General features: G+C 42.8%; 4 protein-coding genes, 1 long non-coding RNA gene and 2 pseudogenes across 9 annotated transcripts; 3 read left to right on the top strand and 4 right to left on the bottom strand.

The window, feature by feature from the left end:
* Nucleotides 1-5,200: 5,200 nt before the first annotated feature.
* On the bottom strand, nucleotides 5,201-34,415 carry THUMPD3 (THUMP domain containing 3). Its single transcript, XM_059161601.1, has 10 exons — nucleotides 34,298-34,415; nucleotides 32,529-32,814; nucleotides 31,386-31,463; nucleotides 22,714-23,184; nucleotides 15,394-15,524; nucleotides 12,666-12,735; nucleotides 9,529-9,644; nucleotides 6,292-6,402; nucleotides 5,662-5,785; nucleotides 5,201-5,466 (listed from the first exon to the last, which is right to left on the bottom strand). Exons 2-10 carry the CDS (start codon nucleotides 32,781-32,783, stop codon nucleotides 5,317-5,319), a joined length of 1,506 nt encoding a protein of 501 aa, XP_059017584.1. The 5' UTR covers nucleotides 32,784-32,814; nucleotides 34,298-34,415; the 3' UTR covers nucleotides 5,201-5,316.
* A 103-nt stretch (nucleotides 34,416-34,518) lies between these two features.
* LOC131824190 (uncharacterized) lies at nucleotides 34,519-72,620 on the top strand. Its single transcript, XR_009350777.1, has 5 exons — nucleotides 34,519-34,717; nucleotides 34,956-35,116; nucleotides 44,810-44,915; nucleotides 62,997-63,048; nucleotides 69,253-72,620. It is a non-coding gene; the product is annotated as an uncharacterized LOC131824190 (long non-coding RNA).
* Nucleotides 72,621-77,076: 4,456 nt separating this feature from the next.
* LOC131825528 (large ribosomal subunit protein eL43-like) lies at nucleotides 77,077-81,966 on the bottom strand (annotated as a pseudogene).
* Nucleotides 81,967-122,480: 40,514 nt separating this feature from the next.
* SRGAP3 (SLIT-ROBO Rho GTPase activating protein 3) lies at nucleotides 122,481-373,486 on the top strand. Of its 5 annotated transcripts, XM_059161597.1 has the most exons (23): nucleotides 122,483-123,282; nucleotides 243,029-243,221; nucleotides 263,033-263,195; nucleotides 286,281-286,343; nucleotides 300,072-300,257; nucleotides 305,660-305,788; nucleotides 307,148-307,369; nucleotides 308,684-308,785; nucleotides 311,245-311,442; nucleotides 318,585-318,669; nucleotides 325,674-325,701; nucleotides 328,143-328,229; nucleotides 334,686-334,716; nucleotides 335,835-335,895; nucleotides 337,598-337,675; nucleotides 345,919-346,053; nucleotides 348,638-348,743; nucleotides 348,962-349,189; nucleotides 351,891-351,970; nucleotides 363,388-363,568; nucleotides 364,799-364,948; nucleotides 367,004-367,331; nucleotides 369,990-373,486. In XM_059161597.1, the coding sequence occupies exons 1-23, from the start codon at nucleotides 123,216-123,218 to the stop codon at nucleotides 370,401-370,403; spliced, it is 3,315 nt and encodes a 1,104-aa protein (XP_059017580.1). In that variant the 5' UTR covers nucleotides 122,483-123,215; the 3' UTR covers nucleotides 370,404-373,486. The 5 variants fall into 5 exon arrangements, 4 of the variants coding, with proteins under 4 accessions (XP_059017583.1, XP_059017580.1, XP_059017582.1 ...); XM_059161600.1 differs by lacking the exon at nucleotides 367,004-367,331 and having other exon boundaries at nucleotides 122,482-123,282; nucleotides 369,990-370,153; XM_059161599.1 differs by lacking the exon at nucleotides 328,143-328,229 and having other exon boundaries at nucleotides 122,484-123,282.
* LOC131824189 (small nuclear ribonucleoprotein G-like) lies at nucleotides 231,351-231,716 on the bottom strand. Its single transcript, XM_059161605.1, has one exon. It carries the CDS (start codon nucleotides 231,688-231,690, stop codon nucleotides 231,460-231,462), a length of 231 nt encoding a protein of 76 aa, XP_059017588.1. The 5' UTR covers nucleotides 231,691-231,716; the 3' UTR covers nucleotides 231,351-231,459.
* A 17,558-nt stretch (nucleotides 373,487-391,044) lies between the features above and the next one.
* On the top strand, nucleotides 391,045-503,576 carry RAD18 (RAD18 E3 ubiquitin protein ligase). The gene is made up of 13 exons (XM_059161578.1): nucleotides 391,045-391,178; nucleotides 397,495-397,576; nucleotides 412,337-412,398; nucleotides 413,881-413,951; nucleotides 428,755-429,092; nucleotides 431,631-431,730; nucleotides 435,002-435,186; nucleotides 450,554-450,630; nucleotides 451,925-451,985; nucleotides 462,174-462,311; nucleotides 467,624-467,798; nucleotides 493,808-493,870; nucleotides 502,750-503,576. The coding sequence occupies exons 1-13, from the start codon at nucleotides 391,128-391,130 to the stop codon at nucleotides 502,850-502,852; spliced, it is 1,506 nt and encodes a 501-aa protein (XP_059017561.1). The 5' UTR covers nucleotides 391,045-391,127; the 3' UTR covers nucleotides 502,853-503,576.
* On the bottom strand, nucleotides 456,812-461,193 carry LOC131826025 (large ribosomal subunit protein eL33-like; annotated as a pseudogene).
* Nucleotides 503,577-514,743: the final 11,167 nt, after the last annotated feature.

Here is a 514,743-nt window from a genome sequence, read left to right as displayed (position 1 = left end):
ATCAAATACTTCTACTTCCCTGAGAAAGTTGAAGGTTTTGTAAAGGCTTTTAGAGTGCGCATGCAAGGAGCAGGGAGCCAAAGGGAGATGTGGAGAGAGAATCTCTGGTAGATTCCCCCATTGAGCTCCGAGCCTGACATGGGGCTTGATCTCAGGACCCTGAGATCATGACTGAGCTGAAACCAAAGGCTAAGCATCTAACAGACTGAACCACTCTCTGCCATTGATTTTTTTATGCAAAGAGGAAGTTTGGTACATTATGATTTGCAGCAGTTAGTCCGGAATATGATAGGAATCAGCATCATAACGGTAAGAGTACTTTGACTATTTTAGGCCAATCTTAATTCTAGAGCACTTTATTAGGTCATATGTCTGAGAATCTAGCACCTTTATTTCAAAGGTTGAGAATTCTTGATTTTGTTAGTTTATCTAGTGACATGCTACTTTATAATGGAGAACTTACTTCTCCAGAAGACTCCCTCCCCCCCCCCCCCCCCCCCCGCATCCATCACTCCCTATTCTTAATGGAGTGGGTAAGAAACTGGATTATTAGAGAACTGTTAGTAGCTTGGAATTAAACATTTATTTTTCCAAGTCAGGGTTGAACCTGATGGATTATTCCTGTATCATGGTATATACCTTCTTGGTGATTAGAGAGACTATTTCTGCCTCTCTGATTATATCTCAGAATCATGGTCACATTTAATAATCCTGTTTTCCAGCTTTACGACTAGAGTTCATAGTCATCACTGACTTTTATCAGCTTGTCCTGGTATTTAGTCACCCTGTTTTTTAGTTTTGAGTTTTGTTTTTGTTCTTTACACATTTTCAGATCACATTTATACAGCTGGCTATTTTATCAGCTAACCAGCCCCACCTCTAGTGTATGGATTCTGGTCAGCTCACTCGACACTCAACACTCTTCATAACCTTTTTTCTTTTTACTGATCTTTTGTTAAAAATCTCTCCACAACGTCTTTTTTATAATAAATAATGACAACATAAATCTATTGTGTACTATAGGCTAAGGCTAATGCAAACAGTTGGGTTAGAAGAAATGAACTAATAGTAATCATTGAATGCCAACAGTGTATCCCATAATATGTTAAACTCATTGCTAGTGTATTTATTGTGGTCCTAATACATAAAACCCCATCTTTCAGAGCAGGAAACTAAAGAAGTTGAACAACTTTTCTGTAGACACTACAACAAATTAAGAACCACAAATTTGAACTCTGGTCAGACTTGCTTAGTCAATATTCCTTACCAGTATATGGTACTGCCTTTCTCTAATGGAAACGCCTTTCAGGAAATTAATCTGACTGCAAGATACCAGATGAGTTCCAGGGATGGAGACATTTGAAGGTTCTTTTACAGCAGTCCAGACATGAGTTAATGTGGTTTGGTATAGAGTGATGGGGCAATCACATTGGAAAGGAAGTTAAAGGACTCAGTAACTGAATGTCAGTCACTGAGAACTGTCTCAGCACAAACTTCTGAAGGAAACCTTTCTTGATGTCCTCAGCTCTACTACATTGGATCACTCGCTTAATGTTGTCATAGCACTTCTGACAGTCATAATTTTATTAGTAATTGTGTAACTGGAGATTTTCCGTACTTTTTCAGGTTGCTTCTTGAGAGCAGGATGGTGTTTATATATAGCTGTGTGTCTGTTACTAAGTATAAGAAGGAATCAAATGGTGCAGTATATTCTTAAATTATCTAGAATTTACTTAAGCAGTACATTTAGGGTGTGAATATTTGTTTTTAGAAATTAACTTAGTTTTTAGGTTATACCTTCTATAATCCCAGCAACCCCCAATATTGTGTAATTTTTTGAAATCCTGTAGTTCTTTTTGTGCCTAAACATAAGTATATTCTGTTGTCTTCCTGCAGTGTTTCAGATATTTCCTTAAAATACTAAAAAAGAAATTCTTAAATATAAATACACCTTTTTTTTTTTTTTAAGAATTTAGTAACTTTATTCTAAAATAAACCAATTTATATTTTTCTAAGGAATGGATCATTTGTGGGGCACCTGGCTGGCTAAGTTGATAAAACACATGACTCTTGATGTCAGGCTATAGGTTTGATCCCCATTAAAGAGATTGCTTCAGGGGTGCCTGGGTGGCTCAGTGGGTTAAGCCTCTGCCTTCAGCTTGGGTCATGATCTCAGGGTCCTGGGATTGAGCCCCGCATCGGGCTCTCTGCTCAGCAGGGAGCCTGTTTCCCTTCATCTCTCTCTCTGCCTACTTGTGATTTCTGTCAAACAAATAAATAAAATTAAAAAAAGATTGCTTCTAAAATAAGAGAGATAAAAAAAAAAGAATGGGTCATTGGCCTTAAAAAATTATGACTACTTGGTCAACTTAGAGCCACCATCTGTGTCTAAAAATGCTAAAAAGATTAAGCCAATATACAGCAGACTTCTCTCACAGAATCCACTCCAAAGAAAAGAAAAAGCTATTCTAGTATCTTAAAGGGCAAGTTATTATATGACATTGCTGGAGAGATAATACACAGTTGGGGCACCTGGGTGGCTCAGTTGTGCATCTGACTCTTGATTTTTGGCTCGTCATGATCTCAGGATACTGAGATCCAGCCTTGCCATCACACTCCCTGCTCAATGGGGAGTCTGCTTGCAATTCTCTCATCTCTCCCCCTCTGGCCCTCCCCACTCATGCCGACCCTTTCTCTCAAATAAATAAATGTCTTACCAAAAATTACACAATAACAAAAATTTTACAAAAAGCTATATACAGAGTGGACATTGCTGATTGTCTACTGGATGAAAAGTAAAAGGCAGTGTCATTTTTTAAAATAATACATTGTCATATTAAACATTTGTGTATAGACATGAAGTCTGCATTAATATCTGGTTTGTTAGAAGTATGTTTAAACCTTACAAATGGATGAATCTACAAAAATGGCTGGGCTCATTTTCCATGTATTTGTCCCGCATCAGCTAGTCAAAGACAGTTCTGTCAAAGCTTGGCAAACACATGCCTGGAAACAGTTAAAGCATTGAGTAGGTTTTTACTATATTATTTATTTTTAATTTATTTTTTAAAAGTAATCCCTACACCTACTGTGGGGCTCAAACTCACAAACATAAGATTAAGAGTCACATGCTCTACCAACTGATCCAGCCAGCCACCCACCCCCTTGAGAAACTTCTTAAAATCCTCTGTTCTACACTGATGTTTTCACTAATTTTGAAAAAGCAAAAGTTGGTAAAACTGCTGGCATCTTGGCATTACTCAAGACAGTGGCACCAAAGTGTAGTAGTCATTCTTGACTGCCATGCATTTGCAGGGTAAGGGGAGGAGTGGTGTCAGTTCCACTTAAGAATGTCCTTGTGATGGGGCGCCTGGGTGGCTCAGTGGGTTAAAGCCTCTTCCTTCAGCTCAGGTCATGATCCCAGGGTCCTGGGATCGAGCCCCGCATTGGGCTCTCTGCTCTGCAGGGAGCCTGCTTCCTCCCCGCCCCCTCTCTCTCTGTCAAATAAATAAAAATCTTTAAAAAAAAAAAAACTAAGCCAACATACAAAAATACTATTTCATTCAGCAAATATTAAATGCCCACTTAAGCAAGTACTCTGCCAGGCACTTGGTAGGTAAACAGTGGTGAAAACAGACATAGTCCTTTTACTTTCCATTTCTGCCGATTACTGATTAAAGGTTGAAATGATTTATAAAGAGGTGAAAGATGGGGTGCCTGGGTGGCTCAGTTGGTTTAACATCTGCCTTCAGCTCAGGCCATGATCCCAGGGTCTTGGGATTGAGCCCCATGTCAGGCTCCCCACTTTGCCTCTTCCTTCTGCCATTCTCTCAAATAAAAAATCTTAAAAAAAAAAATTAAAAGAGGTGAAAGATTGTTTCATGATGAACCCAAAAGAGGGCAGCTATGCTTTCTGATGGTAAAAACTCCCGTCTAGGATATGAAACCCTTAATAAGTATCTTCTAATTCATGCTAAAGTGTGGGGTAATAGTAGATGCAGAGAGAAACCAGACTAGGGCTGTTGGCTATGCTGTTTATGTGAATTCTTCTTTCAAAGGAAAGGTGTCCTTGTATTCTAAATGTAAGATACCTAAAACTTCCAAATAAACTGAATACTGTAAAGAATTCCACATGTACCTCAAGTACTCTTTGTCCCAGGGATGCATCATTTTCGTAAGGACTTAATGTTCATTTCATTTTCCAGTCAGAATTTTATCCATCTGGAGAAACAGCTAAGTATGAATACAGATCCAAGAGAAAACAGAAGAATTCTGGGGCGCCTGGGTGACTCAGTGGGTTAAAGCCTCTGCCTTCGGCTCAGGTCATGATCCCAGGGTCCTGGGATAGAGCCCCCCACTGGGCTCTCTGCTCAGCAGGAGCCTGCTTCTTCCTCTCTCTGCCTGCTTCTCTGCTTACTTGTGATCTCTGTCAAATGAATAAATAAAATCTTTAAAAAAAAAAAAATAGAAGAATTCTCATGAAGTTTTTTTTCTTAAAGACTTTGAGAGGATCTGCAATTCCTTTGATCAATCCTAGTCCTCTATTTTAGTTTTATACATTAATTTTAATAACATGCATATTTTAATTTTTAAGGCAGATGGTAAACTTTCCAGTTGGTCTTGTGAGACTTCATCTTGTTATGGGGCAAACACTATCACAAAATGCAGTGCTTCATTTTATTAAGGGTGAGGTAAAGCCAACTTGAGAAACTGAAGAGCAAAGCTGAATGCAATATGGCCCAAAAAGTTTTTTTTTTTTTTTTTAATATTTTATTTATTTATTTGACAGAGAGAGATCACAAGTAGGCAGAGAGAGAGAGGCGGGGAAAGCAGGCTCCCTGCCGAGCAGAGAGTCTGATGCAGGGCTTGATCCCAGGACTCTGGGATCATGACCTAAGCCGAAGGCAGAGGCTTTAACCCACTGAGCCACCCAGGTGCCCCTGGCCCAAAAAGTTTTGATAATGTTTTCCTTTCCTTCACTGTAGCTTTCTACCTGCTACAGTGGAAATAGGAACTGCTATGAAGCCTGAAAACATACTCAAAACCTAAATCCCAAAGCATTTTAGTAGGCTTAGGATCTTGAAAACATTTTAAGTAGTAATTGCCCAGCCAGTCCTTCCATGAGAGCTCCAAAGTTCTGCTTAAGAACTTCAGTTCCATTCAGACCCTTTGCTAACATAGGTAAAGAGCCTTAGACCAGTTTAAATTGCAAACTGCAATTTTATTAACACTATTTTTCTTTCAAACCAAGTTCTTCATGCTGACATTCCCAGTGTTGGGAGGCACAAATACCATTAACCATCTTCATTCTTTGCATCACCAAGGAGTTCTTTCCCCATCTTGTTCTGAAGGATGAACAAAAGCTTGAGGTGTACGTTTCAGAAGATAAACTGCTGCATGAAGACCCCCTATGTTCACCCAGACAGTATGTACCTTCCGCCAAACATGTCCCATTCCAGATAATGCCTGCGTACACACAAAAAGGAAAAGTGATTAGCAGAAAATCTGTAGGCCAACCAGCAGCCTAGTTGGTAGTAAGAAACCATGGGGGAAAGGGAAACAAATCCTACTCAAACTAATACACCTTTTAAAAAAAAGTTTTAATAAATTAAAAGATCCTAAAGTTGCCACAGGGTGAATTTTTGGGCTAATTTACAGCACCTTGGTAAAGCATTTCTTGTCCTGAGTAAGTAGTGCAGCTCGGCCTGTCCCTGGTTTACAGACACGGCTCATCTCCCGTAGGCAAGCTGGATAAAGGTTCCAGTTTCTCTTTTTGGAGCCCATCCTATAGAAGATCAGTGAATCAAACACTTAGTAGATAAACATCTAGAACTAGAAACAAAAAGTTAAAAACTCATTATAATAAAATGCTAATGCCTAAACAGATTAACTGGCTACAGAAAAATTTGTTTTGACAACTACAATAATTGTATAAGTTGTCCTCTTAAAAACTATAATAAACACATTACATAAACCAAACCAATGATGAGAAAACATTTATCCTGAGGATTAGAACCAAATTTTTCTCAACCTTTGGGAAGTATCTTGTAATTCACCAGTGGGTCAGGAAGTGAGTTAGCCTGTGATGGTCAGGATCAAAATGTGGTTAATTACTGAGTTCTCAGAAGAAACAAAACACGTGAATCCATCATATTATAGTTCTTAAGTGACAAAGTGCTCTTAAGTCTACTAAAAGAAATTGAAGATTTCTGATAGAATCTTAGAAGACAAGATGGGTACTAGTTTAACAAGTGAAGGTAAAACTCATTTTTTTTAAAAGCCAAGTCCCACCTTTTTCCAAATGGCATGTCTGTCACAATAATGTCCACAGAGCCAGTTCTCAATGGCAGATTGCAGATATCCCACTGAACAGCATCTATGGGCAAGCTCCAGGACACTTTGCTATAGGGACAAAGTCAATGTGCTTATTATTTTGAAGTATGAAGTCTATAAACATTTATGAAGAAACTTATAAAATACAAAATGCTACTAAAATGATAATATCTGTGACAACATTAACAATAAGCAAAATTTTTAAGCCAAAATGTAGGAAGTAAGCATAAGGTCATATGATAAAACTTATAATGACAAAATCTGTAATGACTATTTAAAAAATGGTTAATATTGGTTTCAAAAGATAACTGGTTTCATCTACAATTTAAGAAAACAGATCAAGGGATGAACAAGACTAACACAAAGAACTGCAAAAGATGACTGACAATAGTAATGAAGCAGTAAAATTATATAATTGAACGTTAAACATCAGTGAACACAGGAAAAAAGATTATGAGGTGACAAATCTGAAGTTTGGCAGACCTCAATAACAAGAAACATCTGCAAAATTAATAAAATAGAGATATTTGTTTTAAAATTAAACCTGTAGCACACAGACAAAAAGAAGACTGAAAAATATGATAAAAGACAATGAATACAAACGATACAAATCCTCTTCATTAAGGCAAAGCTGCTCTATAAGAAGCAAGATACAAAAGGCAAGAACACACAGGCTAAGAAAGACAAATCAGGGGCCCCTGGGTGGCTCAGTGAGTTAAAGCCTTTGCCTTCGGCTCAGGTCATGATCCCAGGGTCCAGGGATTGAGTCCTGCATTGGGCACTCTGCTCGGCATGGAGCCTGCTTCCCCTGCCTGCCTCTCTGCTTACTTGTGATCTCTGTCTGTCAAATAAATAAAATCTTTTTTTAAAAAAAGGCAAATCAAAGACTGAGAAGAAATAAATGGTTATTGAGAGAGACTGAGGAATTTAAGAGAAAATGTACAATAAAGGCTGTTGCTCCATAAAGGGGGGGAAAAGCACAGATTATCAAAAATAAGCATATTAATCACATTTATAGGCACCAATAATTGCAACAAAATAAGTGAACATAAAATTTTAAGAGACCGATAAATAGTACAGGTAGAATAGACAAAAAAGGTACAGTGTCTGAAAAGCAAGATAAAATATACAGAAAATAGAAATAAATTGTTTAAAAATGTTTTATCAGGTTTAAAAAAACCATAATGTACTAAGCCCCAAGAAAATTTCAATAAATATGCAACAAAATGTACCATAAAAATTCACTGTCAATAAAGCAAATTAAAACCTTTGAACTACTTGTGTACAAAAAATTATCTAAACCCTTGCTATTCAGAGTTGGGCCACAGCCCAGCAGCATGAATATCACCCATCAACTTGCTAGGAAACAAACTCCCAGGTCCCATCTGAAACCTACTGAATCTGGATCTAGTTAACAGGATCCTCAGGTGACTCACACACACATTTGAAAAGCACTGAACAACTAGATCAGTGAGACAAGTACACAACCAATGATTTAAAAAGAAACCAAAACAGGAATTTTATCATTAAAGAAAAACACAGCATTTAACTTAAAATTTTAAATAACAAATTTAAAAAACCTCAACAGGAAATAGGAATAAAGAAACAAGCATAAAAAACAGAGCATAAAAAACAAAGAACAAACAGTATATGAAACAACTAAACAAAGCACCGGTGATTCTAATAAAAAAAAATTAGTAAAGAGAATAACCAACATATAGACATAAAATAATATGAAGGATTCCATGTGTAAGTAATAAATAGGAGTATCTGCATCAATTAGATATATATTTTTTAAAACCACTGATTTCTATTTAGATATAAACCTCACATTAAGGGTTATGGAGGCAGCTGCTTCTATGTTTGCTAAGGCCAGTCATGGGATATGTCTACTTCCCTGGGCTATGTATTCAGGATATCGAGCATCTGTACAGTTCAACAAATATAATGACCACTACCCACTCCTGCCATTTTCCAAGAAAATACAGGGTATCTTTATCTAAGGGCAATATATAAAATAAGGGCACCTAATTGTTTCACAGAAACAATTTTATGAGGCCTCTGGTAAGAAGACCAAGTGACATTTAAACCAATTCTTCCAAAGACAGATGAAACTGCAACAGTGAGAGGCTGGCATAACTTGCATCACTGAATGTAACTTGGAGTAGTAGGCCAGGGCTTAAGATACTTTAACAAAAAATTTCCCAGACCCCAGTGGACTTCCAGTGTACAGAAAGGATACAGGTGAAGGGGCTTAAAATATTTGGCTTGCAGGAGAGAGGATTTTGGAGGAGGAGGAGTTTTGGTAGCCCTTCAAAGATCTGATGTCAAGCATTGTGTGACACGGAGCTAAGATTTTTCTTTATAGATCCAAATGGGTCTAAAACAAATCTACAGAAGGTACAGAGAGGAATTCAGTTTTATGACTAGCACTCCAAGTTGTGCAAAGCTAGAACTGACAGCCTTCAGAGACAGAGCCATTAGAGATAGTGATACAGACTGGAAGACCATTGGTCAGGATGTCCTATAGGACATTTAGGTACTGTGGATGTGGCTTTCAGGTTTCCTCAACTCTTAAGACTGCTTTAGAGTGCCAAATAATAGAGGAAATTTCGACACAAATATGCAGTCATTTAAAAGACAGGAATATAAAAATCTAAAAATACTCAAAGTGGGATTTTATAAAATTAAAATGAATCAACACAGTATTTTTCCACTAAGTAAGAAAAAAGATACACAAATAAGAAAAAGGAAGACAAATAAACACAGTTGCACTAGGTGGAGAAATTATAGTTAAAAACATGTTTTTGGGGCGCCTGGGTGGCTCAGTGGGTTAAGCCGCTGCCTTCGGCTCAGGTCATGATCTCAGGGTCCTGGGATCGAGTCCCGCGTCGGGCTCTCTGCTCAGCAGGGAGCCTGTTTCCCTCTCTCTCTCTCTCTGCCTGCCTCTCCATCTACTTGTGATTTCTCTCTGTCAAATAAATAAATAAAATCTTAAAAAAAAAAACAAAAAAAAAAAAAAAACATGTTTTTGTAAGTTATTTTCAATAAATGGCTTTAAAATTTAATGGAGTCTCACAGTATGTTCATTTTAGTTACAATGTCACAGCGCACTGGAGGTATTAATTCATAATGTCAGTATAAAAAGTTACCATCTAAGTCTAAGAAATGCTACAAAATCTTTTAAATTTTTACCTTTCTTTAATTTGGCTCTTGGTCAATAAAGATGAGATGTTATTTGCTGCTCTATTCACAGCCAACGGATTATTATCACCAGCAATATGATAACAGTTAGACCATTCAGTAGCCCCCTAAAAGACAATAGTATATATTAAAACCAAAGTAGCAAACTGCAAACAAAACAAAACAGAACAAAAATTTTAAAACCCCCCAAAACCCAGAAATGATTAAAGGGATAATCATTTCAATTGATTGCCAATAAGAGAGACAATCCAATCTAATAATCCAATGCTTTTCTAAAGTGGTAGAATGCTGCATGTTGTGAACTTTGCTATTCCCCTTGCTTGAAAAGCCCTCCTGTTCTTCACTTGCTGAATTCCTATGCATCTTTCAAGACCAAGCTCAAATGTCACACTCTCACATCAACCCCAACTCTCCAAGCTGTCTCTCATTTGCCTCCCCAACCCAAAGCACTTTGTACATACTGTCACTGCACTTGTTTTTTTAATTATTTCTATACCTGTCTGCCTTTCAAGGAATCTCTCTAAGGACAAGTCTGATATTTTATTCAATCCCTCAGGCAGCAGTGTCTGGCACATAGTAAGCATTACAAACCTGAAATACAACCATGGTTTAAAAACCTAACAAAATTAAAGTCACCAACCTATATCCTTTTGTCATTACAAGATTTTATATATAAATTGTATAATTTATATATATATATAGGGGTATTTGAAAATTTCTAAATAAAATATAATATACACTGCATTAAGCTTCTGAATGATCACCGCTACATCCCTGAAAAGATTCTGTAATGTTAAGTCAAAAACATGTCGACAGAAAATAAATACCAACGTTACATGTCATTTGTGGAATGGGAGGTAACACCCTACCCTAGGATGAACAATGTTCTAGATTCACAGAAGGTTTCTGATACCAAAGCAGAGGCAAGTTTTGCCCTCTGTTTAGGGATGAGGAACAAGTACCTCTTCCTTTGTAAACAGTAATACACACTCAAATCCATGAACACAAGGCTTCATTGTCTTTTCTTTTGCCCACATACTTGAGGGTGATCTAGAGGGGATGTAGAAGAGACCTAGAGATTTTGATGAAAGCCTCTCAATTGATTCTGATTCCCCAACACTCACTTTTTTCATCTAAATCTGTTTAGATTTTCAGCCTCTGCAAGAGATGAGTTTTGTAGTACTTCCAATTTTTAAAAGAATTCAGATCACTATTTTATACTTGCGTGAACAATTCTGGATACATACCTTGTCAATTCCTTTCATAACTTCATTCACTCTGATCATGTATCTATGTTTTTTTAAATATTTTTCTATATTAACATTCTCATGTCTACTTTTTTTTTAAAGATATTTTTTATTTATTTGACAGAGAAAGAGAGATCACAAGTAGGCAGAGAGAGAGAAGAGGATACAGGCTCCCTGCTGAGCAGAGAGCCCGATGCGGGGCTCGATCCCAGGACCCTGGGATCATGAACTGAGCCAAAGGCAGAGGCTTCAACCCACTGAGCCACCCAGGTGCCTCTCTCATGTCTACTCTTAAATGGAAATGCCTCAACCTTTATCCGTATCTTTTGGTGTGGCGGGGGGGTGGGGGCTCTTCTAGACTCTCTTTAGCTCTGTTGTATATTTCTTGACATGTGGCGACTTTCCCTTCTATTTAAGACACAGGTACACCATGATTTAATGCTTTGTTCCTTGAATTCTTAACAACTTGCGTTTTCTCTGTGGGCAGTCAGAGTAAATTTCTCTAGCTCACACTACCAGAGAACAGTAGTCATCTAGACTACCAAGATTTCCTTCTAGGATTTTTAACTTCCAGATGACACATGTCATTTTCTAATTGCAGTTTGGATTATTTTTCCAATATAATTGGGTTGCTTTGGACTTGTTCTTCTGTCCGGTTTCTGCCCACTCACAGAATCTGATCTCCTTGTAGCTTATTCTCACTGGCTTTAAATATACTCTATATAAGAATTACTATGTCTCATAAATTTAAGCAATTTTTTTTAAAATTTAAACAATTTTAAAAAATAAATTTAAGCAATTTCAAAGAGGAGCACCTTCTTCCAAATTTTTCTTAAAGTTTGGATAATACTGATTCAAGGAGACTCTCCTTCACTTAATGTTCTTAAATGTTCTTCACTTAAAAAATGCCTTTCCATTTCTTGCTTTACTTTAAGCAGTTTTTGAGTCCTCTGAGTATCACAGTAATTTTGAAAACTATTTAAGAGCATTTGTGTGTAACCATGTTAGACTTCCTGAAAAATCTAAACAAGATTCATAGGTTTCTCCATTTTAAAACTATATTTACTCCCCCAAATGCCTATGTGGATTAAGCAGCATAATCTCACTTTATAGAGATGGAACACCTTCTTCCAGTTTATGCTTATCCCTTCAAGTCTACCAGCTTGTCTTTTATAGAAAAGGGACTAACTGGGGTGCCTGGGTGCTCAGTGGATTAAGCCTCTGCCTTCAGTTCAAGTCATGATCTCAAATTCCTGGGACTGAGCCCTGCATTGGGCTCTGCTCAGCAAGGAGCCTGCTTCCCCTCCCTCCTGCCTGCCTCTCTGCCTGCTTGTGATTCTATCAAATAAATATATAAATAAAACCTTAAAAAAAAAAAAAAAAAGAAAGAAAGAAAAGAAAAGGGACTTAACAGTTTCTCTTAGCCTTCTCTGTGATCCAATGAGTAATCACCACTTATAATCTACCACTTCTTAGCTAGTTGTAATAAGTGGTTATACCCTTCACACAAAATCCCAGCTTTACTAGTGCAATTTTTCTTATTTTTTGGGCCACCTGCATGGCTCAGTTGGTTAAGTGGCTGCCTTCACCTCAGGTCTCCATCCAGGGAACATCATCAGGCTCCTTGCTCAGCGGGGAGCCAACTTCTCCCCTGCCTGCCATTCCTCCTGCTTGTGCTTGCTCTCTCTTTCACTCTCCCTTGCTCTGTGTCAAATAAATAAATAAAGTTTAAAAAAAAAATTTTTTTTTAACTAGTACAATTCTTTCAAATGGGGTCCACTGACCCAACCGTGATGATTTCATCATGTGTAATTTCCCATTAGTTCTAGAATATTCTAGTTGTACCACCTGCTTATCTAAAAGGTAAAGAAACATTATTACCTCTATTGGTATTGCTCCCGTTCCACACATCGGATCCACAATTATATCAGTAGGTTGAGGAGCACAGAGCCTACAGAAGAGAAAACAGCCTATATGAAAAGACTTCAATCAATAGCTGAGGCTTTCACACAGACTATTCCTGAAGCTATAAAGATCAAGGACATTAATGCTGGCATTAAAGAACACCAATCAATATTCATTTTAAAAATCAATTTGTAATTAAGAGATTGAGTCTATATACTAGAACTTACAAAAAAATTACATACAGCTAATAAGTACCCTCTGACTCATCCAAAATCACATTTCAGTGACAGATGGAATATAGCTTCCAGATCTTTCAATATATACATGTACATCTATTAATCCATGTCTTTAGAAAACACATAGTGTTACTTTGTATATAAACGTGTATTCTGTAAGAAAAAAAAACTCAACTGTGTTTCAAGTAAAACATGTATTGGTAAGTATCAATAATAAGTTTACTGGCAATTATACATTTAATATTCCTTTCCTTATGAATTCAATTTTAAAAAACCTTGCCAAAATAACTGCTTTACTTTGAGCACTCAGTATTCGCCAAGTCATGGATTTAAGCTCTTTGCATGCATTATCTCATTTAATCTTTTTAACAGCCCTTCAGTTTTTCTGCGGATGACCCAAGATTTCTCAGTATCTTTCCTATAAATACCCCTTCCTATCCGATCATCAGGTTTTTTTTTTTTTTTTTTTTAAAGATTTTATTTATGTATTTGACAGACAGAGATCACAAGCAGGCAGAGAGGCAGGCAGAGAGAGAGGGGGAAGCAGGCTCCCTGCTGAGCAGAGAGCCCGATATGGGGCTCGATCCCAGGACACTGGGATCATGACCTGAGCCGAAGGCAGAGGCTTTAACCCACTGAGCCACCCAGGCGCCCCGATCATCAGGTTTTTTAAAAAAATCTTAAACTAGCTTACTTAGGTTTCTAATAGTTGCCCCCAAAAGAACTCTCCATGTTCCTGGCTCCTACCATAATGCCTGGCAATACACAATAAATGTTTGTTAAATCAATGAAGGAAGACTGGGAGCTGTTCCTTTATCAAATGGGCCTAGTATTCTATTACTGTCATTGTATGGATAGGTTCCAATTGTGCTGAACTGTAACTCCATGGATGAGTAGAGTGAAAGAGGAAGCAAGGACTGGAAGAGAAGGAAATATAATAAACAATTAATACAAGCATATACCAGACACTATGTAACCGGTATTAAGCATACAGTTGTACATTTACTCCTCACTAAAAACAATCCTTTAAGTCTCACATCAAACCCATTTTGCAGTCTGGAGAACAGAAACCTAGAGAAGACAACTTGTCCTAGAGGTGGGAAGAAGCGCCCAATAAAAGGGTAAAGGACAAATGAGAAAGAAAGCTAGGTCTTGCGCTTGAAAAAGTGGAAAATCCTGGATGGTTCCTGAGATGCTGTGAGTACAAATTTTAAAAATATTAGTAAAAGCTCGCTGTGTTGGGAAGCCTGGGTGGCTCAGTTGGTTAAGCAGCTGCCTTCGGCTCGGGTCATGATCCCGGCGTCCTGGGATCGAGTCCCACATCGGGCTCCTTGCTCAGCGGGGAGCCTGCTTCTCCCTCTGCCTGCCATTCTGTCTGCCTGTGCTCGCTCTCTCCCCCTCTCTCTCTCTCTGATAAATAAATAAAATCTTTAAAAAAAAAAAAAAAGCTCCCTGTGTTTACTTACATATTATACACATTTTTTGCCCCCCACCCCATATTATACACATTTTTAAAAATCTCTTCTTTCAGGGCACCTGGCTGGCTCAGCCAGTAAAGCATGTGACTCCTGATTTCCGGGTTGTGAGTTTGAGCCCCAAAATGGGCTTAGAGATTACTTAAAATAAATAAATAAAAATTAAAAATATAAAAATCTCTGCTTTCATCTGTGTCATGGCACAGAAATGAAAAACAGCAAAATTTGCTTTATTTCCTAACATACACTATATATTTTGTAAACAGAAATATTCAGAGGCAGATGAAAACTACTGTTTTCATTTTAAAATCAAGAAAATGGAGATGGTAGTCATGTGATATTTTCAGGATTACAAAGAATCAGCACTAAATACAAAAGAAACAGATCATTAGCTTTTTATTCTGTTGTTTATTCACTAAATTCCAACACAGTACTTCACAAAAAATTCAAGCGTTATAAAAGGAAAATTCAAATCAAGGTGTCAGATTTATTTTTTTAAAAGATTTTATTTATTTACTTATTTGAGAGAGGGGGGAAAAGAGAATAAGCAGGGAGAAGGGGAGAGAGGAAGAGGGAGAAGCAGGCTCCCTACTGAGTGGAGAGCCTGGCAAGGGGCTTGATCCTTTTGACCTGAGATCATGACCTGAGCTGCAGTCAAACACTTAACAGACTGCGCCACCCAGGTGCCCTGATTTATTTATTTATTTGAGAGAGAGAGAGAGAGAGAGAGAGAATGCACGAGTAGGAGGGGCAGAGAGAGAAAGAGAGTGCAAGTGCAGAGGTGGGTGAGTGGGGGGTGGGAAGAAAGGGAAGGAGAGAGAATCCTCAAGTAGATTTTCCGCTGAGCACAGAGCCCATCATGGGGCTCGATCCCCGGACCCTGAGTTCATGACCTGAGCTGAATCAAGAGTCAGACACTTAACCAACCAACTGAGCCACCCAGGCGCCCCCAAAAGTGTCACTTTAATCCAGATGGCAAACTCATTCTCTTACCTAAGCATCCCATAGGCAAGAGTAGATCTAAGAGTTGTAGGTCCAAAATGTGTGATATTTCTTCGGTGGAGACTCTCTTCTGTCAATGCAATGCCCACAACAATTTCATTATCATGGATGTTCAAAAGAACCTATAAAATTAAAACAGAGAATAAAATAAAGGCACCTGGCTGGCTCAGTCGGTAGAACACGTGACTCCCAATCTCAAGGTTATGACTTTAAGCCCCACACTGGGTGTAGAGATTACTTAAAAATAAAACCTTAAAAAAAGAATAAAAGTTTTAGGATTGTTTACACCTCACTGTTACTAAACTTTATAAATTAAAATTTTTTTATCTTGGGGCGCCTGGGTGGCCCAGTGGGTTAAAGCCTCTGCCTTCACCTCAGATCATGATCCCAGGGTCCTGAGATCAAGCCCTGCATCAGGCTCTCTGCTTGGCAGGGAGCCTGCTTTGCTTCCTCTCTCTTTCTCTCTCCACCTGCCTCTCTGCCTCCTTGTAACCTCTATCAAATAAATAAATAAAATCTTAAAAAAAAAAAAAAAAAGCAAACGTATCTTTTAATTTTTTTTATAAACATGTATTTTTATCCCCAGGGGTACAGGACTGTGAATCGCCAGGTTTACACACTTCACAGCACTCACCAAAGCACATACCCTCCCCAATGTCCATAACCCCATCCCCCCTTCTCCCAACCCCCCTCCCCCCAGCAACCCTCAGTTTGTTTTGTAAGATTAAGAGTCACGTACGGTTTGTCTCCCTCCCAATCCCATCTTGTTTCATTTATTCTTCTCCTACCCACTTAAGCCCCCATGTTGCATCACCACTTCCTCATATCAGGGAGATCATATGATAGTTGTCTTTCTCTGCTTGACTTATTTCACTAAGCATGATACGCTCTAGTTCCATCCATGTTGTCGCAAATGGCAAGATTTCATTTCTTTTGATGGCTGCATAGTATTCCATTGTGTATATATAACACATCTTCTTTATCCATTCATCTGTTGATGGACATCTAGGTTCTTTCCATAGTTTGGCTATTGTGGACACTGCTGCTAATAAACATTCGGGTGCACGTGCCCCTTTGAATCACTACGTTTGTATCTTTAGGGTAAATACCCAGTAGTGCAATTGCTGGGTCGTAGGGCAGTTCTATTTTCAACATTTTGAGGAACCTCCAGGCTGTTTTCCATAGTGGCTGCACCAGCTTGCATTCCCACCAACAGTGGAGGAGGGTTCCCCTTTCTCCACATCCTCGCCAGCATCTGTCATTTCCTGACTTGTTGATTTTAGCCATTCTGACTGGTGTGAGGTGATATCTCATTGTGGTTTTGATTTTTATTTCCCTGATGCCGAGTGATATGGAGCACTTTTTCATGTGTCTGTTGGCCATCTGGATGTCTTCTTTGCAGAAATGTCTGTTCATGTCCTCTGCCCATTTCTTGATTGAATTATTTGTTCTTTGGGTGTTGAGTTTGCGAAGTTCTTTATAGATTTTGGACACTAGTCCTTTATCTGATATGTTGTTTGCAAATATCTTCTCCCATTCTGTCAGTTGTCTTTTGATTTTGTTAACTGTTTCCTTTGCTGTGCAAAAGCTTTTGATCTTGATAAAATCCCAATAGTTCATTTTTGCACTTGCTTCCCTTGCCTTTGGCGATGTTCCTAGGAAGATGTTGCTGCGGCAGAGGTCGAAGAGGTTGCTGCCTGTGTTCTCCTCAAGGATTTTGATGGATTCCTTTCGCACATTGAGGTCCTTCATCCATTTTGAATCTATTTTTGTGTGTGGTGTAAGGAAATGGTCCAATTTCATTTTTCTGCATGTAGCTGTCCAATTTTCCCAACACCATTTATTGAAGAGGCTGTCTTTTTTCCATTGGACATTCTTTCCTGCTTTGTCGAAGATTAGTTGACCATAGAGTTGAGGGTCTATTTCTGGGCTCTCTATTCTGTTCCATTGATCTATGTGTCTGTTTTTCTGCCAGTACCATGCTGTCTTGATGATGACAGCTTTGTATACCATGCTGTCTTGATGATGACAGCTTTGTAATAGAGCTTGAAGTTCACAATATTTATTCTTCCAATCCAGGAGCATGGAACATTTTTCCATTTCTTTATGTCTTCCTTAATTTCTTTCATGAGTACTTTATAGTTTTCCGAGTATAGATTCTGTGCCTCTTTGGTTAGGTTTATTCCTAGGTATCTTATGGTTTGGGGTGCAATTGTAAATGGGAGGGACTCCTTAATTTCTCTTTCTTCTGTCTTGTTGTTGGTGTAGAGAAATGCAACTGATTTCTGTGCATTGATTTTATATCCTGACACTTTACTGAATTCCTGTATAAGTTCTAGCAGTTTTGGAGTGGAGTCTTTGGGGTTTTCCACATATAGTATCATATCATCTGCAAAGAGTGATAATTTGACTTCTTCCTTGCCGATTTGGATGCCTTTAATTTCCTTTTGTTGTCTGATTGCTGAGGCTAGGACCTCTAGTACTATGTTGAATAGCAGTGGTGATAATGGACATCCCTGCTGTGTTCCTGACCTTAGAGGAAAAGCTTTCAGTATTTCTCCATTGAGAATGATATTTGTGGTGGGTTTTTCATAGATGGCTTTGATGATATTGAGGTATGTGCCCTCTATCCCTACACTTTGAAGAGTTTTGGTCAGGAAGGGATGCTGTACTTTGTCAAACGCTTTTTCAGCATCGATTGAGAGTATCATATGGTTCTTGTTCTTTCTTTTATTGATGTGTTGTATCACATTGACTGATTTGCGGATGTTGAACCAACCTTGCAGCCCTGGAATAAATCCCACTTGGTCATGGTGAATAATCCTTTTAATGTACTGTTGAATCCTATTGGCTAGTATTTTGGTGAGAATTTTCGCATCTGTGTTCATCAAGGATATTGGTCTATAGCTCTCTTTTTTGATGGGATCCTTGTCTGGTTTTGGGATCAAGGTGATGCTGGCCTCATAAAATGAGTTTGGAAGTTTTCCTTCCATTTCTATTTTTTGGAACAGTTTCAGGAGAATAGGAATTAGTTCTTCTTTAAATGTTTGGTAGAATTCCCCCGGGAAGCCGTCTGGCCCTGGGCTTTTGTTTGTTTGGAGATTTTTAATGACTGTTTCAATATCCTTACTGGTTATGGGTCTGTTCAGGCTTTCTACTTCTTCCTGGTTCAGTTTTGGTAGTTTATATGTTTCTAGGAATGCATCCATTTCTTCCAGATTGTCAAATTTGTTGGCGTAGAGTTGCTCATAGTATGTTCTTATAATAGTTTGTATTTCTTTGGTGTTAGTTGTGATCTCTCCTCTTTCATTCATGATTTTATTTATTTGGGTCCTTTCTCTTTTCTTTTTGATAAGTCTGGCCAGGGGTTTATCAATTTTATTAATTCTTTCAAAGAACCAGCTCCTAGTTTCGTTGATTTGCTCTATTGTCTTTTTGGTTTCTATTTCATTGATTTCTGCTCTGATCGTTATGATTTCTCTTCTCCTGCTGGGCTTAGGGTTTCTTTCTTGTTCTTTATCCAGCTCCTTTAGGTGTAGGGTTAGGTTGTGTACCTGAGACCTTTCTTGTTTCTTGAGGAAGGCTTGTACCGCTATATATTTTCCTCTCAGGACTGCCTTTGTTGTGTCCCACAGATTTTGAACTATTGTATTTTCATCATCATTTGTTTTCATGATTTTTTTCAATTCTTCTTTAATTTCCCGGTTGACCCATTCATTCTTTAGAAGGATGCTGTTTAGTCTCCATGTATTTGGGTTCTTTCCAAACTTCCTTTTGTGGTTGAGTTCTAGCTTCAGAGCGTTGTGGTCTGAAAATATGCAGGGAATGATGCCAATCTTTTGATACCCGTGGAGTCCTGATTTAGGACCGAGGATGTGATCTATTCTGGAGAATGTTCCATGTGCACTAGAGAAGAATGTGTATTCTGTTGCTTTGGGATGAAATGTTCTGAATATATCTGTGATGTCCATCTGGTCCAGTGTGTCGTTTAAGGCCTTTATTTCCTTGCTGATCTTTTGCTTGGATGATCTGTCCATTTCAGTGAGGGGAGTGTTAAAGTCCCCTACTATTATTGTATTATTATTGATGTGTTTCTTTGATTTTGTTATTAATTGGTTTATATAGTTGGCTGCTCCCACGTTGGGGGCATAGATATTTAAAATTGTTAGATCTTCTTGTTGGACAGACCCTTTGAGTATGATATAGTGTCCTTCCTCATCTCTTATTATAGTCTTTGGCTTAAAATCTAATTGATCGGATATAAGGATTGCCACTCCTGCTTTCTTCTGATGTCCATTGGCATGGTAAATTCTTTTCCACCCCCTCACTTTAAATCTGGAGGTGTCTTCGGGCTTAAAATGAGTTTCTTGGAGGCAACATATAGATGGGTTTTGTTTTTTTATCCATTCTGATACCCTGTGTCTTTTGATTGGGGCATTTAGCCCATTAACATTCAGGGTAACTATTGAGAGAGATGAATTTAGTGCCATTGTATTGCCTGTAAGGTGACTGTTACTGTATATTGTCTCTGTTCCTTACTGATCTACCACTTGTAGGCTCTCTCTTTGCTTAGAGGACCCCTTTCAATATTTCCTGTAGAGCTGGTTTGGTGGCAAACGTATCTTCTAAAAAAAAAATTTTTTTTTTATCTTATCATTGAGCTATACTTTACATAAAGTGGACAAATCCCAAACATACAACAACAGGGAATTTTTACTTATACATACTGTGTAACTGCCACTGAGATAAAGATATACAGTATTTCTAAAAAGGAAAAAAAAAAAAGATATACAGTATTTCTAGCACAGGACAGAAGGCTCCCCGCCTTGTCCTCCGACAGTCAGTACCCACCCAAAGTAATCATTAATCTGACTACCACCAGCACAAATTAGTTTTCTTTTTTTGAACTTCATATAAATAAATCATCTAGTATGCACTCTTAAATTTTAAAACGTTTTATTCTTTTTATTTACTATAAGTTACTGTAAGCAGATATCCCCTGAATTTTTATAATATCAACATATTTTGTAGGTTTATGGCTTACACACATTTTTTTAAAATTTTAACTTATAGAGGACACGGATTGCATGGAGCACTGGGTGTGGTGAAAAAATAATAAATACTGTTTTTCTGAAAATAAATAAATTGAAAAAATTTAAAAAAAATTTAACTTTTTTGGAAAAAGTTTCAAACATATAGAAATGCTACTAGAACACTTGCATAGTAACTCCTAAATATACCCTGCACTTAGATTAACCAACTGTTGACCACATGTCATATTTGCTTTATCACCTATTATTTTCTTACTGTGTTTTTAAATTTGACTCACTTAATAATGCCTATGAAATGCTTTTCTGTCCTGTTTTTCTAACACATGGTGAAATATAAACTATTCACATAACACACATCCTCCAGTCTTCCACATAACATGATCTTAACAAGAGCACCAGCTGACACTTACCTAGCACTTCTTATATGCAAGCCATTGTTCTCTACTTTAAATTCACTACTTCATTTCATATTCACATCCTCCGAGCTAGTTATCTTTTCAATTTATTTTTTTGTTGTTGCATTGTAGTTTACACACAATGTTACACTGCTTTCAGGTGAGTTTAGGTTTTTTTTTTTTTTTAAAGATTATTTATTTATTTATTTGACAGACATCACAAGTAGGCAGAGAGGCAGGCTGCTCTCTCTCTGCAGGCTCCCCGCTGAGCAAAGAGCCCGAAATGGGTCTTGATCCCAGCACCCTGGGATCATGACCTGAGCCGAAGGCAGAGGCATAACCCACTGAGCCACCCAGGTGCCCCAGGTGAGTTAGGTATTATTATCTTCCTTTTAAAGTAAGGAAATTGAGGCAGAGATGTCCTCTTACTACCCAAAGTCCCACTGAAGTTGGGATTTGAATCCAGGCAGTGTGGCTTCAAAAATCTGTGTTCTGAGCCCCCCTGCTAACTTCGGGACATTACTATTCTAGTTAGCCTAATCATTCTTGTAACAGCTATTACATCAAAAAAAAGGAATGGGGAATTGTTCTTCTGATTTGATATGCAAGAAAAATGTACAGAGAGAGTAAATGACTTGCCCCAGATTCAGGTGTCCCAAAAGCAACAGAAAATGACTTCTTGGTGAAAATGTCAGGTTCTATGGACCTGACATGGATCAAGAGATTCAAAGACTACTCAGCATGGCCCACATGTGAATCACCTGATTAGCAGAAGACTGAGACCAAGGAGAGTAAGAACGCAAAAAGAGGCATCTACATTTATGGATCTAGCAGAATTTAAGAAAGGGAAGAGCTGCCTATAGGATGAATATTAGCAATGATGTACTGATTTTGGGAGGTTGGGGTTTATTTTAAAAATGTACTCCAGGGATGCCTGGGTGGCTCAGTTGGTTAAGCAGCTGCCTTCGGCTCAGGTCATGATCCCAGCGTCCTGGGATCCAGTCCCACATCGGGCTCCTTGCTCCACAGGGAGCCTGCTTCTCCCTCTGACTCTGCCTTCCACTCTGTCTGCCTGTGCTCACTCTCGCTTGCTCTCTCTCTGACAAATAAATAAATAAAATATTTAAAAAAATAAAATAAAATAAAAAATAAATGTACTCCACTTTTTTTTTGTAGTAAAACTCTACAACCAAGACACAAAATACAAAATAACTGCTTTAATTCTGGTTGGATTTTATAATCTGAAAGTCCACATAATGTAAAAAGTACTAGATTAGGGTGCCTGGGTGGCTCAGTGGGTTAAGCCACTGCCTTCGGCTCAGGTCATGATCTCAGGGTCCTGGGATCGAGTCCCGCATCGGGCTCTCTGCTCAGCAGGGAGCCTGCTTCCCTTCCTCTCTCTGCCTGCCTCTCTGCCTGCTTGTGATCTCTCTCTGTCAAGTAAATAAATAAAACCTTTAAAAAAAAAAAAAAACCAAAAAACCAAAAACAAAAATTAAAAAAAAAGTACTAGATTAAAAAACTCCAAGTCTTAATCTTTCCCATCTACTGAGCACTTAGTTTTCAGCAGGTATCACACCAAATACCCAAAATGTATTATGTCAATTAACTTTCAGGACATACTTAGAAGTATATGCCACTGCTGGCTCCATTTGAAACAAAGGCTCAGACAGTATGTTGTCCAAAGTTAAGCAGCTGCAGAGTCAAAATCTGCATCTAGATTTGTCTCATAGCCCATGCGCTTGTTAGCCACAACCTATTAGCTCTGTGGCCACAATTTAGCTGACCATAAAACTGGTTAGGCTAAAAATGCTACCTATCTGTGATGGCCTTCTTGAATCATCATAATCAGAGCCAGTACGTACCTCCACATCAAAGTTGGTCATGTCAGCCTTCCATTTAAAATAATCTTGAACAGCACCCCCAAAATCTCTTGCAGCCTCATTTGAGGAAAAGCAGTGTTTCTCTCCTGCCCGGTTGCACGTGACTCTAAACTTCAGCACTTTAGGATGAGTTTCTTCTTTTTCATCCTTCTCGTCTTTGGAAGATGCCAAATCATCACCTACTAATGTTGATATCTCTTCCTTGATGGCTGGATTTTCATAATAGTCTAAGATATGGGAATCTAAGGTATTTTTAGTGAATCCTTTTTTATCCTCTTTCTCAACTGTTTTGTCTCCTTGTCCATTATCAATCTTTTCTCTACCTGAATTCTGATTTATCTTTTTGCGCTTTGCTTTTTTTTTCTTGAAACTGGTGTTAATTTTCCATACTTTTAAAGGGTCTGACCACGGAAGCTTCCCAGCCAGTTCTTCAAAATCCTTGAGAACTTCTTCCTATAAAGGACAGAGAATAAAATCCATACATCTCTCTCATCACCTTCACTGAATTAATCCCTACATTTTGTCTACAGACTACATTAATCATTACACTGGGGGTGGTAGAAGTACAGAACAAAAGAGGAAATAAGACAATGTCTACAATTAAGGAAATTAAAATTTCATTGAAATTTAAGATAAACACAAATTAAGCAACTGAAGAATAATTCTAGACCTGTAGATCAGAAGTTGGGTTTTAAGATTAAAATGTAAGCAATCAGAAACTATTAAAAATGGTTACCCCTAGGGAGGGGAAGTGGGTGGATGAAAAATGGGAGGGAAATTTACCTTTCACTGATTGACTTCCTTCTGAATTTTGTGCTATGTATACATACTACTTTTAAAAGTAACTTTTTTTTTTTAAGACTTTATTTATTTGACAGAGAGATAGAAAAGTAAGCACAGCAGCAGGCAGAGGAAGAGAGAGAAGCAGGCTCTCTGCTGAGCAGGAAGCCTGATGCGGGGCTCGATCCCAGGACCCTGGAATCATGACCTGAACCAAAGGCAGCCGCTTAACCAACTGAGCCACCCAGGCGCCCCAAAAAGTAATTTAAAAAAAATTTTTTTTGTTTACTTATTTTTAAAGTAATCTCTATACCCAACGTGGGGTTCAAACTCAAGAGCCACTGAATGAGCCAACCAGGTGCCCCTAAAAAACAGTATTTTTTAAAAAGAAAAAGAAACCAGAAACAGTGAAAAATGTATCTATCGAGTTTTTTTTTAATGATTTTATTTATTTATCTGACAGAGAGACACAGCAAGAGAGGGAACACAAGCAGGAGTGGGAGGAGAAGCAGGCTTCCCTTGGAGCCAGCAGCCCCATGTGGGTCTCGATTCCGGAACCCTGGGATTATGACCTGAGCTGAAGGCAGATGCTTAACAACTGAGCCACCCAGGTGCCCCTCTATCCAGTTTCTAAATAGTACCCAGAGTCTTTTTAAAAAGTAAATATGAGGACACCTGGGTGGCTCAGTGGGTTAAGCCTCTGCCTTAGGCTCAGGTCATGATATCTGGGTCCTGGGATTAAGCCCAGGTCAGGCTTTCTGTTCAGTGGGGAGCCTACTTTGCCTTCTCTCTCTGCATACTTGTGATTCCTTTGTAAAATAAATAAATAAATAAAATCCTAAAAAAAAAAAAAAAAAAAAAAAAGAAGAAGTAAATCTGATCTGGTGCCTGTGTGGCTCAGTCAATTGAACGGCTGCCTTTGGCTCCAATCATGATCCTGGAGTCCCAGGATCAAGTCCCACATCAGTCTCCCTGCTCAGCCAAGAGTCTGCTTCTCCTTCTGACCCATCCTCCTCTCCTGTTCTCTCTCAAATAAATAAATAAAATCTTAAAAGAAAAAGATCATGCCCTCCCTTGCTTAAGGCCTCTCCACAGCTTTCCACCGCACATAAAAAATCTAAATTCCTTAAATAAGCCCAACATAATCTGACCTCTGCCTATTTTGCTTGTATCACTTCAGAACTGTTCTCTCTCCCTGCCTTTTTACCTCTACTTCAAAGATACTTGCTTCATATGGTCTCTGTACTGCTCCCTTCTCATTAGTAATTTAAAAGGTATATCCTCAGAGAGACCTGCTCTTCATAAGGCAGTCCTCTCTAGTCATTCACTTTCCATTTTATTTTATAGAGCTTAGCATTATCTGAAGTTACTAGGTTTATGTTTTGTTCACCATCAAAGCTTCTTTCAGAAGTAGGGTGGAAAGACCTGACATATCCTGACCACTGCTACACGTCTAAACAGTGCATGGCGTACAAACAGTGCTCAATAAATGGCTACTGGATAATGTGATTAAATGTTAAAATGGGTGGTGTTGGGGCGCCTAGGTGACTCAGTGGGTTAAAGCCTCTGCCTTTGGCTCAGGTCATGATCTCAGGGTCCCGAGATCGAGCCCTGCATCAGGCTCCCTGCTCAGCAGGAAGCCTGCTTCCTCCTCTCTCTGCCTGCTTCTCTGCCTACTTGTGACCTCTGTCTGTCAAATAAATAAATAAATAATCTTCAAGGGGGAAAAAAAGGGTGGTGCAGAGCCATGCCATCCAATTCAGGAGCCACTGGCTACACGTAGCTATTGAAAGTTAAAATAAGGGGACCTGGGTGGCTTAGTCGTGAAGTGTTTGCCTTCAGCTCAGGTCGTGAACCCAGGGCCCTAGGTTTGAGCCGTGGGTGGGGCTCCTGGCTCAATGGGAAGCCTGTTTTTCCCTCTCCCTCTGTTCCTCTCCCCTTTGTACACATGCACTCTGTCTCCAATACAAACAAATCTTTAAAAATAAAAAAATAAAAATAATTTTTAAAAAATAATGTAAAATGACTTATAATGAAAAGCTCAGGGGCACCTGGCTGGTTCAGGTGGTAGGACATGTGACTCTTGATCTCAGGGTCAAAAATAAGTTCAAGCTGCACACTAAGCATAGAGCTTATTTAAAACAAAAACACAAACACAAACAAACAAACAAAAACAAAAGCAAAAAAAGCCCCACCTCAGTTTCTCGATCACTTTAGCCACATTCACATGCTGACAGTTAGTGGTTACTGAACAAGACGGTGCAGACCTAAAACATTCCAGTAAGAAAGTTCTATTGCAGAGTGCTGGTACAGACAGTATATGCCACTGATGATCAAAGTAGAAAGATAATCAGTGTTCACTGATGGAACTGAGACTTGAAATGGAGAACAGTGAAGGTTCTGATACTAACTGAAACCTGATGAATGATGGTAAATTTCAGGTTTGGCAATTCTATCTATAATTATTTCCCTTTTATAAAAGACATCTACAGGACTTGGAGGTTTGTTGTCATGGAGAACACTCACACAGTCCCTTTCTCTCTCCAGACACCATTCTAAACACTACCACCAAACAGAAATACCTCCTTTATCCTAACAGAATCTACACGATACCTAAAACCTTGAACCATAACTTAACAATGTAACCTAAGAATTCCCAGGTGCAGTGAGGGTCAAAGAGAGGTGCAGGAAGACACCAGAGGGAGAATGCCCACAGATTTCAGATAAAGGTTATAGCAGTCTGCAAAGCTGTAGCAAATAAACTGTTCTTTGGAATAGCAGAGAAGTATGTATACCAACAGAAGGAGCTTTTCTAGACTTTGGTTTGTACCAAGAACAAGCAAGGGAGAAAATGGAGGCTAAACAAGGAATCTTACAGACAGGCTCTATTTGTTGTGTTGATAAGGTAGAGGGGCTGAGACAGGTTTTACACTGTAAATAACCCCAAAGCTGCTGATCTCTTCAGGCTAGAGAAAAGTACTGGTTAAAAGAATTTATGCAATAATATGGAAATTGTACCTCAATAAAGCTATTTAAAAAAAGAAGGAAGAGAGACCTCATTCACCTACAACCCTTTGTCAGAAGGAACTTAACAGCGAAGCAGGGGAATTTCTTGCTGGCCTGAACAGTTCCTGGTTTCTCCCACAGGAGCCTCCTATCAATAGCAGGTCCAGGAGGAACTTCCTCATTCACAGCTAAGCAACCATCAAAAGTTATCAGCATGAGATTTAGAAAGGACAAAGGAGGAAAGGAACAGAAAAACAAAGAGCAGACAAAAAACAGTGACCAGAAAGACACCGCCACAGAGCAGTTGAAAACTGATCAAACATATTGACATGATAGAAGAAAAATGGAATGAGGAAATACCTTGGTAAAATAAGAGCTGCAAGCAGAGATATAAAAGCAGAAAGAAGATGAAGTAAGCCACCATAAAAAGATGAAACAGGAGCTTGTAGAGTTCAAAAAATCAAGAGGAATAAAAAAATAAAACTACTGCAAAAATAAAGACCATACTGAAAGCACCATATACAAAAGACACTGCTGAAAACACAAGGATATGGAGAAAGGTTAAGAAAATACAATGGAAGTGGGCAAAAAGTAAAAAAAAAGATTAAAGAAAATCTTAAAAAATGAAAGAAAGTCAAGAGATTCTACAAATGTATAGCTGATTTATCTGTGAAAAAAAAATTTGAGATAATGAAAGAAAAAAATTTAGGGGTGCCTGGCTGGCTTAGCTGATAGAGCATGCAACTCTTGATCTCAAGGTTGTGAGTTTGAGCCCCACACTGGGTGTAAAGCTTACATAATAAAAAAAATAATAACAATTCAAGAAAAATTTCAATAAATGGATGTGGATATGAACTTTTCTATAAACTGACAAGTCTTGACAAGGAATTATTGACAATGAGAAACAACCTAATCAACTTGTAAAACTTCAGAGATTAAAAATAAAATCTGGGCATGATGCAAAAATATAAAGAAAGCAACAAATAAGGGGGGAAAAAAACGATGGCTTCAGAATTTTCCATGGCAACATTTGTTTTTTTTAAAGATTTTATTTATTTATTTGACAGAGATCACAAGCAGGCAGAGAGGCGGGGGGCGGGGGAGGGGGAGCAGGCTCCCCGCTGAGCAGAGAGCCCGATGCGGGGCTCGATTCCAGGACCCTGGGATCATGACCTGAGCAAGGGCTTGATGCGGGGCTCGATTCCAGGACCCTGGGATCATGACCTGAGCAAAGGCAGAGGCTTTAACCCACGGAGCCACCCAGGCACGCCTATGGCAACATTTAATGCTAGAAGAAAAAAGAATACTGCCTACGGTATTTTTCAGGAAGAAAAGCATGACTCCAAATTTTATACTTAAAGCTATTCATCAAGCATAAAGCTGAAAAAGAATCATTTCTGAACTAATGCCATTTAAGAGATTTAAAGAAAACAAAAAACAAAAAACAGGGGTGGGTGCCTGGTGGCTCAGAGGGTTGTGCCTCTGCCTTCGGCTTGGGTCATGGTTTCCGGGTCCTGAGATACAGCCTTGTATCCGGCTCTCTGCTCAGCGGGGAGCCTGCTTCCCCCTCTCTCTCTGCCTGACTCTCTGCCTACTTGTGATCTCTCTCTGTCAAGTAAATAAATAAAATCTTTAAATTAAAAAAAAAAAAAAAGAAAATGGATTACGACTACAGGCAGAATCTGTCATTTGTAAATATCACAAATTGGAATTTAGTTGGAGGAGGAAGGAAAGAAAAGATGCTGACATCTTCCTCTGTGAAGAGATTAAAGAACAGAAGTTAAAGCTGCTAAGCAAATGTATTTAAAAGAACTGGGGTTGGGGCACCTCAGTGGCTCATTTGGTTAAGCTTCCGACTCTTGATTTCATCTCAGGGTCATGAGTTGAAGCCCCATGTTGGGCTCCATGCTGGGTGTGGCACCTACTTAAAAATATATATATAAATAAATAAATTTTAAAAAGCACAGGGGTCAACACTAAGAAAAAAATAAAACTGGTGGGTGAAAAGGAAGGAGGGGAGATGTGGAAAATATGCCAACTTCATCACTGCTCTTAGTAGGGATTTAAAAAAATACTAAATTGTAGTTTAAGTTGTAGTTACAGTAACAGCTAGAAACCTTATAGCCAGATTTCGGCACAAAATAAAACCTTCCAAACTAGTATAAAACAATCTGTAAAAATGCAAAGAAAACACACAGAGAAACTTAAACTAAGAAAAAGCAGAATGTGTGTGACATAAATGTGACAGAACCAAGACCAAACACTTCTGACTTAGCAGTAAGTACTGGTAAGATTAACTACCTTTTTAAACAGAAAAATGACCCACAGATTGAATAGGTATATGGATATATAAAAGATATCTGCTGAACCACTGTAAAAGCAAGGTATGAAAAACCCTAAAGTCCTAAATGAGAATGTTAAATTATGATGTAGTGAAATCCAACATGACATTGGCATGATCTTCAAGATATAGGAGAAAAGGCAAAGCACAAAACTATGTATGGCATGCTTTAATTTGTCTAAGTACATAAAATGCACATATTTATAATATATCTCTAGAGGGATAGCCAAGAAATTGGTGGTAGAAGTTGTTGCCTCCAGGGAGGGAACTGGATGGTTTGGAGATAGAGGAACAAACACTTTTCACTGCATATCCTTTGGATCTTTACAATTTTGCTCGAAGTACATGTATTACCCAGTTTTAAAAACAACCCATATAAAGCATAGATATTACCTTTTTTTAAAATAGGTTAATCAATTCATGATATCTGAATCTCTCTCTATAAACCTATAAGAATACTAGATAACATGCTACTTATAAGATATGGGAAAGTATAATGCCACAAACAATGAAATTGATGGGCAACAGAAAGCAAGAAGCTAATATTTAAAAACAAGGGTATGGGGGAAAAAAAGAAAACCAAAAACCACACACACACACACACACACACACACACGAAAAAATAAAATAAAAACAAAAGTACGGGGATACGTTGCAATTTAAGTCCATAAAGGGAAAGGCTTAACAATATTTCACGGTATCATACATGCCCTTGCACAGATGTGAAAATCTACCTTAATCCTTGCTGTTCTTCTTTTGGGACTTCCACCAGCAAACTCTTTTGCAGTTACTTACAAAGCAATTTTGAAAAGCTGGCTCATGTAGAACCATTACATAGTATCAAATTCACCTCCAAATGGAGCTCAAAACCATCCAAAATAATTCAAACTCTAAGATGCCAAAACACAGGAATTTAAGAAAATATTAACAAAGGCCAGAATTTAAGATGGAACTTTACAGGGTTTTTAATTTTTTAATAGTTTTTATAAATGCCTATTAGCATTTACTCATGTATAGAATTGGCTATTAAAATTTCCAAATACTAAAGAGCAAAAATTTTCAGTAGCCTTCCTGTTATGTTCCAGTTTTACTGATATGATTCAGTTGACAATGACTATCAGAAGTCTGAAGGGTTATAATGCTAGTATTGAAAGTTACATTTTTAATTAACACAATTTTAATCTATTCTTAGCTTGAATTCTTTTAGGTCTGGTTTTATTTTTTCTAGACTGGTGAGTTCACATCACTTCGATTGGTTTGCTTTGGAAATCAACCTGTTGCCAATAAATAAAAAACTACAGAACTAGGCAATATATCATAGATTTTAAAAATACATTGTTTCTAATATAGGCAATAAACCACAGAAAATTTTCAAGCATTCGATTCTGGAAACCTGGCCAAAAAACAATGTGGAGAAATACTAAGGCTTCACTGCAATCTATTTTTCAATCTTCAACTTAGTTAGCATATCAATATTTTGGAATCAGATGCTAAATACAAATTGGAAACAGAGCCATTGTCTTAAGAAGTGAAGGAGTATTTAGATATTATTTTAGTTTTATTTTTCAAAAAAGTGAAGTTAGAGAAGAAAGCAGGACAAAAGCAGAACTGTGAGAGAAGTGTTATACGTAGATGATTCACTCACTTAATCTTTGATTCAGTCTGGAAGCAATTCTATTTGAAATCGTATATATAAGCAAAACTAATCTAAAGTATATACCTTTTTGTAATAAAATAAAACTATTTTATTTCTTATACAATTCGATATTTTACTATATTGACTTTTGTTAATTTATTTTTTGTTATTCTTTCATCTTTTACAAAAGAGATGCAACTGACATACAACATTATTTTAGTTGCAGGTGTACAACATGATGATTTAGTATTTGTATATATTGTGAAATGACCACAATGTCTAGTAAACATCTATCACCCTACATAGTTCTAAAAATTTATCATGCGATGAGATTTTTTAACATCTACTCTATTAGCAACGTGCAAATATGCAGTACAGTATCATCAGTTATAGTCATCATGCTATAAATTACACCCCCAGGACTTATTTATTTTAGAGTTTTAAGTTTGTACCTTTTGACCCTCTCCCATCTATTTTGCCCACTACTCACAATATTGATTTTTTTAAAAAACAACTCTTGGCTGGGGTGCCTGGGCAGCTGTCAGTAAAGCATCCAACTTGATTTCAGCTGGGGTCATGATCTGAAGATTATGGGATCAGGCCCCACATTGGACTCTGCCCAGTGGGGAGTTGGCTTGAGGTTCTCTCTCTCTCCCTCTCCCTCTGTCCCTTCTCCCCTACTCTCTACCCCCTCTCAAATAAATCTTTAAAAAAATAAAATATAAAAACTTTTAGGATGAGCGGTCACAAATTTCTCATTTTTATGTAAAATCCTCCCAGTATTCTATAATATTTATGCAGTAGTAATGCTAAATGATAGAATGCAAAATGTGGGAATAATCTCTTTGGGGAAGATGGCTAAAGTCAGCTACCATGTTTGGGAAAACTCACCTTTGTTTCTTTGAACTGGTAATCTTTAAACTCCTTAACAACCACAAATAAGTTATCAACTGATCTCAGACAATGAACCTGGAGAAGGGGAAAAAATGTTAGAAACAAAGTCCTAAAAAAGCTTTTGAATCACATGAACTATCAACACTTAAATATAAAAAATTACGTACATACATTTTAAAGAAGCTAATACCTATAATTTGTACTTTAAATTTTTCCCGCCTCCCCAGTATCCCATGCTTTTGGTTACCCATTAGCTTCTATTCCCCTAAAGAAATGTAAGAAGGAAGATGGAAGGATAGCTTGAAGGGCTACCAGGGAAACACAGGTTTAGGGGAGAAAGGAAGATAAAGAAAGACAATGGTGCTTTATCGTATTTCCCTCATGGCTTCCTAGGGTACACTGTAGAGTGCAGTGGTTAAGAGCACAGGGTTTGAGGTCCAGCGGAGCGACCCTGCAGAAGTTACTTATTCCTAAGCCTAATAATTAATGAGAATAAAGGCCCTATCTTCACAAAGCAGCTGAGGTTATTAACTAAGATACTGGGTGGAAAATATCTGCTTGACAATTCATCCCCCAAATATTTATTGGGTGTCTACTATATGCCAGACACTAAGAAGTTGGGAGGTATCAGCCCAAGAAAACCTAAAAAATTCCTGCTCTCATGATGCTTACATGGTAATGAGATATTAGTTAGCTTTTATTCAAGTGGGATGGCAGTTTGCTGAGCACTTTTCCCTTTCAGTGGTTCCTAATTACTTCTGAGCAAGAATCTCCTTGACATATTATTAAAAGAAAAATCTCTCCTTTATGCTTCACCACCAAAGTCTAAACTTCAGTTAAATGTTAAAGTAAATAAATTCATGGACATCTGATATTCAGAATTTCTTCAAAAGTCACATAGGATTCTTTCTGGTGAAATTCATTCTCAGGAAATATTAGGATTACTTCTAAAACTATAGAAAACCTACTAGTCAAACTTACAGGTCAGTACTGAAAGGAAAATGCAGTAAGACTTTAAAATCACCAGATGTGAGGCAGAGCAAAGAAAAGCAAAAAGAATTCAAGAAGGATGGGTAAGGCAGAAAATAATCGTAAAATGACCTTTCTAGAAAACTATTTTAAATATTGCTTCATTCAAACCTGAGCCAGACTTTCCACTGAAATGTCAAAATATATCTTGCCCCGGTCTTTGCTGATTTTGCATGATGACCCCAATTTCTCTCTCACTTCATCTGCAGCTGTTTGCTCAAAACCAGTAGGTACAGTGGCTCCAATAGTGACTTGGAGGTGCTCAGACTCACTTCTGGGACCACTTTCTGTCACTTGATTAGCCCTCCAGTTCTCATGAAGGTTCACATCCAAGAGCTGCTTAGTGGCTTCTTGAACATCACACATGTTGGCAGTGCTTCAGAGATGCCGACAGTCCCTTTAAAAGCAGTACAGAAAAGAAAAAGAGATAATGCCTAAACATTATCACCTCATATTTCAACCATAATTTAAAAACACCTACTTTCTGGGCACCTGGGTGGCTCAGTGGGTTGGGCGCCCGCCTTCAGCTTGAGTCATGATCCCAGGGTCCTGGGATCCAGCCCCTCATTGAGCTCCCTGCTCAGCAGGGAGTCTGCTTCTCCCTCTGCCCCTCCTCGCGGCTCATTCATACTTTCTCTCCCTCAAATAAATAAATAAAATCTTTAAAAAGCAAAACAAAAAACAAAACACCTGCTTTTGAGGGCTAGAAGAATAACAAGGCAACACAACCACACGGCCATATGCAGTCAACACACCTGAATCAATATTCAGCGACGATAAAAGGATTGAATAACATGGGCACAGAGGACCAGATGTAAAAACTGTGATATTATTTAAAAAGCAACATAGATGCTAAGGAAGAAAAGGAGACAGAGAAGTAGTATTTCCACAGCATGCTATGTTTGGTTTGGGACCATCTGTGTTGATAACAGCCACCTCATAGAGTTAACAATTCCCCAACAGAGGCTGCAAGAACACATTCAAATATGTTTCTACATCTAGTCCTTTTTCAGTTAGTAGTTAAGAACATGGGGCTCTGGAACCACAGATATGCGTCTGAATTCTTGCCCTCACCATTCACAGGGTGAATGGCCTAAAACAAGTTTATTCTCCTATGCATCAATGTCCTCATCTGTAAGAACGAGAATTAATACCTCTCTTCTAGAGTTGTTGGGAGACTTGAGAAGAACATACTGCCAGGCCCATGATTAAAACTTTCTAAGAGAGTATCCATCTTCCTCCTTTGAAATGGACAGTGAATCATGCGTTTAAAAAAGATTTACATCCACGATCTAATCTGGGAACCAAGGGGTGGCAACGGTATTTGTGAAATATCTGTAACAGTGAGCCAAACTTCCTGTCTCTAAGCGCGGGGTGGGGACGGCAGCGGAATTTACAGGGGTGGGTAGTGGGGATCAACAGCGCTTACTAGATTTCAAAGGCTGTGTGACCCAGAACAACACAAGCAGGCAGAGCACCTAGCATTGTTCTTGCTCTGTGCCCGGGCAGGCGACAGTGTATGTAACACTAATAAAAGTCAGTTCCAGCTCCGAAGGAGCTCATAATCCCCGTGAATACTACTTCCATCTCCTAAATAAAGAAGCTTGAGCCCACGAAAGGTCATATCCCGCCCAGGGTCAGAGAGAGCCGATTAGTGGCGCAGGCTGGAATGCGTCTCTCGACTCACACCCTCCGCCCCAGAGACAGGAATCCCAGGGTTGTGGGTGAAGGCCTAGAAGAAGCAACCGAAAAAGCTCCGCAACAGGATGGGCTAAAGTCCAGTTCGGTGTTGGCCAGGGTCGTAAGACAAAGGTCGTCCCTCCCTCCCGAGGGGCAGCGGTGCCACACCCGGCCACTCCCACCCGCCGCCGCCCGGTTACCGTCCGCCAGCGTAGACCCTTCTCGCTCCGGCTCCCCGCCAGACCCAGCGCGCTGATGTCACGCCGCCGGAAGCCGCCTCGACTTCCCCGGAAACGGAAGTTAGGCCGCGCGGTCCCAGATGCTCAGAGCTGGGGAAGGGCGCTCGCGAAAGGGAGCGAAGAACATGCGCATTACGGTTTGTGCGCGGTGGCGCCGCTTGTGGGGTAGTCGGCTGTAGCAGCTGGGGCTAGCCTCATCTGCAAGCCGAACCTGGAGAGCCCCAGAGCTCGTGGCCTGTTATCATAGTAGCTAACTTTTACAGCGTGCTTAGCCGTGCCAGGCACTGCGTAAGCGCTTCACACGCGTCATTTCATTTGCTCCAACAACTCTTTGAAGTAGCACGGAGTACTATACACGGACCAGTTTTAAAGTCGAAAAAAGTGAGACTCAAAGAGGTTACATATCTTGCTCAAACTGTCAGGCGCAGCGTTTTGGAAGCAGAACTGGGTCTTGAATCTGGATAGTGTGACTCCAGAATGCTTCCTCATCACGTCTGACCCAGTGTTGTGGAAACTAGTCTCTTAGTTATAATTGTCTTCACTACTTCTGTCCAATTGCGCTCTTGATTACTTAATACTATTCTCTAAATACATATATTTTAAAATATTTATTTATTAGAGACGGAGTAAGTTGGGGAGAGGCCGACAGAGAGGGAGGGAGAATCTCAAGACTCCACCCTCTGTCTGTAACCCCTTGGAGGAGCTGGATTTCACACCCTGAAATCATGACCTGAGTGGAAATCAAGTGTGCTGTCTAGGGAGTAAGCCACCCAGTCTCCCGTAAGTACATGTTTTTAACTTATTTTAGAAGGAAACATGTGGGGTCGCTTGGGTAGGGCTCAGTCGTTAAGCATCTGCCTTCGGCTCAGGTCTTGATCCCAGGGTTCTGGGATCGAGTCCCACATCGGCTCTCTGCTCGGCGGGGAGCCTGCTTCTCCCTCTCCCAGTCCCCCCTGCTTGTAGTCCTTCTCTCGCTCTCTCGCGCTCTCTGTGAAATACATAAATAAAATCTTTAAAAAAAAGAAAGAAAGAAAGAAAGAAAGAAATGCGTGCAACTCAACAACAACAAAACACCCCAATTTTACAAAGGGCTATGGCCTGAATATATTTACAAATAAGATACATTTATGGACAGTTGTCACTGAAAAGATGCTCTATGTCATTAGAGAAATGAAAATTAAAACCAAAATGAGGGGCATCTGGATGGCTCACTCAGTTAAGCATCTGCCTTAGGCTTGGGTCATGATCCTGGGGGCATGAGATCCAACCCCACTGGGCTCCCTGCTCAGCTGTGAGACTGCTCCTCTCTTCCACTTGTGCTCTCTCTCACTCTCTTTCAAATAAATAAAATCTTTTAAAAAAATGAAATACATACTTTGGTGGCTATTTTTTTTTTTTAATGGACAGTTAAAAGTTACCTATAGAGCAATGGAACACTTACATGTTGCTGGTGGGAATGAAAAATGATACAGCCACTTTGGAAAACAGTTTTGCCTTTCCTCAGAAAGATAAACATAATTACCACATGACCCAGCAATTCTGCTTCTAGGTGTATACCCAAGAGAACTGAAAAATAGATGTTCAAACAAAAACATGGACATGATATGCCTGCAGCATTATTTGTAATAGCCCCAAAGTGGAAACTCAAATATTCACCAGCTGATGAACATAAAAAGCACAATTAATATATCCATACCATGGAATATTATTCAGTCATTAAAAAGAATGAAGTACTATACTGATTCATGCTACAAAATGGGTAAACCGGGACGCCTGGGTGGCTCAGTTGGTTGGACGACTGCCTTCGGCTCGGGTCATGATCCCGGAGTCCTGGGATCGAGTCCCGCATCGGGCTCCCGGCTCTGCGGGGAGTCTGCTTCTCCCTCTGACCTTCTCCTCGCTCATGTTCTCTCTCACTGTCTCTCTCTCAAATAAATAAATAAAATCTTTAAAAAAAAAATGGGTAAACCTTGAAAACATTATGCTAAGTGTGAAAAAAACAGTGCCAAAAGACCACATATATAACTCCCTTAATATGAAATTCCAGCAAAACCAATATAAAGAGACAGAAGGATTAGTGGTTGTTTAGGGCTAGAAAGAGCGAAGACGTCGGTGGTGATAGCTAAAGGGTATGGGTTTTTTTGAAGGGGGAATGAGAATGTTGTGGAATTATATAGTAATGATGATTGTACAACATGGTGAATACACTAAAAAACTTGAGTTGTACAGTTTAAAACTTTTTAAATGGAGAATTTTGTGTGAATTTTATCTCAAAGGAAACTTTGGTCTCATGGGAAATTCATCTGCAGTTTCCTCTGATGGAAAATGATAACGAGTTGTTGCAACAGGCACCTGGGTGGCTCAGTCAGTTAAGCATCTGCCTTCAGCTGGGGTCTTGATTTTGTGGGGTTGTGAGATCGAGCCCCATGTCAGGCTGTCTGCTCAGCAGGGAGTCTGCTTCTCCCTCTCCCCTCTGCCTGCCATTCGACCTGCTTGTGTGCTCTCTCTCTGTCAAATAAATAAATACAATCTTTTAAAAAAAAGAATTGTGGACGACTAGGCAGCTCAGTTGATTAAGCCGCTGCCTTCGGCTCAGGTCATAATCCCAGGGTCCTGGGATAGAGTCCCACATTGGGCTTCTTGCTCAGCGGGAGCCTGCTTCTCTCTGCCTCTGCCTGCCACTCTGCCTGCTTGTGCTCTCTCTCTCCCTCTCTCTCTCTCTCTGAAAAATAAATAAATAAGTAAAATATTAAAAAAAAAAAGTTGTTGCAAGATTTAAATAAGATTAACGTTACCAGTTGCATAATTGAAGTAGACAGTGCCCCTAAGATTAATACAATGAAAATAAAACAAGGTTATTGAAATTCTGGCCAGATACTGCTCCCTACAAAAAGCTCTTAGTAACCTTTAAATGTAAAGCCCATTCTCTATTCTTTAAAAGGATAAATTATCAAGTATTAGAGATAAACTAGCACTATATGAGGCTTTCTTTTTTAATATTTTTTATTAATGTATAATGTATTATTAGCTCCAAGGGTACAGGTCTGTGAATTGCCAGGTTTACACTTCACAGCACTCACCATAGCACATACACATAACCCAACCACCCTCTCCCTATCCCCTACCCCTGGCAGCCCTCAGTTTGTTTTGTGAGATTAAGAGTCGCTTATGGTTTTTCTTCCTCCTGATCCCATCTTGTTTAATTTTTTCTTTCCTAGCCTCCAAACCCCGCACTTTGCCTCTAAACTTCCTCATATCAGGGAGATCATATGATAATTGTCTTTCTCTGATTGACTTATTTCGTTCAGCATAATACCCTCTAGTTACATCCACATTGTTGCAAATGGTAAGATTTCATTTCTTTTGATGGCTGCATAGTATCCCATCGTGTGTGTGTGTGTGTGTGTGTGTGTGTGTGTGTATCACATTGTATATATATATACCACATAGTATTCCATTGTATATATATACCACATCTTTTTTATCCATTATCTGTTGATGGACATCTAGGTTCTTTCCATGGTTTGACTATTGTGGACATTGCTGCTATAAACATTTGGATGCATGTGCCCCCTTCGGATCACTACATTTGTATCTTTAGGGTAAATACCCAGTAGTGCAATTGCTGGGTCGTAGGGTAGCTCTATTTTCAACTTTTTGAGGAACCTCCATGCTATTTTCCAGAGTGGCTGAACTAGCTTGCATTCCCACCAACAGTATTGGAGGGTTCCCCTTTTACATAAGGCTTTCTTGACCTAATGAGAGGGATTAAAACATTGAAAAGATTCTCTCCACCTGATTTAGTGTTATTTAATGCATTTATACTTTATACTGTCTAAAATCATTTCTGGAGAACCTGGGTGCCTTAGTCAGTTAAGCATCCAACTCTTTTTTTCTTTTAAGATTTTTAAATTTATTTATTTCAGACAGAGAGAGAGAGGAAGAGAGCATGAGCTGGGGGATAGGCAGAAGCCAAGGGAGAAGCAGACTCTCTGCAGAGCTGGGAGCCTGACACGGGGCTCAATCCCAGGACCTGGAGATCATGACCTGAGCTGATGGCAGACATTCAACCATCTGAGCCACCCAGGCACCCCAAATGTCCAACTCTTGATTTCAGCTCAGGTCATGGTCTCAGGGTCTTGAGATCAAACCCTGTGGTGGGCTCCTCACACAGTGGGGAGTCTGCTCGGGATTCTCTCTCCCTTTCCCCCTCCGCTCCTCCCCCTGCTCTCTCTCTCTCTCTAAAAAGTAAGTAAGTCTCAAAATAAAATCATTTCTCATAAACAGATCTCATACTTGGGGAACATTGCTCTAAAACATTATCTGCCTGTGGTATCATGGTAGGTGTCATTTAAAAATGACAGAATTTATTGAGCATCTGTTATTATGTGTCAGACATTCTTGTAGGCACTAGTGATAACAGCAGAGAAAAATTATCTAGATCCTAATGAAAAATAGAGACAATACAAGGAACATGTAACATCCTGGTATGATAAGTATAATGGAGAAAAACTAAGCAAGCTGGGGGGATGGAGAGTGCTGGAGAGAAGGAGGGGAATGCTTATTTTATATCAGTTGGTTGGGAAAGGTCTCATTGATGTGGTGACAAAGCAGAGCCAGAAAAAAATGAGGGAACAAGACATTTGGATATCTGGGGGAAAAGCATTCCAGGCAGAGGGCAGGCATATGTTCTAAATGGTCTAGGAAGATCCAGGAGGCTAGTGTGGCTTGGGAGGAGTGAAAGAGGGTTAGGGAGGATTAGATGGGGTGGGTATATCATATAGACCAATGTTTTAGAAATTATCACACATTTGAAAAGGATCACTCTGGCTTCTGAATGTGCAAGGATGGAAGCAGTTATCAGGCTATTTCAGTGGTGCAAATGAGAAATACTGACAGTTCACACTAGGATATTAGGGACGGGTATGGTGAGAATTGTCAGATTCTAGTGTATTTTGAAGGATGTCACTGCTGATGGATTGGATGTGGTTTTGAAAAGAAGAACAGGAAGTTTGGGGGAATGCATGCTGAAGAACTCCCACTAAAATGCTGTGAAGAAAGTAAAAATGGACACATTTGCTCTTTAAAGTTCTGGTTCTGATTTATTGCAAAGAGTAATGGTATTTGGCTTATGTCAGAAAAACCCTGGTATCTGCTGTAAAAAGTATTGACTAAAGTGGATCCTTGCTCCAAGATGCCAGTTTTGGGTAAGTGACACATACATGTAGAAATAGAAGCTTCTAATTTCTTTCTAACAGTAGTGTTACATTAAGCTAAAGTGACCTCTATGTAAATAAGCAAATGATTAAATTAGATAATTTCCATCAGATATAGTGACACAAATTAGGAATTCAGTGTTAGTTGTTCCCATGAGCCCAGATATCTATTTTACCCTAACCGCTGTCTATTCTTGCCTATTCTTTTTTTTTTTTAAGATTATTTATTTATTTGAAAGAAAGAGAGCACAAGCAGGGGGAAGGGCAGAGGGAGAAGCAAATACCCCACTGAGCAGGGAGCCTTATGTGAGGCTCATTGTGGGGCTCCATCCAGGGACTCTGGGATCATGCCCTGAGCAGAAGGCAAATGCTTAACTGACTGAGCCACCCAGGAAACCCATATTCGTGCCTATTCTTAAGGCTAAAACAGAGTCATGGTTAGAAAGTCAAATAGTACAGCCACTTCCCAGCCCAGCCCCTTCCTTTGCTCTTTTACAGAAGCAAAACCTATTAACTACTTCTTCCTTTAGTTCACATAGTGACTTCCTTCATGTCTCTAAATAGCCTGCTTATAGTGCTGTTGCTTGCATTTTCAATTTTGGTCATTATCTACAGACTCTGTTAGGGTACTTGAGGCTTAGCATATTAATATCCCCACCATCCCACTTCCCTTTCTTTTATCTTCCCATTAAAGTTACAACCAAATATAGGGGGTGTCTGGCTGGCTTAGTCAGAAGAACATGCAACTGTTGATCTTGGGGTTGTGAATTCAAGCCCTATGAGGGGGTGTAGAGATTACTTTAAATAAATAAATAAATAAATGTTGCAACCTGATATAGTTTGTTCCTCTATGTTAAATTTACTGGGTAAATTTAAGTAATATATTAAACATCTTTTTGTTTTATCAACTATAGACAGCATCTCTTGATCCCCCACACTGTAAGATGAGGGTTTTGTCAGCACTCCTGGCCTTTTCTCTACCTGTTTTTCTGTCTTTGTGCTTCCCAATCTAGTTTTTTAAAAGAGGATTCCAGGGGCACCCGGGTGGCTCAGTTGGTTGGGTGACTGCCTTCGGCTCAGGTCATGATCCTGGAGTCCCGGGATCGAGTCCCACATTGGCTCCCTGCTTAGCGGGGAATCATCTTCTCCCACTGACCTTTCTCCACTCATTCTCTCTCTCTCTCTCAAATAAATAAATTAAAAAAAGAAAAAAAAGAGGATTCCATTTAACAGGTTGGAATCCTGTGGAGATGTAATTGAAAGAAGGGGGGGGGGGGAGAAGGGAGGTCCCTACACCTGTTTCTAATTCAGTAAACTACTGAAATTCCATCTTCCCCAAGAAAACCTTTTGGACATTACTGGGAAATGAGTGATGTGTCTACAGTCCTATTCACAAAATGATAGCCTGGGAGTCCATGAACTCTTAACCCAACAGACCTTTGGCCTGTTGGCTGTTAACAACCAGAGGGGAAAACAATCAGCCTTGGCCATGCCCTAAACAAGCTGAGGTTTATTTACTTTTCCCATGCCCTTTCAAACCGAAGGCTATAAACTGCTTTAGTAATATAACTCCTGTGAGAACTCTCTGACAGAATTAGTGACATCACCGTGAATTTTCAAGAGAATGTATGTGAAATTTATTGTTGACCTTGAACTTCATATAGATAGGTAAATTGATTCAAAAGCAAGTCATTCACTTTGAAAGGAACTGTATCTTGGCTGTAATTGAGATTATAAGGGTTGGGGGGCAGAAAGATGGTAATGAGCTAGGAAGCAAAACATTGCTGCCACCTAGTGGTTTTTCATTCTGAAACACTGCTGTTCTTTAAAAGCACAGACAACAGAATAGGAACTAACTTAGTACAGGAGATGCCCAACAAAGGTCCCGAACCAGGGAAGCTTCCATTTTCTCCTCCCTTGTTAGAAAAAGATGTTAGTGAACCTTGTGCAAATGGTCAGAGGCAAAACAAGGTATTAATGGGATTAGTCTGTGAGAGGCTGCTCCTTTTGTGGAGACAGAGGAATTAACAGAGCACTGACAAAGGCAAACTGTTGTAGGTCAACAACTGGCAACCACCAGATCTCTAGCACGAAGCGGCAGCTCCAAAAGGAAGCAGGAGGTGCAAGAAATGAACAGAGAGGGACCACAGTAGGGCAGGCCCTCTCAGAACTAGTCACTGCTGCAGCAGCATGGGTCCAGAGGCACAGCAAAATTAGAACCAAGACCAGCAGGGATAAAGATGATCAAGTCACATAGACTCAGGATCACTGATCAGCAACAGCTCTGGATACTGTGGTTGAGACTGTACTACTGCCTGATTTAGAGTAAACTACTCAGGGCATTCAGGGATCAACAAAAGTAAATCAGGCTACTTCATAGTAGTCCTGTGGATATAGATATTGTTATCAAACCTGTTCTACAGATGATGAACCTGAGGTTAAGTCACTAGCCCAAAGTCACAGAAATAATGAGACTTAGAACCAAGATTTGAACCAAAGAAGTTTAACCCCAGGGTCTGAGCTCTTAACTACAATGATTTCCTGCTTCCCTCAGGGAGAGGAACAAGGGTTTTAACTCCTCTAACTCTACTGAATGCTGTATTGAGGGAGGGTTGTGAATTAGAACTATAAAAGTGGCTTAGATCTGGTCCTAGATCTGTCACCTACTTGCAGGAGGGTACTTAACTTTTCAGGAACTAAGTTTCCTTACTTATAAAATAGGGACATAAAGGAGACTATTTCATAAGTTGCTCTGCAGATTCACTGAGATAATACACAGTTTCTGGCTTGTGGCAAATAAGATAACTTGCCTACAAAGATGATTGCCAACAGTTTTCATAATTGTCAGTACTACTACTCTTGTCCACAAGAGGTAGAATCTATTTCCCTTCTCCTAGAGTCTGGGCTGAGCTTATGACTTGGTTTGACCAGTGGAATGTGCCAGTATGTTATTAGCTAGTTCTAAGCATATGTCTTAAGAGGACTGTCTTACTCTCTTGGGTCATTTGTGCCACTAGGTAAGGAAGCCCAGCCTAAGCCCTGGCTCAAGCCCAGCCATGAGTGTACCAAGTGAGATCAGAACACTGACCTGCTAATGTACAGAATTATGAGAAATAGATCATTGTTCGGGCACCTGGGTGGCTTAGTCTGTTAAACATCTGACTTCAGCTCAGGTCTATCTTAGGATAGAGGCCCTAAGGCTCCCTGCTCAGCAAAGAGCCTGCTTCTCTCTCTCTCCCTCTGCTCCTCCCCCTGCTCGTGCCCTCTCTCTCAAATAAATAAATAAGTAAAATCTTTTTAAAAATTAAAAGAAATAAATTACTGTTGTTAAACTACTAAGTTTTGGAATAGTTTGTTATGTATGAAATGGAAAGTCCTCAGTAAATAGTATCTGTTAGTATTATAATTGGTGCTGGTGAGGGATTCAGCCAAATACCTGACCCACCTTTCCTTAGGCCACTGATCTCCCTTCTCTTTTACTGGAATAGTCTGGGAGAGACAAGAGATATGTGTGCAGATGAACACTGTTTATTACAAATATGTCTTTTCTTTTAAAACCAGAAAATTACTGGGTATCAGCTCAGAGAGACTTTGTCAGCATTTCAAATTGCTATATACATTTGAGATAATATAGAAACATATTTCTTCACACATTTACAATTCATACTTTTCACTAGATTGGTTACGGTGGGACCTTCCAAAGCCTTTACGTTGGAGGATCTGAGGCACAAACAGAGACTTATTCTTTGAATCCAGCATCTCAAAGCCCTGAGGATGATTCCTTAACTTTCATCTCCTTTTTTCTTTCCTTCCTTAAATCCTGTTTCTGTCTATACATGTCTTTGCCTTCTTTCTGTGCCTTTCCTATCTCTTTTCTTTACTATGACAATTAAGTAAGCTCTTTCTTACCAAAATGTAAGCTCTGAGAACGGGGAAATTTTTTTATCCATTTTGTTCTTTACGGAGCACTTTTTATTTAGAACAATGCCTGGCACACTGAAGGCCTGCAGTGAATGTGTACTGAATGACTTAAATAATGCATGTGAAAGCCCTGAGAACAGTGTCCGGCCTGGAGTAGATGACACTCCATACCCATAACCTGTGGCGGTTCAGTGCTGCTATAAACGCGACCATTCACATTCATTTTTATTTTTATTTATTTTTAAAAATTTTTTATTTTTTATAAACATATATTTTTATCCCCAAGGGTACAGATCTGTGAATCTCCAGGTTTACACACTTCACAGCACTCACCATAGCACATACCCTCCCCAATGTCCATTACCCCACCCCCCCTCCCAACCCCCCCTCCCGCCGGCAACCCTCAGTTTGTTTTGTGAGATTAAGAGTCACTTATGGTTTGTGTCCCTCCCAATCCCATCTTGTTTCATTTATTCTTCTCTTACCCCCTGAACCCCCCATGTTGCATCTCCACTTCCTCATATCAGGGAGATCATATGATAGTTGTCTTTCTCCGATTGACTCTAGTTCCATCCACGTCGTCGCAAATGGCAAGATTTCATTTCTTTTGATGGCTGCATAGTATTCCATTGTGTATATATACCACATCTTCTTTATCCATTCATCTGTTGATGGACATCTAGGTTCTTTCCATAGTTTGGCTATTGTGGACATTGCTGCTATAAACATTCGGGTGCACGTGCCCCTTCGGATCACTACGTTTGTATCCTTAGGGTAAATACCCAGTAGTGCAATTGCTGGGTCGTAGGGTAGTTCACATTCATTTTTAAAAATGTTTTATATTTCTAGTCTTTCTCCTTTCTCTTTTCACATTATTCGTTTCTTCTTTCTTATCTTTTTTTTTCCCCCCTGTCATTGCATCTTCTGTTCTGCCCTTACTTGTGGCCTGCCTGGGACCCTCATAAATGTTTTGCCTTCACTCAGAGGATGCGCAGAGAAGAGATTTTAGAACTTTGTCTTGGGTGAAATAGAATTACTTGTGATTCACAGCTGACCTAGGATTACACAGAAAGTTCTGCTGTTGAGGTGAGCCCAGTTTTGGTGTTACTAAATATTTTAACCAGGGGCCTTGGTTATGGAAAAGAGCAGACCTATTAAGTAACAGCTGAACAAATGTCTGAGCATGTCTCTGAGCGTGGATGTTCCTAGCACCTGTTGGTGAGTAACTACACTGCTCTTGGCAATGGAAATGTGACAAGAATCAAATAGAACTGATGTAGCTAATTTTTTCTTCTTCTTTTTCTCCACATGGCAATGGAAATGAACTACCACATAGTGATCGGTCCTGTCTTGGGCTGGTAACATTATGGAATCCCTGTTGAAATGCAAGCTGGACTGGTGGAAATCAGATTCCCATATTCTCTCATAAGCTGCTTGTGAAGGTAAACCCCATGCATTTTAAAATCACGACTTCCCAGGGCTAGATGAGAAAATAAAAAGCTTTGGACCTATAACCAGAACCGATTATAGAGATGTCTGCATTGCCAAGGGTAGTCTCTCTTGTAGGAGAATCTTTCTCTCCTCTTTCCTGCTGGTCTTTTACATTCCAATCAGGAGTTTCCCAAATCTGCAGGCCAGTGGCTGGGTGGCATGGGCCGAGTACAAAACAGTATTGATGCAGTTCTCAACACAGCCTCGTTTAGGTGTCCACTATGCTAGTAGTAGCTCAGACTTCTTGGCCCTCTTAATGTTTTGTTGTTTTTTTTTTTTTTAAGATTTTATTTATTTATTTGACAGAGAGAAATCACAAGTAGATGGAGAGGCAGGCAGAGAGAGAGAGAGAGAGGGAAGCAGGCTCCCTGCTGAGCAGAAAGCCCGATGCGGGACTCGATCTCAGGACCCTGAGATCATGACCTGAGCCGAAGGCAGCAGCTTAACCCACTGAGCCACCCAGGCGCCCTGGTTTTTTTTTTTTTTTTTTAAATATTTTATTTATTTATTTGACAGAGAAATCACAAGTAGGCAGAGAGGCAGGCAGAGAGAGAGGAGGAAGCAGGCTCCCTGCTGAGCAGAGAGCCCGATTCGAGACTTGATCCCAGGACCCTGAGATCATGACCTGAGCCAAAGGCAGCGGCTTAACCCACTGAGCCACCCAGGCACCCACGCCCTCTTAATGTTTAATAGAATCCTGTTGTGTTTGTTCATATATTCTTCCATCACGTAAGACCAGTGTTTTAAAAACGGAGTTGAGAAGAGAATGGGTAAGTCTGTGAGCCTCCTATCACCCCCTCTCAAAACTGTCTTCAGCCACTCTGTTTCTTTCTTCCTTTCATACATTTGATTGTCACATAGACATTAAGTTACCAGGCCTCTTTCCTAGTTAACAAACTGAGTCAACCAGCCTAGAGTCAGGGTAGAGAGATGTTGAGGCATTCAGACTGTCAACTGTCAAACATGCTAACTTAATTGGTACCTAAGACCCCACAATACACCAAACCCATCCATTCTACTTCTGGAGGGAAAAGAATTTGATGATAAAGAAATTCTAGAGGAGTAAAATGGCAACCCAGAACAGCAGTGTCATGTTTATGCCTGAACAAAATGATCAAAAATAGAAAGACAATGATATTTGAGATGAGAAGTAACACATAAAGAAGTGCTTGCTGTATTTGAAACTCAAGGCACTATGGAGTCCCTCGTGCCCCAAACAAAAAAGCGTCTTTCTTGAAAACTGTGGAAATTCCAGCAATCTGTAGTTGTCACATATGCAGCAGGAAATTTATATCATTGCTAACTTTTCTGTGGCAGCCCAAGTTTTCAGTAATTAGCGGTACTGCACGTCTTTTTTCCTTTTGGTGAATATCAAAATTTAATCCCTCTTAATAATTAAAGAAGGAGGCTATTAAGTACTTAGTCATGTAAAAATGAAAGTCCCTGCCTTTGCATGGCATTTACTCTAAGAGTTGCAGAAAGAACTTGCATACTTTGATCTCTTTTCATGGTTGTTTATTCATGGTTCACGATTTATTAGGAAGACTCCATGAGGCCACAACCATGCCCGGAAACATGCTGGCCTAAATGACTATGACAGCCTTACTTCTGGGCCTTCTCTGGTCTTATGGGTCTTATGTACTTGGACCTGTAAATTCTTCCATGTCTTTGAGTAACAATCTGGTTGTTAAATCACTTTACTGGCAGAAGTATAATAAATGGATGAAACCTTACCAGAGAGTATTTGGCAACACTTAAAGTATGCACTACCCCTTCACCCAGCAATTCCACTCCTAAAGAAATAATTATGAATGTGAACAAAGATGCATGTATAAGATGATTTTTATAGCATATTTTAAAATATTTTTTATATTAGGGAATTGTTCACAACATTAATTTTTATTTATTTACTTGTACAATACTATTTTTTTAGGATCTTATTTATTTATTTGAGAGAGAGAGTGCACACAAGCATGAGCCGATGGCAGGGGCGGGTAGTGGAGTGTAGAGGGAGAGGGAGAAGTAGACTGTCTGCTGAGCAGAGATCCTGACGTGGGACTTAGTCCCAGGATCCTGGGATTATGATCTGAGCCAAAAGTAGATACTTAACCGACTGAGCCACCTAAGCACTCCTGCAACACTGATTTTTTAAAAAGTAGGGCATATAAATTATGTATGACCTAATCCTTTTCATCTAAAGATGTGTGTCTATTCGTAGAATATGGCTCAAAGTATATATAATACAGTGTTAATAGACATGATCTTTTTGTACTATTACAGACTTTTCTCAAATGTCTATGATAAACATGCATTACTTCTATAATAATAAGAAAAGATGTTTAAAAAGATTGTTTTGGCCACAGTGGTTAGAAGAATATGAACGGGGACAATTGGATGAGAGGTTACAGCAGAGGTTCAGGCAAAAGACAATGCAAGGAAGAACTAGGGATATGGCAGTGGGATAGAGGAAGAAAGAGAAGGAAAAGCGGATTGGAGACCGATTCAGGAGTCCTATGAGAACTATAAACACATACCGTACCTTCAAGTCAGTAATAAAATTGATCTTTTGGGGCGCCTGGGTGGCTCAGTTGTTAAGCATCTGCCTTCGGCTCAGGTCATGATACCAGGGTCCTGGGATCGAGCCCCGTATCAGGTTCCTTGCTCAGAGGGGAGCCTGCTTCTCCCTCTCCCACTCCTTCTGCTTGTGTTCCCTCTCTCGCTGTGTCTCTCTCTGTCAAACAAATAAATAAAATCTTTAAAAAACAATAAAATTGGGGCACCTGGGTAGCTCAGTGGGTTAAAGCCTCTGCCTTGGGCTCAGGTCATGATCCCAGGGTCCTGGGATTGAGCCCCGATTCGGGATCTCTGCTCAGCAGGGAACCTGCTGCTTCCTACTCTCTCTCTGCCTGCCTCTCTGCCTACCTGTGATCTCTGTCAAATAAATAAATAAAATCTTAAAAAAAAAACAATAAAATTGATCCTTTAAAAGAGTCAACATGATTCATCCATATCCTCATAGTACCTTCAAATATGCATTTAAAGAAATTCAGAGCCAACTCTGATTTAGTTTCCTAGGTTTTAGTTTCCTGGCTTATTCAGCTGAGTTAATGAGGGTCTAGGTGACAAAGAGAGTGTAAGAAGAGGACTACACTGTGGAGGGAGAGAATAAATTGTGGGGTGTGTTCAGTGTCTCTTACATAAGCCTTTTGTGTCCCACGCACAGCAAGGGATGTGGCAGGGTGCCAATTTCACTGGCCCCAGACCTTCCCAATAGGTGAGAAGGCTATCAGATGTTTGTCTTCTCAGAGCATGTGATGGACTTCTACATGACTCAGGTCTGTCAGGGTCATGGCTGACTCATGGAATGCTCATTTACCGTTAAGTGGCAGAATAAAAGAAACACATTTACGTTGGGTGGTAAGTGTAGATCTTAGCACAGATTTATAATTATTGGGTTTTCTTTTTTTTTTAAATGTATTTATTAGAGAGAACAAGTGTGGGGAGGGGCAGAGAGAGAAAGAGAGAGAGAGAATCCTGAAGCAGACTCCGCACTGAGCCCAGAAATGAAGGTGGGGCTTTCATCCCAGGACCCTGAGATTGTGATCTGAGCTGAAACCAAGAGCTTAACCAACTGAGCCACCCAGGTGCCCATAATTATTGGGTTTTCTAAAGCATGATGTAGCTTGGAGTCAGCAATGCTTAAACTCTTCTGAAAGGGATGAAGCAGCTTCAGTCTTGTGTCTGTTGGGCCAGCTTCTTTTGGGGCCCCAAACCAAAGCAATAGACATATCCATATCTTTTTATGTCTGTCATTGCTTATTTAGTTTTCCATCTGTCTTGCTCTGAAGCAGGAGGGGGAAGAGAAGACAGAGGGAGATCGTGAGCTCTTTAGAGGAATAGTGCCAGATATTAAATCTATAAACAAAGTAGATTGAAGCAGAAAGAATGAGTCAGAGACAAGTAAGCATGAAAGCAGTATCACACTGGGAAAATGTCACCTGAAAGTGCTGATGGAATATTCCTGAAATATCTGTGATTGGTCCTTTAAGTCCCATTAGCACAATTTGGTTCCTGAACTGCTTGTGCCTCACTGCCCTGTTGAGTGCATTTTCACTGTTTCATCATATTGAGCCTTTAGATTCATTTATACAATGCAAGCTGATGACCCATGGTGAGATCGTCCTTTCCTCTTGTGATAATGATTCTGTCACACCAGGTTCCTGCTTCATTGGAGTGTAAATGGAGTTGTTCTGATTGATGGGGACCAAGCTGGAGTGAAATAAGGATTTTACTGGGGGGTGCCTTAGTCTTCCTGTACAGTGCTCAGAGTACTTAAAACTAGGAGTCATCTGAGTGGCCTGCCTTGTCAGGATGAGTCTGCTATGGAAGTTACAAGTGGGCAGCCCCTGGGTCAGATGGATTTTATTTGGTCCACCCAGGGTTTGGAGTTAGTTGCCAACATTTCAAAATAGGGGTATTTCACACCCAGTTTTCCTACTCCTCTTTAATATGGGAAGATCTAGAAAGTTGAATCTGTACCCCTTCCTGGAAACCATTGGCTAATGCTGAGTACACTGCCTTTTAGTGGGGAAAGGAGCCCACTGCTGCACACATTTATGTTGGCCACCATAGTCACGTGTTCTGTGGTCTATGGGAAGGGTGTGTAGGGGAGGAAAAACCTTTTTTCTTTACCTTCCTAGTGTTACATATAATGTATTTTTATCCCCAGGGGGGATACACACATCACTGGACTCACCATAGCACATACCCTCCCCAATGTCCATAACCCCACCGCCTTCTCCCGACCTCCCTCCCCCAGCAACCCTCAGTTTGCTTTGTGAGATTAAGAGTCACTTATGGTTTGTCTCCCTCCCAATCCTATCTTGTTTCATTTAATCTTCTCTGACCGCTTTAATCCCCTATGTTGCATCACCACTTCCTCATATCAGGGAGATCATGTGATAGTTGTCTTTCTCGGCTTGACTTATTTCGCTAAGCATGATACCCTCTAGTTCCATCCACGTCGTCGCAAATGGCAAGATTTCATTTCTTTTGATGGCTGCATAGTATTCCATTGTGTATATATACCACATCTTCTTGATCCATTCATCTGTTGATGGACATCTAGGTTCTTTCCATAGTTTGGCTATTGTAGACATTGCTGCTATAAACATTCAGGTGCACGTGTCCCTCTGGATCACTGTGTTTGTATCTTTAGGGTAAATACCCAGTAGTGCAATTGCTGGGTCATAGGGTAGTTCTATTTTCAACTTTTTGAGGAACCTCCATGCTGACAAAACCAGTTTTAATTATGCAGGTACACGACAGAGCTTCACAAAGAATCGAGACTCAACGAGGTATCCAGGTAATTGAGGTTTTTATACCATCTTAGGGTAGACAAAGGAATAAGGTTTTGGGGTTTGTGGATGGGGAGGCAAGTTATGGGAAGGCAGGAGGAGAAAACATAAAGATGGGATGTCTGGTTATGCAGATAAGAGTCTCACAGGTGATAAAATTGTCTTTCTTCCTGGTACAGAGATAACTTCACAAATGGAAATCTCCTCTCTAAATGTAAATTTCTTATATGAAAGGGGAACTTTATACTCCATTTTTAAGTGTTAAAGGGAAGCAATATAAGAGCTTTTCCTTCCTCTGTTGGTTCTCAGGTGACTTTAGCTCAAAATAATCCACATGCCAAAGAAATATATCTTGGGATCACATATCCTGGTACCCTTGAGAAGAAAACTAGCATTTACTGAGTTACCTTTATGTATGACATACATTGTATCTTGTAGTTTATATATATGATCTCATTTGACTATCCTCATAGTCAAGTAAGGTTTCAGCTTCAGTGCTATAGGGACCATGCCTGTGACAGGCTACCACAAATATGGCATTTTAGCATATTAAGTATTTTATCTTTTTTTTATTATTTTAAAAGTTTATTTATTTTTTACTAATCTCTGCACATAGCACGGGGCTCAAACCCAAGACCCTGAGATCAAGAATCACACACTTCACTGAGCCAGCCAGGTGTCCCTGTCATATTGAATATTTTATTGATTTATTTATAAAATACATTTCTGGTTTTGTTTTTTGTTTTTTTGTTTTTCTGTCAGGGGGAGGGGTGGAGGGAGGGAAAGGGAGAGAAAGACTGTTTTTTGTTGAGAGAAAGACTCTTAAGCAGGCAATCTGGTTTCACCCCCGGCATGGAGCCTAATGTGGGGCTTGATGCCATGACCCTGAGATCATGACCTGAGCCAAGATCAAGAGTTAGACACTTAACTCACTGAGCCATTCAGGAGCCCCATATTGAATATTTTAAATTGAAGGAGTTTGAGAACACAGCAGAAGCATGAAGGTCATTCTGACCTCTGCTTACCCTTCTTCTCTAAAATAAGTCATAAAATCTTTGTCTGAGGGTTGCCTTTCCTATTCTTGGAGGAAAGGAGCCTTTTTTTTTTTTTTTTAAGTTTTTGGGGAGGGAGCATCCTTATCTCTAAAGACTAAAGACAAAGGGATGCTGAGAAGAATGCTAACAAACAGGCCTTGCTAAGTTTCCTTCACACTCCCTAATCTGTCATATTCTTCCATCTCTGTCTATTCTTCATCAAACCTAGCATAAATACACTCAGTTTTGGAGGATTTTTTTTCATCTTCATTTCTTTAGGAGGGTTCCTTTGTCATGTGAAACTTATATAAATTTGTATGCTTTTTTCCCCCGTTAGTAAGTTTTTGTCAGTTTAATTTTCAAACCCAGCCAGGTACCCTAAGAGGGGTGAGAAAAAATTTTTCCTCTCCTATACCTGCTTCTTTCACCACTAGGAGAGTCCCAGAACATTATATAGTCAAAGCTATGGTAGGAGCTCCAAAGTATTCATTGGATGAATGAATGTGCACATGAATGCATAAATAAATGAATGAGTTTTTTTTTAATTAATTAATTATTTATTTATTTGACAGACAGAGATCACAAGTAGGCAGAGAGGCAGGCAGAGAGAGAGAGAGGAGGAAGCGGGCTCTCCGCGGAGCGGACAGCCTGATGCGGGGCTCGATCTCAGAACCCTGGGATCATGACCTGAGCTAAAGGCAGAGGCTTTAACCCACTGAGACACCCAGGCGCCCCAATGAATGAGTTTTTTAATCCCATTTTTGTAGATGAGAAAATCAAGGCCCTTACTTTTAAGTAACTTGCTTAGAATCATGTGATCAGTAGAGGTTACAGGTGGGATTCAAATATGAGACTGTGTGACTTCAGAGGTCCAGTGTGAAGGAAAAGGGAAAAGACACGGGTCATTTCAGAGCCAAGTGCACAGTAGGCATGTTATAAGTACTTCCTGAATTGGTTGGCACTGCTTAAATGTATGTTCATGAGTACAAGCAGCCAGAAGATTACAAGTGTGGTTTTTGGTTTATGAAATTCGTTTAAAACCTACTGGTGTCTGGGTGCCTTGGGCCTGGGGATTTCTTAATAGGCTCTGTAGTAAAAGGTACTATTAGCATATAGGAAGAAGGGCATAGTATTTCTGTTCCCAGTTGACTTGTGCCTCACAAATGTGAAATTCCAAAGCTCATCCTCCTTGCATATCTAAAGAGCTTTCTCCGGGGCTTATTTCCTTAAACTAACTGCTGATGGTGCTTGGCTACCACCAGAGTCCAGAGCTGTGCTCAGGAATGAATATAATTCAGTGGTCCTTTGTGAGGCTGTTATTAGGAGGACCTAAAACTGGCTTAGAAAGCATATTATTCAAAATGAAGCCTTTTACAAAGAGAATGGCGTAGAGGGAAATGGGTAAGAGGGTACCCTTGTGGCTTAGTTTCCAGCTCTGTGCTGATGATTCCCATATTGATTTATAATTTTTTTCCAAATTGATTGATAATCTCTCAAACAAGTTTCATAATTTCAGAAACTGCTAGATATTTCTTACAGACTTTTGTCTACCATGACTGCAAACATAACATATTGAAAACTTTCCTTGCAACTTTCTCCATCAGTGGCTCTTTATTCTTTTGCTTACCAACTCCAGACTTTGGAGCTCTCTACTACTCTTTTCTATTTATAATTCATATATGCAGATACTTTTCCATAAAAGGTCTTATTTCCTTTCTCCCCTGTCCCCCATTCCCACCCAAGAGCAAGCCTCTGTCTATCCTCAGATCTTGATTGCTAAAGTAGCTTTCTTGCTAAAGTAGCTTCTCTCTGCCTCCAGGATCTCTTTCCTTTTATATCACTGCATATTACAGCCAAATTTATCTCACTAAAATTCTGTTTTCATGTCCCCTTTTAGGTTCCAAATCTATATTATCTTCTCATGGCTTGGACTAGCCTTTCCCAAAGTTTTTTATATGAAGCTTTTGTTCCACAGGAAATTAATAGGCTTTAAGTAAAAAACAGATTGTGTGATCAAATGTCAGAGATATGCTAGGTTGACAGCGTTATAAACCATTTCTTTCCTACAGGATGATTCATAGCTTTCATATGTTTATATGCCTTAGAATGCAGTGTTTTCTGAGACACATTTTCACAGAACCTTTTTTTGTAGAGTGTTTCATTGGTCTAGGTCTACATGTACCACATTTTGGAAACACTGTTCCACAGATTCAAGTTCATACTCTATATGATGGTTAATTTTATGTGTTAATTTGAGTGGGCCATGGAATTGTTAATCTTCAAAATCACATAGACAGTTATTTTACAAAAAAATAAATAGCAAAAAATTGTAATCAGGGACAAGCAAATTATATCAGAATCATAGGCAAGACTGCTGAATAAAGGTGAGAAGTCTTTTCTATAGGGGAAAGTGGGAAGTTGGGAGTGCTATTATAAACAAAGTGTCCATTAGGGTAAACTGGGCACTAGAAGTATAGTGGCTTTTTATTGGTTGAGTTGTGACTGCTTCTCATTGGCTTGGCTGTTGCCAGGGGAGGAGGAGAGTCTTTCTTCCTCCTGCTGGGATGATAAAGTAGTGTCCACTTAAAATGTCCCTCTCTTCCCGTTAAGTCTGCAACTGACACAGAGTGGTAAGGTGTGAGAGCTCCCCCTGGTGGCCTTCCCACTCCATTCTAGAGAGGTTTCCCCTTATTACTTCACAAGGCGCCCAGGTATTTGGTCAACTATTATTCTGAATCTTTCTGTAGGGGTGTTTTTGTATGAGAGTAACATTTAAATCCACAGATTGAGTAAAGCAGGTTGCCCTCCTTAATGGGGGGGGGGGGGCATCATCCAATCAGTTGAAGGTATGAATAGAACAAAAAGTCTCATCCTCCTGTGAGTACAAGAGAATTTCTCCTGCCTTCAAACGGGGATATCAACTTTTTCCTATCTTCAGACTCAGACTGAAACTAGCAGACTGCAATTACACTATCAGTTCTTTTGGCTCTCTAGCTTCTGACTTACCCTGTTGATCTTGTGATTTCTCAGCTTCCAAATCACATGAGCCACTTCCTTATATTTCTTCATATAGGCTCCACATTCTATTGGTTTTAATTCTCTGGAGAAACCTGACTTAAGATCAGTCTTCTGTTACACCTGTTTATCTCTTTCCATTTCCCAGCACATACCTCTGCTCAAGGTAAACTGCTTTTCTCATTATTTCTACATGGCCCTTGCAGAATTCACCTCCAACCTTTGTCCAAAGTGTTTCTTTTGCTTAGATATTTTTGCAAATATCTCCTTTTTCCTATTTGTTCATGTTCTAGTTCTACCCATTTCCCTCTCTCTTTCTCTCTCTCTTCCTCCCTTCTTCCCTTTCTTTTCTTTACTTTTTTTTTTTTTTTTTTAAGATTTTATGTATTCGACAGAGAAAGACACAATGAGAGGGGGAACACAAGCAGGAGGAGTGGGAGAGGGAGAAGCAGGCTTCCCACTGAGCAGAGAGCCCGACGCAGGGCTCAATCCCATGACCCTGGGATTGTGACCTGAGCTGAAGGCAGATGCTTAACAACCAAGCCACCCAGGTGCCCCAGCTAACATTTTCTTTTTTTTTAAGAAAATAAATTTCCCAAAGACAAGTCCTGCAAAGCATTGAATTGCATTCATTACTAAGCATTGTGCTCTGTGGGAAGTGACTGGAATGCTAATCTGCTAGAAATTCAAGGAAGGAAGACCTGGAGGAAGTTCCCATTATGAGAGTAGATTTTAAAAAGTGAGACTCTTTCCCAGTCTTCTAATTCCCCAGTGCTTTCCGGTAGAGACATCTATAGTTACCAGTTTCTTTTCTCTCTTGTTTCAAGACCCAATTCCCATGATTGCAAATTAGAGCCACTTGCAGAGCATTTAAGACTCTTGAGGGTCCAGCTCAGACTGCTTGCATCAGAATCTCTAGGTTGGGGGGCGCCTGGGGGGCTCAGTGGGTTAAGCCTCTGCCTTCGGCTCAGGTCATGATCTCAGGGTCATGGGATGGAGCCCCACATCGGGCTCTCTGCTCAGCGGGGAGCCTGCTTCCCCCTCTCTCTCTGCCTGCCTCTCTGCCTACTTGTGATCTCTCTCTGTCTATCAAATAAATAAATAAATAAAAATCTTTAAAAAAAAAAAAAAAGAATCTCTAGGTTGGGACCCAGGCATCAGTATTTTGTAAAGTTCTCCTGACTCTGGCACACAGGAAGGACTGAGAACTAGTGTCAAGTCTTCTTCTTCTTCAAGTTAAAAAAATTTTTTTATTTAAGTAATCTCTACACCCAGCGTGGGGCTCAAGCTCACAACCCCAAGACCAAAAGTAACGTGCTCTTCCAGCTGAGCCAGCCAGGTACCCCCTCCAGGGTGAAATCTTCTTGATCAGAAGGCACTGCGCCCATGGCCCTTTTGGTATGTGCCACGCAGTCTGGCTTGTTGTTATCTCGTCTTCTTAAAAATGGGAGTCTGGCTTGCCTGGTGGTGCTCAAGGAGGAGAATTTCTCTAGTTCTTAAAGTTAGTCTTTATATCCCTCCCACCCTTTCCCTTCTCAGGTCTGTGTGGAAAGCAGTAGTTCTCTCTAGTAAGCATGAGACTCACCTGGAGCTCCCACTCCTAGAGTGTCTGAATCAGTAGGTCTGGTAGGGTAAAGAATCTGCATTTCTAACAAATTCTCAGGTGATGGGCGCCTAGGGTGGCTCAGTTGGTTAAGTGACTGCCTTCGGCTCGGGTCATGATCCTGGAGTCCCAGGATCGAGTCCCGCATAGGGCTATCTGCTTCTCCCTCTGACCCTCCCCCTTCTCATGCTATCGCTCTCTCTCTCTCAAATAAATAAATAAAATCTTAAAAAAAAAATTCTCAGGTGATGCTGACCCTATTAATCTGTGAACCACATCTTGAGAACCATTGACCAAGAGATCAGACTAAGAAAGAGAGCACAGGTATGCCTGCTATAGCCCTTTGGGCCTAAGGAAAACCCAATAGACTGGACACAGGAGTAAAGGCTGGCTAAAAAGACTACTTCACAGGGAAAGTCCCAATTGTAGGCCCCAAATCCAATCCATAAATACATTTTGTAGGCTCATACAATATTTTCTGTTAATAAAAATAGTTAATATTTAAAAATCAGGGATTTACACATACACACACACACACAAATATATCAATTTTTCGGGAATAGTAGGTTGGTGCCAAGGGATCCAATTTTCTATGTGACAACATTCAACTTTAACCAACGAGGAGTAGCTGTTTTGCTCTTCCAAATGAACCCAGCCCCCAGCTAACCTTACAACTGAATATTAGCCATATTAGTGAGCCCAGTCAAAACAGCAGCAGAGGGGGTGCCTGGGTGGCTCAGTGGGTTGAGCCACTGCCTTCAGCTCAGGTCATGATCCCAGAGTCCTGGGATCGAGTCCCGCATCGGGCTCTCTGCTCAGTAGGGAGCCTGCTTCCTCCTCTTTCTCTCTGCCTGCCTTTCTGCCTACATGTAATCTCTCTCTGTCAAATAAATAAATAAAATCTTTAACAAAAAAAAAAAAAAACAGCAGCAGAAAAAATACCCATCAAACCCATAAAACAGTGAAAAGTAATACACTGTTGGTTTAAGTCACTAAGTTGTAGGGTGATTTGTTATACAGCAAGAGCTAACTGATACAACAATTGGCAGAATTTCCAAAGGCCTGCTTCACTCAGTTATGTTACCTCCCAGGCTCTATAGGCAAGTGAATTTCCAGCCTGGGCCTTACCCTGCGGAGGACTAAGACAGACTGGTAAGCCTTTTATACATCTGTTATGCCAACAACCTCATAAGGTCAGCTTGTATTAAAGTCCATTTTGCAGATTAGGAAATTGAGGACTAGCAAGCTAAGAGACATCCCTAAAGACACATAGTAACAGCAGGGTGAGAACCCATCACTTTGTACTTTTGTTTCAGTGCTTTCCCCCTTTTCCATCTGGGCAATCGGCTGTTAGTCTCTCTAGGCCAATAGACCTGACAGTCACCAAAACCAAACTCTGTAAGTTAACAGGGCATGATGTTTTCAAGAAGGAAAGCCCTCTAGGTAATCTTTATTTATTGAGAAAGTTGTCTGTGAAGGGCTTACTATAGTGACCACTACACAGAAGGGCCTTAATGAGAGATACTTGTTATTATATACCCTGTTTCTGTAGCATCCTCTAATGCACTTTTCCTTTCTTCCCTACTCACCAGACTCCTGGCTGGAAAATTTCATCTCTCCTCTAAGATCTGGTACACTTTCTGTGTATCTCTGTTACCACACATAATCACACTATATTATATTTTTGATGTGTCTCTCTATTCCCTCTGGTGTTGGGTGCTTTCATTTTGGGGATTATGGACTTCCTTTTTTTTATTTTCACAGGACCTGGCCCAAGATAGGCACTAAATAAATACTGATCAAATGGAAATGCAATTAAATTGCAGAGTTGGAAGATACATTTGGTCATAGTCCAGTTTGACTCCCATAGTAATCATTTTGCAAAAACAAGTATTATTAATATTGTTGTTATACTCATATTAAAAATAAAGAAACAGAATCTCAGTATACTAAGAATTTCTTTCCAGTTGGTGATACTCAGGTGATACTTGTTAGGTTTTCTTAACAAATTATTGTTATTAGGTTATTTTTTGTTTTTCTTTATAATTTTTCTTTTTCTTTTTTTTTTAAAGATTTTATTTATTTATTTGACAGTGAGAGATACAGTGAGAGAGGAAACACCAGCAGGGGGATTAGGAGATGGAGAAGCAGGCTCTCCACTGAGCAGGGAGCCTGATACGGGGCTCAATCCCAGGACTCTGGAATCATGACTTGAGCTGAAGGCAGACACTTCATGATTGAGCCATCCATGGGCGCCTGTAATTTTTCTTTCTAAAGGTTTCTCCTTTGGGGGCCTGGGTAGCTCAGTTAAGAGTCCGATTCTTGATTTCAGCTCAGGTCATGATCTTGGGGTCTTGAGATAGAGCTCTGTATTGGGCTGCATGCTGAGGACAGAGTATGTTTGAGATTCTCTCTCTCTCTCTCTCTCTCCTTTGCCCCTCCCCTTGCTTGTGCATGCACACTCTCTCTAATTAAATAAATAATTAACATCCCTTGATGGCGGAACCTAAGCTTTAGCTTAGGTCTCTATCCCCAGTATGAGGTGTGGCAGGTCGTAGACATTTAGCAATTGCTGACTTGAATTTAATTTCTACTTCTGTGTTAGAAGCTATGTCTGGTACCTCTCTAAGGAAATGCTTGAAAGAGCCATTTAAAATTTGCTTATGATTAAGTCCTACTTTCACTCAGTCTGAATATTAACCAAACAGTCTCACTCTTTTATCACAGATTGGATGCCTGGAGAGAGAGACAGAGACAGACAGACAGACAGACAGACACACACACACTCCCCACACCCCTTGCACACACTCAGACCGATCGACCTGTATCTTTGAGAAGAGAAGGACATGGAAAATTGCAGGGTAACCAGACCCTCTTTGAGAGAGAATTCTTTCTTTGTGCCAACACCAGAGAAATGTGGGACTGTCATGTGAGGAGCAGTTACACTCTTTGTGTATCAGGTAAGGCAGAAAAGAGAAGAAAAGGTTCAAGGAAAGGGGGAATTAGAAGGGGCCAAGTGATTGAAATCAACAAAGGGACTGCCAAGAAATTTGAGAAACGAAGAGGAAGGAAAGACTGAGAGGGCGTTTTGTCAGTAACATTTAAAAGAGGGCAAGGAATGCAAAGTGACCCACTGTGAAGGAGCCACAAGATACCATCTGTATTCTTTTCCCTCTGAGGCGCTTTCTTCTGAAAAGGATTGTCATCATCAAACCCCAGACAGCAGTGCACTCTTTAGTGGGTGATGTTGCTTTTAAAACGTGGACTATAATTTTATTTTAGGAGTTGAATTAATCTGCAGCAGCATCCTGGTATTTCGTAAAACGAAAATATGCTGAGTTGTCCTGTCAAGAGAGGCAATAATCAGGAGGCTAGGGTTTTTCCTATTATCATGGTTGCTGATTTTGACAGGGAGTTACCTACGTGCCAGGAACATTTCTTGGTGTTAGCCGTGGGTTCCATGTCATGTTTTGATCTAATATGATTTTCTGGTCTAGAGCCATTTGTGTTTGAATGAAAATGATGGCTGTGGTAACAATTTTTCATATTCTCCTTGGAGCAAGTTCCTTTTGCTCTCAAGTCTGTTATTACTGAAGAAGCATTTAGTCGTAGGTAAATGACCCTTGTCTTCTATCTTTAATCGAAACTCCACTGTTAATATGTTTCATGACTCACTAAATCTTGGAAGGAAAACCTAATGTGCTATAAAAGCAAAGGAAAACAATTAATTGATTTCAGCATACATTTTTTTCTATGCAACTGAGCCAGCTGTCCCTTAAAGTGGAGTGCATATGAATAGCTAGATGTGTGCATGTGCATGTCTATGATTGTATTTCATTGCTTTTCACATAGAAGGAGCTCTCTCTCTCTCTCTCTCTTTTTTTTTTAAAGATTTTATTTATTTATTTGACAGACAGAGATCACAAGTAGGCAGAGAGGCAGGCAGAGAGAGAGGAGGAAGCAGGCTCCCTGCTGAGCAGAGAGCCCGATGCGGGGCTCAATCCCAGGACCCTGGGATCATGACCTGAGCCGAAGGCAGAGGCTTAACCCACTGAGCCACCCAGGCACCCAAGATCAGCTCAGTTTTGAGGAATGCAGACTCTACCTCTTACAAGAAGGAGCCTCAAAATATTGTGATCAAATTTTTCACTTTATCACATTCCTAGTTATCTAGAAGAGAATTATCAGGATATTTGGGGCTGGGTCATATTTGGGTTTTGAGACTTAGATTGTTGTCAACTGAGCCAGCTGTTTCCAAAGTGTAGTACATACAGAAACAGCTGGGGTGTGCATGTATGCTTCTAAAATTGTATTCCAGAGTCAATCCACATCATTTTAGTTGGGCAAATTGCTTCAAGTTTCATTTCTTCATCTTTAAAATGGGAATAGTAACAGTGCCTCTTTGTGGCACTGGGAGGAGTCAGCGAGAGAGATAATATATAAGAAGTGCTTTGTACAGTTCCAGGCACATGGTAGGTGTTCAAATGAATTATAGCTTATTTTACTTTTAAATTTTCTTAATTTAAATCCTTAGCTATTTTTGTTTGTTTTACAAGTAATTCACACAGCATGAAAATCAGAAAACAGAGAGAAGCAGAAAGAGAAAAAATAGTTCATATTACCCAGGATTTACCACAGAGTTAGGCACTATCAGTCTTTTGGTGAAATCCATTTGGATCCTAGGCTTTCTTCCAATGCATATGTACATAAGAATAAGTGTGTGATAGAAAGATAGACAGACACACCCACACACCCATACACACAGAAATATTTGTTTGTATTTTTTAAAATTTTCTTTTTAAGATTTTATTTATTTAAGAGAGGGAAAGAGAGCTCAAGCAGGGGGAGAGGTGGGAGGGAGAAGGAGGTTCCCCACTGAGCAGAGAGCCCAATGAGGGACTCCATCCCTGGACACTGGGATCATGGCCTGAGCAGAAGGCAGACGCTTAACCAGCTGAGCCACCCAGGCGCCCTTGTGTGTATTTTGAGATATATACACAAAAGTTTAACAGCCAGAGAAGTGGGCGCCTGGGTGGCTCAGTGGGTTAAGCCTCTGCTTCTGGCTCAGGTCATGGTCTCAGGGTCCTGGGATCGAGCCCCACATTGTGCGCTCTGCTCAGTGGGGATCCTGCTTCCCCCTCTCTCTCTCTGCCTACTTGTGATCTCTGTCTGTCAAATAAATAAATAAATCTTTAAAAAAAAAAAGCCAGAGAAGTACTTATTACTTTTTATTATTTATAACCTCCTTATTCTAGCATTTGTGTAGGACAGTGTCAGTTACTCAGTGTTAAGTAGTACCCGACTCACAACCTCCCATTTTAGTTTTCTCTGGATCCTAGGTATTAAGGCAAGAGGTCATACCTATACCTATTACCAAATCTGAATTTCTCAGAGTGAATCTAGGAAATAGCAGGCTCCTGAGATGGTCTGAGAAAAAAAAGGTCTGCGGTCAAATAAGTTGGGGAAATGTTGTATAGTTTCTCTTTCAGTCTTTTTAAGAATCACACTCACTTTTAAAAAAGATTTAAAATTTTTTTCATTCTTAATTAATTTTTTAAAAAATTTATTTATTTGACACAGAGAGAGAGATCACAAGTAGACAGAGAGGCAGGCAGAGAGAGAGGAGGGAAGCAGGCTCCCTGCTGAGCAGAGCGCCCAATGTGGGGCTCCATCCCAGGACCCTGGGATCATGACCTGAGCTGAAGGCAGAGGCTTTAACCTGCTGAGCCACCCAGGTGCCCCATCTTTAAGTAATCTTTCCACCCCACACAGGGCCTACACTCACAACCCCTAGTCGCATGCTCCACTGACTGAACCAGCCAGGCGCCCTTAATTTTTTTTTTAATTTTTTTTATTTAAGCAAACTCTGTGCCCAACATGGGGCTTGAACTGATGACCCCAAGATCAAGAGCCACACACTCCAATGACTGAGCCAGCCAGGTGCCCCCACAGATACTAATTTGTGATTAAATAAGTATTCAATTAATTAGTACCTATTAAATTAAACATGATTAAAACATGTTAAAGGCTCTGAGAAGTCGTGTTGTGAAGCATCCTATTTTGCTTTAGCTTCAAATTTCCCACATTTATGTGAACTCTTCTTTTAACTTTATTTTTAAAAATAATATACAGTAAAAATTAACATTTTTTAAAATGTACACTTCAATGAAATTTTGTGCATGGATTTGTGTAACCACGACGACATTCAGAGTTCAGAATAGTTTTATTATACCCCAGGACTCACTTGTGTCCCCCTTTATAGTTACATCCCCTACTTCTGTAACCCCTGGCAACCACTGACCTGTTCTCCACCCATAAATTGTCTTTTTGCCATTTCTCTTTTATAGAAATATCATATAGATGACATTACATACCATGTAGCCCTTGAGAGTGGATTCTTTTTTTTTAGGTAATACCTTTAAGACTCATCCATGTTATTGCATGTATCAGTTATTAGGGTGTGTGTGTGTGTGTGTGTGTGTTTAGGTCTTAATGCTGAGTAGTATTCCGTGATATGGAATATCAGGGAATATACCACAATTTATTTATATCGTTGAAACATATTCAGGTTTCTTCCAGTCTTTGGTGATTTTGAATAGATCTGCTGTAAACATTTATGTACAGGTTTTTGTGTAAATATAAATTTTCACTTCTCTAAAGTAAATACCCAGGAATGGGATTGCTAGGTCACTTGGTAAATGTATGTAAGCAAACTCTTTTTATTTGTGTAATACCTATTAAGATCTTACATAACTAGTATGTCCTGGAACATATAACATCCTGTAGACCTAGTATTTCATTGGATGCACTTTGGAGAAAAAAGCTTTAGGAAGGTCTTGAATGCTGTGACTTTTTGCTGTTTTTGAAAGTCAAATGGACCTGAAATACATTCCACACACCCAAAGTTTGCTTAGACTTAGCCAGGACTCCCAATATACTCCCATTTGTTAAGGATCTACTGCCAGACATTTGTATCACAGGCTCATTTAATCTAATCCTGACAATAATCGCATGATTTTGCAGGTGAGGAAACAGGCGCAGGAAGGCTAACAATTTACCCAAGTTCCCATGGCTGGTAAGTAGCCAGGATTGGAATCCTTGAATCTTATTGTCAAGTCCAGGCTTTTTCTGCTTTCCTCTCTACCTGTCTTTTTCTTCCTTTCTCTCTTTGAACATTGTTTTCTGTGTCTCTTTTCTGTAGTTAATTGTCTTTGACCACAGTTGGCAAATAAAAAACACAGTTGCTATCACTTCCCACTTAATGGCAGATACCAATGATTTAATTTCAACTCCCCTTTCTTGCTCAGCTCTTTCTCCAGACAACTATCCATGGATTGGAGTTAGCACTTGAGCTAATAACCATCTGCTATTTTGTTCTTGTACTTTGTATTAGTTAGCTATTGCTGTGTAACAATCTCGAAACAGTGTGGCTTAAAAACAGTAACTATCACTTGTGATCTTTCACAATTTCTATAGGCTAAGAATTCAGATAGGGTGCTGCAGAAGGACAGGCCCTCTTCTGCCATGCCTGGGGCTTATTTGGTTGGAAGACATGAACATGTTGGGGGAATTTGTTCCTCAAAAGGATGAGTTGGGCTTGGTTTTCAGAAGAGGACATGCCTTACAAAGATAACAGATGTTTCCTGTGCACAGTGAGATGCCTTTGACCCTGAGGATATTCTCTCATCTCTGCTCCTCCATTCTTGTCGTGGCTTTTTGCTCAGCTACATCCTGTTACACTCATGTTCCTACTCAAATTGTAGGCTCTTTGTTTCCCAGGAGGACAACTTAAAGGTAGATGTACCCTTTCATAGTTGAACGTCTAGCTCTTGACTCCTGATGCTTTGATTTACTTCCATGACTCCCTGTATATTGCTGATTCCTAGTCTGCTCAGGATTTGAGGGGCACAGAACACTTTGGTTTGGGTTTGATTTTCTGGACTCCTAACCTGTCTCTCATAGTCAGGAAATGGTTACTCCCAGATCTGTGGCCTTGATTCTGGACTTCTTGACTCCTTAGTGTCCTGCTCTGCTGTTTACAAACCTCTTAACCCTTGCTTGTCATACATCCTGTCTCTTGGTTTGTTTCTTACTCTTTCTTGTTACCACCTACATTTTGACTTACTAGTATCTCTTAGGCCAAATTATTTCCCGAGACTCATCTGCTGATTGGTATACTGGGCTTTGCCTTCCAATGACAGACTTCTCTCTCACCCTTTTCTTCATTTGGAGGTTAAGCTGAGGTATAGTGTATTTAGCCTTGGATTCAGAACCAGAAGCCCCAAGTTCAAAACCTGATCTATGTGACTTTAGGCAAGGCTTTTTAATCTTTCTGGGCCCCAATTTTCTCATCTATAAAATGGAAGAATATTCTCTACTTCATAGCATTGCCTTAAAGATTAAATGGGAGGGGGTGTCTGGGTGGCTTAGTGGGTTAAAGCCTCTGCCTTTGGCTCAGGTTATGATCTCAGGGTCCTGGAATCGAGCATCCGCATTGGGCTCTCTGCTCAGCAGGGAGCCTGCTTCTTCCTATCTCTCTGCCTGCCTCTCTGCCTACTTGTGATCTCTGTCTGTCAAATAAATAAATAAAATCTTCAAAAAAGAAAAAGATTAAATGGGAGAATGTAGATAATGCAAGATAATAATGGGTAATAATTCCTTTTTTTATGGGTAATAATTCTAAAATGCTAATATGTGTGTGTGTGCGTGCACACACATGTGTATATTTAAAGTAAGTTTATTCTTTCTTCCTTCTAAGCACCTTTCCTTTAAGCAGCTAGGCCATTCTGTGCTCATTAACTCAGGAAAGGAAATGTCAGAGCAGAAAAAACAAATAGGAATCTTTCTGGCTTTGATTTTCAAAAGCCTAGAGCCCTTAGTGGAACATTGAGACCCCAGGACTGGTCAAAACGAGTGAGAGCAAGGGGTTTGAAGAGAGAGGGAGATTCTCCTTCAGACTGGCAATGGATTCCACTATTCTGGGCAGAGGAGGGAGGTGAGTAGAAGGAGGAGAGACAGAGGGGGTGTAATGAAGCACAGATACATGGGACCCAGAGTGAGAGGGGTCTGTGCCCTCCCTTCTAGATAAAGCCCTGGGGAGCAGAAAGGACATAGTTGGCAGATTCTGGGTCCCCAGGGTGGCCCACCAATGGTGCTAGACTGGAAGGGGTCATGCAGCCTGGGGGTGAAGGAAATGTCAGTGTAGGTCGCTGAGCATTGAAGCCTACAGGCCTGACAGGGATGATGGCAATTTCACTTGACAACTGCATGGATAGTCCATAGCAAGGACGGGAGTGCACTTCTCTCCCACCCCGCCCCCTCCTTCAACTGCGATTCTCCAGGAGCTCCTAGAACCTAGAGGCACTCCCTGAAAATGGGAGGAAGGCTTCAGAGGAACTGAGGTTATATTTTGCCACTCTGGTTGAATAGGATCTAAAAATGAATTTGAGGGCACCTGGGTGGCTCTGTTGGTTAAGTGACTGCCTTCATCTCAGGTCACGATCCCGGAGTCCCAAGATCGAGTCCGCTTCAGGCTCCCAGCTCCATGGGGAGTCTGCTTCTCGCTCTGACCTTCTCCCCTCTCATGCTTTCTCTCACTCTCTCTCTCTCAAATAAAGAAAGAAAACCTTTACTAAATAAATAAATAAAAATGAAAGTTGAGTTATAAAAATAGTTTGTGTCTATATGGTGGATTAAGACCCGTAACCACTATCGCAGAAAGCGTTTGGCCTTCATCTGTAGGTAGGCACCAGGATGTTTACTGAGTCTGAATTCAGATGTTATGGAGCCTCTGAATATATATAATGTCCTACTTGATGTTTGAGAGTAGCATCAGCTCTGCTGGGCTTTTGTGAGAAATGCACATTCTCAGGCCCTCCCCCCAGAACTCCTGAATCTGAAACTCTTTCAAGTGATTCTAACGCATGCTAGAGTTTTGTTTTTGTTTTGTTTTTTAAAGATTTTATTTATTTATTTGACAGACAGAGATCACAAGTAGGCAGAGAGGCAGGCAGAGAAAGAGGAAGGGAAGCAGGCTCCCTGCTGAGCAGAGAGCCCGACACAGGGCTCCGTCCCAGGACTCTGGGATCACGACCTGAGCCAAAGGCAGAGGCTTAACCCACTGAGCCACCCAGGTGCCCCCACATGCTAGAGTTTAAGAACCACTGCTCTGCATCCTATCTATTTTTTGTACATACACCCTCAGTTTCTCAGACTTACTCCAGTAGTCAAGTTACCATGTGATACTTGCCTAGCATCAGCTTTGGGCTAGCCAGATACATATAAATATATTTAATAATTGGATTTACAGAAAACTTCTTTTACTAAAAAATGTAGGCAGACTATAGTAAATAATATTTTGGGGGTGCCTGGATGGCTCAGTCACTTAAGCTTCCATCTTCGGCTCAGGTTGTGATCCCAGAGTCCTGGGATTGAGCCCCATGTCAGTCTCCCTGCTCAGTGGAGAACATGCTTCTTCCTCTCCCTCTGCTGCTCCCCCTGCTTGTGCTCTCTCACCTTCTTTCTCTCTCTCTCTCAAGTAAATAAAATCTTAAAAATAAATAAATAATAATATTGTGAAGTATCGAGGGCAAAGGATGGTGAATCTAAAATTTAATTCCAACTTAATTGTCATCCTGAAAAGTGAGGTTTCCAAAACTATTTTCAGTCATATTGAGATGATTTAACACACATCACTCCTAAACTGATAGTCTCACATTACTAGTAATTATATATGAACTGATGATAAAAATTAATAATGATACACAAATTTTCCAGGGCTAACCAAGGACTTTGATCTGCATATTTATTTATTTATTTATTTATTTAAAAGATTTTATTTATTTATTTGACAGAGAGAGACTACAAGTAGGCAGAGAGGCAGGCAGAGAGAGAGAGCAGGAAGCAGGCTCCCTGCTGAGCAGAGAGCCCGATGTGGGACTCGATCCCAGGACCCTGAGATCATGACCCGAGCCGAAGGCAGCGGCTTAACCCACTGAGCCACCCAGGCGTCCCGTGCATATTTATTTTAAGTGTCTGGAGAGGAGAGCTTCGTATTTCCCCTGGAGTTTTCCTCATGACCATCTCACTTTGATCTCATTTCACTGAGGACCCAGCTCCTGAGAGGAAAACAGGGGAGATTGGAAAGAGAACTTTCAGTCAATGGGGAGAGGGGATCATAGGCAAACAGGATCTTAAACCTTTACTACCTCCCCAAGGACCCAGTGTACTTCACAGGGATGGTTTTGTGGCCAGGCAAGGTCCTAGGGAAATTTATGGCAGAAACATTTTCCCGTATCTGGGTCAGGAAATGATAGCACACAGATGGAATTTACAATGGGAGTATGAATGGAGTGGCCCCACCCAGGCAGCCAAGCAAAGGCCCCTTTCACAGGCTCTATTCACATATAATGAGTGCTCCCCAGGCTCTCCTGGCTGGCTGCTTTTTCTTTTTTCCTCGATTGCTTTCACTTTTTCACAGAGGACTGCCCCGCTTGCGGTCCACTTGGGACCGGGGTGAGCCTTGATTTGGCAGGAGAAAGGAAGAAGTACACGGTGGCCTACAAAACTGAATTACTCTGCCTCCCTGGCCCCTTTCCTTGAATAATAGGCCTTTGTGCTTTGAAATGTAGGGAAGTCCCAGTTTCTCAGGCTTTTTTTAAAAAAAGGAAACCTTCCTAAAACCTCCTTTCCCACTTTAAGATGCTTAGCAGGGAGTAGTTAAGGGACAAAACAGTTATTAAATCAAATGTTTCTTTAATAATTTTAGAAATTGTTAGGAGAGCTGATTTCCAAACAAATATATTTCATGCAATCCTGCAGATGGACAAAAATATTGGCTCAATTTGAAAGTCCAACTTTAAGAAAAATCACGAGACAAATCTCTACACTAAAAAAAAAAAAAACCCAAAACCCACAACACCCCAAAAACCTGTTTTTGGTTCTAGCCAGTTACCCACTTTTATGAAATATTTGACAAAGCAAAATTTTATTACCAGAGAGGAATTCAGACAGCCTTTGGAGTCTGTTGAAATGGGGTTTGAATATATAGGATGTTTTAATTTTTTATTTTACTTGCCCCTCCTGCCCCTGCAACCTAGGCATGACTTAAATCATCCTATCTTGTAACCAAACCAACGTGAGTTCACTTCTTGGTAAGTCACAGATGTACCAGGTAGAATTGTCACACAGGGTAAACTTTATTTGCAGCAAATAAGGAGACCATGGGCCATAACTTCAAAAGCCATGGCTTTTGGGTGAATGGGTTCCTTTTGTTTAGTTTAGGATGAATATTTAGATAGAGAAGCCTTGTCATCTTGGGTAGTGGCAGGCATAAGGTGACACATGAGCCTTAAGGGAATATGCCTGTACAGACATTATATGTATATAAATGAGGCTTGTGGTCCTTCTTGCGTGTAAAGTTTATTATTATAATGAGGTAAAGGTAGTTGTTGGTCATTCTAGAAGTCATTCAGTGGTCATCTGTGCAGACATGAGCAGAGAGGGATTTATTCTGGGTGGTCTGGGCCAGTTTGAGCTCTTGTCAGGGCTGTCGCTGTCACTTGAAGGAGGATTTGGTTTCCATTTGCCTGAGTTAAGAGATAAGCTGGAAAGAAGAACTAAAGGAAAAATGTGGGATAAAGGTCAATGAATGCTAGTAGGTGGGTAGTAAGGGTCAGGTGTTGGGGTCTAGCTGATAACAATCTGTTTTCCTTTCACTAATCTTATCCCACATTTTCCTTTCAAAGGTGTGTGTTAATAGCATTACATTTTTTTTTAAATCCTGAAAACAAATTATATTGAAAAATCATTACCGTCATTTAGGGCCCCATATGTTTCAATGGTTTAAGTAGATTTGAACATCTTTTTTTTTTTTTTAAATATTTTATTTATTTATTTGACAGACAGATCACAAGTAGGCAGAGAAGTAGGCAGAGAGAGAGAGGAGGAAGCAGGCTCCCGGCCAGGCAGAGAGCCCGATGTGGGGCTCGATCCCAGAACCCTGGGACCACGACCCGAGCGGAAGGCAGAGGCCTTAACCCACTGAGCCACCCAGGCACCCCTATCTGAACATCTTTGATTTTCATTTTACTGTAAAATATATGATTTCACCATTTATTTTTTGAATTTTCAGAATGTGGCAGAAGATATAAAACATTCTTCAATCAAGGGCTATTATTTGTCCCTTTGTCTGGGTTTCTGGAGGCCAGGTTCTAGAGCTAAACTTGGAGCAAAATGTTATTGTCTGCCCCTCTGATAGCCATTTCCCTTCTCTTCCCAGCCCAGGATTGCGTTTTCTCCTCTCAACCGTGCGTTCTGCGTGAGGCACCAGTCCCAGCTCTAGTCCTGGGACTCAGGATCTCCACTTGGTCCATCAAATCATCAAATCCTTTGTCCCATCCGCAGCATAGGGAAAGGGAAAACCGCAGAGATTTCTTTAAGGATGGGCCACATGACCCAGCTGTAGCCAATGAACTACATCTGAGGCTTTCCTGGGATTGGCTGGAGAGAGGCAGGAGCCCTCCTTCCATTGGTTATTATTATTATTTTTTAAAGATTTTATTTATTAGTCAGAGAGAAAGAGGGAGTGAGAGCACAAGCAGGGGGAGAGGGAGAGAGGCAGAGGGAGAAACAGGCCCCCTGCTGAGAAGCAGCCTAATGCAGATCTTGATGCCAGGATGGTGGGATCATGACCAGAGGTGGAAGCAGATGTTTAACCACCCAGGCTCTCCTTCCATTGATTCTTAAATCTGGGAAAAGGTGAAGCTGGAGGTGCGGCAGCCAGTTTGATACCCTGAGATGAAAGCTTGAAGCTATGGCAGAGGCTGGAGACCTTTGAGGAGCCCAGGGATGAATGAAACCCCCACTGAAGAAAGAGCTGGGAAAATTCAGCGGAAAAATTCAGTCCCCATGACATCATTTGAGTCTTACGCCTGAGGCCAGCCCTATCATTAGAGTGTTTAGTTGTTCAAACCAACAAACCTCCTTAGTTGCTTAAGCTGGTTGAGATTGTATTTTCTGTTGATAAAAAGTCATGCCAGTGCAGGTCTGGAGTCCAAAGGTATTGGGAATTTGCCAAGATACAGCTCTAGGTGCTGAGAATGAGGCTGGAGTACGGTCATCAGAGCTGGGCTCCAATGCCTGACTCCCTCCCCTCCCTAGCGCCTGCGTGGAGGAGGCGTGACTCAGTGCTGGTTTCTGTTGGAGAGATGCTAGAGTGGTTTATGCCCTTGTTATCTCAGCTCAGGTCTGGTCTGGAAACTAGCAGCAGGACTGGACTTGGAGATGGGGGACCATAACCCTTCAGCTGTGGAGAGTGAAGGGGCAGGTTGGACACATATTGTCAAGGACTATGGTAAGACAGAAACTTCATGCTGTGTTACATATCTTCATTGCATGGACCCTTTATTCTCTCCAGGGAATGTGTCTTTAATTTGGGTCTCTGCCCTAAACATCATCCCCACCCTCCTGTGGTCTGCTGAACTTCCACAACTGGGTTAGACATCTCTCCTCAGTGTTCTCCTAGGCTCTTTAACGCAAGGAGCATCACATTTTCATCCTGTATTTTTACTCACTCATCCAGCAACTATTTATTGAGTGCCTGCTGTGTGCCAAGAGCTATTCCAGGCACTGGAGGTATACCAGTGACCAAGACAGACAGAAATCCCTGCCTGCAAGGAGTTACATTCTAAGGGGTGGAGAGAGGCAATAAATAAGTAAATTATAAGCTATATTCAAAGTAGATGTGTGCCAAGGGGAAAAAAGCAGGAAAAAGAGGATGAGGCCTGACAGGGAAAGTGGTGACAATTTTTCATGGACTAGTGAGGGAAGACTTCATGGGAAGGTGGCATTTAAGCAGACTTGAAGTAGATGAGTGAACAAGCCTTGTAGATATCTGCGGGAAAAGCTCTCCAGGTGAATGGAAAGGCAAGTGCAGAGGCCCCGAGGTGTGCGGGCTTGGTGTGGCCGAGGAACAGCAGGGAAGCCATCGTGGGCAGAGTGGAGTGAGCACAAGGGAGTGGAGTAAGCAATTGAGGTCAGCATGGGGTTGACAGGGAAATAAGGATCAGAGGTATTTCAGTTATTTACTGCTGTATAAGGAACCACTTTAAAACTTAGTGGTTTAGTGTAACACTTTATTATTTCTCATGATCCTGTGGTTTGACTAGGAAGTTATCCTCATGACTTGAGAAGTTGTGAAAATATGAGAAGAGGGTCTCGTCAGGGGTCCCTCTTGTGGCTGCTCAGGCAGGACACTAGGCTGGCTGGCCCTCTCTCCTGATGTGGTTTCTCATTATTCATGTGTCTTGCCCAACTTTCTTATGTGGCAGAGGGGTCCCAAAAGGGAGCATTCCAGGGGGACAAGCTCCAGTGTGGAAGTGCTTTTCTAGCCTTCTATCACATTTGCTCATGTACCAGTGGCCAGAGTGCCCATATGGCCAAGCCCAGAGTCAATTTAGAAAAGGACCACATGAATACCAGGACATGAGATTCACTGGGGCCACCCATGAAGGTTTAGGGATCCTTTTTTCTAAATCTATTGAAAGAGTGGGGCAAGGGTGTACATGATTGATGGGCTTTGGGGTTGGGCTGGAATAGCGGAGAGAGGCCAGGTCAAGAATGTTGACCACATTCCTGTGATCTAGTTGACTAGCTTTGTCCTTTGGTAGAGCCAAGGGGTCACTTGAGAAAACTGCATAGTTCCCCACTGTTTCTATCAGCCTCCACTTCCTTTGATATGAACACTTGGCATCTTCTCAGTTGCATTTAAGGTACTTTGCAAATACGTTTTCATGACAAGCCCCCAAACTCAGTCTCTAACCAGACTGCTGCCCTTAAGCTGCGCCTAGGTATGAATTTTGGTTTTACCACTGACCCTGTACATGAAAAGAAATGGGATCTGGCGAATCCATCAGGTGAACCAGTGCCATTGACCTTAATTTGAAAGAAATAGAGATGAAACTACAAGGCACTGGTAGCCTGCCAACGTGATCGTTCATTGATTCATACAACAAATATTTGCTGAGCACCTGTTATGAGGTAGGGATAATGCCATCACCATCATTTAAAAGGACTACAGAGGGGACTCATAGAGGGGACCCTGAAATCTGTGCATTGAGTCTCATTTAATAATAACTCTCATTGATAATTGCTTCCTCTGTGAGATATTCATAAAGAAAGCTTTTAGAGAGTCTTCCCTGAACTGTAGATTCCCTTCATGTCCTTGTCATCCATAGCCTTTGGAATCGTTTCAGTGCTATTTTGATTATTTTGTTTTTCAAAGTAAAAATTCATCTATATACATTTTGTTGATTTTATTAATGATACATAATTGTTGAAAAATACCCAAACACGCTGACAGTGAAAAACAGAGTGTACAGTTGTTTTTTTTAATTCTACCATCCAGACGGCCGTAGTTACTATTAACATTTTAGTGTGCAGCCTCCAGACACTCCTCAGTGAATATCCACATGTGATGCAATAAATGGGATCATGTTCTAACCTGAGTTTAAAAAAATCTCATTTTGTGGACGTGCAACTTTATCCAGTCCCAGACTGAGGGATATTTAAGTTGTTTCCAATTTTGCAACTAGGATTAAGTAATTTTTTGATTCTCTGACTTCAACTCAGACCCTGAGGTTTTCCTCTTTTCTGGAACATCCTTTTACTTTGCTGAAGATACTATCTTTGTAGGCTTTTTTTTTTTTTTTTTAATCTTGGCAGTTTTGATTATTGATAAATATTTTGTTTCCTCAAATAGGAACTTCTAAATGGTTTTCAGGTAATATATAATAACTTTTAAAAGCCTCTTTCTCCAGCACCTGTCTGGTTCAGTCACTAGAGCATGCAACTTTAGGTCTCAGGGTTGTGAGCTCAAGCCCCATGCAAGCCTAATAAATAAATAAATAAAGGGTTCTCTCCATCTTTCCCTTAAATACAGCCTATATTGGCTGAAGAAAACACCTCCTGAATAACTGTGGTGGGTTCCTCGGCTGGCCATCTCCCTCCACAGTGTTAAATTAAATTGTGTGTAACCATGGTTACCAGGGTGGCTACCCTTACCAACTTAAAGTGATGTCATACACCCAGCCTTTCTAGCCCCTGTGACCCCTGGCTTGCCTGTGTGTGCAGAGGTTAAACTCCCTCCAGAAGTTTGGTGTCCTGGCTGTGGGGTGTGAGAACGTGTGTGGGGGGAAGTGAGGTGGGCAGTGATGGAACATTTTTTGGCCCTCTTCACCCCTGAGAATTAATTCTGAGCAGTGCGCTGCCATTGTAACACTTGTCACATTGCATACTAATCCTTTGTTATGTGACTGTCTCCCCATCTGTGGCTGTGAGCTCCTCAAAGAGAGGGAACTTTCTTATCGGTCTGTGTCACCCAAGTACCCGGTGCAGTACCTGGATATTTGCTGAATGGATGAGTAAGTTCACGAGTGACTGTCTGAGTTAGTGAGTGAAAAAATGCAAGACAAATCCTGATATTACAGCCAGATGTTGCTTGGGTGCTCAGTGTGGGGACAGAAGAGGATCGTGGCGAAGGCCAAGGCACAGAGGAGCGCAGCCTTAAGTCTGGGGTCTTTGGAGCGAGAAAACCAGGGCTCAAGTCAGGCCCAGGCTACCTACCTGTTGTGTGACCTAGAGCAAATCACTCAACTTGCATGCACTTAACTCTCCTTATACATAAAAAGGGGATTAATTTAGGTAACTGACAGATACAATAAATTTCTTTTAAGTGCAATGTGCTAGACACTCTTCTAGGTGTTGGGGAATCAGCAGGGAGCACAGTCTTTTGTGGCAGCCATGGGTCACCCTCTGCAGAGCAACTTTAAGAGAGAGCCCCCCGAAAGGGTGTATTTAGCTTCAGTCCCCCTACCCTGCTCCACTGTGTTCTTGCTGCAGCTGTGGTGAGGGTCCTAGGGCACTGCAGCCTGGGCTTTTCTCAGCCAATCCTACCTTCCCCCTGTCCCTGTGACAAGGTTGGAGGCTTTTCTGCATACTCCTGCTCCTTCCCCTTTTATCCTTCTCAGACATTTCTCCCAAGAATTCTCCTGCATGTCTAATTCTGTCTTGGCGTCTGCTACCTGGAAGGCCCAAACCAGCAGCTTTGTTCTAAAGAACCTTCCCGAATAGAGGTCAAATAAAATACACCACTGAAGGTGATTGTCAGGATTATAAGAGATGATGTTTGAGAAGGGCTTAGCAATGGGCCAGCCCCCAGCAAGAGCTCAGAGATGTGCACTGTTGCTGCTGTTATTGTTATCCTCACTGATTTTGTTCCGCAGGTGAGCAGGGAGAAAATGGTATCTTTCAGGTGTCAGTTTCATGAGTTGGTTTAACCCAGTGGGCTGTACCTGACTCCAGGTATCCTTCAGAGTTTCTTCAGGAACAAGGGGCTACAAATAGGAAACGGCAAATCCCAGGAAGATACTTTGTGGCCTTCAGGGACCGATCATGGAGCTTCCAGAAGAATCTTCTGGTTCTAGGTAGGTCCGAGTGTAGATGGGGGGGAAGCGCCTGAGCTCTGTCCCTCGCTGACAATAACACTAGTCACTCACTGAAGCTTGGAGGTACAAGAGTATGGAGCCAGATGGCCCAAGTTCAAATACCAGCCCTGCCATGTACTTCCTACCTCCCAGGCTTGTTTTGTAATTTAGGTAATAAAGATCGAATGCTCAACATAAAGTATATGAAAATGGTTAGTCTCCTTACTTGCCCCAACAACATTTCATTCTACTTTGTTTGGAATAGTTAACATGTGTGTAACTTCTCTGGGTTGGCAAATTATGGCGTGCCTGAGCTAGGGATTCACTGACCTGATCTCTGGATTACTAGGAAGAAGAAGAAGGTCTCATGACAGAAAGGAGGGAGGGTGTTTGAGCACAGAAGAGTAAGGGTTTTACTGGACCGATATTTACTGAGGAGCCACCATGTACCAACCCCTGGGTACTGTGTTCATGAAGGTGATTAGGACACAGGCACCATTTCTGAGGAGTTCAGATACTAATTTGGAAGCTGGGGGTGGACAAACAAACAGGTATGTAAATATTGCACTGGGTCCCATGACAAGGCAGACACACAGGGTTTGGGAGCATGTGATTATGGGTATAATTGTTTTTGACATTTCTTCCCTCCCAGAGTGGGTGAAACTTCCATGGCTCCTAGATTTTTTTCCCATAGCATACATGTATACTATGGGTACTCACTCTTAATTAATATGCATAATATTAATAATATTATTATAATGTAAAAAACACTCAAAAAGTACTAGTTAAATCAATGGGCATAAAATTTCAGTTATACAAGGTGGGCAAGCTCTAGAGGTCTGCCCTACAACATAATGCTAATAGTTAACAATACTGTACTGTATTACACACTTAAACATTTGTTAAGAGAGTAGATCTTATTTTAAGTGTTGTTCCGTTAAAAACAAAATAAACCCAAACCAAAATCAAGAAAAAAAAAAGTGAAAGAAAAAAAATAGGAAAAAATAGAGGCAATGTTACAACTTATCAGAGTGCCTAGGACAAATATTATATGATTTCTTGAAGTTTATCATTCATTTACTGTTCACTTCATTTCAAAATAAAGTGGTGAGGAAATGTACGAGGGAGAAAGTGACAGCTATTATAAATATTGCCATCTTTGCTAATGTTTTGCCGGTCAGAATTCTCAGGTTCAGAAAATTTTGTGTGTGTGTGTTTTTAATATTTTATTTATTTATTTGACAGAGAAAGAGAGAGATCACAAGTAGGCAGAGAGGCAGGCAGAGAGAGAGGGGGGAAGCAGGCTCCCTGCTGAGCCACATGCAGGGCTCGATCCCAGGACCCTGAGATCATGACCTGAGCCGAAGGCAGAGGCTTAACCCACTGAGCCACCCAGGCGCCCCTCAGGCTCAGGAAGTTAAAGCACCTTGCCAGGGACCGACCTGTACACAGCTGAGTATGGACCGCTCAGTCACAAGGTACCCAGTGTCTGAGTTCAGGCGTCCTGCTCTGGGACATTATCAGAATTTATCACTAGGTGGCGCTCTTCCCATGGGATAGGAACCGACCAAGGCCTGGCGGTCAACTAGTCTTTTCTCACTGGAGCCTAGCCTTCTAGAGCCAGCAGTGATTTTGAACATGTCTAAGCTAAGAGATAGAGGAATAAAGCTCGAAAGTATGTCCTGAGACATACTCAGAGTCACCTATGGTCACCAGGTGGTTTTGGGGTGGTGTCTTAATTCGCCATTTCCAAATCTCATTTGTTTCTGGCGTGGTATCCCTTGCCCACAACTCCATAGCTGCTTCTGGACCCTTCCTTGAAGAGCTAGGTGCTTCCCTTTGGGCAGTTGCTACAGTCTGCTATTTGGGTGTGGAGGAGGTATTTAGGAGCAGGGCAGAGGTTTGAGGCAGCCTGGGGGCATTCCTCCCTCCCCGCACCCCACTCATTTCTTATCCTTTCCCAGAGTCATTCAGGGGTAGTGTGTGTATTGCTCAGGGTAGGGACCCTAGGGCCAAATCACCCTTGTTCAAATCCTCATCCTCCTCTTACCAGCAGTATGCTTTGGGCAGTTGGTGAACCTCTGTGTCTCGTTTTCCCGTCTATAAAATGGGAATTAATAGAATACCTATCACATAGGATCTTTGTGAGGGTTGAGTTAGTGTATGGAAAGCACTTAGAATACCTGTAAGCATGTGGTAAGAGCTATAGAAGTGTTTGCTCTAGTATTATAATTCAACAGCATCCTATATGCTTATGAGTTTACATGAAATGCCAATATAATTCATCATACTCCCCACCTATTGTCGTCCCATAGTGTCCTTTTCATAATGATACCTACCATCTACTTGTAGTCCTGCTCTGCAGTATGCCAAACCTATGATTTCCATATCTCAGTATCCACAGAACAAACCAATGTTCCCGTTCCCTGCTCCAGGTTGAGGCTTCGACAGGACTGTCATTCCTAGGATCATGCAGAAAGTGACAGAACTCGGACTCACACTCAAGACTGTCTGATGAAGGTTTTCACCACTACACCATTCTACCTCCTCTTTGAGTCAATTACAGACACCAAAACCAGCCCCAGGAGTCCTAGGCATCAGCTATGCTCACAGAGTAGAAGTCATTCTTCTCTGGGGTGAGGTTTCTTATCACTCTTATCCTGGGAGACAAAGGCGCAGATTTCACAGATGTCTCCCTGCTCCCCTGCAAAGACACAACATGCTTTGACTGAAAAACAAAGAGGCCTCTTTAGATTAGATCTGAGTTAGCCATGCAGCCAAGGGCCACCTGCCCCCCCTCCCCCTGTCCTGTTTACTCTGAAGCTCAAAGGCTCTTCCTTGGGCAGGTGGGGAGGTGGAGTCTCAGGCACGTGAGTTTACTTGAGTTCTAGGCAATCCAGGATGTAACACAAGCTCTCAGTGACTCAGGCCAGCTTATCTGGGATTTTTCCTCTCTTGGCATGTGAGAGAGTCTGTGCAGTATTGACATCTTTTAGCCAAGAAATAAACAGCAGGCACCAACCTACAATTGCAGAATCATAGAATGTTAGGGCTGGAAGGGACCATTGGATGTGGAAATTAGGACTCTGATGAGGGACTCTGACAGTCCTCGAAAACAGAACTTGAAGGTCTCAGCACTATTGGCATTTGGGGCTGGCTGATTCCTTGTCGTGGGGGCTGTCCGATGTTGAGGAGCATCTTTGACCTCTACCCACTAGTTGCCAATAGCAGACCCCCAGGTGTGCAACAACCAAAAATGCCTCCAGACATTGCCAAATGTCCCCTGGGACCACAGCTCCTCTCCTTTCTGTTTTCCACTCATCTTAAAAACCAGTGCTCTAAAATCGGGCTCCTTCCCTTCCAGAAACACGTATTAAGAGCTTGCTATGGGGCGCCTGGGTGGCTCAGTGGGTTAGGCCTCTGTCTTCGGCTCAGGTTATGATCCCAGGGTCCTGGGATTGAGCCCCACATCGGGCTCTCTGCCAAGCAGAGAGCCTGCTTCCTCCTCTCTCTCTCTCTGCCTGCCTCTCTGCCTACTCTCTGTCAAATAAATAAATAGATAAGTCTTAAAAAAAAAATAAAAAAGAGCTTGCTATGTATGTACTGGTACATGATTCAAGTATGGGCTCTGTCCTTAAAGAACTCAGGGACTGGGGTGCCTCGGTGGCTCGGTGGGTTGAGGCCTCTGCCTTCAGCTCGGGTCATGATCCCAGGATCCTGGGATCAAGCCCTGCATCAGGCTCTCTGCTCAGCATGGAGCCTGCTTCCTCCTCTCTCTGCCTGCCTCTCTGCCTACTTGTGATCTCTGCCTGTCAAATAAATAAAATCTTTTAAAAAGCAAGCAAATAAAACAAACAACAAAAACAACAACAACAAAAGAACTCGGGGACTAAGTGGAGAGACAGAAAGGGCTGCACAGGTGGCCAAGTATGGGAAACCCCTCCCAGGGACAAGAAGTAGGTACTCTGAGGAGCACAGGGGAAGACCACACCGACTGGGCAGATCTGAAAAGGTTAGATCCTTCAGGTAAGGACATGGCAGTTTCCCAGGCAGACAGAGCCGGTGAAGGACATTCCAGGCAGAGGAACGGAATGTACGAAGGTAAAGAGTTGTAAAGTATGATGTGCTGGTAAAACAAAGTATTTTATTGTGATTGTCCCCCACAGTGCCGCTGGGAGGAGGCTAGGGAGAGGCAAGGCAAGATGACGGATGATGATGGCAGTTAACACATACTGAGCACTTCTTCTTCCTCTTCTTTTTAAAGATTTCATTTCTTTATTTAAGAGAAAGAGATAGAGAGAGAGAGTACGAGCAGGGGTAGGGGAGAGGGAGAAGCAGGCTCCTTGCTGAGCAGGGAGCCTGACATGGGACTCAATCCCAAGACCCCAAGATCATGACCTGAGCCAAAGGCAGACACTTCACTGACTGAGCCACCCTGGAGCCCTGAGCGCTTTTATGCCAGACGCTGCTCCGAGTGTCTTACATGTATTGTTTCTTAATCTTCACAGTGATCCTTTGAGGAAAGTACTATTATTCCCTCTGCTTTACGGATGGGAAAAACGATGCACAGAGAGATTAGGTAACCTGTCCAAGTCACACAGCTGTGGAAATTTGGTTATAGTTATATGAAGGGTTTTAAGTAGAGCAATATAGCAATGTCATCGTCAGTGTCTTAGTTAACCTTTGCTTCATAACAAACTTCACTACAAATTTTCTAGTTTAATCAAAACCATTTTATTGTATTTCATGATTCATGAGTTGGCTAGGGCTCAGCTGGGTGCCTCCTCACTGGACTGGCTTGGGGTCTTTCCTCAGTAGCAGTGAGGTAAGTGGCTGGGGCTGCAGTTTGGGGCTGAATATCTGGCACTTTGGTATTTCTCTCTCTCTCTCTGTCCCTGTGGACTTCTCCCAGTGACCTCTCTCCAATAGCATAGCCTGTTCTTGGTGGCTCAGAAGCTGCCAGGCCTTCTTAATGTCTGTATTCAGTGTGTCACTTCGTCTGTGTCTTTCTAGTCAAAGTGATCACAGGCACAGCCCAGATTCATGAAGAAGGGGCAAGAGGTCCATCTCTGGCAGGAGGATTGGCCTGTGTGTATAGGGAGGGGTGGAATTGTTCAAAGCCATTCTTGGATCCTAGTTATAGGATCCTAGAATCCTAGGATCCTTGGATCCTAGCCATATTTTTATTCCAGAAGGAATGTTCTGGCAGCATTGTGGAAGTGTATTGAAGAAGGCAAGACTAGAGACTTGAAGATGAATTATGAAGTCATTATAATAGCTTTGATAATTTTGGTTGTGTTGGTCCCTTAGCTTCTCTTTTCCTTCTATAGAAAGAGCAGAGTAATTGTGTTTTGTTTTGTTTTGTTTTGTTTTGTTTTTAAAAGATTTTATTTACTTATTTGAGAGAGATCACAAGCAGGCAGAGAGGCAGGCAGAGAGAGAGAGGAGGAAGCAGGCTCCCCGCTGAGCAGAGAGCCCGATGTGGGGCTTGATCCCAGTACTCCGAGTTCATGACCTGAGCCGAAGGCTGCGGCTTAACCCGCTGAGCCACACAGGTGCCCCGAGTAATTGTGTTTTAATAATAGTAACAACATAATAATGATACTAGCATATATTTATTGAGTAACTACTATGTGCCAAGTACTGTGATAAATACTTTTCTAGATGATTTAATCCTCACAATGATCTCACGAGGTATATGCATTCTTACATTACCTTCCAGAAAACTGAGACCAAGTGTATTAGTTTCCCAGTGCTGCTGGCACAGAGTACCCCAGACTGAGCAGTTTAAACAATTTATTTCCTCACAGTTCTGGGAGCTAGAAGTCTGAGATAAGGGGTTGTTGGAAGGGTTGATTTCTTTGGAGGTCTCCCTCCTTGGCTTGCAGATGACCACCTTCTCCCTTTGTCCTCACAAGGTCTTTCTTCTGTGTATGTCTGTGTCCTAATCTCACAAGGTCTTTCTTCTGTGTATGTCTGTGTCCTAATCTTTTGTTCTTATAAGAACCATAAGACCCATAAGACCTCATTTTCACCTTAATTACCTCTTTAAAGACACTGTCTCCAAATACAGTCACATTGTGCGCTAGTGAGGATTAAGACTACAACATACGAATTTTGAGAGGACACAGTTCCGCCCATAGAATCAACAAATTAGCATATATTTATGTAGTCAATAGATAGGAAGTGAGAATTTGACCTGAGTGTGATTTTAGTCTCCTTTATTAACTACTCTTTATACTGTTACCTACAGTTCTGTTCAGTTCTTGTCCCAAGCAGAAAAATAGCAAGGTGGAGGAAGGCACCAAACCTGCTTAGCTTTGCATGTAGGATCTAGCTATTTATAACCCGAGATGCAGAGACTGAATTCTAGTTACTTGTTCTGTGTCCTTCACTTATAGCTCTATCATAGTGATCTTTTTAGAGGGACACTGAAAGGTGGCAGGAGTGGCATATCCTGGTAGAACCATAAGTGAGAATGATAAAATAATGATCACTAATACTTTATGATTGTGTACAGTGTGCCAGGCAGAATGCTAAGGGCTTTACGCACATTTTTTATTTCTCACAATAATCCTATTAGAGAGGTACTATTATGTTTCCTATTTTACATATGGGGAAATTGAGGAGAGTGGTGAGTTCACCTGTCTGAATTTAGCCCAGTGGTAAGAAGTGGCAGGTCAAGCTGAGCACTCAGGAAGTCTGAATCCAGAACCTGTATTCTTAGCTATTATCTTTCCCTGATGCCCCTGGGAACCTGGTCAAGCATGAGTCTGTACCGGTTCCATTAAAAAAGGCTGAGTTAGAGAAGGCTCATTAGGCCATCATCTATCTACCACCATCAAGATACTTACTGCTACAAATCAAAATAAAATACTGATACTAGTGCTTCCTGATTTAATAAAATACTGATACCAGTGCGTCCTGATTTATTAATTTTAGAAATCACCTTTTTGACTTGCTGTTATGTAGAATAAAAACCTGTTACTTGCTTCTGACCCTTTCCTGCAAACTCCTATCATCAAAGAATAATTTTTGTTAAAGCAATATTTATTGATTATTATATTATGTTTATATACTTGTTATCCCCCGCAAAGCCAAAAAGTGTACTGTGATTATATTTCCTTCTTTGTATAAATTCTTATTTTTACTGGAGTTGATAATTTTAAAAAAAATTGTTACATAAGTTAACCCATTTATTATAGGCTGGCAATGTTTCAAATGGTGGCGCTTCTACTGGTCTTTTCAACTCCTTCAGTCATCTGATGGCAGACTTTACTGTGATGGCAGAAGTGGTGGTGTAGGTCCAGGCGCCACCAGCGATGGTTTTTGTGCAGGAGCCACAATGCCAGATCCCCACAGCTCATCTTTTCATCTTGGTTTTGCCACAGAAGCAGCAAGTGTACTTGGCGCTGGCTTATCTCAATCTTCATCAGCATCTTCCTGAGGGAGGCGCCATCACGGGTCCCATATTTGCTCACGATTCCGACCTTCTTGGTGCGTTTAGCCATGTCGCCGCAAACTAGGTCTGAGCCCAGAGAGGAAGAAACTCAGTGTGCTGATAATTTTTGTTGTTATTGTTTATTTCTTTTATTTGCATTATTTTTTATGTACCTGTTCTTTTCTTTGCTGTGAGAGCATTCAGGTCTATAAGACATTTTTCATACTTACATGGATATACTTTCTAGAGCTTTCCGGAGTCTTCCTGCTCTAGATAGGTAAGTTTTTCATTAGGCCTTTCACCTAGTTTTTATTCTGCAAATTCTCTTTGCTTCTCTTCTATGTTGGAACCTCTGTTTCCTGGGTTCCACGTCTTATTTCCTTGTTCTGGTTTCTGTTGCCTTCTAAGAGAGGTACATAGATATAGATTTTGTGAGTCCTTGCTAATCTGAAAATGTCTTTTTTTTCTACCCCTGCTCTGGATTTAGAGCTTGGCTATATAGAACTTAGGTTACAAATCATTTTCCCTTGAAGGCATGTTCCACTCTCAGCTTTCACGGTCATTTTTGAGAAGTCTAATACCTTTGTCTTTGCCTTTGTATGTGACTTAATTATCTGGACACTTCTAGTTCTTCTGTGTATCCCTGGTATGCTAAAACTTGGCATTGGTCTTTTTTCATTCATTGTGCTTTTTTAAAAAAGTATATTTATTGGAGAGAGAGAAAGAGCAGGTGGAGGGGCAGAGGGAGAAGCAGACTTCCCACTAAGCAGGGAGCCCAGCTTGGTCGCAGGACCCTGAGATCATGACTTGAGCTGAAGGCAGATGTTTAACTAACTGAGCCCCCCAGGTGCCCCTACTATGCTTTCAGTTGGATACTCTTGTCCTTCAGTTCCAGGAATTTTTCTTAAATTATTTCTTTTATAATCTTCTCCTCTGTTTTCTTATTTGGGCATTAAATTCAGTTGAGTCCTCAAGTCTTTAACATTTATATTATCCCTATTACTTTTCATCATTTTGACTTTTTATTACTTCCAACCTATTAACTCTTTAATATTGATCATCATTTTTATTTCCAAGGGCTCTTTTTGTTTTTCATAGTGTCCTGTTCTTTAAAAAATTGATGGAAGCAATATCTTCACTTAATTTTCTGGCTATATTATAGTTTTTATATAAAGCTTTCTTCTGTTCCTGGCATCATCAATTTCTTCCTGGGTTAATTTTTTTTTTTCTTTTCTCGGACTGTCTTGATCTCTGTCTTTCATGATGGAAACCTTCCTCAAACGTTAGTGATCCTTAGTTATCGTCTCATATTTTAGGGTAAGGCACAATACTAGCCTTATGTACATAGGCAGAGCTTATCAAGTGGAGGCTTTCACTATTGGGTTTTTGGTGGGGATCTGTTTTGTTAGGGGAAACCCAGATGTCACTACCCATTATTTTCTCCCCCTGAGACAGTTCAATTTTTTAATGAGAAGAAGTCTTCATCTTCTGCCTCGGAGTAACGTGCATTCCCTGCATTTCAAGAGCAGAGTCAGGAACAGGATTGGGGGCAAGGAACAGGATTGGGGGGTCCCATTGCACAGGATGCAGTCTCACCAAGTCTCTCCATTGTGCAACCTTACCCTCTCCTGCTGGCTCTCTGACAGTCGCACAAGAGCCTGGGGCCTCCCCTGTTCAGATTTCCCAGGGATTAAGCTTCCTTTTTCCTGCCTGGGTGAGGGGTAGCTGCTTGGCTGTTGGGGCAGAGGATGTTTTCAGCCTTGACCCTCACCCTGGCTCATCCCTCCCTCTCAGCCCGAGTTGTTCAGAACCTTTTTGGGGCAAATCAGTTTGCTTCTCATCCGTAAGCCCCCTTGCTCTGCTAAGATGGTTACCATACCTCCATCTGCTTTCCATCTTTTAAAAAAAATGAAGAGAACAAATGCCAGAGCACATGCAAAGCTGCTCCACATCACTAATCATTAGGGAAATACAAATAAAAACCACAGTGAGATACCACTTCACACCAAGTAGGATGGCTGTTTATCAAAACAACAAAAACAATGAAATTTTGGGTGGATGTGGAGAGATTGGAACACTTCCACACTGCTGGATATAAAATGGTGCATCTGCTATAGAAAACAGTCCAACAGTTCCTTGAAAAGTTAAACATGGAATCACCATTTGTTCAGTGATTCCACTTCTGGGTACATATACAAAAGTTTGGAAGCAGGGACTCAAATAAATATTTGTGGATTGATATTCACGGCCACATTATTCACAACAGCCAAAAGGTGGAAACAACCAAAGTGTCTGTCAATGAATGGATAAACCAAATGCAGTATATCCATATAATAGAGTTATTATTCCTCCTCAAAAAGAAATCAAATTCTGTCAATTACACCTCAGTAAAGCTGAAAACAAAATATAATCTGATTTCGTATGGGCGGAAAAGGAATGAAATTCTGATACATGCTACAATTCTGATACATTTAAACCTTAAAGACATTGTGTAAAGGGTAATAAGTCAGACACAATAACAGGACAAATACTGTCTGATTCCACTTAGGTTATGTATCTAGAGTAGTCAAATTCATTCAGACAGAAAATAGGATAGCAGTTACCATGGCTGAGGGGAGGAGGGAATAGGGAGTTGTTTAATTGGTACCAACTTTCAGTCTGAGAAGATGAAAATGTTCTGGAGATGGATGGTGGGGATGGTTGCATAACAGTGTGAATGCACTTAATGTCATCAAATGATACACTTAAATATGGTTAAAGTGGTAAGTTTTATGTATATTTTATAACACAATAAAAAAAGCTAAAAAATCACTTGCCTACTTTGGTTTCATTTCACTTTCTTTGTCCGCATGAACTGTTAAAAAGAAAACAACAGGTCCAAAATGGAGTCACTTATGGTAAGATCCTATGTCAGCAAACCAAGACTTAATACCTAAACCTAACTGCAGTTTCAGTCCTTCCAGGAATGTGACCTTTAACCAGTCAACATGGAATTTCCTGATCAGCACTAGAAAGCTTACTGATAGGTCCCTTCCATTCCCCTTAGGAGGGTGACCTTGCCTTAAACAATGCATTCTTTGCTAATAATTTCCTTTTTTCCTCTCCCTCTATGTCTCTATGCCTTTAAAAAAAAACAAAAAACAAACAAAAAAAACCTTTCCTTTTCTGTAGCTCAATAGAACGTCTTTCTATTTGCTAGGTGAGATGCTGCCTGATTCATGAAGCATTCAAGAAAGCCAATTTGATCTTTTAAATGACTCAGTTGAATTTTTGTTGTTTAATAAGACATACTCTTTTTTAATTTCTTTATTGCCATTTTAGTGGGGTCTCAAGAAAAAGAGGCTTAATAAGTGTGTGTGGTCAATCCACCATATAGAACTAACTTCCCTCAAGTATTTTTTTCAGTGCTTGCTACACGGATAACGCTGTGCTAGAGAATATAAGTATGATTGGTTTCCATGTCAAAAAAGAAAAAAGTAGCAGGCACAATACTCCATCTCAACTTGTATGCTATCAAATACAGTTTTGGCTCTGAGGTCACTAAAGCAGGAAGAAAATGGATTTGCTGCAATATTTAATATATTTGCTGTCATTTTGGACCATAGCCCTTAGTTGCCATAGCAACAGACCAGAGCAGGAACTTCATTAGAGGAGGAGCTCCTTGGATTTTAACCATGTTATTCAATCAGGCATGAATGATGAGGTAGACCATCACATGGCACCCATAAGATCTTTTATTTTGATAAGCTATATAATTAGCTAAATCTAATAAGTCTTTGGAATGAGTAAAACAAAAACCTAAAACCTCACTTTTTGCATCTATTCCAAAGTCATTAGTAGTTAAAAGATTCCTTTGGAATTTCCTTAGTGGAACTATCCAAAGCATTGCTGGCAATAGTATCTGAGCATCCCCTTCATCAGCAAAGGGCAGGAAGGGACACCAAAAGATTAATGATGGGTAAGAGCTTACTGTTATTGGCATTTTGAAAGAAGATGCCTGACATAAGCAAGGCCATAAAAACAAAGAAATTATAATAGTCAAGTTTTAGGTCTTTGTTACAGGTGGGTGGGGAGCTATTTCTTGGAGGGAAGAAGGGCACCTTCCCAAACACACATACACACACACACACACACACACACACGAAAAACGCTTTGACCTTAAAAACAAAGAAATTATATTAGTCAAGTTTTAGGTCTTTGATACAGGTGGGTGGGGAGCTATTTCTTGGAGGGAAGAAGGGCACCTTCCCAAACACACACACACACACACACACACACACAAAACGCTTTCAATAGCAATTTCAATGCAATGTTCAATATTGCAAGGGACTTGGCAATAAAGTGTAATCAGAATCAGACAGAGGAGGGGTGGTGGTAGTCACCACCAGGGATGGCTTTTGGGAAGACATGAGTTTTAAGAAGAGTTTTGGAAAAAAGAAAGTCACTCTTTTTTTTTGAAGAAAGTCACTCTTGAGGAAGGCAGAGGTATTTCTGATTCATTAAGATCTTATCATCACTCCAAATACTCAGTTCATCTGCTTGTGTTTCAGTCAGACTGATTTCAAACATTTCCCCCTTACCAGCCTTCCAGGAGGCACTGGGCAGAGCAATCCGTTGGAATCATATTTTGGTGCACCCACTCATGCAGGTAGTTATTTCCAAGGCTCTTTACCAAGGCTGGAAATCAATTGTTTTGTTGACTTGTTTTCTATCCCCCAAAGGGTAACTTTTGAGCTCAATTCTCCTATTTACAATACTGGTCTATTTTACTGCAAATATTCTTTCATTGTGTTGCTCTCTCCTGGATACAACTGTGGTATAGTCAAATATCTAAATGAAATAAATAGTTTTCTTTTTCTGGTTTTTGTTTTGGATCTTTGGTTTTTTGGCTTTTGTGGGGGACGGCAGTTGCTAACCCTAAAGCCCTGAGCAAGGTATGGTATGGTTTACAAGAAGGGCCAGATGCAGCCCCTTCATGCTCTTAAGGCACAACAATAGGAGAAATGACAGAAGACAATCAGTGATTAATTAACAAATGAGTGATAGATACCAGGTGGTCCTAACCTGAGCTTCTCAGCCCCACAGGGTAATGAGGGAGAGTAGGGAGGGCTGTCTGTGAGCTATTTTCGGTACTTCAAAAAGACTAACCAAAAAAGCTCGTATTTACCAGAGATTAGACGCACAGGCTAATTAAGCTAAAACATCAGGTTTCCTCGCTCTGGGCTAGAATTACATCAACTCAGTATAGAAACACCAGTTACCCCATGCTGACTGGAAGCTCTGACTGGCAGTTCCCTTGTCTTTGATTAATAAAACATGAGAAAAGAAATTATTACGTGATAAGTGTGCTCTGTTTGATAGGCAAAAAGTACTTCAAAGCATGGGACTTGTGAAGGGAGGATGATGTTTGTTTTGGGTGAAAAGACTCAGAATTGGTGAGATGGACAAGAAATGACTAGGAGAAGTTTAATATGGACAGAGAGCAGCAAAGGAGGGTCACTTGAACCAGGGGGTAAGAGATGTGGAGGACTCATCTGTGCAGTGGTTCCCAAAGTGTGATCTGCACCTACAGCATGAACACCACCTGGAAACTTCTTGGGCTTCACCCGCTGACTCAGAAATGGGGGATGAGGCCCAGCCATCTGGTCTGACAGGCCCTTCAGGTGATTTTGATGTATGCTGCAGTTTGAGAACCTCAGATCTATAACGTCCTTGCCCAGATTTGAAGGATCAGTGGAATAGGAGATGATCCTAAGAGATACTTGTTCAGCCTGAAAAGGAATCGCAAGAAACAAAACAAAAGCAAACCAAAATGAATCACTAATGAGAAGGTTATTTCCTTTTCTAATCTCCCATGCCTTTTTTTCTTTTAAAGATTTTATTTATTTGACACACAGAGATCACAAGTAGGCAGAGAGGCAGGCGGGTGGGGGGGGGCGGGAAGCAGACTCTCCGCGGAGCAGAGAGCCCGATGCAGGGCTGGATCCCAGGACCCTTGATCATGACCCGAGCTGAAGGCAGAGGTTTTAACCCACTGAGCCACCCAGGCACCCCTCTCATGCCTTTTGATAACATCACAGAAAAAGACTCAGTTTGATCCTGGTAGGTTTTTAATTTTTTTTTTTTTTTTTTAAAGTAGGCTCTGCATCCAACATGGATCTTGGGCTCATAACCCTGAGATCAAGAGTGCCATGCTCTGTGGACTGAGCCAGCCAGGCATCCCTCCTCCGCTGGAGGTCTTTAGAAAGAAACATTCAAGTCTCTTTTTAAAATAAAGAGAACAGGTTTCATTCAGGTTCAGAGCCTTGACAGGTTTTGGAATATGAGGGTGATGACTTGGTTCTCCTTCTTATGCATTTGTTTTTTACAGTTACCTCTTCTTTGGGCAAGTGATTCGATTTTCCTTTTGAAAAAAGGATATAAGACGTTCTTTTAAAAATTTGTTTATTAAAAATAAAATGAAATAGGGGTGCCTGGGTGGTTCAGTTGGTTGAGTGACCGACTCAGATCATGATCTCGGGGTCATGGGTGGAGCCCCGCTTCAGGCTCCATGCTCAGCATGGAGTCTGCTTGAGGATTCTCTCCCTCTCCTTCTGCCCCTCCCCCTGCTTGTGCACGTGTGCTCTTTCTCTAAGTAAATAAAATCTTAAAAATGAAATAATTTTTTTAATTGAAGTATAGTTGTCAGGCAATAGTATATTAGTTTCAGGTGCACAACATAGTGACTTGACATTTAAGACATTATGAAAAGTTCACTATGATACGTGTAGTCATCTGTCAACATACAAAGTTATTACAATATTATTGACTATATTCCCTATGCTATACTCTGTATCCCCATGACTTATTTTATTTTTTATTTTATTATTTTTAAAAAGATTTTATTTATTTAACACAGAGAGAGAGAGAGAGATCACAAGTAGGCAGAAAGGCAGGTAGAGGGGGAGGGGGAAGCAGGCTCCCTGCTGAGCAGAGATTCCTGATGCAGGGCTCGATCCCAGGCCCCTGAGACTATGACCTGAACCGAAGGCAGAGGCTTAACCCACTGAGCCACCCAGGCGCCCCCCAACCCAAGACATATTTTATAACTGGAAGTTTGACCTCTGAATTTCCTTCAGCTATTTTGCCCATACCCCCATCAGTTTCCCCTCTGGCAACACCAGTTTGTTCTCTGTATTTATGAGTGTGTTCATGTTTTGTCTTGTCCCATTTATCTGTCTGTTTGCTTTAGATTCCACATCTAAGTGAAATCATATGGTATTTATCTTTGTCTGACTCATTTCACTTAGCATAATATCCTCTAGGTCTACCCATGTTGTTGCAAATGGCAAGATTTTAATTTTTTTTATGACTGAGCAACCTTCTATTGTCTATACATACTACCTCTTTATCCATTCTTTTATTGATGGATGCTTAGTTTGCTTCTATATCGTGGTTGTTGTAAATAATGTTGGAATGAACATAGATAGGAGGGCATGTATCTTTTCAAACTAGTGTTTTTGTTTTCTCTGGGTACATACCCAGAAGTGGAATTACTGGATTATATGTTATTTCTATTTTTAATTTTTTGAGAAACTTCCATACTGCACCAGTTTACATTCCCACCCACAGTGCAGAAGGGTTCCCTTTTTTTCACATCCTTGCCAACACTTGTTATGTTTCGTCTTTTTGATACTAGCCATTCTAAAGGTGTGAGGTGATATCTCTAAAATATTCTTCACGAAAGCTTTTTTGTATAAAACTGCGATTTGGTTTAATGAAAAAAGATAAATACCAATACTAGAGGTATGTGGAAGTGGAATTATAATAGGCAGTAAATATATCACTGAAACCTGTGAAATATATTCAGGACAACAATATGTGTTTGTGTGTGTGTGTGTGTGTGTGTGTATTTTCTCTTGATGCTTGGATGGATGGGTTTGTATTTGTCCTTGCTCATCAGTGTTTTTGGAGAATAGGCCACAAATAAACACACACACAAACACACACACACGTGCATGCGCACACACTTATACCACTGAAGCAAGTACAAGAAAAAACCCATCACCATTTGTGGAAGTCATACAGAATCCTGCACAGTGAAGGGATCACCTCAGTACTTTGGAATTAGTTTTGCCAGGATTTTGTGATACTTTATCTTCTAAAGTACAAGGTTACTGAGATGTACTGAGAGCCAGAACATAGGCTTTGTAATCTCTTGAGGAAAATGAGAAAACAGTTCTTGAATAGGTGACAATTAACAGCATGTTTCCACCCATACCAGGTTCATGGAGATGCTTTTTCATCACTTCATTTTGAGTCAGGAAATGCCAAAATTAATTGATTTATGTACAAATATAGATGTGTTCCAGCCTGCTATGGGCAGGTTTATTCAGGGGGAAATTATACTGCATTCCTTTTCCACACAAGATTTTAATTACAGGTAAAATCTGATAAAAAACAATATAAAGGGCATCCTCTAAGACATTGCTTCTCTAAGTTTTTTGACTTCAACACATAAAAACACATTTTATAGCTTGGCCCAGCATGTGTATAAGCACACACTCACACATACCAACATGCACACTTTATATCACTTAAACAAAGGTTTATTTTCTTTATTTTTTTCCTAAAGATTTTATTTATATATTTGACAGAGACAGCGAGAGCAGAAACACAAGCAGGAGGAGTGGGAGAGGAAAAGCAGGCTTTCTGCCTAGCAGAGAGCCTGATGCAGGGCTCAGTCCCAGGACCCTGGGGTCATGACCCAAGCCAAAGGCAGATACCTAATGACTGAGCCACCCAGCCCCTAAACAAAGATTAAATGAATTAATACTCACAGCAAAGGACACATGTAAGTGACTTTTTTCTATTTTTCTTAAGATTTTATTTTTAAATAATCTTTATACCTTGTGTGGGGCTTGAACTTACAACCCCAATATCAAGAGTCACCCTACCAACAGAGCCAGCCAGGTGCTCCTGTGAATATTTATGCCATTCTATGTCATTAAAAAGTGATTTCCCAGTCTGCCGATCTTCCCTCCCTGAGGATACTGATTCAGTAGATTTGTGATGGGACCTGGAAGTCCGCAAGTTTTGATATATGAATCAGATGGTTCCGATGCAGGTGGAACTTGGCCACACTGTGAGAAACTAAACTACTTTAAAGGTAAACAACAGTCAAATCCTAAAATGTTAGTATATGAAGAACCTTATTACTCTTGTGGTCAAGTTCAGAAGCACCTCCATTACCTGCTGGATAAAGCTCAAATGTAGGTTGACATTCAAGGCTAGTCCCTGCTGAGTTTTTCAGCTATATCCCCAGCTGCAACCTGTTGCCTTTCCTCACTCCTTTTCCACATAAACAAGCAACATTAAACCATACATCATGCTTTTATGTGAACTTCCATTTCTTACAGTCTGGAGGAGTAACTACTTTGACTGATCCTCCTGTTGGAAACAACTAAATGTGCTGGATAACATATAAAAGCCATTTTGAAAAAATGTGTTCGTGAGCCAGCGGTTATTAAGGAATCCTCAAAGGCCAAAAACTAAGAAGGGTAAGCAGAGCCCCAAAGTTGGCTTTTGCCTCATAGATACTTGCTGAATGAGATGATTTTCAAGCTCTCATTTTCCATGGAAGAAAGGAGATGAATCCTAGAATGTGCCCAAAGTGACAGTCTAATAGGACCCCTCCCATTAAGTCAGGACCTCAGGTAGCCATGGCTCAGTGTAAAGGTGATTTAGTGCAAGGGTAGTTTAGAACTAAACCTGTCACAGAGGGAAAAACAATTGCTTGTCTTAAACAATGTGGCTGGGTGGAAGGTTAAAAAAAAAATCTTTCCTGAGAATTTGTAACCATAAGTCAACCCTTTTGAGGATCTATGAGATGAATTCATGTTGCCAAAGTGATGCTAGCTACATTGAAGGGCTAGTTCCCTTGAAGTGCCTAGCAGAACAAAATGCATACCCCCTCAGAGTAGCTCGCATCCTATGCCTCAAAGAATTCTTCATGATAAATTTCTAAGAAATTTTAGCTCCTACTCAAAAATGATAAAATACATTGAGGAAGCCCAAGAAAATGTGAGTACTAAGCCAGCAGAAACAACAGACAACAGAATCAGACCCATGAAGAATGCAGAGTGGAATTATCAGACAGAATATAAAAGAAGTATTTTAATATGTTTATGGAAATAAAATTATGAATAAAGAATCAGACTATAAACTGACAGAGTATATTTGAAAAACATTTTTAGAAATGAAAAATTATGGATTCGACACTTATGAATTTGATACACCAAGGAAAGAATCAGTAACCAAGTAGAGAGCTCTGAAAAATATATTCAAAACACAACACAAAGAAGAGACAAAGGGATGGAAAATAGGAAAGAGACATTAAGGGATCTGGAAGATAGAATGAAGCAATTTCGGGCGCCCAGGTGGCTGGTGGGTTAAAGCCTCTGCCTTCGGCTCAGGTCATGATCCCACAGTCCTGGGATCGAGCCCCCCACCGGGCTCTCTGCTCAGCGGGGAGCTGACTTCTCTCTTCCCCTTCCCCCCCACCCCTGCCTCTCCGCCTACTTGTGATCTTCGTCTGTCAAATAAATAAATAAACACTTTAAAAAAAAGAATGAAGCAATTTAACACACAAAGAATGTTCCATAAGAAAAGAGAAAGAATGAAACAGAGATAGTATTTAAACAGATAGTAGCTGAGGTCTTCAGTATTAGCGAAAGATACCTGTCCACATATTCAGGTAGCACAGTGAATCTCAAGTGAGATAAAAAGAAATCCAGAGTACACTTGTCTTGAGCACTGAATAATTTACAGAATTGCTGAATCATTATATCGACACCTGAAACTTGTATAACACCATATGTTAATTATACTCCAATAAAAAACATTAAGTGAAAAAAAAAAGGTAAGAAATCCATACCTGCACACATCGTAAAACAAAACTGTAGAACACCAAAGAAGAGAAGATCTTGTAGCAATCTCAAAGGCAAGATAGATTAAAGAATGGCAATTATCGGGGCGCCTGGGTGGCTCAGTGGGTTAAGCCGCTGCCTTCGGCTCAGGTCATGATCCCAGGGTCCTGGGATCGAGTCCCACATCAGGCTCTCTGCTCAGCAGGGAGCCTGCTTCCCTCTCTCTCTCTCTGCCTGCCTCTCTGTCTACTTGTGATCTCTCTCTGTCAAATAAATAAATTAAAAAAAAAAAAAAAAGAATGGCAATTATCCTGACAGTTGTCCTCGCAGCAGCGATAATAGAAACCACCGAAATAAGTGTGCTGAGAAAGTAACTGTGAAACTAGGATTGTAGCAAAAATATTTTTTAAAGGAGGAGGAAATAAAGATATTTGCAGATAAAATCTGAGAGAATCCATCACCACAGACTCTCACTAAAGGAAACTGTAAAGAATATACTTTAGGCAGAGGGAAGGTCTGAGATGCAGTAACAAATGAAGAGCAAAGGAAGTGCTAAATACATGTACAAATTAAAAAAAAAAAAACGATTTTATAAGATAACAACTATGTCTTGTTAAAAAAAAACAAAATGTGTGATAACAGTGGTTCTAAATTGGAGAGCGGAGATGACCAACGTTGGATTACAATCCCTGTTTTGGGGAGGCGCGGAGGATTAAGATACTGATCTGTTTTGGATTTTGACAAGCATCCATGCTGACATTTCTAAGGTAGTCACTAAAAGAAGAGGAGTGGAATGGTCCCTACCTCCTCCCTGTACAGTCTCTGCTTTTCACGCCAGCGGATTCCTGTGACTTGGCTCTGTACTTCCAGGCTGTGATATACAGGTGGAGCAGTGGGAATGGACTGCCATGTGGGTAGGAGTATTTTTATCACTGGCATTATTTGGAAATGCCAGTATCTAGTAATAACAAAGCATAGTAACTTTCAGTAGATTTTATTATTGTGTTTATATTCTTTTCATCTCCAACACCATGGCACTGTTCTTAGATTTTCATTGATAACTTTTCCCTCTCTCCGCAAACTGATTATTCAGTTTGCAGATGTTTGGCTCTTTTCATCTTCTTCTTCCCTTTTTTTTTTTTTCTTGCCTCTCTAGTAAGCTCTGTGCCCAGTGGGGAGCCTGAACTCATGACCTCAAGATCAAGAGGCCCGTGCTCTGCGAACTGAGCCAGTCAGGTGCTCCTGTTCATTCTTTTTTTAGATCATTTCCTCCCTCAACTATATACCCTAGTGTGGTGGTTCTAAAAGTATCCCCCTAGGATTCCCAAGACCTGGTCAGGGGGTCCTCAAGGTCAAAATTATTTATTAATCTAGAAGTATCAGATGAATACTAAGACCATTATCTGTCATTTCATTGTGTTGGCATTTGCACTAATGGTGTAAAAGCAATGGCAGCTCAACTGGCAACTTAGCAGAAATAAGGCAGTGGCACCAGACTTCAAGGGTTAGTTACGTTGCATACCAGTGTAGGGTGATTGTCTCAGGAAGTGCAATTGTGCTGAGCTGTGAGCTGAACTAGCTGCTTTTTTCCAAAAAACCTTCATTTTTACTTGAAAGAATGGGCGACAGAAGACTGTGGGGGAAGATCTGTGCTTCAGAGGAAAACTGCGCGGCCTGTATGTAGCACGTGCTTAACCAGGGGTGTGATTCTATGGAGTTATTTTACAACTCTCTAAGTTGTAGATAACTGATAGCAATGCAAAAGAATTCTTGTCTGTGGAGATGCAAATGAATCCCACCTGGCGAGGGACACCCTTTCCCCTCTTTGAAAAAGCCAGTTTTGTGCTGTTTGCACATGGAACATTCTTTTATTCATTATAAATTTGTGCTTCTTGGACTTCTTTGAACTCTTTAAACATCTGCTTGGTTCTCTCATTGTGAGTTAAATAAAACCTTTAATGTGTATGCATTTACATCGTATGAGAGTTATGGTTTTTACCTTTTTTTTTTTTTTAATCATCTTAATGAAAACTATCGTTACTCCAGCTAGGGTATGTGGTAGAAAATTTCTCAAAAATAATTGAAATGAGCCTGTAAAGGAAAACACTGATAGTATTTGTTACCAAAGATCAAATTTAAGCTTTCAAGTAAGAATTAGAATATCTGTTACTTTGAACTTGACAGCTTCCCAATAAAGACTCATCTCATGAGATTAGTAGTGATGTTAATGAATGTGATCTTCTATAGTGAAACGTGACATTTGGAAGATCTGTGCAAGTCAGCCTATGTTTTCCAAATGACCAATGCATGATGTTAAAAAATCACGCGTAAGTTAAAAAAAAATCCATTCAAAGTACTTGATAAGCCAATAGATTATGTTATAGAGTATGAAAATTTCATTGATGTGGTTTCAGATTCTACCTGCAGCTAATCTTTAAGAAACTACCGCTTGCTGAGTTATGAGGTAGTATCAAAGAAGAAAATACACAATTATCCTTTCCTTTTCCAACTATATATCCATATGAGACTGTATTTTCCTCATATGCTTCAGTTCAAATAGTATATCACAATAGATTGAATGCAGAAGCAGATATGAGCAGATATAGCTGTTCTCTGTCATACTTTTCATTAAGTGTTTTTTTGTTTTGGAAAAAAGTTGTATTTCATAAAAATATATAATTAATGTTAACATTTAATGAGTTTATTGTTATTTTAAAATAAACTAATAAATAGTTTAAAAAACACATATAGGGGTCCTAGGTGGCTCAGTCAGGTAAACATCTGCCTTTGACTCAGGTCCTGATCCCAGGGTCCTGGGATTGAGCCCCACATCAGCCTCTACCTCCTTACTCAGTGGAGAACCTGCTTCTACCTCTCCCTCTGCCTGCCGCTCCCCCTGCTTGCTTTCTCTCTCTGTTAAATAAATATAATCTTTTAAAAAATTAAAAAAAAAATCCATATAAATGCAAGCTCTTTGGGAATCCTCCATAAGTTTTGTGTGGAAATAAGTGTGGAAAAGGATCCTGAGACCAAAATGTTTGAGAAACACTGCCTTAAGAGAAGATTGTTAAATCTGGGGCACCCGGGTGGCTCATTTGGTTAAAAGGCCGACTCTTGATTTTGGCTGTTCTCTGTCATACTTTTCATTAAGGTCATGATCTCAGGGTCCTGGAATTGAGCCCCCCATCAGGTTCCATGCTCAGCATGGTATCTGCTTGTCCCTCTCCCTCTGCTCCTTGCCCTACTCTCTCTCTCTCAAATAGATAAATCAATAAAATCTTAAAAAAAAAAAAGAAGATTGTGATGGGGGGCCTGGGTGGCTCAGTTGGTTAAGCGACTGCCTTCGGCTCAAGTCATGATCCTGGAGTCCCAGGATCGAGTCCCACATCGGGCTCCCTGGTTAAATGGTCAGTTTGTGGCACAAAAGGTGGGGTATGGAAAAAATGGGATATGGATTGATGTGAAGTGGATTTCTTCTTGCATTGTGCACAAGTCTTCTGGAGAATAATTGGTTTAGTTCTGGTTTATGCATTAATAACAGTATCAATTATTTTGGGGGTACCTTTTTTATCTTAAGTATATGGATAACTTCATTTATTCTTTTTTTTTTTTTTTTTTAAACTTATTTGACAGACAGAGATCACAAGTAGGCAGAGAGGCAGGCAGAGAGAGAGAAAGGGAAGCAGGCTCCCTGCTGAGCAGAGAGCCCGAGGAGTTCCATCTCAGAACCCTGGGATCATGACCTGAGCCGAAGGCAGAGGCTTTAACCCACTGAACCACCCAGGCACCCCTCCTACATTTATTCTTATAACAACCTTAAAAGGTAGGCTCTTTTATTATTATTATCATAATTATTATTCTTAAGTAAGTAAACTCAGGTTCATTGAGGTTAACTGACTCACCCAGAGTCTAATAGCTAGTATGCAAACCCCATTCAGTCTGGCCCTACATGCCAGTGGCCTTAACCAGGAGTCCACGTGACCTCCTGATTCTGACTGAATATGACCAATTCTCCCAAGTTTCCTGGGTCTCAGTTTTCCCATCTATAAAATAAATGAGGTTGGACAGAGCTTTACCAACCATGGGTCACATTCTCTTGTTTTTAAGAGTGTCCCATTCTGGATTCTGGGTGATGCGTAACATCCGGTCAAACTGTTTGTCTGAGTCTATTATTTTCACAGCCCATTTTCTTAGTGCTATCTCTGTCAGTCATGGGGTTTGAGTGGCTTTGTGGTTGGAAGTGAAGAAGCCCAAGCAGAGGACGAAGAGGCCGCCAGCTCATTAGTGTGAAGAGGCAAGATATTAATCCAGTAGTTAATTCATCTTGCCACTGAATCCTAGAGGCTTGAAACCAGAAACCTGAGCATGAAGCTTCTATTGCCAGAGGGTTTTATCCCCTCCTCATTCCCCAGGCCACCCCCCACCCCACCCCAATCAGGAATTGCTTTCAGCCAACATTACCTCTGCTTTCTGAGCACAAGCCAGGCTATTGTGCTGGAAATAATCTGTGTTAGTCTTACTGGAGTGGCTTGTGTTGCCATAGTTACTGTTTGGGTTCTGTGCACCTAAAATTTCAAGTATTTATCAGGCAAAAAGAGTTGGCCGATTTTTTTTTCTCTTTTTCTTTTTGGAAAATCGGACTGGAGAGAAAGATTTTATATCCTATTAAATGTCTGTTCTGGGTCGGTACTGTCATACCCAGCACTGCAGAGTAATGGTTAACTCTTCAGTGGTGAAAAGTGGGTCCGGCCACGGCCTTGAAAAATGGAGTTATCAGCATCCAGCTGAGGACCTACAGTCATTACCCGCTGATGGATGGAAAGGCAGATTGTCATTGCTGATTGTACAGCTCAGGAAATTGTATGAGACAGCTAGTTATTTATGACAGAGCAACACAGAGCTCCTTAGTGGGTTTCACAGTTGCCGCCATCTAAACGGTCACTTGCCACCCAGTTCTGCGGCTGGGTAGGAAGTTTGCATGGGGATGGAAGGAGGGGTGGGCACGAACGGCGGGCAGAGAGCAAGCTTGGCCCCTGCGCGCTTGTGAGCAAATAGCAGTGCAACACAAGAAGACTCTGCTTTCACAGCCATGATTTCTGTTTGCACTGCCTGTTTGCCTGTCTGGTTTGCAGGCTCTGTGTCGGCCCACAGTAGAGCCCAGAAATAGTCCCCTTTGCCTGGTCGCCATGAGCCAGGCTGGTCTTTATGTGGCTGTCTCCTAGGAGCCCAAAGCTATGCCACATGGCTGGAAGCTGTGTTTACAAGCTTTTCATCCGTCTTCCTTAACTTGTGGTTGCTATGGTTTTCTTTGCCTGCTGGGCCTGGCCCTTTTTAGGGGGACAAGCTGTCCACTCAACCAAAAGCCAGAGCCACAGCTTCACTAGCATTGGCCTCTTGGCTGCAGTCCCAGCCATATCTTGTTACCTGCCCATTCTGAGCCCTAAACCTGCCTCTTGTGGGCTGACCTTGACTTTTGCCCAAGCACCAGTCCAGCGTGTGGGATCCAATGCCTTACTGCCCATCCTAGGACCTTCTGTATTTGCCTCAGTCATGGTGCTCCTTTTGCTTCTCCTCCAACTGATAGGAGCTCAGAATTTACTTTGCAGAGCCCTGCCCTCCTCTATAATCACCACAATCACCTATTTATTTGCAGGGCTCATTTAAACGTGGAGACAGTTCTACCACGAGGCCATCGCATCCTCTGTCATGGACATCTGTTGCTGCAGGCCTAGTATCTGCTGCCTGCTTTTCAGGTAATAGCATTTTGTTTTTTGGAGAATCAGCCTCCCCACCCCATTCTCAGCTCATAGGTTTCTGATGGGACTTTCCCATCCATCTTATTCCAGGGCCTGACCAACCGGAATATTACTATTTCCCAGCTTCAACGACTGGTTTAGGAATGAACACATGATCCGAGCCAGGTCAGTGAAAATTAATTTTGGAACTTTGGCAATAAAGAAGTTTTCTGCTTTGTGATTGTTTAGGGGGCTGCATCTAATCCTTATGTGTTGGTGGGGGATGGCTACTATTGAAGGAGAACATTACAATGCTTTTGAAGACAGAGTGAAAAGTTCAAGAGAGCCTGTGACTTGGCAACATTGTTTGCATGCCTAAACTCTAGCTCAAATACTTGAAGCGGAATCAATTCCTTTTTCATGCAGATGTCTGTGGAGTTGAGTTTTCTGTCACTCACAACTGAGAATCTGATACATTCCCATTCGTGAGGACACTGAGGCTCAGAGAAGTGAAATAACCCACCCAAGCTACTGTGATTTCACCCCATTTCATTTGGAGTCAAAGACTCTATCTCTTGCACTATTTGGTAATTTTACATTTAGTAAAATTAATAATCTTACTGATTTAGTAAGCTTTCATTTGTGACACATTTCATAATACGTAGAGTACTTGCACATGGCGTCCGGTGCATCTAATTTACTGCTCTCTCACTGTGTGCTCCCCACACAGGGCTGTTACTATTATTGTTATAAAAACATTGTATTATCATTCCCATTTTTCGGAGTAGGGATTTGAGGATTGGTTGCCTGTGTACTTAGCCAGTGAGTGGCAAGGTGAGGCTGCTTATTTTAAGTGTGGTTTAATACTCATTCCATTTCCCTTCATTACTTTCTGAATATGCTCCCAAAAGTAATTACCCCAGCTGGTGGCCTCTTGCTGCTTTCTTTTCCCCAAGGAAACTTAACCATTCCGTGTCTTGTGAGTAGTTGCCTTTGGAGGAGACCTGGGATGATGAAAGGACAAGGGGTCTGGGGGTCAAACAGACCAAGTTGAGGTCTAGTTGCCACTACTTAGTAGCACTGTAACCATGGGTGAATTCCTTTATCTGAACTCTAGTTTTCTTTTCTGAAAAACTTGTCGAGGCAAGGAGAATAATACTTACCTTGCAAGATTTTTTGTGAGGATTAAACGAAGTCAGTGCATGTGAGAAGTAATCGTAAGAGTATCAACAGTGAACATGAGTATTTTCTGTATTATTTACTATGATTATCTCTACGTTCGATATGAGAAAACCTAGGCACAGAGAGGTCAAGTGACTTGCCCAAGGTCACATATCTTGTGAGTGGCAGAGTAGTATTCAACGCAGTCATGTTGGTTAAGAACCCTTAGTCATAGCGCTTGAGACAGTAAGTGTTTAAGTAACAGGAGACTCTTTTCTTCCCACTCCTATTTTTCTGGGAAGCTCCACATCCAGTGTTCAGGGTGGAAGTGAAGCAGTGAAACTAGAGTAGAAGAGGGCCACGTCCAGACAGCACAGATGAGGGTGGGGCTGGAAGCAGTACCTGGGAGGTAATGATGGTCAAAGCACTTCTACGGACCAGAGGGTATAAGATAGATAGAGCCTGAATGCCAATGAAGGAGGGCCCAGCAAGACACATGGGCTCAGGCATTAGAGACCCACGGGACCAGAGAAAACAAGACCAGTGATATCTTAGTGACCCAGAGGGCTCTGTATCTCAGACCCAGAGGTTTGCTGTGGTCTCTGTTAGGCTAGGAGTCCACTAAGGAGGGATTGACCAGGGCCTAGAAAGAGAAGGAGTTAGGATTAGAAGAAACTGTGGCTTCTGGCAGATGTCTTGACATTGACTAACGCTTGATGGTGATAATCTTTTTTTTTTTTTTTAAGATTTTATTTATTTATTTGACAGAGAGAGATCACAGGTAGGTAGAGAGACTGGCAGAGAGAGAGAGAGAGAAAGGGAAGCAGGCTCCCTGCTGAGCAGAGAGCCCAATGTGGGACTCGATCCCGGGACCCTGAGATCATGACCTGAGCCGAAGGCAGCGGCTTAACCCACTGAGCCACCCAGGCACCCCTGATGGTGATAATCTTGATTCATTTATTCAATGTATCTTTGTAACTCAGTGGAGAAAAGTCTTTATTTTCTTAGCAGTAGATTCCTACCTCTCTTGGTACCTCCCCAACCCCCACCCTTTCCAGGAAACCCATGTAGATGGGGTGAACATTTTGATCAGCTGTTTGATGGGGGGGTGAAGATGAGCTCCTAAGCATTAAGCTTGAAGAAGGTAGATGGTTCTGTTTCATTAACCAACTGCCAGGCTCTTATTTGTCTGAGTAGGCTGGCACTGTAAGGCTGAGAATTGAACAGCTTTGGAACAGTAGAGAGGCAGGCAGAGAGAGAGAGAGAGGGAACCAGGCTCCCCAATGAGCAGAGAGCCTGATGAGGGGACCGATCACAGGACCCTGAGACCATGACCTGAGCCGAAGGCAGAGGCTTAACCCACTGAGCAACCTAGGCACCCCTAAAGTAGACATTTCGTATTGGTACATTGTGGTGTTTAATCTCTTTTAAGAATGCATTGACAAGGTGGCCATGTGGTGAGCAAAAATTGCTTACCAGCATCTTGCCACATGTGGTTCACATATTTTTGGAACACCTACTATGTGTCAGAAACAATGTCAGACACTGAGGTTACAAGGATAACTAGATGTGGTCTTGGCTCTTAAGGAAGTACAGCTTTTTGGTAGAACATGTATGGAACCCAATTATAGTGAAAGACCTTTAATCCGCAATGCCAAACATCATAATTGTTCAGAGTTGTTAAAAAGGATACTAAAAGTAACCACTATGCTTAAAGTAGACATATAGACCAATGGAATAAAGAGCCCAGAAATAAATCTTCACATATATGGTCAAATTAGTCTCAGTCAGGTTATCAATACCATGCACTGGGGGAAAGGACAGTCCTTTTAACAGTTTGGAAAAATTGGACATAGACATGCAAAAAAATGAAGTTGAAATCTTACCTTACACCATACACAAAAAGTACTTCAAAATGGATCAAAGATCTAAATATAAGAGCTAAAACCATAAAACTCTTAGAAGAATACACAGGGAAGAAACTTAATGACATTGGATTTGGCAATAATTTCTTGGCTATAACATCAAAAGTATAGGCAACAAAAGAAAAAAAAAACAGATAAACTAAACTACATCAAAATTAAAAACTTCTGTGCTCAAAGAATACAGTTAACAGTGATGAGGCAATGAACAGAAAGGGAAAACATTTTTGCAAATCATATTTCTGATAAAGAGTAATATCTAGGACATAAAGAACTCCTGCAACTCAACAACAACAAAAAACCACAATCCAAGTAGAAAATGGGCAAAGGACTTGAGCAGATATTTCTAAGGAAGAGAAACAAAGAGCCAGTGAGCACCTGAGAAGATGCTCACCATCACAGCTCACTAGAGACATGCAAATCAAAACCATGGTGAGGTACTACATCACACCCACTGGGATGGCTGCAGTCCGAAAAGGAAATAACAAATGTTGGTGAGAATGTGGAAAAATTGGAACCCTCACACACTGTTAGTAGGAATGTAAAATGGTACAACCACTGTAGAAAACAGTATGGCAGTTCCTTAAAAAAGACAGGAATGCCTGGCTGGCTCAGTTGGTAAGGCATGAGACTCTTGATCTTGGGGTCGTTGAGTTTAAGCCCCATGTTGGGTATAGAGCTTACTTCTTTAAAAGAAAGTAAAAACAGAATCACCATTTAATCTGGCAATTTTACTTATTATTATGTACACACAAGAATTGAAAGCAGGGACTTGAACAAATATTTAGGCACCAATATTCATAGCAGCATTATTCACAGTTGCCACCAAAGGTGGAAGCAGCCCGCGGTCCGTTAGTGGATGAATGAATAAACAGAATGTGCTATATACATACAATAGAATATTATTTAAGCTTAAAAAAGAGTGAAATTCTGACACATGCTACTACATGGATGAACCTTGAGTACACGCTAAGTGAAATGTCACTAGTCACAAAAGATCAAATTCCACTTATGTGTATGATTCCACTTATATGAGAGACCTAGAGTAGTCAAAATCAGAAAAAAATTAAAATAAAGGTTACCAGGGGCTGGGAAGTTTAATGGGTACAGGGTTTCAGTTTGGGATGCCGAAAATATAGATGTAGTGATGGTTATACAACAATGTGAATATACTGTCAGTGAATTGTACATGTAAAACTTGTTAAGATGGTAAATCTTACATGTATCTTACCACAGTTTAAAATTTTTTTTTGAAGATTTTATTTATTTATTTGACAGAGAGAGATTTATTTGTCAGAGAGGCAGGCAGAGAGAGAGGGAGGGAAGCAGGCTCCCTGCTGAGCAGAGAGCCCGATGCGGGGTTCAATCCCGGGACCCTGAGATCATGACCTGTGCCAAAGGCAGAGGCTTAACCAACTGAGGCACCCAGGTGCCTAAAGAATTTTTTTTAATGAAAAAAATGATCACTCAAAAAAAAAAAAATATCACTCCAAAATCATACAACTGTAAAGACTGACAACACGATGTTGTCAGAGATGGTGTGATCCAGCGGACTGTGAGTGACTGTGGTTGGGTAAGGTGATGGCTGTCCAAATAAGGTGTATTTTGGTAGACAGTGGCTATGACATTGCAGTGGACTCATGGCAACAGAAATGGTGACAGTTTTCAGACATTCATCTGTTTTGGCAGGTAGCAATGACTTAAGCTTGACAATGATCAACAAATTTTGGCATGAAGATATTCAAACTCCAGAGCTAGTGTAATTTCAGAATGGAGCCGTTCTCAGACCTTTAGTGTAAATGATCTTCTGTTGTGAGAACAGTATGAGAAATGCCATAAAAGATAGAGATGTAGAGTACCTATTTGTTCACTGATTCTTGAGGCATTCCTATGTCATATGTTCCAGGAGACAGGACAAAGTAGTGAGTATATTCCTACTTCTTTTTTCCATCCTCTGCCATTCTGTGCTTTCTTCTTAAGTTGTCATACTTGGGCTATGTGGTTCATTTTGCCTTGTTAGTAAGGCTGATGTAGTGCAAATCCAAACCTACAAAATGGTACCGTTGGGGGAACCAGCTGTCCTCTAAGTTTTTCAGAGATTATGTGCAAGTTTATGTGCAAGATACTGTCAGCAACAGCATCTATGGGAGGAGTGAGGGAAGCAGGACTGTTTCCATGGGAAGTTCTGAAACCAGGAGCATCCTTTAGAGTTGAGTGAGACAAGGGATTGGGGGCACCTACCTCACAGTCGTTGGTGCATGTTCTTGGGGAAGGGACATAATGGGAGGTGAGTAGCTCTCTTTGGCTGAGGTCAAGATTCCAGGGGAGTTGGAGCTGGCAGTCTTCAACAGCCAACACCTCTGGGCAGGTAGGGATTGAGTACTTCAATTCTGCAGGGAAGCTGCGACTCTTGGTGGCACAGCATACTTATAGATACTGCACCAATCCATTGCTTTTGTCCTCAGGAATTATTGGTACAAGAAGTTTGCCATTTCCTGGAAAGTTAGCACAAAGTACCAGCATCATGAACAAAACAGGAGTTGAATTTTTGTTCATTAAAAAAAAATCTCTTGCTCAGACAATATTATAATAGCAAAAATGGAAATAAAATTTTATTAGACTTGTACCTTCCTTCTGAATTGCTTGTTTTTACTTGTTATGCTGTTATCTGGTCAATATTCTTCTAATATATATATACCAACTTTATATAGTAATGATTATAAGCATTGTATATGTGTATTTGTAATATTCGTATTATATGTATATAAATAATACAATTTTTCCTGATTACTGTTGTTAGTTTTAAATGAGTTAAATTTCATACCGAGAAATGTAAAGATCTTAAGTATGTAATTAGATTAGTTTTGATAAATGTATACATTTGGGTAACTAACAACCCAGTCAAGGTAAACATTTCTGTCATTCTAAAAAGTTCCCTAGTCACCCTTTCCAGTCAAACTTCACTCCCAGAAGCAACTCCTGATTTCTTTTTTGTCTTTTTTCTTTGTTCCAGTTTTACTGAGATATAACTACCACAGAACACTGTATAAGTTTTTTTTTTTTAAGATTTTATTTATTTATTTGACAGAGAGAGATCACAAGTAGGCAGAGAGGCAGGCAGAGAGAGAGGAAGAAGCAGGTTCCCTGCTGAGCAGAGAGCCCGATGTGGGGCTCGAGCCCAGGACCCTGGGATCATGACCTGAGCCGAAAGCAGAGGCTTTAACCCACTGAGCCACCCAGGTGCCCCGAACACTGTATAAGTTTAAGGTGTACAGCATAATTACTTATATATAGTGAAATTTATACTATACATATGAAATATGTACTATATACTGAAATATATATATGTACACTATATATAATCTCTTATATATAGTGAAATAATTACCATAATGTACTATTACATAGTACATAATACATTTAGTTAGCATTTATCATGTCATATAGACACAAAAATAAAAAAAGAAAAATTTTTTTCCTTGCAATGAGATGTGTTAAAATTTACTCTCTTAACAACTTCCAATATACCATACAGCCATGTTAGCAATGGCCATCATGTTGTACATTACATCCCGGTACTTGTTTATCTTAACAAGGACATTTGTACCTTTTGGCCACCTTCATCTATTCCCACCCCTCCCATGCTTGCCCCTCCCATGTCTCTGGTCCACAAATCTGGTCTCTCTTTCTATGAGTTTGCTGTTGTTTTGAATTCCACATATAAGTGAGAACATACGGTATTTGTCTTTTCTGTCAGACCTTTCTCACTTGGAAAATAATGACCTGAAGGGCCATTCCATGTCATCACAAATAGCAGGGTTTCCTTCCTTTTTATGGCTGAATAGTATTTTATTGTATATAAATACCACAACTTTTTAATCCATTCATCTGTTGATGGACACTGAGGTTGGTTCCATGTCTTGGATATTGTGGATAATACTGCTATGAATGGTCTCTCTTCAACATAGTGTTTTTGTTTCCTTTGGATATATTCCCAGAAGTGGGATTGTTGGATCATATGGTTGTTCTATTTTTAATTTTTTGAGGAACTTCCCCACTTTTTTTCACAGTGGCTGTACCAATTTATATTCCCATCAGAAGTACACAGAGCTTCCCTTTTCTCCATATCCTGGCCTACATTTGTTATCCCTTGTCTTTTGTTGATAGCCATTCTAACAGGCATGAATGATGTCTCGTTATGACTTTGATTTGCACTTCCCTGATGATTAATGATGTTGAGCACCTTTTCATATTTCTGTTGGCCATTTGTCTCTTTAGCAAAAATGACTCTTCATGCCCTTTGTCCACTTCTAATTGGATTATTATTACTTTTTGCTGTTGATTTATACGAGTCCTCTATATATTTTGGATATTAGCCCCTCATCAATGTATGATTTGCAAATTTTTGTTTTCATTCCATAGGTTGCCTTCAATTTTGTTGATGGCTTGCTTTGCTGTACAGAAGTATTTTAGTTTGATGTAGTCCCATGTGTTTATTTTTTATTTAGTTGCTTGTGCTTTAGGTATCATATCCAAAAAATTATTGCCAAGATTCTGATTCCTATCACCATGAATTAGTTTTGTCTGTTTTTGCATTCTGCCTGGAAGGAAGCATAAAAGATCAACTCTTCTGATCCATATTTATTTATTTATTATTTTATTTTTTATATACTCTTTTTTTTTTCACCTCACAAGGCTATTAAAATACCATTGACTATATTCTCTATGCTGTACTTTTCATTTCCATGACTTACTCATTCCTTAACTAGAAGCCTGTACCTCCTACTCCCCTTCACCCCTTTAATCCTTCCCTTTACTCACTTACCCTCTGGCAGCAATCAGTTTGTTTTCTGTATTTATGGGTCTGTTGTTTTTTGTTTGTTTATTCATTTTTTTTAGGTTCCACGTATAAGTTAAATCATAATGATATTTGTTTTTCTCTGACTTTTCTCTTAGCATGATACCCTCTAGGTCCATTCATGTTGTTGCAAATGGCAAAATCTCATTCTTTTTTATGGCTGAGTAATATTCCATTATATATATATTCCACATCTTCTTTATCTGTTCACTTATGGATGGACACTTGAGTTGCTCCTGTATCTTGACTATTATAAAAATGATGCAGTAAACACAGGGGGTGTGTATCTTTTCAAATTAGTGTTTTCATTTTCTTTGGGTAAATATTCCCTGGTGGAATCACTGAATCATATGGTATTTCTATTTTTTAAAAAGATTTATTTATTTATTTTAGAGGGGGAGAGAGAGAGCGGGGGAAGGGGCAGAGGGAGAGGGAAATAAGCAGACTCCCTGGTGAGTGGGGGGCCCACCTTGGGGCTCAACCCCAGGACCCTGAGATCATGACCTGGGCTGAAATTGAGTTGGTTGCTTAACTGATTGAGCCACTCAGGCCCTCCTGGTATTTCTGTTTTTAATTTTTGGAGGCACCTCCATAGTGTTTTCTCCACAGTGATTGCACCAATTTACCTTCCCACCAACAGTGCCCAGGGTTCCTTTTTCTCCATGTCCTCTACAACATTTACTTCTTTATTTCTTGTCTCCTTGATTTTAGCCATTTTGACAGGTATAAGGTAATATCTCATTGTAGTTTTGATTTGTATTTCCCTGATGATAAGTGATGTTGAGCATCTTTTTGTGCATCTGTGGGCCTTCTGTATGTCTTCTTTGGAAAAAAAAATCTATTCAGGTCCTCTGCCTATTTTTTTTTTAAAGATTTTTATTTATTTATTTGACAGAGAGAGATCACAAGTAGGTGGAGAGGCAGGCAGAGAGAGAGAGAGAGAGAGAGAGAGAGAGAAGCAGGCTCCCTGCTGGGCAGAGAACCCGACGTGGGACTCGATCCCAGGACCCTGAGATTATGACCTGAGCCGAAGACAGCAGCTTAACCCACTGAGCCACCCAGGTGCCCCCCCTCTGCCTATTTTAATTGGATTATTTGTTGTTTTTATGTTGAATTGTGCAAGTTTCTTATATATTTTGAATATTAACCCCTTATCAGATATATCATTTCCAAATGCCTTCTCCCACTCAGTAGGTTAGCTTTTTGTTTTGTTGACGATTTCCTTCACTGTGCAAAAAATTTTTATTTTGGTGTAGTCCTAATTGTTTATATTTTGCTTTTTTTTTTACTCTTGCCTTAGGAGACATATCTAGAAAAATGTTGCTATGGCTATTGTCAAAGAAATTACTGCCTATGTTCTCTTCTATGACTTCTATGTTTTCAGATATCACATTTAGGTCTTTAATCCATCTATTTTTTTGTATGGTGTTAGAAAGTGGTCCTGTTTCATTCTTTCGCATGTAGCCATCCAGTTTCCCCAGCACTGGTTATTGAGGAGACTGTCTTTTCCCTATTGTATATTCTTGCCTCCTTTGTCATAGAGTAATTGACCATGTAATCATGTGTTTATTTCTAGGCTCTCTGTTATGCTTCATTTTATCTATATGTTTTTGTACCAGTACCATTCTCTTTTGATTTCTACAGCTTTGTAGTAGATCTTGAAATCTGGAATTGTGATACCTGCATCTTTGTTGTTCTTTCTCCAGATTGCTTTGGCTATTCAGAATCTTTTGTGGTTTCATACAAAATTTAGTATTTTCTGTCCTAGTAAAGTGAAAAATTCTGTTGGCATTTTTAATAGGGAGAGTGTCAAATCTGTAGATTGCTTTGGGTAGTATGGACATTTTAAAATACTAATTCTTCTTGTCCATGAGGATGGACTATCTTTCCATTTGTTTGCTTTGTCTTCAATTTCTTTCATCATTGTTTTATCATTTTTAGAGTACATAAAGTACGTAAGTCAGAGTACCCTGGCTTGCAGACAGCTACTTCTTGTTTGGTCTTCGTGTGATGGAAAAAGAGAGCAAGATTTCTTTTCAAAGTACATGGTAGTATAGTTTTCAGAGTACTTACCTCCTTAGTTAAGCATATTCCTAGGTATTTTTCTTTTTGGTATAATTGTAAATGGGATTGTTTTCTTGATTTTACTTTTTCCTACTTAGTATATAGAAAGGCAACTGATTTCTGTGTATTGATTTTTGTATCCTGCAACTATACCAGATTCATTTATTACTTTTAATAGTTTTTTGATGGAGTCTTTAGGGTTTCTATGTATAGTATTATGTCTTCTGCAAATAGCGAGTTTAACTTCTTCCTTACTAATTTGGATGCCTTTTATTATTATTATTTTTTTTTGTCTAATTGCTGTGGCTAGGATTTCTAGTACAATGTTGAATAAAAATGGAAAGCATAGACATCTTTGTCTTCTTCCTGATCTTAGAAGAAAAGTTCTCATTTTTTTCCCATTGAACAGGTTGTTAGCTGTGAATTTTTCATATATGCCCTTTATTATATTGAGGTGTGTTCCCTCTAAACCCACTTTGCTAAGAGTTTTAATCATGAGCGGATGTTGTACTTTGTCAAATGCTTTTTCTGTATCTATTGAGATGATCATGATTTTTATCCTTCATATTGTTAACATGATACACAAACATTTTAAACAGCAACTTTTCCCCTTTACTTTATACTACTTATGTATTTTTTCTTTTCCTTTCTAAAAAGATTTTATTTATTTATTTGAGAAGGGAAGAGAGAGAGAGAGAAGGAGAAAGAGCACAAGAACAAGGGGAGGGAGAAGCAGATTCCCCACTGAGCAGGGGAGCCCAACATAGGGCTCAATCCCAGGACACTGGGATCATGACCTGAACTGAAGGCAGATGCTTAACTGACTGAGCCACCTAGGCACCCCTGTAGTTTTTGATTATAAACAATACATCCTTTTATTATCAACACTCAAAAATATGGAATTATATTATGCACCATTAAAAATAATTGTCCTTAGGGGTGCCTGGGTGGCTCAGTGGGTTAAAGCCTCTGCCTTCTGCTCAGGTCATGATCCCAGGGTCCTGGGATCAAGCACCGCATCCGGACCTCTGCTCAGCAGGGAGCCTGCTTCCCTCCCTCTCTTTGCCTGCCTCTCTGCCTACTTGTGATCTATCTGTCAAATAAATAAATAAAATCTTTTTAAAAAAATTGTCCTTAGATCCACTTCCTATAGATAACCACTAAATCTTGACATATTATTTACAGCAGTGGTACAACATCAGAAAACTTGTTAGATATACAGAATTTTAGAGTGCTGGATGGTTCAGTTGGTTGTGTCCAACTCTTGATTTCAGCTCAGGTCATGATCTCAGGGTTGTGAGATTGAGCCCTATGTTGGGCTCCATGTTCAGTGCAGAATCTGCTTGGGATTCTCTCTTTCCTCTTCCTCTGCCCCTTATCCCACTCTCTCTCTCCCCCTCTCTAAAATAAACAAATTTTTAAAATCTTTTAAAAAAAGAAATGCAAAATTTCCAATCTCATACCAGAACTACTAAATCAGAAACTCTGGGAGTAAGGCCACCAGTGTGTTTAAAGACATTTTCCGGGGTGTCTTTGATACGTGCATATTTGAGGACCATTTTCTTAGAATGCTTTCTCCCTCCTTTCTTTCCTTTTCTCTTTCTTTCTTAGATGAGATTATACTATACTCACATTTTTACATTCTACCTCTTTGGGTAACTTTTTATTAGGAGAATTACCATGTCATGATGGATTAGGAGTTAACTTATCCAGATTAATTAAAATTGGTGTGGAGTGTAAGGCGGCTAAATATAGCCTGTTCTTACTCTTGCCTTCTCTTGTGGTAACGATTTCTCAACAAGAGCACATTTGTGGATGACTTCCTTTACTTGCTCTCACCATCGTAGAGTGTGATGATGCTGGAAGAAATGTGTTTGAATGGATTGACTCCAGTTATATTTGGGAAGATTTACAAACAGACCTTATCTCATGCAGGACTGGTGAGCAACAGTTTTATCTGGGCAAGTGACATAGAGGGCTGATACTTGCGGTTCCCAAATAAGAACCAGTCTTACAAAATCTAGGGGGGCAAACCCAGACATGCCAATGGCAGGGGAAACCTCTTGAAGGAAAGGTAAGTATATAGCTCTTTGGGAAACACCAGGTCCTTGATTCTGATTGAATAGTAACCCTCCCTCTTGCCTCGTGACACAGCACTACTAAGGTACACTGCTTCCTTTGAAGACTCCATTGGCAGGCCTGACTTTGGTCTGCCTTGGAAAATCCTTATCGACTCTTATTGTCATGAGATGATATTTGTTAGGTTGAAAAAGGAAGGCAAGGGACCTTATCCAAAATTGTCCCCAGAATATAGCCCAGCTTTCTAATCCTCTTACAAGAAATAACCTTTGGTGGGGGGTGGGGGGAAGAAGGAAAAGAAGAAAGAAAAAGAAAGAAAGAATGAATGAACCTTTCAGGAAATGGTCTATGAAGACTCAGATTGGGGAAGTGACAATCCCCAGATTGGGGAAGTGACAATTGGGGAAGTGCAATCACTTGCACAGGGACAGTGTCAGACAGTTTCAGAGCAATAGCACTATATTGGCACTTCTGGGAAAAGGTAAGGAAAAAAACATAAAAAGCGGTGTGATGGAATACAAAGATCCGTGGGTTCTGGGATCAGGTTGACTTGGTTTAGAATCAGAGCAGAGGCACTTATGGGTTGTGTGACTATATCAGTTATGTATTGCTAAGTAACACATTATCCCCCAAAATGTGTCATAAGAGCACACACTTTATTATCTTAAAGTTTTTGTGTAACAAGAATTCAGGCTGCAGTGCCTGGGTGGCTCAGTTGGTTAAGTGTCTGCCTTCGGCTCAGGTCATGATCCCAGGGTCCTGGGATCAAGTCCTGTGTCGGCTTCCCCACTCAATGGGAAACCTGCTTCTCCCCCTCCCTCTGCCTCCCCCTCCCTCTGCCTGCCCCTGCTTATGCTCTCTCTCTCTTTCTATCAAATAAATAAATAAAATCTTAAAAACAGAGAATTCAGATTTGGAATTGCGGGTCCTCTGCTTCAGGCTGCCATTCAGGTTCACAAGGCTGCAGCTGAGGTGTTAGCTGGTGCTGAGGTCTTATCTGAAGACTCAACTGGGGAAGGTCTTATATTCGTCAGCTCAGGCTGCCATGACAAGGTACCACTGACATTTATGTCTTCCCAGTTCTGGAGACTAGAGGTCTAAGATCAGCGTGGTGGGTTCTGGTGAGATCTCTCTCCCTGGCTTGCAGACAGCCACCTTCTTGTTTTGTCCTCACATGATGGAGAAAGAAAGAGAACGAGCTTTCTGGTCTCCTACAAGTCCCCACCCTCACAAGCTCATCTAAACTGTATTACCTCCCGGAGGCCACATCTTCATGTACTAGCACTTTGGCAGGTAGGGCTTCACCATACACATTTAGGGGGAACACAATTCAGTCCATAATGGATCTGCTTCCAAGCTGACTCAGGTGATTGTTGGCAGGATTCAGTTCCTCACAGGTTGTTGGACTGAGTGCCTCAGTTCCTTGTTGTCTGTTGGTCAGGTCACCCTCAGTTCCTTCCATGTGGGCCTCTCCAATAAGGCAGATAACTTAGCCTCTCTGAATTCTCCCCCTTTAGACCCTGTAAAATGTGGATAATTATAGCTGTCCTAGAGTTGTTGTGGGATTCATTGAGGTAATGTGGAAAATGGCTGGTGTTGTTGGGGCTTCCTGAATGGTAACTATTATTACTATTATTATAATTTTTGGAGCAACCGATACTCTGGAGTCTAGCTGTTGTCCAGACAGCATCCATATGCTGTCTTGTGCCATGCCACTTGTCCTCTGCTGTAACACAGAGGCTTCTCCAGGCAAACGACAACTTCTAAACTGCTGAGAAAATACAGCTCTTTTCCCGAAGCATCTCAGACCACATGCCTAGCAGTTCTAAGACATGTACCATGGAGTCTACAGTAGTCATACATTCTGTTTTCCCCCTGTTTAAGCCTCTGAGGGCAGGCCCAAGAATTTCTTTTCATGCCCCTGGAAACCAGACCCCTTACAGCATCCTCTGGCCTTGCATGACAGATTCTCAGGGAAGTTCAACTTGAGCCACCTTGGCACAGTGGATCTCAGTTTGTCCTGTCTCATAAACCAATGTCTGTTCTCTGTCACAGCATCTGCGTCTGCTTCTTTCCCATCTAATCCTGGGCACAGTTAACAAGGTGAAGCATGCTTTTCAGAGGGCTTGAAAGCCATATCTTCCTCAGTCATCATTTGGGGTGACTACAGGGGGAAGTATAACTTTGTCTTATTGCCATGGGATAATGTAGATGTGCTAATCCTCACTGTGTAGAAATAAGACCAGACTGAATGTCTGTTCTGAATTATCTTTCTGCCTAAATGGAGCCCAGGAGGGACCCTAACTTGCAAAAAAATATATTATTCAGCCCAATGCTGATTTCATTTCCTAAAAGAGATTGGGTCCAAATAAGACTTTAATTGAATTCAGCCTCTTGACCTGATACTGACTTGGTTCTCCCTCCTAGTGCCTTCCAACATTAGACGAGGGAGGAGGAGGAGGAGAAATAGACAAATAAAGCGATTCACATGGATTTATGGGCCGAGCCACTTCCACATTCCGTAAAGCCCCAATGACTGTATAGGAAACAGCTGCAGTATTTACTGGGGACTGGTAAGGCCTCATTACCATCCCACCTCCTCACAGGGGGTGTTTGGCTCCAAATGGAGTGCAGCGGAGGGAGTAATTGATTCTGCTGCCCTGGCACCTGGTGTTTCTGCCAAATGCCTGAGGTCACGGCAGCAAACAAATCCTGTTCCACCCAGTGGAGGGAGGCCTCAGGGCCTCTAGTGAGAGGTGGAGAGCAGAGCCAAGAGCAGGTCAGAAAAGATTCTGTTGTTTTTCTGTTCATATTTTTATTCATTCACTCAAGAATTATTTATTGAGCACTTACTAAATGTCAGGCACTGTTGAAGGCACAGGAACATAGTGACAGATGTGGTCCCTGCCTTCTTAGAGTTTACACTCTAGAGATGCTCAGTCCAATACAATAGCCACTACATTTAAATTTGAACTCATTAAAATGAACTCAAATTAAAACTTAAGTTCTTTAGCTACATTTCAAGTGCTCCATAGGCTAGTGGCTCTTACACTGGACATTACAGGTCCAGAACATTCTACCATTGGCAGAAAGTTCTATCAGACACCCTAGTCTCGTGTGGATAGGGTGGGGAGGGCTTGGAGACTGTCATTCAGTGAACAAACATATATATAAATAAGATAACTTCAGATGTGGCGGTCATATGAAGAAAATGAAACAGAGGAATGGGCTAGAGTTGTCTTTTAATAGGTCTGGGTGGGCTTCTCTGAGAAGGTGACCCATGGCCAAGACCCTGGAAGGAGGTGAGTGCACAGCATCCAGAAGTACAAGAAAGCCACTGTGGCTTGGAGTGGGGAACCAGAGAGTGAGTGGTATGACATTGGGCCAGGAGCAAGTAGAGGCCCAATCACATGGGATGATGGGGAAGAGTAGGCATTTAATTCTAAGCGGTGGGAAGCCGCCGCAGGATTTTTACCAACGAGCTGTCATGATCTGATTTACATGTTAAAAGCTTGTTCTGGCTCCTACATTGATCATGGATTGTCAGGAGGTGAGAATGGAGGCAGAGGGCCAAGGAAGAGGCTATTAAAGCTGTCTAAGCAAGAGAAGCTGGCCCCTTGGAATCAGGGACAAAAGGGCAGCAGCTAACCCCAGAGGGGTAGCTCTGTGGGAGACAATCTCTTATCGGAAGATATGGGGACAGTCACAGTACCCCGTGTGTGCAGTCACTGATACAAGGATGCAGTGAGGCAAGGTTTATAAAGTACTCCGTCCTCCTGGGACAGCAGCACTTGGCGTTACCTTGTCTTGCTCACCTTTGGTCTCTCCTAAATGATGGTAACAGCCTCTCCTCTGGCCCTCTAGTCCTCTGTCGTGCTTCTTCTAGTCTGGTTTCCACACTGCCCCTGGAATCACCTTTTCTGAAGTTGCAAATCTGATGAGGTCAGTCCCCTTCAGGGGCTCCCAACTGAACCCCCACCAAACGCGAGACTTGTTACTGTTGGTCAGGAGGTTCTTCACACTCTGGCCCACGTCTCTCTCCAGCATCTTCTCCCTCATGCCCCACCCTCAGCTCAGGCTCCACCAGCACTGATTATCGCCTCTCAGCTCATGCTGCTCCCTCTGCCCGGAGCACTTTCCCTTCCTGTCTTGGACTTACTATCTCCAGCTCTCTTTCTAGGCTCAGCTTAGAAATTTCTGCCTCTGAGAAGCTGTCTCTTGGCTCTCTAAGCTCTCAAGTGCCCTTAGTATCAGGTCCCATGGAACCATGTACTTCTCCATCATGTTGAATTATAATTGCTTGTTTACCTGTCTGTTCTGCTAAACTAAGATCTCCATGACAGTTGGGACTGTGTCTGTCTGGTTCATGATTGTATCTTGTTCTTCGTATGCTTAGCTCATGAGAAGTGCTTAAGATGTATTTGTTGAATGAGTGGGTAAATGAGGTAAAAATCTTCTTTCCTATCCTTTGGTATAGCTACTTTCTTTCCCTATATCCTCTTTTCCCCCATTATTATAATTATAATTTTTTTTTTTTTGAGTTAACCATTATCCGAGCTTCCTAACCCAAGTATCTTAGCTTGGGCTGCCATAACAAGTACAATAGACTGTAGGCATCTATGTTTTCACAGTTTTGGAAGCTGGAAGTCCCGAGATCAGGGTATCAGCATGGTTGGGTTCTGGTGAGGACCCTCTTCCTGGCTTGCAGACAGCCCCCTTCTCGCTGTATCCTCACATGGCAGAGGGAAGGAAGAACGGATGAAGTGATGGAAGGAGAGAGAGAGAGTCAGAGAGGTAGAGGGAGGGTAAGTGCAAGCTGTCTGGCATCTCTACGTGTAAGGCAGTCACCCCATCATGAGACCCCACTCTCGTGACCTCATCTTACCCTAATCACCTCCCAAAGGCTCCGCCTTCAGACACCATCACATTGTGAATTAGACTTCAATGTGGGAATTTGGAGCAGGGGGACACAACCTTCAATCCCTAACACTGAGACAGAGCGAGAATTTGATGTTCTCCATTTCCTACACTGATCTCTAGATTTCTTAGAAATTTATTGGCAGCCTGTGGCCTGCATGATGTAGTAGACTCGGATAACTGAGGTTTAGAGCCCCAGCTCCAAAAGTGATGACCTATAAGACCTTGATCAAGTCACATCATCTCTTATTTCTCCCAGTGCTTGATGGAGGGCTTTTAAGGTGGTCAGGACATACTCATTAACTGCTTACACAGCCTCAGTGGGCATTTCGATACTTCCTCGTAGCCATATGATAAGCCTTCCCATTCATTATCTCACTTAATGCTTCCAGGAACCCTAAGAAGCTTTATTATTCTCCCATTGCAGAGATGAGGTGGCTGAGATTCTGAGAGTCTCAAGTTGGCCCTTTGTCCTGATCCTGGAACTTTTTCCTCATGCTCTTGTTTCCTTGTCTCCTATTTTACATCCCTGCCCTCTCTCCAGTCTTTAGGACTTGTGACCTGGGCAGCCATCTGGTGGTCTTTAAGAGGTGACCCGAGTCATTGTAGCTTGGTGCTATGGTCTGAATGTTTGTGTTCCCCCAAGATATACTTATTGGAATTCTAACACATAATGTGATGGTCTTAGGAGGTGGGGCCTTTAGGAGGTGATTAGGTCATGAGGATTGTGGTCATGATACATGAGGTCATTATGTATGGATTTGTGACCTTATAAAGAAGACATGAATCTTGATTTTGACTTAGGTCATGATCGCAGGATTATGAGATTGAGTCCCACATCAGGCTCCCTGCTTGGTGGGGAGTCTGCTTAAGCTTCTTTCCCCCCCACCTCCCGCAATCTGTCTCTCTCTCTCTCTCTAAAATAAATAAATCTTTTAAACAGAGAGAGACCTTATGGAGTTCCCTAGTTTCTTCTGCCTTGTGAGGATACAATGAGAAGTCTGTGACCCAGAAGAGGACCCTTACCTAGCTACACTGGCACCCTTATCTTGAACTTCCAGCCTCCAAAACTGTGAGAAATAAATGTTTGTTGTTTATAAGCCACCCAGGCTGTGGCATTTTCTTATGGCAACTTGAACAGACGAAGACTCTTGACCACCTAACAAAGTGCCCATACTGTGATTGACCCTCATACCTTGGAATTTAAAAACTTAAAAAGGTGCAAGTTCTTTCATATTGGACATTCATGGGATCAATATATCACATCCTCCCCTTTTTTCTTTCAAAGCTTTTACTTACTTATTGAGACAGTGGGGGAGGGGCAGCAGGAGAGGGAGAGAGAGAGAGTCTCAAGCAGACTCCCTGCTGAGTGCTGAGCCTAATGCAGGGCTTGATCTCATGACCTCGAGATCATGACCTGAGCTGAAATCAAGAGATGGATACTTAACCAACTAGCCACCCAGGTTCCCCTAAAGCTTACATTTTAAGAAGCAAAATAAGAAGTTTTTGGAACTGGGTTGGAAGCCTGGCTTTGCCATCTACTAGCTGTGTGACCTTGGGCAAGTTGCTAGTTGGCCCCTAATAAGTGTGTCATACATATTCGTTAAATAAATATAGACTCTCATCTGTCTCCTTTATTTACTTCTAGTTGATTCAAAACTTGAAAGGGGAAGAAAAGGACACGATATGTGCCAGTATCCCTTTCTGTGAAGTGTTACTTATAGTCTTTACTTATTTCTCCTCTGGACTGTTGGTGTTTTTCTCATAAGTTTGAAGGAACTTCTTTTTTTCAGTACTCATTTTTTACTGGAGTGAAATCCATATAACAAAATTACTATTTTGAAGTATACAGTTCAATGGCATCTAGTACCTTCACAGTGTTGTGCAACCATCACCTCTTTCTAGTTCCAGAACATTTCCATCACCACCAAAGAGACCCTCTAGGTCTTAAGCAGTCTCTCCCCATGCCCCACCTGCCAGCCTCTGGCAGCCACTCATCTGGTTTCTGTCTCTATGGGTTTATCTAGTCTGGATATTTCACATAGATGGACTTCTACAATATGTGGCCTTTTGTGTCTGGCTTCTTGCAGTCGGCATGATGTTTTCGAGGTTCATTCATGCTGCAGCACTTATCAGTGCTTCATTTCTTTTTATGGCTGGATAATATTCCATTGTATAAATAGAACACGTTTTAGTTCTCCATTTGTCTGTTGATGGACATTTAAATCGTTTCCACCTTTTGGCTATTGTGAGCAGTGCTGCTTGGAGTATTTGCATACAAGTATTTGTTGGAATCGTATGTTTTGTATATTAGGGAAATTAGTCCTTGGCCTATAACAGGTGTTGCAAATATTGTTCTTCAGTTTGCAGTTTGTCTTTCACTTTGTTTTATGGTGCTTTTGACCAGGCAGGATCTTGAAAAAATTGTTATGCAATTGGCCGTCAGGCTTTCACAGCTTATAGGTTTCGTGACACAGGAAAGCCATCCTTATACTTGAGGTTATAAAATAATTCTCCCATCAGAGCTGTCACTTACACACTCCTTTCCTCAAACAGGGATTAAAAACAGGCCACTTGCATTCTCCCCCTGGGGTTGTCTTGAGGCCCAAATAAGATAAGCAATACGAAAGGGCTTTATAAAATATGGACCAGCATATACACACATGGCATGTAGTCATTGCCACTATTAATTGTATGCAGTTCTGGCAGTAGCTAGTTGAGCTCTGTGGTCACTTTTATTTTGCAGAGCAGAGACTGAAGGGCAGAATTATTCAGCCAAGGATGCAGTAATTGGTAGCATTGGAGAATGTCACAGAAGATACCAACTCTTAGTAGTCACCTTGGGAGGGTTTCATATTTGGCTAAAAAAAAACCCCACAAACATTGCCTTAAACCCAAAACTTTTCTGGTCATTCTTCCTCCAAGTAGAGGTCCCCCCCCCCACCAGGAAAAGAAACCAGTTTAGTGAGTTTTGAGTTAATCAGCTATAATTGTGATTTGAGCTTCATCAATGGCCATTTTGACATGTTTTCATTATGGTTTTAAGCCTAAATTCTTTTTTTTTTTTTAAATGGCAAACTTTATTTATTTATTTATTTTTTAAAATTTATTTGTCAGAAAGAGAGAGGGAGAGAGAGCGAGCACAGGCAGACAGAATGGCAGGCAGAGGCAGGGGGAGAAGCAGGCTCCCCGCCGAGCAAGGAGTCCGATGTGGGACTCGATCCCAGGACACTGGGATCATGACCTGAGCTGAAGGCAGCCGCTTAACCAACTGAGCCACCCAGGCGTCCCATTAAATGGCAAACTTTAGATTGAATACTGTATTGCTTGAGAAAAAAAACCACAATACTTCATAATGATTGTCACTACGATGATTGTTCTGGTGTAGAATTGTGTACTGGTTAAGTCCTTGGGCTACCATATTGGTCAGACCTGGTTTGAATATGATTCCATTAGTAGCTAGTTTTGTGACCTCGGAAATTGCTTCATTGCTCTGTGCCTCTGTTTCCCTGTCTGTAAAACAAGGATGATTACAGAACTTGACCCAATGGGTCGTAGCAAGAAATCAATGATAACATCTATATAATGTACTTGGCCCAGTGCCTAGTTGGAATGAGGGCTTGATAAATACTAGCTATTAGGATAATTCAGGAAGAGCTAAAAGAATTTAGGAAATGAGCCTGAGGTAAACGGAATATAACCTTCTGGGGAGTATTCCCATCCTTGGGGGTGGCACAGATCAGATAACATAGTAGAGCCCCTTGCCTTGCCACATACCACACTTACTTTTGGAGGAATCTGATTTCTCTTACTACCTTGTGAAGGGTAATCATCAGGAGTGGCAGCTGGTTCTCATATAACAAGGAAGAAGTGCCATGTGGAGGAATGTTGCAGAAGGGCAGTGGGGAGGCCGGTGAGCCTCGGGGAGGAACAGAAGGAAAAAGTCAAGGGCATCATACCAGGGGGCCTGCCTAGGTCATACCACCTCTTCCTGGGGAAGGAAGATTCTGAGTGATGTGGCTTCGCTGTGCGTGGAAATTTATTTGCAGGAGACATAAACCTTTCTTATATTTCTTCTTTCTCTGCTCTTGATCCAGGGATCTGTGGAGCCCCAACTCTGATCCTAGGCCCAACGTGGTTGGGCCCTAAAAAAAAAGCAATATCTGCAGGACCTCTGCTATGTGCCGGGCACTTTAAGCTCATGATCACCTTGGACTCTGTGCTATGAGTAATGTCACCACCATTTTACAGACGAGGAAACTGGAGTGAGGCTCAGAGAAAACACAGAAGCGACTTAGGGGCCCCCACAAGCTGGTAAGTAGCGGAACTGGAATTTTAATCACCATCTGTTTTACACCAAAATCCAGCTCTTTTGCTGCTCGGCATGTAGCTCAATACCATACTTCACTTCATTTTCTAGAGCCTTTTGTGACACTTCTGTGGCTCAGTGCCTACACATGGGTCTCCCAGAAATATCTGAGGATTCAAACTTTTAGTAATGATGAGAATAGCTGACACTTACTAGTTCCTGCCTCTGACGTCAAGCAGGTTAAGTCACTTGTGCCATTTCTTCGAACTATAATGGCAGAGCCAGGCAGGGAATCCAGTCTGTCATATCCCAAGGAAGGCACTACTTAACTTTTTTCCTTTCCTATGCTTGAGGCAGGGATGCTAATCTCTGGGCACATCTTTCTTAGGTAGAATGTATGGCTTCCATTGTTTTAAACTGGTCCATGGGTGCCTGGGTGGCTCAGTCATTAAGCGTCTGCCTTCGGCTCAGGTCATGATCCCAGGGTCCTGGCATTGGGCTCCCTGCTCAGTGGGAAGCCTGCTTCTCCCTCTCCCACTCCCCCTGGTTGTGTTACCTCTCTCACTGTCTCTCTCTCTGTCAAATAAATAAATAAAAGTCTTAAAATAATAAACTGGTCCAGAGGGAGACCTCAGAGGGACTGAGCATGCCCCCTCAAGGTGAGGCAAGAGGGTGATGACACTGGCTGTGGGACAGTACTTATCAACTCTGTGACCTCCTATCTTGGGATGCAAAGCTGTAATAAGCCCTGTAAATTCACTGGGCGGACTTCTCCCTGTGCTTTTTCCAAGCAGATCCTATGCATTCCCGCCTGCAGGCTTAGCTCATACTGTTTGCTGCATAGGAATATTCCCATCTCCTCCCACACCCTACCTCGCCCCTGGCCCCATACGTGTCTGAGGAGACCCATTACAACTGCCACCCTCCCTGGGAAGCTTTAATGGATCGCCATGGATTCATTTCTGAACCTGAATCTGATCATTTATTATATACTCAGATATAGGCATATGTGAGATTATTTTGAAAAATTTGTGAAAATACCAAACTGGGGGGATAAAACATGTCAATGGCAACCTCAGTATGGGTAATTCCCATGCTCAGCAATCCTATAGTGCTTGATTTCATTTTTTTAATTTATTATTTTTTTAAAAGATTTTATTTATTTATTTGACAGACAGAGATCACAAGTAGGCAGAGAAACAGGCAGAGAGAGGAGAGCAGGCAGAGAAGCAGGCAGAGAGAGGAGAGCTCTCTGCTGAGCAGAGAGCCCGATGATGCAGGGCTCAATCCCAGGACCCTGGGATCATGACCTGAGCTGAAGGCAGAGGCTTCAACCCACTGAGCCACCCAGGCGCCCCTGATTTCATTTTTTGTAGAACAAATCTTACCCTACCCAAGTGCATGTGAAATGGTTTTAATCTCTTTAGTAGAAGGCAGGATACTTGAACATTTGCATGGTCAAAATCTGGTGTCGGATAGCCTATGTTTGAATGCTGGTGACCTTGAGTAAGTCCCTTCCCATATCTGTGCCTCTCTTCCTTCATCTGTGAAAGAGGGGTGCTTCTGCTATGTTGTTGGGTTTTTGGGGGGAGGATATCATGGGGTAATAATAATTGCTACCATTTATTGAGTGCTTACTATGTGCCTGGCACCATGCTAAGCTTAGCTTTACATTCTTATTTGATCCTCCCAAGAGCTCCCTCATTCTTGAAATCTCTTACCCAGCAGTATTTTCTTCCCCATAGCACTTACCTTCTTCAACCATATTTTATCATTTACTCATTTTGTTTATTTTTCATCTTCCTCTTCCAGGGCCTCTTGCCTTGCATGACTCCAGGAGGCACCATTCACTGTGCATTCTGAGTTCGACCTTTACCGAGAACATGAATGTGACTGGTGGGGATTTCCCAGAGTTGTGTAACGTGGAGACCCTGGAGCTCCAGGAGGACAGAGACCTTCCTTCCTTCCTCCCTCCCTCCCTTGCTCCTTCTTCCCTCTGTGTGTGTGTTTATTTTGATCATTGCTGCATCCCCGTATCCAGAACCATGCCTGATCTCTAGTAAGCTTTCAATTAATATTTGTTGAAAGAATGAATTAAAAAGCCCTTAAAGATAGCCCATTTTACTGGTGAGGAAACCGAAGCTCAATGAGTTAGTGATTTGCCACAAGTTCCAAGAGACACTGAGGCAGCTGGGTGTTTCCAGCATGCCTGCTCTCAACAGCTTTGCAAAACTGCGTGTCTGAAATGCCTGGCATTGTCCCTGCCAGCCCGCAATTGCTCAACAAATATTAATGAGCTTGCCTACATGGGTCAGCCTCTCTCCTCTGGAGACCATCCCTACAGAGTAACAAACTGTCACATAGCTGTTGCTTTGAGAAATTAAATTAAATTGCAAGGTGCAAAGAAAAGGTGAACCTTTTGGAGTTTTTGGAAGAAAAATTCCTAACCCGACTGCTAATGGAGTTTGCAGGGGCCTCTCAGGCCTTTCCCACCCGATTCTTTTTCCTGCTGCCTTCCCTTTTGTGAGCATTTCTTCCCCTTTTTGCTTGCAGTGAGTTCTGCTCTCCTGTAGGCTACAATGTGTCAGTTGTTATAAAATCCGGGAGGTGGAGCTTGGTGACGAGGTGGGTGGGGGAGCGCTCAGCCAGCCCTGCAGGGCGAACAGTCCAGCCCTGGTTTACCCGAAGCTTAAGCCTTGCAGCAGGAGAACTTCCATCTCGGCTCTCCTGGCTTTGATCCTCACTGTACATCAGACCAGAGGCGCCGAAGGGAGGGAGGATGCGAGATGACCGGCTCTTTGGCAACCTGACCATCTCCTTAGCAGAGCTTTTGAAAGCCAGCCGGGGACTGACTGCACGACCAAGGAGGCGCCGCGCCTCTCGTGGATGTGTGTGTGTGGGGGTGGGTGGGTGAGTCGGTGTGAGTGAGTGAACGTGTGTGTATGTGTGTGTGCATCACGGCTGTGTGTGTGTGTGTCCGGATGAGTGCGAGAGTGCACGCGTGAGTGTGTTTGTGTGCATGTGTGTGTGGTCGCTTTTGGTTTTTATTTCTGTGGAAGAAAAACCTTGAAAATCTGGGGCAGGTTACTGAGCTCCTAGGGTGGTAGTTCTTCTTTTGCAAGAAGAGCTGACCAGACCAAGCTACTAGAGACATTTTTTTTTTTTTTTTCGGCGAGTAAAGAGAATTTTCCTCCTGGATTGAGAGGGATTTTGTCCCCCCCTGGCTCTGCAGCGGAGTAAAAGAGATTAGTCCCTAAACCTGTGAAATCGACCAGAGCCGTGTGATTACCAGGGCTCAAGAGAGGACTGGGGAAGAAAAAGAGAAATAAATCAAACAGCCTGTCAGTGCCTTTGGCCACTTTGGAAGATGTCATCTCAAACTAAGTTCAAGAAAGACAAAGAAATCATTGCCGAATATGAAGCCCAAATAAAAGGTGAGACACGGGCTGGGGAGTCATGCTTCCCGTCCCCTTTCCTTTTTCTCTTGCTTTGGCTTTCTTTTACCCTTTTTCCTCCCTGCCATCACGAAATGTTGTTATGCCTCAATAATCTTATTGTGAGTAGGAACAGTGGCAGCCGCACAAGTCCAGACTGGTTTCAACTGCAGAGAGCGCCGGTGCTGGGAGTATGGATTATAGAATGGGCAGCAATCACTGCATTGCAGGTGTGTGAGGAGGATCCGACGCCCGGCTTTAGGAGTGTCGCGGATACTCCATCATCTTGGCGGTGACATGTCACTCTAAGGCCATTTTGACAGTCACCACCTCCTCCCCCCTCCCACCCTGAAAGCCCCTTCCTATGATCTTTTTACAATCTGCTTTTATTTTTCTTTCTTCTTTTTGGTTTTTGTTGTTGCTTTCCTTTGCCCCTTTCTCTGGGCTGGAATTCACATGCATATGCACAGGGAAGCAGCATCCCCGGGGCTGCAATTCTTTGTCAGTGTCTCTTGGCTGGCCTAGGTTGCCATGGATGAACTGTTACAGGGCATATTGATCTGGACTAATGCAGGCATTTAGGCATAAAGAGGGAGCTCGGTGCAGAAAATGTATTCTCTCACAGTGTGCAGCCCCAGTCACTGTCCGGCCGCTTGCTAGCTTGTAGGGTCATCAGGCTTCATTCAAAGCCAACAGCTCAGTGTGCCGTTTCGGCGGCTGGGAGCTGCCTGGCTGCCGTAGTGCCTGAGGAAGCTAGCCAGCAGGGTGAGATGACCTCTGGCTGCTTGTTCCAGCTTTGCTGCACGGGGGTGGGGGGGTGGGGGGGCACACTCCTCAGAAGCTGCTCCCTAAATCCTCCCTCTCAAGGCGAAATAGGACACAGGACACAATGGCATAGACGAATGCAGGCGGAATCCTCATTCACGCCCTACTGGGGTTCTCCCACCTTCGTGAGTTTTAGGCTCAGCTCTGGTGAGGAAAACCTAAAAGCACCATGCTCGCCCTTTCTCTGAGGAGGTACCCTGAGGGAAGCCTGGGCCTGTGCCTCTTAGCGTCTGGTTTCTTTCTGGTCCTGGAAGGGCTCTCCTTGCTGCGACACGGGCTGTGTTGTGGTCTTCTGCGGAAAGATTGAAGACAAAATACATCTTCAGGGGATACCGATGCCTGCCCTTGAGGCTCTGGGTGGACTGTTAGAGCAAGTTGGTTATTTGGGGCCCAGGTGACGTGAGGCTGCCACACCTGCTTTGGGTGCTGCCGCAGCTCCTGACTGGGTGACCCAGGAAGGCAGGCTGCCTCTCCAGGAGCGGCGGGAGGCCGGCATCCACAGCTGCTGCACACGCTTCAGATGCTTGGGAACCTTTGGGAGGGGAGCAGCCACCAGGGGAGGGCTTTGTGTTTTTTTTGTTTTTTTTTTTTTCCCCCTCCAGTCTCGCCAACCGTCTTGTGCCTTTTAGTTCTGGTCAGACCCGGCATGCTAATCACCTCTGGGTAGACCCCAGGGCAGAAATAAACAGAAAACCCTTTTCCAGCTTTCAGTTCAGTGTGGAAAACAGTGACTTACAATGTTTCAGTCTTGCTAAGAATTTAGAAGCAAGCCCTTTATTGGTCAGAGATTTGAATTCACTCGACTGCTCCAGTACAAAAGCCCAGGTTCGGTCTTCGCCTACACACTTTTTAGGGAGTTTGTATTTTATAAGATGAAGGTAACTGATTATTATTGTTCTTTTTAACTGCGGTTCTCAAGAAAAATGCCACAGTAGAGAAGGGGCTGTTGAGTTTTGGACAGTTTGGGGTTTTTATTAGCATTGCCATGGTAGGGAGCATGCTTGTCTCATTTTTGGATTGCTACCACTGGGCCCGTGAACTTTGCTTGAGGATCAATTAAGCGTTTCTTATTCTGGCTGATTCTTTTACGTTTTACTGTTCACCTTTATTTTAACAGCTACTCAGCAAGTGTAAGGTAATGCATTTCAGTAGGAAATTTGTCCAGATGATCTTGACTCTTCCAGACTCTAAAGGTCTCTACGTTCTGGTTAAAGGAGTTGAATTTCAGTCCTTCAGAATGACACCCACACAACTTAGGTCAGGATGTTGCAGTCTCTGAAACCATCTGGAACCTTTTCTCTCAAAATTCTGTTCATTGTCGTCATAATTACTGATGTACATACAGGGCTCTACAGTTTCTCTGGCTCACTCCCAAACATCACTACTCTTGGCCTACACAGTGTACGGAAAGGGTTCATATGAGCTCAGTTTTAGGGAGGGGGAAACTGAGGCCTTGTCATGTGGAATGACTTGCCCAAGGTCACAAGGCTGGAAATGCGAAGGCAGCCCGTCCTCTTTCCCAGAACATTGTTTGCCTGAAGCTGCCCCCTGAAGGATTGATGTCAGTAGCAGATGGCGGTTTTGTGGTGGGGACTGGCTGCCTTTTGAACGCGTTCCATTGTTTACCCTCTTACTTTTATCCCTTGCCTTTGTTGCTTGCCTCTGAAGAATGTTTGACCAATCACCAAAAATAACGCCTGATGCCAATTTCCTTTCTCCCTGGGTATCATTTGGCCAGTTTGGTGCAGATACTTCACTTACTTAGGTAAATTTTGTCCTGTGAATCGAGTGAGGGGAATTTTTGTTTTTTAAAAATGATACTGAATTCTTTGTTGACTTACTCTCTTTTATCTCTTTTTGAAGAATTTATTGACCTAAGGAGAATGTTTTAAAACTTTTTTTCCCCTACTGTAGAAAATTTCAGACCCATGCCTTCTCTTGCCTTCTCAAATCCTTGAATCCCTTTGATAATATATTTGCAACACAGTAGTATACCAGGTGCTTGTACATTCCCAGTGATGGGGAGCTCATCACCTCCCAAGTCCACATATTCTACCTATGGATAGCTCTGGCTGTTGTGTTGTTTATGTCCCCCTATTGCTTCTGTATTATCTTCCCCTTGGGACTCCACAGAACAGGACAGATGCTTCTTCCCTGTGACTGCCCGTTGGATGTTTAGAGACTCTGATCATAGCTCCTGGACTATGAGCATCTTCATTTGGTCTTGTAAAGTACTTATCTGCTGCTTAATCAACTTCTCTCTCCTTTGGATTTACTGTATATTTGCTTGCAGACTCTAGTGCCTTTGGGTGCTTGGCAGGTAGAATAAATGAGTGCAGCTGACCAAGTAAGATGATTAGTCTTATGATGATTAGTTGGTCCACTGCCTCATTGAGGGCAATAGAAGAAAGGGTGGTGGTGATTATGGTAGGCTTGAGAGAATGTGTCCTGTCCAAATGGAGAGTCACCACTTGGGTTCAGCCTTTTGTTGCAATTTAGGAATGTAGGCCTAACTAGATCTTTCTTTCTTTCTTTCTTTATTTCTTTTTTAAAGATTTTATTTATTTATTTGACAGACAGAGAGCACAAGTAGGAAGGGAAGCAGGCAGAGAGAGAGGAGGAAGCAGGCCCCCTGCTGAGCAGAGAGCCTGATGTGGGGCTTGATCCGAGGACCCTGGGATCATGACCTGAGCTGAAAGCAGAGGCTTTAACCCACTGAGCCACCCAGGCGCCCCTAACTAGATCTTTCAATTTCTCAACAGATGCCAGAAAGCTAGATGAGAGTTTTATGCTATTAAAGATGTTTTGCCAAGGTACACCTGGCTGACTCCATTGGTAGAGCACGTGACTCTCGATCTCGAGGGTCTTAAGTTCAAGCCCCACGTTCAGTGTAGAGATTACTTTAAAAAGTTTAAAAAGTTTTGTGACTCTTGATCTTGGGGTTATGAGTTCAAGCCCCACACGGAGTGTGAAGATTATTTAAAAATAAGATCTTAAAAAAAAGATGTTTTGCCAAATGGACCTTCAAAAGATCATACTATCAAAACCCTTCCTCAAGAGTGGTAGCAAGTTCTAGATGAAGGTCTCTGGATGTGGTCAGAGAAAGGAAACAACTATCACCTCCTTATGCTGCATATAATGCTTCTGTTATATAACCCAAAGGCTGAATTAGCCCTTTCACTGCCCATCTCCTCATTGTAGCTTATCTTTTATATTTGCTATATTTTTCTAATCCACTAGGCTAGGAGTTATGTCAGAGAAAAGAAATTAAAATGAATTTAATAGGATTTGTTCTTGGTGACCCTGTGCTAGCTCCAGATGGACTCAACTTCCTGTCTGCTTGCAAGTATCTCTTTATGAGTCTGTTTAAGAATTTTGCTTGAGAGTAACATCACATTCTCTAGCCTGGAAATGGCAAGCTGTAACTTTTTTCCCCTTTGAAAACTGGAATAACATTTGCCCAACTCTGGAGTTTTGGCATCTATCCTATTTTTCACAATTCCTTCAAAGATCAGTGATAGTGTTTGATAATCTTATTTGCCAGAGTTCTCAGTACCCTGGGCTCTAATTCATCTTGCTGTCAGACATGATGATCTGTTCTGCTTTTATTCAGAGTTCTCATTTCCATTTCAACCTAATAGAAAATTGAAATAGAAACATAGTGATTGACTTTAGTGTTTTGTTTTTTATTATACATCCATAGTCATTTTAGGCCATCTTCTTAAGAGCAAAAGTCTAGAATTTGGGGGAAGAAGAGCAGATTTTGAAGAAGATCACAGAGAAGTATTTATTTACTCATTTATTTATATATTCATTCAGTAGATATTGATTATCTACTTTGTTCTTAGTCTCATGCTGGGTGTTGTGAGAGATACAGAGTTTATGATATATTTTTGGCTTTCTAAGATTTTTCTTGAAATATAGTGATAAAATCAGTGAAGGAAATTAAAAACACAAAACAAAATAAAAACCAAACTCAGAATACAAAAGCTTCCAGCTGAGCACCAGAATGAGTTTAGTCTGAAAGAGATTATGCCATTGACTGAGTGGAGGAGCTCCTTAGGAGCCCTCACTACTGTCAATAGGCTCCAATGAGGAAAGGATGCTGGGTTGGGGAGACACTGGGGAGTATTAGGGACTGCGGCTGATTAGTGAGCTCACCTAGAGGAGTCTCAACTCTAGTCTTCACTGCCAGGCAGAGTGTGAGCCCAGAATGTTGGTTCTTTCCATGTTTTAAGGGCATCTGGATTTTAAAACAAAATGTTCTGATTTTTATTTTTAATTTCTAAATTTTAAAAAATTTTAGGGGCGCCTGGGTGAAAGAAAGTAGGAGGTACAGGCTTCCATGGAATGAGTAAGTCACAGAGATGAAAGGCACAGCATAGGGAATATAGTCAGCCGTATTGTAATAGTGTTGTATGTGTTGCCTTTGGCTCAGGTCATGATCTCAGGGTCTTGGGATCGAGTCCCACGTCGGGCTCTCTGCTCAGCGGGGAGCCTGCTTCCTCCTCTCTCTCTCTCTCTCTCTGCCTGCCTCTCTGCCTACTTGTGATCTCTCTGTCAAATAAATAAATAAAATAAAATAAATTTAAAAAAATTTTAAATTATAAACATTAAAAAATTGGGTAGTCTTTTTTATTTTTGAACTATAAGAGTTCTTTTTAAATTAAAGGGTAAGGGGCACTTGGGTAGCTCAGTCAGTTAAGTGTCTAACACTTGATTTTGGCTTAGGTCATGATCTTAGGGTTGTGAGATCAAGCCCTGCGTGGGGCTTGGTGCTCACTGTGGAGCCTGCTTCAGATTCTTCACCCCTCTCCCTGCTCCTGTGCTTTCTCTCTTTCAATATATAAATAAATAAAATCTTAAAAAAAGGAAGTTGGAGGATAGTTGGCATACAATGTTCCATTAGTTTCCGGTATACAATGTTGTGATCCCACAACACTATATGTTAGGCTATGCTAAGTTCACAAGTGTAGCCACCATCTGTCACCATACAACACTATTACAATACGGCTGACTATATTCCCTATGCTGTGCCTTTCATCTCTGTGACTTACTCATTCCATGGAAGCCTGTACCTCCTACTTTCTTTCACCCATTTTACCCTTCCCCCAACCCCTCCCTCTCACAACCGTCAGTGTGTTCTCTGTAGTTATAGATCTATTTCTGCTTTTTGTTTGTTTATTCATTTGTTTTGTTTTTTAGATTCCACATGTAAGTTGGATCACATGGTATTTGTCTTTCTCGGTCTGACTTACTTCACCTAGCATAACACCCTGTTATCCATGTTGCTACAAATATCCATCATTCTTTTTGATGGATATGCCATATCTTCTTTATCCATTCCTCTATCTATCCATGGACATTTAGGTTGCTTCCATATCTTGGCTATTGTAAATAACGCTGCAGTACACATAAGGGTACATATATCTTTTCAGATTTCTGGTTTTTTTTGGGGGGGGGGGGTAAACACCCAGCTGTGGAATTACTGGATCATAGTGTATTTCTATTTTAATTCTTTGAGGAACCAACATACTGTGTTTCACAGTGGCTGCACCAATTTACATTCCCACCAATAGTGCACAAGGGTTCTTTTTTTGAGCTCTAAGAGTTCTTTATTCTGGATATAAGTCCCTTAGCAGATAGATGATTTACAAATATTTCCCCCCATTCAGTGGATTATCCTTTCCCTTTTTTGATGGGGCCCTTTGAAGCACAGAAGTATTTAATTTTTATGAAGTTTAGATTATCTATTTATTCTCATGCTTTTCTGTAATATCTAGGACTCTTTTGCCAAATCCAAGGCTATGATGAAAAGCTCCTGATTTTTAAATGTAGCTCAGATTTTTGAGAAACACTATGCTGCCTGAACAAACCCATCAGTGGGACATTTTTCAGTCCACTGACCACCAGTTTGCAAATTCTGGCCTACAAGTTGAAGTCCATAAAAAGTCTTGGTGATGGAGCCTCAGCCAGTTTTATCTTCTGTTTTATCTTCAGTTGTCTTCTCTATAATAAACCTGTGCTCTTATAACCACATGAAACCAATCCGTTATCTCTGAACCCTCCATATCCCTTCCTACCTCTGGATCTTTCCCCATTTGTGCCTTCGTTCTGCTTAAGATATCCCCCTCTTCTCATGCTTTCTTTGGCCAATTCCTGATTGTCCTTTAGTGCCTGCCCAAATGATACTCTCTTCCGTGATGTCTTCCTAATAACTCTCGTAGGCAGAATTAGTGGTTTCCTCACATCTGCCCCCCATATTCTGAGCCTTACTCTCCTTTACTACAATCTTGTGATTAATCCTTTGGCCATGAACTTTTGAGGCCAGAAATGCTCGTGGTCATTTTGTTTCCCCACTGTGGTTGCCATAAGATAGGTTGAGAGAATGGCTGGTTAGTTACTAATAAGAAGTTTTACTCTTACAACTTTTGGCTCGCTTAGTTATTTTCTTTTACACGTCTCTTAGGCTGCCATAGCAAAAATACCATGAACGGGTGACTTAAACAATAGATGTTTGTTTCTCACGTTTTTGGAGGCTGAAAGTTCAAGATCAAGGTACCAACAGATTTGGTTCCTGGTGTTGTAGATGGCTGCCCTCTCTCTGTATGCTCATATGGCCTTTGCTCAGTGTGTGGAGTGAGAGCGCTGTCTGACTTCTTCATACAAGGGCACCAATCCCATCATGAGGGCCCTACTGTCATGACCTTCAGCTAAACCTAATTATCTCCCCAAAGCCTCATCTACTTCCAAATACGATCATACTGAGGTTAGGGGTTCAACATATGAATTTGGAGGGGGAGACACAAATACTCAACCTATGAAAGGACCCATATTTTCTGTTCCATTGAAAATAGGGGTATTATTATTTTTTTAAGATTTATTTATTTATGTATTTATTTATTTGACAGATAGATCACAAGTAGGCAGAGAGGGAGGCAGAGAGAGAGGGAGAAGCAGACTCCCCACTGAGCAGAGAGCCCGCTATGGGACTCGATCCCAGAACCCCGGGATCATGACCTGAGCCAAAGGTAGAGGCTCAACACACTGAGCCACCCAAGTGCCCCGAAAATAGGAATATTACTGAGAAAGAAAATACTCTCCATAGTTTGCTGAAGTTCCTTGTTTGTTCCTGGTAGTGGAGATTTGGTGAAGGCTGATGTGTTGAAAGCCAAGGTGATGTATGATGAGGCGTTGTTTGCCACAGTCATGGTGGAGTGTGCATTCCAGGCTCTTTCCAGTTTGGGGAAATCAGTGAATCTGGGGGTGTGTATTGGCTGTTTTTGGAGTTTTTACCACAAGAGTTTGTTAGAAACAACCTTTCCTTTCTCTCTTATTTATTTATTCCTTCACTTACTCACTCATTCATCAGTGACCATTGCAAGCCATGCTTCAGGCTATATAACTTTATTTAGCAATAGGAGGTCCTTAAGTTTTATTTAGCTCCAAGTCTCAGTCATATATAACACTATCTCATTTTGTGATCTCAATAATTTTCTGAGGTTCTCATTATTATTCCTGTTTTATAGATTAAAAGCTCTAAGGTTCAGAGAAATAAGTTAGATCAGATTGCACAGCAAACAGGGGCAGTGCTAGGGTTTAAAGGGAGCCTTCCTGACTTCCATTTGTACAGGGAGGCAAGAAGCATGCCAACACAATGTGACTCTGAAACCCAGGGGTTTCTCTACTGGGGGTCAGTCTGGGATGGGTCTTAATCTTTGACTTCCTATTCTTCCTAAAGTTTCAGCTCCCCGTCTAGTCTAGCTTTTCCTAGTGCTCGCTGGATGCCATCTAGTTGTGTCAGATCCTGTCACACCCCCCATCCCCCTCATGGAGTCACTTTTGGCAAAGTGTCCACTGGAGATACTCCTGTAGATTTGACTGAGGCTGCTCTGTCTGCCTCTGTCAACCTGGAAATACAGAACCGGAAATCCGAGCGGTCTTCTAATCCAGGTCTCCCAATTCTCCCTGCCTCCAGAGCCAAGATGTGGAAACCAACGTTCAGAGAAGGGTTCTGGCTTACAGACACTAGTAGACCATAATTCCAGGAGGCGGAAAGCTCTCTCTGCTAGGCCCATTGCTGTAGGCTTGTGCCGGGCCTCTAGTTGGTGATCCATAAATGTATGGGTTTGAATTGCTCTGGTAGATGGTGCAAACCCAGGTGGTGGTGATTGCCCGGGAGGCAGAGCTGAGTGGTACCTTGGAGAACAGGATGAGGCAAGGATATCATAGGGTAAGGATGGGAGGGTGGAGAGGTTAGGCTGGATCAGAAATTGGTCCTTTCCGGGAAGGGATGGGGGTTGACTTCTTTAAGATGCTGAGTTTCAGAATCTCTGGCCTAATACAGGACCTAGCAAATGGTGTTCTAGGCTTGATTTCACTTGTAAATGATTCATTCCTGATGGTTCGTTGGTGTTTATAAAATATCTTAGCTGGCCAGGAGGAGGATTTTGGCTCTTTTCTCTTAATTTGTCTAATCGTTAGGCCAATTTATGTTTGGAGCAGTGTTCCCTGAGAAGTATTCCATGAAACTGGATGTAAAGAGGCTTTAGGTGGAAAAAAAATTGGGGACAAATGGGTCTTTTTTTTTTTTTTTTTAAAGATTTTATTTATTTATTTGAAAGACAGAGATCACAAGTAGGCAGAGAGGCAGGCAGAGAGAGAGAGAGAGAGAGAAAGAGAGAGAGAAGCAGGCTTCCTGCGGAGCAGGGAGCCCGATGCAGGGCTCGATCCCAGGACCCTGAGATCATGACCCGAGCCGAAGGCACCGGCCCAAACCACTGAGCCACCCAGGCGCCCCCTTGGAAGTTCTAACACAAACTGAGTTAAATAGGTTTATTTCCTACAGGAGTTCTGGGAACCTTAAATGTGTTAAGTGTAAAGCACCAAGAAGGGGCCCTGGACTTTTCTCAAACTTATTCAATCTTGTAGACATTTTTTGTGGAATATCTCACACAACTCTATTCCTGAGGGGTGCCTGGGTGGCTCAGTCAGTTAAGTGTCTGCCTTTGGCTCAGGGACCAAGCCCTGTGTCCAGGCTCCCTACTCAGCATGGAGTCTGCTTCTCCCTCTCCCTCCCCCCACCCCAACCCCACCCTGCCTTGCTCATGCTCTCTCACTCTCTTAAGTACATAAATCTGAAACAACAACAACAACCTATTCCTGACTCTATTCCTGAGATTAAATTCTAGAAAGTATGAGACCACACAATTTGTGGATTATCCTGATTCTTTCTCTTTTCTGCCTTTTGCCACCAGTTCCCTAATTTTTATACTTTTCTCAGAGGGCAGTTTGAAGAGGGGTAGAGGTAAAAGAAATGCGTATCCAGCCCAGCTAAGTGATATTGATGTGGTGTTTTGAGGTCACTTAGAAAATGTGGGTTTTGACATCTCCAATTACAGAGCGCTCAACCATTGATTTAAATGGTAATTTGGCGACAGCTTGCCCCTGATCAATATGCATGGCGTGTGCCGGTCTGTGTGTGACAGTAAGAGGTTGCACTCAGCTGCAGGCTGCATTCACGGGGCCTTGAGTGGACCCCAGCACTGCCCCTGGGATTGTAGTCAATGCCAGGTGACATTGGTGCAGAGGAACGCACGGAAGCCCAAAGCCCGTGCACCTCACAGTGAACAGAGCTCAGCTGCAAATCCAGGTGCAAGAGAAATGTGTTTTTCTTTATGTTTCTATAGCTCGATTTCCATTTGTCATCTGTCTTCTGCTAGGGGTGGCAGAAATAAATATAAGTCAGTTTGGGGTTTTTCCTCTCTCCTTCTGTGCTGTACCCCAAGGTCCAGGAGACAAAGGCAGTGCCAAGGGACATCTGTTGTGGTTTATCATCAATCTATTTTGTAAACTGAAATAGCCTCCTTCCTTTGGGGCCTTCAGTGGTCTGTCCATCCCAGTGACCCATCCTTGATTCCCTGTGTCCCTCTCTTCAGTACTTCCATGCTGTTTGCAAGCACCAGGAGTCATCCTGGTGCCCACGTACCATGCTGTCTTATGAAGAACTCTGGACATTTGCCTCCAGCCTGCCCTTGCTTCTCCTCCTGCCTTCCTCGAGCTCTCTGGCTGGGGAAGCAGCCCAGCTGCTCTCTGTTCTCAGATTCCACAAATCTGTATGGGGGATTCCTTTGTTACTCTCTTTCCCTGGGCTTGTTTGGGGTAAGACAGCGTGCAGGCCGTTTTCCTATAGATCCATAAAATCTATGTACACTTTGCTTTACTGACTCCTGGAAATCTTTATCCATGTGTAGATTAGGGGTGGTATCCTGGCTCTTTGTCATCAGATGTTCACTCAAGGTTATTGTACATAACACACATTTTTTCTATTCTCTCTGAGGGCTAGGGTTTTGAAAGTCAAAAGCCAAGAATTGACTCTTTCTCTGTGTTATCCCAGAGGTAACAAACATAGAAAGCCCTCTTTGCCTGAATCTGGTCCAGAAGCTCTTAAGGAAATATGGATGAAAAACCTTCAATATTTCAAGATATTAATTGAGTGGATTTCCTTTCTTTTCTGCCTGCACCATGCTGGCCCAGACCACCGTGACTTCTTCCTGGGACCATGGCAACATCCTTCTAACTCAGGGTTTCTCAACCTCCTCACTACTGACATTTGGAGTTGGATCAGTTTTTTTTTTTTTTTAAAGATTTTATTTATTTATTTGACAGACAGATCACAGTAGGCAGAGAGGCAGGCAGAGAGGAGGAAGCAGGCTCCCTGCTGAGCAGAGAGCCCGATGCAGCCCTCGATCCCAGGACCCTGATATCATGACCTGAGACCCTGAGATCATGACCTAAGCCAAAGGCAGATACTTTAACCCACTGAGTCACCCAGGTGCCCAGTTTTTTTTTTTTTTTAAGATTTTATTTGTTTATTTGACAGGGAGAGAGAGAACGAGAGAGAGCACAAGAAGGCAGAGCAGCAGGCAGAGGGAGAGGGAGAAGGAAGCTCCCCACAGAGCAGGGAGCCCAGTTCGGGACTCAATCCCAGGACCCTGGTACCATGACCTGATCCAAAGGTAGACGCTTAACTGACTGAGCTACCCAGGCATATGTGGAGTTGGATCAGTTTTTGGTGGTTTGTTAGAGCCCTGGCTTCTACCCACTAGATGCCTCTAGTACCCTCCTCTCTCTCCCAAGCTGTAATAACCACAATTGTCTTCAGACATTGCCAGATATTCCTGGGGGAGGGAGGCAAAAGAGGCCCTAGTTGAAATCCACTGACTTGACTGGTCTCCCTGCTTCTTCTCTTATTCTCATAGCCCATTCTCTACACAGCAGCCAGCGGTAATCCTTACAATTTAAATCTTAACTCTGTTACACCCTGGTTCCAAACCCTCCAGTAGCATTTCATTGCGTCAGAGTCAAATCCAGGGTGGCTTATTTGGTTAAGTGTCTGACTCTTGATTTCCGTTTGGGTCATGATCTCAGGGTCCTGGGATCCAACCCTCTATCTGCCCCTCATGTTGGGCCCCCAGTTTGGGCCCCTGCATTGACCCTACCCTCGGCATGGAGTCTGCTTAAGATTCTCTCTCTCCCTCTCCTCTTGCTCCTCCCCCGTCAATACATATAATCTTTAAAAAAAATACCTTATTTATTTGACAGAGAGGTGTGTGTGAACACAAGCAGTGGGAGTGGGAGAGGGAGAGGGAGAAGCAGGCTCCCCACTGAATAGGGAGCCTAATGCAGGACTCAGTCCCAGGATTCTGGGGTCATGTCCTGAGCCGAAGGCAGACACTTACCTGACTGAGTCACCCAGGTGCCCCGATAAATAAAATCCTAAAAAAAAGAAAAGTGAATCCAGACTCCTGGCTGGGCTTACAAAGCCATGTTCTGCCCACTTTGGCCTCCTTATCTCTCCACAATCCAAGCTTGTAACCAACTTCAGGCCTTTGCACAGAGCTTTTCCTTCTCTCTAGAATCCTTTTCCCCTGGATTGTCACATGGCTGGCTCCTTTTTGGTATTCAGCTTTTAGCTCTCCTGTCACTTCCTGACTACCCAATCTTAAATAGCCATGAGTAACTGTAGGTTAGCTGACTTGAATTCTCAGCAGAACACTTACGGCTATATGATATTTCCCCTTCTTTGTTCATTTCTTCTCTTTACCAGAATTGAAAGTCTCTAAGAATAAGACTTTGTTTCTCTTGCCCATTTGTGTTTTGTTAACACTTGAAACAGCCTTTGGTCTATAATAGATCAAAATATTTGTTCAATGAATGAATGAATGAATGCACATGTATTTCCCTTTGATGGACCTTATGCACAAGCATGTATAGGTGTTCTGCTTCAGGGTATGTGGGATTGTACTGGGATTTACAGTTCAGAGGGACATAATGAAGTAGATCTAGGCTTTCCCCAGACCCTGAAGGAAAGGTAATTCAGAAAGAGGAAGAACCCAAAGAATAGACAATTGTATCTATGCAGGGCTGTCTAACTCATCAGAGGGAACAAAGTAGAGGGACCAGGTGGCCACTTGCTAGGATACTACAGGATATCCAATATTTTCTATTAATTCTGTTCCTAGTGTGTGTCTGATATGGGGACACAAAAATGGGTAAAATATAGTCCCCATCCCTGTCTTGGTGGCTCTCAGTTCTCTAGGAGAGATACTTACAAAAATAGATTAATTTATTCTAATAAGTATAGTAAGTACTGGGATAGTGCTGGAACCACACATTTTGGGAACTGAGAGTGAAAGTGACAGCTTTGCCTGGGAGAGCTGGAGAAGTTGTAATAGAAGAAAGGACTTCTGAGTAGGGTTTTGAAGGATGGGTAGAAGCTCAGCTGGCAGTGAAAGGTATATCATAAAACGAGAATTCCATGTGCAAAGGTGTGAGGGTTATGAGAGGGCCTGGGTACTTGGGAAATGGTGAGAAGTTTGATATGGCTGAAGTCCAGAGTAGATGGAATGGAGTAGGAGTTGGAGATGAGACTGGAAAGGAAAAGAGCTTGAAGTTCCTTTTTAACCACTGGATCCTATGAATCTTTGACCTTGGAGATAGAGGATGAGAGACTTACTTTTTTTTATTACATTTTTTTTTTCTGATTGTGGATATAATTCATACTTGTTACTTTTAGTTTCTAAAATACAGAAAAATATAACAAAGGAAAAAAAAAAAGAATCTAGAAGCCACTACCTGTGCACCACTATAAATATTCTGATATATTATTACCTTTCAAACTTTATATCTCTATCTACCGAATCTGTTTTGTTCATATATGTATATAAGATTAAAAAATGGGATGATAGATCTTTAGTTCAAAGTTATAAAAATGAAGCTGACAGGCAGATCATCATAGGCCTAGAGCTTAAAATGGGTAGAGTATGTCCTAAAAATACACAGACTTTGTCAAGTAAGAACATTAATCAATAATCATGACCTTCCACATGTTTTGATGGCCCTCCAGAGCAGGGGATTGGTTTGTTGGAAACCATTCTGTTGTGGTGGTTGGCTTGTGCTGCCACTTCTGTTCCACTGAATTTGTACAAAACGGAGGGGAACTGAGTTGACTTACCAAGACCCGCCCTCCGCATCTGTCCTAGCCATTTATAGCTAAAATTTCCCCCCTTCGCTGTCCCCTATTGTCTCACTTTACTGTTGGTACCCAGGCAGCCGTTCCTGCCTTTGGCGGGAGGTATTAAAAGGAGAGTGTTGTCTAGGACAAAGAATTTAGCCTCAGAGCGGTTGCCCTTCTCTGCTGGTATCTTTCCTTCGGTCCACCTTTCCCCATTGTTCTCTGCCAGCATCCCTGGTCACCTACAGTACTTTTGGGATTCCTGATTGCTAGTCTGCTTCCAACAGTGGTAACCTGCTTTTCCCTTGCTTCTGATGGTTGGTGGGGGTATTTTGGAATATAGTTTATTTTAGACTAGTATGTTTCCCAACTCTGTCAGACAGAAAGGCCTGGATTCCTGTAGGTAGGTAGAGCTCCTGCTAAGAGATTGGAGCACAGTGGGAATGGACAGCTCTGTAGGGGAACCTTCCACAGCTTAGGGTGCTTTAAAAGGAACAAGAGAAAGAGAGAGGGAGTTAACATGAGAGGACCCTTACCAATGAAACACCTGAGCCACCTTTAGGAACTCGAAAGAGTGGCTGTCGCTTCACTGATCTTTGTTGTATTAAAGAATGTGAGCGGGCTGGGCAACGTGGCTGCTCTCCAGATGTTGTCTTGGTAAGGCATTTACAAACAGGGTTGGCTATTACATTACTTTTTTTTTTTTTTTTAAAGATTTTATTTATTTATTTGACACAGAGAGATCACAAGTAGGCAGAGAGGCAGGCAGAGAGAGAGGAGGAAGCAGGCTCCCTGCTGAGCAGAGAGCCCGATGCGGGACTCGATCCCAGAACCCTGAGATCATGACCTGAGCTGAAGGCAGCGGCTTAACCCACTGAGCCACCCAGGCGCCCCATTACATTACTTTTTTACTTTGCAGTGTCTTTTTTTTTTTTTTTTTTTTAAATCAGTGGCCTCTCCAGACAGTATTTTGGATCTCCCAAAGATATATCTTCTTGAGGAAACTGAGGCAGAACAATAGTTACTTTGTGGCTTCTGACACCTGGTAACTGATAACTCCTTGACCCACAACCCTGGCCATTTGGGCTCCTGACCTTTTGCCTGGTTGTGGTCTTTGGAGTTTATTTGTCCCTTGACCCTCAGCTAATACAAGGCTTAAGTCTTGGGCTGGCCCTGCTTAGCCCCCACCCTGAGTAACTCTACTTTGCCGGATCTCACACCCGGCATAATACTACCATCAAAACTCTGTGCCCAAAATGGCAGAGGTCCCACTGCTCTTTGCCAAAAACATGCAATTGTCCTACTGTTGGGAATAGTGGGAAAGAAATGTTGAGAATGTGGTGGGCCAGTTCACTCTGATTTAGCTTAACAAATATTTACTGAGAGGCACCTGGGTGGCTCAGTGAGTTAAGCCTCTGCCTTTGGCTCAGGTCACGGTCTCAGGGTCCTGGGATCGAGCCCCGAGTCTGGCTCTCTGCTCGGCAGGGAGCCTGCTTCCTCCTGTGTCCCTGCCTACTTGTGATCTTTCTCTTTATTTATTTCAAAGAAATAAATAAAATCTTAAACAAACAAACAAACAAAAAACCCAAATATTTATTGAGTTCTTACTATGTCCCCTGCCATCATAGACTTTATAATTCTGTGAGGAAGATGGATGACAAAAATTTTGAATGTTAGGAGGGCATGGTACAGAGTTGTTGGGGGGAACCTACAGCAAATGGATGTAAGTAGTTGAAAATGTTGGAGGTGATTTCTGATACTGATCTGTGAAGTTGAACCGTATTGGCCAAGTTTATCTCACTACCACCATTTCTTGAGCTATTTAGGATCTAGACAGAACCATCTTTCCATTTAAGGAAGAGTCAGAAGCCATCAAAATATTGGAGGAGTCAGGAAGTGGTACTTCTAAGAGAAAATACAACTCCTGGTATAAAAGACAAAAATGGTTCCAGGAAAGGAACTTCGTAGTAGTTATACTCAAGATGGTAAATACAATTGTGGGATAAGTGCTATTAAGGGGAAATTAAAGCCAGGGATCAACTGAAGAGGGCTGAAATCCATCCTGGTCGTACAAGTTATGCTAAAGTCACAGAAGGGAGTTGAGTGGAGAATATGGACTGTGGAAGGACGCAGGGGACCATGCTCTGGATGGATTCACACACACCTGGTTGTGAATTTTGCCTTATGGCTTATCAGCTGAATGACCTTGGGTAAGTCTTTTCTTGTCCCCCCAAAAAAGAGAAGAAAAATAGGGATAATATCTCACCAATTTCCTTTTTTGGAAAATGGGGATAATAATACCGCACGCGCGCATGTGTGTGTGTGTGTGTGTGTGTGTGAGAGGGAGAGAGAGAGAGAGAATCAGTTGATTCTAGTTCTATCTTTCTGGGAAAGGAAGTCCTGGCCATGATGCTTTCTTTGACTACTGCTGTGTTTTTCCACCCGTGTGGCTCCTGAGCCATCTACATCAGAATCATGGGGGAGGAACTGATAAACTCAGAATCCAGGGGCTTATCCAAGACCTATTGAATCAGAATCTCGGGGGGGGGGGGAGCGGGGTGAGGCCTACATTTAAAAAAAATTTTTTTTATTAACATAAAATGTATTATTAGCCCCAGGGGTACAGGTCTGTAAATTGCCAGGTTTACACACTTCACAGCACTCATCATAGCGCATACCCTCCCCGATGTCCATAACCCCCCCACCCTCTCCCTATCCCCCTCCCCTCGGCCCCTCTCAGTTTGTTTTTTGAGATTTAGAGTCTCTTATGGTTTGTCTTCCTCCCAAACCCATCTTGTTTCATTTATTCTTTTCCTACCCCCCCAAAACCCCCACATTGCATCTTCACTTCCTCATATCAGGGAGATCATATGATAGTTGTCTTTCTCCAATTGACTGATTTCGTTAAGCGTAATACCCTCTAGTTCTATCCACGTCGTCACAAATGACAAGATTTCATTTCTTTTGATGGCTGCATAGTATTCCATTGTGTATATATACCACATCTTCTTTATCCATTTATCTGTTGATGGACATCTAGGTTCTTTCCATAGTTTGGCTATTGTGGACATTGCTGCTATAAACATTTGGGTGCACATGCCCCTTCAGATCACTACATTTGTATCTTTAGGATAAATACCTAGTAGTGCAATTGCTGGGTCGTAGGGTAGCTCTATTTTCAACTTTTTGAGGAACATCTATGCTGTTTTCCAGAGTGGTTGTACCAGCTTACATTCCCACCAACAGTGTAGGAGGGTTCCCCTTTCTCTGCATCCTCGCCAGCATCTGTCATTTCCTGACTTGTTAATTTTAGCCATTCTGTCTGGTGTGAGGTGGTATCTCTTTGTGGTTTTGATTTGTATTTTCCTGATGCTGAGTGATGTGGAGCACTTTTTCATGTGTCTGTTGGCCACCTGGATGTCTTCTTGGCAGAAATGTCTGTTCATGTCCTCTGCCCATTTCTTGATTGGATTATTTGTTCTTTGGGTGTTGAGTTTGACAAGGAACCTACATTTTTTAAGTGCCCCAGGTTTTATGAACTTGAAATATTTGGGCCTGAACTGTAATGAACTCATCATTTTGACTGTCTTTATATCTTTTTTCTTAAAGGCAAAGAACATTTAGTAATTATGTAGTTTACATGAATGAGGAAAAAAACCCCGGAGTCCCTAGTGTGTATGTATAACTTGAGCGTGCATATGTGTGTGTGTGTGTGTGTAATACAGTCCTGGTTTTTTTTTTTTTAAATAAAAAATGTGTGTCTTTATGTTTTGGGTGTGTATATAAAGAGTCTGATAGTTCTTACTGATTTGTAATGCTGTTTACTCTTGGGAAGCAGGAAAAGAATGTAGGTCAGGGATAAGGGCAGGATGTTAGTGACAGGGAATGGGGGAAGGGGACCTTTTACCTTATATTCTTCCATTTTGATTGATTTCTAAAATAACGAGTGTGATTACTTTTCTAATTAAAAATCCCACAAAGTTGACAATAAGTAAGGAATTTATTGGCAAAATTTCTTGCTACAGAGGATGCTCAGACATCAGCTAAACTATACAAGGAAAGAGGGAAAGAAAAGAAGACAGACACCTGGTTAACTTCTTGTGGTGTTCATTGTATATTGTGAGAATGACGGCTGAAATGAAATATACTACTTTACTGAATGATTTCCCAGTGAAAGCAGAAGGTGTTAAGAGATGGAGATGGGGTGGAGTAGTCAAGCCCAACCATTTAATTTATTGGGTTAATGTTGGAAGCCATTGGATCTGGGGTTTAGAGTTATAAGACCCGATTTTCCATCTCTGATCTGTCTTTTGAGCAAGGCACGTCTCTATTCTGCATCCTTGCTTCCTCATCTGTGAAACGAGGGCGTTATCTACCTTAAAGGCTAGTTGCTGTGAGGATGAAATGAAGTGGTGTGTGAGAAAGTAAACTCTAGAGTGCTGCAGAAATGTTAATTATTTCTATTTTTGCCTAGCTCCTCCCTTGAACATGCTGCTATTACTGTGGGGTTGTTTATGTGTCTGTCTCTCTGTGAGCTCATTGAGTGCAAGGACCTTGTTTTATTCATTCCCAAATTCTTGTGCTTTGTGCCTGCCACACAGGAGGCATTCAAAGCAAGTTCTGGAATAGCTATCAAGGATAGAAAAAGCACAGTTAGGTTTAGGCTTATGAAAATATTAAGATGCTCTTCAGGAAGTACTGACGTGCCTTCCACGTCTATTTAAAAGAATAAAAAAAAAAATTCACCCAAGTCCACAACAGAAATGATATTGCTACGAGAAAGAAAAGAACTTCATTAAGGAAAATTTAATTGCCCCGTTTTCTAAAGAGACAGAGCCACATCCCTCCATCCTCATTACTGTCAAATGCAGGATGGCTGGTTCCAAGGAGGGCAAGATGAATGAAAAGAGATTGTGAAAAGGCAAATTCTGATACTCTTGAAGAAAAGTCTCCCAAGAAACAGGAATGCCCCCTGGATCACCAGTTTCCTTTATTGTTGGTCAGAGCCCGGGAACAAGCCTTCTCTGGGCAACTCAGACAAAGGCCCCCTTTGGCCTCTACCCCAGACCTTGGCCAGTAAACCACGAAGTCCCTTATTTCCCCTGGAAGTGGGAAAACTTCCAGTTGCTTGACAAAACTGGAAGGATTATCTGAGGCTCAAGTTTGGGGCTCCCTTACCTCTAAGACCCGGGTAATTATCATCTGAATGGGCAGGGAGGGGACTGGAGCCAAATCTAGAAAAAGAACTCTGGGGTAGACCTGTAGTTAGGAAATAGGGGCCCCATCTCAGGTTTGGTCTTCTGGACCCTTTTCCTATACAGTCATAAATCTGCAATTTCTTCTTTCCTCTCCCATACCAGTTCAGCCTGAGGGTACCATTTGATGGGTTCAATTATTGCATGGACCACTGTCAGCCTGGGTGAAGTTTCCAGTGGTCTGTTAAAGGCTCTACCCGGCTCACTGATTTAACCGAGTATTTGGATGAAGATGTGAGCATGCTCTTCCACTCTGAGAATGGTAGGGAACCAAGGATAACAGGCTTAGTAATCAGGAATGTGGTTATTGCTATCAAACTGTCTGAGGTTTGCAGCCCAGCTCTGCTGCTTTCTAATTGTATGACTTCGGACAAGTCTTTTCATCTCTCTAAACGTCATTTTCCTCATCTGTAAAGTGGAGATAATAATCGTATCTCAAAAAAGTAATCTAGAGGATTAAGTGAGATAAAATAGGTAAAGCCCTCTGCACAGTGCTTGGCCCGTAGTAAGGACTCAGTCAGTGTTAGCTATTGGTATTAATACTCGCAGCTGTAGGAGTCGTACTCCAGGCTCTGGAGTCTGGTAGATTGGGCTCAGACACTAGCTCTGCCGTTGATTAGTTATGGGCAAATTGTTTAATCTTTCTGAAGCTCAGCTGTCTGGACTTCTGCAGATGAGGAGCACTAATAGCCAGGTTGGGCATTTCTACAAAGCATGTAGGCCAGAACACACACATAGTACATGCTCCATAAACAGTGGATTATCATTAAGAGAAATAGCACCTCCTGTGCTGGACAGAACTAGGACGCAGAGAGATCTTAATAGACTAGGGCAAAGGACAGACTCTAAAAATGTGAAGTTTAATAATAATAAAATAAATAAATAAATAAAAATGTAAAGTTTAATGGTATCTTTTTTTTAGAGAGTTTTTTTTCCTCCCAGATTTTATTTATTTATTTATTTGACAGACAGTGATCACAAGTAGGCAGAGATGCAGGCAGAGAGAGGGAGAAAGCAGGCTCCCTGCTGAGCCGAGAGCTTGACTAGGGGCTCGATCCCAGTACCCTGGGATCATGACCAGAGCCGAAGGCAGAGGCTTTAACCCACTGAGCCACCCAGGTGCCCCAAGTTTTATGGTGTCTTTAAGAGAAGACCATTAACTCTTCAAGAGAAGCTCAACTTTTTTTTTTTTTTTTTGGCTTTTTGAACCCTGAGAGAAGTTTCTCTATGAATTGATAGAAATGTGAATAAGGGTAAGAACAAATTGACAGTTGGGAATGCTACACTTTGGACACTGACCTCGTTCTGTCCCTGGCCAGGTAGCTCTTGGCCCCTCCTCAAGAGGCTCCAGAAGGAAATATATGATAGAGGCCACTGGTTGGGCAATGAACACCAATCCTGAAGCTGCCACTCATTACCTCAGTGCCGAGCTCTTCCCCCTGGAGAATTCCTTTAGCCTAGGTGGGTTAGGCACTCTGGCCTCCTTCGAAGCCCATACTGGAATCTTGACTCTTTTGCTCCAGGATAACCAAAATAGGCTGAAGCTCAAACCTCTGACCCCTTCCCTTTAGGGACCAGCCTAGATAATTGCTCTGAGTCCTCTCTGAGATGCTACTTAGGCCTAACCTGCCACAGGGAGGAGAGTCAGAAGTCTGGACCTGCCCAGACTTGACCTTTGAACTCCTCAGAAGTATAATCTCTGGCAATTTTGGTTGTGAAGATATCCTAAAACCTGGCCAGTCTATAATGTTACATTTCCTTTAGGTGGGTGGCTATCCTTGCCCTTAATCTTGAACCTGATTTGGGAGGAGTAAATAAAGTTGGCTTTTAAGCTCCCTGAAGGTCAACATTCACCCCTTGTTGACCTTCCTTCTAATATTCCCAAAAGCTTAACAGCCAAGCCTATGATCAGCTCAGGGTGTGGCTCTCTCCCTCTGCAGAAGAAATCAACAGAGAATCCATGACATCCACACTGTATCCAGTTCTGCTCCATAGTATGCCTGCTATGCAGCCAAGAGCTGGGTGGTTCAGCCTCCAAGGATTTAAGAATGCCTCTTTGATGTCCCTCTCCTTTTCTAGATGTATGAAGGCAACTCAAGACTAAAATGAAAAATTTGATGTAGTTATTTTAGCCAACACTGATCACGAAGCAGGAGGTGGTCTGCAGGTCAGTGATGTATTTTGTTGAGCTGCATAGCACAGTTGGGCAACTTCATATACAAATCTGTAATTTTCACATTTTGAGAGTGGAAAGTGATCTGACTGTACTGGGCCTCCATTCCCACATGGTAACAAATCAGCCAGAGCTGAGGAGCAGCCCCCATTTTTATATGAGGTCTGCATCCGGGAGTCCCTGCAGGAGCTCTTGGGTTCCCAGGCACCTTTATCTCCCTGCTGCTGTTTTTCGTGTACCTAGGCTTCCTGGTTTCTTTCTTTCTTTCTTTTAAAAGCTTTATTTATTTATTTATTTATTTGACAGAGAGAGAGAGAGAGAGCTCAAGTGGGCAGAGAGACAGGCGGGGGGGTGGGGAAGCAGGCTCTCTGCTGAGCAGAGAGCCTGATGTGGGGCTTGATCCCAGGACCCTGGGATCATGACCTGAGCTGAAGGAAGAGACTTTAACCCACTGAGCCACCCAGGCGCCCCCAGCTTCCCGGTTTCTGTAGGCATTTAGGTTTGCCACTCCTGGATATGGCCAAGATATTCTATCTTCTATCTCAAATTATGCTCATCAATGGGGTCGTACAATGAGAAGTGAAGGACAGCATAACAAATAATTCAATACCCTTGATACAAAAATGCCTCCAACTTGCCACCATCGTTTCAGGTTCACGGTAGAGACTCCCTGTCATTATTTCCGAATATCCGTCTTCACTTCTCCTCAAGGCTGAGTTTGACATTGGAGTCAAGGACAAGACATTCTTCCCTGAGAAATGCTGCTGTGTTTGCCTCTGACCCATCCTTGAGAGGAACTGTAGGGAAGGTGGAATCAAGGACTTGAGCTGCCGGAGCCACTAAAATCCTGTGATGTGGTGGATGGTGTCCTTAGTTACCTCAGTAGTAGTCACTATAAGACATTTTTTTTAAAGGTTATTTATTTGAAAGAGAGAGTGCACATGCATGTGCATGCGAGCTGGGGGGAGGGGCGGAGGGACACAGAGAGAGGGAATGTCCAGCAGACTCCTTACTGAGCATGGGCTTGACACGGCTCCATCTCATGACCCTGAGATCATGACCTGAGCTGAAATCAAGAGTCGACACTCAACTGACTGAGCCAGCCGCGTGCCCCTACAATTCGTTTTTAATAGTTAAAAATCTCTCAGTATAAGCTGATAGTTTTAACATCAAAGCACTTAAGTCAATTCTGCTCTAACACCATGGTCTCAGAACTCCCCACTGGACTCCGAGATCAGACAAACCTGGAACCGACTTCCAGCTTCGTTACTAATCATCTCACCTCTCTACCTCTCAGTTTCTGTCTCCTTAAAATGGGCACCTGATTGGATTCTTGTGAAGATTAAATGAGATAATCCACAGTTAGCATCTAGTCCAGTGTCTAGAACATGGAAATCACTCAGTAGTGCTCTCTATTATTCTTACTCAGATTCGGAGGACTTGATTTGCTCCAGGAGTGCAGTTTAGAACATCTATAGCAGAACTGGCAGCTTGTAGGCCAACTTAGACCCATGAGTGTATTTTGTTTGGCTTTTGGAAAATTTATAGAAGCGAATTCGTTTCCAACATTTAAAAATCAAGGGGTGCCTGGCTGGTTCAGTCAGTAGAGCAGGCAACCCTTGATCTCAGGGTTGTGACTTCAAGCCCCACGTGGGGTGTAAGGCTTACTTAAAAAAATAATAATAAAATAAAAATCAAGAAAAAATTTCTTAAAAAGTCAGGAGAGTTCACATAAAAAACCCCTATTTCTGACATTTCTTGTGATATGGGCAGATCTAAGCATATCGGGCCCTCATTCTCAGAGAGAAGCAAAAATTGGTTGTCTCCTCCAAAGGGGGTATGGGCTCCATCTGCTTGAGGGCCTCCATATGGGGGATGGGCTCTACCTGCTTGAGGGCCCACCTGACCCATTTCACTCATTTTTGTTGTGCCTGTTTGACTCCTAGGGGCATTTCAGTTTTTTGATCTGAAGGAATGGACCAACTTCCAATCCTCTTTCCTCATTATGGAGGAGTCACTCAATTCTCCACAAGTATTATTTCCAGCAACCGGGCTTTGGAGAAGGTAGACAGCAGGTTGTATTTACTGGCAAAGGCCCCAGTGCCATCTGTGTTATCGATTAAGTTCAGAGCCATCAGCTTCAACAGTCCATGGAGCAGAGGTAATGTCAAGGTCCTCTTAAAAGCATCTAGAAAACTAACAAAGATTTGTACCCGTGAACAGATGCCCACCTCATCGCAAGATGTAGGTGGGCTGAAATTTAATAAGGAAAAAAGTATAGTCTTGCCCTTCTGTCTAAAAACCCAGCTGGCCAAGTACAGACTAGGGAGAGATGTGCTTAGCAGTAAAGCTTGTGAAAAAAGGCTTACGGTTCTTGCTGACAATAAGTTTGCTGTGAGTCACAGGGAGGCAGCTGCCAAAAACCTAATCTGATTTTGGGCTGGGTTTATAAGAAGTCTAGTGTCTGGACGACCTTTCTAACAATTAGACCTATCTTGAAGGGACAGGCAGGCAGTCTCCAGAAGCCTTGATCTCCCTAGTGTAGGATGTGTTCAAGGTTGGGGTGATATGCCCCAGGAAAAGGTGGTCAGAATGGGGACTTGGGCATCAGAGGGAGGTTTGTTCAAGGTGACACATAAGGTCTCCGCCGACCTTGTGATTCTGCTTTCCGCAGCCCACTGGAAGAAGATAATTTCCATAATAAAAGTAAAATATCTTGCTTCCTGATAGAGGAAGGCAGACGTGCTGAAGAGCTGACTGGATGCAGCCATTTTGATCTGACTGGCAAAATGGAAACATGAACTATGCAGATGCCACAGGGCCTTCTTCATCCCTTAACCTCCTCTTACCTGCAACCCCATCCCTGACCCCCGGCCTCATTTCTCAGAGATGGAGGGGGTGGCTGAGGGAGGGGAGGATCTGTTTTGCACATTACTGGTAATTTGTTTAAGCTGGACTTTTATGCAGAGCTTGCAAACTGACGGTGTACAGGCCAACTCCAGTCCTCAGATGTGTTTGATTTGGCCTGCACCGTGTCTTTGAAAAATGTGATTTAGATGCCAGCATGTAAAAATGAGGAGATTTCACATAAAATCTGGATTTCCAGCACCGTTTTAAAAAAGTCAGAAAGTCTGGCAGCCTGGGTCTGTGTTCCCACGTGGCGGCACCAGCCGGAGCTGAGCACCCGTAGCTCTCCTTTGGTAGGACTAGAGCTTACTTGGCCTCTGTTGTCTTCTTAACCTCCCCTGCTTCTCTGGTTCACCTGGCCCCTCTAGGTACTGGAGTTACCGCCCTGGTGTAGTGGTGGGGGTGGCTATGTTTCTTTTCTTTTCCTTTTTTTTTTTTAAACAAAAATATCATTGCACCTGATGTAAAAGTCACTGACTACTTTTCTGCAACCTTGAAGGGAATATCATATTCGGGATGGGTCTGACTTAAAATATAGCCTTTGTGGCATACCTGGAATGCACTTTCTAGGAGGTGTGTCTAGGGGTACCTCTGAGAGGAACAGACATCTTCTGAGCGGCTGGAACTGAGGTGAAATTTGTCCGTGTCTCAGGAAAGACTAGCTATAGGCGTCAAGACAGTGTGGACGAAGTATGCAAACAGTACCAACATAAGCATCCAATTGAAATTTTTCTCCCAGGGCCAATAGTATACAGTATGTTGTTTCACGGTAAGAAGAGATTTATTTATTTATTTAAGCCTGACTAATATGTTAGATGATGGTTTATTTTCAGGACCACATCAGAATGCCCTGTGCTGTCGGAGACATCTTTAGGATGAGTTGTGTGGACTCCACTAGTTCATCTTCCTGACAGTGGGGCCGGCAGCTGGGGGCCCACAGGGGAGGGTTGGGGGTGCGGTGGAGGGAACAGAGATGCCTTTATAGCTGCTCCTAATACATACCTGTGGCTCATATTATACCACAAGCCCCCAGGGCTTGCATCTCAGCGAACATCCCCGGGTGTTCTTTTGAAGTGCTCTGAGGCTCCTGATGGTTTTTCTTACATTGACCCAAATCTTCATGTAACTTCTCCACCGTGGGCCTGTTCTGGAGCCTCGCAGAACAATGGCTGCTTCTTCCACAGCACGGCTCTGCAGAGATTTGCGGACAGCAGTCCCTTCTGTCTTGTAAGCCAGCTGACGATCCTTGAGGAGAGTGGGTGGGGGCGGGTGGGGTGCAGAGAGACCAGGGGGATTTAAGAGAGACAGTATTGCGTTCAGGTGGGTCTAGAGCTGGGCCGTTTGTACTTGGGTAGCCCTGAGTCTCACACTTTGTGTGTGAGAGCATCAGCCTCTCCACAGGCTCCTCGTGCCAGCATCTGAGACTTTCTGTCAGCTGCGGGGGGTCTGGGGGAGACCAAGAAGAACTAAATCTTTTCATGAAGCTTTGGTATCTGGTGGTAGAAATCATAAGAACTTTATAAGAACCAGAAGCAGGGAACCATCAAGCACAGTTGGCTCGATGTCTGGTGGCTGCTGTAAGTCACAGGTGGTGAGGCCTATCTATAGGCCTTTTGACTGGCTTCCTTGCTCCAGGATGGAATGTGCTCGACCCTCCTGCTGCTTGAGTCTGCTCTTAGATTCTCAGACCGAAATTGTCCAACCCATGACTTCGAAACCATTAGGGATACCCTCCAGTCTCACTTCTTTGCAGAGTGGGCCCGTCTCTACATGGGACCTCAAGCTCATGGCTTAGGAAATGCCCTGTTGGTCTGAGTTACCTTTAGTGTGGACAAAGGATCTCATCTGTCTCCATAGTATAGCATCTTGTGTTTTCCCTGTATTGCTTCAGTGAATCCTTTCTCTGAGTCATCTTTTCAATGTTACTTCTCTTTCATCTTTCCTAAATCTCTCTCTTTTTTAAGACTTGCTCTTGCTTAGGGCTTTTCTTCCACAGATGGAAGTGGTACATGTAGATTGTGGGAATTCCAGGAAGGTATTATCCCTTGGGAGTGGCAAGGACTCCTTACGATGACATGGCGTCTCTGGAAGAAGCTGGAGTCTGTGTGGTGGGGTGGGCGAGAAGATGGGCAGGCACCCTCTGAAATGCCTGGAGAGGCTAAGGGCTGCAGGTGGGTGGACGGCGTCTTCATTGTTCCATCTCCCTCCCCACGTTCTTCCCAGCATCCCCTTCCCCACACTCGCCATTTCCTGTTTTGGGAAAGGAAATGGTGACATCCATTTGTAAATGGCATGACATCTCAGCATCATGTCGTTGCTGCTTCCTTGTCCAAAGTGCTGGCCCTTCCTTACCTGACCTGCTTGGCCTTCCCTGGGTGTTTCCATGGCTCTGAGTCAGCAACAGGGAAGGTTGTATCTCTAGGAGTTGTTCCATTAGCTGGGTTTGGGTGACAGTGGGGAACCCATCTCGGTTGGTGCTGTAGGTGTTATGTGCCAGGGCTAAGGGCACAGAGCATGTAAGTGTAGAGTGTGAGGAGGGGTCTACAGGGGAGGGAGCATGGTCAGGTATTCCTTCTAGAGGAGCATCTGTCCGCTTTGGACCCCCACAGCTTGTGAAATGGCTGTATGTGAGGAAACAGTCTATCTGGAGCCCATGTCACTCCTGTGTGGTATGGAGAGCTAATCAAAACCTCCAGAGGAGAAATGCCTGTCTTCCATCCAGAATCAAGATTAATTGATGTTCTTTAATGGAAACAAATCGAATCTCTCAGCAACCCTTCCCATTAAGCTTACAATCAGGTACTTTTCTACCAAGGCACGGGCGAGTTTTTCAGAATCAGCAGGTTCTTGGAAGCAGCTGACTCTTGGAGGCCATTTTCATCTGTCCTCAGAGTGGCTGGTGGGACATGGAGAGAAAATGCCTTTAAGTTACAGGGCTGGAAGTATAATTATCCTTTGCCTGTGGTTTGCACAGCCTACTCACATCCTTGCTGCATGTGATCTTCTTGACAGCCCTATGATGCGGATGATGTCAGGGTTATTATTATCTCTATTTTATTTATTTTTTAACTTATATGAGTAACTCTCTTTATTTTCAAGTTGATAAAAGCATTTAACATATATTTTATGGTATAAACAAAGTAAGTGCTATGCATTTTGCTTATAAAGTGACTTAAGGTATTTCAAGCATTCTATAATTCCCAATGAATTCCCAAATAAACCTTTGGTTAGTGGAAGTGATTATGTACTGTCAAATCCATTTTCCAAAGTTGTTCAAGGAAAAAGAAGTCTTCATCCACTAACACAGGTATTTCCTGTATGATCAAAGCTTTTTACTATTTAGTAAGAAGGGAATATATTACAATAATTGCTTTTAATTTCCAAGTCTGAATCGGCTTTTTTCCTTCTCATTTATACATGGCCAGAATGCCATGACTTTTAAAAAGCATAAATTAGGTGAAATATTATCTCTATTTTATAGATGAGGAACCCCTCTAGACTTCGAACCACTCCCTCAAGATGTTTGCTATAGAAAGGGCTCTGTTCAAGTAATTGTAGGAAGCATTCTAGTGTGCTCTCTTCTTAAGATTCATAGTGCACTTCCATATAGTAAAGGCTCTGATAAGTCCTGTAGAAAAAAATTATTTAATTCACTTTTTTTTTTTTAAACTCATTAACCCAGGTACTATTTTTTCTTTAGGATACACCTTTTGGCTTCTTCCAGATATACAAGTGTTTTCTATAAGAGGCCAGATAGTAAACATTTCAGCCTTTGTGGGCCATATGGTCTCTGTTGCAACTACTCAACTTCGTTCTTTCAACGTAGGAGCAGCCATTGAGAGGGGCATGGGCATTGCTGGCTCCAGTACAACTTTATTTACAAATCTGGGCCAGATTTGACTCATGTAGTTTGTAATTTGCGGACCCCTGTTCTAGAACAGGCATTCTGCAGTAGTACCTTTTCTGTGAGATGATGTTTGAAGTGTCCATGGAGTCCTATATGGGGACTGAACTACTGAACTCTCATCTTCCAGAATGGTTGGTGTGAGTGGCAATGTGTTGTTGGATGTTGTTCAGAGATTGAATACCTTGCTCAGGGTATATGACTGCTAAGTGCCATCACAGAGATGTCACCCAGGCTTTTGACTATAAATTTTATTTTTCATTGTTCTCTGCCCTTTTGGAGTGAAAGACCCAGGAAGGGGACAAAAATGCCCCGAGTGCATGCTGTGTGCAATTGAAGTAATGTGCATGTAAGTACATGTGGGTGTCTGCGTGCAGGTTGGTCTGCGTGTGACCATGGTATCTGTGTCATTAAGCATGAATGTGGCTGATAGATAAGTTATCCAGCTTTGTTTCAAAGCATCTAGGGGGAGATGCTGAAGAAATTCACCACTGCTATTTGAATTGAGGTCTGTGGTGATAAGTTGGGAATATATTCAATGAATGTGCAAGAATTTACAAAACATGTAACATGCACTTGCCTTAATCACAACCTTTGGTGGCAAGCAACAGAAACAGCTGAAGCTAGTGGTAATGAAAATAGAGTTTATTTAAAAATGCAGGGTGGGGCACCTGGGTGGCTCAGTGAGTTTAATCCTCTGCCTTCAGGTCAGGTCATGATCCCAGTGTCCTGGGATGGAGCCCTGCATCGGGCTCTCTACTCAGTGGGGAGCCTGCTTCCTCCTCTCTCTCTGCCTGCCTCTCTGCCTAGTTGTGATCTCTGTCTGTCAAATAAATAAATAAAAAATCTTTAAAAAAATGCAGGGTGTTTTATGGAGCCCTGGTGAGGAAATGCAGTTGGCCTTGGGACCAGGAACCACTAGGGATCCCAGGTTTGTTCTAGATATCACTTGGTGTTCTTTCTCTCTTTTTGGCTTCTCTTTGCACATCTGCTTCACTCTTCCTTCTTGGCTGTTTCTTCTCTGGCCATTTCTGATATTTGTATATGACAGTATTAAACAATGGTTGCTGACACCTCCCAAACTTCATATTTCATTTGGAGGTGAACACATGGAAAGACTACCTCTCTTGCTCCTTCTTTCTCTGTTTCTCATTTGTTTTCTTATCTTCTTCCCTCACTTCAGTATTGCAGGGGAAGAGATTCTAATTGGCCCAGCTAGGTGGTCCCTGAACCAAGTTGATATGGCTGGGAAGGTGGGGTTAACATCAGAACTGTGTCAGCCAGAATCCTACCCCTGTTGGTGAGCTGGCACTTTCCAAAGAAGAGGGTCTACTCTAGCCCTGCCCTGGCTAGGCACTGAATAGGTGCAGAATGAAGTGGAATATTTCTATCCACTGACATTTATAAACTACTTGGAAAGTAAAACAAATACATAATAGTGATGAGAATGTCAGATGCGCGAAATTGTTTCATTAAACAGTGAAGAAGGTAATAGTATAAATGGGGGACTAATTTTGCTGTACACACCTTGAATGCAAAAAGAGAGACAGGAAAGGCTTGTGTGGGCTCACATCACCAGAAAGGGCTTTAGGCAGCAAAGTTGTTCTCTGAAGGTGGGTGGGAATCAAAAAAATTCTGATTAGGGGGATGGGCATGGGTAAAGACATAGAATTATAGGTAAAATGTGGTCTGGTTCCATAACAAAGCTCACTTAAGAGGAGGGAGGTAACTTTGGACAGCAGTAGGGTGCACAGTGAGGGAAGTGGGGAACATTACCTGAGACAGTCCACTGTTCTAAGGTTAACTACAGCAGCAGGGATGCAAGTGGGCTTTTGTAGGAAGGGCCAGAAGCTAGAGCCACGCCCCCTGGGGGAGGGGCCCTCCTCCCTCCCCAGCTCCACAGGAACTAGAGAGAGTCCAAGCTGGAAGGCGCAGGTCTACGCAATGGGAATGTTGGGTATCTGAGATGGGGGTAATCTCTACTGCTGGCAAAATAGTGCCTGCAAAAAGCAGGACCTGGCCATAGTGTTGGGTAAGTCGGGGACAAGCCCCAGGCTCTGGGCAATAAGAAGGTACTGTTGTGGGGCACCTGGGTGGCTCAGTGGGTTAAAGCCTCTGCTTTCGGCTCAGGTCATGATCTCAGGGTCCTGAGATCAAGCCCCACACTGGGCTCTCTGCTTGGCGGGGAGCCTACTCCTCCCCACCCGCACACCCCCTGCCTGCCTCTCTGCCTGCTTGTGATCTTTGTCTGTCAAATAAATAAATAAAATCTTAAAAAAAAAAAAAAAAAGAAGGTACTGTTGCTGGAGGGTGGGACTTAAGAGAATGGGGTTTGGGGTACAGGACAGAAAACCCAGGAATCTGAAATGGGCCATGAAGCTGCAGCAGGACTAGCAATGAGAATGGAGTTGCTCTGTCTTTCTGCAAACCATCCTGTTTCCCTCTTTGCAACCTTCCTGTGCACCCTCCCACTGCTCAGGACCTTGCAGCCTGCAATTAGCTAATCATCTGGATATCCATGACTGATGTGGTTTTAGCTCTCACCCTGTTTTCGGGACTTTTGCTTTGGAACAGAAGCTATAAATGCCTCAGACCCAAAGAACGACGTGCCTGGGATGTTAGGACAAAGACACTAAATTCAATGTCAGAGATTCCATCTGTGCCCTTTGTGGTGAGAACTCTCACTGGGGATGGAATGAGTAAACAAAATGCCTGCTGTGTAGCCGTGAGGCAGCTTTAGCCCTGGACCTCAGAGCAGCAGATATCGGGCCATCCTGTAACAACCGGGCAGCATCTTAGGGAAGGAAAAGCCCCCAGTGTAGGTACCATCTGAGAGCCAGTCAGCTTCAGAGGAGTTTGTGTTGTTGCTTGTTTGCAGCTCAGAGAGAAAACATGCAGGACTTGGGAGTCACAGGATTTGAATTCTTGATGAGCTACTCCCTCATTGGGTGAAGTTACTCAACTGAGTATCTGGAGGTCACAGTATCCATGGTGATAGCTTGCGTGCCTGTCCCTGCCACATGGTAGGTGCTCAGTACTTAGGTGTTCTGTCTGAATCTCCAGGCCTGGGGAGAGTTTGCCTGGATTGCCCACCTGTGGCTGGGCTCTCTGGTGGCTGTGAAGCTTCGGATGGGAACCTCCAGTAGCAAGGGACTGACCACCTCATAAATCAGACTGTCCCCTTGTTGGAAAGGTTTGTTGAAAAGGTCTTCCTTGAATGGGATTGCAAGGTATCTCTGTTTTTTGGGAACAACTCAGAGTAAATCTAAGCCTGCTGACTCATGGTAACATTTCGATGATTTGAAGACCACTTTTGTGTACTCCTAAGTCAAGGATGGGGAATAGTTTATGTCTAATGTGTCATCTGTGCCTCTTTATGGAGATAACTCTCATTTGGAGATGGTATGATTCCCGACCGAGTGCCAACTATGATGGATTGGTAGTGGCTGCTGGGGGCCTGTGTTGAGAAGGGTTCTGCGACCGTGTTCCAAGGTCGGTAGGAAAACCTATCCTACCTGCCATGGGCTCAGGGGTGGGCAGTAGTGGCTTATATGCAAAATGTTTGTTTTCTCTGCTAAGCATTCTGATGCTTAGACTCTTCTGTTATGCTCTAGATAACTAGTTCCCTGACCCTGGTCTCTTTTTCCTGCCATATTTCAGCTTATCAATATTTTAAAAGCCATCTGGCTCACCATATCTTCCACCTAATTCATTTCTAGGGTGGATTTAACCAATCTGGTTGGCAGGGCTGGGGTCTCTTCTAGAGCAGTGTTTTCTGGGAAATCTTCCCAAATAGAGGAGGACCAGTTTTGAGTCTGCAGTCCACTGATAAACCTTCCAAATTATTAACATCCCTTAAAATATGGAGACCGAGCTAAGCACTGTCTTTCAGAAGTACCCAGAACAATTTGGAGGCCCTCGAGACTAGTAATACATCCCTTGATCCTGTTAATGCAGCTTAAAGGTCGCATTAGCTTTTCTCCCCGTGTTTGTAAAGCAGAAGCTCAGAGACTCTGCTCTTGACTCTGAGGGTGGCAGGGAGAAGAGGGCCCAGGGAGGTGGGGGGAAGGGCAGGGGAGCCAGATCTAGACAGGACAACATCTCCTCCTGCCCTTCCTGTGCCAGACCCCCGTGGCATGTGGGTAATGACCACCAGCATGGGGCTCACTGAGGGAGGAGGAACTTCCACTGGGGCTGGGGACCTGCTCACTACCTCTTTCTTTTCTGCCATCACAGTTCTCTGTCTTACCCCACTCCCCACCCAACTCCTCTTTGCCTCTGTGACTCTCTCTGGATGGTTTGGCTTCTGCAGGGCTGGGGCCTGCAGCCAGCACTGAGGTCCAAAGGCCACAGGACTCCTTCTGTCCCAGTGAGGTTGTCTGCCCCAAAGGTCCCTGGATCACTGTCAGTCTATGAAGTGTCCTCAGTCTGCAACAACATGAAAAAAATCAGGGCAATGCAGGAATTTTCCCATAAAGCTAACTGTGTGTGATTGAAGACCTGCCTTTTATTCTAAATGATGTTCTTCTTTTCTGGGTGTGTGTGTGTGTGTGTGTGTGTGTGTGTGTGTGTGTGTGTGTATGAGAGAGAGAGAAAGAGAGAGAGAGAGAAATTATCCTTTCTTAAACAACTGGGGTTGTATTTCTCCCTAATATCTTTTTTAACTTTGGCCACCCTTTGTAGACACCCCCCTCCCATTTTTGGGGGTGGGGGGACTTTAGTGGCCTGTGAAATCTGGTCTGAAAACTACAGCCTTGTCCAAGGTGAGGCCCATCAAGACTCCTTGGTATGTTTCCTGGGATTGCAGAGCGGTGGAGGTGGGGCAGTGAGGGGTCCTGGAAGATGCAATCTGGTATCCTAGTGAGGCCACTGAGGCATAGAAGTGGACCATGCATAACTTTTATTAGGAGTTTAAATTTTCCACATCTCAGTTTATTGTAAAAGCGATATTGTTTGGGATTTTGAATTTGGGAGACTCGGTTAATAAGTGCCTGCCTTGTCAGTTTTTAGCATGGCTCTGGCAAGTGACCTAACCCCTTAGTGCCTCAGTTTCTTTGTCTGTGAAATCAGAGCAGTGGTGCCCCTTTCCTAGGGCTGTTAGGGGAATGACTATTCGCCACAGTGTTTAGCTGCAAGGGGCCATTGGACGCTGCTTGTTATTGTAGTTATTTCTGACAACATTCAGCTCACGCTTCTCCAGGCTTCTACTACTGTGCAGACACACAGTGTTTGCAGGGCAGTAGAGGACTCAGAGAAGTGAGGCAGAGATGGTTGGTGGGGCTGTCCCATGGGGGCATTCCTGTGGGTGAGTCTCTGCTCTGAGTGGACTGGCCCATGCATTGTACATGTTTAGTATCCCTGGCCCCGCCCAGTAGATGCTGGCATTGCTCCCCAGTTTTGGGGGGCATACTCCCATGAGTTTCGCATCCCCCTTGGAATGGTCCTGCCTCCAGGGGAGAGCCAGCGGCTGCGCCACTCTGGTGTGCTCTGAGTCAGTTAAATATAGTGTGGAAAAGAGGAGTCTTTAGGGAATTGCCCAGTGGGCTGATACCCTGACACTGTGCCTATTAATGCTTCATATTCTGGTTTCCTGGGTGTTGAACAGAGAAGGAGCTTGGTGTCACAGAAGGAGCACAGCACAGGGAGGCAGGGAATCTGCACTCGGGCTCCACCTTTGCAACTGCCTTGTTGGGGGATCCTGAGAAAATCTCTTCCTTTTCTGGGTCTCATCTGTAAAAGGAAGAGTATGGAGAAGATGGTCCTCTGTGGCTCCAGGATCTGAAGGGAAATGGCGTAGATTTGAGTGAGACCAAAGGAAGAACCTGCTATACCGGTCATGCTCTGAAGAGGAAGGAGTAGGCCTGACTGATCACCTTTGTCTGGATCAGGAAGGATGAACTCTGATGGGGAGGCCATCTTCCAGGGCTGGAAGAACTGACCTACGGAAGTGGCTACAGAGACCAATTCTCTTTGTTTTTAGATTGTTTGTTTAAATTTAGTTTGTATTTTGAATATATAATAGAGACACATACAAAGCATTATAAATATAATGGTTTGTACTCCCTTGCATCCATCCAGCTCCCCTGCGCCAAAGGCCGCTTCAATTTAACCTCCCAGGGGTATTTTCATCTCTGTTTCTTTGACTCAGGACTGAGAAGATGGTTTTCAGCATGCTGTGGTTGTTCTGTCTTTAACTCTCTGGTCTGGAGGGTGAGAAATTTGATCCTCCCCTAGCATGTGGTTAGTTTCCTACAATGAATTTCCCCTGTTAGTCATAGTTTCTTTTTGCCACTCTTGGGTAGAGATACAGCCTTTTTCATCTCTCTCCATTTCCCCCCACTTCCAAGTTCCCTGTCCTTCATTTGAATCAGGGAATTCCATAAACATAGATCAAACTTGAGATAGGACATCTGGACGCCGTGCAGCTTCTCTATCGTGGACTTCAGAGGGGGCTCATTTCACATAATTATCTATTTTGATGATTTCCAAAATGGTTTCAGAGCCTCATATTCTTTTTTGGCTTGGAGCTTAACTCAGTCCTGCAAGTAACTGCTTTGTTTCTCATCTGGTGTTATAAAGTTTATGCCCAGTGAGTGGGAAGCACTCTTGGAAGTTAACTGTATGCTAAGGGAAGAACTCTGGATTTGGAGGTAGAAAACCTGGGGTTGAGTGCAGAATAAGCTTCTTTCTTGCTGTGTGATCTGTGGCAAACTGGTTGGCCTCTCTGAAGCTTTGTTTCCTCATCTGTAAAGTGAGGGCTGTGCTATCTGCTCTTTATAGCTGTTTTTAAGGTTACATAGGGCGATGATCTGAGTATACTTTGCAAACTGTTAAGAGCCTTACAATTATCATTATTGATAATTTTTTTTTTTTTTTAAAGATTGATTTATTTATCCAGCAGAGAGAGAGACAATGAGAGAGGGAACATAAGGGGAGAGAAAGAGGGAGAAGCAGGTCTCCTGTTGGCAGGGAGCCTGATATGGGGCTTGATCCTAGGACCCACAGATCATGACCAGAGCTAAAGGCAGATGCTTAACTGACTGAGCCACCCAGGTGCCCCCACTGTTGTAGTTCTTTAAAAATGTATTTATTATTATAGTTCTTTAAAATGTATTTATTAATGTATTTATTGTAGCTCTTTAGAAATGTATTTATTTATTAATTTGTTTTCTAGATATTAGAGATAGTGTGGGAAATGAGCTTATATTCTGGTGTGTGTATGTATGTGTGTGTATGTGGTGGGTAGTGTAGGGGTATGAGGGAAAGCAAGGAGACTGGCAATAAAAAGGTTAATAATAAGCAAATTCAGATAATGGTAAGTATTACAAAGAAAATAAAATGGAATAATGGAATGGAAAATTTGTGGGGGGAGGTGAATTGGAGTTCTTGATAAAAGAACAGGAAAAAACTCTCTAAGTTGATGCCTAAATGTCATGTGAAAAGCTGGGAAACCAAACCCAGGTCTAGGAAGCAGCAAGTGCAAAGGCCCTGGGGCAGGAACAAGCTTTGGAGAATAAAAACAAAAAGAGAAATGGGGAAGGAACTGTAAGAAAATGGATACAGCAGGCACAGAGTGAGCATGGTAGAGTATGTCGTAAGAACTGGTGGAGAGGTTGGCCAGAATAGGACCGTAGAGGGCCTTATGGACCATGTTAGAAACTTGTATTTTATTCTATGTGCAATTAGAGAATTTTTTTTTTTAAGATTTTGTTTATTTATTTGACAGAGAGGTAGAGAACACAAGTAGTCAGAGTGACAGGCAGAGGGAGAGGGAGAAACAGGCTCTTAGCTGACCAGGGAGCTGGATGTGGGGCTCCATCCCAGGACACTGGGATCATGACCAAAACTGGAGGCAGACCCCTAACTGACTGAGCCACCCAGGTGCCCCTGCAACAGATTTTTAAGCAGGGAGACAACATGACCAATATTCTCCTTTAGAAAGAGAAATAGATCTTTCTTCCTGGAATGTGGAGAATAGATTGCTAGTGAGCAAGGAGAGCAGTGAGGCAAGTCAGGGGTTATCAGAGCAGCCTAGCCAAGAGTTGATGCCTGCACACCAGAATGAGCTCAACTAAAATCATCCTTGAGGTGTTTGGGTATGAAGCTCATGTAACTGTTTTCATATGAAAAGGATGGTCTCCTGGCGTAAAGTAGAATGTTCTCTCTTTTCCTTTTGCCCATCTGCTTTGCTCTCTCTTAGTTTGGAAGGAGTTAAAGTGGGCAGGGGGAACTTCTGCATTTCCTTTTCAGATGATGCAGGGGTTGGGACTACATGGTCCTGTAATTAATAAACAAATATTTACTGACATAGGAAGATTTTTCTAAGCCTTTAGTTTTTACTTCAGGTCAGACTTTCCTGGGGACAAATGGGGCCTATGCCCAGAAGCTTGGCAAGGAACAGTCTCCATGATTAGTATTGTTAATGGGCACAAGGAACAGCTGTGATAACCATACAGGGCCACCCAGATGGCAAGGCAGTTTGTCCCCTACACAAGAGCTCCTGGCTGAGAAGTGGGCCTGAAACCCAGTCCAGACTCTCCTCACCAAGCAATTTGCTCTGGTGTGGCACTAAATCAGCAGGGAGAAAGGGCTGGTTTTTTCCTAACTGGCACCAAGCACCATCTGGTTTAGCAGTAGCCCTCCCCAGACTCTTGGGGTTTCTGCTCTGTGGCCTGGTTTTCAGGGTCTGTCTTCACCTTATGAATTCAAGTCGATCAGGATTTCTTTTAACAAATATTTATTGACGAACGACTAGGTAACAGGTAGCAGATTTATCTTGATGAACAGACAGACATGCTTTCTGCCCTTACGAAGCTTATAGTCTAATAGAATTCACTCCATCTTTCTTTCTAATAGCTGGAGAGCTTCCTCTTGGGGAAGCCTGGGCTGATCTCAGCCCCTGTTCTCTGAGACATGAGATGTTGGCACCTGACTTGGAAGCACCTCTTGGAGTTGGGAACAATGACCACCATCGCCAATACACATGCACCTCAGTCTAGATTCTCAGGGATATGGGACCAGCATGGCTATGGGTTATGACTAGCATGGCTCCTTCATTCATCTCTGATTAGGAGAACCACCCCCCCCCCCCCCAAAAAAAGTAGCACTATGGTTTTCTTTGGAAAAGGGAAAGATTTATCATTTAGACTTAAAGAGTTTTCATGAAAACTCTTCATAAAATATGTACACTTTTGGGACATCTGGGTGGCTCAGTTGGTTGAGCATCTGACTCTTGATTTTGGCTCAGATCATGACCTTGGAGTCCAGAGATTGAGCCCTGTGTCAGGCTCCATGTTCAGTGGGGAGTCTTCTTGAGGATTCTCTCTCTCTTTCTCTCTCTCACTCTCTGTCTGCCCCTCCCCCTGCTTGTGTGCTCTCTCTCTGTCTCTCAAATAAACATCTTTGAAAAAACAATAGGTACACTCTTCTGTATGCCTATTACACTTCAGTAAAAGTTAAGAAAATACTTAAGTTTATTGAGCTGCCGGGGTCTGAGTTTAGAGAACTCAAGACAGGAAGAGGGGTCAGGTATATAGGTGGGGCCTTCCTGGGGTCTCTGTATCTTGATGGGGTCCTCAGGCCCTTGACCTCAATCTTCAGCTTAATGAGTAATCAGATTATTCTTATCAGTCTTTGAGGACCCCCTCCCCACTTTTTGCCAGCCAAACTCAGAAGAAGTCGCTTTATAAACCAAGGTATCTATGGATAGGTTAACGGTGGGGGATATACCTCTCCAGGGCATTCATCTCCCCAGCTCTAAGGTGGTTGGCTGGGAAACAGAATTAGTCATTGTTTGGGGAGCTTGGAATGAGAGAAAGACAGAGATGGGTGGTTTTCAGATTTTTTTTTTTCCCGCAGGCTGCGGTGGAGCTGGGAGAATGAGAGATTCCATACATCTTGTGACCAGATGTGGCATTTTTAAGTAGGACTCAGCAGTATCAACAAAATAGAGTCGATTGAAAACAACACTGTTTTCCTTACCTGTTTAGTTTAATTTTTTTATTGTATTCTTTTAGATTATAAAAGTAAGGCCTACTTCCCCCTAATATTTTTTTAAGAAAATCTTCGAACATATCACACAAAAAAATACCCAACTCCAAAAAATCATATATGCGTGAAGTGCACCATAAAGAAAGTAAAAGATTCTTATAAGCATGCCTCCTGGAGAGAATACCACTATTAATCTATTTCCTATATATTCCTCCAGAGTTTTTTCTGTGTGTATACTAACATATATTAAGATTGTCTTAAGGATCGTATAATATTATTCATACTATTTCATTTCTTTTAGGAAAATTTAAGTTTTTCTTGGGTATCTTCGCTTGTGAGAATTTATTGATTTATCTTATTTTATATTTAAAATAGTTTTACCAAGGTATAAATTATATGCCATAAAATTCACCTATTTTAATTCATTGACCTGTATAATTGACTTTTTAGTAAATTTTCAGAATTGTGCAACTAACACCATAGTCCAATTTTAGAACGTTTCTGTCACTCCCTAAAATATCCCTTTTGCCCATTTGCAGTCACTCCCTGTCCTCATCTCTGTCACCAGGCAACCACTAATCTATTTTCTGTCTCTATAGATTTGCCTTTTATGGGCTTGTATATAAGCAGAATGAAAAATATATATTTTTCTGTGTCTAGCTTTTCTTAACAAACAGAATATTTTTGAGGTTCATTCATGTGACAGACCTTTGTTCCTTTTCAACAGTATTACATTTTAGGATATTTTACATTTTGTTTACTTACCAGTTGGTGGATATTTGGGTTGTTTCCAGTTTTTGATTAGTATGAATATGCTGCTATGGACATTTCTGTCCAGATCTCTGTGTGGATGTATGTCTTATTCTTTTTGAGTGCCTATACAGATTTCCATTGTGTTCAGCCGAACCTCACTGCTGGCCATACTTGTTTGTTGTTCTTTGATGAACAAATAATGCTGTATTAAACATCCTTTTTTTAAAAGATTTTTATTTGTTTATTTTGAGAGAGAGACATGGTGTGAGAGAGAGCATGAGAGGGGAGGTCAGAGGGAGAAGCAGACTTCCCATGCAGCTGGGAGCACAATGTGGGACTTGATCCCAGAACTCTGGGACCATGACCTGAACCGAAGCCAGTCATTTAACCCACTGAGCCACTGAGGTGCCCGAGCATCCTTTTTTTTTTTTTTTTTAAAGGTTTTATTATTTTTTAAAGCAATCTGTACACCCAATGTGGAGCTCAAGTGCATGACCTTGAGGTCAAGAGTTGTGTGCTCTTTTCACTGAGCCAACTGGGCAGTGCTGTATTGAACATCCATATGTACATACCTTTATGTATATGTGTGAATAATTTTGGAGGATATACATTTAGAATGAAAAGTTCCTAGTCAACAGATGTGAACATCTGACATTTCAATAGCTAGTATCAAGTTGTCTTCCATAAACTGCACCAACTTCTACCTCCTACCCTTGGCTGCGCAGGAGAATGACCATTTTCCCTTGTACTTGTCATTGCAGGTGAGAATGAATATTTTCATTTTTTAAAAAAATTTTAATTTATTAGAGAGAGAGTGAGAGCGAGAGAGATCACAGAGGGAGAGGGAGAAGCAGACATCCTGCTGAGCAGGGAGCCCCGTGCGGGACTTGATTCCAGGACCCCAAGATCATGACCTGAGCCGAAGGCAGATGCTCAACTGCATGAACCACCTAGGCGCCCCTATTTTTGTTTTTCTAATGTCATAACTGAAAGATGTCTTTTTGTCATTTTAATAGATAGTTCTTTTATTATGAGAGAGGATTTGACCATTTGTTTGTCCATTCCCAATTTTCCAGTGAGTTGCTTTTCATTTCCTATGGCTTTGAAATAACTCTTTGTGTTTTAAGAAATTGGCCTTTTGCTTATAAAATCTACTACAAATTTTTCATTCCTCTGCTTATCCTTTCTTTTTTTTCCCTTCAAAAATTTTGATCATGGTCATTGTGCTATACAGATGTTCTATATTTTTAAGTGATCAATCTGTTAGGGATAAAAAAAAATCTGTGAACATTTTACAAGTATGACTGAGATATTTTTAATATCCTCAGAAGGAGGTGAGGAAGGTAAAATGTTGATGGGGGAGACAGCTGAGGGACGTTACATGAGCTTCATCTACCAAACATCTGGACGGTTACAAGATTTTTCCCAACCCTTTATGTAGTTGTTTTGGTGTCCTATAAGCACAGCCTCCACATATTAGTGCAAAGCCTGAGAACTAAATCTGGACATTTTTTGCTTCGCAGCCCCATGCTAATAATAATTATGACAGCTGACATGAATCAAATGTGTACAATATATCATTGGTTGCTGTTAATCGTTGCAATCACTCTGTGGGAGAGGTGCAGTTATTTCCCCACAGAAAAAGACACGGGGATCTTTTAAGTAACTTGATCAAAGTCCTATAGCTAGCAGATGCTGGGGCCGGGATTCAGACTTAGGTTTACCTGACACCCGAACGTGTGCGTAACCAGGACTCGTTCATTATCTCTTTCTAAAGCAGTCCATGAATTGACAGCTTTGGCCAATAAGAGGATATTTCAAGAGGGCTTTACAAAGGGACTTGGCAACATCTGTGAGTTCTATTCTTAACACCCCAAAACTCTTTTCTTATAATGAGGAGAGAAGGCATGGATTCGCAGGAGTGGAGTTGAGGTAGGAAGAGCAGATGATGGGTTTATAAGACCCTTCTGAATTTTTCTGTTTGCTACATGGTAGAAATGAGCTGGCTGTTGGCAATTAGATCTTGGCCCAATGGAGGGAGGTTGGGGTAATAGGGGAAGAGAGGTGCTTCAAGCCCCAGCTCTGAAGTAAAAATGGTTTCTAGGTGGGCATTGCTCTGCCTGGGATATTTTGAACCTGGGCAACCTGGATAGGTCTGGGGATATTGAAGGCCTAGAAAGAATATGGTCAAAATCCATAAAAATCTTGGGGATTTGGGAAAAGATGGGCATACTCTCACTCATTTATTAGGTACTCAGGAAGCCTAGGGTGTCAAAGACAACTGTGAGAGTGGGGCACAAAGATGAATCGAGCCTGCCCTCAGGGGATTCACTGTCTGGGTAAGGATGAGGAATCTGTTCAAAGAATAGTTGAACTAAAGTAGAGGCGGTGATTCGATAGGTTCAGATAAAGAGCTGGGAGGCAGAGCAGAAGGAGCACAGACTTCTGCAGTGGTAGAGATCTGCCCTTGAATTGCGTCCTAAGATAATGACAACAAGAGCATTTCTTGAGCACTTACCATGAGTGGGCATGGTTTGGTAGACAAGGGGATCTTCTTAAGGTTTGAAAGAGTCATCCTGGGGCGCCTGGGTGGCTCAGTAGGTTAAAGCCTCTGCTTTCTGCTCAGGTCATGATCCCAGGATCATGTTGTGGCATGTGACGGCATTTTCTTCCTTTTTAAGGCTGAATAATATTCCGCTGTATGCATTTACCACATGTTTATCCATTCATCCACTGATGGACAATTTGGCTTACTTCCACCTCTGGCTATAGTGAATCATGTATGTGTGTTCTGTAAGCACTGGACTTAATCTTTGCTGTAATTTTGATCCTGATTTGTATAAGTGGTAGGAAATGGTAGGTACTTGGGACCAGGAGACAGGAGATATAAATTCTAGAGTTGCATGAGGCCAACTCATTTACTCAGACTGAGAGTCAGTTTTCATCTGTAAAATGGTGGTGCTAATGAATTAGGGGATGCCTGAGTGGCTCAATAGGTTGAGTTTCTGACTCTTGATTTCAGTTCAAGTCTTGATCTCAGGGTGGTGAGTTCAAGTCCCATTAAAAAAAAAACACACAACTCAAATAAGATATATTTTGCAAACTTTAGAGCTGTGCTATCCAATATGGTAGCCACCAGCCTACCAAGCATTTGAGATGTGGTTAGTATGAATTATGACATGAAGTACATGTGAAATACAATCATATTTTGAAAACAGTACAGAATAAAGGGAATGTGAAATATTCCATAATCATTTTTATATCAGTTACTTGTTGAAGTTAATAATGTTTCAGATATATTGGGTTAAATAAAGCATTATTAAAATTAATTTCACCTCCTTTTATTTTTATGGTGACTATTAGAAAATTTGAAAAGAAATGTGTGGCTTGGGGTGCCTGGGTAGCTCAGTGGGTTAGGCTCAGGTCATGATCCCGGGGTCCTGGGATCCAGCCCCGCATTGTGCTCCCTGCTCAGTCAGCTGCCAGTCTGCTTCTCCCTCTCCTGTGATCTCTCTCGTTCTCTCCCTCAAAGAAATAAATAAAATATATATTTAAAAAAAAAAAAGAAAAGAAATATGCAACTTGCTTCATATTTGATTGTGGACACCTCTGGTCTAGAGTTCACCCAGCATTATCAGCCTAGGCTCAGCAATTTTCTGGGTGTTCCTCCCAGGCTCAGTTAGGGTCTCAAAGGAGATTCTCTCCCAGAGCTCCAGGCGGACAAATGATTTACATCACTAAGGTGCTGCAGTCTAAATGGTGATCAATGTTTATGGCCCATGGAAGCTTAAACAAGCCGAGAGAATAGGCTCAGCCTTGCTGCAAATACCGTCGGGCCATTAACATGCAGCCTCCCAGTTCCCTCTACAAAGGGAGGTTTCAGCATCCCCACACTACTGGGATTTGTGATTTAGCTCCGTGTTCCCCAGCGACAATAGATTTCTTCATTTCAAAGCCTAACTCCTACGGAGGCCAGGGCTGGGGGGTGGGGGTGGGGTGGGGAGGGCAGGCGATTTCCCAGCTCAGACCTCTGTGTATCACTAATTGTATTATCACAGTTTCTTTAGGGAAAAGCCATGCTTTCATTTAGGACTAAAAAAAAAAAAACCGTAGGGAGAGTTAAGATTCGTTTGGTATGGTGTTTGGGTGAAATTGTTTTCCCCTATGGGGCAGAGGAGAAAAAGAATTTCTGTTTTGCAGCTGGAAGAGAGCTTTTGTGTACATACCCCTCCCTCTTCCCTCATTTTATCTCCCAACTGATAGGATATTCAGGGAGCTGAGGCAGCCAGTGTTCGAGAGAAATAGATATAAAGTTCAGAGCTCAATCCGGTGGAAGCAGAGGGACATACAGCTTCTCTCCAGCCGCTGTGCACAGGGTCGAGGTGGGAGTATGGGGGCGTGGCTTCCCCCAGGCCAGTGTGCGGTGGGGAGCTGAGAGGCTGCGCTGTTAAGCTTCAGGCAGACGTTCTGCCTTCTCCACTTTCCTGAGTGGCACAGAAGGCCCTGCTTCCTAGGATTTTGGTCACATGTGATCTTGGGTCACATGTGGCTTGGGGTCTAGTTTCCAAGATGAGTCCTGGATGCTTCATGCCTTCTTGCTTTCACAGTTAGGGTGGTGGTCTTCCAGCAAGGGAAATCCCCAGATCCCATGGTTGGGCTGGGGTTGGTGGTGGCAAGGCTTTCCTACAAATGTCAAATTCTATGTGAGGTCTGCATTCTGTTTTGGTGGGGGAGGCTCAGACAAGGGAGTTACACTGGCTGAGCAGTCAGAAGACCGGGCTCCATCGGGTGTAAGCTACTTTGGCACACCCTGGTCTTTGGGTCTTCATCTGTAGAAAGAGAAAACAGTTCCAGCCCCTCCTACCCTGCAAAATTGTTATGAGGACCAAATGAGACCCTGGTTATGAAAACAATTTGCACATTTTAAAGGGCTGTGTGAACTCAGGATACTCTTTGCTTTTCCTACAACACCTTGCTTAATGACTTAATGGGTTAGTTTGCAAATATTTTTATGCCCTTACCATGTGCCAGGCTCTGGCATACAAGTGAGTGAACACATTCCCTGCCCTTCTGGAATTACTATTGTTATGCCCCAATAATGGGTCCGTGATTAAAGGAGCGAGACTGATACAAAGCGAAGGTCAAGCAAAGCTTTATTTCGTGCCAAGCATCAAGAATCTAACGGAACATTTGGGGACGCACCTCTTACAAGAGAGGGTGACCCTTCTCTGTTTCACAGACTAGCTTTTAAGGGCAGAGGCCATGCGGTCGGGCCTGGCCACGCACAGGTGGCCATTGAGATTGTAATACACACAAGGAAACTCCACAGTGATGCTAGGTGACCAATTGAGTTACAATTTACCCTAGTAGACATTTGAACCAACCTATTACACCTTGATTGGGATTGGGGCCCAAAAGGCTCCCAAAGGGCGGGGCCCATACTCCTTGGTAACCAGGGAGACAGTATGCATCCCCCACACTGATCAGATGTCTCCACCTGGCCTGTCCCACCTTTGTATCTGGGCTTCGTTACCTGAAGCTGGTTTCCCGGACTTGTCTCCAAGAAAATCCCCTGGGGGAAGGGGAGCAGGGACAGTTTCTAAATAGGTCCTTACACTACGGAGAGGATAAGAGCTAAGGGGAGGGTAAGGTCAGGGACTGCAGGAAAGCAGAAGTAAGTGATGTATCCCAGCTTTGGTGACTGGGGAGGACTTCCCAGAGGAAGTGACTTTTAAACTAGAATTGCAGGGATGAACCCATGTGGTCAGTTTTCAAGAAGTATTTGTTGAATGAGTAAGATGATTAAACATGTCAGTAGCTTCAAGGATAACAGCCCCAGTGTTCATTTAGCAGTTGTAGATAGGAATCTGACTCAGAGAGGTTAAGTCATTCCCTAAGGCATATGCTTTCTTCGCCCTAGAGCATGTCTGGGAAGAGGCTCAGCAGAAGGCTATGGGCCACCAGCGCTGCAGGCAGCTGGGGAATGGTGCCGAGGTTCTAGAGTGGGGAATGTTTATCGGCAAGAGAAACAATAGAGGGGTACACTGTGAGACCCAGCTTAAAAGGCCTGCAGGCTCAGTGGTGAATCAGGCAGAATGTCAGCTCCGAGCTTCCCACGATGTGAATGAAGAGTTTGGAGGGGGTGGACAGAGCTGGCATAGTAATCTAGGAGAGGGCGCAGGGATGAGACAGATGGGCAGTTTCCATCTGGAGGTCTGAATAGGGGCGGTAAACCTCTGCTGCAGGTTAGGGTCATGGAGTGCGCCCAGGTCTTTGCAGGAGCAGGGACGGGTAGTGAAAGTCAGAGTTATGGTTGTCCTGGGGCCTCCTCAGGTGGTTTTCCAGCCCCCTGGAATTGGGGGCTTGGAGGGTGATTAAGGCTTGACATCACATAAAGTCTGGTGTTTGGATTAGCTGGTGTCTTAGGAGGGGACTGAGCCTTCAGGTGGTCCAGCAGTAAGGACTGGAGAGGCCCAGTCCAGAAGATGAAGTGGGAGCTGATACCACCCTCTCTTTTCATCAAGGAACAATCTCCAGAGTCCCCAACCCAACTGCTGCAAGGGTGAGCTAATTTGGCCTCAGCTCCCACCGTACCAGTTTCCATGGATACGTTTCAAGCCTCAGTCTGGTCATCTTCAAAAGCATCAAAGGCAGCAAACCCCATCCGTGCATAATCTTTTGTTATAGCTGCACAAATAGCTTTTGTTACAGCCCTTCCCCCATCGCTCCCACCCATCCTCCCAACCAAAGAAACTGGGTTAACTGTGGCTCAGTCATCTAGTGACAGAAGCATTGGACTTTCTCTGGAAGTTTTGAAGATCTGAGTTTGAATCCCAGCCTTGTCATTTGTAAAATGCAAATAATAGCCCCTAGGGCATAGAGTTGTAGGGATTAAATAAGATAAATGTATTTGAAAATGCCTAGCACGTTGCCTAACTAAATGTCAGTTTCTTTCCTCTCTCCTTGTCACTAGTGTTGCTCGGAAATCTGCGTTCTCCCATAGCACCCACAATCCTTGTACAGCATTTCCTCGTGTGTCACATGCACTTGATACTGAATTAAGCTGCCCTTGATGTCAGTTCACTTCCCCTGGTGGCTAACGTCTAGTGCTTAACTGGAGCCCCATAGGGTATCTCTCAACCATTCTCTTTGCTGGCCGCCAAGTTTGGGAGGAACCAGTTATAGGGCCTTGAAGGTAAATGGACCAGTGTCTTTCTCTCCTTTCTTGAGGCCAAGTCTTTGCTGGGAGTGTGCAAAGCCACATAGAGGTGGGGAAAGTTCCTTGCCTCCTGAGAGTCTGTTCCAGCAGATGGTTCTGCTGCAGTTCTGCTTAGGAGGTTAATGGACACCAGATGTCTGGGCAGGCAAGCTTTCATTTTCTCCTGGAACCACTTAATTTGGCTGAACATCTGCCTTGGCTTCCAGGCTTTTCTGTCACCTGAGCTTCAGTACTGGTTCAGTCACCACCAGTGGACATCAGAGGAGCTCCCTTGCCCCTTTCCTCCCTCACGGTTTTGGGGTATATCAGCCTGATTTGTGAGAGGTAGAGGTGGTGGTTCAGAGGGGACAAGAGTAGTCCATGGTTGCCTTCGGTCGCTGTCCTTCATGTCTGGTCAGTTGTCACTGAGCCTTCCTGTTGGAAAACCAATTTCAAGGCAACAGAATGGTGTCTGCCCGATTAGGGAGTATGTCCATCTGGACCGGCATTGGCTGGCTGTCAAGGGCAGGGAGGTGGGGGCAGAGTCTTTGGAAGTGACTTGAAGGAGATGCCTACCTGCTCACTCCTCTTCCTGCCACATGGCCTTCATTGATGCATTTCTAAACCATTGATGGCTGATGATCTCAGGGGGTAGTTGCGACCCGATTTGTGCTTGGAAAATAACATTTTGTTGTTGGTATCACTGGTTTTTAATTACTGGCATGTGTCAGAGTGACCTGAGGAGTTTAGTAAGGCACAGACTGCTTGAGTGTCAGCAGGTCTGACACTCCACAGGTCTGTGGTGGAGCCCAGGAATCTGCATTTGCAGCAAACATTCCAGGTAATGTTCATGCAGGGAACTTTAGACTATTCCAAGCAATGTGGTCTGGTACTCTGTCTTTTGGGGTTCTGGAATTTCTTCTGCTTTCTATTTCAGGGATGCACATATGTATTCATTTCCTGTACCCCCCCTCTTTGCCTGGGCAGCTGCTCATCCGGTAAGATCCGGATCAAAAATGGCTTCAACTGTGAGACCTTTTCTGAACACCCTTTACTGGCCAGAATGACTTACTTTCTCCTTTTCTTCCATAGCACTTTGCAGGTACTTTTGTAGGACAGCACACCTCACGTTTATCATGGGCTTTTATGTGCTTCTTGAGGGCAAGGAGCTCATCCTCTTCATCTTTCTATTTATCATAGAATGTAACATAATAGCATGTCATAGGCACCAGTAAATATTTATTGATTGAACAAAATAATCCTTGTGGTAAATATGGTCTTCATAAAGTATATTTAAAATAGTCTACTCTTAGAGTAAATAGGATCTCCGTAAAGTATATTCAAATAAGACAATTTTAGTTTTGGTAATATAGCTTATTTATCTTAAAAACAAAATATATTGTGGCATTTCAAGGACAAATACTTTTCTTCCTATGGTTCATGGCTCTAATCCTCAAAGGGCACAGTTAATTACCTTTCTGGCTAACGTTTTTTCATCCAAGCACAGAAAGGATGCTTTGCATATAACTGCCATATTATCAGTTCCTCTTTGATAAGTTCGCTTTTATTTATTTAAAAAATTTTTTAAAAAGTAGGCTCCATGCCCAACGTGGGGCTTGAGCTCATGACCCAAAGATTGAGAGTCGCATGCTTTCCCCACTGAGCCAGCCAGGTGGCCCAGTCAGTTTGCTTTTAAATGCCATTTTTGTGGATACTAGACAACCTGTAACCTCTATGGCATTTTGTAATTCCTAAGGCCTTTTCTTGAAGACTTGATTTTTTTTTCTTAAATATCTATGCTTTAATGTCTAGAGTAATATTAGCCTCCTGCTTCTTTTTTGTCACAGTTCCTCTGTTTAATGCCTTCAGTTGCTTTCTTTCTCAGTGACAGGTTTCCAGGGGACAGGTATCACATGTTTGCAATTGTTTTTGGACAGTGCGTGGCCCATCCAGTCCTAATGAAACATCTAGAGTGTTAAACAGTTTATAAAGTACTTTCTCATCAGCTGTGCTTTGAGTTGGAAATACTATGATATCCCCTTTAGGGTCTCACCAGCTAATAAGAGATATAGCGAAAATTTGAAGGCAATTCTATCCCCTTCTAGATTCTGTAAAGTTTTGCAGGCAAGGTAAAAACAACACCAGGCAAGGTAGGCGCAGTGCAGGATTTATTAAAGGCACTCTCTGGCGAAGTTTCAGGGCTCAGGAGAAGGGGAGCCAGGAGTAGGTGGGAAGATGAGACTCTGGAAAGGGGAGTCTGGGAAGTCGTGCTGGGAGGAAGTTGGCAGGGGTCTTTTATCGGCCTCCGCAGGGCATGGGCTCACATCCATATATGGTAAGGTATTTGGTGATTGGAGGGTAGGGGGAGGGGTCCTGATACTTCTGTTTCCTGCATAGGTATCAGGTTACCTATGGAGCCGTGACTTGGGCATACATCCTTTTGGCGGGAGAGTCAAGGGTTGAGGAAGAGGTGGGAGGGGGCTGGAAGATGGTGGCCCTGGTGGTCATTTCTGTTGTTCCTTCTGCGTTCCCGGAGCCACCAACCCAACAGATTCCATGCTTCCGAAAATAATCATTGCAGCAATACGTACAATAACAAAACAAACAAAGGCACAACCTATATAATGTCCAACAGGAAGAGAATAGCTACGTATTGGATGACATCTTAGTCTGCTCAGGCTACTTTAACAAAACACCACAGATTGGGTGACTTAAAAACAAGATATTTATTTCTCACAGTTCCAAAGGCTTGGAAGTCCAAGACGAGGATGCCAGCATGGTCAGATTCTTGGTGAGGGCTGTCTTCCTGGCTTGCAGATGACTGCCTTCTTGCTCTATCATCACATGGCAGGGAGAGAGAAAGAGAACTCTAGGGTGAGAGAGAGAGAAAAAAGAGGAAAAGAGAGAGTGTGCACACAGTCAGGGGGCATCAGAGCTCTGGTCTCTTCTTCTTTTTACAAGGACACTAATCCTCTTCTGGGGGCCCCACCCTCATCAATACCTTATCTGAATCTGATTACCTCCCAAAGGCCTCACCTCCAAATACCATCAGGTGGAGGGCTAAGGCTTCAGCAAAGGAGTATGGGGCAGACACATGCATTTACTTCCTAACAGATGGTCACAGCCATTTGATGGAATATTACTCAGACCTTAGAGACAAGGCCTCTGAAGGCAATATAGGACATGTAGACACTTTTATTGGCACGACAATGATATAAAGTCCGTAAGAAAGGAAACATGAGAAGGTGAATGCCATTCATTTGCAGGTGGGGGTAAAGTGCTGTGATTTTTTTCTTTTTTAAAATTTCAGTGTTGCTAGAGCATCAGTGTTGGAAAACAAAAACACAACACCGAACACCCTCCCCATCCCCCGCCTTTGCCACTACACATTTGTACTTTATTAATGCTTCTGAGGTGCTGATGAAGTGAGAACAACTTTCAGCTCCCAGAGAGCAAGTGTGTGTGCATGAGTCACGGGAGTGTGGTCTGATGCAGATGATTAAGCCCGTGGCAAATGCAGAATTAAGTAACTCTGATAACAGAGCCCTGGAGCATCCTTCTTGGAGATTAAACCTTTCAGGCTTTTAGCAGCTGAGAGGTGCTGGGGATGGGAGATAGCTGGCTTAGAAAGGAAAAGAAGGGGGGCACATATTAGATGGGGATGGGAAGGAAAATGCATCACATTCACGTTAGTGCTCTCTTCTGAAATTGGCTGTCGCCTGAAGAGCAGTGGAAGCCGTACCATTACCTGGGGGGAGAGGGCGGTGCGTCTGGCTGCTTCCTGTCCTTCTCTTGCTGGTCTTCCCACAGGCTGGGGTTTTGGTTTTGTGTGCTGGCCTATTCTACCAGCTTGTTTGTGTGAGTTTTCCTCCTCACTTGGTGACTGATCCCGTTTTACATCTGAATGACCTTCAAAACTTAAGGGCGTTTTTTTAGGCCTTTCCGAGAGGAGGAGGGACTGTCCTTTCTTCTCTTCTTCCCTTTCCTTGTTCCTCTTCATTCAATACAGACCCAGCGTGCCCCTTTCCCGTGCTGACCGCAATGCTCTGTGCTGGGAATAGGCAGATATGGTCTTTGCCTTCATGGAACTTAAAATTAAACACTGGTTAATCAGGAGTGGCCGCACGCTTTGTGGGGGCCCAGTACGAAATGAAAATGCAGGGCCCCTTATTTGAAAATTATTACGGATTTCCAGACAGCACTGGCAGAGCACCAAACCAAGCACCCTTTTGAGTGCTGGGCACTGGGTAACTTTATGTACGTAGGTGTGTCCAGGAAGCTGGCTCTGAAGATGTTTGCATAAGAAGATGGGTTTATTCCTTCTGAATTGCCCTAGTCTCCTTATCACTGTGGGCAGGAATTGAAGAGCCTCAGAAGAAGTGTTATCTTTGACTCAGTGGGCCTGCTTAGAGAGACAGTAGAACACAGGTAGAAGGCAGTATAAATATTAAATACCTTTTGGTTGCTTGACATATGCATCTAGGCCGCATGGACATACATAGAATGTTCAACTTCTCTGAAAATATCTGGACACAATCAAATATATGATAAAAGAAATCTTTGCCATGCAAAGTTTTGTCCTTTGGAGCAAATACATAGGCAGTGATCAGTCTAATAAACTCCGGGCCTGAAGGGTTTTTTGTTGTCCTTGTTTGTTGTTTGCTTTCTTGGTTTTTGAGAATAGTTTTCTTTTTCTTTTTTTTCCCAAAGATGTTATTACCAAAGCTAATGTATTTGATGCAAATTTACCAGAAAGCAACTGTTCAGTGAATAACAAGATTATACCAGTTTACTGGTAAGTGTACTTAATCCCTGAACAATAGGCTTTGTTAGAATGCCTGTTTTGTATGGTAACGCAGAGTAAGGAGTTCACCCATTTCTGTAAAGCAACAGCCACCTAGCTGAAAGTGGTAATGGAAATCACAGTACTTAAAATTGGATAGGTTCACATGTCTCACAGTGTCCTCTAGAATATAAATTTTAAGGGAGAGAGTCTGCCTAAATAGTTTAATTGGATGAATAAGTTTTTCAGGATGCTTCATACTCTGGTCCCCCTTCAAGATTTACCATTAGCATGACAGTCCCATGGCAGTGAAGAAGCCCTTAACACTTTGAACACAACATTATGTGATCGTGACACTTGTTTTAAAAAGTAATAACTAGCAACTGTATCTCTATCTATGGATCTCCATATAGTTACAGAGATATATATGTATAACTAGCAATCTATGTATAAAACAAGGGTTCTGAAGACTATGCTGTGGGAGACATTGGTGGTAAACTCACTTACGGACTTTTAGGATGCATGGCCTGGGGTCACAGGATCTGGGTTTGAGACCCACTCACAACCATGAACAAGTTACATGGTCTTTCAGAGACTGTTTCCGCACCCATAAGTAATAATACCTGCATCATGTGATCATACAGATTAAATGAGATACTAGGTCTGAACATTTTGTAAACCGTTCAGTTGTCCTGCAAACCATTTCATGGTTACTGAAACGATACTGAAATAAATTAGAACTATTGTCTCTATTTGTGAGTGAGTAAACTGAGGCCTAGAGAGGTTAAGAAGGGAGTCTGGAGTTCAGAGCCACAAAATGGCAAAGGCAGTCTCCTGAACGTATATTTAAACCACCTCTGCTTGTAGATTTTAGTTCAGAAAACAGGCTACCTCTTTGCCTGATGAAACAGCCAGAGGCGGATGCTGGCATCAAAATGCCAACTTTTCCTCCCAGCTTTGCCATCTGATGTTAGCAGAATGATGAATTCAGAAGTGACAGATTTCAAGAGGATTTGTCTCCTTTGCAGGCCAGCACACCCTGTTATCTATATGAATCTCTTCTTCTTTTAAAGGATTGTATTTATTTGACAGAGAGCAAGAGCACAAGTAGGGGGAGGAGCGGGGGAGGGAGAAGCAGGCTTTCTACTGTTCTGGAAGCCTGATGTGGGGCTTATTCCCAGGACCTTGGAGATCATGACCAGAACTTAAGGCAGACAGCTTAACCCACTGAGCCACCTAGGCGCCCCAATGAAACTTTCCTTACTGAAAACCATCAGTAAGGGTGATTTAAGAGTTTGTTTTTTGATTTTTTTTAAAAAGATTTTATTTGTATATTTGACAGACAAATCACAAGTAGGCAGAGAGGCAGGCAGAGAGAGAGAGGAGGAAGCAGGCTCCCTGCTGAGCAGACAGCCCGATGTGGGGCTCGATCCCCATGACCTGAGCCGAAAGCAGAGGCCTAACCCACTGAGCCACCCAGGCGCCGCAGTAAATGTGATTTAAAAGAGGGGGTAGCTTTTCCTGTCAGGAATAACAGGGGCTTGGTGCCTGTGATTTATTGAAGGTGTGCCCTTCAGGAAAAACCTGTAAGGGCAGAGGGCCTCAGGAGAGGATGGGGGAGGAGCTGGAGGGGAAGAGGCAAGTCTAGCCTTGGCTTGATTCACTGGGGGCTCCAGAATTAGTTGTGTCACTGAATTGTTCCCTGGATGAGTAGAGCCATCCAGACTTTTGCACCCTGTCAGTCACTGGTCTCAGGCTGTCAGGGATGGAATGGAAAGTCAATCAGTGATGTGTTGGAACTGACTGCTAAGGGCTCACTGGAGCCAGCTGTCAAATTTTGAGGAGTTTTGTAAGCCACTATTAAAGTTAAATTATATAAACAATGTTAAAAACAATAATAATAGTAATAGATGTTCAAAACTCATCACTTTTTTTTTCCTTTAAAGATTGTATTTATTTATATGACACAGAAAGAGAAAGAGAGACACAGCAAGAGAGGGAATACAAGCAGGGGAAGTGGGAGAAGGAGAAGCCCACCTCCCGCTGAGCAGGGAGTCCGATGTGGGGCTTGATCCCAGAACCCTGGGATCATGACCTGAGCGGAAGGCAGACCTTTAACGACTGAGTCACCCAGGTGTCCCAAACTCATCACTTCCTAATTATTTTACTTTTAATTACTAATTAGTTTTCTTTTGATGTTCTTGTAGTTAATTTTGCCTGCGAATACCTTTTTGGTGGAAATACCATGGGATGAAGGGCTCTTGTCTGTCACCTCGCAGCTCCACAGTCAGTGGTGTCACACTGGTAGCTTGGTGGGAGTATTTGCACCACAGAAAGTGGCACTCGAACCAGGGCTCCCACCTTCCCCACTACCAGAGAGCAGATTATTAAACTAGCACAGCATAGGGTGGGATCCCCTGGGGGAGGCAGCTTCCACCAGCTGGCCCCGGAGGGTGGGAGGTGTCGAAGGGAGGGGGCAGCTGGAAGCCACGGGCAGCCAATACTCACAGCAGCTGAAGGGCCGTGCATGCATGGCCTGGGAAAGGGGAGCCGATGGGGCACCCATAGTGTCCTCTACACGTGGCAAGTCAGTTGATGCTTTCTCCATGTTTCTCCTCTCTTCTGCTTTTGAAAGTTTCCATGGAGAGGAAGGAACAATGGAATGCAATTCTGGAATCCAGTGTTCTGGCCTTGGCCTTGCCACTACCTTGCTGTGTGACTTTGGGAGAGCTATTTGACATCTGCTTCCTCACCCATGGAAAGAGGGATCGCATGACCTCTCAGGAGGCTTCCAGCTCGGCACAGCCTCAGACTCTTTGATCCTCCTAGGCTGTCTGACCTGAGTGGGGAACATCACTAGAACCATGACTCCTGTATTTCCTACAGGATGTAACAAACGGAAGTTTCCTCTCTGATCCCCCAGGCCTAGAGGGCCAACAATAAAAATAGGTGATACTTACTGAGCACTTAAACTATGGAAAAAGCATTAGAGGCCTTAGCTCCTCTCATCTCATATATCAATCCTGTGAGGTAGGTTTGGTTTGTTCTTTCTCTTTTACAGATAAGAAAACTAAGACCCAGAAATGTTAAGTAACTTGCCGCAGCTAGCACGTGGCCAAATTGGGATTCCAGCCCCAATCTGCTTATTACAGAGCCTGTGCCTTCAACCATTTCCCATGTTCCCTTATTGGGAAAGAATCTGTAAAAGGCTCTTGCTGCATCACGGTCCCCACTGGGGTTCCACTCCTCCTCTGTCTACTCTCTACCTTTCTCAGTCTAGGCACTCTTCTGGGTGGAATAGATTGGAAGCCTTTTTGCAGCTCAGGCCTTTGTAACTGTTGAATAAACAAGCGAAGGAGGAAGGCCAGGAGGGCAGAGGCCAGCTGTGTGCTTAGCCACTTGTCGGGGATGCACAGTGGCGGGCGGGAGGGGCAAACGAGGCTGGTAATGAGCGTCTCCCAGTGATGCCTCCCAAGGGGTGCTGCAGGCGCTGTGCGGCTGTGTGGGGCTGTTGGGGCCCTTGGAGCACAGCCAGGAGATGTGGGACTTGTCCTTGGGTTTAGTGATAGTTGGGCTCACCTTTACTTTGAAAGCCCTGCTGCTCTTCCTGGTGTCTGGGTCTGGGGCCAGATGTGGAGGGACCACAGCTCACACTGACTCCTTGCCACCTGGAAACCCATGAAGTGCAGCTTAGCGCCAGGCCAAGGGGAGACTTTCTGTGCCCAACAAAGAGCCTTTATTTCTCATTCTTTCAATCAGTCTTGCACGCCTATTCCAGTGTAATCATCTGGGTCTTACCTCCCCAGTGTCTGGCCCAGAACCCCATCTTGGTGATTAAAATCTCCTCGTGTATCTGTTGGTTCTGTAAGCCTCTGCCGCCCAACCCCGACGTTTCCTCTGCTGGCTCCCCATTTCACAGAAGGCGCTAATGCCTTTCTTGTGATTCTGCCAGCAGAGAAATCGAGGTCAGGGAGATCTGCCAAGTACACGTTTTGGTGGTTTTTAAGGCGGAGCAACGTGTAAGTGGTCACTGAAGACAAGGGGCTGAAGGGGTGGCTTCGAGGAGGGAAAAACAAAACAAAACAAAAAACAGTCGAAACAGCCTGTTTGCCCCTGAAGTTTAGAAATGAATGTACAGAAGGAAGCCAGGCTGTGCTTGGGAGTCAGGACACCCCCAAACATCAGCTACCCCCTGCAGGATTTCCCATTTCAGTGACTGATGGTGTCATCCACCTTGTTGCTCAGACTGGAAACCTGGGCCTTATCCCCGACTTTTGCCTTCACCCCAAAGTCTATTTGGTTACAAAGCCTTGTTGCATCTATTTCCTGAATATGTCTTGAGTTGAGTGCTTCTCCATGGCCACCGCCCAGTACCAAGGGCCCACCAGCTCTTACCTGGACTGGTATAGCGTTCTCCTTTGGTCTTGGTCTTCCTTCCCCCGTCTTCCTGTCCCCTTCTCCCAGCCATTCCCAACTGCAGTCTGCGTGTACCTGACCTTGTTATGCCAGCCCCATATTAGAATCCTTCAGTTCCATAAACTACCTCCAAGGTGAAGTTCAAACTCATTAGCCTGCCAGTTCTTCTTGCTCTGCTCTTACTTGACCCTCTGGGGTGACGCTCCCCAAGATCACATGTAGATTTGATGATTCGCTAGAAGGAGTCACAGAACTCAGAAAAGTTATTACACTCATAGTTACGGTTTATTACAGTGAAGGGATACAGACTAAAGTCAGCAAAGGAAAAAGTGCATACAGAGTCCAGGAGACTCTGAGCACATTTTCCCAGGTATCCTTTTCCCGTGGAGTTGTATGGACAGGGCTAAGTCTCACAGCAGTAACAGGTGACAACACATACAAAGTAAGGCCAACCAGGGGAGCTCACGTGGGCCTTGGTCTCTAGGATTTTATTGGAGTCAGTTACATAGGCATAGGTCATTCATTTGACTGACAATAGCTCCTTAGTCTCTAGACCCCCACAGAGGTCCAGGACCTCAGGCACACAAATATAGACTTTCATCATAAATCACATTGTTAGTGTACACTATCTGGTGTGGCTTAAAGCCCCAGATATACAAAGACACAGTCAGGCAGGAAAAACAAGATCTCAGAGTTTATCTCCCAGGAACTGGTCAAGGACTAGTCCTTTCTTTGGAAAGCACCAGGATTTGAGTACCCTGGACCTTCAGAGTTAACCCTTTTTTGCATACCCTCCAACCTCAAATCCATTATGCTCTCCCAGGCACCCCACACTCCAGCCATCCTATGTAGCCTGCATTCTCATGTTCCATCTGCTTGGAATTCCCTTCCACCTCTCCTGCCCTCGTCACTCTTCCTCAGATCTCTAGGAAGTTAGCCCTCCTGTGAGAAGCCTTCCTCAGTGCCCCCAGCCAGGCCAACTTTTTCCCTCCTTGTGCACCCAAAGCACTATTGTAAATGCCTCCTGTCATTCGTTGGTCACTGCCCACACAATGGGAAACACTGTAAGCTGTTTTATTTTTTTTATTTTTAATTTTTGTTTTCTAAAGTTTTTAATTTATTTTTAACTTTTTCAAGATTCATCGTTTATGCACTACATCCAGTGCTCCATGCAATAGGCGCCCTCTTTAATACCCACCACCAGGCTCACCCATCCCCCACCCCCTTCCCTCCATAACCCTCAGGTTGTTTCTGAGTCCATAGTCTCTCATGCTTGTTTTCCCCTCTGATTTACCCCAATTCACTTTTCCTTTCCTTCTAACGTCCTCCATGTTATTTCTTATGCTCCACAAGTAAGTGAAACCTATTTTTTTAAGTTTTCACTCAAATTCTGGTTAGTTAACATACAGTACAATATTAGTTTTGGGTGTTCAATGTGGTAAATCGGTACTTCCGTACAACACCCCTACTCATGACAAGTTGTAAGCACCTTTAGAGTGGGGAACATGAAGTCCATTTAAAAAAAAATGTTTATTTTATGTTGTTCCAATTATAAAAGTAATACTTGCTCATGGTAAAAAATTTGGGCCGTGAGTTACATTTCAATTTTTTCTCTCCAATGCCTTCCACATAATTGTCCTGGTTACCAAAGGGTCTGGGTGTGGCCCTGCCCCCAGGTTGTTCCTTAAACCTCTCTGTGGTTGTGAATGAGGGTAGCCCACACCGGGTGTTCCTTCACACCCTCTTATTCCCTCCATTCCAGAAACCTGTGGAATGGGCTGGGAGCTGAGAACATAGAATTGAGGCAAATGCAGATCCTGTTCTGAGGAGCCGAGGTTGGGGGTGGGGTCGGGGAAGGGAGGCTGACTTCAGAGGGTGAAGTGTCTTGAAGGAAAGGTGTGTCAGTGTGGAGGAGGAGGAGTGACGTTTTGTTGCAGGAAGTAGAGATCAAGTGGAGATAGAATAGGGATGGTGGAGTCAGTGAAAGTTTCCTGAAGAAGTTGGCATCTGGGCGGGGCCTTGAAGGAACTGAGGATTTTGCTCAGGGAGGGGAGGAAAAAAGTTTTCAAGCCAAGGTCACGGAACAAAGGGGTGAATGGCAGGGTATGGTCTGGGCTGGCTGAGCCCAAGGCTGTGGGCCTGTCTTCCTGCAGATTCCCCAGTCCTCAGATGGGACACACCATTTGACTTTCCTTTGATCCCAGGCAGGGGTGATTCCCAGGGGGCTGACCTTGCCGAGCTGCTGGCCCCAAGTTCTGTTTTAGTCATGGGGCTTCTTCATTCATTCATTCATTTATTTTTTTGTCCTTTGGCCCTAGGTATGTGCGAAATCATCATTCAGGCTCAGAATCGCTGGTTGATTAAAATGTAGTGGAAAAAAAGGGGGGAAATGTGCACTGAGACAGATGCCGAGCATCCCCAGGCACCTTAGCTGCATGCCAGTTTTAAGCCTATAAATACATCGATGGACACCTCCCTCTGTTCTGAAACAGCAAGCCCTGGGGATCAGAGCCAGCCAGTGCTATTCCATTTTACCACATTTTTAGTTTGAAGGAGTCTTTTGACCAAAATGGGACTTTCTGGGGCCAACGTGTCATGTTTGAGATTATGAGGAAACCTGTATATTCATGCCAAGAGCTCAGTGTCCTACCTGAGTCCTGCTGACTCACCTGTTCTCATCTCCTGTCTTCTAAATCACTCACTGCTGCTCCCTTTTCCTTTAGCCAGGACTCTTCACTCTTTACCCTCCCGCAGCCTTTAGGAGCTTTGAAAAGATTGCCGGGGCTTCCTTTCCAGTGTGAGTTGACGTTGTATGCATTGGTGAAATTACCAGAATCTTCCACTGGTTATGTGAGGATGTTTCTAAATCCAGTTCTTGTCTTTTCTGAATTTTTCCTCCTCTCTGTGTTTAAATCCCTTTGCCACTTACTGGTCCTGGATCTTGGGCAGATTACTTAACCTTTCCCGTGTCTCAATTTCCTCTGTAGAGTGAGGATGATCATACCCCCCTTTCTAATTGTTCTGGTAGGAGTAAATGAGATTATATATGAAAACACTAATGTGCTTGGTGCATAATGAGCACTGATAAATGGTAAAGAATATTTTGATTATTCATATCTCCAAATTATACTCTCAGGTCCATCTCCTATCTTAAACTCTGAATGGAATAATGGGAAAATAAGAGAGAAAGGGAGACCTGGGTTTGAGTCTTGGTTCTTCCACCAAGTCTCTCAGTGCTGTTGGGTAAGTCAACTCTTCCTCTTGGCACTTAATTTGGTTACAGTAGCTCGGGAGTGACAGATATATGAAGAGGGGAGACCTTCTCGATTTTCTCCCTCATTTCCTACTGGTTTCAGATATGATCTCAAAATCTTCTGAATACAACCCTCAGGCAGCCATGGTTAAATTGATTTAACCATCGACTTAACCAGCCATTGATTAAATGATGCCTGACTTGACATCTGTTTTCTCTCTGGATTAGATGATATTCCAGCTTTGATACAGTGTAATCTTAAATAAAGGAGTGTGGGGATCCCTATTTTCAGGTTCCACAGGTAGTCCATCTTCTTATTGTCTTCCCACATCACTCTTCCCATTAAGTATGACAGTAGATAAAAACTGACTTCCAGAAGGGACTAGTAAGTATTTAACTCAAGATAGGCTGGAGCTTGCCCTCTTGGATGCAACATTTCCTATATTTCAGTTTTCTTTGGGTAATATTCAAGACAACCCTACTGAAGATCTGAACACACTGTATCTCTACCATTGAATTTGTTTTTTAAATCAACTTAATAAGTATTCACATTTATATGTCCTGTTTTTGGTGGCTTCTGCCCTCAAGGAGTTTATAACTTTATAGGGGTGGTAGGATTGAGGCACACAGAGCAGTGAAAGAATAGTACAAGGATGTATACAACCAGATGCTTAAGTAGGTACTAAAATATACATTATAAGTCAGAGACAGGAAAACAAAACTTCCTTGCCACTTTTGTGAGCGACTTTCCTACCACACCTAGAGGCGGCTCAACAATCTTCTTGACACCTGTGTGGGCAGCCACTACCACAGGTCAGAGTTGGCCTGTGAAATAAAACCTGTATGTCATCCTGTTTTAGGTAAAATATGTAAAGCTAACTACTATAGCAGAGAAATCTCAAAATCTTTATTGTGCTTAGCACAATAAAGGTCTATTTCAAACTCATTTTAAATTGTGAGGGAAGTCTCCACATAGTCACTCAGGGACCCAGGCTTCTTCCATCCTGTGGCTTGGCTCCTCCTCAAGGCCTGTGGAATCCTTTCCACTCAGCCATAGACGGGGGAAAGAGAGAGGACCACAGCTGAGAATTCTTAATGGGCTAGGCCCGGAAGGGTATACACTAGTGTGTTCACCTTTCATTGGCTGGAGCTCAGACACCATGACCACACCTGTCTGCAAGGCAGGCTGGGAAATGTAGTCCAGCTGTGTGTGCAGGAAAGAGGGAAGGAATGCAGATATTGGTAGACACTAGCAATTTCTGCCACACACCCAGGAGTATCAGGAGACTTCTTAAATAGAGTTGTAGGGCGCCTGAGTGGCTCAGTCGTGAAGTGTCTGCCTTCGGCTCGGGTCATGATTCCAGGGACCTGGAATTGAACCCTGTGTTCGGCTCCCCGCTTGGCTGGAGGCCAACTTCTCTCTCTCCCACTCCCCCTGCTTGTGCTCTCTCTCTCGCTGTGTCTCTATCAAATAAATAAAATCTTAAAAAAAAAAAAAAAGAGAGTAGAGTTGTCAGAGAAGGGTTTGAGAAGGGCTCGGAAAATCTAAGACATGGCCATGTCGGGGTGAGGAATGGGAAGGGCATTCCTGGCAGTGGCAAAAGCATGAGTAAAGGTTGGGAGTGGGAATCATTTGAGTTCAGGCAAAGACAGAAAGGAGACAAAATTGGCTAGATCTAAAGGTATGTAGGAGGAAATTCTGCATAGATGGGGTCGGGGGGTGGTGGGTCCTTGACTGTGATATCTCCTCTCTAAATGGCAGAAATTTGGACAAGTGTTTTATCTCCAGCAGAAGGGAGAGACCCTGTAGCCTCAATGATCTGATTCTTTCAGCTTCTGCTTTTTCCCTCTACCATCCTTAAATGAACCCAGCAGCCTATTCAGAAATACCACCCTTTCCCAAGTTTCCTCAAAAACCCTTCCTTTCATGGTGTAAAGAGAATTTCCATTAAGAAGAGAGTGAGTGGGCCAGGGAGCCAGGAGTGCTAGGTCTTCACCCAACTTTGCATCTCTTCTTATTTGCATTTATTATCATGCACTAATTATTCACAGAGAGCCTTGCCCTTTGTGGGTTCACATTAATTTAGATTGCTTTTGAAAAGCAATCAAGGAGGGAATTAAGTGATCATACATCAAAGGGAGAAGAGACGTGACACCCAAGAGCCCAGATGCGCTTTGCTATAATAGGCCGTGAACTTCCCTCTAGCCCAGGAAACACCTGTGCCTCAGCTCTGCTAGCACCTCTGCAACCCTGTCCATAGCACTTTGGACCAGTATGATGGGGGGAGGTAGAGGAGGCATGTGTGGCAGATGATCAATGGGCTGAGACTCGATTCTTTCCCCTTTCCAGCCTTAGTTTCTACATCTGTAAAATGAAAAGGTGGATTAGATGACCTTTTCCACTGTTCCTTCTAGGTCTGCAACTCTGTGCCAGTCTTTTTGAAGACATATAATTGCATAACACTACAAATAGATGCCCTAATTACCTGCGCATAATCCATAAGATTTTCCTTGCTCACTCTTCCCATGGGCGTTATTAGGAACAGGAAAGTGAACTAATATTTCCCTGTTCTGCTCCTGTTTCAGTTATCCAGTGCTGTTCATCTAGGCCGTGGATTTCTCAGCTGTTTCCTCTTTGTTTTATTTGGGGCCTTTAAAAACCTTTTTAAAGTGTAATATACAGAAAAGCGCATGTTTGATAAGTATGGTTTGATCCTTGCTTTTTAATGATTATTTTCTTGTATCTTTCTCTCCCTCATCAGCGATGTCTTCTGATTTGGGATGGACACTGAAACAAATCTCTGTTTCCCATAGGCCTTTCTTTGCAGGGGGTTGTTTGCTAAATGAGTTTGGGAGACTGGCTGTGGACCTGGTTTCTGTTTCCCTAAGCTAAGCACCCTTAGAGTTAACGGAAAGATTTGTGGGTATCCTGAGGGTGTGGCTGATTGGTACAAGCCATATCTTACACAGGCTGGGGTGAGATGCTTAGGGAGCAAACCTCCAGTGGAATGAAACAGACTGAGAGCCGTGACAGAAGAGCTTGACACAGGAAGAGAGTGAGGAGGAAAGGAGCGCATGTTCTCAAAAACACCCGCAATGAGAAAGAAACAGCAGACAAGATTCATATAAGGCAGTGGGGCAGGGCAGGTTCCAGCAAGAAAGAGAGGATGAGGAGGACCAGGGCTGAGGTAGCTCACTGGATTTGTGATTAGGAGATTGGCAGAGGCGGTGCTTTTTTGAAGAGGTGAAAGGGAGGTGATGTGTGGAGAGATAATGGATGTGAAGTGCTCAGCAGTTTCTGTGTGTGCTGGTGTGGTTCCCCCTTAATTACCTCCCATCTACTCTCAATTCCTGGGTGACAGTGATTAAATCCTGCCCAGCCCATTCCTCAGTTAATCCCCTGACTGGGCTGCTGCTTTTTGACTTTTTATCTTAGAGGCACAGTGCCTGTTAGAGAGATTGCCATTAAAGCTCTTTTTTTTTTGCTGGAGAAAAAGTAAGATTTGGGGAGAATTTAGTACCCACTGGCTATAGAAAGGGCTAATTAACCTTGTTCTGGGGCCGACCAGATGACAGGCTATTCCTCTGTAGAATAACAGATGCCCCTGATGTTTATTCAAGAACAGCTTATTGATTGGACTGACTCAAATTGAGTAGACTTCAATAACTGGAAATGTCTACTTCAGGCTACCTAAGGATATGGTGTAATTATTCCTGGGGTCATTTGTACATGCTTGGGTTTGGAGAGAGCTGGAGTTGACCTACTCAAGCTGATTCACATTTTCATTTCACATTTAGCTGAAGTTCTCCAAAGGATAGTTTCCTTATCTGTAAAATGAGGTAAGTAGTACATAGTTTGCAGAGTTATATGAGGATTAAATGAGATTATCTATCTCATGTACTTAGTATAGCCCTTGGTGTGTAGTAGGCATTCAGTAAGAGGTGGTATTTTATTTTACAGATTTTATTTACTTATTTGGCACAGAGAGAGAGAGCACAAACGTGGGGAGCAGCAGGCAGAGGGAGAGGGAGAAGCCAGCTCCCTGCTGAGCAGAGTGCCCAATGGGATGCAGGACCCTATCCCAGGACCCTGGGATCATGACCTGAGCCTAAGGCAGATAGATGCTTAACGGACTGAGCCATGCAGGCACCCCAAAAGGTGGTATTAATGCTATTATAAGCAAGCATTTGTTGAGTGTCCCAGGTGCTATTACAGAATTTATAATACAGGACCCTGTTCTTAGGAAGCTGGCAATGTAGCAGTAACAGAATCAGAACACACAGGAAATAATCACAGGATGGTGTTGTAAATATAGTAATAGAGGGGCACTCAGGATTCTGTGAGAACACAGAGGAGAGAACGAGGGGTTCTTTCTGGGTGAGGAAGACCAGCCTTCCCTAAGGGAGGAGTCTCCTAAGTTAGACCTTGAAAGGGGAAGAGCAAGGATGTTCCTGGCAGAGAAAACTTCGAAGTCCAAAGGCCTTGATGTTTGATACAACTTGGTGCTCTTTAAGAAAGTGTAACTATCTCAGGGTCTGTTGTGGAGGCGGAAGTGAAGTGGGCTTGGTACTCATTTCTGCCAGCCCCAGAGTTTGAGGGGTGGTTGTGCTGGAGGGTGCTGAGCCTTCAGGTTTGGTTTAAAGTGGAGGGCTCCCACCGCTCTGCCTTGCTGAGCTCCGTGCGCCAACCCACTCCCATCTAATCCTTCCCGGGGCCTTTTGGGAGCAATCAGGCTTGGCATCCAGGGCTCGTTGCACTCTGCCTCCAATCCTTTTCCCCCGTCTAATCTCAGACATCAGTATTTCTCAACATTTGCTCAGCAGCCCTCTTACAAACTGGGTGCCATGGGTCCACCTCCCCCACCTGACATCAGCCCAGTTCACAGATGGCTCCTTTTGCCATCTATCCTCCCTCTCCAGCCTCTCCAGCCTTCATTGTCTCTGGCTCAGCCCAGGCATATGGGGTTAGAGAGTCACAGCCTCGTGGGAAAGGCACGGCGGGGTGTACAAAGGTGCCCAGTGTGACCAAATGGGACTGGAGTCCAGGCAGGCAAGAGGATTCATGGTGTTTCTGAAACCACAGACTCTGCCCCACCCCACCCCTGCCCCGCCTCCACCCCCCAGTAGGTGGATAGAATACTACAAAGGGGCACCTGGGATCCTTGGGAATCTAGGGCAAGGCCTTCTAGGGGACGACCCCAGTCTGGTAAGAGCAAGGTACACCACACCAGACAGGTGAATAGAATAATACCCATTCAAGGCTTGGGAACAAGGTAGGATTCTGTTCTGTCTGTCAGGCTGGGGTTCACACTGTCGGAGCCACAGGGTGGGGCCTGAGCTGATTCCTACCTTTTTTTGGGAAGGGATATTCTGGAGCTGGGGAAGAGGCTTGGGAGGAGAGGTGCCAGGGTAAGGAGCCAGGCTGGGCTGGATGACTTCCACCTTCTAATCTCCCGTGCTAACTAACTCTTCACTGATTAAAGTCAGTACTTTTAATCCCTGTGCTGTTCTGTGAAACAAAATCATTTCAACTTATTGAAACAGGTCTTTGTGAAAGGCCATAACTGTGTGGCGTATTATCTCCCTCACCTTGGATTTGGGCATCACCTTGCTCAGTAAACTCTGTGTGTGAATGAGTTGCTTGGTTGAATGGTGGTGTGGATTGAGGGGAGGCATAACCCAGGGGGCCCTGGACTAGAGGGGACCCTTGGGAGTGGAGGGAAATGTCTTCAGAGAGTGTTTTCCAAATGGCCCCCCCAAAGCATTCTGCCTGGCAACAAAGAGCCTTTCAGAATGCAGCTCCTAGAGGAGGAGCTTACAGCGGTGGGGGCACTCCCTGGAGTGCTGGTCTCTGGCTCCACAAAGGAGGCAAGAAGCAGAGGATTGAGTTTCATTTTGGGGAGTATAGCTGAGGGGGGTGTGCTGAGGGCTGAGGGGCTGAAGCTGGGGCTGGGAGTGAAGGCTGAGAAGGTCTTTAAGGACTGTTTTGCTGTGTGTGCCTGATAGCAAATTTGTGTTTCAGTATTAGAACACAGCTATGTGGGTGTAGGAAGATGTGCTCAACAAGGTTCCCAGGGAGATAACGGGGTTTTAATTAAGAGCAGCCTTAAATGATAAAAGTAATACATGCTTACTGTAAAAATGGAAATATTATAGAGGTATATAAACCTTTAAATAAAACACTGGAAGCTCTTGCCACCCACCATACGTCATCACTGTTAACACTGTAGAATGTATTCTCCTGGACTTGTGTGCACATGTATGTACATGTGTGTGCGTATAATCTTTTATATGCACATAATCAAACATCTGTATAACAGATATGTAACTACGACGGCTAACTTTTATTGAATGCTTACTACATGCCAGGCTCTGTAATGAGAACGAGGTGTTCTTTATTTTCATTACCTCATTTAACTCCTGTATCTCTATGGCGTGACGTGTTATTATAATCCCCATTCAAAGGGTGAAGAAAGTGAGACAATAGTTAGTTGCAAAGGTGTGGAAATGTGGCTGCCAGCTGCACGCTTTTCCCTGTCAGGGTGTGTGTTGTTTCTAACAAAGCGGGACCCTCTTTAGCTCTCTATGCAACTTGGCATCTGCTCTGGGCCATTATCTTGGCTCCTTCTCCTCTTCTCAGAGGTTCCCAGTTATGGCCTTTCCCTCTGGGCTTCGTATGCTCAGTGACTCTCAGGGAAGGAAGGATGCTGATTGAGGATTGGTCATCACTGGATGAGTTTGGTAGGCAGAATAATGCCCCCTCCCAAAGGTGTTTACACCCTACTTCTTTGGGAACCTATGAATGTTACTTCATGTGGCAAAAGGCTTTCCAGATGTAATTAAGGTTAAGACCCTTGTATTAGTTTCAGGGCTACTGTTACAAAGCATCAAAAACTAGGTGACTTAAACAACAGAAGTTTGTTGTTTCACAGTTCTGGAGTCAGAGATCTGAAATCAAGATGTCAGCAGGGCCATGCCCTCTCTGAAGGCACGGGGGAAGAATCCTGTCTTGCCTCTTCTGGCTTTGGGTGTTTGCTGGCAGTCCTTGCTGCTCCTTGGCTTGTAGATGTATCACTTCAGTTATGTGGTCATCTTCTCCCTGTGTCTTCACATCTTCCTTCTGTGCATGTGTGTCTCCTTTTTATAGGGAGACCAGACATATTGGATGGGGGCCTACACAAATGACCTATTAGAGCCCATTTCTTTTTTTGTTTTTTAAAGATTTTATTTGATAGAGAGAGAGAGAGAGAGAGAGAGCGCGAGCGCGCGCGCGCACACAAGCAGGCAGAGCAGCAGGCGGGGTGGGGGGGGAAGCGGGCTCCCCGCTGAGCAGAGAGCCTGGTGTGGGGCTCATTCCCAGGACCCTGAGATCATGACCTGAGCCGAAGGCAGAGGCATAACCCACTGAGCCACCCAGGTGCCCTGAGCCTATTTCTTTTCTTTTTTTTTTTTTAAGGCTCTAAAACTTTTATTTAGTACTTAGCATTTGCATTCATCAATCTCTTCTAAACCCTGAGCCTATTTCTAACTAAGGTCACATTCTGAAATATTTGGGGTTTAGGACTTCAACATGTAAATTTTTTTTTTTTTTTTTTTGGAGTGGGGAGACACAATTCAACCCATAACACCCTTAAAATATGGAGATTATTCTGGATTATCCAATAGGTCCGATCTCATCACATGAACCCTTAAAAGCTGAGAACTTTCTCTGGCTGGAGGCAGAAGAGAGATGTACCAGAGGAAAAGTCGGAATGATAGGATACACTGCACCAGCCCTGAGACATAGGGATGCTATGTAAATACAAGGATTGGAGAGAGCCCTCTGAGAGCCAAGGGCATCCCTGGTTGGCAACTGACCTCAATCGTACAGCTGCAAAGAACTAGGTTCTGCTCCAACCAAAATCCACAAAGATGTGGACTCTTCCCAGAATCCCATAAGAGCTCATCCAGAAGATACCTTGATTTCAGCCTTGCAAGACCCTAAGCAGATAACTGGCTAAGTCAGCCTGAACTTCTGACCCACAGAAGTGCGAGATAACAAATTTGTGCTGTATTAAGTTGCTACATTTGTGGACATTTGTCCCAGCAGGAATCCAAAAGGACTACAGTCACCTTCCCATTTCACTGGCCCTTCAGTGCCTAAAGCCAAAGAAATGGCGGATGTTAGGAATTCTTTGGTGACTCATGTCTGCTTTCTTGGGTCTTTGAATACTAATACCATTTGTCTTTGCAGAATGGGATATCTCCCAATATCTTTCACACAAAACTTCTTTGTACCTTCTAGTAGCCTTGTGAAATGTAGGGATATTATTCTTCCTATTTTACAAAGAAAGAAACTCAAATTTAAAGAAGCAAGTGCCTTACTCATGGCTTCAAGGACTGGAATTGCAAGCCAGGTTTCCTGCTTCCAAATCACATGTGCTTTTTGCCACAGCCCACAGCTGCCTCCATTTCCTAAAACATCTGTTGTCTGCGCACAGTGACAACTATCCAAAGGGCTGGGCTCTCTTGTGATAATGTTGAGCGCTTCCTTTTGCTCAAGCTGAAGCCAGTGAACAATTTACTTGGGATGTTAAGGAAGGAATCAGTTCTTGCCGTCCGTGGGAGGATGTTGACAGGTGCCTGCTAATGCCTTTTTCACTTCAGGTTCTACATTGGGAAGGGTGATAAGCTTTTGGAATTATAGTTCTGATGAGAGAAGCTCACTGGGAATTGCGCTGGCCAGGAAATGGATTCACAGAGGCCATGAGAGTTACGCCAGGATTTGGAAAATGAGCAGGGCTGAGAGAGGGTGGCTGTGTTTGGGTTTCTGGTGTGATTGCAGGGTAGGGCTTTTGCCCACGCCTTCCGACTGCAGTTGCTTTGATAAAACTTGCAGGCAGGAACTGGGTCAACCCTGAAGTGACCCGCCCCACCCCCAGGTCCATCGTGGTGGCTGAGGGTACACCATGCGGTTGCCTCCTTCTGCAGCCAAAAGAACAGTGGTGGGAGAGCAGAAGGGCAAGGGGAAATATAGGCCGAGAATAACTTCCTGCCCTGCCTTGCTTTCTGTGGCTTCCCCACTAACCCACTGTAACTCTTATTAACTCTCTTTTGTCTTTCCGTGGGTGGGAACCAAAGAGCCTGTCTTTTGAGGGCAGCTGTGTGCCTATTAAAAGTTCCTTAGCAATTTCCTCTTACTCTTCTTGAGCCTGGGGTGTCCCCTCCTCAGTCTTGTTCCATGCATGCCCAGGTGACTTGCAATGTATCTTCCCCAAGCTGCAACTCTCTTGGGAGATGTGAAAGCCGCCATACTCCTTTCCCCCTGCCTGCCTTGGGGTGCACACTGTGCTAAGTGCTGTGGGGATATCCTGGAAATGCTGGCCTAGTAGGCTTCAGCCTTGGAGGCAGCATGGCATTGTAGAGAGAACTCAAGTATTTATTAAATACCTGCTGTGTGCCTGATCCCGTGCGAGACCTCAGAGACATGACACCCAGTAAACAGCCAGAAGATTATGTGTGAGTCTTGGTTCTGTCCTTTGTTAGCATGTGGCTCTGAGCTGGTCACTTCACGTCTGTGTCACAGTCATGTCTCACAAAGACTGAAATGGCACTTTGAAAGTACATTGTAAACTATAAAGCTCTTTGGAGGTGATATTGTTACTTAATGACTCCTCACTTGATTCTCTCAATTATCTGTGAGGTAGGCATGGCAGCACTTGGCACACGCATTTTATAGATGAGAGAGAAAGCCTCAGAGAGGGTACAGAGCAGGAGCCGGAATAGCCACCAAATGTTTAGCTTCTTAGCTATGGGCTTCTTCTTTTTTCTTCAGATTTTTATTTAAATTCTAGTTAGTTAATATTTAGTGTAACATTAGTTTCAGCAGTAGAATTCAGTGATTCATCACTTAAATAGAACACCCAGTGCTCATCACAATAAGTGTCTTCCTTAATGCCCATCACCCATCTAGCTCACCCCACACCCACCTCCATCTACCCTCAGTTTGTTCTCCATTGTTATGAGTGTTTTTTTTTACTTTAATTTTTTAAAGATTTTATTTATTTATTTGACAGACAGAGATCACAAGTAGGCAGAGAAGCAAGCAGAGAGAGAGGAGGAAGCAGGGTCCCTGCTGAGCAAAGAACCCAATGTGGGGCTTGATCCCAGGACCCTGGGAGGATCAGGACATGAGCCAAAGGCAGAGGCTTCAACCCACTGAGCCACTCAGGTGCCCCTGTTAAGAGTGTCTTATGGGTTGCTTCCCTCTCTGTTTCTTTTTTCCTCCCTTCCCATATGTTCATCCGTTTTGTTTCTTAAATTCCACATGTAAGTGAAATCATACGATATTTGTCTTTCTCTATTTTGCTTACCATAATACACTCTTGTTTCATCCATGTCACTGCAAATGGCAAGATTTCATCTTTTTGATGGCTAAATAATATCCCATTATATACATATATAATCCATTCATCTTCTTTATCCATTCATCTGTCAATGGACACTTGAACCCTCTTCCTAATTTGGCTGTTATTGGCTATGCTGCCGTCTACTTCAGCGTGCATGTGTCCCTTCAAATCTGTATTTTTGTATCCATTGAGTAAATGCCTCGCAGTGCAGTTGCTGGGTTGTAGGGTAGTTCTATTTTTAACTTTTTGAGGAAACTCCATACTGTTCTCCAAAGTGGCTGTACCAGCTTGCATTTGGTTGTATTCCCAGGAGTGACAGTGTTTGATGACATTTTCAACAACAGCATTAATAACTGACATTTATCCTGTGCTCACTTTGTGCCAAGTACTAGCTTAAATCCTTTACATGCCTATTATTTATTTATTTGCAAGAGAAAGGTACAGAGAGAGAGAGAACACGAGTGTGTTGGGGAGGGGGAGCAGAGGGAGAGGAGACTCCCCACTGAGCAGGGAGCCTGATGGGAGCTTGATCCGAGGACCCTGAGATCATGACTTGAGCCGAAGGCAGACACTTAACAGACTGAGCTAGCCAGGCACCTCTACTTGTCTATTATTATCCCCACTTTCCAGATGAGAAAATTGAGGCTTAGCAAGGATAAGTTATTGGCCCAAGGTTCACTTTTCTAGAAAGAGGCAGAGAGGCAGGATTCAAATTCAGGTGTGTCTAACTCCAGAGCTTTGACTCTGGAATCTAAGCTAACTGCTTATCCACTTGTGCATCCCAGCCTGACATGCCTGAAATAACCAGAAAGCATACAAGAGAGTAGGAAAGGGGTAGACAGGTAATATAGTTCGTGCTGCACATGCACCCCCACATGAAGGTGTGACCCAGACAGTAGAAACTTCGAGAAGGGCTGGCTTCCTGCAGCTTGCAGTTATTTTGGAAAGCAGATCTTGAGCAATGGGCAGGATTTGAAGCTTAGAAGGCTGGAGGCTGGTCTGAACAGGGGACCTGGGGGAAGAAGGGAGCGGAGAGGGGATTCTGGCTAGTGGGTGCATGTCAGGGAGCAGTGGGAGATGAGATGGGCTTTAGCTGTAGCAACAGAGGTGAAGTTGGTTTCACCAGCCATTGCAGCTGTGGCCTGAGGGTTAGCCCCACTGCCCATGCTCTGGCCACTTTAGGAAATTAGTATGCAGAGATGTCTCTGGGTCTGGGGTGGAACAGAGATCATGCCCTCATTGTGTTTCTCTTCCTGGGGCCTTAAGGTTAGAAAAGAAGGTGCGCAGAGCTGCTTCACCCTAGAGCTGGGGAGAAAGAGGAAGAATGGAGGGGTCCAGGTCAATGGGAGGCATTGGGAGTGCTTGGTATGTCCTCAGGCTGCTCAAGGGTCTTGTGCTGGATAGTTGTGGGAACCCTGGTCTGGGAGACCAGAGGCCCAGGTGTTGTGCTCCCACCTACCTTTGTGAAGTTGGAATATTAATCTTTTACGGGCCTCAGTTTTCCAACCCTTGACTTGAGAGATGTTATCATTAAAAACCACTGGATGCAAGTGACAGAAGCATAATTCAGACTGGCAGAAAACAGGGATTTATTGACTCATGTGATTGAAAAGTCCAGGGACAGTTCTGATTCTAGGGAAGGTTGGGTCTGGATGTTCATACGGTATCTCTGGGTATCTATTTTTTTTTTTTTTTTTCCATCTTTTGGCTCTACTCTCCTCTGTAATGACTTTTGTCACAGGCAAGCTCACCAGTCGAGATCTCACGGTGACTGACTCCCAGCTGCTCCAGGTGTATTTATTCTTCTATCAGCCTTGAGAATGAGGGAGAGCATCTATTAGTAATTCCTGCAGAAGTCCTAGGATGGATGCTTTCTGGTCCTCCTTGGTCATGTGCCCATCTTTGAGTCTATGCCGCTGGTCAGGAATGCCTGCCTCTCATTGGTCAGACTGGGGTCACATGATCATTCCTACAGTTAGGGGTAGAGTTAGTCTCACAGAAACCACGTGGAGTGAGAATGGGAAGGGATGATTTCTCCAAAGGAACATAGAAATACTGACACCAGAAGAAGGGGGAATGAATGTCAGGCAGGTGAAACTTCAGATGTCCTCTTCAGCATCCAAAGGCTAGTCTGACTGTCTCCAAATGTAGCCATTGACTGTGGGATCCTTCTAAATTGTGTTAGGGTCATAGAGCCCTTTAAGAATACCATGAAGGCCATGGGCCTTCTCCCTAGAAAGACAAAGTTGGAACTTCCTGGCATGACCTCTGAGGTGGCAGTCTCTCCTGCCTGCCCTACTTCCAAGGTCCCCAGCCAGTCACACTGACCTCTTTGATATTCCTTACTCTCACCATGCTGCTCCTTCCTACAGGCCTTGATCTCGTTCCCTCTGACCTCGTAAATACCTCCTCTTTATATACTCTCATCACATCATGAACCTCTCCTCTGTCCCTATGTCAGTGTGGCAGCTGTAACTTTTTTCTTAATATGATTATTGGGTTAATATCCATCTCTCCCACCAGAGCAGAAGCTCCATGGTAGAGGGAGCTTCATATCTGCAGCTCCCAGCAGAGTGTCTGGCATGCAATTGGTGCCCAGTGGTAAAGGGGTGAATGCTTGCTCTTCAGCACATATTTTTCTTTGAATTTTTTAGTGGTGTACACCTCCATAGAATCAGTCTCTGGACTTCAGGTTTGGAACCTCAGAATAAAAAATGGAAAAATCAAGGCACTGGACAGTTAGCTCTCTTAAAGCAGGGCCGTGTGAATGAGGACCTTCCAGGCCAGCTTTTCTGACAATCTAGGAGCTGTTGACTTAAGCAGAGTCCCATGGATGATTAGTTCTGGGTAAAGTCTATAGTCCAATACATTTGGGGAGTACCACCTAATCTAATATATCCTGCCCTTGGAGAGTCACAGCATACATTAATAAAAGGGATGTGTTTTTCAAAATTATCATTAGTATAACTACCACTTGTTGAGGGCTAACCTGACAGGTACCTTAGTAGGTCCTTCTTCTGTATTTTCACATGTAATCTCATAATAGCTTTGTATAATAGATGCCATCCTAACCTCATGTTACTGAAGAGAAATGAATGCTTGGAGGGTTTAAGAATTCCAAGCTATCTTCTAGGAGGTGGTAGATTTGCTGCTCAAACCCTGGCAGTCTGACTATGTCCAAACTCCTAATCACTGAAGATATGAAGAATCCTATGGTAGGATCAGTTTGCCTTTGTTTAACTCATATTTGTTGATAATGGAACCCCTTTTCTCTCTAAGCAGTTGGAAGGATCTCAAGGATCACACCTAGTTTGGGATGTGCTCGGGAGGTACTGATTCATGTTGAGTAGGATTAAGACAGGAAGGAGGTAAGCCTGCCCCTGAGTCAATTCCGCAAATGTTCTGGAGCACCCCTGTGCCAGGCATGGTGCTGAAACCATGAGCACAAAGTCATGTCCTTACTGGCCAGAGCTACCCAGTATCACACTCATCACCATAGTAGACCAGAGCCTTGCTCCTGGGCTGCCCCACCCAGAGCCCATGCGTCTCAGGGTCTTTCTGGGAACACTCAGCTGTGCCTTCCCTTAGTGGAGTATTACCCTGGGTCATGTCCACGAATTAGTTCATAGCAAAACACACCTTCATTCTGTAAATGCTGTTTATTGAGGACCTTCTGTGTCTTGTACCTGTGTAGGGCCGGGGGATATAGAAGCAAATAAATGCAGTCTCATTTCCCAGGATATCTGTTGTCTACTGGGGGCGGGGGAGTGCAGTTTGGTGTACAGGAAACCATAATAAACCTAAGTACCGGATAAACTGAGAAGTGCCCTGTTAGAGAGACAGACCACTGTGCTACAGGAGTTCTGAGATATGAGTGATTGCTTCCTTTGTTGTTGTTGTTTTTTTTTTTTTTAACAAATTAATTTTGATTTGAGATTTAAGCTCATGGTGCTAAATGATGCTGGAACATCTGGACAATGGGCCAACCAGATGTCTGGTTGATAGCAGTGAGCGACCATGTGTACAGAGGCATCCTGGGGAATTCCTGCCCACCTGGGCAGGGAGGGACATGGGACTGAGGTGCTGGTTTGCCAGGCTCCCTTTAGCTGGGCTGCTGATCACAGCTAGGCAGTGCCTGCACCAACAGAGTGCCATCACCCACTGCCCCTGCATGCTGATCTTTTAGGCCATAGAAGGACACCTTTGTATTGTTCAGCGTTGCTGGGACACTCGATTCCCCCAGATTACTCAGAAGAACCCTCAGAGAGAGTAGGCTTTTTATTCACCGACCTCACCTGTCAAATGGGAGTCAAGATTCCTCTCACAAGGTGCTGGGAGCATCAAATGGGAGGAAATACGCAGAGGAGCTTTATAAATGTCGCATATTGTTGGAGACCCGTCAGGGACCTGGAGGAGTCCCATGGAGGAGAAGCAGACGGCTTTGGTCCCCCCTCTGCCCGATCTTCTGTCTAGTGCATTATGGACAAGGTCAGGTGAGGCTGAAATTGCTTCACGGTTCCTGAAGCCTCACGTGATCTCTCACGTCTGGGTCTTTGCTGGTGCAGGAAATGATCATTGTGAAGAATCAGTGTAGTGCCTGCCTTGATGGCCTACCAGCTGGGGCTGCTTCTTGCTCCGGCTGCTCTTGTTCTGTTCCCTCTGCCTGTGGTTCTCTTTCTACCTCTTCCACCTGGCTTCCCCCTCCCATCCTCCCTGCCTCATTACTTATTTGGTAAACACTTCTTTCTATTTTTAATTATTCTTTTAATCATGATACAACATACATAACATACATTTACCATCTTAGCCATTTTTAAGGGTGCAGTTCAGTGGCAATAAGGACAGTCACACTGTGGTGCGACCATCCCCCATCCACCTCCAGAACCCTTTCTTTTTTCCCAGCGGAAACTCTGTCCTCATTAAACACTAACACCCCGTTCCCCTCTTGCCCCAGCCCCCTAATGTCTTTAGGATGTTTTAGGACAACATGGAGGCATGTTGTCATTGGTGTCAGAATTTTCTTCCTTATTTTAAGGTATAATATTCCGTCATGGGTGTCAATCTCATTCTGTTTATCTGTTGACCCACTGATGGACACTTGGGTTGTTTCTGCCTTTTGGCTGTTAGGAGTCACGCTGCTGTGGGCATGAACATGGTCGAGCACCTTTGGAGCACCGTCCCATACTGGGTACTGTGCTGGGTGCGGGGGCTGTGGTGGGAAATGAACTTTGCTCTCTAGCCTGTAGAGCTTATAGCTTCTGGGCGTGATATTAAAAAGCAAATGAGGCAATGCCTACCGTATGAAATTTCTATACATCCTATGAAGGTAATGAGCAGCATCTTGGAGAGAGAATAACAGCAGGTACAGCGGTGGGCAGCCAGCATGATGAAGAGGTCTCAGGAGGTGGCCTGAAGGGTGGGGGTGTGTGGGAAGGATTAAGGGGTGGAGAACAGCATTCAGGCAGAAGGAACAGCATGTGTGAAGCTACTGAAGATCAGGTGGGTTGGCCATTTGGAGGAGTTGGAACAAGCTCAGTCCTTAGATTGTCCCGTGATTGTGCTGTCCTCTCGGGAGCATCCGGCCCACTCCCAGGCCCAGTCGATTACTTCTGGCCCATCCCTCTCTCCACGCTTGTGCTTATTCCAGTCCATTCATACTGCTCCTTTGTTCAGCTGTTTCTCTTCCTGGACAGTGAGCTGGTTGTGTGTAGGAACTATTGTTTGATTTTATTTGGGGAGCATGCTTGCATATCTTGGTAGGTGTCAGTGAGTCTCAGACCCCCCTCTGAAAGGATGTCCGCTGTTTTGTCGACGATTCCCCAAGACCATCAGAACAAGGGGCTTTCTGCCATCTGGGGCTTGCCAGAGCTGGACTTAGAAGCAGCATTAGCACATTGGCTCAACACGGAAGCTCTTCCTCTGTGCCTTTGCCCATGGCGTGCCGAGCACTTGCAGATTTCTGCGTGCAGCGCTGCTGCTTTCAGCTGACCGAAACTCTCCTGCCCTGTTGTCTCGGAAGCAGGGAGGGTGCGAAGCATCCTGCCCACAGCTGGGACAGATGTGGCCAAACCTCCCCTAGTGGCATTTGCCCCGGTCTGCAGATGTCCAGGGCGGCTGTGCTAGCCGAGTGGACTCAGCCAGCCGTGGTGCAGAATGCTCGGGGGTTAGTGGCCATGGGCCACGCTCCGCCACCTCTCCTGTTGGCCTTCGTAGCTTCCCAGCTTCCTCTCACATGACCTCTTTCTCTGTTTACTTCTCTCTGGCCTCCCTGCCTGCGGCGTCCCCATGCCACCTCCAGTCTGATCTGCTGCACTAAACGCAGCCTCTGCAACGGCCCCTTCATGGTGGCCTCATTCCAGAGTGTGTGCTGGCTTTGGCTAGTCCTCCTAGCTCATGCTCCTCACCCCCCACCCCAGCCCTCTCAGCCACTGTGAGTGAGGGATCTGTGCACTTCTCTTTCTCAACCTATGACATTGTATCTGGGGCTCCTCCATGGAATGCCCACCAGGGGACTAGCTCCTGGGGTGTGTGTGTGTGTGTGTGTGTATGCGCGCACATGCGTGCACGCACAGAAATGGGTTAATCTTGAAGTCATGGGATAAACATTCCACAAAGGCCTAGCCCAGAACTTGACTGAAAACAGATGAGTGAGGTAGACATGAGGGGAGGCAGACATGAGCTGGGGGATCCAGACTCTGAGCACCCCAGAGAGCTGGGGAAAAGCATTTGTTATGGGTTGAGTTGTGTCCCTCCAAGAGATGTTGAAGTGCAAGCCTCTCATTTACCTGTGAATCTGACCTTATTTAGAGACAGAGTCTTTGCAGATGCTCCAGTTAAGATGAGGTCATTAGGAGGGGCCCTAACCCAATACGACTAGTCCTTATAGAGAGGAGAAATACCAAAGATTTCTAGCAGGTCCAGAGAAGCTAGGCAAGAGGCAGGGAACAGATTCTCCCTTACCATGTCCAGAAGGAACGATCCCCGCTGACACCTTGGTCCCAGACTGTAGCCCTCAGAAGAGAGGCAATACGCTCTGTTGTTTAAGCCCCCAGTCTGCGGTACTTTGTTACAGCAGCTGCAGGAAACTATTGCAGTGCTCTAGCACCTTCAGAGCCTCTCTCCACTGATCATGGGTCACTGTGCTTGAGCTGTTGGGTTTCTTCACATCTTATTCATTTGGACACACGGGGGCTATTTTTTTTTTTTTTTAAAGATTTTATTTATTTGACAGAGAGAAATCACAAGTAGTCGGAGAGGAAGGCAGAGAGAGAGGGAAGCAGGCTCCCTGCTGAGCAGAGAGCCCGATGTGGGACTCGATCCCAGGACCCTGAGATCATGACCTGAGCCGAAGGCAGCGGCTTAACCCACTGAGCCACCCAGGTGCCCCACACGGGGGCTATTTTAAGGCATCCAGGCAAAGAGTTTAATAATAATAATTAAAACAAACTTTCAATAAGACTAAATAGAACTTTAAAATTTTAGATTTTATTTATTTGAGAGAGAGAGAGGGAGAGAGGGAGAGAACATGAGCTGTATGGGCAAAGGGGCAGAGGGAGAAGCAGACTCCCTGGCAGAGCAGGGAGCTGGATGTAGGGCTGGATCCTAGGACCCTGAGATCATGGCCTGAGCTGAAGAGAGAGACTCAACCAATGGAGCCACCCAGTTGCCCCTCTAATAGGAATTTTAATAAGAAACTTGGATATCTTTCCAGCTGATGTAGAGGTTGGCAAGGGGCAGTTAAACCAGTAATCCCACATCTACTTTCATAGGGCTTTTCAGTTTATGGAAGGCGTTGGTATTTGGACAACGAGGAGCATTCCTATTTTGGGGAGGAGAACCTGAGGCTCATAGATGTTCCCTAATTGTCTTCAGTGGCAGCACCAGGATTTTAAACATTGGCCTTCTGATTCCTTGCGTCCTTTCTATGCCCTCCCAGCTGCCCTTGAACTTGGAGCAGGTGGGACAGCTCAGGGGCAGCTGTGCCCTCACCTGGTAGCCTGAGGACTAACACATTCTGTTGATCCCGTTTTCAGGAGTGAGGAAGAGGGGACATCAGCTTGCCAGGACCTTTCCAGGTTCTCCTAGGGCTCCATGGTGGCTGGGGGCAGGGAGGAGGCTGTGGGGTTCTTGGGGCCCTGCTAGAGCAATGTCCTATTGTGACAGGGGGCCTTGATAGAGTTCTTTATAGCAGGACACAGCAGGTCGGAGCTGGCTGCCCAGGGGCAGACTGGCATTCAATAGACATGAGCTGCCCTGCCATAGACGGACTGAACAGAACCAAATCTCACGGCCCAGACCTTACCAAGCTGGAGCATGATGAGAGTGTGTGGTCCTGGGCCACTTAGTGGCACTCCTCAGGACCTTGACAGTGCTTGTTTCTTACTAGGAATCTGAGGCCTGATTTCAAGCCTCTTCAGAGTATGACCTTGGGCAAGTCCGTTGAACTTACCGAGCCTCAGGGCCCATACCTGTGAAATGGCGGGATGATCTTGCTGGCAGAGATGAGGAGGAAAGCATATGGTGGGAGCACTTCATAGTGATTGAGCTCGGTGTTAGCCGTGATAACACTAAGAGTGAATGTCGTGAGTTTTTGGGGAAAAGGCCGTAAATCCGCTGCCCCTGAGGAGCCGTAAAGCGCCACTGGCAAGTGCTTAAAGGCAAGTCCTGCTCTGCTCTGCTCTGTTTGCCCGTCTTTTGTTGTGTCAGGGTGTGACTCAAATTCTTTTGCAGTTTTGGGCTTGTTTAGAAAACTCTTCTGGTTTCTATCACCAGAAAGTTTTCTTTCCACTCTATCCCGCCCCGCCTCCTCCTTGCCACCACTCTGAGGTTGTCATGTGAGTGTTTTCCATGTAAAAAAATCTGGAAAACCCATTCAAGTCAAACAGAAAGACAATATTCCTGAGTCTGAAGTGGACTGAGTTCATTACACTGCCCTGGCACAGGGTTTCTGCAGGCTTGAACATTCTCCAAGCGTTGAAAGTCTTTCGGTTTGTAGACTTGAGGGGTGTGAGGTTGAGGGGCTCACGGTCATCGACACATCCCACAGAGCGCCACTGGCTCAGTGGGAGCGATCAAAAAACTTCCGTCCCTTTGTCAGGGTGAAGTGCCTGCCAGATATTAGATCCTTATGGTATTCTCCTAAAAAATGTCAAACACAGGCCTTTGCGACTCTCAAGTCTAGATTCCAAGCAGTTGGACTGTCTCTCTGAAGAAGCTTTAGCCCAGTGCTTTCATCTTGCAGGTGAGGAAGCTGAGGCCCGGGAAGGGGGGATGGTGACTTCCTAGAAAGGAGGGACTGGCCCCTCCGTGTTCTGACTCCCAGGATTCTTCTGCTCCCCCATCTTCCCCTTTGGAGAAGCACTGCCGTGCTGCTAGGGGTTGTCCAGGGAGTATCCGTGGGAGCCCTGATTCAGCAGTGCTCTACCAGTTACATTGTGGGGTCCAGTTAAACCTGGTGGATGTGGTATTGGTTGATTCAAGCCATTGTCTGCTTCAAAAGGCTTTGGTCTCGTTGACCCAAAGTACAGCAACTTTGAGTTTCAAAGTCAAGTGTCCAGATTCACAAGTTAGGCACCCAGAGGGAGTTATTTGCTCATTTACCGTGCACCTGAGCTCAGCAAAAATTCATAATTAGTAGTTAATAGTGCAGGAACTTCTCACTGTTCCCAGAACATGCGGAGACACGTAACGCCTCATTTCCTTTGTGCATACTGTTCTCAAAGCCCTGAATGTTCTCTTTCCTGATCCCAACCCCCTCTCATTCTCTGCCTGGTGAATTCCTACTCATCCTTCAAGAGCAGTTTCCTGACTCATGTCCTGCCACTCCTCCTCTCAACCTGTGGCATAAATAGACGTAATGTTTCTACAGTCTACCTCTCCACCGAGACTATAAACTCCATGAGGGCAGGAACTATACACAGCGATAATAATAGCACTTAAAAAGTGCTTCCTTGGGGTGCCTGGGTGGCTCAGTCAGTTAAGCAACTGCCTTCAGCTCAGGTCATGATTCCAGGTCCTGGGATAGAGTCCTACATTGGATTCCTTGCTCTATGGGGAGTCTGCTTATCCTTCTTCTGTGCCTTACCCCCGCCCCCAGCTTGTGCAGCACTCTCTCTTTCAAATAAATAAATAAAACCTTAAAAAAAAAGTGCTTCCTTGCAGCCGGTCTCTGTGCTAAGCACTTTACGTGCATTAGCTCATTTCATCTGCCATGACATTATAAGGTAGATATTACCACCATCCTCATTTCCTAGACAAAGATATAGATTCATAGAGCGTCCCAGAAGCTTGCCCGAGATTACACAATAGGTGGCAAAGTTAGGATTGAAATCACTGCTGCTACGTACAGTTGTGCAGGGTGTACACTGCACAAGGGCATCTGGGGGAGGAGCCAGTAGAGGCTGAAATCTTGTTCTCACCTTGCCACAGAGCTGTGAATGTTGGGTGGAAGGGACTCAGAGGCACCATGTGGTCTGGCTCCAGGCTTCAAACTCTTAACCACTGCGACATACTAGAAATATAAATATATGTATTTGTATTACCGGTGTCTGGCACAGAGTAGGGCCCCAAACATGGATGAAAGGGAAATTATAAACCAGTAGGCTTTTCTTTTTTTTCCCCTTTCTCTTTTTACTCATATCTGCAGAGATAAGCCATTACTTAACAGGTTGCTTGGTTTAAGAAACATCTTTTAGTTGACGTGCCTCCTAGCAGGTACAAAGAAATGGCTGAAAACCCAGGATGAAGTCTCCATTTGGAGTGCTGAGTGTTACTCAGGTGTCTTTTATTCTAAGTAACTTCATTCTCCCAACTCTGGACCTTTGAGAGTTGTTAAGGGGGTGTGAAAAAGCCATAGGCCAGCAGAAATGGGCTTTTTTTGAAACCAGCCATAAGAATTGAACATTTCCTGGTGCACGGTGTTCTGGGTTCTGCCTCTAGTCATGGTGCATGAACCCTAGATCCTCTAGCCGGGCTTCAGCTTGGGTCCTGAATGAGATGGCATTGCTACTGCCCAACCACATAATTTTCTGAGAGTGCTTGCAGCAGTTGGTAACAGCAGAGCTGATGGCTGGACTTCTATCACAGGCAAAAATTGGGCTTTAAGATGAAATGACTTCAGAAATGTCTGCATTTGTCCAAATCAAGACTGGGGTCTGGAGACATCTGGGGAACAAAGTTCTCTCTGGTGGGCTTTTGATCTGAAAAGTCAAGCAGTGCCTTTTGCACCCCGATTGTTAACTTTGCGATATCTCCTGTTGACATAGAGGCCTACCACTTGTTAGTTACATTTTTAGACAGGTCTCCTAGCCTCTCTGGGCCTTTGGGTACTGTGAGGCAGAAGAAGGGGAATGTCACCTGCTGCCAAGGATTGTGATGGGAAGTCAATGAGCTAATGTTTATGGAAAAAGTACTTTGTGAATTGGAAAGGGCTGTGCAGATGCTAAAACTACCATTATTTGTCATTAGCTGGTTTTTCTTGCCATTCCCTGGGAGTAGTTGGCTCCCAGCTGCAAGGGCTAAGTGGGCCTGGAGGAGGCGTTGAGGGAGGAGTAGGGGGTGAGGAAAACAGCAAGGCATGCTGAGGACTGGAAGGCTTTTAGATTGGGCTCTTGTTTGCAAGTGGAGAGAATGGGTTTTGCTTTTTTCAATCTGAAGTGGGAAAGTTGATGGTTTTCAGCAGATGCTGCAGAGTCATTTGGAAATTGATCCCCCCCCCCACTCCTTATGTGACATCCTGGATGCCTGGGGATGTTCCTTAAAATGAGCACATCCCAAGGATAGAGCCAGCCCAAATTTGGGGACTTGGCAGAGGAACACAGGTCCCAGCTTCTTCTCCCTCTGGGCTGGTCTCTTTGCTGTCTGCCGGTTGCCTCATGATCACACCCACCTCCACACTCTGGCTCTGATGTTCCTTTCATCCAGCACGTTCTTCCCACGCTGGTCCAGATCAGATGCACACTGCAGAACCGTTCACACCTCCATTCATTCCACAAGTATGCGTCGAGTGCCATTACTCAAGACATGAAGCACAAGAGAAGGCTCCCATTTAGTAGGGGAACAGCAGAGGATGTAAAGTTTCATTTGGACATGTTGAGGGTGAGGAGCATCTGGCACCTGTCCTGGAGACAGTAGGGAATCAGCCCCGGCAACTTAGGAGCAAAGACAGAGAATGGCCCACGGATGTAGGCGTTGTCACGTGTGTGAAGTAGAGGCACAAGCCTGGGATGACATAAGATGTGAGGAGAGGACACAAGAGAAATGATGCCTTGAGGACAGCAGGTAGCAGATGGTTAGGTTCAGAAGGGAACTAGCAGTGGAGAATGAGAGACCAGCTAGAGGTGTAAGGGCCTTTTGTGGGTTGATCCAAATTGGAATGGTGGGAGAGAATGGCAGGCCGGGCCAGGCCACAGTGATGCCAGGCAGGGTGGATGCTGAAGACAGCCCACCAGGGGACCACACATGGCCCTTTGAGATGATGTCCCTCATGCTTAAGCCATAGGTGAGCTGTTGGTGGTGGGAGCAGTCACGTCTCCCAAGGCTGATGGTTCACATCAAGGATGGAGAACCCCAGGACTAGAGAGCTCCAGGAGGACAGGGATGGTTGGGGGTCAGGTAGTGGCAGAAATGAAGGAATGAGGGGTTGCAACTAGAAAGAGGAATTTTCTAGTTCAGGATTTCAGAGTGCAGTTCCTAGAAGTTGAGTCAGGGTGGGCTCTGAGGAGGCGTGGTCCAGAAGATGGTTGCATTAGTGAGGACTGAGAAATGAAGTCAGGGTGATAACTGGCCATCAGCATGGATGTTCAGAGGGCCCCAGATGAGGGCAGAAGTGCACGTCATGAGGAAGCTGCCTACCAGCAGCTGGGTCCATAGGCTGCCCTTACAGGTGTGGCTTGGAAGTCTGTGAACAACAATTGTTGTTTAGGCCAGAGACATCCAGATATACTGTGCTTTAGAATGTCAGCTGTTGATCTCTCTCTCATGTGACAGTCCCACTGGCTCTAGCTGTCAGGGTGGCCTGCTCCGTGAGGTCATGTGGGATCCTGGGCCCCCTCCACGTTGTGGCTCTGCCGTTGTCTGGGGTGCTGCCCTTACCTACATGCTGATGCTCGGTCCCATGAAGTCTGCTCACATTCTGCCGAAAAACACTTAGTCATGGGGTCACCCCCTCAGTGCAGGGGAAACTGGGGAATTTGGTCACGGTCAGCCATAAGCCCGGTGAACATTCTATCCCCATGGATGAAGAGGGGGAAGAGCGTTTATGGGGCCACCTAGCAGTCTGGCACTGATGGCTCTAAGGATTCATCCAACAAATATTTATTGGGCACCTCTTCTGTGCTAGGTCTTGGGGTTACAGAAGTGAAGGAGACAGACCTGATGCCTGCCCTAACGGAGCTCACAGCTTCATGGGTGGTGTGGTCTTCAGAGGAAGAAAAGAAGGCCGCAGAGTTTTGGCTGTAGGCAAATCACATGAGGATCAGAAGCCCGGCAGTCTTCCCAGGAGAGGGCTGTGAGGGAAAGGGTGCTTCAAGGAAGGCTAGACTTGGGCTTCGACAGTAGGTAGAGGAAGGTCATTCATTCACTTATTCACTCATTCATTCGATGGGTACTTACAATGGGATGCAGTGATAAGTATAAACAGGTACAGTGCCCACTCTAATGGGGTTTTCTCCCTCATTAACTGGGTAATCACATGTATGGAATGAATAATTACAACTTAAGATAGGTAGGGCTTTAAAGGAGTTTAGATCTGTGAGAGCTTTTACCAAAGGGATCTGACCCAGATTGAGGGTTCAGGGAAGGAGGACTGACCATTTGAAAGATGAATGGATATCAACCAGGTGAGGAGTGCGCCGGATCAAGGGAATGGCATGTTCCAAGGCCCTGGGGCCAGAAGGGCTGAAGATGGCAGTGCAGCTGAAGCAGAGCAGGATCGTGGGGAGGGGGGATGTTGGAAAGGTAAGCAGGGGCAAGCACGTGTAGGGCCTCAAGATTCTGGTAAGGATTTTGGCCTTTATCCTGAGAGCCCAGGGAAGCCACAGATGAGTTTGAAGCAGGAGTGAAATAACAAGAACCCCGCGAAGGGCCAAGCTGGTGAGGCAATGTCTTTGCAGCTGAAAGGGGGTTGAGAGGCTGAGAGAACAGGGAGGACAGTGAGACAGCTTGGGTAGGTTTGTGGCTCAGACGGATGATGGAAGTGGGGACTCGAGGAACAGAGAGAGGGACGGGGCAGGGGCTCGTTAACCTTAGACTTTTCTCTGAAACTGGGCAGTGAAGCTGTGTGCCAGGGCCTTTCCCAGGAAGGGCTCCATGGCTGCCTGACTTGCTGGCCATAATGGTAGGAAGGACACCCAGCATATTCCTTCCTAGATGGTGTGACCCTCCTTTCCTGGCAAGAGAAGACTGGGAGGTTGTGTCTGTTGGTGTCCTTTCTCCCTGTCAATGTGGCATTGGTGACTGGCAGGGGACCCAGGCCTGGCAGTGGTGAGGTGGGGGGCGCCTCTGGGTCTACAGAGCTGGCTCCCAAACTGATGGGATCATGGGAATCCATTCCCTGGGAGGCTAGGCCTGTGGGCCCAGAGATGAGGCAGGGAATCAGGCTAAGCTGGGGATTGGACTTGGAGCCATAGGGGAACCGCTATGTGTGTTATTTCCCAAGTGTGGGAACTTTACTTGTTCTCCTCTCTGTAAAAGGAGGGTCAAAGGGAAGGTCAACTAACAGTGAAGGCAGCATATGTATCATGGGCACTAATTATATTAATATAGACTATCTGGAGTACGTACGAGTGGCAGTCACAGTCACCTGAAATGCCTACCTCATGTAGTGAAAAGGATGATAATGTATGACTGGAAAGGAGAGGTTTAGCAATCCCAACACCAGATGTCTTTATTATAGGTGTCTTTCAGAATAACCCGTGTATGTGTGTGTGTGTTTGGAAATTGGCCTGGGAGTCAGGGGACTTGGGGTCCAAGCTCAGAATCAGCAGTAGTTGCTGGGCAAGCTTGAGCAATTTGTATAGTAGATTAGTTTGTTTAAATGCGGAAGGTCCTGAAAAAGATCAGCCCGTTTTCAAATCCCGCTGAGCTGCTTACCCAGCTGTGTGACTTAGAAAAACACAGAAATAATACTCGCTGCTGGAAATTAAAGGAGGTGCTTCACAGTCCTGGGACAGCAGGTGTGCCTTAAATGGAAACAGTGGGCACCAAGTTCCGCGTCTGCAGGGTTGAGCTGAGTCTATCCCAGGGATGACAATGACAAGGGTTCCCACTGGCAGTGTCAGAGTTTCCTATGAGTGTTCCCCACTGGCGGGATCCTGGGGTCTCTGACTCACCCCTGCCCAGCTTACACACAGGCCCTGAGTTGGACAGTTATCTCGGGCCGGAGCTTGCTGGAGGCCTGGAGGGCAGATCCTTGCAGTGGTTCAGGTCAGGGTGGTGGCCAGGATCCCAGCAGTGTCCAGAAGCCCTTTGGTGGGGTCTGCCTCTTTTTTTCCAGTATGCCCCCCACCTCCCACCTCTCCTTCCCTCTTTGTTTTGAAAGCGGCCGCCTTCTAGCTATGGCCGAGCGGGCAGAGTGGCCTAAATTTAGCCCTCTGGCTTCCGTGGTGAGCCACAGGTGAAGAGCAAGGAAAAAGCAAAGAGGCGGCCACATTTTCAAGATACCTTTGGTCAAGACCATAAACAGAGCAAATGTTAGGCCCACAGAGGGGCCCACGCCCTCGGCTTGTTTTTGAGGGAAGACTGGAAGACAATCTTACTTCCTCCCCCTCGGCTTCTCCAGTTGACCCGCCCTTAAAGGAGGCCCTCAGACCCTGCTGCCTCAGCTCGAGCAGCCAGTTGGAAGTGTTCTCTCCCTTGGGAGTGGGGGTGCTGGGCTGTGGGGGCAGGCCCCACAGCCCATGTTTGCTTTGGCCAGATCTCCTCTAGGTTTGGCTCAGACAGACCAGGCCTCATTACGCGGGCTCCATCCCCCTCCCTCTCAGCCAGGGCGGCTGCCTCCCGAAGCCTGATCAGACAGGTCTGGAGCAGAGGATGCTACTAGTAAGTGCTCACGTTTATTGAACACTTGCTACGTACCAGGCATTGTCTGAACAACCTTTTCTTTATCAGCCCATTTTATTTTCCTAATAACATAAAAAGGGGGTACTGTGATCACCTTCTTTTTATAGATGACGGAGTTGAAGCACAGGTGTAGGGTAAGTAGCTTTTTCCAAAATCACACAGCTCATAAGTAACAGAGCTGGGCCTGAAATTCAGCCCATCTCCAAATCGCAATGCTTGACCACTGCAGTTACTGCCTTTGTCATATAGCTTTGTCCTTTTGGAAACATTTATGGGTATTACGTACACTATGCATATTATGTCAATCCTCAGCACATCTATGATGTAGGGACTCCTATTATCATTCCTTTTCTACAGAAGTGGTGATTGAGGCTCTGACTTGTCCAGGGTTTGGCCAGGAAGCTCTGGAGTCCAGCCTATGCCACCAGGTTGTGGAGCTCATGGTTCCTAGCCCTGCCCGCCCTCGGGGACCCACCCAAAGCCGGCTTCCCTCTTGTGTGCTCCCACCCGAGCACCAGATCATCCTGGAGCCCATCGTCTCTGTGTTGGGAGGGTTGTCCTCACTGTGGTTTTTCCTGTGGGCTTCCTCCCAGCAGCCTGCAAATGCCAAAGAGGGAGCTCAGGGACAGATCTGGATTCAGAACTGTAGGCAGCAAGCTCCGTGTGCAGATGTTGCTCCTGGAGCCCCAAATATTAGGACTGAAATAGTCCACGAGTTCCTGAAGGATAAGGCTTCTTTGCAGTTACTCGGTACAGGAGGGGGAGTGTTCAGGGAGCATGTTAGTACCCCGTTCCCTATTTTTGCTTGATCTATTGCAAATTTCATTGAGGCAAAATATACATAACATAAAACTTGCCACTTCCACCATTTCCAAGTAGACATGTCAGTGGTATTAAGTGCATTCACATTGCTGTGCTGTCGTTACCACCATCCGTCTCTAGCGCTTTTTTGTCTTCCTAAACTGAAACTCTGTCTCCTTTAAAAACTCTCCATTCCTCCTCTGCCTCGCCCCTGGCACCCTCCATTCTGCTTACCATCTCTAAATCTGACTGCTCTCTGGACTTCCTATACAAAGAGTCAAGACAACATTTGTCCTTTTGTGTCCTTTTGTGCTTACTTCACTTAGTATGTTTTCAGGGTTCCTCCCCATTGTAGCATGTATCAGAATATTCTTGCTTTTTAAGGCTGAATACTATTCTTCTATGGTATGTATATAGCACATTTTTGTTTATCCATTCATCCGGCTGTAGACACGTAGTTTGTTTCTACCTTTCAGCAGTTGCAAAACAACTCTGCTATTGTGTTAAGTTTTGTGAAAAAGTTAGCTTGAAAAAAAAACTTGTCTGCTAAAAGAAGTTTGAAAACCACTGCCCTGGTCCCAAGTTGGGGGAGGAGGAGACTGAGCAAGTATGAGTAAGGTGCCTGTGCATGAGGGCCAGAGCCTTTATCTTCTGCACGCAGCCCTTCCCCCTTTCTAACTGCTGATTCCACTAATTATCAGAGGAAGGAACTAGAATGCAGATATGGGGGCACCTGCCCTATGTTTCCCAGCAACCTCCTGGAGCTGCAGCATGGACTGGAGTCTGCATTTATTGAGTGCCTGAGGGACCCATTGTGGAGGTGGACAGAGAAGGGTCTATATCTTACTTCTGCCTCTCATGGGTCTTGTGACCTCGGGCAAGGTGTTCACTTCTCAGAGCCTAGGTCACCTTGAAGATCAAATGAGATGATGCACGTCCAGGGCATCCTGGGCAGTGTCTGGCCCACGGTGGCCACAGGAAGAAGGAGCTGCCGCTCTGTGAGGCACTGCTAGGGATAAGGAGACGAGCAGGACAGACTCAAGCCCCTGACAGTTCTTAGTGCTTCGGATCCACGGTCACATGAAGTTGACTTGTCCCCTTCTCAGGGATATTGAAATTTATCAGTTGATTAAGATGGTGTCTGCCAGGTTTCTCCATTGCAAAGTTAATTAACAAGTGTTTTGTACTTGTCAGTTAATTAGTATTTAATAAGCGTTTTGTGGGAACTGCTCTGAGACTATATAAATATTCTATCCCTCATCAAAATTTTACCCTGTAGTTTTCGCATCGTGTTTTGCCAAATGTTGATTTTATAATTCTGCCATTCCTTCTACATTTATTATTTGGAGTTTTACCGCAAGACAGAGCTTTCACTTCTCCTTTATTTATTTGTTCCTTCCTTCCTTCCTTCATTTATGTCAGCATAGACTCGTGAATTTCTATTTTATTCAGTGGGTTATAGTCTGTAATCATGCATCATTTATTTTGATGTTCAAATTGTATTTCTCTAACTTTGAAGATACCTAAATTATGTGGCTGTTGGCAGGGGGCTTCCATTCCTGGCCACAGGGACCCCTCTGTAGGGCCCCTTGACCGTCCTCCCCACACGGGAGCCAGCTTTCAGAGCGAGTGATCCCCCAGAGAAGAGTAAGGAGGAAACCACTATGCTGGTATGACTGAGTCACAGAAGTCATGCACTATCACTTCTGCCGCATTCTATTCATGAGAAACAGGTCACTTAAGGAGAGGTGAAGGATGCTTGTAGGCTCCTATGAAGAGAGGCGGTCAAAGAATTTGTGGTCAGATTGTAATACCACCACGTGATATTGAACTCTTGTTAACTCTTTCATCCCTAGCAGAACCCCATGAGGTAGGCATTACTCCGAATGATTACATACCTGGCCCAGGGTCAGACAGTGCTAAAGCTGGGATTTGGATCTGGACAGCCTGGCTTCTGGGCCCATGTTCTCAGCTACTACCTGATCCAACAGGGCCTTGAATATTTGTGTCAGCTGAGCCAAGGAAATGGAGGATTCTTAGAGGCTTTCCAGGGGAAAAAGAACATGGTCCAGCGTCCTTGTGGAGGGCAACATACAGCAGGGTGCAGGCTGATGGGAGAGGTGAATGCCCAACTGCATGCACTTTCCTTATCTCCCTCCGTGGCTGGGAGGCCTGTCTTTTCACCTGCTGCTTCCCATCTGTTTATTTCACAGGTATTTGGGGAAAAACAACAACAACAACACAAAACAGCATAAATTGGAGTTTTTAAACAATGGGCAGGAGGGTTCTCCTGGCCTCCCTTTCTTGGCCAAGTGTCAGAGAAGGCAGGGTGTGGAACACCATTTGTGGTGGTGGCGGGGGGTGTGGAGAAAAAAATGGAACAATATGAGACATGGTCTTTACTATCAGGAGAGCATGTTGTCTGTTTGGAAGAGAAGAATATAAACACACATTTATTTAAGACGCTGATTACATATAATTAATGGTTAAATGATAGGGCCAATGGTTGTGTCTTGGTTGCCTTTATATACCACCACAATGCATAGCAGTGTGCCTCGTTTTGCCTGTTGATTGCTTGTTAAATGAATGAAAGACAGATAGATTCATGATGATGTCCTACCATGGCCTGGCTGGCAGAGACAAGGGGAAGGTGCGTGGTGAGGACAGGTGAGCTGGTCGAGGAGGTGAAGGTTATGAAACATCCGGCTTCAGAAGGCAGGATTAGGAGACTTAGCAGATGTCAGCAGCAATCTACAAAGACTGACAAGCACCAGGAAAAGGGCCGAGAACTCAAGGACAGGCAGATACCAGAAGTCAGGAGAGGTCTGGGATGGGGCATCTGGGGGCCGGCAGGTGTTAGCATCTGGAATCTAGACAGAGAAGCAAAGAGAGTTACAGTCCCAGGACCAGAGCACAGAATGTGGGCTGGATCCAGGGACAGACATGTTTTGCCCTTCGAGCTTATGTGGGCATGAACTGGTGTCTGAGGGGTTCACGGTTGGGAATGTGAGCAGGAAGAGAGTGGGAGGAGTTGGGAAGGGGGACTCCTGTGGCTGCTGATGGGCTCTGCCAGGGAGCCTGGAGACAGGGAGAGGGTTTCATTTGGGCCAGCCCTCTGCAGTGTGTCCTGCAGATGCCTGAGGCCTTCACACCCCCAAATTCTGGATTATGGTGCAGACTGGAGTGAGGGTGAACCTACTCACAAGGGATTTTAGTAATAGATTCCTTAGGAGAAACCTAGACCTGCAGTGCAAATGAGACCCAAGGAACACAATTGCCTTGGAAGCCTGTCTGAAATTCTGTACTTTTCCTACTATGCAAAGAGAATAGCTGCTCAGATTTCTCTATAGAGAAGGCTTACGTTCATGGTTTGAGCCCCAGCTTTGCTACTTCCTTCTTGAAGGACCTTAGTAGGTGATATGGGATAATTCCTCATCTGGGATATGGGGGATCATTAATACCCGCCTCCTGGGTTTTTGGGAGAATCACTTCAATCACGCGTGTGAATATAATTGTTTGAACAGCCAAATGCTGTGTGAACCTAAGGGAATAATACCATGAAATAAACTTCACCCAGCGAAAGCCAAAAGAACTTAATATTGTCAGTGGATGTCTCTTTATATAGGATCCTGGACTTCCCAGCCACGTTCACAGGGAAGCGGCAGAAATGATTCACCATCCTTCTGTGGCTCACAGAGCAAAAAATTCAAGGAGAACCTGGTTAATAAAACCCTCCAATTTGACTAGAATCTCTCCTTGCCCCCAACTTTTTGTAAAGGACTGGCTGGTGTCTTCCGTGAGAGTATCATATAGAACCCTCCCAGCTTTGAAAAGACAAGATGGCCAGACAAAATCCCTGGGTGGGCCACATGGTTTCAGCCCAGCTAGGAAGGGGCTTTGCTCTTACAGGGCCCTGCCATTCCAGCCAGACTCAGTACTTCTTGGTAATGCCTGCGAGAGTTATTTTATTTTATTTTATTTTTTAAAGATTTTATTTATTTGACAGAGACCACAAGCAGGCAGAGAGAGAGAGAGGGAGAGGAGGAAGCAGGCTCCCCGCCGAGCAGAGAGTCCGATGCGGGGCTCGATCCCAGGACCCTTTTTTAAAAAGATTTTATTGATTTATCTGACAGAGAGCAAGGTCACAAGTAGGCAGAGAGAGGGGGAAGCAGGCTCCCTGCTGAGCAGAGAGCCCCATGCAGGGCTCCATCCCAGGACTCTGAGATCATGACCTGAGTGGAAGGCAGGGGCTTAACCCACTGAGCCACCCAGGTGCCCCATGTGAGAGTTACTTTAGTTGGATTTTCGTCGAGACCACAAAAGGGTTAGGTGAAAATAACAGCAGCTGTTATTCACTGAACGGCATAAGGGCAACCTCTGAGTCCGAGTTTCCCCTTAAAGAACCTTCCCTCAGCCTGAAAATGCTCCCCTAGGATTACTCACTGCGTTACTTCCCGTGTAACCAGAAGTTGTCCCTGCTGCCTCTTGAAGTTTGTATCTGACCTGTTTGGTGTCTACATATATATGGGCTGTAAGTAAATGTATGAGTTGTCTTCAGACCTGTGGCCTGCATTGTATTTTCCTCTTCAGGTCTTCTTACTTTAATTCCTGGTAGAGAGGAGGGATGATAGGCCAAGAATAGGAGCTCTGGGGATAGAACATCTGTCTCATAGGGTTATTTTGGGTTGTAATGTGTGTAAAGTGCTTAAATAGTGCCTCATACCCAGCGAACACTCAATAAATATTTTTTTCCCCAAGTAGCATATATGGTATTCATTATCCCCAAGAAAAATATACCTCCTAGAAATATAAACATCTTGAAAGGTTCACTTAAGTCCATGGATCCTTACTTGGAATGTTAAAGTGAACTAAGGTGCTTGGCAGTACAGAGTATAGTCATGATAAACATTTTGTATTTATTGGTGAATGAAGGGTACAGGGGATGCCCCTTTAAGGTGCAAGACCTGCTGTGCTCGGCTGCATCCTGTCTGTTGAAATACACACCCAGGCTTTTCCCTGCTGCACTTACTCTCCCAGAACTAGTTGATGTCCCTTGGGAGATAGGTCAGTACTCTTGCTTGCCTGGCTGGTGCCGTTCTTTGCCACTCCTAGGCTAGAGCCTCAGTGTTTTAGTGACAAGACCAAATGGCAATTCCCCCCTGGAATACCGTATAGGGAGGGAAACAGGTCTCCAAGTGCCCCATGAGGGGCAGGGTTCCAAAGCCAGGCTTCTGGCTTGAAATGTAGGACTGAACTCCACTCCTGGGAAAGGAGGTTAGAAGAAAGCTTGATTGTCGCCCAAGGCTATGGTGGATACAGAGTGAGACACCAACATGTCCTTGCAGATGATATGTGGAAAGTCACCCAGCAGGTCAATGGCAGGACCTGCAATGTCTCTTATTATTACTTTGGTATTTAAGGCCTGCCACCGAGGTCTCTTTTTCTGCACTGGGGACTCTGCTGGGCCAGAAAAAGCCAACTATAAAGTGCTCGAGAGAGAGGGAGGGAGGGAGAGAGAGAGAGAGAGAGAGAGAATATGCAGCAAACACAAAATAAACCTCCTGTTCACAATGAATCTACCGTTCTAAATTCTAAAACACTCGGGAGGACAACTATGGCTAAGGAAAAAAGAGAAAGAAGGAAAGGCGTATAGCCAGTGCAGTCAACGATAAGGAGGTGAATTCACAAGTAAGAGCAGAAGCTAATAATGACTTCAAAATATGTGTGATGAAGATCCTCCAAGGGCTGAAGAAAGGAATAGCGTCTGTTAAACAACAACAACAACAACTAGTGGGATAAAAAATAAGGAGCAACAAAATAAGAATGCAGAACATAAAAAGAACAAGTTAGAATTTCTTAAGAGAACCTCAGTAGATGGGGAACCTCAGTGCTGGACATAACTGATGCAAGAATCGTGATTTAGGTGTCAGAGCCAGAAATTGAAAATATGAAAGAGCAGTCGAGAGACCCAGAGAATATGTATACCAGTATATGTCAATCAGAGTTCCAGAAGAGAGTTGAGGAGCGGTATTTGCTCTTAAATGCACATTTTCCCGTAACTGAAGAAAGACATGAGTTGAGATTGAAAAAAGCACCGTGACTGACAAAAACAAATCTATATCGTATATCGAAGTGCGGCTTCAGAATCTCAAGAACGCAGACAAACTCTTAAAATCCCCACAGAGGAAAGAGAAATTACCTACAGAGGAACAACAATTAGCCTGACAGCAAACTTCTCATCAGCAACAACAGCTGCCAGGAGACAATGAAGAAGTTTCTTGAAAATGCTGAGGAAGAGGAACTGTCAACCTAGAAAGTCTACACTCAGCTAAACTGGCACTCAGGAGTGAGGATGGTACACAAGCATGTTCAAATATACAAAAAGAAGAAGGTTTAGTGCACACTGACACTTCCTGAAAGAAATACTGTAAATGTGAACTTTATTAGAAGGAAAGCAAATATTGAGATTAAAAATGGCATGCAAAAAAAAAAAAAAAAGGTTAAGCCTAAAAATTGGTGATTATGTTGGTTGCAAATTTACATAATTGTCGATTGTTATAAACAAAAATTTTTGTGCCCACCCCCCCCACCCCTGCCAAAAAAGAAGTGCAGACAGGGCAGTTTCTCCTTCGATTCATCTGATCCTTGCCATATGAGAAGCAAGCCCAGTGTTGCCAGATCACTGGTCTTTCAAGATAAGACACAAAGCCAGGACTTTTATGTAAAGTCTCCTGACTTTTATGGGTTTGCAACAGATTCAGAAATTTTTAGTTTGCCAAACTCTTCAACACTTTGTGGATTCAAAAAAACTTCACAGTTTGATCCCAGGTTTTGGCAGGAAAAAAAAAGAGAGAGAAAACTTCATGCAGCCAGTCAGCCTGCCATTGGTGACCTCAGATACAGGCAATATTTCAATGTCCCTTTGGCTCTTGGGTTTCTATTGTGTGAGCAGGGATCCCTTCTCAGAAGAGATGGTGCTTGGATTGGGAATGGAAGGAGGAGAGGGATTTAAGGAAGTGAAGGCGGGGGGACGTGTACTTGAGACCTGGAGGTGAGCGTGTACCTGGAGTGGTTTGGGAAATAATGAATTTGATGGGGGCGGGGTTTGGGAGGGGGAGGCAAGGTTGGTTAGAGCCAGAGATACTTGGCTATTGTCCTGTATCCTCCTGTCCTCCTTAACATCTGGCACTTGCTCTATTTTGAGTCACAGTTTTTAGTGTCTTACATCATTCCCCGGGGATGGCCACAGTGAATAAATGAACACTGTTTGGTGAGGAGGGTGCGAATGCCAGTGAGAAAGGCAAGAAGAAGAAATCCAGGGACATATGGGAGAAGATTTTGTGGATGGGATGCCTCCCAAGGAGCTACGTAATGTGTCAGCCGGTCCTTTAATTAGAAACAGTGATGGAGAAAGCATGGCTGCAGTGTGGTAATTCACGTGGGTTTCTCAATAGCTTCAGTCTCTGCTTCTACGTTTTTCTACATGGTAGTGTTGCAAAGTTCTGAACCAGCTTGCTCCCTTCGAAATAGAACCACATAAACAAATGGAGTGGGAGCGTAGGTGGGAGTAGTGGAGGATAGCTGGGGTGTGAGTCAGGAGACCCAGGTTCTGGTCTTGTTCTTGCCACTGGCTCCTTCACAGGCAAATCTGCCTGACTGGGGTTTGAATGCCAACGTCCGCATGTCGAGTCATGCCAGTTCCTGAAATTGCCCTTATAATGTATATTTTTTTTAGTGTATGTAACCATATACAGTAACATGTGTATATACATATGTATAAAAATCCATATCCATATCTACATATAGTGATGTGCCATGAGTACATATAACAAGATAATTTATTATGGAGAAAATTACATTTTTAAAAATTTTTAAATTTTTTATGACATATCACAGCAGTCACCATAGCACATACATTCCCCAGTGTCCATAACCCAACCACCGTCTCCTTACCCCCTTCCTCCGGCAACCCTCAGTTTGTTTTGTGAGATTAGAAGTCTCTTATGATTTGTCTCCCTCCCAATCCCATGTTGTTTCATTTTTTCCTTCTCTACCCCTCAAACCCCCACTCTGCCTCTCAAATTCCTCATATCAGGGAGATCATATAATAATTGTCTTTCTCTGATTGACTTATTTTGCTCAGCATGATACCCTCTAGTTCCATCCATGTTTTTGCAAATGGCAAGATTTTGTTTCTTTTGATGGCTGCATAGTATTCCATTGTGTGTATATATATATATATATATATATATATATATATATATATATATACCAAACCATGTGTATATATATATATATATGCCAAACCATGGAAAGAACCTAGATGCCCATCAACAGGTGAATGGATAAAGAAGATGTCCATTCATCTTCTTTATCTTCTTTATCCATTCATCTGTTGATGGACATCTAGGTTCTTTCCATGGTTTGGCTATTGTGGACATTGCTGCTAAACACTCGGGTGCACGTGCCCCTTTGGATAACTACATTTGTATCTTTAGGGTAAATATCTAGTAGTGTGATTGGTGGGTCATAGGGTAGCTCTATTTTCAACTTTTTGAGAAACCTCCATGCTGTTTTCCAGAGTGGCTGCACCAGCTTGCTTTCCCACCAACACTGTAGGAGGGTTCCCCCCCAAATTACATTTTTCAAATTATCTTTTCATCCTTCTCTTTTTTGCTGTATATATATTTTTATTTTGCTTAAGTGAAGTGCTTATATATTGCAGCTGGATTGTATGACCTTGACCCTCAGTAAAATAAAATGACAGGATGCCATGAGGTCAGATGATCCTTGTAAAATGCTTTGAACGACTCTGACACATAGTATTTACTCAATAAAAGATACCTATTATTATTTTTAAAGATTTAATTTATTTATTTGGGAGAGAGACCGTGAGAGAGAGCATTAGAGAGGAGAAGGTCAGAGGGAGAAGCAGACTCCCCATGGAGTTGGGAGCCTGATGTGGAACTCGTTCCTGATACTCTGGGATCATGACCTGAGCTGAAGGCAGGTGCTCAACCAACATAGCCACCCAAGCACCCAAAAGATACCTATTATTATTATTGCTACTATTTGCAAAACACTGGAGTAAGTACTCTTAGCAATACAAAAGGAGTCGTCATCACAATTGAAATGGATTTCTAGAAAACCAGTACTGTCAGTCTAATCAAGACTTACTCTTGCTGCAAATGTCCAAAGAGTTTACTGTAAGGATATAATAGGTGATGGTAGGGCTATTGAAGGTGGGGTTCCCTAGGAAACAGGGAGATGTTGAGATGGAGGATATCTATCAGGGTCAGCACCCGTGAGAGTGAGGCAGAGGTAGCAGGGTTGGACAGAGGGAGCAGCTGAGCTCTGGTGCAGTACCAGTGAAGGTCTCAGCCAACTCTGTCAAACAATGGAACCTGGAGAGGCCCTCAGAGTTGCCTCAAGTTGGAGCAAGGGGCCCAGGCCTCTGCCCCCATGCTGATCAGTCTTGGATGTGGACAGCTGCTGAAAGGCAGCATGACCTGTGGTGAGGCACTCTTCTCAGTCTCCAAAGAAGGCTGACAGCACTCGCAGCAGCTGGGGGAAGGAGGCCTCCCTTCCTGCAGGCGAGTCTGGTGGCTCACCACAATGCCTGGGGACTGAGAACAACACTAAGGCAGTCCTGCCAGGGTTGGAACGGGGAGGTTAGGAATGGAGGCTGCTGGGCTCATGTGCCAGGGCTGTATGAGTTTTGTCCGTGCTTCTGTCTGCTTCAGCCTCCTCCACCTGTTGGCTTTGCACATGGCCCAAGATGGCCACCAGCCCAGAGTCTGCGTGACTGACAAGAAAGACCCCTGTGGCTTAGTTCAGACGTTTGGGAGAGAGAGACCAGCCTGTGAGGAGACACCCTCTCCCCACCACCAGCTTGGATCAGCGTCCCGGTGCAGTCACTGGAGGTGGGGACTGGAACATGTTGTACTCCCCTTTCCTGGGGGTGTGGCCGGACAGGCACTGTAGGACGTCTATGGGATGTCTCACGGGGGCTTACCTGACGTGATGGGCAGTATTCGAGGCCCAGAGGGTGCTGCTGGGAATCCAACAGACAATAGTCCCTGCCCTCACGGCAAGCACATTCTATCGGGGGGACCAGCTGTGAGAAAGTCAGGAAAGCCTGATGGAGGTGGGCTGGGATCTAGAAAAGCATCTTCACAGGCACCTGCAGTGGTGTGGGAGGAGCGGCAGGAGCTCCTCTGGAACCTGGTCCGCCATTGCTTCTCCTTCCCCGGAAGCTTGGAGGTTTCCTTCAGTTGGCTCCTCATTGCTTCCTCCTCCTCCTCCTCTCCAAACCTGTCTTTCAAGAGCAGCAACACTTTCCTTACCATTGCTTTCCCTCTAGCTCTTTGCTGCCCCCTTAGATAGTCCAGCATCCTGGGTCTGACAGCCCCCTCAAACTGGCAGCCTCTCACCTCTTTCCTGTGACCATGGCTTTCACAGCCATCCGCACCGACGTGAAACCTTGGGATGACCTATGGCTCTGCTCTTTCCATCTAGCCAGTCGGCAAGTCGTTTGGCATCTGCTTCTCACATCTGTCTCCTCTTCTCTGACCAGTTCTGGCAGGATCTTCTGAACTACCTCCCTTGGCTTTGGTCTCTCCATTCCAGCCCATCACATTAGTCAGCCAGATTAATATTCCTGAAATGCACCCCTGATGTCACATTCTTTGTCTCGATATTATCTTCTGGATAAAGTTCAACCTCCTTCTCTTGGCCTCTCAGAATTTCCTTGACCTGACTCCAAGTTGCCTTGCCAGCTGACATTCCAGCTCTTTCATACTGTTGATGGCTCTGTTCCACATATCCAGAATGAGTCCCCTGGTAGGCTCTAGGCTTCCCTACCACTGTGCTTTTGGGGGGCTTCTATCCCCCTCTAGGCCTTTCCCCCATTCTCCTCAGTTCTTGACTCATCTTTCTTTCTAGAAGCCTTGCCTGGCTCCCTCAGCCACATACGGCCCATCTTGCCCTCTCCAGAACTCCTCAGCCTCCATCTGAATCTCGCTGCCACCACTTACCACCTGTTAACTGTACTATAGGCCATTCCACACTCGGTGGAGCTCCCTACTCAGTGGCTTGAGGTACCTTTCCCAGGCCACACCAGAAAAAGGCATAGTTTAAGTAAAAATAGGTTGTCACTATTCTCACCCAGCTTCAAGACAATTCCCTAGTGTCTGCTTTCAACAGATTGCCCCCACGGGGTCTGCTTGTGTAGAAAGACTTGAGGCCTCTGAGGACAAGGTCAAAGGCCAGGTATATGGGTTAGCCCTCCATGGCACGTGGCTGGGGACTTGCAGAATGTGGCCAGTGAAGGAGTCCTTGTTGGCTGAATGCAGGAATGCCACAACGTACAGCCTCTCCTGGGATTTCCCTTTTCTCTTTTTTCTCCATAGAGGTGAAACATACTTTCGTTTCCTTCTGACTGGCTGTTCCAGAACAGTGCTGCAGGCCCCAGCAGTCAGCTCTCATTTCCTGACGCAGGTCTGGGGTGAGAAGTAGCAAAGCACCTGCAGCATTAGGCAGGTAGCAAACCTCCCTTACAGTCAAAACACAAGAACTTCTCCTGCAGCCCTTAGAAGACTGTGCCCAGGCCCAGCTCCCTCTGATGGTGTCCTGGAAATGTTCTGTGGCCTTTATCTGTGCATAGAAGAAGCTCCTCTGTTTTTCCTTTTCTGAATTTCACTTACCTTGGAAGTTAATACAGGAAAAGTTTTTGGGGTGACGATTGGGTCTCCCTGGTGCTGGTCCCTCAGAACTCGCTTTTCCCTCCCACTCTCTTACTTCAGGTCTCCAACCAGGCAACTGTATGTCTCACCAGGCCTCTACCAGGCTGTGTCATCTACTGGGAAGAAGCCTCCCTGGCACCCTCCCCTCACCCCATGGGCTCTTCTTCAGCCTGTAGATTTCTGCTTTTATGTTACCTGCTTCCAGGAATCCCTTCTCACTGCCCTGCCCCTCCCGATGTCAGTCAGGTGTGCCCGCCCTGTGTCTGCCCTGTGTGTCTTATCCCTCCCCCAGTGTTCATCTCACTGAAGTCTAATTGCTTGTCAGTCTTCCTTCCTGGTCTGCATGCTCCATGAAGGCAGGCTGGGGTCTGCCTTGCCCACCACCATACCCCCAGCGTCTAGCACACAGTGCTGGACACATAGTAGGCACTCAGCACATACATTGACTGAATGGGTGGAGGCATTCCGTTGGATGGGTGGATGACTAGATGAGTGAAACACGTGCTATGAGCCGGTGGGTACCGCCACAGAATTGTGCATGCCGACTACATTCACCTCCGTGGCATTTAGTAACACGTGTTTATTGCTCATGCTGCTGGAGTTATCTGGAGGTCAGCTAGGCAGCTCTGTTGATCTTGGCTGGGCTCATGCACATGTCCGGGGTGGGTTGTTTTTGGCTGGGCTGACACAGGCAACTAGGGCAACACAAGTGCACTCCTTGTGCCTTTTCCTCCCACAGGCTAGCCTGGGCATGTGCTCCCAGTGATGGCTGGGGTGTAGGAGTGAGTGGAAACACTCAAGGTCTCTGGAGCCCAGGCCAGAATGGGCATACCACATCCTCTTGGCCAGAAGAAGTCATAGGCCTGCCCAGGTTCAAGGGATGGGGGAACTAGATTTCATGAGAGGAACTGTCAAGTCACGAGGCAAAGACTGTGGGTATAGGAGAGACTGAGAAAGTGGGGCTATTCAGGCTATTAATCTGTCACACTGGGCATCCAAAATCATAGTTCACAGCTAATGGGGGCCTCGGGGAAGCCACACATGTCAGACAAACTTAGGTGCTTCACTTTCCTCACCTGGAAAATGGAGTAATGATATCTACCCTGCCCATCTCACGTGATGACAAGGAATTTGTTCATTCTCTCATTGGCCTGCGCACAGAGTTTGGGAAGGATGGTCAACTGTGAAGTGCCGTGCTGTGGGAAGAAGGGTGACTTCTCCATAGGCACCAGCCCTGCAGAACTGGTGTGGAGTGTAGGGCACCGGATAGGGGATGGTGAGACCAGGAACTAGCCTGCTGGCCTCACCCCTAGGCTATGGACATCTCAGGTCCTCCCTTGTACACAGAGGCCATGTGGGGTCTAATGGATAATGGATGTAAACGGGTTTTGGAAAGCTTGAAGTGTTTTGCGGTTGAAAGGTACTTTTAGACAGAGGACCACCTTTGCCAGAGTAGCTAGTAGACAAGTCTGGCTTTAGTCCACAGCCCTGCCTCTCTCTCCCCAGGAGATGAGATGGCTGGGAGCAAATTATTCTATAAAGGTGTTTCTGTAGCTCAAGGCAGGGCGAGCGAGACTCGAAACTTACCAGGTCTTCTTTTTTCTCACAAACACTGGGAAGTGCTGTCTGCAGAGTTGTTGGTGACTGTGCCTCGGGCTCTTCCGCCTGTTACCTGCCCCGGGAGAGAAGGTCTAGGGCTGGTGTTTTTCCAGGGGCAGTTTCTTTCTCCAGTCCTGCTTGGTCATTTCCTTGGGATAAAGTCGAGTATCTGGAGAAGCAGGCATCTCCTCCTCCCCACCCCCTTAAGTTTAGGGTCCTTGGTGATTAGCAGCAGCTCTGAAATGCTAATGGGAGGCTTGCTGGGGCCCTTGAGCTAAACTTGATCCGTGGGCATTTCTCCCACTCACTGGCTTTGGAGGAAAACACCCATCAAAACAACAGCCCCTCTCTGGCTCTGGAGACAGTCGTGGGGGTGGAAGGTGGGGCTTGAGGCCTTTCATTCCTGAACTCAGAAAAAGGGGGGTTTGAAAGCTGGGTCTTGCAGGATGGGAGGGAGAGGCCAGAGAATAATTAATAAGGTAATAAATTCTCAGGGTCTAGGCGCCCATCTGAGCTGTGCAGACTCTGGCTCGCACTGTGTCATCTGTGCCTTTGGCCCAGGCGCGGGCTGCATTCCTTTCTCCCCGAGGCTTCCCATCTCTCCAAAGGCCGTCATCTGGCTGGCCCTGTGGAAACACCTGGCTCAAAGTGCGTCCAATTTCTGCAGCGCAAAAGGAAGCGCATGAATGTTCTTTGCTGACAGCACATTGTTATTTTTCTTTTCTCTCTCTCATGAATCACTGTGCCTGGAATCTTCCCTGGAAGCCTTCATTGAGCCAAAAATTCGGTCCCCAGTCCTGGGGACTCCGATGCAATGGTGAGCAGCCATCCAAGGCAGCTGACGTTGTGGGTGGGGTGGGAAGGATGAGCCTTACTGGGCTCAGGTTCTGGCTGGTGGCACATGCTGGCTGAGGGGATTTGGGGAGCTTATCAAGTGAGCCTCATTCTCCTCCTCAGTCTCCTTGTCCATGAGCTCCTCTGGGTTTGGGGTCAACATTACACAAGATCAGGTGTGTGAAATAGCCTCGCAGAGATGGGTTTGGAATCTGACTGAAGACCGATCCACACTAAAGGGCCCTGATCCCTCATCTCACTTCTCTGGTGGCTGCGGTAATCCTATGTTCATGTCCGCTACGGAAGGGGACATCCAGGCAGGGAGGGACCCAGCAGTTCCAGGTTTCACAGCGTCTCACATGTGCCATGAACAAACCTGTGGGGCTGTAGCTGACGTCTGCTTCCCGACAGGTGCCAAGAGCGGAGCATCACTCCCCATCACAACCTGCTGGGGATGCCCTTGTGGGATTACCATTCTTGTTCCAAGACCTGGTCCTGTGCTCTCCGAACTACATTCCCTCAGGCACCAGAGTTCTCAAGGGCCTGCGTTGCCTGCCTCAGGGCCACCCTCAGTCTAAGACCAAGTATGGGAGAAGTCCTTCCCTCCAACTCTGCCACGCTTTGTCATGAAACCTCACAGTGTTTCCCATGGCACATCTGAGTTGGGGCTTGAAGTATGAGTAGGAGTTCATACTAGTTACCCTTACTAGGGTAAGGGGTAACTGTGACACTTGTATTTTACTTAGAAGCTACCCTTTCTCCCACACTGATGCCCTCTTTATAGGTTAATGAAATCAGTGCCGCAGACCAATGCTGGGTTGCCTGCCCTATACCTGTCTTTGAGGCGTGGGCTGGAACTCCATGCATTGTATCAGCAGCCGCCGCACACCACATCTTTATCCCCACCACCTGCTGGTGCAGCGGGACTCTGAGCTACACACTGTAAGGGAAAGGCTGTGCATGACCTCTACTACTAGAAGCTCTACATTTGAAACTGGCCTTGTGGCACCACATCCACAGAGCTCTTATAAAAGTTTACAAACCAGGATTTGCCAGTCAGCATGTGACATGCCTACTTTATAGAAGGAATTTAATAAATATCTTCCGGTTGATTCTCCCTGTCCCTGACTGTGGTCTCGCAGTGGCCTCCCGACTGGTCTCCTTCTCTCCCGGCTCCTCTACCAATCATTCACTGTCCGCCATGCTACTACTGGGTTTTTCTGTAACCTTGATTGTGGGGTATAAAGTATGAGGCACTGAATGTGGCCTTTTGGGTTCTTCACTATCTGGCTCCAAGAAACCCCTTCTGCCGGAGCTTCTCCTACCTCCTGCTAAACCTCAGCTTCTAGCCTCATCAGACCCTTTGCCAGTGCTTGAACAGTCTGTTCACTTGGAGAGCTTGGGGACTTTGCCTTCTCACTTCTCACTTATCACATATCACATCACTTATCACTCACCTCTCACGTAATCCCTGTTCTAAGCCAAAGTGTGGGAGAAACCCTCATGATGGGGCCTTTTCTATTGTCCCCTAAGCTGGTGAACTCCTATTCACTTTCCAAGGCCAGGCTAAGGGAAGCCTCTCTGACCACTTTGGCTCCTGCCATCTCCTCTGCAGAGATCCCTGCTTCCTTCTCAGTGTGCCCATAAGCAATTTTGTGCATAGTTGTTTTAGCTCACTGTGATGTGATTATTTTGTCTGTGTTGGTCTCTGCTGAATTCCTCAAGGGCAGGTCCTCTGTCATCTCTGTAGATATGTCCTCCTGTCCTTGCACTGAGCCTGGCAGATGCTAATGAATCTTGAGTGAATGTGGAAATGAGCGAATATAGAAACAGAAAGTTAAATAGGAATTGGGTCATCCATATCTGAGGAGGAAGGGGGAATTCTGAGTACTGGAGTAAAACATAAAGTTAATATGATGAGATCGAGAGGAGAGAAAGTGTGAGATTTCCAGGTCTAGGTAGAAATAAGAGAATTTTTGTCTCCCTCCTGGGCATTTGAAAAGAATTGCCAGAGTTAAAGATAAAGCTATTAATTTAGAGGAAAAAGAAAGAAAGAATACAGGGGCATGGATAAAAATGATCTTTCAGATTTAAAAATTTATAATGCATATGTAACATTTATTGAATTCTCTGGCAGTGTGCCAAGCACTTTTGCATGCATAATCTCATCTAATGCTTTTAGCAACACAGTAAGGTAGTTACTCAATGTCTCCAAACCTAAGACCTGAAGATAGATAAGAGCTAGATGGGATAGGATGGAGAAATGGAGAGAAGAGAAGGGCATTTCAGGCAGAAGCAAGGGCAAGTGCAAAGGCCCTGAGGCAAGAAAGAATTTGGTATGTTCAAGCAGCAGAGAGAAGGCTGGAGAACTGGAAGATAGTGAGTAAGGGGCAAATGGAACGAGCTAAGGCAGTGGAGGGGTAGAGGCCAGACACAGAATCTCATAAGCCACATGAAGGTGGAGAATAGGGAGGACAAAAACTTGATGGTGATGGTATGAATTAGGTTTTCACTTTCCAAAGAAGAATTGATTTGAAAATATTGGGAGGGGGGCAATAGTAATATGGGGGCTCGTTTAGGAGGCTCTTGTGCTTGTCCAGCTCAGAGGTGATGGGGACTTTAACTAGGGTGGTGGTAGTGGAGATAGGGATAAATAGATAAATTCAGAAATGTTAAGGGCAGTAGAATGGATAGGATTTGGTGATGGATGGAGGCATGGGGGTAAGCAAGAGGTGAGGAATGACTAGATATTAGCTCGAGCATGTAGGGAAATGGAGGGGGCATTTCCTCACATAGGGAATATTCAGGGAGGGGGTGAGTTTCAGGGTGGAATGAGGGGCAGCTCATGAGCACAGGGGTATATGGAACGTTCTGGGAGGAAATGCTGGCTTTGATGGTCACTTAAGTCCCTAGAATTTCGGAAAGTAGGACCAGTACTAGACTGTCACCATCCATATGAGGTACCTGAAGGTCTGTGATGTCTCTTTCCTGCGGGGCAGTGGTACATGAGAGTTTCTCATGATCATGGTTTGGCCTTGTGCCCCTTGACCATTCAAAGACAGATACTGAAAAGGAATGAGCATCACTGGCATTTGTCTCTGCTTGTTGATATTTTATGTTTCCTACCATAAAGTACTCTCAAGATCCAAAAGCCTCAGTCCTGGAAACTGGAATGCAAAATAAAATGACATTTTACCCGTCCCTCTCCCCGATAAACCAGCCCACAGAATCCTCCCTTCATTCAGTAGGGAGAATGGTGAGTGAGACTTTGGAAGTTAGACTCTTACTGTTGTGTTCTTGCTGGAGCAGACTGCATTGGGCAGCTCAGCTCAGTGCCAAGGAGAAATTACCAGAGGCGAAGTGGGGAGGGAGGGGAGGAGGTGGGGATTGAAACTCATTTCCACGTGGTCAGTGCAGGTGGTGGCCACCTTGGCTGTGAGATGCCTTTTATGGGACTTTTGAGCATATAACCTGATTTAGGCCCAAACAGGACACAGCAGTGTGTTACAGTAAGAAATTGCCCTCTTGTTCGACGTATAATAAAACTCTTCATGCCGAAACTGACCTCAATCTTATGACCCCACTTTCTGTGGAATTTGAGGCCCAGAACTTGGTTCCTAGTAGGACCACAAAAGCAACCCGTTGACCGACTGACCTAGAGTAGTGAAGCTCTTTGCCCGAAGTCTCACAAAGAGTTATCATCCGAACAGGGAGCAGAAAGAACCCACTACACTGCTGCCAAGTGGCAAGCTCATAAACACGAGGTGTTTTTCCCCTTCGGTAATAAGACTCAAGACATGAAATACGAGCTTGGCAAAGAGTTCCATATTGCGTTAAGAGGACAAATAGATTTATATTGGGGTGGTAAGTGCTTGCACTGAGCCCAAGTGCGAATGACTGGTTTCTAGCCTGACCGTGGAAATTTGCTGCTGCGTTGGAAGGTACATCTGCTAAGGGAGCTGCAACCTTTTCCTTTTTCTTTGGCTGATCTTGTGTCTCTGTTACAGTCAGTGGGCACACAAGCAACATTTTTTTTTTTTTTACTAATTGACAGGTAACAGAGTCTTATAAAGGAATAATAATTACACTGTGAAGAAGAATCACACCCGTTTGTATAATTTTTTACTGTTTGCAAAAATCTTTCATGTGTGTGTGTATTTCTTAATTTGATTTTACCACAATTCAGAGGTGAGTATCATTAATCCCAGTTCATGGATGACGTTAATACCTTGAGGCAGAGCTGGAAGTGACCCAGAACTTACTTTCTAAAGTCCATGTTTGGGTCTGAAATAACCTGACGAGACCACAGCATGTATGTACACCAGCATGACCTTCATTCAGGCTTATGGCCCATTATTAAGCCAGTAGGCAGCTATAATGACTTTTATTTTTTTTTCTGAGGCTTTTCCTGCAAGTTTTCTGGACTTAGCATTTGAGAAGGTACTCGATTTCCTTTCTTTACCTTTTGCTGCGCTCATCTATTCTCAGAGGCATGGAGGGTCACCTTCCAAGAGTTTCTCTTGGAAGTTCACTGACTGACCCCAAGAATTGATAGCAGTGATTGTAAGGACTTTGCCTGATGTGCACTGTAAAAATGAAACTCCTTCAAATAGTCAGGCCCCACTCACTGACCTCCTTGCACATTTAATCTCTGCCCCTGTTATGGAATGGACAAAGATTCCCTTAGAAAACTTTTGCAGAGTTTTACAGAGGTTAAAAAGAAAATGCACACACACACACGCATACATGCCTGAAATCAGACCCTTGTGTTCAGACCCTTCTTGTTTCTCCTTCGCTCCTTTACAAAAATCAATTGGCAAGAATTTGCAAAGTTGCCAGGATGAGGTAATGGGCAATAACTCACGTGGCTTTCAGAAACATAAATCACTCAGCCTGATGTAGTGCCTTTCCATTCCCGTGGCAAGGCTTCATGAGCAGTTGCTGTTATGTGCATAAAATATTTGGGCTTCACTGTGGCCTTGGATATTCTTCCATGTGGCATTCTCATCAGAAGGTCAGGGAAATCTATCCTGTATCCCATTACTGTCAGGTGCACGCACACATGGCCCGAGGCACCTTCTCAGTGAAGATTAGCAGCTCTTGCCTGGGCTGGCCATTTCAGCATGAGTTAATGGGGTCAAGGTGGGGACAGTGGTGGCAGAGGGGAGGCTGCCATGCTCTGGGTTTGAATCCAGCAGGGCTGGCATTGGTCAAAGTGACATATTCTGAGAAGGTTTTCCGGAGTCAAAAACTGGAGGTTTATAGATGTTTTTTGTTTAGCAAACACAGCATTAGTACAAAAGGGTAAATTTGAATATATTTGATCAGATCTGTGCTCTCTGTACTGTTTTACACTGGGTCCCTAATCACATTTTTTGTCACCTCCCTGACAACCTCTGAGGATATTTAAGATTGTCCCCGCTAGAGGAGATGTCACCCTGCTAGACCACTCCCCCCCCACAATGGCCTTCCCAGGGCCAACAGATATTATTTTAAAAAACATACTGTTTCTCCCAATATTAGAGGTGTAATGCCTATTTTGTAGAAGATTTGAAGAAAACAGAAGCAGCACTGGGGCTCCTGGGTGGCTCAGTCAGTGAAGCATCTGAATCTTGATTTCAGCTTAAGTCATGATCTCAGGGTTGTGAGATGGAGCCCCATGTTGGGCCCTGTTTAAGAGTCTCTCTCTCTCCATCTCCCTCTGCCCCTCCCCATTCTCTCCCTCCCTCCCTTCCTCTCCTTAAAAAAAAAAAAAAAAAAGCCACCAGAAAGAATATAGAAGAAGCACAGTGATTAGCGTAGGAGTTGGCAACCTATAGCACACTATAGGGCCAGAAAAAACCCATCACCTGCTATTGTACATAAAGTTTTATTGAAACACAACCATGTGCTTTCATTTCCTAGTGTCTGTGATTCCTCTTTTGCCACAAGGGCAGAGCTGAGTAGTTGCAACGGAAATTAAATGACCTGCAAAGCCTAAAGTATTTACCATCCAGCCTCTTACAAAAAAGTTTGCCAAGCCATGGCTTAGTTCCTAGGTGCTCAGTAAATATCTACTGAAGAAATGAAAAGATCTGTGATCCCACCACCCAGAGAGAACCACAGTTAACGTTTTGGTATATAATATTTAGTCTTTGTGTATAAATAGCTATAATTACATTTTGGGAGGACTAAACTATACATCCTATTTTTGTAACCCACTTTTGTTATTTAACATATTTTAGGTGCATTTTTTCAAGGTCGTTATTGTTATGCAACATGGTTTCTAAACTGCATGAGAGTTGCGTGGACGTGCCAGGAAACTTAAACGATACCTTATTGCTGGGTTTTATTGTGTCCAGGTTTTCACTTTTACAAACAATGTGATAAATACCTTTGCACATACATTTTTTTGCACATGCCTCTGATCCCACAAGGGGAATGATTCCATCTCATTTTGCTAATTATTTTTTCACCTAAGTATGGCTTATCCTCCCAGCACACTGGGAATTGAGAGTAAGGATCCTACTGTATACTTCTTTTCATTGTGCCTCCTCCTGCCCTCTAACGTACACGTAGTAGGCAACCAGTAAATGCTTCTGAGTGTGTACGACACAGTGTCTTCCTCTCCCTCCGTGCTTGTACAGATCCTGCGATCCAACTCTCCTCCTTCATAAGGTCCCTCCTTCTGACTTGCTATATCATTCACTGCTTAGACCATATCCTGCCTTTCTTTAGAGCTTTCAAAGTGGTGTGATGTATGTTGTATCAGTTTCCTATGGCTGCTGTAACAAGTGACTTAATCTAACACTCATTAATTCTCTCACCGTTCTAGAAGCCACAATTCTGAAGTCAGAATTCTGTTTCACTGGGCAAAAATTAAGATGTTGGTAGAACCCCAAGTACTCCTTCTAGAGACTCGAGGGGAGAGCCGTGCTTTGCCTCTTCCTGCTTCTGGTGGCTGCTGGCATTCCCTGGCCCATAGCGGCATCATTCCAGTCTCTGTGGTCACGTTGCCTTTCCCTCTTCTGTCTGTGCCAATCTCCTACATTCTCTCCCCAAAAGGACACTTGTGATTGTAGTTAGGGCCCACCTAGATAATCCAGGATCATCTCTTCATCTCGAGATCCTTAATTTAATCACCTCTGCACAGTCTTCTTTGGCCTTCTAAGGTAACATTCAATTTCTAGGGATTAGGAGCCAAATATCTTTTGGGGATCATCGTTCAGCCTACCACATATGTCACTTCATTTGACTGGTTAATTGATTCTTGTAAAAATATTTGTGAGGAACCAACGTGATGGGCAGGCACTCACACTGTGCTAGCTGCCTTGCATCACAACAGGAGAGAAGGGATTTGTGTAGGAAGAACTGTAATCAGGAGAGCTGAGCACTGGCCAGGCAGCTGGGAGACCCAGGTTCTGGTACCACATTGGGTGAGGCTCTCAGTTCTTTGACTCCTCTGTGAATTAAGGGATTGGACTAACCGCCATTTTTCTGAAGTGAGAACAGAACACCACTGTTGTTATATATATGGGATGATTTTGGGTGTCCACTGGGACAATACTAAATAGCAACGACTCACAGAAATAAACCTTTCTTTTTTTTTTTTTTTTCATTCTTTTCTTCATTCTTATCTTTTTTTTTTTTTTTTTTTGGCCATTATAAAAGTTTATTTAACAAAAAAGCTCAATATGAAAATGCACACGATCTGATTTTTATATTGTAGTAAAACAGGTACTATGGAGAGGGGACATGTGGAAGCAGTTGATTCTTCTGATGAACAAACACGTCCATTGTTTATACTCGTTCTAAGGCTTCTAACATGATGATACTATTTCCTCGTATTACCACCATTCCAATATTGTTCTGTTGCCCACTAGTTGCCATTTCCACACATTCATCTATCACAAGATTCATAAATGGATCGAACCCCCACAATATTCCTTGAACATGTCTGCCACCATTTAATTTCAATGATAATTTATTGTCCATAAATTTTTTCAGCTCGAGAGGGTGAGCTTTGCTCATGGTGTCTACTCTGCAAGCTCAAAGATGCCTCCCATTCTTATCTTTTTAATTCTCCTTCAACCCTTCTGATTACTTTAAGGAGAGAAGTCTCCATGAGTTGCTAACATGCCTTCCACACTTCTTTGAATACTTGCCAAACTCCTTTTATCAAAAGAAAGCAGGTCTCAGGTAACAGAAACTAGGTAGAATTTAATAACATTATTTTGTGTCCATTGTATTTATTTTTCAAATACCTCCCATTAATGATGAGTGACTCAGGTTTTTCTATTGATGGCCGTACTGTAAAGTATCCCAGGTAAAAAGTGAAGTGATTTAAAGAGATATGTTGAGTCAATACAGGGTGGATGGTTTCTAGAGAGAACACATTGTAAAGATGGCTCTCAATGTTTGGGAAACACTTGGATGTTTCCAGGCTGGCCCCCAGCTCTTTGACTTCTATTTTAGTTCTATAAGCAGGATAGGATTGAAAACAAAAAGAAGCATCCTCAGTCCGAGGACGCAGCTGGAGATTCAGCATTAATGAATCCTGATTTCTTCTCATTTAAATGCATCTGATCCTTCAGGGACCATTGAGCAGCAAAGCCGCGAATATTAATCTCGTGTTGAAATTGCTCACGGCCCACTTTAACTCCGAGCTTCTGGTAGGAGGAGGCGTGGCCTTGTTCTGACCATTCTTTGCATTTTGCTGAACATCTGGAAGGCGGGGAGGCAACTTCTGTTTGACTTCTTCATGAGAGGGAATGGCTATTAGTTAGACATGGCACAGATGCTGTGGGGAAGCCTCTTTCCCACCTACTCTCCTGTCTGGTTTCTGAGGAAGAAACTGGTTTGGTAATCCAGGTGAAGGCGGTCAGGAGGCTTCAGAGCTGGGTTTCTGCCTTTGGACCACAGTGGGAAGTGGAATCTCCTATTTCCCATTTTTTCAGTCATTGATATCCCTCATGCCAGTTCCCTGGTGTGTTTGGAACCATATTGTTTTCTCTTACTTACAGGAAGATTTTGCTGGTTGACAACATTATCATCACCATTATTAAATAACTATTAGTTTTTCAAAACATTAGCCCATGTACTATGCTTCCTTTTGGGGGGAGGGTGTGGTGGTAAGAGGAAGAGGGGGAAACACCAGTCATTTCACCCAGTTTTTGTGTTCTCTCAACCCTCCAAGAATGCTGGAAGCAGATGTAATTTGCTTCAAGGAAGCCTCAGGAGTTGGATGCATTTTGATTATCTGGGCTAAGCCTGGCTTACGCTTCTCTGAGGAATAGTAGATGGCTGAAGACAGTATAAGAATTTGGCTGACTTGGTATACAGTAGGTATGGCAAGCGCTCAGGAGGCATCCTTAGCAAGTGGTATAGATTTGGAGCCAAAAGACTCCTTAATGTCTAGGTGAAATTGGGCATGTCACTGTACTTCTCTGTGCCTTAGTAACCTTCTCTGCAAAATCAGGGAATAGTAGTAGTTCCTCCCAAGGCTGTAGCACAATATTCGCTGCTTGCTGCTTTGCCTGAATAAGGAGACACTTCATGGGAAGCACTTAGCACAATAATTATCTACTGTTATTTCCTCCATTTTACAGATGGTAAAGTCAAGGCCCAGAGAGGTTACTGACTTGCTGAAGGTCACACAGCTAGCAAGCTTCAAGGCTAGTCTCTGAACTTAGCAAGTCTGATCCCAGATCCAGCTCTGGGCAATGCACTACCCAGCTCCCACCTGATTTAGGGCTGAAGTGGTGAAAAGATATGAGAAACAGTTTTATTATTGGGATGATTTGCTGTGATTGATGGGGAGCAGAGCTAGAATGGGGCAGCACCTGGAGGGCCACGTCTGCCCAGCTTTGAATCCTGTGATTCAGGAAGGTCCTTTCCCTTCTCTTGGGTGTCAGTTTCCTCACTTACGGTGTGATACCCAGCCCCTCCCTGAGCCTTTGGTGGTCAGAAGCCATGATGGATGTGAATGGGCGTGGTCAAGGTTAATACAGGACCGACTGAAGTCTCTGGTGAGTGTCCCTGGCCCAAAGAGGGAAACAGTGCCAGGAACTGGTTTGCGTCTGCAGAGAGGGCAGACTGAGGAGCTTGCTCCCTGTCACCCACCCAGTCAGCTCTACCCACAGCGCAGGCAGGGAAGGGTGACTCGCTTATCTATCTGGGCCTCCATCGTGGTTGCTAGGAAACAGCGCCTGGTGGCTGGGACTGGCGGAGCAGCTGGTGCTCTCCAGCATGGTGTGGTGCCATTGCTTGGGAGGGGGGGTGCTTTTGGAGAGGACTGGAAGGAGGAGGGAACCCAGCGCTGAGTAACCCCAGGGATAGTGGCCAGGGATGACACAGCCTTCTTGGTGGAATTGTGTTTGGTGGGTGTGAGATGGGCTGGGGGAACACCTAGCCTGGTGCCCAGTGTGCCCCATGCTCTGTCTGCACAGCTACAGCAGCAGTGGTGGCCCGTTCCTGCCACGTACTGCTTATCTGCCATGCTCCAGGCCTCCCATCAGGTGCGTTATATGGACACCACCTCTCTTTTGACAAACCCGAGAGGAAGGTATTGTTAGTCCCCATTTTATAGATGAGGAAACAGATTCAGGGAACTGAAGCGGCATCTACAAAGTGGAGAAAACCGGGTTTGTGTCCAGGCTGGCTGTCCCCAGAGGCCGGGAGCCTCTGCCCTTCCCCTGTCCCCAAAGCCTGTGAGCCTCTGTGGAGGCTATTGGCCCAGGGTCTCCTCGGTGCCTGGCACATGGCACACATTTCTAGTCTGATCCTTGCAGCACCCCTGCAGGGTGAGCATAGTTGGGAGAACAGCTCAGAGAAAATGACTTGCCTGCCTAAGACCTCCCAGTGCATGTCTGGCAGAGGCAGTATTCCAACTTGTGACAGCGGCTGGAGTCCAGGCTCTGCCGGTCTCTCTACTCCCTCTGCCACACCACCTCCCTCCCCTAAAGCTGGAGGTGGATGGCAGTAGACTCTTTCAGGATGCTGGCTGTTGGGCTGGCCACAGAAAGCAATACTAATAAATGATGATCATAGCTAATGAGAGCTTTTATTAAGCTTCTCATCCAGTGCTCTAAACCCATTAGAAGTTTCTGCAGTGCTGGGAAATGTTTTGCTCTGTCCAGTACAGTAGCCACTAGCCACATGTTCTTTTGAGCACTTGAAATGTGGCTAGTGCAACTGAGAAGTGAATTTTTTATTTTAATCAAATTTAAATAGCCACATATGGCTAGTGGCCACTGAATTAGGGCAGTGCTAAAATAGAGCACTGGTTGGAGAGCTTTCTTGAATGATCACTTATTCTTACAACAAACATGTGAGATAAATTATCACCATCCCCATTTTACAGAGGAACCTGAGCTGCAGGGAAATAAAACAAACATGCTCATGTTTACTCAGCTTCATGTGTGGCAGGGCCAGGATTTGAATCCCCCCGCAGGTGAACCCAGGGCCTGTTACATTGTCCTACCAAGTCCATGTTTTCCTCCTTGAGGTCAAGGTCAGGATGCACTGGGGTGGATACAGTGACAGCCAGGGCCAGTGAGAATGGCACGAGGCTGACAGATGGAGTGTGGGATGGAGACAGGAGGTGGAGCGGGACATGATCCCCGAAAGGGGAAGCATTGGATCCCCAGGGAGAGCACCTTGACCTGGAGTCTGGGTAATCTTGGCTCCCGTCTGCTCTTTACTCTGGATTTGGGCCCTGACTCTGCCAATGTCTGGGTGAGCCTAGGGCAAATCACTCCCACTCCCTGAGTCTCATTTGCTTCATCTCTGAAATAGGAATGATAGTAGCAGCAGCCTCATAGGACGCGGTGATAATGAGGCAGGATTGTGTGTGCATAGATGCGATGAGGCACTGTCAGCAGTGACACACCATACAGCTCAGCCTCCTCTTTAGCTCCAGAAACGCTACCGGGGTGGGGGGGGGTACACCAGCTGCCTCTGTGGAGCAGAGGGGACACACGCTCACTCGATCTTGATTTTCAGGTTGAATGTGCTGTGAAAGTGGTGTCTCACCATCCCAGGAGGTGTCAGAAGTTACCATGTTCTCAGGACAGGGTCCAAGGTTGGAATTGGGTGGGGCCTGGGAAGCTGCATTTAAAGTTGCTCTTAAGGTCACATTCTGACCCCTCTTTCTAACCCATCTGCAGCCTAGGGGCAGAGGCCTCTGGGGACAACTCATTGGCATTCCTAAGTGGTCAGACTTGTTAACAAGAGCTGCAGCCTTTGTATCAAGTTTCTGGCTTTGTCTACCTTTCTTTTCTCTCTCTTTCTCTCTGTCTTTTCCCCTCTCTTTTATTATGGAAAGTTTCAGACATTACCAGAGTAGAGAGAATAGTATAACAAGCCTCTTTCTCATATCCATCACCACAACTAAACTTCAACAATCAACTCAAGGCCAATCTTGGGTTACCTAGAAGCCTGCTACTCCCCAGTCCCCCTGACCTGAGGTTATTTTGAAGCAAATCCCAACATGCCTGTTTTTAAATAGTCCCTATGGCCCCTCGTAGATTCTGGGAGCTATCAGTTGGTACAGTTGCAGAGGGGGGCAGTTTAGCAATCTCAAAATAGCCATGCAAAAGAGTCATGTGATGTAGTCATGCGAATGCCCTTCGCTCCTGCTCTTCCACGTGACGGGTCCGTCACACAAACGATCTACCTGCACGAGTGCGAAACGAAGCCTGCATAGGGTTCTTCATTCCAGTATCGTTGGTGATAGTGAAGGTTTACAAACAACCGGTCCAGTGAAGGAAACTGGCTAAAAATTTATAAAGTTTACAGTGGACTTATATAGTACTATGGAAAGGAATGAGGAAGTTCTTTACAAAGTGATATGGACTGATCTTAACAATGTATTCTTTTTTTTTTTTTTTTAAGATTTTAAAATTCATTTATGAGAGAGAGAGAGTGAGCTTGAGTAGGAGGAGGGGCAAAGGGAGAGGGAGAAGACTCTGTGGCCCATGGTTGGTGGGGGCGACCCCAGGATCTTGGGATCATGCCTGAGCTGAAGACAGATGCTTAACCAACTGAGCCACCCAGGCGTTCCTTCCTAATGTATTCTTAAAAGACAAAAGTAAGGTGCAGAATGCTGTGAATGATGTGTTGTTATGTTTGTAAAAATGGGGGAAATAATGTATTTGAAATACACCATTATTTCTAGAAGGATGCACATGAACCTAGTAAGTTGGTTACTTTATTAGAGAGGGACTAAGTGGCTGGCGGACAGGGATAAGAGAGAGATTTTTCTCTCTATATCCTATCTATCTTTCGAATTTTGTACTAATATTTTAAATTCCTGTATTTCTTATAGAAAAATAGAACTACTTTTTTTTTCCCCAATAAACCTAAAACTGCTCTTAAACATGTCTATTAGTTAACAAAAAAGTATTTCTCCAAATGAGTTGAAACTTGCACAAAACTTGCATAAATATTCATAATTCCCCCAAACTGGAAACTATCAAGGTGTTTTTTTTTTTTTTTTTTTAAAGATTTTATTTATTTATTTATTTGACAGAGAGAGATTACAGGTAGGTAGAGAGGTTGGCAGAGAGATAGAGAGAGAGAGAGAGAGAAGGAAGCAGGCTCCCCGCTGAGCAGAGAGCCCGATGTGGGACTCGATCCCAGGACCCTGAGATCATGACCTGAGCCGAAGGCAGCGGCTTAACCCACTGAGCCACCCAGGTGCCCCTATCAAGGTGTTTTTCAGGAGGTGAATGGATAAATAAACCAGGACTATTATTCCATATAATGGGGTATTATTCATTTATAAAAAGAAATTAGCTATCAAGCCATGAAAAGACATGGAGGAAATTTAAATGCTTATTGCTAAATAAAAGAAACCAGCTTAAAGAGCATATATAATGTATGGTTCCAACTATATGACTTTCTGGAAAAGGCAAAATTAGAGAGATAGTAAAAATCGAGTAGTTTTCAGGGGTCACAGAGTGGCAGGAAGAAGGGATGAATAGGTGGAACTTGGGGGATTTTTAGGGCAGTAAAGATACGCTGTACGATACCATAATGACAGCCACGTGACGTTCGTGACATTATGCATTTGTCCAAACTCATGTGATGTAACAGGCCAAGAGTGAGCGCTAACCTAAACTCTGGACTCTAGTAAATAGTAACATATTAGTTTTGTTCATCAGTTGTAACAGATGTATCACACCCATCAGTGCAAGATGTTGATAATAGGAGAAACTGTGCTTGGGAGTGAGAGGGAGTATGTGGAAACTCTGTACTTTCTGGTTAATTTTTCTGTAAACCTAAAGCTTCTCTAAAAAATGATCTATTAATTTTTTAAAAATAGAATTTCTAATTACCTGGAACCTGAAGAAGACCGGCTGCCTCTGCTTGTGAGGTTGTAGTTGTGAGTGGGGTGGGGAGCATGGGGATACTTGTTTAGCCCTAAGGCTGGTCGACCTGAGTGTCGCCATGGGCAGTGGCATCGGCATAGCCACTGTGGTTTTTGGTGAGACTATTGCAGAAGAAGCAGAAGCTTTATGGGGAATGGATAGGCAGGCTGTAGATTCTTGGGCTTTGGAAGTCAGAGGAATTTGTCTTTGAGCCTGTAAGCAATAGGGAGCCATGGAGAATTTTATGAGGAGAGTGCCACAGGGAGCTGAGCTTCAGGAGTCCAGGTGTCAGAATTAGTTCTGCCCCTTCTTTGGGCCTCATGCTTTTTATCTGTAAAACCAGAAGGGTACAGTAGGTGATTGGAGAGGTCATCTTCAGCTTCAAGGTTCTGACAGCAAAGAGCTTTTCCTGACTTTCCAAATCCCTTTTCCTCCCTGCCTCACCCGCTTTAATTTTTCTGCTGCTCTGCGCTATGCTGTGGCTGGAACCGCCCCCTGGGGGGAATGTCTGCTGAATGGAGTCTGAGCCTTGGGAGCAATTCTGTTTTATTTTATTTTTGTCGCTCCTTTGAAATCTTCAAGGAGAAAACCCAAATCTGTGCCAGCTCCAAGGAGGAGCAACTTGGAAGGGAGTTAGAAATAACGAGAAGGGTAATCAAATCCTTTCAGGGTTCCAGAGCACGGGTGAGCTGCAGTTGGAGATCTAGCCAGGACCGTTTCCTGCTAGAAGGATTTGATTTGACTCTGAGCTGCCCAAGCTCCTAGAAGGTTCTATGCATGAGACAGCCTGGAGGCTCCAGCTGGTAGTATGAATTGGGGGAGATTCTCTGCTCCTTCCAGATCATCTCTTGTCATCATAGTGTGATTTATGAGCTTTTCCTCTAAAATATGAGAACACTGGCTCCTGATTATGCCCTGTAATGCCGGAAAGCAGTGGCTGCAGCATTTCTGATTAACAATTCTCTTTAGACCACCATCTTGTTACAAGAAGGATACAAGAGGTTGAATACAGATGGATTAAAGTCTTTTAAAAAAATAATATGCTTTCAGTCTAGTTAGGTGTCTGGAGGATCTTTGCTGCCATCTGAGGGATCTGGGCTTGATTCCTAGATTAATTGCAACATACCAGCTGTTATGAACAGAGAGGCTGCTTACCTTTGAGCCTCTACCTCCTTATATATGGGGTGAGAGTAGGGGAACGCTAGTAGCTCCTGCCTTATGGGGTACAGATAATGTGAAATAATTTTGTGAATAAGTCAGCACTGTGCCTGCAACAAATGATGGACTCCATAAATGCTAGTGATGATTACTATTTTGAGGCCCAAATAGTAGATGGTCTGAAAGTTATTTGAAAAATATTTGGAAAGCATTTTTATAACTATGTGTTGATATGGTAGGGCTTGCCTTTTGGGGAGTGATGGCATCTCAAACCAATTCAACACATAAGCCATGTCATAGGCATACCTGTGCAGCTTGTTATAGTTCAGAGAACAAAATGTAAACTTGGGCAGGTTCCTGATTACAGTTTACACAGAGCTGTGTTTTCTTCCTCTATAAAAATGGATAATAATGTCATGGTGTGTGTGTGTGTGTGTGTGTTTACGATGTGGTATGTGGTGTATGGTATGTGTGTGCATGTGTGTAGTATGCTGTGTGTGTGGTGTGGTGTGTATGTGTTGTGTGTGTGTGAGGTGTGTGTGTGTGTGTGTGTGTGTGTGTATGGTTGTGTTGAGTGAGACTCCCATAATCACAACTCTTAATATCCTTGGGTAAAAGCACTTGGTAAAAATAAATAGTAATTTGTTGTACAGATAGCGATTCCTGATGATCTAGTATGTGCAGGGAAAATCTACCTTCAGAGCTTAAATTTCATTTGAGGAGCTAAGGTGGATATGACTCACGTTCGTGAAAGAATTAAAGCAATGGCAGGAGGCAGACAGAGACAAATTAGAAGTACCATGGGAGTTCAGAGTAGGGCTGGGAGGACCAAGCAGTCCAGGACTCCCTGGGAGGAACAGTATTTGACATAGGCTCTAAAGAAGGTTTTAAACTTTTCTTCTTGCCTACTCTTTAAGTGAACTCAGGGGGAAAAAACTCTCTTGCCTCATACATTTTAACTTGACATCTGAAATGTTTCATTATAAGGTTAAATAGTTATGAAGGATAGTATTTCTACTATATTGTAAATATTGACCTTGTAGAATAAAATTACACTCTTAACTGTATCAAATGGAAATGAAATAACAGGGCAATTTTTTATTTTGCCTTTTTATTGCAGGATCACTTATATAGAGTAGAATGCACAGATCTCCAGTATGCAACTCAGTTTTTTTTTTTTTTTTTAAGATTTTATTTGTCAGAGAGAGAGCAAGCAGGGGAAGGGGCAGGCAGAGGGGGAAGCAGTCTCTGCTGCGCAGGGAGCCCAAAGCCAGACTTGATTCCAGGACCCTGGGGTTGTAACTTGAGCTGAAGGCTGATACTTAACCCACTGAGCCACCCAGGCATCCCACAACTCAATTCTTTTTTGTCAGTGTACCTGCCACCCAAACTGAGGTGGGGACTATCTCCAGCATTCCAGAAGGCACCCTTGTACCCCCTCCCAGTCAATTCCTCCCCAACAGTGACCATTTCTCTGACCTCTATCATCATAAACTAGTTTTGCATGATCTCATTCGTTCTGCCTTCTTTTGAGCAGTGCGAGTTCTGTGAGATTCAAGCATGTTGCTGACAGGTGGCAGTAGTTCATCATTTGTCTTTGTTGTATAGTATTCCATTGAGTCCCATTTTGAGATTTTAAAAAATCTTGTCTACTCTTAATGGACATTTTGGGTTGTTTCTAATATTTGGTTGTAAAACTACTCTAAGTGTTCTATATATTTTTTGGTGGACATAAATACTGGATGTGTTTGGGGTAGGTAGCCATGAGTGGGATTGCCAGATCACAGGATAAATACTGTAACACATTGGTATCCACCAGCATCTGTCAAAAATTATCCAAATGAGTCAGAAATTTTATTTCGCGCTTTTCTTTACTTTCTTGAACTCATCATTCCATTCTAGTTCTTTCACAGAATTTTATCCCAATATATTTCTAGACTTGAAACTCTTCTATTCATTATCATACTTCTTTTTTTAAAAAGATTTTATTTACTTATTTGAGATACAGTGAGCAAGAGACAGAGCATGAGTTGAAGAAGGAGCAGAGGAAGAGGGAGAAGCAGACTCCCTGCTGAGCAGGGAGCTGGATGTGGGTGGGACTCGGTCCCAGGACTCCAGAATCATGACCTGAACAGAAGGTAGACACTTAACAAACTGAGCCACCCAGGTGCCCCAATCTATCCTACTTCTTTTGATCTAAAACATGTATATAAACTGAAATAGACATTGGAAATTTTTCCTTTGCCCATAGAACTCTAAGTATCTTTCTTTTGGATTAATTTATCATTACAATGATCAGATACACAGTTCATCAAAATAATATTGGTTATTTCATGCATTGACAAATAATTACTAAACATAAAGTAAGACAGTGTGGGAAATGCTCCTCATAATGAGATGGAAGGGGGTGGTTGATGGCAGTGCTTCTCATATTTTAAGATACATAGGACCATCTGGGGATCTTGCTAAAATGCAAATTCCGATTCAGAAATTCTGGAGATGGGGTCTGAGATTCTGCTTTTCTAATAAGCCCACTGCGGAGGCTGATGCTGCTAGTTCACAGGCCACACTGAGTAGCAAGGGTTCGTGATCCCAAAGGAAGATGATTCCCTTGTACTTTTTGTGTACCCCTGGGAAGCCTTTGTGTACCCCAGAGTAGGGCTATCCCCTGTGAAGACCACTTCTCTGAAGGATGCTAAGACGGAGTTGGCCATTTTCAGACAGGATGCCCATTTATGCAGTTGGGACTGGATATTTCAAGGACTGGTTTGAATGGTTTTAAGAGTCCACTGGGGGTGAATCCCAACAAGTAAAGTTTGTGGCTGGGCGGTGGATGGCCTTGAATTCCATGCCAAGGAGTTGGGCTTAATACTTAGGCAGAAGGGGGCTGTGGGGCATTATGAGCAGGGAGCTGGTATGAGCAGAGAGCTTTGGGGAGACTGATGTGTTGAGCAGCTTGTGGAATGGCTGGGAAGGAGTTAAAGCCGAGGGCTGGCAGCAGTGACAACGCTATGGGTTTGAAGATGAGGTTGGCTGTAGTTATTGGGATTTGCCTGTGATTTTTATCTCCACCTCCCCAGCTTTTGAACTTTTGCCCTGGTTGTACAGACTTGGTTTGCTGTCAGTATTTCCTGAAGTGTGGGTGACATTCCTCTGGGGGGTACTTGAGATGTTTATGCACGGAGCTCAAGGTGATTTAACGCGGAACACAGACGTGGCCTTAAGTAACACCGAAACCCAAGAGCCCCCAGCATCCCCTTCTCAGCCTCTCTCAGCCCTGATGGCATCTGGAGAAAGTCTTTAGCACCTCGCAGGCTCCCATTTTCCTTTTGTTGGTAGAGAGCAGGCAGCTTGGGCTCAGGGCCTCTGGTAAGCAATAGTCTCTAGATAGAATTTTACAAACTTTTTGTTTTTGTTGAATTCCTTTTTTGTGTCGCAGGATGGCACGTGGTCCTAGTTTTCCCCTCACTGTGGTGACACAAAGCCGTTCATTTCAAATGCGTTCATTTCAGTAGGAAAAGTGAGCCAATTGACTCGATCATATGGAAGAAATAATAATGCTGGCGGCATGTGGATACAGCAGAAGCCATGGTGGTGACACGCCATGATTCAACTTGGGGAAACATTGGGTTAGACCGTGTGACGGAAGCCAGCGCGTGCCATAGCTCTGTGCCAATGCCGGAGAGGCTTGGGGGAGGGGGCGGGGAGGGGTCGTGGCGGTGGGGAGGGGGGCTGCAGGAATCGCAGTGCCTCCGTCAGGGGCCCTGGGTCAGCCGGGTGAGTCCCACCGCCGTGCAGACCACAGCCTAACGCCTGCCGCCCCTTGCCTCTGCCCGCAGAGATCCGCACGCAGCTGGTGGAGCAGTTCAAATGCCTGGAGCAGCAATCAGAGTCCCGGCTGCAGCTGCTTCAGGACCTCCAGGAGTTCTTCCGCCGGAAAGCTGAGATTGAGCTCGAGTACTCCCGCAGCCTGGAGAAGCTGGCCGAGCGGTTCTCCTCCAAGATCCGCAGTTCCCGGGAGCACCAGTTCAAGTGAGGAGGGGGCGGGGGCGGGGCCCTGCGTCTAGGGGAGGCAGCAAAGCACAAAGGAGGCAAAGACGCCCTGGAGGCAGATGGTGTGCTTTTAAGGCCTTGGGCCCACGGACCCTTCTGTGGGTGACTTCCTCCGTGGAGAGTGAGGATAGAGGTTGTTCTCATGCATAAGGATGCTGCAGGGAGTGAGTGAGGAACTCGGAAAAGTGCTTGTCACAGACAGTACGTGCTCAGTAAATTGTCCTTGCTGTAGCTATTTTCCTACCGAGCACCAGGCACTGAGCTAGTCTTCATCTGGGCCAGAGTGACCTCCCCCCTCCTTTCAGGACTCTCGGACCCTTTTATCTGGGGACCAGCCAGCCCACTTCCCAACTCCCTCACACAGGGATCTCAGAATCTCTTCTCCATGGACTGATGCTCAAGGCATCCCTTCTGCTTACTCCCCTGGAGGGTCGGTACTCTCGGCTCTTTCTCTGCTTCATTTATTTACAATACACAAACTCCCCGAGTCCTGATTTCTCTTGCTCCATACTCTGGGTTTGTGAGTGCAGATCCCCTCAGGCACTGACAGGGCAGCCTCTGAGTCTGCCAGCAACACAAAACCTCTTTGCCTTGAACCCACTGGGGCCAGCCTCTTCCAGCGCAGGTAGGAGGTAGCAACCTCACCGGGAAGGCGTTCACGGGGCAGGGTGCCTCTGTGGAGCTCTCCCTCTCTCTGCCATGCTCCCTGGACCTTCTCCTCCATCTCTCCAGCCAGTCGCCCTCGACCTCAGCAACTTGCTTCAACCCCCGACCTCTGGGTCTGATCCAGTTTTTCTCTCTACATTTAAAAAAGCTGTGGTGCATAGAACGCACATAATATAAAATCTACCATCTTAACCATATTTAAGCATACAGTTAGGTAGCATGAAGGATACTCACACTGGTGTGCGGCAGTCACTACAATACGCCCCCCACAACGCTTGTCATCTGGCGAAACAGAAACTCCATTCCCGTCAAACACTAACTCTGCATTCCCTCCCCCTCTAATCCCTGTCAACCACCACTGGACTTGTGGTCTCCATGAATCTCACTACTGTAGGGACCTCAGAGAAGTGAAATCATATAGCAGTTGCCCTTTTGTAACTGGCTTATTTCATTTAGTACAATGTCCTCTAGCTCCCTCCCTATTGTAACCTATGCCTTTTTAAGGCTGAGTAATATTCCATTGGGTGTACACAGCACATCATGTGTATCTGTTCACCTGTCAGTGGACCCTACCTTACTTCCACCTTCTTCCCTATGTTTTTTTGCCTTCTGCTCTGGTCAGGGAGCGCTCTTCCTTTTAACTCCCGTAAACATCTCCTCTCAACTGTGCTACAGCATTCAAACACTCACTTTTGTGGAAATTTTTTATCGAAGAGCAAAAATGCGTTGCATCTTTGCAAATACGCCTTGTTTTTCTACCCAATGTCATTTATTCAGACTTAGCCTGCAGGAGGAAGCTGCTTCTTCTTCTTCTTCTTCTTCTTCTTTTTTATTTTTAAGATTTTATTTATTTATTTGACAGAGAGAAATCACAAGTAAACAGGCAGGCAGAGAGAGGTGGGGGAAGCAGACTCCCCACTGATCAGAGAGCCTGATGTGGGGCTCGATCCCAGGACCCTGAGATCATGACCTGAGCCAAAGGCAGAGGCTTTAACCCACTGAGCCACCCAGGCACCCCTGGGGAGAAGCTTCTATTAAAATAGTATCCAGGCACTGTCTAGGCCCTTTCACACACATTATCTCATTTTTTGGTTAGATATTTTTGGGGAGGAGAGTGGGGAGAAAGTTTACTTTTTTTTTTTTCTTTCCAAATGATGAAAGTAAAATGCTCATTGTATGTAATTTAGAAAATACAGAAAAACAAGGGGGAAAAAGTCACTTGCACAGTCCTGCCCTTTGGAAGCAATGCTACTCCCATTTTGGTGCCTTCTCTGGCCTATCTTTTCATCCTAACAACAGCCATGACAGTTTACCGAGTGCAGTACTGAGCGCTTGGGGCCGGGTGGGGGTCATTGCTCAGTCTTAAAGATGAGGACAGTGCAGCTCTGAGAAGCAGCTTATCCAGGCATGTCTGTGGGCCAGTCATTTCAAGAAGATGGATTTGAACCGTCATTCTCATTCTGCCTCATCGGCCTGAGATAAGAAAGGGCTGGCTGCAGCCCGAGAGCAGCGATGGGAACCGAAGTCTCCCCTAAAACCAGAGATAGAGACACACTCATGGAAACACTTATCTCTGGCTGAGCTGTCACTGGAGCCATCCAGGGTGGTGTGGTCAGGCTGTGGCTTCAGCTCCTGCCTATCTCCTTCCTTCCCATTTGCAGTGTGAATGTGGGGGAAAGGGGGAGATGTAAGGGCATGAGGGAGCGTGGGTGGGGGTCCCCTGTTCCCTCGCATTGCCTGTAATGGGCTCGGCCAACCCCTCATGGGTTCATTAAACAGAGGCCACCAGACGGAACAGGAGTCCCAGCTGGCAGTCGGGCCAAGCAGGCTGCTTGAGACACTATGAAATTCTAATTAGGGTGTGGGCTCAGGCCAGTGCAGCTGGCATAGGCCCTCTGCACGATGCTAATGTGGCTTTTGGAAGCAGGAGTCTCTAAGGGATGCCTGGACTAGCCCTTTGACCCCAGGGCCAACCAGTGCTACCTCTTTGGAGCTCAGTGAACAGGATCTGTGCTGGGCTCTGGGTCCTTTGTCCTGCTGTCCAGAGAAGGCTTGTCTTGCTGTCTTACAGTTACTTCATTTAAGAGTGTCCATCTCTCTAGCAGGTAGCCTCTCAGGACATTGAGAGGCTACCTGCAGTGGGCCCCAGCGCCAGAGAGAGATGGGGTATTTGTGCATGAGCAGGAGCAAGGGAAGGAGAAAATGTACTTAGTCTGTAAAACCTACTCTGGCTGAGAGATTTTGTTTAGAGAGGGAGTTGAGTTGCCCAAGATAGCCCAGTAAATGAGTGGCCGGGCTGGGACAGAAACTGTCTTAGTTCCTTCGGCTGCTGTAGCCAAGTACCATAGACCAGGTGGCTTGTAAATGGATTTCTCATCATGCTGGGAGCTGGAAGTCCATTAGTTTGCAATCATTTGATAGTTTCTTTCTTTTATCTTTTTATGTTTGATTGTTTATCTCTTTCTTTCGCTAGAGGGGAAATCCCACCGTGGCAGGAACTGCCTCTCCTGTTTCTTCTGATAAATCAGGGCCTGGTACCTCATAGGTCCTCAGTAAATACTGGCTAAATAAACAAATCAACAAATCCAGAGTTTTACGGGCACACCGAGGAAGCACCGGGTCAGACTCAGAGGAGGTAACACCTGAACACTGAGGCCTGAGGAGCAAACAGGTGGCAGAACTCAAAGAACATGGCCAGAAGGCCTGGGTGCCTGCCCCGACTGTACCAGTTGTGGGCATGTCCCCCCTCAAGAGAAGGGACAGTGTTTGAGAGCAGGAACTGTGTTTTGTTAGTCTTGGTGGTTCAGCATACCACACAGTCCAGGAAAATCAGAGGCCTCAGTGATATGTGATAGTAGAAAAGAAATAGATGATGATGGTATTATCCTCCAGATGTTCGACCTGCCCCAGTTAAACCCTCAGGCCCACCACTTGAACCTTTCTTGGAATCATGTGCTACAGGGTGCTCAGCCCCAGTGAGCTCAGCCCCACTGAGCCCAGCCCTGACAGTGCCAGCATGGCTGCATTCTCAGCGTGCAGACCGCTGATTCTCATTGGGTCTTCACGTGGTGGAGAGCAGAGAGAGAAAGCAAGTTCTCTCCTGACTCTTCTAAGGGCACTAATCCCATTCATGAGGGCTCTGCCCTAATTCTAATTACCTGCTGAAGGCCCGATCACCTGATAACCGCCATACTGGGCAGTATATGGCATATATATATATATATATATATATATATATATATGCCATATATATATATATATATATATATATATATATGCCATATACTGCCCAGTATGGAACACATATAAATATATGTGTTCATACACACACACACACACATATATATATATAATATGATATATGACTTTTAAGAGAACCCAGACATTCAGTCCATAATAAGAGCTCAGGTCTCTTGATCTTGATTCCTCCATTTGCTCTTTATCTTCCCAGGCAATTAAAAAAAAAATACACACACACACACACACACACACACACACACACATATGCAGCTGCCCAGGAGGTACTTTGATGGACATAAATGTAATACATGTAATGCTGGTTATCTATTCTGTGTAACAGCAATACTTGGTATTAAAACACAGTACCTCATGGTTTAGGGGGTCAGGAATTTGGACAGGGCTCAGTCAGGTGATTTTCCCGCTTTATGGGTCTTTGACTGGGATCACTGATGATCAGTGGCTGGCAGCTGGGCTGGGTCCAAGAGGGCTTCACCTATATGCATGGTGTTTTGGTGGGCATGGTTGCAAGGATGGGCCCAGCTGGGCTGCCTCCTTCCCTGTGTGGTGTCAGGGCCTCTATACCTAGCATTTCAGCTGGGTGTCTGACACGGTAGCTCAAGGCCCAGAGAGAGCAGTAGGGGAGCCCCAGTCTTCAAGGCGAGGTCTGGAACTGGCCCAGCACCGCCTCTCAGCCTGAGCTTAGCTTCAAGGAGATAGGAAAGAAAACCCTTCTCCCATCAAAGGATTTGCAGCCCTCTTGGATCCTCCTCACTGAACAGCAGTCAGGGAAGGCATCTGGAGGCAGTGGCTTTTAAGCAGAGACCTGAGGGATGAGAAAGGGCAGTCTTGGGGGCAGCAGGAGGGGAGGAGCGGCCAGTGCAGCTGGAACTACTGAGGCACTGTAAGTATGGGGGGGAGCATGACCCCATTTCTGTTTTTGAAAGATGACCCTTGATTGGGGGCAGCACGCATGGAGCAGACGGATGGTGATGATTGCCAGAGGCATGGCAGAGCAGGCCAGGAGCGGGTGGGCCGTGCTGGGCAGTCTTTCAGAGGTAGGAGTGGAAAAGAAGAATCAAGGATATCTTCCCTTTCTGACTTGACAGAAGGACTTGAAAAGAGTGAGGCAGAAGCTGCCATCCTGTGCCGAAATCATCTGTGTTCTCGTCTGTCCCCTTTTGACAACCCCTGGGTGATGGGCTCGGAGATGGCAGCGAGGGTGGCTCTTGACCCGGGGGCCTGAACACCCAGCACCAGGTTTGGCATATGGTTGGCACTAAACGTTTGTTGAACGAACGAATGAAGCTCAAGTGGTAATTGGAATTGCTCTGCGGTGGGGCTGGTGGGAGGCAGGGAGGGGGACATCTGTCTTCTGGCTACCCTAGGAGCTTGGTGGGGCCATTTGGGCGAAGGGTTACCCACTCCTTGTGCCCGGTGCCTGACATAGTGTTGCTGAGAGGACCGTGTGTGGGCTTCGTAGTGCTGTCCCTGACTAGGGAACTGGGACCGCAGATGTTAGAACACGTGTTTAATAAAGTGTGGTCCCGACACAGCATCACATGGAGACTTGTCAGACATGCAAAATCTGGAGCCTCCCTTCAGACCTGCTGAATGAGAAACTCCAGGGGTAGGGCCCAGCAATCTGTATTTTAAAAAGCCCTCCAGGGGATTCTGAGGGTTATTTATGTGTAAGAGCACCCATTGTGATGATTTTCCAGATGATAAATTATGTACAACTCTCTCTAGGCCCCTCTGGCCTCCGAGCCCCCTCTCCTTCCCCAGAGTCAAATCCATAAACCACTGCTCTTTCCCAGCCAGCCCTCGCCTGAGGTTGGCTTATCCTCTTTAAGACCTGGAACTGGGGGCCCTTCCTGAGTTGGCGGGGGTGCACCACAGCTCCAGATTTCCATCTGGAATATTAGCTCTACCTGCAAATAGCGCCGTGTGTGTGAGGTGATGTTCTTTTCTATTCTGATGCTTTTAGTTTGTGACATCTCTTACCTCCCAGGGGATATACCTGAGAAAAATACTTTCTCTAGCAGGTTAAGTAAGTGTTGGCCGCTGTTATTTGGATAGCTGTGGGGGATAAAAAAGCAAATGTGTTTAAAATTGGGAAAGTCAGATTTTGGAAAGAACTGGGAGGTGCTTGGCTAGCTGGTGAATAATGTTTAATATTCTCTGCAGTGAAGGTCTGGAGCATCCCTCAGCTTCATGGAGTGGTTGGCAGGAGATTCCAGCCAGCAACTAACCTTTCTGCACAGATGTAGTATTTCCCTAAAAAGATGCTATAATTTAGATTTAACCTTTCAGGTGAATCCTAAGCAGAGAAGCGCTTTTGCCGTAGGTAAGTTGAACCTCTGTGTGCAGAGGATTCAGAATGCAAAGGTTTGCATAGAACAAGGCAGGGACAAAGGGAAAAGATCCTCCAGGTGGGGCTCCTGTCTCATTCACAGCTACTTCTATTATTATGACTAGTATCACACTAGTCATAGCTTTCCAGTAATACTTTCCAAGAGCTGGTATTCTCCCAGTATGGCGTGCCAGCCGGATCTTCCCTGATCGCTCGGTGCCTGTGCTGTGCTGGTTGTTCAGTCTTTCAGATACCCATCACAGCCACATTACCATGAGCCAAGGGTTCTACTAGGTGTCCTTTTTTCCCTTAAGATTTTATTTATTTATTTGATAGAGAGAGAGCAGGCATATACATGTGCACAGAGGGAGTGGCAGCGGGAAAGGGAGAAGCAGGCTCCCCGCTGAGCAGGGAGCCCAACCTGGGGCTCGATCCCATGATGCTGGGATCATAACCTGAGCCAAAGGCAGGCACTTAATTGACTGCGCCCCCCAAGAGCCCCAGCTACTAGGTGTCTCGCATGCATTGCCTCATTTAACTTCGTAGTAAACATTTGCGACCTTTGAGGCAAGTACTAGCTCTGTCTTTTTAGTTGAAAACATGGAGATTTTTTTGAGAAATTAAGGAATTTGCCCAGAGGGACACAGCTAGAGCAAGTAAGTGGCAGAGCTAGAATCCTAATCTTGGTTTATCTGGTTCCAAAATGCGAAACTGCTTCAAGCAGCACGACTTTGGGTATCCGCTCACGTCCCCGGGCTGGCTTAGCGTTCCTGCGAGCTGCCCATCTGTCTAGACCAGCGCTGCGTGTGTGGGCATTTAGAGTTCCCTTCTGTCCTGGCCAGCTCCCGCTCTTCTCAGCAGAGCCAGCTCAAGTCTCATTTCCCCTGGCAAGCCCCTGCCCTAGATCCCAGGCGCCTCGTCCTCTGCTTCTCCTCTGGCCTCCCACGGTGATCTGTATGTCCCTCTCATTATTATTATCAGATGACCAAGAAATGATCCAGCTCATACACCAGTCCTCCCACTCCAGTCTGCTGGCCGCTTGAAGGCAAGGGTCGTTTCTAGTCTCTCCCTCTCTGATCAGTAATAGAAGGTTTTTTGAATGAATAGCTGAAAAGACTGAGATATTACCAAATACTTTCTTCAGACACATGAAAGCAGTAGACTTACTTTGTGTGGCTGCCGAAAGGAGAGAGGTGAGGTCCAAGGGTAGCATTTTCAGAGAAACAGACTTCACCTTGACCTTGAGAACATTCCAGTAGCTAGAGCTATCCAGGAAGGAAAGGGCTGCCTTGAAAATGTGAGTTCCCGTCCAGGGAGTGTGTGCACAAAGGCCAGGCATTTTAAGTGGACATTACTGTAATATGAGAGATGGCCAGATCAGAGTGGTGCAGCTCAAAATGAGAGTGGGATCACTGAGAGCACATGAACCATACATATTGAATTATCTTTTTAGTTCTTTCAGTCTCCGTGGCTGGCTCAAGGAGACGGTCTCCGTTTGTCACTAGTGTGTTGCTAATGCCTCACTAATCTAAGAGAATGGACCACAGGCACCAGCATCTGCCTGGGATTGAATGATGCTGTTTTGTTTTCCTTAAACTTACTTTTTCAGTTCACTTTTTATTTATGGCAAGTGATGCTGGTTTTTAAATTTTTATTTTAACTAAGGCTAGGGAAAGTCCTTGGTAAATAAATTCATTTAAGTAAAAATAAACAGTGAACAGGGAGGTATTAAGTATTGTGGTTTTGCAAAAATTGCAAAAATCCTGAGGCCCGTGTAAGACCCCCCCAGGGTCCCTTTTAACTCCTCCTAGAGAGTAAGCACTTGCATCAGTAGCCAGTCCGTCCCCACCTTGCTGTTTTCATTGCTGGGAGTAATTTCAAAGCAGAAGTCTCAGCCAAAGAGTGGCCTTTGCAATAGCTACAACCCCTTTTTCTCCTTCCATGTTTGTCCTTCTGGCCCTCTCCTAGATCTGTACCAGCTTTCTGAGAATCTGCAGAGACTATAATCAGCAACTTCCGAAGTGTTAACCACGGTGTGGTTTAGTAATGTATGATATGCTCTATATAAATCTACACATGCATATCATCTACATTTTATTTTAAAAATGAAAAATAGTTGATGCAATGAAGGAGATTTTTTTAAAGAATACTTAATTTAGAGAGAGAGAGCACACACCTGTGAATGAGTGGTTGGGGGAGAACCAGAGGGAGAGAGAAACCCAAGCAGACTCCTCGCTGACCATGAGCCTAACCTGAAGCTCTATCTCAGGATCCTGAGTTCACTACCTGAGCCCAAACCAAGAGTCAGATGCTTAACCAACTGTGCCACCCAGGTGTCCCAGTAATGAAGGAGATTTTAACAAGCAGTAATGTGCAGGGGATTACTTTTGACTCTATTCTATTAGACAAATAGGTTAATAACAACCTTCAAAGATTATATAGTACCTTACACTTTGCAAATTGCCTCCCCAGCCTTAGCTGCTTAAATGCTCCCAAGAATCCTGGTGGAACTGGGAGTCAGAAAAAGTGTCATCATCCCCACTTGACACACAAGGGGTCTGAAGGCCAGGCAGGGTGTGCCCTGGTTCAGGGTCCCCAAGTGATTGGTGAGAGAACCAACCAGAGGAGCTATGGGTCAGGGCCCTTCCTCGCCTAGCACTGCATGCACAATGGTGTGCTCATTTCACAGATGGATGAACCAAGGCTAAGGGGTTTGCAGGGAAAGAGAAGATGAGGTTGGCCCGGCATTGGTTAATGAGGCAGAGATATTCATTTTGGTACCAAGGATACTTTGAGCAAGTTAAAGGGGGAGCTCAGACATGCTGCCGGACACTAGAGCCAGTGTGCTGTCACTTTGAAGTATGGGGAATGACTGACTGACTGAATCACTCTGTCCCAGGGTGGAGGGGGAGTCCCAGGACCATTTGTATTGGGTCTTATAGTATATGTGAGAGTTTGCAGTGGGAGAAGGTAGTAATGGGAGGAGGAAAACCAACAACAGAAAACCTACCAAGGGTCATGTATCTGTACATCTGTCACTGGGTTTTTCCTAATAACCTAGTGAGGTGCTAGTGGTAATAATTAAGTGATGACATCAATTATTATTATCATATGCTGGGTTTGATGCTAAGAGCAGCCAATGAATTACCTCATTCAGTTCTTGAGGCACCCTTGGGAGGTGGGTGTTATCAACACTATTTCACAGATAAGGAAAGAAACACTTAACTGGCTTCTCAAGTCATCCTGCTTCCAACATGAGTAAGCAGATCCTGTCTCAGGTGACCCATAGATATGGTCTTTCCCCTTCAGAATTATTCTCTTTCAGGGCTGGCATTAGTCAAAGGTAGCTTCTAAGTCAGTGGGTTTCAACTGGCTCTCCCTGTTCTAAGAACTCACATTTACCACCTGCTTTGTGGTGGTTCTAAGGCAAAGCCCCAGGATAAACTCTTCACCTTCGCTTAGTTGGCTGCTCTTATTCCCACCTGGCCTTCCTGCCCCAGTGAGCTCATCACAGGCCACTAAAACCTTCATTCAGCCTTGATCTCTGCCTAACTGCTTCCATTTCCACTGTGCCTTCTCTCGGTCCTGACTTAGCCAGTGAGCCCCAGAACAATCTATGTCCTGTTTTGACTTCACAGCTTTACATTCAGGCTTTCCTCTCCACGCAGGAACCTCCCATCTTTGCCCTTTCCACCTGGCAAACTCTTATGTGTACTTCAAGGCCCAATGCAAATGTTCCTGGGACTCTCCCTCTAACCTGAGGTAGAATTAGCCCCTCCCTCCCTCCTCTAGGTTCCCATTCCTCACCCAGCATAACAGAGCAGATGTCTGTTACTCACTCCTGCTTAGCATCTCTCCCCCTTTCTTCTGATAACATCGTTGAGATTTTTCCTCTGGGGAATCATCTCTGAGCAATGGAGGGTATGAAATTGGCTCTGCATCCTCTTGGTCCCAGATTTTTAATTGAATGCAGCATGATTCCAGGACTCGTAGTGGACTGCAGTGGGGAGGCTGTCTTTCCCCCGGGATTATTATCAGCCAGGATATTTTTGGTCCGTAGAAGGCCTGTCTGAGAGTGAAGCCAACACAGAGAGAGGAAAGCAGAGCCAAGAGATGGGGACACCAAGACCAGATCCTGAGGGCATCCTTTGAGTTCCTGAATCCAGCTGTCCCTGAGGCCAACTTCTTCCTATTCCTTTATATTTTTTTGATTAAAATGTTTGATCCTTTAAATTTTCCCTCCTCCCACTTACTATGATTTTTGCCTAAGCCAGTTTGAAGTATTTCTGTCACTTCAACTAGAGGAATCCTGACCAATAACCATAATAATTCTTAGTTTGCATTAATTGTACCTAGTAGACTGTGAGCCTTATCAAGGCACTTCTAGTCATCTTTTCAGCCTGTGACTAGAGAGTGCTAAGAACATGACAGATGTTCAAAAAACATTAGAAGAGCGAGTGAGTGAATGGGTGAATGAATGAATGAATTTGATTCTGCCAAGGACTATGAAGGAATACAAAAAAATACAAAAGATTATTCCTGCCTTCAAGGGGCTTATGGAATAAGTGAGGGAATATGCCCCATGAATGTGAGTGGTGATTGATGAACTAAGTAACAGTATAAAAGATGTCTGGAGGTAACTGTCTTGAGTAGATCCAAATGAACAGTTTGGACAGATCTCAGGTAACCCCTGAAGGAAGAGCCTTGTGAACAAGACTTCTGAGAGTGGGTTTTTGCTGTGTAGCAAGAATACCGGAAGGCATTCCAAGCGAGTGAAGACGGAATGGACACAGGTGCCAAGGCAGGAATGCCCACAAGCTAGGAAGAAGTAGCTCCTGCTTCCCAGATTTCGGGAGCCTCATTGTCCTGTCATTGAAGCTAAATACATGAAAGGGTCCTACATAATGACCATCCACTGTTTTCATTTTTGTGCTTCTTATGAGGCTTTTCAAATAAATAAGTTGGGAGATCAGGAACAAAAAAAGCCTTTGTCAGCTCATGTATAAGCATTTTTTGTTTTGGAAAACACAGTCGATGTTGTCGATATCTGAAGGCCCTCATTGGCCACTGAATCACTCACCCACTCATATGACAGATGAGACAGTAAAGCCTCAGAGAGGTAGAGTGACAAGCCCCCAAAACACACAGCTGATTAGCAGCAGAGTCAGGATCTGAACGTCTTCAACTCCCAGTACGATGGCTTCAGATTCCTTGGGAGGCAAAAAATAGATAAATGAAGAAACCCATCACTAGCTAAGAGATTTTGTCCACTGCATGGAGAAGGTTTCTGCAAGTGGAGAGGGGGATGAGAGAAAGGGCTGGACTGGCCTTGAATGCCAGCTGATAGGGTCAAACTTTATCCTCTGCATCATGGGCCCATTCCTGTCTCAGATGGACCACAAGAAAGAGCCTGAGTGATCACATGAACTCTCCTTGGGCTCCTGATCCCCTTGGGGCAGCAGTCTGTTAGGAATTGAATTGTGTCCTCCTCAGATTCACAGGTTAAAGTCCTTTCCCCCCAAAGATTAAAAAGTGACCTTATTTGGAAAGAGATCATAAAGTTAATATAAGCGTAAGTGTGGGTGCTAATCCAGTATGACTGGTGTCCTTTTGAAGCGGGGTCATTTGTACACAGACACATGCAGAGGGTAAGCATGTGAACTCGAAGGCAGAGGTTGGGTGATAGGACTACAAGCTAAGCAACACCAAAGATTGTCAGCAAATCACCAGAATCTAGAGGAGAGGCATGGAACAGGGTCTCCTCACTGCCCCTAGAAGGAACCAACCTGGTGACACCTTGATCTCAGACTTGTGGCCTCCAGAACTGTGAGACAACACATGTCTGCTGTCTATGTCCCCAGCGTGGTCCTTCGTTACGGCAGTACCAGCCTAGATGCTCACCCTGTTCGTCAAGGCCCCAGCGCGTGCTCCCTCTCCAGCCTTGTCTCTACCCCTGGTCACTTCCTGTGTGAGTTGTGGCCACACATACCTTCCCTCAGTTTTCCACAGTGTTCATGCACACACAGCCCTCACACTGCTGGGAATGCTCTCCCTTACCTCCGGGTTATGCCGAAACCTCCCCAACCTTCTGGTTCTAGCTTATCCTTCTGGATACTTTTCATCTCTTTAGCGTACTGTGTGTCTGGGCCTGCCTGGCACTAGAGGAACAGTGGTCAACGTAACGGATGGAAGCTTGAGAGGAGGCAAAGACCAGAAAGAGAAAGTAAATGAACAGCACCAATCTCAGGAATGGTGATGCGGTGCTAGAGACCAAGGAGCCACTGAGGGTCAGGGAAGGCCTCATGCAGGTGAAACAACTCGACTGCAGTCTCAGTGACAGGAAGGACCTGTATGGTCGACTGATACCCACTTCCGTCTTCCTGGGTTGAAGTGACCCCCATTTCAGACTCTTGAGGCACCATGCATTTCTCCTTCATAGCCCCCACCACTGATGCAATTTTCTAATTTATTTACGTGATTATTTGATGATCACCTGAGGCCCCCACTGGGCTGTACACTCCATGAAGTAGGGAACGTGACTCATTTTGCTTACCACTGCCTGGCGCAAAAGACCGCGCTCAGTTAATATTTGTGGAATCACTGAATCACGCTCCACGCAAGGGCGATGAATTCCAAATCCTGCTCGGGGCAGCTTAGGTAGCAAGGAGTTACCCATACCTTTTGGGCCCTGGAACTATAGAGGGAGCTCTTTTCAGGGGCAGCTTTGCAGGCAGTCTTCTGAGCAAGACCCAAGGACATGCTGGAGGAGAGCAGGAAGCCAGAGGCAGGGATTTGGCATCTTGGGGATGGTGTCAGCTGCACGAGCCTGCCTCTCTCCCAGAGGAACCACAGTCCCAGGGCAGGGGGTTTGGATCCATCTGCAGTGTAGGGCTCTGCAAAGCCTGGAAATAGGTTCTGTTTGCTAAGCGGAATTTTCCAGCCCCCAGCTGAGAAGCCAGAGAAGCTGGCTCCTTGCTAATTTCATTTCCCTTGCTCCCCAGCTTGGCAAGGCCCGGCTTCTCTAGCTGCAGTCTCTTCGAGCTTCATACCCAGCTCCCCTAGCCAAAGAAAGAAAGCTGTGACTCACCAGAAATTTTCATTGCTGTTTTCTGGCCAAAAGAAAAAAAAAGAAAAAGAAAATAGATATACATATATATGTGAAAGTTCTCACATCATGCCCTAGCTCAGCAGCTTCTGCCGGCTGCATAGACAGTGGGATGCAAGATGGGAAAAGCAGAAAGGCTGTTCAAGATGTGCATGAGAGGAGAGAGCATCTACCGGGTTCACGGCGACATCTTCCAAAAGCGTGGCCACAACAGGCAGAAATGGCTGCTGGCACGGAGAACTGGGTCTTAGGTCAAAGGGGTCCTGTTCTCAAAAGGGACAAATAACCTCCTAAGAAAGGACGGTGGGTGTCCAGTTCTGCCCTGTGTGGTTTGGGTGCTTCTTTGTGCAGTCCCCGTACAATCCAGATGGCCAGTGGGATGGTGACTGATAAGCTTGCCAAGGGCCCTTAACTCCCTACATCTGTCCCCTCCCCCACTTTGCCTTCTGGGCTCCAGCCACATTGGCGTTTATTTAGTTCCTTGAATGCACCAAACTCCCCTGTCCTGCTGTGAGCCTGTGCCTATTCTGTTCCTCTGCCTGGGCCCTTCTCCCCTGAGCCACATCCCCTTTACTTGGCTATCCTCCCCCACACACTTTTCCTTTAGTGCCCAGCCTAAAGAGTCTGTTCAGGGATTACTTAGGGACCCCCAGGCCAGGTCCCCTTGTTATGGGCTCTCGTGGCACCATGCGCTGTCCTCTCTAGCACTTTCATAGGTGTAACTTGACACGCGTTTGCGGCGCTCCTTGAGGGTGTCTTGTCTCCCCCACTAAACTGTAAACTCTGTGGAGGCAGGAACTGTGTCCCTTGTGCTCAAAATTATGTCCCTAAGGTCTAGTCCTTATGAAGTATTCAATAAAAATGTACTGAATGGATGAACGGCTGAAAGAATCACCATGGAGCTGTTTTCAGATGTTTAATCCCAAGGCTCATGGTACAGTTTAAGTAGCCAGACCACAGGGAACAAGTGACCTGCATAAAGTCACACAGGCAGTGTGGTGGACACTGGTGAACACCCACCCTCAAGTCCAGGCTTCTTTCTGTTTTGTCATGCTGGGTCCCATCTGTGTCTCTTGCCTCTTCTTCTTCTTCTTCTTTTTTTTTTTTGATGATTTTATTTATTTATTTGATAGAGAGATAGAGAGAGCACGAGTAGGCAGAGCAGCAGGCTCTCCACTGAGCAGAGAGCTGGATATGGGGCTCCATCCCAGGACCCTGGATCATGGCCTGAGCCGAAGGCAGCTGCTTAACCGACTGGGCCACCAGACGCCCCTTGCCTCTTCTTTCTGATATGGTGAGAGCCTGGTATCATTGTGGCCAAGAGCACAAGTGGCAGCTTTCCACGGAGTGGTCAGCTCTGCCCCTGACCCAGTCCTGTTCACCCCAGCCTTTTAGTCTACAAATGAGCTGCCCCATACCAAGGGAGCCAGGCCTGGACGAAGGTGAGGGGAGTAGAACAAGCAGTCTCCCATGCTGGGATAGACCAAGAGGATGGGCCCGCTGGTTGAATGGCAGGCCCGGGCCGCATCTCTGCTGAGAAGGATGAGCTAGCCCATTGTCCCCATCCTAGATAACAAGGGAGGGGAGGAGCCCAGCCTGGCCCCGTCCCTCCAACTGCAGCCTGGCCAGGCCTCCCAAGGATTTGCCTCTTCTGCCACATGGTCCTGCACATTTGTGAAGACTTCCGTGTCATTCCATGGTTTCAAATACCATCCGAGTGCTTGCTCCTAGTTTCCCCATTTGTTTCTCTAGCCCAGATATCACCATCTGGGTGTTCCCGAAGCCCTGTAGACTTGTCATGTTCAAACAGAGCTCCTCTCCTTCCCTCCCTACCTCACCACTGCCCTGCTTCCCCTCAGCTTCGCAGATGCCACCCCTGTTCTCCCAGGAAACTTGGGATTCATCATGGAATCACCCCCATCCCACACCCCATCCTCTCAATCTCCAGGGCCTGTCTGTTCACTACGTAGATATTTCTCAAATCCCTCAACTTCCCTTTTGGCCCCTTTAAGCCTGTTCTGCGCAGAGCAGTCTGCAAATGTAGTTTTACCCGGTCACTCCCCTGATCTAGACCCTTTGATGGTTCCCCACTGACTTGAGAACAGAGCTCAAACTCTCGAATGGGACTTTTAAAGGCCCTTGGCTATGTGGCTTCTTCCTCATTCTCCAACCTCATTTGTCACTCCCACCTCCAGCCCAGAATACCATGCTCGAGGTGCACCCCCCCCCCCCCCCGACTACGTTCTGTTCACCCACGTACTCTCTCTAGCATCCCTCTGGGCCTTTGTTCGCCGTAGTTCTCCATCTAGAAAGCTCTGCCCTTTCAAACTCCTTTGCAGCCTTTATTTCTCAGTCTAGAAAGTGCTTCCTCTGGGAAGCCATCCACCACCTTGCCACCAAATGCGGACAAGGGAGCCCTGCTCTGCTCCACAGCTGCTTCTCATCACTCCGTTCAGGAGGCTGTATCATCATCTTCTGTGTGTCCCCCTCAGTTCAGTGAGTGGAAGGCATGTGGGAGCAGGGTCTTGCCTGCTGTGGTCCCTGCTGCATGCAGCACACACACGCAGTGAGTGAGTGAAGCCTGAGAGGACTGAGGCCCTCATCTTCCCAGCAGCTGCTCACTCTGGCTTGCTGAGTCCTTGGTTGCTTTCAGGTAGCTTTGTCCCCCATGCCTCCACACCCCCTGCCTCCCTGCCGAATTCCTGTCCGAGACCTCTCAGATTGCCTTTGCCCACAGTTTTGGATAAGGAAAAGTGTCATCCTTTCTGTCTTTCTCTTACTGACTCTCTCTGACCAGGTGACCTAATTTAATGGTCCCCAAGCCATCCCAGCACTTCTGTACCCTTTCAAGATCACTCGTCTTCTTTCTCCTCTGCCTGAAATTCACCTTCTGGCTGTGACTTCCATAAATTTTGTACATTTAATTCCCCAGTGCACATTCCCCGATTTAATTCCCCAATGCTGTTCAATTCTTGCATCCCAGACTGAGCTAAGCCCCTGAAGTAATTTAAGTAACAGCTCAATTATCTCATCTCTCCTTTAATCTTTTCATTTCTATCAGCACCTAAGAAGCAGTGAAAAATGGGATGTGCAAAGTGTTTTCTGCCCAAACCTGCTTCTCCCTTGCAGTTCTTATCTCAGTCTGTGTCATCAGCTTCCACCCCGTTGCCTGAGATCCAAAGCTTGGAATCACTATCCGTTCCTCCCGCCTCCTCCTTCCTTTCTATTTCCAGGAGGCCTCCAAGATTATCTGCTCTTCTCTTGAGGTATCTCTCAAGCCCGGCCTTCTCTGGCCATACTGCTACCCATCCAGAACCTCAACATCTCTCTTCTCCTGGACTAAACAATTCCTTTCTGGTCCTCCCTCCAGCTCCATGCCTATGCCTACACCCATCCATCTTCCCATCCACTCATCCATCTAGCAGTCCACTCATCTACCCACCATCTACTTGTTCACCTAACCACCCACCCATCTATCCATCCATCCAGCCATCCATCCACCCACAAATCCCTCCACTCACCCATCTATCCACCCATCCCTCCACTTACTCATCTATTTATCCATCCATCCATCCATCCTTCCATCCATCCATCCATCCATCCATCCATCCATCCTACAGTCTGCACTCAGCGATCTAAACACACATTGATTAGATCATACCTTTGCTTAAGTAACTTCCATGACTCCTCACTGCCTATAGCAGGTATTCTTAGCCCTGGTTGCACATGAGAATCTTATAGAAAATGTTTTAAAAAATGCTAATACTAAGGCTCTACACCTAGAGATTTTGATTTAATTGTTCTTGGATTGGACCTGGGTCTTGATGTTTTCTTAGCTCCTCAGGTGATTCTAGTATGCAGTCTAGTGCAGAACCATGTGGCTTAGAGACTAAGTTCCAAGCTCATTAGCCTGGCATTCATTGCCCCCTATAATCAAGCCCTTAATCTGTCTCTCCAGCTTCATGTCTTTCCAGTCTTCCCCTAACATATTTGAAGGTCTAGCTCTACTGAGCTATCATCTGTCTTTTATGCCTGCTGCCCTCTGTCTACAATTCTATTTCTCTCCACCCCTCTGTTTGGAAAACTCCTACCCGTTCTTCAAGACCCAGCACAAATGTGTACTTCTCTCATGGGTCTCTCTTCCATAGCATCCACTATGAGTCAGGCACGTTGCTGGGTGCTGGATGTGTGCCCAGACAGAACAGTCTTTCCTGTGAAAGAACTTACAGGAGGGTGAAGGGTGGGGATGGAAACTCTTTAAGGAAAATGTTCTCTGAATGTTTTAGAACACCCAGAGGGCTGGTTAGAGAGAACATGGATGCTGGGCCTAGCCCTAGGATTTCTTAGTAAATGTCCTGCGGTGGCCCTGAGAACTTGCATTTCCAGCAGGTTCTCCACTGATGCCAGTGTTATTGGTCTGAGTACAGAGTTTGAGGACCCATGCCTTAGCGTGTGGCATGCCGAGGAGGTGTCTTTGAAGGTGAGACTAAAAGGAAGAGAAGGAAGCAATCAGGAGAAGGGCTGGGGCTCATGAATTCCAGATGGAGGGAATAGCATGTGTGAGGGCCCCAGGTGGGAGAGAACCTGGCACAAAGGAAAGGGGCCGGTGTGCCTGGGATGTGGAGAGCACAGGAGGAGAGCGGCGCTTCTCCAACTTCTCAAGCAGAACTGACGCTCTGCATGTGTCTATTATAGCACTTTATCACCTCCCACTGTAATCCTTTCTTCTGCCTCAGCCACTTGGGAAGGAGCCCCTCCGAGGCACATCTGTGTCACTGTCACCCACAGCCCCCTGAGACCTTTCAGAGGAAATGCTGGGGGATTTGGGCAGGGTGGTTATATTTTAGTGTTCTAGCTTTTTCTCTAGGCTATAAGCAAGGAGCGGTTCGTTCGTTGTTTCTATGGCACAGCCCATCCCTTCCCTTTTCTTTAGGCATTTTCCACCATAACCATCCTCTAAACCAAATTCCCTTCTCCCCAGTTCCTGCTACCTTCATAGATTTTTAGCTCATTTGGTGACAGCAAGAAAATTCCTGTAAGTTAGGAGGCCCCTCCTCACCTGTCCTACCCAAGCTCTGGAGTTGGGGTGGGATGTGGGGTATGGGGGTGCTACAGGTGCCCAGAGGCTGTCAAGGCTGAACCCCCAGCACATCCCTTCAGCTGTGGGAGGAAGATGTGGACATAGTGAGAGTCAGCAGAATTCCCTCCCTCAAAAATGCTGCTACTGGGTGGCTGAGCATGTCCGTGATCAGCCTTTGGAGGTGGCCCACCTTGAGGGCATGAGGGGAGCAATGCAGGTCTGGGAGGGGGAGAACTTTGGAGACCACCACCCTCAGAAGGTCCTCTACCACATCCTGCCTATCAACCATTCCCCTTCCCACCCCGGGAAGCAGAGTGAGGGAGGAATCAGGTTTAGGGGGCAAGAACCACCACGTATGGGAATGTGAGAGTATGGGTTTGATTTTGGTTTCTAATTACCCTTCCCTCTTTCTTCCTGGAGAATAGGATGTATATACCCTCTACTGTGGATGGCAGAGGGGCTTTGGGAAAACATAGACAAGAGAGGGATAACACCCCAGCTTATTTTTCAAAAACATCCCATTTCTCAAGCCTTGGGAAAACATGGTAGGTAGATCTCTGGTTCTCAGACTTTAGCATGAATCAGAATCCCTGAGGGTGTGTTAGAACCCAGACTGCCACCTCTAGAGTTTGTGATTCAGTAGGTCTGGAGTGGGGCTTGAGAATCTGCGTTTCTAACAAGATTCACGGTGATATAGCAGCTGGTCTGAGGACCACACTCTGAGAACCCCTGCTTTAGCACAACACCCATCTTATTGGATGCTAAGAATCTCTCAATTGTTACAGGGGAAAGGTTATTTGTCTTATATGTACTTTACCCAAACATCCCATTTGGGAAGATGAGTTGACATCCTCCTCAATATAGAACCTGAAACCCTCCAAGCCCCCAGTTCCATGGAGAGACAGAGACATGTGTTTCCAAGAGGCCATGAGACAAAAGCTGGCCCTGGGAGAAGACAGAAGGGTTCAGGGAGGCAGGGAAGGGAAAACTTTTTGTTTTTCCATTGCATAATTTTAGAACTAATGCAAGTATTTCAAACACAATTGATTGAGTATTTCTTAGCCTCAGGGAAGGCAGCTTCTGCCCAGAAGGGAGTGACGCACATAGCAAATGCCACAAGCGGTGGGAGAGGAGAATGGGATAGGCCTTAGAGCCCAAAGTACTGGATTTGGCCCCAGCACTGCTCTGGGACCTTCGAGGGGGATTGCTTTACCAGCGTGAATGTGTTCTAATGAAACTGAGCTTGAAAGGGTCGTGAGGGTCAAAGGAGCTATGGTGGATGACAATGCAGAACACTGTGTGGGTGACAGTTCCAGTGAAGCCAACCTGAGCTGCCTTGGTTTCCACAGGAAGGACCAGTACCTCCTCTCGCCCGTGAACTGTTGGTATCTGGTCCTGCATCAGACCAGGCGGGAGAGTCGAGATCATGCCACCCTCAATGACATCTTCATGAACAATGTCATCGTCCGCCTCTCACAGATCAGCGAGGATGTCATCAGACTCTTCAAAAAGGTGGGCAAGGGGGCCACTCCACCTGCTCAGATATCTCTGCCCCAGGCTGACCATGACAAAATTGCCAGCCAGATATGGCTTGGGGGCATAGGACCAGGAGGGCATGTGTGTTGTAGGGTTCAAGGGCCAAGGGCTAGATGTGGTGTCCCAGACTCTGAGTCTGAATCCTAGATATGGCTGGTGGCCTCAGCCACTTCAGCCACCACCTGCACAAAAATAAAAATTTCTGCATGGTTGGCAGGTACCACATGTTCATCATAGGAAATTTGGAAAGATGGCCATGAGCACACACAAAAATTAAAATCACCAGGAATGTTATCACTGCAATCATCACTTTGGTGCCGTAGGGATTTCTTTATACAAACATAGGCAAATACATTTTCTGTTAAGTTCTCATATGTATATGTTTTCCAGAATACATTTCCTGAGTGAGATGAGACTGCATATATGATTTTACTCTCTGCTTATGTCATAAGATAAGATTTTACTCTCTGCTTATGTCATATGATAAATTATTTAACACTGCATCACAGAATTTTTGCATGTCAGTAAATTTATTTCTATGCCATCTTTTAATGATTCTGTAGTATTTCCTGATACAACTTACTGTAATTTGTTTAATCAATCTTTTATTGTTGAACACTCAGCTTATTTCCATTATTTTACTCTTCTAAATAACACTGGGGTGAGCTGCTTTGTATGTTTGCTTTTTTCACATTCACTGCCATTATCTTATGGTTAGTTTCTGCAGCAGGACTTTTTAGGTCAAAAGTTTGCTCATTTTTAAGGTTTTTAACAAAGTGCATGGTTGCTTTCAGGAGGTTTTACTCATCTAAATGCCCAGAAGGCCAGTGCGCAGGGAGCAGTCACTTGTATGTGCCCCGAGTTGTCTGTGTCCCAAGCTCCTTGCACAGTCCCTGGCAAACACCAGACACTGTGGAAATGTTTGTAGAACCGAACCCACCTCTGTGGACTTCGGTTTCCTTCTCTGCAAAATGGGCTCGTCCTCTAGCCTCTGGGAGCCTTCTCTTCTGTGTTGGTCAGAAGGAGTTAAGATCAACTACTTCCCAGGGACAGAGTGAGGGTTGAAGGAAACCGCCCTGGCGTGAAGGCCGGGAGGTGTTACTGAGGGAGTGGCTCAGGGTGTGGTCTCTCAGTCGAGAGTTCTTGAATTTCTGGATTCACATCCTGGTTCCTTCATTTACTAGCTGGGTGTCCGGGCATTGTTACTTTAACTCTGTGTCTCAGTTTCTTCATTTGTGAGATGGGGATAAAAAGACGCACAGGGCAGTGGGGAGGATTAAGAAGGTGTTAACCCCCAAAAGTTAGGCAAGGAGAACGAGTGTTCAGGCAAGCTGGCTACCATTGTACCAACCAGTCCATAAGACTGTTCCTACTAAAATTATGGAGGCCGTCTGTTCTTGCCAGGCGCCAATTTTAGGGATTAGGTGACCTGGGATTGCTAGAAGCACAGGAAGAGGACAAGTTGATTTGAAATGTAATAATCTGTCTGTGCTCTGTATTTGGATTGTCCACTTGGAGGATGACTTCTACAGTGGAACTGTAATCACAGGCTCGTTCCCTCCCACTGCACAATTTGCGCTGGTCCCTTCCCGGGGCCGTGTTTATGAAATGTCGTCCAAGTTGAATATTTGTGTAAGCAAACATAATCAGAAAGGTAAATACAGGGCAATAAAGAAAAAAAACCATGGTGGTTTGCAAAGCCAGGCTGAGGTGATTCCGGTCACTCACTCTGGTCCTAAGCTCCCGCCCGCGGCTGCTGTCACATCTTTTTTCCTGGGTGGGAGTGACTCGCAGAGAAAGGGTCATCAGGGCCGTTAGGAAACGAAGGGTCTTTTTCCTGACTGAGCCCTGGGACAAGTGAGATAAATCTTTTCAGTTCTCATTTAGGCTGACAGCAGCATCATTGGTGATGGAGGTTAACAGGGTAGAAAATAATGAAAAAAGGTCGACAGCTGAGCTTCTGGCTGCCTCGTTACCAGGCCACAGCTGAGAGGGCAACAAAGGAAGCGACCTGGCCCCTGTGGGCTGGGAGAGAGCTGGGGATGGGCCTGGCTGGCTGACGTAACACAGGGCTGTCCCTTTGTGTCACATCAGTGATAGATAATCTCGGCACCGAGGCTGCCCTCCTTCTGTACTAATAGATCCCACAGACCTTGGTACAACGAGGGGGCCAGCCCCTGGTCAGACTGGGGGGGCGGTCGTCAGTCACCCGACTCTATAGATGAGGAGGTCTAGCCCACAGACCTGCAAGAGAACCCAGACTTGTCCACTTTTGGCCTGTGGTCACCACCAGCAGGAGGCAGTCTGGCTGGGTTTGGGGAGTTTGTTCCAGAACTGCTCCTCACTGACTTATGAACCTGGGCAAGTCTCTGAGCCCTCTGAGCCTCCACGTTGACATCTGGGAGATGGAGGCGGTGACAGTGCCCACTTCAGGGGCCTGCTTGGAAGAGCCGAGGTAGGCCAAGTGTCCAGCACAGGCCTGGTATCCAGCAGGTACTCATTCAATGGCGGTTCAATCTTGATCCTAAAGAATTGGACAACCTCCCCATTCCTGAGCTGGGTCCTAGGACTCTGGTGGGTGTTCCCACCAACTCATGCTCTGTAGGAGGTGAGAGTAGCTTCCAGGCCAGGTGTCCTCTGCCTGCTGGCTTTTCCCAGACTCAGGATGCTCTTTGACTTCATAACTTACCTCCTCACGATGCTCCAGCCCCCCTTTCATAATGCAGTCTCCTCTGATGACTAGAGGCAGCACTTCAAATTCTGTGAGCCATCCCAGCATTCCTGTGGGTGGGTGGACAAATGCTTGCAGGTGGCCCTTGCTTTAAGTGTCAGATAAAGATCTGTCATAGCAAAAGGAACTGGCTGAGACCTTAGACACCATCCTAGTGGTCAGGGCTCTTATGGTGAAACCTGACTCAGCTGGCTTGAAGGAAGAAAGGCATTTAACCTCCAGAGCCAAGGCGTTGGGGCTTCAGGGCACAAAGGAACTTCATTTCTCTGCACTCTGCTCCGATTTTCTCTGTTTTCTAATATTTTTTTGGCATGGGGTGAAGGGCTCTCTTGTAGTCTCTCTCCATGTGGTCATGGAGACAACCGTGTCCTCTCTCCATGTGGTGAGAGACAACCGCATGGCCTCTGCAGCTCTGGGCTCACATTCCCACCTGCTTCAAGTCTTATAGAAATTGAGAGAGCTTGTCTCCCAGAATGGAGCCTTCTGGGCTCTGACTGCCCAGCATGGGTCATGCTTGCTCTCCTGGAGCTGCTCCGGTGGCCAGCAAGATGCTGTGCTCTAACTGATGGGGCCTGGAAACATCCCCACCCTGAAGCTGGGTGTGCATTCAACTCCACCCAACCCATGGAGTCTTCTTACAAGAAGGGAGAGAGGTGCCTGGGTGGCTCAATTAAGCATCTGATTCTTGATTTTGGCTCGGGTCGCGATCTCAGGGTCATGAGCTTGAGCCCTGCATTGGGTTCTGCTTAAGATTCTCTCTTCTCTGCCCCATCCACCCCACCTCTGCTTGCTTTTGCTTTCACTCCGACTCTCTCTCTTAAAAAAAAATAAAAGAAGGTAGAAATAAAGCAATAGATGTCCACTAGGTCTCTGTTCCAGTCCCTTTATCATCCTCTGAAGTTTTCCCTCTGCTAGATGTCCCTCATAAAGGACCTTCATTATCTCTCACGATGGCTCGTTCTATTTGGGATCAATCATGATTAATAGAAAAGGGAATTCTCAGTGTTGGCACTCATGGTCCTGGTTACATCCTGAGGGCCACACAGATCAGTCCACATGGAAACTTGTCTATTGCTTGAGGACAGAAATCATGACCGCCCCTCAGCCAGGTCTTCCCCACCTCTGGTTAGATATTCCAGGTCCCTTCAGTTTTCCCCTGTGATTTGGCTTTGTGTTTTCCCCTCAACCTAGGTCATACCCTAGGCTTTCCTAGCCTGCACAAGTTAACATTCAGAACCATTCAGAATACTCAAGGAAGGTTTGACCAGCTAAGAGTAGAGCAGGGCTCTCTAGACCCATTATTTCTAATAATGAAATCGATGCAGGCATTCGCTTTTTTGACCTTAGTCTCGTCACATGGTTGGCTCCCTCTGAGCTACCTGCGTGAATCCCCAGGTATTTTCATGCCAACTGTTTTTTTAATCTGTCTTACAAATTCTGTACTTGTGTTTCTTTATATTTGGTCTTTTAAAACTTCATTTTATTTGATTCTGGTCAAATGGGATCAGTGTTTTTATTTAAGTGATTTTTCAAGCAGCAATAGGGTAACTCTTCTAAGAGGTCCTAATTCCTCCTCTATGTGGAAAGCCTGTTTTATAGCTTCTCCATGTTTTCCTCTGTGATACCTTCTGCTGTGTGTCAATTCTTTAACCCCATGTTTGAGTCTTCTTAACCTTCTTAGTGGAGAGGTGGAAAGTGGGTCAGAGGGTTGAGGGTGAGTTCATAGTGGGGATGACCTTTGAGTTGGGCTTTGAAGGATGAATAGGAGTCTGCCAAGTGGGGAAAGGAGGTTCAACGTTCAGTGTTCAGAGAAAGTCAAGGGCAAAGGGGTAGAGTATATCATGATGGAGGTCCAAGGCAACTCAGAAGGGGGGCCGCAAAATGTCAGGCGTCCACTGATTTTGGTTCTTAAGGACAATCTGCATGGCCCTCACTATGTTAAGAAAAATTAAACCAATATTTAAAAACTGGGATATTTCACATAAAAATTAGCACTTTGTGTTTCTCTTCAAAAATTAGAAGTTCTGAGGCGCATCTGGGTGGCGAAGCTGGTTAAACATTTGACTCTTGATTTTGACTCAGGTCATGATCTCAGGATCATGAGATTGAGGCCCACGTTGGACTCTGTGCTCAGCGGGGAGTCTGTTGAAGATTCTCTCTCTCTTTCTCATTCTTCCTCTGCACTTTGCCCGTTGTGCACACTCTCTCTAAAATAACAAATAAATTAAAGGAATAAAAATAAAAAAGAAACTTTGCCAATATCAGATCCACATGGGTTGTCCATATTTGGTAGTAGTTGGCTGGAACTGAGTAGCTGGTAGCCCCTTTAGGCAGGGCACACTGTCCCCACCATCCCAGGGTCCCTGCTGTTGTCTGGTGTAGCACACCTGCTTGGCTCCTTTATTTTGCCTCCCTGGCCCTTTCGGCATTTGAATTTGTGGCCTCATTTTTAAGCACGATCCACAAATTTGAGCATCAGAAACACCACCTGGTAGTCTTGTTAAATAGGTTGCTCAGCCCCATTGCCACAGGGTCTGATTTGGGAGAGTGGAGAATGGCCCCAGAATCTGCCTTTCTCAGAAGCTCCCCAGTACTGCTGCTGCTGCTGCTGCTGTTGCTGCTGCAGTCTGGGGACCGCATATGGAGAATGACTTACCTTGTTTTACAGGTGAGGAAACTGAGGCCTACCTCTGGTAAGCACAGAGTCTGGCCCTGAACACAGGTTTTCCACGCCAGCTCCTGTACTGAATCCGCTAACCCCTGCAGAGCCCCGGTGGGGAGGGTCCATCTGCATCCTGCCTGCTTTCCCTTCCTGCCCCTACGGTGTCTGAGATGGGGCATGGAAGCCCATTCATTCCATTTTCAGTCTCAGCCTCCTTAACAATAGCCATCCATTATTCTATGCTCTGATGCCTGCAGAATTTAATTACTTGCCTGGCCGTGAAGTGAATTTGATTGTTGGGAACTGTGGCGTTCTGGAGGCAGCACTAATGAGGAAAGACTCTTAGCAGAGACGACAAGGCATCTGGGGGGCTGGTGTTTGAAAGCAGCCATTCACTGTGTGGCCATAGGTCTTGGTCTTCAGTGAGGTTTTCGTTCCCGCCTCGAAGATGTCCATCGCATTTCATAAATAAATCAGGGCTTTTGTGCCCAATAATTGCCTTGCTTTGTAACCAAGATCAAAAGCACCCATGGCCTTGGATTCAAAGCCAAGTTTATTTTTTATTTCTTGGTTGCAGGAGAGAGTGAGGGTTTGCATGCTGGCGGGTCCAGCTAGGAGGCCTGAATAGAGAGAGAGAGAGAGAGCGCAAAGTGGGCAAACTGCCAAGGGAATGAGAAACCTTCAGCCAATCCCCACTGGCTACCAGGGAGACAAAGTCATGAACACTCACTCTGCTAGTAGAGCCTGCTGCGCTGGTCCCCATCAGGCATTCTCAACTCATTCGATAAACATATATCGGTGCTATCATGATGGTAGGTAAACAATAATTATAGAAAGCAAACAGTGAGTGCTTACTGTGTGCTGGGCTCTGGACTAAGCACTCCATAGATATTCAATTCTGAAGGCCTAAGTGCAAGATGCCATCACCATCCCATTTTACAGATGAGGGAACTGATACTCATAAAGGTGAGCTGGGATTTGAGTTCAGATGTGGTTGACTAGAGCCCATGCTTGGTGGTAGCTAGTTGCTAAAGAAGACAGAGATGAGTCAGACACATTGCCCTCTTGGGGAGATCACTGTAGAACACTGTAGAACAGAAGCAAAAACACAGGTGTGTAACTGTGATTCGAATACAGCAGAGAAGGACATGGGTACAGAGGGAGAACTTCTAATCTGGGCTGGGGGTTGGGGCTCAGAGAAGGTTGAATGTTGGGGATGCAGAATTTGAAGTGAGTCTTGAAGGATTAGGATTTGTTCCAGTGCAGGTTCCCCCAGGAAGCCAGGATTATAATGCAGAAGTATATTAGTGAGTACTCTTGGGGGTCCCCACCTGCAGAAGGAAAGAAGGAAAGCAGGAGGCAGTGAATGGAGAAGTTGTGCTTTGGTGCAGTCTCAACTAAAGCCGCAGTTGAGGGCGCCTGGGTGGCTCAGTGGGTTAAAGCCTCTGCCTTCGGCTCAGGTCATGATCCCAGGGTCCTGGGATTGAGCCCCGCATCGGGCTCTCTGCTCAGCAGCGAGCCTGCTTTTCCCTCTCTCTGCCTGCCTCTCTGCCTACTTGTGATTTGTGTCTGTCAAATAAATAAATAAAATCTTTAAAAAAAAAAAAAGCCTCAGTTGACTCCTGCGGGGGAGCTCCAAAGTTGGGTGGCCCTTCTGAGTAGGGGCGAGGAGACTGGGCCTTTATCCCTTCTTATTGCTCCCAGAAGCGGGCATGGTCTTGAGCGGATACCTCTTTAGTTAAGGCAGTTCCAAAGAGGGCCAACAGCTGGGGTATCTGCCAGTAGTGCTCCTCACAGCTAGGGAGCTAAATACTGTACACCTGAAAGGGATCTGGGTGGCATGTCACTATGTCCACACAGATACGCGGGGATTTGAGAAAAGTCAGACACAGGAATCCAGACCACAGCAAAGGCTAGTGGACAGAACTTTCTGGGTGCTGCAGCATGGACAGGTAGGTTGGTGTTGCTGTTTGGTGCAGTGCTTAGGGCTGTAGACAGATTCTCTAGCTCAGTCCTGGTTCTGCCACTTTCTGGCCTTGTGAGCTCAGCCTAAACTCTCAATCTTCTAAATTTTGTCATTTTCTTTTCTTTTTTTTTTTTTTTAAAGATTTTTATTTATTTATTTGAGAGAGAGATAGTGAGAGAGAGCATGAGCGAGGAGAAGGTCAGAGAGAGAAGCAGATTCCCCATGGAGCTGGGAGCCCAATGTGGGACTCGATCCCAGGACTCCAGGATCATGACCTGAGCCGAAGGCAGTCGTCCAACCAACTGAGCCACCCAGGAGTCCCTAAATTTTGTCATTTTCTTTATTTTTTCTTTTTCTTTTTCTTTTTTTTTTTTAAAGATTTTATTTATTTATTTGACAGACAGAGATCACAAGTAGAGAGGCAGGCAGGGAGAGAGAGGAAGGGAAGCAGGCTCCCTGCCGAGCAGAGAGCCCAATGCGGGGCTCGATCCCAGGACTCTGAGACCATGACCTGAGCCAAAGGCAGAGGCTCAACCCACTGAGCCACCCAGGCATCCCAGTTTTGTCATTTTCAAGATGAAGCTAATAATAACTTCCTTTATGGGGTTGTTGTAAGGATTGAAAAAAGATCATCTAAAACCACTAGCTGGTACACGGTAAGCAATCAGTAAATATTAGCTATTATTAGGAAGGTTCTTGGGATTTTGAGAGAGAACATAGGGAGACTTAAGTTTGGAGATGGAGTGAAGAAGTATTTTATTCAGGGCACACAGGTTAAACAAAGGGTAAGAAATAAGAAAATATGCTCGGGAAGCCACTCACTGATTAGTTTTAAATGATGGTGGCCTTGTCTCTTTTATAACCTCATTTCTTTTTTTTTTTTTTTTTTTTTGCCTTATATTGGCTAGGACCTCCATCTAGGAATGGGAGAGAAATGGTATTTTTAATTTTTACTTTTTAATTTTTTTAAAAGATTTATTTATTTGAGAAAGAGAGACAGAGAGAGAAAGAGAACAAGCCCATGAGCAAGTGCAGGGAGGGGCAAAAGGAGAGAGAGAATCCTGAAGCAGACTCCCCAGTGAGTGCTGAGCCTGATGTGGGGCTCAATCCCAGGACCCTGAGATCATGACCCGGGCCTAGATCAAGAGTGGACCACTTAACCAACTGAGCCACCTGGGTGTCCTGGTATTTTGACTTTGAAAAGTCATGCTTCTAACTCTTCATCATTTAGGACAAAAACTCTTAGCAAATAGAAATAAATAGGAACATCCGTAGCCTGTTAGGATATTTATCAAAAGCCTACAGCAAATATCATACTTCCCACTGAAGAGAATGCAGTAAAATGGTTTGCTACAGAAATTAATAATGTTCCTGTATGTCAGCTATGTCCAATTAGAAAATGTAATTTAAAAAGTGCATACATCAGAAAACAAGAATGATTGAAAATTAATGCCATTACTGCTACAAATTAGCTACATCCTGGAAGTTTTGATGAGTGATGCTTTCATTGTCATGTGGATATAAATATTTCATAATTTCCATGGCAACTTCTTCTTTGACCCATGCATTATTCAGAACTATGTTTATTTTAGTTCCAAAGGTTTTTTTTTTTTTAAAGCTTTGCACTTACTTTTACTTTCTAACTTTATCTCCATATGCTAAGAAAATAAGATCTGTAGGTTGTATTTTTGTATTTTTTATTTTTGTTGAAGCATTTGCCTTATCAGATATCAAGACTTCCTCTACAGTGATAGTCAGGAAAATAGCAGGTACTAGAGGAGCACTAGGTCCGCTGACTAATGGAAGAACAGAATCTTTTGCAAATGGGAGCACAGTAAGTGACAGTGGTGCATTATGGATTGGTCATGGGGGAGTGTAGACTCTTTGGAAATAGGGTGGATTCCATTGGTTGTCATTTTGAGGGTTATGTTTAGGAAATGATTTTTTTTTTTTTTTTTTTTTTTTTTTTTAGGAAATGATTTTACACAGACACACACATATATATTTTTTTGTATAGAAAAATAAAACCTCTACCTTAGTTCACAAAAATATATTCTAGATAGATTAAAGCACTAGAGGTGAAAAGCAGAACTTTGAAACTATAGAAGAAAATATAGGAGGTTATATTTAAAACCTTGGTGGTAGGAAAAGAAACATAAAAAGCAATGTTTCTTCTGCCTAAAGGAAACATAAAAAAGCACAAACTGTAAAGAAAAATACTGATAAATGCTGTTATAGAAAAAACAAAAAAAAAAATCTTCCTACAACAATAAATAAGTAAAGACAAAACAAAAAGAAACACAGTTTGACTCGGATTGGTTGGACAGTCCTAAGTGCCCACAAGAGGGGCGTAAGAGGGGCTCTCATAACCTCCTAATAAACATGCAAATCGGTCCAGTCCCTTTGGAAAACAACTGGGCAGCATCTAGCAACAGTGAGTGAAGAGGTGTACCCCCTATGACCCAGCAATTCCATTTTTAAGATCTATAAAAATATTCTAGCATATCACACAGACACACACACACACCCTTTGTATGAGGGTGTTTGCTACAATAGTGTTTATAGTAAAGAAAAAGAAAAATCACCTAAATGTCCATCACGAAGGGGATGGCTAAATAAGCTATAGTTAGTCCTGCAGTGGGCTAACATACAATCCAGAAGATAAAGGAATAAGATTTGTATGTATCAGGGTGGACAAAACTGGAAAATGAAATGTTGGGTGAAAAAAGCAAGATGAGCTATGATTTTTTTTTTAAATGTTTGCTTTCTTTCTTTCTTTCTTTTTTTTAAAGATTTTATTTATTTATTTGACAGAGAGAGAGCACAAGTAGGCAGAGTGGCAGGCAGAAGGGAAGAGAGAAGCAGGCTCCCTGCTGAGCCAGGAGCCCAATGTGGGACTCGATCCCAGGATCCTGGGGTCATGACCTGAGCCGAAGGCAGCCACTTAACTGATTGAGTCACCCAGGTGTCCCGAGCGATGATGTTTTTAAACAAGTTAAAATGGAAAGTAATAGTTCGTATCGTTTATATTGCGAGATGGTGTGACATAACGCTATGCAAAGGTGGGCTGTGTAAGAAGACACACTAGCTGAAGAGGAGCGGTTGAGGAATAAGGGAGGAAGAGAGGGAACAAAGACCACTCCGGTTGTATCTGAATATTGTAACGTTTTGCTTTCTAAGAGCATTTGAAGCCAAAATGGAAAAATCCAATTTGGATGGCAAGTTCATGACCATTTGTTATTGTTCTCTCTACTCTTCTGTATGTTTGAAATATTGGAGAACTGCGATTAAGGGGGCAAAAAGCAAGAGCAGTTGGAGACAGATAAAGGAAGCCCTTGGATCTTAGAATGAGAAGTGGGGCTTTATTTTCTAGACATTGGAGAACCACTAAAGGCTCTTGCATATGGGATGACATAATCAGAGCCAAGTTTAAGAATGATTAATTTGGTATATCTGATGGCTTTGAAAGAGAGATGCTGGGCTCAGGGAGAGCAGCTACATGCTATTACACATACACACTTACAATGCAGATTGGTGGTGAAGGGTAGTAGGAACCTGGATCAGGGAGGGCGATCCGAGAATAGAAACGAAGGAAGGGATGGATGGGCAGGTAGGGAGGTGGATGGGGAAGCTTATGGGTAGACAGGAGGATGGATAGAGGCGGCACTGGGTGGGTGAGTAGACTGGTGGATGGGTGAATGGGTACAAAGGTGTTGGATAGATGGATACAGATATTTCTTTTTCAAAGATTTTATTTCTTTATTTGAGAGAGAGAGTTGCAAGTGGGGGCGGGAGCAGAGGGAGAGGGACAAGCAGACTCCTTGAGTACCGAGCCTGGCGCGGGGCTTGATCCCATGACCCCGAGATAACGATCTGAGCCGTAATCAAGAGTCGGACACTTAACTGACCAAACCACCCAGGCGCCCTGGGTGCATTCCTTTTTGAAGTGCCGATGCAATTTTCATGACATCTTGTTCACAGACAGTGCCAGTGGAATAGATCAGATGATGAAATGACAAGGAGGTGAAAGTCATGTCTTGGGTCAGTGATGCAGCAGTAATAAGCAATTAATCGTGTTTTGAATCCAACAAATAAGCCTGACCACATTTGTATTCGCCTGGGAGATCGTGTGTGTGTGTGGGGGGGTACAGCTCAAAACTCAGTGCTTTGGGGTTTTCATAGGTATTGGTTTTTCAGGAAGATAGCGTTGTCATGCTCCCCAGGACACAGACTCCCCTTCTCTCTCTCTCAATTTTTCTCTCCTTATCTGTAGGACATTCGTGGAAATAAAGGAAGGGAGGAAGGAAGGAAAGAAGGAAGGAAGGAAGGAAAAGAAAGAAGACAGACTTACATCAGGGACATAGTCCAGAAAGATTACTCCTGAATGTGTTCTGCTTCCACAGAGACTCAAGCCAGCCATTCAACCCATCTCCTTTTGCTTTGACCTGGAGGCCAGGGGAAGGGCAGGGACGTGGTCACAGATAACAGAAGATTCTGTACAATGGCACTTGGCACTGTGTGTTATCTGATATTTACGATGATCCAAAGCAGAGCCCTGTAAATGTCAGCATGCTCTTTATACTAAAGGCAGAGGAGTATCCACGTTTTATAATTATTTTGGAATGTTTGGGGAAAAGAATTCTAAAGACGCAGAGAGTGCTAATCTTTCCAGTGGAGGCAGCAGCGTGGAGTGGTTGAGGGAATCACATCTACCAGCTCTATGGTCTTGGGCAAATGACTCTACCTTCCCTGAGCTCCTGTGTCCTCATCTTTAAAGGGGGGTGGTGAGTGATTTAATGATGGTGTGCCTCCCATAGATGGCTGATATTAGGCTTAAGTGAGGTGTTGTCTGTAAAGCAGGTGTCACTGGGCCTGGCACATCCTGCGAGATCAATGAACAATAGCTATTATTATTGTCATTATCTATACTGACAAGTATTAGTAGTAATTATAGTCCGAAGCAGTATTATTATCAATAATAATAAGTATCATTGGTCATAATACTTAGTATTACCAGGAGAGATCCAGAAACTCCTAGCCTGTGAGGTCACTTGTTCATAATCATTCCAAGGTATGCTTGGACTTCCTCAGACTGGTTATTGTAAGCATTTCTAAAAGTGGAAGCCCTCTGCAAACAGCGTCCCAGAGAGATGCTGGCAGTGATTATAGGGGGAGGACGGTGATACTGCCGGGCTCCTGTGTATGCATCGTTGTGGGAGGGGGGCACTTACCACTGCCCAGCACCTCTGATGAGTGGTCCCTGGGCCTTCCTGCTTCCTGCAGTCTCATCCCAGCCCCGACAACAGGGAGAAGAGTTCAGGGCTCCAGTGTGCATTCCAGACTCTTGTGCAGATGACAGCATTTGGAGCTGCAGCACTCGGAGACATAGACTAGTGTGGGAAAGGGAGGAAAAGCAGGAGGTGTCCAGGGCCAGGGAAGGGAGGACAATGGAGGAGAGGGGAAGAGTAACAAGGGTTCAGATGGAAGGTGGAGCAGAGACTAGGCTACGGGTGATGCTTGGGGACGAGGGGCCAGGACGTGGCAGAATGCCCGCAGCCCAGTTATTGGCAAGCTAGGACACAGCTGGGAGAAACAGCCAGCTAGCTGTCCAAAACTGCTGTTTCCAGGGATAGGCTGACCTTACGGGACAAACTAGAGAAGCCCCATCCCTCTGAGACACGCCTTTTAGCCTTTGCTTGGGAAATAAGATCACAATTGCTCTGGGAGATGGCCAGTGGTACATATATCATATATTTAAATAGAGAACATCTGTGGGTCTCAAGTTTTGTTATTTGCGTAAAAAACAAGCAGGAGGGTGGAAACACAGTGGAATTTAGAACTAAAGGAGAGAAAAGAAATTTTTAATGTAGTTTTGTTTATTTGTTTCCTTTTGTTTGCTTGGAGCCCCAGAACTAGGAAAGCCACGAACTGTCTCAAAGTCCCCCAACATGAGCACATCTAGTTGAACAAAGAGAGATAAACCTTGCTGGAGCAACCCTGCTCAGGTGGAAGAGAGGCCCCGTGGATAACTGAGAGTTGAGGAAGCCTCCATCTCACTCCCGGCTTTAACATTTTCTTGAGTATTGTTTAGAATGGTTTCCTTTAGAGAAGTGGAGAGAGTCTTGTCATTAAAACTCAACTTTTTTGGATGGTATTATTTTTCTAGACTTTAGCACTGGAAATGACCCACCTGTTAGTTTGCTTTTTAAAAATAGAACTTGGGGTGCCGGAGTGGCTTCCTCAGGTAAGCAGCTGCCTTTGGCTCAGGTCATGATCCCAGGGTTCTAGGATGGAGTCCCATGTCAGGCTCCCTGCTCCGTGGGGAGCCTGCTTCTCTCTCTGCCTGCCACTTCCCCTGCTTGTGCTCTCTGTCCCCCTCACTCTCTTTCTGACAAATAAAATAAATAAAATGTTAAAAAAATAAATAAAAATAGAACTTCTCAAATACAGCTCAGAAAGTCCCAGGACCTATAGTAACAGTTTTTGAGGGTTTCCCCCAAAAGTATGATTAGCCCTGCATTGAAAAAATAAATCAAACACCCATGGCAAGGTTTTTATAGGGCAAATAAATTGATTTCGCTCAGGAACTGTTGTGTCAAAAAATTTTTTGAGAGTCAATCCCACATTGACATGAATGTGTGGGGTTTTTTGGGGGGAAAAATGAGAGATTTTAAAAAGCTCCTTTTGCTCTTTTCTGGTTTCCGATTGCTTCTACATATTAGTAGCTTATAAGCAAGCATTTATAGAGCTCCTCTATATGCAAGTCTTAGTGATCAGAACTACAGGAAGCCGCAGTCCCAGCCTTTAATAAGCTTATGCTCTAGTTGGTTGGAATTGGTCCTTTTGCAGGAAAGCTTGTACTTGGAGGGTTTTTTCAGGAGGCTCTCTAGCTCTGTGGACCTTTCGGTATATTCAGACTGACACAAGCTCAGATTATATCAGTATTCTTTCACTTCAGCAGAATTGATCACCTATTGGACCCTCTAAACTGAAAGGCCAGAGGCGAAGTCTTGTTTGGACTTCATGAGATCTAGGACACTCATCCTGTTGTCAGGGCCTCGACTCACCTTCTGGTGGGCAAGAGGGCTGCAGGTAGCCTGAGACTCCTGACATCCTAGCTTAGCAACCCCAGAGGAGGGAGGATCTGAGAGTGTGGCTGTTAGAAAGCTCCTGGGGAGGAGTCTCACTGGCTCAGCCTGGAGTACATTTCTGTGACTGGGCCAGTCACTAGACACAAGGTGCTGGGGGTACTCTGGTCAGGCTGGGTCCCGTGACTGGTGGACCATCCTGTATGGTGATGCAAGGAGGGGTCCATCTCGCCATATCTCATCAGCTGTTATCAGGAGAAGGAGAAAGGGAGAAGTGAGAGGTGGTCATCATGGCTGATGTCTTTCTAACAGGGCAGGTGGGCCAAGAAGGACCAGGCTGAGGAGAACCAGGTCTGCCCGCAAGTGGGAACGAGGGCCGTGATGTAGATTCCTGCACCGGTGGTGGGAAAGTAGGCGCGCCGGGCCGGTGGTATCCTGGCAGAAGCCACACCCTCCTTCGTACCTTCTTTATGGCCAGGACTCATTGCCCTTACAGCCTTGCCATGGCTTCTTTCATCTGTGTGCCTACGTCTCATGCCAAGCCCTACAGAAGCAGACCAAAGACGACATGACAAATGCCATCTTTGGAGTCAGACCAGTCAAAAGCTGAATCCCGGCTCTGCCACTCCCTAGCTGTGCAACCCGGGACACAAAGGAAACCCTCGAAAACTGTTACTATAGGTCCTGGGACTTCCTGAGCTGTATTTGAGAAGTTCTATTTTTATTTTTTTTAACATTTTATTTATTTTATTTGTCAGAAAGAGAGTGACGGGGAGAGAGAGACAGCACAAGCAGGGGAAGTGGCAGGCAGAGAGAGAAGCAGGCTCCCCACGGAGCAGGGACCCTGACATGGGACTCCATCCTAGGACCCTGGGATCATGACCTGAGCCAAAGGCAGCAACCCCCTTCTGATTCTCCAGCCCTTGTCTCTTAAGTAATAGTACCTATTTAAGGTTTCATTAGGGAATGTATGGAAGTGACTTTGGACAGTATTCGGCAGATGGAAAGTACATCACAAGTGCTAGCTGTAGTGGATAAAGCACAGATGGTGTCTCATTCACCTTTGGGTCTTTCGTACCTAGTTGGGGCTGGTATCCAGTAAGTATTCAGTAAGTGCTTGCGTAGATGGAATTGAAGCCAGGTGAGGAACTGGCCACAGAGTTACAAGAGGTGGTAGTACAGGCAGGAGAATGGGAACGGGGAGGGGGCTCTGAGAATTTACAGCAGGCAATGGTGTCGGGGTCCGTGGGGGGGGAGGCAGGGGTTTGGGTCTCGGAAGCCAGACTCTTCAGTGGCTCTCAACTGTCAGGGTAGGAGCAGGGCACTTGTTAAAAGGTCACTGTCCCAGGGTCCATCTTAGCAGGTCTGGGATCACTGTCTTTGACGAGCACCAAGGGATTCGGAGGGCTGCCCCCTAAAGACCCCACTGGTTTCTGGGTCACAAACTCAGATGCCTCCCTGGGCCAGATGGGTGACGTGGATGGGTGAAAGGAGATGCTGGGCGCTGTGGCCAACCAGAGAGCACAAGCCTCATCTAGAGGGAGCCATCCTCCAAGTGGGGACTCGGTATTGCCAGGTCTCCTTGTTTTTTCAAGAGAGTCTGAAAATCAAGACTTGTAAATGGAATTTCCTGACTTTTTTAGATGCTGAGAAACAAGTTAAATTTTTGAAAACACCAAAAGGCCAAATAAAACATGTCTGTTGGCCAGAGAAGAGCTGCCACTTGTACTCCTTGGTCTAGGGCCGTGGTTCTCACCCAGGGCAGTTTTGCACCCCAGGGAACATTTGGCTGCATCTTGTCCCAGCTTGGGTGGGGGTAGGGAATGCTACTGGCATCTAGTGGTTAGAGGCCCGGGATGTTGCTAACCCCCCCTTCAATACACACGCCATTGCTTCCACCTCAGAGAGTTAGGTGGCCAGAAATGATGTTGAACTGGCATGAGTTGTGGGCAGAAGAAAGAGGCAGGGCCAGAGACATCTGCCACCTGATTTTTACAGAGACAGGACTCTGCCCTTCAACCCTGAGGAGCCCCGGCTGCCATGGCTGGGCCCTTGTTAGTCAGGTAGAATTGTTTTTTCCAGTGTGCACACTTCTGGTAGAAAAGCAGCCTGCCACCCCCAACCTCTACAGGCATGAAAATCATGCTAAAAATTCGAACAATGAGTGCTAATACATTGCCACTTGGGTCCCCAAGGGCTGGGTGTGATGGTCTGCTCAACGTTATCAGGGTTTTGGCCTCCTGTTCCTGGTGGAATGTTTAGTTTGGGCTCCTCATTCAGTAGTTTCTGGAAGTATAGTTGAGAATATTTCCCTTCCCAACCATAACAAAATAACTGTGCAGTTCAGTAACGATTTGCTGAGGGCCTGCTCTGTGGTCCGCCCGGCGCTGGGTGCTATGGGGCAGATGAACAGAGACTCGGGGTTGGGGGGGGTTCCATGTGGAGGCTTACTGTGCTGTGGAGAAAACCCAAGAACCAGACCGTGAGCCCTCCCCCTGCAGTCCACCCTCCACACACTGGTTGAAGCATTGTTCTGGGCACCAGTCTCTCCCACTTAGAAACATTCTGTGGCTCCAGTTCCACTCTGAATGAAGCCTGCCCTCCGTTAACCTTGGTGATCTGACCCAGCCTCCATTTCAAGCTTACTTTCTGCTGTTCTGTTGGTGTGCGCCTCTCTTTGCAAACCAAACGTTGCCCTACACCCACTCTCCTGCCCTGCCCTTGCTCAGGCTGTGCCCCCCACCTGGAATGCCATCTCTGGCCATTCATGCACAGTGAGATGGCTCTGGTCGTACTCCCCCGCCACCCGCTTTATCCTCTTTATCTTCCATCCTCTATAGCTCCGTCTGCCTCCTGCCTTATTTATGTTCTTGACCCTTGAACTACCAACTGGGAGATGCTCAAAGGAAAAGCTAATTAAAAATTCAACTATATGTTCCTTTTCTGGGCAACCTGCTAGCCTTTTATCTGGCATCTGGTGGGTCCACTCAGCCTGTGCTGCTAGCTCTTCATCTGTGCCTGGCCCAGTGCCGGGTGCTCCCATAAATGTCATCTCTCTGTGTCCTCACAAGGACTCTGTGACACTGGGCACAGCATCCTACTTTTACAGATAAAAAAACTAAGGCTAGAGGAGCTTTCACTTCATTCATTCACAGACTCATTCAGTATAGTTAATGAGCACCCACCGTGCCACAGGCTCTGTGGTGTTGCAGGGACATGGGAGTGGGAAACCCGGGAAGCAGATCTGAGACAGCTGAAGTTGGCATCTAGCAGAATGGCGAGGGAACATTCTTGGAGTCCGCACTTTGGGAGGGCAGAGGAGAGAGCAGGCGAAGTCAAGCCATGCTGCAGGCAGCCTTGCTAGAAATCTTAGACAGCTCTGTGAGTAGTTCTAAAGATGGAGAAGCCCTTTAGAGCTGTCCCAGTTGAGAGGGGAGAGGCAGACTTTTATGCCCCCACCCATTTGTCATCAGACAGAACCTGTTAGTGCTTGGAAGGGACGTTACCTTGTGTACTGAGGCCATCCCTGAAGGGTGCTCTCGGCTGGGGGCAGTCTGCTGGTAGCCCTCCCAGCAGCTGAGATACCTGAGCACCTGCCCTCAGAGAGAAAAATCTCTGTATAACCAGGCCTGTGCTAATCACCTAGAGCCTGAAAAGTCAAGCTAAAGATTGGTCTTGATCTTGTAGGAACTAAGGAGGCTCTGGAGAAAATACTGGCACAGGCATGCAAAACTGGGGACCAGAGTTAGGGACTTCGTTAAGGCACATCTTTGGAAGTCTGGGTCCTGCAGTGATGATGTGCTTGTTCTGGGACTGGTGGTCCCGGATGCTTAGGATGCTTTTGGCTGCAGGTAAAAGAAAACTGTAGCTTCAAGTGACTTAACCAGCAAAACCACAGAAATGGAAGTTGGCTGAAAGGAAGGCTCTGGGTTCACTCAAAGCAGTTTCTCAGCAGCTCAGGAAGAAGCCAGATTTCTTTTGCTCTGCTACCCAAGGTTACTTCCTGTTCTGGTCCTAAGGTGCCTGCTGGTAGCAACTGGGGCCCTCAGTAGAAAAGCTAAAACCTTCCCTCAACCGTCTAAGTCCTTCTCTTCCATCCAGTTAAGTCACATGCTCAGCCCTGGACTAATAGACCAGAGCATTACAGCTCCTCCCAGAGCTCAGCTGGAGGAATCAATACAGAGCCAAATCCATGGCCGTTTTAGGAAGCAGAAAGGGTGCTGGGGCTGGATGTTGGGGAGGGAGTCAGCCTTACCTGCTACGGAGAGCAAGATTGAGCAGTTTGAGGGCAGGGCACAGTGACAGACCGGATTGAAGGGGAAGGACCAAAAATTTTTTTTCAGAAATAACTCCAAGGTTTCCCGTTGCCATGCTTGGGATGGTATTATCTTGTTGACCAAACTCAAGGCAATGGGGGAATTTCAGGTTTGATTTTGGATAATCTGAGTTTGATGTGACAAGGAAACATTCGAAATGTATGGTTTTGCAACAAAGTTCTAAGTCTTGGAGCTGGGGCTCCAAGTATTGCAGGACAGAGCCGGGGAGAGGACTACCAAAATGGTGACACGGCTGCAGGCTCCTGTGAAGTGGAAGCTGGAATCAGGACTGTGTGGGGAGTTGGCTGGGGCAGGGCCTGGGAAGGCAAGACTGGTGGGAGTTTGAGAAGCAGGGCTCTCCTGGCCACGCTGCTTCTAAGAATCCTTCTGACAAGGGTCTTTGCTCATGTGCACAGTGACAAGGTACAAGGATGTTCACCCCATCATTGCCTGAAATGTTAAGAGACTGGAGACAATCTAAATACCCATTGTTATGAAGCTGTTTAATTAATTATGACTCATCTGGTATATGGAACCTCAAGCAGCTGTTTAAAAAAGGCGGATGAAAAAAATAAATAAAAAAATAAAAATAAAAAAGGCGGATGCAGGACCTCTGTGACTGCAGAGGAAAAATCTCAAACATATGGTTAGGTGGAAAAAAGCAAGATGAAAAGATGGGTATAGAATACTTCCATTTGTGTGAAAAAAAATTATACACTATCCACACGTGTGTCTGTATATTCATAGACTATTTCTGGAAGGTATCAAAAGAAACTTCTAATAGCCCTTGCATCTGGGTGAGGTTGTGAGAGCTTGGGGGACTGACTTTTTCCTTTTTGCCTTGCTGGCTATTAGTGTTTCTTTAACTTTGTGCATTTATTACATATCGAAAAAGTTAGATCATAAAAATAAATACATAAGAACCTGGGTCTTGGGTGTCAGAGAGGTTAGTGAGACTGAGGACTGAGAGGAGGCTACTGGACGGTGTCAGAGAGTTCGGAGTCCAGTAGAGAGGCAAAAGTCAGGGAGAGGGGCCACAGGGGAAACCGAGGCACAGGCTGTCAACTTCCTTGTGAGAATCAGGAATAGAAGGAAGTGGGCATAGCTGGTTGGGTTCGTTGGCCACCACTGCAGATGCACGGGATGCATCTGGAGGATCCAAAGGTTCCCCCAGGAGCTTTGCACAGGAGGTTCTGCTCGGGCTGTGCCGTGGTTTGGGGTTTAGTCCCCTATCATTAGCCACTAGAGCTGCAGGGAGATCTAAGCACATCTTTGGACTGCCCAGAGCTTTGTCAGTCTTTTTTTTTTTTTTTTTTAATAAAGATGTTATTTATTTATTTATTTATTTGACAGAAAGAGATCACAAGTAAGCAGAGAGGCAGGCAGAGAGAGAGAGGAGGAAGCAAGCTCTCCGCGGAGCAGAGAGCCTGATATGGGGCTGGACCCCAGGAGCCTGGGATCATGACCTGAGCCGAAGGCAGAGGTTCCATATACCAGATGAGTCATAACCCACTGAGCCACCCAGGCGCCCTGCTTTGTCAGTCTTTTAAGAGACCTTCAGATGGGTGATTTCTGGCTACTGCAGTACCAGAAGCTGAGAGAAAGGCTGGGAGGTAGGAAAAGGAACCTAGGAAGGCATCATATCTGGTCTTGAGCCTTCCTCTGCTCCTACTGTCCGGGGGCTCCTGACCTCTGTGGGGGAGGGAGGAAGGCTGATCTCTGCCCATCATTCGCTGGTCATACTTGAGCTGAGGGAGCTGAAAGGGGAACACGATGACTCGGCTCTCGGGGAGCAGTGGTCTGGGCTCCCGTTTTCTTCCTCCCTCACTCCCCCACTTCCTTCCTTTCTTCATTCTTCTCTCTCTTTCTTTCTTTTAAATTTAAATTCAAGTATAATTAATGAACAGTGTTGTGGTGGTTTCAGGTGTACAGACTAATGATTCCACAATTCTATACACTAGTGTTCATCACGATAAGGTGCTCTTAGTCCCTTCACCTATTTCACCCAGTCATTTCCCCACCCCCCTCCCCTCTGGCAGCCACCAGCTTGTTCTCTGTATTTAAAAGTCTGTTTTAGGGGGGTTATTTCTTCTTTTGTTTGTTTTGTTTCTTACATTTCACATATGAGTGAAATCATATGGTATTTTTCTTTCTCTGACTGACTTATTTCATTTAGCATTATACCCTCGAGGCCCATCCATACTGTTGCAAAGGGTAAGATTTCATTCTTTTTGATGGCTGAATAATATTCCATTGTACATATATACCACATCTTTATCCATTCATGAGTGGGCACTTGGACTACTTCCATATCTTGGCTATTGTAAATAATGCTGCAATAAACATAGGGGTGTATATAGCCTTTAGAATTAGTGGTTTTTCTTTGGATAAATACCCACTAGTGGAGTTAATGAATCATGTGGTAATTCTATTTTTAATTTTTAAAGGAACTTCCATACTGCTTTCCACAGTGACTGCACCAGTTTGCATTCCCACTAACAGTGCAAAAAGGGTTCTATTTCTTCACATCCTTGCCAAGACACATTATTTTCAGGACTCCCACTTTCAACATGGAAACTTCACATGATACGCCAGGCAAAGAGGGAGAGTATTAACCAAAACAATAATAATAGTAATAATAACAATAAACCTTAAGTAATAGAGAATCCTAGACTCTTCAGGCTGGGTGGGACCTGGAGATAATTTGTTCATTGTTTTCTGAATTGCTTCTCTCAATATACCAAATGTGTAAGAACAAGAATCAAGATCATCTAAACCACATACCACAGCACTCCTTAGAAAGCCCACATACACGAGGGTAGGAAAGCCTCTGAAAAGTCCTTTTGTAAGAAAACCTGTCTCCTCTGGTTCAACTAGCTTTTCCCAAGTGCATTTGCTTACAGAAGCCTCTGCCCCCCTCCCTTTTTTTAGTGTAACGCTCAAGAGTGACTCCCAGACCAAGTTTTGGGAGGTGATGCTTTAGTTTAAGCTTCTTATTTTGCAGATGGTAAGGAAGGCTCCAAGCCCACATGGCCAGTCAGTGATACAGTGGAGGCAACAACCCTGATCCTGCCTTGTGCTCCATAGCCTGTCTGTTAACCTCTATTGTTCATGATGAATTGAGATGTTAGATTATTATTTCCCAAACTGTGTTATATGGAACCCCACTCTTATGAGGTGCTAATGAGTATTGAGCGAGGGACACATAACTCTGGTCACATCAACTTAAGACCAACCCATAGTGGGAATGCAAGCTGGTGCAGCCACTCTGGAAAACAGCATGGAGGTTCCTCAAAAAGTTGAAAATAGATGACCCAGCAATCGCACTACTGGATATTTACCCTAAAGGTACAAATGTAGTGATCTGAAGAGGCACATGCACCCAAATGTTTATAACAGCAATGTCCATAATAGCCAAACTATGGAAAGAACCTAGATGTTCATCAGCAGATGAATGGATAAAGAAGTGGTATACACACACACACACACACACACACACACACACACACACACAGTGGAATACTATGTAGCCATCAAAAGAAATGAAATCTTGCCATTTGCAATGATGTGGATGGAACTAGAGGGTATTGTGTTGAGCAAAATCAATCAGAGAAAGACAATTATCATATGATCTCCCTGATATGAAGAATTTGAGAGGCAGAGTTGGGGGTTTGAGGGGTAGGGAAGAACAAAGTAAAACAAGATGGGATCAGGAGGGAGACAAACCATAAGACTCTTAATCTCACAAAACAAACTGAGGGTTGCTGGGGGGAGGGGGAGTATGGAGAGGGTGGTTGGGTTATGGGCATTGGGGAGCGTATGTGCTATGGTGAGTACTATGAAGTGTGTAAGCCTGATGATTCACAGACCTGTACCCCTGGGGCAAATAATACATTACATGTTAATAAAAATAATTAATTTTTAAAAATCGCTAAAATAAAATAAAATTCTATTAAAAAAAAAAAGACCCACCCATAGAATTAAAGATGAACAGATTGGCTGTGGATTTCTCAGAATCTTTAACATGGTGACATATCTGCAAATCATCAAGGCAGGGAGATATAAGGTTCCCCAACTTATTTGGCCAGGGAATTCCTTTTGCAAGGGACCTCTCCCCATGGATTTGTTTCATGGATACAAATTGAGTAATTCAAGTCTCCATCAATAAGGTCTATACTGGTTTATGTGCCTATCCCCACCCATCCCAAGTATTCCTGACCTTTCTGTGTTGAAAAGGAAATTGGTCAATGCAACCAGTGACCTTCTTCCCCTCTGACATTTGTTCTTCCATATTCCAGAGCAAGGAGATTGGCCTGCAGATGCACGAGGAGCTCCTGAAGGTCACCAATGAGCTCTACACAGTAAGTCCTATTCAGGCTCTGCTGCTGGGCTTGGGATCTGGTCCCCTTTCTTCAGCACCAGGAGCTAAAGGGAGTCTAACCAGAGTCATGGGATGAACCTGGGCATTTTTGCTGTGTCTTGGGCTGAGTGACAGGGGCTCGTCCTGGTGGGATGTAATGGTTTACAATTCTGGCTTCTGATTCTGTATAGATTCTGTGGGGCCCTGAGCATGTTTAGTTTGTATACGTTCACAAGAGACCTGCATGACCTGCCAGGTGTGGGAATGTGTTTCCTTCCAAAGCAGAAGACACAAGGTCAGGGAGGGGACAGCATGGATAAAACCTCCCGAGGCAGCGATGTGGGTCTGGAGTCAAATGCAATGGGCTGAGGCTTAGGTCTGCTCCTTCCTGATGATGGAAACTTAGGCAGATATGTAGCTCATCTGGGTTTCAGCATTCTCATTTGCAAAATGGAGCACTGTTCTGAGGAAACATGTGAGGTGAAAGGGGTGAGCGTACCTCGTTATCTCCAAGGAATGATTTCAGAACATTACAACACCGTGCAGAATTGACCTTGCTGCCTATACGGAGGCAAGATCTAACTGGACTCGAGATGACTATTAGAATTCAAGAGGGTCACGGAATGGGGAATGCAGGCTCACCAAGTTATGATGCAGGAGTTTACTGGTTGTGCCCTGAGGGCTCTTGGGCTTCTTTATGGAGGAATGTGATGAGCCTCAGCAACAGCCTAGGGGATGGGATGAGGTTGCCCCGCAGGGAGAGCTCGAGACCCTTCATCCCCCAAAACAGAGTAGAATAAAGCTATTGTATTTTAAATACGTCAGGGTTCCTTATAAAGTTTCCTATTAAAAGTGGGGATTCTGGGGCGCCTGGGTGGCTCAGTGGTTAAAACCTCTGCCTTCAGCTCAGGTCATGATCCCAGGGTTCTGGGATCGAGCCCTGCATCAGGCTCCCTGCTCAGCGGGGAGCCTCCTTCCCATCCCCTCCTCTGCTTGCCTCTCTGCCTACTTGTGATCTCTGTCTGCCAAATACATAAATAAAAATCTTTAAAAAATGAAATTAAAGAACAAGTGGAGATTCTGCTGCTAAAATTATATTTGAGAAAGGGAAAGAATAGCAGGCTGCAAGAAGACCCCTCTCTTTGGTGTTAGGATCTTTCTGTAGTCATGTTCTGTGTGGCCAGCAAGTGGTGGTCTTCTCAGGGCCCGAGAGCTTTTGCCTAAGAGCCTGAATCTCAGGTTGGAATTCCTATCTCAGATTCTAACCAGTGATGGGGACTTCTCTGGGCCTCAGTCTTCTACTCAGTAAAATAGAGATGCGAGCTCCTGGAGGTTAACCTATGAGAGTTGAGACTCATGTTTCAATTATTTCAAGTTGAGAAGTGCAACCTGTGCCCTGGACAGTTTTTAGCTGCGTGATTGCTTAGGGGAAAGGAAGAACTGCTGCTTCTCAAGCGACTGAGTCAGCTGGGCATTGTGGGGAATAGTCGCCTAGCAGTTTAAAGCAGACCTTAAAGCCAGAGACCTGGGTTCAAATTCAGTTGTTAAACAGAAATCATAACAGCTGTTTCTTGCAGACCCCGTGGGAGTTGAAGGAGACTAGATATGTACAGCATGCATGGAACAAAGAACAAAAGGCACGGTGGATAGAAGTTCTTGTACTACCATCATCTTGAGTTCTACCTCCTCGGCGAGTGTGAAACCAGCTGTTGTGCCTTCCCACAAGGCAGGGTGGTGATCAATGTGCAAAGCTGGTCACCAGATGCGCCTTCCTTACTCAGAATTCTGCAGAGGACTTGGCTAGACCAGTGTTTCCTAGTCTAGGTCCTTTTTATGTTCCTCAGGCACTGCTTTGAATGGATCACTTTCCTCTGTGGCATTTCAACACCTGGGTGCTGGTGCCAGGGACCCCCCCCAAGCCACTCCCACCCAGGTTTTTAACCTTACTTTGGGGCTCCAGCTGGGCTCCTCTCCCCCACATCCTCCGCACACCCCAAATACCACCTGGTCTACTCCTTTATCCGAGCAGCTCCCCCTGCTTACAATCGCCCTTTCCTTCTCTGCTTCTATGTGTCATACTCATTTTTCAAGCCCAAACCAAACTCCACCTTTGGAAAGCTATTACCTCTGGGCTTTGAATTCTACGGCAGTTAAAAAAAAAATCTATCATGTTATCCTCATGTACCCAGTTGGTGTGTAATCTCCCGAGAGCCAGATCTTGGTCAGTAACACCGTGCTTAACACCTAGAGACTTAGTTCGAACCTGGTGTGCAACCTCTGGCAGGTCACTTCACCTCTCAGTCTCACCTGTGATCCACAGATCGGGCGGGTGTAAACTGGGTGAAGCAGGTGGGGATTGGGAAGCTGGTGTTGGTGCCCAGTGCGGTACCCTGAGCCCAGCAGGTGTTCCATGCACACTGGGCTCTGGTGGCCACGGGGCAGGGCAGCTGGACAGAAATGTTGCTGGTGTCAGAGGCTTAGACCAGGCAGACTGCCTGTGTTCATGGCAGCCTGGGGATGGCCTCAGAGCTGGTGCTAGAGGAAGGACCAGCACCTAGCACCTCCCTAGCTCTCTCCTGCAGCCACTTGTGGAGGACTGGAGCCTCAGAGGGCCCACTGCACACCCCCATCCCCAAGTCACGTATTGACTGCACACAGAGTCTTCAGTGATTGCCCAGGAATCATTTACATTCGGGCATTTGGGGCTGCCTGCTGCGGACCCACCGCCGCAGGAGGCACAGTGACTGAGCTGTGAACCTTTCGAGAGTTCATCTTTGAAGTCCCTTGTACATCCCCAGTGTTGCCAAGGCAATTGCTGAAGCAGAGGAGGGGAGGATGTATGAACAAATGAAAGAAAATGGTTTTGCTCATGAGTTTCGAGTCTGGGTAGGGAGACAAGAGTAAAGTATGTGGCCTGGTGATCGAGCAGTCCAGGAGGGAGTGGAGAGTGTGCTGGGTGCATGGATTCCGAGGTGGGCACCAAGCCCGTGAACCCTGTGAGGGCTGCCCTGTGTTCTCTGCTGTGCTGGAACACAGTAGGTGGCCCACACCTTTTTACTGAGTGACGAAACCAGAGGGAGAGCGAGTGCATGCAGGAGAGATCGAGGCTTCCAGAAAATGCTAGCTCCGGGTGGGATGCTGGGATTAAGGGTGAGTTTTGAACTCGGCCCCCTCGGAGGGGTAGAAATGAAAGAAGCAGAGGGGAAGAGAGGTGGAGGAAGGGAATTCTCTCAGCAGGGATGGCAGGGCAGGATGCCCGCAGAACAACCCCATTACAGACCGATCTGGGGTTGAAGTCTCGCTGCCTCACCTCCCGGCTTGGCCAAGCCAGTGAACATCTTTGGGCCTCATTTCCTTTATTGCCGAAACAAGGGTAGCAACAACTATGGCCATTTCATGAGTACTCACACAGTGTGTGTGGTGGGTACTTCATATGTATTATTTAATTGGCATCTTTTACTGATAAAGATACTGAGGCCCAAAGAAGTACCTTGCTTGAAGGCCTTTGTAGCCATTTTCAGCAGCTGCACCACAAACTGTGTCACAACTCAGTGACTTAAAACAAGCACCATTCCATTGGCTCATGACTTTGTAGGTCGGCAGTTCGGGCTGAGTTCAGGTAGGGCCACTGACGTGACTGTGGTTTTCTGGCCAATTAGAAAAAGAGCCCCAAGTGGGACATGCCCAGTGTGCCGGCACCTTGCAAGCCTCTGCTTGTGTCCTACTTGCACATGGGCTATTGGCCAAAGCAAGTCACACGGCCAAGTCCATGTTGAAGGCGCGGAGAATAAACACCACCTCTTGATGGGAGTTCCGTGCCAAGTCACAAAGCAGAGGGGCGTGCTTGCAGTGGGGGGAGCAGCCACCCAGCCGCTGAGGGCACCGTGGGGCCCAAATCCCATGCTTCGTTATTAGGGATTTCTTTGAGCACTTTCTAGTTATGAGGCCTGGTTATACAACTTCCCCACCTCTCCCGGCCCTGGAGTCATGATCACTGGTGACTGAGGACAAATGATGTTGAGAAAAGATTATCCAGTAAGTCTCAGTTTTGTTCTGGTGATGTTTTCTAGAGGAGGGGATGTGGTCAGGGGGTACCACTGATGATGGGGGGGTAGCATGATACAGATACATGCTAAGCGCCATCTGTCACCCACTTTAGGGAAAAGGCTTGTTGCCATCTGAGACCAGGATGCAGAGGAGATTGCAAGGCTGGCCATTTTGCTCTTTCGTTCTTTTGTTTGTCTATTCATTCATTCATTCATTCATTCATTCACTTAAGATACCTTCCCTCTGTATTCATCACCTTGAGGTGCCCTCCTTTTAAAATGTGCTAGCATGTGTGCAAACACAGGTGCATGTGTGAGCATGTGTGTACAGCGCCCCCCGCAAACCCCACCTCACTCATTTTCCCCTGAACTCCCATCCGTCAGCCTGACACAAGATAGCCCTCCATCGTCATATGTCAGCCTGGGAGGGAAAAAGGGCAGAAGTTGACAGTGTGGGCCAATTGCTAATCCTTCCAGGGGATGCAAAAACAAAACAAACAGACAACAAAAAACCCCACTGTGTTTTCATCATTTAGCTAAAAATATGTTCAGATTACCAGTAATCGTCCTAGATCATGAAACGTTATCTGTCGTGTTTTGAAGTGACAAATGCTGCAGCATCCCTCGGGTGGCCCTTTCTTTGTGCTCAGTTGCAGTGCTCCAGGCTTTCCCAGGCAAGGCCACCTGCCTTACAGGCTCCCAGCGGCAGAAGGGGCCTCTGAGACTTGGCTCGGGGTAACATGGAGGGGGCCTGAGGAGTGTCCACACCCAGCCACAGCTGGCGACAGGTAGAAACTGATGGGTGTAACGAATGGACTCTATTTTCTACTTGCTCAGGCTTTGATTTGATTTTGCGCTGCGCTCAGGGGCGTGAAGTCAACCGTGGGCCCCCAGGCAAATTTTTGGGAAGGCGTCTCCTTTCTGATGTCGACCCTCAGAGATGCAGGTGGTGAGGCGAGCCTGAGACTAGGAGCCCAGCCACGGGGGTTCTGTCTCCAGCTCCATCCCGGGCTCACCCCGAGTCTTTCTGGAGTGATGCCTCTTTGTCTGTCACCATTCATGATTCCATCAGGCCATTAGGTCTTCTCTCCTTTCTCTAATATTTTCCTTTACATTGATTCACTTAAAAAAAAAATCTCCCCCTAACAAATCAGGGGGAAAGCCACCTTGTGCATTGGGAAGAGTACAAGTTTTAGAGTCAGCTGGTCCTGGGTTCAAGACCCTGTCCCTTGTCACACCCTCTGACTGTGGGGATATTACCAGCTCATCTCTGGGTCGTTCTGAGAAGAGTAAGTGGCAGAGAGCATAGCACGATGCCTGGCAAACACCAATGCTAAATCATTGTGTATTTTATGAAAGAATGGAGCATAAATATTTTTCCTATGCACTTGGGCATCTTTCCTCTCTCCTCCAACCTCCATCGCCACCACGCAGGTCAGAGCCCAGCGGCTGTTTTGCCTGCAAAAGGGCAATCGCCCGCTGACTGTTCTCCCATTCCCGAGGCATGCTCTCTATTATGCATACCCCACACTCCAGCCAGAGGCACTTTCCTTCTCAAAAAATTTAGAAATGGATAATACTTGGTAAAAAGCAATGATTAAACAGTAGAGAGTTACATAGAAGTAGGTCTCCTGTTGCCCGAGTGCCCCTTGCTCCATACAACCTCGGTTCCTGGTTTCTAGTTCAGCAGTACCTTCCCACAGAGCTGTCTGCTCCATCAACAGGCATACACGGATGGGTGTGTCCTGCCCGCCCCTGTTTTTATGCAGGTGGTAACAATGGGACCTAGAGTTCTGTATCTTGCTTTTGAAGATCTATTTTGGAGATTGATTCATAGCCTAATAATTAGAGGCTCTCCTTTTATATGATGCTTCTCATGGGCTGGGCACTGAACGAAATGCTTTACATATCTTAATTCATTTCATCCTCACCATGACCCACTGAGGTGGCTGTTAGTATTCCCAGCCCATTTTAGAGGTGAGGGATATGAGACACAGAGAGGTCAGGTAGCCAGCTGAAGGTCACCTGGCTGGTGACAGAGTGACAGAGCCAGCTCCTAGTCTACTCCCCTAAGTTACTTATAGAAATACATTAAATTATTTCTATAAATATATGTAAGTCCTACATACATTTGTTTTGGAAGGATATGGTCTTTTACATTAGTGGACGACAGACAGCTTGGTGAAAACAGAAGGGTTCCGGAAGTTAAATGAAGGTGCAAAAGCATTCATTCCCGCTGGTGTCCACTCAGCAGCAGTAGAGGTATTAGACCTGTGAGCACCGGACTGAGTTTTCCCCGCTGACAGAACTGAAGAGAACTGGAAGGGTTATTAATACGTCTGTAACACCTAAAATCATCTTGCTGACACAGGTGGTTCCCATTTCACACTTTGAGAAACACTGGCCCAGTGCAAGTTAGCTGGACTCTGGTCCTTGATTTCACCCATCTGTAGCACAAAGGCACGAGACTAGAGGAACTTTAAGGCTCTGCTCCAGCTTTTGGCTTCCTGTCATGTTACCCCCAGAGGGAGACGAGGGCATGCCTCCAGCTCAGGGTGAGGTAGGCAAGGCGGGCTCTGCCCAACCACCACAGCCTGCTGGCCAGGGTGTGGCCCAGGTTCCCTTAGGGATGGAAGTGGTCCTAGGAGCAGGGAGACGAGGTTTCCCTCCAGACAGTCTCCTCACCTCCCCCAGCTCTCCCTCCAAAACTTTACTCCTTCACTCGCTCAGTTTGCATTTACTGATCCTCCACTGTGTCCAGATGACGGGACATGGCTACACCCCGTGTCAAGTGTCCTTGTGGGGATATGGACACAGTGGGAGGAAGGGTGGGGAGATGAAGTCCACCTGGGTATCGGGGAGGCCACCGAGAAGAGGTGGCATTTGATTTGGATCCGAAGGACCCTGGATTTCCCCAGGGGCCATAGGGAGGCTGGGGAAACAGCCCTGAAGGCAGCAGCGAAGCAGGAAGCTGGGATATGGCGCCAGCAGCCCCCTGCTCAGGCGGTCAGTACTGTCTGTGTGTGAGTTGGGCACTGAGGTGGGCCGGTGGGGCCCAGGACTGAGGTGGGCAATGGGGAGGCTAGCGGGGGCTCCTTCGATAGCGAGGGGCAGGAATCCACGCGAGCTGGCAGGAATGAAGAATCAGGGTGTCGAATCTCAGGTTCACACACCTGCGTGGCTGTCTCCCCAGTACGGCGTGTATTCTGTGAGGCACACACACCCTGTTTCCACAGAGTCGGATTGCCAGCACCTGGTGTCGGATCTGGCCCATCACAAGCTGCTCAGTAGAGAACCTAATGATCGAGGTGGAGCTCTTCTCCCCACACCTTCGCGGCAGCCTCACCAGATCAAAGGCCGAGAGCACACCTCCTCCATTTTATCCTATTCCCTCCGTCACTTTTCCTCCTCCCTTCCTCTGCCTCCCTGCCCTCCTTGGCTCTTTCCTTCCATCAGTCCGTCTGTTTGCTTTCCTCTGTGATGTCTTCATGATCAGGCAGGTTTCTCCCACGGGGTGACAAAGTCACTTTTTATCAGCTCGGGTGCCTCCTGGTGGAAAAATAATATACCCTTTCCAGCGTGTGAACAGGGCAGGGGTGGGGGTAGAATATTCCAGAAAAAGTAGAATATTTCAAAGTCCTGGAGTGGCCTGGTTGGGATCCTGGGCTCCAGTCACTGTGGTCAGGTTAACATCATGTTTAGTCAGGCCTGGGTCTCATGCCCGCTCCTGGGATTGGAAGAAGGGGTCAGTCTCCCATGAGCCACCGGGACTAGAATGCTGGTGGGGAATTTTGGGGATTTCCTCAAAAAAAAAAAAAAAAATGTTGGGAAGCTGTTCCAGAAAGAAGAGGACTGGATGATCCCAGGCAGAGAAAAATAACAGGTATTCACCTAGGGGAAGTGTCTGGGGGATAATATGGAGGTGACTTCTTTGGCGAGTACTCAAGCAAACACCTGATACACGTCTACGTGTAAGCTGTTCCTCAAACCCATTTAACTCCTGTGCTTTCTGGGCTTAGTGCTTACAGCGCTCCCTTTTTCTGGAATATTCTACCCCCACCCCTGCCCTGTTCACACAGGTAACAGCTACTCTTCCTTCAAGGTTCAGTTTATTTATTTTTATTATTTTTTAAAGATTTTATTTATTAGAGAGCAAACATATGCAAGCAGACAGAGGGGCAGAGAGAGCACGAGAAAAAGACTCCCTGCTGAGCAAGGACCCCGGGATCATGACCTGAGCCAAGGCAGATGCTCAATCAACTCAGTTACCCAGGTGCTCCTCTTCAAGTTTCACTCCAGATGACACTTCTTCTAGAAAGCTATCCTTTAGGGACGCCTGGGTGGCTCAGTTGGTTAAGCAGCTGCCTTCGGCTCAGGTCATGATCCTAGCATCCTGGGATCGAGTCCCACATCGGACTCCTTACTCGGCAGGGAGTCTGCTTATCCCTCTGCCTTTGCCTGCCATTCTGTCTGCCTGTGTTCACTCTCTCTCTCTCTCTCTGACAAATTAAAAAAAAAAATCTTAAAAAAAAGTAAATATAAAAAAAGAAAGCTATCCTTTAGTATCCTATATTTCCCTTATCATAACGCTTGTTACACCATGTGATAACTTGTCCATGTCCCCTCTAGAGAGTGTATTCTGTGATGAATACACAGGAGACCCTGTCTGTCTTTAACACTATAGTATTTCCTAGTACAGTACCTGGCGCATAAGGAGCTATTCAGTAATATTGAACAAATATTTGAATAATGTTTGAACAAGTATTTGAAGAAATACTGAACAAATAAATATTGATCAAAGATGTAGCTGCCTCCCTACTTCCAGATGTATTCACCAGAGCCAAAGGCAGTAGAACTGTATCTGTCCCACTTTGTTCTCCCTCCTCTCTTTGCTCTGTTATTTGCATCCATCCATCTATCCATCCATCCATCCATCCATCCATCCACCCACCCATCTGTTTACCCACTCACCCATCTGTCCGTTCAACCATCTCCCTCTCTGTCCATCCTTCCATCGATCAGTCTTTCACCTACACACCCGGCCAGCTGTCATTCATTCATGCGTACAGATATATACTGATACTTGCTGGGTACCACTCTCTGCTTTAGTACAGGGAATATGTTCACGAACTGGGTCCTGGCCCTCTGGACTTTGCACTCTAGTTGCAGTGAAACAGTGTGTGGACATGCAAAAAGAGTAAAGAAGATAGCAATTATAAGTTCCAGAGAGAACATAGGCCACACAGAGTATGGGTGGTCATACTGAAATTTGGGAACTCGCTTTTCCTTCCAGGATGTCTTTGGCATTCACTGGCCCGGAATTTCCCCCATACACAGCTCTTGGGTGGCTCAGAGACAGCCCTGTCTGTGGGGTAGAAGAAGTGCGTGTGAGCTTACTTGTGGAGGACCTATTGTCAAACGGGATTCTTATCTTGCCCCAGCATGTCCCCCCCCCCCCTTTTTTTTGATGCTCTCAACTTCCATATTTCCTTTGGCTTCTTTTGCATTTAAGTGAGGATCTGAAGGACTATACGTATAATACTTGATTTCATGATCTGGGGATTTGGGAAGATGCAGAAAGCAAAGTGTATGCAGCAAGAGGCAGCATGATTACTACAAACAGCAAGTGTCCACAGCTCAGAAGTCCTAGCTCTCTGGCTTGCTCTGTGACTTTGTGCAATTTACTTGCCATTTCTGGGCCCCGGTTTCTTTCAATGATGGGTTAATACACCAAGATATCTGGAGAGCCTTTTGAGAATGTATGAAACTGATCTGTGTCCAAGAACAGTGGTCTCAATTTATATGTCCCTACAGGGTCCTTCTCACCCTATGTTAGACTTGTTCCAGGGGGTCTCCCTGATAGGTTCTGGAGGGTTGGAATGTAGCCCACTAAGCCACGCATTAAGCCAGGTGGGTGTCTGAGGGGTTCTTCAGAAGTGCCAAGTTGAAGGCTGGGTCTCAGTGCCTTGGCCTCAGCTGAACACTTGCATCCACCTCTGCTACCTTCCCAGCCCCAACACTGCTGTCAGCCAGTCACTTTATAGTCACAACTTATGGAGCACCTTCCTATCCACCCCCATTCTGGTCTCCGCCAGGCAGCACAGAGAGGATAAGCTGCTGCCACAGTCACCCAGCAAGTTTGAGGGGAAGGCTGAGTCTCAAAACCAAGTCTCCAGTCCCTGTAGGGTAGAGAATCCCTTTGTTCCTCTTTTGTGGTTTCTGTATCTGTAAAGCTGCGGTCATGTAGTGTCTACCTCCTAGGGTTTTTGTAAGAAATGAGCGTTAATATATGTAGAGTGTTTAGAACAAGGCTGGGCATGTAGTAAGTGCTCAGTAAGTGTTGGCTGTTATCACCATTATTGGTACCATACTGCCTCCCAGGGTTGGGGTAAAGGTTAATTAAATGCTCCTTGGGGATAATAAAAGAGGTTTGCAAACTCTGAAGTAATTGATAAGTTTAAGTATTATTTAACACATCCTGGGCTGGTAATATTGAGAAGACTCTTCTAAACTATTGAGCTAAGGATCTTTCATGCTAAAGCCTGTGTTTCAGGTAATTAAATAAAGGAAGCATCTAGAGGATTCTGGATATAGTTAAACTCGTTTCTGAGAGGTCCCCAGGTAAACTCTTATGTGGCAGCTGTCAGATATAAATCATCCTGAGCAATCAAGTTCACTGTTATTTTTAGGATCAGGAATTACCAGTTGGATCACTGGGAGTTTAGCCCCAGGGTCCTCTGGCTATGGGACTTTTGCACCTCAGTTCAGAGAAATGTACTAGGAAGCTTGGTTTGTTGCAGAGGAGGCAGAGTACTCTGTGCTTCGAGTGGAAAACTAGGCAAAGGGAAATGTGGGAGGCTGAGAACACCCAGCTGGGATGCTGACCTTGAGTGAATAAATGGATGGATGCATGGATGATTGGACAGGAAGATCTAATTGCAAATAGAAATGCTCTCTCTTCCTCTGTTCTGTTCAACACAGATGATAGATTAATGGTGAGATAAGCAGACTTCAGCAGCTGAAACAGAAAAAGTGGCTTTAGCAGGAATCATTGAACCCAGAAAGGGGTGAGTCCAGAAATGGACGCTACCAGCAGTATGGTAGGAAGCAAAGAAACCAATAGTGCCTGTGTATGTGGAGGAAAGGAGAAAAGCGTGAGAATGGAAAGGGGGGGGGGCCCTGAGAGACTTCAGCAGGCATTCCCAGGTCTTACCTGTGTGACATTGCAGGAGCGCTGGTATAAAGATGGTGGGAAAACTGGCAATTGCTTTGGTTACCTGTAAGCCTGCAGTCATTCCTTTTGGCCACTAGATGTCGAGAATACATTGATCTGGCACACTCTGGTCCACTAAGTTTGGAAATAAATTTAGTGGAACTGGCCTAAGGAGTGGATGAAATCACGGAGAATGGAATCTCTAGAGGCTTTATGGAAGCTCAGAAAATCAGCCATGAGGGGAATCAGAGAAGAGGTCTTCCACCAAGACCAATGAAGAAAAGTTGATTGCATTTTTTATTCATTTATTGTTTTGAAATTTGGGAAGGCTTTCAAGATGAAAGAGGAAGGGAGAAACATGGTATAGAATAACATTTTGCATATTAGCTAATTTTCTTTAGCGTTTTCCTGAAGTCAGGTGAGTAAATTCGAGGTTCTCAAACCCTCAGCCCAAATCAGGGGTGCTGATGGTGGTGGTGGTGGTGGTGGTGATGGTAGCAGCTGATGTCTACGTGTTTCTTACTATATGGCAGGTATTATTCTAGCACTTTACCTAAGTGAACTCATTTAGTCTTCATAACAAATCTATGAGGTAGTTGCCTTGGTTATCCCCATTTTACAGATGAGGAAGCAGAGGTCAGAGAGGTTCTGTGACTTGCCGAAGGTCACACAGCTGGTAAGTGGCACCATCAGGATTCAGCCCAGATGTTTGTACCAGAGTTCATACTCTACAATACCTACCGTGTTCTACAGCAGATGCTCCCCCATTAACTCCTGGCCTATTTTCTATGCAACAGATCAATGCTGTGATTTCATGGTAAGAGTTACAGAATAATTCTTCACTGTAATAAACTGACTTCACAGTTCATATGAGAGCAAATAAGGTTATAATGCTGGCCAGGAATTCATTCCAAGTTCCCTGACTTAAAGGGCCCCATTAGACAGGAGTGTATCCCAGCCCCACGTGGAAGCCTCTGCTCTTTTTCTGCTGTAATTATCCAAACAACAGAAGAGAACAAACAAGGTTCAAAAGCCTTGGAATCTAGAAATTTCATGTGTTTCTTAGCACAGAGGGATGCTCATAAACTTGATATTGCATAGGAAAGGTTGGGGACTGGGAGATAGTGTCCTATTAGTATAGGACTGCCTGGCTTGCTGTAAGGCTGCCCAAACTGTTCATACCTGCTGAGAAAATGGTACTGAATTACAGAAACTGTATAATATGGTAGAAAGAGTGGTGGATTAAAAGTCAGAGACCAGATTTTTAATTTGGCTAAATGTACTCTTCCTATATGACCCTCCGTTCCACTCCTAGGTATTTACCTGAGAGAAATGAAAACATACATCCACACAAAGAATTATACATGAACATTTTTAGCAGCTTTATTCATGATAGACCAAAACTGTGAACAACCCAAGTAACTATTAATGTATGAATAAATACACAAATAGTGACATAGATACACAATGCTATATGATAGAGAAATACTATTCAGTAATAAAAACTGATATGACGTGGGAGAAAAATTATGCTGAATGAAAGAGGGCAGACCCCACAGAAATTATATGCTTTGGTTCCATGTATATGAAGTTTTAGAATGCACAAAACTCCACTGCAGTGACAGAAAGCAAATCAGTTGATTGTCTGGGCTTGGGGAAGGGGTAGGGATCTTTGTGGTTTAGTTAAAGTGCTCTGCAGCTTGATTGTGATATTGCCTCCGCTGATGCAAAGTTTGGAGATTAGACTGATGATATTGTCCAATCGTGGATAAACCACTTAGTCCTTCTAGGCCTCAGTTTCCCTATTTGTAAAATTTGGTGGTTGGATTAGATAACGTTTAGAATTTCTTCTGTCTCAAAAACTCCCTTTTTATAATAATATCTGACTTTTACTATAGAAGTAGAAGAGCAAAGTGTGGTTTGCTTCGTGGGAATTCACTGTATAGCCAAGGATAAGTTTATTTCAGAAAGCATAGAATAGCAATTAGTATTTCCAGTAATACTCCTTTTGGGGACAGAGCCATTTGCAGGCCAATAAGGAAACAGCTGAGAAAACGATTTGCATGTTCCCATGGAAGTTCTATGAGTATGGGAGGAGGGGGCTTCCCAGTGACCCTGTGGGGAGGAGGTGAGGGACAAGAGTCATGGCTGGCAGGGCCAAGGAGGGCCAAGTATGTCCTATCACGTCTGAGATACCCAAGTGCATGAAAACTTTTAAATTTATTCATCCATTCCTGGCATTCAGTGAGGACTTCATGCTGTTGCTGAAGACAATAATGGCAGCGAGGCTGCTACTGGTGGTCATCATCATTTCTAGTCCGCAGAGCTTGTGTGCAAGTAAAGCACAGTGGGGAACTCAGAGTATGTGATGGGAAGAGGGCAGGATACAGAGCCTGAAGGAGGCTGGAAGCACCGGGGCCGCATGCCGGGCCGTGCAGGCTGCTGATTTCCTGCCCGTGTGTGTCCCCAGGTCATGAAAACCTACCACATGTACCATGCGGAGAGCATCAGTGCAGAAAGCAAGCTGAAAGAGGCTGAGAAGCAGGAGGAGAAGCAGTTCAACAAGTCGGGAGACCTCAGCATGAACCTGCTTCGTCACGAGGACCGGCCCCAGCGCCGCAGCTCTGTGAAGAAGATCGAGAAAATGAAGGAGAAGGTAAGTGAGGGCCTCAGAGAAACTGAGGGCAGGGCAGGAGGCAGGCGCATACTCCCTGCTGACAGCCTTGGCTTTCCCCCTCTGCACCCTGAGGGATGTGGGATAGAAGCAGGGTGCCAGCATGTGCGCTCTTGGAGGTCAGTGTCATGGAGGAGGCAGGGCTGGCCAGGCCTCTCTGGCACTTGTTAGGCCTGGCCTCGTGCCAGGATCAGCAGGCAGAGAAAGCGCTCAGCTGACAAGAGAGCTGAACAGTGACAAGACTCACGCCCAGCAAGCACGTTCTCAGATGGGCAGGAATCACCAGGCATTTGGAGGGGCAGGACCTTGCTCAGGAGGCCATTTCGGTGGCTGGAGAGCTAGTTGGGGCAGGGCAGGTCCCAATAGGAGGAAAACAGCACTGGGCTACCAACCAGCACCTGGGAGCCCAAGGAAGAACCCATCCAAAATGCCGCTGGCAAGCCCAAGATGGGAGATTTAGAATCACTGTGTCTTGGTGCTGGACACGTGCTTTAGTAGGGCACAGAGAAATGAGTGCTCATTTTGGACTCAGGCAGTTGGAGTTTTGAAAGTGCCACATTTACAGTACTTCTCTGAACCTCGGTTTTAAAATCTGATGGTTGATGGCAAATGACTCTCCTCTCTCAGGTCAACTCTGATCCACGGGTAGTAGCCGCCCAGAGCTCTGTGTTGAAGACTGTGAAGCCCCTCCCCAGGCATTAGTTAAAAACAGTGTTGTGATCATTTAACGATGTCTGCAATCGCCAGGGAATTTAGAGGGGAATTTAACATGCTTTTGTTATCCTAGACTAGAGTACTTCTAAAGTTTCTTTCTGTGTAAAAGCCATGATTTTCTTGTTGAGTTCTCTGCATTTATTCATTCCATGCGATCAGTACGCATATTTTGAGCTCTTTCTAGGTGCCAGACATTGCACCAGATATTTATTTGGGCTTTTCTGCATCTCATTCTATGATTTATATGGTCCTGCAGCTCTTAAAAATGATAGATTGAGTGGAAAAGAAATTCACCGGGGCCTAGGTGAGCTGGAAAACTAACCATAAGCAAATAAAACAAGGTTCCAAGGTAATTTCCAAAGGCAAAGAAAAGTAGGTTCCCCAATAATTAGAGACCCAATTAAAAAATGGGTAAAGGGTGGCTCAGCCCTTGGGTATCTGCCTTCGGCTCGGGTTGTGATCCCAGGATCCTGGGATCGAGCCCCGCATCGGGCTCCTCACTCAGCATGAAACCTGCTTCTCCCTCTCCCATTCCTCCTGCTTGTATTCCCTCTTCTTGCATATCTCTCTCCCTCTGTCAAATAAATAAATAAAATCTTTTTAAACAATAGGTAAAGGATTTGAATAGACCTTTCTCTGAAGAACTTGCATGAGTGGTCAAGGAGCACATGAAAAGATGCTCAGCATTATTAGTCATTAAGGAAATACAAATCCAAACCCCAGTGACACACTATTTTCATACCCACTAGGCTGGCTAAAATAAAAACAGGTGACAATCACAAGTGTTAGTGAGGTGGCAGAGGAATTGGCACCCTTATACATTGCTGGAGGGAACATAAAATGGTTCAGCCACTTTGGAAAATAATTTGTCAGTTCCTCAAAATGTTAAACATGAAGTTATCCTATGACTCAACAATTCTCAGGTATCCACCCAGAGAAATGAAAACATACTTCCACACAGAAGCCTGCACAGGAATGTTCCTAGTAGCATTAATCACAATAGCCAAGAGGGAGAAACAATCCAGATGTTCATCTGGATGAGTGCAATGTGGTTTAGCCACACTGTGGAATATTATTCAGCCAGGAAGAGGAGTGAAGTGCTGATACAGACTACAACACAATGTACCTTGAAAACAATATGCTAAATGAAAGAAACCAGTCATAATATTGTATGAGTCTCTTTATATGAAATATCCAGAATAGACAAATACATAGAGACAGAAAGTAGATTATTTGTTGCCAGGAGCTGGGGCAGAGGAGAATGAAGAGTGACTGCTAATGGGTAGAAGGTTTCTTTTTGAGTTGATGAAAGTATTCTAAATTTAGATAGTGGTGATTGTTATACAAATCTGTGGATATACGATAAACAGATAAATAAATAAATAAATAAAAATAAGATAGGCAGGCAAGGAATTTTATAGAACTATAACTTTGGAGATAAATAGAGAGGTAGAGAGACCACTGATTGGGAGGTTCGGAGACTTAAGTTTAGTTCAGAGTTATGGCTAATGAGCCATTTAGATTTTGGACAAGGCCCCCCCCCCTTTTTTTAAGATTTTAAGAGAGAGAGATCACAAGTAGGCAGAGAGTCAGGCAGAGAGAGAGGAGGAAGCAGGCTCTCTGCTCAGCAGGGATGCTGAGGCAGATGTGGGGCTCGATCCGAGGACCCTGAGATCATGACCTGAGCCCAAGGCAGCGGCTTAATCCACTCAGCCACCCAGCCGCCCCAAGCCCCTTTTTTATTTTTTTAAAGATTTTATTTATTTATTTGAGAGAGAGAGAGAGATCACAACTAGGCAGAGAGAGAGAAGAAGGGAAGCAGGCTTCCTGCTGAGCAGAGAGCCCGATGCAGGGCTTGATCCCAGGACACTGAGATCATGACCTGAGCCAAAGGCAGCAGCTTAATCCACTGAGCCACCCAGGCGCCCCCCAAGCCCCTTTTTTAAAAGAAGTCTCCACACCCAACATGGGGCTCAAACTTATGACCCTGACAGTAAGAGTCACACAATCTACTAACTAAGCAAGCCAGGTGCCCCTCAGCTACTTCTTTTTGGTTTTCATGTTCTCATCTGTGAAATGGGTGAATTAAACTGAGATACCTTTAATATCCTATTTTTTAAATTTTATTTTATTTTTTCAGTGTTCCAAGATTCATTGTTTAAATGCACCACACCCAGTGCTCCATGCAATATGTGCCCTCCATAATAGCCACCACCAGGCTCACCTAACTCCCCACCCCATCTCCCTTTCAGAACCCTGTTTGTTCTAGATACAAAATTTTATGAATCGATGAAGGGCTGGAAGTGGTTTGGGGGCCATTATAGCCCCCTGGGAATGGGTGAGGAGTATCAAAAATCTCTGTGAGGGGGTGGGTGCATGGCTAGTATAGGATTGGTAACTACCAAAAGAAGTCTGTTTCCCAGACTAGGTGGACCGTGGGGAAAGGTCAGAGGAGATCTCTGAAGAGAATTCAAAGGTTGACATAGAAACATCTCTATTGAATAGCTAGGAGAACTAGATCTGGAATAAAAACGCTGTTTTTTTTTTAAATTTTAAATTTTTAAAAATTTTAGTTCCTGGGCGCCTGGGTGGCTCAGTGGGTTAAGCCGCTGCCTTCGGCTCAGGTCATGATCTCAGGTTCCTGGGATCGAGTCCCGCATCGGGCTCTCTGCTCAGCAGGGGGCCTGCTTCCCTTCCTCTCTATCTGACTGCCTCTGTCTACTTGTGTTCTCTGTCTGTCAAATAAATAAATAAAATCTTTTAAAAAAAAAAAAAAAATTTTAGTTCCAGTATAGTTAGTATTTGGTATATTAGTATCAGTTGTGCAATATAATGAATCAATAATTCTGCACATTACTCAGTGCTCATCATGATTCATGTACTCTTAATTCCCGTCATCTATGTCACCCATGCCCAACCCACCTCCCTTCTGGTAATGACCAATTTGTTTGCTGTAGAGTTGTCATTTTTTTATTTGTCCCTTTTTGTTTGTTTTATTTCTTAAATTCCATATATGACTGAAATCATATGGTATTTGTCTTCATCTGACTTTTTCACTTATTATACCCTCTAGATCCATTCATTTTGTTGCAAGTGGTATGATTTCATTTTTTAAATAGCTGAATAATACTCTGGTGTGTGTGTGTGTGTGTGTGTGTGCATGTGTGTGTTGAGTGTGTGTGTGTGTATTATATCTTCTTTATCCACTCATCCATCAGTGGACACTTGGGCCATTGCCATAGTTTTGCTTGGAATAAGGAAGGTTTAAGAGTGCCTATGTGAAGAGGAAAAATCCTGTTCCTTTACGGAGAGCTGTTTTTCTACCCAGAATGGACTCATCACCTGCAAGGGGCAAGTAGACAGCTCTCCAACCCACTTTCTCATGACCTCTACCTGCCCAGTCTGGTCCAGGACAGAAGCAGCTGCCTAGGGAAGCCATCCAGCTCCTGGCTAAGACTGCCCACTCTGCCTTTCCCAACATTTATGTCCAGAGAGCCAGAGAAAAGTGCTTAATGCCGACTGTGCAGAGAGTTCTGGGTGCTACAGGCCCAGTGATGAATAGGGCAGATCAGGTCCCTGACTTTATAGAACTTACTTTCCAGTGGTGGACACCAAATACCAGCAAGTCAACAAAGAGGTAAAAAATATAATTTCAGGTGATGAAAAATGCTTATAAAGAAAAATAGAACAACCAAGAAATTCCTCAGCAGGTGAATGGATAAGTAAACCATGGTACATCCAGACAACGGAATGTTAGTGCTACAAAGAAATGAGCTAGCAATGCTAGCCCCTGAGAAGACGTGGAGGAACCTTAAATGCATATTACTGAGTGGAAGAAGCCAATCTGAAAAGGCCACTTTATGATTCCAACCACGATGATATTCTGGAAAAGACAAAACTGTGGAGACAGGAAAAAGATCAGTGGTTGCCAGGGGTTAGGTGGCAGGGAGGGATGGAGAGATGGAGCACAGAGCATGTATGTAGGGCAGGAAACTACCCTGTTTGAGATTATAATGATGGATAAGTATATTATACATTTGCCAAAACCCACAGAATATAAAACACCACGAGTGATCTTTAATGTAAACTATAGACTCTGGGTGACTATGATGTGTCACTGTAGGTTTATCAGTTGTAACACATGTACCCTCTGGTGGGGGATATTGATAACAGGGGAGGCTATGCATGTGTGGGGATGGGGGGTGGGTAGATGGGAAACCTCTGTATCTTGCTCTCACATTGGCTGCGAACCTAAAACTGTTCTAAAAATTTAGTCTTTAAAAAAGTAAATTAAAATAGGAATAATCACTAAAAATTGAACAAGACTAAATAAATGAAAAAAAAAAAAAAAAAAGAGCAGGGCGAGGTAACGCAGGGGAGGGGCGCTGTGGTTGCTGAAGACTCGCTTCCAGACAAGAGGCCACTCTGACCACATGACCTTGGGCAAGGACCTGAAGGATGTGAAGAAGCAGGCCACACAGGGACTTGGAAGGATGGTTTGCCACGCAGAGGGAATGAGTCTGAAGGCCTGGAGGCATAAGTGAACTTGGCCTCTTAAGGGAAGGGCAGAGGAGGCTGGGCAACGTGGAACCTCAAGGAAGAAGGTTCGAGAGAGGGATGACAGCCAGGTCGGTGCCTCAGCTCTCACCTCTACTCTCTTCTTCTTCCAGAGGCAGGCGAAGTATTCCGAGAACAAGCTGAAATGCACAAAGGCCCGGAATGACTACTTGCTGAATCTGGCAGCCACCAATGCAGCCATTAGCAAATACTACATCCACGATGTCTCCGACCTAATCGACGTGAGCACCTGGGGAGTCTGGGATGAAACAGGGCCCCACACCTGGGCTGGCCCTTGTCTGAAGCTGAAGTGCCTGTCCCTTGAGCCCTGAGGGCGGGCCAGGGTAATGGGCCTTTGGTGCCTGGGAGATGAGTGTCGCCTCATGGATTCTACACTTGTGGGTGGGAGTGGGCCTCTGGCAGCCCCTGCGTGGTTGGGTCAGGCAGACATGTTTTCCACCTGTACTTTCCAAGTACCCTCCTCTGCACTAGGCCCTTTGCTAGGTTTGGGGATACAGGGGTGATCATACACAGTTCATGCCCTGGATGGTTTCCCAGGGTGATATAGATGTTTATATGTTTAGGGGATATTATTATGGGAGAAATCAGGCAGGTTTAGTAAAAGAAGAATGGAACACTGACTTCCCTGAGTAGCAGCTGTATAGCTTACGCTGGCGGGGGGGGGGGGCTGGGCTTGGAGAAATGAGTGACATCATCATGGAGAGCTTCCATATCATCTGTGTTGGGGTAGGGACTCCTTCTTGTGGCCTGCCCATCCCATGTGGACAGGGATCTGGCCCGCAGATGCTCAGGAAATGTTCCAGACTGGTAGATGGATCCTTTGCCTCGGCTCTGCCATGTCCTGTCAGGGAGTCAGAAGGCCACTGATTTTCCGTGACTGCAGAAGGGACACATTGCCCCATCCCCAAGAGAGGTTGCTGTCAGCCCTGTCCGTGCCTTCCCATGCCTGAGGCCAGACCCTTCCTCTTTCTCACAACTTTTCACTCTTTCCAGTCCTCTCCTTTTTCAGTTACCACATTTTTCTTGAGCACCTACTACTAGCCCTAGGTCTTGAGCCACTGCAATGGACAAGAACCTGTGGGTTTGCTCTCATGGAGCTCCTCATGCCTAACCCTGACACATTTATAGGCAACTGCAAAGCCAAGTGGCAGATGTCCCAGTGAGGGAGGTGGAGGGAGACGTGGACCCCCAGAGGAGGGACACCTGACAAACTCTGAGTGGGGAGAACATCAGGGAAGACTTCCTGGAGGGAGTGACCTCTAAATGAAACCCTATCCCAGGCAGAGGGAATACATGTGTGAAGGCCTAGAGAAAAGAAAGAATATGATAAATTTGGGGGAGCTAATAGAAGTTCTGCTCTTGCCCAAATCACAACCCCCAGCTCTCTCTGAAGGCTTTGGGGTGATTTGTGCAGTAGTGATTTGTGCAGTAGGAGTGCACAGGGACCTCCAGGAGGAAAGATTTGGCTATGGAATGGGAGGTCATCTTAAGTCACTATGATGGGAAAGGGAATGCTGGTGGCCCCCACCTCTGTGTGACAGCCCTTACCTGCACTCCTCTGCTGTGTGCCTCTCTCCAAGTGCTGTGATCTGGGCTTTCATGCCAGCCTGGCCCGTACCTTCCGGACCTACCTCTCAGCCGAGTACAACCTGGAGACCTCTCGCCACGAGGGGTTGGATGTCATCGAGAATGCGGTGGACAACCTGGATTCCCGAAGTGACAAGCACACCGTCATGGACATGTGCAATCAGGTCTTCTGTCCTCCACTCAAGTTTGAGTTCCAGCCTCACATGGGGGATGAGGTAGGTTTCTCGCAGGAGCCCATGCTGGAGGCTGCTTCTGCCTCTTCTTCTACGTGCTCCCAGAACATTGGTGGGAGGGGAACGCCAGCCCCCCTTCACACGCAGGACATTTCTCTCAGAGGCCTGAGGTCAAGTTCTTGGTCCAGGGGCTGCCCAGCTGAGGCGTTTACCACAAATATCCTAACTTTGCTGGCTGAAGTATCTCGCCTGCAGCATTGCAGGACCTTCACTCTCCCCTCAGACCCTTCCCAGTTACATGTGGACCCCAAGGGAGTTCTGCATCACCACACGGGCATCTCCCCGTCTTCCCTCCGGTGACCTCGGATCACAGGAGGCTGAGCCTCATCTTAGTCACTCTGGCCACCAGGCTTGCCAGGGCGCTGCTTGTCCTCCAGTCCGGCAGGCAGGCCACCCATTGCGCTCCCTTCCGTGCTTGTGCTGCTCTGTCCTTGCCGGGTTCTGGAATAGATAAATAAGTGCCCGGGAAAGGTACCTGTTACTGGCCACAGAGCAGAGCAGCACGCTGTTTCCTCCAATTGTACAAAGTCCCTTATGCAAAAAGCTCCTTGAACTGTTCCTTTTCATCCCTCCCCACTTTCTTCATTTGCAAAAGAGAGGCCTTCTGTGGGGTCTCCCCACAGCCTCTGGCGCATCCCTCAGCCTTTGTGTCCAGCTCTTTGACTCATCGCCTGGACCTGAACATTTTGGCCTCAGTGTTAAATTTAGTGGTAAATAACTAGTTAGTGGTAAATGACTAGTCAGTCACCGAGCCCTACTCTCCCTTATGCTCTCACCTGAGTCACACCAGGTGGCCCAGCCCACAGGGTAGTAGAGCCCTGAGTGGAGTGGGTGTGGGGACAACAGTATTCCCTTCCACCATCCCCTCCCACGCCCCCGGAGAGTGCTCCTGCCTCACCGAAGCTGGGCGAGAGGAGCAGCTCCACTGATTGTTTCCAGTCATGCTGCTTCTCACTGGTGTCTGTCAGGGCATGGCTTTCTTACCACAAATTCCTGCCTTGAAAGGAACTAGTCTCCCTTAATGAGATTACATGAAAGCTCTTAATAAACCCTCAAGGGCTGCGCACATCTAGAAGACCATGACCGAGAGGCCACAGCTTGCAATGCCAAAGGGTGGCCTTCGGAGGAGGAAGAGCCCCAGTTCCCATCTGGTGTTGCCAGGGGCGGGCTCTGCACTTCACATCTCCCAGCCTGTCTCCTCAGCCTTTGGTAGGGACGTCAGGGTGGCCCAGGCCGTGGCTCCACACAGGTGATCAGAGCCCCGGGTGACCGCAGGCGGTGGCTGTCCTTTCGCAGGTGTGCCAGGTCAGCGCTCAGCAGCCTGTCCAGACGGAATTGCTCATGCGGTACCACCAGCTGCAGTCCAGACTGGCCACTCTCAAGATAGAGAATGAGGAGGTGAGTGGGCCCCTCCACATGCAAGGGATTTCCTGACCAAGGCCCAGCGTGTGCTGGAACTCTGGCCATGGAATGCACAAGAAAAGAGGGTTCATCTGTAAGATGGATTATTTATTACATGACAGAGCGGGGGTTGCCTGGGTGGCTCAGTGGGTTAAGTATTTGATTCTTGATTACAGCTCAGATTGTGATCTCATGGATTATGAAATGGAGCCCCACATCGGGCTCCATGCTGGGTATGGACCTTGCTTAAGATTCTCTCCCCTCTCTCCCTCAGCTCCTCCCCCACTGTCATTCTATCTGCTGCTCTTTCTAAAGTAAATAAATTGTAAAAAAAAAAAAAAAAAAAAAAAAAAGATGAATTATTATATGACCATTATAGCTGGGCATACCAAGAATCTTTAACGGCATGGGGGGATGCCCACCAGATGATAAAGAAAAACAGGAAGTAGAACTCTGTGTTCAGTATTATCCTAAGGATGGTAAACTAGTGTAGGCACCCATATGTCTGTTTATTCACAAGAAAAAAGTCCGGAAGATACTTTGAAATGTTTATTGTGGTTATATCTGGGTAGAAGAATTATAGGTGATTTCTGTTTTCTTTGTATGCTTTTCTCTGGTATCTGCATTGAGTTTGTGTTATATTTATCATCAAAGATAGCTACAGGTATTCTAAATAACCCAGTGAAATAAGCCAGGGCACACTAAATGTGTCATGGACCCTGAGCCCCAAGGAACTTCTGTCTAACCGTGGCCAGCCTGCCTCCCATAGAGCTGGTGACACTGGATCACCACCAGGAGCATACAAATGGAAATACCAGCTGTGGTGGTCCTATTTCGATGTGGACTGAAGAGGCCAGATGGGCAACATCCTATTCCAGCCTGGATGCCTCTATGTGGGGAAGATGTCAACCAGCTAGAAACCCCTTGGAGAAAGGACACCAGGATGCGGGGAATGTCACCTAAAACCTTGGGCAGGTTTATCACTGAGGAGAGCAGTCACAGCTGGTGATGGGCAGTCATGGTCCCTGTCTTCACATCTCAAGGGGGCTGTCTTGGACAGAAAGGGCTGGTTTGCTCAGTGTCTCCACAAAGGACAGAGCTAGGACAGACATGAGACAGATTGTCACTCAGGATGGCAACAAATCAAAGCTGCCCCTGGGGGGAGGTTATACAGAAACGAATTATATATTTATGTTGAGGAGAGAAAAGAGATGAAGAAAGTGTTTTCTTTCTTTCTTTGTGTTCTACATCCTCCCCTGAAGCATTTTCAGTTGTTTACATGGAACAATGCATACATAGCATTGTTGATGGGGTTTCAGTAGAAAATCAGGGCCCCAGAGAGAATGAAGCAAATGTTCCTAGGTATGAGCCATTTATAGCTATGGAAATGCTTAATTTTGTACCTGAACTTCTATTGACTATCTTAGAAAGAACTGATCCACTCATTTATATATTCAACAAGTATTCATTTAGACGAGTGAATATTTATTCAATATTTACTCAAGTATTTATTAAGCACATACTATGCTCTAACCACTGTGCTCAATGCAGAGTAAAGTGAGTGAAACAGGACACCATAGTACCTCCTTTCATGGGGATTATATTCAAGATAGATAGATAAACATGAAAGCAAATCGACAAATGAATGAGTATGCAAACTATCAAACAGTGATGTGCACTAAATCAGGAATAGTAACCAGGGGGTTCTGATGTCACCAGAAGGTGACATTTAGTTGAGATCTGTGTGACAAGAAAGACTTCGGGTGACAACAATTTAACAACGAATATAGATGCAGTTTCCCCTGTGACTGTTTTCAGAGTGACCCTCCATCAAAGTATAGGACACAAGTCAGTGAAGGGGTGTTTCGAGGTCAGGGCTCCTGTGCTCTGCTCCTATAGCCTTCCATGGGTCCCACTTGGCTCCAGGAGAGAAGTTGGAGTCCTGCAGGACTGGCTCAGCATGTGTCTTCCTTGAGTTCTCTTTTCTCAGTCAACCTTTTGGTAAGTCAGGGGTGGATAGCCAGAGAGTCTGTCCACTGAGGATGGCCCTCACCCTATCTGGACTTTGTCCCCTCTTCTCTCTGGATGAGCACTGAGAGTATTTCTAATGTTATCCCTCTTCAAGACCTGCTTCCCATAGGAGATAGTTTGGGGCCATATAATCAGGAAAAGAGAAACATACTTAGAAACCCAGGTTCCTTGTTCGTCACAATATCTTCCAAGGTTCTCCTCAGCAGAAGCAATCAACAAAATGACTTCAGATCGGGCAATGTGGGTCATCACCACCTCACTTTCCACCTCAGTATAATAGGAATGATCATCTTTGTCCTATAGGCTTTACATGATCATCTTTGTCCTATAGGCTTTACATGGAAGAAATAAAGTGTGGAAAGGACTTTGAGGTGTCAAAGGTGTTCCGAGGTAGAAGGGTTTTTTGACGTGCTGTGTTTCTCCAGGTTAGGAAAACCCTGGACGCCACCATGCAGACCTTACAGGACATGCTAACCGTGGAGGACTTTGATGTCTCTGACGCCTTCCAGCATAGTCGATCTACAGAGTCTGTGAAGTCAGCTGCCTCCGAGACCTACATGAGCAAGATCAACATCGCCAAAAGGAGAGCCAACCAGCAGGAAACAGAAATGTTTTATTTTACAGTAAGTGGCGGCTTGGACCCAGAGCCCACTGTCTGCTGACCTTTTTGGCAGTGACATTTGGGGAGCAGCCCAAGCTAGTGGGAGCCAGCAACACCATGTGAGTCAGGTAGAGCTAAGATTTTCCCAACATGCTTCCCAAATTAAGTTGCCTGGCTTGGCTTTTTAAAATATAAAAAAGTAAATTCCCAGTGGGGAGCATCAGCATTGATCTTGGATTAATGTATTTTGCAACTAACCTAGAAAAAAACCAGAGAGTTGTGTTCGGTAAGGTATGAGGGAAATGGCAGATGGAGCCTGGGGCAAGGCCCAGGTAACAACCCTAAGGTTTAGTGTATGGTTGTCATGTTAAGGTGTCTTAAATTTGGGTGTGGCCCTTGGAAACCATGCCCTGGGGGATCTGTGCTGGTGAGTTGTAGGCACTTTGTGTAAAATCCCAGATCACTTACATGCCATTCGGTTGGAACAAGGAAGAACAAGAATAAGGGGCATTGGGGCTTTAGTTCAACATGTGTTTAGTGATCATAGAATTTGGGGATTGTAAGGGACCTGAAATGTTCTGTCTGATGCTTGATCTCATTCGATCATACCCCTTCCCAGAAGTCATCCCATCTCTGCTTGAATAGCCCCTAGATGAAAAGTTCCCTTCTTCCCCAAATAGCCCTTTTGTTTTGGCCTATGGCTGGCTGTAGATAATATAATATCTTCCCTTATCTCTGTTATCTTCAAAAATCTGCTTCACTAGGATTTCTGGCCATTGATCTTGATCCTGTTCTCTGGGGCATCCTGGAGAGACTAATTCCATAAGACAGTTTCCAGCTTGCTTGTCGGGAGCTGGGTTTTCATGTCTCCAGGCTAACCATACCTGGTTTTGTCAATCTTGCCTCATTAGCTTTCATTTTGAGTGGCCTCAGTGCCCCGGACTGTTTCCTGAACACGTTCTTTTTGTCAATGCCTGTTCTAAAGTCAGCAGTGGTCTGACCAGCACAGAACAGAGTTAAACCTCCACCTCCTTCTTTTCCTATGGCCTCAGATCATCATTCTTTTTGTTTTGTTTTTATTTTTATTTTAAAAATTCTATTTCCAGTATAGTTAACATACAGCGTTGTATTAGTTTCAGGTGTGCAATATAGTGCTTCAACAATTCTGTACATTACGCAGAGCCTATCAGTTGAAGTGTGCTCTTCATCTCCTTTATCTGTTTCACCTGTCCCTCCTGCCACCTCCCCTCTAGTGACCATCTCTTTGTTCTCTGTAGTTAAGGGTCTGCTTTTTTGCTTGTCTCTTTTTTTGCCCTTTATTGATTTGTTTTGTTTCTTAAATTCTACATATGAGTACAGTCGTGGCATTTGTCTTTCTCTGGCTGATGATTTATTTTACTTAACCATTATGCTCTTTCAAGCCGGCCATGTTATTGCAAATGGCAAGATTTTGTTCTTTTTTTATGGCTGAGTAATATTCTGTTGCACACATATGCATGTGTGTGTACATATATACATACACATGTATATGTGTGCATGTGTGTGTGTGTGTGTATACCATATCTACTTTATCCATTCATCATCAGTGGACACTTGGGCTGCTTCCATAATTTGGCTATTGTAAATAATGCTGCGATAAACGTAGGAGCGCATATCTCTTTTCAAATTAGTGTTTTTGTATTTTTTGTGTAATACTCAGTAGCGGAACTACTGGGTCACATGGTTGTTCTAGTTTTAATTTTTTGAGGAACCTCCACAAAATTCCACAATAGCTGCACCAGTTTGCATTCCCACCATCAGTGCACGAGAGTTTTGTTTCACATCCTTGCCAACACTGTTTCTTTTGTTTTTTATTTTAGCCATTTTGACAGGTGTGAGATGATACCTCATTGTAGTTTTGATTTGCAATTCCCTTTAGATGAGTAATATTGAGCATCTTTTCATGTGTCTGTCGGCCATCTGGATGCCTTCTTTGGAGAAATGTCTGCTCACGTCTTCTGTTCATTTTTTAATTGGACTATTTGTTGACGTTGAGTTGTAGCTCTTTATATATTTTGGATACTGACCTTTTATCAGATATGTCATTTGCAAATACTCTCTCCCATTCACTACGTTGCTTTTACTTTTGGTTAATTGTTTCCTTTGCTGTGCAGAAGCTTTTCATTTTGATGTAATCCCAATAGTTTATTGTTGCTTTTGTTTTCCTTGTCTTAGGAGACACACGAAGAAAAATGTTACTATAGCTGATGTTAGAGATATTACTGCCTGTGCTCTCTTCTAGGATTTATATAGTTTCAAGTCTTACATTTAGGTCCTTAATCCATTTTGAGTTTATTTTTGTATGTGGTGTGAGAAAGTGATCCACTTTCATTCTTTTGCATGTGGCTGTCCAGTTTTCCCAGCACCATTTTGTTGAAGAGACTGTCTTTTTCGCACTGCATTTTGTCTCCTTTATTGTAGATTAATTGACCATATATTGTGGGTTTATTTCTGGAATCTCTATTCTGTTCCATTCCTCTATATGTCTGTTTTGGTACCAGTACAATACAGTTTTGATTACTATGTCTTTGTGGTATATCTTGAAATCTGGGGTTATGATATCTTCAGTTTTGTTCTTCTTTTTCAAGATTACTTTGGCAAATTATTTGGTGCCTTTCCTGGTTCCAAACAAATCTTAAGATTATTTGTTTTAGTCATGTGAAAAATATTGTTGGTACTTTGTTAAATCTGTGGGTTGCTTTGAATAGTGTGGACATTTTAACAATATTAATTCTTCCAATCTATGAGCATAGAATATCTTTCCCTTTGTTTGTATTGTCTTCAGTTCTTTCATCAGTGTTTTATAGTTTTCAGAGCATAGGTCTTTCACTTCCTTGGTTAAATTTATTCCTAAGTATTTTGTTTTTGGTGCAATTGTAAATGGGACTGTGTTCTTAATTTTTTTTTCTGCTACTTCATTATTAGTGTATAGCAATGCAACAGATTTCTGTATATTGATTTTTGTATCCTGTGACCTAACTGATTGCATTTATCAGTTCTAGTAGTTTTCTGGTGGAGGCTTTAGGGTTTTCTAAATACAATATTATGTCATCTATAGATAGTGAAAGTTTTATTTCTTCCTTACCAGTTGGATGCCTTTTCTTTCTTTTTGTTGTCTAATTGCTGAGGCTAGGACTTCCAGTACTGTATTGAATGAAAGTGTTGAGAGTGGACATCCTGATCTTATTCCTAAACTTATGGGAAAAGCTGTTTTTACTGTTGAGTATAATATTAACTATGGGTTTTTCATATATGGCCTTCAGTATGTTGAGGTATATTCCCTTTAAACCTGCTTTGATGTGGGTTTTGATCATGATTGGATATTATACTTTTGTCAATTGCTTTTTCTGCATCTATGTTTTTATCCTTTCTCCTGTTGATGTGATGTATCATGTTGATTGATTTGTGACTATTGAACCACCCTTGCAGCTTAGAAATAAATCCTACTTGATTGTGGTGATTTTTTTTTTCAATGAATGTTTGGATTTCACATCTCTGTTCATCATTGATATTGGCTTGTAGTTCTCCTTTTTGTAGTGTCTTTATCTGAATTTGGTATCAGGGTAATCGTGGCCTCATAGAATGAATCTTAAACCTTTCCTTCCTCTTCTATTTTTTGGGATAGTTTTAGAAGAATAAGTATTAACTCTTCTTTAAATATTTAGTAGTATTCACCTGTAAAGCCATCTGCTCCTGGACTTCTGTTAGTTGGGAGTTTTTTTGATTGATTCAATTTCATTGCTAGTGATCAGTCTATTCAAATTTTCTCTTTCTGATTCAGTTTTGGGAGGTTGTACACTTCTAGGAATTTACCCATTTCATCTAGCTTGTTCAGTTTGTTGGCACGTAATTTTTCATAATATTCTCTTATAAGTAAGATTATATATGTTATATATATGATTTTTAAATACATATAAATGTATTTTAAAAATATATTCTTTAAAGTTAAATATCAGCTAAACCTTTATTCCCTACATATCGCCAATAAACCAGGCTACCTTCCTCCTAAAGGTGTTGTCTTGGGTAGGTCTTCTGTTTGTTACCAATTAGATACCCTCTTGATGGATTTAGTTGATGGCTCCAGTCTATCAAGATCTTGTTCCAGTTCAACATATGTGCTGTGTCGTAAGAACTTATGTTGTCTGCAGAGTGCGTAAGTGTGGCTTTTGCACCCTAAAGTTTGTCAAATAAAAAAAACTAGTAGGGGGGGTACCTGGGTGACTCAGTGGGTTAAAGCCTCTGCCTTCGCTCTGGTCATGATTCCAGGGTCCTGGGATCGACCCCCATATCGGGCTCTCTGCTCAGCAGGGAGCCTGCTTCCTCCTCTCTCTCTGCCTACCTCTCTGCCTACTTGTGATCTCTGTCTATCAAATAAATAAATAAAATATTAAAAAAAAAACAACAACTAGTAGGTATGCTGGGGCCAATGCTAAAGATGGAGTTATTTAAAACATGCCACGGCTGGGGCACCTGGGTGGCTCAGTGGGTTAAGCCTCTGCCTTAGGCTCGGGTCATGATCTCAGGGTCCTGGGATCGAACCCCACATCGGGCTTTCTGTTTAGCGGCGAGCCTGCTTCTCTCTCTCTCTCTCTCTCTCTGCCTCTCTGCCTACTTGTGATCTTTGTCAAGTAAATAAATAAAATCTTAAAAACAAAAACAAAACAAAACAAAATCAGCCACGACTGATGCTAATCCGCTAATCAGCACTTTTAGATGTGGTCATTTAACTAGTCACAAATGCACCCAGTTCTGACACCCAGTTCCATCTTGTGCTAGGCCTCGTCGAATCCCTTACTGAAAACATGGATAGTATTTCCTCAAGCTTCACTCCTTGACTTTGTTGTTTTTGAGAAGAAAAATGAAGCTGGTCTTCGTGAGTCAGCCCAGGCTGGTTTCTGGGCTTCAGCACGTCCCCTGAGGACCTACTGTGTGTACAAAGAGAATTTTATGGGTTACAAAGATTAAATAAGGGGCGTGTATGAATATTGATTCCCTTTGGCAGCAGAAACAAAGAATCTGGGTAGCAGAAGCAGAGAAGGGGGTCTGACCTGCTTGAAGTTAAAAGAATTCACCAATGTTTATAATTAAGGGTCATGGATGTTCTATTTTAATTTTAATATTTAATCTATCAACCGGTTGGCAAGTACACTTCACGACTTGATGTTGTGACATTATTTTAGGCATTTTTGAGGACCTAATATTCCTTTTAATGCAAACATCAGTTCAATTTGATGGCATTCTTTCAATCATGGATCACATATGAAGCCCAGATGAAACTTGGAAAAAGCTGGCAGAATTCACAGGCTCCAGAACCCTGGGGTATAATTTCCACTAACCAGTGAATAACCCACCAAGGTATGAATTATGTGTTTGGGATTACAGCTTCAACTACCAGGGGCAGAAGGGCATGATGGAGAAAACTTCTGCTCAGAACTCAGCTCTGCTTCTTATGGTGAATTGTTAAACATTGGATAAGAGCAGAGGGTGTCAGTCCTGGAAGCATCCAGAGAGCCTGGGGTACGCAAAGGTACAAGCCTGAAAACTGCTGAGTGCTCAAGGGGGAGTGGTTTTTAATAACCGGAAGACGAGGTCCTACGAACCAAGAAGGACTCTGGCTGAGGAGAGAGGATGCCACCATCTCCTGCCAGCCTCACTGTTCCAGATACCTACTAAGTTGGGGCCAGGGTGGGGTGACCCCAGTCTTATCTGAGCACATGTCAGCCCCCACATCTTGGGTTTTTACCCTATACCTGTCTTCAGGGAGATGATGCAGATCTTGCAGGTGCTCCTTTATCTGTTAGGATGTCCCAAACTGCTGTGGTTCACTTGTTTGCTCCTCTACACCCCCTTTGTGAGCATCCTGGCTGGGGCAATAAAGTGGATTTCTTTGTGAGAAACTAGCTGGAAGCTCTGGGGCAATCATGCCATCCTGTGCCTTCATTTTCAGGCATTTGCAATTGCCGTTCCATCCGCTGAGAACTCTGCATCCCCCATGTGCACATGTGTACCCACACGGCCCCTTCCTCACCTCCTTCGGTCCTGGGTTCATAGGGCAGCTTTGCCATGAGGTCTGCCCTAATTCCTAGTCCCCCATTCCTGCCTTTTTCTTATCCACGGCATTCACCAGTAGCAGGCCAATTGTGTATCTCACTTTCTTTATTAGCTTATTGCCTCTCTACCCTCCCTTCTATGTCACCCCCCACGAAGTTTCTCAGCACTGGCTCTATGCGAGGCGCAGTGGTAGGCACTTGGGAGCCAAAAACCAACTGGGTGTGGACCCCACTGACAACACCTCATAGTCTGGCAAAGACATGCCCCAGCAGAGGGGGCTCCGGGCCTGGGTTTGCGTGATACAGGATGGGCCAATGAACGCCGGTACTTGTGTAGAGGGAGGGATGGCTGAGGCCCAGCTGCATTAGGGTGCAGGCGAATGTGTTTCTGTTCTGTGGCTCTTGTCCCTCTGTTCTGCTCTGAAGTGTGTTGTGCTTGACAAGGCCCCTGAATGAGAGGCCTGGGGGTCCCAGGGACCCTGGGCAGATCAGTTCCCTATGTCAGCCTCCCCTGTCTCCTCTTTAAAAAGAAGAAAATTTTGTCTCCTAATGCAGTCCAGGTTATTTTAACAGGAATGTCTTTAGGGGACTGCTGAGCCCCTCCTCCTTCGGAGTGGGGCCGGATGAGAGAAAGGCTCATTAGGAGGCTCCTCTGTGACAGATCTGATGAAGCGCTCTCCCCTCAGCTGCCTGCCCCCAGACACGGTTCCCATTTTTATTGCTCGTGGCCCAGAAGCACAGTGGAGCCTGAAGACTAAAGAAGCCGTCTGCTAGGGACCCCCCACTGTCCTCACCTGACAAAAGCTCCTTTCACTGCTCACACTGCCCCTGAGCTTTCTTTGTGTTCCCCATACTGGTCTAAAATGCGTAGGCTGGACAGCCATGCTCTGCAGAGCTGGCATCTGACGGAGAAGAGCAGAGGAACAGGTCAGAGGCTCCTCTTTTCCCCATGCTGGCGTCCTAGAGGGTGACCTCATCTCCTTTCGACCTCCCCGGCTCAGAGGTTGGTTGAGGGGTGGATACCATGTGACTTGGCCCTGCAGTCTGTAATGGCCACATGCCTTGTGTCTTACAGAAATTTAAAGAATATGTGAACGGCAGTAACCTCATCACTAAGCTACAGGCCAAGCATGACTTACTCAAGCAGACCCTGGGTGAAGGTGAGTTGGTTGGGTGGTGGAGGCCTGTGAGGAGGGGTGCCTGTGTTGTTGTGGCTCCTTGAGCTGTTGCAGCTTGAGACCTGGGGCACTTGGTAGAGTGAGGCCTCGTAGCAGAGCCAGCAAGCAGACTGGGGCAGGCTAGTACAGATGTCAAAAGGGGTCTAGTCTGGCTGCAGAGAACATGGGACCACCAGAAGTAGTAGTTTAAGTTCCGGGGAAAGGTCCGAGGCAAAGTGATGAAAGGGGTCCCCAGTAGGAAGGGAGTGGGAATCCAGGAGCACAGAGGTCTGCATTGATGCTTATTAGCAGATGCTGTTTTCCAGGGATACTAGTGGAGTGTCTGGCCAGGAGGCTAGGTCTAAAAAAGAAGAATCCATATATGGAAGGCAATGTTTGGTCCTTGAGGGATGTGGAGAGTAGGTTTAAGACTACCCAAAGGCTTTCAGTGCCAGTTGGAGTAAAATCCCAGTGATCTCATGGTACGTGAGGCCTCACATCATTTGACCTCTGCCTGTTGCCCTGAGCTCACTTATTGTTCTCTACTCCCTTACATGCTCCAACCCCACTAAGCTCCTTTCTGCCCTTCAAAACTCATCAAGCTTATTCTCCCTCAGGGCCTTTGCATCTGCTGTTCTCTCTACCTGGAATGCCCTTACCCCAGATCTCAGTATGACTGGTTCTTTATCCTGCAGATGTCACTTCCTTACTGAGACTCTCTTTGACCCAACCTCAAGAAAGCACCACCTCTGTCCCAGCACACTCCGTTTGCTTTTCTTCATCTTACTCATCACCATCCTATTTGTTATTTATTCATTTGCTCATTATCTTTGGTCACACCTCCACCACAACAGTATCGTATCTTCAATCAGAGTAGGGACTTCCTTGTTTATTTTGTCCTCCCCTTTGTTTCTAGTGCCAAGAATAGTACCTGGCTCACAGTAGACACTCAGTTAATAGTCACTAAATGAATGTTGAATCGAAAGGTCGTGAGGACATGAACTAGGCCCCAAGGTCAGAGATGGTTTGCAGCAAATCCTGGAAGCCCTGGAAACTGGTGTGAGACTAAGCTCTGAGAAGGAGGCACTGATCTGGGGTTTCTGGAGTTGCTAGGTGCTGCTTGGAGCCCCGCATCCAGATCTATTCTTGTATTCTTTTGGCAAGGACAATTGGCTGAATGATATACTCTGCCTAAAGAAAAAAAAAGCTTGGGATTCAGGAAATAGGAGACCAACATGAGAGAGATGATGGGAACTTCCAAGGTGATGATGCCAGTAGGTCCCAAGATGACAGCTTAAAGCAGGCATAGAGGTCATCAAAGTTTTTCAGGGAAGGAGGAGTGTGGCAGATGAGAATCAGAATGGGGCATGGGGCTAACATTCACTGGGCACTAGGGGATTGCCACCCACAATGTGTCCTTGCCTCCCACAGGATCACTCTCATCTCCATAGGGGTGCACAGTCTGGTGGCTGTAACCTAGCCACTAAGTCTTCCCTGATGCTGTCCAATTGGTACCAGTCAGGTGGATAGCTGGAATCTGCAGATGCTTGGCATTTGTGAGCCCCATGCTTTCGAAGAAACAGTGAGAAATTAAATCATTTCCCAGCCCCAAGGCTCTTTTAATTTAGTGAGGAGACAATTCACAAATTTATAAAAAAATCAAAAGCGGTAATATTAAGTCATACAGAAACACTGGTTGAATTGCCATGTGAACAGTGCAGACTCTAAGGGTCTGAGCCAGGAGAGGAAAGGATCACCATGAGCCCAGAAGAGCCAGAAAGGCTTCAAGAAAGATGAACAACTACAGTTTGGGGGAATAACCAGGATTTTGAAACAAGTATCAATAGAATTTTTTCAGTCAATTTTATTGACATGTAAATTACATATAATAAAATCTACTCATTTTGCATAGAAGTCAGTTTTGACAAATATATACACCCAGATCAGGATATAGAACATTTCCGTCACCCCAAAAGCTCCTCTGTATCCCTCTGCAGTTAATTTTCCCTCCTCTACCCCAAGCAACCACTCATCTGACTTTTATCAGCAAAGATGAGTTTTGTGACTTCTAGCTTCTGGGGAACTTCGGGGAGTGATGGAAGTCTGTATCCTGATTTGGGTGCTGGTTGGACATGGGTATATATGTTTGTCAAAACTCATGGACTGGGGGGAAGAGTGGGGAGGAGTGCGTTGCAATGAGCTTTTTCTCCATTTCCCTGACATCCCTCTCCATTTTGCCCATTTTGACACTTAGACATTTCCACATTGGGCCAGGTGAGTGGGGCTGCAGAGGAGTAGGGCAGTGAAGAGTGCACTAAAGTAACAAGAATGGAAGGAAAGGGAAGAGCCAGAAAGTCCTAGAGAGGAGCTCAGATGGGTTCGGGGCAGCTCCCACAACTAGCATTGAAGAGGAGGATTGCTTTTATGGCCCCCGGAGCCTGTTTCTCAGAGCCACGCACCAAAAGGCAGGTCCGTATGAGCTACTTGTACTTTGAAAATCAAGTCCCCTGGATTTAGAAAACCAGATGTTCTTTTTTTAAAAAATAAGATCCCAGGATGCCTGGGGTGGCTTAGTTGGTTAAGTGTCAGCCTTAGACTCAGGTCACGATCCCAGGGTCTTGGGATGGAGCCCCATGTTGGGCTCCCTGCTCAGTGGGGAGCCTGCTTTTCCCTCTACCTCTCCATCCTGCGTGTGCTATCCCCCCTTGGATAAAGAAATAAAATCTTAAAAAAAAAAAAAAGATAAGATCCCAGATGAGAAAGTGCTCCTCTCCAGCTTACTCTTGTGTGCTCTCTGATAAAACCTTTTCTTCCTGCCCTTGCCTGAATGGCTTGAATGAAATAATAATAAAAATTAGCTCAGGTTGGCATGACTCCTAACCAACTTGGTCTTCCAAGTTTCTTTAGTCTTCACCTACACCTTGTTCTGAGATGTGATTTACCAGTCCTCCATCTGAGTTTTAGACTGAATAGCTATGAAAAACTGCAGGAAAATACAGCTTCTGAATATAAGGGCTGCTAAGAAAGAGCCATCAAGAACAATCTCCAGAGTCCTGTTCTCTAGTAACCCAGCTGTGGAAAAGCCCATTGTGCTTCTTTTGAAAACTGGCATGGACCTTGTTAGACTGGTCAGTTCCGGAGAGGTTTTGTTTTTTTTTTTAAAAATAGACTTTATTTTAGGGGTGCTTACATGGCTCATTTGGTTGAGCATCTGACTCTTGGTTTCAGTTTAGGACATGATCTCGGCGTCATGAGATCAAGCCCCACATCAGGATCCCACTTGGTGTGGAGTCTGCTTGGGATTCTGTCTCTCCCTGGCCCTCTGCTCCTCCCCCCACACACTCTTTCTATCTCTCATTCTTCTGTAAATAAATAAATAAAACAAATAAATAAAATCTTTAAAAATAAATAAATGAAATAATATAGATTTTGTTTCAGAATAGTGTTAGATTTACGGAAAGGTTGCAAGATGGTACCATTAGTTCCCATAGACTCCACATCCAGTATTTCCTGTTACTGACATCAGTGAATATGGTGTATTTGTCACAAGTAATGAACACTGATATATTGTTTTTTCTGAAGTTAATAAATCACCAAATTACTGAAAAGAACTGCAGCTGAAACCAAATCTCGAGTCACATTTGTATCCCCACTGCCTGATACAGGTAGATGTGGATTCTTAGGGCACTGGGTGAAAGGGGAAAATGCACACTGACTTAGATGGGTCAAGTCCTTGCCCACTGGACAACAAGCATGGAAAAATTGCGCAGGCCAAAGCGACCTCAGAATCTCAGCTCCTTCATTCTTCTGAGGGTCAGTGGATGATTCACCACGACCTGGATATACGGACTCTTCCATCCAGTAGAAAACTCATCCAAGAGTAGGTTGGGGTGGGGTTATACCAGCATCAGTGGCCTTTTTACGTCCTCAGAGGGCTATTTTGTATTGGGAGGGACACTGAAAATTTTGGAAACAGGTGAGAAATATGGGGCAAGCAGAATATTTTGATTGAAAAGATGCAAGTTGGTTTTTTTTTTTTTTTTTGGTGTTTTTTTGTTTGTTTGTTTTTTTAATGAAGTGTCTGGTGTAATCCATTCCTTTCAAGCACTCTTTTGACAGGATAGCTCAAAGAAGCCACAAGTTAGAGGAAACACAAGCACTCACTTGGAAGCAAATTTTGTTAACATGATCGATCCCAGACACACAAGTCAAAGGCTTCTACGTGTCTTGCAAATGGGCATTCCTTGTTGTAAATGTCACTGGCACATCTTGGGAACAAGAACACACCCCTATATGCCCTTGGCTGTGACTGTGCTATTTTATTGGCCAGAGGATTCTTAGTTTATCATCATGTCTGAGTCTTAGCTCTCTGACCTTTTTACTGCTCCAGGTAGTCTGTAAGCTCTAGGGTTTATACCCTAGATACCGGTGGCTTTTCAGTTCACTGTAGTGCCTCAAGAAGAAATAGTGTGTTATCCATAAAAGGGATGGGACATAACTGTTTCGGGCCAAGATTTAGTAGCACATTATGGAACCAGTGTCTGCCAGGTCCAGACAGTCTGACCTTCTGTAAATGACTGAGCCACTAACTATAAAATATACTTTTAAAGTTCCCAACAGGTCTCAGAAGTAAAAGGTAAAAAATTTTTGATTTCTGAGTTAACACACACACACAAAATATATATATATATATACACACACTATTTTACGAATTTTTATGTTGCTAGATATCGAATGATATTTTTCATGTATTAAGTTAAACACAATATGTTATTAAAATTAATCTCAGCTATTTCTCTTCACTTTTTATAACATGGCTGCTAGAAATTGTGGCTTCCATTACATTTCTATTGGGCAGCCCTGGCCTAGATGTTCTCTGCTGCATCATAACTGGAATGAAGTACTGAGTCGTGCTGTGTGGGTGAACCTCAAAAGCATACGCTAAATGAAATAAGCCAAATGCAAAAGACTGTGCATTACATGATTCCATTTTTATAAAGTGTCTAGAATAAGCAAATCCATAGACACAGAGAATAGATGAACAGTTGCCCTAGGCTGGAGATGGGAAGGGGGAGTCACTGTGAGTTGGCACAAGGGCTCTTTTTCGTGTGAAGGAAATATTCTAAAATTGAATGGTTGTGACGGTTTACTAAATAATTGAATCATACATTTCAAGTGGGTGAATTTTATGCTTTGTAAATTATGCTTTAACAAAGCTGTTAAAAATAGAAAAGAAAGGGGCTCCTGGGTGGCTCAGTGGGTTAAGCCTCTGCCTTTGGCTCAGGTCATGATCTCAGGGTCCTGGGATCAAGCCCCGCATTGGGCTTTCTGCTCGGTGGGGAGCCTGCTTCCCCCTCTCTCTCTGCTTGCCTCTGATCTCTGTCTGTCAAATAAATAAATAAAATCTTAAAAAAAAAATAGAAAAGAAAGGCAGTGGCAAGGAGTCTGGAATTCCAAGGAAATGGAAGATCTGGAGATAAGTTTAGGGAGTCTTTGGTAAGCACTTCTGTCATGGTTAGGCAGATCTCAGAAAGAGATCTGGGTACATCTTCTGGGAGCATCCCATCATTTGGAGGTCAGAGGCTGGGCAGATGAGGTGACAGCAAGAGAAACTGAGAAACAGCCTGTATGGCCGGAGGGACCCTTGGGAAGTGTGGAGTCATGAAAATCAAGGAGAAAGCGTTGTAAGAAGAAGGGAGTGATTCACTGAGTTGTTGATGCTGAGAAGTCAGATAAAAGCAGCGAAGACGGTGGATTCGTCCACACAGAGCTGGCAGTCCCTATGGATGGTGAGGTCAGAAGCCAACCTCTGTGGGATTGAGCGTGGGAAGCAAGAGTCCTTCCTAGACAGGTCCTTCTGCAAGCTTTGCTGTAAAGGAAAGAAATGGGAATGGAGTTAGAGGCAGAAAGGGGGCCCAGGGGAGGTTTCAAAGCTAGATTATACATATCCAGAACATGTTTATATGTAAATGGAAATGATCCAGAAGAAAGAACATTGGTCATGTTTGGGGTGGTGGGGGGCACTTGCAGGAAAAGCATCTGAGATGGGCAGAGGGGGCTGGGACCCTGAATATGAGGTCTGGGCTTGACAAAATCAGGATGCTTCTCTAGGATACTGGAGAGGAGAGGAGGTAGAGAGTGAATGGGCAGGCACAGGTGGGTGGGTGAGTCTTACGGAAGCATATCAAGACCTGTCTTACTGATTTTCTTCTCTAGTGAAGGAAGCAAGAAGGTCTTCAGTTGAGAGTGAAGACAGGAGGGGACAGGGTAAGGGTGTGGCTGGGTTAAGGAACAACAAGAGGTATCTTGTATCTGTTGCTCTTTAGGGCCAAATATATGACAGGTGCTCAACCAACATTTTTTTTTTTTAAGATTTTATTTATTCATGTGAGAGAGAGAACAAGCAGAGGGGTAGCAGAAAAGGGAGAAGCAGACTTCCTGCTGAGCAGGGAGCCTGCTGAGAGACTCATTCCCAGGACCCTGGGGTCATGACCTGAGCCAAAGGTAGATGCTTAACCAGCTGAGCCATCCAGCCACCTCATCAACCAACCTTTGTTGATAAAAAGTGCCTGAGTTCTTACGTTTTAGCATGCACAGAAGGGATCACCTGGGGTGCTTGTTAAAATGCAGATTCCTGTCTGAGCCCAGAGATTCTGATCCAGAAGGCCCATGGGAAAGTCCCCAAATCTGCAGTTTTAATAAGGCCCTCCAGAAGATTCTGATGCAAGTGGTCAGCAGGCTGCAGTATGAAAATCACTGAAAAAAAAAAACAAAACAAAAAACAAAAACCACGTGAGCAATACACAATGAAATTTATGTGAACATAACCTTACAGCTAGGAGGCCCTGGGGATTTAATAAGACTCAGTTCTTTCCAGCAGACCATTACTTAGGCAAAATTTTGTTTCCCATTTCCCAAATAATTAAGTTCTTTTTAGAAAGAGATGAATGTTTGTGCGTTAAAAAAAACAAAAACAATTAAACATCAGTGTATACTTTTCTTTCCAGGAGAGAGAGCAGAATGTGGCACAACCAGGTAAGACTGGGGGATCTTGTTTTTTGGCACCTGCTGCCTGAAATGGGGATCGGGAGGGGCTGGGAAGTGCAGGAGCCGTGGGAAGGCGGGAAGGTGGGAAAGCAGATACTGCTGAGAGCTTGGAGAAGCTGGGCTGTTTTTAGAGCAGGATAGCTCTTCACCAGTGTCTTGAAGGGATGGTGTGGCTGTGCTGAGAGAGGCTGGCTGTTCTGCTTGTCCTAGCATCATGCTGGTGAAGCCATGCCCCCTTCAGGCCTGTAATGGGGAAGGTGCCTTCCCCAAGCTGCTGTGGAAAAGTGGGGTGTGTTCTGTTGGCGCTCTCCATCTGGTGGGACAGTAATATATATTGCATAGTGGCTGAGGACAACCAGTAGAGGCCAGAAGCTGTGGGATAACTGTTGACCTGTCTCCCCATCTGTTCTTTGGCTGCTGAGCAAACTGCCTTCCCCAGGCAGAAGGCCCAGCCTGGGGTCCACATTTGCCAGGTCTTTGGGTTTGGCTCGTATGGCACACGTCTGGGCGTATGCATGCGCATAGCCACGCAAGCGCGTACAGATGCCCCTACCGCCCACACTCTGGCTTCACACCTCCTGGGCACTTGGATGGACTGATGGGGGAGTCCCTTGTTGAGACAGTAACAAATGGGCAACTTCTGCTTTCTCTCCAGCTTGCTCAACATTACCTTTTGCGCTTTTCCCTGAGCAGACCAGAGCCAGTGAACACTTTCCACTCATCAGGTGGTAGCTGAAGGGTTGACCTTCAGCGAGTGGACCTTTCATCTACTTTCAGAGTGTTGCGATCTCTAAGCAACACTTTTGCTGACCAGGTTGTTCCTTAGAACCCATCTCTTTCCTTTCAAATTCCCAGCAAATAGTTACCCCACTGCCCAACACTAATCGAGCCAGTGGCCCAAAATCCTGGAAAGCTGTTCTACTTGGCAAAAGGGAAGATAAACCCTCAACTCCCTCCTGTCCATCTGGAAGAGAGTTGGCTGGGAAGAGGCTTGGAAAGCTCTGAGGTTTTCACTTTGCTGGGATCAGGATGAGGAGAGAGAGGGCTTCCCAGAAGTTTAGCTGTGCAGCTGTTCCTCTGGGCCCCAGAAGTCTGGGAATATCAGAGTGATTCATAATGCCAGGCGAGGACCTTCCAGCAAAGGGTCAGCAGATGTGTAGGGTCCCTTTCTAAATACTTTCCAGGAACAAACTCATTTATTTATTTATATTCTCTGGCAAGAAGATGTTGTCATAGTCCCCAAACAACAGAAGCCACATTTTACACCAAAGTCTGCAAATAGGAAAACAGATGGGGGACAAATTGAGCCATCCCTCACTTCTTCCTAATTCCTAGAACTCATGCAGAGGAAGATGGTTCCAGCAGATTGCAGGAGAGATCTGTAATCAAACCCTTGGCCAGGTCCCAGGGTCTAACTCAGAGAAAAGTTGAGGGGTTTTTTTGTTTTGTTTTTTTCACTTTTAAATAAAGCCATCTGAGATGTAGTCTTCCACACCCTCTTTGACCTAGGGCCTGGGAAATGCAAGCTGTGACTGCAGACCTCTCACTTAGACATACTGCACTAAACTGCAAACCCAGCCATCTGTACTCTGGCCTTTGGCCAAGGTCAGAGGCAACTTTGTTAGCAAACTAAAAGCTTCCCCTTTCTTCCAAAACTCATTTAAAATTTGTGTGTAATGCGCTGCCAACTTGAAGTGGCTTTTAATTTAATCCTAAAGGCCCTGGGTGAGATGTTTCTATGCTATGGCTCTCCGTATCTTCCATGGTTTCCTGCCCAAGGTTAGTGTCATTTTGGATGATCCTTTGAGCAGGTCTCCTCAGCCAAGTTGCTGCTGGCCTTGCGTAGATCAATTTTTGCACATGGGCTGCAACACGGTACATTTTTTTCTCACTTTTCAGAACCTGATCTTAGAATAATGCTAGTTTGTAACCCTGTAACATGGTGGTCTGGATGCAATAATGCACTTGAAAAGTGCATGATAGATGGGGCAGCAAATGCAAACATAAGGTTTGATTGTGATTTTTCTAGCTATAGACTGGCTTCCTTAACCTAGGTTGGCTCGTCCCTGTGGTTGGGATTAGCGATGAAAACACATGAGATTTCTTGTCTAAACAGATGGAACCTTATGCATACCCATGCACGGCTTCCAAGGGCCTGGCTGCCTCTGAACTATAATATCGCCACCATTTTGGATATCGACACCCACATCTATGGGGTTATCTAGGGAACATTTTAGTCACCATTCTTTTGGTCACAGTGTAATTTTGAGGCCAATTCTTATGTGGCCAATGTATGTAAATTTTCATCTTGGTTGAAAGGCAGAAAGGGGACATTGGTCTCTGGTTTCTCTCTCTTCCTCTCCGTGGCTTTCTCTATTCCTGTTTTCCCTGCCTTTCTCTTTCTTTCCTTTTGCTCTGCAACTGAGCAGCAGAAGAGATGGAAGGCTTAGGCTGCCCCACTTTCCTTGGCTGAGCTGCCCCCCTGCTCCCCACTTTGTGCCCCACCCAGCACTTCAGTAAGTCAAAATCAATTGGATGTCATGCGAAGTTGGGATAGCTACGTTTCCTTGTCAGAGATTTCTGGTCAGTACCCAGAACATCACACAAAGAAAGAAATCCCAGTGTGATGTGAGCAGTTCTTTGCTTTCTGGATTGGGTGGGAGAAATGGGAAAAGTATCCTTTCCCCCCCTTCATTCCATTTTATAAACAGATGGAACCTGTTGGAGAAAGTCTTATGGAGAAAGTCTTAAAGTCTTATGGAGGAAAAAAACTCCATAAGACTTACTTTAAGAAAACCCTCCGGCTGGGTGTCCAGCCCCTGCGTTAAGAATCTCTACTTTTGCTGGCCATGGGAGTTTAATAGATAATTTAAAGCAACTGCTAGATAAAAATGAACTTCCCAATTTCACACTCACACCAGAATCTTGAAGAGGAAGAGCTGAATTCAATTCTTAGCTTCAATCACATTTTATTTGTGAGACGCTTGGAAAGTTTCTTCATCTCTCACGGGCTAATTTTCTTTAAGTTTCAAGTGGATTTAATCAGTCTTGCCTACCTCACAGGGTTGTTGTGAGGGTGTCCTACAGTGTGAGATGAGGAAACCATCTGAGAATGTTCACAAATAGAAACCCCGAACACTAGGGAAACAAGGTGGCGCAGTTGCTATCCTCGAGTTATTCCTAATCCCAAGATTGAAGCCTGTGGCCTCGAGTCACAGTTTTTTAACTCTCTCTTTCGGCATTTGGAAACTCAAAAGCAGATCCACTGTAAGAAGTACCACCCCACGTACCCACATCCTCAAAAAATTGGTAACTGATGAAAAAGAAATGACATGGACTTAGCTAACCAAATTGACATAGATCCAAAATGGGCTCAAAATAGTCTTGCCTGTTGTTTCTTTTTAAAATTTTGGTCTGTGCTGTTATTTTGGTTCCAATGTTTGGGTGGCATGATACTTGGATTCAGCTGTGTCTTTGCCCATGCATGTCCTGGAGCTAGCAGCATTTGCTCAGTACTCAAACATGTAGGAGAAGCTCAGGAGGTTTCCCTAGATGGCTGGGCCGCTGAAGAGGACAGGCACGATAAGGCCACTGAGCAGAGGGGCAGCATGAATCTCTTTTACCTCGATTGGCTCCACAATCCATAAGATTTCTTGCCCATTCACAGAAATCAACCAAGACTTGGGGGACCAGGTCTTTGCTTGTCATGTGTGGACATTACCTGTGCCAAGCTAGGTCCCAATTGTTGCTCCCCAAATTGTGAACCAAGGCATTTGAAAATGAACTGCCTCTCTCAGTTAGGGGCCCTCCTCCTAACCTCAGAAAGCCCTTTGCCCTGGAAGGCTGGTGGCATTGAGTCAGGCCAACTTGGGTGGCGAAAGATGAGCAAATAAGCCAACACAGGTATATGCATGGTGAGCAACTCTGGAAACTGGTCTGGTGTTTGTGGCTGTTTCACTGTTTCTGGTGAACTGTGGTATGGTTTCCCCTCCCTGGAGCCAAGAGTGGAGCACAGGGAATGGAGATCCAAAAGTAAAGCAAGACACTTTCAACCTGACCCAACAGGTCCTCTGCTGGCAAGGGTTAATGGGATGGAATGAGTCCTTGGCTGGAAATGAACAAGTGCCCTAAGGCTCTGTGACTGGCCTTAGTTTGGGTCTGGCTCTGCCAGTTTCCCTCTTGAGGTCTCGGTTTCTGCCTCTGTAAAATGGAGCTTTCTGAACAGGGTGGAGCTAACGTTAAGTGTGATAATGGATTTGAAAGTGCTTTAATCAAAAGTGTACTTGACTAAAGCACAGGATATAATCATTACCCTGGGTTACCCTGGGACCCCCAAAAAAGCTGTAGCCTCCCTCCAGGCATCAGTTTCTCCATCTCTAAAATGAGAGTAATAATTGCCTGGCTCTTAGATCAATGCAATAAAGATTAGTCAAGTGCATTTGAAATGCCAAGAGGCATTAGAAAGATCAGTGCCCTGGTACATTGGGAGTTGAGACTTGGTGATGAATTTAAGCCAAATTAATGAAAATTAACCCTTCCAATCATCATTGAAAGTCTCTTGCTTTCTCAGGCTACAGATTACATCTCTCTCCCCTGGTTCCTCCTCCATCTGGTCAGCTTTGCGGGATGACAGCCTCTGATTGGAGTTACAATGGTTTCCTGGCTACATACTATTTCTCCCCTGTGATCTAGAATACATTTGTGTTATATGAGCGTTGCTCCTGCCTAACATTGTGGGTAAATTAAGATCCCCTTAAACATCCAAAGGCCTTCAGATGGAGCATTGGACACCAATATGCTGGGGTTCAAGGGTTTCCATTTACATTTTGTGTTCTCCTCCAGTCACGGGTTTTAAGAGCGTCTTTCCCAGTTGTATGTTTGCAATCGTTGCTTTCTTGTTTTCTTTTGTTCCGTTTTCCCTAGGCCCCCCTGTCTTCCCCCTAAACCACAGAAAATGAGGAGACCTAGGCCTCTCTCAGTGTGTAGCCATAAACTATTTAACGGCTGTATGGAAGCGTTTATTAAGGTACTTGCTGGGGAGCTACGGAGTCCGCGAATGCGCCCAATGTAATGGCAGCCTTTCTCCACCTCCTCCCTTTGGCCCACAACCCTGCCCTGACCAACCAGAACTTTCACTCATGCCCTGGGCCTGGCCCTGGGGCAAGCTAGTTCCTAAAGCAGCTTACTCTTATCTTTAATAAGGGCTTCCAAGCAGAGCTGCTTTTGTCTCTGACCAGTTGATTCTAAGTGCTTTCCCTGGTTAAGATCCCGATGAAGCCCATGAAGTCCAAGCAAGGTTGAAATGCCAGCACCACTGTAGCCCCTGCCAGCCATGCTCTCCTGCTTCAGGAACTGCGGTCCTAGCAAGCCCCAGGGACAGTTCGAGAAACCACCTTACCTTGCTTCGCATCCACGCCTCCCAAGAGGTGGTTAGTTGGAAGAAACACAAAGAAAATCCCTGTGGTTAACTGTGTTTTTATACAGGTAATTTTTTTTTTTTTTTTTTTTTTGGTTGAGAATATACAGAGAAAGGAAACACATAAAATTTTTGAGAGAAAACTCTCCAACCTTGTTTTGCTTCTTGAGGTAATCCCTTTAGAATTCCAGATGCATCCCGTACATCCTAAATTAAAAATGAAAATGTCTGAGCCCAGTGAGTTTGTCTTGTTCTTGCCTCGTAGAGGCAAAGGGCACAGGATCAAGGCATCCCAGAGAGAACGAGTGACTCAAGGCAACTGAAGCTGGCAAGAGAGTTGAAAAGGGCAGCAGGTGGGGGAGATGCTTGAGGAACATGAGCTAGGGGGAGCAAGGGAAAGGACCCCTGCCAGTTATTTGAGAACCCTCCATTATCCAGTGAAGAGACTTTCTGCAGAAAAGAAGACTGGTGTCAGTCAGGAGAAATGTTAATGTTCTCGGATTTTGCTGGTAATTTTGGAGCCATGGAGGCTGCCCCTGCTCAGGTACTCCGTCCTCCGTCTTGACATGCTGTTCACAGGACTCCCAGGATGGAGTTCAGCGGGGGGAGGAAGGGGGTGTGTGCAGCAGGCAGACATGGAACTGGGTAGGCAGAGCCAGCAGCCTGGGTCCCACAGCTGTCTCTGCCTGTGGGCTGAGTTCTAGGGAAGGGACAGTAGGGAAAGGGGACAGAGGAACAGTAGGGCACCAATGGGGACTGTCTAGGAAGAGCACGGGCTGCTTCAGGCTATCTCAGAGGAAAGAGACATGGAAGATCCCCAAAAGAAGGTTGCTGCTGGGTCTATTAGGAAAGAGGTACTGTTTGGAGGGAAGCCCGAGTGAGCAGTTTGCCATCTAATAAGTCATGGGAAAATGGGTCAAGAGACCTTTCTTTATCTTCCCTCCTGTCTCCACCAAGACTTCATCTCATTCACCCTTGCCCTTGGAAAAGCTGCTCTCCATAGCCAGGATGGGACTGAAGGACACATAAGCTATTCTCTGTGCCCTCAGGGAGTGTATGGTGTCTCCCAGGAAGTTTTCAGCATGGAAAGCTGAAAGATTAGGTGATTCAGGAAGAGCCATCTGTAAATGACCCATGGAATCCAGTGCTGCGAGAGCTCAGAGCATGAAGAGCCATGACCCCTAGAGTGCACGAGGCTTCCAGCGGGTGGGTAGGGACAAAGTGGAGAGGAGCAGGGTGGGAATCCCTGAAAGAAGGACCACAATGAATGAAAGCTCTGAGATAGGCATGCCTACCCGAGTTTGCTCAGCTCTTTGAAAATGGATGACCAGTCCGGGCACTTGGAAGGAACTGACTCTTATCCAACAGGACACAAGAATTAGGTCTTCTGTTTAATGTAATAGTCTTTTAATAGAGAGCTGCTACATAAAATGTGTGACTGTCAGACCATCTGACTCCATCCCTCGTGATAAATACATCAGAACTTCAGCCACATGTTTGCCTCTTGGAGGAGGTAGTCACCTTGGGAAGCCACATTCTTACTCTAACTACATCATCTTTGGTGCCATTGTTCAGTTTTCTTTGGAGCCTGTAGCAGGGCCTTGGTCGGTGGTGCCAAAATTTCATATTAGAATGGACAGTCTGGCCATTGGAAGGAAAAGTGTTATTCAATTCTGCTTTGCAACGCCGCTGAAGGCACAGAATGGCAAGAGGCATGGGCTAGAGTAGGGCTGGGTGTCTGGTTCTGAAAAGCCACTTAGCGTGGGTCATGTGGTGGAATAAGTCCTCGAGGGACTAGTTCAAAGAATAAACACACTCATGTGACTAAAAAAAATGTATATTTGTTTAACACGATTGCATTTTTTCATAGTCACACTATGCATTTACCACATACGGTCAGGCAGGTAGCAAACGCTTCCATGTGCCGGCTCTGGGGGCGGGGGGCGGTGCAGAGACAGACTCGCAGGCAGCAGGGGCTTACCCTCAAGGACGATTAGCTTTCAGAGAATGAAAAGGCAGTTTTAATATATTCAGCCCTTCAACCTTTGTGAATGGAATTTAATTTTCTCTTATGATTCATGTGCTCTCTGGGAGAAAACTGCACCAACGAAGAATGCCCGGCTTTGAAGTGCCAAACCTGTGAGACGTTTTTCAGTAAAAGGACATTGCTGGAACTTTGTGATGATGAGGGTATCGTGGGACAAGGCAGCATCCCCAAGTTAAGAATGACTAATACATCGATAGATTTTTGGGATCATTGGAATTGGCCCTTTACAAAATCCTTCATTTTTTTTCTCCCTCTCAGACAGAAGGAAACCCAATTTTATAAATTTTGAGGCCCATTTAAAATTTATTATCAATTTTGGGAGGGAGACTCCCCACCTTCTTTCTATTGATTACCTACCTCATAACTGTATGACAAGATCAAATGAGCTAATCTGTGCATGTTTCCAGAGCACTCCTGGCCCAGAGTAAGCACTATGGAAATGCTGGTCATCACTGTGGTCACAAGCTTTTAGGACATTGCTCATAGAGTCCCACCTGACAGACAGGCTGTTTGTTCAGTTCTAGGAATCAGGTAGGTTTAGCCAACATTCAGTTCCACTTATGGAGATGCTGGGGACTGGACAGGTGACACCGGCCAAAAGGTGTGCCACCTCCGCATTCTCAGGTCATCCTCTCAAGGAGCCCAAATGAAATAAAGCTCACACCCCAGAGCCTGGCCTGCTGCACATACGGAAGAAAGAATCCATGGAGCTCGCCTGAAAATGGGTGGCTTTGTGACAGTAAAGGCTCCAGTTCTACCTACAAGACCATAAAAGCATTTTGACCCCCTCCTGCCGTCCCCCCCACCCAGGCTTTTCACTGCTTTGGGGTTCCCTGAGGTATTCTCAGTGCCACTGTGAGGGTCAGGGAGTAAGAAGGAGAGCAAAGCCAATGAGCACCCAGGAAAGCTACCTGGGGCATTTGGTCAGAAACCATGGAAGCTGTTTGAAGTTGGAATCAGGTGGAATCCTGTCAGGTTGTAGCCAGAGGACACCTCATAAACACAATCTTGGTGAAATTCACTTGGTGAAATGAGGTTTCCCGAATTGACTTGCAGGGCCAGTGTTACAGTAGATGCCTGAAGGTGTGTGTCCCTCCTTCTTGTGGGGAGCTGGGCTAACCTTAGGTGTCTTAGGTGAGCCCTTGCCCATTGGTGAGTGAACAGCCCCTGTGTTGAGGAGAAGCTAAAGGTGGGACGAGGAAGAGGCTCCGTACACACCATCCCTGTGCTTGCCAACGACTGATAGAGGCCCCTTTGCCACCCGGTGTCCAAGGCAGGCACCCGGCAGGCTGACTGGGGGCAGGGCGCAGAGCCCCTACGAGGCCCTGAGGTGCAGGGGCAGCCCTCCCCACCGGCAGGCTGGTTGGCCGTCACCCAGGACCGTTGCTGGCTGCCATTGCATTTCCGCGTTCACGGACTCTGAAGGATCTGCTTACTCTAACTGATCTTACTCCTGCGTAATCTTTTCTTTTTCTCCTGCTCTGCTGCCTGTTTATTTTTTGTTATCAGAGGAAGAAGAAATGCTCGAACCAGGAACCAGGTATTTACTAGAAAGGTCCGTTAGCCCCGTTCAACTGGATGGAACCTGTCTTTAGTACTGACTTCTAGAGCAGGGCCCACCTTGCGTATAGCCACAGGGTCCATTTTATCCTCTCCCTGACTGTTGTTAACTAAGGAGAGGCTTCACAGGTGGGGTGTGGAGGAGCCACAAAGGCATCGAAATTCCTGGGGTTTTTCTGTCTCTTACATGAACATATTACAAGTGCCTTGTTTCCTCACCTGAGGAGATTAGTAATTTAATTTGGCCCCTTTTACAGAAAGTTTTAAAAAAATTTTGTGCTCTTCAAGTGATTTGGAATAATAGAGCGATCAACCAATTATGGAATCCGAGTGAAAACTACCCGTTGCCCAGCTCTTTGTGGTTGTGGGCCCGTCTAGGAAGATGCAATTGAAAATATATTCATACCCCCTGCCCTGCGTAAGTTTAGAGCTGTGTCTTATTCAGCCTTTTTGACTAAGGTTGGCCACTCAGTGGTCAGTGGCTGACGTTAGCTGTTTCTAGAACTTCTCCTTATAACACCTTTATTGTTGAAAAAAGTATCCATCTGGATGTTTAGGTTGTAACCTCAGGAGTAGACCTGACCTTCCTTTCTCAGAGCTCAAAAGGACCCTTGGGGGCCATCCTTGCTTCCCTTAGTGCGTTCTTCTTATTTCAAGCATCAGGTACCACAGTGCTAGAAGGAGGTCTCAATCCTGCCTTTTTATCCTTGAGCACTGGGAGCATAGGGTTGAGTGGGACAACGTGGAGGGGAAGGCGAAGCACTCTTCAAGAGCGAACTCCAGCCCTCTCCGAGCAATGGGTTCCCTCCCCTTCCCAGATGTGCCTGCCAAGCCTTCTGAGCCCTGATTTCTTCCCAGCTAAGTAAGAAGACAGAGCATTTCTTTCCAATTATCATAGCTATGCCTTTTTCTGCACCTAACTGAAGACCTTCTGTTTTAACTGTTTGTGGAGACTTGAGGATTAGCAGCTCTTTGCTTATTTTCCAACTAATCCGATGGTACTAATATTCTGGCTTGAGTTCATAATCTGTGTTTGCAGTGTCTTTTTCCCTGTGGTGGCTGCCGAGCCCAGTACAACTCACGACTGTTTCTCTTCAGGACTCAGGACAAGCTATCCCGCTTGTAGTCGAGAGCTGCATTCGGTACATCAATTTATACGGTAAGCGCAGTCCCGCGGTGTATTCTCTGCTCTCTCCAGAGCAGGTGCAGGGCTGTCCTCATAGGAAATGAGGTTTTAACCCATCTCAGAGGATTTCCCATTACTGCCCTGCTTCCTAGAGAGAAAGCGCTTCTTAGCACAGGTGCTGTGCTGAGTGCCTTTTTGAGCCTTGTGTGTCTGGGGACAAAGGTGTCCGTGAGAAGACCGAGGAACTAGGAAAACGAAGGATCAAGGAGGGCATGGGTAGGAGAACCATTTCAGTTCCTTCATGCCTCCCACCCCACCTCAGGGGTCTGTGTTTTGAGCACTGAAGGTAGCTGGGCAGTGAATGGTCAGTTAACTGGCTCTAGTCAGTTCCAGAAAGGAATTAGAATGTCTGGGATGTGCTAACCATGGTGTCACCAGCGCTGCCCTTGGGCTTCCATCTATTCATTCATTTGCTCCTCTAAAAATTGATTTTCAGAGTTCAGAGCAAGCACTGTTATGACAGTGGGTATACAGGCATGAATAAGACAGGTAAGGTGCTGGCCCTAAGTAGCTTACATTACCAATTAGAAGGGCAAGGAAATAAGCAGATAAAGAAATCATATAATTTCAGGTAGTGATAATGCCAAGGAACTAATGAAAAGGGGATAGAGAATGGCTAAAGGGTGGCAGGGCTGTGTTTGGCTAAGATGGTAAGTAGAGACGTCTCTGAGGGGCTGATATTTGAGTAGAAGCAGCCAGCTGTGCCCGACAGGTATAAAGGTCTAATATGGGAAGGAAGACAAGTGTGACTGAATGGGAATATGTTGGGGGTGGTGGGATATAAGACACAGGAGGTAGAGATTCAAGATTGGTTAGGAAAGACAGAAACATGTTTTTATTGAGCACGTACTATGTACAAACCAAACTTGGACTAAAGCCTGCCATTTAGAAGTAAACACTTTCCTAAATTTTAATGTGAAGGGTTGTTTTATATAGAAAAACTAAATGTGAGGGTGAAGGTCACAGTCACCCCACGAATTCCCATTCAAGATGAGAGAGGCCCTTTAATTCCTTCAATTCTATAGGTTACTGTTCAGCCCCATAGATTCCGATCCGCATTGTTACTTTATATCAGCTGTTGGGGTGGCCCCCTTGTTATGGCCTTGCAGAAGCACATAAGAAAAAGATTCCTTTTCTTTGATAATTTAATGTCCCCCAAGCTCCTTGGTCCCAGGCCAGCATGCACTCTAGACTCCAGCTTTTCCTGGAAGGAAGAAGATGTCTGAATAGGCAGAGGGTGGGAATGGTCAAGTGAATGATATTGGTCATTCTTGTTCAGAATCTCTGTGGCTGTTACATTGAAATGGCATTTGTAAACTCAGGCCAAGCTCCTTGGTGCCAGTGTCCCTGGCGTACTTGATAAGCAAAGTGCACCTCGGCTAGACTGGAAGTTGTTATTCACTGGTCCAGTGTTGATATCAACCTCTTATGGCCTTTTCCTTCAAACCCCAACAAGAGATCACAGACACATGAAGCAGGATGGTGCAGAGTATTTTGGCCAGATGAAGTTAATTGCAAAGGCTACTTTTGGGCTTCTCTCAGGAGATCTTTACTGGGAAAGACCCTTGTGAAGAGTGGTAGGAAAAAGAGACAAGCAACGGGGAGAATCATGTGTGCCCAGCAGTCTGATGCGCTCAAGGCATCATGGCATTTTCTGTTTGTTTGTTTCTTTTAGGACTCCAACAACAAGGGATCTTCCGAGTTCCAGGATCTCAGGTTGAAGTCAATGACATAAAAAATTCCTTTGAGAGAGGTAGGTGCAGAGTCACCATCTCAAGCTTGTGTCTAGAGGAAGCCAGGACGGGTGTTGATGTGTGTCTCAGAGCCAGCAATGTGCTGGGGCTGGCTCGTATCGATATCTCTTTCCGGCTGCATTCGGTGCTTTCCCCTTGGTAGCTTGAAACCAGCCAAGGCAGGAGTATTTACACTGCAGAAATTGGCAAATGCCAAAGATCTTTCGTCTTTTTCCGTCTAAAGAGTTGGCTGTGAAACATTTACCAGCACAACTTTCTCTAGCGACTGTACAGTAGTTGCTGGGAAAGAGGGAAAACATGTGAAATTATAATGTGAATCAAAAAGGCTGCTGCTTTTAAAAGAAAAGTTGGAAGAATACAGATAATACTGAGTGACTTTTAGAATATCTTAACTTTTTTTTAATGTAAAATCTTGGCCAAAAAAAAAAAAAAAAAAATTGAGGACCCCAATCTGAACCCATTTTCCTGTAATATATCATGTCCCAATTTACAAAGCATGTTCTTACCCCTCCTTCTACATAATCTTCCTAATAGTTTTGGAAGGTATTTGGTTTGTCCCTGTTGGCTGTGCTCCAAGCAGGCGTCTCCCCTAGTTCTAGCCCTGGAAGTCTCCCTACTTATTATCCAGCTTCCTCTGGAGAGGGTGCCTCCTGAGCAAACTCATCCCTTCACTGTTCCCCACAGTTCTATCTGTGGCCTGGAGTGGAGGAAGCACTCTGTGAGCCGCAGGCAGTCAGTGCCATGGCCCCCAGCACAGACCTCTGTGGCCCTTGGCACTCTGGCTTTGAACCTTTGAGAGAGGTAGGTGCAGAGTTCGGGTTCGGAACGCAGGATTTGACTGGATGTGGTGCTTGATGGCCTCCTAATGTCCTGTGGAGCTTCTGTTTTAGAGTCTGCTCCAGGATCTTGCCTAAGGAGCAAGAGGAGCTGAGGGATCTTGGGCGCTGAGAACCAGGGAGCCCCAGAATTCCCCTGCTACAAGCTCCTCCTTATGAGTTTATTGCCATCCCAACAAGCATGCATTCACTGGGCCCTTACTGTGCCAGAGCCTAGAAATACAACAGGAGCAAAAGATAGTCATGACTAGTAGGGAGCCAGTTTAAGCAGACAATGGAGTAAGTACTAGGTGGTATGGGAACCCCTATCCCGGCTTGGTTGGGGTGGGGAGGAGTAGTAAACCCAGAGGAGTCTTCTTGAATGGAAAAGGAAATGCCCAAGCTGAGGCTTAAGGAGTAAGAACCAGAAAAAGTAGGGAACGGTCATTCCAGGCTAAGGAAATAGCATATGCAAAGGCCTGGAAGCAAGAGGCATCTCCCATCAGCCTCCCTGATGGAAGTATTAGTCATTATCCTCTGAGCTTCTCTTGACAACACTGGACAGCACAAACCAAAGTTTTGTTTCTTCATTTCTCCCAACTCCGTAGCACCCCTGCTGCCCTGTGTTCATTGTAAATGAACAGAACCGGGTCTGGAATCTTTGTTGGTTCCATCTTCTTGGTCTCATTGCATTACAGAATTCCTTAAATCTCATGGGTAAATTCACTGCACAGGGCCTCCAGCCTGGCAATTGCCCCTGCCTCGAATTTCCCTATTTCCCTAGGTTCTGTGAGTAACTTTCTGATACCAGGCAGCCTGGCACTAATCCTGCCCCAAGAGCACCGCTTTCTTTTCTTCTTGAATGTGATTTTCTGAGATCATTGCCTTCTGTCCCTTGCTTGGGTGCCTGCTCCAAATAGGCCTTGGATCACTTTGGGCAGAGCCCCACTGCGCAGAGCCCCACTGGGTAGAGATCACCTGACCCAAGTCTCAGCAGCAAAAATGTTTTCTGCTTTTTCCTTGTCTCAAGTATGCAAATTGGCTCACCCCCTCCCTCTCTCCCTCATTCCAGAATGAATCTCATGTTTGTAGCAGCCATATCTTTCTGCTCTGCCTGAACCTGTGGTGAACTGTGGCTTATTCTAAAAACAAACAAAAACAAACAAACCGCTCCTGGTATGTCTTTTTTAGAAAAATCCATTCCTGGCTTCTGTGGGCTCGCTGCTGCCCAGATTTCCCGGTTACTTTTTCTGCTTCTTGAAGTTCACCAACCAAGTGCCCTGGGTTTGGCTCCTTACTCAACTAACCCTCAGGGTCACCTCCCACCTCACCTGAAACTGGTAGCTTCCCACACCCCTGCTGCATTTCTCCGCCCTGGGCCACCAGGTGACCGAGGCTAGGGATGCTCAGTATTTCTCTCCTCACCCACTCTTCCATCCCACACACTCTAACTTGTGACTGAATTTTCTTTTTAAACCAGTGCATTGTGCATTTTTCCTTTCTTCCTTTTATTTGTTAAAAGGTAAGTCCCTCAGTCCTTGCAGGGTGCCTACCCTGTCCCATTTGTTCAAGGAGATTTGGGTCTTTCTATTCCTTGGCCCCTTCCTTCTCTCTTGGGTGAACTTCTTGCCTACATTTCTTTCTTTCTTTCTTTCTTTTTTAAGATTTTATTTATTTATTTGAAAGACAGAGATCACAAGTAGGCAGAGAGAGAGGAGGAAGCAGGCTGTCTTCCGAACAGAGAGCCCAATGCAGGGCTTGATCCCAGGACCCTGGGATCATGACCTGAGGACCTGAGCGGAAGGCAGAGGCTTTAACCCACTGAGCCACCCAGGCGCCCCTTGCCTACATTTCTTGTATGAGGCTGTTGAAAGGAGCACAGATCCGTTTTCTTTAAGGTTCTGAAAAATTACAACATGTAGGAAATTCATTCTTGACTTATTATCCCTAAACCCACTTTCTTTTTCTTCTGACATGAGCCAGCCAGGGTTTTAGTTGAGGCGGAAATGATAATGATATGATTTTTTTTGCTGTCAGTAAGCCTTAAGCTCATCATGCAAGTTTTGAGCTCTTTCTGCAGTCTGGCAAAACAAAGGCAAAACCCCACAGGAGGATAGGAAATCAGTAGCCCTGCCATGGAGAGAGCCATGCTGTTGTCTCTCAGGCCAGTTTTCCTGGGAAAACTCTTTTTTTTCCTCCCCACAGACCTATCCGCTGTCCCCTTTGTATGCAACAATGAGAGAGCTGCCAGGAGGCTTTCCTTATGTGGAAGGTGACTGGAAGGGGAGTTAATGGCCTCTCACCTGTGCAGATCAAGATAGGGTTTGGATCTGAGGCTGAAGTCATGGCATGTGGGGTCTCACACATTCTCGCCCTGGCCCTTCAGAAATCTAAATCCTGTCCCAGGGAGAGGAGTGTAAAAGGGAGACGCCGGGAGGAGCTGTCCTGTTGAGGAGCCAAAGATGGGGCTTAGGAGAACCTGTGGCCACAGAACTAACTGTCCTTGTATGAGAGGCCACCTGTGAACTTCCTGCCATGTACCCCATCTGGTGGCAGGTTTCCTGAGAGCCTGTGAGCATACACTGTGTTCACACTCTGCACCGACAGCCCTGCTGTCAAGTCTCCCGCAGTGCCCGGTGACCTGGCTAAAAGGGCACTGCAGGCAGGGCTGCTGGGTAACAATCCCTCCTTCCCCAGGAAGGTAGCAGCCCAGTGTGAATACAGCTTTCTCTCAGACTTGCCTAGAGTTTAGCTTTCTCCTGGAGAAAGCCACCATTCCCACAAACTGTCCTCCTCATCCTGAGGTCTGGAATTCTGGTTGTTTCTGGAACCAAAATTGACTTGCCCTGCAGAGAGCCAAAGTCTTGGGCTAGGTGGAGAGAATATTTGGAATATTTGGATGGTTCCTTTCATGGACTAAGTGCCTTCAGGGTGGAAAAGCAAGATCAAATGGTGTGTGTGCGTGTGCGCGCGCATGTGTGTACACACAAGCACGCGCGTGCATACATAGGTAGTATATATGTGTATATATAAAGTCCATATGTGGATCGTGCTTGGTGAGGGGAGCTAATATGCACTGTGGAGAAGAAAAATCCATGTGCTTTTGAATCATGAGAACCCAAAGGTCATATGGGCTAATACATAGAGAAATAGCTAATTGCAGTCCAAAGGTTTTGAACTTTTCTGGTCCTTCAGAGGGGCTTCAAGGGGTACTATAGGAACAGAGAGGGGGCTTGCGGGGAGGTATGGACCTCTCCTCCCAGCTCAACTAAGACAGCTTTGTTTTATGTGTGGAGCATTCAGAGAAACTTTTTTCTTGAGAAACAAAAAGAAAAGGTTGGGATTCTACTCTAAAGGAAGGAAGGTGGAAGAGAGGCATGGAAGCAGACAGACAGACACTGGTAAAAAGAAGAATATCTCCCAGGCATTATGAGCCCTGGGAGCTGCTGGTGTCTGTTTTGACAGTGAATGTGGCCAACTTGTTTTGCTTGTTGGGCCTCAGTTTTCTCACTGGAGAGAACGGTGGTATTGGAACCACACCTTCCTCAGTGCCAGGCAATGCTCTTGGGAAGATTAAGGGAGATCATGTGTGTGAATGTGCTTCTCACTTAAGAAGTGCTATATCAGTATAGGCAGTGCTTTTTTATGTTTTCTCTCGTCTTTCCTCACAAGGAATTCTCCTGTTCTCTGGGGGTATCTGAGAGGTTGGGCTATGGAACGTCGGTGTCTGGCAGCCACATACCGTCATTCAGGCTGGGCATGGAGTGGGGGAGCTCAGCCAAAGAGGGCAGGTGGGAGCATGAGCTCTGGTTCATGCTCTGTAAGCCACAACACCTGGTTCAGGAACAAGTGGGGGGTGGGGGCTCTCTCTCATTTGCAATGAAGCGTGTTGGGGCTAGCAGAGGCCCTGGCAATGACAGGCGTTCTTTTCCTACGGAGGTGGAGTAAAGCGATCCAAGTATGAATTTCCAGCTCTGCTCTTCGCTGCTTACCAGTCTTAGAACATTCTGTGGGCTGTTCTGGGAGAAGGAGGAAAAGCTCGTTGTGCAGACATCTGTCAGCACCTTCAGAGAGGGGGTGGATGGATTGCTCTGTGTCTCCTTTCACCTCCTCCACGGGAAACTTAGGGGGATCGAGCTGAACAGCCCAGGATGAGGTATCATTTTCCCTGTCCAATGGGGGGAAAGATAGAAAGATTGACAGCATTCTATGGTCATGGCTGTGGGAAAAAACCATTCTCCTGTGTTGCCAGTAGGAGTGTAGAATGGCGCCGACCCAGTAGGACAGAATTTGGCTCTGTCGAATGAAATGTACCCTTTGACCCACAGTCTCACTTCTAAGACCTGACCAGAGATGCACCTCCACAAATATAAAACACACACACAGGATTATTTGTTGTGGCAATATTTGTAAGAGCTAAAGATTGGAAAGAAGTCACATGTCAATTCATAGATGAATTCAATCCATAGACTTAACCATGGTTAAGTCATGGTGGACCAGTGAAATAGAGTATTTTGTAACCATTAAAAAAAAAAAAAAAAAAGCATGAGGGAGATCTCTAAGAACTGATATGGAGGGATTTCTAGTATTTATTGTGAAGTAAAGAAGCAATATGTTGCAGTATTATATACTACTTACATTTTCTGTAAAAAAAAAAATAGAGGGAAATAAAAATTCTCATATATATATATATTTGCTTATTGTGGGAGAAGAAAACACAGGGCAAACCAGAAGTTGATGAAAATGGTTAAATGTAAGGTGGGAAAGGGAAAGGAGAAGAGTAGGACTTGTCTGGATGTAATTTTTTATCTAGTTTTGACTTTTGGACAATGTAACTGCTTTATATTTTTAAAACTGCAAAATTTTTAAGAAAGGAGTTCTTTAAAAAAAAGTCAGTCCCGGGAGCACCTGCGTGGCTCAGTGGGTTAAAGCCTCTGCCTTTGGCTCAGGTCATGACTCCGGGGTCCTGGAATCGAGCCCCGCATTGGGCTCTCTGCTCAAGAGCCTGCTTCCTCCTCTCTCTGCCTGCCTCTCTGCCTACTGCCTCTGTGATCTTTGTCTGTCAAATAAATAAATAAGGTATTAAAAAAAATCAGTCCCTAAAATTAAACAGAAATAGAAACAAGCTATGTATTAAATTGATCATCACAAAGAGAGTAACTTTTGAAAATGTGCTCTGGTCATATATTTTTAACAGCTTTATTGAGTTATTTACCATAAAGCTCACCCATTTTTAAATAATACAGTTCAGTGGTTTCTAGTATGTGTACAATATACTAGAATTGTGCACATCACCATAATCCAATTTCAGAAATTTTTCATCATCCCCAAAAGAAACTTTGTACCCACTTTGTACCCACAAGGAGTAGTTACTCATGAGACTCTCTAAACCTCAGCCCCCCACCCTAGGCAACCACTCATGTTCTTTCTGTCTTCTGACCACTCATTTTTAGCAGGATATTTTCTTTCTTCTTAATTTTTTTTAATTTTTTTGAAGATTTTATTTATTTATTTGACAGAGAGAGATCACAAGTAAGCAGAGAGGCAGGCAGAGAGAGGAGGAAGCAGGCTCCTGGCTGAGCAGAGAGCCTGGTGCGGGGCTCAATCCCAGGACCCCGGGATCATGACCTGATCCAAAGGCAGAGGCATCAACCCACTGAGCCACCCAGGCGCCCCTAGCAGGATATTTTCTGAGGACTAACCCCTTGCCCCAAAACAAAAACAAAAGCCCTGCAAAGAAATCTTAAATTTTATGTAGGAGGTTTATTGTTAGTGGTGATATTGCTATTAACATTTCAAAACTATGTTATGTATATTGTAGAATAAGGCAGATATAGAAGTACATTATTAATGTGATTCAGAACCATGATTTTTCACTAAGCAAAGTGAAATACAAATATAAAATAAATGAAGTTAAAGCAAATGTTGAATCTTAAATATGAATTGGAAGTAACTGTGTGGACTCATGAAAAAAAAATATGTATTCTCCCTCTACCCCCTGAAAGGTTTAGGAGCTCTTTATAGCACTCCTGTACCAATGAGCACACCTGGAACTTAGTTCTTGGTCTCTAAATGCCATTCCCTACAAAAAGCAAACAGAACTCCTTGGAGAAATGTTTGATTCCAGAACTGGGTCAGGGGAAGTATAAAGTGATGCATGAGCATCTTTTATGCCAGAAAGCAAGGGTATGCTCAGTGGAGGTCACCTATAAAGGACATTTGTCCCTGGCAAAATTGGGGATAATCTGAACATCCCAAAGAATAGTGATGATAATGGATTATAACACATTAAATTAAAAATTACAAAAACAATCCCAGAAAGATGTTAGATAAAAATAATAATAATGATGATAATAATTTAAAGGGAGCATGGGGAAGCCTCTTCTTTATGGAAGAATGCTAACAAATACAGAAGGAATGACAGGATTAGAAATTCATCATTTTGTAACCCCAGGAAATTAATTGATTTAGGCTAAAATCATCACTGGAGGTTAAAAGCACTGGGTGAAACATGTTGAGCACAATGACTTACGCATAGATCACTTGTTATTTTCAAAAACATTTTATATTTAACACCTACTATTGCAAAGGGGAAAATAGATTTTACAGTGCAGAGATCTGGAGGTCACCCCCTTTATCCATGGATCAAACTTCATATCACCAGCACCAAGACAGGCTGACGTTACGTGCCTCTGGATCCAGTGTAGTGTCCATAACATCACCAATGTACAATTCTTGCCCAAAATGTTTAACTTAAATCTAATCATAAGGAAACTTTGACAAATGCAGAATGGGAGGCATTCCAAAAGGCAAGTGGCCTGGACTCCTCAGAAGAGGCAACATTATAAAAAACCAAACAATAAAAAACGTTGGGGCCTCTTTTATATTCTAAAGACTAAGGAAACATAACAACCAAATGAATTATGTTGATTAGATCTTAGCCTCTGAAAAAATTCTATGAAATACCGGACAATTGGGAATGTTTGAATGTGGGCTGTATATGAGACGGTGTTTTGAACTATTGTTAATTTTCTTAGGTGTAACAATGTTATGTGCTTATGTAGGAGAATATCCTTATTCTTAGGAGAAATGTGTTGAAGTATTTAGCAATGGCATTTCGTGATGCCTACAAAATACTCCCAAATCATTGAGTAATAATATATGTGAGTAAAGAGAGAAAGCAAATATGGAAAGATGAGTGTAGTTTAATGAGCGTGAGTGAAGGGTGATTTGAGTTTTTTATTTTTACAATATTTCCATCGAGTTGAACATTTTCAACATCAGGTTGAACTCTAAACTTGCTCTGTCAAGGGGGCTGCCCATCTATGTCTCCCCGAGTTCAGGCTACACCAGGCCATCCCCCCCCCCCACCTGCACATTTCCTGCCTCCTTACCAAGCTGAATTATCATCTCCTCTCTCCTCTCAGGCGAAGACCCCCTTGTGGATGACCAAAATGAACGAGATATCAATTCAGTCGCTGGTGTTTTAAAACTGTATTTCCGAGGACTGGAAAACCCACTCTTTCCTAAGGAAAGGTTTCAAGATTTGATATCTACTATTAGTAAGTATTTCCTAGGTGGTATGGTAGAGGGATCAATTGTGTGACGTACCTTTATTGAAGTTGTTCTATGGGCTCATTGCTGTGCTAGGCACATGGGAGGGATAGTATGAAAGGAGCAGTATGGCCCTCGTTCTCATAGAACTTAAAAACTAGTTGTAGAGATAATAAGATGGTTTATAATGGAAAATGGCATGGTACCATTGGGTATGGATGTAGCTCAGAAGAGGCAGAGGAAAGCTTGGTTTTGCAGATCACAGCTAAGAGAGTTATGTGAGCAGAGCCTTCCAAGAGGAGTGGACCGAGTATCCTGGGAAGACTTTGGGGACACACAGACTAAAGGGACCAGAGGAAGGTGTTCTAGCCAGTGAATGGTGCAAGAGGCTGGAAGGGTAAAATAGAGAAAGAGGGGAATGACCCTGCAAGGATTTTGGAACTTTTCGGGTAATAGGGAACCATAGAGGGTCTGGGAGTCAAGTCAGCAACATGACAGGCGAGTAAAATGGTGAAAATAAATTGACTGTGAGCTTCTTCTGATGTCAGAAGCCATTGGAGTTCTCTTGGATGAAGGCAGAAGCCCAGTCTAGGGGGCTGAAATCAAGTTACCTTGACTGTACAATGCCCAAATCCAAGACAATATTTTGGGAATTTTAAAAAATAAACTTTCAATATTACAATATGAGAATCTTAGTGTTTTAGAATAAACTGTGATTTACAGAAAATTGTCCCATGCCCAGCAATACCCGCAATGCTTCTCACAATGTCCTGAGAGGGATTTGCAGCCAGGAAACTGCTCCAGCGGGTTGGAGCTTCAAGCCTCTCGCCTGCCTTTATGAAAGACTTCCTCTGCCCCGCTTCCTCTGCCCCGCTCTCCTCCACACTGCTTCCTGCTCATCTTTCCAGATCCACTTCAAGCTCCACATCACCCTCAGAAATTCCAGGCCACAAAGGCCCAACCGTATCTGAGCTCTGTGTCATGTGCTCAGCTAGTGTTTCCAGAAGTCCCATTAGTCTAGTTTCGGCACATAGCCCCGAGGGGACAAGCCTGTTGGCCTTTGGTATAAGCTCATAACATTACATACCTTGGATCACATCTTGAATCACGCTGTGGGGAAAAAGAAAAATCCTTTCTCAGTTCCCTCCCAAACCCTGCGATTACATCCAGGAGAAAATTTCAGAGGTCAGTCTCCCTTCTAAACAGAGAGATGAGGCCTCAGTCTCAGAAACTACCTAGAATTTAGTAACATTGTTTTGCTTTCATTTTATCTATTTTTATGTTACCTCCTAATCAGAGCAAGTGATCCTGGTTTCTCCTTTACAGAATGAGGTAAAATTTCCTCTTTAAATAAATGTATTTAAGAAAGCAATATATTGAAGTGGACTGATGACTAAAGCTGAGGACAGGGAGTGGCCTGTATAAAGGGCAGTGGAGTCAGTAAACATCCAAGGACCTTTAGCTCTGTGGGGAAGTTTGGGCAAGGCCCCTTGGTTTCAGGCTTTGAAGGTAGGCTAGAGTCTACTGGGTAGAGAGATCACCAGTGTGTGCAAAGGCCCAGGGGCAGGAAGGCCTTTTGTGAGAGGGAGATCATGGTGAAGGCAGCCTGGCACAGAGTTTGTCCGTGGGGGTGCTGTTGGCATTTAGGGTAACGCAGTGCCATATTGTGTGTCCCATACATTCAGGACACTTGGCACGCTGACCCCTGGATCCCAGATGCCAATTGTTACCTCTAGGTCATTGTGACTACCCCCAAAGAATGCCCCATGAATTTGTAAGTGCCCAGAGATGCACTGCCACCTCATTTGAGAATCATGACTCCGTATCATCTTCAGATAACTTGGGGAAGGGGCGGCAGCTAGGAGGTGAGGTAGGCTATCTTGGCATAAGCCCTGCTGTGAAAGGCCTGGGATATGGAGAAGAAACAGGAGAAGCTGTGTTTTAGAAGGAACATGCTGACAGAATGTGGAGGCTGGAGAGAGAGGCTATGTGAGAAAAACATGTTTTCTAAGAGAGAAACTGGCATAGGCTTGGGCATCAGCCCTGCAGGCACACATCAGAACTCTGGCAGCTCAGTGTTCGCACCAGCTTTCCCTCTCTACGAGGCAAAGCCCACAAAGCCCATCTCCTTACCAAGCCCAGCTTGCTTCTCCTGCCCATAGCCCAAATGACAAAAATACTAGCGTCTCTCTGTCTAGGATGGGCCTGGAAACCAGGCTCCGAGATAAGCTCCTTGGCCAGTATAGAGCTGTAGAGTTGGCTGTTTACTCAACACTTATTTCCAGCCTACTCTGTGCCAGGCCTGTGGCGTGGCTGGTGTTCATAAAGAGGTTCAGGGAACATGGCCCATGCCTGTGTTAGTCAGGACTCATAGATATCAGGTGACAGAAACCTAGTATATACTGGCTTCATCCATAAAAGGGAATGAATTGACTCATACAGTTGCTGTGAGTGGCCAGACGAGGGTTTTGAATCAATCCCTAGAACCAAGAGAACTGTCTTGGCCAGAACCATGTGGACTGCTCTAGGAGATGTTGGCTGCCTGGCTCCCTGAGGATGAAAGACCCCCTAAAAAGCCCCTTTGTGTTACAGAACTGGAGAACCCAGCTGAGAGGGTGCACCAGATCCAGCAAATCCTCATCACCCTTCCCCGAGTGGTTATCGTGGTCATGAGATACCTCTTTGCTTTCCTCAACCAGTGAGTTGCCTGGCCATTTGGGGGTGGGGGGTGGCCCCTCTTTGCCTCAGCTCTGGCCTCCTTTGGGAGGGGATGTCCTGAGGCTTTTGCAGGTGCAGCTGTTCCTAAAACAGAACATGGAACCCTCCTGGAGTTGAGTAGAGCCCTCGAAAGAAAGAACCCACAGGGGGAAAGATTTCCCTTTCCCAGGTGACTTGTGAGTACCTTCTTTCTTGTAGCCTCTCGCAGTATAGTGACGAGAACATGATGGATCCCTACAACCTGGCCATCTGCTTCGGGCCCACCCTCATGCACATCCCTGATGGGCAGGACCCTGTGTCCTGCCAGGCACACGTCAACGAAGTCATCAAAACCATCATCATCCATCATGAAGCCATCTTCCCCAGCCCCCGGGAGCTAGAGGGACCTGTGTATGAAAAATGCATGGCTGGAGGGGAAGAATATTGGTAAGATTCGATTCTTCTTAATATTGTTATTATCATCACCGCTATCGTTGTTGTTGCTGTTGAACAGGAACAGTAAGAAACCCCTTGATTTTCTTACTGCTTTATAGTCTGTATTTCCATATGCATTTTCTCATTTGAGCTTTGCCACAGCCTTATATGAGAGATAGTTGCATCAGCCCAAACTCTCTTGGTTTATAAGGGACAGAAATACAAATCAAATTGGTTAAGCTAAATGGGAAGTTAATAGTTTACTTGACTTAACTAAAAAGTTGAGGATCGTGGCTTCAGGTATAGCTGGATCCAGGAGTTCAACTATTATCATCAGGACTTGGTCCTGCACTCTCCAACCCTTGGGTCTGTTTTCTTCTGCATTGGCTTCATTCTCAAGTAGTCTCTCCCTTGGTGGCTTCAGGAAGGCATCTAGTAACTCCAGATTTAGAGCACATTTCTCTCAGTAACCCCAGCAGAAAAAGGGCTTCTTCTTCCCCAGTGCCCCAACACAAATCCAAGAATTATATCCCCGAGGCTCGAGTTTGATGAACAAATCACATTGGTTAGGAGATGTCAAGCTGTCATGGACCGGGTGAGTCACAAACCCATCTCAGGCAGCAGGGGAGTGGATAATAATCCCCACTACAACCTCTTAAGAAAGGAGTTCTTTCTTCCAGACACAGTGAGTTCACGTTTTTTGAGAGCTCCACACTAGGTCAGCAGTTGGTAGTTGGGCACCTCTGGGTACCTGTGCTACATGGGGTCTTGGGAGAAAAATGTCAGAACCTAATCAAAATCAGGACTGACTACTTTCCCCAGACTAAGACCTTAAAATGTGGTAAGATAGGAAATGTTTTTAAATGTGGATTCAGAGCACCAGAGACAAGCCAAGGGTTCCTATTCGTTCTTTATTCCTAATCCAGGACAACACACAGCTGTGCATTTAGGTATTCCCCATACTGCTTTCAGCTAGGTTCCTGTAGAGGGGTTGTCTTTTGATTATCACAGTGTTCCTGGACTCTTAAATCGCTTCAAAGAAGGGAGACATTCCAGCCCCTTTGTTCCCCACATTGTCGAGCTCTGCTGTATTATTTGAGGCACCAGGAGCACATCTGTCCTTGTTCTGTCACAGAGCCATTAAACAGCCAGCAAGCATACTTTCTGGACAAAGAGAAGCTTTTCACACAGTGTTTGCAACCATTACCCATTCTCTTTTCTTCCTCCAGTATGATCATTAAATGTTTTGGGAAGGGTCCTCAAGATATGTTGTACTTACCAAAGAACAATATCCAATAACCACACTTTTCTTAATGCCGTTAGTGTCCCAGGAGAAAGGAAAACTATTAATTACATTGGAGGTGTTTTCAAAGCCAAAAAGGGGGATTTGGCTGAGGATCACACTGTAGTGGACAACATTCATTCATTTGACGAATGGACAGATGGTTGCCGAGTGTCTGTCCTAGTCCTGGCTCTGGGCAGGGGGTCAGGGATGTAACCTGAAAGGGGATTAATCCCTGATGCAGGGAGCTCTGGGGGAGGAGGAAACAGTTCCAGAAGACGGTCTCCCTGAACCAATGTAGCGAGGTCGGGAAGGGCTTTCTGGAGGAAATAATGATTTAACAGAGGCCTGCTTGATGAACTGGAGTCAGCCAGTCGAGGAGTGGGCAAAGAATGTTCTAGACTTGAAGCATTCAGTAAAATGGAAAGTGGTTCTGTGTGACCAGAGTGTTGCAGATGCCCAGGAAACGGTGAGGGAGGAGGCTGCACAGGCCAGCGGGTTTTGAAAGGTCTCAAGCCATCGTGTAGCATCTGGACCTTATCCAGGAGGCAGTAGAGAATTTTTCATAATGAAATTCATATTTTCTCAACTGCCATTGCAAATGTTCTTTCCTCCAAGAAGCCTTCCCCGACCACCCTACGTGAGTCCCCTCTGCTGTTGTCTCTGCTCATTTGCTCCTCCATAGCACATTTCAACTTGCAGCAGATTATTTCCTGGCCCCTGAAGGCAGAGTCTGTCGACTTACCCATTGGTGTGTCCCTCCTACCGAGCATATAACGGGACTCCATCCTGGCTCAGTTAGAAAACTGACTATAGGAACAAACCCTGACCTTGAGAAGCTTATCATTTAGAGAGGGGTTCGTGGCTGGTGAAATTATCCCAGTGTATGAATTACAAATCTGATAGGCCTGGACTCACTCTGCCTCCTCCTGTGCCCATTATGGCTGCCAGCCTGCTGGTGCCATGTGGACTAGCCTGGGCTTTTCCACACAGCACCCTGAGGCAGCCCTAAGAGCCCTGCTCTTTGGGAGCTTTGCTCCTCCTTGTTGGGTATGTCGCGCCCTCTGTAAGACATGGAAGCAGGTTAGGTAAATGACCTACCGCACTTCCAGAGTTCCTTCATGTTTTGGCCTGTGGTCCTTCTGAGGATAAATGCCAGGGTTTTACACTGATCTCTGGATCTTATGGAACACCTAGGAATTGGCAGCCTGGCAAATTCCAGGGCTAGGGGAAGCTAGGGAAGGTGATTCAGGATAGCTGCCCATTGCAGGGGCTGGCAGCAGTTTTCTATTAGAAGGGCCTATGGGTGGTCCAATGCGTAAGGCAGGCCTGAGCTGGGTCAAGTGCAGAGGTGGGCGGGGCTGGCACTTAAGCTGAGGACAGCGTGAGGGTGCAGAGCCCAACGTGTCCCCTTCCCACGTTTTCTTGCAGTGACAGTCCACACAGCGAGCCAGGGACTATCGATGAAGTCGACCACGACAATGGCACAGAGCCTCACACCAGTGATGAAGGTGAGTGAGGGAGAACCTGGGGCCAGTGAGCTTACCTGGAGCCTCTCACACTGACTCGTGTCTGCCCAACCTCTGTGTTGGCCACATAACCCCCTCCAGCTTTGCAAGTCAGCACATTGCCCTCCAGAATAGAGGGGGGACCCAGAAAGATCTTGGAGACATGTGTGCTCCCGTTCACCACACTCCTACCCATCTGTCTCCTCCCTTTCTGTGTCCTGCCTGGCCCAAGTGCAAATCCTAAGTGACAAGAGTTTGCTAAGTAGGAAGCATACTTCGGCCCCTGTTCCTTCCCCACCAGGGATCTGTTCTGCACCCAGCCTGTGCTAGGACTTGGAGCACTTTGATGAAAGACACATGAATTGTGGAGGAGCTCCCAGTCTTGTTACCTGACACATTAGGAGTGGCTCCCCATGATCCACAGAAATAATGCCCAACAAAGCTGTGTCCCCAGGGCATGGGTGCCCCAAAGATGAAACCAGGCAGGGATGACCCAGAGATGTGCTGGTGGGAGAGAGGGAAAGCAGGCCTGGGCTTTGAGGGACTCATTGGACCCTTCCATCCCTTCTAGACAAGGAGACTAGAGTTGGGTCATGTCTAAGGAATGTGGACCACATAGACAAGCAATCTGGATAATATGAGCAACGAAACCATTAGAGAGAATAGGCACGGTACCCAGGGTCCAGGGTATTTTAAGGACCTGTAAAAATGTTTTAATTTCTTTTAAAATAATGAGGAGAAAAGGAATATGATCCAGCCTGCATTATATTCATCTTTATATCAACTCAGTTGTGGTATATAATTTTTTAAACTTTTTTTTTTAATGGAGGAAGGGACCTATTAGAGTTATAACACCATCCTGTATAGACCAAGCATAGTCCTCCTTTCTCTCTGTGATAATTTTACTTTGAAAAAAAATCATTATGTAGAGGTTTTCTTATAAGCTCTGTGTTTCCCTCTGGGACAGTCCCAGGCCCTTTTGGCCACAATTTTTGTTAGGAGAGCTGGTATATTGTACCCAGGTGTGGTTTCTGGGTGCCAGTGGAAAGAGCTGGTTCTAAGACTGATAGGTGGATTTGCACTTGCTAATGACAGATACTCCAGCCCAAACTGATTTAAGCATTAAAGGCCTCAGATATCACAGACCTGAAAAATCCTAGGTTAGGCATAGCTTCAGGAATGGATGGATCCAGCTTAGTTGATTTTGTTAGGAATTTGTCTCCACCTTCTGTCTCCATCTTCCCTCTGTGTTGGCTTCATCCTCAGATAGGATATCCCTGTGTGGTGGCCTTTGGCAGTTCTAGGCTTTCATTGTCCTTTTGTCCAAAGTCCCAATGGAGAAGAACTTTCTTCTCATCATGGTTCTAAGAAAGCTCCTGGGGTAGAGTCTCTGGACTGCCTTGACTCACACACCCTACCAAGAACCAAGCACTGTGGCCCAAGAGGGAGCCCATGGGTCAGGCCTGAGTCACAAGTGTGGAAGAGCAAGTCTAGGGATAATGTCCAGTTCTGCCAGAATCCTCAGAGGCTCTAGTCATCCAGGGCTGAGGAAAATGTCCTTGGAGATGTGAAGGCTACTAACTTCTGCGTGTTTGTAGCGATTTGGTTTTCTCTTTCCTTCTTTTTGGTCTCTTGCCCTACCACCTCCAGCTCTTCTGCTTCTTCCTTCTTGACCTGTCTGTTGCTTGCTTTATTTCCGTGTGTGTGCACACAGCTCCCTCTTGCTCTAGATATTGTTCTGTCTTCCCTCTCCCACTGGGGGGAAGTAGCTCTTGTCCCACTAGATAGATGGATTTTTCAGCATGAAGATCTGTTAGGACAGCTGCTGGTGGAGGCGGATGTGTGTGTGTCTGCAGGAGGGTGGGTCCGGTGCCCTCTGAGGATCCTCACAGCCCATCTTGCAGGAGGCTTAGGTCACTGTGCATCTTCCCACACATGCTGAGTTTCCCCACAGCTCCTCTGCCTGGGCGATGGAAAGCTGCTATGGGGGCCAGGCCTGAGGAGGAGGGACGGAGAGAGAAGGTCTTGCTGGGTACATGAGGAAGCATCCGCAGGACACACCCAGCAGGCTTCACCCATCAAGAAAAACCCCTCATAAAATGCTACCTCCCTCTTCCTAGAGTAGAGGCATACTATATCCCTGCAACAGGGCAAGTCAGAGCTTCTTGTCTGCTTCCCCAGAAGGTCCCTTCTCGATTGTTCTTTGTCACGTTGCTGGTTTCTGAGTAGGACAAAGGCAGAAAGATCATCCTGGAAAGGGCAACGGCGAGCTTCAGAAGGGCCAGTTTCATGGTCCCTAAAGTTTCTCTCTATTTCCTGTGTGCTGGTGGTGGCTGCTGAATCAGGAGCATTCTTCGGAGGAAAATTAATTGCATTTCCTAGATGCTTACCTACACACCTGCCCCAATTAAAACAGTCACAGAAATTCTGAGTTGCAGGAACAGTTGAGGGACACTAGACTCTGAGAAAGGAGACCTGGCTTTGAAGGACAGGGAGAGACCTTCATGGCCCTGGGGTCTTTGGGAAGCCATGTAACTTCAGACCTCAGTTTCCTTTTCTATAAAATGAGAATGACAGCACCAAGAAAATTGTGGCCTAGGTTAAAATGATGTGACCTATATGAAGGAACTTAGCACAGTGTCTGGTACAACTAGGTGGGTAGGAAACATTATTCTGTGTCCAGGAGAAACCCCTCTTAATTTTTTTAAAATGTATTTCTTTAAAGGGTTTATTTATTTGACAGACAGATCACAAGTAGGCAGAGAGGCAGGCAGAGAGTGAGAAGGAAACAGGCTCCCCACTGAGCAGGGAGCCCAATGCTTGCCTTGATCCCAGGACCCTGAGATCATGACCTGAGCTGAAGGCAGACCTGTGAACCACCAGGTCTACAAACTTCACAGCACTCACCATAGCACATACCTTCCCCAATGTCCATAACCCAACCATCCTCTCCCTACCCCGCCCCCGGCAACCCTCAGTTTTTGTGAGATTAAGAGTCTCTTATAGTTTGTCTTCCTCCCAATTCTATCTTGTTTCATTTTTTTCTTCCCTGCCCCTAAACCCCCCACATTGCCTCTCAAACTCCTCATATCAGAGAGATCATATGATAATTGTCTTTCTCTGATTGACTTATTTCACTTAGCATGATACCCTCTAGCTCCATCCACATTGTTGCAAATGGTAAGATTTCATTTCTTTTGATGGCTGCATAGTATTCCATTGTGTTTATATACCACATCTTCTTGATCCATTCATCTGTTGATGGACATCTAGGGTCTTTCCACAGTCTGGCTCTTGTAGACATTGCTGCTATAAACATTCAGGTGCACATGCCCCTTCGGATCACTACATTTTTATCTTTAGGATAAATACTGAGTAGTGCAATTGCTGGGTCGTAGGGTAGCTCTATTTTCAACTTTTTGAGGAACCTCCATGCTGTTTCCCAGAGTGGCTGCACCAGCTTGCATTCCCACCAACAGTGTAGGAGGGTTCCCCTTTCTCCACATCCTTGCCAGCATCTGTCGTTTCCTGACTTGTTAATTTTAGCCATTCTGACTGCTGTGAGGTGGTATCTCATTGTGGTTTTGATTTCTATTTCCCTGATGCCGAGTGATGTCGAGCACTTTTTCATGTGTTTCTTGGCCATCTGGATATCTTCTTTGCAGAAACGTCTATTCATGTCCTCTGCCCATTTCTTGATTGGATTATTTGTTCATTGGGTGTGAAGTTTGGTAAGTTCTTCGTAGATTTTGGATACTAGCCCTTTATCTGATATGTCATTTGCGAATATCTCCTCCCATTCTGTCAGTTGTCTTTTGGTTTTCTTGACCGTTTCCTTTGCTTGCATGTCTTTGTTTTTCTTGAAAACAGCCCTATGAATGGAGCCCAGGAGACTTCGAAGGTCAAATCAGCCAGAAAGCCATGACCCCATGTGTTTGTAATAAATGGTCCTCCCAGTGAGTGACCAACCAAACTGGAGGAAAAACTTAGTCCTTTGGCCTTTCCTTTCTCAACATATTCTGTACCTAAGTGATACCTGCTGCCCTGCCTGGAGTCTGTTAGCACATCATGAGTATATGTCTGAAAAATCCGCTTGTGGTTGCTCTTTGGTCTCCAAGATTTATAAAGAAACCATGGTTAGTCTAAGAGCCCTTGATTGTCAGAACTAAGCCAAGTGAAAACATTGAGGCGGCCTGTCAATAACAGCTTTATTAATTGGATGCTAAATGAGGACCTAGGCTGCCGGATAAAGAAACTACTAAAATCAGTTACAAACATGATCATATAGTTACAGTATGTCCGTTTCCAATTACAATTGCACCACCATTCTCTCACTCCCCAAATTCTTCCCACAGCCTTCCACTCCATGTCCATCATCTACATCTGGAAAACCATTATGCCATTAACCTTAGGAGATCATTGTGGGCAACATTTGTTTCTGTTGGAATGTGTGCCTCTGAGAAGAAGTCCATGGTTTTCATCAGATTGTTCTAGGCATCTACTAGAAATCAGGGTCAGATTTCTATTGGCCTGCAGTTCATGATATTTCCTTTAAGAAAAAAATGTCAAGCACACAGAAAAGTGGATGGAAATTGTACCGTCATGCCCATAAACCCATCACCGAGTTTCTACATTTGTTAACATTTTGTTGTATTTATTTTATTGTGTATCTGTCCATTCATCAATCCATATTATTCTAATACATTTTTAAAAGATGTCATTTATTCATTCGACACATACACATAGAGAGCGCACAAGCATGGGCTGTCCCTGTCCTCTCTCCCTGTCCCCTGGTCAGACTCCTTGCTCAGCAGAGAGTCTGTGTCTCCCTCTCCCCCTGTGCTCTCTCTCTATCATTCTTTCTCCAGTCAATAAGTAAAATCGTAATGAATAAATAAAAGTAAAAAAACGAAATAGCCAAATTTTAAAATGGGCAAAGGATCTGAAGAGACATTTCTCCAAGGAAAGATATACAAATGACAAGCACATGAAAAGATGCTCGGCGTCATTAGTCATGAGAGAAATTCAGATTAAAACCTCAGTGAGATACCATTTCACATCCGCTAGGATGGCTAGCATCAAAAAGTCAGATAACAACAACTGTTGAGAAGGATCACACACTGCTGGTGGTAATACGAAATGGAACACTTTGTTTTTGTTCTTTTGTTAAGATTTTAAATATTCTTTATTTGAGAGAGAGACAGAGATAGAGTGAGAGTGAGAGTGAGCAAAAGTGGGGAGCAGAGGGAGAAGCAGACTCCCCACTGAGCAAGGAGCCTGATGCAGGACTTGGTTCCTGGACCCTGGGATCATGACCTGTGCCAAAGGCGGACACTTAACTGACTGAGCCACCCAGGCACCCCTGCTTTTTTATTATTGAGTTGTAAGCACTCTTTAGTTATTCTAGATATAAGTTTCTTATCAGATATATGATTTGCCCAAACATGTTCTGTGTGCTTTTTCACTTTCTTATTGGTGTCCTTTGAAGCACAAAACTTTTCTAATTTTGATGACATCCAATTCATCTATTTTTTTCTTTTTATTGTTTGTTTTTGGTGTTGTCTGAGAATCCTTCACCAAATCCAAAATCATGAAGGTTTACCTATGTTTTCTTCCCCGAGTTTTAAGTTTTAGGTCTTATGTCTGGTAATCCATTTTGAGTTAATTATTGTATATGTTGTAAGTAAGGGTCCAGCTCCATTCCTTCTTTGTGGCTATCCAGTCGTCCCATCATCATTGAAAGGATTATTCTTTCTTGCATTGAATGATCTTGGCTCCCATATAAGAAGTCAGTTGACCATAGATGTAGCGGGTTATTTTTGGACGTTCAGTTTTATTCCACTAAACTATATTTCTGACCCTGTGCCAGCACCACACTGTCTTGATTATTACTGTTTTGTAGTAAGTTTTGAAATCAGAAAGTGTGAGTCCTCTAATTTTAGTTCTTCTTTTTCAAGTTTTTATTATTATTATTATTATTTGCTATAACAGGTTCTTTGCAATTCCATATGAATTTTAGAGTAGCTTATCAATTTCCACAGAGAAGTCAGCTACATTCTAATAGAGACTGAACTGAATATGTAGATCAATTTAGGAGTATTACCATCTTAACAGTGTTAAGTTTTCTGATCCATGTGTGATATGTCATTTCAGTTCAGCCTCAGTTTCTTTATCTGTAAAATGAGGAGAGTGCTGCATGTATTGTTGTGAGAGTTAAATGTGATAGTGTCAGTAGAACATTTAACATATAGGAAAAGCTTAATTAGTTCATGCAAGTAATATGGAGTGCCAGCTCATCCCAGACACTGTTCTAGAAGGGGGGAAATAGCAGATTATAAAACAAAAACCTCTGTCCTAATGGACTGCACATTTTAATAGAAAGATCAACAATAAACAAGTTTTCAAACTACAACTGCACACGCATGCAAACACAAACACACACACACAAGTTCAGGTTGTGCTAAGTGCTATGAAGAAGAATAAAGCGAGAGAAAATGTTAGAGTGATTTGACAGTTAGTACTTTTATAGTTCAGGGTGTCAAGTCCTTTGGTCTTGCTGAGGCAAAGATGTTTGCATATAGACCTGAATGAAATTAGGAAATGGCACACAAGGGTCAATAAATATTTGTTGAATGTGAATGAATGCAAATATCTGGGAGAACAGTATCCCAGAAAGAGGCAATAATAAGTGCAAAGGTCCTGTGGCAGGAAGAGGCTTAGAATGTTTTTAAAACATCAAGAAGGCTCTATGAATATTTATGAATAGAGTGCTAGGGGGTAAAGTGTACTGATGTCTGCAAGTTACTTTAAAATTCATTAAAAAATAAGATGGATAGAAGTTTGGATGGATGGTTGGATGGATGGATGGATGGAATGATAGATATGTGACAAAGCTAATACAGTAAAATGTTAACAGTAGAATTTTGGTGCCAGGTATATGCATGTTCACTTTCAACTTTACTTTGTTTTTGAAAAATAGCAGAATACAGTGTCGGAGAAGAAATATTAAGAAGGCTAATGAGGCCACGAGGGAGGAACTGAGTGAGGGAGAGAGTGGTTGGGAGCGAAACTGCAGAGGGTTCCAGGCCCAGAGCACAGAGGGGCCTCAGCTGGTGTGAGAAGACATTGGGGGTTGGCTCCAAGCACAGTGGGAAGCCTTCAGAGGGATTTCAGCAAGGGAGTTTCATGATCTGATTATGATTTTAAAAGATTCCTTTTGCTGCCCTGGGGAGAACTACTCGAGCACAAATAAGAGGGGGAGGCCTGGTAGAGGGACAGCAGTGGTCTGGAAACAGGGCAGTGGCAGTGGAGGGGGTGAGATGGGTCCGATTCAGGGGACGCTTCACAGGACTTGCTAGTGGCTAAGACATGTGGTGCTTAAGAGCAAGGCTGTGGCCTGAGCAAGCAGGCAGACGGTCTGTTTCCTAAGATGGCGAGGGAGAGAGAAATAAGTATGGGGAGGGGTGTGTGGGAGAGTGATAAGGGGGAGACTCATGTATTCTCTTTCAGGTACGATGAACCCAAGTAAGAGATTTCCTAATAAATGGTGGCTATGGTCTCCCTTTCTACCTCACACACTCACATAACGGCATCTGCAATCACATACGCCCTCTCTCTGCCTGCAGCTCCGTTCTGCTCCTCGCTTTTCTTTTCTTCCCCTTTCATTTCCCATTCCTCCTCTTCCCCCCCACTCCCAACTCCAGACCACCCCCAGTGACTGCGGGAGGCTCTGGAGATGCGGAAGGTGGGACCTAGACACCCAGAGAGCCCCTCCAGGCTCCTCCCGGCAGGAGCAAAGCTCTGCTCCCATCAGCTCCTTCACCAGCGTGGGGAACTGGGCTAAAAGGACAGTGAAACCCAAGAGCACACAGCCCCCTGGGTGCAGCTTCCAGTCCTGCAAACCCTCCGGCCTTTTTGTCTCCATAGCTAGGTGGGCAGGCAGGTGACCAGCTGGCGCTAGCCTACCGCTGCTGTAAGATTCCCGGAGGTAGCAAAAAGGAGGACAGAGATCTCCCCATTTCCCTGAGAAGGTAACTCTGAGTCAAGATATGAGTTCATGGGGCCCATTTAGCTATGCTGTCATCTCACGTCAACTGTGTTAGAATAGCCTTTAAAGACATTTGTAGGGGCGCCTGGGTGGTTCAGTGGGTTAAGCCTCTGCCTTCGGCTCAGGTCATGATCTCAGGGTCCTGGGATTGAGCCCCACATCGGGCTCTCTGCTCGTCAGGGAGCCTGCTTCTCCCTCTCTCTCTGCCTGCTTCTCTGCCTACTCATGATCTCTCTCTCTCTCTGTCAAATAAATAAATAAAATCTTAAAAAAAAAAAAAAAAAAGACATTTTTTAAAGCCAGCTGGGGAAGGCTGGCCTCACTGCCTGAGGCCTGGTCCCTGTAGAAGGCTGCCCCAGGCATGGAGGACTAGCCATAGCTCACAGGAGCCCTGGCATAGTCTTCCTGAGCCAGCTGCTTACAGCGGGGAGCCCTAACGTGCCTGTGGGTGTGGTGGGGATTAATAGGAGAGATGATTTTCTGTGTTGCCCATAGCCCTTAGAAGTGCCTTAGCTCTGGTAACAACTCTCCTATAGAGCTTAACTATGTGCCAGGCACTGTCGCAAGCACTTCCTATACAGTAACTCATTTAATCCTAACGGCCCTCTAAGCTGTGTGCTATTATTAGTATTCCCATTTTACAGAAGAGGAAACTGAGGCTTAGGAAGGAAAAATAAGTTCTTCAGGGTCACATGGCTGAAAAATAGCAAAGCCAGGTGTTCTAGGCTTAGCTCCTTAATGGGTAAGTAGGTGGCTGGATGGGCAGATGCAAGATAATCCGAAAGGAACAGAGCATTCCAGAGTCAATGCACGGAAGGTAGCTGCAGCTAGAGAGATCAGGGGTCACTTGCATTACTCTTTTATTGTATTAGAGGTCAATGCATTTATTATTTTTATATAGGTAAATATATACATAATATATGTATTATTTTTATAGTGTCAAACATCTTTGTGCTTGCTTTGAAGTATAAATACATTAATACTCACAGCTGGTTTTCTATCAAGTATGGGCATCTCTTAGGGTACAGCCTTAACACAGATTAAATAAATCATAGGCATAGCTCCCCTGCTCCCCAAAAAGTCTCTTTTCAAACCTCACTAGCTATATGGCCTTGGGAAAACCACATAAACTCTTTGTGGCTTAGATTTCTTGTCTGGACCTACTCCATAGGGGAAAGCCACTAGTAATTATAATCATGAGAGCAACTACCAGCTGAACACCTCATGTATGTATGTACTATGCCAAGGACTTTCATACATGATGACTTTTAAAAATCTATTTAAGTCTAGTATATTTCTTTTTTAATTGAGATGAAATTGACACATAACATTGTATTAGTTTCAGGAAGACCACGTAACACGTATTGCAAAATGATCACCCCCGTGAGTGTAGTTAACAGCCATCCATACATCAAAGTGTGCATGTAGTCACCAGACATAGTTACAAATTTTCTTTTCTTGTGATGAAAACTGTTTCAGATGGGCTCTCCTAGCAACTTTCAATGCAATGCAGTATTATTAGCTTTAGTCATCACGCTCTACATTCCATCCCCAGGACTTACTTATTTTATAACTGGAAGTTTGTGCCTTTTGACCACCTTCACTTACTTATTTTATAACTGGAAGTTTATGCCTTTTGACTACCTTCACCCGTTTTGCCCACTCCTTACCCCCTGCCTCTAGCAACCACCAGTCTGTTCTCTGTATTTTGAGAGTTCAGTTTGTTTTTGATTTTAGATTCCACATATAAGCAAGATCATATGGTATTTGTCTTTCTTTCTCTGATGTATTTCACTTAGCATAATATCCTCAAGGTCCATCCATGTTGTTTCAAATACCGGACTTTCCTTCTTTGTTATGGCTGAATAATATTCCATTGTATCTATATACCACATTTTCTTCATCCATTTATCCATCTATCTTTTCAAGTTAGTGGTTTTGTTTCCTATGGAGAAATACCCAGCAATGAAATTATTGAACCATAGAGTAGTTCTTTTTTGAATTTTTTGAGGAACCACCACACTATTTTCTACAATGGCTGCACCAACTTGCATTCCCAACAGTGCACCAGGATTCCCTTTTCTGGACACCCTCACCAACTCTTGTTATTTCTTGTTGTTATTTTTTTTTTTTTATAGTAGCCATTCTGACAGATGTGAGTTCTCTCTCCTGGTAATTGTGATTTGCATTTCCCTGATGCTGAGCGCCACCGAGCACCTTTTCGTGTGTATGTTGGCCATCTGTATGCCTTCCCACATGCATTATCTTTTAATCCTCCAAAATCAACTGAAGTGTTACAGAGATTGCGTGACCTGCCCCTGGTGATGGAGCTGGGCGGTAGGGGTGCCCCAGGGGCAAGAGCCACATCCTTATTGCTTAATCCAGTCAGGGCTTGTCACTAACCAGTGAAGAATAAAGGTATGATTGGTAAATGTGCGTGTGTAAAGAGATAGGTTAGAGCTGTGGCCCCAGTAAGAATTGTCTCTCCTCCAAAATTAAATCCATGGATGAATGTGTTACTCAGCTCAGGTTGCCAGAACAGAACTGGGCAGCCTAAACAACAGAAAATTATTTCCTCATAACTCTGGAGGCTAGAAGTCTAAGATCAAGGTGCTGTCGGGGCAGGTTTCTGGTGAAGCGTCTCCTCCTGGCTTGTAGAAGGCTGCCGTCTCACTGTGTCCTCCACGACATTTCCTCTGTGTACGTTCACAGAGAGAAAGAGATCTCTGGTGTGTCTTCCTCTTCCTAGAGGGACACCAGTCCTGTCAGATTAGGCCCTACCCTAATTACTCACTTTAACCTCAGTTACTTCCTAAACACCTGTCTCCAAAAACCATCACACTGGGAGTTGGGACTTCAGCATATGAATTGGCTGGGGGAGGGCTGGAGGTGGGGGCCACAATTCCGTCCCTAACAGGGCGCTTTGAAGAGTTACCGTGAGCCCTTGAAAACTGTGTACAGCAACTTTGCACCGATGGGGAGTTCACCTACACCCAAAAGATAAGAACCACTAAAAGTATTGCAAGTGGATGAAGAGAGAAAGGGTTCATGGACAAAGAGAAATGGAACTTGTATTGAGGGGTAGAAGAAAGAGAGATTTCGTAAGATATATTTTAATTAGTGTTAGAAAGTAGAAAACAAGAGGGGTAGTGGAAAATAAGTATATGGTGGGCCAGAAGTCAGATGGCCTGCCTGAGGCCACAGCATGGGGAGCAGATCTGAGCTAGAACCTGGTATTCTGAGCCTGAGCCCACCCTGTTTCCACCGGCTTGCTGTCTGTGCTGCCTCACAGAAGCCAAAGCCATCTGAGCAAGGCTCCTGGCTGCCATCCTGCTCACTTCATGGATGCTCTTTTCCTTTGCTCTTCTTCTAGAAGTGGAGCAGATCGAGGCCATCGCCAAGTTTGACTACGTGGGGCGGTCCCCGCGTGAACTATCCTTCAAGAAGGGGGCCTCGCTGCTACTGTACCACCGCGCCTCGGAGGACTGGTGGGAGGGTCGTCACAATGGCGTGGATGGACTCATCCCACACCAGTACATAGTCGTGCAGGACATGTGAGTGGGAATGAAGACCTCCTGTGGAGAATGCTGTAATTGATTAGTGATGTCTTGAATGGGCACAAGAATAGGAGTGCTGGGCTGTATGCAAACCATTTGCTCTTGCTGGTATGATACATTTGTCTTTTGTAAGAATGGATTCTTTCTAACTTCGCCTTAAATGGTGATCCACTTAATAAATAAGCAAATTGCTCATCCTTTAGAGCACACAGAGACAGCGCTTGGTACCATTGGCTCACCATCCTGACCCCATGACAGCCTCCAGCGCGTTCATCACCTGCCCTGGTTCTCAGGTGCCACGGGGTCTTACCATATTCTTCTGTCCTCTTGGGCCTTCCTTATACTCAGCGGCCAACCCACTGCCCCCTTCACTGCCCATCATTCTCTGTCCCCCAGGGGACTCACTCAGAGGATGCACAGAAACAATCATCCCCTCATTTCCAGTTAGTGGGGTACTATTATTTTTTTATACTGGTTTTTTGTTGTTGTTTGTTTTTTGTTTTTTAAGAAAGAAAGGCCTGCATCCCAAATACCTAACCTTACCCGAAGACGCAGAAAGTCCACACCTTCTCTTTGGAAGCCATCAAAGTTTCCTACAACCCACACTCCTTCTGAGTCAGGCCCAGGTGGAACTGATTTGTCAGGGCAGCAGCCACTATGCTGGCCCTCAAGGGAAAGCATAAGCTTTGATGGCAGGGGAGATGGTGAAAACCAGAGAAAAACCCAGGGCCAGGCAGGCAACAAGAGAAATGCTAGTGGAGGAACCTTGACCGCCACCTCATGATTATTCAAAACCCTGGGTTGGGAGCTGAGGGATAGAGGTACTGTTCTTCCTCCCTTGCTTAGCCCTAAACTGCTGCCCAGGGCCCTACATGGAGACTCAGCTCTCAGTGCTCAGCTTGTGGCTCCTCCCCCCATTACTCTAGCACTCCCTGTTGTGTTTAGCTCGTCCTAGCCTGGAGCAGCCTGGGAGAGAAAAACCTAGAGGAGGGCCTGAGGTGAAGCGGGGTGGTCTCCTGCTGGAGAAAGTAACTCAGGAGGGAGTGAGACAGTGGGCGTGTGTGTGGTGCTAAGGCGCAGAGTGGGAAGGGCCTCATCCCGAGAATGGGCATAAGTTAATCATAAAGTGTGTGTGGACCCACCCTTCAGACAGGTCTCCAGGAGCCCTGCGCATCTGGAGTTCTCTGGAGCAAAGCACTCCCGATTCACATCTGTCCTTCTCCCCAGGGATGATGCCTTCTCCGACAGCCTGAGCCAGAAGGCTGACAGCGAGGCCAGCAGCGGGCCGCTGCTGGATGACAAGGCCTCCTCCAAAAACGACCTCCAGTCGCCCACAGAGCACATCTCGGATTACGGCTTTGGGGGGGTGATGGGCCGGTAGGAAACGCGGATTCATTTTTTCCTGCTAGTGCCATGCCCACATGTGTCTGGTTTGGGAGAGGCAAGGGGGCAGAGGGAAGAGAGGGAGACTATTGTGGCCCCTTGTTCCCTGCAGGATGGGATATCAGGCACACTGGGAGGTCTGGCTGGAACTGGCCCAGAGTGCCAGGCGTAAAATGGTCCAGCTTGGAATTGGGGTGTGGAGAAGGAGGACAAAAGACATATAATGGCAAATCATTGCCTTTTATGTAAAAATAGTAATAATAGGGAGAAAGAGTTACAAACTGACAAGTATTTTTCCTACCTCTCTCCAGTTCTTGCACCTCCTCCCCCATTTTCTGTTGAAGACCTAAGTTGTGTTATATTTAAAAATTTAAGGCTCACATACTCCCTGAAGTGCACTACACAAACAGAAAACTCACACCCACGCTTGTGGTGGGGGAAACTGACACTGGACTCCACCCACTTATTGGGTGGGAGCACATTTGCCAATTTCTTCCCTTCCCCCCTGTGTGGGCTGGGCTGTGTCCCATGACCTCTCTGCCAGGCAAGGAGCTGTGCTTGTCATTCTGCCTGCTCCTAGGGTCCAAAGAATGTGGCCCTTAAAAACATTTTAAGAAAAAGAAGAAAAGAGAAGCTGACAGTTTCTTGCTGCTTTCTCAGTCAGATTCTCAAAATGTCATAGTCTTCATTTTTTTCGTTGGAGAGGTCATGGGATCAGCTCCCACATATGGGTGCTTGCAGATAGAGCTTGAGATACAGTCGCAACAGGAACATATGTTTATGAACTTACTTCGGCAGAAGTCTCCGTGCCTCCTTTCCATATATTCTGTTCAGTTCAGCAAACAGCAAAGGCACCATGATAGGTAATGGAATTGGGGCCACAATGGAAGTCTGGGGTAGGTAGAAGACAAAGCCATGGTTCCTTGAATTCTAGGAGGGCCATACCTTCTCCTGCCTCACTCTTCCTCTCCCTCTTCCCTCCCTCCCCTACTTTATTCTGGTTCTTTTCTTTCTCCATGTTTCCTCCTCTCCAATACCTATGCTTTGGTCCTGTTGGGGTACGCACGGGCAGTGCTTAGCTTGGCTGGTGGCTCTGGGATCTGAAGTGCTGCTGACCACTTTGAACTTGGCCCTTCAGTCACAGTCCATTCCAACAATCTGCCCCTCCTTCCCACCCCCTTGCCACTTCTAGCCTCCCCTCCCTTCAAATCTTTGTTGACCTCCCTAGAATGTGGCAAAATCGCCTATGGGTGGAGCCTGTTATCTTCAGAGTGCTTTCACACCCACCAAAGCTCCCTGGTAGGTGGGCAAGGAATGTTATGCCCATTTACCAGATCAATAAAGTAGGTCTGAAAGAGGACACAGGAAAGTTCGTGACAAAGCCCGTCCTCCTGACAGATACTCTGGTCCCCTTTTCACTCTCACAGAGCCTCCCTAAAGAGTGAAAGGTAGCCAGATGCGTCAGGCATGTTGAGTTTTCACTCCCAAATACCTAGTTTTCCAAGATCTGGAAAAACCTCATAGAAATCGCCCTTTGCTGGGGAGATTGGGGGTGGGCGACAATAGTGGACTATGTTTAATTCCCAGGGTCCCCCTCCTGTGCTTGCGGGAGCTGGTGACTTTTCGGTACAGTCAAGCCTCAATGCTTCAGACCAATTAAGAAGTCCTTCAGAATCATGGAAATGTCTGAACCACTTAAGAACATATCATGAGCCCAACTAACCATCACCAAAGCATTCTCAGGTTGAAATTCTCCTGGCCTTAATGTGTAGACAAGATTCATTTTGTAATTAGTAGCACCACTGTCTGCAGTTTGGAAAGCAGAATGCTTCTGATTCCTTCGCGTGTGCAGGTTAAACCTGCTCCTTGCCACTGAGTTACCTACTCATGCTGTGCTTTTGTTGCGTAATTGAGTTTGGCTGAATGAGGCTTTACTATACCTGCTCCCTAGACTAGTGTGTAGTGTGTGACCTGGGATTAGCTGATCCATTCTGAGACTTGCCAGGGTTGACCTCTGCCCCATGCTCCTGCCCCCTGGCTCCTTTGCAGAGTGCGGTTACGATCTGACGGAGCGGCCATCCCCAGGCGCCGAAGCGGGGGCGACACCCACAGCCCACCCCGGGGCCTGGGCCCCAGCATAGACACGCCACCCCGGGCCGCCGCCTGCCCCAGCAGCCCCCACAAAATCCCCCTAACCCGGGGGAGGATCGAGAGCCCTGAGAAGCGGAGGATGGCGACATTTGGGAGTGCCGGCAGCATCAACTACCCTGACAAGAAGGCTCTCTCGGAAGGGCACTCGATGAGGTCAACATGCGGCTCCACCAGGCACAGCAGCCTGGGGGACCACAAGTCCCTGGAGGCTGAGGCCCTGGCAGAAGTAAGGGCCAGTGGGAAGGCAGGCTGGGCCAGCTGAGAACCCCAGTGGGTGGCCGGGTGGGAACCTGCAGACTGGGGAGCCACTTTGCCCTTCACGCCAGGCTCAAGGTTAAGCAAACTGGCTTCCTGTCCTCCTGCTGGCCTCCCCAGGGGAGCAGAAGCTGAATGGGTGCAGCATGCCTGCCCTGGGGGCGGGCTGGTGAGAGGGATGCGGTAATGACAGGTGTCTCCACAAGATGGCTCAGTTGAGTTATTCATTCGTTCATTCATTCATTCGTCTGATCATTCATTCATTCATCTGTTCATTCATCCATTCCTTTATTGACAAATATTGATTGAGCCACTGTTGTGTGCCAGTCACTGCACTAGGCACCGACAGTACAGTGATGACCTAAAATAGCCCCAGACCCTGCCCCTGGCTGTCCCATCTTCCCGGAGCGCCTTTCTGCAGCCCCACTCTGCAGATTGCTGCATTATCTCTCAGACTAATGCAAGGCTCATGCCTAAACCATTCAGCTGCTCTTTCTCTGAGCTTTCTGTCTTTCTGGCTCACATTCTGCCAGGGTAGAGTGGTGGTGGGGATGGTGGTAGAGGGGTAACCATTTCATTTATTTTTTACAGTATTACCTTGCAGTTCATGCTGGAGCACTGCAGAGAGAACAGTGAAGTTCATAGGGGACTTCATTTAAGCGAACGGGGCACAGAAAGCGGGAGTTATCACTGCCGGGCTGGGATATAGTAAAGATGGGGAGAGGATTGCCGTCTCTCCCCTCATATAGACAGTCCCCCACAGCTAATCCTTTGGGTAAAAGAACAAAAATCCCATTCTTAAAGTAGCTAGTGTTCTAGGCAAGGGATAAAATGTCATGAAGAAGCATAAAAGTTACTAGCCGTTGACCACAGTCTCTTAGCAAAAGGGATAGGCAGGGACCCTGCCTGTGCCAGATTGGAGCCTGTTTGAGGGGCCCAGGGCAGGCAGGACACCACCTATGGGCTGGGGAGGAGAGAGGGTGAAGGGGCCGGAAGAACATCTCCAGGTCCCAACTCCATCAGTGTGACCAGACTTGCAATTTTTCTGGCTTTGCCTCAGGGTAGAAAAGGCAATGTGTCCTAATAGTGCTCAGGGTCACCAGGGGTTGTGCACTGCCCCATCCTGCAGTGGTTTTAAGTAATATTCCCTGTTGTCCCCTCAGCAGCCAGGCTGATTGGGCTGTGCCCCATTTGTGTGCAGGCATCCGTGTAACAGCTGTGTGAGCCAAGATCTCTGGCTAAAGGGAGTGTGGAACCACTGCCAGGCAGTTCCCAAAGTTCCATCCCATCCATTATCTCATCCCATCTTCACAGTGAAGGCTTCAGCAGAGAAGCAAAGCATGGTGCAGAGAGCCCAAGACTTGTCCAAGGTTACACAGCCAGCAAATGGCAGAGGGGTTTTCCTGCTAAAAAATCCAGGCCCTTTGCCCTAGCTCAGAGCTCGATTCGAAAGCTGACGTCCAGCTGCAGCGCCCCCTCCTGGCTCAAGGAGGAACAGGAGCCCTGGGGAGGTGGAATGATGAGCCCAGTCCACCAGGCAGCCCCACAGCGCCCAGTTCCTGGACTGCCTCAGTGGGTCTCTGTGGCATTCAAAGTGCTCTCCTTCTGGTGAGCCCTTACTCTCCAGGAGTTACATAGGCAGGTGAGAGAGGTTTTGTTGCTTTTTAAAATTTATATTTTTGAAAAAAGCAAACTTTTCTGATTACAATACAGAGAAGAATGTGACAGTTGCATTATTCTGGAGTGATCATTGTGGAATATTCTAATATATAACCACCAAGGAATTTTTCAATGGGTGAGGATATTTTTTTTAAAAAACAATAATTGTAGGGTGCTTTGCGGGCTCAGTTGGAAGTGTGTGCAACTCTTGATCTCAGGGTTGAGTTCAAGCCCCATACTGGGGGCAGAGATTACTCAAATAAATAAATATATTTTTTAAAATAACAATAATGGTTAGGGACCTGGGCTCTAAGTTGAGACTTGGGCTATGTTAGTAACTAGCTGTGTAACCTTGAGCAAGTTGCTCAACCAGGCAGAGCTTCAATTTTCTCATGTGCAAAATGAGCATAATGGTAGTTCCTACCTTATAAGTGTGAGGATTAAATGAGCTGCAAAAAGAAAGGGCTTGGATTGGTGCTCTGTCATTACCACTGTTACTGCCATTATCATTGATAATGTGTGCTTACCATCAGGAGCCATGCCAACCTCTTCACAGGGACTGTATCATGTAACATACTCATCAGCCCCCTGAGGTCGTGTTACCATGATCTGTATTCACAAATGAGGATTCTGAGGCTCAGAAAGGTGAGCTAACTTGCCCAAAGTCACCTAGCGAGGAAGAAGCAGAGCCAGGGTTGGAACCCGTGTCTGTCTGACTCCAGAGCCTACCAGTAGTCTCACCTGCCCTCACTGCAGTCTGCCGCCTGTGCAGGCAAGTACGCAGGTGATGCCCACATGGATTCCCTCCTTGTGGTCGTAGGACACCCTAGAGGTTTCACCTCCATCCCAGCCATGGGGCTCGTGTGTGCCGACACCTCCCTAAGAAGCTCATAGGCCGAGTAGCAGCTGCAGAAGGCCTGGAGCCCAGGCCTCCAGCCTCTGTGCTGACCAGAGCTCTTTCCCTCGGCAGGACATCGAGAAGACCATGAGCACAGCTCTGCACGAGTTGCGGGAGCTCGAGAGACAGAACACAGTCAAGCAGGCGCCAGATGTGGTGCTGGACACCCTGGAGCCCCTGAAGAACCCGCCAGGCCCCATCAGCTCAGAGCCCGCCAGCCCCCTGCACACCATCGTCATCCGCGACCCAGACGCCGCCATGCGCCGCAGCAGCAGCTCATCCACCGAGATGATGACCACCTTCAAGCCGGCCCTGTCTGCCCGTCTGGCCGGCGCGCAGCTGCGCCCGCCTCCCATGCGGCCCGTGCGGCCGGTGGTGCAGCATCGCTCCAGCAGCAGCAGCAGCTCGGGTGTGGGCAGCCCGGCTGTCACGCCCACCGAGAAGATGTTCCCCAACAGCTCAGCGGACAAGTCGGGCACCATGTGACCTACAGGACGGGGCGGCACCACCCTGGCCCGCGGTGCGTGGCCCGCCACGGCTGAGGCTGGCCTCTCAGACTTCCGCGGCCTTCCCGGGGCTCCTGGCCTTGTCCGGCAGGGACCAGAAGGTCGCCTGGAAGCACGTCTGTGCAGAGCTGAGGCCCAGATGCTGGCCACAGCTCACGTTCAGCCATGTGAATCCCACAGACCTCCCGTGTGTAAGCAGGCTCCCCAGTGGGCTGCAGGAGCAGGAGGCCCCCCTAGAGCATCTCCTGAGCTTGGGGCAAAATGGCCGATGGCTTCCCGGCATATGGTCACTGGAAAATTATTCTCTCGACGTTCTCTCTGCATACATAAATATGTGTGTATATATATGTGTGCATATATACACACATATATGTATGTATGTGTCTGTAGGTGTGTGTATATATATATATTTATGCATCTATATACATATACTAGATCTGGACACACGACTAAATGTATATAGGATCTCCTTTTTTCTTTTTATGAAACTTAGATTTACCTCAGACCCATGCCACCAAACACCTCCCGCTGAGTTACTTGGTGGGACTTGCAGGGACCTTTCTGGGAGAATTTAGAGGCCTCAGTGACTGCGAATGAAGCAATACACCACTAACTTGCAGAAAAACACACAAAAATAGTCTCCCACTGTCTCCAGAAGTTGTGGCCTTCCAGAACAGTCTGCCCCTAACGGAAGGGTGGGGCAGGCAGTACCCCAAGCAGGCTGCTCCTAGAGGTGGGGAACCCTTCACAGAACCCCCCCGTCTACCCCAGAGACCCTGCCTTTCCACCCGGAGGCCGAGGGCCAACTGTACCCCCGAAGTCCCGGGAGGGTGTTGGTGAGATAGCCCCGACCACAAACATCCTTGTGTTTGTACGTAGATAAAGGGGATAGTGAGAACCTAAGCCCCGTCGTAGCACAGTGTTCTGTGTGGTTGGGAAAAAGAAAAAACAAAAACAGTGGTGTGAAACACTTCGAAACCTAGACACGCTGTAGGAATAAACCTGTGGTAACTATAGAGGTTTAACTTATACCATTTTCAAAATATTTAATTTTTCTTTTCTTCTTTCTACTAATTATACTGTGTCAGATCTGGAACTAAACAGGCAAGGAGGCTTTCAGTCATATCATTTTAATTTAAAATCAGTATGTGACCCACTTTGACTGTTGCCCTCCTGCGTGAGGTGCAGGAGCCTGTCAGCAGGGGCCAGAGAGGGGCCGTCCTTTCTGACCCAGAAAACACTCTGGTTGAGCTTATGCAGGTGAAATGGCTTCCCTCTCTCCCCTTCCCTTCCCAACCGCTGCTCCCCACCCCCTCCCGCCACCTCCAGAGCATTTAATGTAATTACAAAATATGGTGATAGAACCGAGGTGAGTGACTTCTCGGAATGAGGAGGAGACTTCTGCTTCTCACCTGGGAAAAGGCCTTCTGGATCACTCTTGCTCCATTTTACTTCCTCTTTTGATCTCTTTGTTTTCCAGAGATAGGCTGTTTCTGGCTAACAGAACACAGACAGATCAGATCCTATGGGGACCACTTTTATTCATCCCCTCATGCCAAGCCAAGGGTCTCCTCCTTATTGTTCTCAAGCTTCCTTTCTTTTTCCTGAGGCCTCTGAGTGTGTCTCCGTGGCTGTGGTTTGGAATCAGAAGTCCTGTGTTTTGAGTCTCAGTCCCCACCCCATAGGAGCTGGGGGACTCTGGACACGTCACTCCACCTCATTGAGCCCCAGTTTCCTGCTCCAGAAAATGAAGGCAATAAAGGTAAAATGTAAAGGAGCAAAGCTCTAAGCTGGAAAGCACTGTGCCAACATGATTGCTCTTTTCATTATCATTAGTAAGGTAAGTCTTTTAGATCAAAACCCATCCAGGACCTTCCTTTTGAAGTCTCCTAGTGGCATTTGAGAACTGGGTGGTGGAATTTTCCTAACGGTTTCATAGGAGCCCTCCAGCACAGCCCTACAGAGATACCACTTACTGATGCCTGAAATTCTGTCATGACCATTTCAGCCCACTGGATTAAGTGTTGCCCTCTCCTCTGGTCCTCCATAAAAAGGTACATACACCCCAGGGGGAGGGACCTATGAAGTCACTACTACCTGGGTGTGTGGGAGTGGTAAGCCGTTACATTTTGTCAAAGGCAGTTTGCACATTCAGTGGAAAAGTTGAGAAAGGGCACAAAAAGAGTGTCAGAGAGAGATCAGTGACAAACTCGACCTCCCTGTTTAGCCTAAAACCAACCATTCTGTTTGAGCTCCCGGAAATGAAAGAGCCTCAGAACCAGCTAGGAGCCCCTCCGTCGTTGAGCAGATGATGACATCCCCATTTTATAGCTTAGCAAAGAAAGCAAGGCCTTGGGATGTGCTGTGACGTGCCCAAGATTTAATGGATGACTGGCAGTGAGGGCCGTGTCAGGGACTTCTTTGCAAGGACGCTATGCTGTCCAGCCAGGACACAGGCCTCTCATTTCTACCCCAGAGATACTCCCACACCTTAATGCAGAAGCCTCCTGTGCAAAATGTCACATTCTCTGCCATGACCACAAGATGAAAAGAGAAAATCTGAGTTGACGAATCTGTTGCTTGATATACAGAACACCGGTCAGACCATGTGGCTTTTCCTATGAATTGACTGCATCTTTTCCTTCCTGAAAATGGATCTGCCCTTAACCAAATGACCTAAAGGCAGAGCCTTAGCTGTTTTCTTTGAGCACCTATTTTTCCACTGGGAAACAGCTGATGAGTTCACATTTAGGGAAGCTCACACCCCACTCATCCAGCCCCAGATCCGATTCCTGACACAGAATCAAATGGAAAAATCCTTTCCTGCACCACGCCCGCCCCCCACTTCCTCATTCGGCACTATGCATGTCTCTGCCACCCTCCACGCGCCACCCCGTCCCATCCACGGTCATGGAGCACTGGCATTCTCTTCTTGACTCCTGCCTGTGTTAGTCCACTCTATATTGCTGTATTTGCTTAAATGCTGGAAAGTAACTGTTGAAATGTGAAACTGTAATTTTTTAAAAGGCTACGATTAAATTATAGCCAATGCCACTCACCAAATCTTTGCACCTAGTAGATAGATCAGTGTAAAAAACAAATACCAGAAACCTAACTGTACAGTGAGTGTGGGGGAAATGTAGTAACCTAGTTAGTAGTCCTCAATATAACCAATTGTACAAGGGGGAGTGGTGTTTACCTACTTGTTCATCGCCATTACTGAGAGCTATACTGATCAGTTCGTTGATAACGGGCATTTTATTTTATTTTTTTTCTTCACGGAATGATTTCTTTTCTTAACCTTCAACTTACCCTGAGGTCAAGCTTTCTGTCTTTATGTGTAACTGATGTTTAGTCTATTTTAGGAATGAACCAGCAAGATGTTCATTTAAAACTGACCAAAGACAATTCATTCCTGGTCTAGTTTCTGGGCCTTGGGGCCCAGCCACCGCTAAAGACCTTTCTCCGATAAAATTGAGAACAAGCAGTGCTTCCTACCCCACTCTCTCCCTCTCTCCCTTTATTCCCCTTTCCTCTTAAAGAGCTGCTTTGAGCTGTGGGATTCTATGAAAAATTCTTGCCTTTCCTTGTTTTCAGTGCTAACGATTTCTCACCTTGAAGCGCCTTTTGAACCCCGGACAGAGCGCACAACTGGAGGGAATTGTAAGCTTGGGAATTAGACTTGGGAGTCTTTCTCTGAGGTCACCAGGCCAAGGGGCAGGAGAGAAATGGATTCCCAAGGGATGAAAGGTTTCTATTCAATGAAGAAATCCGAGTGGGAAGAGACGCAGGGAAACGGAGCCAGCATTTGGCTCCCGGCTGGAACCAGCAGCTCAGAGATCTGCCTTATAAACACTTCGGAACTGGGTTGTGGTACACGAAGGGGAGCCAATGTGGGGAAGGGCCTTATGTGGGGCCAGCCTCTCTGTTGGAGTCCCTTGGAGTGCCTTGTTGGGTATATTTCTTTCTCATTCAGGAGGCATGAATGCAGAGGACTTCCTGTGGCCTGGTGGCTCCTTGGCACTCAGCACACGTACTCGGCTGATGGAAAACCACAAGGACTAATGTGATGGTTCTTCCTCTCAGTCTTTCTATTCCTAACTTTTCACACATCCAGATGGTTCCACACTCGAGCAAATGCCTCATTCTCTTGAGAATCCCAGAAAGAAGAGTGGCTGGCTCACAACCATGGCAGCCCCCCCCCCCCCCCCCCCGCTGGCCTGGGGAGGACGGGCGGGGAGGACAGGGCAGGAGGGGGTGAGCGAGGTGTTGCTTAGCTGATTTTCTGCTATGCAGAGCTAATGCTGATGTTTCATGTCAACTTCCCCGGTTCTCTGGGGCCTCCTCTCCTCGGAGCAGCCGTGTAGAGAATTCCCCACATACCCAAAGCTGCCCCGGGGGAGCTGAGCGAAGGGACTTCGCTGTTGTGTCGGACTCCTCCTGGCTTCTCTGAGGTTGATCTTGCCAGCATCCCGCTCTCCCATCCTCTGGGACTGGCCGAATGACCACCGCTGCCCCTTGCCAACACCTCCTTCCTCTGTGAACTGTCCCAGGCAAATAACAAAGCTGTTCCTTGAACCAGAGCAACCAGAGTGCACTTTGCCTTCCTTAGACGGAAGTAGATTCTGGCTAGAGTTTCGGCTCAGACTCGAGTTCTGGGCAGTGTGACTGTTTACACGGTTTGGCAATAGATTTGGTTCTGATTGCTTCAGAGTGGCTGGTCAATTTAGTTTCCTTTGGTTTCCTTCCTCCCCAGACTGTGTCAGGAAAAAAAACAAAAAACAAACAAACAAAAAAAAAAACCGAAGGAAAAAAAAAAAAGAAAACAACCCTAGGAAATTGCTGGTTGCCTGTCCCCACGTGATGATAAGTGTCACCCTCTTCCAGATATCGTTTCTCTACCTTAACAACCAAACGCCCGTCCTATAGAGTGTCTGATTGGATCCTCTGTTGCGTATTCTGATGGTGCCTGCTGGTTTGACGTGGAGCTATCCTGTGAAATAAAACAGCTTAACTTTTCTCAAACATGTTCCTGTGGCTTTTTGGAAGGGCGAGGTGACATCCGGGGGGGTGGGGAGCTCCCAGAAGGTTGTTTCTGTGTGCTTTCTCTGGGAACCGTCCCTGAATCTCCTTTAGCTCAGATCCAACGAGGGGGAAACCAAGGTTCCAAGGAGGACTGCTTCAGTGGTAGAGCTAATTGAGAAATGTCATTGTGGGAGGCCCTCTGGGAAGGCCAGAAGCTGGAAATGTCAAAACAAGGGCAAATGGGAGAAGGAGCTCTCATCTGCAAGAGTGTCTTCAGAAATTTAAGACAGGTCACCAGAGGCCACAGGATACGAGTTCCCTGTGAAGGCATATGCAACATTTTAGCATTTGTGTCTTCACACATGTGATACTGCCACTTGGATTTTTTATTTTTAATGTGTGTGTGTGTGTGTGTGTGCAGTGTTTATTGATCACTTACTTCTGTCCCAGGCACTAGATTAAAGCCCTTTACATGCATTTTCTCAGCAAATTCTCACAATGGTTATTGAAGGTAAGTACCCTTCGTAAATCATATTCTGCACATGGGGAAATGAGGATCTAAGAGGTTAGGCGGCTCGCTCAAGGCTAAGCTAGGAAGTGAAGGAGCCCAGTCTGAGTCCAAAGCCATGCTCCGTACAAGTTCATTGTACTGCCTGTCATTGAGCATGTCCATTACACCAGCGTGGATGGTGGCATCCCATGATTAAGGTAGTGTGCAGCCTGCTACAGTCCAAGAAGCCTCCAGGCCTTTCCTTCCTTCCTTTCTTCCTTCCTTTCTTTCTTCCTTTCTCTTTCTTTCTTTCTTTCTTTCTTTCTTTCTTTCTTTCTTTCTTTCTTTCTTTCTTTCTTTCTTTCTTTCTTTCTGATTTTATTTATTTGACACATAGAGAGTGAGAGCACAAGTAGGCAGAGAGGCAGGCAGAGAGAGAGAGGGAAGCAGGTTCCCTGCCGAGCAGAGAGCCTGATGCGGGGCTTGATCCCAGGACCCTGGGATCATGACCTGAGCTGAAGGCAGGGGCTTTAACCCACTGAGCCACCCAGGCATCCCCTGTTCTCAAGAATTTTGATGGATTCCTGTCTCACATTGAGGTCTTTCATCTATTTTGAGTCTACTTTTGTGTGTGGTGTAAGGAAATCGTCCAGTTTTATTCTTCTGCATAAGGCTGTCCAAATTTCTCAACACCATTTGTTGAAGAGACTGTCTTTTTTCCATTGGACATTCTTTCCTGCTTTGTCAAAGATTAGTTGACCATAGAGTTGAGGGTCCATTTCTGGGCTCTCTATTCTGTTCCATTCATCTATGTGTCTGTTTTTGTGCTGGTACCATACTGTCTTGATGATGACAGCTTTGTAACAGAGCTTGAAGTCTGGAATTGTGATACCACCAACTTTGGTTTTCTTTTTCAACATTCCTCTGGCTATTTGGGGTCTTTTCTGGTTCCATATAAATTTTAGGATTATTTGTTCCATTTCTTTGAAAAAATTTGATGCTATTTTGATAGGGATTGCATTAAATGTGTAGATTGCTTTAGGCAGCATAGACATTTTCACAATATTTGTTCTTCCAATCCATGAGCATGGAACGTTTTTTCCATTTCTTTGTGTCTTCTTCAATTTCTTTCATAAGTACTTTGTAGTTTTCTAAGTACAAATTCTTTGCCTCTTTGGTTAGGTTTATTCCTAGGTATCTTATGGTTTTGGGTGTAATTGTAAATGGAATTGACTCCTTAATTTCTATTTCTTCTGTCTTGTTGTTGGTATATAGAAATGAAACTGACTTCTGTGCATTGGTTTTATATCCTGACACTTTATTGAATTCCTGTATGAGTTATAGCAGTTTTTGAGTGGAGTCTTCTGGGTTTTCCCATGAAGTATCATATCATCTGTAAAGAATGAGAGTTTAACTTCTTTGCTGATTCAGATGCATTTTATTTCTTTTTTTTTTTAAAGATTTTATTTATTTATTTGACAGAGATCACAAGTAGTCAGAGAAGCAGGCAGAGAGAGAGACAGGAGGAAGCAGGCTCACTGCTGAGCCGACAGCCCAGTGCGGGGCTTGATCCCAGGACCCTGGGATCATGACCTGAGCCGAAAGCAGAGGCTTTAACCCACTGAGCCACCCAGGTGCCCCTGCATTGTATTTCTTTTTGTTGTTGGATTGCCAAGGCTAGGACTTCTAGTACTATGTTGAATGACAGTGGTGATAATGGACAGCCCTGCCATGTTCCTGACCTTAGAGGAAAGCTCTCATTTTTTCCCCATTGAGGATGATATTCTCCATTGAGGATGGGTTTTTTATAGATGGCTTATGTGATATTGAGATATGTATCTTCTATCCCAACATTGTGAAGAGTTTTGATCAAGAAAGGATGCTGTACTTTGTCAAATGCTTTTTCAGCATCTTGAGAGTATCAAATGGTTCTTGTTCTTTCTTTTTTTAATGTATTGTATCACATTGATTTATTTGTGGATGTTGAGCCAACCTTAAAGCCCAGGAATAAATCCCTGGTGAAAAATCCTTTTAATCCTTTAATGTATTGTTGGATCCTATTGACCAGTATTTTGTGTCCCTGTTCATCAAGGGTATTGGCCTGTAATTCTTTTTGATGGGGTCTTTGTCTGGTTTTAGGATCAAAGTAATGCTGGCTTCATAAAAACAGTTTGGAAGTTTTTCTTCCATTTCTATTTTTGGAAAGAGTTTCAAAATAGGTATTAATTCTTTAAATGTTTGGTAGAATTCCCCTGGGAAGCCATCTGGCCTTGGGTTCTTGTTTGTTGGAAGATTTCTTTCTTTCTTTCTCTTTTCTTTTCTTTCGTTCTTTCTTTCTTTTTTGGCGGGGGGGGGAGGGGGAAAGATTTTTCAATCTCCTTACTGGTTATGGGTCTGTTGAGGTTTTCTATTTCTTCCTGGTTCAGTTTTGATAGTTTATACATCTCTAGGAATGCATCAAATTTGCTGGCATGTAGTTGCTTGTAATAGTTCTTATAATTGTTTGTATTTCTTTGGTGTTGGTTTTGATCTCTCCTCTTTCATTCATGATTTTATTTATTTGGGTACTTTCTCTTTTCTTTTTGATAAGTCTGACCAGAGGTTTATCAATCTTATTAATTCTTTCAAAGAACCAGCTCCTAGTTTCATTGATTTTTTCTACTATTTTTTTGGTTTCTATTTCATTGATTTCTGCTCTGATCTTTATTATTTCTCTTCTCCTGCTAGGTTTAGGCTTTCTTTGCTGTTCTTTCTCCAGCTCCTTTAGGTGTAGGGTTAGGTTGTGTACTTGAGACCTTTCTTGTTTCTTGAAAAAGGCTTGTATCACTATATATTTTGCTCTCAGGACTGCCTTTGCTCTGTACCACAGATTTTAAACAGTTGTGTTTTATTATCATTTGTTTCCATGAATTTTTTCAATTCTTCTTTAATTTCCTGGCTGACTCATTCATTCTTTAGTAGGATGCTGTTTAGCCTCCATGTATTTGGGTTAAAGTCCCCTACTATTACTGTATTATTGTTGATGTGTTTCTTTAATTTTGTTATTAAGTGGCTTATATAATTGGCTGCTCCCATATTAGGGGCATAGATATTTAAAATTGTTAGATCTTCTTGTTGGACAGACAAGTATGATATAGTGTTAAGTATGATATAGTGTCCTTCTTTATCTCTTATTAGAGTCTTTGGCTTAAAATCTAATTGATCTGATATAAGGATTGCCACCCAGCTTTCTTTTGATGTCCATTAGCATGGTAAATTCTTTTCCACTCCCTCACTTTAGATCTGGATGTGTCTTTGGGTCTAAAAAGAGTTTTTTGCAGACAGCATATCAGTGGGTCTTGTTTTTTGATCCATTCTGATACCCCCTGTCTTTTGATTGGGGCATTTAGCTCATTTACATTCAGGGTAACTACTGAAAGATATGAATTTAGTGCCATTGTATTGCCTGTAATGTGACTGTTACTGTATATTGTTTCTGTTCCTTTCTAGTCTGTTACTTCTAGGTTCTCTATTTGCTTAGAGGACCCCTTTCAATATTTCCTGTAGGGCTGGTTTGGTGTTTGCAAATTCTTTTAGCTTTTGTTTGTCCTGGAAGAGTTTTATCTCTCCTTCTATTTTCAATGACATCCTAGCTGGATATAGTATTCTTGGCTGCCTATTTTCCTCGTTTAGTGCTCTGAACGTATCATGCCAGTCCTTTCTGGCCTGCAAAGTCTCTGTGAATAGGTCTATCTAATATTTCTACCATTGTATGTTATAGACCTCTTGTCCTGGGCTGCTTTCAGGATTTTCTCTTTGTCTCTGAGACTTGTAAGTTTTACTATTACATGATGGGGTGTGGACCTATTTTTATTGATTTTGAGGGGGGATTCTTTGTGCCTCCTGGATTTTGATGTTTGTTCCCTTTGCCAAATTAGGGAAATTTGCTCCAATATTCCTTCTGCCCCTCTCTCTTTTTCTTCTTCTTCTGGGATCCCAATTATTCTAATATTGTTTTGTCTTATGGTATCACTTATCTCTTGAATTCTCCTCTTGTGGTCCATTAGTTATCTATTTCTCTCTTTCTCAGCTTCTTTATTCTCCATCATTTGATCTTCTAGATCACTAATTCTCTTTTCTGCCTCATTTATCCTAACAGTAAGAGCCTCCATTTTTTACTGCACCTCATTAATAGCTTTTTGATTTCAACATGGTTAGATTTTAGTTCTTTTATTTCTTCAGAAATCTTGTTTCTCCAGAAAGGGATTCTCTAGTATCTTCCATGGTTTTTTCAAGCCCAGCTAGCACCTTGATAATTGTCATTCTGAACTCTAGATATGACATCTTACATTAGTAGGGTTGGGTCCCTAGCCATCAGTACTGCCTCTTGTTCTTGTTCTTGTTCTTTTTTCTTTTTTTTTTTTTTTTTTGACTTGAGTTTTTCCACCTTGTCATTTTATCCAGATAAGAATAGATGAATGAGAGAACAAAATACTAAAAGGGTAGCAATGACCCCAGGTTGAATATATATATATATATATATATATATATATATATATATATACACATATATATATGTATACACACACACACATTTATATATTAGACTGGTGAATAGAACAGAGCCACACACTTGATTTTGGGTGTATTTTGGTGTGCTAGAAGAAACTGCCTCCCAAAATTTTAAAGAAAAACATATGTATATATATAAATAAGGGTAAACATGATGAATGGATGGAATATGACTGTAAAAATGAAAATTAAAGAAGATTCTAAAAAAGGAATTGATAAGAAGTTGGTTGAAAAAAGAAAAAAAAAAAAAGAGAAAGAATGTATTCAGGCTGGAGAACAAAGCCATGAGCTAGATTTTGGATATATTTTGATCTGTTAGAAGAAACTGCCCCAAAATTTTAAAGAAAGAAAAATCTATATGTATACAAAAAACAAGGTTAAATACAATGAAGTGATAGAATATATGACTATAACAACAAAAATTTTAAAAGATTTTTAAAAAGGTAATGATAAGATAAAATAGTTTTAAAAACATTAAAATAGGAAAGAGGAAAGATTTTTAAAAATAGAATAAGAAAAAAATAAAATTAAAAATTTAACTTCAAAAGACTAAAGAATCATGGGGAAAAAGCCATGAATTCTATGTGTTGCATTTTCCTAGCTCTGGAGTTCTGCAGTTCTCATTGATGGGTAAACTTGATCTTGGCTAGATGTTCTTGCTGATCTTCTGGGAGAGGGGCTTGTTGCAGTGATTCTCAAACGTCTTTGCCCAAGGCAGAATTGCACGGCCATTGCCAGGGGCCAGGCTAAGTAATCTGCTTGGGTTTGCTGTCAGGAGCTTTTGTTCCCTGAACACTTTCTATACAAATTTGGAGGACAGGAATGAAAATGGTAGCCTCCCAATCTCCAGCCCAGAGGAGCTGAGAGCTCAGGGCCCCGCTTCTCAGTGTGCCCTCAGAGAAAAGCAGTCAATCCCTCCCATCTCCCTGGCTTCCAGCTGTGTTCTGTGCTCATCCAGCCTGTGACCAAGTGTTTGTATCTCTGGCGCACAGCCATGTTTGGAGTCTCCATACCTAGCATATTCTTGCCATGTGCTCCAGCACTGCTCCTCCTGGAGGAGGAGGAAGGAGGGGGTCTCTCCAGATCAGCCACTTGTGGGGTCCCTGCTCAAAGAGCAGTGATCTGACTATACCTTGGATCATGGTTTAAGGTAACCCTGAGCTGAGAGCCCACTCCTTGGCTTTGTCTCTGCAGCTGGCTTCCCCACTCCAATATCTGGGAACTCCGCCACACTCAGACACTCCTGGTCTTCCTGTGACCCCTGTGGGTCCCAAGATCACACTGTCCCTGCGAGGGCTCCACCTCCCTGCTTAGCCTCTGGAGCAATGTTTCTCAGTGGAGCAGACTTCTAAAAGTTCCCATTTTGTGCTCCATTGCTCCACTGCTTGCTGACAGCTGGCCCTTCCCTCCATGGTCTATCTTCCCATATATCTCCTCAGATTAACTTCTCTGCATGTCCTACCTTCCTACACTTTTCTGTTCCTAGAATTGCTGCTCCTCTTCTCTTCTATCTCCTGTTGAGTTTGTAGGTGTTCAGAATGGTTTGATAATAATCAAGCTGAACTCCTTGGCCCTGATGATATTAGGTCTCTTACTCTTCCTCCATCTTGCTCTTCCTACCCCCCAAACAGCTTTTTAAAAAAGAATTTATTGGTTCATGTAACTGGAAACTCTAGGCAAGGACTGTCTTCAAATATAGGAGGACATAAGAAGTGAGAGTTGCCTCCAGGCCAGAGTTCTCTTCTTCCCTCTGGCTGGCTCTCCTCAGCTTCACGTGCTAACTTCGTGCTCACACAGGCTGTCTGGGATCTCTGCAGAAGCTCCCTTTGTCTGCACCTCCCCAGCATCAATACAATACACACTGGCCAAAATGGACTTGCGGGTCTGCTCCTGAAGCAGGTCTGAGGGATAGGATAGATCCATGGGCCTCAGCAGTTCCCAGTTCCAAGGCTGATGTCAACCTCACCCAAACCCTGTGTCAGTAAATAAGAGCTGCCCAAAGAAGATCCCAGGGGCTGTTCTCATCCTCTAGACCCATAATAAATGATAAATAGAGCTTGTTTACAGTGACTACGTTTTAGAGTGATTAGTTATGCAACAAGAGTTAACTGATACTCTAGAAAAATGTTCATGTAAATACGGTAAAACTTTGCACTTATGCATGGACTACGGATGAACTTAATAATAAAGCTAATATTCATGGAGTGCATACTCTATGCTCTTCCTAAGAACAAAGTACAAAATATTTTTCACACTTCAGACTGAACCCTTAAAACCACCCACAAGGGTGAATTATGTTCATATCCATATTTTATATACGAGGACATGAATGTGTAGGAGGTTTTAATCCAGGATTCCATCACTGCCCCAGTGCCACAGCCCAAACCCATCCCCTTAGCCACACTGCCTGCCAGATGAAATATAGGAACCACCTACATGTTCGGCTCTTTCAAGCCAGGCAGGATTATGTGGTCCCTTAAATCCTGGATATGGGGAGGCTTCATTGCCCTGACCACCATCTTAAGATTAAAGTCTATGCTAGCTTCTCCTGGAAACCCATGATAACTAGTATTTATCAATGTCTTTTAAACTCTAATATTGAGGATAGTGATTATTAGGGATTCTTTGCATTAGTGCCATATTTATTTTCTCTCTCTTATTTTTAATCCAATTCCCCAAAGAACATACAGATTTATAGGAAATGATATACTCATTTTCCAGATGGGGAAGTGGAGGAACAGAGAGGAGTCAGGACTTGCTCAAAGTCCCAGGGTCACATTAAGGGAAAGAAGACACCTCTGGCCTTCCTGGCCCTGGGCCCATGTTCCCTGGGACCTCTCTACTCCCCCCAACACCCACCCCTAGCCTACCCTACTCCCACATTCTACACTGACTAGCTGATTTTGGTGAGCTTTTGGGCATGGGTGCAAGTGCAAAGACATGAGTGTGACTAGCAGCCATGGCTGGTAGCAGCTGGTTGACCTTGGCAAGCGATGAACCCCCCAGAGCCTCTCTTTCCTCAAGAATGTGGGGACTGGAGCGCCTGGGTGGCTCAGTGGGTTAAAGCCTCTGCCTTCGGCTCAGGTCATGATCTCAGGGTCCTGGGATCGAGCCCCGAATCAGGCTCTCTGCTCAGCAGGGAGCCTGCTTCCTCCTCTCTCTCTCTCTTCCTGCCTCTCTGCCTACTTGTGACCTTTGTCTGTCAAATGAATAAAATCTTTAAAAAAAAAAAAAAAAAGAATGTGGGGACTAATGAGAGACTACTTTTCAGGGTGGTGTGAAGTCTGGAAAGTAAGAGCTATGTAACATGCCCAAGCCATCTCCCTCCCAGGCCGGGGGACCAGACAAGACCCTGAGCATGACTCAGAACAGGGCCCAGCATGTAACTATAAGCTTCGCAGGTCTGGGTGTGTTTGACCCAAGAAACATCACGGGGGGTGGGGGGGTTCCTTGTACCTGGCCCCAGGGCAGATGTGGTGGGGATGGGTGATGATTGGGACTTCCAGTATGGTGTGGGCCCAGGTCATAATGAATCTGCTTCTCTTCACCTGACATCGATTGGAGGAGAAAGAGAAGGGGCAATTGTTGCTGTTATTTATGAGCTATAAGCACTGCCACTCAGTTTTGTTTCTGGACTTCCAGCTTTGTTCCCTTTCTCCACCCACATATCATCCATCAAACCTTCTAAGAGTTGTATTTGAATTCTTCCCAGTATGGAGATTAATAGGCCAGGCATGGAGCAGACCTGCAGACCTTCTTTATAAGCAACTTACAGAGTCCTGTCATGTATGGAACAAGATTTTCCTTCTTCATGTTCCCACACCAGTGCTCCTAGGTCTTTGATGCCCTCATAAATAGCTCGGCTCTTTCTGTTTTACATCATGTTGTTGAGAAATGTATTAAGTTAGGACTCAAAAACTCAACTCAGCTAGAGTAAATGAAAAGGAATAATTTTTGCCCCTCATTTGAATGAAAGAAAATTAAGATTCAGGCAGGACTGGATCCAGTTGTTCCAACAATGTCAACAACCTTCTGTTTCTCTACCTCTCAGCTCTTCTCTCCTCAGGCTGACTCTTTCCAAATGATAATAAGGATGGCCCAAAGCGATTCAGTGTACATCTTACGAATTCAGCTACACCATAGAAAAGGAGTGTATCTTCTTTCCCAATAGAGGAGTGAAAGTCCCAGAATTTTCTCTAATTGGTCTGGCTTGGGTCACAAGCTTCCCATGAACCAATCCCTGAATGGAGGACAGACCTTACTGTCATTGACCAAACCTTGTCATTTGGTCATTTTTGAACTAGTGGTTGCTGTCATGAGCCTTGCCTGACCACCTGGTTGAGCGGAGGGTAAGAGTGGTTCTCTGAAAGGAAGAGATGAAGTCTGTTATCAGAAAAATGATGCTGGGCAGCCACACCCCAGGAGCCGATTCATGATCCACAAGGACCCGGGCATGTTTTTTTTTTTTTATTGTTGTTTTTTGTTTTTTAGATTTTATTTACTTATTTAACAGAGAGAGAGAGAGAGAGATCACAAGTAGACAGAGAGGCAGGCAGAAAGAGAGGGGGAAGCAGGCTCCCTGCTGAGCAGAGAACCCAATGCGGGGCTCGATCCCAGGACCCTGAGATCATGACCTGAGCTAAAGGCAGAGGCTTAACCCACTGAGCCACCCAGGTGCTACCCAGGGGATGCTTTTGAGAAATGGGTTCAGAGCATGATCTTGGCCCTTCTTGTCACCCTTTCACAGGTCCACAGACCCCTGTCAATGGCAGGAAAACACACACTCTCTCTAGCAAAATGCTTCATTTTTCTGCAGCACCCATTGCCAAAGAAGGGTACAGTGGATGTGAATGAAGCCCGCCTGGGTTTAAATCCTGGCCTCCCCTCCTTACCATCTGAGAAAACTCAGAAAAGTTCTTTACTAGCCCTGTCCCTCAGTTTCCTCAGCCTGAAAGTAGAGAGAGTGACAGTACTTGCCTTGTAGGTTTGCTGAGAGAAGTTAAGTTAGTACACATAGAACGCATGGGATAGTGCTGAGCACAAAGAAAATCCTCAAGAGAAGCAGCTGCTCTAACCCTATGATTACTATCTTGCTCTTTGGACAATCTTAATTCCAGTGCCCCAGTCTCAAGGCCCCAGTCATCATTTTCCCCAGTAGACTTGAGGCCTTCATGTAAATCAGACAAGCTGACTTCCTGCTTCCAACCTAAGGTACCACAGGGGAACAGGGAAAGACTTAAATATGTTCACACTGAGCACCTATTATGTGCCACACACCTTTCAAAACAATTTATATAGACTCATTCTTTTCCAACAGAAAAGCTATAAGGTATGAACTCTGCTTAGCTCCATGAGGTTCAGAAAGGTAAAGGAACTTGCCTAAGATGATCTTATAGTTGCTGAGTGTGGAAGAGGTCAAGAGACATCACAGAAATGGCAACCCTCCCCCGACCCCATGCCCCGGCATCCATATTAATGTCTTTGTTTCTAGCATGCCCAGCCAAAGCCTCCATTCCAGTGACATCAAACATAGAGACACCTATGTGAGCACAGACACCCTCCCCACCAGGACAGATGTTCTTGGTGATGCCTGGTCTCAGCCCCCAGATACACTAGTGTCTGCAGGAGGGAGCAGGTAGGGGTGAGTTTGACTCTTTATCCCCTGTAGGTCCAGCTCAGAGTCCTTTAGTAAGTTGGCACTTACTAAAGATGGATTCGATGCAAGGATGTTGAAGTGAATAAAGAATGAATGGGGAGATTACTCTATTTCTAATGTAAAGCTTGGGCTTACACCCAGCTCAGTACTCTACTGTCCCCATGTGGCCATTTGTAAAATGGCAGGTAGAATCAACGGTCTTCAATTTTTAGTGCGAAAGATTTCAAACATGTAAAAGAATACAGGGAATAATATAATTAACCCATTATGTCTATCCTTGGTTTAACAATTATCTGAATTTTTCTGAATTTGATTTATCTTTTTAAACTGTCGCCGACATCATGACACTTTACTGTGAAATACATCAGCATGTATCTCTAAAAATGACATTGTTCTACGTAATGACAATCCCATTGTCAACCTAATAAAATTAATAATAACTTATCAGTATAATGTAATACATAATTCAAATACAAAATTCATTTATTGTTCACAAAAATTTCTTTGAAAGGTTAGTTTGTTCAAAGCGGGGTATAAACAAGGGTGTAATGGGGTTATGGCTATCAACTCTTTTTTATTCTAGCACAGTGACCTCTGCTCATGACCTGTTGACCTATTCGTTTTCTTGTAGAATGCTCCACGGTCTGGATATGTCTGGGTGCTTTCTCAATTTCCTCAGTTGCCTGGAGGACACGGTGTCCTCCATATATGTGTTATAAACTGGAAGTTGGGTCCAAATGTTTGATTAGATTCAGGCTCACCATTTTTGGGAGGAATGCACCCTAGATGATGTGGACTTCATATTATAACACATCTGGACATGCTTTCATGTGGTACCCACTTCTACAGATGATACAATTGACCAGTAGGTTCAGGTGGATTCACCCTCATTCCTCCACTGAAAAACTGAGTTTTCCCTCTGAACAGCAAGAAAATTGTGGTCTGATCATTTGGAAACTGATAAATATCCAGGTAAGTTAGTTTTTGACACCTTCCTTATTTGAGTAAGATTCTCCAGGCTCATCTCGTACCTCTTCTGCCCCCAGACCTCAAATCAGCCATGTCTCTAAGGAGCCCAGATTCCCTTCCACAGAAACAGCATTTAGAGACCACAGTCCGTGTGCTAGCATGCAGTGGAGCTGAGATTGGAACCCAGGCTGCCTGACTTCAGAACTAGTGCTCTTAACTTCCATGCCCTCTGGTTAATAATGTGTAATAGTGACAATGACAGCAATAATTGTGATTGTTATTCCTATTGCCAGAGCCACTGTCAGATGCCCTGCTAAGTGCTTCCCAACATCTAAAAAACATAATCATTATGGCAACCCTCAGAGGTAGGCATTCTTATTCTTACCTTACAGAAAGGGAAACTGAGGCTCTGAAAGAGACGTGGTTTATGCAAGTTCATGAGGTAAGTGGAAGGGCGTGGATGCAAACTGGGGTCTGTGTGACTCTCAGTCCTGTCCCTGAGACACTAAAGACTGTAATGGTTGGTGAGAATTCTGTCTTTGGTGGGGATGCCTGGGTAGCTCAGTTGGTTAAGTGTCTGTCTTCAGCTCAGGTCATGATTCCAGGGTCCGGGAATAGAGTCCTGCATTGGGCTCCTTGCTCAGCAGAGAGCCTACCTGTCCTTCTCCCTCTGCCTGCCACCCCCACTGCCTGCGTTGGCTCTCTCTCTGTGTCAAATAAATAAATAAAAAATCTTAAGAAAAAAAAAAAAGAATATGTAAGTCAAATCATGTTACTTCCCTGCCTAAAACCCTCCCAGGGTTTCCCTCTGTGCCCACAGCAGCATACTAACAATGGCAGCTGGTACTTACACGGCACTCGTTAGTTGCCAGGTAGTCCAGACACCTTTGTTATTAAAAACTCATGGAATTCTCATGACACAGCTATGAGGCAAATGCTGTTATAATCATCCCTATTTTACAGATGAAAAAACTGAGATGCAGGGAGGTTCAATAACTTGCCTGAGTTAACATGGATTAAAATCGGGGCGCCTGGGTGGCTCAGTGGGTTGGGCCTCTGCCTTCTGCTCAGGTCATGATCCCAGGGTCCTGGGATCGAGCCCCGCATCGGGCTCTCTGCTCAGCAGGGAGCCTGCTTCCTCCTCTCTCTCTGCCTGCCTCTCTGCCTACTTGTGATCTCTCTGTCCAATAAATAAATAAAAATCTTAAAGAAAACCCCATGGATTAAAATCCAAACTTTTTATCAAGGCCCAGAGCCTTCCACCCCCAGGTCCCTTATTAGCTGGGCCCTGGCACCAGTGTCACCCTCTCAGAGAGGACGTCCCACATCAGGCAGTTTATAGTGCTCCCTACTCTTTATTACACCAACCGTTTTTTGTTTGTGTATCACTTAAGCATTTTATTAAGTTTTCTATTCACTTTCTTACATTCTTGCTAGTTTCTGTCTGGGCCCCATCCTCCCCCCAGGGGGTCAGTATTCTTTGAGAGCAGGGACCAGGCCTGGTCCACACCCTTCCACAAGAAGGGCTGCTTTAGCACCGCTTAGTGGCTCCCTAGGGAAGGGCAAGAAGGGAGGAAAAGAGCAGCAAGGGCTAGGTCCTAAGCTCCTTCAATGTCCTTCTGCCCAGGACATTGGATGGGTCCTCAAGGGGAGAGATCGGAGAACAGAGAGGAGTGTGATGAAGTGAGACGCTGCAAAGGAACTCAGGGCCCTGGGAGGCCTCAGGGTGCAGCCTGGCTGCCCCCCAACACTCCCCTGGGAGGATGTTTCCCTGATTAAGGTGGTCAGATTTGGCAAATAAAACGATAAGCTTCTCAGTTAGATTTGCGTTTCAGAGGAACAGTGTAACTTTTTTTGTTTAAAGGTTTTATTTATTTATTTTTAAAAATAATCTCTACACCCAATCTGGGGCTCGAACTCCTAACCCTGAAATCAAGAGTCACATGTGCTTCGAGGAGCCAGCCAGGCACTCCAGTGAACCTTTTTTTTTTTAAAAAACATATAATGTATTATTTGCCCCAGGGATACAGGTCTGTGAATCACCAGGCTTACACATTTCACAGCACTCTCCATAGCACATACCCTCCCCAATGTCCATGACCCAGCCGCCCTATCCCTGACCCCCCACCCCTCAGCAACCCTGTTTGTTTCCTGAGATGAAGAGTCTCTTATGGTTTGTCTCCCTCCTCATCCCATCTTGTTTCATTTTTTCCCTCCCCCACCCCCCATGACCCCACACTTCCTCTCAAATTCCTTATATCAGAGAGATCATATGATAACTATCTTTCTCCGATTGAGAGAGAGAGAGCACAAGATGGGGGGAGGGTCAGAGGGAAAAGCAAACTCCTGACTCCATCCTGGGACTCCAGGATCACAACCTGAGCTGAAGGCAGTCGCCTTACCACCTGAGCCCCCCTGGCATCTGAAAAACTTGTTTGCTGTTTATCTGAAATTGAAATTTACAAGGCCTCCTGTGTTTTCTCTGGTGGCCCTACCCCAGATCGTCACTTTGTGCTCAGTGCGAAGGGAGATTCTTTCGAGCATTAGCCTGCTTTTTTAATACGGAACATTTTGTTTTCACTCCTGAATAAGGAAGTACAGTCTCTTTATTATCTAACAGAAGGAGAACGTCTGTGAAAACAGCAGCTTGTTCAGGCAGATTTGCTCCAAGGGGGCGGATAAATACCATGGGGAGGGCAAGACAAATGCCTTGCCCTGAAGTCAAAGCTGCTTTCAGAATCACTTGTGTTGTTGCTTGGACTTTCCTTGCCTGGCCCAGAGGTGGGCTTGAGTGGGCACTGCAGAAGATGGCAGGAAATGTATATCGTTCTGCCTGCGAGGAAAAGATTCCCGCGAATGTGGGCTGATTTGGGTGATTCACCTATTCAGTCTCACTGAGCAGCTGGTGGCAGGAACTCAAGAGATGAATGGCACTGGGCGCTGCCCTGGAGGCTCTCCAGAGACAGAGATGGATCTGGAGCCCAGGACCAACAAATGACGCCGGTCCCAAATCTGTCTTCTTGGTTGACCAATAGGAAGAATGCATTTCTTTCTCTCTTTCTTTCTTCTTCTTTTCTCTTCTTTTTCTCTCACCTTCTCAGCCTTCCGTCATCTTCAACCTACAAGTACTATAAAGGAAAGAAAGTTCACTACCAGGTCTGGGACCGGGTCTTAGTCTCTCCAAGCTTGTGTCCCCCACCCCATTACCCACTTCCGGAACTAGGGAACGCCAGGAGTTCAACCGCGTGCTCTTTTCTGATTGGTTGATACAAACTCTTTGGAACCCCTCACCCTCCACGGTCTCTGCCACTCCCCACCATCTTGTTGGAGCCCCACAAAGTAAAGCATCTTGAGAGTCTCAGATCTCTGACCTGTGGCCTTATCTGCTCAATTACTCCTCCGTAAGGTGTCCGCGGATGATCCTTTATTATTTGGGGTTAAAAGACTCAGATTGAAGGCTGGATTTTGCCACTGACAAGTTGTGTGATCTTGAAGGAGTCCCTCTCTGAAATTCGGCTGCTGCATCTATAAAAATAGGAATAATTCTCACGATGATTTTTATTATTATTATTTTTTTAATGAAACTATTCTGTGGTGGTTAATATGGACTACTCAGAAGGGACAGATCGCTATAGCAATCACGGAGGGCAACTTGAGGAGGAGGCATGAACCTAGATGTTGAAAGGTTTGGCAAGGTCTGGATTTGGTTTGATTCCGGCCTGTCTTTTCCTAACGGTCAACAGGCATTTATTTAACAAGGGTTTGCGCAAAACCTACTGCGGGCTTTTTAACCACTTACAAGCCTTGAGACGCGAAGGGGCAACTGGCGCGTGCGCAGTGGGAGAGTCTTTGCCCGGCTCCGCCCTTGTACTATAACTCCCAGCAGGCTCCGCACACGCCTCAGGCGCGTCGCTGACTGTTGACGTAACGCCGTAGCGCGGGGAATTTCGAGTAGCAGTGGAGCGCGGGAGGCCAGTGGGTGCGGGACCCCATCACCCTACCTAGGACAGACCATGGACTCCTTAGTCGAGCCTCGGTGGCCTCCAGGTCTGGCAGTAATGAAGGTGAGTGCTCTGGGGAGGTCGGGAGCATTCGGTTGTCTGCAGGAGGCCAGTCCCGGTGTGAGGAGAAAGGCGGAGACGCGAGCTGCGAGCTGGGCCAGGGTAGGCGGTTCTGCTCTGCCACTTACGGACGTGGTAGATGGGCCTCAGTTTCCTCCTGCTGAGAAGTGGCGGGGTCACGCCTCGGTCCCTTGTGGTAAACTTAGGTTGGCCGTCTTATGGAACCGGGTATTAAGCGGTTCAGCCACAACGGTGAAAATGACCTCGAGAAAAATAGTCACTCTAAACGGCGAAAACCTCAGTAACAACTAACCCTTTCCGAGGGCCTGCTACTTGTCAAGCATACGTAAACTCTCGCAGTACATTAGTTGAGAATTTTCCCATTCCTTTTGCTTTCTTTCATTTCTTCTAATTACCTAGTGCTGGTTGGCCCTGACTTCTCCCTGACGTGTCCTAACTCGTAACAGTCGTGCATCCCTTAAACAAGGAGATCAGGGCTCAGGCTTAGCACTAGAGCCTTTCATTGCATTTATATTTCATTCTATTATATCATTGTATTTCATGATATTACTTAACTTAAATAACATGGTGGTTTTTGGCAAGCCATTCCAGTTCCATTTACAGTAGCAGTGAACCCTGTGTGCTTAATCAAGAAGAGCAAACACATTTTGCTGTACTAGCTAAGAATCAGTTACTTGGTTTTTCTTCTTGCTCTGTTATTATGTATTTTTCTGACTGTGTGCAAGATCGCTTTCTAGTTTATTCCTCAGTTCGGTAAATTTGAAGATTTTGGTATCAGTCATAAGACTGACTTTTGGGGAGGGATTAAGGGGAGGGATTTGGGGAAGGTTAAAGTATAAGGCCTTTCTTCTTGCCATCCCAGTGTTATCTACAGTGCCTGGGGACTTGAAATAGCCCCATGGTGAAAAGCTGGCAATGGGGAAGGATCTAGGAAGGATGTGGTTTGGAGTTGTGGTGGCCTTGGCATTAAGGTACTTCAGAGAACATAGATTTGAGTTCCAGTGGTCTTGGGTTAAATCTGGTCTCTGGCTCTTATTTAACTGTGCGATCTTGGGTTTGTTACTTAACCTCTCTGAGCCTGCATTTCCTCAACTGTAAAGAGGAGGCAAAAATAAACAGTTTATAGGGTTGGTTAAATGAGCTGATGTGTGTGGATAGGGATTCTGTCTGGCTTACTCATGGTGCTTAACACAATGTCTGGCACATAGTGCATGCTTCAAGATTATTTGCTAATTGGTTGAAGGTTCTAAGTATCTGGAAGGTAGTAAGCATTCAGTTAACGTCTTTATTATTATAATCAATAGCACTTTAACATGTGTGGTTTCTTCCCCCCTCTTTTTATTTGTTATTGTGAAGATCGAATTGTATAAAGGAAGTAAAAGCTTTGTAGCTTGTAAAGCTTCTTGCTTTGTAGATTTAAGCATAGTTTACCACAACTTTCAGAGTTCTGTAAAGGCAGGTTCCATGTCTTCTACGGATTTGATGTCTCACCACAGCACTGGAAACAGGGTTCAGCAGCTGAGATTGTTCAGTGGTGGAGTTGATTGAAGCCATATTAGAATCATGGTGGAAAGCCAGCCCCCTCCAGTATTTTCTTTTCTATTTTTCTAATAGCTCTTTATTTTATTTTGTTTGTACCTGTTAGTACTGTTTATTTTGCCCATTCCCCCCACCCCCAACCTCCTCAGCAACCACCATTTCTCTGTCTTTAAGAGTGTGTTTTTTGTTTGTTCATTTGTTTTTTAGATACCACCTGGTAGTGAAATCATATGGTATTTGTCTTTCTTTCAGACTTACTTCACTTGGCATACATAATACCTACCAGGTCCATTCGTGTTGTCACAAATGGCAAGATCTTATTCTTTTTTAGGGTTGAGTGATATTACATTGTATATCTATCTTGGTTGTTGTGAATAATGGTGCAATAAACCTAGGGGTACATATGTCTTTTCAAATTAGTGTTTTCATTTTCTTTGGGAAATACCTTGTAGTGGAATCACTGGGTCATATAATATTTGTTTTTAATTTTTTTAAGAAACTCCATAGTGTTTTCCATAGTGGTTGCACCAATTTACATTCCTACTGACTGTGCAGGAGGGCTCCCTTTTCTCCATATCCTCACCAACACCTGTTATTTCTTTCTTTCTTTCTTTCTTTCTTTCTTTCTTTTTTTTGGTACTATCCATTCTGACCGGTGTGAGGTGATATCTCACCTTTTGATTTGCATTTCCCTGATGATTAGTGATTTTGAGCATCTCTTCATGTGTCTATTGGCCATTTTGTATGTCTTTTTTTTTTTTTTTGGGAAAAATGTCTATTCAGGTCCTTTGCCCATTTTTTAATGAGATTATTTGGGGGGTTTTTTGGTGCTGTGTTGTCTAAGTGCTTTCTGTATTTTAGATATTGACCCCTCATTGAATATATCATTTGCATTGAATGCATCTCTCGCATTCACTGGGTTGCCTTTTTGTTTTGTTGGTGGTTTCTTTTGCTGTGTAAAGCCTTTTATTTTGGTGTAGTCCCAATAGTTAATGTTTGCTTTTGTTTCCCTTGTCTGAGGAGATGTAGCTATAAATATGTTGGTCAGGTGATGTCCAAGAGATTACTGCCTATTTTTCCTTTTAGTAGTTTTGTGACTTTAGGACTCAAATTTAAGTCTTTGATCCGTTTTGAATTTATTTTGTGTATGGTATAAGAAAGTGGTCTAGTTTCATTCTTTTGCATGTAGCTGTCCAGTTTTCCCAATACCATTTGTTGAAAAGACTGTCTGTTCCCCTTCCTGTATTCTTGCCTCCTTTGTTGTAAATTGACTGTATAAGTGTGGGTCTATTTGTGGGCTTTCTATCCTGTTCCATTGATCTATGTATTTTAATCCCTTTGTCATGTATTTGTCAATTTCTCATCTAGTTTTTCTTGAACTTTTTCTAGGGACAAGGAATTAGGGGCTCCCAGAAGTAGCTCTGTTCAGAATTCTTTCTTATACTGCATAGAAACTTGGTTCCAAATCCATGGAACCATGGAAAGACTTTGTATCCAGAATTATTTATGATTTTTGTTTGTGTGTGTTTTTCTGAACAGAGAGTTCTCGTTTTTATTCATATGTTTAAGGGGATTTGTGACCCAAAAAACTCAAGAGCCTTTCCTCTAGTTATTAAATCTTTTCAGACATTCCCTACTTTCCCCTCTTCTAAGTTGAACTCCTAGAGGCTCCTCTTGACTGCTCTCTGTTTAGTGGAGTGCATGTTATAGTCTTGAAATGGCATGACTAGAAGTTTGTATAAGAGTGTTATAGCTCTGGGAGCGCCTGGGTGGCTCGGTTGGTTAAGCCTTTGCCTTTGGCTCAGGTCATGGTCCGGGAGTCCTAGGATCAAGTCCCACACTGGGCTCCCTGCTCAGCAGAGAGTCTGCTTTTCCCTCTCTCTCTGCCCACCATCTCCTCATGTTCTCTCTCTCTTTCTCTCAAATAAATAAATAAATCTTTAAAAACAAACAAACAAACAAACAAACAAAAAAAAAAACAACGTTGTAGCTCTGGGGCGCCTGGGTGGCTCAGATGGTTAAACATCTGCCTTTGGCTCAGTTCATGATCCCATGGGCCTGGGATCGAACTCTATATCAGGCTCCCTGCTCAGTGCAGAGCCTGCTTTTCCCTATCCTTCTGCCATTCCCTCTGCTTGTGCTCTCTGGCTCTGTCTCTCTCTCTCTCTGTCAAGTAAATAAATAAAATCTTAAAAAAAAAAAAAGGACACATCATATTTGGCTGCACTGAAAAAAAAAAAAAAAGAGAATGTTACAGCTCATCTGATGCAGTGTCACTTTCCACAAATCTTGCTCAGTATGTGTCAGCACCTCTCCTCCAGAGAGGATGGTTATATAGAAAAAAAGCACAATAGAGATGCCAGGACTCTGACTTCCAGCCCCACCTCTGCTCTTAATTGATACTCCACACAGTTCTCTAGCTTTTTGTATCAGTGGTGGCTTACCATCCAAAATAATGGAAGATTTGGGCATTTTCATGTTTATTTTCCTGGTTTCATAGTAGCAGGAATTTTTGGTTTTGACAGATAATAAATGGATATGTGTATATAGTAGAAAAAATTAAAATTCAGCTTAAGATAAAGGAGAAAATGAAAGTTCTCCATCACGCTGTCATCTGGAGGTAACCATATTTTAATGTTTTCTCTGTTTAATGTGCATGTATGATGTATATATGCATTTAAAATTTGGGATCACTTTGGAATTGACTTCTTGGGTTTAATTCACCCACTTATAGCTTGATAGTCTTCATCTGTAAAACTGGGATATTGATGCTATAGACTTCATAAGATTGTTAGGCAGATTAAACTGTATAGTTCTATGGTAGTGCATTGTTGTAGATTTGTTCTCTGATTTTTTTAAAGTTTCCATTAAAACAACACTTTCCCATGTCACTAATTATTCTTTGAAAGTGTGTGTGTGTGTGTGTGTGTGTGTGTGTGTGTTTTAAGATTTTATTTATTTGTTTGACAGAGAGAGAGAGAGCACTCAAGCAGGGGGAATAGCAGGCAGAGGGGGAGAGAGAAGCAGACTCCCTGCTAGCAGGGAGCCCCATGTGGGACTCGATCCAAGGACCCGGGGAACCTGAGCCGAAGGCAGTTGCTTAACCAACTGAGCCACCCAGTCACTCCAAAGTGTGTGTGTGTGTGTGTTTAAAGGCTACATAATATTTCATCATATAGACTGTTGGTGACATTAATCTTTTTTTGTTTGTATTTTTAAAATTTAGGTAATACACTCATGGTTAAAAAAATATGAAACAAGATGTAAAAGTCTCCCTCACAGTCTGTCCCTTACCCAGTTTTCTGACTCCTATTATTATTATTTATTACTTTACTGTGTATCTTTTCAGAATTTCTTTATATGTATACAAGGTAAAAATATAATATGTTTTTATTCTGTCTTCTTTTTAACAAATGGTAGCATACCTTACCTCTTTTTTTAAAAAATTTCATTTTAAAGATTTTATTCATTTATTAGAGAGCATGCACATGTTTGGGGTAGAGGGACAGAAGGAAAGGGAGAAGCAGGCTGCCTGCTGTGCAGAGAGCCCAACGAGGGGCTTGATCCCAGGACCCTGGGACCATGACCTGTTCCAAAGGCAGACACTTAATGGACTGCGCCACCCAGGCGTCCCTACCTGACTTCTTTTTTGCACTTGTTTTGGCACTCTTTCCATGTTGGTAAGGAGTGAGTTCCTCCTCCTCCTCCTTTTTTTTTTCCTCTTAAAAACTGCTCAGTATTCTTATTGGATAGAATAACATCTTATTTTAAATGATTTAGAAGATTTTGCATTGTGAGAATAGATCCTTTCTTTCCTATTTGGATTGCATTCCAGACTGACACACATCTGTCTGACTTTCCAGATTGACCACATCTTTACCACCTTCTGCCGCTGCTGGCTACAGCTCTTTCCAGGGCCTCCTCAGTTGGCTCTACCTTGTAGTAACTAACATGTGATACTGTGCAGAGAGCACTGGACTGACTGCCCACAGGGAGACAGGAAGTTTTAGTCCTGGCTTGACTCATACCCCATGTTTGTGTGTGCTTCTTCATTTGTGAAGTAGAGGTTTTAACTAGATACTTTCTCATGTTTGGCTTTAGTATTCTTTGATTTTGTTCTTAACCTACCACACAGGTGAATGGTTATTTGTACCATTCCCTCAACAGTGAGTGTGGGCCAGGGAATGGGGTCTGAAGAAGCAGCAGCTTGGAGTAAGAGCTAGAAACATGTGAGAAATGGAACAGGAGGGCAGTGGCCGTTTTGTAAAGGGTTGACAGTATGGAGCAGGAATCTGTACAGTGTCAACTTTATCTGTTGAAAGCTTTTTGGGTAACTTGACATTTGAATGTTTAAGTCATATGGGGAAGGTTTTTCTTGATTTGTCAAGATTCCTTGCAGTTTATGTGGAGTTAATTTTGAGTTTGTGTTTGACAAAAGAATATTCTTTTTTTTTTTAAGATTTTATTTATTCATTTGACAGACAAATCACAAGTAGGCAGAGAGGCAGGCAGAGAGAGAAGGGAAGGGGAAGCAAGAGAGCCTGATGTGGGGCTTGATCCCAGGGCACTGGGATCATGACCTGAGCCGTAGACAGAGGCTTTAACCTACTGAGCCACCCAGACACCCTGACAAAAGAATATTCTTAAATTTTTTTTTTTTTTTTTTTTTTTTTTTTTAGGGTGTGGAGGAAGAGTTCTGTGGCAGGCATTCCAGTCTTTGTATTTTTCTGATAGATATATATGTATCTTTGCATTTCAGACAATAGATGATTTGCTGCGGTGTGGAATTTGCTTTGAATATTTCAACATTGCAATGATGATTCCTCAGTGTTCACATAACTGTAAGTATGCCTTGTCTCTCTAAGTTAGTAAAAATGTGATTTTTACATGAGGTAGTGTTAATTTAACACCCCAGGTGAGTACATGTATTTATTTCTCACCTTTAGTTCTTCTATCTCGAAATTTTCAGATGATATTTTCTGTTGCCTTACTCTTGGGTATATATTTTTTTAAAGCAGGAAATCACTATATTTCATTATGCAGCTTCTGTACAATCAGAAAGTAAAACATCATTGTAAAATGTTGGTTGGAAAACATGGTATTTCATTTGCATTGTATGGCAAATGGTTGACATCCTTAGTCATAAATGATCTCTTAGAAACCAGGAACAAAGACACTAATATTCCAAGGGAGATGAAAAAAAAAAAAACTGCAGAGGAAAGTGAAATAACGAATGAGTAGAAAGGTTTAAGGATATATGAAGATGTTTGAACTGAGCAATAACAAAAGAAAAGCAATCTTTGTAATGTCGTATTGTCAAAGATTAAAACACTGACATTTAATGTTTGTACTGTTTTAGAGAAAGTCTCATAGACAATAAGGGACAAGATTGATGACAATCTATACAATTTTGGGGAACCTCTGCTTTTGACCCAAAATAAAAATTTTGAATATCCTTAATTTCAATGAAGTGGAACTACTGGGACTACCTCAACAAATTAGGTGGAGAAATTAAAAATAATTTATATATAAGCATGTTCACTGCATAGAAAATTTGTAGCTAATGTATGGGCCCATAAGAATACTTGCATATCAGTTTATTTATCCGTACACCCCAAATAGATAGGCACAAAACTCCATTGACAGATAATGTTGGGGAGTAAAATTAGGAAGGGAAAAAAGCATTTAAGAAGTGAATATACTATTCACAAATTCCTGTGTCCTTGGAACTGGAAGAAGATAATTTTTTATGAATCAAATTTACCCTGTGATAAGTGGAAATTATAAATCTCTACACTTGAGACTTATGGCAACATTGAAATGAAGCCTTGCAATGACACCGTCCTGAGCTTGTGTGTAATATAACATGTCCATCATTCAGGCTCCCAAGATTTAGTCCAGTGTCAACAATGAAAGCAGTCAGCATGTCTGGTTACATTTATCTCTAGTGACACCCTTCAGGTAACTTTCAAACATGAGCTTTCCCAGTACAGTTTTTTCATCTGTGAGGAACACTCCAGCGTATGAAAGAGGAGTATCTGTACATTATGAAGATTGTCTTTTGGATTTGAAGATGGTGGTAGAAGTGATAGCATCAATTTCCCATTTAGTCATCACACTCATTTCACCAAGGGCTGTTTCTGGGACCAGAGATGGAAGTGAAGAACCAGAGATGGAAGATGGAGTAATATTGCCAGCAGAGGTCTGGTGGCACTATTTCTTGCTATTATAAGCAAAGATGGCAAAAGTGTGTTTTCCTGGATCTGTCATCTCCTGTGGTTCCTAGTTAAGACTTATGAATTAAGGAAGTCCATAGGACAGGGAGTGTTCCTGATGTCAGATGTTCTCAGGCCGTGTGCAGATCTCTTCCTTTCTTGTTCTTTTCAGATCGCATCTTCTCCCATATTCTTTTCTTGGGTTTCCTCTTGGATATTTTTATGCCTCTTGTAACATTGCGGCAATAAAGATCTTGGTCACTATATGTGGTTATTTATTTGCCTAGTACTTTTAGATGTTAAATTTCAGAATTTTTGTTTTGTAACAGGTTAACACTTAGGTAGTTCAGTCATATAGACCTTAACATGGATATATAGTTCAAAGTTTTAAAACATTCAAAGTTTAAAAATCCCAGTGGGAAATCTACCAGTAAAGAGTTTTACAGGCAATTTATCACTTACCTTGCTGTGTGAGGCTGGAAAGATTCTTAAATTGAATTTTGCTCGTACTTAGCTTTCCGAGGCTATCATGTATTTTATTTTTTTATTCTGTAGCTTAAGGTATTTAACACGTAGTGGTGAGCCTGTCATTGTCATTGTTTAGGAGCTATTTTCATCTGTCTTAGAAGATTAAACAACAACAACAAAAAAACAAGGTAGGCTTAAAAAATTATTTTGGTGTATGGTAGTAGCTTTGGTAAGAAGTTTCTATAGCAAAGACCTATGAGGGTGGTAGTGGTAGCAACATGGGCATTAGGGGTGTACTTAGACTTGACTCCTGAGTCCCCAGCTTACAGCTGGTTTAATTTACAAATGTTAACATTTCTTCAAATGTAAAAATTTGATGAATAATTTCGACTTTAGAAGATGATTATGAAAATTAAATGTGCAGAACCCAGTGTCTGGCATGATGCAGGCCCTTAATAATTGTTAGTTCCTTTCTAGATTAGATTCACATTAGTAAAGATAAGTTTAGGGGATTGTTTTGAAATGTTTATTAAAATAATTTTTATTTAGATGTAATTTACATATAATAAAACACATCCCTTTTAAATGCACAGTAAAGTATATAAGCATCAGTGAATTTTGACAAAGGTATATACCATGTAACCAGTATAGTTAAGATATAGTACATTTCAATCCCATGATAGAGTACTGCTCATCTTAGTCAGTATAGCCTCAGGCAATAATGTGTGTATCTGTTTCTGGACTCTTTTCTGTTCTCTTGTTCTCTGTGTTCTCTTGTTCTCTTGTTCCCTGTGCCAGTACCTTGCTGTCTTAATTATTGTAGCTTTGTGTTACATCTTGATAGACATTTTAAGGCCTTCCATTTTGTTTTTCTTTATTAAAATTATTTGGACCATTTAGGATCTTTGCATTTTATATATAAATGCAATTACATATAAATTTTAGAATCATTGTCGGTTTCTACAAAAAAAGCTGCTGGTATGTACGTTGGGATTGTTCTGAATTTAGAGATCAATCTGGGTAGAAATGATTTCTTAACAATGTTGAGTCTTCAATATATGAACTTGGTATATTCCTCCATTTTGTAGTTTTAATTTCTCTCAACAGTGTGGTTTAGCTTTCATTGCACAGGCTATGAACATAGAACTACAATTTTTTTTTTTTAAAGATTTTATTTATTTATTTGACAGAGATCACAAGCAGGCAGAGAGGCAGGCAGAGAGAGAGGAGGAAGCAGGCCCCCCGCTGAGCAGAGAGCCTGATGCAGGGCTCCATCCCAGGACTCTGAGATCATGACCTGAGCCTAAGGCAGCGGCTTAACCCACTGAGCCACCCAGGCGCCCCATAGAAATACAATTTTTTAATTGATTTTTTATCTTGTGATCTTGGTAAATTCACTTTTTAATTCCAGCATCTCTTTTTGTTGATTCCTTCAGAATTTTTACATATACAGTCATGTTATCTGTGAATAAAAATACCTTTATTTCTTACTTTCTAATCTCCATGCATCATATTTTTTTCTTGTTTTATAGAGGCTAGTACTTCTAGTACAATTTTAAGTAGAAGTGATGTGAACGGATATCCATTTCTTAGTCCTAATTTATGGGGAAATCATTTAGTTTTTTAAATATTGTGTTAGAGTATTATATTCATGATACATTTTCTTTTTTTTTTTAAAGATTTTATTTTATTCATTTGATAGAGAGAGATCACAAGTAAGCAAAGAGGCAGAGAGAGAGAGGAGGAAGCAGGCTCCCCGCTGAGCAGAGAGCCCGATGCGGGACTCGATCCCAGGACCCTGAGATCATGACCTGAGCCGAAGGCAGCGGCTTAACCCACTGAGCCACCCAGGCGCCCCTTCATGATACATTTTCATAAATTTATCAAATTGAGGCATTTCCTTTCTTAATTAGCTGGTTTTTTTTTTTTTTTAAATCATAAATGTGTGTTGAATTTTGTCAAGTATGTTTTCTGCATTTATGGAGATGCTCATGATTTCTTCCTTCATAATGTTACAGAATTGCTTTTTGTTTGCTAAAATAACCTTTTTTTATTCCTTTCATTAAATTTACCTATTTAATCTTAGTGGTTGAGTTTATTGGCACAGGATAGCCACATGTGACTAGTGGCTTCTGTGTTAAACTGTGCAGATACATTTTCATTATTGCAGAAAGTTAAAGTAATTATTGATAAGGCTGGATTTACATATACTCCCATTTTGTGTTTTATTTGTCCATCTATTCTTTGCTCTCTTTCTGCCTTTTTAAGAAATAGTTAAACATTTTTTAAGTTAATTTTCCACAGTTGCCTTACTAGCTTTGCTTCTCTGTTTCATTATTTTAGTGGTAGTTTAAAATATGCCTCTTTAACTTAATACAACTTCCTTTCAAACAGTATTATGCTACCTGAATAGTGTAGAACTGTGTTACAGATGTGTACTTCTGCCCTCTTCCTGTCATCTTATGGTAATTCATTTTATGTGTACATGTATTATAGACACTAAAATACATTGTTTCTATATTTGCTTTAGACACCCATTATCTTTTAAACAAATTAAAAAAATTTTTTTGGTGTAACTCTCATATTTATCATTTCTGATACTCTCCTTTGTACATATCAAAGTTAACTTCTGGTATAATTTTTATACTCTCTGCTACTTTTCTTGTAGTATACATAGGCTGCTAAAGAAGTCTCAGCTTTTGTTTGTCTGAAAAAGTTGCTTCATCGCCCTTTGAAAGATTTTTTTTTTTTGAAAGATGTTTTTAATGGGTATAAATTCAGGGTTAATGTTTTTTCCCTTTCAGAATGTCATTCTGACTTTACTGGTTTCAGATGAAACCAGGTGCGTTCTTTTTATTTATAGCTTTCTGTGTATAATGTACCTTTTTTCCCTGGCTGCTTTTCTTTTCTTTTTTTTTTTTTTTTAAGATTTTATTTATTTATTTGACAGAGAGTGATCACAAGTAGGCAGAGAGACAGGCAGAGAGAGAGGGGGAAGCAGGCTCCCTGCTGAGCAGAGAGTCCCATGCAGGACTTGATCCCAGGACCCCAAGATCATGACCTGAGCCAAAGGCAGAGGCTTAACCCACTGAGCCACCCAGGCACCCCATGGCTGCTTTTCATATTTTCTTTTTTATCACTGGTTTTCAGAAATTTGTAATATGCTTTAGTTTTGTTTACTTTGTATTTGTTTTGTTTGGGGTTCCTTAGCTTTGGGTTTATATTTGGAAAGATTTTAGCCATTGTTTCTTTTGAGTATTTTTCTGTTCATACATCCATCCTATGCTCCAGTATTGACTCCAATTAAATTTTGTTAAATCTTAACTATTTTTACTTTACTGCTTGATATTTATCTACAGACACTGAGACTCTTTTTTCTTTTTCTGTTTTGGTCTCTACCCCTATTCCCCACACTCACCCTGCCTTTCTGTGCTTAGTTTTGGATAATTCTTTTGCTATGCCTTCAGGTCTATCCACTTTTTATTCTGTAGTATCTCAGCTGTTAGTCTCTTCCAATGAAATTTTCATTTCAGATATTATATTGATCATTTCTAGAAATTTCATTTAAAACATATTTTCCATTTCTTTTTTCACTAGGTTTATGTGTGTGTTTTAAGCTTTGAGCATACTGAGCATAGTCTTTTTTTAAAAAATTAATTAATTTATTTGACAGAGAGAGATCACGAGTAGGCAGAGAGGCAGGCACAGGGAGAGGGGGAGGCAGGCTCCCTGCGGAGCAGAGTGTCCGATGCAGGGCTCAATTCCAGGACCCTGAGATCATGACCTGAGTCAAAGGCAGAGGCTTAACCCACTGAGCCACCCAGGTGCCCCACTGAACATATTTTTTTTTTTTAAATATTTTATTTATTTATCAGAGAGAGAGAGGGGGAGAGAGCGAGCATAGGCAGACAGAATGGCAGGCAGAGGCAGAGGGAGAAGCAAGCTTCCTGCTGAGCAAGGAGCCCGATGTGGGACTCGATCCCAGGACGCCGGGATCATGACCTGAGCCGAAGGCAGCTGCTTAACCAACTGAGCCACCCAGGTGTCCCTGAACATATTTCTAATAGTGAGTTTAACCTCCCTATCTGCTAATCCATTATCTGTGTCATTTCCAAGTCTGTTTCTGTTGACTGATTTTTTTTTTTTTTTACCTTTCTTGTGTATAAATGATATTTTCTTATTTCTTTGCATGACTAGTAATTTTTGATTAGATGCTTGCCATTATAGTGTTTACCTTTTTGATTGGGTAGTTTTATTGTATAACTTATTGGCGTGTTGGGCTGTGTTGTGGCAGGCGGGTAAGTCATTTGTGGATTAGACTGATTCTGTCAAGTTTTGTTTTTAAGTTTTGTTGGTGTGGATTTAGAGTAGCCTTTTCTATAGGGCTGGGTTTTTTGGGGGGTGGTGCTGCTGAGGGATTGGTAAAAAACACATAACAAGAAATTTACCATATTAACAAATTGTTGCATGTGTAGTATTGTTAACTATATGTTCATTACTATATAAGAAATCTTTAGAACTTTTTTATTCTGTGTGACTGAAATTTTATATCCAGTGCACAGAAACTCCTCATTTCTCCTTACCTAAGTCCTGGCAACAACCATTCCTTTTTCTTCTTTTATGAATTTGACTAGATATCTCATATGAATGGAATTATATAGTATTTGTCTGTTTGTGATTGGTTTTTTCACTTAGCTTAATGTCCTCAAGATTCATCCATGTGGTAGCATGTGGCAGGATTTCCTTCTTTTTAAAGGCTGAATAATATTCCATTGTATGTATGTATCACATTTTCTTTATCCATTCAGTTGTTGGTGACTCTTGGGTTGCTCCCATCTTTTGGCTATTGTGAATGATGCTGCTTTGAACATGGTAGTGCAGATATCTGTTTGAGATCCTTTTTTCATTTCTTTTGGATAAATACCCAGAGGTGGGATTGTTGGCTCATATGGTAATTCTATTTTTAATCTTGAGAAACCACCATACTGTTTTCCATAGTGACTGTACCATTTTACATTTCCATCAACAGTGTACAAGTTTCTAGTTTCTCTACAGTGTTACCAACTTTATTTTCTACTTTTTAAAAATAATTGGCTATCCTAACAGGTGTGAAGTGATATCTCATTATGGTTTTGATTTGCATTTCCCGGATGATTAGTGATGTTGAGCATCTTTTCATATACTTGTTGGCCAACTGTATGTCTTTGGAGAAATGTCTATTCAGATGCTTTGCCCTTTTCAAATCTTGTTTTGGGGTATTTTTGTTGTTGTTGAGTTATAGGTGTTCCTTGAATGTTTTGGATATTAACTCTTTTTCAGGTATATGGTTTACAGATATTTTCTCCTATTTCATAGGTTGTTTTTTTTTTACTTTGTTCATTGTTTCCTTTGCAGAAGCTTTTTGGTTTTTTTAAATTATTTTTATTATCACAGGATGTATTAATTGCCCCAGGGGTATAAGTCTGTGAATCATAAGGCTTACACATTTCACAGCACTCACCACAGTACATACCCTCCCCAATGTCCATTACCCAACCACCCTATCCCTTCCCCCCCACCCCCCAGCAACCCTCAGTTTGTTTTGTGAGATTAAGAGTCTCTTATGCTTTGTCTCCCTCCCAATCCCATCTTGTTTCAGTTTTTCCTTCCCTACTCTGCACAACTCTCTGCCCTGCCTCTCAAATTGCTCATAACAGAGAGATCATATAATTTTCTTTCTCTGATTGATTTATTTCACTCAGCATAATACCCTCTAGTTCCATCCATGTCGTTGCAAATGGCAAGATTTCATTTCTTTTGATAGCTGCATAGTATTCCTCTGTGTGTGTGTGTGTGTGTGTGTGTGCGCGCGCGTGTTCTTTATCCATTCATCTGTTGATAGGCATCTAGGTTCTTTCCATAGTTTGGCTGTTGCGGACATTGCTGCTATAAACATTTGGGTGCACATGCCCCTTTAGATCACTACATTTGTATCTTTTTTTTTTTTTTTAATTTTATTTATTTATTTGACAGACAGAGATCCACAAGTAGGCAGAGAGGCAGGCAGAGAGAGAGGAAGGGAAACAGGTTCCCCGCTGAGCAGAGAGCCCGATGTGGGGCTCGATCCCAGGACCCTGGGATCATGACCTGAGCCGAAGGCAGAGGCTTTAACCCACTGAGCCACCCAGGCACCCCTATATTTGTGTCTTTAGGGTAAATACCCAGTAGTGTGATTGCTGGGTCATAGGGTAGCTCTATTTTTCAACTTTTTGAGGAACCTCCATGATCTTTTCCAGAGTGGCTGCACCAACTTGCATTCCTACCAACAGTGTAGGAGGGTTCCCCTTTCTCTGCATCCTCACCAACATCTCTCATTTCCTGACTTGTTAATTTTATTTGCAGAAGCTTTTTAATTTGATGAAGTCCCACTATTTTCACTTCTTTTTTTTTTTTTTTTTTTTTTTGCCATGGCCTTTGTTATCATATCTAGGAAATCATTCCCAAGGATGATGTTATGAGGCTTTTCCTCTTTGTTTTCTTCTAAGAGCTTTATAGTTTCAAATCTTCATTCTTTTGCATGTGGAAATATACTTTTTCCACCAGCATTTGTTGATGAGACTGCCCTTTATCCACTGTGTACCCTTGGTGCCCTTGTCAAAGACCATTTGACTGTATATGTGTGGAACAGCCTCTCTCTCTCTGGTACTCTGCCCTAGAAAATCTAGCTACCTGGATTGCCCTGCATTCTGATCTTTGCTGCTTCACCTAGCAAGACTGATGGGCTGCTTGGCTCTTCTCCATATACTGTGGTCATGAAAATGCCTCCAGACAAAGGTTGGGCTGTGATCGAACTTTCTCATTTCTGCCTTTGTCTGAAGTCCGAAAATAGTTGTGTTTCATATATCCCTCCAGTGTTTTAGTTGTTTATGGAAGGATTGTAATTCTGGACCCTGTTACTTTCTCATGGACAGAGATGGGTGTCCCTTCTGTAGATGAAAGACTACTTTTTATGAATTCTGTGAACTCTACTTAGCTGAAAAAATTAGGCTGTACTTCCATTCTTTTTTTTTTTCATTGTTTATTTCTTTGTCATTTACAGTTGTCACTGATGTCATTTTTTATTTAAAAGGAAGTCAGTGGAGGGTACTTTCAGTAATTATTATTATTATTATTTTTTAAAGATTTTATTTATTTATTTATTTATTTGACAGAGAGAGAAATCACAAGCAGGCAGAGAGGCAGGCAGAGAGAGAGAGGGGGGAAGCAGGCTCCCCGCTGAGCAGAGAGCCCGATGCGGGGCTCGATCCCAGGACCCTGAGATCATGACCCGAGCCGAAGGCAGTGGCTTAACCCACTGAGCCACCCAGGCGCCCCACTTTCAGTAATTATTTTATGAGCACTTATTTTTCATATTGTACCTCTCATGATTTGATAGACCTTTGCTACTAAACACATTTGTTACAGTTCCTGCAAGACCAGAGGTTGCTCTGTGGTCTATGGTATTGTTTTAATGACACAAAAGGCCACAGAACTTAATAGGAACTAGGTAGGGCAATCATGTTCTGCTGTTGTTCTGAATCGACTAGAATTGGTGACCCAAATACTGTGTTTTTCTTCTTTTATATTCTTATGAGGCAGCACTGTGAGCAAGATGGGAGAAGAGCGATAGCTGCACATACGGATGGGACATACGGTCCTGCAGAACTGCGAGTATGGGAATGCTGGACTACTGCTGTCAGGAGGGATGGTTCTTTCTTAGCAGCTAGCTGGTCATTTAACCCTAGAACTGGAGGCAGAGACCAGCTTTCTCAGCTTTCCAGGACCTATTCCTTTCAAACTGGGAACTAGATTTTCTTATTTTAACTCGACACAGGAGAAGAATTTTTGAAGTGGTTCATTTTCTCATACAAGCTTTAAGATCACACACAAAAATAATTGGTTTAACTTTTAGAAATTTGCTTTTTATTGTTAGGATGCTAGGCTCTTTTGATATTTGAAAGCTAGCAGCTAGATGTATCCTGTTTGAGATTAGAAATGCTTCCTTCCCCAAGCCTTGGGCGTTTCTGTGAAGCTACCCCCCCCCTTTTTTTTTTTTAAAGATTTATTTATTAGAGAGAGAGAGGATGTGAGCTGGGGAGGGGCAGAGGGAGAGGGAAAGAATCTCATCTGACTCCCTGTGAGCTTGGAGCCTGACGTGGGGCTTGAACTCATGATTCTGCAGTCATGACCTGAGCCAAAATCAAGAGTCTGATGCTTAATCAACTGAGCCACCCAGGTGCCCCTGAAACTACCCATTACATCGCTATTTTATTCTACTCTCCTCCACCGTGTCCACAGAATTAGAGCTCATAGTTGGATTTTGGGAGGAAAAATAGACTTCACAGATGATTTAAATAAAGCCACTGAGGAATACATAGTCCAGAGCTCTTCAACAGCTCTAACTTTGATTGGAATATCATAGTTGCTCACTAGAGAATGCATTATGCTGGTCTGCAGTTCACCAGTACATATTTGGTAGTAAACTAGTAGACTGAAAGTAAGCCGAGAGCTTGATCTACTTTGGGCCTGTGTCTGGTTCTCTTTTTGTGAAACAAAACACATACAAGATTATGCAGAAGAGAAAGCAGTAGTCTCATTATGCATACTCTGGTACATGTGATCCTGTTAGTGAAATAATATTTATTTCTATTATATAGGTATATATAATAAATGTATTTTATAAACAAATTGTATATGTTTTAAATAATTAATAGGTTAAAAGCATGAGCTCTGGTACTTGCCTTTGCCACCTATTTCCTTTGTGATCTTGGTTGAATTGGGTGAACCCTGAATTGCATTTTACTTATTGTAAAATAGGACTGATGTTAGTACTAGCCTCAGGGTTGTTGTAAGGATCAAAAGAGTTAATACATAAAACATGCTTAAAAGAGAGCACATAGTAAGTGTACAGTGTTACATTAAACCACATAAAATTGCCAGTATTTGTTCTTTTTTTGATTTACTGAAAAATGACAACTTTATATAGTTAAATGTAGTAGCAAAAAAACATGCTAATTAAAAAAAAAATTGTTGTTCAATCAGAATCACATATTATGGATGCAGTTTACTGGCCCAAATGCATTGAAACCATATAACTGGGGGTAGGGCCTGGGAAACTAAAAAATTAAAACCAACAATAATCTCTCCCGGGTGATTCATATAAGTCGCCGGGTTTGGGAATTCTTGATTTACAGCATTGCTTAGGAGATTTTTTTATACTGTGAAGGTAATAACACTGATAGTCAAGAGAATGAATCTGGAGAGAAATTTTGCCTCAGAATGAATCATACCTCATGTTTCAGTTATATCTGATTTAGATGATATTTTGGACTTTATAGCCTTTAGAGTCAGTGCTGGAATGAATTAAAGACTTTTGGGACTGGTGGTATGGAATGAATGCATTTTGCACAGGAGAAGGTATGGATTTTCAAGGGGCAAGGAGCAGAATGGTGTGGACTGAGCTGTGTCCCTCCCAGAATTCATAAGCCCTAATCCCTAGTGTATTTGGGAGTATTTGGGAGTTATTTAGGTTTAGTTGTGACCATGAAGGTGGGGTCCTGATGAGGGAGTTAGTGCCCTTGAAAGAAGAGACATATATAGCTTGTTCTCTCCCCCCTGCCAAGAGAGGACACTTTGAGTAGGCAGCCATCTACAAGCCAAAAAGAGAGTCCTTACCACAAACTGATCATATGGCATCTTGATATCGAATTCTAGCCTCCAGAACAGTGAGAAAATAAATTTATTTTCTTTAAGGCACCAGCATATGGTATTTTGTTGTGGCAGCCAGAGCAGATTACATCTAATTCCTCCCTCCAGTACTTTGTATCATTGATGTCATTCATTCCGTTTACACATAAGTGCACATAAGAATGAAAATATGTGTGTATGTTTTTATATATATGTGAATATAATAAATATATGAAAAAACTGAAGACACTGTTACCTGTTAGATCAATTAAGAATAAGAAAAATAAAAGTTTTTATTTTACCTATATTTATTCCTTCTCCAGTGCTTTTTCTTTGTTTATATAGATCTAGGCTTCTGACTTGTTTTCCTTCTCTCTGAAGAACTTTTTTTTTTTTTTTTTTAAAGATTTTATTTATTTGTTTGACAGGCAGAGATCACAAGTAGGCAGAGAGGTGGGCAGAGAGAGAGAGAGGAAGGGAAGCAGGCTCCCTGCTGAGCAGAGAGCCCGATGTGGGGCTCGATCCCAGGACCCTGGGATCATGAGCCAAGCCAAAGGCAGAGGCTTTAACCCACTGAGCCACCCAGGTGCCCCTCTGAAGGACTTTTTTTTTTTTTTTTTTAAATTATTATTTTTTTTAATTTTTTATGAACTCTGAAGGACTTTTTAAAAGATTTCTTATGATGCAGGTCTACTGGGAGCAAAGTCCTCCATTTTCATTTGTCAGAGCAGGTCTGTTTCTCTTTTACTTTTAAAGGATTATTTCACAGGACATAAAATTCTAGGTTGGTGGTGGGTCTTTTCTTTCAATTCTCCATTATCTTCTTGCTTGCATGGTGTCTGAGAAGTTGGATTTGATTCTTTCTTTGGTTATCTGTAGCTAAGGTGTCGTCCCCCCACCCCCATCCCAGCTTCTTTTCAAGATTATTTTCTTTATCTTTGATTTTTTGCAGCTCAAATATGATATACCAGGTTGTAGGGTTTTGTGAGGGTTTTTTTGGCATTTTTCCTTCTTGTGTTCTCTTGGCTTCCTGGATCTCTGGTTCGCTTTCTGACTGTTTTGGGGGGAATTCTCAGTCATTATTGCTTCAAATATTTGTTTTTTCCCCATCTTTCTTCTCCTTTTGGTATTGCTATTACATGTATATCACACCTTGTATAATGTCCTGCTACAAAATGTTCTTAAGTATTGTTCTGTTTTTTCCAGTCTTTTTCTTTTCACGTTTGTAGTTTCTGTTGAGATATTAAGTGCAGTGATTTTTCCCTAAACTGTGTCCAGTCTACTGATACCATCAAAGGTATTCGTCATTCTTTTTGCAGTGGTTTTCATCTCTAGCATTTCTTTTTGATTCTTTCTTAGAATTCCCATCTCTCTGCTTACATTACCCATCTGTTCTTCCATGTCGTCAGCTTTGTCCAGTTGTTTTAAATTCCTGGTTTTTTAATTCCAGCTTTTGTGCCATATTTGGCTATGATTCTGATGAGTGCAGTTTCTTCAAGCTATGTCTTGCTTTTTAGTATGCCTTGTAGTTTTTTCCTAGTAACCAGTCATGATGTACTAGCGAAATGGGACTGTAAATAGACCTTTATAAAGTAATGTGGCCATGAGATGTCAGAAGTACCGTGTTTTGTAGTTCTATGATTATATCTATCATTTAGTGAGCCCGTGCCCTGGACTGTGAACTTCACAACAAACTTCAAGTGTATTCTTCCCTTTGGTGGGACAGGATGAGTAGAGGTAGCTGGAGTTGCTTATTTCCCTTCCTGAGGTTAGCTCTGATAATACCCCCAGAGACTTGGGACTGGTAAAGTTTCTCTTGAGGGCAAGCCTTGTTAAGAAGAACAGAGTGCTCTGATGTATTGCAGAATGATTACTTTTCCTTCTCCCTGCAGAAGGATTATGGGATTTTTCAGGTTGTCACTTTGAGTACTGGGTAGAACCCTTGGAGCTGAAATTCATGTATGTTTGGGCCTACCCTCTATCTTGGATCCCCTGGAGTTTTTAACTCTCAGACTCCACCCTGCTGAGCTTCCAGTGATTTGCCAATTACAATTCAAGTTTTCCTGCTCCAGCACTGGTTCTAGCAGAGGCTTTTTCTCTGGTTCTTGTGTAGGTTTCTGCTCTGGTAAGTTCTGATTCTTTGTGTCAAGCCTTTCTGACTAATTTTGGAGCAACAGCTTGTCTGTTAACCTCAGTTCTCTGATGGAGCTAGGAAGAGCTGATTTTTCAGTCTTTTTATTTGTTATTAGATGGAGATGGGGTAATAACTTTCTAACTCCTTACCTGTAAACCTGTAAACCGGAATTTCCCCTTTATTCATCTTTGCTTTCCCACAAAACTTAACCCATTGCCTTTTTATCTTCTCTTTTAACATGTTCTTTCATTTTTCCCCCTGGATGCTCTTGCTGAGGCTGCCGGGACTTGTTGATTTCCTGGTTATCTATACCCAAAATCATACTGTCTCCTCCTCTTTAACTAAATTGAATCCTTTTTAGTGAGGCCCCTTCACTAAGCTGAATTTGGACTGATAGCAAATTAGCTACCATTAAGGGAGCATTCTATTTAGTCACATTTCCCCCTTCTTTGGGAGATAATTTTATACTGCCTTGGATGTGAAGAATTTAGTTAATGACAATTTCCTGCTTAAATCCTTAGGATTTATTACAATGAATGTTACTGAAATTACCTCACTACTTTGTTAGCTCCTTGAGGTCAAGAACCTTCCCTTATATATTTTTCTTTTCTGAGTGCTTGCCACAAAGTACTTGTTATATGTTGGATGTTCAACATCATTTGTAGAGTTAGGATGTAGAAATCCCTAATTGATAGCCTAGGTATATATTATTTTTTAACGTGTGTATATCTTATTTCAAAATTTATATTTTAGAATGTTAGGCATAGGGATGTCTGACATGTATATACAATATCCATCCCAGGTCTTACATGTATGTTTCCTACATTTTATGGAGTTGTGATATCCTAGGGACTCACAATTATTATTATTTGATATTTTTCCCTGTCCTAAAAATGCTACTTTGTCACTTTTGCGAGTATGCATATGTAGAGTAGAGGTGTTAGAATTTTGAGATTATAATGATATGCCTTAGATGATGGAAATGTTCTAGGGCTTAAGTCAGATTTTGTTAGAAGTCAGATTCCTATGTTATTAATGTAGCTTAACTAATTTATTACGTTGCATTTGTTTTTTTGCAGACTGTTCTCTTTGTATAAGAAAATTCCTGTCCTATAAAACACAGTGTCCAACTTGTTGTGTGGTAAGTTTTTCTTTCCTGTTTTTTTCTTGTAAACTTAATTGATTGGTGCAAATTTCTGTATCATGTATACACAGAAGTTCAAGGGAAGAGGTATAATTATTGAATTAAGCTACAGAAAAGACATTTTCAGAAAGAACCTCTAAAACACATAGATAGAGACCTGGGCACCTGGGCTTTGTTCAATTTTTCATAAAGATTTCAAAACCTAAATGTATTTTAGGAAGTAGAAACTAATTCTAAGATCAGGATGTAGCACTTTTAAGTCTTATGATCTATGTTTAATGGCTTGGCTTCTCATGTTTTATAATTTTTCACTCTGGGTAGAAAATCTGATGGTAGGATTATTCATTTGCATAGGGTTGGTATTTAAGTATTTGTGTGGAAGCCAAAGATTCATGGCCATTGGGTCGAGCCCAGCCTAACTGGTTCCTTACTTCTTTTTCTTCTTTTTTAAAAAAGATTTTATTTATTTATTTATTTTAGTAAAAGAAAGAGGGAGGGAGGGAGTGGGGGAAGGAGCAGAGGGAGAAGGAGAGAAACTCAAGCAAACTCCATAGTGAGCAAGGAGCCTGACCCAGGGCTCAGTTTCACAATCCTTAGATCATGACCTGAGCTGAAATCAAGAGTCAGGCTCTTAACTGTCTGAGCCACCTAGGTATCTCATAACGGTCCCTTACTTCTTTCTCAAATTAGACCTTCATGGAAAACAGTAGCAAATTTGATGTTAGAGTTTCTGAAGCATTTCAAGTAGGCAAAAAGGTAGGTAAAAAGGGCAAGTAAACATAAATAGGAATAAAGAAAAAAGAAGAGGCAGTGAGGTCTAATAGAAAGGATACTGAGACTAATTGAAGGGTTTGGGTTTTAGTTTGGTGCCTCTGGTAGGTACATGGTGTTAAGATGTCATTGAACTTCTCTGAACTATTTCCCTACATTAGAAATGATGCAGTTTGGCTCCCAAGTTTAATCTCTTTACAAGCTGATGTCTTGCCATAGCCAAGATTATATCATTAAGGAGATGAACTGAATACCATTCATGCCAAATAACTATGGAATCTGTCATTTTTCTGTTGGATTCCTCAACACCAACCTTGTTTTTACCTTTCTTGTAGCACCTAATGCCTCTCCCTATGTGGTCACTTAAAAGAGCATCTCTGTTCTGTTTTTTCAGGAGAAATTTTTTGGGATGGTTTTTTGAATAACGATTCTTGCTCATGTTGGGTTTTATCTTAGTTGTACAGAGTGTATACGATTTTATCAGAGGCAGTAGAGAACTTTTATCAGATTTTCAGTCAGCAGATGCTGATTCACTGTTTTAAAATTCCATATTAGTATGAGATAAATGAACTTTATTTTGAGGCTTTCCTGGAAGACTTAGTGGGATGGGGAGTCTCAGGAGGTTGGGTCACACATTTTCAAAACAAGATTATGACAAGTTATTTTATTATTTCTGACCTTTTCCCATCTGTTGTTTTTCCTTTCTAGACAGTCACAGAGCCGGACCTAAAAAATAACCGCATATTAGATGAACTGGTAAAAAGCTTGAATTTTGCACGGTATGATTTAATTTTGTGACTAACCCCTAATTGCTCTGGCCTTTTATATGAGTCCCCTCTTTTCTCTGTGAACCTTTGGGGATTAGAGAATGCAGGGTTGGATATTTTGGGTAAAGAAAGGAAGTGACAACAGTCATGTATCACTTATGGACAATCTAATGGTATTAATATTTTCTTCCTTTACTTAACAGAAAGTCTCATCATGAAAAACAAAAGTTAAAATGCAGATTTGAGCACTTACTATTGGGTACTACAAAGATCCTCCAGCTTCATCTTTTATTTTTCCTGTCCTACCCCTAGAATCATCCATTTTTTCAAGGAGTTCCTTTTATTGGAGAATGGTATTTAGGATCAGGATCTGGAGCTAGGTATGATCTTTGTTACTGAGATGTCATTGCTAGCTCTCAGTGGACAGAGCTGGGTAACATATGCATGTATACATATGTGTATACTAACCCACGTGTACACGCTTATCTATAATTGTATCTATGGCTGTTATTTATTAACCCATTAATTCTTAATCTGATTTACTCAGCATGTATAAGATGGTGTGCCATGTGAAATAGGTAAATTGCTGGTACTTTATAAAGCTCAGAAATGTAGCTTTATTTCTTAGCATGATGGTAAAAGTAAGTTTGGTCTCCAAAGGGATATAAAAAGGCATATTTTACCAAATAGTATCTTCAATTATTTTTAGTTTTAATCGTGCAAGTCAGTCAGGAACTTTTATTATGAAGGTACTGTGTTTAGATAATAGATGCCCATCTCCTTAAATATATGACTTCTTAGCTGTTGGGACAGTTTTGGAGGTACATTACAATGGTTCTGAAATGTAAAGAGGTTTCTTCCAGTAGAATCATACATTTATTTCATTGGGTTGTGTCCTGAAAATGATCAGGTTTAGTCCTCTGAACTTGCCTATTATGACATTTTAGAAATTGGCCTGTGTAGTCATTTCCCTAAATAGAATCCTAAAAGGATGCTATTTCCTAGATTAAGAAACTCTGAGAGTCTCCGATTCTTATAATTGCAGTTTTTGCTTTTCTTATTTTAAAGTCTTTCACCAGTTAGATTTTGCAGTCTATGGGAAAGGATGGAGCCATGTCTTTAGAAAGAAATTAAAAAAATTTTTTAATTTAAATTCAATTTAATTAACGTATGTTATATAATTAGTTTCAGAGGTAGAATTCAGTGATTCATCAGGTGTAGATAACATTCGGTGCTGCTTATTACATCAAGTGTCCTCCTTCATGGCCATCACCCAGTTAGTTACCCCATCTGCCTACCCACCCACCCCACCTCCAGCAACCCTCAGTTTGTTCACTGTAGTTAAGAGTCTCTTATGGTTTGCCTCCCTCTCTGTTTTCCTCTTATTTTATTTTTCCTTCCCTTCCCCTATATTCATCTCTTTTGTTTCTTAAATTCCACATATGAGTGAAATCATACAGTGTTTATCTTTCTCTGACTTATTTCGCATAGCATAAGATCCTCTAGTTCTAGCCACATTGTTGCAAATGGCAAGATTTCATTCTTTTTGATGGCTGAATAATATTCCTCTGTGTGTGTGTGTGTGTGTGTGTGTGTGTGTGTGTGTCTATCTCAATCTCACATATTCTTTATCCATTCATCTGTCGATGGACTTCTGGGCGTGTGTGTGTGTGTGTGTGTGTGTGTGTCTATCTCACATATTCTTTATCCATTCATCTGTGGATGGACTTCTGGGCTCTTTCCATATTTCGGTTATGGTGGACATTGCTGCTATAAACATCAGAGTGCCTGTGCCCCTTCAAATCAGTATGTTTGTATACTTCGGATAAATACCTAATTTACTGCAATTGCTAGGTCATAGGGTAGTTCTGTTTTTAACTTTTTGAGGAAACTTCATACTGTCTTCCCCTGTAGCTGCACCAGTTAGCATCCCCACCAACAGTATAAGAAGGTTCCCCTTTCTCTGCATCCTCGCCAACATCTTTTGTTGCCTGAGTTCCTACTTTTAGCCATTTTGACCAGCGTGAAGTGGTGTCTCATTGTGATTTTCATTTGTGTTTCCCTAATGTCTAGTGATGTTGAGCATTTTTTCATGCGTCTGTTAGCAGTTTTTGTGTCTAGAAAGGATTTTATTAGTTGTTTGATTTTTCCTGAGACAGTAAAATTGAATCTCAAGGATTATTTTTTTCTTAGCTGGTACTGAAAATATAATGACTTCCCTGCTAGGAGGAAGGGACTGTCACAAAGCAAGCACACATTTGTTGAAGAGAAGTAATCAGTATCTTTGGGTTTATAGACCTTTTGATAACTTAAAGGGAGGCCTTGGAATGATAGAACTCACCCCTTTCCTACCTCCTCCCAAAAGGAATGGGCTGTTTAATTGTTCATTATAGTGGGTGTGGCAGGGTAAGAAGCATTCTTTGTGGATTTGGGATGGATTTTATCTTTTCTTTCTCCCTCTGTTTGCCTTGGAATTGCCTTATGGTGGACATTTGTCATCTCTAAAGTGCTATGGTACCTTATTTGCAAAATTAGTTGTGATGAAATTTAGGCTAGTCAATTTCAGTATTTGCTTGACATCTGGTTTAGGATTGATGAAAGAAGAAGTTTAATTTTCTGACTAAAATATAAGACATTTGTATTGTTAGTCAATTTTGTTTCTTTCTTATCTGTTATTGCCATTGTAAGACATGATGATTTTAAAAATTTTAATATTCTCAACTGAAATAAGAGTATTGGAAATAATTCCAGAGATTTTTCAGATAAAAGACTGAAATTCAGGGATGCCTGGATGGCTTAGTCTGTTAAGTGTCTGCCTTCAGCTCAGGTCATGATCTCGGGGTCCTGAGATTGAGTCCCACCTTAGGCTCCCTGGTTAGTGGGGAGCCTGCTTCTTCCTCTGCCTGCCTCTCCACCAGCTTGTGCACACACACTCTCTTTCTCATTCTTTGATAAATAAATAAATAAATAAAATCTTTAAAATAAAATAATGTTCTTCAGAAATGGTGGTGTTGAACAAAACTATTTAGAATATTTTTTGTCTAAGTGGAACATCATTCTTGATCTAAGTAAGAAAATACTTTTTGTGTTTTTGTGTAGCAGCCAGTTTACATCAATGTAATTTTTACAAATTGAGAGTGTACAGCATCATTTACTGCTTCGATTTATCCCCATCAAGGTACGGATTTTTCTCCAGGTTCTTATTCCAAGTTTAGAATTTAAACGCTTTATTTATTTATTTATTTATTTATGATTTTACTTATTTATTTGTCAGAGAGAGTGAGTGAGTATGTATGTATGTATGTATGTATTTATTTATTTATTTATGATTTTACTTTTTTATTTGTCAGAGAGAGTGAGCGAGAGAACATAAGCACCGGGGAGAGGCAGGCTTCCCACTGAGCAAGGAGCCGGATGGGGGACTTGATCCCAGGACCCTGGAATCATGACCTGAGCTGAAGGCAGATGCTTAACCAACTGAACCACCTAAGTGTCCCAGAATTTAAACATTTTAGATGATAATTATAATAGATAATTCCCTTAGCATCTTATAAAAGAATGTAGAATATACCTTTTCTGATATAGTTTAGAGCATACTGGCTTTGGATTCAAGCACAACTGGGTTCTAGTCCTGGCTCTTCTAGTTGTGATGCGACTGTGATCAAAATATTAAACTTTTCTGGCCTCTATTCCCCATCTGAAAAGTGGGAGTAATAATATTGATACTTTCAGGGATTGTTTTAAGGATTAGAAATGAAGTTATACTAAGAGATACCCAGCATAATACCTGGAACAAAGGAACCTAAAAAAAGATTGCTGTCATTATTATCATATGTATTTTACCTGCACTTATATTGTCTTCACTTACATTATAGATTGATATCCTAAGGTATTAATAAGAATTTGTGCTTTGGTGGGCCTCTGCCTGTTTAACCAAATGGTCTTAGACTACTGTTTGCATGTTTTGGATCAGAAGAGCATTTCTACTAATTAATGAAATCCATGGACTTAATCGCATGGATTTCATGACCATGTCTACCCAAAAACCTATTTTGATTCTTGATTCTTGGCTGCATTCTGAAGAAGTAAGTTTATTGTATAGTTAACAAATGGGCAAGATTTTCTGTACTTCATGGAGTCACAGTTATTCTGAAGGTCTGTAATTCACTCCCAAAATCTGAGCTTCTATGATGAATGCTATTAGGCATTATAATACCAACTTTCTTTAAATTAAATTTATAGGAGTGATGGGAATGAAAGAAAGGTTACCAATTTAATTTAAGTATCCATTTTGGAATTAATATTTTCACATAGCTCATACTTAAGGTATATGAATTGCAGTAGTCTCATGGTTTTAAATACCGTATGTCCATTCATGGCTTTCAAATTTATATCTTCAGCTAGATCTCACCCCAGAACTCCACACTCATATATCCAGCTGCTTACCTCACATCTCTGCTTGGACCTCTTCAAAGGAATTCTTGATTTCTCTATGCTGCCTGCAGTCCCCTACTCCAAATGTATTGTTCCCACAGTCTTCTCATCTTGTTAAATGGCAGTTCTATCCTTTCATTTGCCCAGACCAAAACCTTGAAGTCATCCCTGACTCTTTCCTTTCACACTTAATCTGTCATTCCTTCAATAAATCCTGTTGGCTTTATCACTGACAGACTTCCCGAAACCGAAGCTTTTCATCACCCTGCCCGAATTATCCTACCCAAGCCAGTGTCAGCTTGGACTTTTGTGGTTACTTTCTGTTGGTCTTCCTTTTTTTTTTTTTTTTTTTTTTTTTTTTAAGATTTTATTCATTTTTTTGACAGACAGATCACAATAGGCAGAGAGGCAGGCAGAGAGAGGGGGAAGCAGGCTCCCCACTGAGCAGGAGCTCGATGTGGGGCTTGATCCCAGGATCCTGAGATCATGACCTGAGCTGAAGGCAGAGGTTTTAACCCACTGAGCCACCCAAGTGCCCCTCTGGTGGTCTTTCTTATTTCTGCTTTTGCCATCTGATAGTTCTTCTGAGGCCAGCAACCAAAGTGATCCTTTAAAAAGGGGTCCTTTAAGAAGTCAGATCATACTTAATATTGTCCTGAGGTGGTATCCCCTCTCATTTGGAGCAAAAGCCAGAGTCCTCTCCCCTCAGTGACAGTCCACTGCCCCTTTCTGACTTCTCTCCCACTTTTCAGTCCCTTGTTTATTCTGCTCCAGGCACCTGTTTGCCTGTTTCTTAAACATGTCACTCATACTCTAACCCTAAAGACTTTGTACTTACTGTTATTTCTTGGTGAAACACTGTTTCCCCAGATAGTCACATGGCTTAGTCCTTCAGTTTCTTCAGGCCCTGTTTTTCATAGGGCATGTTCTCGGTGAGGCCTTCTGTGACCCTTCTGTAAGGAGTATCAAGCTCATCCCCTCCTCATGCACAGCTTTGCTGGCTTCCTTTTTTTGCTGTAGCACTTTCATATACGTCGTGAGCATCTCACATCTTTTCCCTTACTAGAGTATAAGGTTTGTGAGGACAGGTGATTTTGTTCATTGTTTTATTTCCACTGCTGAAAGTACCCTGAAAGTAGCCCGCACATGAAGAAGTTAATGAGTTTCAATTTTGGTGAGGGGCATAATTTTATCACTGCAATAGTGCAATTGTCTGACACCTATTTTTTTTTTCTAAGATTTTATTTATTTATTTGACAGAGAGAGAGCACAAATGGGCAGTAGCAGGCAGAGGGAGAGGGAGAAGCAGGCTTCCTGCTGAGGGAGTAGCTTGACATGGGGCTTGATCCCAGGACCCTGGATCATGACCTGAGCTATGTGCAGACTTAACCCACTGAGGCACCGAGGTGCTCCTGTCTCCCACTTTTTTTCAGCATGTACAATCATACCTTGTTTTATTGTACTTTGCAGATATTTAATTTTTTGACAAAGTTTTGGCCAAAAGTTTTTGGTCACCCTGCATTGAGTGAAGTCTATTATTATCATTTTTCCAACAGCATTTGCTCACTTTGTGTCTGAGTCCAATTTGGCAATTGTTAAAATATTTCAAACTTTTTCTTTATTGTTATGGTGATCTGTGGTCAGTAATATTTGATGTTACTATTGTGATTGTTTTGGGGGCTCTGCAAACTGCAGCCACATACGACCACAAACTTAACTGACAAATGTATGTGTTCTGCTGTTCCAATCACTGGCCATTTCTCTCCCTCTTCTTGGATCTCCATATTCCCTGAGACACAACAGTATTTAAATTAAGCCAGTTAATGACTCTCCAAGCCATTTAAGTGTTCAAATGAGAGGAGAAGTCACAAGTCTCCCTTTAGATCAAAAACAAAAAATGATTCAGTTTAGTAAAGAAGGCATGCTGAGGGGTGCCTGGTTGGCTCAGTGGGTTAAGACTGCCTTCAGCTCAGGTCATGGTCTTGGGATCCTGGGATCGAGCCCTGCATCAGGCTCTCTACTCAGTAGGAGCCTGCTTCCCCCTCTCTCCTCCTGCCTCTCTGACTACTTTTGATATCTCTCTCTCTCAAAAAGAAATAAATAAGTCTTTTAAAAAAAAAAAAGAGGGCATGCTGAAAACTGAGATAGGCTGAAAACTAGGCTTCTTGTGCCAAACAGCCACATTTTTGAAGGAAATTGAAATTGTTACTCCAGTGAACACATGGATAATAAGAAAGCAAACAGACTCACTGCTGATCTGGAGAAAGTTTGACTGGTCTGGATTGATCACACCAGCCACAAATTCCCTTAAGCCAAACCCTAGTGGAGAACAAGTCCCTAACTCTGTCATTCTGTGAAGGCTTAGAGAGGTGAGCAAGCTGCAGAAGAGAAGTGTGAAGCTGGCAGGGGTGGTTTCTGGGGCTTAAGGGAAGAAGCTGTCTCCTTAAAATAGAAGTACAAAGTGACTCAAGTGTTGATACAGAAGCTGCAGCAAGTGCTCCAGGAGATCTTGCTGAGATCATGAATGAAGGCGGCTGCACTAAACAACAGATTTTCAAAATAGACAAAACAGCCTTCTTTTGGAAGAAGAAGCCATCTAGGATTTGGCATAGCTAGAGAGAAGTCAGTGCCTGGCTTCAACACTTCAAAGGTTTGGCTGACTCTCTTGTGAGGGGCTAATGTAGCTGGTGACTTGAAGTTGAAGCCAGTGCTCATTTATCACACAGATAATCCCAGGGCCCTGAAGAATTATGCTAAATCTACTCTGCCTCTGCTCTATAAATAAACAACAGAGCCTGGATGACAGTACATCTGTTGACAACATGGTTATGCTCATTGACAATGTATCTGGTCACCTAAGAGCTCCAGTGGAGATGTATGAGATTAATGTTGTTTTTGTGTCTGCTAACACAGCATCCATTTTGCAGCCCATGGATCAAGGAGTAATTTCAACTTTCAAGTCTTATTATTTAAGAAATACGTTTTAGGGGCACCTGAGTGGCTCAGTGGATTAAAGCCTCTGCCTTTGGCTCGGGTCATGGTCTCAGGGTCCTGGGATCAAGCCCTGCGTCGGGCTCTCTGCTCAGCAAGGAGCCTGCTTCCTCCTCTCTCTCTCTGCCTACCTCTCTGCCTACTTATGATCTCTATCTGTCAAATAAATAAATAAATAAATAAAAAAGAAATACATTTTATAAGGCTATAGCTGCTGTAGGTAGTGATTCCTCTGATGTATCTGTGTAAAGTCATTTGAAAACCTTCTGCTTATCTATTCATCTGTTGATGAATTTGGATTATTTCCATTTTGTGGTTAGTGTGACAAAAGCTGCCGTGAACATTTGTGTCCAGTCTTTGTGTTCATCTTTGTGTGCATCTGTTTTCATTTCTTTTGGGTACATATCTATGAATGGAATTGCTGGCTTAAATGCTAGGTGTGTATTGAACATCATAAGAAATTGGCACATAGTTTTCCTGCTGGATTGGACCACCTCTACCAGCAGTTTATGAGAATTTCAGTTGCTCTATGTCCTGATTAGCATTTGGTAACATTAATCCTTTTAGTTGTAAACATTTCATTGGGTGTGAAGTGATAACTCATTGTGGTTTTAATTTGCACTTTTCTGATGATTAGTGTACCTTTTCATGTACTTACTGACTCTTCTTATATCTTTGGGTCTGTTAAATTTTGACCGAATTTTTAGAAATGGTATTTTGTTTTTTTCTTATCACTTTGTAGTTTTCTATGTATTTTGGTCATATGTATGTATTTTTTTTCTTCCTGTGATTGGCTTATCTTTTCATTTTCTAAAGGGTGTCTTGATGAACAGACATTTTAAAATTTTGACGAAGTCCATTCTCTCTCTCTCTGTCTTTTTTTAATGATTACTACTTAAAAAAAAAAAATCTTGCCTAAAAAGTCTTTGCCTGCCTCAGGTTACAGATATTTTTCCCATTTTGTCCCCCCTAGAATTGTTACAGTTTTAGCTTTTACACTTAGGCCTGTGAACCTATTCAGGTTAATTTTTATGTATGATGAAGGTTAAGAGTCAGGATTCCTTTTTTTTTTCCTCGACAGATACTTGGTTGCTTGAGCACCATTTATCAAGACTCACTAAATTGCAGTGGCTCCTTTGTTGTAAATCAAGTGACTACACGTGTTGGGCTAATTCTGGACATTCTGGACACATTCTCTGTGTCTCTTTCAGCTAAAATTACAGTGTCTTTAATACAATAACTGTGCTGTTAAGTTCTTAACATTTGTAGTATGAGTACTCAACTTTGGTTTCCTTTAAGACTACTTTCATTCTGGGGCCTTTGATTTCTTGATTTCTTTTTTTTTTTTAAATTTAATTTAATTTTATTTCTTTTCAGTGTTCCAGAATTCATTGTTCATACACCATACCTAGTGCTCCATGTAATACATGCTCTACTTAATACTCACCCCCAGGCTCACCCAACCCTCTGCCCCCTCCCTTCCAAAACCTTCAGTTTGTTTCTCAGAGTCCAGTCTCTCACGGTTCGTCTCCCCCTCCAGTTTCCCCCAACTGCCTTCTCCTCTCCATTTCCCAGTGGCATCCATGTTATTCTTTATGCTCCACAAGTAAGTGAAACCATATGATAATTGACTCTCTCTGCTTGACTTATTTCACTCAGCATAATTTCCTCCAGTCCTGTCCATGTTGATAGAAAAGTTGAGTATTCATCCTTTCTGGTAGAGGCATAATACTCCATTGTGTATATCCATAATATTCCATAATCTTAGAATGAATGTATCATTTCCACCCCCACAAAAGTTGCCTTTTTTGTGCTTGGCATTTTATTGAATCTATAAATAAATATGGAGAAAATGGATATGTTAACGTTGTTGAGTTTTCTAATCCATGTACATAGGATATTTCTTTACTGAGGTCTTTTTAAAAATTTCCCTTAGCAAGGGCACCTGGATGTCTCAGTTGATTAAGCATCTCTCTTCGGCTCAGGTCATGATCCCAGGGTCCTGGGATCCAGCCCTGAATTGGGCTCCCTGCTTCTCAGGGAGCTGCTTCTCCTTCCTCTGCCTGCTGCTCTGCCTATTTATGCTTTCTATCTCTCTGTCAAATAAATAAATAAAATCTTTTAAAAAATAGGATAAAATAAAATTTCCCTCAGCAGATTTGGTGGTTTTCAAGATATAAATTTAATACATTTTTGTTAAATTTATTCTTAGATATTTAAAGTTTTTGATGGTATTTCAAGTGGTATTTATTTTAAAATTTCATTTTCTCTTTGCTAACATATAGACATTAATTTTTGTTAACTGATAATTACGTTCAGGGTCTTGCAAAAATTCACTTATTCTAGTTGCATGTGGAGTCTTTAGATTATTTTGAACATAATCATGTCACCTGCATATAATAAGTTTTCTTTTTTCCCATTGTTTTTGTGTGTGTGTGTATGCATATATGTGTGTGTGTGTGTGTGTGTGTATTTTGTTGTTTGTGTGTTTTTTTCTGCCTTACCACAAAAGCTAGAGCCTCCAGTACAATTTGAAGAGAAATAGTGGTGGTAGATATATTTTTTTCTTGTTTTCAGTCTTAGGGGGAGATATCCAAAGTTTTACTAGTGACTATAATATTAGCATAGTTTTTTTGAAGTTATCTTTTGTCATATTATGAAAGTTTGCTTTTGGGGGGCCTGAGTGGCTCTCTCAGTTAAGCATCTGACTCTTGATCTCTGCTCAGGTCTTGATCTCAAGCTTGTGAGTTCAAGCCCTGTGTTGAGCTCCATGCTGGGCACAGAGCCTACTTTAATTAAAAAAAAAAAAAAAAAAAAAAGTTACCTTCTATTCCTGGTTTTCTAAAGTGTTTTTATTATGAATAGGTATTGAATTTTTATCAAATGTTTTTTCTGCATTTATTGTAATGATTGTATAGTTTTCTCCTTTATTTTGCTAATGTGGTGAATTAGATTGATTTTTCAAATAGCAAACCAACCAACCTTGTGTTCTTGGAATAAATCCCACTTGGTTATAGTGCATTATTTATTTTTTTTATTTGTGTCCAGATTTTATTTGTTAATATTTCATTTATGATTTTTGTGTCTGTATTAGACTATAATGTTTTTTTCCTACAATGTACTTGTCAGATTTTGTTATCAAGGTTATGCTAGCTTAATGTGAACTGGGAAATAATATTTTTTTAATTTTCGGGATGATTTTGTATAACACTGATATTATATTATTTCTTCCAGAATTATTTGGTAAAATTTACCAGCAAAACCAACTGGGCCTGGAGTTTTCTATGCAGGAAGGTTTTTAATTACAGCTCAGTTTCTTTACTAGATAATACCACTCTTCAGATTTTCTGTTTCTTCCTTTTGGTAGTTTTTGATGAGTAGTCTTTTTTAAGAAATTTCTCCATTTCATTTAAAATATTGATTTTATTGATAATATCCTCATATTAATTTCTGTTGGATTCATAATGATGTCTCCTTACAATTCTTTGTTTCATAGTTTGTATTTTCACTTTTTTTTGTTCAGTCTTGGTAGAAGTTTACTAGTTTTGTTAATTTTTTTCAAAGAACCAATTTTTGGCTTTGCTCATATCCTCTTAAATGCTTATTTTCTATTTCATTAATATTTATTAGTACTTACTTCATTATTTCCTCTTCATTACCTAATGTTTTAAGTTGGAAGCTTTGAGTGTTGATTTTCAGTTTTTCTATTAAGCTATATGTTGTTTTAGCAAACATCCAAGTTGTCATTCAACTCAGAATATTTTCTAATTTGCATTATGTTTGACCTAAAGGGTTATTTGAAAGTGTGGTGCTTCACACACTTAATGTGTCTCTTAAAAGTTTGGAGATTGTCTTATTTTTTTGTTACTGGGTGTCACATGAAGTCACAGTGGTCAGAATAGATACACTGAATTTTTTCATCCCTTGTAAATTTGTTGAGATTTACTTTATGGCCCAGAATGTGGTCTATGCTGGTAAATGGGCCATGTATATTTGAAAAGGATATGTATTCTGCATTTGTCAGTTGTAATATTTTTTGTTAATTACATCAATTTGATTAATTGGGTTGGTTCAGATATTCTGTATTCTTACTGATTTTTATCTGTTTTGTAAGTTAGAAAGGTGTGTTTAGATTTATACATACTATTATTTAAACCAAACAATATTATGAATGGGCTGTTCCTCCTTTTAGTTCTGGGAGTTTTTGCTTTATATATTTTGAAACTATGCTTTTAAGTGAATATAATTTATGATTTTTATGGCTTTGAATTAAATTGACCATTTTGTCAAAATGAGATATCCCCTTCTATGTTTCATGATACTTTTTGCCTTAATGTTAATGTTTTACTTATGTTGCCATATCAGCTTTCTGTTCATTAGTGTTTTCGTGGTACATCTGTTCCCATCCTTTTATTTTTAACCATCCTGGGTCTTTATATTTAAAGTGTTTTGGGACGCCTGGGTGGCATCTGCCTTCATCTCAGTCATGATACCAGGGTCCTGGGATTGAGTCCCACATCAGGCTCCCTAGTGAACAGGGAGTCTGCTTCTCCCTCTCCTTCTGCTTGCCACTCCCTCTGCTTGTGCGCACTCTCGCTCTCTCTCTCTCTCATAAATAAATAAAATCTTAAAAAAAAAAGTGTTTTCTTTCACACAGTATATAGTTATATCTTTTGTGTTTTATTTTTTAATCCAGTCTGACCATCTTTGTATTTTGGAGTCTGTATCCATTACATTTAATGTGATTACAATTTGCCATGTTACTTTTTGTTTTCTTTCTCCATTTGCTCCTTTAAAAAAAAAAAAAATTATTTCTTTATTCCTGCCCATTCTTTTCAATATTAAGAGTATTTTTATTTTTTAATTTCTTTTGTTAGTTTTTACATTATATCTTAGTGTCACTCTTTTTTTTTTTTTTTAAAGATTTTATTTATTTATTTGACAGAGAGGCAGGCAGAGAGAGTGAGAGGGAAGCAGGCTCCCTGCTGAGCAGAGAGCCCGATGTGGGACTCTATCCCAGGACCCTGAAATCATGACCTGAGCCGAAGGCAGCGACTCAACACTCTGAGCCTTACCCTTTTAAGTCCTTACTGAAAAAATTACAAAATATATCCTAATGATAATGTACTATAAATTAGTACTTTTATTATGTCCTGAACAATTCAAGAACGTCACAGTATTTTTATATTATTCAGTCTCCCTTATTTTGCTATGTTTTTGTATGTATTTTATTTCCATGTGTGTTATAAGTCCTGTAAGACATTGTTAGTGTTGTTGAAAACCGTCAGTAGTTTTGTTTTTGAGCACATATTTACCATTTCTGGAGCTGTTGATTCTTGCCGACATTTTTGTGCTTCCTTCTAAAATTGTTTCCCTTAAGCTGAAGTACATGTCTTATAGTACTTTTTGTCTGCCAGTGAGGAATTCTCTTTGCTTTTCTTAGTTTGAGAGTGTATTTTGCTTTCACTTTAGAATACTATTTTTTTTTCTTTTTAAAAAGATTTTATTTATTCATGAGAGACAGAGAGAGAGAAGCAGAGGCAGAGGGAGAAGCAGGCTCCCTGGGGAACTCCATCCAGGATCCGGGACAACATGATCCAGGATCATGACCTGAGCCGAAGGGAGACACTTAATGGACTGAGCCACCCAGGCTCCCTAGAGCACTATTTTCAATGGAAAATAGAACTCCTGGTAGTTTTGCTTTTTAAATATGTCATGATGTCATTCTGTTATCTTCTTGCTCTCATTGTTTTTGTCGAGAAGTAAATAATGTTTTTATTATTTCTTAGAGCAGTGGTTCTCAGCTGGGAGTGATTTTACTTTCCCTTTACCCCTCCCCTAGGGGACATTTGGTAATGTTTGGTTACATTTTGGTTGTCTCAACCTAGAGTGGGGTATATGCTACTGATGTTCCTACAATGCACAGAACAGCAAAAGAAGTATCTGTTTCAAAGTGTCAGTAGTGCCAAGGTTGAGAAACCATGCTTAGAGGTACCGTGGCTTTTTTTTTTTTTTTTTTTTTTTTGGTTATGTGCAAGAATTTCTTTATTTTTTTAACAGTTTGAGTAATACATGCCTAGGTTTTATTTTCTTTGTTTATCCTTTTTGGGATGGATTTTAATTCATCCTAACAGTATGCTACCTTTTTATTCTTTTTTTTTTTTCATCTTTAATATTCATCACAGTAATTTTGAAGTCCTTCTAATGCCACTCTTTGGATCACCTCTGGATCCACTTCCATTGACTATTTGATCTTTTAATTAGTGGCTAATTTCTTGCTTCTTTGCATGTCTAGTCATTTTTAAATGTGTTCCGATGAAATGTTATAGAGACTGTGAATTATCTTCCTTTGAAAGATGTTGGATTCTCTTCTCACAAGTGGCTAAATTATCAGCTCTTCACTTTTTTCTCCTTTTTTTTTTTTTTTAAAGTAGGCTCCAGGCCTGGTATGGAGCCCAGTGTGAGGCTTAATGCACTGTACTGTGAGATCAAGACCTGACGTGAAATCGAGAGTCAGACATTTAGCTGACTGAGCCATCCAGGCTTCCCACCAGCTCTTCACTTTTATTCTGTTAGGGCCTTATTTAGTTTTTTGCTGGTTTGGTCTATTTATGTTTTATATTTCCAGACTATGGTCCTTTATCCTGAGATATGGCCTTTGTGGGGTTTTAACTGAATGTCTGGGATCTTTACCAATATCTTTCCGGTTTGGCTGTGCTCAGACTCCCAACAACTTTTCACTGACCTTGGGAATCTCAGCTTCTCAACATGTGCTTCTTACGAGATTCTCTTGTTTTCTCTCTTAGGCTTTTGCAGCCCTGGAGATGATCAGGAATGGATGAGAATTTGTGCAGATTTGGGGGGTTCTCTTTCTATGGGTACCCCAGTCCAGCACCCTACCCCTTCAATCCTAGCCGTCTTTGCTCAGAACTCTCATCTCTCTTCCCTCTGGTCTCTATTTGGACTTCATTTCAATACCTAACTCCAGAAGATGCTTCCAGGGGAAGTTCTTAGGGGAATGTTGGGTCACCTCATGTTTCCCTTTTCTTTCACTGACTACAGCCTTGCATTGATGATAGTCCATGCTAGAAACATTTGTTTTGTATGTTTCGCTCAGATCCTAAAGTTGTGTATGGTTGGAGAATAAGTCTCACACCAGGTATTCTTTATGGCCAGTTGCTAAAGTATCTCCATTTTCCTTTATAAAAGATTAACTGCCTTTTAAGTCAGATTTGTTGCTTTGAAGAAATACTGGTTTGATTGTCATTATGGAGTAAGTTTGGTATTTCACAGAAGCAAGTGTTAATTGGATGAACAGCTTATGTTTACAGTTTACTTATTGTATATAATTTGACATCTTCATTATCCATTGTGTTTTTTGTGCTTCAAGGAATCATCTTTTGCAGTTTGCCTTGGAGTCACCACCCATATCTCCTGCTTCCTCCTCTTCAAAGAACCTTGCTGCCAAAGCACACACTCCTGTAGCCTTCAGACATTCTTTAAAGCAAGGAAGCAGGTTAATGGAAAATTTCTTGATCAGAGAAACTGGTGGTTCTACATCAGAGTTGTTGATAAAAGAGAATGAGATTAAATTCATCCCTCAGAAAGAGGTGAGCACTTCTTCAAAGACCAAGGAGATACCTTCCATAGAAAAGGCAGCTCTGTGTTCCTTAGATGGTCATGTTCCTGAGACACCCTCTACATCAACTTTGAAACAGGTTACCAAAGGTAGGAAATTATTTTCATATATATATTTTCTTACTTAAGGGAAATTTTTTCATCCTATATGACCTGAGAATAAATAAGCATCTTGATGGGGGTGGAATGGGAAAAGACAAACCACATTTCACATTATAACAGTCTCGGGAATTGATGTAAGTAAGCAGTGCTGCAAGATATTTTTATACTCTTTCTCTCTCACAGAATAGGAATTCAGGCTGATTGCTGGAAAAATGAAGCAATTTTAATTAGCTCATATTTTAACTATGGCAGTTGCTTTCTAATTTTCAGCTTTTAATTTCCCTCCTCATCTGTCATATCAGTTCCAGTTTAATCTTAAAGAGCTCCTTTTATCTTCTTATGCCCCTCTTTGAAACTTCCAAGCTGTTCTGACTGGCATTTATAGCTATAGACAATTAGACCCCTCCCCTAGATGTCTGACCTTATTTCTTACCTCTTCATCTCAAAAATCCTCCTGCAGTAGCCACGCTAATCTTCCCATTATTCCTTGAATAAACCCAGAGATTGGAAAAACTACAAGCTGTAGGCCAAATTTGGCTTTACACCTATTTTTGTAAGTAAAGATTCACTAGAAAATAGCTGCACCCATTTGTTGACATACTGTTGATGAATGCTTTCATGCTCCATGGCCGTGGTTAGTAGTTATAACAGAGACCATCTAGCCCGTAGAGCCTAAAATCTCTACTAGCTGGCCCTTAACTAAAAAGGTTTGCTGGGACGACTGGGTGATTCATTATGTTAAGCATCCAAGTCTTGATTTTGGCTCAGGTCATGATATCAGGGTTGTGAGATTGGACCTTGTGTTGGGGGGGGGGGGCTGTGCTCAACAGGGAGCATGCTTGAGATATCCAGTCCCCACCCCCACCATGCTCACTCATGTGCATGCTCTTGCTCTCTCTCTCTCTCTCTCTCTCTCTAAAAAAAAAAAAGGTTTTGCTGACCCCTGTTTTACCTTTTTATACTCTATTCAGATCCTAATCATTCTTTAGTTATGTTAGATGATATTGACATCTCACATCATGAAAGTGTTACAGCACTTGTTTTCTGGGCTATTTTGTTTATAGTTTGCTTTTTTGATGAATTAGCTTGTTTAACTTATGTTTCCATGTCTCCTCTTACCTGTGAAGTTCAGGGCACCTTTTAGGCAGACACTAAGATATCTTTGGTACACCCACATCACACATAGTGCAGGGCAGTTAGTGGTTATTTATTTTAGTTTTTTAAAAAAAGATTTTATTTATTTATTTATCTGAGGGAGAGAGAGAGCATGCACAAGAAAGTGCAAATGGCAGGGAAGGGCAGAGGGAGAAGGAGAAGCAGATTCCCTGCTAAGCAGGGAGCCTGGTGATGCAAACTCTATTCCAGGACTCTGAGATCATGACCTGAGCTGAAGGCAGATGCTCAACTGATTGAGCCACCCAGGTGCCCCACTATTAGTGGTTATTAAACTTAGGTTAAAGTTAGCATATTAGTTGTCAAGGGTTTAAATTTTGTAACGAGATGCGCTTGGTGGCTTAGTTAGTTAAGGGTATGCCTTTAGCTCAGGTCATTATCCCAGGGTCCCAGGATTGAGCCCTGCATCAGGCTCCCTGCTCAGCAGTGGAGCCTGCTTCTCCGTCTACCACTGTTGATGTCACTCTCTCACTATCTCTCTCTCTCAAATAAATAAATAAAATTAAAAAAAAATTTTTTTGTAAGGATATGTGAATCTTGCATTTCCTACCATATATTTTGTTAGTCTATCAGTTGACAGTTCTTGTAGTGTTTTTAGCTTGATAGTTAACTTTTTTCCCCAATAGACCAATTTTTTCAATTAAAATTTAACTGCGAATTGTAACACATAAAATCGCTAAAATTGGTCCTGCTCCATTGAAGTAGAGATGGAGGGCCTGACCTCCTGCTTCACCCCTGCCATTATCATGGTGGCCTCTGAGCCCCAAGATTCTTCCACAACTTCATCAAACAGTTTGACAGTGATTGTGTTTTCTAAAGGCAATACTACATTTGTAATTACAAATAAGAGCTAAGTTATTAAATTTGTAACCATTGTTAATTTTGATAGTAGTTGGCCCAAACCAACAAATGTTTCAGTTTAGTTTTGCATAGCTTCCTGTCCCCAGCCAGGTTTATCTTATTCATGTTGTTATGATTGCTATAGTGCTGCAGATGAATGGCTCCTAAGACAGAAAAACTTAAGATTAGTTCTATAGGTCAGTCACCCCTCAGTAAAAAAGACTTAACCAAATCATTTTCTGATAAATGAATTTCCAGACTTCTTTGCAATCTCTTCTGTAAGCCCCGGATTCTAATTATGTGACTTACCACAACTTAGTCATTACTCAGTGAATAGTGTCTCCCAGTCCTGTTGCCCTGAGGTGTCATTCTTTTTTTCTTCTGCTTTCCTAAGTGCATGTGAAGGTTGGGATTCTATTTTTTATATTAATTGCTGAAAGATGACAGATTATACATTATTTTTGCCCTTTATGTAAATAATAAAGTCTCTCTTTCTCTATTTAAAAATTACAGTGGATTGTCCTGTTTGCGGGGTTAATATTCCAGAAAATCACATTAATAAGCACTTAGACAGCTGTTTAACACGTGAGGAGAAGAAGGAAAGCCTCAGAAGGTAAGAAAGTTAAGCATAACCTTTGAGTTACCTCAGCAAGTACTTCTTATGATTTTTAAACTATTTTCCACCTCTTCCATTCTGGCTTCTTCATCCTGAGGGTTATTTCCCATACGCCATGAGAATCCGGTGACCTGCATTTCTCCTTAGAAGTGTTTCTTCCTGGGGCGCCTGGCTGGCTTAGTCAGTAGATCATGTGACTCTCAACCTCAGGGTCCTGAGTTCAGGCTCCACATTGGGCACTTTTTAAGCCCACTTTTAAAAAGAAAAAAAAGTGTTTCTTCCTGAGGAATGAGTTTCAAGTATAGAGGCTGAGTATTTTCTTCTTATTGAATAGTGAGAAATCAGCACTGATAGTATTGCTTGGACTGCTCTTTTTCTAGATGCATCTGTCATATTTCTTCTAATACATTTAGTTTTGTCAGTTTATCCAAAGACATACTCATCCAAACATAATTAAGTTCAAGTTCCAATAGTGGTTCCAAACCCTGCTCCTTGGAATACCGTAGTCCTGCCATTTGCTCTGTCTTGCAGTTTAGAAGCCCTGCATATCATATTTCTTAGGGAAAGATTCATTATACCAGTTAGTGTGTTGAAGGCTTTGAGAAGTCCTGTATCAATGCAATTGTTGGGTTTTGTTTAATCTAGTGAGTACTACATTTACTTGACCCAAAAATCTTTCTTTCTTTTTTTTTTTTTTTTTTTTTTTTAAGATTTTATTTATTTATTTGACAGACAGAGATCACAAGTAGGCAGAGAGAAAGAGAGAGGAGGAAGCAGGCTCTCTGCTAAGCAGAGAGCCCAATGTGGGGCTCTGTCCCAGAGGCCTGGAATCATGACCCAAGCCAAAGGCAGAGGCTTTAACCCACTGAACAACCCAGCACCCCCAAAATCTTTTTTTTTTTTTTTAAAGGTTTTATTTATTTATGAGAGAGAGCGAGAGAGCGAGAGCATGAGCAGGGGAGGGGCTCCGCTGAGCAGGGAGCCAACTGTGGGGCTCAGTCGCAGGACCCTGAGTCATGACCTGAGCCAAAAGCAGACACTTAACCCACAGGGGCACTCAGGCACCCCTTGACCCCAAAACCTTTTTATCCTCATAATTTACGTCTTACAAAACTGATTTGTAGAGATATGCTTAGGGGAACATTGAACTGCATTTCCATTTAGTTACATCCTGGTCCTGGGGTCTGGTCACATAAAATATACTATGACATTTAGAACATTTTATCCACAACACCCTGGCAGGCCGTTTCTTTGATAGGGGTGACAACCCTTAACCCATTCTATGTAGAGTTGTGTCAGAGTTGATTCAAAGACTGTTCTTCCTTTTGATGTCTTCAGATTCTGAAGACTCCTAAATGCATTACTCACTTTCACTAAATCATGGATGATGGATCAGTGTTATCTTCACGTTTTGGGAATCATCTGTCAGGCTTCATATTTTAAAATTCTGGATAGAAATTGTTGATTTCTGTTGGTGCTTCTCATGGTAAATACCATTAAACTGTTGAGTTTCCCATTTGAATTTCACAGTCATGAGTTTAATTGTCTATCCTTGATAAAATTACTGAACTGTCCCTGACAGTGTGCTTGTATATACTATAAAATGTTTTAGCTCTTGCTACCCACTGTGATTTTATTTAGCTGTAATCTTACCTGTCTCATAGAGCCCACTGGGCAGTTTTCCGAAAAATGTACTTTCTTGAGGGTTTGTAGGTAAATAGTTATCTCTGGCTTTTAGATGTTATTGATAAAGCATAAAAGAAATAATTTAGGGAATGGTACTGTTGGTTAGTAGAAAAATGTTTGGTTGTTTTCATTCTACAGATATTTAATTGTACTATTTCTCTCAGTGTAGTCTTTGGGCGATTTACATCAGATTTACTCTATGGAAGCTTGTTAACATAGATTTTAGGTCTCCACTTCTGAATGTAATCAAAATTGGGGGATGGTGTGGAGGTGTGACCAAGAATCTACAATTTAATAAACTCCCTTGGTGATTCCAAGATTTACTCCAGTTGTGTAGTATGGCTTTGAAGGTGAACTAGTTAAATGCAAGTCCTTTGTAAAATCTCGGGTTTGTTTTGTGGTTTTTTTTTTGGATAAACTGTTTACTTTCATGTGCTTATTAGTTTTTACTGGTATTTAAATTTTGGAATATTGGAATTTTAATGACTACTTTGAATGTGTATTTATTAAGCACCTAATTGCTATGGTATTGAGCCAAGTAATGTACTCAGAGAGCCAGTTTATAATCAGATTAAATAGTTTAAAGCTCACTAAGGTTCTGTTTTTAAAATTGTCCAAATCATTGACAATGATTTGGTAGCTTGACTTCTATTCCATTTTAAGAAGTAATGTTTCTTAACTGGTTTTTTGGAGGGAGCAAAATGTCTTTTCATAGGGCTTTGCTATATTAAATTGTAGCTTAGTGCTTGTCAGTGTATAAATTATATAAATAAAATGAAGAGACAGATGGTGCTTGTAATCCTTATATATTTGTTAATATAATTAATTGAAGTTGAAGAGAACAAAACCTTCTTGTATTTCTTGCTGTTGTTTTCAGTCCTGTTCTTTGAAGATGTTGCCATAAGAATATTATCTTCCTGTCAACTTTCAGAATTCTTTTTTCATTGGCAGTAATGAATTGGTTAAAACTAACCATCCCAATGCATCTTTTATTTAATCTAGAGCTTTTGTACAATGATTGCCTGCACTTTAAGGAAGCAGTTTTGCCTGTGGATTGGCACTTTTTCAAAAGCAGCTATATTCTTAAATCTGTAGTCTAAATCTCAATAGTGTTTGTACTCTGATCATCCCAGGTAACAGTTTTTTGCAGAGATTTTGCATGGAAAACACTGGCACATTTTGGGACAAAGATGCTTTAAAGCAGTGGAGAACTGAGGAAGTCTATGTAAGTGTGATTCTGAAGTGAGATTCTCATAGCATTTAGTGCACAAGCCTTCCATGGGTGTTGCCAGTCTGTATCTTTAGGCCTGACATCTTTCTGAGACCTTTTTCTCTAAGTTGGCTGCCACCTAGACCTCGGTATCTGAATGTGCTGTGGGCACCTCAGATGCATCATGTCTAACACTGTCAACCTTATTTGCAAATTTAATTCTTCTTCTCTTTCCCATTTTTATCTTAATGGTTCCGCTATTTTCCCAGTCACACTGGTACTCCATCAGAAGGCCAATTAACTGTTTTATGTGGAGAACATTTGATAGTTCACAGTAACTCTAAGTGATCTCTTTTTTCCCCCTCTTTTTAGTTCTGTTCACAAAAGGAAGCCTCTGCCCAAAACTGTATATAACTTGCTCTCAGATCGTGATTTAAAGAAAAAGCTAAAAGAGCATGGACTGTCTGTTCAAGGAAATAAACAACAGCTCATTAAAAGGCACCAAGAATTTGTACACATGTACAATGCCCAGTGCGATGCTTTGCATCCTAAATCAGGTAAACTAATAAAGCAATGAGTTCTTGTTTTCTGGTTAAAGCAGTTTTGTGTAGCTCAGGGATTATAAGTCATAAAACAGAATTTTAATAAATACAATTTTGATAATAGATGGGACATGCAGATGTATTTCTTCAAAAGGTACTTAGTTATACTCTGATAAGCCTTTCTCCCAGCCAGTCTCTCAGTCACTATTCTTTCTCTCTCAGAGGTAACCACTGCTGCTGGTTTCTTTTGTGTATCTTTCCAGAGATAGTGTGGGAGGAAGAGTTGATCTAGAGAGTCCTGTTAAAATCCCAGTTTTGCAGCTTTATGACTGGGAAACTATGGGCAAGTTACTTATTCTCTCACTTTTCTCATCTATAAAATAAGGGTTATAATACTGCATACTGCATAGTGTTTTTGAAAGGAATAAATGAAAAATGCATAGCCCCATACCTTAGCAAGTAATTAGCATTCAGTAAATGTTATCATTATGATTATTAATTATACACAAACATATGTCCTTGATTATTGTTTGGTAAAAATGTTAGTATTATATATACACTCTTTTTTTTTTTTTTTTTAAAGATTTTATTTATTTATTTGACAGAGAGAAATCACAAGTAGATGGAGAGGCAGGCAGAGAGAGAGAGAGGGAAGCAGGCTCTGCCGAGCAGAGAGCCCGATGCGGGACCCGATCCCAGGACTCTGAGATCATGACCTGAGCCGAAGGCAGCGGCTTAAACCACTGAACCACTCAGGCGCCCCTATATATACACTCTTTAATGATTTGTCCTGTTTCATTTAGCCACACACATATTTTGGAGTTCTTTGAATTATTAGTATATAAAGAATTACCTAATTTTTAATTTTTTTTTTTTAAGATTTTATATATTTATTTGACAGGCAGAGATCACAAGTAGGCAGAGAAGCAGGCAAAGAGAGAGGGAGAAGCAGGTTTCCCACTGAGCAGAGAGCCCAATGTGGGACTCGATCCCAGAACCCCCGGGATCATAACCTGAGCCGAAGGCAGAGGCCACTTTGACCACTGAGCCATCCCGGCACACCAAGAATTACCTAATTTTTTAAAAACAAGTATAATATGCAAACAGAAAAATATACAAATTGTATTGTTTGGTGAATTATCACAGTGTATTTCACAGAGGGAAAATACCTTTGTTACCACTTTTCAGGTCAGAACCAGTGTCCCAAAAGTCCCTGTGCTCCCCACCTCCAGTCACTACCACCTTCATTCTCGTAGGTGATCACCATCTTGACTTCTAACAGTAGGGATTATTCATTTTGTCTGCTTTTGCCTATATTTTATCTTTATGTAAATGGAATAATAAATAGCTTATCTATTCTTTTGAGTGTGGCTTCATTTGTGCAACATTACGTTTAGAAAATTCATCCATGTTTTCATGTGCAGGTGTGATTTTTTTTCATTTTTGTTGCTGTAGAGTATTCCATTGTATACGTATTTCGTACTATTTTTCCATTCAGTGGTTGATGGTTATTTGGATTTTTTTCTACTCTTTGGCTCTTAAGAATAATGCTGCTGTGAGTAATCTTTTTTATTTTTTGATGCACCTATTCACACATATTTTGGGGGTATATATATCTAGTAGTGAAATTGTTATATTTCTGCAGCTGTTCAGTTTTCATGAATATAGCAAAAAACTCAGTATGAGGGTGCTTTTTTCCCCCCTCATTTAGTTCCTTTTTTTTTCTTCCTTTCTTGTTTTCATTTCTACTAATGTGCACTTTCATCAGGAGGTTCAGAGAGTTACAGTTTTTTTCACATCCTTGACAACATCAGTATTGTCATTTTTCCTTTTTGGCTATTCTGGTGGGTTCTTGGTAGTATCTCATTACGGTTTTAGTTTGCATTTCCCCAATGACTTACAATGTTTAGCACAATTTTTTTTTAAGATTTTAATTTATTTGTCTGAGAGAGAACGAGAGGGGTTGATGGGGGAGGCAGAGGGAGAAACAGGCTCGCCTCTGACTTAATTCAAAACATCTAAGTTCTTAACTGTACTATTTAATCTTTTGCATTTTGCCTTTCGTTAGCGCTTTCTATGTCCTTGCCTACTACAAGATTAGGAAGATCTTTTGTTTTCTTCTGAAAGTTTTATTGTTTTTGCTTTTACATTTTGACCTAGATTTTACCTGGAATCTATATTAGCATATATTGTGAGGTAAGGGCAAGATTCTCCCGTTTTTCCATATGGATAGCCAATTAATGCAGCACCATTTATTGAAAAACCGTCCTTTCCCCATAAAATTGTCAGTACATCTTAATTGAGAATCAGCTAACTATGTATGTGTGGGTCTTGGACATTGTTTTGTTCCATTAAGTCACATTAATCCTTTTATCAGTAGTGTGTTGTCTTGATTATTTTATGAGTAATTTATTTATTTATTTATTTGTTTTTTGTAAAAGATTTTATTTATCTATTTGACAGACAGAGGTCACAAGGAGGCAGAGAGGCAGGCAGAGAGAGGGAGGAAGCAGGCTCCCTGGGGAGCAGAGAGCCTGATGCGGGGCTCGATCCCAGGACCCCGAGATCATGACCTGAGCTGAAGGCAGAGGTTTTAACCCACTGAGCCACCCAGGCGTCCCTTATGAGTAATTTATAATAGATCTTGCAGCCTGGCAATGTGTTCCTCTAGTTTTGTTTTTTGAGATTGCCTTGGCTTTTGTAGGCCCTTTGTATTTCCCTGTAAATTTTAGAATAAGCCTGTAAAATTTCATCAAGAAACTAAAATCTGCTTGGATTTTGATTGGGCCTATGTTGAATCTGTAATCAGTTTGGTATCAAAGTTGATATCGGTACCCTATTTGAGTCTTTCAATCCATGAATTTGGTTTAACCCTTTAATTTTTCATTTCTCTCAGTGATGTTTTATAGTCTTCAGTATGAAGGGCTTTTTTAAAAGACTTATTCATTGGTATTTGGTGTTTTTGATGCAGTTGTAATTGGTGTCTTGTTTTAAAATGTCAATTTTTATTTTTTTGTCACTGGCATGTAAAATTTAGGTAATTTTTATACATTGTCTTATATCCAGCACCTTGTTATTTATTCACTTTTTATGTGTGCATTTTAAAACTGGTGCATAGTCATCCTATTATTTTTTAAAGATTAATTTTTTGGTGGGGGGGAGTGCAGCGGGGAGGGGCGGAAGGAGAGGGAGAGAGAGTCTGAAGCAGAGTTGACACTGAGTGCTGAGCACCACAAGAGGCTCGATTTCATGACCCTGAGATCATGACCTGAGCTGAAACCAAGAGTTGGATGCTCAACCAACTGTGCCACCCGTGTGCTTCTATAATGCATTTTTTTACTGTGTATAGTTAGATGAATTTTGACAAATGTATGCATAGTCATCTAGCTATCCTTTCAGTCAAAATACAGAACATTTTCTTCCCCAGATATTCCTCTACCCTTTTGTAGTCATTTCCCTCTTCCTTACACTAAGGCCCTGAGATATACTGATCTTTTATGTTTCTCTAGTTTTGCCTTTTCTAAAATGCCAGTCAAATGGAGTTATACATATTGTACATTATGTAGTCTTTTGTATCTGGCTTCTTTCACTTAGTGCAGTGCTCTTGAAATTTACCCATGTTGCATTATCAGTAATTCACTCATTTTTATTGTCAAGCTGTGTTCCAGTTTTTGGCTGTTATGGATAAAGCTGTGATGAACATGGGATTACAGATTGTTGTATAGCCATATGTTTTCATTTTTCTTGGATAAATACCCATGGGTCATATAGTAAGTGTGTGCTTAAAAGTAAAGAAATTGCTGAACTTTTTTTTTTTTTTAAGATTTTATTTATTTGAGAGAGAGAGAGAGAGGTCATAAGTTGGCAGAGAGGCAGGCAGAGAGAGAGGGGGAAGCAGGTTCCCTGCTGAGCAGAGAGCCTGATGCAGGGCTCAATCCCAGGACCCTCAGATCATGACCTGAGCCGAAGGCAGAGGTCACTGAGCCACTCAGGCACCCTGCTGAACTGTTTTTCAAATGGCTACACTATTCTTCATTGTATGAGAGATCCACTTGCTCCACTTCCTTGCCAACACTTAGTATTTCCAGTCTTCTTAATTTTAGCCATTCTGTTGGATTTGTAGTGGTATCTCCTGATGCATGTATGCCTATGTATTATATATGTATGTACACATGTAAATCCATTTATACTTATATGCATTAGAAATTATGAGGACATACTGAACCTGTGTTTAGAGTCCAATCTGACAGAGTTCCTTACCTTTCTCTCTTACATATTTATATTTCCCTTTCTCTGCCCCCCCCCCCCACAGAGAGAATTCTCCCTTTAGTAGCATCAGCACACTTACTGATTTGTTCAGTTTTATTGCACAATTAAAATAGTTTTAAAATTGCTTCATCAATACTACTACACCACGGCAAAACAGACCTACCTATGAAAAAGAATTCAGGATATTTTCTAGTTCTCTCTGCCAGGCTGCTTCTCCCCTCCTCCCTTAGACTGAGGGTATGCAGGCAAATATGTGGTCATAATTTCCTTTTTACCTTTTTCATTGTGACTTGATTTTTTTTTACTGAAATACAGTGGGGTTCATTTGTTTCACTTTGTTTCTAATTCTTGTTACTCACTTGTCCCTTCTAAGACATTAGTAACTGAAATGTAACATTTAAACTACTTTAAAAAGCTGTACTTCTATAATGGACATAAAAATATTACATACAGTAGCAGTTTTATTTTCTTTTGTTTTGAGAGTGCTCCTAATTATTCTTGAAGCATTTTTAAAACCGTTTTTAATTTAAATTCAATTAATTAACATAATGGTTTTTTTTTTTTTTTTTTTTAAATTTTTTATTTTTTATAAACATATATTTTTTATATACATATATTTTTATCCCCAGGTCTGTGAATCACCAGGTTTACACACTTCACAGCACTCACCAAATCACATACCCTCCCCAATGTCCATAATCCCACCCCCTTCTCCCCAACCCCCTCCCCCCGGCAACCCTCAGTTTGTTTTGTGAGATTAAGAGTCAATTATGGTTTGTCTCCCTCCCAATCCCATCTTGTTTCATTTATTCTTCTACCCACTTAAGCCTCCATGTTGCATCACCACTTCCTCATATCAGGGAGATCATATGATAGTTGTCTTTCTCTGCTTGACTTATTTCGCTAAGCATGATACGCTCTAGTTCCATCCATGTTGTTGCAAATGGCAAGATTTCATTTCTTTTGATGGCTGCATAGTATTCCATTGTGTATATATACCACATCTTCTTGATCCATTCATCTGTTGATGGACATCTAGGTTCTTTCCATAGTTTGGCTATTGTGGACATTGCTGCTATAAACATTCGGGTGCATGTGTCCCTTTGGATCACTACATTTGTATCTTTAGGGTAAATACCCAATAGTGCAATTGCTGGGTCATAGGGCAGTTCTATTTTCAACATTTTGAGGAACCTCCATGCTGTTTTCCAGAGTGGCTGCACCAGCTTGCATTCCCACCAACAGTGTAGGAGGGTTCCCCTTTCTCCGCATCCTCGCCAGCATCTGTCATTTCCTGACTTGTTGATTTTAGCCATTCTGACTGGTGTGAGGTGATATCTCATTGTGGTTTTGATTTGTATTTCCCTGATGCCGAGTGATATGGAGCACTTTTTCATGTGTCTGTTCGCCATCTGGATGTCTTCTTTGCAGAAATGTCTGTTCATGTCTTCTGCCCATTTCTTGATTGGATTATTTGTTCTTTGGGTGTTGAGTTTGCTAAGTTCTTTATAGATTCTGGACACTAGTCCTTTATCTGATATGTCGTTTGCAAATATCTTCTCCCATTCTGTCAGTTGTCTTTTGATTTTGTTAACTGTTTCCTTTGCTGTGCAAAAGCTTTTGATCTTGATGAAATCCCAGTAGTTCATTTTTTCCCTTGCTTCCCTTGCCTTTTGCGTTGTTCCTAGGAAGATGTTGCTGCGGCAGAGGTCGAAGAGGTTGCTGCCCGTGTTCTCCTCAAGGATTTTGATGGATTCCTTTCGTACATTGAGGTCCTTCATCCATTTTGAGTCTATTTTTGTGTGTGGTGTAAGGAAATGGTCCAATTTCATTTTTCTGCATGTGGCTGTCCAATTTTCCCAGCACCATTTATTGAAAAGGCTGTCTTTTTTCCATTGGACATTCTTTCCTGCTTTGTCGAAGATTAGTTGACCATAGAGTTGAGGGTCTATTTCTGGGCTCTCTATTCTGTTCCATTGATCTATGTGTCTGTTTTTGTGCCAGTACCATGCTGTCTTGATGATGACAGCTTTGTAATAGAGCTTGAAGTCCGGAATTGTGATGCCACCAACGTTGGCTTTCTTTTTCAATATCCCTTTGGCTATTCGAGGTCTTTTCTGGTTCCATATAAATTTTAGAATTATTTGTTCCATTTCTTTGAAAAAGATGGATGGTACTTTGATAGGAATTGCATTAAATGTGTAGATTGCTTTAGGTAGCATAGACATTTTCACAATATTTATTCTTCCAATCCAGGAGCATGGAACATTTTTCCATTTCTTTGTGTCTTCCTCAATTTCTTTCATGAGTACTTTATAGTTTTCTGAGTATAGATTCTGTGTCTCTTTGGTTAGGTTTATTCCTAGGTATCTTATGGTTTTGGATGCAATTGTAAATGGGATTGACTCCTTAATATCTCTTTCTTCTGTCTTGCTGTTGGTGTAGAGAAATGCAACTGATTTCTGTGCATTGATTTTATATCCTGACACTTTACTGAATTCCTGTATAAGTTCTAGCAGTTTTGGAGTGGAGTCTTTTGGGTTTTCCACATATAGTATCATATCATCTGCGAAGAGTGATAATTTGACTTCTTCTTTGCCGATTTGGATGCCTTTAATTTCCTTTTGTTGTCTGATTGCTGAGGCTAGGACCTCTAGTACGATGTTGAATAGCAGTGGTGATAATGGACATCCCTGCCGTGTTCCTGACCTTAGCGGAAAAGCTTTCAGTTTTTCTCCATTGAGAATGATATTTGCGGTGGGTTTTTCATAGATGGCTTTGATGATATTGAGGTATGTGCCCTCTATCCCTACACTTTGAAGAGTTTTGATCAGGAAGGGATGTTGTACTTTGTCAAATGCTTTTTCAGCATCTATTGAGAGTATCATATGGTTCTTGTTCTTACTTTTATTGATGTGTTGTATCACATTGACTGATTTGCGGATGTTGAACCAACCTTGCAGCCCTGGAATAAATCCCACTTGGTCGTGGTGAATAATCTTTTTAATGTACTGTTGAATCCGATTGGCTAGTATTTTGTTGAGTATTTTCGCATCTGTGTTCATCAAGGATATCGGTCTATAGCTCTCTTTTTTGGTGGGATCCTTGTCTGGTTTTGGGATCAAGGTGATGCTGGCCTCATAAAATGAGTTTGGAAGTTTTCCTTCCATTTCTATTTTTTGGAACAGTTTCAGGAGAATAGGAATTAGTTCTTCTTTAAATGTTTGGTAGAATTCCCCCGGGAAGCCGTCTGGCCCTGGGCTTTTGTTTGTTTGGAGATTTTTAATGACTGTTTCAATCTCCTTACTGGTTATGGGTCTGTTCAGGCTTTCTATTTCTTCATGGTTCAGTTGTGGTAGTTTATATGTTTCTAGGAATGCATCCATTTCTTCCAGATTGTCAAATTTATTGCCGTAGAGTTGCTCATAGTATGTTCTTATAATAGTTTGTATTTCCTTGGTGTTAGTTGTGATCTCTCCTCTTTCATTCATGATTTTATTTATTTGGGTCTTTTCTCTTTTCTTTTTGATAAGTCGGGCCAGGGGTTTATCAATTTTATTAATTCTTTCAAAGAACCAGCTCCTAGTTTCGTTGATTTGTTCTATTGTTTTTTTGGTTTCTATTTCATTGATTTCTGCTCTGATCTTTATGATTTCTCTTCTCCTGCTGGGCTTAGGGTTTCTTTCTTGTTCTTTCTCCAGCTCCTTTAGGTGTAGGGTTAGGTTGTGTACCTGAGACCTTTCTTGTTTCTTGAGAAAGGCTTGTACCGCTATATATTTTCCTCTCAGGACTGCCTTTGTTGTGTCCCACAGATTTTGAACCGTTGTATTTTCATTATCATTTGTTTCCATGATTTTTTTCAATTCTTCTTTAATTTCCCGGTTGACCCATTCATTCTTTAGAAGGATACTGTTTAGTCTCCATGTATTTGGGTTCTTTCCAAACTTCCTTTTGTGGTTGAGTTCTAGCTTTAGAGCATTGTGGTCTGAAAATATGCAGGGAATGATCCCAATCTTTTGATACCAGTTGAGTCCTGATTTAGGACCGAGGATGTGATCTATTCTGGAGAATGTTCCATGTGCACTAGAGAAGAATGTGTATTCTGTTGCTTTGGGATGAAATATTCTGAATATATCTGTGATGTCCATCTGGTCCAGTGTGTCATTTAAGGCCTTTATTTCCTTGCTGATCTTTTGCTTGGATGACCTGTCCATTTCAGTGAGGGGAATGTTAAAGTCCCCTACTATTATTGTATTGTTGTTTATGTGTTTCTTTGATTTTGTTATTAATTGGTTTATATAGTTGGCTGCTCCCACGTTGGGGGCATAGATATTTAAAATTGTTAAATCTTCTTGTTGGACAGACCCTTTGAGTATGATATAGTGTCCTTCCTCATCTCTTATTACAGTCTTTGGCTTAAAATCTAATTGATCTGATATAAGGATTGCCACTCCTGCTTTCTTCTGATGTCCATTAGCATGGTAAATTCTTTTCCACCCCCTCACTTTAAATCTGGAGGTGTCTTCGGGCTTAAAATGTGTTTCTTGGAGGCAACATATAGATGGGTTTTGTTTTTTTATCCATTCTGATACCCTGTGTCTTTTGACAGGGGCATTTAGCCCATTCACATTCAGGGTAACTATTGAGAGATATGAATTTAGTGCCATTGTATTGCCTGTAAGGTGACTGTTACTGTATATGGTCTCTGTTCCTTTCTGATCTACCACTTGTAGGCTCTCTCTTTGCTTAGAGGACCCCTTTCAATATTTCCTGTAGAGCTGGTTTGGTATTTGCAAATTCTTTCAGTTGTTGTTTGTCCTGGAAGCTTTTAATCTCTCCTTCTATTTTCAATGATAGCCTAGCTGGATATAGTATTCTTGGCTGCATGTTTTTCTCGTTTAGTGCTCTGAAAATATCATGCCAGCTCTTTCTGGCCTGCCAGGTCTCTGTGGATAAGTCAGCTGCCAATCTAATATTTTTACCATTGTATGTTACAGACTTCTTTTCCCGGGCTGCTTTCAGGATTTTCTCTTTGTCATTGAGACTTGTAAATTTTACTATTATGTGACGGGGTGTGGGCCTATTCTTATTGATTTTGAGGGGCATTCTCTGAACCTCCTGAATTTTGATGCTTGTTCCCTTTGCCATATTGGGGAAATTCTCCCCAATAATTCTCTCCAGTATACCTTCTGCTCCCCTCTCACTTTCTTCTTCTTCTGGAATCCCAATTATTCTAATGTTGTTTCGTCTTATGGTGTCACTTATTTCTCGAATTCTCCCCTCGTGGTCCAGTAGCTGTTTGTCCCTCTTTTGATCAGCTTCTTTATTCTCTGTCATTTGGTCTTCTATATCACTAATTCTTTCTTCTGCCTCATTTATCCTAGCAGTGAGAGCCTCCATTTTTGATTGCACCTCATTAATAGCTTTTTTGATTTCAACTTGGTTAGATTTTAGTTCTTTTATTTCTCCAGAAAGGGCTTTTATATCTCTCGAGAGGGTTTCTCTAATATCTTCCATGCCTTTTTCGAGCCCGGCTAGAACCTTGAGAATTGTCATTCTGAACTCTAGATCTGACATATTACCGATGTCTGTATTGATTAGGTCCCTAGCCTTCGGTACTGCCTCTTGTTCTTTTTTTTGTGGTGAATTTTTACGTCTTGTCATTTTGTCCAGATAAGAGTAAATGAAGGGGCAAGTAAAATACTAAAAGGGTGGCAACAACCCCAGGAAAATATGCTTTAGCCAAATTAGAAGAGATCCAAAATCGTGAGTGGGGAGAAAGGGGATAAAAAGAGGTTCAAAAAGGAAGAAAGAAAAAAGAAAAAAAAAAAAAAAAAAGAAAAGAAAAGAAAATAATTTTTTTTTTTTAAAAAAGAAAACACCTAAGAAAAATGTAAAAAAAAATATATATATATTAGATAAACTAGTAAAAAATCGTTAAAAAAGAAAAAGGTAACAGTTAAAAAAAAAAAAAATTTTACCCGAAGGCGAGAAAAAAGAAAAAAAAAAAAAATGAAAAAGAAAAAATTAAATTAACTGCAAGACTAAAAAAAATCACAGGAAAAAAGCCATGAGTTCCGTGCTTGGCTTTCTCCTCCTCTGGAATTCTGCTGCTCTCCTTGGTATTGAAACCGCACTCCTTGGTAGGTGAACTTGGTCTCGGCTGGATTTCTTGTTGATCTTCTGGGGGAGGGGCCTGGTGTAGTGATTCTCAAGTGTCTTTGCCCCAGGCGGAATTACACCGCCCTTACCCGGGGCCGGGGTGAGTAATCCGCTCGGGTTTGCTTTCAGGAGCTTTTGTTCCCTGAGCGCTTTCCGTAGAGTTCCAGAGGACGGGAATACAAATGGCGGCCTCCTGGTCTCCGGCCCGGAGGAGCCGAGAGCCCAGGGCCCCACTCCTCAGTGCGCCCTCAGAGAACAGCGCCCAGTTACTCCCGTCTGCCTGACCTCCGGCCGCGCTCCGAGCTCACCGAGCCTGCGACCGGTTCAAGGTAACACCGAGCTACGAGCTTACTGTCGGCTCTGTCTCTGTAGCCAGCTTTCCCGTTCCAATACCCGCAAGCTCTGCGACACTCAGACACCCCCGATCCTTCTGTGACCCTGCGGGACCTGAGGCCACGCTGACCCCGCGTGGGCTTCGCCCCGGTTTAGCCTCTGGAGCGATGTCCCTCAGCGGAACAGACTTTTAAAAGTCCTGATTTTGTGCGCGGTTGCTCCGCCGCTTGCCGGGAGCCGGCCCCTCCCCCCGGGGTCTATCTTCCCGTCGCTTTGGATTCACTTCTCCGCCGGTCCTACCTTTCAGAAAGTGGTTGTTTTTCTGTTTCCAGAATTGCTGTTCTTCTTCTCTTCGATCTGCCGATGGATTTTCAGGTGTTTGCAATCTTTAGATAAGCTATCTAGCTGATCTCCGGCTAGCTGAAGCAGTCTCAGCTTGCTACTTCTCCGCCATCTTGACTCCTCCCTCCTAACATAATGTTTTATTGGTTTCAGAGATACAAGCCTGTGGTTCATCAGTCTTATATAATACCTAGCACTCATCGTATCACATGCCCTTCTTAAAGTCCATCACCCACTTACCCCATCTTCCACCCTCCTCCCCTCCAGCAAACCTCAGTTTGTTTCTTATGATGAAGAGTCTCTTATGGTTTGTTTCACTCTCTGGTTTTGGCTTGTTTTATTTTTTCTCTCTCTTCACCTATGATCCTGTGTTTTGTTTCTTAAATTCCACATAACAGTGTACTCTTTTTTTTTTTTTAAGATTTTTAAAAAAAGATTTTATTTATTTGACAGAGAGAGACAGTGAGAGAGAGAAAGAGAGAGTGCACAAGTAGGAGGGCAGCAGAGGGAGAAGGGGAAGCATTTTCTCCATTAAGCAGGGAGCCCAATGTGGGCTTGATCCCAGGACCCTGGGACCATAACTGGAGCTGAAGGCAGATCCTTAACCAACTGAGCTACACAGATGTCACCAAAACTAGGATTTTTATAAGTGTTATTTTCATAAAAATATTACTTGCATTAATTTTTACCAGTTTCTGTTACACAGTATTCCAAAATATACAAAGAATAATACTCATATGCCATAGCAGTGTACTCTTGAAGCATTTTTATGATGGTAGCTTTAAAATTCTTATAGTTTCAAGATTTGAGTAATCTCAGTGTTAGCATTTGTTGATTGCCTTTTCTCATTGAAGTTATCATTTTCCTGCTTCTTAGTTGATAAGTGTTTTTATTGTGTCCTGGACATCTTGACTGTAATATGAGATTCTAGCTCCTTTTAAAATATTCTACTGTAACAGGCAGTCATGCTGTTAAGGTTTAGCTTCAGATCCAGGCCTCCTTCTGTGGACTATGGTTCTAATGACAATTTAGTTTTCAGAACTCTTGCAGTGTTGTTTCAGGTCTGCTTCATTTAATTGCCACCTGGGGGGCACTCAGAAAACCTGATATTCCATATTGTGGTTCAGTTCTCAGACCTTTTTGGCCTATTAATTTAATTTTTTTCAAAGATTTTATTTATTTATTTGTCAGAGAGAGAGAGAGAGAGAGTGAGAGAGCACGCATGCAAGCATGAGCAGAGGGAGCAGCAGTCAGAGGGAGAAGCAGGCTCCCCGCTGAACAAGGAGCTTGATGCAGGACTTGATACCAGGACCCTGGGATCATGACCTGAGCCGAAGGCAGATGCTTAACCGAGTGAGCCACTCAGGCATTCCTGGCCTGTTAATTTTAGGATATTTCACATGTGAGTGGGTCAGGAATGTGTTTAGGATTTGCTGTGCAGGTTTAAAGGATGGTTACCTTCAGGTTTTTTCTCTTTGAGATCCTCACTGCAATCACTGTTAGGGGATGAGGTTGCTACCTGCTACTGGTGGGTGAGAGATAGAGATCTAGGTTATTCACTAGGTCTTTACTGGCACAGTGTTCCTGAAAGAAAAAAGCTGTCCCCAGTCTTCCTGCTACTGCTGGGGGAATTAAGGGGGTAGAATCCATACTCTACACTTATTCTCTGATGATACTTTGGTGGGCAGGAAGCATCAGCAGTGTTTAGTTGGACTAGATCAGGTATTATCAAAAAGTTTATTGGTCTTATCCTTTCATAGTCCTTTACTAGAACAAAAATTGGTTTCTTGGAGTTTGTGTGTGTGTGTGTGAGGGAGAGAGAGAGGGAAAGAGAGAGAGAGAGAGAGAGATGGTTGATGATTCTGGGCTGCAGGTTTCACCAGTGCCCAGTCTGGTATATATAGAAGATAAAGAGAAAGCCTAGGGAACTCATCATCATGTTGTTCTTTAAATTCTGAGACCCTTAGGCAGTCCATTTTCCTCCTTCTATCTTTCATAATTCTCTTACAATTGTCTGTTATTATATTACATCTAAGAGTTTTAGTTATACTTAGGAAGAATATGAGGAGAGGTATGAGTCTTAGTCCATCTTCAGAACTAGAAGTTCTTGTTAATTTTAAATTTCTGTTCTAGGTGCAAACACATGTAGGAATATTTTCTTAGTGAATTAACCCCTTTATCATTATATGATTTCCCTCTTTTTTTTTTTTTTTAAGATTTTATTTCTTTATTTGTCAAAGAGAAAGAGAGAGAGAGCAAGAGAGCACAACTGGGGAGTGGCAGGCAGAGGGAGAAGCAGGCTCCTGTGGGGCTCCATCCTAGGACCCTGGGATTATGACCCGAGACAAAGGCAGACGTTTAACCGACTGAGCCACCCAGGCATCCCTGTAATTTCCCTCTTCATCCCTGACAGCATTTATTGTTCTAAGGTCTGTTGTGCCTGATATTAATAAAGCTATTCTATGTTTCTTCTAATTAGTATTTACATGACACATTTCTCCATACCTTTATTTTGAACCTATGTCTTTTATTTAAAATGGGTACTTTGGGGGTGCTGGGGTGGCCCAGTCAGTTAAGCATCTGACTTCAGCTCAGGTCATGATCTCAGGGTCCTCAGAGGGAGCCCCACATCGGCTCCCAACTTAGCATGGAGTGTGCTTGTCTCTCTGCCCTTCTCCCTACTCATGCTCACTTTGAGTAAAATCAAAGTAAAAAAATAAGTAAATAAGTAAAAATAAGTAAGTAAAATCTTAATAAAATAAAAAGGATTCTTTGCTGAAAGCATGTAGTTTGTTAGGTTTTTTAAATCTAATATGCATTTTCTATCTCTTATTATTGCTTTTAGATCATTTACATTTAATGGAATTATTGGTAATAGTTGGCTTTACAGTTAAAGTCTTCCTAATTGTTTTTTGCTTGTTTTATCTGCTTTTGTTCCATTTATTTATTTATTGGTTCTCTTTTGGACTGAGTATTTTTTTTCACTAATACATTTTATTTCTTTGGGTTTATTTTCTCTTTTTAGAAAGTTTTAGTGGTTGACCTGCGGTTTGTACTAGATACCTTCAAGTAATCACAGTCTACCTTCGAATGATATGCTTCATTTGTAGTATAAGAACCTAACAACAATGTAGTCCCAATCCCTAATTCTTTGTGTTGTTGTTGTCATGAGTTTTACATTTTTACCTATGCTGTTAACACAATAATCTTGTTTTCCTTTAAAAGGACAGTTATCTTTTAGAGAGGTAAAAAATATATATATATATATTTTGTATTTACTTCATTTTTACCATTTCTAGCATTCTTCATTTTCTCTTATAGGAAGAGATAAAGAAGACATAAATTTCTTGTTTCGTATTTCCTCTGCTTAAGCATATTTCCTCTGCTTAAGCAACTTCCTTTAACGCTTTTGTGGTATAGATCTGCTAATAATACACTCTCTGTTTTTGTTTGTTGCAGAAAATCTTTATTCCTCCTTCACTTTTGAAAAATATTTCCATTGAGAGAGAATTCTGGATTGTCAGGATTTTTCCTCTGTGCTTTTAATTCATTACTCCATTGTCTTCTGGCTTGAATAGTTTCTGATAAGAAGCATGATATAATGCTTGATTTTTCTTTATGTAATATACTCTTTTTCTCTGGCTCTCACAGATTTTTCTTTCTCAGTGTGTATATATGCTATTCTTGTATTTTTGTTTTGTTTTGTTTTGTTTTTGCATTTATTCTGCTTAATGCTCCTTGAGTTTTTTACATGTGTGGTTTGATGTCTTTTTTTAAATTTGGCAAATTCTGGCCACTAGGTCTTCAAATATTTTTTCTCTTCCCTTTTCTTCCTCTTTTGGGATTTCTGTAACATGTATGTTAGACTTTTTATTATTTCCATAGTCTTAATGCTCTGTATATAAAAGTGTATATTTATGTTTAGTACATTGGAGTTTGAGTGGATATCTGCTAAGAATTGGATTCACATTAACAAATTAATTTTCATATTCCATTGGGACTGCTATTTATACCTATATACTTAAAGGAAAGAGCAAAATTACTCTTACGGTTGTCTTCAACTGTTCTGCATGTGTAAGAGTTCAGTGTTTTATTCCATGTTATTTTTGTAATCTTTTATTTTGAAATAACTTTGGACTTAGAGAAAAATTATAAGAATAGGACAGGGAGTTCATGTATACCCACCTTTTGCCTTTAGAGTTAACACCTTATATATCCATAGTATAATGATGGAAACCATGTAATTAACATTGGTTGTATGTCCTTATTTTAACAGCTGCTGAAATAGTTCAAGAAATTGAAAATATGGAGAAGACTAGAATGCGTCTTGAAGCTAGTAAACTCAATGAAAGTGTATGTTGATGGTCTGTTTCATTATCTGCGTAGAAATGATGGAAAGAAAAATTGAGTGCCCCCCCAAAATTAAAGATTGCCAGAATTAAATCTGTTCAATAGGAAATATCCTGGAACACATTTCCATTTAATGTATTATTGCAGCTTATTTTTAGCACAGAATTCTGTCCTTTAGCAATCTTCTAGGACAAAATACAATTATAGTCCTATGGAAAAAGCATATGTCTGTACATCAGGTGACCTTGATATTTGTCCTTTCTCTGCTGGTTGTGTTTGATAAGCTCTTTAATATCTGTGGGACTTAGGATCTTCGTCTGTAAAACTCAGGAATTGAACTATATGATCTCTAAGATCCTCCTTTAGTTCTGGCATTCTGCATGTCTATGATTATATTGATGGAGAAATTAAGTAATTGTAAAACTTTATGAAGATTGAGTATCTGTTGAGCTTATTGAGGGAATCAGAGACTTAAAATTCTTCACTATTGCCTTCCTCTAGCTTGATGGTCCAAAACTTGAGGAAAGGATACCAAAGAAGAAAATAGTCATTGTGTCCTATGACACTGGAGGAAGTGTTTGGGGCTCTCCCAAGTAGACTTTTTTTCCTAGACCATCGGTAATGTGTCTGTAAGGAAAGCTACAACCTTAGGGAAGTAAGTTTATAATCAGATAGTAGAAAAAAAATGAGATGTTCATTGACTTTATCATTACCTATGCACTAACTATAAGATGGAAACTATAATGAATCCTATAAGTAGATTTCTGATCTTTTAAGTCTAAAATTTTCAAAAGTGGAAGTAGAAATTTAAAACACTAAAATCTTAAACTGTCATATTTTCTTTATATGTTCTTTTTCCAGTAGACTTGGAGAAGTTAGGTTGGAAAAGGTAGAAGACAAGCAAGAAAATCTGCCTTATTAATGATCTGCTAAATGCTTTTTCAGTCTTGTGGTTTCAAGTGTTACTAGTTGTATTAATGAATGTGAAAAATTAAATATTGAAAGTAGAAATTTAATTGATTATTGTGTTAATAGTTCATCTTAGCCTTAATCTGTATATTAGTGTTGCATTTTCTGCAGATGAGAAAACAGTAGTGAGTGAAAGGTATACTTATTATTGTTATTCAAGGTAAATCCACAGGAGTTATTCTTCCTAGGTTTATATATAACAGAGATAAAGAGATTATTTTCCCCTATTTTAAATATCCACATTTGAGATTTTGTATTAAAGTTTGTATTACTAATTTTTGTTTTGGTCATATTTTAAATTTTTAATTATTTTTTTTTATTATTTTAGATAATGGTTTTTACAAAGGACCAAACAGAAAAGGAAATAGATGAAATTCACAGTAAATATCGTAAGTTGTGTGACATTTTCTTTATTTACAGAGAACTTGGGTTGTAGATTTTCATCTTAAGTAATTTTTTAAAGTAAATTTTTATAGTAATGTTTGATATAAACTTGTTAAGCAACTTAAGCAACTGAATTTTAATTGAGTTTTTATTCATTGACCTTTTTTGTAATTCTGTGTGCCTGCTTTTTGATTTCTAACATTCTTCTTTGAGCTTATCACTAAGCACTTTGCAAAATATTAATTCGTTGCTCTCAAAGCATCTCTGTGAAAATAAAATGGAATTAAAATGGAAACGTTCCTGACTTTTTATCCTGTTCTCAGGCCACTCATTGACAACACTTCTTTGAAGAATTTCAGCACTTTTGTGGCTTCCAAATTTGTGTCAAAAATATTTTTCATTTTATCAGTTATTACCAACTTCTAAGTTACTTCTTTTTCCTTATTAAGCCTTTGTATACATCTTTTCCAGGGTCAGCGCTTTAATGTTTTTGTCAGTTTGGCAGCTATATTGCTTGGTTGGTTGCATTTTTCGTTTAAATTTAAATTTAAGTGCCTGACAAACAGGTATTTAATAAATATTTATTGAATGAGTATTTGGCATGTGATAAGTTTAAGTTGTGCTAAGAGAATTTTGTTTTCTTCTTTTAGTTATTGGGCTTTGTGTAGGTTCAATAGTGATCTGTTTGGGGAGGGAGGAATGAAGTACACAGGCCCTAGATACACGTCTCATGGCCTGTGCCTAACTAGAGTAGGAAAAGAAGCCTTGAGTATTCTTGGACCACAGACAAAACAACAAAAGTGACTTTTATTCTCTTGTTAGAAAGTGTGATGGGAGCCTCCTTAATCAATTTTTGGGAAGTCAGTGTGATTTTTCTTGAGACAGGAGATTGAGACTATCAAATGATCACTGAATTGCCAAAAATAAGCCCTGTAAAAATAAGGAAACCAGAAAATCTGCTTTTAGAGAAAGTAATTTAAACCACTAAAAGAATGATACCTTACAGTGCCATACTGAAGAAAATGTGGATTAGATTTAGGCAAGAAAATATACAACTATCTATTGCTCTCCATTTACAAGACCAGTGCTCTAACCCCTGAGTTATGGAGCCTCCATTTACATATCTAAAAGAAAGTCTAACTTTACTAGATAAGTTGTATTAAATTAATGCATTTCGCCCTAAAATAAACCTCTGTATTTAGTTAAAAAAAATACATGAAATGGACAATTTCCTTGAAAGATACAAATTACTGAACTGTATTCAAGAAGAAGTAGATAAGCAAATTGAATTTGCAGTCCGTGAAGTAATGCCAGGTCCAAATGCGTTCACTGGTGAATTCCGTGAAATTTGTAAAGAGGGTAGTATTATCAATATTATCAATTCCATACATATTCTGCTAGAAGATTGAAATGGAAGGAATACTTCTTACCCCACTTAATGAGGCTGAAGTTTCCATGAAAGTACAAACCAAAGACAGTATAATAAAAGTTCTTACTAGTATTCCTCATGAACATGGATACAAAAATCCTTAACAAGATTTTAATAAATTAAATCTAGCAATACATATAAAGGATTATACATCATAACCAAGTGGGATGGATCCTAATAAGGCAAGATTGGTTTAATTTTAGAAAATTAATCATTGTAATTCACTGTATTAAGTGACTGAAAAAAAACACTCAATGATTCTCTAAGTAGATGCAGAATAAGCATTGAACACCCATTAATGTTAAAAACTTGTACTAAAATAGAATTTCTTCAATCTGATAAAAATATCTATAGGAAACCTACAACTAACATCATAATTAATGATAAAATAGTAAATACTTTTCTTCTGATTAGAAGCGAGGTAGAGGTGTCCATTCTTACCTCTTTTGTTTAGCACTGTTCTATAGGTCCTAAACATTATGAAGAAGCAGAAATAAATAGGATACAGATTTGAGCAGAAGGAGTAAAACTTTATATTCATAGTCAAGATGATCATCTTATACTGTTTGAATCATAAAAGATAAAGCTTAAAGAAAATGTGATAAATTATATTTCAATAGAATTAAACCTTTACTCTTTAAAAGGCAAATATGAAAATGAAAAATCAAGCTAAGGATTGTGAGAAAATATTATAAAATTTATATTTGACAAAGTACTAGTGTCTATGTTCTATATTCTATATATGTACTATATTCTTTAGAACTCTTACAATTCAGTAAGATATAGGCCATACTGTTTTTACAAGAGCAAAAGATTTAAACATTCTTCAGCAAAATAGGTATTCAAAAACCAAATAAACACATGAAAATATATGGTTAGTCTTATTAGTCTTTAGGAAAATATAATTTTAAATGAAACAATACTACCAAAAAAATAAATGATACTATGTAGTTATTTTAACTGAAAAAAAAACAAGAAAGGATAATACCAAACCGTTGGTCAGGATGTGGAGCAAATCAGATTTGATGAGATATAATTTCCAAAAAATAAAACTAATCAGTTGTAATGAACAATTTGAAGGATATTATTGACAAATATTATAGCAGCTTATTCATATTATCCTAAACTAAGAACAACCTAAATATCCATAAATACATTATGATACAGCCATATACAATGGAACAATACTTAATAAAAAAGAATTAATGCTACACATAGGATTCAACATGGAGGGATGTCAACAACATTGTTGTTAAAACACAAGGCAAACTGCATCCTGAATGACTCCATTTATATGAAGTTCTAGAAGAGGCAAAGATTAGTAATGAAACTAGATTGGTACTGCCAGCTGCTGTGGCTGGAGGAAAAGGGAGTCACGAAGGAACTCTCATAGGTGACCTAATTCTTCTAATCTTCTATTTCATGATTGCATTGGTAGTTACATGACTGCATATTTTTTATTTTTATTTTTATTTATTTATTTATTTATTTATTTGACAGAGATCGAAAGTAGGCAGAGAGGCAGACAGAGAGAGAGGGGGGGAAGCAGGCTCCCTGCTGAGCAGAGAGCCCAATGTGGGGCTCCATCCCAGGACCCTGGGATCATGACCTGAGCTGAAGACAGAGGCTTTAACCCACTGAGCCACCCAGGCACCCCCGACTGCACAATAAAAAAAAATGCATCAGATTGTTTGCTTAAAATTGATGAATTTTACTATGTATAAATTATTTCTCAGGAAGTCTGGCTTTAAAAACTTAGTGACAAGAGTGGCATTCTTTTCTATTTCTACAAATCTCTTTGATATCTTGCTTAATAGAGGATATCCTGAGTCTCCTGTGAGCTTCTGCATTAAACTGTTGCCATGTGGGTTTTTTTTCATTGAAGTATGTGAAAAATATCCAGCCTGATGCAGATAGGTAATTGAAAAGAGGGAAGTATTTCAGTAGATTTTTAAGGTGATCATGGATATTCTTGGCAAGTGTTATTTCAGAAAGGTTATTTACAATGGAATTTGAAATCTGTTAATGAAGTTTCTGTCCTCTATTGCATAAAAGTCCACTGGTCTTTCATGTGCTTTGAATGGACCTTTTACCTGTGAATGATTTTGTAGTATCATTTGTTGGTTATTTGGAAAATACTGATTCATTGAGTTGCAAATCTTTGCATGTTTATATTGCATTTATATTATATAATGTAAAAAGTAGCATTCCTTAGTTTTATCACCAGTCTTTTTTTTTTTTTTTTTAATTAACATATAATGTATTATTTGTTTCAGGGGGACAGGTCTGTTATTCATCAGTCTTACACAATTCACAGCACTCACCATAGCACATACCCTCCCCCATGTCTATCACCCAGCAGCCGCATCCCTCCCACCCCCCTCCACTCCAGCAACTTTTAGTTTGTTTCTTGAGATGAAGAGTCTCGTATGGTTTGTCTCCCTTTCTCACCACCAGTCTTATCAGAAAAGTTAAGTACGGGAAGTTGTCCAAATGGTGGGTACAAGTTATCCAAAATTCTGATTTTCCTTGAAAGCCATTCTTCTATATTTGGCAGCAAATACTGTTAACTTGTTTTTCCTGAAGTGACAACTTCCTTCCCTCATTCATTTTTGAGAAAATATATTATCCAAGTATGAATAATCACAGTTTGTCTACTGTTCTTTCAAATAAAAACAATGTTCATTTAAAAAGTGGCTAATTTAGCTCAAAACTCAAATAATTACACAGATGTTTCTGCAGGGCACTTTGGGTATATAGCAGAAGTGCTATATTTATAGTTCTCATTTTACCTCTGAGGTTATTAAAAAGGTACTCCAGGGTCAAAATTTAATAAGATTAATAATTTTCTTACTGCTTCATCAAGGATATTCTTAAGTAAGATTGACTTTTTAAAAAATGGGTAGTATATGGGCATGTAGAATATAGTAATTACTGGTACAGTTCAGGGTCACTTCCTTGGCTTATGCTAAGACACTCGCGGTTTTATCTACCATTACTATTGCACTGTCTGTGCAATATTTTGTTACACATATGTCAGTGTAACAACAAAAAATGCAAATAAAATAGGTTTTAACCTCATTTGCCCTCTGAAAGAGGCTCAGAGATCTTCAGCAGTCAACCAGTACACTTGAAATTCTGCTGTTTCAGAGTGTAGAGGATGGGTGGGGAGGCAGCGGAGAGAACTGAAGGAGTGGCCTGGAGATAGGAGTAGAACTTCGCAATGTGGTATCAGAAAATCTAGGAAAACAGAGAGTTTCAAGAAAGGAGATATGATGAATTGTGTCAGATGCTACTGTAGAAGGTTGAGTAAGATGGAAGGCATCAGTACATCTCACAACTCAAGTGCTACACTAACTTTCGCAAGAACAGGTTCATTAGAGAGGAGGCATCAGAAGCACTCTATGTCGGCTGAAACACATTGGAGGCGAGGAGGTGAGACTTAAGGTGGAAAGGTGGACAGCTCTTTCGGGGAGGTTTTACTATGTCAGGGAGAGCAGAAAAATGAGGGCGTAGCTGGAGGTGGGTGTTGGTCAAGGGATGGTTTTGTTTGTTTTTCAAGTTGAGAGATAACAGTGGCTTTCAGATCTTTTTTGACTGCAGCCCACAGTGAGAATTATATTATATTTATTTTAAAGATTTTTTTTTTTTTTTAAATGTGTCAGAGAGAGCACAAGCAGGGGGAGCAGCAGAGGGAGTGGGAGAAACAGACTTGCCACTGAGCAGGGAGTCAGACATGGGGCTCAATCCCAGGACCTCAGGGTACGACCTGAGCCAAAGGCAGATGCTTAACTAACTGAGCCAACCCAGCACCCTGAGGATTATATTTTAGATATAATTCATTACATAATTTATTGTGAAATAAAAGTTTCACAAAATAATATTTACCCTTCTCATTTTTTAAAAGATTGTATTGAGATGTTTTTTTTTTTTTTAAAGATTTTATTTATTTATTTGACAGAGAGAAATCACAAGTAGATGGAGAGGCAGGCAGAGAGAGAGGAAGGGAAGCAGGATCCCTGCTGAGCAGAGAGCCCAATGTGGGACTTGATCCCAGGACCCTGAGATCATGACCTGAGCCGAAGGCAGAGGTTTTAACCCACTGAGCCACCCAGGCGCCCCTATTGAGATGTTTTCAAATGATGTTTGCATTCCCCTTCCCCCAACCTTAAATGGCCCTAACCTTAGAAAAAATTATCTTCTATCATTTTTCTCTCAAAATTTCAGTGACTTTGAAAAAAATATAAGTAGTGTGATAAATATGTTCCAAAGCCTGTTGGTTATGCTTATCCAAACCACCCATATTGCATCCTACTTTCTGTCTCTCTCTCTCTCTCTCTCTCTCTTTTTTTAAAATAAGACTTTATGTTTTTAGAGCAGGGAAATGTTACAGAAAGTTCCCATATATCCCCCACGCCTACACATGCATGACTTCTCCCATTATCAACAACCCCCACAAGAGGGTACACTTGTTATAGTTGATGACCCTACATTGACACATCATAGTCACCTGAAGTCCATACTTAGGGTTCATTCTTGGTGTTGGAGAGTGTTACAATGACATGCATCACTGTGGTATCCTGCAGAGTATTTTCACTGCCCTTAGAATCCTTTGTGCTTCATCTGTTCATACCCTCTGCTACCAAACCCCTGGCAACCGCTGATCTCTTTATTACCTGCATAGTTTTGCCTTTTCCAGAATGTCACATATTTGCCATCATGTAATACGTAGTCTTTTCAGATTGTCTTCTGTCACTTGGCAATATGCATTTAAAGTTTCTCCATGTCTTTTCATGACTTGATGGTGCTTTTCTTTTTAGTTCTGAATAATATTCCCTTGTCTGGATGTACTAATAGCTTATCCATTCAACAACTGAAGGACATCTTAGTTGCTTACTCTTTTTTAAAAAATTTAATTTAATTTTTTTTTAAAGATTTTATTTATTTACTTGACAGAGATCACAAGTAGGCAGAGAGGCAGGCAGAGAGGGGGTGGGGAAGCAAGCTCCATGCTGAGCAGAGAGCCCGATGTGGGGCTCAATCCCAGGACCCTGGGATCATTACTCAAGCAGAAAGCAGAGGCTTTAACCCGCTGAGGCACCCAGGCGCCCCTTAGTTGCTTACTCTTGCCATTTTTGATGTACTCTGGCACTTTCCATACTACTCTTATTATCTCATTAAGAAAAAAAATGCTGGTCTATACCTAATTGTTTTCATAACCCACATTCTCACTTCTAGCAGAACAGTCTCAGGTGTATTTGTATGCCAGTGGGAAAGGTACATAAGAGGAGGAAATTGTTGATGTGAGACAGGGAGAGGCTAAGTAAGCACAGGTGCTGACTCTGAGACAACCTTAGTGATGGAATCCAGAGGATAATTTAGGGCTTGGCTTTTTTTTTTTCTCCCCAAGAGAATAGATCTACACCTTTATTTATATACTTTCCAATTACCTTGAATACATGAGGGGTACAGCCTCACAGGGATTCTGTGACCAATGGCATAGCAGGAAGGTTGCTTCGGAATTTCGCATGAACCATGCCACTGTTTCCATGAGCACGAGTTACCCTTCCTCTGATTCCTCTGGTTTTGTTTGGCTTGCCACCAGCAGTCACTGTGGTGTTCTTTGTTTTGTACACATAAGCACATCTCTTGCCTAGGTAGAATTCAGATTCATCTCTAGCATAAATAACGTTTAATTTTAAGAAGAGCTGTGTGTTCTCTCTGGTTCCAGAGACCCGGCTTATAGCCAGCAAAAATGGCCTTGGACCACAGCCTCCAGAGCTATTTGTCGTTTTAGGAGTCCTGTTCCCAGCAGACCTCCACAGGTTCCAAGATGGCCAGGTGTTGGCATTTAATTGCTGCAAGGACAGTTACTTCTCAGTCAATACAAGGAAGATAGAACGTTTGTGCACAGATGAAGGGATGGTAGTTGGAAGATGACAGGGCTCTGGTTAGAATGTTCCTGTGTTTTCAAAAAAAAAAAAAAGAATGTTTCTGTGTTTCAAAGTAGTGTGAGGCCAGCCGAGAAGGGAGTGTTGCAAGTGTTGCAGGTCTGGAAAAGTGTGACATGGTCATTTTGGAGAATAGTAAAGCAGTGTTTGCTAAAGAAAGGTGAGAAATTTGTACAGCAGTGTTGAGTGCCCATTTTAGGCTTATGTCATGAATTTACAGTGAAACTGGTCAGTTCAGGGCTAAATGAATATGCCCTTAGTGAGTGTTAGCCATTACTGTTACTCTCTTCTCCATCCAGGTTTTAGATGCTTGGGTCTCCTAGGTGGTTGGTGAAAAAAATGCATGGGATTTTACTTTGGGAGACACTGACTCCAAACTTGTTCTGTGACTTAAAGTAGTTAAGTGAGTATCTCAGTATCATCCTTTTGGAGGATGAGTCTGTCCTATTCTTGTGACATCTTGACTTTGGTCTTGTGTACCGCAGGGTTTGCAGGCAGATCCAGAGATGCTTTGGCTGTAGAAGCTTGTCTAAAAAAGTAGTTAAGGGGTGGTAAAAGAGCGAAGGGCTTGACTTAGAGAGGCGGAAAGGGTGATAGAATTCAAGTATTAAAAATCTTGAAGAATATCAGTTGGTTGAATGTGGGGCTTATTCATCAGCTTCCAAAATTATCTCAGCCACTTAATATTTTTAAGAGGTAAATTCAGGGCATCTAATTAGCAGAACTGAGATTTTAAACTCTAAAGTACTCCTTGCCAGATGGCACAGCTCCTAAAATGAGGTGAAGAGATGAATGGGAACAATTTTATTAGTCATAATCTCTTAGCATTGTTCATCTTTTGAGCAGAGGTTATTGGACTCTTTGAGCTAAAGCCAGAGGAGTGGCTACCATTTACTTCTAGCTGTAGGGGTAATCAGATCAAACAGAAAATCTCTTTTAAACCAGGGCTTTTATTACTTCAGAGGAGAAGGTCATTAAGCCTTTTTAACTCTTAATGAGATTACTTAAGCAAGTTTCTTAAGTATTTCTTACACCCATAATTCCATGTATGCAATGGCCTTCCTGGGAGAAGACCTAGACCAGATCTGACCAAATTTCATAGACCTCACAGTGCTGGGTTACCCTTGCCTAGCAGAAACCATATAGTGATGGTGGTGGTCTCCCACTGACTCTGGGGAGCTGAAGGAAGTATAAAATAATTATCCTCAAATGCACGGAGTTAAATAGGACCTGAAAGAAATCACCTAGCTTGTTTCCTAGGTAGGATCTCACCTATTTCTGAAGAGCTAACTTTTACCAGTAATTTTTATGGCCAGCCCAGATTTCTTTTGCTGGATTTTTAACCAAGCCAACATGTCAGTTTCATGGGGAGTTTTACATGTATTATGCACATAAATATATTGGGATTAGGAGCAGTCTCTCCTTAATGTCCAAAGTACAGTCACATTTATAGGTCAGGAATATTGAAATCAATGTGCAAATGGAGGACTGGCTTCTTTCACAGTGGGGAGGGAAGTCAGTTTGACCCTTCGCCCTGCAGGATTTTGCATGTCTGTAGACAAGAATCATTTTCCGTTGCTATCAGTTACCTACAATTTACAGAATTGTAACATAGCTCAAAGGCAACGAATGCCTGGAATCTTGGAAGGGTAGCACTAGGAAAGGCATAGTTTTCAATAAAAGCACAAATTTTTTCTTACACTCATTTATTCTTAATATTGTGCCACAGGGAAAGTGTTGGTTACTGTATGAAAATGGTCTCAAAACATGAATTATTTGCAGTATGACTCTAAAATACATTTTTACAGGATTTATGACATCATTTTGAACCATGACTTAAGTGTATGAGGGTGCTAGATAAGTCAAATGCAACCTCAGCTGTCTGAACTATAGTTCAGGATTACAAATAGATATCCTAAAGGCTATGCTCTAACAATGCCTGGCTATTCTTTATTGAGTAAATGAATGTACATTAATAATGGTGACATTGAGATTAGGCTTACATTATCTTCAGATTATTAAAGTAGCACGTGTTATTAAGATTGATGTAATTACGATATCCTGAGATAAGGTGGTTGGGGGTAAGAGGTGGATGTTAGAGGGATCTTTTGGGATATTAAAGGGATCTTCGCAAGAAACGTGAAGGTGAAAGGGAATCCAAAAGGATATCCTTTGTTTTTATAATCCAACTTTCCTGGAGACTTCTGCTTTTATACTCAGATAGTGTTCTTCATGTTAGTACTCTTTTGTTTCTTGGGTGTTAGAATGGTGTCTTTTGGATATATTTAAGAAAGTGGTATCTTTCGGGCTTTATCAAAAGCCTTTCAGAGTATGAGGTTTGGGGAGAAAACCTATAGTAGCAAACTAGGAATATCCTGTTTCCATGTTTGTACCTGAGGAAAGGAGAAGATAAGAAAGTGAGGTTTCCATGACCCCTAGCTCTATGTATTTTTCTGCTTTCCAGTTTGTAAATTTATTGCAAGTGATTCCCAAGGATTTTTTTTTTAAAGATTTTATTTATTTATGAGAGAGAGAGAGTACCGGTGAGTAAGCGGGGGTGGAGGGCAGAGGGAAAGGAAGAAGCATACTCCCAGCTGAGCAGGGAGCCCAGCTTGGGACTTCATTTTGGGACCCTGGGGTCATCACCTGAGCTGAAGGCAGATGCTAAACCCACATATAACTGAGACACCGAGGTGCCCCAACAAGAATGTTCTTGAGCAAGTTTGTACACATCTTGATACTTAGTATGTCAGCATAACAAAAATACAGCTTTTACAGTCCTTGCTTTACTGAGAAGATCTTTTGAATTTTAGGTAAAAAACATCAGAATGAATTTCGGCTTCTGGTGGATCAGGCCAAAAAAGGATACAAGAAAGCTGTTGAAATATCAAAAAAAAAAGTAACAAAAGAAGAAGATGGATCTACAGAAAAGCTATTACCTATTTGCGTTGGTAAGAGACTAAATAGTAACTAAAAACAAATGTGTTGAATTTCACTATTTATTTTAAGTTTTTATTTATTTAACTTAGAGCATGTGTATGTGTGAGAGCAGGGAGAGGGGCAGAGGAAGAGGGAGAGAGAGAATCTCAGGCTGACTTCTGCTGAGCACAGAGCCCAACACAGGCTTGATCTCATGACCCTGAGGTCATGACCTCAGCCAAAACCAAGAGTTGGACTCTTAACCACCCAGATGCCCCTGAATTTCGCTATTTGTTTTTAATATGAAAAGAAAGTAAAACAATGGGAATTTACCTTTTTATTAGATATCTGAAGTGGAAAAAGTATTTTTAGACCTACAGCTGTTGTTGAATGTAAACTAAGTTTGTTACTGTGGGAAAAATGATTGGGAGATGCCATGATGACAAGTTTCTAAAATCTTTGGTTTAATGGTAAATAGGAAGTTTCTTACTTGTTTCAGCCTAAGGATGTTTTTTAGGTGTAGGATTTATTGCTGCACATCTTCAAATATTGTACAAATAATTTATTTTTATTTATTTATTTGACAGGGAGAGAGAGAGAGCATAAGCAGGTGGAGTAGCAGGCAGAGGGAGAGGGAGAAGCAGGTTCCCTGCAGAGTAAAGAGCCTGACATGGGGCTCGATCCCAGGACCCTGGGATCATGACCCAAGCTGAAGGCAGTTGCTTAACCAACTGAGCCACCCAGGTGTCCCATATTGTACAAATAATTTTTATTTTAGAATAGTTTTTGTTATAGGTCACTGGTATTTTGGATGGAATGTTCTGCTAAAAAGTCTGAAGCTTATAAACTTCAGGTAAATTCCTATTGTTTTACTTTCTTTTCAGATTAAAAATAAATAGTGAAATACAGCATGTCCTTAATTTGGGTCCATTTTAAGTTTGAGATTAATATCATATTTCTCTTGTCAGGGCTTTGGGCCAATGAACAAAACAGAATCAATGGAGGAAAGTGCACATAAAAATTCCTTTTTTTTCCTTTATTGTGATAAACGACATATAATATTTATTATTCTAACCATTCATAAATGTACAATTCAGCAGCATTAAATACATTAAGAATGTTTTATGACAGCCACCACCATCCATACCAAAACTTTTTCATCATCCAGCGTAAGCTCTGTACCTATTAAAAATAGTAACTCTCTTGCCCTTTCCCAGCCACACTCTGGTAATCACTGTTCTATTTTCTGTGTGAATTTGCTTACATTAAGTACCTCATATAAGTGGAATCATGTTAATATTTGTCCTTCTGTATCAACTTATTTCACTAAGCATAATATTTTCAAGGTCCTGTTGTACCAAATATCAAATTTTATTGCTTTTTTATAACCAAAAAATATTCCATTGTGTGTACATGCCACATTTTGTTTATCTCTTCATCTGTAATGGGTTTCACCTTTTGGCTATTGTGAATGATGCTCTATGAAGATGGGTGTTCAAATATATGTTCAAGTGTCTGCTTTCCATTCTCTTGGGTATATACCTAAGGATGGAGTTTCTGATTCTTAGGATAATTCTCTGTTTCCTTTTTGAAAAACCACAAAACTCTTTCCAAAGTGGTTGTACCATTTTACATTCCTGCCAGCAGTGCTTAATGATTCCAGTTTCTCTATATTCTTGCCACACCCATTCCTATTTTTTTTTTTTTAACCATAGCCATCAAGGTAGGTGTGAAGTGAATATCTTAAGGTTTTGATTTCCATTTTCCTAATGACTAAAAATGTTGAACTTCTTTCATATACTTACTGGCTGTGTGGAAATGTCTATTCGTGCCCTGCTCATTTTTCATTTGGTTTGTTTGGGGGTTTTTTTTGTTGGTTTTTTTTTAAGGAACTCTATATATTCTGGATATTAATCCTTTTCCATGTATATGACTTGCATATATTTGTAAATATTTTCTTGGTTGTCTTTTTGCTTTCTTCATAGTTTTTTTTTTTGTCGCTCAAAGGTGCTTAATTTTGATGAAGTCCAATATATCCATTTTTTTCTTTAGTTACCTGTGCTTTTGGTGATATACATGAAATTGTTTCCAAATTGTTCATGGAGATATTTCTCTTTGTTTTCTTCTAGGAGTTTTATTGCTTTAGCTTTTAATGTTTAGGTCTGTGATCTTTTTTGAGTTAATTTTGGTGTGTGGTGTAAGGGTCCAACTTCATTCTTTTATGTGTAGATAAAGCACCAGTTTCTATAAAGACTATCCTTTCCAAAGAGAATGCTCTCGATATTGTTGAAAATGAATTGACTGTATATGTAAGGGTTTATTTCTGTACCCTCTGTTTTACTCTCTGGTCTGTATGTCTATTCTCATGTCAATACTATACTGTTTTAATTACTGTAGTTTTGTTTTACATTTCAAAGTCAAGGTGTATGAGTATTCCAATCTTATTCTTCCTTTTCAAGGTTGTTTTGACTATTTGGGTCTCTTGAGATTCCATGTGAATTTTAGGATGAATATTTCTATTTCTGCAAAAGTACCTTTGGAATTGAAGCTATAGATTGCTTTGGGTACTTTTGATATCTTAACGAGTATTATCTTCCAGTTTATGAACACAGGATGTCTTTATTTATGTCGTCTTTAATTTCTTTCAACAATGTTTTGTAGTTTTCAGCACTTCAATTTTTCACCTCTTTGGTTAGATTTATTCCTAAGTGTTACTGTTTTACATGCTGGTGTGTTCTTTTCCACCGCCCCCCCACCCAAGTCTCCTGGTAACATTTAGTAGGTTGCTGCCTGAGTATAAACCTCATGCTGTTTGTGAACAACTTGAATGTGTTTGTGTTGAAGGCTTTTCTTAAAAAGTAGTTTAGTTCCTGAAAAAAATCTGGTTTAATATCTCAGATTGGGAGAACATTTTGCTTACTAGTTGAATGTCTTTTAAAATGATTGATTACTTACACTCAGGGCTGTGCATTATATATGTATATGGCCATAAATACTGCTGTCTGTGGGGTTCAGAGAGGATTGCTGCTTCTAGGTTGTTGTACATGAATGCATGTGTCTGAGAAGGGTGGAGAGTGTGGGAGACAGAAGCACAGATAGACTAGCACAACTAAACTGGCAAGTTGAGCTCTGTACAGCATCATACAATCAGTGTAATTTTTGTTCTTTGGCATCAACTTGGTCATTGAAATACCAGTATAAGTGAAGAAGATACATGTTCTCTCAAGTAAATCCTTCATCTGTTTTTGTCACATGTCTTCTGGGATGTTTGATGGCAGAGCCTCAGAGTGGTCTGCTCTGTTTGACGTTCTTTTCTGACATCTGTGGACAGATATGAAAGATAACTGACTTTTAGTACGCAATAATTGTTGAATGATACTTGTCCCCCAAGACGGAATTTATATTGGAGAGGCTTATATAAGAGGGGAAGAAGTATGAAAAGAATATAAGTCAGGTGCAAAAATAAAAGATAGTTTTAGGTTGAATTCCTGCTTCCTGGTTTGTCAGCTTGATTGCATTCTCCTGTCCAGCTGAGTGTTGAATTGTCTGGGTTCACTGAGTTTACTGGGTGATTGATTCTTCTTAATGTGATCCGGGGTGTCTCTTTACAAGAGATCGTCAAACTCCTGGGTGGTTTTTGTGGTTAGCTTCTTCTTTTCTTTTCCCAGGTAAACATTAGAGGGTACAGTTCAATTTTGGTAGTGATTTGGCTTATTGAAAGCCCGACATCAAGAGTGTATTTATAGAAATTACACTTTTGTGGTGTATGCTGTTTTTTAGTATAACAAAACTGTTTATTTCTGGAGAAATCTTGACTGTATGGACTTGGAAAGGTTTCTTTTTGAAGAAGCTGTCTTATTCTTTTTCATAAATTTTCTCTTTATGACAAAGCCTTGACAGTTTTTTAGTGTCTTTTGTTGAAGGTCACTTGCCTGTGTAAGCACACTGGATGAGTGGTGTGTGAAAGCTCTGCTTCTCTGTGAGGAAACTTATGAAAGGGGGCTCTATACTACTAGCACGTGTGACTTGCATGCTAAGTACTTACTCAGTTCCTGAATCTTAAAGACAGTGCAGCTGAAATCCTAGCAGAGTCCTGGAAAGGGTCATGAGGGAGAGTCCTGGGCACTGAGGAATCCTTCATGGGTATTATTTTCTGCACGTATATTTGCAAATATTTGGTCATACCTGTATGTTATGTTCTTGCAGATACTGTCTGTATGCCTCCATCTTCCCTTATTTTTATTTTATTTTTAGCAAAAGACCTCAGAAATTCAGAATACGACAAGGGACACATAGAAATATGACATGTATTAGATCAAACAGAAATACTAGTTATATCTGATTAGTTTTCTTTTTCCATATTGAATATTAGATCCTATTTAGTGGACTAAGAAATATCCAGATGGATTCACTACCACATAGTGGTCAGTGACAAATATAATGCCTTTTTTTTTTTTTTTTTTTTTAAAGATTTATTTATTTATTTATTTGAGAGAGGGTGAGCACAAGAGTGGGAGGAGGGGCAAAGGGAGAGGGAGAGAGAATCTTTAAGCAGACTCTCTGCAGGGCAGGGAGCCCAACACAGGCCTTGATCCCAGGACCCGTGAGATCATGACTTGAGCCGAAACCAAGAGTTGGACGCTCAACTGACAGCCACTGAAGTGCCCCAAGCCCGTGGTTCTTTTATTAATTGAATTTTTAATCCTTTTTTGTTGTGCTACATACATTTGTCCATCTATTCTCATCTGTGAAATATGCAGGAATTCTTCAGTGATACTGTATGGCCTCATTAGAATGACACAGTTCACTACTCCTGATTTTAAAAGGAAATTTTGTTTTTACTTTTTATTATATTTTATTTTTTAAAGATTTATTTGTTTATTTGAGAGAGTGAGTGAAAGCACAGGCAGGGGGAGTGGCAGACAGAAAGGGAGAAGCAGTCTCCCTGCTGAACACGGAGCCTGATGACACAAGCTCAATCCCAGGACCATGAGATCATGACCTGACTCGAAGGCAGATGCTCAATCTCATGGGCTTGATCCTGGGACTCGGGGCTAGTGACCTGAGCAGAAGGCAGGCTCTTAACCAACTGAGCTACCTAGGTCGCCCCAGAAATTTTGTTTTTAAATTAAATTAAAATGGAAATATCTGGGGTGGACAGTATAAATAGATGGCCCGTATAGTGTTGATTCTTACTCTCTGTTGCTAGAGTTTTGGAATCAATGTTAGATAAACTTCCATTTTACTAAGTATAAGTAATAATATTAAATGTTGTAGAAATAATAGGTCATAGATTTTCTGGTACTCTTAAATGTTTTTTTTTCTTTCTTTTTTTCCTTTTTAGAACAGGAAGATAAAAAAGCAAAATTCTCAGATACTTCCCCTATAACAAACCACTTCTCTCAATCAAAGCTGGAATCCCCAGGGAGAATGGAGCCTGATAGACCAGATGATTCTTCCAGTTGTACTGATATTCAAGAAGAAGCTCTTTCTTCATCAGAATCAGACTCATTCAATAGGTAAGAAACCTGTATTACCTGATTGTTTTAGACTTCTATTTCCAGGTGCCTGGGTGGCTCAGTGGGTTAAGCTGCTGCCTTCGGCTCAGGTCATGATCTCAGGATCCTGGGATCGAGTCCCACATCGGGCTCTCTGCTCAGCAGGGAGCTTGCTTCCCTCTCTCTCTGCCTGCCTCTCTATCCACTCGTGATATCTCTCTGTAAAATAAATAAATAAAATCTTAAAAAAAAAAATAGACTTCTATTTCCTGTGCATGTTAAGATAGATAGGCAAAAATAATTAGAAAATAACTTTGAGGCCCGGGTAGTTCACTGTTTTTCCACTTCAGTCTCCTCTTCTGCTTTGTAACTTGCACACTAATAGCAAGCAGGGAAGCATGTGGGAGAGTATTGCAGTAGCTGTATGTATTTTTCCTGGAGTTGGAAAAGGGAGCATGATAGGCATTGATGTTTGTTGACAATGAGTGAAGAAGATAAAGACAGCTACACTAGGAAATAAAAATGGCCAGAAAGATAATACATAGGAGACTAAAACAAAAAAGGATAATTTAATTGACCCAAGTAAGAACAGATGGGAAAGCTTTAAAAATGAGAGATTTAGAGGTGAGTTGTTTTTCCAAATGATTTTTTAAAAGATGTTTGTAAGGGACACCTGGGTGGCTCAGTCAGTTAAGCATCTGCCTTTGGCTCAGGTCATGATTCCGGGGTCCTGGGATCAAGTCCTGCATTGGGCTCCTTGCTCAGCAGGGAGCCTGTTTCTCCCTTTGCCTGCCACTGTCCCTGCTTGTACACTTGCTCTATCTCTCACAAATAAATAAAATCTAAAAAAAAAAAAAAAAGTATTTTTAAAAAATGACATGTTTTTAAAAGATAACAGACATAAAGTTAAATCATTGTATGTATGTATACAGTCTATGTATAGATATGTGTTTGTTTATAACTTTTGTGTTCTGGCATTTCATTTTGTATCATAAATCGTTTGTATGATCATCTCATCTTTTCTCCCTCATCTTTTGTAGCTATTTTTCAGTCGGTGCAGCGTTCTCTTCTGGCTTTGTACCATAAATGACCAGATTCTGCAGTTTCTTTTAGTTATTTACATTTTCCTCAGTGTTCTACTTACACCTAAAACTGTGGTGAAGCTCTCTCTAGATAGAGCCTTTTGTTTCTAATAAGTTATTTTTAACTCTATTTTGACCATGTAGGTGTTGCTGCCTTCTGAGTGAATTATACCAATTTTAAATGCTACCATCAGCATGTAAATATGTTTTAGAAATTATTTAATCTTTGATAATTTCTTCATTTAAGAATTAACAATGCTCTAGAATGATATGTGTATGTATCATTTATATATCCATGTCTAAACTGAAACATCAAATTAAGAAGAAATTTTTTGTAAGAGGAGTATACCCAAAGACCCTCTGCTTTCCTAGGATTCTTGGGAAACTGTTTCATATTATTCTGGGTTGGATATTAGGAGGGGAAAATATTCTCCCCTCACCCCTAATGTTTTCAATGTCAGTAGTATATCTCCAGTTGGGTAAGTGAACTGTGTGTTGTCCCGTTTTGTCTGAGGGCATGATACTGCTGCAAAGTTTCTCTACATCAGGCTGTTCTCCAAGTCCAGTAGGCAGTATTTGTTTTTAAATACAAGTCGTGTAGGAATGTAGTGTAAAAATGGGGGAAAATCAGAGTTCAGGGGAGTAAGAGTTCATTTTTAACCATAGTCATAGAATTCGTGAGTCTCTGGGAATGCCAGGGTGAGTTTGAATTTGAAGTGGGGGAATGGAAGAAAGTGAGGAGGAAATGCATGGCAACCAGATGTATATTTAAGTATTTGGTGATGAGAGGATAGTTAAGTAGGGTGAGTTTGTTGGAGGTCTTAGCCTCAGACAGATTTATTGGCATCAATGAAATGTGAGCGTATTATTAAACCACTAAAAACATTTTTTAAATGTAACCTCATATTTTATTTCTCATTTTAATTCTGCACGTGTATGTGTCTACATACACACATACACCCATATCCAGTGCAACTACTTATTACAAATTTTTTTTTTTAAAGATTTTATTTATTTGACAGAGAGAGATCACAAGTAGGCAGAGAGGCAGGCAGAGAGAGAGGAAGGGAAGCAGGCTCTCTGCTGAGCAGAGAGCCCGATTCGGGACTCGATCCCAGGACCCTGAGATCATGACCTGAGCCGAAGGCAGCGGCTTAACCCACTGAGCCACCCAGGCGCCCCTTATTACAAATTTTTAACAGCTGTATTTTGAGATGTAATTTACATACCATACAACTCACTTGTGCAAGTGTACCATTTGATAGTTTTTAGTATGATCACAAAATTGTACAACCATTGCCAGAATTTTAGAACATTTTCATCACCCCAAAAAGAACCCTCCTACTCATTAGCAGTCAATTCCCATTTCTCCCCAACTTTGCCAGCCCCTGGCAGCTACTCATCTACTTTGTGTCTTTGTAGATTTCCCTGTTCTGGACAGCACTCATGTCAGTGAGGTCATACATACAGTGTGTGGTCTTTGTGACTGGCTTCTGTTATTTAGCTTAATATTTTTAAGGTTCATGTTGTAGCATGTTTCAGTGCTAGATTCCTTTACATTGCAGAATATTACTCTATTGTGTGAGTATACATTTTATTATTCATTTATTAGCTGATGGACATTTGGGTGGCTTCTACTGCAGCCTTACAAGGAAAAAGAATCATTAAGTTTGCTTGTACCCCTTGGAAGCAGAGCTTTAGAGACCATATATGAGGATTTGCTTGGCTTACCCTTGAGAAAGTGAGCAGTGTCCATTACTCATATCTCAAGTTTGACTAACTGTTAAATACATTGTAAATATTAAATATGCTAATCTTTAAATTTGTAAATTTACTTGTCTTGTCATTTTGTCAAACTAAGATGACTTTTAAGTTTAAAAGGTGGAGTGTGTTCCTTATATAATACCTCAAAACCAAGGTTAAAGGGGGTAGTGAGAGTGAGGTGCGCCTTTACTAGTGGTATTTGGTTTGATATCAGGACAGACCACTGGGCAACTGATTCAAGAGGAGACTCTAGGGACGCCTGGGTGGCTCAGTTGGTTGGACGACTGCCTTCGGCTCAGGTCATGATCCCGGAGTCCTGGATCAAGTCTCGCATTGGGCTCTCAGCTCCATGGGGAGTCTGCTTCTCCCTCTGACCTTCTCCTTGCTCATGCTCTCTCTCACTGTCTCTCTCTCTCTCAAATAAATAAAATCTTAAAAAACAAAACAAAAAAGACTCTAGAGGAGTAAGTATGCAGCAGAAGCCACTCTGGTGTAACAGGAAAAATAGCAGGCTTAGAGTTGCATCTTTGCATCTTTGCATCAGGAACTGCTGGGTGATTTGGGAATCAATTTTTGAAGTCTTCACATATCTATGAAAAACATATAAAAACATCTTATTATTTCAGATCTGTTGGAAAGATGAATTCAGGTAAAAGAGAGTCTTGATAATTGTGTTTATTCTACTTTTATAAAAATGAAATCACTTACATTTCCTTCAGTAACCAGCTGGCCGGTTAGCTCAGTTGGTTAGAGCGTGGTGCTAATAACATTTCCTTCAGTAATGCTGCAAAAATTGGGACTCTGGCTGGACATTGCATCACCTTCATTCTGAATCTTCGGCTGTATCATAGAGTTAGTCCCACAGGTTATCTTTTATTCTTTCTCTTTTCTTTTCTTTTTTTTTCCCCCTCCCTATTTCTGTTCTGAACTTTGTTAGAGAAAGCTGTGAGCCTGGGCTAATTAGTTCCATTCAAAATTCATGTAATCTGGCCTCAGCTGGGTGCTGATTAGTGAGGCCTAGTCTTCTTAGTTACTCTCTATTGCATTTCCCATGGCACCTGTTCCATGCCATTGTCTGTGTGTTTCCTCACCTTCAATAGATGCTGTGTCTGCAGTTCACCAAGGCCAGCTAATATGACCTGCCTCCAGCTCTACTTTGCCCCTCTAACGTTTTTTTGTAATTTCTGATCTCTTCTTTCCTGTTTACCATAAGAGAAAGACACATTTCTTAAGACATTTCTAAAAAATTTTTCCTGTCAGTGAGAAAAAGACATTTTTTTTTAAAAGATCAGGCTGAAATTTCACAATTACTCTTTCCTTTGCCTTAAAATTATCTTTTAAAATACACTAGAATTCAGAGTCAGAAAATACAAAACCAAGTCCTAAATCCGTACTTCATTAATTGTGCAATTTTTAGTCAGTCATTTCTGTATACCTGAAACCGCATATATGAAACAAAAAATTAATTACCTTTTCAAAATTCATATTTTTATGAAATAAAAAGTAAGTTACTTTTTATTAAAAAAACGATTTTATTTATTTATTTGACAGAGAGAGATCACAAGTAGGCAGAGAGGCAGGCAGAGAGAGAGAGGGAAGCAGTCTCCCTGCTGAGCAGAGAGCCCGATGCGGGACTCGATCCCAGGACCCTGAGATCATGACCTGAGCTGAAGGCAGCGGCTTAACCCACTGAGCCACCCAGGCGCCCAGAGAAAAAGACATTTTTAAGAAATTTTTATTACATTTTAAATTTTAATTTCAGTATAGTTAACATAAGGTATTATATTAGTTTTGGGTGTACAGTATAGTATACAATTCTGTACACTGCTTAGTGCTCCTCATGCTAAGTGTAGTGTTAATCTCCTTCACCTGTTTCATTCCTCTCCCTACCTGCCAACCCTCTTATAACCATCAGTTTGTTCTCTATAGTTAAAAGCCTGTTTCTTGGTTTGTCTCTTTTTTGGCTTTGTTCATTTGTTTTGTTTCTTCAGTTCTGTATAGGAGTGAAATCATATGGTATTTGATTTTCTAATGAAAATTTTTCTAACTGAGTTATTTCACTTAGGATTATACTCTCTAGCCCCACCCATGTTGTTGCAAATGATAAGATATCATTCTTCTCTATAGCTGAATAGTATTCCCTCACACACACACACACACATACACACATCCCTTCTTTATCCATTCATCAATTGATGGACATTTGGACTGCTTCCATATCTTTACTATTGTAATAATGCTGCTGTAAAGGAGACATATTATTTCTCGTGATAAATTTATCTACCTCCTCTAAGACATTGCTTTGCCAGTCATCCCTCTAGTTGGTTCTTGGATGGCCTCTTTCAGCCCTTCCTTTAATCTCTTTCTCTCTCATTCTTCCCACTAAGCAGGAAGTATTTTCTACTTCTATGAACTCATGTAACAGTGAATCTGAATTCCATAGCAGCTTTTTTTTTTTTTTTTTTTTTTTTTTTTTTTTTTAAGATTTTATTAATTTATTTGACAGAGAGAAAGATCACAAGTAGGCGGAGAGTCAGGCAGAGAGAGAGGAGGAAGCAGGCTCCCGCTGAGCAAAGAGCCCGATGCGGGGCTCGATCCCAGGACACTGAGATCATGACCTGAGCCGAAGGCAGCGGCTCAATCCACTGAGCCACCCAGGCGCCCCCCATAGCAGCTTTTTAAAAAGTCTTATTTATTTATTTATTTGACAGAGAGAGAGAGAGAGACAGCAGGAGAGGGGTCACAAGCCAGGGGAGAGGGAGAACCAAGCTTCCTGTTTAGCAGGGAGCCCGACATGGGCCTCTATCCCAGGACCCCAGGATCATGACCTGAGCCAAAGGCAGACACTTAACTGACTGAGCCACCAGGCACCCCTGAATTCCATTGCAGTTTATCTAAATCAAATCCTTTCTTGTATTGTAGTCATTTGAGTATCTTGTCATTCCTATAATTATCCATCAGAGTCCTTAAGAATTGAGTCTGTCTCTCATTTTCAGAAAAATTTCCTGCCAGTGGTTTACCACTAGTCTGCAACTAGTACTAGACCTTTATTTAGTGAATGATTTATTGATTGTAAGACATAACATTTTTGTTTTACATTTTAATGTCTGAAATTGTGATGTGTATTACAATCAATGGCGTCTTACAGTTGCTGCCCGCCAAGTTTTGGTCGTGATGTATTTACTGGTTTGTGAGCATCATGAATCTTCAGACTGTCATTTCACTTGAGTTACATGCATTGTTAGCATTACATTGGGCTGTCATTTAAAATATCTTCCACAAAGTAATGAGAGTAAAAAAGATAAAAGTATGAAGAAAGGGCAACAGAGTGTAAGTTTGATGTTAACAAGTTAATATTCATTGGATGAATGGCTGCAATTCCATTCTTGAAAAACAGTCAAGTGATTTACAGGACGTAGGGAAGAAAGATACCCACAAGTCTGAAGACTTGTTATAATTTTGTTAATGAACTATGTGCAGAGGATTTTCTCTTACATGACCAACTGAATGCAGGAGAAATGGTTAAATCCCTTGGAATTTATAGATGAAATTTCAAAGTAATAACAGCATGACTGATTCACATGTTGGAAAAGATTATTGTTAGGGTGTCCCACATCAATTTGTCCAACCCTTTCTGATGTCTTTGAACAGAAACTGCTTCTAGTCATATGCAATGTGATTGAGGAAACAGACAAATTTAGAAAGTGAATTTGCCTTAGAAGAAATTCCTGGAGACAGTAGTCAAGTATTTTTAAGAAATGCTGTTATCTCTGGTCTCTGGTGCCGTTGGTAGTACAGAGGGTTACTTTGTGAGGGAAAACTCACACTTCGTAGATAATGAGTCAGTATGTGATGAAGAAGATTCCGGCTCTAAATCTGAAGACATTTTGGTAATACTTTAACCGGTTTATTTCAGTTCTTTTTTTTTTCTTAATATATGCACAACGGTGGTATAAAATAAAAACTTATATCTACATATATTTATAGAACTATCTGGATATGTAAATTTAAAATTCTAAGTGAAAAGGAAGTCTTTTAAAAAAAGATTTATTTATTTATTGAGAAAGAGAGAGTGAGTGAGTGAGTGGGGAGAGGTACAGAGGAAGAGAATCTTCAAGCAGACTCCCTGCTGGGTGGAGCCCAGTGTGGGCTCTGTCTCATGATGCATGAGGTCATGACCTGAGCTGAAACCAAGAGTCAGTCACTTAACTGACTAAACCATCCAGGTGCCCCAGGAAGTCTTAAATCATAGTTGAATTGACCTTGATTTTTTTCTAAGTGACATTAAGTAATGGTTCATCTTGCCATCAGTGTTGCCTTGCCATCAGTGTTTTGAAGTGCAGTATTTGAATATGAATAAGATTTCACTCACTTCAAATACAATTTCATCAGCTAGTTGGAAACTTAAAAAGTATGTCATAATACTGGTTGGTGGTAACCTGGCAGAAGACTGTCATGATGAATAGTGATCCACTGATTAATGCCAGTGTTATTTAGTGACTACAAAACCTAAATAGTCAAAAGAGATGCCCAGTCGATTGGGGTAATTAGCTCCATAGAAATCAGGAAAAGAATTCAAAGGGGGAAGAGGATCCATCACAACCAAATGCTTTTAGTAGACTCTTAACTTATTAGAGGTAAGTCGTCTTTATTTATGCGGTCTAACTTTTACTTTCTATAATATTCAGGGATTAAATGGAAAGTTATTACCCTTATTGAGATATTTTTCAACCCTAAAATTCCATAACTCTGTTATTTTTTATGAGTGTACTAGTTGGTAAGTTACCTGTATTCTTTTACCACTTGTTCATTTCAGATCATGAGGTAACCTTCTAGAGTATATATATTCCTTGTACATTTAAATGTTTCTATCTTTATCCCTTTCATTTTTTACAAAAATTTCTTATTTTTCCCTTTGTATGATAGTTTTGTTGCTTTCATTATAAAGCCCCAAATTTTCAAAACCCCTTTAAATTAGATGTTATGCATGTTTATTGTGAAGAATAGAAAATTTAGGTAAACAAAAAGAATAAAATTCCCGAATTTTATCAACCAGAAATAATTTCATGTTAACATTTTCGTGTGTAGATCCTTCTGAAGATAGAGATGGATAGATGGATAGATAGGTAAGCCTTTTTAAAAAGGATTATAGTATTTTATAATTTTTTTATGCTTTTTTACTTTTTTTAAAGAGAAAAAGTCACGCTTTTTCAGGTGTAATGTGATTGCAAATATATTGTGAATTGTTTTGAACTCGTGCAGTCATGCTTTAATACAGAGTACAGATCATACTATTAGACTGTTGAATAAAAATACTAGTTTTCTTTGTATTAGAACAATATTCATACTTACATAATATGGCAGACTGACAACTAAGAATAATCTTATGTTAAGACCCAGTAGGTATATCCAATCCAAATAATTATTAGGATGAAGCTATTTTCTTGCTAACTTGTTTCTTAACTCTTAAGTACTTCTTTAGAATTTGAATTATGAATGCTGTATTAATTCTCTGTTGCTAACCTGAAGACAGATGATAAGCAAATTGATTAGAAGTTTATATTTTTGTACACCTTCTTGTTAGATGTTTTCCGAGAGTTCAAGAGACTTGTCCAGATTTCTGTAAATTAACTTATTGTTCTTCTTAATGAAAAAAGGAGAGCTTTTGTTCCCTGAGTTTTGGCAAGCAGAAAAAAAATGCATTTTTATTGAGTGCTACATTATAAAAAAAGATGCTTTTGATTATGACCCTTTAGAGAAAGCTTTATATTCATGCAGAGATGAATAGTAGTCATGCTTTTCTTTGGAAGACACTCCAGATAATTATTTAAAAATATGTATTTAGTTCTAGGCAAAAGAATTTATAAAGAGACACTGTGTTTTGGCCTAATTGAGAAATTTGAATAAGATCTATAGATTAGATAATAGTAACTATGTCAGTATTTAATTTCCTGATTTTGATAATTTCATCGTGGTCATATTAGTGAATGTGGTTGTTCTGAAGAAGTGCACACTGAGGGGTGAAAGGGGTATGATGGCTCCAACATACTTTCAGTGTTTAAAAAAAATGATAATCTGTGTGTGAGCACGTATGTGCACACATAGTCACTTTCTGTGGCTTTGAAATTAAAATTAAAAGATTTATTGAAAAATCATTGTCCATAATCAAAGAAGTTTGTTTATACTAGGAAATTTTCTCATGGAAAGATTTATACTTCTGATTTATTGACCCAAAAAAGTGATAGCCAGTGCTTTACATAAGGTGGTGAGTATGGTTTTCACGTAACTCAGTCAGTCAGTTCAGGACCAACTCAGCTAGGTTATCTCTGCTTTGGCATGTAAGAGAACTTGGGCTAATGAAGTGGCAACTGGGATTTTGGTACTTAGAAAGACAAGCTAATTTCTTCACTTGGTAATGTAGGTGAACCTTTTTGCAGATTCTAGGTGTTGGTCATAAAAGAATCTGAGTCAGATAAGGTGTGAATGAATACATTTTAACTTTTCACAATTTCTGACAGAAAGTTACCTCTTCTTTGATGCTAAATTAGCAGTAACTTTGTAGGAAGTCCAACCCAGACATAGGCGCAGAACACCAGGCTCTTTGACTAAAAGGCTTAAATTAACCATTGGTCATGTATTTGATATATGTTGGTGCAACTTTTCTTCACTTTTCAGTCATTTTTGGAAAAGCTGTCTGTCCAGAGTTCTTGAGAGCAAGAGAATAACAACAAAAAACACAGAAATGTGAAGAAATCTTGATTACTATTTATTGGAAAATTTAAGGGATGAATTTCAGCCTTTCATAAGTAATGAGTAAACCGAAGAATGATGGCACAATCTTAGGAGAAAGGGTAGTATTGGGACATTCATCTAAGGAATACTGGCATCATCAGCCTGTTGATAAGACCAAGTAGAACTTTTGACTTACTGAAGGAAAGGGGAAACACTACCTCTATCACTGATCAGAGTGGTCCCTTCTAGCCGGGAGGTCAAAGTTGAGATGTGTGTTGAGATTTCAAAGTTTAGTTTCAGGCAGGTCTTTCCCTCTAGGTCTTGGTGAGGATTCGGTAGACCTAAGTTGAAAATTGGTGAATACAGCGATATGGGAATTTTAAGCAGTGAGGAGTGCAAAGAATCCTGGGTTATCATGCTTTCTGTTGAAAAGCTGATGGGGGTCTTTTAAGTTTTTGGATTCAAAAATAAAGTTATTCACAACTTTCATGTTCCTAGACAAGAGTCCCCTGGAATAGTGAAGTATGTTGGTAAATCCTTACTAATTGTGGGCAGTAGGATGTGTAATTTTGATAAATGTTACTTGAGAGCTAAGAGTGTTGCCTGTGTTATATCACTTAGCCCACAGGCAAACATTGTAAAGATGTGGAGATGAAAGGTTAAAGGAGTTAAATAAGTTGCTTAGGGTGGTATGTATTGTATGTGGCAGTATCGGGATTTGAATCCAGGTATAGTTTACCCTAGATCCAAATTCTCCTGACTGATAATGCTACTGTGACCAAACTTGCTTGCTCTTCACATTCTTGAAAGAGTAGAAACACACAGGCATTGAAATGGTTAGATTTCCTGAGAAAACCCCGAGACAAGAATTGGAATGGAAATGGTTAATCTGGAAGGTGAAGGAACCACTATGGGGAGTGAACACATGAGACAGGAAGGTGAAGACAGTATTGAAGGGGGCGTGTTATCAAACCAGATAGCACTGTGAGCAACTGGAGTTTTTTCAAAACTCCTTGGAACTAGGAGCTGAGTTAACCCAGACAAAGGGTAAGGAAGTCCAGTTATTTGGTTGTGTCTGCCCTCTGCTGCCTGCAGCCTCCCATGCTGGTGACAGAGCAGGCTCCAACAGGGACAGGACAATCCAACAAAGGCTCTGACAGATGTAAGTCAAGCCTGTACACTGAAGGGATAAGGGTAAAGGGATCAGGCAGGGTACCAATGAGATCTGCCAAAGCAGTGATTCCAACTGAAGACAGGAAAATGGTTTGGTTTTATGTATGCTTTATCAGTACAAATGGGGGTGCTCTAGGCTTTTGCCTAGAGCTCTAGTCCAAATGAGTGTAGGGATGCCTACAGACTAGGCATTCCAGAGCTAACTGTACCTCTGCATATCTGTTTGCCACACACATGTGCTCATTGTTGCCAGGAGTGGAAGAGATAAGGATGTCTGGGGGCTATTGAAGAAGTGATAGAGAAGGAAATGTCAGGGGGAGAAAGGGACATTATCTAAAAAGCTCTGAGATAAATGCATCCTGCAAACTGATGGGAGAAAATGTGCTTGTTGATGAGAAACAGTTTACTTTTTCATCTTGTGTGATAGTAAACTGAAGTATGAAATAATCTATCATCATACTAAAGTTTACCAACATACTGAATAAAAATCTCTTGAACTTAGGTAGAAAATCACAAACACAAAACTGGGAGTTCTGATAGTCAGATGTATTTCCTTACCATCTGCTTTGTTTCTTCTTAATAGAGATAACTGTATTGTTAATGACCCTTGTGTGTATGGACATCCTCTCCCCCTTCTGAAGTTACTCTGCTGGCTGTAGCACAATAGGCATGCTGGTCTTTTTTGGGAAGGTCTTTTGAAGTACCTTAGGGATAAGTAACAACATTGTATGACTTTGAACCCTCCTTGGAAATATTAAAAAAAAAAAAAAAAAAAAACTAAACGAAAAACCTACTACTCAGCACATCTAATGGTAATAATTTAAAAAAAATTTTTTTACACACAGTTTCTTACTTATTTATGTTTAAGAAGTAGAAAGTGGTATTTTGAAGTATACTTATCTGTACTGTTTGGTTTACATTGTTGTGTGGGCCTTAAATACTTCTCCAACATATATGTGTTGAAGTTTCTCCCTAACTTATTTTAGAAGACTTTTATCAAGTCTTATCCACCTTTAGTTGAGCATAATTTTTTTCTGTCATGTTAGCTATGTGTGCTTCTCTCTCTTTCTCTCTCTCTCTCTTTTTTTTTTTTTTTTTAAGATTTTATGTATTTATTTGACAGAGAGAGCGAGAGCAAGAGAGCATAAGCAGGGGGAGCGGCAGGCAGAGGCAGAGGGAGAAGCAGACTCCCTGCTGAGCAGGGAGCCCGATATGGGACTGGATCCCAGGACACTGGGATCATAACCTGAGCTGAAGGCAGATGCTTAACTGACCGAACCACCCATGCACCCCTATATGTCCTTCTCTTAAAATGGATGGCAAATGGGAGTCATGTTGTTAGAGTGGGAGATTACAGAAAAGCAAGGTTAAAGGTTTCATTGTGGTACAGGGTGAACTCATGGCCGGTTTACTGTAAATTCAGAGGGATACATACAGAGCTATTTATAGATCTGTGTAAGGAAGTGAGCTAATGTACAAACATGTATTTCCTTGCTCTGTCAGCTGCCAGGGCCAAGAAGCAAGGACACCGCAGTTGGAACCAGCACACCTAGTTCCCTGATCTTGGTTTCTCATAACAATCCCCAAAAGAAGGAACTATAGCTTCTTGGAGAAATGGCTGATTCCCCAGCTGGGGCAGGGAGCAAGACAGTGCTAGAGTAAGTGTTAGAAGAAGATAGAGAGAGAGAGAAATAGAGGAGGGAGGAAGGTGTGGGGAGGGAGTATGGAGGGGTGAAAGGGAAGAAAAGAAAGGGAAAAGAAGAGAAAACAAAAACCCGACAGCCACTGCCTCAGCCAGAAGATCAAGGTCACCACACAGTGATGTTATCTTGATGGCATGTGTTCTTGATATGATGTGGTGGGAATGACACTTTCAATAACCTCAGTCAAATTGTGAGAAAAACATCAGACAAACTTCATTTGAGGGTCCTACAAAATACCTGACCAGCACCTCCAACTGACAGGGTCATCAAAAACAAGGAAAGTCTGAGAAATTGTCAGTCTAGAGGGGCCTCAGGAGACCAGAGGACTAAATGGAATGTAGTGACCTGGATAGGATCCTGGAACAACAACAAAAAAGACGTTAGTTAGAGCTGTAAAAAATATAATTCAAGTGTAGGACTTTAGTTAATAATAATGTATTAATATTGCTTCCTTGGTTGGAACTAATGAATCAGACTAGTGTAGACTGGTAATAGTAGAAGAAATTGAAATGTGGAAATGTTTTGTACTATCTTTGCAACTTTTCTGTAAATGTAAAACTATCCTAAAATAAAAAGCTTATTTTAAAAAAATAATTAGAAAAAAGAAATAAAAAAATAAAAAAAATTTAGGACATCAAATTGGTCACATTCTGCGTTGTAGTAAGGTTAGTTATTGAACTATTCCATTTTTCCTTTCATTTAACGTTACTTGTTACATTTAGTCATATAAATTAATAAAACCCTGTTTTAGTGCATTATATAAATGTGTTATTATTTTATGCTATGTTAAAATTTAATCCATAAATGTGGCCTGAGGGAAGAATTCTACTTTCCTCTCCATTGTCTTTTTTTTTTTAAATCAGTTTGCTTTCTTGTACTAATATTTTTATTCTGTAGAATGATTTTCCCTCCAAAGATGTAGCCCAGCCTTTGCATTTCATCATAAGAGAAAACATGTACAATTTACAACATGCTTCATCCCCTTTAGTTACCATATTTTTATTTGTGAATATATACTTGTAAAACTGATTTCAGTAGTGATCCTCCAAGAACAACGTGAAAGGAGAAATAGTTTTGTCTTTTCTCTAGTACTCATTGCCAAAGGATATTTGTTGTTCATTAATAAGGTTGTTTTTTTTTTTTTTAAACTCTCAGGCAGTTGATGTTAGCACATTTGCAAGGAGTATTTTTATTGGGTAATATGAGGAGGTTCTTTAGAGTACCTTTGTTGTTGTTTTATAATAAGTTCTTGATTTTTCAGCCTTCTGAGTCAATCCCAGGTGGCAGATATTTTTGTTTGTTTTTATCAAATTCATGAGCTGGCGTAATACAGAAGTCCTCTGTAAAATTACTTTGAGCCCTTCAATTTCCTTTATCAGGAGAAAGTTTTAAAATTATTTTTACTATTGTATCTGAAATGCTTATAGAAACTGGCAGTTCCTTCCAGGTTCCATACTTACCAAATGATACCTTCATTGCCATAGCTTGGAGCAGTGTCTGATCATCACCCAAGGTTTTGGTACTGTGACTGTAGCGTTGAGAGTTTTGGTTGGCATAACAAGGTAATACTTGCATAAAGTTGACATTTTTAAAGGGTGTTTTCCTTTTTTAGTTTTCAGACATTTATAAACTACATACAAATTCTTGTTTGTTATGCTTCTGGATATATTTAGCTTGACATATAAAACTGAGAATGCAATCTTGACTGGCTCAGAATTCAGTTTTTCATTAAAAAAAAAAATAGAGTAACTGATAGTGTATTTTTCAGAATGCTTTCAGAAGAGCAAGTATGAGACCTTGAAGGAACTACCACTTTATTCTAAATGTTAGTAGGCATGCACCCAGTATTTTGGATTAACTCTCCCAGACCCCCAACTGTGGACAGCCAGGGAAGAGCCTTCTGCAGTAAAAAAAAACAAACAATTAAATAAATAAAATTTAAAATCAGAGTTCTGGGGGCACCTGGGTGGCTCAGTGGATTAAAGCCTCTGCCTTCGGCTCAGGTCATGATCTCAGGTCCTGGGATCGAGCCCCACATCGGGCTCTCTGCTCAGCAGGAAGCCTGCTTCCTCCTCTCTCTGCCTGCCTCTCTGCCACTTTCCATCTCTGTGAAATAAATAAATAAAATCTTAAAAAAAAAAATAAGCGTCCTGTTCTGGTGAATGAATTTGGATGGAATAGAAGTATATAATTTACATAGCATGCTATTGGAATTTTATATTTTTAGTCAGTTGATCTAGTTTATAATTTGTTATAGTCACCTCGGAAGTTAAAATCAGAGGTTTTTCCCCCCCTCCGCCTTCTCATTTCATACTACCTTTGCTTTTAAATCAGGAACAGATAGATTAGGTCTCCTTGGAGGACTTCAGAACTTGGGGAAAAGACATATTAGGATAGAATACAAATATTTTCAAGTTAGAAGGTGATACAGTAAGTCACTAACTATAGTAACTTCATACCACAGGTAAGGAAATGGAGGCCTGGACAGGTGAGGGGACTTATCCAAAGTCAGTGAGTAAAGTGGAAGCCAGTAATTCACAGCCCAGGTTCCCCGTCCTGCCTCCCGCTCCCCCCACCCCCCACCCCTGCCCATGACAATGGGAGTTGCATCAGGACTTTTGTCTTAGGCACCATTGCTTTCTTTGCTTGTAGCATTTTAATGGAATTGTTCAAAATATCAGTTAGTTAAAGAATGAGCATATGTTCTGATTTCCCTGAGATAGGTCAGTTTCCACTTCTTGTCCTGGTATCATTATTAATAGCCATAATATTACTCTCCAGAGTGTCTGGGTTTAGAAGCTAGATTGTACGGTTGCCTTGTTAGGACATGCAGTGTTAATTTGCACATGTTCTCTGTTCTCTTTATTCCCACACAAATATTCTGGAACATGGGTACATATAAAATTGCTGATTTTGCTTCCTCCTTTGATTTTACCACATGAGTAGTGCTCATTGTTCTTGTATCTTAGAGAGATTTGAGTGTTAAAATGTAACAGGCCTCAAATGCAGAAGCCTTTTTTTTTTTTAAGTAATTCTACAGAAGTCAGTTATAGAAGCCTTTAATATTGCATTAATGTGTACGATAGTATGCTTCTCTTGTACTAATAAGTACATTTTATTAGAGCCATTTAGAATGTATTATTGGAGTATGGGTAATAGTAACGAATACGAAATTAGAAAACTGTATCAGAACATTAAAATTTGGTGTAAGTACAGTTTGGAGGGATTATTCTTTCTCATGCACTAGGTCATTTAGTCTGACACTTCATTTTTTTAGGAACTTAGTTGCAAGAAGGTTCAATGTCCACTGCCTAAATTCCAGCAATATAAGGTAGTTTTCAGATTCTTCTCCTCTGTGAACTTATCATGAGACTGGAGTTTTATTGCCTCAACTTTGAATTAATCCTGGATTTCTGTGGTTTGTGTGGTTAGTATTGGCCTGGCTTCTCACATTTGCACAGTTGAATGTGCCTTCTTGGGGTAGACAGGTGGGTAGATGATGTAGAAGTTGGTCTGGCTGTGCAGAAGTCAAGCTAGTCTCAGTATGAGCTTCATATCCAGCCCCTTGGTCCCTGTTTTTACAGAAATTTGTAATGAGATGAAAGCTTCCTCTTAAGTTATAGGGGAGATTTTCATCTTTGCAATGTTGCTTGTCTTTTCATTTATTTCTCCTTATGGAGGTAAATATTGTAACTGTTACTGTGATCTTGTTATCTTTGAGTTTTTTTTTTTTTTATTTGTATCAGTCATTATATGGCTGACAATCTAAAGAATAAAAACAAAATGAAGCATCATGGTTTTGCCCCCCTGCCCATTTAACTTGAGAGTTTGATTCAGTATCTAGTTGTAGCAGTGAAAATTTTGCCAATTAAAAAATTTTTCCCTTACATTAGACTCTCAGAGTTGATGTCTTCTTTTATTTCTTAAGTTTGTAAGTAAAACATAAGCATACATGTTTATATTTTGAAATAGAATTTTTTGAGACAGCCAAGAGGATTCCAATGTCTGGAATTAAACTAAAGTCCTTTTATTTCTCTTAAAAAACCAACACACAGTACTTTTTTTTAACTTTTTTTGAAGAATTTAAAGAGATTGACCTAAAGGTCTGCTTCTCTCTTTAATACAGTGTTTCCTAACCCTTCTTCTTGGCACACAGAAAAGTTATTTGTGTGTTATGAAGAGGTGATGGTGGAGGCCAGAGGTGCCTGTGATGACCTTCGAAATTGTTTTGGCTCTTTTAGTGCTTTGCATCTCCATATAAACTTTAAAATCAACTTGTCTATTGCTATAACAAAAAAAAAAAAAGGAATTTTGGTTGAGATTCAGTTGAATCTACAGGTCAATTTAGAGACCAAATGATTTATCTGTATTGTTCTGATCCCAAGCGGTCTGTTTTATGTGTTTTTAAAGGTTTAACTCCAAGGGCGCCTGGGTGGCTCAGTGGGTTAAGCCTCTGCCTTCGGCTCAGGTCATGATCTCAGGGTCCTGGGATTGAGTTCTGCATCTAGCTCTCTGCTCAGCAGGGACCCTGCTTCCCTCCTCTCTCTGCTTGCCCCTCTGCCTACTTGTGATCTCTGTCTGTCAAATAAACAAATAAAATCTTTAAAAAAAAAAAAAAAGTTTAACTTCAAATGTGAGAATGAATGGGGGGAGAGGGTTCTGGAAGTGAAGCAAGAGTGGTAACAAGGAGACTAGTTAGGCTTTTGTAGTGATCCATTATAGGGTTTGTGGTGAGGTGCATCTGCATAATGATAGTGAAGATAGAAATGGGTGGGATTGGGGATGTATTTTGGAGGTAGGAGCTGCAGAAGTTGCAGATAGTTTGTATATGGTGAGCAAGGAAAAGCTCAGCATCAAGGATGAATCCTAAATTTATATCTTTAGCAACTGGGTGAATAGTTTTAGCAATTTAGTGCTTACTCAGTAAGCATCTCACCAAGGCATGACCAGCAAGTCTGCCTGGTGGTTTTTATTTTCTTAATGTAGCTAAGGCTGTTTCATCAGCTGAGAGTGGGAGTAGGGTGGGTGATAGGTGATTTGGGAAGGTATGAGTCCTTTTGAGAGTGGGACTCAGAATGTGCCAGGTAAGTATTATAGGATTGCCTGGTAGCAAGGATGGTCCATTTCAGATTTGTGGTCAAGAGTTTAAAATGAGAGGGGAATCTGAGTGGCTCAGTTGGTTAAGCATCTGCCTTTTTCTTGGGTTGTGGTCCCAGGAGCCTGGGATTGAGCCCCGTGTCAGGCTCCTTGCTCAGTGGGGAGTTTGTTTATCTCTCTCCCTCTATCTGCTGCTGCCCCTGCTTGTGCTCTCTCTCTTGCTGTCTAATAAATGAATAAATAAAATCTTTAAAAAAAAAAAAGAATTTCAAATGAGATTAGTTAGCAGATAAAGTCAAATGAATAGACGTTTTGTTTTGTTTTCTGGCATGTTTAGTTGCTCATATACAGCTCAGAATGATAGTTAATTTTGGTTAGCCAGAATTCCTGCATGAATTATAGAGGATAGTGTAGGATACTTGAAAGAATCAGACAGGTTTGATAGTGAATTGCAGCTCGAATTAAAATTAAGATAAATATAATGATTGCTTTGGAATTCTTTCTCACCCACTGCGAAAATGTCAAATATGTAGCTTTAAAAAAGTAATATTCAACTTTGATATATAACTTAATACAAGTATTTTTTGACAATGAAAGAAGACATACTAATACTTTTTCTTATCATTTATAGAGGCTTAATAGTACCTTTTTAAAGAAAATATTCAGGAGTAGATAGTCTTTTTGAGCATCTGATAAGGAAAGGACTGACCGATAAGGAAAGGACCCACAAACCCAGGAGAAGAATGGGCAAAAGTCATGAATAGAGATGGTTTGCTGAAAGAGAAATACAAATTAAATCCAATTCTCACCTGATAGGTTGACAAAAAAATCTTAACATTTTCTTGCATCCTCTGCTGTTAAGGCTGTGAGGAAACAGACACTGTTCAAGTAGCTGGTGCTACTTAATACCATTCCGAAGGAGAAGAATCTGATGGGATCAACCAAAAGTACTGTTGTTTTGCTTTTTAGTCAGTATTCAATGAATTTGTTCTCCAGATTCCGCCTGCACATTTACACAGTGACTTACACACAAAGTTATTTATTGTGTACATAATAACAAAAGACTGGAAACTACTCAGGTATTTATCATTGGGGCTGGTTGATTAAACTATCTAATACAGCCATACAATGACATACTTTGTGGTTGTTCAAAAGGACAATCTCTGTGTGCTTAATAAGGGAGAGATTCCCAGGATAGATTTGTAAGTGAAAAGACCGTTGTTCAAAACAGCATAGGTAGCATGTGGTTTCCTTTCTATAAGGCGGGTGGGGGATAGTGTATACTTATATTTATTTGTTTTTTCATAAAGAACACCTGAAGAATAAAAAAACTAATAAGTGATTACATTTTGGAGACAAGGGGGAATGGGTTGGTAGGGTAGTGAGGAGAATGTGAGATTTCTCAGTGCAAATCTTTTTATGTCATTTTGATTGTAAATATATTAGTCTACTTTAAATGGAAAAAAGTCTGTATTCTTTAAAATAGAGTCTGGAAATCTTTGTTACCTTCAGTGTTAATATAAATTGGTTAATGAAATTGGATGATGCAGGCAGTACGGTAAGAGAAAGATATTAAAGAGATTTTGTAATTTAGGAGGCATTGGGATTATTGGAAAAATTGCTAAATAAGTTTATGTTTCTGGTCAACAGAAAATATCTAAAGAAAACATCAAAGGAAACAGTAACATAAGTTATAAGTATATTACTATAATTTGTATTTTTAAAAATCTTCATGGTTGCTTTTGGAAGGTTGCCAATGCATTTTGTTTTTTAACTTTTAAGAATGTGACATTTATTGAATTTAATGTTGCCACAAAATCTTTTTCTACTAAAATACATTACTGTACTTTATTATGGTCATATGTCACTTATGAACTTCAAAATACCTCTGGAAGCTAAATGATTCCCTGTGTTTCAGGTGGTAATATTTATTTGTTGGAAGTTTTTAGAGAAATGTGGGAATGTCGAATAGTTCTGTCGCGCCTTTTGTGTTTTCAGAAGAACTTAAACTAGGTGGTAAATGAGTCTACTGTCCTTTGGTTGAATGTAACATTGTTTTGGGGGGAATACATCTTCACCTAAGATACTATGACATCAAGTCCTTGAAATGTATGTGTCTATGAGATCCTCATACCTAGCAGGTAGGCGTTTTTGTTTGTGGAAGTTCATCTCAGTCATGGTTTTCTGACACTAGAGTGGTTCCCAGCATGTAGCCGATTGTTGGATTAATTTCCCTGGGTTTCACTTGCCCTGTTGATAAAATGGAAGGATAGTGTTTTTTTGGTTTGTGTGTGTGTGTGTGTGTGTGTGTGTGTTTGCTGGGCCAACCTCCCTGGGTGATTCTGAAAACAACAAAACTAAACAAATGAGGTGTTATATATTGTGAATGCTTTGTAAATTAAACATAATCTTAGTTTTAAGTAAGGTTTGCTTTCATCTCTTAAGGATTTATCATGTATTACTTGATAAAAAAGTTCTTATTCTTGTATCTGAATCTAGCTTCATTTATATTTTTCTAGATGTAATGGAGAGCAGTGAAACTCTTAGCTATGCTTTATCCATGAGCCTTATTGGTAGTTGTCTGATAAACCTTATTGATGAGTGTATAGGAGAAAGTAGTATTTTTTTAACTCTTGTGGATTAATAGCATTTTTCATTCTGCTGCTGCTGGTTGAAGCAGCACAGTGTGGTAAAAAGAAGAGGAGCTTTGCATTCGCATCCCTGTTTGTTGTTGTTGTTGTTGTTTTTAACTTACTTTAATGTCCCCGATCTTTTGTCCATCTGTGGGGATAAAACCTAGGCTGCTTATATGAAGTAAAGCTAAGGCACATTGGCTAATTATTACAGTGGTTTGTAGTAGTAGTTGCTCAAAAAGTGGTCATTTTTGTCATTGTCAACATTGAGTGATTTCTTGTTTGAACATAGGATGCTTACTATTCTAATGTTTTATTGTTAGCCTGCTGCTAACATTGGGCATATAAGCTGCTGCTTTTCCTGCAGAATAAGAACAGATTACAAAAAATAAGGATTTGAGGAAGGATTCATGGGAGCCAGCAGCATTTAGTTAGATACCGTTGTCTGGTGGCACTGTGTGCTCTCTATCAGTCCTCCAGTGGTCTATCCTTAAGGAGGTTTCTGGTTTTGTTTTTGGGTTTGATATATCAAGCATGCTCAAGTTAATGCCGTAATTATGAGAAGAGATGGGCCTGTGGGGGAGGGTGGTGGAGTAACTACTAGATAATAGCAAAATCCCACTTGTAAGTAATCTTTAATCCACAGGATTTTTTATAGCAGATGTTTGCATTTTTGCTACCCCACGGTACCCTGTGTACCTGCCATGCTGGATAAATAACAAGTTCTGATGAATTTGCACCCTGGTGTCATAGAAACAGTGGAAATCGGAGATTAAAATAGAGCACATACTGATCAGGTCTCCTAGCGCAAATGGAAGCATAGTGCTGAGGCAGTTATTCATGTAATTCAGACCCAGATTTGTTATATGAAAATGGAAGCACTATTTATTGAACATTTACTATGCGCTAAGCTCTGTGCTAACCATTCTCCATGTTTTATTGATTAAACTTTAAAATATCCTCATGAACTGCATGTGTTACCATCCTGACCTTATAGGTGAGAATATTAAGACTTGGAAAGACTAAGTAACTTGCCCAGTATTACATATCAAGTAACAGGAGCAGCACTGAAACTCAACTGTTTGATACTAAAATCTGTGATTTCTTATTTTCTGGGTTGTCTTATCAGTCATATACAATTGTGAGAGGTATAAGGTATCTTTCCAGCTTTGGTGGTAAAATCTTAACTAGTACGATGAAATCAGATACTGCAAAAGAAAGATACAAAATGTGTTTTCCTTTGCCTGTTAAAATGTTGTGCTACTACTTTTGGTAAGAGAATAACAAGAGCAAAATGTTATAGAAAGTCCAGTTAGGTCCAAGACCAACAAGCCAAAAACAGTTTAGCTTATATTTCTGAAGGTTTGAGCTGAAAATAAAGGTTAAATGGTATGAAAATTAAGTATGGATGTTTTAAATAGATCTACTAGAATCTTTCTGAGCAGAGGTTGGGAATTCCATAGAATTCAAGATTAATATTTTTGTCTGTGAGTCCTTATGTCTATTTAATCTATAGAATAATTCCTGGTCTAGCCTGGACTAATGGTAACATCAGAGAACACAGTTTAAACATCCTTATATTGGGAGCTGTGACTTTTATATACCTGACCTCATGTTCATCCAGCTTCTTAAAGCATGGTCTACCAGAATGTTCAAACCCAAATAGTAGAGGAGCTGAGATTTACTCTGAAAATCTGAGAATTAAAAGCTATAGCTGTTTAGACTCATACATGCTCTGACCCCTTGTATAACAGAGTGAATATTTTCTCCTGTGGAGGGTTTTTTAGAGATCTTGAAAGTATATGAAAGGAATTTTTGATCTCCAAGTCATAGTAAAATGACTAAGACTTCAAAAATATTAATTACTATCCACAAGGAAGAGATCTGTGAGTGTTAATTTTAGTAATACTGACTATTGTGCCCAGTAGTCTTTTTATAAAATCCTATTTGTGAAACCGTATGTGTAATTTCAGGAATGTGGTTTTTAAGTAGAATTTGGTGAGTGCATTACTTTAAAAAGGAACGAACAAGTCTCTCTGCTGTTTTAATTGTATTAGCATCAACTCTTAGTTGTTTTTTGGGAGATGTGGGGAGGGACAGAGGAAAAGGAAGAGAAAGAATCTTTTTTTTTTTTAAAGATTTTATTTATTTATTTGACAGATAGAAATTGCAGGTAGGCAGGCAGAGATAGAGGGGGAAGCAGGCTCCCTGCTGAGCAGAGAGCCCAATGCGGTGCTCCATCCCAGAACCCTGGGATCATTACCCGAGCCAAAGGCAGAGGCTTTAACCTCCTGAGCCACCCAGGCACCCCAGGAGAGAATCTTTTTAAGCAGGCACCGTACCCAGCACAGAGGCCTACCGGGGGTCTGATCTTATGATCCTGAGATCATGACCTGGGCAGAAAATCAAGAATCGGATGCTCACCTAACTCAGCCATCCAGGCACTCCAACTCTGTTTCTTAGTGGTGACTAGAATCAGAGTAGCAGATATAGCAAATAATCCTGAAATATCACTGTAGGTAAAGTTTATGTCATTCAGATTAGTAACTAAACTGGGGCAGAAGGAAAGGAGGTGAGAACTGAGGATGTTGGAGCTAGCTGGGCAGTGTGGCTAGTCAGGGGTATTGAAGTCACAGAGCAAGAGGAGACTGCAGATCATTTTTGAGAAGTGTTTTTTGTGAACTTCCTCTACCATCTGTTTTCACTGAGGTAGTGTAGCAAAAACTGCTTAGGTTTTTGTCACTAATGTACTGCAAATATTTTCTTTTAACAAATCAATGATTTCTACTGGTGATTTGAAAGCCTGTAGGTAAATTGACCACAAGACGACTAGGTTAGTTGACAGGCCCAGCTGTCATGCTTACTTAGCTAGAACAGGATAGATACTTTGTAACTTTTCTGTTAAAAACAAAAAAAAAAAAAAACAACAAAAAACCCACAACTGTGTATTTGTGTTGTTGGGGATGTTGGCAAGAAGCACACTTTATTTCTTCTAGCCCTGTGACACCTACCAGGACCCAGAGCTCATGACCACCCTTTAACTCCCATTCCCTTCGCTTATGGCTTCTCGATAGGAGCTCCCTAGTGGATGGAACTTGGTTCTTGGCAGCAAGGAGGCTGGATGGCCAACACACACACACACACACACACACAAAACACAAAAAACCAACTTACTCTGTGTATAAAGCATATATATAGACACACATACAATATATAAATAGGTACACATAATATTTCAGTATTAAAATCTCATAGAAAGGCAATTATGGAAAAATAAAAAGTCTTAAAAAGATCTTTAGGTTGGGGACGATAAAGAAAAAGGTTGGGAAACACTGCCGTAGCTCTGTCCAGGTGATGAAGAGTGGGTGATGCTATCAGTGTAACAGGAGAGAGAAGAGGAAAAAAAAAGTTTCATGAAAACAGCTTCAGTTTTCTTTATAAAGTTGTAGTAGTTAAAAGTGAAGTAAGGAATAACAAAGGTTGGGCTGTTGGGAGTGGAAAGGGTAGACTGCTTCTGTGGGGGTGAGGGTGGCTGTAGCTATTAGCTCTCCCTAGTAAGTGGCTATGAGGGTCTGTCTCTTAGAAAATTCATAAAGTTGGTGCAATCTGCCTGTATCTCCTCAAGGACCTTCTGCTTTTCTCCCTTCTCTCCTAATACTAGATTTAGCTAGCTATTTAATGAGAATGCTTGTTTTAAGACAGTTTACAGTAAAATACAAATTACCAATAAAATGAATATTATTATTTAATGGGGCACTTGCATTTGCATGAGGGGGGCACCCTCAAATGTAGAAGAGTAGCAGATGCTTAGTTACTGTGATACTTTAGATCAGATCTTCCCAACCCAGGGGCTTGAAGGAAAGATTCACGGGGCCTGCAAGAGCACATACATAGCAAGAATTATCTTTAGAGAGTGTCTCACAAATCCAGGTACTACTGTTTTTTCACTGTCCTGCATGTGCCACTGTAATGAGTAAAATATAGACTAGAAGACTTACTAAATTTATAATACTTTATTATTATTTATTTTCTCAAGCCACCTATAGTGAATGCATTGTTGCTTCCATCTGAAGATCCTTATCCTGAAATGCCTGAGAACCACTGAACTAGCTGTGTTGGAGGGTCACTACCCCTGCACGGCACATGGAATCGCCACACAGAGGCCATTCCACACATGAACGAACCACAGTCAGAAGGGCTCGTGCATATAGCTCCTTGAGAGGCTTAGGGTTTGGGGGGTACCCCTTGAGTAAAATATTTGGCACAGAGGAGTGTTGATTGATGGTTGTTGCCTTGTTTTGTTCATGAACTACAGGCAAACATTGCTTCAAAGTGATTTGTCAGTAGTTGAGAATGAATCATTATTCATTCTTCTTATAGGTCCATAATTTTTAACCTTATGTTATCTGAGTATCATTAGAAAATGATTGGCATAGGGGCACCTGGGTGGCTCAGCGGGTTGAGTCTCTGCCTTCGGCTCGGGTCATGATCTCAGGGTCCTGGGATCGAGCCCTGCATTGGGCTCTCTGCTCAGCTGGGAGCCTGCTTCCCTCCCTTTCTCTCTCTGTCTGCCTCTCTGCCTTCTTGTGATCTCTGTCAAATGAATAAATAAAATCTTTAAAAGAAAAAAAAAAGAAAGAAAAAGAAAATGATTGGCATAGACATAGCCAATCCTATTGTTTCTCATACAGGAGAAAGTTATTCCTTTGTTTTAACCTTCTCCACCCTGGGGTAGTGACTCCTGTTTCTGAGTTGTCCCATGAAATGCCCTTCACAGTTTTTTGTCTTGGATACCTAAAGAAATGCTTTTTTGCTATTGATGCACATCTTTTTTTCTTTTTACTTACTTGGTAAGAATTATTTGGGTAAGAACAAGATGCTAAAAGTTTTGGAACACTTTTTTCTTTTTAAGAAATTATACATGTCCTCTATAACCTTATTTTACCCTGTGTCCTGCACAGATAGACCAAAGATTATATGACACTTTAAGCCAGGTTGTATTATAACAAATTCCATTATTAGCACAATTCAAATTAATTAAATTTTACTTTACTTTGGCTACAAAGAGACTAAAAGCCACTTAGGAACTTAATGTCTCATTGTGAATCTCATTACTGGAGTGCAGTCTTTTAAACACAATTTGATCTTTGGTTGCCATGGGAGATTAAAAAGGTTTGTGACTGTATTCCATTTTATTATTTTTAAATTTTATTTATTTATTTATTTATTTTTTAAATAGTACAATTTTTTTTTAAAGATTTTTTAATTTTTTTTTTTAATTGGGGGGGGGAGAGCGAGCACAGGCAGACAGAATGGCAGGCAGAGGCAGAGGGAGAAGCAGGCTCCCTGCTGAGCAAGGAGCCCGATGTGGGACTCGATCCCAGGACGCTGGGATCATGACCTGAGCCGATGGCAGTTGCTCAACCAACTGAGCCACCCAGGCGTCCCTGTATTCCATTTTAATGCAGGTTTTATGTTGAAGGATTTATTTAAACTTTAATGATTTTTTCTTTATTATTGCTAGTTTATTAAGTTTTTTTACATTGATGTATAATAAACTGCAAATATATAAAGCACGCAGTTTGATGAGTTTTGATACATGTATACAGCTATGAAATCATCTTCACAATCAAGACAACGAACCTGTCCACTCCCAGAGTTTCCTTGTGCCACTTTGTAATCCCTCCTTGCCCACCCTCTGCCCCCTGCAGGTAATCAATCACTGATCTGCTAGTTTGCTTTCTATCACTAGAGATTAGTTTGCGTTTTCTAGAATTTCATATAATGGAACCATGTGGTTATGGTCTTTTTATTGTCTGACAATATTGATGTACATGTCCTTTTAGTTCCAGTTCAGATATCATAAGAGATCTTCTAGAAGAAGAGGAAGCCTGGGAAGCATCACATGGGTGAGTTCTCATCATCAAGAAGTAGTGTGTACTCCGAGAAATTATAATTCCATGCAGTTGATTTTCAAACAAAAGAGTTCTTGTGCTTTCTGATTTACGGTAATAATTCACACACATTAAGGTAAAGATTTCCAGTTTACTACTTATTTCTGTACATTTTTGCTTAGAAGTGGAATCCCACGGTAATAATTCTGCTTACTTGTCAGAAGTTGTTTTCAAAAGACAGAATGTTCCAACGAGAAATTTACAGTTTACCCATAAGCACTGACTCAGAGTTTAGAAAACTTTCAGTCCTTTCCTAGATGTTCCCAGTCATGTTTAGTGTAGAATAAATGCAGCAGTTTGATTCCTTTTCCTGTTAGCATTTAGGAATCTGTCTGGGAGATGAGAATGGTGGAGGGGACCTATTCCAGGTCCTACCGGTAGGTAAGGAAGAAAGGAACAATGCCAAAGAATATTACATTTTCATTAATCTCTACCTGCAGGAGTGAGCTGCAGTACAATGGGGCAGCTTTGTTCCACTGTAATTTTGTGATTACACTTCAGTGGGCCCTCCAAACTGCCTAGCAGTTTTACTGTTTCTGTGGTCATTCCTTTGTTTGGTTCTTCACAAGGATTATTTGAAACCTCACCTCTTTCCAGTGGCTGCACCCCCAGCTGGAGACCTTTTCTCTTCTTTTGTAGAGAAAATAGAAGCCATTATGTGGGAGTCCTCATCTTTCCAATACCAAATGTATAAATCTGTCTATATTTGTATGTATTTTATTCCTCTTTTTATATTTGCCTCCTTTTATAATAAAGGGATGTCTTATCAGAGGCTAATTCTTCCTTGTTCCTACCCATTTGTTAGGAACTTTATCCCTTCTTTGTCTGGCAGCTGTTCCCCCTCAACTGTATCTTTGTCATTGGGTTCTCAGACTGCTCAAATGTTTCCATCTTAAAACCAACCAAATAACACTTCATTCAGTGTCTCCTCTCATTCCCATTTCATCCTGCAGCCACTGTTGTATCTTTCTTTCCTTTCTTTTCTCTCTCTCTCTCTCTCTTTTTTTTTTTAAGATTGTATTCGCTTGACAGAGGCACACAGCAAGAGAGGGAACACAAGAAAGCAGGGGAAGTGGGAGAGGGAGAAGCAGGCTTCCCTCTGAGCAGGGAGCCGGATGCAGGGCTTGATCCCAGGACCCTGGGTTCATGACATGAGCCAAAGACAGGTGGTTAACAACTGAGTCACCCAGGCGCCCCTGTCCTTCCTTTACTTAATGGATGGTCTCTACCTGCTTTTTCAAACTCCTCATCTCCCACTTATTCTTCCACATTTTCAGCCAGTTCCGTCATTCATCTGAATTCATTTTCACTAAGGTCATCAAAGAACTCCATCTTGCTAAATCCAAAGTTAAGACCTTCTTTGACTTCTTAGCAAATTTGATATTGTTGACCTTTTCACCTTTTTAAAAGCCTATTTGAGACTCAAAGAGGTAAATTTCCATCCCAAGGTCACTTGAGCCCCGCATTAGGCTCTCTGCTCAGCAGGGATCCTGCTTCCTTCCCCTTCTCTCTCTCTCTCTCTCTTTCTGCCTGCCTCTCTGCCTACTTGTGATTTCTCTCTCTGTTAAATAAATAAATAAAACCTTAAAAAAAAAAAAAGGCATCATATAACAAAGCACTGAGAAGACCAGTCCCATCAATTCATCCTCATAAATAATAAATGTTACAGCTAGAAGGATCTAAGTGTTCATCTCATCTAATCCCTTCATGATATAGAAGGAAGCTGGACACCAGAGTGGTATATTGACTAGGTCTAGGTCCACAGCTAGGTAGTGGCACTGCCAATATGAGAATTCAGGCCTCCTGACTTAAGCTAAGCATAGAAGAGTACAGATAAGCTTATACCATAATGTAGCATAGAACAGTGCAGATAAGCTTATACCATAATGTAGCTTTAGAGGCAGAATCAGGAAAAGCCTCCATATCTTTACTTTAAACAAAATTTGGCACTTTACATCTTAAGCTTATAGGCATGTTTTGTGGTACCACAATGGCATATTTGAGATATTGGTCCTAGAACATACTATTTCAGTTCCAACACATTCTCTTAATTCCATAAATGATTGAGAGGTTCTATTAGCAACACAGTGCTCAATATAAAGCACAGCAAAAAACCCAAAAACTATTTTCTGTAGACTGATCTTGGGTTCTTATGTCTCTAAATATTTGTTCATCTTACTGTTTTGAGCTATAAAATATATTTGCATGAGACAGAATGAAAACAGTAAGAGAAGTGGTCCTGGTATATCATTTCACATTTCTAGGCTTCATTTTTTTATATATATAAGATTCTGCCCCAGGGAGTCTAAGTCCCTTCTCTCCAGAGCTGCTTGCCCTCCACTGTCCCCTCCCTCAGTGAATGGAGTGTGGTAGTCTGCCTCACTGTTCAAGCCAGACACCCTGGAATCGTTTTCAACCTCTCATTTGCCCTGATCTTTCATATTCAGTCATCCGCCAAAGTCGTATGGGTAGGTGGTGCTCAGATCTAAATATGCATCACAGACATCTGAAGGACTTCTTAAAACACAGATTATTGGGCTTTACCGAATTCGAAGAATCTGATTCAGTACATTTGGGGTGGAGCCTAATAGTTTGCATTTTTAACACATTCCCAAGCGTCACTAAGCTGGTCCTGGGGCCCCCACCCAGCGCAGCACCTTAACGATATCTCTCTCCATCAGCCCTTTGTGCTGCAGTTGGCTACAGGCCTTTTGCTCTTCTCTCTAGCTTGCTGCAACAGCTGTCCAGCTGCCTCTCTGCCTCTAGTCGTTACAGTTCATTCTGCGGGTGAGATCTGAAACACACTGCGTTCTTTCTGTTGGACTTTAAAGTCCTCTGAGGACTTGCCAGCATCCAAGGCTCTTACTGTCATGGCGCCAGCCTACCTACTGGCTCATGGAATTTCATATGTGCCTACCCCCTCTCCACCCCTCAACTCCTTGTTTCATCTAAGCCGAACTACTCATAGTCACCTCAGAGAGTCATGTTACCTTGCTTCTGTGCCTTTGCTTTGCCTCATTGCCTTTTCCCCTTTCCTCATCTAGATGGCAGTTGTTACTCCTTTCTCCACAGTTCCATTCAGAAGCCCCTGATTCTGCTCCAGCACTCTGCACTTACCACTTGACTGCCTTTCTAGTGAGCATGTGCATTGGACCTTGAATCTTCATGTGTGTAGCCTAGTGCCCATAGTGGGCACTCAGTAAGTATATGAATGAAAGAATATGTCAGTCAGTGTTTACTGGCTCTCAATACACTCATTAATGGATGTAGCTGTTAGTGACAGCTTCTGTGGCTTCAAGAACCTGTGAGTGGATAAAGATTGTCACTTATGAATCATTTTAACTATGTCATAGTGTCTTAAAGAGGAAATTTTAGGAAATAGGTTTCTCTAATATTCTTATAAAATCAGAAAGGAATAATTTTTTCTGTTAATCTGAATTTCATCTTAACCCCATGAGAATTCATTTGCAATACATTATTATTATTTACCCATTCAACAGCTGATGGGCATATTTGGGTTGTTTCCAGATTTAGGGGATTAATGAATAAAATTGCTGTAAGGATTAGAGTGCAGTATTTTGTGTGGACATAAGTTTTCATTTCTCTTGGGTAAATATCTAGGAATGGCATCGTATGGTTCATGTATGTTCAACGGATAGGAAACTGCCCAGCTGTATTCCACCAGCAATGTATGAGAGCTCTTAGTTGCTCCATATCTTGGCCAGTACTTTGTCATTGTCTTTATTTTTAAAGCCATTTTAATAAAGATATATTGGTATTTTTCTGTCATTTTAATTTGCATTTCCCTAAGGATTCATGATGTTGAACTTCCCCTCACATGCATATTTGCCATTCTTGTGTCTTTTGATGAAGTGCTTCCTCAAATTTTCTGCCCATTTATTAAACTGGGTGTTTTTTTAAATTTGGGATTTATGAGTTCTTTAGCAGAAACGTGTTTTGCAAATATTTTCTCCTACTTTATGGCTTGCCTTTTCATTTTCTTGATAGTGTCTCTCAAAGAGCAGTTTTAAGTTTTGATGAAATCTAATTTGTTAATTTTTTCTTTTCTTTTACATATGGTGCTTTTTTGTGTCCTACCTAGGAATTCTTTACTTAACCCAGTGGTTTTCTATTATGTTCTAGAAGTTTTAGGATTTACATTTAAATCTATAATCTATTTCAAGTTGTTTTTTATAAATGGTGCACAGTATAGATTGAGGTTCAGTTTTTCTCTTTTACATGTGGGCCTCCGTTTACTTTATTTATTGAAGAAACTATCCTTTCTTCATTTAATAATTTTGGTACCTTAATAAAAAATCCATTGGTTATGTATGTGTGGGTCTATTTCAGGAATCACTGTTTTGCTCTATTGATTTATGTGTTTGTCTTTTCACCAGTGACACCCTCTTTTCATTACTGCAGCTTTATAATAAGTCATGAAATCAGCTAGTATGAGGCCTCTAACTTTCTTTTTCCAGTTTACATCAGAGTTCATTCTTTGTATTTTATAGTGTATCAGTTTTAACAAATGTATAATGACATGTCCACCATTATAGTATAAAGAAAGTTTCCCTGCCCTAAAAATCCTTTATGCTCCACCTGTTCATCTCTCCTTCTCTCCAAGTTCCAACAACCACTGATTTTTTTTGTCTTTATAGTTTTGCGTTTTCTAGAATGTTGTTTATTTGGAACCCTACAGTATGTAGCCTTTTCAAATCGACTCATTTCATTTACTAATATTTAAAATTGTCCCATGTCTTTTTGAGGCTTGATAGCTCATTTCTTTTTAGTGCTGAATAATATTCCATGGTCTGGAGTATTACAGTTCTTTTATCCATTCACCTATTAAAGGACATCTTGGTTGCTTCCAGGTTTTTGCAATTATGATTAAAGTGCTATATATAATTATATTCTAATTAAAAACAAAGTATGGGATTTTGTATAAGTTTTCAGTGCCCTTGGAGAAATACCAAGGAGTACAATTGCTGGATTGTATGGTAAGACTATATCTGATTTTGTAAAAAAATGCCAAACTTTGTTCCAGAGTGGCTATGCCATTTTGCATTCCCACTGACAGTGAATGAGAATTTTTTCTTGCCCTACATCCTTACCAGCTTTTGGTGTTGTCAATGTAAATCTTTCTTTTTTAGAATTATTTTGGCTATTCTGGTTTTGTTGATTAGAATTGAAGCTTAGGTCTGCTTGGTGGCTTGCTCAGGTAAACAACTGACTCTTGCTTTCAGCTCAGTTGTGATCTCAGGGTCATGAGATTGAGCCCCCTGTCAGTCCTGGTGCTTAGTGTGGAGTCCGCTTGGGACTCTTACTGCCTCTCCCTTTGCCCCCCCCCCCTCAGATAATAAATAAATCTTAAAAAGAAAAAAAAAAAAAAAGTGGTGCTGAGGTTCCCCTGTCCGTAAGGGAGATGAAAGGCTATCCGTACCCGTCTGGATGTGTTGCTGAACTTTGGGAAGGGATTTTGTGGTTCTATTGGATATAGGTACCAGATTCACCATCCTACCCTGTCCTGTGGGAAAAGGAAGCATCTGAATTGATTTAATGGGGTTTGGGTAAGACTCACAATGGGGAAGGGAAGTAATGTGACTTTGTAGATGGGGCCCTTTGGGCTAATTCATTATACTATTGTTTTTAAATTTGTATGTGTGTAGGAATTAATGAGTTATGTACTCATAATTCTATATCCAGTAAATGCCAGAGCAAATTCTCTGATAGGGAAGAGCCAAACACAGAGAAGTGAGTTGAGTTCCCACAACCCTAATCACCCTTTATAGCTACAAGTCTTAAGACTAATGATTTTCCCTAGAGCCTCAGAGAAAGGAGGCAGCTTCCACCTAGAGGCACCCTTTGGGATTTTGGACTTGTGTCCAGCCTAGCATAGCTACAAGTTATACACCTTTTTGAAAAATAGCTATTTGCTTGCTATTAGATTCTTTCAAAACTGAATGGCCTGATCCATGGAGGCTCTTATGGACTGAATTGTTTCCCCCTAAAATTCATATGTTGAAGCTCTAACCTCCAATGTGACTATATTTGGAGATGGAGCCTTTAAAGAAGTAATTAAGGTTAAACAGGTCATAAAAGTGGTCATGAAGCCACAGAGTGGTGGATCTCCTTCTTTGAGGCTACAAACCTGAATGGTGCTGAGCGAGCCATGTGGGTCATTCATGTACGTATCAATAATAAGGGCCCATTCTTTGAAGGAAATGACTGTAATCAATAATGGGCTGATGGTCAAGGGATTCGCTAGACTTTTTATCCTCCCTACAATCTGTAGGCATAATATTACTGAGTGTTGGAATGGCCTCCTTTAAAAATGTCAACTCCCTCACCTTCTAGTCCATATATCTTAGTAAGGAAATTTGGTCACTGAATGCTGCTGTCTCCAGAAAGGAATCCTTTCCTTTTGGCCACTTTCTGGGTAATGATTAGGACAGAAAGGGTTTTGAGGTTATGTATTTTCCTATTTCAGAAACTCAGGGTTCCTTCTTAACTATTCCTGTGCATGATGTTTCTTTCTTTCTCCTAACAGCAACTGTGTAATGGCCAGATTGGTACCTCCTCTGGGTAGCAGCTTGGCAGGCGGGGGGCGGGGAGGGGGTGTCCTAGTGGATTCGCACTTAATTCTGATTCAACTTATTGGATTCACTTTCTGGACTGATATGGTTCTAGGTCAGGGATAGCAAACTATGGTCCATAGGCCAAGTCTGGCCTGCTGTCTGTTTGTTGATAAAGTTTAATGGAACATAGCCACACACATTTGTTTATCTATTGGATCTGGTTCTTTTCACAATTACAACAGAATTGGGTGGTTACAACAGACTGTATGGCCCTCAGAGCCCAAAATATCCTTTACACAAAGAGTTTGCCAACTCCTGTCCTAAATCAGAAGGCTAGTGATGACTTGCCTGAGTGCAGTACTCACTGAGTCTTCTTACTATGGCCCACATGTGTCAAAGGGGGGACATAATAAGTCTCCGAAAAGTTTAATAAACTTTTTGAGGAAATTGAGGAAAAGGTACAGTTACAGCTAATAAAAAGGCACAGGCTGGTTTTGTGGAGGGGGAGAAAGAGTAACTTCTAAGAGGAGGAACCTCTTAGACTCTGGGAGTTACAGAGAGGGAGGGACAATAATGAACTTTGTCCTTCAGAGCCACCTCTGGAGCCATCTCTCCATGTATATCCTCCAGCTTATCCCTAGAGCCTTTATCATATTAATCGTAGTTACTTAAAGTTTTAGTCTGATGGTTCCAACATGTGGGTCATTCTGTCTGTGTCTCTTGGTTACTTTATATCTTGACAGTGGACTTTTTATTTGGTGTTTCTTCTTTGTGCATTGTACATCTTGTGTGGATACTAGACATCTTGCAGAGGTCCTTAGATACTGAGGTAAAAATAGGGTTTGTGCCTGGAAACAGCATGCTGCTTCTTCTCATAGGCCATTAGTGTGGGAAGTTGAACCAGGTTGGAATTTCCTGGTTCCTACCATGACCTTCAGTGTATCAGAGGCATCAAATTCCTCAACCAGTGGACTAATTTTACCTTGTGCTTAGTATGGGGGCTGGATTGTGGGAAGCTTTTGTTCTCTGATTTTGTTCTCATTTACCTTTCAGCCTTGTCTGCACGCCTGCATTCCAGAGGTGCAACTCTCCATGTCTATACCTCTCCCTCAGCAGTATACTGCTACTGCCTATTACTTGGTGCTTGGCTCCTGGTGGGAGCCTGCTGGGGCTCTCTTGTTGTCTTGTTCCAGCTACAGTCTTGGGCAGGCCCTGTGTGCCTGGATCTCGGGGTTGGAGCTTTCTCTTCCCATCTTTCCCACCTCCCTTGTTAGTTAGACTACCTTGCCCAAGCCTTTGCTTGGTGTTGTTTGAGATCACCAGCCCAAGATGATTTTCTGCCCTTCCTCCAGAGTAAAGATTTTTATTTCTATTTCCCCAGAAGCAAAGAAACTTTGCAGTGTTCTTGCAAATTATTTCCTATCCTTCCCTTTCAAGCAGACTTCCCATTCAAACATTGTGCCCCTTCTATAGAGATAGTAGATCTTTGCCTGGTTCCTGTGAGCCAGTGAGTTTCCCTCAGCAGCGGAAAGCTCTCAGTTCATAGGAGAGAAGAGTCCCTAGAAGAGGTAGGACTTTCTGCCTGATCCCTGTCACCCGCATTCACCAGCTTTATCCTGTGACACCACAGTGGGCTTTCCTCAGTCTCCTACCCTGCTCCCAGTCTTTCTTATGAGCACCGTTCGGAGCTTCTGGAAAAGAGCTTGCCAATGCATGTGGCCTATCCTTTGTGTCAGGGGCCTTCAGTACCAGCCCATAGTTCAGAATTCATTAAAATGTTAGCTCATGTCCTCTTGCCTAGTTGTACAACAGCCACCTTTCTCCCAGTTCTGTGTCAAAAGTGACAGAATTTATGTGGCCCACCTTTCTTTCATGGGGCTTATCTTTCTTTGGAATTTGTTTTCTTGATTACCTTACACCCTCAGCTCTCAGACAGGCTCAAGAGAATGATTTTGTTAGACACCGACTTTGTCTTGTTAGGATACCAGCACTTTTTTTTTTTTTTCCCCCAGTTTTCTTCATGTTAAGCTAGTCTACATTTTGATTTGTAAGGCATTCAGTTCCTGCTTCTGTCACTTACGGCCTGTAATCTTTGCTTAGTCACTATTTTCTCAGTTATAAAATGTGTATAATAATAACAGTAATAATAATTACTATAGATTTGCCAGTGGAGCAGAGAACTGTCTAGTGTATGTGAAAGCTGCTGTAGAATAATCATCATTATTTTCTGAGATGCTTTTTCCTATTTTCTGTTTTCAGAAGTGATCTTCAAGACACAGAAATGAGTCCAAGACAGAATCGTCGTACCAGATCAGCAGAGGGTGCTGAGATTGAGCCGAGAAATAAGCGGAATAAAAATTAGTGAGGGCTTTGCTGACCTTTCCAGTGTGGTGATTGGAGTGTGGCACTTTGGGTTGCCACATAGACTTCATATTCATAAATGCCCAAGTGTTGACTTCTCAATATGATAGTTAGCTGATTTTCATACGTTTTGCCTTTCCTGGGAAAAATAAGTTCTAAAACCCCCTCACTTGGTCAATTACTCACTGTCTCTAAAGCATCTCTGTCTAAAAATATTGACATCTGCACATCTGCCGACTTTGCAGAGTATACAAAGATCTTGACAAAGAGTTTTGTGTGGTTTTGTTTCTGAATTTCAGGATTTCCTCAAAGCATTCTCCTCTTCTCAAGTTAATGTAGAAATTAACTTGAGAAAAGGATTCTTTTCAACCTCTCTTACAAGGAACAGCTGAGGAGTTAAGAGCCTTTGTATTTCTGGAAAGGCAGCACCACTTTGGTGCTTATCAGCCCTTGATGCCCGGATGCCAGCATGCCTGTCACAGCAGTTATGTGATGGTCATTGCCCAAGTTTTTAATGTAGTCGTTTGTCACTTGGAGTAGGATGTTAGTATTGAAACTAAAAGTCACAAACACTAACTTTGAAACATTGGCATATTCTTTGGAAATGGCACTTCAAAATGATATTAATCTTTTTTTTCCTTTTTCACTTGGGTAAATCAGATCTTTACTACTCTGACTCCAAGCTATTAAACAAAAAGAATGCAATAAATGAATTTGAAAATGAATAGACTGTATCAATTTAAAATAATGTTCTGGAAATAGTGTCTTATGAATAGTGGAGTACAAGCTGCAGATCAATGGAAAGACTTGGTCAGAAATTGTCTCTGTGCAAAATGTCCACCAGTTCCCAGTTCTTCCAGAGTTCCTAAGGCCATTCTTCAGCATCCCAGAGTCAATCCTCTCCACCCCTGTCCCCACATCACTCCCGGCCCAAACACATCACTGTTCAAATAATATGACAGCACATGAGCCAGTGCTAAGAAAACAAATTTATGAATGTACCAGAGAGACATTTGTGTCCCCCTTTCCAAAGAATGTCTCCATTGACTTTGGCTTTTTGGTATGCTTTTGGGTTTCTGGATAATGTGTGGAGTCTCATTATGACTTAGAGTTCAGCGCTTCCACACTTAAATGGCCATTTGTTTTCTTTTTGAGTTCCCTGAGCTTCAAATGGTTATTTAAGAATTTGTCATAGTCATTTCATCTGCTAAATTATGAGTGGTGCATTAAGGAAACTAAAAGCACCACTCACTGAATCTTTCAAAGGATCTGATATGAGGTAAGTGAGCAATATCAACTAAAATAAGGTTTAACATTGATGTGATATTTACGCCACTGAATTGCCAGAAATTATGCTAAAATGAAAACTGTTCCAATAAAAATTGCACAGCCTACTATAAATTAAACTGGAAGTAATTACTACTTTAATTGCAGCTGTTAAAAACAAAATCCAAACAAGTAAATGTGAAGATCTAATTGGCTTTATTCAAGGATTCATGAATCAGGCATCATCCCATCTACAAGTAGAAAGGAGCCAAGTTGCTGTACAAAATGGATAGTTTTTAAAGGCAGAAACAAGGTTGAAGGAAGGACTGAAGCCATTAGCAAAAGAAAAGAAAGGATTGGTGTAGGCAAGTTCATCCTTTGGGGGAAGACTAGATGCATATGATGTCAGTAAAGCTGATCAGGAAATTCCAGATCGGCTGGGTAAAGGTCACATCCTGGCAGTGCAATGAAGTTTTGGTTGCTGTTGTGGGGGCAAGTGACTCCATTTGGGGCCTATTAGTTCTTTTCCTTTTTCTTCCTTTTAAACACAACGAAAGATTTTGCAAGGGAGTAGTGAGACCCATGATAGGGAGTCAGGCAAGTGACTTTATTCAGAAGATTTTTGATTATCTTCTTCATCAGGTAGCCATCATTGTGCTGAGTGATGTAGGAATGATGTTAGGGTTCAAAGCCAGGGGCCAAAAAAGAACTCTTAAGATGTCTTTGGTGTAAAAAGATGGTTTCATTAAAGTACAGGGAGAGGACCTGTGGGCAGAAAGACTGCACTGGGGTCAGGAAGAGTGGCCCATTATATACTATCAAGTTGGGGGGTGGGTAGGTATAGCATAAGCCTCCCAGGTATTTTGACAAGATTTCCAGGATTCTGAGGGGGCAGCTGTTGTTAGAAAAAGGGGCTAGTTAGGAAAAGGTCATTTATTACTGTTCAGTAAAAACTGAGTCATGAGACTTTTCAGGTGTGTATTGGTGGCTCATATGCTTGGAGGATGATTGCCAACCTGTATCTTGTGGGGGTAGAGATAAAGGAAGTTTCCAAGGGAAATTTTTTTTTTTTTTTTTTAGATTTTATTTTATTTATTTGACTGACAGAGATCACAGATCACAAGTAGGCAGAGATGCAGGCAGAGAGAGAGGGGGAAGCAGGCTCCCTGCTGAGCAGAGAGCCCAATGCGGGGCTCCATCCCAGGACCCCGAGATCATGACCTGCGCTGAAGGCAGAGGCTTAACCCACTGAGCCACCCAGACACCCCACCAAGGGAATTTTTTATATGTTAAAGTAGATTTATAGGAACCTGGGGGTCGGATTAAGACTGTCTTTTGCCCTTAGCAAAATATTAACATCAAAGCAGCTGAGTTCCTAGAGGAATGCCACTCTGCCTGTTTAAAGGACTTGTCAATGGGCTACAGGTAGTAAGGAAATGTAATAGTTTTTTTTTCTGCCTTTGTTCCCATATCACTGAGTACTGGGAAAACAGAGGTGACCAGAGGCCATCTGAAATGGTGGTTCTCAGTAGGGCAGAGAGGAAGATTTTGCCCCTAGGAGACATCTGGCAATGTGTGGAGGCATTTTTGGGTGTCACAGCTGTGGTGTTAGGGGATTGCCACTAGTATCAGTGGGTAGAGACCAAGGATGCTTCTCAACATACTACAACACACGGGGTAGCCCTCTTGCAGCGTTTGCTCAGGCTGCTGTAGCAAAGCACCATGGACTGGGTGGCTTAAACAAAAGAATTTTTTTTTTCCCTCCCAGTTCTTGGAGGGCGGCAGTTTAAGATAAAGTTAGTAGGGTTGGTTTCTTCTGAGATCTCTCTCCATGGCTTGCAGATGGCCATCTTCTTACTGTGTCCTTAGCTGATCTTTCCTCTTTGTTTGCCCATGTTTGTATCATAATCTCCTCTTAAAAGGACAGCAATCATACTGGATCAGGGCCCAGTAATACAATTTCACTCTACTGTAATTATCACTTTAAAAACCCTGTTTCCAAGTGCATTCACATTCTGAGGTGCTGGGATTTACAACTTTAGTATATGAGTGGCAGGGTCAGGGAACACAACTTAGCCCATAGCACAACCCGCCCCCCCCCCCAATTAAGAATTACGTGGTCCATTAAAATTGTCAGTGGTGACAAGATTGAGAAACTCCTGTGTAGAGAAGCTCTCAGATCTCCTTGAAAAATAATGCCTAAAGGGTATTTACTGAGCTCTATATATTAGCATTTAGAATACATTTAATACTCATATATTGAAAGAAAGGGATTTTTATATCCATTTGAAAATGAGGAACATAGGTTAAGTGTGAAATTCAGGATTGAAGCCAATAAGCTTTTGATTCCAAAGTTCATCTTTTAGTGAAAAAATGATCTCATCACTGGTTATTCTTTTTACCTCCTAACACCCCTTAAGGGTAGTTAGGGAGGGTATAACATCTCCTGTGGGTATGTCATCCCACAATGGCAGCGATGCTTATGGTTTGGGGAGGGTGCAGGTAAGCTGCTGTGTCATCCAGAAGGGGACCTCCAGGTCCCTGACAGCATGGCTGTCAGGCCATGCTTTCATCTTCTAATCCCTTCTTTCTTCTTTATACCTCTCATTGAGAGTCACTGGTCTCATTGAAGAAGTAATTCATACACATGACAGCGTGAACAGTGTAGTGACAACAGTGGATATTTAAGAACTAACTCATGTGGTTGTAGAGCTTTAGAGCAGGTCTCCCTGAAATGTGCCCCTTTGGCACGTGGTAATTGAGCTAAAGCAATTGAGACCCTGTAGGCCCAAAAACTTTTTGCCAATTCCCTTAACTACCTGGAAGAATTTAAACTGGGGATCTTTCGCAGATTTAGAATTAATACCAGAGATAAAATTTTATCTGTGTAACCTTTCTCAGATAAACATCTCATTACATCTAAAGCATCTGATCTTTTTCTTATTTCCCTGTGAATTTGGAACCCCAGGCCTCTATCCCATTCCTTTCTGTCTTTAAACCTCTCAATGTATGTGGGATTCCCATACATATAAAATTAATTTGATTTTCTCTTGCTAATCTGTCTCTTGTCAACTTGTTATACCAGCTGGAAGAATCTGAAGGCTAAAGAAAAAATTTTCCTCCCCAGTGTGGTAAAGATTCTTGTCAACAGGAGTAAAAAAAATAGAGAAGATTTTGGAGATTTTTTTTTTTCCTGGTGGCCCTCAGCCCTATAGAATGAGAAGAAGGCAATTCTCTAGATTATCTCACTAATTGTTGCTATGGTTGAAGTCAAAATTTGATTCTTGAGTTTTCTTAGAACTTGGGAAAAGGCAGAAGCAGTGGATTATAAAATTCTTAGTATCTGCTAAAAGAAAATAATTCTTCAAGTGAAACACACCTTTTCCTATTATGTGTTTCTTTTTATGATAAAAGTAACTAATTATGAACATTAGAGGGGGGAAATCCATCACAACCATTGAATTCATGACCATTCTTTTAACTTTCTTTGGTTTTAGTTTTGGGGCATATCAGATGGCCTTAGCTATAGCCGATTGAGGTAATAAATAGGTCATACCAGCACTGACATCTCTTTGTTACTGGCCTCACATCCCCAGCTACCCTTAGGCCTTCTGGGGACATTTCCCTAGCCCCTTCCCCATATGTCCAGTTATCCCTGGCTTCAGGCTACTGAAAGTACAGGAACAAATCCATGCCTCAGTATGTTGCTGCTCTCCTGCCACAGTCCTGCGGGCATCTGTCCCCCTTGCCAGTGCTCTCTCCCACTGCCCGTCCTGCTAGAGAACCCTGACTTGCCATGTCCTGACTTGCCGTGTGTCAAGTCATCCCTCTGCCCCCTTCCTGTTGATTTCACTGATTCTTGGCCTTGCTGTGTTCTAAGTGGAAGCAATGAAAATGTGTTCCCCTAGTTTGATAGTGCGTGCTATCCCCTGGAACCACTGTATCCTTCATAAACATTTTGCTGCTTTCCCTTTCCCCCTTTACCTTCTCTTCTTTCCCTCTCCTGCCTTTCCGTGGCTGTCATGACTGGCAGGTAGTATAGTTCAGAACACACATCCCCTACACACCCCCTGCCCTAATGGGACTGATAGACCAAATGGGCAGATGGACATTAAATAATTACACAGATTATCATTCTGATAAGTGAAATAAAGCAGAGGTACATGACCCTATGAAAATACATAATAAAGGGATTTTGTTTTCCCCATAAGCTCTATAAGAAGCTTAAAAATCAGTCCAAGGGGTTAATCACCATAGTCCCACTTTACCCTCTATGTCCTCAACCCCAGAAACTGTGCGTGTATCTTGTCACTTTTTTGGTCCAGAATACAAAATACTAAAATACTCCTTGAAGTAAATGTATGCAAATCAGTGCCTGTGTGTCCGCTAACTTCACAACTGTGTCAGACAAGCTGGACAAGTCAGAATGACGTGTGACCCAGCCAGGAGTGACTCCATGCTGCATACACACACACAGGGCTTTTATCACTTTGCCACAGAACACTTTCACAGTACATTATCAATACTCTTTAGTATTGTGACATGAACCCATCTGGATCATGTGCCACATTTATAGTCTTCTTTTCCTGGATGTTGAATTTACTGCCAGTTTTTCCAAGTTATGAATAATAATACAATTACTTCCTTCAGCTAGATTCCCAGAAATGTAATTGTTGAAACATTAGCTTTTAACAAAATATATGGGCAGGTTTTTTTCAAAAGAGAGGACATTAGGATATTAAATTCTAAAGGGAATTTGGTCTGTGCTTTAAAATAATGGTCACTAAGAAATATATTGGAGCTCTTTGTGGGAATTTCACAGCAAGTGCAAAATCTTACACATGGCTGCGACTTTTGTTTAGCTATCAAACCTGATAGGTCCACTTTTGACAGGGACTAACAACAGACAGTTCTGCAGGGTTATCAGCAAACAAAAGGCCAAAATACTTTGGGCATTCTAATAATGTATTTAGGCTTTCCAAGGGCAATGGCTAGGGAACCTTTTTATAGCATTCCATAGCCAAGCTGAATACATTTTCTGGCAAGATTCTAGAGCTCTCATTTTTCTAGTGCTGTCCAGAGAAGAGTCCAGCTGCTTTGGGTGCCAGATGAACAGGTGAGAAAGTTGGCAGACTCTCATGAATGTCTATTTGAATGGAGGGCCGGGGGGGCTCAGGAGTACCAGCAGGCAGAGGACATTTTTGGTCCCAGTATTACACCTTTGAAACTCTAAGTTTCATAAGTGAAACCCCAGACTTCACATGGCATTGTTTATTACTTCATTTTGGTTGCATAAGAACCACATCACAATCTTGTAGGAGTTTTATATATTTTTTGTATGTATAGCATTTAAAGAAGTCCTGACTTTTCTGTGCCAAACAGTATGTCTGAACCACAGAATGCACTTCAGACATTTTGTAGTTGAAGGAAGCTGTTAAATACAACAGTTTGAATTCTGAAGAATATCTGCTAAAAACATTCTTACTTGACAACGTTAATTTCTGAAACCATGAAATCTCTATAGAGCAATTTCTATTGTATTTTCAGTTCATGTTCTTATCTAAGTAGGCTGAAAACCTGAAGGAGGAGGTAGGTTAATGTTGCATATGTGACAGCTGACATCCTTATGCATCTGGCAACACAGGCTTCATAGAGACACATTTTGCCTAGATGTGTTTCAAGATCATACAGTTTAGACTACTGCTGCTTTCTATCTAGAAGTGGAAGAGAGATGATTATATGTTTCTTAAAGTCCTACCCTGTTCAGGGCTGGGGCTTTTCTTGCAAAGAAAAAGAATATAGTGATACATTTGGGGATAGTTGTGTTTAAACCTGTGTGTTCGTCATGCAAGATAATAGATCGAGAGACCCGGGCTGTACTCTTAGATTTTGGTAGGTTGAGGGCACTTGCTAAAGGATGTTCTTTAGTAAGACGGGACTAGAACCCAGAGGAGAGGAGTGAGATACGAAAGGCAGTTCTGAGCAAAGAAATTGGTAAACACATTGGCAAATCTAAACAAAGACAAACCAAAAGAAAAAGAAAAATGTGGTATGGTCCAAATAAGGTGGACAGACAGTATTACCCCGTACCATAGCCTGTGGGAAAGGAAAGCCAGAATATTTAAGATATTCTGAGGCCCTTGGTATTGTTTGGGAGGCATTGACCTATTTTACATTTTAAGTCAAAGATCTCTTAAATTTTTAGGGCTAATTATTGATGAATGGAAACAATGTATTTGTCAAGTCAGACAGTGGGATTAAGGGAAACTTGATCAAACCACCGCTAGACAGAAAAGAAAGTTAAACTATTACAGAAATGTGGTGAAAACATGAAACAAGATGGTCTGATAAGCCCAAGTACATGATAATCACTGTATATAAATGACTGGAGTTAATAATAGCTCATGTTTATCACATTGTGTGTAGTGTTTGCCAGCCACTGTTCTAAGGGCTTTGTCAGCGTTAACTCTGTCATTACAACAAAACTGTATAGAGAGGGAAGCTGAGACAGAAGTCAAGGAGTATTCCAAGATTACACATGTAGTATGTGTGGCAGAGATGATACTGGATCTTCAGTTCCGCCAATGTATTTCAGATAAGCCCAAATTTCTCAGAGGAATGACTTGCCGTGACTTACACCGCCCTGGCTGACCGGAGCCCTGTCCACTCTGCTCCCCTCCCACAAGTCCCTTTCTGTGCCAGGCTTGGCTTTCTTTCCTTCATCCTAAATACTGTCCAAAGTTATTTATTTGCCTGCCTGCTTTTCATTTGTTTTCCCCTACCAGCACGTGAGCTCTGGGAAGAGGGGCGGTCATGTTTCCTGCTGTGTCTGCTGTGCCTAGGAGAGTGTCTGGTACATAATAGGTGTCTGAAACTGTCAACAAAAAATGAAAAGCTGTTTGTGGTCTGTCTTCCCCGGCTGGACCATGAGGCCCCTGAGGCCGGGGACTGTATCTGTGTGGTGCTCACCCCTGGACCCCCAGTGTTCAAGCAGCCTGGGAGGCCAGCGGCTTAGCACTGAAGAGGCACTGGGTGAGTCCTTGCCAAAGAGCAGAGAGATGCGGTTAGCGGGCTCAGAGGCCATTGCAGCCTTTCCTCCTTTCCTCAGCTCCTGTCCTTTCTACCTGCTCTACGGCGGTCCCAGAAATGCTTGATTCAACAGGATGGAAATCACATCAATGGTATCATGTATGTGAACGGCTTGTCACTTACTCCAAATCATCGTGACACTCAGTAGCAACTCTGTCTATTTTTACTAAGTTGTACAGTAATCTTTACTGTCAGCTTATTTGATGACAACGCTAAATGTTTTTCTGACTTTAAGAAGTTTGCTAGTCTTCTAGGGTGGACGTAGTCTCCTAACTAAAAAATGTTACAGGAAACATCGTGGAGGACCTTTCCTTTTCCTTTTTATTATTTCTATTTTTATGTAGTGCTTACCTAGAGTCTTACTTCTTTGGGTGCAAACTTAATTTTGCTTTGAATCTTTGCGTTGACCTGCATGTTGGACACAGATCTTCACTTAAAATGGATAAGAACCCCTAATGCTAAAAGCGATTACTCTGTCTTCCTAGGTGCCTTCAAGGTTTTTGTTAATAGCTTTCCTGTTGGCTTAATAAATGGTCCCAGGGTCTCTGTGTCATATTGAAATGTGCAGCACAGGAGCACCTGGCTGGCTTAGAGGAGCATGTGAGTTTTGATCTCGGGGTTGTGAGTTCGAGCCCCATGTTGGGTGTAGAGATTACAAACAAGCAAACAAACAAAAAACCCCAAAATACAACAACAGCAAAAAACCAAAACCAAAACAGGGGCGCCTAGGTGGCTCAGTGGGTTAAGCTTCTGTCTTCAGCTCAGGTCATGATCTCAGGGTCTTGAGATCGAGTCCCACATCGGGCTCTCTGCTCAGCAGGGAGCCTGCTTCCCCACCCCTCTCCCTGCCTACTTGTGATCTCTCTCTCTGTCAAATAAATAAAACCTTAAAAAACAAAACAAAACAAATAAATAAACTTGAAGTGTTCCGCACTGTCATGCTTTTTCTCTGGAGGTTTTGTGACAAGAAGAGCAGAAATTTTGTTCTGGAGACAAAGCTCTGCTCTTGGGAGCGTATGATCCGCTGTCATCAGGGAACAGATGAAGAGGCATCTGAAGGATTACTGTGGTTGTGATCATAAAAAGAGGCCTGAGATTATTGTAGGTTTTTTATTCAAGAGATCATAAGACTGGAATTTGAAATCAACCTCATTGTCGTTGAAATGAAGGTACTCAGTGGAAAGAGAGAGTTTCTCTCCAGGTCACACAGCAGACATACACGGTCAAAAGCAAGAACTGAAATTCCACTTGGACAGATGAAGGTGGGGTACCAGCGCACTGTTAAAACCACTCATAGTGGGGCGCCTGGCTGGCTCAGTGGGTTAAGCCTCTGCCTTGGGCTTGGGTCATGATCTCAGGGTCCTGGGATTGAGCCCCGCATCAGGCTCTCTGCTTGCAAGAAGCCTACTTCCCCCCACCCCATCTCTCTCTGCCTGCTTGTGATCTCTGTCAAATAAATAAATAAAATTAAAAAAAAAAACACTCATAGCTCACTGTAGGATCTCAAGTAAGTCCTCTGACTTGTTTATTTGTGTTCTTTATCAGTTTTTGGGGACACCGATTCCTGTCTTGACCATTTTCTGGAGAAAAGGCCAGGTCGGCATTATAGCTATTTAATTATTTGTGTCCAGTTACACATGGAATAGTGCTGGTCCTTTTATAGGAAGAGTAGAAATACCATCAGAGTGCCTGTAATTAATGTATTTAACATTTTAATTATTTTTAAGCAATATATTATCATGGTTCATTATTCATAAGGTACAAAAAGAGTATACAAAAGAAATCTCTCTGCCACCACCATTTTCTAGTCATTGAGTACCCCTCCCTGGAGCCAACCAGTCTCTCCCAGTAGATTATGCACATGCAAGAAAATATGTAATGTCCACCCTTTATATTTCCACAGAAACAATAGCATCCTATATCCACTGTTCTGTACCTTGCTTTTTTCTCTTAATATTATACCTTTTAAATATCATTTATTAAAGTATCCTTTTTTTTAAAAGGCTGCATAGGATTGCATATATGGCTGGCTGTTCCAAATGTCTAAACCACTTCCCAAATGAAAGATATTTCGATTTCTATGAAATCTTGCCATTTGGGACGACGTGGATGGAACTAGAGGGTGTTATGCTTAGCGAAATAAGTCAGTTGGAGAAAGACATATGATAGTATCATATGATCTCTCTGATATGAGGAAGTGGAGATGCAACATGGGGGGGTTGGGGGGTAGGAAAAGAATAAACGAAACAAGATGGGATCGGGAGGGAGACAAACCATAAGAGACTCTTAATGTCACAAAACAAACTGAGGGGGGCAGGGAGGAGGGGGATAGGGAGAGAGGGTGGTGGGGTGATGGACATTGGGGAGGGTATGTGCTATGGTGAGTTCTGTTAAGTGTGTAAACCTAGTGATTCACAGACCACGCCTGGGGCTAATAATACATTATATGTTTATAAAAAAAATTTAAAAAAAAGATATTTCAATTTCTAATACTTCTCTGTTATAAATTTTGCTAAAATAACCACACACACAACACACACGCAAATGGATTGTGTGTGTGTGTATGTGTACGATAAATTCCTAGAAGTGAACTTAATGGGTCAAAGATTTTTCTTATTTATTTGTCAGAAAGAGAGAGAGAGTGAGCGCACACGCAAGCAGGCAGAGTGGCAGGCAGAGGCAGCTAGAGAAGCAAGCTCTCCGCCGATCAAGGAGCCCGATGAGGTACTCGATTCCAGGACTGTGGGATCATGACCTCAGCCGTAGGCAGTAGCCCAACCAACTGAGCCAACCAGGCATCCCTGGCTCAAGGATTTTGATAGTTCATGCCACTTTAATGTCTTGGGTCTAAATACTGCTTTCAACTTCTTTCCAAATGATTATAGGCTCTGGCCCTTTGACTCACAGAAGCTTAGGATCTGAGATGAGGGGGAAAAGGTATGAATGTGTGTCTGCATAATAAAAATAGAAAGTACCAAGACCACAACCTGGCCAACTGAGAAGGGACTAAACATGAAAGTGCTTGGAAATCTTTGTACAGCTCACACTCACTTTTGGATGCAAAGGCTCCCAGAGTATCTGCTCCCCCAAACAGGGCATACAGATCACAAAGTACCCCGTGGACCCTGACCTAGACTATTAATCCTTCATCTAGTTTTTCTTTATAAGGGTCAGAATGAATGGCATATGACAAAAATTAGGATCAAAATAGCAATAAATATTTGTTGGATGAGTGAATATATTCTTAGATGCCTGTGAATGTCTGGGTCAGCACAGAACTTCTTCAGACTGCTCAGGCTAGTTAGTGCTGGGGGCTTGTGCTGTCACTGAGAAGACAGGGCAAGTAGGTTGTGTCATGTGGGGTCCACGCTCATCAACACAGACCAAGTCTTACAGAACTGTGTACACTAAAGAAAGAAAAAAGGCAAATTTCCTGTATGAAAAACACACAAAACCACAACTAGCAAGCAAAGTATCAATGAGTGCTCCCCTTCCAACAGCTGCTGCCCTGAGGGCTAGGGGTGTAACATCACAACT

Source organism: Mustela lutreola, chromosome 2, assembly GCF_030435805.1.
Source record: "Mustela lutreola isolate mMusLut2 chromosome 2, mMusLut2.pri, whole genome shotgun sequence".
Taxonomy (NCBI): Eukaryota; Metazoa; Chordata; class Mammalia; order Carnivora; family Mustelidae; genus Mustela; species Mustela lutreola.
The sequence above is the reverse complement of the archived record's forward strand: the minus strand, read 5'-3'. Positions and strand labels throughout refer to the sequence as shown.

Excerpts from the sequence above, each read along its gene's own strand:
- THUMPD3 (XM_059161601.1), bottom strand. The coding sequence starts at position 32,783 with ATGTGTGATGTTCAAGAAGCCACTAAGCAGCTCTTGGATGTGAACCTT. Across the intron at positions 23,185-31,385 it reads ACCAGTTCAAAGAAACAAAG|GAAGAAGTTCTCAAGGATTT; the intron begins GTGAGTTTTCCC and ends TGTCCTTTATAG. Across the intron at positions 5,467-5,661 it reads ACAAGAAATGCTTTACCAAG|GCATTATCTGGAATGGGACA; the intron begins GTGCTGTAAATT and ends GTGTGTACGCAG.
- SRGAP3 (XM_059161597.1), top strand. The coding sequence starts at position 123,216 with ATGTCATCTCAAACTAAGTTCAAGAAAGACAAAGAAATCATTGCCGAA. Across the intron at positions 286,344-300,071 it reads TCACCAATGAGCTCTACACA|GTCATGAAAACCTACCACAT; the intron begins GTAAGTCCTATT and ends GTGTGTCCCCAG. Across the intron at positions 311,443-318,584 it reads CAGAAATGTTTTATTTTACA|AAATTTAAAGAATATGTGAA; the intron begins GTAAGTGGCGGC and ends TGTGTCTTACAG.
- LOC131824189 (XM_059161605.1), bottom strand. The coding sequence starts at position 231,690 with ATGAGCAAAGCTCACCCTCTCGAGCTGAAAAAATTTATGGACAATAAA.
- RAD18 (XM_059161578.1), top strand. The coding sequence starts at position 391,128 with ATGGACTCCTTAGTCGAGCCTCGGTGGCCTCCAGGTCTGGCAGTAATG. Across the intron at positions 397,577-412,336 it reads TCCTCAGTGTTCACATAACT|ACTGTTCTCTTTGTATAAGA; the intron begins GTAAGTATGCCT and ends GTTTTTTTGCAG. Across the intron at positions 462,312-467,623 it reads GCTATTACCTATTTGCGTTG|AACAGGAAGATAAAAAAGCA; the intron begins GTAAGAGACTAA and ends TTTCCTTTTTAG.